Raw genomic sequence first — 576,716 nt, 5'->3', positions numbered from 1 at the left:
AAATATAGGCCAAGAGTGGAGTGGAGCAAAGCTCACATACGTCTTATTCGTCTGTGTGAATTAACACAGCCTCATTTAGGAATTTGCTCCATGTTTAAAACAACACACCAGGCTCTTCTAAGCATAAATATTTAACCAAATGTACCATTGCTTTTGTTTTTGGTGAAAGCAGAAAGATTTTCAACTACAAACAGGAGCTGCCTGGCATACACCTCCACATTTCAGAACTCCTTGCCACTCGTGCAATGCAATTGTGACAGGGTTTCACTCAATAGAAAGGCTAAGTAAAACAAGAACCAAATGTTAATTTTGCATGTCCATTGCATCAGAAGAGACAAACTGAGGGTGAACACTGTGATATACAGTGAAACACAATTTTCACTCACAAGAAAATGGAGCTACAGCAAAATGGCGTGTGTCTCTGTCATGTTTTTAAGTATTTTAACATAATTAATTGTCTCTGTGAAGGACGTGGAGTTGAGTCCAGACCCCAACGAGATCAAAAGCCACTGTTATGTGAGCAAAGAGGAGCTGAGGGAGATGCTGGACAAGGGCAAGCGCAAGGAGCTGGAGATCACACCCTGGTTCAGCCTCATTGCAGAAACCTTCCTCTTCCAGTGGTGGGACAACCTGCAGAACCTTAAACAGTTCATGGATCACGACAACATCCACCGCATGTAACCGCAACCAGGCTCACGCTCTACCTGCTCTCCTTCCACACCTGAGGATTTCACAGCACTCGCATGACATACGAGCACAGCCAGCGGCGCCACTATAGACCTCTGACCTCTAGATGTGGAAATATAGTATCACTGGCTTAAGATAGTAGTGTGTGAGAGGTTTCTACACTAGCAGAGAATGTTTTAGTCTTATTCAACCTAAAAGGCGACATGGCTCGCTCTGAGGTGTTTATCAGCACAGGAGAGGAAGTAACACATCAGGTAATGAACACTGTAAGGATTCACAGATGAAACAAACATCTGACATTTTAGCAGGAATAAGTCTATTTTTATATATTAAGTGCCTAAGTACAGGTTTGTAGGCTGGGGTGAATTGTCAGGATGACAACTAACACTGAATTGTGTCGATAATCAATGAACAGGCTGTAGCTTTGTACTCTTTTACACAATAAAGATTGGATCGTGGTCACTGGCAGTCGATGGCCGAATTCTCATCACACATCAGAGACATTTAACTAGTCACAGCATTTCTGACAAAATATAGGAAAAAGGCACGCATTTATCGATATCTTGTCTTCAAATGTACATTAATAAAGTTATTTTCTGAAACTGAAGGGTGTTAGTATTTAAAAAGACCATAGCACTTAGTGTAGATGAAAAGTGCTGTAGATGAACTGCTTTATAACTGTTAAATAAGTGTGAAGTCGAGTTTATGTTGAATCGAAGCTGTTTTATTTGCAAGCTTGATACACTCTTTGGATGTTAACACAAAAGGTACATGAAGCATTTCAGCTCTCAGCAACAGGAAACCTCAGATAGACATTTTATAGATTTTAGAAAAAAATATTAACAAGTAACGATGGAATAATATGGCACTGACTTCCTACAGGGAGAGCAAGTTAATACTGATATACATACAGGTGTCAGTTTATTAACTCAGCTAATTCAACAGTCCTGTAATGAATCCTCCATGACAATTTGGAGGTCCCACATTAGCACTGAATCATCACCTCTGTAACTGGATGTCCTTTATAAACTGAAATTAAATCATGACTAAATTAAAAGTAAATGGCCGGAAGCTAACCCAAGTTGTCTGCTCACCAGACGCGTCGGTGACAGTGGCAAACACAAACAAACAAACACATTTTGGATGAGTGAGATAAAAAAACGAGAGCTTCCAGTTCCATCTAATACTTAAAGGACCAGTGTGTAGGATTTAGTGGCATCTACGGGTGAAGTTGCAAACGAGAGAGTTGGTGTTTATCAGAATCTGTCTAAACACGGCAGACTTTGTGAAAGAGGACCTGATCCTAGCTTAATGTTAAGGACTTGTAAATCTAAGTCCCTGTTCAGACCTGATCTTGCATGAACCCAATCAGTCTTAAGGATTTTTTCACTTATCAGGACTTAGTTATAGCCACTGTCACAATATTAACCCCAACTGTCGGATGGTTACAATCTTGTCTCATGTTATAGTAGTGCTTTGATTTACTCACCGTCTCTCATCTTTATTCTTTATTCTCTTTACTGGGTGGTCACAAGAGACCCATTTTAAAGACAATTGTACAATTGTAAAAGGTTGTCCCCTCACTGAGGACAGACGTTAACACCAGGTCTGACTGAGGCCAAAGGTGATGAAAACTGTTTTGCTCACTCCTGCATAGTAAGTGGTGGTAATGCACCTTTAACGTTTGATGCCACCCAAAAAAATTTTTAGTTTGAGGTGATAAATGAATAATAAAAAAAGAGACCTATGATGATAATAAAATATTTCATTTCCATAGATGGATTATGCCTAAATTCTACACACTGGACATTTAAAGATAGAATGTCTTCACAACAACAAATTCTCTCATGATAGGGCAACAAATGCTAGACTTTTCGTAGCTCACGTGATTATGGGTAAGTGCAAAGACGACATACATTTATGCAAGTATAGACTCTAGACTATAAAGCTTCTTGGCATATGTAAAAATATACTGTACTACTAGCATCACTGCAGCTCTCATACATGAGAGGGTCACTGACCTTAGATCTATGCACCTTGACACCAGGGTTACATGACTAAAAAAAAAGAGAGAGAGAGTGTAATAGCCTTTTACAGAACCAATGTAAAAGGATGCTGCAGCCATCAAAGCAGGCTCAAAAAAATAAATGGCACTTTGCTATTATTATTATATGCATCAAGTGTTGGTTTTAGTTAACTCTACAGATATTATCAATTCCCTACTCATGCAGTTAAAATCATAATGGAATGACTGAATATTTGTTTGGATTTAGCGGCACTGAGCAGCTGCTAAAATGAATATACATGGATATAAAGAAATAACAACAGCTACGTCTATAGGGAAACTATCTATAACTGTCTATGGAGTGTTTATGAAGCGTGGAGAATGTGAAGGTGAGCTGGTGGTGACATTTAAGTGATGAGTGAATAAAGTTTTGTGGGTGGGGTCATTTAACTGGGTGATGAGATGAAGCTGGGATCAGATTTGAGTCTGCATGAGATGATAGTGGTCTGTTTGTGGTTCCTCCTTGCAACTGTCAGACAGTCGCTGCAGGGTTTTGTGCAGAATTGGCGACGGGCGGATTCAGCTTCATGATATTGAAAAATTCCACCAGCTGACCTGGGACCTCTGCTAACACACTCTTTGCCAGTGCTTCTTTGGGAGCCTAAAGAGACAAACAATAGAAAAATAAATAAAAAAATGTGTTGTGTTGTGTTGTGTATCAATATGTGATTTCATTAGATGAAGCAAGCCTGAATCAGAAGGTGAAAGCCATGCAAATGAAAAGCGTTCAAGGGAAAATTCCATACTCTCGTGATGACTTTGGCTTCATCCACACTTATATGTGTTAGTTGCAAAAACACATTTTTAACTGTTTTGAGTTGGAAATATTTTTTTCTACATGAGCGGAGACTAATGCCTCTTTAACACTAGGCAGAAATACTTGAGATTCTTGAACCCCATTGAACCTGCTATAACAACAGAATTAACAATATTCCCACTGCTAGGGCTGTGTTGGGGCTTTTTTCACGACAGCATCACCTGTGAGTCGTAAATACGCCAGAAACAACACAATGGAGATCAGCGACAATGTTAACAGTCGTTTCTATCTTTCACTTTGATTCTTAGTTCAGACTCAGAGGTGAGTGAACAATTTTAAGGTACAAATATAATGAAATAAAATAAGTAAGTAAGACCTCAACTATCACAGTAATGAGTGTAAAACATAGCATGGATACGACCCGAGCCCGTCAGGTCACATCTGACATTTTTTGAGTAAAATAGGGTGAATTTAAATGTAATTTTTTTAAATTGCTATATTGAAAATATGGTGTAAAGATCTAATAAAACATTTCAGCATTACAGTTTCACATTAAGTAGTATTCTCTGTATCAAAGCAATCAACTACACAGTAGACAATCTGCTGTTTGTAGTTAAATCAAAACCACAGTGTGGACGCAGCCTTTGTCACAGTGCCACTTTTTTCTGGCAGGAGTTGCTCTCTGGGCTGCAGATATCAACGTTATTTGAATTTGTGAAATAACAAAAACTCATATCACTGAGTGCTTTGCACATGATTGGGAGAGAGAGAGAAGTTTTCCCTTGTTTCTGAGATCTCAGTTTGAGTGTATTGTGCTGATGTGGCATCTAAAACAGAGCAGGCTAAAGGAAAAGTCAGAAGGGAGAAATGCGGACAGCATTGACTACATGATGGTGGGGAGTCAATGCAGTGCCTGAGTGAGGGAGATTATTGCATATGGGTCAAGACAAGGATGGCGGTGGGATTAATGACTGGAATAATTGGGGTACCCTATGAAGGACTGGGCTCTTGGGGAGGCTTCAGTTTGAATAAACTGAAGAAGGAGGCCACTTGCTGAGGTAACTCTGCCAATACGCTTTGGGCAAGAGCCTGGCTGGGTGCCTGAAAAGAGATGAATACACAAGGCACACAAATAAGCTAAGTGACAACTGAAGTGAGGGCTTGAAGATTAGGGGTCGACCAATTCTATTTTCATTCTGTAATAAAAATTTGGTTCTATTATTTTGGCCACCTCATGGATATGGGGTTTACTGCAGGACTCTCATGTGAGACTGCAGTAGTTTATCATCCTATAACAGATTGTGCACCCTCTTTTAAAAACATTATATGTTTACTGATTGAATGTATTTTTATTTGAGTTATATTTTAATGTCAGTTCTGACATTAGTGAGTGGCCATTCTCATGCTCACGTGCTGCTGAGAGCACATCATCAACTGCAACTCTATTAGGTTTCATCTTTGTCATGTCAAAGCCTTCTAAAATGAAAACATCTGAGCAAAATGCTTAGAGGAAAAAGTGTGCATGCTTTTTTAAATAGCAATGATTTAGCTTATTGAGATGAACCCGCTGAAAACACAACCCACACCACTCATGTTTCCATATTCCAGATGAAAATAAAATGTTACTTACATTTTGGAACTGCCTGAACGGCACAAACTGGACGATGTCGCGCATGGCTGTCTCGCCAGACAGAGAGCGCAGGCGTCCGTCGTCTCCATCCAGGAACTCCATGGCACTGAAGTCCGCCCCTCCTACTCCGATGATGATGATGGACATAGGCAGACGAGAGGCGTTGACGATGGCGTTGCGGGTTTCGTCCATGTCAGTGATCACTCCGTCAGTGATAATGAGCAGAACAAAGTATTGCTTCAGGAGGAGGGGAAATAAACAACACAGTTATTCAGTTTTCTGGACTTTGGTTATGATTTTTTAAGGTTCTCAGACAAATCCCTGTTTGGTGTTTATCTTGTTTCTGCATTTGATGCTTTTCTGAAAATAATCGCACCCTTAATCAAAAGGTTTGCAGAGTCGCTCTTGCATCAAGCGATTGTCCTGTCCGTGTCACAGCTCAATAGGTCTCACTACTGGGCAGATAAATCTAATCTCATCTAAATATATGAGCCTGGAAACAGCTCAGGTAATCACAGTGATATTACCCTTGAACTGATGATATGGATCAAAATTTAAAAGTCTGTTATTTACAATACAACTCAGAAATCTACACCTCATCAACCATGACAGGTTTTTTCTTATAAGGATTTGTTTGTGCCTAAGGACATGGTTACAACTATGGTGCTACATTTCCTGCACCTAAAAATCTCTTTTAAGACAGATAATCAAATAAAACCAAGGAGCTTATATAAAAAGTGGATGTAATACTGACAGCAGGGTGAGTCTAACAAGGAACTAACAATTTATTGAATAGCCACCAGGGGGTAATACTGCTGGCTGAAAAAAAAGAAGTAGTCTGATGTGTGGAGAACTTCTTGTTACCCCATTATACAGAGTCTGTAACAGTATGTAAACAAAAGCTCATTGTCTTATTTTTGGCAATGGCTCAAAAGCCAAACACTCACTGATGCAGTGGTCTGTTGTAGGGCTTGCTTAGCAAAGCAGGCCACGTGGTTGATGATCGGGGAGAAGTTGGTGGGACCGTAGAGTTTGACCTGCGGCAAACACACCCTGTAGGCCTCCACGATCCCTTCAACACCTGCACACACAAAAACACACACACAGTATGTCTCAGATTTGTATCAACACGTCACACACTGAGGAAAAACCCATATACAGTAGTTACTATCATCTAAATATGTAATGAAAATAAAGCAACACCACAGTGATTTGTGAACACACCTGTACAAAATGGATTTGATGGGTTGAAATTGAGTGGAAACTCGTGGGAAACCTGTAAAATGCCATCACATATCATTTGATGATGTGCAAATCCACTATGACTTTCAAATGCATCTGTAGTCTAACATGCTTTTTACCTGCCAAGTGGGAGGAATCTGGGCTCCAAAGCCAAAAGCAGGAAACATCTTGTCACTACACAGAGAAGACAAAATGAATTATACTGCCAAGACATTTTACACTTTCTGTTTATTTCTTCAAAAATGTTGAACTGATTAAGTAGAGAGCAGATCGAGGTAACTATTCAGATTTTGTGATATAAAATATGTATTTGAGGTGGCTGATCTTTAATCAGCTAATGTATAGTGGTTATGTTATTTATAAACAGTGCCTAGATAAGATTAGGCACCTACCTGTCGTAGTCCTGGATGACGTTACCCACAGACCAGATAGCAGAAAGGTATTCGTTAACGCCCTGAGGACTAATGTAATGCAGAGACTGAGGGGACTTGGGATCCCCGTTGGAGCCTGTGAAGTCGATGGCCACCTGTCCACAAAATGCACACATCATTAGTTATTCAAGAACACAACTGAGCAAGTGTGGAATTGAAAATAAAATAATACATGCTCACGGTGAAGTTTATTTGGCAGCCTCCCATGATATAATCCAGGAATGTATACTCCTTCACCACCTGCAAAACAACCAACACATTTCACGTTTCATGGAAGAGTATTATGTAATCCCAATCTAGACACATCATTTTGAGTGCAAAGATGAATCATATGTGTCACATGAAACAAAGTGAATCCAGTGCTTTACCTGACACAGCTTCACGCTCACCACCCCAGAGTTTTTGTAGCTTTTCTTCTTCTGTTTCTTTTTACTGTTTATGCAGTCAAACTCCGCCTGAGGAGGAAACACAACAGCACAGATGTCTGCGTCAGTGCCTGATTAATGATACAACAAATTAACTAATCAGGTGCATTACTTAAAACCAGGGGTAACCCGATGGTACCCAGCTGTTCCTCCATTCAACAGGCTGTGAACTCCACATTACTCTTACTAGCTCACATGCGCTGGAGTTTGTTTTTGTTTGTATGGAGAAATTCCTTGGAACAAAATCAATTGTCATAATTGTCTTGCAGAAGAGCAATGCTTCTCTCCTCCCTCATAAAGACCACCGTAAAGCTAGTTTGTAGAAAGCAGACCACTGCTGGACCTGAAAAGCCCATGTGTGAAATAGCCAACTTGAAACTAACTTCTTGTATCATGTTGTACTTTCACTTTTATTTGCTGGTTTTTAATCAGCTGTCTTGTGGAGGAGAAATAATCAGCACATCTACACAATAATAATACAATCACCCCCTGGCTGATTGTATTATTTGGATAACAGCGTCTGCTAAATGACATGTAATGTAATATAAACACACCCACACACATTCATACCGGAGAAGAATGTGATGCTTCCTGCAGGCGTGTCATTGTTGTCTCAAAGCTTCCAATGAGATCGTGAGAACCGTCGTTGTCATAATCGTAACACTCGACCTGGAAACAGTAAAAAAAAACAAAAAACATGAAGATGTCACTGACCTGGCAAGTAAGAAAAAGAAAATCTGATCACTCACATTGAGAAAACATGTCTGCCAGTGAGTCTGTTCACACAAAAAATAATAATTTAAAAATCTCAGTGAAAACAGTTTGTAGTAAGTAGTGGAACTTAACTAGGGTGGAAACCTTCCATGGAATTTATGGGAATTAACTGTTGGGAGCTTGAATATATTTGGTAAATAATAATTATAGCAGGGCCACACGGTGATATAGTGGTTAGCACTCTCGCCTTGCAGCAAGAAGACCCCGGTTGGAACAAGGGCCTTTCTGCATGGAGTTTGCATGTTCTCCCCGTGTGTGCGTGGGTTCTCTCCGGGTTCTCCGGCTTCCTCCCACAGTCCAAAAACATGCAATGTGGGGATTAGGTGAATTGGACACTCTAAATTGACCGTAGGAGTGAGTGAGTGTGAGAGTGAATGGTTGTTTGTCTCTAGCTGTGTGTGGCCCTGTGATGGACTGGTGAACTGTCCAGGGTGTACCCCGCCTATCGCCCGATGTAGCTGAGATTGGCACAGCACCCCCCGCGACCCTCTGGTGGAGGATAAAGCGGTAGATGATGACTGATAATTATAGCATAATCTTGGCTAAACCAGTCAGATTTGATGCAAATACAGTTGCAAGTAAATGCTATTCCTCCACCACAGGCAGAGCGGTTCAGTTTGGTAAAGTACGGTATATATTTTTTTGCTTTTCCATTAGGAATAGTACCAAAATAACCAGCCCCTAAAGTTAAATTTTTCGGTACCCTTCCCTTCCTAAGAATAAAATGGTACCGTCTAGCTCCACCCACAACAGACAGTCAATGTTTATATGTGTATATGACTCTATGTCTCTTTAAATTATCCGAAATTTCCAGGTAATATTTATTCATTTGGAATATTTCTGAAATTCTAGATCTGAAGTTCCCATGGAAAGTTTATGGAAAGTTTCCAGCCCATTGTAACCCTAATCTTAACACATAAACATATAGAGTCTATCAACCTGCCCAGCCAAATAGTAAAAGTAAAAGTGAAAAGGAAGTTTTGTAATTTGAGTGAACTGACTGACTGGCTGGCAGACATTTAAAGAAGAGTGGCTGCACACTGTATGAGAGACAATTGAGTTGGGTGAAAACTAACTCGGAGGGTTGGACACCCTGCTGAGGTAGCGTCTGGTGTTATTCACCATCTAACCCATTCACACATTTCACCCACTACGTGATGACGAGATGAGAAAAGACAAACACTGTGGCACTCTGGGTAACTCACTTGTTCTGTATGGTTGGAAACAGCTTCCTTCATAACATGTTTGCTTCAGAAGGTTGAAAAAAAAGTATATATGATCAAACTAGTATTGAAGACACCATACGTTTGTATGTTTCCACATGTCTGAGAGGGACATCCAAAGCACTTTAACAGAAAACCAAATAATAAAGCCTCAAATTGCTGTATTATGTAATAAACACTAAAATCAGACCAGTTGCAGGTGAGAGCAGCTAATCCAGCTGTGCTAGTAGTTATTATTAAAAAAATGTTATGTGTACTTTTATGGGTTTGTCCATGTCTGCTCCACACAGAGACTGCAGGGGGATTCGAAAGGGTCTCCATGTTGGATTCAAGTTGTTCTTCACCACCTGAGGACAAAATACATATAAGGATTATTTTATATCGGGAACAAAATAACATGGAATGTGTGCAGATTCTTAAAGGGAAACTAAAAGCACATGTTGTTAACAGTGGACAACAGATTTATCATTGTTAATCTGCCATCACAGTGACAATGTCTCTGAGGACTTTTGATGCACTGTAAACCTTTAGCCATCTTGGAGTCATCTTGGAAAAGACTAAGTTGTGTCCTCACTTCTGTGTCCTTTTTTTTTTACCGTCAGTGGTTTGCACAAGAGGATATTACGCAACAGGAAAGTAATCTTTTACATGACACTACTGAAGACCTTTTACCTTCCACCTGTAGATACTTTCAGCAGTAAACTAAGGTCAACCCTTGACATAGTGGCACCAAAACAACAGAAAAACATTACTGCTAATCCAACAGCTCCCTGCAAAATTGGGAAAGTAAAAACAAACTGCAACAACAGAAAGAAAATGCAAGAAAAGCTAATTTCTTCAGATAACAAACAACTGGAACAAAATAATCTCAACTATGAACTATTTCACCTGTTTAATTGTTGAGGCCTGGTAGAACACCTACAAACTCCAAATGTGAAGATTTTACAGTCAGATACTTGACACTATTAGCTCAATAAAATGTAAACTTTTACAACCTAAGCGTAACTAAGTGGATTACCACATTATGGCTATTTAGTGCTAATAATAATCATATTTTTCAGGGCCTGAGGAAGGTGGCAGTAAATCTCGGTTTGGGTTCGGGCAGAGATACTAATCTCTAATACAAATGCTGTGCTGTAACAAACCTCCAACCATCATATGGTCATTTTATGACACAGTAGTGAGTGATGGATAATCATGAAAAAGAAAGTCATTGTTTATCCAAATTGTTTTTGTCAAATATTTCAACTAGTGTTGAAAAAAAACAAAACATTTGTGACTGAGACACTGCAAATAAAGAAACACTACTTTTGTACGGTATTGTTTGTGCAGTGCTCTGTACAGCCAAACATCCCTTTGGAAAACTAAGTTTGCTGACAAGACAGGAAAAAACCCTCATAAAAGCAAAACAATAGCATTAAGTGTGCAGGGACAGACGCACCGATAGACTTGCAGTATCATGCTTACATTTGTAAACGTATTATTTGGTGAAATATTTTATTGCAAAAACTGTCACATAATATTTATTTAGATTTAACTAATCATCATAAATATTTAATTTATCAGTGTAGTTTAAAAATTGAGCAACAAACAATACCTACATACAACAGTAGCTTTCTCTACAATGCGGTTAAACAGACAGATAGCAACACAAACATGCATTTGTTTACCTCTGTCCTGTGAGCCAGCTGCCATGAATTTGCCGTCTGCTTGTAGAATTCCAGGTAAGGGTCAGACTTCCCAAATAAATCCTGCAGCAAAACACACCAGTAGGTGAGAAACCCCAGAATGCCTAAAAATGACAGACTGCATGTAAGAATAAAAAAGAATAACGCCTACCTTGTTGTCTAATTTCCTTGCTTGCACCTCAAAGTTCACCACTCTGTTATCTTTTATTTCTTCTGCACTGATCTACATGAGAACAGAATCAATCAAATAATTAGCAGAGCAAAAATAAATAAATATAAGCAAGATCACAAAATGACTCTCCTCCACTCACAGTGATGGTGCCTTTTCCTGCAGGAGACTTGTTCTTCAAGACGAGAGGTCGTGTCAGTTTTTTACTGGATACAACCTAAAAAGCAAACAAACAAAGGTTTAAACAACAAAAAAAAAACTTTCAGGTCATGCACCATTAACTACAATACTACATACTACATTTTTGCAGCAAAAATGATCAAACTTCCCCTACTTTACAAGGTTAACAATTGTGTCTAAAATAATCTAATATTTAACTTACTTACTACCTACAAGTAAGTTAAATATTAGTTTTTTTGAGTGATACTGCTAGGTAGTAGGTAGTAGGAGTTGTTGGGAGGAACAATGTCACACTACATAACTTGCTGACGCAGCCATCGGGCACAGCCCACACCCCGCCTGCCAAGAAAAGGTACTGTTCTCAGTCAAAAACACAAGCCTGACCCAGGGCTTTACCATTCTAAAACCTACCATACTGCACCAAACCAAATCACACCATGATGGAAACACAGCTAAACATGCAGACAAATGCCAGCATTAACATTAACCTCCTTGATGTAGGTGAAAGTTATGCAGAATGAATATTTCAGGTCAAATTTCACAGAGAGGCTACACAGACTGTTTATCAGATATGTTAATGATCCGTGTCTGACTTGACGAAATAAATGGCATCTAATTACACTGCTGCGCGAGTCCTGCCACTGCTTAGGGTAGATAAGGAACTGAAACTATTAGCAGATTATAAAGCCAAACAATCACACACATTTGTAACTGGTGAGTCATTACCTGGCCCAAGGTACACTCCAGTTCCCCCAGGAAGTCATCATCACTCAGATCAATTGTCTTGTTGTCGATGTCATAAATTCCAAACTTGAGTTTCTGTACTATTTCGAAGTAGTAGTCGATGGCAAACTTTTTGGCAAACTTTGGACTGAGGCAGTTCTGGACTTTCTCTGAGCGTGCCGCCTATTGGGAAAAAAATGTTTTGTGAGACTGGATAAATTAACATCACTGTAACGTTTAAGGTGTAAAGAGCTTCATATTATAAAGAACTTAGAAATAAAATTCAGAATTTTCACATTCACCTTCCAAAAAAATAAATGAAATGTGAAGGGACGTGTTTATGATGTAAAATTAATATAGAGTACTGTGCAAAAGTCTCAAGACACCACCATATTTGATATTTTTGTGTCAGTCAAATTCTGTGATCATTGGCATTTGATCATATGTTGACATGATCCTGTTAACTTTCAAGTGACAGACTAATCAGACAGAAAGTGTCAACTAATAAGATGCAGACACAATGTATAGAGAAGTAGTTAAATAATGGTTATTGTATAGGGTTAGGGTTAGAATCTATCAAGCAGAAGTTATAGTCTACTGGCAGTTAATTGTATGTCAACCAATTATCTGTTGACGACATGACACTGAATACCCATTGATTAGTAATAGAGAGTCAACAATGGACTGTAAAAATAAAGTTTTACCAAATTATTGATGTCAAAATGTAACCATGAAATAAAACAATATGGTTTTTTATTAAAAGCTACTTTCATCAAAGTTGAGTAATATAAAGTGGCAAGCAGACCCAAATGAAACAGGAAATGGAGATTACATAACTGCTGCTTTGCACATGGACTTTCCCATATGGTGGTTAACGATTTACAATGAGTAATGCAAATGCCACACCTAGGAAAACGTAAATGATGACAGTTTCTCAGAGATGGGGTTAGAGAATTGCAGTAAAGAGAGAAAATTTAAGGTCAGACTTCACTAACATGACCTCTGGTCAGGAAAAAAAACCTCCACTGACCTCATACCACTGAGAGTTGGAGCTGCTCATTAACAGGACACAAAGAGGGTCTGATTTGGAGCCAATGTCTTTGTCCAGGAGATTGTCACAGGACACGGTCAGCTCCACCTTGGTGACACACTGAGCTGCCATGTTGGTCGAGCAAAAAGCTGCTGAAATGGAAAATAATAATTAGTGTTGTGAAACTGGCTTCCATCAAATGTCTCCCAGACTACAAGAACAATGCATCATTGTCATCATTAGAACTTCACACACACAGAGAGAGTACAAATACTGCAACAATTTCAAAAATATTTATGGCAATTCATTTCTGATTTATTTTGTTGCTGTTTATATACATTTATGGTTAGTTGAGATTTGCGAGAAGCCACTTATGTTTCAATGCACTTAATTATGATAACTATAAATATCACTCTGTTATTAACATACTGCCACACAGGTTATCTTTAAGTGTTTCCCAGTCTTTTTATATGGGGACCCACCTTTTAAAAGATGACAAACTGTTCATTCATAAATCATGACAAGAGCAAATATGTGCATACCATGTTTCAAACTACTTTTTTACCATTTCACGTCAACTGAAAATCAATAGAAATCAAAACAACAACAACAACATAGAAATACAGAATACATGACATTCCTAAAATAAAGTTTCTGATAGTATATGCTATCCTTGTTAGCATGAATGTGCGTTAGCTAGCACATGCTAATGTATTCAAATGAGCTTTCATATGACGTTTTAACTTTAGAAAACGAAAAAGAAAACAGAGGAGTAACAATAACACAATGAAACCACACGCCCTCTCCTTTTTACTGGAAGGTTTGCTGTGAACGCACAGTCACCGCTGATGTTTTCTGTCACAACAACAGCGGCTAAACGGTTAAGTTTAGCTTTGTATGGCTAAATAGTGGCGTTTCACTAACTCAGTGGTTTCACTCACTCAGTCGCTGAGTTAATGGAAAATACGACTCCACAAACAGCAAGTAATACGCTTGAGTGGGTGTTGGGGTCTAAAGCGAGTGCGCTAACGCTAACACGCTAATAGAGCTAGTAAATGCTCATCCAGCTGTATTACGACATCACGTTACGATAATATAATTGAAATGGAGTTGATTCAAACTTACTTTGAAAGTGTGAGGAGGAATATAGGAAGAGAAATTGTCTTATGATGTGTCAAATCCCGGATGAAGAGCAGATTTGATCCTTGACAGACCTGAGTCTCTAAAGTCCGCCCACCACAGGCTGCGTCTCTAAGGTTTAGCCCTCTATAATGCAGTACTGCAGACACTACTTTTGGCTACACCCACTGATCCATAACTCAAGTGTTCCACGTTTGACGTGTCGATGCACTGTCACTGTCATTACTTTCAAACCTTTTTACTATTACATTATCACATGTGTATACTACCACTACTACTCATAACAGCAACAATAATAAAATGTTTTAGGACATAGAATAAATATAATTAAATCAGACAACATACATTTAATAGAATAAAACAATAAAAGCGGCAAATTATGAAAAACAACAACACGTAGTCTACAGAGGTGATGAACAAATAAAGACACATACATTTCACAATACTGAAAAAGCCAGTTTTACATTATCAAACTGAATTTATTAAGGACGTATTTATGTAGTTGTTTCTGTATCTGTTCATGTTTATGTATTTTTAACTCGTGAATGACTGCACTTACCTCTATTTATTACTAATACAGAAAAATAAAACAAAAATTAATAAATCTTTTGAAAGAAAGAGGCCATTATAAATCAAGCAATCTTTCTCTTTGGCCTGCAACTAATTGTTGCTTTTATTATCAATTAATCTAGAGATTATTTTCTTGATTAATCAATAAGTTGTTTGGTTCACAAATGTCAAAATACAGTGGAATAATATATAATATATTTTTCCAAAAACTCTAAACTACAGGTTCCTCAAATGTCTTGTTTTGGCCACAAACTAGTTTTTTTTGTTACATGGAGGAAATAACATATTTAAACACATTTAAGTTGAAAAATTAGACAGTTTATTTTAGTAAAATAAACACACACACACACACCTCAAACTAGTTTATAAATGATCAAAATAGCTTGTGATTACTTTCGTAATATATTAATAATTGGTTAATATTTGCAGCCTTATCAATACTAAGTTCAAGAAAGCACAGAAGAGACTGAGAATCTGAGGAGCAATTACATAAATTTTTTATGTAATTATTATGGCATTAAGAAGGTGGCACAAACATAAAACATTGTTTTATAAATTTACATAAAATCAGTAAAAGTAAAAAATGATATTTCTTTTCTTCCACTGAACATATTATTTACATAAAATACTGTTAAAATCAAAGTCTATGAAAGAGACATGGATATAAGGCAATGACACAGCAATTAGTACAACAACTTAATGTACACATATTAAACATGCTAGTATTTTACCATACACTAAATGTACTTTTTTTCATAACAGTCAGTATTGATAGGTTTACTATCCACTTAAGACAGAGTGAAATTCTATTGTTAATCAGTGTAAACATTTAACAGTGAGATTTAAGCACCAGTCAAAAAAAAAGTGAAAGTGTTTTTTGTTTTGTTTTTTACTGATGAAGACAAAGGTGCAGAGCAGCATGAACAAGTCTTACAAAATATAGTTTTCGGTTCATTTCTCAAATGCAAACATTCCTGAAGTTTGCCTGGTGTTTCGCAAAGTCAATATTTTCACCAGTGTCTCTGATCTCAATGGAAACTGATGTTTAGTTTAGTGTGAAATCCAAAATGTTGTCTGTCTGTTTAAGACATGAAAGCGGGAACACATCGCAGGTGTTTCAACAGAGCAATAAAGCAGATCACATAAAGTCGTCTATAAAAATTAACATTTAGCGATCAATGAACAATTCTGGCACTTGAGTCGTATAAAGTCATATCAAATAAAGCTATATCCACGTGCCATATTTATATAACAATGTTACATGCAAGACAACTAAAAGTTGGGAGATGTTTGACTATGGCTTATACAGATGGCTTCAATAATACTGGTAGATAGTTGTTTGTATAAATCAAATCATAACTACCTGTCAAGATGTCACATGTTCTTACAACCCTACAAGAAAGAAGAGGACGTGCAAAAATGATTCCATTTTCAGAGTTGAAGTGGTTCACCTCCACTGATGAAGATAATTTAAAGTGTTATATTGAGAAGAAAAGGTGATTCTCAGGATGCATCAGGAAGCGGTGCTGAAGCTGAGGTGTCAGGAAGAGGTGCATCACTGTCGCTACTGGGCGGCTTCAAACCCATAGTGTTGAAAAAGCTTGTCACTTGACCAGGAACTTCAGCCAAGACACTCTGAGCGAGCATTTCCTGAGGACCCTAAAGAGACAGAGCAGAGACAGAGGGAAAAGTAAATGTTAAGACATCAACAACATCTTGAGTCTTTAAATCATATAATGACCTATCAGAGTTGGTGATGTGAAGAGTTTCTGTCAGGCAGAGAAGTTGATTTTGCCACATGCATTTTAGGTCAATCATATTTAAATCAGTTCAGCTTTGGATGATTGTACTGCTGAATATCTTGACCAGGAAACTCCAAATCCTTAATCATCCATTTGGACTTTTCCTGGTCAATAATATAATTGAAAACAAATAGATCCGATAAAAATGCAAAGTCTCATGGAGAAATCGGAGCACGAAATATTAATTAAATTTATCACAAAGACTGGACATGGAAAAACTAAAATATGAGGTCAGTAAGTGGAGGAAAGAGTTAAAACCAAGAAATAATGCAATGACTTAGTGTTTCCAGAGTATATCCACACACAAATACACACAGACCTACACACCTACACAACAACATATTGCAGGGCTCCAGAAAAAAAACATTTTACACTGGCTACACTGTGTTTGGCTTTTTCCCTTGTCCATAAGCACATTAACACGGGAATAATTGTGTAACTGTAACTGCGGTGGGAGGCAGCAAGACACATCAAACCACCAAAGATATTTGATTAAAACATAATCCAGTAGGGCTTTTTGAATTTCTCAGGCATGTTTACACTTTAAATGGTGTGTTCAGACAAATGTTCAGAGGTGGAGTTTTTGTGAAATGAGATTACATAATTCAATGAGAAGTCACAAGTACAAGCAAGGTGCAAAATTTGCACCATTTACTTCACTCGCTCCATCTGAAACACTTGAACTCGAGTGAAAGATTTGGGAGACGCAATGTCACAAACACCAATCAGAATTAAGATTGGCACAGAATTTGTGGTAAGAAATATCTCTTTTACCACCTCTACTCTTTTCTGAAACAGAAAAAGCCAATATTCACAGATTTTGTTAGCTTGTGTTACATCTAGGGATGAGGTGACACGATACTCAGTAACGTATCGGTGCAATATTTGTCAGAATCACTGGATCGGATATCGGACAGATAAAAATGTATAATCCAATACAATCCCAAAATCCTCTATATCGCATGCTTCATATGCACAGAGTGTAAGATTTTAATAAAAATGTCATCCTGTGAGCTGTTAATTTCTTCTTCATGGGAATATTTGTTGCACAGTTGGAGAATTATGTCTTTAAAGTAGCTTCATAGTTTAAATGGGACAGATATCGGTATCAGACACAAAAAAGTTGTATTGTGCCATCCCTCGTTAAATCATGTGAGAATAAACACTAATTATCCTGTGAAAAGCTCATGCAAGTAAGGCAATGCATACCCTTACCTCACATTAAAATAATTAAGTTACAAAAGCCGGGCTCTAAACCACACCTGAGGGTCTGAATACTTCCAATTCATCCTCAATGCATCTTTAGGTCTGATCAAAGAAACCACTTTTGGAGGTGGTTTGAGGACACGTGGTCACATTCCTGAGCATGCATGAACGCAATCTGTCTTTAAGATACAGCTGATGTCATTCATTTGCAGGTACGATATCAGCACTGATGACCATATGAATTATTTTATGTCATGTTACAGCAAAGTAGTGCTTTAATTTACTCAACCTCCTCTCATCTCTTTCTCTTGTATCTTTTTGTCACTCACATGCACACACATAAACATGCTGAGAGCAGACACATCTGTACAGTCAGACTCATTTAAAACATAATTTTTTTCTCGCTAACAGTCATGATGTCAGTGTTTATTTAAATAAAGGGTCAGGGACATCAGATTTGATCCAAAGTGGTCATAGGAGACGCATCCTGGACACATTTTAATGCCAGGAGTGAACACTCATACTTAAGACTGTCGACATGCGATAGGATCACCGAGGATGGAATCAATACCAGGTCTGAACAGGCCCGCACCTGTAGTTAAAGCTGCTTACTTGTTAATGTGGACAGTGTCAAAGACAGAGCTGCTAAATGTCATGCACACTGGTGCAACAAGAGAAAATGCTGAGTCGCTTCTGACAGAATTTTGGTGGAACTCTGGAGCCCTGTCAAGTTCCTTCCTACTTGAAGCCGTGAAAACAAGATATACAATCTCTACTAGAGTTGGGATAATTAAGCTACTGTTAGATCAGTTCAGCTGTGGATGAGATAAGGTAAAGAGGCAGGAGAATGGGGTGGGTGAGTCGGTCGGGGTAACTCCTACATTTCTAGGAAGAACTGGGCTCGCTGGGGGGCTTCAGGTCAAATAAATTGAAGAAGGAGGCCACTTGGTCAGGCAACTCTGCCAATACACTCTGCGCAAGGGCTGCTGTGCCTGCCTGAAATAAGATGTGAGGACATTATTTCAGGATTTTAAAGAGGCTCAGGTGACGCATGCATTCATAGACTTAATAAATGATCTCACATTCTGGAACTGCCTGAAGGGAACAAACTGCACGATGTCCCGCATGGCGGCCTCGCCCGTGGCAGAGCGTAAAATTCCATCGTCTCCATCCAAGAACTCCATGGCGGTGAAGTCTGCCCCTCCTACACCAACTATGATGATAGACATGGGCAGACGAGAGGCGTTGACAATGGCGCTGCGGGTCTCGTCCATGTCTGTGATCACTCCGTCAGTGATGATGAGCAGAACAAAGTATTGCTGGGAAACAACACAGATAAAAAAAAGTATTTGACGTTAACACAAAACAAAACAAAACATTGTTTTGATTGATTTTAGACTTGCCGCTACTTACAGAGGCAGTTGGCTGCTGCAGTGCCTGTCTGCCAAAGTGGGCTACATGGTTGATGACTGGAGAAAAGTTTGTGGGGCCGTAGAGCTTCACCTGTGGCAGGCACCGCTGGTAGGCTTGCACCACACCTTCTATACCTACAACACAATAACATGTGGATCACTTTATGGGACAAGCACAACCTGCATAAACATGTCTCGTAAAATGCTAAAACAAACATGATGCAAATCATGACTGATCTTCTTATGAGTACAACACTGTAATAACTACTGAATTTAATAGTTCATTTCCCATATTTTTGTTGCATAAGTCAAATGTTGGCTTTCCCATGTCAACGTTTCTATGAAAGAGCAAGTTACAACAACCATAGCATCGCAGCCTGTTATTTTGATTGAACAATACTAATCAGACAGACTCCAATTGTTTTAAATGTCAGTGTTCTGATTCATTAAAAAGAGCAGTGTTTATTCACACTCGTCTCTTCTTACCTGTACAAAATGGATTTGAGGGATCAAAGGTGATGGGAAACTCATGGCTGACCTGCAAACACAACCCAATCTGAGATTAGTTACACTGAGACAAAATAAAATTGTTTCATATTTTAGAGGGTTCGTTATCACACGGTGAAATGCCTACACAGAAGTCAAAAAATATTTAATATCAAACGAACAATCACCTGCCATGTTGGAGGGATCTTTGCACCAAATCCAAGAGCAGGGAACATCTTGTCACTGAAGAAAACAGGAAACAAAAGAAAAGTTACAGTCCAAGCAGTTTTATTAAAATGAAGGTTAGAGCCATGTTCTGACATGCACAGTTTATAACACATCACATTATTGTTCTTTACATATTCAGAATGGAGCGACAACAGCATGTCCCAGCATGTACTCATTGTAATATTTCTTTTATTTAACATTTTTAAGGCTAAAACATTAAATTGAAATTTGACAGCAAAAAGTCAGCAACTTCATTTTCCTGTTTTTGACTATGCCAATAAAAATGTAATAGGCCTACATACAAGTTCGAAACGATTCTCAATTGCAAACTCAAAGATAAACTGGCCCATATATTTGTTTACTCCATCTGATGAAATATGACTATTCAATAATAAAAAACAATACATTTTTTTATTTAACTTCAGAAACCATTATCGAACAAAACTAATATACATTATTTTCAATAAAAGTAATCTAATGAAACAGGTCATCAAAAATGAGAGAAAAATACTAATAATCAGCTAAAACAGATTATATAAAAAATTGGCAAATATTATCTACCTCTACAACTGAAGACCAAATTTGAACAGAAAGGATAAAAACAATGTAATTCTGTTTTGAAACCATAGAAAGAGCTGTATTTACCTGTCATAGTCCTGAATGACGTTACCCACGGCCCAGATGGCTGACAGGTATTCATTATAGCCATGAGGGTTAATGTAATGGAGAGACTGGGGAGAGCTAGGATCTCCATTAGAGCCAGTGAAGTCAATGGCAATCTGAAAATGAATGAAAGATGAACACAAAGATGACATTGCAGCCTGGGAACATCACTATACACGGCTGAAATAAATAGATTGAGAAAGATTCATAAAGCAAAAAAAACATGTTATGCTCTTACAGTGAAGTTAATCTGGCAGCCGCCCATTATGTAATCCAGGAATGTGTACTCCTTCACCACCTGTCAATGCAAATTAATCCAAAAATACTGTTAAAACATGCATATGTGACATATAGTAATTAGTAGTTTTATCAAGGACATTCGTTTACAAAACCACAGGACCTTGCACTGTTTTATGATGATAACACCAGAGTTTTTATATCCTTTCTTCTTCTGCTTCTTCTTATTGTTAATGCATTGAAACTCGGCCTGAGAGGATGACAAACACAAACACAAGTGTTCAGAAAAATGTCCCTAAAAAGAAGCTTGTAAAATAAACAACAGGAACAACAGGAAGTTGATTTGTACATCACTGCCACACACACACACACACACACACAGGGAAATCTCACCGCATATGACTGTGAAGCCTGCTGTATGTGGCAGAGTGTGGTCTGGAAGGATCCAATTATCTCATGAGAGCCACTGTTGTTGTAGTCATAACAATCCACCTGAGAAACACAAACAGCAAAAATTATTATTATAACGGGAAATGTATCATGTGTGAGTGTGGACATCAGGGAAGATGAGACACAAGCATGCTCTGGGCATGAGGCTTTAAATGTAAGGTAACACCCTGCTACTCAAACAGAAACACACACACACACACAAGCCTAATGTCCGACTGGCAAACAGAATGCTGTGTATAACACCTCACTCACTCTCTGAGGAGAGAACAGTCAGGAGACACAGCATGGAGCAGCCAGACAAAGTGTGATGCTACAGGGAAGCCTACAAGATGAACAGCTGAGAAAAGCTAACGGACTAACATAGTGATCTGTCATCATGGAAAACTTCCACTGCTCCCATTGATCAACTGACCTGTAACCACACCCACCAGCAATATGGTGTGCAGGAGAACTTTGCTTGAGGAAAGATTTATATTCTAATGGTGATTTCAAATTCCATGCTTTCATCTGGACATTTATTTAACATAATTTAACAGACTGACTGATAATAAAAAACAATAAGAATAAAAGTAAAATAATTTGTTGCACCACTATAGAATATACTTAGGGAAACAATTTACATGTGAGCTTCAAATCCTTCACAGTATTTTACAATACTAACAACCACATCAATCTACTTATTTAGTTCTGCTTATAATTTGGCTTTGCACACACTTTTAGTCCCTATCACCTCTCCACCATGAACACACACCAAAGTCAATGATCAATCAGGATCACACGCTCATCGTTTAACAGGTAAGTTGACCAATGGGCCAAATTCTGCACAGCTGAATGCAAACTTCTGACAGACACACACTGGTATGAAGAGCACTCAAGGTGATGACAGCAAACTCACTTGCACTGTCGACTGGAAAGCATCTCTTCCTGATAAGTGTGCTTTAGCGGGGGTTAGAGGACAAAAAACCAAAACAAACAAACAAAAAAACACAACATACGTAAACTAATGCTTATACACATTTACTTATTTGTACCAAGATTATTGTATCCTTACATTTGCACAAGAGGATGATGAAGAAAATATAATCAGGGTTCTTATTTTTAATTTCACTATGGGAGGGCTGGAAGCCCCTTAATACAATTGACATATTAAACTAGCGTAACTTGAATTTGATGTTTTTAAATTGTCATTAACAATTTCAGGCAAAGCTTTAAAAATAAAGCATGAAGTTGCCACTATCTATTAAATCAAAGAATGTGTCTGGCTGTCTAACTGTGCAACAGTTTGTATGGACAAGAAATGAACTGCTTTGGCCCTCACATTCCATTGATCTGTATGCAGGTTACCGTGGCAACCATGGTAGTAAATTACACGCTTGAATGTTCTTTCTTTGCATAACTGTCCAATGGGTCACTTGACAGTCTTCAAACTTGGCAGGAGACTTAATTAGGGCACCAGGGTGTGGAGTGACCACTTTGAAGTTGTTTGGATAAAAAATTAAAGTGATTTCACTGCTGAAAGAGATGCAATTTTTGTTTTATTTCTGCAGTTTTATAGACTTAATTGTGATTAACTGAGAACAACTTTTCTGTTAAAGAAAAATTGTATGTGTGTGTGTGTGTGTGTACAGGCCAGCTGACAGATAATCTTAAATGGGCCCCCCTCCTTCCTTCTCTCATAAAGTTTTGTTTATTATAAAGGATATTTTCATCCCATCTGTGGAATTTAATGCTCTAGTTGACTTTTTCTCTACTTCATAAGAGAAAAGCATGGTAGGCAAAATAATGCATTTTTTGAGCAGCTGTATATTATCCAGTCCCTATTGAATTTTTCCCATCCGTTTTGGAATGTGGAATATGTCAAGTATTCCCCTGTCCCTTCTGGAAATTCTTTTGCCCTCTCTGAGAAAGGTGTTCAATTTGATTTGGAAGAAAATATAAATACATACAATTATATTAAGTAATTTTAATATTAGATTATTACAATTTTTTTTCACAAATGGGTCTATTTTGAACAATTATTACTGCCAATAATTTAATGGTTGGCACTCAACCATGGGCACGGGGCAATTTTGCCCCCCCCGTCAGAGGGCCTGTGTGTGTATATAAATGTGTGTACCTTTATAGATTTTTCCACGTCACCTCCACAGAGCGCTTGCAGCGGGACACGGAATCGTTTCCATGTTGGATTTAGGTTGTTCTTCACGACCTGCAAATCGCCGCAAATTAACAGAAGCAAATAAATGTCATGTTAAGATTGTTACATCAGTATGGGTACGAATGGTGTAGCCCACATTTATTAAGGTTTCTGCAATCTACTGTATTGTTAGTAACAGCAGCACTGTGTCACAGACGGGATCAAAAGCTGTTGGTAAATATATGTGCACCTCTGTCCTGTGAGCCAGCTGCCATCCAGTTTCTGTCTGCTTGAAGAATTCCAGAAAAGGGTCGGACTTCCCAAAGAAATCCTGGAAATTAACACAAAAGTAATATACAGCTGAAGTACAAAAAAAACATTATTATAACTTAGTAATCAGTTTACATCTTTTTAAGTGCAGAATATTCTTTTCTTTGTCAAATGTCATAAGAAAAGAATAATTATGTAATGTATGATGATAATGGGGGCGGGACTAGATAAGCTTTTGCTTCTCCCACTTTCCCTTTCGGTTATGTGTATTGTGTGAACTACACTGATGTGTGATGAGTGATCTAAATGTCATGAACGAAATAAACATATAAATAAATAAATATAAATATTAAAGTAGCTTCATCATAATAGACTGGATGTAATACACTTGTACATACTTAGTAAGGCTCTCATGAGAGAGAATTCCTTAAAGCTGCAGTGCATAACTTGCATGATTTTTCTGCTGACATAATTGCCCATATTTGACTTATTGACCAGAAATCATGTAACATTCTTTGTATGCTGTGTCCTTCATCTGAAAACAGGCTCTTTCAAGAAATACTATCAGGCCCAATCAGCATTGTGTGAACTAATTTGCGAATGGTTTAAATGTAATGGATGTTTGTTTATATTTAAATAATGTACTCCAAAATCCAAATTAAATGATAATACCTTTTTATCTAGTTTTCTGGCTGCAACTTCAAATTCCACAACCCTGTTGTCTGTTCTTTCTTCAGCACATATCTAACAAAAGAAGACAAAGCATTGTGTTATATATATATTATACTTATAATATACTTTGGAGCAAGCAGCCTTAATAAAGAAAGCAACTTACAGTGATGGTTCCTTTCCCTGCAGGAGTTTTGTCCCTCTTGACAAGTGGTCTTGTTAGTTTTCTTGAGGACACAACCTGAACAGAGAACCAGTTATTTTTAATTACTGTCACTAGAAATGCCACACGACCCACTCTCCCTCTCAGGGTAAAGAACATGATTAACAACTTTCTAATGCAAAAAACATCTTTCACCTGCCCTAAGGTACACTCCAGTTCTCCCAGGAAGTCAGCACCTTGCAGGCTGCCGCTGTCACTGTCGATGTCGTACACTTCAAACTTCAGTTTTTGCACCATCTCAAAGTAGTAGTCGATGACAAATGTCTTGGAGAAGCTGGGATTAAGGCAATTCTTGATTTGTTCTGTCCGGCCAATCTAACACAGAAAGGTGCACACATCAGATTTTCAAGGTGAAAATATCCACAACTGAGGTCTGTCACTAAATATGTCTCTGGATTGTGGAAATCATTTGTAAAATTGTGAAAGACCTTGGGGACAAAATGTATAGCTGTACAGGATCCTGTGTCATGTACACAGGAAACCAATTTCCTGTTCATAGAGTGAACAAAATAGTTGAGTGTTTGTATAGAGTTTCAACCTATTTATCCACTTACCTCAGACCAGTGGGGTCCAGAGCTGCTCATGTAAAGTACACACATTGGGTCAGATTTTGAGAAGGCATCCATATCAAGCAGATTGTTACAGGAGATGCTCAGCGCCACCTTGGTCACACAGTCTGTGGCCCTTGGACCTGCATTTCCAACTGCTGCCATCACGGGAGGGAGAACGTGCACTCACACACAGGAACTGACAAAAACACAAAAGTACCCAGCCTTAGAAACATTTGCTCCACAATATCTCAGATATGTTATAGTTTCCATTTAACCTATCATCTAACCTTCCATCTGCCTATCTGATCTGTCCATCTATCTGTTCCATTTTACTGAATTTTAAATATTCAATAGATTACAAAAAGTAATTACCACAAAGTATTCAGATGAGGTTTACAGCGAGGGACAGTCAATACCAATTAAAAGGAATATAAATATGTGAAAAACATACTGAAATGTTAAAGTCAGAGGGATCAAACTGTGGATTATTTGTTCAAAAATGTTAAAACATGCAGTGCACTGAAAGGGTTCACAATCCACTCCAAATCCAATCCAACTTGATTTGTAAAGCACTTTAATACAACCACAGTGAACCAAACTAAATGTTGTATTTATATAGCGCTTTTCTAGTATTGATGACCACTCAAAGCTGCTTTACACTACAGTTTTGCCATTCACACATTCACTTACACTTTCATACAGTACTATCACTCATCTTTCATACCCATTCACATACTGCTGAAAGATGACTCGCTCTACCACTTAGCTACCATCACAAGTACAAGTGCTGTACAGAATAATAAATAAAAGACAAAATACATAAAAGACATAAAAGCTCATATGAGGCAATAAAATACATGTAAAAACTTTTCAGTTATGGTGCTGCAGACAACAGACAAGCAGTGAATGGAATCTGTACTGGATCCATGGCAAACTAAAGCATTTGGTATGTGTTCATTATAGGGTTGCAACTAACAATATTTTTCATAATCGATCAATCTGTCGATATTTTTTTCGATTAATGAAGTACTTGTTTGGTCCATAAAATGTTGAAAAATGTTGACCTGTGATTACCACACCTAGAAATGACGATGGAATGTTTTTGTCTACAAACCGAAATTAAAATATTTTTTTTTAGTTATTACAGAATAATAACCATTCCAGCCCTGGTTCATTACAAATAAAACTAAGTAATATTGTTGGTAACGTGACAGTTATCGACAACGTTTTACGCAACGACACTGACGTTTGCCTTAAGGGAAACGTTAAGGGGAATTGTGTATGAGTCTCGAAACAACATCTGACTATTAAAACTTACTGGAAACCCTGCATGGGGGTTCAATATCTGAAAAGCATGTGACACTTCCCAGCTTTACTCGAGTGTAAATCTCATTATTCAGAAGCAGAGAGTCATGTTTTCCCTTAGAATTCCCCTCAACCAGCGAATCGAAATCTCACTTGTGTCTTCACGGACGTAGCTGAATAGCGTACAATGTCGGCTTACGTTACAATCACGTTATCAAAGAGACTTTACTCACGGCAATGCTATTCACTAAAAATAAGTATTTTGTTATTAATATCTTCAACTTGGTGTTCACTAAAAACACTGTTCGTTTTAGCTAACGGTCATTGGATACTGAGAAAAGTGTAACACAGACACCATGTCAAATCACGTAAGTTAGCAACAGCTAATAAAAATGTAATGAATACAGTAAATGTGACGGCGAAAAGAACATAATGGTAAAGGGAGCTTTAATATAGTTTATCTTACCAGGTTAACCAGCTAGCAGCTAGCTGTCCACTGCAGTATGTTGTCGATTAAAGGGGGCAGGTCGCATAGTAGCAAGGGCTGTGGTGGTGGGCGGTGCCTGGTGCGTTCGTTTACAGTTACAGGGACACCCGCCAAGCGGTACAAGACTTCAGAGAAGCATTTCTACTGTTAGAGCTGGCGTATTTTAAACGTAGCTACACTAACGAACGAATTGTTTTAGTAAAAACATAACATACCCTATGTGGTTAGGATGTTTGCGCTACACCCAAACGAATAACCATTGTTTTGTTTTTTTATTGTCCAAACAGGGGCGTTTCAAGAGACTTTTACAAAAGGAAGTAGGGGAGGGGGGTACATTGAATTAGATATTCCTCCCCAGACTGAGAAACGCTTGTGATGAAATCGTAACGCTTTAGTGATGAAATCTTAAAAAGCTGACTTTTCCGGTAGCAAGCTAATGCTAAGGGACGTTGTTGTTGGGTTTCTGAACATGTTGTGTTTACATTCTCACAAGGTGCTCAATAACAGCTTTGAAATTAAAATAATGGAGTCAGCTTTTCCCCCAATCATCTTGTAGGTTCAGGTAATTAACTGCAGTGCAACATGTTACTCAATTATCTTCATTTTAATTTTGTAAAAAAAAATTGCATAGTGTATCAAAATGAAAAAAACACATCCAATACGTAACACCAGAGTGTCCAATATCTTTTTTGAGGAATAATAATAGCATGTTGTAGTATTTACATTGCTGTTGCAGCTGTCGATGTCTAACCCACACATCCGACGTCAGAAACACAAGACAATTCAAGGTTTAATGCTACAAACTGTACAAAGCTGTGAGCTAAATCACTGGTGGAAAAGCAAAACAACTTGTGTTGTTATGAATGAATGAATTTATTAATTTCAAACATGACATTACAAAATTAAAAGAAAAACAAAACAGATAATACAAAACAAGACAACAATGTCTGTAAACGAGTAGGTTAAAGGTTTACATGAAATATACTTATATATAAGGTGATGAGGACATATTAGAAAAAATGCCTCAGTATCTTCACAAAGCATGTGGTTTAAATGTAAATTATAAGTTATTTTCACATACAGGTTAACCAGAACAAAGTTTGAAAGTATACATTTTCCTTGCAAGCATACAGTCCTGTCTGGAAACACAGCATATACACCACACACTCAATGAACACAGTGTTTTACTTTTATATATTAGAACATTTGGCAAAGTAAACCATTTCATCAATGGTCATTCCATGTCAAGGGATGTTAGTGCACAGATAATAGTGTTATAGTGTGATTTCATGCAATACAAGGCAACATGTCACAGGAATTCCTCTTTTAAGAACTTTAAATCAAATTTCAAAGCATACTTATTCCAGTCAGGGATTTTGGATTACTTCAAACACAATTTTTCCCTTGTGTGATAGCACAATCTGTGAAGAAGAATTCTTCATAGTGATTTGCACCATTATATACAGTGTATATAGTGCGAAGGTGCAGCGTGGTTGCAGGCACGTAGTAAATCTGAGGTATGTGGGTATATTATCCCACTTTTCTAGGATGGCCCAGAAACATTGGCTTGATTAGGGGGTTTCAGCTTATTGGAATTGAAGAAGGATGACACTTGATCAGGCAGCTCAGCCAGGACGCTCTGGGCAAGGGCAACACTGTTTGCCTGTAATGACAATATCACAGGAAGGTTAGGTCGTGTAGACGTTGCATGCATCAACATCAAGCTCACGTGTCAAATACAAAATGGAATACATGAATGTTTAATTGACATATATAACACGCACAATATACTGTATTTATAAACCAATAAACAACAACTCTACTCGGACACTGGATGAAAACATAGAAAAACTCTTTGTTACCACAGAACAAATGTAAGTGCTGCTGCTTACTTGAAAATTTCTAAAAGGCACAAACTGGACGATGTCTCTCGAGGCAACGTCACCGTTGGGCGAGCGCAGCAATGTGTCGTCGCTGTCCAGGAACTCCATTGCACTGAAATCGGCCTTGCCGACACCCACAATGATGATGGACATGGGCAGGCGAGAGGCCTCCACAATCGCTGCACGTGTCAGGTCCATGTCTGTGATCACGCCGTCTGTGATGATGAGCAGCACGAAGTATTGCTGCAGACAGACAACGGAAAAATGATCAGACAGTGACAAAAGAAAAAACCTCAACTGGCTCCTAAAGCTGATATTTTAGCCAACATCTGACTAACCTGTCCATTGATTTTTCAGTTTTATTGGTGTGTTGTGGGTTACTGAAACAAATATGGATCTATTTAATGGCCCCTTAATAAAGATATGAACTGAAGGATTGTTTTCTTTCTACTTCGTCTTTGAACATTAGTGAGAGTCTGACCCATGATCATTCAGCTTATACCAGGGGTATCAAACTCAAAATTAGAAACAGTGTCCAAGTCGAGGGCCAGACAAGGTCAAATAATATACAATTCAGAACAAGCCAACCATAGAGATTAAATAAGGAAACTAAAAATTGAAATTAAAGATGTGTATTAGTGAACACAATGGATACTTTTTTCATAAAATAAAATGAACAGATATACCCATGGAATAGCCTCAGAAGATCTAAACTGAGCCCCCTTATAAAACCCCTCTGGTTCAGGCTCAGACATAAACATGTGGGGCTCTGTACTATGCCTGGTGCAAAATTGGTGCAAAGCGGCAGCACAAGTGTCATTGCGAGTTTTCATCCGACACAGTCGTCACTTTATGCCCAATGCCCATGTCATCTAGGTAGCAAATGGTGGTTTAACTACTACTTACATTTTCACATATGTCTTGCTCTCGAAAATGGTTCTTTTGGCATTTTTTTCCCTTTTTTCTTTATTATTTGATCCAGATCCAGTTTCAAGGCTATAATTATTATTACTGGTGGACAAATTCTACAGATGAAAATTGGTTACAGAAGCCTCATGGATGGGATGTATTTAGACATCCATCTAGGTGTTTTAGACTGGAGAAACTATAGGTGGACTAAGACACCAACTATCAGCCACCTACAATGCTGTCCTGAGCTCTCTTCCAAAAAGAATCAACAAGCATAACAACAACAGTGAAGTACAACAGACACACAATAGTTGAGTCTGCCTCTCAGGTGACCCAAAGAGGCTTGTTGTGTGAATGGGGTGAAGTCTGCCATCTCCGATTGCCTTGTTCTTGCAAGAGTGTCCATGGATTCGACAGCAAGTGTTTCTACCCTTGTTGATTGGCTACTCACAGAGGCCTTGTTCTGTCGACAGGCTTGTCGGGCGAAGTAGGCTACATGGTTGATGATCGGCGCAAAGTTGGTGGGACCCCAGAGATTCACCTGAGGTAGACACATCTGGTATGCCTGCACCACACCCTCAATGCCTGCGATACGCACAAAAATGCAGCTTAACGGAACAATCGTTTGCAGACAAACACCGTTTTAAGACAGATCAAAATCTACCTGCACAGAACGGATTTGCTGGATTGAAATTGATGGGAAACTCGTGGGAAACCTGTTAAAACAGACACAGGCTTTAGAGTGAAGTACACAACAGTTTACACCGGCAAAGTCAGAAAATCTGACTGTTTATTTTAGCATGGACATTTATAATTTAGCAGGACATAACCCTGCCAGCTCAGTAAATGACAAAGATGTTACACCATCTGTTATCCTGTAAATATCAGACGAATATTTTTTTTTTTGTAATTTAAGACCTCACATACTTGATCATGTCATTGAATTTTAAGGTTTTCATACCTGCCCATTGGGAGGGATTTTGGCTCCAAAACCAAAGACAGGAAACATTTTGTTGCTACAGAGAAAAGGGAAAAATAAAAGGTTTAGTTAAATCATTAACACCAACTGAGCAAAATACACTAAATCAATATAAGAAAAACAATCTAATCTACACACATACTGTGGCTGTAAATGGTGAAAGGTATGTGTAACATTTAAAATGTATGTGTAAATATACATAGTTCAAAAACACTGGGTTTTTTGTATGTATGAATGGTCACTGTTACAATAACACAAATGTTTTTGTGTAATTTATGGATTTTTTTTTACATTGAACATAAATACAGATACTGGAATAATGACGTAATAATAATAATAATAACAATAAAGTTCCCGTTCTATTTTAATATAAAATAGTTCTCGTTCTCTGGTTTTAGTAGGAAGTCGAAGTCCTAGTTCCTATTTAAACTGTTAATGCAGTTGACTTTTGCTTGGCTCCTTGTCAGCATTATATATTGTTTGTCTCTGCATCCTCTTGCATCATTTTATCATGGGGAGATTTACAGTGGTTAATGTGTGATAATGCAGAGTTTCGGTTTACCTGTCATAGTCCTGGATGACATTACCCACTGCCCAGATGGCTGCCAGGTATTCGTTGTAGCCGTCAGGGTTGATGTAGTGGAGGGACTGGGGAGAACTGGGATCCCCGTTGGAGCCAGTGAAGTCAATGGCAATCTGGACCAGAGAGGACATATGCATACAATAACCAAATAACAGTCAGAAAGCATCATAATACAGGATTCGTCAGTGAATTAAATGATAATAGAAGAAACCATGTCATCTGAGCATGAGGTCAATATTTTGCATTACCTTTCACATCCAATATTTTTGGAAAAGTAAAAAAGCACGTACAGTGAAGTTGATCTGGCAGCCGCCCATTATGTAATCCAGAAACGTGTACTCTTTCACAATCTGTGAATAAATTCATTTCAATTTATGAGGGTCACATTGCCTACTAGCCCTGACACAGAGATCAGATTAGCAATTTCTAACCTATTACCTGGCATCGCTTGACACAAATGACCCCAGAGTTTTTGTAGTTTTTCTTCTTCAACTTTTTCGGGTTCATGCACCCAAATTCAGCCTGCATGGACGGAAACGAGTCACAGAGTAAACATAAATAACAAGATGCTCTATTGGTTGAGTGTGAGCAAACAACACATACACACACACACACACAGATATCAAAGTCTCACCGGGGAAATGTGTGTCCCGAGTTGCATCTCTGCTAGTGATGTTTTAAAGCTCCCAATGAGGTTGTGCGAGCCATTGAAGTGAAAGTCGTAACAGTCCACCTGAAGATTGACAAAAAATGCATTAATGAATTCTTTTTTACACATTACTGCCACTGTAATACATGCAAATAAATAAATGCTAAGGAATATTGTTAGTAAGTCAGGGTGTAAATGACCTGTATACATATATTTTCTAGAATACTGCAGAACCTTGTACCATAATGACAAGCGTCTCTGTTCATGGATTTTCCATAAACTTATTAACACAGACTGTATTCACAATTACTATTAAAAGGTCCAGTGTGAAACATTTAGAAATGTATGGGGAAAAACAAGACATGTGAGAGCATCTTAATTTCCAGGTTTGAAAAACACTGATCAACATTTTCGGTCATTTTATGGACCAAATGATAACTCGGTTAATCGCTTATGAAAATAATCATTAGCCGCAGCCCTAACTTTTATATAAACTTAAAACTAATAAGGGTCTTGATTTATAAAAGGCAGCAATTTTAGTGGCTGTCCACACGAAAACGAGTGTAGGCAAATATGCCACAAAACGTATTTCTTAGCGTATTGGATTTTCATCCTCCTGAGATTATTCAGTCTGTTAGAGAACTAATTTCTTTCATTTGCCTTGCTTGGTTCATTCTGTCTCTGTTTCTGTGATTGTATACATTGTCAATACTTTATGCACCGTCTTCTATGGTTTTTGTGTCGCAGCGTTACAGCGCCATATACAGGCCCAGCATAAGTACAGTTTAGATTTGTTTTGAGCATGTAGTGTGGACAAAGATATTTTCTGAAACGATGCCCTGTTAGCGGAGAACTTTTTAAAAAAACGACCAAAAATAAAAGTTTACGTTTCGTTCCATTTCTTTATGGTATGTCAGAGCAGAGTAAAATGAAAATAGCAATAAATGCACACCTTCAAATGGCGAAGTCATTGTGCATGCACACAAATCACTAATCCAGCCAGGCCGCAAGCACAAAGAGAGGAAAAAAATGCAGTTAAAAGATGATTTATTAGTATGTTTATTAGAGAAATCTGGTCAATCCAGCCAAGAAAAGAAATCTACAGAGAGCAGTTAGCAGTTCTTCAGGGGATAAATTAAGGGTCAGGTTAATAAGCTGCAGCACAGTTTAAAATTAAAGTTTAATCAAATGGAGAAAAACACATTAATTACCTTTATAGGCTTCTCTACATCTCCACCACAGAGAGATCGCAGTGAGATACGGAAGGGTCTCCATATTGGGTTTAGGTTGTTGGACACAACCTGCACAAACAGGTTACAATGAACCAACAAGTCCATCATGTTTTAATGCAAGTAAGTGAAGGAGCTGTTGGCAAATATGTGCACCTCTGTCCTGTGAGCCAGCTGCCAGCCAGTCTCTGTCTGCTTGTAGAACTCCAGGAAAGGGTCGGACCACCACAAATACTGTACAAGCATATCCCGTTAATGAGGTGCAGTACTAACAGGAACATGGAGCTAATTAAGAGCTAGCACAGATGATAGTAAGTAAGTAACCGCAACATCAGAGCTGCGATGACCTGCAGTACCTTTTTGTCCAGTTTGCGTCCCGACACTTCGAGCTCTGCCACTCTGTTGTCTGTTATTTCCTCAGCACAGATCTATTAGAACAAACACAAAGCATTAAAAACGTCTTTATGGTTTGGACAGCTTTACACTAACAAAGCAACTTATCTGAATGTTATACACAGTGTTTACAGTATGATGCAAAGTTAATGAGCACAAATAATGAGGACTGGTCAAGATGATTGAAACTCCATTGACAACATTATTCTTTAAGGTCCAGTGTGTAACGTTTCGGAGGGTTTGTATAGGTTTTCACAGCCGTAGAATAATCCTTTTATGTGTCCTTTAGGCAAGGACCTCCAAGGAATAAGGAAACGTGCTGTGGCTAAAAGCCTGAAATTTGAAAAAGCCACTGAAGCGTCCCAATGTCTGTTCATTTGACTCATTTGACTCCAGCACCAGAGACGTGTGTACGCGATGACACGCGAGTAAAACTACCAAGGCGATGTCAGCAGCCGCATGTAAAACCACAACTAATTAAAATCAAGTGTTATTAGTGTCCCAAGTAACAGTTTGTATATTTGTGTCATTAAGACCAGGTCATATTGCCAATTTTCATTCATTCAATATTTAATTTAGTTCCTCCATTCAACCATCTACAAAAAATATCTTCATGCATTATATGAGGCCACCTCGTCATGTCGTCCTTCCACATTTGTAATATTACACAAATGTGGACAGTTACGAGTGATTTCTTTACACAATATTGTAAAGAAAGCAAAGTCACTCCATTTACAGATAAATGAAGAAAACTAATATCGGGAGTAGTTAAGAAAAGAATGAAAATCCACTCACAGTGATTGTCCCACGACCTGCAGGCTTGTTGTTTTTCAGCAACAGAGGTCGAGTCATCTGCTTGTTGGACACAATCTGGAAACAAAATACCGTCTGTGTCAAGGAGCACATGGAGGAGGAGGAGGAGCAAAGCTTTTCTCTTCAAAACAGAAGCTCACCTGGCCCAGGGTGCACTCAATCTCCCCCAGAAAATCATCATCGCTCAGGTCATAGGTGTTATTGTCAATGTCGTACACAGAAAACTTCAGCCTCTGCACCATCTCGAAATAGTAGTCCAGCACAAATTTCTTATTGAACTTTGGGTTCAGGCAGTTCAGGATCATCTCGGTGCGTCCGTACTGACACAAAAACAAACGTCTTTTCAGTGAGCTCCAGTCACAGTCTTACAGGTGAAATCAGAACACAGATACAGATGGGAGACCCGCACGTCATCACAATACAAAACCTCACCTAAAACCATAACTAATACAAAAAAATCAAAGATTTGATGCAGATCTGCATGTTAGTTTGACAAATAACTTACAATAAAAGGTAGATATTTCTGTTTTCTTTCACCATTTTCTCACATGATGACAGACTAGCACAATTTACTCAAACTTCTCACTTTTCTTAAATAACAAAAACAACACAAAGTAAATAAATACATTTTGATTTGAAATGATAAATTGTTCAGCTCCCCTATCTGGGCTAATGTTAACAGAGACCCCAAAGCAAAAGAAAGACAATAACAACATATACTTAACTATTTGTTTTTATCACGTTATATCATCTCTGGTGATGAGACAGATTATGATATTATCGCTCATTGTGATTAAAAGCATTTAAATAAGTCCATTGTGGTGAATGTCTATTACTGTATAGTTATATATAGAATTGTAAATAAAGAAAAACATTCATATTTCATTTGAGTGACTTATGTGAGTAACCCTGTCCAGCTCACCAACACACAGTCCTTGTGATTTTTCTTTTATTTTTGCCACAATGGGAATCTGCATCTTTCATCATGATTTTTTTGATCTTGACAAATTCATTATTTTTTATTCAAAATGATGTATCCTATCTGCAATGTTTCTGACAGACAGAAGGCTATGCCTGTGTAAGTTTATGATTCTAAAAAAACAATAATAAAGCATTGCAATTATCGTGAATTGCAAGTTATCATGTTTTCCTAACAGCCCTAATACAGACCTCATACCAATGGGATCCCGACGTGTTGAGGTACAAGGCACAGAGCGGGTCAGACTTGGAGAAGACGTCCATGTCCAAGAGGTTTTCACAGGATATGGTCAACTCCACCTTAGTGGCCAAGTGGGTGACTCCTGGTGCCGTAGCTCCACCTGAGGCCATGGCAGCGTGTTGCACTGACATAATGAAAAAGATGCACCATAATTAATTCACATAACCAGAGTGCACTCATACACAGGGGAGGGAAAACAGGCACGTGCCAGGAGCTCCAAGCTGAGAGTGGGGCCACAAAAATTTACATCAGTCCACAGCAAGATACATTTTCTTGTTTTAAGAAAATAATGTGCCAATGGAGAATGCAAATTTTGCTTGGCTGGAATTCTTTAAACGAGCTTGTAAATCTAGCCAAGTTCCGACTGTAATGTGCGAGGAAAAACAGGCCAGCAACAAAACTGACAAAACTGTGGAGGTGGTGCTTACCACAAGCAAGCACATTCTGTCATGTAAGAAATGTTCACTCAAAACGAGTCTTCCTTAACTTCATTATTGACCTTTGTGAAGTATAAAACAACCATTGCTGTACAGAATGACGTCAAATAACAAAATAGAAACACATTAAAAAGGATACAGAGCACAATAAAAACACATGAGAATCCAAACAAACGAACAAAAACAATGGGAGTCCAACTCAACCTGGGTTAAACACGATGGAGTAATCATTTTAAAATGCTCAGCAGTCTGGGTGCCTCCAATGTGACAGGGCAGGGACAGAGCTGCCACTGCAAAGGCGCTTGGTCACCTCTGATCTTTAACTTTGTCTTTGGGATGTCTAACAACAGCTGGTTAGCCGACCTAAGCGCTGTGACTGGACTATGAAGGTGCAGCAGTTCAGCCAAATACTGAGGTGCCAGCCCATTTAATGATTTAAAAACAAATAAGAGAATTTTAAAATCAATCTTAAAACAAACTGGTAGCCAGTGGAGTGAGGCCAATATTGGTGTGTTTTTAAGATTTTTTCTTAAAATATGATTATTTCTCTAGTGCAAAATGTGCTTGCTAAGATTAGCAGATTATTATGATAAGAACCTTTTCTCAGAATCTTATTTTACTTTCTTGAAAATCCAATTTTGCTATGTGGATGAGCCTGGCGCCATCAGCTTGCTGCAAAACTTCATAATTATATAATGTCTTCATAATTTCAAAACATGATAGTGGTGGGTGAGATTGGCGTCATATTGAGCAGTTAGTTCTGTCAAAGAATTCATTTGTGACAGCAGATACTCCATAAAGGAAGAAATGAACAGGCTACAACCCATCCTTGAATACACAGAAGGGTGTGGTGAAGGCTGGGGCCTGTTACACGGAACTAGGATAAGGAATTAAGCCAGGTTATGTTACTTATCCTGGCTGAACTTAGCCTCAAGAGGGTTGCATGAAAGCAATGGCGCATAAGTAACCATGGTGATTTTTTTTTTTTTTGCAGTTTAACAATGCTGCTGCTCAAAATGTCCAGTCAGCTGTCACTCAGTTCAGAAATAAGTGTGTTTTACATGTTATTCATGATATTCATGATGACGGATGTTTTTACCTTTGTTTTGTTTACTGGCATTAAATATTACAGTGATTACATGTGGCTCAATGTTATTTTGATTCTGATAAGTCATATGATTTTATGAAGAACAATGTTTGTATTTGATTAAAAGATTTTTTTTGATGTTTTAATATTGCACTTGTTGAGATGATGAGAAACAGCTGAGGTTGTAAAGGTAGATTCAATCAAGTTGGTGATGATGACAATAATATCATTCATGTCATGTGTGTTTTTGTCACAATGTGGTTTTAGATGATGAAGCTCTGACTAAGCTTAGACGCACTTTCTGACGACAACATTCCAGGACCAATACCTTCATGAGATGTCCTGATAATCCAGTGATAGTATCCAAAAATAAGGATCATACAGCACAGAGCTGTGAACTCACCACAGATGATCCAGCAGGGACATGTTATTTTTATTATATTATTATTGCATGCGGCATTCTTAATATTTTAATGGACATGTGGAAAATCCAAATAAAGGTATAATCTGTAATGTGATAAAATCAGTGGCTCATGTTTGTGTGATTTTCGCTGCATATGAATACACCAAACCTATCTTTCATTCAGCTGGTTTTAATGCAGTCAACATCTCTTCAGTAACTGTATACAGAACAACCTATAGCAACTTCTACTGGCCATAAACTGCTGTAACACAAATGTCACTCTAGAAGAATATTATTTGGTAATATCACAAATCATGTATGGAAAACTTATGTTGTGTTACAGTTTTCTGTTGTGTGACTGGTCACTGGACTGAACCCAGATCCACATCAAACGGCAAGGTAACTGTTTAAATTGCAAATATGATGATTTCAGTGGAGCACAGATAAGTGAGGAGCTCATTTGCAAAAACTAATATCAATATCTTTTTTTTTCCCTTTTTATGTATTTGTAAGATACCTCTGCTGTTTACACGAAATCCTAATGTAGTCAAATAGTCAGTTTACAATATAGAACGGTATAAAAACAGTCACTTAATTGAAAATACGCTCTCTAAGTATTTTTATTGGGTTACTGATGCATTCAGTCGGTCCGCAGTTCAACCAGACTTGTTCTCTGATCTGATCGTCGTATTTGTTTTTACGTATCAAGTGTTTAATCTCTTCATAATCCATAATACGATGTTTTTCGCTTGGTGACCACACGTCACCTGCCAGGTTAAATTACACCTGGCTTGACTAAGCCGCGCCTTCTCATCCTGGTATGACGTTCGTAACGGAATAAACCAGGATTAATTTAGTAGCAGGGTAGTAGTAGGGTTCGCTTGCTCACATATCCTAGATGTCTTATTGTGCAACAGGGCCCTGATTATTGAACTGAATTGAATTGAGTCAATCAAATTAGCTTTTTCTCACCTAGCAAAACGCTGTTCAAATGTGAACCGTTATAAACGATGCCTTCGGAATCTTAGAATCTTTTTGTATTATTGTTTTAACATTTCATTGTTGGAGTTGAGGCTTCAATCACACTTCTGCCCCCTCCTGTGTTTCATCTATTTATAACGGTCTTTCTAACTTTAGTGTATTTCCCTGTCCAAAATGAAATAAAACAAATAAGAAATAAAACACGCATGTTGTTGGTTGAGTGGGTGTGGTCGACTGACACAAGAAACTAACGCTAACAAATACAGCCTCTCGGAAACATGCTATTTATATACATTAGCCAAGCGCACACTATTTGTTACCTGTTCACTTGCAAAGTATATTCTTCAACCTTCCTGCTTCGGCTGTGTGTTGATATGAAGTGTTTTGTCTGACGTGAACAGCTGAAGAGCGGAGTCACAGCCCAACAAATCCTCCTCCTCCGGGCCGAGGCTCTCGGCTGGGCCGCTCGCTTCCTTTAGAAATTGCGAAACCTGTTTATGTTTTCGCGTTTGAGCTCAAATTAAACAAAGTACATTAAATGGACTGAACAGCGAAACAGCGTGTGTAATATTAAAGCGGAACTTCAGCGAGCGTGGGTAGTTTCTCGTCGACTCAATATGCTGAAAGCGCAGGCTTCCCCGGGGCTACATTCAAGAGAAACTAGCCGATAAATTGCTCACACACAGGCACGTGACGCATTTGAGAGGTTGCGCAAAACCCATCAAGTGTTACATCATAGAATAAACATAAATAAACCAATATATCTGTGGAATGTAACTACATGAGCAATTTTAAGGCAGAAAAAAAATGTGTGTATGAGTTCTGCAACGTTTTCAGCGTAAGTCTCTTGAATGCTCCCTGTTTGTCTCTGCTATTCCTTGATAACTTCAGGGATTACCTGGCTCCTGCCTGACACTTTGGACATTGGGATCGATGGCTACCAGGTTGTTGGCCCGGTTCGTGAGCAGGACTCGACCGCCGGTGTCCGGTGCGACACGTACCGCAGTTCGGGGGATACACCGGTTGTATTGGACCGCGTCCAGGAAGACTCTGACTGTAAATAACAATGCGATTCATTTTAACTTCGGGAATGTTATTGTTTTTCTGATAATCAGTATGCTGTCTTATATCGGTATTTCTAATAACCGCTATATTCTAAGCAAAAGTTTATCTTATGGTTACAATCATGTTAAAGATCCAGGAGTGTGTTGCCCTCAGGATGCTATGTGGATAAGTGAAATTAGTGCTGCAAAGTGATGTCTCTATTGATATATTATATATATTATACAAATACCTTGTATAATATACTATTGTTAATATTTTTCATTGTTCAACTTTTTAATTTTCACATAAAGAAGCAAAGAAAAACCTGTAGGAATTCATTGTGCATGAGATATATCCTTATAAGAAAGTGGACTGGAGATAAATGTTATGAAAGCATATAATGATCTATTTTACATGCCCATGCCTCTACAAGGATGATTATGTATTATTTTAATGTAATGATTGCTATGCAAATGACTAAAAAAAATAGCTTTTAATATTAAATATTACTTTTTAATAACTATAACTTTTTTATTTGTAGCTGTAGTAGTTCTATTCATAATGTATGGGTTTAAGCCCCGGTTGGAACAATGGTCTTTTTGCATGGAGTTTGCATGTTCTCCCCGTGTGTGTGTGGGTTTTCCCTGGGTTCTCTGACTTCCTCCCATAGTCCAAAAACATGCAAACATGCAATGGTTGTGTGTCTCTATATGTGGCCCTGCGATGGACTGGCAAACTGTCCAGGGTGTACCCGCCTATCGCCCTATGTCCGCAGGGACTGGCACAGCACCCCCCGCGACCCTCATGTGGAAGATAAAGCTGTCTTTCAAATTACGGACTTGAGATGTTTTGCACAAGAATTCCTCTGTGCCTGTTCATGCACAAATGGCGAATAAACATCTTGGATCTTAGATAATATGAGGCCTTAAAATCCCTTTAAACCTTACTCCGTTGTGGCCAAATTCTGCCTCAGCTCTATGACATGAATCATAGATTTCCTTTAATGATCTTCAAAGAGTGATTTATTATGTTTTTCCCCTGATGGTTGTAACAAAGTGTTTGTGTATGTGCTTCAGCCAAAACATGATTGCAAGGCATCAGGGTGTTAAATTGCTGTCAATGAGTCCTCATCTTGTTAGTTACTGCCTAACAATAGGAGATTTAAAAAGCATCTCTCCAAACTAGGGCTGCTAACATTTATTTTCATAATCGATCTCTCGACGATGTCCTCGACCTCAAAATGATTACATTTACAAATATCACCCAAAATTATTGATAATTATTAAAAATGTTTATGTATTAATTGATTGCTTATTTGTGTTTCTTTCATCCCATTCTTTTAACAGTTTTTTTTTGTGAGGGATTTATTTATTTTTGTCTTTGTTTTTAGATTTTCTGTAACAGCCTCTCTGTTTGTGTCTCAGGCACACAATCATAATTTAACACCCAGGAAACACTAAAACTTGACACCTGTCTCCTGCTTTCCTATGCATAGGGTGGAAGATCGGCGTTCCTCCTGGGAATCCCGGTTCTCTCCTGCCTTGGGTATGAAGCTTATCACTGGGTGCAGAGGTCAGCCGTGCTCCATGCTGCAGGAAAAGGTAGATTGAAATTAGGATTTGAGCATTATCGTAAAAAACAAACAAACAAATGTTGTCTCGTTTTGGTTCATCTGTGCATTTGGGTGTTGCGGGCAGAGCTAGAAAATGGCAAAGAAAAGCAGCAAACATAGAGATTTATCCTTTTAATCGAACAATAATATTTAGCTGCAAATCTGGAAGCAAATTTTAGCTTTATGATTCCTGACGGTATCTTCTTTATATGAAGTGATCACTGTAAAAGTGGAATCTGTTGCCTGTCCCCAACTGTTTTGGTGTCCTGATGCACAACAACTATCCTCCATCTTAATTGTTTTTATGAAAACAGCCAGTGAAGAGACAAATTGCCTGGTTAATATGACAAAAGTATTCCATTACACCAGCAGGGACTGTAATGACATATTCAAATACATGTACCGTACTTTAATGTGGAGCTGGCTCTATTACAGCTTCCACACTTCCTGGAACACTTTCCTCAACATTTTGAAGTGTTTCTATGGGAATTTGTGTTCATTTATTCTGTAGAGCATTATTGAGGTCGATGGGGTTGAGTTAACTGTGCAGGCCGGTCAAATTCTTCCACACCAAACTCATCAAATGTCTTGTTTTGTGCACTGGGACACAGTCATGTTGGAATAGAAAAGGGCCTTCCTCTAACTGTTGGCATTGTTGGTATGCTGCAGTGGGGCCTTGCCCAAAGCCTGATTGAATTTTAGGTGTTTTAAATTCAGAGTTTAGGAAGCTGATACCAGAACCAAAACACACAGATGTGGTTTTAGGGTAATGAAAGGTAATTGTGTGAAATTGTATGTGACATAATATTTGTTTCAAATAATAAAAAAAACCTGTCAAACTGCTACTGTCTGCTGTTTTCTGGGCTTTGTGTCTGTGCAGAGGACGTCCTGGAGCAGGCTGATTACCTGTACAGCTGCGCAGAGACGGAGAAACTCTACCAGCTGCTGCTGCAGCACAAGGACAGGTGAGGAGATGTCACTCTGAGCCACCAGGGGGCACCAAAGTAAAACATTTCAAACATGCAGTGCGTCAGAACTATCAGAGGTGGACAACACACTACAACAGTGTCTACATGCACGGTCACTTCCTGGTTTTTAGTACTTTTCTTATTTTAGGCCATGTATTCAGGACTAACAACTAAAACTACAGGAAGACTATGTGACCGTTTACGATCGATATCGGGAGCTTTTAATTGCCAAAGTGAATTTACAAAGTCTATGTCATTTCCAGAGGTGGAAAGTAATGAATTACATTTACTCACGTTATTGCAATTCAGCGGGATTTTTTTGTGTACTTGTACTTTTTAAAATGTGTAATTATACTTTTACTTAAGTATGTTTTTTGGAAGTACTGTACCTCACTACGTTTTAAATCACATCCGTTTCTGAGTAAGAAAATGTTGACATGAATTACAAAATAATAATTCACACCGGAAACTTTGGCAGTGAATGTTGAGGACAGGTGAAAGGTCCCATAGTGAGTGAGAAAGTTAAAGCAGTTGTGACCTTTGACCCATTTTGACAGATACATTATGTGTTTACATATGTTAAAGATTTGCCTTATAAATAAATACAATTCAAGTAACTTTTACTCTGAGTACATTTTTCCACCTCTGGTCGCTTGCGTGGTCACACACAGTCTGTCTGTGCACTCGTGTCCGTCCAGTGACGATGCAGAGTTCCTGTGGAGGCTCGCCCGGGCGTCTCGCGACCTCTCCCTCCTGCCCAACATGGACGCCAAGCAGAAGAAGCAGCTGATGTTCGAGGCCTTTGAATATGCGACGAGAGCGCTGGAGAGAGATGACAAGTGTTTTGCGGCACACAAAGTAAGTCAGTCTTTCAAGGGAACATATGTAAGACACGTGTTAATGTATTAAATCATAAAGTGACCCTGATCTGTCATTAGATATATTATCACCTTACAGGAACTTTAACCTTGTTTTGTTTTTTTTTAAATCTAACACAGTGGTACGCCATCTGTCTCAGCGACATCGGGGATTACGAGGGGATCAAGGTAAAGATCGGAAACTCGTACGTCATCAGGGAACATCTAGAGGTGAGAGGACTCTTACATTTCTTTTTGTTCTATCATAATTATGACACCCTCAATTGAAACATATTTCCTTTCCCCAGAAAGCCATCGAGCTCAATCCTAAAGACGCCACTTCCTTACACATCCTGGGTTTCTGGTGAGACTTCTTTTCTGTTTGTTTGTTTTTTACTTAAGTTGTAGACAACCAAGTCAGTGTAAGATATGACGTAGATGGGCGACTTTGAGGCTGTAAAGCAATTTCCTCCTCAGAGTTTCTTCTTAACTCTAATAGAGTTTGAAGGAAGTGACTCTGGCAGCAGTAAAGACTCCTCAGAACAATTGGGGTCAGCAAAAGATTTACTATACTTTACTTTGAAGAATGAAAAGAGAATCATATGAAGAGTAACTATAAAAAACAAATCACCTTCATCTCCAAGCATCATCAAGATTTTTGGATTGTATTTTACATTTATATCCGATACTCGATCCAGTTAGTTTGACTAATATCGGACGATTCCCATCCCTACTTTTCAGATAGTTAACAAATAGGTGGGAAAAAAATACACTACAGAGTAGTTTTTTTTTCTCGTTGCTCCACACTTGTTCAAAAATCCCAGGTTATTTCACGCTCATTTTGTAAACGAGGCTCGAGAGATCCATGTGTCTCTGAGCAAACGCTCTAGATCAGTGATGGTTGTCAGAATATAGAGGGGTTTAAAATAAAGTATTTCACTCCATTAACAAACAAATAAATACATTAAATCTGCTTTCAAGGTGGCATGTTTGCTACAGTGACCACTCATCTTGAAACTTTGCTTCTTGTCTCGTCTTACTCCTGCAGGTGCTTCGCTTTTGCCGAGCTGCCGTGGTATCAGCGCAAGGTCGCAGCCGCCCTGTTCTCATCACCGCCTGTGTCCACGTACGAGGAGGTGAGATCCCCCATCTCACTCGTCACAGAGCTGACAAAGCTCACTGGTTTTAATCCGGCGCTGTTTTTGTTTAGGTTTGTGGAGTCGTTCATATCACTCTTCATCTCTGTGTCTCTTTCAGGCATTGGAGTTCTTCCTGAAAGCTGAAGCAGGTAAAACGCTGCACACCCTGAAACTCAGCGAGGCAGTAAGTGATGTTTTCTGTGGCTCTGAGTCTTAGAAAAAGTCAAATAAAATAATAAACTATGTGTGTGTGTATGTATATATATCTATATATAGATAGATAGATAGATATAGATATATATATATATATATATACATACACATATACACACACATATAAAATCGGATTCAATTTGTGAATTTTTAAAAACAAAATAAAATAAAAACGGTCTATTTTGTGACTTTTGCATAATTATCTTTACTCACTAAACACATTTTGTAAAAGCCTGAAGGTATGACCTATAAACCCCCAGGATGTCCATATAAGGAGTTGTGTATTATTCCCACGGCAATTAACCAAGAGTGGAACTGTGACGCCATTAACTCCCTTTGATTCTTCTTAGTCGATCCCGACTTCTACAGTAAGAACCTGCTAATGCTGGGAAAGACCTACATGTCCATGAACGACAAGCCGAGAGCAGCGCTGTGGTTAACCAAGGCCAAAGATTACCCCGCTCACACACTGGAGGACAAAGAGGTGCGTGCGGTGCTCGGCGTTTAAACACATAAACACGAGGAAGATGTTGAAACTCCCCTGGGGATATTGGTACACGTGAGATGCTGATGTGAACATAAACGGCTGCTTTACTGTACATGTTGTTTCCCGTGCAGGTGCATAAAGAAGCTGTGGATCTCCTCAAGAAACTGGGATGAACTCGCGCCCACGACGCCGTCCAAGACTCGAAGAATGAATTAATACATAAAGCAGAACAGTGAGTGATCAAGCGTCCAAACATCCAACCACTGTATTATATATATATTTTAGGATAAACTTGAGATATTTTAAGGAAGAAATGTTCTGTTACTAGACCTTGTGTTTTGACAATTAAAGCACAAGTAGATAGTTCATCCGGTTCAATGTGAATTGGGAAGTTCTGTTTATACTGGTTATTCTTTACATTAAATTAATCCATTATTTTGTGCATTAAAGAGTTAAATCTGCCTTATATTCGAGGTATTTCTCTAAACCAAAGGAAAAGTGTATCTTTAACTGAACTGTGCCTGCAGGTTTATTATTAAACAATCATCTCTCGGTCGGTCTCTCTTCTTTGAACTATATGATTACAGTTGACTGAACAACTGTGGGGGGAAATAAATCATTCTTAGAATGTCAGGAGAAAAAAAAATGTTCCCCAAATCTCAAAATGATGTTTTAAATCATCGTTGACGTACACAAACGAGACATTTGAGAAATCTTCATATTTAAGAAGCTGATAAATCAGAGTGACAGTAGCTTAGCGGAAGAGCAAGTTGCCTTTCAACTGGAATGCTATGGGTTCAATTCCCAGCTTTGCTATTCTATGTCCTTGGGCAAGAATTGAATTATTAAAAAAAAAAACACACCATTTCAATCAATTATCAAATTAGAGGATACTGAATTATCGATTAATTGTTTGTGAGCCATAAATAAAAATTTCGTACTGTACTGTTACTGTACATTAAAGTGACTATAGTCTAAGGTTGAGAACTTAAAGGTCCAGAAGTTCCAGATACGATGAAAAAGGCAAAACAAAGGTGATATAACTTAAAACCTGAATCAAACAGGGAAAGAGGTATTGAGTCATCACTAGTTCTCAGTTGCAAAGAACACACAACCGTCAAACAAACAAATCATCTGCAGATCAACGGCTGTCACATCACTTTTTTTGTAAATATTAACAAGACAAAGGACCCAATGTCTCTATTTTACATCAGTGATTCTTGACACTTCTTATAATTGAATAACTTTATTCATTTTGCCTAGTTATGCACTTTTAAATTCATATGTGCTGCTTATTGGAGCGGTGCTTTTGTATTTTCTTATGCAATGCCACTACATCTAATACACATGTAAAATCTAAAAGCTGGTTGTTCATGTAAGTGTTTTTAAATTCAATTTGTGGGTTTCTTTCCCAAGCAATTAGCTGTAACCCATGTTAACCCATCACCTTTCCAAAATGACACTACCACAGCGCCACTATGTGGTCGCATTGTCTAATATTGCAGCACATTCTTACTCTATTTGCGTTTCAGCTGCAGCAGAAGATGAAAGATAACAATCTACAGCAGTGGAATCTGATCCAGACAGTGGCTGTAAATGTGAAGCAGCTGTAAAAGTGATTCGATTTGTTTATTAAATTTGTTTTAACCCAAACGCAATCAGAACAAATAAAGATGATCCAGAGCACAGTGTCGTATAGTTCCTTCAGAACGGGGAAAAAATACAGAAATAAAACAAGGCAAACGGAGATGGCAGACTACACCATTGGCAAGTGCGGAAACACAAACAGACAGACGGACACACAGACCCACTAAAAACAATAATAAATCACTCACTCATCCCATCACACAAGAAACACAAAGCCAGCACATAGAGGGGGTTTAATTCAGGTATTTATTTGTATCTCATAAATCCATCTCTCTTCATTTAAAATGGGGTGAAAGCAGATTAAAAATGAATCTTCTATACACATCCTCTCCAGTAAAGGGGCATTCTGTACAGTGTAGGTGGTGTTTACAGTGTGTATCTACACGCGATATGTTACAGTGTGGACGCGTTTCAGGCGGCCTCAGCCGGAGCCGGCACAGTTACAAGTTACCCGCTGTTCTATCGTCACTGTGACGCCATCATCCATCAGCTCTGATCTGTGAGGGAGGTTCACCGGCTCAGGTGACGCGTGGCTGCGGCCAAGGCCGCCTGAAACGTCCCATCTATTTCTGATAAGAACAAAGGCATCACAGATTTCCATCAATGGAGCGGCAGCTCTGTGTAATTAATTATATTTAAGTCATTAATTTACTTTTCATCATCTTTATACAATGAATATTCACATACAGTTGATTTTCTTTGATTAGAGGCGTCTGTTCAAAAGGAAGCACAAAGCTACGGTGTGTGTGTGTGTTTTTTTTTCATAATTATCTTAAAAGTCGGCTCCTCTTGCTACAGTAAATGTTTGTCCTCGCCGTCGTTCCCTCCGCGCGTTACACACGTGACTGATTACTTCACGGCTCACAAGCTCCTCCCACAAAAAGGCCTAACGCAGCGTGCCGCTGGAGGATAAAAAACAAAAAAAAGCAATCTGGCACTGCTCAAGCAGTTTTCTTTTTTTTTCTGTCCTACATTCAAATCACTGATTGAAAGAATGAGTCGTCATACAAAAACAGTCGAAGTGGACATTTTGTGGAACAAAGGGCGTGTCCGTACAGGAAGGATGTGCGGAAACGGAAAAACACACAATGAACTCTGACGCAGAGCGACGTCAGATTTGCCTCCACACGCGCGCACACACACACACACATTATCTTATCTGTGGCACATTTGCGTCGTTTTCATGATTTCACAAACACTGACATTCAAGGGCATTTACTGCCATGATAATGACATTTTTCTTTTTTGCAATTAAGCTCAGAGTGATTAGTTTATAATCTGAGAAGCTGACAACAGCTCACTTAAGTACATGGAAAGATGTAGTGAAAGCAGGACATTCATCTGAATGAAGGGATGAGACGAGACGGCCCAGTGTCACAGGTTTTCAAAGGCATTTTTTCATTTTATGTTAAGGGGTTAAACTGTCTGTCGGGCTATTTGAACAAGTGTTGTTGAAGATTTAAATGTTGTCAAATGAGCGAGAATGGAGACACTGGCAGATTCCATGGAGCCACAGAATCTGGGTTGCGTTTTTTTGTATTATATTTTATTTTGTTTTGATGAGGTGACGATTTTTCAAAAAGCTTGATGTGTTTAGTGTCAACTTGTCTCATTGTTGCGAGGGTCTTTAGTCCAGCGTCTCAGGCTTTAACTCCACGGTCGTCACACTTAACTTCAGTTTGTACATTTTCCTTTTTGATTTGTGTCTTAATCCAAACAGGACGATCCAATAATGCTTCATGTGTCCATAATTGCTGAGGGTTATTCTCTTCTTCGTCCTCCTCTTATCTGTCCACCCTGAACACTCTGCCTTTTAGGCAATCAATGTTTTTGTTTAAAAAACAACAACAAAAAACTTAATAAAGAGACGATTTAGAGCGATCCAGGCTAAAATGTCTCTGTGTGTGATGGTAGGCATCTCATCTTCCAAGGCAGCCATGCAAGCACGCAAAAAAAAAAAAGTGTAATCATTTATTTAATCACTATGGATCCAAAAAGGACTAAAGTAATTCAGGCACCAGACCCCAGTCCTACTCTTACCATTTAAAAGCTCTATAGAACTAGAGCTTTAAAAGTAGAATATGCTTCTACTATAAAATCCTCTCAAAAACACTTTCAGTCTGTTTTAAAAAGCCGGTCAGCAGTGGGGAAGGAAATAAAAAAAAAAAAATATTCATGACCTCTGACGAGCAAACAAATGCTGAAATTGTTGCATATTTCATGATGGGGTTTCATGTACATATATATATATATATATATATATATATATATACATACATACATACATACATACATGTATATGTATATGTATATATATATATATACACACATGTATATGTATATGTGTGTATATATATATATATATATATATATATATATATACATACATACATTATATATTTATATATATACACACACACACACATATATATGTACATACATATACATATATATATGGCTGTGGATCAGAGCTGCAGCAGAAATGCTGCAAAATTAAGATTTTGGTTTAAAATGAGAAAATAGCTTATATACATTGGTGGTTTTCTTGTGCAATATGTTTTGTTTTTTTTCCGAGTTTGTTTTTACTTGAATGGATAAACTGCGATGGGGAGACAGGGGAGGGTAAAACACAGAGGCTCCGCCCTCTATTCTTGGCCAAATCCTTCTGTTTCCTCGATGGCAAAGAGCAGCTTCTCTTTCAGCTGATCAAAGCTTTTGTAGGGAGGCAAGTCCAGACGGTTAAAACTAAAAACAAAAAAAGAAAGACCAAGATGGATGAACAAAGATTAGTGACAAGAAAAACAAGAAAACCACCAGTACTGGTTATTAATGGTGATCCCCTTGTCCTGATTACATATTAACAGCTTCCGACATTAAAGCTGTAGTGTGTAACTTTTTTGTCATTTTTAAGCTTCACACCATTCTCTGTTTCGTGGTACAGCTGTGTTTTGTTTTTGTGTCTGGGGTGACACGACTGATGGGTTTTCCACCATCTCTAAAGGCCCTGGTATACGTCCGTGCACAGCATGACGGGCAATGAACGAACCAGCTGACACCCCGGCTCCTCTGCCCGACGGGCCTTTCAGCTGTGAACCCGGACATGTTTGAGGGAGCTGCAGCATTGGTTCTCTCTCCTTGGTAGTAATGCATCCAATTCCCTGTGTCCAGACGATGGTGGAGTGGGATACTACAGGGTATACCAGGGTCCGCGATATGCAACGCGCACTTCGGTGGCACACCAGGGTCTTAACGGCTAAACTAGTGAGACAGCGGCTATCTTTAGGTTAAGGAATTGTCCCCAGTTCTCCAAAACATTGAAGTATTATTTTTTGAAAGATAAGTTGTCCTTTCAGGAAGCTCTGCAGGCTAAGCTGAGGCGTGGGGGAGCGACACAAGCAAAGTTTTGGTGACAGAAGTTACACACTGGAGCTTTAACAATGGCTGCTGTGATGCACCTTGGGACTGAGATGAGAACATGTTGACAAAACTAATGGAGAATTTGCTGTTTCTACCTGTGTCCAACTCCATCAGTCCTTATTTACTTTATTATTTTTTTGTGTAAATCCACATTCATCGCCATAATCGACGACAATCTGGGCAAGACTCACCACGTGTGGCTCCGAGGAAGCCACGTGTCCTTCCCCACCTTCTCAATGCAGAACTTCTGTGGCCCGTTACTTCCTGCAGAGCAAACGAAGGGTACGAGGGTTGAGAAGACGGAACAAAAATATACACTGATCAGCCACAAGATTAAAAATTAACATATAATGTTTCAACTAACATCAAAACTGGTTTCATCAGTATGTGTATATTTACATATTTTTTGGTCGGTATTTAATTCTCTCAGAGGTGATTCATATGTCGTGACTCACAGAGAAAAGCAATATTGTGCTAATAAAGTGAGACGGCTGCAAATGGGTTGAAGTCTGTCTGAAAACCTCAACGTTTCAGAAGTGGTTTCTATTGCTAAACAAAAACCCTGTATATTCAGCAGTCATGGGTACATGAGAGGTGAGGGTGGAACAGGATCACCTCACATGGCGCCTGCTTTCTTTTGGTAACTACGCAAAGACAGAAATTCCTCCCTGGAGCTTTGAGTACAATATGGAATTTCACTGAACAATTCTCATCAAGTACAGCCACAACATTTTAAACATACTGGTTTTACAAAAAAAGTGTTATGTTACAGCTGAATTTCCCCCACTTCACTCTTCACCTCCAAGAGTGTTGCTGTTGAACCTATGAAACCTTCAGTTAACATCAAAACTCAATACATGTTTAGTTTGTCCATTGTGGCCTCCATAAAGCTGACTCAGCTCCTGAAAGGCTCATTCGGGGGTTATGAAAAAAACAACCAGGTGAAAACAAAGTAAATCTAATGATTTTATCTTCAATTTTTCTCACGCTGGACCTTTAATTTGAGCAGCTTCAGGACAGTTTACAGCAAGTCGAGATTTCATAAGAATCTTGGCAAAAAATGTTCATTGGCAGCTCTGTGAGGATGTGGAAGAGACTGATCAGGATACTGATGGGCATATGTTTCCTTTTCTAGGATCAAGACAGGTTTTCATAACCAGGAAGTCAAATTATTGACCAAAAGATCTAAAGCAGCAGAAAAACCACAAAGCAGAAGCTGGAGGAGGTCTGGAATAAAAATCATCAAATATCTATCAACATGATGAAGAGAGGAGAGAAAACAGGGAGCAGCTCATGAGTCAAAGCCATGCATCATCTACAAATATGGATCTTGTTATGTTCTTGCTATAGTTGAAGTTATACGGGAGTCGGGCTCATATTCAGTCAGAAACATCAAAACGCATTTCATCAAGCTGCAGGACAATGACCAGAACAGCCAAAAGACTTCTTCTCAGAGGGAGCAGGTGAAGTCTGACAGCAGCTACTGAATGCAGGGGAGTTTACAACAAATATTACATACCACTATATAGTTTGCCTTCATGTATCTGTGAAGTATCTTCTGAATCCTAACCTCTGAAGTAAATCTGCTCAGATTAAATCTGGGTCTTTTTCTCTTTGATGTAGTTTTCCACTGATGTATTTCTCACAGAATGTGTTCAGATGCTCAAAAGCCCATGTTAACTGGTGTGTTTGTTACTGACCCATGAGTTCAGCGAAGCCCCCCAGGGGAAGTCTGCAGGTTCCAGTGACAAACTGCATGAGCCGCAGCCGCACCTCGTTGTCTACTTCTTTCACCAGCTGCAGGGGAGGAAGGGATGACAAACATCAAAACCGAGATGCCACCACTGACCTCGACAAACTGTCAACACTGAGATACACTAGGAAATAGATTAACCTAAATGGCTTTGGAATATGGAAACAAAGTGTGTGTATGTGAGTGAGTGAGTGAGTGTATCCGTTACCTATTTAGGTCCTTTTTTGGGTCGTCATGGAAACCAAAGCCTCATTTCTGAGAAACTAGTTATGTTTACGGCTAAGATTTGAATTGTGGTTAGGTTAAGGTTAGGCATTTACTGGTTAATGTTAAGGTCAGGGACAACGTTTTGTTCAGAATGTCCACTTGAATTACAATCAATAAGGTACCAAGGTAACGACATCGTGGCAGGCAACTCAAATCGTCACCAGTTGTGCATCAGGATGCCATGACACTGAAGTTTGAACCCCTAAAACTTGAAACCGGCACTGGAGGAGCTTCACCAGCCAGAATGACCAAAATGAGTCACGTGCAATCCGGAGCGAAGGTCTGTACCTGCCAGAACCAGATGATCTGTTTGCTGTTCCTCGTGTAGTGACGATACACTGTGTTCCTCTGCCAGTCCTGAAGGTCTACCTCCTGCATGCCACACAGCATCACCTGGATCACACACACAAACACCCACACATAGATGATAAGCAGCAAAAAGGGAACACAAACAGAGACAGAACCATTCATAGAGGAATGTACACAACTCCTACTGTTGGGTGTTGTAACTAACTCATCTACCATCCTCATACCAGTCTCATCTAAAATTAAAGCACTTTCAGACGTTTTTAACATTTAATAGTTGGTGGCTCTAGAGCTCTATGTTCATATAAACCTAACCAAACTGAAGCACAGCCAGAGGACATCACTGGGGGAAAAAAGCAAGTTCAACAAAAATATGTGGGAAATAGAAGTGATGAAAATATGACACTTCTGCTTTATTCAGCTGTTTTATAAGTTATATCAAACAATTCCGACAATTTTGCAAAATAACTGCAGCTATCCCAAAACCTTGCACTCAGTTGATTTATTAATTTTGACAGACCTTTTCTGAGGTAAAGTTTGACCCATTTTGATTTATTGATATTGATAATTAGCTGTCTTTCCTTTCACACTCTGTTTTACACAGATCACGAGGTGTGCTATGTCTCACTCTGTTAGCGAGACATTAATGTGAACTGATGTGACATCAAACCCAGACAGAACACAACTACAGTTTGTTCTGGACCTCGGATGTAAACACCAAGACTTTTCTTGAAAATATATCCTAGTTTTTTTACATTTATAGCAGCTGCCAATTTAGCTTCCTATGTGTTTTTATGCTAACTGACAGATATCTGGGGTAATTACAGTACTGCTCACCTCCAGCTCCTTTTCATCAAAGTACTGGAGCCACTGCAGTGGAACCACCTCATTGAACCCATCCAGAAAAGCTTTGGTCTGACCTTCAACCCCACGAGAGAACCTCCACTCTGCCATCAGACTGCAAAAATGTACATCATAAATAGCTGTTTAAAATGTGATTTATACTTGGTTGCACAACACTTCACATCAAGCCACGTTTTATGTATTTCAGACTTATCAAAGTGGTACTGGACTGGGAAAATGTCATGATTCGATTGTATTTTGATATTTTGGTGCTGATTAGCTTTGTATTGTGATTCTTATAGTGTTATTATTGTTTTCCATTTGCTGAGACATTAACCCACTAGTCATACTTCCAAAATCAATGCATGTCAGTCTGTCATTATGACATTTTTAAACCCTGAATGAGACAGTGGTGCATAACATGCACAACTGGATGTCTTTTAACTGCTCTATTTAGCTATTTAACTTGCTAATAAAATGAATAGAGTCAAGCCAAGTAGAAAATAAAGTGTTTTTTAGCTTTGCCTCTTAGTGCTATGAGAAAAGAAGAAAATAAATGCTATTAAATAAGCAGAGCCTCTCAGAAAATTACACAGCTCAAATGTGAGCCTTCAAATTAACATTCTTAAAATTAAGCTTTTTTTAAAACCGTGGATTTCTTAATTATAAAAAACATTGATACCAATGGATCGACTATCAAAACAGTTGGGAAATTAATTTAGTGATAGATAATTAATCAATTACTCGTTGTAGGAGGATAGTGGCTGGTTAGTATAGAGACGACCTGTCAGAAAAGATTTTATGTGAATACGTCAAGCGGCAATAATTAAAAGTATCGAGCAACAGAGTATAAATCAAGATTTACAAAGAATAATATTCAAAGTCAACATGTATATTCTGACAGAAAGGGCGGTTTGATTGAACCTGATATATTCCTCCTTGTTCTCCTCGGTGACGAGGACATTAGTGCCATCAGGTTTGAGGTCGTGGGAGGTGATCTTTCCCAGGATCTCCATGTCCACTGAGAAATACATCTCTAGGCCACACTCTTCAATGTTGTTGTCCCTGAGGAGATATGAGGTCATGTCACTATCACTGAATGATAGGAGGATGAACAGCTCATTGGTGCAAAAAATAATTACCACTGTGAGTAATGCATCTGCTCTGGAGATTCAACTTGCTTTCTTTGGCTGAACTGTGGCTGCATTAGGTTTTATCTGCAGGGAACCAAGTCTCTTTTTCTTTTATCCTTCTGAGTAACTGGAACTTGTAAGCTGCCTCATTTGTAGTCTGTCTACATCCCAAATCTCTGCTTCATTACTCCAAATATTTGCTCAGTATTAAATGTTTTGTACTTTATTTACTTAATCATGTCACACTCTTTCTTTAAAGCAAAGCTTTAAAGAAAACTGACATGTTTTGATATTCCACACAGGACTGTATGTCTGCTGACAGTGGTGGATGGATCCCAACTCTGCTGCTCTTTTTGTGGTTTCCTCTTTCTTTTCTTTGTCCAGTTGAATGTGTTTGATCTTGAGTGTGTTTGATCATGGATGTTTTACTTAGTGATATACAGTAGAGATGGTCATTTTTGGCAACAGATTGGTTTCCGTGATCCAGGCCAAAGAGAATGACACATAGTTTAGATCTTTTTACCCAGACTTCACAATGATTTAACTTTTGAGCAGATTAAGCTATGACTGTTTCATCACAATTTACATCGATCTAAATGCATCAGACCAAACGAATGTCCATAAAAGAGTGTGTTCAAACAGGTTAGGTGTGAGTACACCCAATGACAATAGTTCAACAAGAACCAGGGATCTCTCTGGATAATCTAATTAAAAATCCACAAACTGGCCCTTTAATCAAAGGCTCCACTTAGACTTAAGCCACATCAAAACAAATAAAATGGCATTTGCATGTCATCACTGAAGCTACAACTTCTTTGTGGACTTCTAAGATGTTAATTTTCCAAACCAAGTGAAGTAATTATAAACAAACACTGAAGCTTCATGAAAAACTACCTGATCCATATAAGCGAGTTGTAAAACTCTGGGTCAATAGACTCAAGATCTTTGAGGATGAGCTTCTTGTTCAGCATGCGTTTGTAGAACGGCAAGGAAAAGCCTGTGTCAATGAACTTTCCATGGAAAAGTGCCTGCAGACATAAAAATGAGACCAAAATTATGTTTTGCTGCGCTGGACAATGTGAAAATAAAAACACAAACAGATGTGTCCTAAAGAGTAGGAGTAAAATGTCAGCTTTAACAAATGCTTCTGCTTTGACATATGTCAACAACTTCTGGTCATTTTAATTATTCTGTTTGGATGCAGGTGGTCAGTGCATCTACTTGCCATTGCAATGAAGCGACCTATGAAGCAAAAGTACGAAAGGTGGTCAGGGTTGATGGCCGAGGCCGGGTTGATCTGCAGACAGTAGTTGCTCTTGCCAGCGTACTCAAACAGACAGTACATGGGGTTCAACACTTCGTGGGACAACAAGAAGAACCACTCTCTGAAAAGTGAGGCATGTGACAGAGAGACAGAGATGCAGGCATGGATTAAAAATAGGATAAAACAAGAGAGGAGGTGGGGAGAAGGTGCATATGATCAGATTATACTTCCAAAATGCTAGTTTGGACAAAATAAAACAACATTTTTATTTGCATAGTCTCATATACCTAGCCAAACCGCCATAATCGAGACCCTCCTCGCCTCTGAAGATGACGTACAGTCTCCTCCTCAAGTCGTAAGGCTTGAGTGCCATAATCTACATAAACAGAGAACACACATCAACAAGTGGCACAATGGTTCCATTCATGTAGGCTGTGACGCGTCACTGCACTTAATATGTGTTAAACTGCAACAACTAAGTGATTAAATGATCCTCTTACTTGCTGGAAAGAGTCTTCGAACAATGTCTGTCTGGAGACGGTGATCTTCACATGACTTGGGAGAGCATTGGACTGTATAGTAACGAGGGGAGGGTGATGTATATTAATGTACAGTATCGACAAAATTAGAATTTAAAAGCGTGACAGCAAGAAACCAAATGATTTGTGCAGAGAAACAACATACCTGGCACAAGTAGCGAAAATGGGCTAGCTTCCATCGAAAGCTGCGCTCATAAGCAATCTGGGGGCCTTTGGTGCTGGAAAAAAAAAAGGATTCAATGTTTAAATATATAGGGTACAAGCTGACATATGCTCTGGGGAATTCTTCTTTTTTTTTATCATATAATGGTAAAAATGTGGTGCATATGGAACATACTCTGGTATGTTTCAATGAAGTGTACATTGAGCAAACTCTCCACTTTTTCTGAGAGGATGTAATGATTTTCCAGAACATTAAACACCACTTAACATACAATCTTCTGTGCTGAAATTGAACTAAATGCACATCGGCTGAATGAAAGCACCAACTCCATCTGTTCCCACTAAACATGTTTTACACAAAAGGCAGCTCTTTAGGCTATTGATCAAATAAGCCTCTGTCATGGCTTCAGGTATCATGCACGTTAATGTGGAACACATGACCAAGACAATTCATTTTACAATGGGGTCTTACACAGAGGATTTTCCAGTGCGCGGGTCACTGAAAGTGGTGGTTCGAGTGTTGTGATCCACAAAGTAGCGCACACCTTCCCTTGTGTATCGGATCTCCCACCCTTCAGGCAGAGGGTCCTCATTCTGTAGCCTACACATAGAGACGAAAATGTGTTCAACTGGGGGGGAAATGGAAGTCTTACCTCTCAAAAGTCCTGAATGAGATATTAAAACAGACCCACACAGAAGTGTATATGCCCATCATATACATGGACTACTAAATGTTTCCTATAGAAAATAAGTCCATGAACACACAACACTCCACAGTAGAGATTTGACTCATTATAGAAGGAAAAGTACACGTGTACTCTTAATGCAAATTAAAATTGGCTGCATTCCATATTGTTAAAGTAGTTCCACAGTGGTGGCATTGCATATGCAGGATCACTGTCATGGCGTATGAGGATACATGATGGAACGAGTCATAGTTCACCTAAACTGATCCTTGCTGTTAAAGTCAGTCAGAGCAGGGTCACATAAAATATAACAACAGCTGTGACTTTTGACCCTAGAATTGACTTTAATGGTACACAGAGTACCTAATTAAGTAGTAGGAGTGACACCTGCTGTGGTCTTCTGTTGATGTAGCCCATCTGCTTCATGGTGTGAGTTAGTCTATTTAGTCTTCTGCGTACCTTGGTTTTAACAAGTGTTTATTTGGGTTACTGCTGCTTTTTGGATATATTCTCTCGCTTTTTTGACATGGTTGCACATGAGTTTTCTTGTCACATTCAAAGTCACTTAAATCACCTTTCTTCTCCACATTTGATGCTTGGTTGAAGCTTTATCAGGTCATTTTGACTAAATTGCTACTCAGTGAAGATTTGAAAGATTTTTTCTTTAATCTGACTGCAAAATAATCTGTAGCCCTGATTAAAGTTCCAGCAAGGATCTGCACATCTTGTTCTTGTAGATTAAATGTTAATGCATATCACAGCTTCACTGAAACCAGGATAAAAACAATGATGTTGCCTACTCTCAATCACCCATTTAGTGAACTTCATAAATATTTTAATCAACAACTTCATAAAATTAAAAACACTGCCAATGAGACTTATCTACTGTACAAGAACGTGCAGACAGATAACTTCAGCTAAGCCACACTGCACACAGAATATACAATTATAGTGAGGACATCCCAGAACTGGTTCATTCTAGTTTGTGCATCTTGACTTTTAACATTCTATTTTGACAGTGTAGGGCAAGAGAGAATATTTTCACTCTCAAATGATCCTAACAGGAGTAAAAAAGATTACATCTTCTTTACTCCTGTTAGATTCCATCAGATTTCTTACTACCACGATTTACGAAATAAAACATATCAAGGACATTTTGGACTGTATGTCTTTCAGGTGCTCTCTATCAACCGCAGTGAGAAAATGTGTGAACAACACAGTTTTCATTTTGTTTTTACTGCATTCACTTGGAGCTCACCCTTGGGTTCGAGGGTCTTCCCACTGGGTTGTCTTGGTGTTGTGGTTGACAAAGTACACTCGGTCATTGGAGTCCACACGTCTCTCTTAACATAAAAACACAGACAGAAACCTGTATTTTAATAGACAGAACAGACACTGGGACACACTTTGTGTCGAGACATGTCAGATTATCACCAGTGCTGAGTTGTTTTAAAAACACGCAACACCCAACCAACGCTTGTATGAACACAGTTTGGCATAAAGACATTGTATTCTATTCTAACAATCCTCTTTTGAACTTTTCTTATTGAGACGAAACAAAGTGGAAAAATGTGAGCAGGATTGAAAAAGACAGAATGTGAACTTACCCCAACCAGGAGGTAGTGGGCCAAGAGGATCATTCTCAGCAGACATCATGGATGCCTGCAAACGAGGAATGGATACATACATATCCATTTAAAAAAGCATGTGAAGAAGCAAATTTACAGTAGCACTTAAAAAAAAATATAAAATAAAAAATGTATATTTCAGGAAACAGGAAAATTAAATTAAGAAATGGGTTTTGTTGTACTGGCAAAAAGGCCTCTGTGACCAGTTACTGCTCAGTGCTTCCATCTGCTTGTCTTTTGGTTTGTGTCGTATAAGCCAATCATCAGTGACAATGACATCACTGCTTAGATCAAAGATGTGGGAGAGGGACCCTCAGAAAGATAAAGAGATTGTGGCAGAGGCTGGGCTATGAATATTTAGGTCCTGACAGGGCAAAGTTCTCAATTTGGTTTGAAGGTGTTAAGCTAGATCCTAGACAGAGAAGTGAGTGAGTGGGGCTGCAAATCAGAAAAAGAAATACGGCCCTGTCAAGACCTGTGAACCTGTGAGATGTGATCACAAGTGGACACCTTTAGGTTCATCAGTTCACACCTGGAAATAAAATTATACTGAATTCATCTCCTGTGACCCCTTATGATAAGACCAATATTGAAAATTACAATGATGTTTTATTTTATTTGACTATACAGATATCTCCCTCCATTGTCAGTGTCAATGTGTAGGTCTGTTTATTAGCCTGAATCAGATAGAGACATTGACGTCACAAAGGAAGGACAGAATCATTGCTCTACTAAATTAGTTTATGATTTTACAGGATTTTAAGAAAATCATGTTGAGAAAAACAATGAAATGTCATGTTACTGGAAAATATTGATCTTGTGATTTGAGTGGCCACAAATAAATCAATATATGAAGTGAATTTTCTGTTGAAACCACTAAAATAAAACATCCAAGATCACATATGTCAATGCATCTGTATTTAATGCCGTCCACTTGTGATCGGATCACTCAAGGATAGATGTTGAAAGGATAAGACAATTTTTTGAAGTGTGCTTGTTTGTTTGAACTATTCCTTTAAAGTGACAGATCTGGATTTTTGTAAACAACAGAAACTGGTCAGCTGATTTCTACACCTATCATGATAACATCACAATAACCTGTTTTTCAATTTAGTCAATTAATATATGAAATGGCATTACAGGGTTTGATGTGCAAAAATGCAATGCTTGCAAAAAAAACAAAAAACGTTTTGAAGTTCTAGACAATAGCGGAAGATCTTTGTGTCTGGACTGATGATACGCCTAAAATCTAAGCCATCTAGGAAAACGCATTACTGGCCTAAGTGGCATCCCAGATCTACAGAAACTAAAGAATCTATCTTTTTAAAAGAGGCTTCAATCTACACATATATATACATGACACACAGATTTTAGAGAAAGGACTGAGGTTTGCAGATTTCTATTGGACTTGTGTAATGGGAATGAATAAGATACCAGACCTTTAAAACAGATGTAAATATGAAAGAAAAAAAAAAAAGAGTAATTGAATAAGGGAAAAAGACATAGGGTGGTGGGGTTTATCTTACAGAGTAGAGGTATCTCTGGTTAAACTGGTGCATAGCTCCCTGCAGTTGGCTGCGCTGGCTCTGCCACTGCTCAAAGTTGCGGACTGACTCCATAGTTGGACGTTGCCACGTGGTGGTGCGGGTGTTGTGGTCAACATAATAGATCCTCCCCCGGTCGTCCACTCGACGTTCCCAACTGGCACAGAGTAGGAGATTGTTGGTACAAAAAAAAACAACAGAGACACAAAAGTGCAGGCTTGTGAGCAGGTGGCTAATCCCAAAGGTAGACTTTACACAGCCTTAACAAAGGTTTTATTGTTAATCCAACCAGACACTAAATTACAGGTTACTCAGTTCAAAATCTATTAAATTAATTAAAACAATCCATGAAAACTACTTTCAAATGGATGCCATTTTTCATTTGCAAAATATAATAGTAAAAAAAATTTTTTTTACTTAACTTAACTGCTTATTGTTCGTTTTATCTAATTTCTGATAAACTAATTAAGACCCAAAATATTAATATAAACATAAAAGTATGAGTGAGAGAGTGCAGATTCTCAGGGCATCATAGACCACCCAATGTTCACATGAATGTGAAAATTATCATTTTCACATCTGCATCTGCTACTTATAACATATAGAACAGACAAAACACTGTAAATCTTTACCCCCTGATACAGAAAGGGACCAGAGGACAAGAAAGATTCTCATTCTCAGACTTTGTGGTTGGAGAGAGTGCGAGAGGATGACAATGCTGAATCTGCTTTTTGGTAAGAGGGTGCATGAAGAAAGTAAGAGGGCACAGTGTCCCTGTTTTAGAATAAACCCTGGTATGGTTAAAAAATATAGGTGATGTCTTGAATGCATTTTGAAACTGCTCATCTAAGCTCAACACACTGTAGCTCCCGCAGAAGTGATTCAATTTCCCAGGTTCCTTGAATACATCTCATTAACTGCTCATGTTTGCTCTACACACTGTGAACCCTGCATTACTTTCACTAGCTTTAACACTAGAATATTTAGAATATTTGAATATTATATACCGATAATACCATCATTTTAATTGCATATTTTTGCTAGAAATGCTATGCAGATATATGAACCTAAAAATGAAATGATTTATATTATCAAAGAGACTGTGGACAGAGAGCAGGTCAAACCATAGACCTTACGTAAAAGGTCGACATACACTGGTTCTCCCAAGGACACCAAAGTGGAAGTAAAATTTTATTGAATAGCCACCAGGGGTGACTCTGCTGGTTTAAAAATTAGACAGTTTGAATGGGAGTCTATGGGTAAATGAATCTACTTGTCATCTGATTTATAGCAGTAACATTTTCCTGAGGAGTTCATGGTCTCCATTGCTAATTTTATGTCTTCTTCAACAGCACATTATGTACATTTCGTAAATTACGTTCCATCATATAAAAAGAATATTCAATAAATCACAGCTCATATGAGTGGACACCCACTGGTTTAGTCCAACAGGGGCCAGGTTGCAGATGATGATTCTGAACTTCCGGTTTCACAATGTCAACATGAGTACTGGGCAAGTCACGAAATACTTACCCTGGTGGTAGTGGCTGTGGTCTCTCCCAGGTTGTAGTCCTGGTGTTGTGGTCTACATAGTACGTTCTTCCATGCGGATCTTTCCTCTGCTCCCAACTAAGAGACACAATGATTAAAAACAATTTTAGAAAAGGACAAAAGGGTAAACAAACAACAGTGCAAGGTTGACATTTACTGTAATATAGATGTCTACTTACTGTATGTGTATTTAGATTTGTTTGATACACAAAATATTTTGTTGGCATGTAATCTGTATATACAGTATAATTGTATAATGTAATGTTGTGTTTGGGATAAAAACATTAATATTGAATAGGGAACACAGAAAGTGAGCAGCTGATGGTTGTCTTTACCCTGGTGGTAGAGGATCTGAGGAACCAGCATTAGGGGCCTGCTGCCTGGGCTTGGCCCCATCTGGAGTAGCAGTTGCACTGCTACTACTGCTGCCACCACCAGCACCTGAAGCAGTTGCTTCTCCCAGTGCTGGGGAGGAAGAGGACGATGATGAGGTGGTTGTGATGGTGGTAGCCCCCTGGGCTGAGGTGGTGGGTGTGGAGGAAGCAGCAGCAGAAGTGGCAGAGGCATCAGGAGGTTTAGCAGCAGTAGAAGAGGCTGGAGCCTGTGTGGAGGGCGGCGGGGGTGGAGATGTGCTATTTGGTGCCGTGACAGTGTCGGGCAGGGCAGCATCTTGACTGCAGTCGTCATGGTCATCTGCAGCGGACAGCACATCACCTGTTGTAGAAGATGATGGCCCTAGAGAAACATCACAGGACTCCCCGTTGACTGCAGGAAAGTCAGAGAAAAAAAACACAAAAGAGCTGTTTAAAAGCAGTGAATAAACTAGGCAAGAGTGCCAACCAACCACTACACCAACCAAAGGGATGACAATCAATTAATCAGTTTGGGACTCTCCGAGCTCTCTGATTTTTCAGCTTCTTAAATGTGAATAATCTCTGATTTCTTTGCTCCACAACACAAATAAATCATTAAAAGTAAATGATTTCGGTGTGTGGACAAAACAAGGACAAAGCAATCATTAGCTGCTGCATTAAAATAAACTCTGCCTCTGCCTTTGAAAAGGTCCACTGTGTAAACTTTTGGTGAAATTATCTTTATGTGGGAGAAATTGAAAATAAAATATTAAAGCTTAATTTCTTATGTGTACAATCACATCATTGTATAAAGTGTTGTCCTTTGCCTCAGAATGAGCCTTTTATTCTACTATCAGGAGCCAGGTCATGTTTTATATTAGACCCCAATGGACAAACTTAACATCTTTTCAGTTTTGATGCTAACTGAAGGCTCCATCACACTAAAGGGAAGGTTGACATAAGGGATATTCAGCTGCAACATGCAACATCACCAATTAATGCTGCTAAATTTAACCCTTACATGGATGACCGCCCACAAGTGCCCATTAATCTCGTACTCTACGGCTCTTCACAAGGACAAATTAATCTGACAGAGACGGTATGCATTCCTGTCAAAGTTAATATAGCCGTCGACATATGATATGTTTTAAAACACTGCACACCATGTCCTGATTCTGCACCAATCATCAAGCAATGGAACTCTATACTCTCCATGTGGCTTTTGAGCACCACATAGATGCCTCACATGAATATTGAATTCAATCATGACAAAATACCATAAAACCTCATCCTCTGAGACACACACGAGTAAGAAATTTATATTCTTTAGCCAACCTCAGCTCAGTGTTTTCAGTGAGCTATGCCCTCCTCAGCATACTGCACTCTGCCGTATTACAGGGATTACAGGCCCCGCTTAATGAAAATTAATCTACTTTGCTCCTCTGCTGTTCTGTGTGAACAGAACTAAGTGAACCCTGTCCAGGCTAATAACTTAGGCTGAAAATATGCACATGATGTGTAACTCTATATACTAGAGGTAGACCGATTAATCAAGCTGATATTTGCCATTCTTTATTAATCAGCATTGACAAATTACTATATATCAATCGGCAAGTGATTACAAACTATGCATTTATGCTCTCAGAAACTTGATAAATGCTGCCAAGTCACGAAAACTTATTTTTTTTTACTAGTTTTTTGATTACCTGTTTCATATATGTATGAGTTCAGCAATTGTTTTGTGTTATTTGTTACCACTAAACAGTTATATTTATAAAGGAAAATACATATATACATATATATACACACATACATATATATGTAGTATATAATAAATACTGTTGTATAACTGACCTGATAATGCACTGTAGATATCATACAAATTCAGTAAATACATTTCACCAGTTCTCAAGTGAATCATATTTAACAATATTTTCACTCAGACAACATCCAAAGCGACTTACAATAAGTGCATTACAACATTTGGGTACAAACAAGCTAGAAGTAAGTAAGTGCTTTAAGCAAGCCAAACTATAAAGTGCTAGTCATAAGTGTGATGTAAGTGGTTTTTTTTGGGCGGCGTCGTTGTTGTCTTAGTTGACAAGCAAAACCATTCAAAGGTTTATGAAAAAAAGGGTTTGTTTAAATCATTTTATGATACTATAATTCACACTTTTTGAAAATGCAAACTCACCTTTCCTACTCTCTGTGTCACTGTCGGAGGTTTGGTGGACTGGGGTGGAGTTGGGTGTGGTGTCTCCGTTGACGACATGATCGAGGGCAGGGCTGCAGGAGCTGGAAGGCACCTGACCATCTATACCATTGGAGGCTGAACAGGAATCTGACCTTGGGCCCAAGTCTGTACCATTCACTGTGCTTTAGGGAGAAAAAAACACAATCATTTGTTGCAATTTAGGTTTTTTGCTGGAACACAGAAGGCGTGTTGTGAATTTGGTTCACCGGGTTCACTGAGAGAGCTAAATGTGTGCTGTTGCAGATAAAACACATAGCCTATTCAAACAGTTTTGTATAATAAGAACAGGGCATTATAGGGTGGTGGGATGATCGAGTCCAGTCAGTCACACAGAGATGCCCATATCACTGTCTATATAAAAATAAATGATGCATCTCCACCTTCTCCCAATGTAAGAAATGATATCCCAGATTTGGGTACTTCCATTGTGAACTGGTGACATCAGTCATATTCACTGTGTTCAGAGGTGAAACACCATTACTGATGTTCTGTCAATATAGACTGAGACCTTTTCTGTCCCTTAAGGGGTAAAGAGCAGCAAAATCACAGCATACACAAGTTTGCTGGCATGTTAAAAAAATAACTTGTAATGAATGAAAACTTAGCACATTTACCACAAAAACAAAATGTACTCTGCTTTTTTAGCTAGATTAGACACAAGAGACAAAGTTACAGAAGATCACAAAGGACAAGTTTAAGAGGAAAAAGAGAGAGTGGAGAGAAGAAGGTCAGAGGGCTCCTCAAGCATCCGCTTCTGGTTAAAGTGCCAACTATTTAGATTCCCTTTAAATGCTGCTAAGTCACATTACTCAGAAAGAGCAGGAACACAAACAGTACTGTAACACTGAACATTGAAAACAAAAGCGGGGGTTAGTGGGGCAACTCCCTGTTTTCTGAAGGCAATCAGAATATCCTGTATATCGGTTTATTCTCATGCACAAATGTATACAACTTGAAAATGTATTTTTAATTGGACAACAATTGTGGGTCTTGGGTGATGTTAGACTGTTGTGTTTTACAAAGACAAAGTGAGGGTAATTTTCTTTTCCCCACTATCAGTCATATCTGACCAAAACATAGCCACACAGTCCAGGCGGAGCAGATCTTAGGATAAGATCTTAAAATGTTTTAATGTCTTCAAATATGACTATGGCTACTGCTCATTATTCATGAATATTTAATGTTGTGGAGAGAGAAACAGCTGAAACCAAATGTTCAGGAACTTTTTGGTTTGAGTAGACTAATGCAGGGTTTGCGACACCTTGGATTGTTTTAGTGGTAATATGTTTTGTGCACCATGAAAAGAAAATACAAATGCATCATAACATTGGCCATTATTTGCTGTAAAGGTTTTGTTTTAGCCATTTTAGCAACTTCGTTCAAATCTCTGTTCAACATATGTAACACTTTGGATTTACTTATTACTTACTTATGTTTTATCCAGTTCTTTTTTATGTTTTTAAATGCTTTAACATGAATTAATCTTAGATATTAAACATGTACAGGGACTAACAAAACCTTTGATCTGTACAGTTTCATCACAACACATTTGATTTGAAATTCTGCCTCTCTACCACAGACATTCCTCTGCTGGCTAACTTTGTATTCTGGCTGAATCCTCGGAACACTTGGGCAACCCCTGCAAAGAGGAAACTCTTCTAAGTTTTAAATAGAACACTGCTTGTACCTTCCAGCTCTTTCAACAACTGCAATGCAGAGAGGAGCCAGGCAGCAACAAACCTCCTAATCCCACCCCCACCTCAACCAAGCTCCCATCTGGGATAAGGAGCAGACGTACTTCCTTTGTGGTTTTCCAATAAAAAATCCCCTTAGCCTAATTGAAGGGCACTTTTACAGTGTGACTGATAATGAAAACTGGCACCAGTGGGGCAGTGAGTAGAACTTAACAGCGGTAAAACTGGATAGAGAAATATCCAAGAGACAACATCAACCTCGGTTTATAAATGCACTAAAGCAAAGTCAACATGGGCAGTGTGGGTAGCAGTATAAAATCGGCCTTTCGAATGTTCAAATTTCAAAATATGGGGAAACTGTGTTAACATCCATCTCTTTGGAACAGGATAGCGTTCCTTTACAGTCCTCTACCTCAGCAATATAAATGTAGTCTGTTCACCTGTTGGCAGCCCTTGATGAAGCAGGTGATGACTCTCCATTTTCATGAATGGCATCACCATTCTGCTGAACTTCTGGAAAGAAGAGAAAATTATGTCAGCTTACACATACACTATGCAATTTGCTAAACAAGTAGATTTAGGTGATCAACAGTTTACAAGTATTTGGTTCTATATCAATATTTTTGTTTGTGTTTCTCTCCACCGAGTGGAATTTAGCAGACCATAAAAATAAGAAGTGTTAAAGTGATGGACCACTATGTTAGGTACCCCAAACAGAAGGCTCCCAAAAAGTGAGACAGTACAAAATAACTGCATAACAGAACAAGTAACACCAAAGTGAACCAAACTGTGCCAACAGGACTTAATATACAGAATAAATAATGAGCTCACTGGTGCCATTTGCAGCATTGCCGTTGGTAAGCTGAGCCGTGTCCTCTTCGTCAGTGACCGTTAGTCCATCAAGGAAGACGGTCAGCTCCCCCATGTTCACCGGTACTCCCTTCTGCTCCACACTCAGCTTCAGCACCTCCTTCACATTCTCCACTGCAGAGCCAAAGCACGGATGTGAGAATAAGAGGAATTATAATAGATTGAAATCAGGATTTCAGTTAAATCAATTTTAGTTTACCGTTAAACCAAATATAAAATGAAATAAATCAAACATGTAGAAGACGTGGAGCACACACATAAAGCTTGTGCTGTCTATAGGTTTTGTGTTTTGTTTTTTAAAATAAAGTTTTATTTAAACAAGTATACATCACAATGTATACAACAGACAGAATTACCCATGCCAGGGAGACTAAGGACATTTTTAAGTTATCATAAAGCAAATAGACCAAACACAAAAACGCAAGGGTGGCAGTTGGAAATTTTTTCACTCTGGAACCAATTTTCCAAAAATAGCATTTTAGGGCTCCAATAAAAGCCAGTTCAGTGTTGGTAAAAAGTCAAAACAATACAAAACGTTTGTGGATTCTCCTAAGCTCTTCCTGGTATTATGAATGAAGTTGCTTTTGTGTGATATTCTAGTAACACAACCTTTTATTACAACACTGACTGTTTAATGAAGCTTAATCTTACATTTTCTTTCATGCTGCTCCAGTGCTTGCATTAGGTCCAGTGTGGCTTTGCCCAGCAGAGCATCTGCTTTCAGGGTGTGGTGACTCCATACTTTGAAATCCACCTGTGTGTGTGGTGTTACACTCCTAGATAATCAGAGACACACAAAAGAAACACACAGCAGCGGATTCAGTGAGTGCAGATGTTCCTTTCTGATTTATGGGCCAAAAATAAAGATATTTAAATACATTAAGTTAAAGTAACACGCAAAAAGAGACTTCAGCTCATCATTTACATATCTGCTTTACATGCTTTTCCCCATTAAAAAGAGAAGGACGATAAAACAAATTGAGGAACTGACCATGTGTAAAATTGAAGAATCAACAGCTTTTTCCTCACACAGTCATCTTTTTTATAGCTATAGTTCTGACTGAATCTCAGTGCCTGTCTTGCTAAGATGCGGACTGCGTCATCAGTCAGTGTTAATTCAGCATAACCCCTGGTAGTTTAAGCATTACTTTGCTTTGCGCACTCCTCCTGCTACAGGGTATGCGAAACCTGATGACGATCAAAAACGACTGATCAAAACGATTTTTCAGCAAAGTAAATTGGAATATTTTCTGGTTTCTTTGCTGTATTTAGGAAAGAAATCATTAAAACTGAATCATTTTGGTTTGTGGACAAAACAAGACACTTGAGAACATCATTATATGGAAGTATGGGAAAAACCGATCGACATTTCTCAACATTTACTGACATTTTATACACCAAAAAATTGACAGATTACACACTCACACACACACACCCAAACATCCACTGCTTCTACTAAAATAAAAATGGACAAGTGTAAAGGGTAACTTGGCCTTGCCGCAGGAGTGCCTGATGGCCTCGGCTCACATACGGCTGCTTCCCTGTGTTTGCGTTTCTCATACAAAATGAACACAAAACAAGCAAACTGTTAAATCCTTGTATTCATGGCTAATTACAGCCTTCGTTCCATGTGCAGGACCCATCTAATGACAGAGTGACATGGCAAACATAAGACCACAAGCAGCAGAGGTCTCTTGTCAGTGATAATCACCCAATCAGGACAATTAGCATTTACAATCAAATTGCTGGCATTTGGCAGAGTCATCTGAAATGCCTGCTATGCTCAGGCTGCAGGCTCCACTAGTGTCTCAAATGATACAAAGAGCTCTGTGTGTTGTTGTACAGCATTTTCCCTTGTTCTAATGATTATCAGATGAGCCACCCAAGGGTTTTCAGTCATTATATGTGGAATTTCAAAAGAATTACTGCTTTAATGACTTGTTTCCAAGGCTTTTTGTCTGTTACATAAAATATACAGATCATTATCTGAATGAAACCCCCACTAAAAAAAAAGAGAAATAACTTTTGTTCTATTTTCTGTCAACAGCATTTTTACACATTCTATTTAGGAAAGAATGAAAAGACAGATGTCTGTGATATTTTCTACCATTTTATCCATCTTTATATTAAAATAAAAAAAAAAGACTGGGGATGGCAGGAGATAACGTGATTTTTGCACACGAGAATAAAGCAAAGTCATTGGGGTAAAGAAATACGCCAGATCCATTTTCCAAGTTTCAACTGGGAACATAGTACTGTGCAAAACTATTGGACTCTATTCTCTAAATCTATTGGATGATAATAGCCATCAATCACACTGGTGTCCACTCAGATGTGCAGTACTTTTGTGTGTATTATGTCTATTTTCCTCTAAATGGGAACATTCAGTACTATGCAAATGTCTTAGGTCACCATTAGATTTTTTGTTTTAGCAATGCTAAAATGACCATGCAGAATATTTATTTCTCAATCACTATTTGAAAATGTGGGAAACATGTATGTGGTTTTAAAAATAATAGTTTTCAGGGGAAAAAAACTGATTCAAGTATTTAATGTGACATACCTTTACACTTAAATAGCACGACTCTGTGTTTGTTCTACTAATTCTATCAATAAATATCTGCTGTGGAAAAGGTCTATTATGCCAGGTTTATTACTACTACATACTCATTGACACCTTGTTAATATACAAGACCAACCTTCTGTCACATCATTCTAATCCAAATGCCAATGATTGCAGAATGGGAAAGACATAAAAACATCAAAGTTGGTGGTGCTCTGAAGCTTTTATTTTTTTACACAGTACTATGCCACATTTGGTTCAGGAGTAGGGCAGGATGGTAAATTCATCAACATACTCCAAGGAGGAGCTCGAATCACACATGGGCTCAGTCACTCATTACACAAACTTTATAAAGTCTGTATATGGTCCAGTTTAGTTGATTTGAACATGTGTATTCACACATACAGTTCCACTCACTTATATCTGAAAGCATGCACAAACACACATAGTGAGACAAAAATTGCTTCTTACAGAGTGAGCCTCTCATCCCATTTAGGACTGGAGGAGCTGTGAGACTTCGCTGTACGGCGCGACTCCCCCTCTGCTGTCACCTCCACATAAATGGCAGCCCCAAAGAGGCTTTTCTTCCTCTTGATTTTGGCACAGGAAACTAGTAGAACAAGGGGCAAATTGAAATCTTTACTTTATATATACTTTATACTATAAAGCTTTGTTTCATAAATTCACATTAAATACGATGTATTAAGAATCAATCAAACAGGCTTTCTTGCTGACATATTGAAGGAAACAGCATTAAACAGCTTTCACAGTGGAAGGCGAAGAAAGAATTTCATTGTATAGGGAACTTGTTTCTTTTATGTGCATATGACAATCATTGTTCTGAAATGAATTGAGCAGCGTGAGCTCTCTGGGCGAATAATGGGATCTAGATGCTGTGGTCACACTGTGGCTCCCACACATTACAGCCCTGCTGTATTTGGACTCACCAATGGCATGAAGCTGTGATGTTCCTCTGTGATTATGGCTAGACTCTGTTCTGGATGAGGCCGTGGCCATGTCATACACCACAGTGGGAAACCTTAATAAAACATACACAAATACAAAGCAAGTTAAGACTGTTTTTGTTTTTTTTTTGTTTTTTACAAAGCACACTAAAATAGCAAATGATTAAAATGCTGTGCAATCAAAATGGCACTAATAAAGCAACCAATAAAAATAATAAGTCCATAAACTATGACAAGCATTGACAGTGATTACTAAATTATTTTTAATCTACATTACATATGCTTTCATTTAGGTTTATTATGAAGTACTCAGTATTGACAAGTACCACAAGTGAGTACTCATACTCTCATGGCATCCAGCAGAAAGGCAGAACTTTAAAATTTCTGCATATTTTAATCACATATGAACATAAAACTGGGGGAAAAATAATCCAAACTCACAATTGGTGTTTGTTGCTAGACCTTCTGGTTCAGTCTACTCCGTGTCCCATGGTTCCTCTGAAACAAAAAAAGTGCTACTTTATGACAAGGCTCAGCACAGCACTGCTGCGAATTGGCAACTGGTTATTATGCGTGTGTCACAAACATATTTGTCAAAACAGAGGAATAAAGGAGACATGATATATGAATTATATAAATAAATAAATAAAATTGAATGATGTGAAACATTTATTTGCTTTGAGAGGCGCTTCATGGAAAACAAGCCAGGAATGCCAATAAGGCATTTAAAGCTCTCAAGGAGCAATGACTACCTCTGACACAGCCTAGTAAACAATAATAGGTGTTTATCAGCTGATAATTAACTGTGGACAATCAACTGAAACATCATTCGGTTAAAATATTAAAAATTAATGTTACAAAACGACTTGGCATTTTAATTGGCCATTAATAATATAAACTAGATGTTAATGTGATCTGCAGACCAAAAGAAAATCAACAAAACAAGCTGAATTTGTTTTGACACCGATTGTCAATAAGCAATTCAATAAACCACCCATTGTTGTCCTGATTCTGTGCTGATTCAAGTATTCAATTGGACCCTTTGGGTATGATTACCTGGTCAGAGCAACAAATTGGCACACAGGATAGTTGATCACCATTGACCCAGAGTTAGAGAAGGCAGCTTTTAAGCTGCTTATAAAGAAGACAGGGATAGTGCTGATGATTCATTAAGCAGCAAAGTCTACTTGTTTGCTCCTCTCAACCTGAAACCTATAACCTGAAATTTGAGTTAAAGCTGTGAGGCCACTTTAGAAGTGACCTTTTTCAAATTTCTCACTCAAAATTTTTTGCTGAACCTTCCAGGATTGTACATAACCATGTCAATTTGGAAGTACGACCTTTCCTGCAGCATACAATATAATATTTGCTGCTGTCTGTTTTTCGGTCTGAGGTAAGTCAGTCCGTTTGTCAACATAATGTTTCCTTTTTGTTTAAGACTGAGAGTATGAAACTCAGACACTTTAAGCACACCTGAAGTGTCTTTGTTAGGTACATGTTCTGCGTCCCTGACACATTAAAATCAAATGCCATGTTTCAATATAGTGGAACGGTACGGTACAGTATGATACATATTTTTTTGCTTTTCCATTAGGAATAGTACCAAAATAACCAGCTTTTTGGGAAGCCTCCCTTTGGGATACCAGAGTAAAATGGGACAGGCTGGTCAGGTGGAGCTTGACCGGCTCCACCCACGACAGTCAACTGATTGGGCGACAGAAAAACATCACTCTCTTGCAACTGGGGTGAATATCCTATGGATGTCAAGGCATTTTTTAATAGCTCTCTACCACTAAAAAAAAGAAAAAAAGCTGCTGTGTTCTCTGTTGTGTTGCATTCGAAGTCGTCGTTCATTGCTACGAGTACGTCATCACCCTTCGTATTTCGCTGACACAGCCATTGGGTAGAGCCCACACCCTGCCAACCAAGTAAAGGTATTCTCTACTGTTGTCAAAACGCAAGCCTGGCCCAGGGCTAGTGATGTTATGCTTGACAATGCCTGCTCAACACCGTTTCAAGCAAATGAAGCGGAAGTGTCATGGTGGCTGTGTTTAAATCGCTGCATCAAGCACTAAAAATCACGTGACCACTCCAACCGAGGCCGCGTTACATTATACGTGTGTCAAGTTGCTTCTTGGGAATTTAGAATGGGATGGGCATGTCAGTATCTCAATGCTTTAAAAGGGGCTGAATCATCCTCCAATCATGGGTTTTTTGAGAGGAGGAGATTTGTATTCATTATTGTCATTTGCATTAAAGCCAGGGAGAGCAGATTAAAATTAGATTTCATTTCATTAGGTCAGCTTTAGTTGAGACACATTTACATAAAAAAAATATTGTTCAGGGCTGGACCAATGGGCTGAACTAAATTCTACTCAATATTAATTTTCTCGCTTTATAAAAAGCAGTATATTGTATAGTTTTGGTGCATAAAGGAAGGCAAACTTTATTCAATTATTACTATATTGAAAATATGAAACCACTACACTATATAATAAATAGTACTATACTATACTGTGGTGCAGTGAGGTCTACTGTAGTGAGTATATTGTCAGTAGGGCTGGGGCAATTTGTCAGCATAATAGATTCCGAAAATACGGCGCATTGAAGTAAGATGCCGACTCTCTGTGAAAGGATGGACAACACACTGAAGTTTAAAAAAAAAAAAAAAACTGTGGGAGTATTTTAGATATATGGTTCTGGTGGTTTGTAAGCACACCTGCTTATCAAAAGGCTTGCAAGTCAAAGCAGTACAACTGCTATGAGTACACCTGAAGTGAAAGCCTCCTGGAGTGGTTTGTCAAGACGGCGGCAAAACGGCACCGCTTAGGTGTGCACATACGCAAAGACAAGGGCAGACAAATCAGATGATACTCTGTGTGTATGAGAGAGAGAGAGCTGCAGGGCAGGGAGATGAATGACATTGGGGGGGGGGCTCTGTTGACCGCCACAAAGTGATTCTTTATTTTTCCCAATGTGATTTAAAAACGCAATGTATTGTTCCATTCATTCATCTCCTCTCACTCACACATACACACAGACTGACAGCTGAGTCATTTGGTCCTCCTCTCTACAGTGTGCACAGCCTATATCAAACAATAAGGCAAAAAATGGGATGCTTACCGTAGATGAGACGGTGCCAACGTGTCTCGGTTTGCAAGTCATACAGATAGCATTAGATTGCTAGCACCTTTTTCTAAGAACTCAGGAATGACCCAGTAATAACATTAGCTCCCTCCATGTTGTGTTGATTATCCAACCCGCACAGGACCGTTGCATTTTGTGTAAGCATGCACAAAGCTATAAAATCCTATGCTGTAAAGTAACTGAAATGTTAAAGATGAGTATATGTGACGGATTGTTTGTATTAAAATGAACCAGACGACACCACATTTGGGCCAGAATCTTTCAGTCCAGCCCCCACCAGTAAAAACAATCTTAGAGAAAACCAACATCACTCATATAAACGTTAATTTTGTTAATGTTAATCTGACAGATAAGCCTGGACCATAAAAGTGTATTCAAAATGACTAGCAGCAGACTCTGATGCATAATATTTAATGAAGGGCCTCATGCTTTCAAGTACAGAAACAGAGACAAGAACATAAAAAACTGTAAATTTGCTAGAAGCAAACTCATTAATCAAGAGTCCCAGGATGATTATAACAAAGTCATGAAGGCAGCAAGTAAGGATTTAATGGATTGTTTTTCACAATATTTGAATTAATTGCACATTGCAAGAAACCCACAAGAAACATAGATATTCCCATACCCTGTGCAACTTTCTGATACCGCATACCATTTGGCTAAACAAGCACAACCTCATTGACCTCCTCCCAAATGTCCTGTGAAGATAACCAATAATCTGATAATAATAACCAATAATCTGAAATGACAATAAAGTCATAAATTCAATAATTCAATCTAAAGAAATGGGATGTGACAGTTTAATGGATGAGGGACTTTAAGACATGTAAAGTCATTCATCCATGGGGTGGAGTGGCTCAGTGGTTAAGACCAGCACCCTGTGTGCAAAATATTTCATGGTCGCAAGTTCAACTCCACCCCTGGCTGATTGTGCTCAATTCCCTTATAAGTCGCTTTGGATAAAAGCGTCTGCTAAATGACATGTAATGTAATGTAACCACTTTCACAGCATGAGTCATATCTTATTTCCTGCAAAAGATGGTATACATTAGAATGCAGAAATTGTGTCTAATTGCATTAACTTATGGAGCGGAGTTAAAAAAAACAACTATCAGCAACAGGACTACCTCATGTTACAATGTGTGATATAAATCCTCCAAGAAGAGGACATAGGGTTGTACAATGCAGTAATAACTGGAATGCAATTAATATAAGTTGGACTGAGTTTCCCCGACAGTTTCATGACCACACCACAGTTTTCCCTAGTTACAAGCAACTGCAGTGTAAATAACGGTTAATACACAGATGGATTTAAATCTAAAATAGACCAGTGAGAGTGAAAGAACCAGACCAAAAACTGATAATCATTTAAATATGTGTACCCGCATGTGATCAGCTGTTCTGATCGACACAGCAAGAGAAACTAAGTCACACAACAACATGCTAGTGTGCAGACATTAAAAGCAAGCAAACACCATAAAACAGTGTCATGGTCAAGTAAAAAGGGAACTTGGCTTGTAACGGGATGGTTGCCAGTTCACGTTCCAACCCGTTCTCCTCCTACCTATACAAAAATTGCTAGCTCTGGTAGAGTAGGTGTGTATTTGCTTACTAACAACTAGAACTCATGTGAAAGCTAGATAATGTACTTCATATTTGTGTTGAATGTGTGTTTTACATTAAAGCTTCAATGGGTGGGGGGGACCTTGACAAGTGGGCTCAAAGTTTTGCTGTACAGTCTACAAAAGGACAGAAAACTATTCCAAAATCCTGTCAGCCTACATAAACAGTACAGCACTAAATTTTACTAGTATCAGGACGTTGTGATTGACATTACTTCCACTTCCTACAGGGCATTGTGGAGGTGGAAGCTGAGTTGCCAGCTTCTGACAATAGCCACAGCTGCAGCAGAACAGAGAGAGAGAGCGAGAGGGAGAGATGCCTGCTCTCTGTTTTCGTCAAATCTCAGTGTAAGTAAAGCAGGGATCTAAAGCGATAAATGTATAAATTTGTCACAGCACAGACAGAGGACAATGACAGTGCATCAACAGACAACGCAGAGAAACAGTGTCTCTTCCTCAGCCTATGTTGATACTTTGATAACTGGGATTCTGAGAAGCCCTATAACTGTGAATCCCCCTCATGACTGTCAGTAGGAGGTTCTTGGTATAGTACAACCACAGATGTAAGAGTACTTCGCTGCTAAAATCTAGTAATGTACCATTTCAATCCTTTTTCATTATTAATTAATGTTCTACAGTTGTGAATATACTCTCACACCACCTGAACAAATCTCCTGTGTGTAGGTGTGTGTGTGTCTTACAGGCCTTTGTCAGCAAATCTAAAACTTAAGACCAGTCAGGTTAAAGCTAGGTTAAAGGTTGAAGGTTGTCTTTATTGTCCTACTTAGATAGGCAGTATACACTTCCAAGAAATATACATAAGACATCTACTGCATGAGCAAAAAAATCTAACACTATGGCAGAGAATGAAAGTTCATGATGGGGTCATGGTACTGGAAGTATAGGGAAGTGCAAAATAAATAAGGAAATAAGCAACCATAACAACTGCACAGTTATGATCCTTAAAATTACAACAGCAGAAATCCCTTTACCACGACAACCCTAGTTACAATTAGATATAATCTAAATTCCTCTTGCAATCATTTAATTATTGTTATTAATTCTAATATGTGACATGACACTATGAAGTTGAGCAAAAATATTTGAAACAATTGCATTATTAGTGTATAAATGTACAAATTCATTGTCAAAACTTATTTGAACTGTATGAAAGAGCAAACACATCAAGTGTACACAAGTTGTTGTATTACGCATGAAAAGAAAAACACGCATGTCATTCAATACAAGTCTGGCACTTCAAGGGGATGAAGCCAAGCCCTAAGATTATTAGCCTACATGCTACAGTCGTGCAGTAGACTGATCACAAATGTCTCAATACACCTCGGTGGAAGACTGAGAACTTCATGAAGTTTTCAATAACTGACATTTAAGTGAGATGTCTCTTCCAGATTTTGTCATCTGTGATTCCTTTACTTTTACTTCTTTATAATTTTAGTATTGTATAATGCTATGCAAGTGTCACATCAAAGTCAGACACAAAACAATATAATACAGCATTAATACAAAACTAATAATAAGGGCTGACTAAGGTTTCCCTATTTTCCATACACACCAATTCACACACAAACAAGCACACACCACACACAGTATTATGTTAGCTTGCACTTTAGAGCATTTGTTGAAGTCAATTCATCAGGGAGTGTTAACTTACAGTACATGAACTGAATTGAACTCCTCTTTCAACTTCACACTTCACATCCACAAAACTGTGAAAACAAGTCATTGTCTCGGTAACTGTTCTAACAACAGGAAGCAGGAGAAGGTTTCCATCAGTTAATTTAGTTCACGTAGGGTTTCACTGCAGCAAATCACTGTTATACAACAATACCATCTTTAATATAGCCCTCATTTATATCAGCAACAATCAGGTGTTTTTTTTAAAAAAACAAAAAACCATACAACTTTTGTTTATGATGGCATAACAGGCCTGCTTTCTTAATTTAAAAACACTGTGCACGCACGCTCACACGCTCATGTGTGAGTACAAGCAAGTATATTCAAGAGTCATCCAGCAAAAGTTGCCGCTAAAGTGACAGGTTCCTATAAGCAGCCACTACTCAGTCTACACTAAAATACACAACATGACAACAGGGTGTAAACGAATGATTAGCATCCTGGTTAAAACTACAATAGCCAGGAGTTTTCAGACACCAGCCATGAGAATGACTGTAGTCCTGTTTAACTGTATCACTTTGCATATACACAAACGAGGAAGAGACAACAACAGAGCTGAGCAGAGTTGCTTCACATTTCCACTTTAGCATACATGGCTGCAATTCCATTTATACTAAAAGTGGCAATATCTTATGAACATGGCGATATCTTGTGTGTCTCTATATTCTTTGAACAAAGAGTTGTACATGTGTGGGTACCAGCGGACCTCCTTGCATAACCTCAAGCAACTATCCATGATTACCATCTTCCTCTTGGCCTCTTTCAGGCCAAAGCAAGACTGTGCAAGGAACATGCACAGTCAGCATGCACATCAGCACAGTCACAAAATGTAGGGGTGCCCGTGTATATCCACAAAGAGTTTACGGATACCACCGCAGACATGAGCAGATGATGACATTCACATCACACCAAGTAACGTGAATGTGGACCTCTACAAACTTGTGGGTACCCATATTCTGATTCAGGCTTTATTGTATCCATATGACACTCCTTGGCAGTCCAGGACTCTTATAGAGTATATGTTACAGTGTGTCTGTACAGTATTTATATAGTGGGTGCTTTGTTATGGCAATGCTCTTTCAAATAGCAACGTGCCTGCCCCGTGACAGGCCTGTATTCACCTGTGTCTAATCTCAGGTGTTGTGCATGACCAAAAAAACAAACAACACACATCTCTAAAACTTAAGATGACCCATGTTTTGTTACGCTTTTAAACATCAACATTCGGTCATGACAATTTCTTATCATATAACAAAGGACAAGACTGCACTTTAAAACTAATTGTAGGCCATAAACGAACCTACGCTTGACATGTTAAATGCAAACATTGATCATAAACACACAAACTGGCATGGTGAACGCACAGTTGCTAACTTGAAATGCTAACGTTAGCACATAAACAGAAAGGTACCTGCTGGCGTTTGAGTAATGTCTACAATCCTTGCCAGTGTTTGGTAAACTTGTGTTCGCAAATGTGCAGCATCTCAGAGATACAGACAACTCACGACATGAAGCAGCAGTATATAACCAAAGCAGAGGTCAGTTAGCTGAGCCATTAATAAACAAGCTAGCTAATAGGAAAAGCCTATTTAGTGTTGTTTAAGTGTCAGCCTCAACGTTAGTTGACTGTGCTAAATACCATTGCTATACCCAGCTAGCTAACCAGAACGAATTGTTTACATACAAATGAATGATTTAATATTTAATGGTACATCACACACAGCTAGTTTAGCAAGCTAATGTAACAAACTTAGCTATCACCCAAGAGCTGCCAGGTAGCCGGCGTGCTAACTAACCTAGCTACTTAGCAGTCGCGCTAATTGTCCGCCATCACAGACCAAGTCAAAACAGTTTACTTCATGTGAAAACAGACTTGACATTAATTATTTTTAACATTATGAGGAAGGACCCAGTAGCGTTAGTAGATTAAGCCACACAAGCGGTACTGTACCTTTTCCCGTCGTCCCGCTCCTCTCCACCGTGTGTATCTGCGGCTCTCTAACGTTACCGTTGTCGGTGAGATACCCAACCTAATAGGCCCCACAGTCAGCTACGGTTCTCTTGCCATCTCTGAGCTGAAGCCTCCGACCAGCGAACAGTCGGGCGACAGGCGCGCCACCCCAAATACTGCTGTGTAATAACACGGGACAGGAGTTAGCCCGCAGGAGTAAACACTTGTCGTGTGAGGAATGATACTGCACAGAAAAGCTGCTGAGACACTTTAATGCACAGTTAGATCACAATTGGGCTCTCACATTAAATATCTAAACCTCACGTTATTAATAGTTGATATACTATTCGATTGCAATTTTCTCCCACTATTATTTCTCTGACGACATATTTTATTCTTGTCAGTTTTTATTTCATAATGTGTCACTTTTTCTAGTTTCCAGTGCAGTAATAATGCTCACCCAATTGTTATTACATGAAATATCTGCTTCATGATCATGGTTATATTAAAGTGGTTTGTCCCAACCAGAGAAATCAGAGAACAAATATGGGTCTCAAAATTCTAAAATTGAAGGTTCACATGATTGTTGTGAATGAAATACTCACACTATCACCTGCTTTTTATGCAGCATTAGATGCTATTATTGTTATTCTTATTATTGTTATGATTATTATTAAACTATATTATTACTTTTTAACAGAGTGCACATTTCAGTAATGAAGCCTTATGTATTCTGGGTCTTACCGCAAAAGAGTTGACTCTTATTTCCAGGCAACTTCTTCTTTTCCTTTCTGCTGCTCCCTTCAGGGGTCGCCACAGCGAATCAACCTCCTCCATCTAACCCTGTTCTCTGTATCCCCCTGACTCACACCAACTAACTTCATGTCCTCTTTCACTACATCCATAAACCTTCTCTTTGGTCTTCCTCTAGACCTCCTGACTCTTATTTCCAGACAACACACGTTTAAAATCCATAGTTCACAGTAAGGTATAAACAACCAGTCCTTTGGGTAATGGGCTAGTGCAACAGGTCAAAATGTTATGTCTTATGTGACTTGTCTAAGACCAAGGGAAGAACCACGACTGGAAGAACCAGTGGGGGATGTTTAATTCATCTCACCTATTTATTACACATTATTAAGCACATTAAACACTATACAAAGCAAAAAAAAGTAGTTTAGACTTGGCCTACCAATATGATTGATATTACAATTGCTATAACTCTTTTATCACATTCTATCTTATTATATCTTATTAAGACAGATCACTCTATGTGACTCAATGGGCTTTGAGTTTTTTTGTTATAGTAATGTGATTTTGTAGTAAGAGTGACAAAATAAAATGAAATGCTTTAACAAATTCAAAACAATAAGAGCCACAGTGCTATACTAGTGCAGCACTGGTTTCAGGCCAGCAAGACACTCTGGTGATTTCCTGCTACAAACAGTGATTTGTTCCAAAATATCTTCTATTTTTAGTTTGAAGTATTCATAGATTATGGGAATGTTTGTATTTTTTAAATGGCTCAACTTCCCCAAAACCATTTGAAATTATTCTTGATAAGATACCAGGAACAACAAGTAGGTTTATTCTGTAATGACTGATGAAACCACGGTCAAAAATTAAGCGCAACAAAAATTGACTTTAGACTACACATATGATCAGTCAGAGTAATAGGCAGAAAAATACAGCAGTGAGGAGATTAAGACCAAGTCAGTTTAGATGCCAACTGCTGTTAAATGCAACCATTAACTAATTAACTAAAAGTCAGGAAAACAGTAATGATTACAACTGAGATGGAAAAAAATAGGAATTCCTGAAAAACAGGTCAAATTCCTCACACTAGGCACAAAGAAGATGGAACCGAAAGGACTCGTCTGAACAAGTTTGACTGTTGTTTACATGGAGGAGTATGGGGACTTGCCAGTGGTCAGCGATCCTCAGGAAACAGTGGCAGCAAATCTTCTACTCAGGTATCACAGGTGGAGTTCCTGGTTAATCAACTTGGTTTTCCCACTGAATTGAGGTTGGTATACCTGGAGGAGAGATGGACAGAGAACACTTTGCTCGGGAATAATGAGGGTAAAAGTAACATTTCCTCCATTGGTGGACAAGGCAGAGGAATAACATGAACCGTCTTTGGAAATCTGTCCACCACCATTACTATGATAGTGTTTCTTTGAGAATGGTGTATATCTGCATTGAAGTCCAAGGCGATGTGAGACACCAGGATGGGGGCACCAAAGGAAAGGGTGGTCCCACAAGATGTGTGAGAGCAAAGAAGGGCATGCACCTAGAGACAAACAGCTGTTTCAAGAGGTACCCATGCAATGCTCAACCATTGCATGTCTGCAAATTAGCTGTAGCCATCCATATGTTTTTTTTACAAAACAATCTGTAGACATGCACATCTGCAAAACTCAGGAAACGCCACTTAATGTTATTCTTGTGTGCAGCCTGAGACCCTGCTGTGCAGAACATGCTCAGAACTCTCTTTCTGACTGGAGTCCCCTGCTACCTTCCTTTTTGTATGGTAGTTTAATTAAAACAAAACACATGTGTTGCCAAGACACTTATGCCATGTGTCCATTGAGTGGAACAGTTCAGTGTGGTACAGTACAAACTGTGTTTCCATTAGGAATAGTATCAAAATAACCAGCCCCTACCACTCCGTATTTTTGAGAGTAAAAAGCTATGGTATGGTAAGGTCTAGCTCCACCCATGACAGCAAGCTGATTGGGGCTACAGAGAAACATCACTCCCTTGTGACCCATGGATGTCAAGGACATTTTAAATAGCATTCTACCACAAAAAAGAAGTTATGTTGTTGTCTGTTGTCACTGCACTGGTACAAAATCATGCCATGAACCTCACTGACAGCCATCGGGCACAGCCCACAACGCCGCCTACCAAGTAAAGGTACTGGTCCTAATTCTAGGATGGGTCAAATGCAGAGAAATAATTTCCAGAAGGGGATTAATAAAGTATAAGATTTAGATTTAGATTTTAGATTTGTTCTCAGTCAAAGTGCAAGCCTGACCCAGGGTTTTACAACTCCAAACCGTACTGTACCAAACCGAACCATACCATGATGGAAACACAGCTTTTGTTTAACCCTAACACAGAAAAGCCTTATATCCACGATGGTCCCTTTGAGAACATACATTATATTAAAAGACTATAATACAACACACAATTTATTCACTTCATCAACACTGCATCAGTCACTGCAGATGTGCTGGCTGCACAATGCATATAGTGAGTCAGAAATATTTTAGTGGGAGGATATTATATAGGAAACAAAACCAATTTCTGGCATAAAATTAAGTTATCAAGGACTCCTGCTTAGATACAGATGTAAATGTTATGGATATATCACAATCCAGGTTAATATCAATCAACTAACAGAGAAAACTTCTCATTTGTTTGTTGTTGTTTTCCTTTTATTGTTTTGTATTGGCAGGGATGGTGCATTGCTACAGTTTTTTCCCCCTGCACTTCATCTACTGTATGTCTTTAAGAGAGAATACTGAAATGTACTGTATGAATGGAACAGATAAAAAGGTTTTTTTTTTTTAAAAAAAAAGAAAAGATAAAGAAAATTGGCAATAATTACAAACATCAATTCACAGTCCCCTCAGTTTATATTCAAGTCAGGGAACTCTTCATTGTTCAGAGATAACCAATGTGAAGCAGAATGTCTGACACAGCATAAAATGTAAGTCACTATAAAAAGGACTGCATTTTTACATTGCTTTAAATATAACCACAGTCATATTCTCTCGTACATGTCTCATTCAGGATTCATTGTTTAGTCCAAAGACACTTTGCAAGGTGATGACTGTATGCAAGGTCTTATAAGACTTTACCGATGTCTTTACTTATTTTTTTAAAACAGTGTGTGAGATCCATAATAAACTGTACGTGTGCGCACAAGCTGAAAAATGCTGCGCATCACAAAGATATTCTTATTTATAAATCTGTGTGCATGCACAGTACACCTGCAGGCTGTGTTCCCTCGATAAATCACAACCCACCTGGAAATGTACATGGATCACACTCACGTCCAACCCCTTACACACCTAAATTCATCCATATATGATCACCATTCAAGCCTGAATGTTGATTAATAGAAATGAGCCAAATGATCAATGTTTCTTGATTAAGTTCTCAGGTCCTCTGAGTGATCTGGATTAAATGTTTTTTATTGGTTGCAGGTACAGTATGTATTATGTTTGTTTACATACCTTTTTCTTTTAGTTATTAGGAGGGTAAGTAATAAGTAAATACAGGATTGAAGTAGTACATACTGTACATGTACACTTAATAGGATAAATCAAACATGAATGAAATAAGTAAGTTCATTAATAAGTAAAAAATAAAAAATGGAGACATGGAGCCCATCCCCACATATGTGAAATCATGAAAGCTTTTGCACCTGCATACATATCCATCCATACACATACATTCCCAGATATACATTAGTGAGTATGTCCACATGTCTGCATGTATCACAAATGCTGCATTTCTGTCAAACTCACTGTAAATATTGTAGTTGTGTTCAAGTGCTGATCATAAGACACCTGTGGAGTCTCCATCTCCTTCCATTGATGTGTTTCACTGCAGACTCCCACCCCAGATCCCTGCACTGCTATGGATGTTCATGGAACGTGAAAGTGGGCACATCCAAATTAAATAAACACTCGTTGTTGTACAAGACTGCTGAAATAAGAAAAAGCAAGTGCCCAGTGCCACCAACATGTTTTTCTTCTCACAAAAAAGCCTAAACCCTTCTTCGGTGATATCGGACCTGAACATTTAGTCTGACTATTCAGTCAGTTGAGCTGAGTTTATCTATCATCTGAGCCATTCTTTCTCAGGCTGCATCATGTGAGGTGAATGTGGTGCAGTGGAACTCAGCTTCAGGTCTTCACTGAACATTCTGTTCTTGCGTGCAGCCATCGGCTCACTCATTCGGTAGTCCTCTCCCTAAATATTTACACGCTGTGTTTAGTACTTGCCTGTAATGAATGTGCAACAGTTCACATGGATCCTTCGTACTTTATGTTCTGTGTTCAAGCAATAATTCACGTCTCCTTTTGACCTGAATTCCCTGCTCTGCTGTGGACAGTACATTTTAATACATTTATGGGGCAGGTTGTTTTTCATTTTTACAGATTCATTTTTTAACTGTGGGGGGAGCAGTGTATCATTCTCTTACAGTTTCATATATGGGCCCAATTGGTGTATTATGGTCTGCTGAATTAATTCTTATTATAGGTTGTTGTACTTACAGGGTCTTATGGTCCTGGAGTTGATTCTCTGAAGTGAGACTAAGTGTGAATGTTGGCAACACTTACTGTATGCTCCTGAGCGTGAGTTGGCCGCTGTGAGTGTGTTTGCGCTCTGTTACTGCAACAGTGCCTGTATCGCATCATGAACTGTCAGAACCCACGGGTGCAACCCTTGTAAAGCTTAGACAATGTTGCTATGCCATCCTCTTCCTCTCCCCTCACTTGGGCACTTGATGGCTTGAAGTTGAACCATCTGGAGTTTCTCAGCAGCTTCAATGCTTTCTCTTGCATCTTACCACTGTCTTTAATAATAAGCCAGCTTCGTGCCACACCACTGATTCCTGTCTGCACTTTTCTCAGTTAACAAAGCACTGCTGGAAGTTATTTTGGATGTCTGGGTGCAGGCCAGCGTGAAAGTGGTCTTTCAGATAGGTTTCCCATGCACCGTTCTGGGTTCTGTGGGTTGATATATGATATGCATTTTTTAAACTGGCCGGACTTTAAGGCAGACGTTTTATGAGTGTTCAGATAACTAGGCAGACTGGTGGTGAGAACTGAGTCTGGAACTGAGATGAACGAGTACAGGTGATTTGTGGGACTGTGGATTCGTTTCTCCATAATGAGACAGGCAGATGAAGATTTGGTTAGATGTGTCAGGTGTGCAGGTAAGTAAACAGGTTTTAGAACAAGGCAACTACCGGCTGGAAAAACACCTAGGATGACTAAACAATCTGGGGGAGAGAGGACTGGTGGATTAGCCTTTCATTCTTCAGCTGGTTACTACTCGTTTGCTCAGTCGGCATGAGTCTCAGGTGTGCCCAGGATCTGGCAGGAGAAGGTAATCAGGAAGCTACAATGTGGATTTCTCAAACTCACACAATAGGAACCAGGAATAAAAATGCTAACTGTTGCTCTCATACACTTTGGTGATGCTGCAGCTGCTTCACAGGATGGTGGCTTTTAATAGTCCAGACAAAATCCTGCAAAATAGTGGTAGACCCCCTGTATCCACCTCCCTCTACTGTAACATCAAATCTTTCCACAATAGCTATATAGCAAGTTTCTTTTTGCTTTTTTCATGTTGTCTTCACATTTTTCCTATCTTCTCTTCCTGCCTTTTCCAACTTGCTTTTTAATGCAGCCATTTGCCTTGAGCTAAGTCCACCTCCCTCAAGTCCCATCTCTTTGACCAATGTTTTCTATTGGATTGTATTTGCTGCACTCTAGGGATAAATAAAGTTGAAGAGCTGCACTATAATTTGTCAACATATTGTGTCTATTTGATACTTGTTGGAGTGGAAAAGCCCTCTCTCTTACTACAATACAGCATTCATTTCTTTAGGGGTCACCACAGCACATCATCTGCCTCCATCTCACCCTATTCCTGGTGTCCTGATTGTATGATTTCAGATTAAAACAATATCTCTTGACTTGGTCGTCCAATTTATGCACAGCAATCAAGCACAGATAAGGAAACAAAAAGGGATACAGTGCCTGTGTGCATCGGAGACACAAGAGAGGAAGACCAAATGTGCAGATGTACACAAATTTCACAATTTATCACTGAACTACAACCAAATCTGTTGTAGATTGGGTGCTATTCGTGTTTGGATTGAAATAGATAATGCAACTTAGAAGACCAAAGTGATTTAGTTAAAAATCAATTAACGCATTAATTCATTCATTCTCTATAGTGCAGGGGTGTCAAACTCAAGTGACCTGGGGGCCAATGAGCATATAGTCTGGTCAAGCAGGGGCCGACGGAAAAAACAACTATTTAGTAGCCGGTGGGCAATATAAGATATTCATTATGATATTAGACAGAATTGCATTAAGTGCTTGTTTTGTTATAAAATGATTCAGAATAAAAAAGATTTTGCAAATAATGACAAGGATGTGATTAAAACAGCTTATTTATATGTAATTTCATGTTGAGTGTAATACATTTAATAAAGCAATGATTAAAACCGAATGTCTTATTACTATGATAAAAATATTGCCGGCAAATACATTTAGTCTTATATTCTCTCTCTATTCCATCACCTTGCACAGTGGTGGGCGGGCCGCATGTAATCGATTGGAGGGCCACATGTGGCCTCCGGGCCACCAGTTTGACACATGTGCTCTATAGTGCTTATTATTTGAAGGTAGTGGTAGTGGGCAAGAGGGCCAGGTCTCAAATAAATGATTTATTTACGTTTTTATCCTATTTTCTATTAACAAATGAACTGCCAACCATTGAGAATATACAGTATATGCACTGAGAATATTCAAGGATATTTGAAAATAAAATTAAAGAATTAAAATAAAAGGCAGAATGGTGAAATTAAACATCAGTATTCTGACTTTTTCTCAAGATTCTGAGAAAAAAAGGGCCCTAATCCTTTTCCAAAAAACAGGGTTTTTTCAAAGAAACAACATTTGAATAATAATAATAGAATGATTGAATGCAATTAAAAAAATAAAAGCATTAGGGCAACAAATAAGAAATCAACAGTAAGTGGAAATTGATCATATAATATCTACGCAAATAAGAAAAGCTGCATCCTCGTAAAAAAAATCTTGTGAAAACATATTTAGCGTTTAAAAATGTTTAGTTTATATTAATGCAATACGCTTTTGTAGTTTTTTTACTGGATGTTTTTTAGGGATTTCTGTTTTTTATGCTTTCTATCTGTGTTGATTTTATTCACATCATTCCGTACAGCACTTTGGTAAACGGTTGGTTTTAAATTTGCTCTATAAATAAAGTTGAGTTGACTTGTGTTGTTTTGAAGCAGGGCTTTGGCCATGATGTTCGCTCTTGGTGTTTCACAAGTTTCAAACAGATCCTGTGAGGAGCATGTGAAACCTAGTGTCAGTGAAGGAGACATGGAAAAGAGAGGGTAAAATAAATCACAGCTGGCTGTAAACGTTAAATTAAAATCTCATGTGGCACAAGGTTTTTGGCCCAGCACGTGCATCCTTGTGGAAGTGCTTCAACATGATAAGGAACCCTTGACGCAGAAGAGGCTTTTCAGAGCTCCATGACAAATGATGATTGATCAGTGAGAGTGAACCTTGAACCATATGTGGAAAATGTGGAACAAGAATGTCCTGTATGTTTGAAATAGTAAAACCAGAAGACTTAGTTAGTTAGGAATCGATGACTTTGCCAATGAATAAAAGCATTTGCTTTCGCTTCCTGTGATGTTGTTTCTTCAGTGTCCCACAGAGAGGAAATCTGTTGGGCCTGTCCGATGGCCAGCAAGGAAGAGTCATGTGATGTTACAGGTTATAAATCAACACACTACACTATGATGTCACAGCAGCAGAACATTTCCCTTCCATTCTACTTTGTGGTATATTTGTAAATATGATTGTGTTTGAAAGTGGTTTGTTGGACACACTTCTGGCAGGCCGTAGTTTGTGATGAGGAAAGGAAACAGGAGACATTATCTTCCCTTTGATTTACAACAACACTGGAAGTGATGTCCTATGATTTCGCCAACAATATTTAAAGGTCAAAATCTTACATTGTGTTGCTTTAAATGACCTCTGTGTTATAATGTGTAATACAAATAAATATTCCTTGCCTTTAAGTTGAATTCATGTGTGTGGATTTTGCTTAGAGCAGCTGCCTGTGTCTACTGGCTTAGTCTACTTAGAAAGAAGTAGACAAATGAAGATGCAAGAACAAGACAAAAAAAAAAAGATCCGGTCCTGATTACTCATGTGCTCAGAATAATGTGCTCCAATAATAATGATAAACGTATGCAGCTGTTTCTAATTTAACTCTGGTTGTAAAGACCAGGCAGGCACGCACAAACGTATGTCTTTCATTCTAAAAATGCAGCTTTCCCACTCGTTAAGTCTGTTCTTAGAAATGCACAGTGAAAGATGACACAGCATTTTTATCTGCTGCAGTCACTGAGCGACACTCCCTGCTTTCACGCAACTCGAGGCCCACGGTGAAGCCCTGATGATGCTTTCACTAACACACCGGGCAGTCATCTGTTTAGCAATAACAACCACAGCTGCCATTTTGCATAAACCCCCAAACTCATTACAGGGAAACGTCAGTGAGTTTTAGTGAACTTCAACTTGACTTGTAATTCGTGAAAGATCTGTCATATAATTCACACAATCATGGACATTGTAACATTTATAATATGGGAGAATATAGAAGAAAACAATCAAAAAACATTTTAGTTTTCTGTGTGATTTTGAATCCAGTAGTGAATGGGTTCATAATATTGATGGATCCTATATTATTGTAGAGCTGAAACATTTAATAAATTATTAATCGATTACAAGATTAATCGACAACTATTTTGATAATCGATTAATCGGTTTGAAGCTTTTTTCATGATTAAAACAACATTTCCGATTGTTTAAGCTTCTTAAATGTGACTATTTTCTTCATTTCTTTGCTCTGGATAACAAAGAAACCATTAAAAGTTAATCATTTTGGTTTGTCGACAAAACAAGACATTTGAGAACATCATCATTTCCAGGTTTGACACCGATCAACATTTTTTAAGGTTTTCTGATATTTTATGAACCAAACGATTCATCGATAAAAATAATTGACAGATTAATCTATTATGAAAATAATCGTTAGTTGCAGCTTTACATTATTGTGTTATCAAAGATACAGATTATATCAACAAAACTGTATATATACATATATGTGTGTTGTGTTGTGCTTTATTTTACATCTTTTCTTTCATTGATTGACCACCAAATGTGTATGATATTGTGCTGTACAAAGTGTACATGGAACACCACAACCAAGAGCCTGGAATATTGTACAGGAACATCTGTGCCGAATGGACTGGAGGTCCCAGGGACTTCCATATCCAGACAAACAAACTGGTGGTGGCTATTCAACCAGACAGAGGTTGTCAATAAGCAACAGAAGAGGGCAGTAGTGATGTAGACATGTGACAATCCCAAGCGACAGCAACATCAAGAATAGGGAACACGAGAAGCATGAGAAATACCAATTGCTGACAGAGGAGCTAGAGAAGGTGTGGAGAGTAAAGGCAACTGTGATCGGAACACTAGGAGCTGTAACCCCACAAACTGGGAGAGTGCCTCCAACAGATTCCAGGAACAAAATCTGATATCTCTGTTGAGAAAACGCAGATACTGCACAGAACCCTCAGGATCCCAGGCTACCAGAGGCTTGTAAGAGTATGTTGTCATGGGACAAAAGAAAATATTTCTCTCCTGTTGCCTTTCATCTTCACCAAGTACAGGTAGAGATTTATGTTATTAACTGCTCATCAGTGATGAAAGCAACTTCTTTTTACAAACGGCATCGACGATCTGGCTCCGGGTGTGGCTGTGGAAACTGAAACCAGTGTTGCCAGGCAAAGGTCACCAAAGAGTGTCAGAAGATCAGTATCAGTGGAAGCAGATCATAAGATGCGTAGACAAAATTTACAAGCTCTTGATGATGAGGGCAAACGGGGGCCAGTGTCATTTGAGGAGGCATGTGAGAATGCAAATGAATCACAATAGTAAGACAGACAGACTCACAGAAATGAATGGATTTTCCATACTATTTATTTACAGATTATATTAAAGAACATGGCGGAGTGTAAGGCCCTTACTACTGTGAAGTGGGGAGAAGATTCCATCACCAGGATAACACCCTGTGCATTTATATGAAATAATTGCTTGAGAGAATGCAGAGATGAAAGTGCTTTTTGCTTTTGTGAGGCAGTGGATAAAAGGAAAAAAAAAACCCCAGCAGCGTGTTTATCTCTGTTCATGGGGCTGTAGTGTGTGTGTTTGAATGTGTCTTTGTCTCGGAGGTGCCAAAATCCTTTTTTTTCCCCTCTCACTTAACTTTCACTGCTAATCTTGTTTGTGCAGCAAAATCACAAGTTGCACAAATTGAAAGCATGACTGCTTCTTTGCTCATTCGGGTTATTGCACTAAAATTGTTCTCCAGTTTCCTAAAAGCCTTCATATTCATCTTCTAGTGAACCCTCGTCAATCACTGGGCCAAAACATGAGTTTGCACATCCTCATCTAAATTCAAATACAGCAGAGTTTCATTCAAATCGACCACTAGGAGGCACTAACGGTGAAACTTGCTTTTCATTGACAAAAAGTACAACTACTTTTCTTGAAATATTGCTTTAACCATACATGTGATTTTAAGATTTATGATCAGAGAACATGACCTCAGGATGGTGCTACAACATATTTGTGTGAATGAGTCATAAATAAAAAATAAAAAAAAATTCTCCTGCAAAACACTTTTCAGCATTAATAATTTAACATATTTTATCGATTTGCTAAAAAGCTCCACATTGACCTTTTTATTTTAAATCTACAGACATTTCTGTGCATATCTGGGAAGGTTCTCAGCCATCCAGGTCATAATCATGTACAGTAGTTAGCTGTAGACTTTCTTGAGTTAAGTTGAAGACATTTCACGTTTCTTCCAATTCAGAGGCTAAATGTCCAGACAATTCCAGTCACAAGAACTGAAGACTCCTCTTGGATGAACAATGAAACATCTTAACTCAAGTGAGTCCACCTGCCTACAGCTAACTACTGAGGATCTCTGTGTGAGGAGCCACACTTTCTGCCACGAACCAATTCATCTCAGTCAACAAAGCTGAAGAAACCCTCTTACTTTCACATGAATGAATGCACACATGCGCATAGACACAGCACATTACAGGCTCAGTGTGTAGGATTTAGTGGCATCTAGTGGAGAAGTTGGAGACTAGAACTACACGATTACGCTGACCCTTAAGCTTGTTCACACTGGATAAATAACACAAAGTGATTTTAAAGCACTCTGAGATTACATGTAGATCATCCAAAACAAATAATGTGTTATTCCCACACCTGCTCAAGTTGAAATGTTGGTATTGGTATGTTGGAAAAGCCAATCAAAGCTTTGCCTCCTCTTTTTAATTTTCTGGAGGAGAAAACAAGTTGTGTTTTCTCATGAATTTAATGTGAGGAAACAAAAACGACCCTGGTGCCAAACTTAAAGTTTGACATAAACACTCCACATCACCTTCCTCTTCCAAACACGTAGGAGAACCTATACAGTGGCCTTCATGCAGCATAAAAATGTCCTCTCTGGAGTCAGTGCTTCGTTTGTCTGTTATGGGACATTTTGTAACCTAACGTGCACTAATAGAGGGCTTCTGATTCTGATTTTAGGTCACAAAAAGATTCTTGGTTCCACGTAATTATGCACGAATTGCAAAATATTAACAAATATGACATTACTTTTCCACTAATTGATCGCCCATAATTCTTTGCACTGGTCCTTTAAAACTTCATTGAATTTTTTTTTTCTCCAGGACCGTGGCACAAGCTTAACAATGTAATACATTCATGAAAAAGGGATGATTCATGAAAAATGAATGATATGTATACATGCATATGTACATATGACTGAATACAAACATTGCAGACAATTAAGAATCACACAGAAGCAAATCTCTTCACACAGAAGCAAAAGCATATAATAACCAAAGCCTCGAAACTGTCAAATTTACTTCACTTACATGCTTTTATATTACTTTGCCAGTGACACAGTAATAAGCAGTTTGTTTTTTAGTCCAAAGGCAAAAGGCATCATCAGCCTTTCTTCACCAAACATCCAAACTCTCCCACTTTCCTTGGACCTTTTTTATTTTTTTTTTTTTTGATAATAATAATAATAATAATGATAATAATTTTCATTATTATCTTTTTTTTTATGATTTCTTCTCGTGTTGCAAGTTTGTTTTACGGCAGAAGCAGATCGCGTTGAAGAAGCGACAGTGGCACGAGGTATGTGGGTCACAGCAGCCGGAGAGCGGTAAACAGCTTTGTGCAAGCTGAGAGCACGTGGGCTTCACAGGTTTGGGAGTCACTTTAGGAGGCGGAGGACGGATAATTGGAGAAGCATGACTCACTCTGAACTTCTGCTAATTGGAGAGAAAAGAAAGAAGGAAAACATCAACTTCTCTGTCTGGTTCATCACAAATGTAAAGCTCCTTGAATGTGTGGTGGTTTAAAACAAATAGGTAAAGCGCAGATCTCCAGCTTACCGGCACACTCTGTCGCTCATACTGTCCTCTCCTCGCGAACAGTGGCCTCTGTCTGCCGTAGATTAAAGTCCCTGTTGAAACAGCATGAAGAATGAATTTAGATAAAACTGCTAATTCAGTCTGGGGCAATGTTCAGACTGCTGGTAAATCATATCTTTTCAGGCAGACACTATTAACTGAGAGTTTTCTAACTGGCTGTGTGGATGCAGACATAACCAACCTATACCCTAGAAAGTCACACTGGTGTGCACTTATATATTACTGACCATCTTTTTTTCTTGGGAACATAATTCACACAAATAACATCATGTTTCATCAAACTCCAAATGTACCTGCAGCCAATATTTTTACTGCACAAGACTACATAGTTTTTTTAATATATGGTCTATGTACACCTGTAAATAAGCTTGTAACTTTGATAGATTGATTATTTATCATGGAAATCCAGCAGAAACCGCAGACCAACGGTCATCTTTGAATTGTGTGTGTGTGTCTCTCTGTCAGATGATGCTGGAGTTCTAAAATCAGGATTGTGGGGTTTTTTTTTAAGAAAAGTTCAAACTTTGAACTTAATCAATCCATCAACCCTCCTTTATATCTATGGCACCTTTCAAACTGAGAAAATGGAACACAAAGTGCTTCACATAAACCCCTTTTCTACAACGTAAAATATTTTATATAAAGCGGGCTAATATATCAATAAAAGGCAAAATAAATATAAATTCCATTAAAAGCCAAACTAAAAAGGTAAGTGTTGAGTCTCTGAGGTCTTCAGGAATGTTGTTGCAGAGTTGTAAGCCATAGTTAGAGAAAAGAATGTACAACACTATTAGTCATAGCTAAACAGCATCGTCATACAGTATATTTTAGTTACCATCCACTCACTATGAAATAAATCCTCTTGAGAAGATCGTAACATAATTATTTCATGGACTTAAGACAAAAAAACTAAAGTAAATTTGTATCACTTCACCTGGAACCTCAGGTCTTTCATGATTGTACTTACTGCCCATCTGCTGTGTCTCTGTGTGAGACACTGACAGGATAATGAATTTACCCACAGGCAGCAAGTTCTGCAGGAAAGATGGAGGTGCCTGAGGGCCTTTGTGGCTCGTTGTTAGGCTTCATCATAAATCTTAATGTACTGTACCATGTTTGGCACATGTATTCCAACAATGTGTTCAAATACCACAAGGAATAATTATTTAATATGGAGCAGCTACTCCATGTTTATGGAATGTTTATGATAAGCAGTTTTATCACTGGTGTTATACATTTTTGTTCACTTACTTTAGCCAAAATCATTTTCCCACACTCCAATTGACCATTTAAATCGTTGCCTTCCAATGATGCAATCTGCTTTGCTGAGCCGCTGGTATGTTTTTACAGTACATTGGATTTGTCTTTGAAAATCACCATAAACAGTACATTTTAAAGGCTTTATGCATTACTCTGTACTCAATACAATGCCAATACAATTCAGTGTGAAGGCACAGATTCACAGATTCTGCATTTCTACAATAAGAGTCCTTGTTGGTACAGAGTTGTGGTTGTAGAAAGAGAGAGAGAGAGAGAGTAGTTGGTTGGTCAGTGATAGCTGACAGTTGTGTGGTGTACACACATTCATAAAAATTCATAATGTAAGAAAAAGTGACTTTGGGAAAAGACAGAAAGGATCAGTCACTTAATCAGGAAGTGAGCTGAAGCTCATGATCCCATGCTACTTTACATTACATTACATGTCACTTCCAAACACCATCAAATGATGTTATTGTTTTGAATGATGAAGAGAGACAGAGGGAGAGAGAGAGAGAGAGAGAGAGAGAGAGAGAGAGCCTGAGCAGCAGCAACTACGTGATTATGTCATGAGAGATTAAGGAAACAGGTCAAATTGAAATACTGCCTGATACAATGGCACAGCCAATTTATTTATAATTTAATTTTTTAATTTGCAGGCTGCAGACTCTGTGTATGTTTCAGTCTGCTGCACCGACCACCGCCAACAACTGAAACTACTGTCAAACCAGTTATTTTTGTAACAATTAATTGTGGCAGATATTAACATTTGTCTAGTTCTCTACCTATAAAATAATATATAAATAGTGTTTATTAACACTTTTGTGATCTTACTACCCTCGAAGGTTAAAAAAGAAAGAGTGAATTGGTGGTCTGATGTAAATAAAACAATGATAGTTGTTTTACAATTAAATTTATAATGTTACAATTGTATCAATAATAGTCCAGCACAGGTGACTCTGAGGTGGTTTGCCCCAAATCAAATCCTCCTTAGGTCCCCATAAAGGCTTGGGCCGGCTCTGGCTACACAAGACAGCACCAGTATCCCTTAAAAACCCTGCATGTGTAGTTATAGAGGTTCTTATATTATTCTTACAGTGAGCCCCCCCAAAACAGACTGATGATAAACATAACAACTAAAGCTCCAGAGATTTCCTTAAGTTTACAGTTTAACCTCAGAACAGTGCTGCTTTCCAACCACTAAGAAAACACACTGTTTGATTGATGTAAGATGGGTCTAGATCACTGGATAAATCACACTTAAAAACAATTTGGGGTCTCGCTTTAATGTCACAGATAGAGAGACCAACGCTGAGAAAGGAGGATTCAACAAAGTCCCGGCTAAAACAGAGGAAAGAGTCTGCGGTCACTGCATGACAAGCTGAGCTAGAGACAAGGATGCATTTCATTTTAATACATTATAATAATAATAATAATAATAATAATATCACCACAGTGGTAGCCTGGGTGAACTCAACCGAGTCAGCCAGTGATTTGATTTCACTCTGCAGACACATCTGGCAAGGACATGATGTCCAGTCGTTAACACGGTAGCAGCTGAATAGCAGCTGTCTCTCGATTTAGCTGTTGCTTTCATTTTAAGTGAGTTGATTGGAGTGAAGGAACCACAGAGATCATTGGTCTGATTAGTTGTAGGTCGATCCAGTTGCGTACAGGAGCATTTTGATCCACATCCACTGGTCAGGCCTTTGAAAGTGGGAATAAGTGACTACACTCTTTCCAGACCCAGACTCATATAGAAAGAGATGGAGTCTAGCTCGTGTGGTGCAATCTGAGAAACTGTGTTCGTTCATCCCGACGTTCACAGAGTTGACAAGCGTAGAGCAACAATGTGTGACTGCATGTCACAACCTGAGGGACGAGCCAGAGAGCAAGACTAATAATTATCCTGACAACACCCATTATAAATACACACAAACACGTACACACAGAAAAACATATTCTTTTTCTCCAACTTTTTTTATCTATTTATTTATTTTACTTCATGAATAATATTCATGTATAAGTGATATGATACGATGCTGTAGAATGTGCCGTCAATAAACCTTGTTTGCAAATCATTTCAGCAGATACAGTGGTGCCCAAAAGTCTGAAGCTTCTTTTCCATGTACATTTTTGACAGTTTTAACTTTGCTTATGTTAGCCAGCAATATATCTAGACATAGATAAAACTGTCTCATGAAAATGATACAGTACATTACTTCTCTATGAACACCTGTAAGCCTGTCACTAAGTAATAAATTGACAAATAGGGCCCCATATGCTATAGCTTTATAATTAGATGTCTAAGCCATTGTCTAAGCAATCTAAACTCACATTAGACAAAGTCTGTCATGTAGTATTTCACAGCATGTTATAGACATGAGTTGATTTGCACTAATCAGGGCCTGTGGCAAAAAATGTATAGTACGCATACATTCACAACATCAAAAGAGGAAACAGCTGTGTCATACAAAATCATTTGCACATGTGATTGCCCACCTTTTGCCCACACTGGATGGTTAAACTGAACAACACGTGTTCATTTGCTGCCTACAAAACTTGACTAAACAAGTCATTTAATGCTTGTAAAACTTAACACGTCAAGTTAAAACAACTACATTATATTACCGATTCATTCAAATGATGTAGCTATTAACACCGCTACATCAGCGCGGTAAACAGCTTGACGTCACACCAGTGAGACATAACCCCGTCAATGGCCCAAAAACTCGCCATAGTAAAACAAACAGCAACAATGAGGTCATCCGGCATTCCATTTTTTTTTCTTCTTGGCTTGTGGCCACAAGCAGAGAAGACTTATTTGAGAAAACATTACCATTTTTTTTCCTTACTGTTGCAAGTAAATGATGAGTCTCTGTCGACAAATCAGTAGTGTAATTGCATCCTGTAAGAAAAGGAGAACCACTGTTTGGTTTCTCCAAGGGAAGGGTGCCAAAACCAAGACAGCAACAATGGTTTACTTCCCATATTCTTCACGTTTGACAATGGGAATGCAAATACATGATGTCCCAAACTGAACCAAGCTGTACTGCTTGGTGGACATGGGACTTTTGTTGCTGCTTTTCTGTTTAATTCCCTGTGTCTTGTTAGTCTCCTGTGGGTCACATGAGGAGCTGTAACCAATCCCAGATGGCCTTTGGGCAAGCGTCATGTCACACCCTGGACGAGATGATGGAGATGATAGTGATGATGATAATTGTTATTGAATCTCTCAACTATGGTTTTAGCTCGCCTCGCCTCACCTCGGCTCGACGCGGCCCGGTTTGAGTTGCATTTCCACTACAAAAAGTAACTACTCAACATGGGCGGAGTCATCACTGCACGACTGCATGAAACTGCGGTGAATCTGTTTTACACGCGACACACACACAGACACACACAAACGTGTGACTAGTGACTTGTAAAGCAGTTGTTTTCAGTGTAACTGAATCACTAGAATCAGCCAATTAAAAATATCCCTGGACTGAAATACAGGTTTGTGATGCCTGTCGCGATAAGCAGTGCTGTCGCTAAATACACCAGACTCCTCTGTTAAATATTGAGATTTTAGACATTTCCCTGGTAATGGTTGCAGATTAACCCATGCATTTAGGATAATTAATTATTTTCAACTGCTCTACAGTCCGGGATTGTTCGGCCGTCCCGAACTGTGCCGTCTGATGATGTGCTCACACTGCACACAGGAAGTGATTTGTTGTAAAAACACAAAGGGTCAAGAAGTGAATTCTCGAGTTGCTTAAAAAACATGGTTGTTCAGCAGTTCACTGCCAGTGTATACACACAAACACTCCCTCAGTCTGGTCTGATAGTGTTGCTTGACAGAGCCTGTATTCAGATGAAGGACGCAGCATACAATACTTACATAATGTCACATCATTTCTGTTCACCAAGACTAAACAGAGGATGAAATTATAACAATAACAAATACATCTCCAAAAGTAACACACTGCAGCTTTAATTAAACTGATAAAAAAGCAGAAGAGAAAGCGGGTAAGGGTCAGGTTATAAAATTGTCTCAATAGCATATATATAAATATATATATATATATATATATATATATATATATATATACACACACACATATATATATAAATCTATATATATATATATATATACACACACATATATATATATACACACATATATATATTTTTACGCAAATACATATATATTAAAAACACAAGAAACAGGTAACCAAAACAAATAACAGTCATAACAGTTTCAGGATGAGTCTATTTTGTTTTATTCCTCATTACATTACCTTGGGAATAGGAGTAGTCTACTTTTGCTTTGGTGACAATGGTTTAGCTGTTAAAATACTATGATCTTATCTTCTGTGGATAATTGGTTAGCAGCATGAAATGTCACATAATAAATGTTAATGGCACAACCACAAACTGTTGGCTGTAATCTTTGAAGCTACGGTTGTCAACACATAGTTTTCACATATTCTGTCTTAGACCGTGGCTCTAACATGTGAAGAGGAATTTAAAGAAGTGTCATTTACAATATGTACATATATGTGTACATATATATGTATATATATATATATATATACGATATATTTTGTAACTTTAAGTTATTTTACATTACTGGGTTTTACATGATATTGCTTTTGGAAGATCCACACCGTATTCAAACTTCACACACTATCATTTGTCAAATACTAGTCCTTTTTTTTATAACATGAAGCTAAATCTAAACATATCTGGAAGTTCAACTTCATCACCTTTGCCTTTCATGGCTGCAGCTGGAAATACTTGCTGCCACTATGGGCTCCAGATGTCACTGAGAAGAAAGTCTGAGTCAAAGGCTCAACTGAGGGGCTGCATGTCACACAATCTGAGCTTAAATTAAAATATTTTGAATCATGTGCTGTTATTAGAATTAATATTTACTGCTGGAAATTAGTGTCACATGGGCCCTTTGAAAAGTTTTGACTATTTTCTTCTGAAGATTATTTCAATGTTCTCGATCTTCATGGGAAAGTTTACAGATATATACAATAATTTAGTTGCGTGTCGTCTTTAGCCGAATGATGCAACAACGCACAAAAATATACTGTATATGGATAGATGTCAGACTGACATCAACAACAGACAGAAACTAGGTGGAGGCAAAGAGAGAGAGGTGGCAAAGGCAAAGGAAAAGGCTTATAATGAATTGTATGAGAGACTAGACAATAAAGAAAGGAGATAGTGCCACAGAAGGTGCAGTGGGCCTTTTGTTCAAATTGTTTAACACAATCTTGGAAAGCCAGAAAATGTCTGAGGAATGAAGTGCAGTGGTACCAATCTTCAAGAACAAGGGTGATGTGCGGAACTGCAGTATTTAAAGAAGTATAAAGCTGATCAGTCACACCATGAAGATATGGTAAAGAGTTGTTGAAGCTTGGTTACGGAAAGAAACAAAGATCAGCGAGCAGCAGTGTACCACAGATTTGACGTTTGCTTTAAGAGTGCTGATGCAGAAGTATAGAGAAGGCCAGAAAGAGGTGCACTGTGTCTTTGTGGATCTAAAGAAAGCTTATGATCGGGTGCCAAGAGAGGAAATTAGGTACTCTATGAGAATGTCTGGCGCGGCATAGGAGTACGTGAGGGTGGTGAGAGATGCAGCTGGAATGATGGATGGGTTGTTGGTTGAGGTTGGATTACATTAGAAATCAACTCTGTACCCTTTCTTGATGGACAGGGTAATAGATGAGGTCAGGCACGAGTCTCCGTGGACTATGTTGTTTGTAGATGATACTGCAATCTGTAGTGAGAGTAGGGGACAGGTGGATGACAGCAAGAGCAAGATTTCTGTGTGAATGACATGAGCCCAGCCAGCATGTCCATGAGGGTCCCATGAGGGTTATATTCAGGCTGACAATATGGGTCCCATCTGTGTTTGCCCAGCTGGGGTTCCCATGTGAGGCCCATGTTACTGAAACCATACGGATCTACATAATTTTCCCACTTTGACCCATGCCTACTTAGTAACCAGGTAGCCTGGAAAGGGTACTAAGGGGTCATGTGCTTCAAGTGGGTAAGCCCAACCTGGGCCACCATAAAAACCATGGACATGGGGGGGTAGACAGAGTCTGAGTCTGACGGATCTGACAGCGTTTTGCATCACATGCATCTGCGCAATATCATAGCCCATGATTTATGAAAATATACTATGTCAACTAGTGATATCAGCACAAGAACTGATGAGGACTATTTAGATTTTTTGGCTCTGTGCATGTCCTCGCATAGCGCGAGGATGAACATAGGAGCTCAGCTTCGCGGCTGAGACACAAACAGACTGCTGCCGTTGTTGTATAAAACAAATCAAAGATTATTAGACTAAAACACTGAAATATGCCAATTCTGATATGTTACTCAAAATGGACAGAGGAACATAACGCAGGCAAGTTAGCTATACACCATGTTTGTAGTTGAGTTGTGATATGCAAACTGTTGCTTTGACATGGATGTTAGAGGAGGACTGATTGTAGCCTAAAACGAAAAGCTCAAACTTAAATAAAACCACCGGATGTTCTTCAATCGATCTGTCTCTTGTGGGTTGGGCTAATCCAATATAGTGAAAACAAGGGGGGTGTTCTCTAAAGACATGCTGTTACCTGTGAAAAAGGGGTGCTCTGAAAACACCCCCATTAGCACTTGGTACTTTCCTCGTGATGAAATCAAATTAACCATAGACTGTATGAAATTAACACGGAAAAAGGTCAGCCAAACAGAATTTTAGTCAAGCCAGAACGCACTGACTCATAAATCGACCAGTCGGACTGGGACTTTACAGCCCTAGTGATTATATTTGACAAAGGATGGTGAAGAAAGGGCTGCCAGGCAGGAGGAAAAGAGGAAGACCACAGAGAAGGTTCATGAATGTTGTGAAGGATGACATGAGGACAGTTGGTGTTATAGAAGAGGGCAAAAGGGATAGATGGAGGCAGAGGGTCTACTGTGGTAACCTCTAAAGGTAAAAGATGAAAGAATAAGAAGAAAGATGTCAGAACCATCCACATCTTCAGGCCCAAACAGAAAAAACCCCACAAAAAACTACAAGCAGCTTGTGTAAATTTGGACTGAAAAAAATAATGGAAAAAGAAATTTCACATTGACATCAGACTTCTGTTTTTTAAACTCTCCAGGCTTTCCCTTCTGGTTATTCATAATAATTGCTATAGGCAATCGTCTGTATGCCCACATATCTATATTTTATGGGTGTGAAACCTTTATTTTTAATTTTTATTGACTCACATGCAAGGTGTGCTGCACAGGAGGGCTATTCTTGGTTCAGTGTAGACTGAGCTGCGATGTGAGCAGACCCAAGGACGTAAAACTTATCTGTATATTCCGGTTAAAGATCACGGAACGACCTCAGGGTGCAGGTCTTCAAGTGATTGTTAAATGGCTTTCATGTTCTGAAATGATAAAGTACCTCTCCTGGAGATATTTGAAAAATGAGTGGAATAACATGTACTGGGAGGGGGTCTCCTCAGATGTTTGAATAACTCCATCTTTCAAGAAAAACTTCTTGTTTCACATAGCTCTGTGATATAATCTGTAAGGGCTTTAGGTAAAGACGGATTTATCACAAATAGACCAGTTACAAATCAATTTCCTTCAAACTTGTTGCACTTTTTTTATATAATTGTACAGCATCAGCTGAGATGTTTAAAACATAGTTTACGGATCCATTCTTCTTCATTTTTCTGAAAATATCAGCCTTTTTTTACTTTTCACATTCAATCCAGAAATTTAATTGGAAGATATTTTATGTTATGTTTTTTTCTTTCTTTCTTTGATACATATTAGGCCTGTTTTTTTTTTTTTATTGCATCCAATACATTGGCAAGTTTTAGCTTGTAATGACTTAATTTCTTAGGCTGCAACACACCCAGAATTATACATAAAGGAGTGTAATCATAATTCATTTATCATTAATATGTTTGATATGTTTGTGACAATGTGAAGCCCTGCTCTGTTGGAAAACACCTTCAAGACAAAACCAACTGCCACAAGAGAGCCAACACCAACACAGCACTCAGAACGTATTAATTCACTGTGAATGGCGGAGTGTTGCATGTTGCCGCACTGCATTGTAGTTCTATTGTTTTGCTTTGCTTTGCTACGTGGGTAGACGTTGAGAAAAGCTGTAAGCCAGCCAAAGAAATCACATTACGCAAATATTCCAGTTCAATTAAATTCTATGGGAAAATGTGCCCACTTCTAACTTGGGTTGATGTCAATTTCACAAATGATGTTCCCATTTACGGGAAAGAAGAAGATCAAGTACAACACATGTGAGTAGACACCAACACAACCCAACACAACCCTTACCCTAACCTGCAACAGTTGGTGCTGATTAGTTTGGTACTAGTCCAAATGAAAAAAAGTACCATACTGTACCGAGCCAAACCATTCCACGCGACAGAAACACAAAATTCTATCAGAAGAGTTGTATTTACTGTGTTTAGTTCAGACTGCTCTGTATGTGGCCGTAGATTGACACCCACTAGTCTGAGGTGGTGTCACCCTTTACACATCTCCAAGCTTTACAAGCATGCAAACCTCCTGATCCCAATAAAAAAAAACAGTTTTGGTCTCACACTGAAATAGAAAACCAATACAGGGTCAACAACAAAGTCAACAGAGGGTAAATATTCTGAGTGCAAAACTAAAATATCTTTCAAAAAGAAATGGAGTAATATAACAGATGCATTTCTTATAGTACAAAAAAACTGCATGCATGCAATGTCGAAATTATTTTTCTGTGCACATGTTACTGCTGTGCGTGTTTGTCTGTGTGTATCAAGAGTAGAGTAAATCAAAGCACTACTCACAGTGCTGTAATATGAAATAAGAGTTTGAACATTAAAAAATACAGTATATGTGTTGAGAAGTGTAAAAACACTGGCGGAGGTGCTCTGTAATGCTTGAAGTGTCCCCACCTTTTCCTAAATGTGTTTTTTGTTCGTTTTTAATGCTCAGATATGATAACGCATCCAGCACACATTGAGTGTGTGCCTGAACAGACCTGAATTTAGCGAGACCAAGTGGAGGCGTCACCCACTAAGAGTCTGAACTAATGAAATAAGACTCCAAGATTTGGTGTTTCGCAACTAGAAATACACAGATGTCACCCGCAACCAGGCACCCACTGGACAATACCAGCTGTCAGTCACACCCATGTCCACTCATACGTGCTGTGCAAAATTGTCATCATGTGCTATTGAAGACCATTAACTCTTCAGAAGAATGTTTACGGATTAATTTTTTGCAAACGGCAGAGTTGCACCCTGGTGGCTATTCAACACAGCAAGGGAAACTAAGCGTCCTCTAAAATGTCGTTAAATACAACTTGTACTGTGTGGTATTTACATTTCAATACTAAACGTGCAATAGAAGTGATTAGAACGTGTCACTTGTCTGTTCAGAATCAAAAAGGGCTGATCACATTGATCTTTTCCAACCGTGACAAGTCTTAAATATGTGCCGTGAAGATTTAGAAGATCTATCACATGACAGGAGTACTTTGGAGTATTCATGTCAGGTACCACACCCATCTTCAAAGATTGTCTACAGTTTGATCTCAGCTGCAAACCTATAAAGAGGTCTTAGTGCATACTTTAATATTGTTTATGAAGTATAATATGCCTAATCAAGGTTTTTGGAATGTTCTAGATTCAGAATTCAGGTCTGCATGTGAGCTGCACCAGGGTTCTTCTCTGTTTGAAGAGCTAGGTTGTAAAAAGTTCTTCATTTGCCACTGTGAGCCACAACATCATTACAGCGTTTTACACGAAACATCTGTGTAGAAAAACAACTTTTCTCCATCAAGTGCTGTGGCTGTATCCTAGACAGCCGGTCAGACAGACATTCACACCTGCCTCTGCCTCAGGGTCTTCAAGACCACCCTGGTGGTCCTCAGTGTCTCCAGGACACAAACACAAACACAACCACAAACACAGGTTTCCACAGTCATTTTTCTTCAGGAACGGACTTTCATTCCATTATCCTTAACCTGAAACTAACCATACTTCAAACCTTAGCCCTAAACTCGCCTAAATCATTACCTCAAATATGAGGTTATGCCTTATTCGGACCAGGTTTTGGTCTCCACGCTGATATAATACTAGCCCTAGTCTTGGCTTCCTGGTAATAAGCTGTTGATGAAGAGGAGAATTGCAGGGAACTCTGAGGGCCAAACGTCAGAAGTCAATAACATATTTGAAGTCAAACTGTGGGATATTTAAAGGTTACGTGAATCTATTTGTTTTCTCTTCATGACTCTTCATGGACATTCATGTCATGACCTGGGAGCTCAAAGCTGACTTCAAGTGTCGTGAGCCCACGATCACATTTTACAATACACGGGTACTCTGATATATCATTTTATTACATTGGCCATTTATAAAATGATTGCTTCGATGAATCCGACGACTACATTACAACCCCACCCAAAGTCAAGCAACAGACTGTACATAATGTACATACTGTAGGTCTCTGCAGCAAGTACATGAGAACAGAATATTTTCATACTGAATGAATACCTTTCCTTCACTCGTTGGGACTTGATGATTGAGGATGATTTTCATCCTAATCCATCTCAAAGTCTACACAGCAGGCAGCCTAGATTTCAAATATACAGTATGTGTTTTATATTAAACTGGGGGTGGTAAAATAACTAAATTCCCTTTGGACATGTTTAAATCTAGGCAAAAATAAAAGTAAAACTCAACTCAACATACTGTAACCTTTGTCAGTTTGTCAATCATTTGCATTAAAGCCTTATTTATGACAATATCATAGAGACCTGTATGCATGCAAGTTTCATTAATGACACTACAGATCACCTGATCACCCACCTGTGCCAGCAGTGGCTCGATCCCCTTTGTCGCTGCTTGGTAAGTTGTTGTAAGCGCGTTGAGGAGCGCTGCGGGCGAAGAGGGCGCCATTGATGAAGGCCACATGAAGAACAACCAAAAAGAAGATAGCCAGCTTCATCCTGACTCTGCCCTGCGTCTCCCTCTCACGCACACTTTTCTGTATCCCTCTCTTGATGAGGCCGACGTGGGAAAGGCGCGTGTTGAGTTGACAGCTGCGGCGGCGCGCGTGTCCCCCGCTAAATCCAGGCTTTTGACTTGATGTTATGTCTTCTTCTCTGTCTCTGCTCCTCACTCCACACCGACTTCAATTTATAAGAGAGGCAGGCTCACACACGCACAGTACACGCCCCTCCGTGTCCACACGCCTCTCCGCATCGTAAACACTGACCCACATGGAGAGATTTGACATCACACTGACAGACAGACAGACAGACAGACAGAGAGACACTGCTGCTTATTTGAAATTTCTGCATCATGGCTCACACACACACACAGGTGATCCATTCATGAAAAAAACAAACAAAAAAACAACAACATATGTCTTATTGTTATTTTTGGAAGGCTTAGAACACTCATCCTGAATTCTTGGTCCTAATAAACTGATTTGAATTACAGTGGCGTGCACAGACATTTGGAAGGGAAGGGGCGCAAATGAAAATTTCATATGGCCCTCTAATATGGGCCTCCACACATTATTGTTTAAATACGCAAGTTCAAGTTGCGTTTTTTATGTTGATACCCCAATGAACTGTTGATTTTATTAGTGTCTAATGTGTCACTACAAATAAAATTGTATGTTTTATATTTTTACTTGATGTAAGAAGCAGCTGGGCCCCTTCATATTTTTACATGACCTAATCCGGCCTCCATTTAAAACCCTGGCTTGTGACTCACTTTAGCACGCACGGTCTTTGTCCATCGGGCATGTTACACATGTGAATCTTTTAACTAGTCCTCTTAAAATGGATCATGTTTATTTTTTTCAAGTAAATATTTATATTTATAATAATATAAATACACAGAAATGAAGACAACTATTTTTTATAAATATATACAGTATGTAAAAAAAAAGTCTCAGGGCACAACCCGCTTTGTTGTTTCCATGTCTGTCAAAGTCTGTGTGAGTATGAAATGCTCAAGCGTGTCCTGAATAATCCTGGCATAATCAATAGTAGGACAAACACAGGTGTGTTTACCAGTAACATTAATGAAGGTTCCACTCCAGGATTAAGAGAGCCAGGTTCGTGCTTTCGCTTGTTCTTCCTCCCCTGAAATATTTGTTATTTGCATACACGCTTCCTGTATTTTCTGAATGGGTTCCAACAAAAAGTGAATGAGATTATACTGTGTGGTCATTATAGCAAACTAACATGTATAGCAGGATTTCATTTATGCTAAACGAATGCAGTAATAAACAGTTATTAAATATATATAGCACTTATATATAGCACTTAATGAATGCAGTAATATGCAATTAGTAATGCTAAACAAATGCAGTAATAAACATTGTTTATGTAACAAAGCGATTAACTAATTAATCAGTGAATTAATTAATTAATCATCAACTAAGCGATTAATTAATTTAATAATGAATTCATAAATATACTTTAAATAATGCTTAATGAATGCAGCAGTATGCATTAATTAATGATGAATGCATAACAAAAGCAATAATGTGCAATAAGTAATGCTTAACGAATGCAGAAACATTTATTAAATATATATATAGCAGTAATATGCATTTATTTATACATATTATACTGAATGCAGTAATTAATGCTGAACAAATGCAGTAATACACATTTATTAATTATCTATAGCATATGCATTTATTAATGCTTAATAAAAGTAGCGTTAATGCTTAATGAATGTAGTAATACACACTTAACAGTGCTTAATGTATGACAGATCATTATGTGTTAATGAGACACATGAAGAACCCGTTTATTCACTCACTTAAAATAATTCATGTTATATCAATAGACTGAGTGGCATATGAAATCAAGTCCGCATCATCACTGATTCATTCCCTACTAACGCACAATATTATTTGTAATAACCCTGCAAATTAAATTACTACAGCTTCCTGCAATGACTTGATGTTAGGGGATTAACAATACTCCTGAGGTTGAGGGTTTAGCTCCAGGTATTGCTAATTTCAGTGGCAACAGCTGGTCGGCGCTCTGATATTTGCGAGCGGCTCAACTTTCCCGTCCTTCAAACATGTCCTAACACATTATGGCGTGGCTGCATATACTGCATGTCAGTCCTCATTAAATACAATAGCCACAACCACATACGTGATATTGAATAAGACATCAGCCGGTGACTCATGGAAACAGATGCTGACGATCATTTTTAGATAGTAGTCAGTGCAGACGTCAGTGCGGACATCAGTGCAGTCAGTTGACCTTTGACAAAGAGGTCATGTTAACAGAGAACGATAACATTAAGGAACTTAATGATTAGTCATAATTATTAAGAACTGTAAGGCAATTATTGTATTGTGGATGGACATAGGGTGTTACGTTTAAATGTGACCACCTGGATTTGTTTATTTGCATTTATGTTAATAAAGGTAATGACAATTTTATCTTTAGATTAAGTTATGTAACCACAATGTGATGAAAAGTTACTTAAGCGTGCCCCACACTAGAGGATTTTCAAATCTGACTTTAAATAAATGTGGGGTCGCAGACAACAAACTTTCTAACCCAATTTTCTATCCTGAGAAAGGACAGACTAAACGATCCAGTCAACACGCAGGACCACACACTTGGCAGTTAATCAAACAATGTCAGGGAGGAGATTCCAGGGATTTGAGATGTGTCTCATGAAGGTAATTTTTTATAATTTATAAAAAATAATGACATCATTTGTTGGCTTTTTATGACACACAATACTTATTATGACCTTTTGACCATCCTGATGCTCGCTTTGATCTTCAGCGGGTCGTCTTGAGTTACTGCCATGTGCTTAGCTGTAGGTGTACCTAATTAAGTGGCATGTGAGATGTGTGTTTTATACTATGAATAACTTTAATTAAGCATTTCAGGAATTGTCTTTTTTAGCATCTCTGTTTTTGACGATACAAAATTGTAATATGGGTTTAAAACTGAAAAAACAAGCCCAGCCCTCTTATCCTCCTAATTCATCCCAGCAACCAGTCCTTACCTCACCCAACCCCAGCCAGCTGTTACTCTCTTTAACTGTCAAACTGTCATATTCCAACAGAATCTGAGCCATTCCAATATGTTGTCACGGTAATGTTATTGAAATATGATTTAAATGGAGCTTACTGCACTTCCCCCTTGGGGTTAATGTTCGAGAGGGAACGTGACTTTTCCTCTCCTGGCAGGCGAACAGAGCTAAAAACAAAAGGTGAAGCCTGACCTGACGCCATGCGCTGGTCTGGTCTGCTATCCTTACTAACAGTCAAAGGATCTGGAACTTATGTTTGCAGGTCCTATCTACTCTCAAGTGTTCCATCTCAGCATCAGACATACATGCCACATGACCACTGGTCATTGATGTAAGCCGGATGTAGATTGCAATAAATGCCTCTAACGAGGAGCAGAGTGGCAAAACAAAGGGAAGGGATTTCTTTTCTTAGACCAATGACGAGGTGGAACTGTTAGCAACAGTAAATGGTAGACAGGCTTTGCCGTAACAGATGTTGGTTGCGTCATGATTGATAAGACCCGATTAGGACGTGGACAGTCTCAATTTATGTCAGGCCAAATGAAAACACAATCCAGGAGCGGCAGTGTTTCTAAAAATATGCCAATATTCTTTAAAAAAAAACAAAAAAACAACACAAGTGATGGTTTCAAACTGTATGAGAGTAATAAAGTAAAAACGGCACCACCCTGACTGCGAATACAATCGCTCCTGTCAACAATCAACAGTTTTTAAACAAAGCTGATGTCAACTCCAATCTGTTATACCTGCAGGGAGTGGAACTGGAGCGCTGCACAAACACGCAGCCTCGCTGCTGCACATCGATGTTACTCAAACATAAATAGTGACACATATTGCGACTTTTTTGGTGTACAAAGAACACTTTAATAAACCAACGCTTTAATAATCCGCCACTGAGTCACTTCAGTGACCGAGAACTTCAAATGTCCGTGTGCTCTCGGGAGGTTGTACGACTCGATTTGTTGATTCGTACGATACCTTTTCGTAGATACGCTAAATAATGCTCAAAGACTCCAGACACAAAAGACGAACCCAACTGCAAAAGGTGAAGGAATAGCTTTCAAATTAATGCTATACGCATTCGATGGATCATAAATGAATATTACTGACAAACAGGTGGGTCTTGGCACAGACTCACCTGCCCCACAGCAGAAATGATTTTGTCCAATTGCCAAGTGCTGTGTACGTCATTTGCTTGCAGCTGGCAGGAGGGAGTATTTATTTTACGTAGAAGAGCAACGAAGACAATGAAAGCTGATTAGCGTCTAAAAAGAAAACTGCCGGCTGTCGTGGGCGTTTGCGTCTATTTGAAAGGTTTTAACTCCAACTGCCAGAATAACTTCAAAATCCGAAGATTATAGGAATGCAGTGTATCAAATTTCAAGTTTAATTACAACAAACTCTTTTGTTGTATCTACATGTTCCCGCATTTTATGTACTGTATGTATACGAACCTGTAATATTTTTCTCTCAGGCTGCAGGCATCTTAAAAGTGACTCTTTTCATCTTACTGAGCAGCAGCAGCAACATTTGCAGTAAGTGACAGGTTTACTTCCTTCATATGACACAAATTTTTACCAATCATTAATATCCAAATGTCAAACATCATTTAAAGCCCAGAGACATAGGTAACAATAATAATGATATTAATATTAATAATAATAAACACAACTCAAGGCAGAGAACCTCCAGCCATAGACTCTGGCCACACATTGCATTGCATTTTTCCATGTAGACATAGTCAATAAAAATTTGCAGAGGTTCAAACTCAGCATCAAAATGGGAAAGAAAGTTGATTTAAGTGACTGAATATGGTCAGCCGCAGAATTACCGATTACAGAGAATTGCATGATGCCTTGTTGATGTCAGAGGTCAGAAGGGAATGACCTACACTGGTTTGAAATGATAGGCCGGCAATGGTACCTTGCAAAAATAAGAGTAAGAATTAGTTTTAAATTTGAATTAAGATATGCAGAGGACCGTCTTTGACCGCACAACACTTTGCAGATGCAGATTGGAAAGGTCATAGTCACTTCTTATACATACAGCAGCTAATTTATTTCTATTTGTGATATTATTTTCACGTCACATTTATTATCACTTTCAAGGGATGTTTAATTAATTTAAACCTCAATTTATGTAAAGTTATTTGAAATGTATACACACAAAGTTTAATTAAAAGGTTGGGCAAATTTTTTTGCGCTTTCAGCTTCCTCCTCTCCAGGCCACAGTGGATGACCTGCATGTTTGAGATTTTTACACCAGATGCCCTTCCTGACACAACCCTCCCAATTAACAAAGGAGATTGGGTAATTTCCATGACCTAGCGGGGATTCAAACCAGCAACCCACCAGTTACAAACCCAATTCCCTTCTGCTTGACTATATGGGCTGCCCCTCAGAGGCAGATAATGGTTAAATATTTAGATGTGCCAAAGTCACCATTAGCACAGCCAACAGCTGCAAAACTATACAGAGCCAGACGAGCACCAGCTGAAAGAGGGGCCCATGTCCACCTCTGATCCACAATCACAACCAAGGATCATCACTGCAGATTTCCTGGAAAAACAGGCAGAAACACGTTTTTCTTTTTTAAATAACTATTCATTGGCATAATGAACAAAATATAGCCAATGAATAATACCAAGGCATAAAACCATTTATAGTTAGCTACCAATGTCTGTGAGGGTGAAACATAATTTGGTATGTGTGTCAATGGCTATCAAATTTGAAAGAAAGCAGTAGAATAGCAGGGTAATAAAAAAAGGGTAAAATTAATATGCAATTAAAAGAAGGCCTATGTGAGTTTTAGTGTATGGTGTTGATATCTGGGTTAGGACCTTATGGAATTAGCTTAATGGGAAAGACAGACATGATACGTGGAAAAGGTTTATTATTTCAGCTGTGCTCATTAGGGGTGCTGAAAAACAAGCTGGGTGTACAACAGCAACAAACTGGGACGGGTAGTTCAGTACCACAAGAAAAGGTCAAACAATATTTCCATGCAAAAGGCTATTAGTAGGATATAAATTAAAGAACAATTTCCTTTTGCATAAAAGATGCATTTTAAATATAATAATCAGAATCTACAGCTCAATATTCACTATGTTAAGACTAATACTCCACAAAAGCAGGACTCCAAAAACAGTTCAGATTTGAATGCAAAAATCACTTTACTTATCTCAAAAGGCTGGTTTGGTACACAAAGATTAATCAAACAGTTCAGGCAATCAAATCCAAAAAGGGCAAGGCAAAGGCAGAAGTCAGTGAACAGGAGACAGTCCAAAAAACAAGGAAACAGCTGGAACACTGGACACGGCGGTACAAAGACAAACTGGCACAGACGGGAAGGGAACACACCTTATATACACATGAGGTGGAGGGAGACAACGACACAGGTGAGTCTAATGAAGGCGGGGCAGACAATCAAGACTGGAGGGAAAACACACAGGTGTAGGAAGTGAAGCGATCTGAAATGAGAGGAGAGGTAAGTTTCACAATAAAACAGGGAGACACGACCTTGCCGAGATGTATCACACTGGTGTCATCTATTTTCCTCCTTAAGTGAAAACGTAATTTTACAAAATTGGCATCCAACTGAAACAAAGCAAATACAAACACAGATAAAATTAAATCCCAACACTTGAATGAAAAGAAGCAGAAGGAAAACTATAATTAAACACATATTATATGTGAAGTGGGAGAATTTTCTTGCTTAATTCAGCTCGTTTTTTTTAAGTAAAAGGTTAATAACACTGACAAAGTCTCTGCACTGTATCAGTGTCTGCCGTTTTTTTTACAACGAAGGGGAACTCTTATTTTTAGGGTGTTATCCTATGGCAATTAACATGTGAAAACATGAGTTCGCTGCAGTCGTGACTGTCTCTAACAAAAATATAGTTAATGTATACACTGCATAAAACTTTGTGTATAACCTTTTTTCCTATTTAGATCAAACTGCTCATAAAAATGAGGACGAGGGACATTAAAGGCATATTTCAGGGGTTTATTTTAAGTCTGGTTTTATGAGGTTCTGAGACAAAGTCATGGGTTAATGTCTCATACATAGTTGACTGCTCACAGGGTCGGCAGGGAGACACTTATCACCCCAAAAAAGTCACATATAGTCTACAATAGCTTAGAAACACGTTCCGCTGCTTTATCTTATCATTAAGCGGCCTGCTGGAAACTTAAGTTTTTTAATTGTTCACACCAATGTCCTCAGAGAAAACCAAGGTTTTTAGCTCAAAGGCAAACATGAGCTGCTGGTCTGCTGCTGCCTCGTTTGTGTCACTTAGATAAATCAGACTAAATAGTAATAAATAGACTTCAAATAGTGAAGTCACAAGATAACACATTTGATTTTACTGATTGATGCAGCTGGGGATCAACAACTCTTTTGTGTCACAATGTGAAATTGTTGATTTTCTCTATAGACTTTGGTGTGGAGTGAGTGGTTTCCAGCTGTCCCAGGGCAAGAAAAAGCATTCACAATATTCTTATGATATCATGGTCCTAAGTGGGCATATATTTTATTAGATGAGTCTTTTGTTAAGTTACTAAAAACCTCTGTCCCTGCTGACGGCTTGGAAAGAAATTCACTAGATAGGAACAGTGGACTGACAGAGGGTGAGAGTGCAGAATGAGATTGTGCAGGGGAGGGGTGTATAGTGTAAGTGCTAGGACAGAAGATGCTCTTGGAAGAGCTGGGTCTTCAAGAGCTCTCAATCCCCCCAATTAGTAGTACTTTTCTTTCCTAAGGTATAAAATGTACATGTGTAATTACTTTGATTCAATAAAAGCCAAGGCATTCTTTGAATAAATGTTTACAGTGTTCCACCAGTGTTTATGTATTTTCTCAGGAAATGAAAAGATGCCATGCCTATAATCCTTACACATGGGTTTGAAGATGATTGAAATGCTAAAAAAGATAATGAAAAATTCATGTGTAAGGATCATACATGGATTTCAATAACTTGAAGTCTTCAGTACCGGCAGCCAGATGTTTGGCATGTGGTATTAGAGTGATAAAACATCATAATAAAAAAAGTACTACATATTTTTTATTTTAATACAATATTTGGACAGTTAATGTTCCTAAGCCCTTGCACTACCTGTTCTCATCCTGAGAGCATCATATACTGTACCACCTACTCTTATGGCCATATAAGAGTAGGTAGATGTTCACACATCTGTTGTTGTGTCGTTAAAATGTGGATGGACATGTTGTCTTTTTGTGGCATGAATTTGAAGTTACATAGTGCCAATGCAGACGATGCAGACCTACTCAGGCTTTCCCAGGGGCGACATTCACCCTGTTGATGTACCATCAAAATATTCTTGGAGACATTATTTGCAGATTGAAATCCTACTTTGTGTCGCTTTAAACACTGGAGAGGCACTAAAAACATAACGAACAACCAGGATTTAATTGCAAATAATGGATTCACAACGCAATTTGGACGCCGCCCCATTCAAGTGAATGAGAATCCTTAACGTTTGTTGCCTCCACCGCGTATGTTTCCGTTGGCTGTAATGCTGCGTGATGAGGGATTTGTGCATTTGCTGTGCTGAAGAGAGACATAACTTATGACGTCAGTGAAGGTGCACACACGTTAGAGGTCAACACAATGGAAAACAGAGTGTGGAGAGAGGAAAACGGAGACTTTGGCAATAACCAGTAACTGTTGCGTTGTATCATGATGTGATTCTGTGAGAAGGTGGGAGCTGAATGTGAGGAGGGATTGATTGAGTTGTGCTAAACCCTTGGGATGGGGCTGATGTGGAGGAACAGGGGTTAAAGAAGACCGGTACAGTCTGGTACTGCATACCACTAACAGACTCAGTGTCAGTGTTCAATACTGGAAAGAGAGGAGAGCAGCTGCGGTTTAGGGTCACACTTTCAGCAAGAAAACACACAATAATATAGTGTTATTTAAAACAGCACCTTATGTCCTCATCAGTTGCTTCTGCATTCTGCAGCTGGCTTTGGAAAAGTTGAGATTCATAGATTCAACTTTCTTGGATCAATAACTTGCAAGCAAAAAGTTGTCAAAGAAACAAAAGTGATGTCCCATCGTAAGCACAGTAAAGTAGACAAAGAGCTACAACCTAATATTTATTTGATTAAAATCATTTCACACATCACTAATCTCCCACTGGTCATACAGCATCATTGGAAGTTATATTCAATGTGTAATGAATTCAAACATTTATACTACAGCGATTAGTTTATCAAAAATATGTTTAATTTGTAGTTAAATTTTATTTTTATGATTACATTACATTACATTACATGTCATTTAGCAGACGCTTTTATCCAAAGCGACTTACAAAAGTGCATTTAAACATTTGGGTACAAATAAGAGCTAGAAGTAAGTAAGAGCTTCAAGTAGAACAAACTATGAAGTGCTAGTCATAAGTGCAATACAATTTTTTTTTTTTTTTTTTTTTTTTTTGTCGTCTTAGTCGAGGTAGAGTCGGAACAAATGTGTTTTTAGTCGGCGTCGGAAGATGTGGAGGCTTTCAGCTGTCCGGATGTCGATGGGGAGATCGTTCCACCATTTGGGAGCGAGGACAGTGAACAGTCTCGAGTTCTGCGAGTGCCTCTGTGATCCTCTCAGTGAGGGAGCAGCAAGCCGGTTTGTCGATGCAGAGCGGAGTGGGCGGGCTGGGGTGTAGGTTTTGATCATGTCCTGGATGTAGGCTGGACCGGATCCGTTTGTAGCATGGAACGCAAGCACTAGAGTCTTGAAGCGGATGCGAGCAGCTACAGGAAGCCAGTGAAGGGAGCGGAGGAGCGGTGTAGTGTGGGAGAATTTTGGTAAATTGAAGACCAGTCGAGCTGCCGCATTCTGGATGAGTTGCAGAGGTCGTATAGCGCATGCAGGAAGACCAGCCAGGAGGGAGTTGCAGTAATCCAAGCGTGAGATGACAAGAGCCTGGACCAGAACCTGTGCCGCCTTCTGGGTTAGGAGAGGCCGAATCCTTCGGATGTTGTGCAACATGTATCTGCAAGATCTAGCTGTTGCAGCAATGTTGGCAGTGAGGGAGAGATGGTCGTCAAGTGTCACACCCAGATTCCTTGCGGTGTGAGAAGGAGTTACCACAGAGTTGTCGAGGGTGATGGTTAGATCTGTGGTGGGAGAGCCCTTTCCTGGGAGAAAAAGAAATTCAGTCTTCTGATTATTAAGAGGACATAAAAAATACTTTCACACCTGGAAAGGAGGAGACTGGTGGTACTTTATATTTTTTTGCATTTTTATTAGGAATAGAACCAAAGAAAAGAATCAGAATCAGAATCAGAATCAGAAGAGCTTTATTGCCAAGTACGATTTGCACATACAAGGAATTTGTTCTGGTGTCATTGGCGCATAACAAGCATACAAAATTTTCTAAAGTGGTGCTCGATGTCCTCCATTGTTGTCTGTTGAGTTGTGTTCAAGTTGCTGTTCATTGTCACGCTCTGTATCTCACTGACCGCCATCAGACACAGTTCACACCCCGCCTACCAAGTAAAAGCACTGTTCTCAGTCCAAACGCAAGCCTGACCCAGGGCTTTATCATTCCAAACCATATTGTCAAACCGAACCGTACCATGATGGAAACATAGCGTTTGTGACATTTTAATTGGTACTTCATTAGATGGCAGTGGTTAAGGAAATTTGCTGAAAAGGGAAGGGAAGGAATATTTGATGACAAAACTAAGCTTGATGCATGATGATGTCCAGACTCTACTATACATAGTCTGTTAACTATATGAGGTGTGCAGTGCAGTGGTGTCTTTCCACTGCAAACTCTGTCAATAGTGGTTTTCTATGCTTCCTTTTCGCTCACTCTGCCATAATGAACGTCTAAAATAACGCTTTCGCTGCCTTAATTTTCTAGCCGGTAACTGGCTCGGGGTTGTGTAGTCACATGAAGCTATTTTAGATTAGATTCAGATCAGATTCAATTGATTTGCCATTGCACATGTCACGGGTACAGGCAACAAAATGCAGTTAGTATCTAAGCAGGAGTGCAAAGGCAGTGGTTGTAGAATAAATTAAATTACATAAGGTGCCGTTTTAAAGTCCAGGAGGTTTTGCTTAGTCCATGGGAGATGTGTAGAGGAGTGGTGTGGTGTGTGTGTCTGTGTGTGTGTCTGTGTGTTGGTGTGGACAGGGGGTTGTCGGAGGGCAGAGTTCAGCATGGAGACAGCTGATGAGAAGAAGCTGTTCCTGAACCTGGTGGTTTTGGTCTGTAGGCTCCTGTAGTGCTTTCCAGAGGGCAGGAAGGCAAACAGACCATGTGCTAGATGTGAGGAGTCATTTATGATTTCATGTGCCCTCCAGCAATGCGCTGGGCAGTTTTTACTACCATTTATAGCGCTTTTCAGTCAGCACAGCAGAGCAGAGCAGTTCCAGTACTAGGCTGTAATTCAGCTGGTGAGGATGTTCTCGACTGTTTCCTCAGAGTCCTCAGAAGGAGCCTTCTTGATCAGGTGGGAGCAGTTTGTTGACCAGGAGAGGTCCTCAGAGATGTGGAGGCCGCGGTAATTTGAAGCTAGTCACACACACTCTGCAGCCACACGGTTGATGTGGATAGGTGAGTGTGGGCCAGCTTTATATATTCTCGCAAGACCTCTTGATTCTGAGGACTCCAGGTTGGCGAACCCTGATCTTGAGGTTGGTTTTCTGCTAAGAGACGGTAGGGGAAGTGGAAACAGCCCTCAATCTTCCCACAACAAGCCGTTTAACCATCACAATGACTCTGAAGCTGTTAAAATAGCGTAAAAATCCTGCAATCCATGCATTGTTTTACGACAATGTCCGGAAAGTCAAAAGTCTCCAAATGTGACAATAAAATACAATATTGTAAGAAGAAAAACTGAGTAAAAATACACAATCCTTTACTTTATGAGCAGTTTATGACTGCACCTCTGTCGGTAACTGGGACCTCTGCCTACTCCAACTCTGCAAGCTGCTGTAACTTTCACATTTCCTTTCACAGCAGGAAATGAATAACTGCAACCTGCCACCTCAGTAATGGTAGCTCTGCTACAGAACACACCAATCAGCCACGATTGTTCTGTTTGGATGTGTAGCTCTAAAGACTTGAGGGCCATATGCATCAGTTGGTATCAGGTTCCACAAATTAGTGAAATATTGAAAATACAACATGAGAGCTAATTATGTTCAGACATACAGTGCCTCTCCAGAGACTCACGTCACTTTGACTTGTTTGGGAAATTCAGTAAATGCCCATGGGAGTGATTTAGTGAAAAATGTTGTAATTTGTTTGTGATGATGATGATATTGTGAACCAGAAATTCAATATGCTTGTTATTAAGCTTTACTTCTTGCTGGACATGCTGGAAAGTGAAGAAACCTATATTTATGGGCGCTGCCAAGCTCAAGGATCTCCATAAGATCTGGAACATGTCACAGGAGTAAAAGAGATGTTCTGCTCCTACTTATGTGGATCAACTGTGGTGACACAAAGATGAATTGCTTTGAATGTTGTGCAAAGTTTGCCATGATCTGCTTTCCCTTCATAGCAAGCTTTGCTGAAGGGGATATGATAGGAAGCACTGAATCAAGCTCATTTCCTTAACATTTATGGACATGCATTTTTACAAACTCAATGAACACATTCAACAGTGGATTACTGTGGCATTCCAACTTTATCTTCCATATCTTCTGCGTCAATACCGAGTGGCCTCACAAATATGACTGTTTTCTGGTGTTGTTGATGACATGTGCAGTGAGGTGTCATTTGAGAGCATTCAGTCGTGTTCAGATGCAAGAAAATTGCAGCTACGAATGTGATCTGTCAAATTTGATCTGTGCTGATCACATTTAAATCAGATTTGAACTATGTACCGAAGCTGATAATCTGAATATAGGTGAAACTGGACAAAAAAAAAGTGTTGTGGGGTTTTTGTCTATGAAATACTGGTAAGGCTGGTAACCCATCCAGGGTGAGTCCTGCTTCTTACCCAATGTTGGCTGGGATTGTTTCAGTTTCACTGCAGCCATCAAAGAAAAAGTGAAAAGAAAGAGAGACAGACATCAACACCAACTCAAAACATCGGCAGGGGACAACATTTCTATTGCTAATACAAAAATATATTGGTTAAGTATTCTTTGTCGTCCAAATGTATTTATTGTTTAAAAAATGACACTATTATAGTTATAATTGCACATTTCATATTTTTAATTGAAAATTGCTTTATCACAAAGCAATATTGAGGTTTGTGTTGTTAAAGCAAAAATGTTATTTGCACAACAAATATTTGAGAGTGAAATGTTTGTTCAATAAATGTTATACTTGACACATTGTTACAATTTTGTGAGAGTCGGGGGGGGCCAGACAACCACTGGTATAGAACATACCAACAACGAGGACATCTGTGTGTGTGTGTGTGTGTGTGTGTGTGTGTGTGTGTGTGTGTGTGTGTGTGTGTGTGCATGCATGCATGAGCCAGTATTAAGGGAGGAACAGGACAGTATGTCCAGTTTTTCAAGGCAGAGGAAGTCTGACGGCAGAGGAAATGAAGTGCTGCATTTGTTTCACTGAAGGGGAAACATGTCATCTTCCAGAGGGCAGGATCTTAAAACAGGTGTGGTTACGGGTTACAGCACTGCAAACCTTTGCAGGGAGCAGGTTGTCTGTTCTCTGTGAGTCCTCGTGCATACCAAGCCAGGAAAAGTGAAGCTGAAGAAGCTTTTTTATATGACTCTATAAAATACAATAAAGCCACGAAAGGGTAAAGAGCTGTATCCAGGTAACTTTGTGTCTTTTGTTGAGACTGATCTCGCAAAGAGTGCATATGAATGAATGAATGACTTAATGTCGAAAAATGGAATAAAAATGTATAAACAGATAAGAAAACACAAACAAGAGAACAGTTTGGATGGGACGAAACATAGAAATACCACTAGAAATCATGGGGGGAGAATAAAGTCAATAGTCCTATCAGTCAGGAAAACAACAAAGAAGCGGCTGCCAGAGCAGGTTTATCCCTGCAGCCAGAAAACAGTGCTCAGCGTCACTCATTAGTGTATGATGGGACATGGCATGTATATACATATATATATTTAATCTTTTTTGGCATACTATATATTTAATTATTTCTTAGATGTATAAAGACCCATATATATACATATATATATACACATAGAAGTACCCAAATCCCAATGGGCCGCACCACAGAAGGTGGCTGAGAACAACAGGGCCAAGGTGCTGTGGGACTTCAGCTTCCAGACTGACAAACAGGTCCTGGCTAACCAACCGGACGTAGTGGTGGTAGACAAAGAGCAGAAGAAGGTGGTAGTGATAGATGTGGCCATACCAGCAGAAAGAAGGAACACGAAAAGGTTGAAAAGTACCAAGGGTTGAAAGAACAGTTGGAGCAGATGTGGAAGGTCAAGGCGGTAGTAGGAGCACTCGGGGCAGTGACCCCCAAACTGGGGGAGTGACTCTAACAGATCCCAGGAACAACATCATAATCCATCCTCCTCCATGGACCTCAACAGATTCCACAGATTCCACTGATTCACCCCACAAACTGAAATACACATGCTCTTCCATGTACTAACTAAACATTCCTCTAAATCTTTTTTTTTATATTACCCAGAAGTTACAGAAGTGTTAAATGTACTGCAGTTTTAAATGAGACCCATGAACTTGTCCACTTATTTACCTTTGTTAATTTGTTATAGATTTTATTCTGTTTCATTAATATTCTATTAGCCGTGGTGTCCTCACATTTTTATAATTTATTCAAATATTTTATATTCTATGTCTTTTTGACATTTTCTAGAATACACTTTATTCTTCTGTTTACATGTATATTTGCATTTTATCTCTTGTATCTATTTTTTATTGTAAGAGGTGGAAGGTGCTTCTGTAACACATTTTTTGTTTGTTTTTTGTTGATAAATATGGTGTGTAAATGAGTTCTAATTACAATGTTGGCTTTGCGTATCCTCTCTTTTGCAGTATGTTGTTTTAATAAGAGGATATGCAGTGATTTATTTCAATATTCATCTTGTTTTACCCAGAAGGGCTGTACTCTTTGCCAGCTTAGCTCTCACATTATTTATTTGAAGTTTCTAGCTGATTTTCACTATTTCAACATTCACGCTATCAATCATTATTTGTACATCTTTATCTTTATGTGCGTCTTTGAGTAGTAGAAGAACACGTAGAAGCATGGTGGTGTTCAGTCGACAGTGTTTTTTTTTAAAGAAGGTACAAACTGAATGTGATCGATTTGTACTGTCACTGATATCAAACTTTGTGAAAAAAATGAAAACAAAAAGTTTTGTCAGAGGAGGATTAGGTAATCGACCTACACAAAATAATTTTACTTATTACTTAAAAGGTGCCTGTGTCTTTGCTCCCAGAGAGTAAATTCTTTTTAAAACTGTTTTGTACTCATGAACACTCCATGTGATATTACTGTACAAATGTCCTTTGCATTTCTGGAACATAATATGTACTTGTATTAATATCAATTTTCCATGCTAATAAAGCAAATCCGATTTGAAAGACAGCAACTTAGCCTCAATCCGTTGGCTTTTCATTGAACTGTTATATCACTGTAATTGTTCCTTGGAGGTTTTTGAGGCATTGAGGCATTGAGGCATTGTACTGCTGGGGCTCTGGACTTTCTCAGTCACTCACTGTGTGTCCCAGTTCACGAGAAGACAAAGGGTTAGTTAGTAAAGGTCACTTGCCCTAATGATTAGATTAATAGAGTATAATTTGATTATATATCCATCCATCCATCCATCCATCCATCTTCTACCACTTTAGGCGGGGTACACCCTGGACAGGTCGCCAGTCCATCACAGGGCCATAGAGACCAAAAAACATCGACTCTCACTAGTGTCCACTTTACCAAATCCCCTTATTTCATGTTTTTGGACTGTGGGAGGAAACCGGAGAACCCGGAGAAAACCCACGCACACACAGGGAGAACATGCAAACTCCATGCAGAAAGGCCCTTGTTCTGATGGGGTTGCGAACCTGGTACTTCTTGGGGCCCTAACCCGTAGAATAGTAAGTTTAAGCCTCTCTCAAAGTGGCAAATGTATATCACCTTTAAGAAGAGCAGTGTGGCTCACTCGCATGCAGTCCCACTCACTAAAAACAATTAGTATCCAGCAGTTTGAAAAATTAATCATCATATGAAAGGTCAACTTTTGGTTGGAACATAGTGATTTCACAGATTTATTACAGACAAGAGCAGCTCCACCAGACAGGGTGACTGAATACCTCAGACTGACATGCCTTCAGGTTGACAACCATTTAAATAAATGAGCAGATAGTTACACACACAAGATTCCAAGTTCCAAATTTTTTGAACTTGGGATTGAGCCATCAGCATTTTGATCAGGGTCGACGGGTGGGGTGGAGTAGGACAGTTCTTGAGAAAGATGAGAAGGAGCTGAAGTGAGTGTGAATAAAACAGGAGAACAGATCCAGACAGTGTTTTACTTGAAATATACATATTTTTTTTTAGCCCAATTTGTTTGACACATAAAGCAAAAAAAAAAAGCCTTTATACACGTTGTTTTGGTTCAAGTTCTGTAGTGCTTGTTTCAGTGTATGTGTGTGTGGAGGAATTCTGGCCCTTTAAACCATGTTTGAACACTGGATGAAGCTGCTTTAAACAGATGTGTCTCCATTTAGACAGAGAGTGGATGACAAAGAAGTGGTTTGCCACATACGTCGAAAATCTTTTGGTTTTGTCGAAAAAATTCCTTTTCTTTCTCAATCACAGTTTCCTTGTTACACGCTTCTGGTTTCTGCATCCTTACACTTTATTTTTTCTGTTTAGAGGACAATCAATCAAGAAAAGCTTAAACTCCATTCAAACCTGACCAAGTGGATAACTGTGTCCACACTCTTGGTGCCACATTGCACCTGTTTTGTCCTCACTCCACTGGCTTCCTGATAACATGCGAGGGCAGGTACTGAGAGACAGGGCATACCAGCAGTCAGAGGTGTTGACAAACATCCTGAACACCTCTCTGTTGCAGGCTTTTGTTCTCACCTGCCAAAGGACTGGCAGCATCATCCTCATCCCCAATGGTACTGAAGTGACAGGCCTAAATGACTATCGGCCGGTAGCACTCACTCACCCCAATAGTGATGAAGTGCTTGTAGACCACACTACTATGCGTTCTGCAAAAGTCAACTGAATGTGTAGAAGCTCTTGAGTTAAGACATGAAAAAGAAAAAGCAAACAGAGAGGGGAAATGCCAGCTATACCAAACCCATAGCCATGCTGATTGCCCACAGCTGTGGAAGAACAACACGGGTGCACCCAGAAGCTCCTGATTAGCAGAGTAACCTGTGATCTTGACTTTGATCAGATTGCCAGAAGTTTTACAGATGCACATATTGTCCAGATTGGTTTTGAAAGTCTGGGCAGCAAAGAAACCACTTGAAATCTGACTGTGAACACCAATCTGACTGACGATCGACATACACCAGCCCTCTCCTTTGGAATGAAATTTGTTTTCTAATGGGCTGTATTGGATCAGAATTTTAGGATTGATTGATACATGACATTTTTATTCCGAGCAGGCTTTTATTCTGATTACTCCATGTAAACATAGGTTAAGTGAACAGGCATTCACCTTATCTCTTAAGGTGCAGTCCATTTCAGGCCAATGCACCTATAGTGAGTTTTTTCATGCGAGTGTGCACATCCTGGAAGTGGGACAATCATCCTGGAGCCTCAGAGGACACAACCATCAATAACACTTATCTCCTGCTGACTAACGTAAGGTTTGATCTTATCTGCTTCACTGTTGCTGGCCAGCATCTTTAATACTGCGTCTCTCTCAGTCCATATATGAACATTTGACTACACAGGACATGTAATGATGGTAAAGAGGCGACAATATAAATACTAATGCAAGCATTTTACAGCAAAAACAACATCTACTTCCTCCTTTCCGAGCTGAGAGTATCCTTTTTCTGCTGCTGTGAGACTGTGTGACGCATAACCATTAGGCTATTTAGTTCTAGCCTGCTATGTTCTTTGGACTTGTAGCCTCTTGTGTTGCCCTCACCTTTTCTTCCACCAGAAAACCCTGAGCTTAAATCTTGTGGCATCTAGTGACATTTGGAGCTTGGGAAATACACTGCGCTTCAGACACAGCTTCTCTGCCCTGCCAGCAATCAATGTGTCACTGAAGCAGACAGGGAGAAGATCCACAGTGTGTTGAAAAATATCTGAACACGATGCAATGTCAAACAAAAGGCAACTTTATTTAAACAGGTTCCTGTCGTGTACTTTATAGTCATGTACTGCTTAGAGTTCTCATCTGGCGGGCAATTGTTTTATGTGTGGCTTAGTTATATCCAGCTTTGTAAATGTTTGCACACTTGCCTGCGTAAGGAAAGGGGTAGTTGTCGCGCTGTGAGGCTTGGTTTATTGTCAGTTTGTAATTACTGCATATACAGTACATGGCCCGCCATCTTCCTTTAGCACAGGTACGATCAGGGCTGTCCAGTCAGAGAACTGAACAGGTTCGATGAAACCTAACCGCCGCAGCCTCTCCGAACTCTGCCTCCACTTTAGCTTTCATGACATATGGGACTGTGTGGCTTTGCAGTTGTCCCACACTGCTCTCGCATACTTCAAGTGGATTCACATCCCAATAAACTAGGCACCTCCCCCTTGACCACTAAAAGTCTCACTGCAGCCTGTTCACAAAGGCCCAGTAAAGGCAGCTTTAAGGTGACGTGTTGTTTTCATTCTCATCAACACTTGCACCTTCTTTCTTAACAACACAGCTTTATCTTCGGTTTCTTCCCCCCCATCTAATGGGTGCTACAGGCATGTCCACTCACATCCTCATTGGAATTTGCCCGTACTTGTTTGCTTGTCACTGACCCATTACTGGACCTATGAGGTGCAAATACTGAGTTGAGTGACTGGAAGTATACAACACCAAGATTTTATCTCCCCTGCCCCGTAATCACAAACCTGTCATTTGCTATTGACTGACAGCCCCAACAATGTTTGGAATGAATTTTGTTTGCTGGCAGCGAGTTTACCAGAACATGGTTGATCTATTGTTCCTTCAAATATTTTAAGATCACGTGGAGACAATGTGAGCTATTGTCAACACCTGTCTACTTAAGTTAACAAAAATACAAAAGGCTAAAAAACAAACTAAAGCAAAAATACTGAGAAACACAGGGAACAGGAACTAAGACCTCAGGAACTCAACAAAGAGAATGGGGAGTGCAGAGGCTACAAGTGAAACTAATAAGACACAGGTGAGTCATATATCCATCCATTTTCTACTGCTTTATGAGGGTTGCAGGGGGTTCTATGCCAATCTCAGCTGACATAGGGCGATAGGCGGGGTCACACTTAATCTGAATATTGTCTGAATACATGTCTGGAGAACCCAGTCATGTCATGTGCATCCAGGGGTCCACATTTGGCTGCACTTTCACCAGCAGATGTCCTTCTTGCATAAATTAGTAGGACAAACGCAGCATTAATTAGGGTTCCACTCCAGTTATAACAAAGCCAGGATCATGCTTTTGTTCAAATGCAGGTCAAACCCCAACCACATGACCCTGTAACCTAATAAAGTGTGCTTATTTTAAAGCTATTATACTTGGTCCCATATTTTCTGGGTGTGTTCCAACAAAAGAATTGACAAATAATTAAAATAATTACACTATATATATATATTCAAGATGTTTATCATCATGTACACAGCAAGTGCTTGCACTGGGCAATGAAAGTCTTATTTTGCAATTTCTCACAATAAATTATACAATAAAGGAATAAAGTTAAATACAGCAATTGATATGCACCAAAGGTGCATTGTAGTCTATAGTAGTCTAGAATATAGACAATTATAATTGCTGCTGTCAAAGCTGCTGCTTTAAGTACCACGACTATGACACGATAAAAGTTGGAAAAAATGAACAAACAACTCTTTAATAAAGCAAAACAGGAACACATGAAAACCAGAGCAACAGAACATGTAACATGAAAGAAACAAGGTGAGACAAATAGGACACAGGTGAATCACAATGGGGCGGGGCAGACAATCAACAGGGGAGACAACACAGGAAGTAAAACTTAACAGGAAGAAAACAAATAACAAACACAAGGAGAAACAGAGCTACAAGTCCAAATAAAATAAATGTCAGCGATGATAAATCAAGTGGTCATGATATCCTGGTCTCTCTATTCTGTTGCCTCCTCTTTCTCCTCCTGGCAGTTTCATGCACACATGCTGTGATGACTCCACCCACGTTGAGGAGGTACTATATTATATGGACTTTCACACAGCAAAAACGGTGTCTGTTGTGTCACGCGTACATCATGATTCATGATTTATCATAAATGAAATAGTCTTGAGTTTCTCGGAATCACTGTTTCATCACACCATCTTTATCATGGACAAAATGGTATTGTAGTAATGTTTTTGGTGCCAGTGCCTCAAGATAGCAATGTGCTAACAATGCACCCGACCTCAGCTCATTTTAAGACAAACACACTCACAGTTGTGCTGATGAGTGCACGTGCATTTGCCACCTGCACAACGTGCGTAGATTTTCACAGTTTTAAATAAGCAACGACATCTTGAGCGCTCCAGTGTAACTTCTATCCCGCTCCTGAGTGATTACCAAAACACTGCAGTGTCTCTGTCTCATCACACACACACAGAGACAGGCTGTGCACGACATTAGCTTTTTGTTTTTACTTTACTAAGTTAGGTGTTGCATATCTGCCATATAACGCAGCGTAACATAAATGACAGATATACAACAGGGCTGCATGGTGAAGGAACAGCAGCAGCTGTGACACATGGTGGCCGTTGGTCATGGCGCACTTGATTTAAGAAGCGGAGGTACTGGTGATTAGACTATTTTTTCATTTGCTTTAATATATTTATTTAAGTTATAAATAACTATAAATTGAAATGTCTTTAAATAAACATTAACACAACTCCACCATATTGTAACAGTTATGTCAATGCATGGCAGTGGCACTAAAAGGTAATGGCTTGTATTTATATAGTGCTTTTCTAGTCTTGATGACCACTCAAAGCCACAGGAACAGGTTAAGTGCCTTGCACAAGGACACATCGGCATGAAAACTAGCGGAGCCAGGAATACATTGTTGATATTAACAAGGTTATTTATTTATTTGTTTATTCATGGCACTAAGCCCAGTTTAACATAAAAGCAATTATATAAAATATATACAGTATAGTATAATAGGGGGTCCCTGCTACATCTGTCCATCAGTTTGGGGGTCCTTGGTCAGAAAAACATTGAAGACAACCTACAACAAAAAGATAAGTCATATCTACTGAGCTGGCTTCCCTGATATCTAAGGGTAGTGTGATCCAAAGTTCAGAGGTGTAAGTAACAAAGATGGCATCCCCAGTTGTCTTTCAACAGTTGTGGGGAACCTCCAATAAACCAGCATCAGACGGTCGCAGTGTCTGCTGCTGACGAACAGCTGGTCACCAGAGCTTAGGTCCTGTTCACATGGGACGACCAAACCTACTATAATTCACCATCATTTGCTTTCATCTTCAGTGAGAACGGGTAGAGTTTCCGCTCATTTGTGGGTTAAATGTCTATGCAATAATTGTGGGTGTTTATGACTTTCAACTGTGATTGGCAGTGATGGTGTTCACACTCAAGGATTCTGATAATGGACACGATGAAAGCTTGTCACCTCCACGTTTAAAAGCCCGCGTCTCCATCTGTTTCCACTCAGGCAACGTTTGGAGGAGGAACGTGAGGGTTGACGGGGTCGGTAATTTACGATGTGGCAAAGGTGGCAAAGGTGCCCAGAGATTTAAGGCAAATTGTAAAATTTTAAGGGCCAATATATGTTTAAAGCCTCCAGGGGTGCAACGAGGCAAGATCAGACAAAGCAAGCTCATATTTTCTCTGTCAATTTGGAGTTTGACGCACACGAAATATATCACTGGCAGTGCGGGAAAAATGAGAAAGCCATCAGTTTACTAAACGGCCAAAGACAGAAGCGTGAACGAGAATTTGTCGGAGCGACATGATTTAATGGCAATAGCATTGGTAGATCACTCACTCACGACACTGAGGATAAACTCCACGCAGGAAAGGCCCTTGTGCTGGTCTTCTTGCTGCAAAGGCAAGAGTGCAAACAAGTGAGAAAACCAGTAGTAAAGTTTGATCGGGCACACTCTAACTTCAAAATGTGCAAGATAACTTAATATAATACATTTTATGGTAAAACACAGTGATATAATAATAGTCCCAGTAAATAAAACATTGTTTTAAACTTCTGTTGACACCTTACAAATCATCCACTGACATCAGCAATGCAGCTGAAAACTGGGAGTTTATACATACAATACCATTTTTAATATTAATTAATTTTAATTAATATTAATATAAATGAGTATATACATTGACTCGGCTGGCTGTGATAATATTAACAATCTCTGATATATTTCACTTGTTTGTGACCAAAATTACACTCATCTCACACACAACGTCCTCAGCTATACACCTGTTTAAGTGCTTGTTGATGCAAATATCAGCCAATCCATGGTCGATCTTGACCTTCTGCTATTATTCCATGGCAGCGACTTCATGCTTTTAGGCATGTAGAAATGGTCAGTATGACGATTTTAGTGACTTTGAACGTGGTAAGGTTGTTGGTGCCAGTTTTCATGGAGTCTGTTCAAACCTTATTAAATCTGACTCAATTGCAACCTCTGCTGATCAATCACATTAGAGTTTTAAATGAACTCTTTCAAAAACAGCTAACGACAAACTATCTTCTTGAGTCTAAACTTGACTGAATGTTTCGGGGGTGAGAAGGCCACCGTAACGGGGGTAAAGGGGAATGTCACACCATCCCTTGTGGATGTAAAAATATGGTTTATTGCTCTCCCTTTGCTTGACAACAAACTATTTCAGTCATGTGGGGTTTTGTCAAACTTCTCCCACATAAAAGGAAAAAAGAGATTCCACACATGTTGTGCAAATGGGTTTCTTTCATCCTACACCCATGACCCTTTTCTTTTTTTCCAGTTAACAGGTTTGTCAGCATACCTGTTGACTGTTTGTACATAAGTATGAATGTGGAAGACTGCTGTTTACACCTCACCCACCCACTCTACAGTTGCATAATCACTCTCCCTAGACAACGCATGCGTCTCAGAGGTAGCTACGGTGAGATGAGTACGTCAGCCATACATGGAGATACAAACACCACCAGCTGCACAACAGGATAAATAGGAAAACAGTTAGAACACTAGAACATGTGCATTTCCCCAAGAAAAGACAGTAAGGAATGCTGAGTATGAGTAAATAAATCATACATGAAGCAGCTATCTCAGAGGGACACATCACATATTCCCGCCAAAGCAACTCTTATGTCTGAATGAGACAAATACACAGGGACACTATCCACGATTACTCTCTTTTGACTGGTGACATGGAGAACCAGGGGTCACGCCAGTGGACTCATGCCGAGGTTTCATGCCTTTTGAGTCTTGGGGACTAGGATTTCTAAATTCTCACCACTTTCACTTCAGGTCCGTAGCCAATGCTGCGCTCCTTTTGTAGCTGGAACTCAGACTTCTAACATAGAAACTCGGAGCAACCTCGCAATACTCTGAGTTACGATCCCAAGCTTCCAAGTTGTAAATGGAATGCAGTGGGTTGTCTCCCTGAAATCAGTATCAATGCAAATGTCAGCTATGGGTCACTTTTCAAAGACAGTATAAGCAGGTCTTTGAAAGATATGATATAGGCAACATGTTGAAATTGGGCATCAAGATCTTGCCTGTAAATGCATGCCTTTGACACTCGGCCAGCTAAATTAACAGAGGAAATTCTGACATCAACTGTGCTTGAGGGGGCACCGTCAAAAAAAGGTAAAAAAAAGCCAACTGTGTTAAAGAGACGAGGCTGAATACAAAATGGGATATAAATTGTGCACTTATGACAGATGTGGAAGATGTAAGCGATGAAAGATGAGAGAAAGTAAATAACTACTTTGAATGCCATTGATGCTTTTGATGTGGGAGATTGGGATAAAGAAATAAGCAGATAGTAATCATAATAATAATAGTAAAGAAAAAGGGAAATACTGTAGTTGGAGAATTTAACTAAAAGCATTCTGTTGGCATCAAAGTCACTGAAATGTGCTGAAACATTATGCCGTGATGACAAGAAGCAGAAGCAAGGCTGCGGCCTTTACCACTGACGTACAAACGCACATAATCCCCAAAATGCTCAGCACTGTTTACACTGTATTTGAAGTTAAAGGAGCGGAGGATTTGTCCGAGTTTATATATATTGAAAACATGATGAACGTGTAGGTCTACAAACTTTCTGTGAAATATGAAGCCCAGCAGTTTGTTTCACCCAAAAACAAGGCACGGGTGACATTTAATCACACGACGGTACTGACCTTGGCTGCGAGGAAACAAGAAACATGTGTCTTTGATATACCGTTGCAGGCTTTAATTCCATGTGAATTAAATATTTATTTCCGATAAAGGACATTACAGTAATTACAGTATTCATTTCAAACCATCATTTTAGTGATTTATCTTTGCAAATCCAGGACTTCTGTAGCGATACCAAACGTTAATCATCATTTATAGTGCAACTATAGGTGTATATGTGAACCAAGGGTTCATATGAATAAATTTGCTCTTGACAAAAAAACATGTCATCCAGTCTATTCTAAGCAATGACTTGCACATACGAGTGTTATTTATTTAAAACAGTATTTCCATCAGAAGAACATCTTGCATCTGTTTTCCACACAAACACATAAAGCTATTCACACGAGTCAAACGAAAAGTTAGGTGAAATATAGTCAAGGCACTTCTTACGTGAACGTACAAAAAAAGGAAAAGAACCAACATTCATCACATTTCAACACATGGGAACTATGACATTTTTTTTCCCCATCTCAAACTAATGAAGTCATTAAAACCAAATCCTAACAAATAATTCACAATTACCATCACCATTCATCCATAAAGTGCATCACAGGACCTTCTCCCGGCTAGTTTGAAACAATTTCCACATCTACTCGCTCTTCAAGACAACAGGTGTGTATTTATGTGTGTTTTCTTAGGGGACAAACACACACACACACAGCTAGCTGCTACACACATGTGAAACCTCTGTCGACTCACATCGTATTTGGGTTTAAGAAAATGGCTTCAGGGGATGTTATTTCACGGTGATACAACAGCAACAAGGCTCAACAGAGCTAAAAGCAACTAGCGTCACCTTAGTTCTTTGTAAAATGACAGTACTATGATCTCTGATTTCATAAAACCAAGGCTGTGTTGAAATTGCAAGGCTCTGCCCTTCATGTTCACCGTCTTTCAGAATTGCTCTTCTCAGGTTATAACTTCTGGGATTTATTTTACCAGGTAGAGAAGAATCACACTGACTGTTTCCAGGTGTCATAGAGGATACGTTTCACCCAAACAACAAAAAAACGTGCCCACATATTCAGCAGGGGGTCTTTCCTTGCAGGTGGTTCTTACAATGCATGTTGTGGGGTTTTCTCAGACATCTGCCTGCGGAGATTCTGCCATTCCTGCAACTCACTCAGGAAACCGTGCTGTCAACAGTAGTTCCAGTGAAATTAGAGCAGTTTGAGCACCACAGGCAGAACTCTAATCAAATAAACTGTATCATCGTAGGGGCATACATCCTTTTAGGAAGTGAATATCTTAACACCTCCAGCAGAGGAAGGGCAAAATGTGTGAAATGTTAAATTATACCCATATCCCAACAAACCCCACTCTGCTCTACACTGTTATCAGATAGGGTGCCAGTAGAGGTTTAATGTTGTAAATATTAATGCAACTGAAGCAAAATATCACCTGGCTGGTAATAAAGAGTGTTTCTTTTTAATAATTAGTATTTTGATTCCAATGCCCGTGCTTTTGCACATATTTAATTATTGTCTAGAAGCAGCCATTAATGTATAAATGCAGATTGAATGGGAAACTACATGATTAACTGTCCTTTACGTTACCCCAAAAAGTAAACAATAGGCTTCATTTACTTGGCTCTCTCTCGCTACAATATGTGTCTTACCGGACACATAACGCAGCGAAAACACGAGGGGTCAGTCGATGGCAATGACAGCAGCTGGCAGTAGAGAGAACTGCCACGTCCTCTGTGACACTCACTTGGTTACCATCGCGTCTCCTGAGATGTTTATTCACCCAGATGTTTAGTTACTGGTGTATCTGCGTGGGCATGTCGTTTCTTCTGCGAGAGCGGAGAGCTTCTGTCGACACATGTCTGCAGAAGCTGAGGGAATCAGGATCCATGTTTTCTGTAGATTGTCACAGTTGTGAAAGTCATGAAAAGATCCAGCCATGTGATTCTTAATCTTAAGTTCCCTTATTGTTTTGGTCAAGAAGCCCAACTTTGGCCACTGTGGTAGTTAAAGACAAAACCAGAAGAAGTCGAGCTTCTTAAGTTGCACAAGATCTTCAGAATGAAGCCTTCGTAGGTGGAAAGCTCCATCAGTATAAAACCGTTCCTCTTCCATCCTATACACAGAGTTACATGGAAGGCTGCCTCAGATCAGGCTGAAACGCAAAATATTGGCAATAATCTTAAAGAAGGGGGAGTTGTGATGAAAGGCTGTGAGGTTGCAGAAAAAACAAAAGATAAGTTTTCATTAGCCCTCAAATTGAAGGACATGCAGATTGAGGAGAAAGTGGAAGAAACCGCTGACATCAGTGTTCCAGCTTCTGCTGACAGAGCTGGGTGACCTGGATGACTGGAGGAGAGGTGCTGAGTGACGGTCCGCACCAACAGGCTGAAGATCGCACCAGCTGCACCTCACATCTCCCTCTGAGGACAGGAAGAAACATATTTAGCATCTGACTCCAATGAACTGCTTCGTGATAAGTGTACACTTAAGAGAACATGAAGACAGATAGATAGGCAAAATCCAAGACGATGAGTGTGTGAAGGAGAGAGGAAAATGTTCACAGCATAGGAGAAGGCAGACAGGACATAACATGTTAACAACACCATCAACGGAGACAGGTTTCCTCTCTGACTCTCTCATCTCACATGGTTTGACAGAGACCACTGGTGTCAGGATTTGTGAATAGTTGAGGTTATGGTAATGTTTATACGTACAAGTGACAAGACAAGAAATTTGACTTTTTGTCTCTTAAAGTCCTGGAACCATCAAACTTCATACTCAATTTCAGAATTTCACACAGATGATATCTGACACTGTGATTATCCAGCATCAGATGTCAAGTGAGTTCCATGGGATGGAAAGTGGAAACCCTGAAGTACAATCAACCTAAAATGGCTCCAGACACTCATTGAGCACATTATTAGGAACACCAGTACTCCTGCACATAATGGTCAAGAGCTGCAATTGATGTTCACACCAAACATGAGAATTGGTAAAATAGTGATCGGTAAACCACTTTCTTTCAGACTAGCTTTGGCTATTAAACCAGTTTGCATTCAGTATTCTTATAACATTGGAGCTATCAAGTAAACAAGCCCATGGTAATCAAGGAGGCTTTGTTAATACAACATCAAACACACACACAAAAATGCTACATGAATATACGATAGTACTACTTGTCGAATATATTAAACTCCAGCACATGAGAGACACTAAAAGTAATGCAGAGTTCACATCATGTTGTTGCTGATGGTGGTGGCTAATGAGATGCATTCAAAGACTCTGGTAAATTTCATCACTTCTGTGGGATCTACAGTGCGTTGAGCTTAGCGGAGCTTCACGTCACATTCAAGAAATCTCCTCAATTTGATCACGTCTGCAAACACAATCATATTTGTTTTTGTAAATGCTATCGTTGATAAAATATCAATTCTATTTATCAATAGAACCCCTACGATAGAACATGGCAAACTATGCTCCTTCCCACCTGACAGCTTCTCACATTCAAATTACTATAATAGTTTAAGTAAAAGAATGAGTGAAAAATGTGAGAAGGACCATGGACACTGTTGGTGTCATACAGGCTGGTTTGGGTATTTCAGGAACTGCTGATCTCATTAAATGTCACGTATCAAACATATGTAAACAAGAGCAGGTCATGCCAGAAAATCTGAGGCTGCAGTAGAAACAGGACTCACCAACACTGGAGAGTTGACGAGTGAAAAAACATAGAAACATGAACCTGCTTCACCGTGTCAACAGTCGCTGCTAATGTTTCAACAATACGAGGGAATGTTTTCTTGACACTGTGTGGACCTTCACTGCCAATTAATCAAGCTTCCAACATCTTTTGGAAACAATCAACGGTGGTTCTCAGAGAAGTAAGGGAGGAAAAAACAAACTATACTGATACAAAAGCCCTTTTGTATCAGTACAGTGTGTGTTTTGAATAAAGTGCTTGCCGAGTGTAGTGAGCACACACATTCCCATGTGAAGGAGAGACACAAAGTTAGTCATATATGATGCAGGGGAGCAGTATAGCACAGAGAGGAAGGCACAGAGAGAATACGACATTACAGTACGACAAATACACACCACAAGTTGGGGACAAGTCATTTTCAGAACACTGCAAAGATGCCTCACTCAATTTGCGTCTATTAAGGTGGACGTTATATGGTTAGTGGCTATGTCACTGAGCTGTTAAAATCAATTTTTGTTGAGCAATTCTTATAAATAACAAAAATACCAAAATCTCTGGTGTATGATACACTTATTTCTTTTAAGGTCCCACATTTTCATGAAAGTGGAGCACTCAAAGCTTGTTTGGGGACTGAATGTTCCCTGAATTGAACAGAACTGAAGGGTTTTGCCTGACATAGCAGAACTGAAAGTGACCTCACCCCAACATTGATAAACATTCTGACTGTGAGCATTCAAAGGAGAGGTCTGAACATTTTCAAAGTAAATCTTTAGCACAATACCCACATTCCATATGTACAGCCAATGTGGACAGGAGGACATTCACGATTCACCGCACAGAAAACATGTGAGTATTGTATTAACATAGACTTTAAAACAAAACTTAGGCACCGTTAAACTAAAAAAACACTACACTTCCACTGTAGAACAGCAGTGGGGTGCACGCTACTGTACAGAAAGAACATCGAGAAAAAAGACAGCATGCTACAGGACTGTCCTGCTGAGCTGATATGTAAGTACCTCACGTGTTATGGCTCTTTTTTTTCAAACTGGATCAGCACTGCTGTGAAATGTGAAGGCAAAAAAAAAAACAAGGGAAAGGAAAAATATGTGAAAACAGCAAGGTGGTACTTACATGAGAATAATCAAAACTGAGACTTACATTTGCATTTACCCATACATGTGTACAGTCTAAAATGTGTGGCTCTAATTTCAGCATGATGTTCATAAAAACAAACAAATAACAGCAACAAGTACATTTCTTCTTCTTCTAGACGAGCATGATTCTTAAGTTTATGATTTATTTGTGCACAACTTTGAGTGTATACACATATATGTAGGGGTGGGGTAGCTCAGTGGTTAAGACTGGTACCCTATGTGCAAAAGACTTCATGGTTGCAAATTCAACTCCACCCCTGGCAGGTTGTACTAAATTCCTTTGTGAGTTGCTGTGGATAAAAGCGTCTGCTAAATGACATGTAATACATACATATACATATATATATATACATATATATATATATATATATATATATACATACATACATACATACAGTATATAACTGTACAATGTTTCTGTTTAAGCAAAATTCTCAGTTTTGTGTCTGGTTCTGACACAGTTCCTTGTATGTAACTTGGAACCCCTGCTTAAATTAAACTGCATCAGATGTGTGCTGTAGGATAATAACAAACAAAGAAATAACTAACTAACAATATAAACAAATGAATGAATGAATGAATGAATAAATAAATAAATAAATAAATCAATAAATAAACATAACACTCCCATGATGGCTCACTTGAAATTCATTCTGCAGAAAATTGAACTGATATATAATGGTATATTCTTGGTATTTTATTTTGAATTTCGTTTTCTACACCCCCAAGAATTCATGCCCAAGGTTGAGAATCCATGTTCTACAAAGCCAGACACATATGTTGAACATGAACACTGATTTCTGGGCCCCAACATATGATGTCATTGAAAGATGAGTTTAGAGCAGTAGTTCTCAAAGTGTGGGAAGTGGCTCTCTTGTGGGCGATGAAGGTACTGTAGGTTTTTCATGAAAGATCACTTAAATAAACAAATAGAAAAATAGTTTTCAGTTTTGTCAGCAGTTTGCTGTGAGTGTGGACAGATTATTATAAATAATTTATGGAGTTTTTTGCCCAAGATATGCAAAGGATGATTCAAATTCAATTTTCTGCCCTTTTATGAAAGAAATATTCACCCACTCACTCGTCTATTTATCTACCACTTTATCCTCCATATGTGGGTTGTGGGCCTTTTTAAGAAAGAAATATTATCAATGAATATACAAATCCTTACGTGTGGATGAAAGTTGTGATTTAAGGTTTTGCTGTTCCGTGGGGAAAAAATATGGGTTTTAAATTCATAGTTTGAGAATGGCTGCTTTAGAGTTAGATATTTCTGAAGAGGAGAAAACTTGACAAACTGTATCATGTAAAAGACATTACATTTATTCAGGACATGATCTAGTAAAAATAGCCTGTCAATGTTTAATAGAAGTAACTTCAGATGAAAAAAACTTTGCATTGGATAACATGACACAAAACAGCAGCAGTGGTCCTGTTGCTCTGCTGCTACGTCAACATCAGGATGAAAATACTTTTCCTAGAAAGGAGCCGCGCTCATGATTTAATTCCATTACTCTTGTGCCTGTTTGAGATCAATAGATCTTTTTAAGTAATTTGATTATGTGATACATTGCTTTGTCAAATTCAGTATAGATGGTGAATAAGCAGTGGTCTTATTCAGGTCAACTGCTTAGACTATTTCTTCTAGCTTTGACATGTTCCGCTTTCCATCACATTTTGCTCAGTTATCCATACAGTTTGACCCTTCTGGACTGCAGCAGAGATTTGTAGGAACGATCTACACCAGCTGTGAAACATCTAAATAAGAAGTGTCAAACTGGGGGCCCTCTGATAAGTTTGTTTTGAAATAGTTTTGTGATTAGCTGAGCACATGTATTGGTGGGACATTGACAATGCATCTCTAATTCATCATCCTAAGAGTGTAGTAGTCTTTATACGACATCACCAGTACGTGATCACGAAGATGGCAGCATCCATAACTGCATACTGTTTCCATTTGTGATGCTAAGGCTAATAAAATCAACACAAGTTGACAAAAGGTAGTAATTTTGTCTGGTTTGAAAAGAGTGCAATGGGGACATGGGGGTAAAAAACAGTGTGTTCATTCAACAAATCATTAGGAGCATTTTTTTTTTTTTTCTTTTTAACATGAACTTTTACATTATTATAATAGCTACACAAGTTTTCTTGCAGTGTAGGGAACATTAATATAACATAAAAACCTTTTGTTAAATTACCTAGTTTACAAAAATAGTTTGACATTGCATAAAGCAGGATTTTCACTGCACAGCCCAACACCTGAGGGTACATATCCTCCTATCTTTAATTTTATAAAACCTCTTAACCAATGTTAAGAAAAATGACATGGTCTAAAAGAAAATACCTGCGTTAAACTGAAAGGAGGAAGGAAAAGGTGTCTTATAGTGAATTATTACCAGAATGGCACATTCACCAATTACCTAAAATTGACTGTATGTGTGGTACTACATAACTAGTGTGATTTGCTTTTAACTAGTAAGTTAAGAAATATTTATTGTGAGAAGGGTTTACTATTTTACAGGATGGGTAGAGCATGGGACCATTGATCTTTGATCACTAATTAAGTGATAATAAATAAAATAATGACAAAAACATGGAACAGAATAAAATTATAATTACACGGCAGCATATAAAAGAACACTGAGATTTACTTGAAAAGGTTAAATAATTATCCGTTTCTAATTTGATTAAATATAAAGCTGTGAGTGTTGCTGGGTCACTGCAAGTGCATGTCCTGCGTGTGGTGTTTGCGTGCGGTTTTTCTTTACCCAGTGTTCTCAGGTATGTCCTGATCAGCTTCTGCTGCGGACGATTCCACATCTGCATCTGCGCTGCTCTCACTGCCCTGAGCCGAGAGCCCACAGTCTCCCTGTGGGCTCACGCATTCCTGACTGAGACAATGAGACGCACACAACCAGATGGTTCATATTGACTTAAACACTACATTCGATTATTTTAGATATCTGTAAACTCCAATTATTACAGTCATTGGTTCTGCCTGTGATGTAGTGCACAGTGTGAACCAGATGTGAGTTACACGTGACTCTAATCTTCTATTTTGCATTCTTGTGTGTGTGTACTGACTTGATATGTTTCTCCAGTAGCAGAATGGCCTGCTCCCTCTCCTCCAGCCTCCTATTCAGGAAGTCGATTTCCCTCTGCTTCTCTAACACCTCCTTCTGGAGACGATAGTTGCTCTCCTCCAGAGTCTCACAAAATGCCTGGTAGGAGGAGAAAAACATACTTGTAGATAGCATAAACATTAGGCAGAGGACCATCAAGGCAGTCAATAAAGGCAAGCGGGAGGACTGCACGTCATCAGATAATTCACAGCACATTCTGCACTTTCATTTGTGTGGTAAATGTCCAGATAAAAAATAAAGTGGTGGTTTTATTATTTTTAAGGGCAGCTATAGAACTATAATCAATAAACACATTCAAGTCCAGGTGTAGCAGATGCCATGTGCTGTAGAGACAAGAAAACAATAAATACCATGACACTTCATTTTTCCGGGTATGAACTCTTTCCTGAAGACAGTGAGTCCACTGCATGATGTAAGGGTCCTATTAGGGCTGGGCAATATATTGATTTTGGAAATCATGATACGGTGTATACGTGATGAAGTTTCCTGGTTTTAAAGGCTACTTCACTGATATAATCACCATATTTATTATATTGAATACATTTGTGAAATTAAAGATTACTTTTATACATATATATATATATATATACATACATATATATACAGATATATATATATATATATATATATATATATATATATATATATATATACAAAATTATTAGACCACCTGCAGGGTTCTCGCCAGCACAGTTGAGTGCAGGGGGCCCCTACACTTTGATTTTGATCCCCCACGCTGTGATTTTGGCCCCTATGCTGTGTTTCAACCGGCGTAGGGGGGCTTTTCTGATGTTTTCTTTTCCTTTTTTAATCAGTACCATCGTAATAATAGCTTTACTAAACAAAATTTGGCCCTCGAAATGCAGGAAATAGTGTTGCAGACGGTTATAAATTCAAAAATTTTCCGGGGGGATGCCTGCGGAACTCCCCTACAATACTAACATCCGTGTGAGTATTGTAGTCCTAAGTGCTGTGAACAAATCCTGGTGAGAACCCTGACCTGTCATACATTTGTTTTTAGAAATCTTTCAAAAACTAAAAGTTCAAAACTAACTTTTATTGTTCACCTTTTCATGAGCTCAGAGAAACGACCTGTCTACAGCTTCATATCCTGATATGTCTTGAATGTCAGGATATAGCCTAAAAATATCAAGATATATTGCCCTGCCTTACCTTTAAGCAACAGAAATAGTGATTTGATTTATATCGTGATATATCAAATGGTAAGATTTGTTTCCCCATTTCACACAGTCCTGGGTCTGATTATCTGCACAGAGAAGATATATACACTCATGGTCTGTATCCAAAGAAAGATGCTTTGGCAGACACTTGTAATACACTTGTTTGAAGAAGAAGAAGAATTACACAAGCACACGTCATCCTGTGGTTCATCAAAGCTGAATCCAATGATAACAAAAATGGATGTGTCTGTGCAGATAACAAATTCGGGAGAAACATTCACATTTCAGACAATGTTAATCTAATTTATAAGATTGCACTCAGTGGAATAGACTCTGGATACATGCACACAAATGAATAATAGGCTATATGACGTTTTCAGTGCAATATGCAGACACTCACCCTGCTCTCCTCCAAACTATCAAAGGGACCAGGAGGGTCATCAAGGCAGAGAAACTCTCTCACTGCCAGGCTGTCAAAGAGAAAGAATGGTGGAACAGTGTTTAACCATTAATGTCAGAGATTGCCATAGCATTCATTTGTCTTGCCACACTTCCATAATAAACTGACAAACTGTTTTACAATTTACACTCAGTGCTCTCTAAGGCTAAATCTAAACTTAATTTTCATTTTTCAAACAAATAAAATCTGTGTCCATTTCAGCTGAAGATATACAGGACATGTGCATGCAAGTGTAAACAAATCAGAAATTACAATGCTGAGAATTTAGAGGAAGAATATTTGAGAATGATCACAACGTGAAACTGAAAGTAAGCTTTTTCAATCACAGCTGAGAGTTGAACAACTCAGAAAGTGGATGTTCTGCTTGTTTTTTTTTTTATTCTATTGAAAATTGAGGCAGCGTTGTTTTCAATCATCGCTTGAAAATACAAAGGTAGCAGAATTGATGCATTTTAAATTAGCCTAACCGAGGGCTTTACACAGTTGTCACGCTGTAAAACGGTTCAGCGGTAATCTCTCCATCTCTAGGTTTGGCAAAATATCCATAAAGTTTTTACTGTCCACACAGGCAGACATTGCCAGAGTTTTAGCTGTAGCTGTGCATTTTCTTTCTTGAAAGAAATAATACCAGACAATCTTACAAACATTATAATCTTATAACACCTACAATTTGTGCAAAGTTGCAGCAATAAAATGAACCTACTAACTTGATTAATTATCACGTACCAATTAGAAATGTCTTTATGTGCAACCAAGTTTTGCAGGAAGGCCTGTAGTCCCAACTGTCTGTCCTCCAGGAAGTCGGTGTCATAGTTGTCTTTAAACCAGCGTTTAGGCGGCAATGAGAGACGGAAGCCTGGAAACATCTCCTTTAGCTGCACACAAACACACACACGCAGAGTGAGAATCAAATGATGTACATGCAGTTACAGCAGCCATGGTAAAGAATAATGATTTAGCAACTATATGAGCTCACTGGTGTGACAGTTTGTGCAGAGACCATGAGAAACAGCCTGTGCTCACACTCTGCTGCATTACATGCTCTAGTAATCTTCCACCTTCACATTTAACCAACATGTCTGCAAAGCCTGATGCCAGCCCTGAGTGCCTCCGTCTCAAAATATATTCCATCGCACACCCCCAAAACAACAATGGTCTTTGTTAACAATGTTGTTCAGAGCAAAGTGGTGATGCCCCATCTATTCAACTGCCCACCCTCTCAGCCACACAGCTGTTACTGTTCACCTCTAAATGGATCTGTTAAAAAGTTAAAAATACATTTTAAATAACGTAACAGATGGTTAAGAAGGTCCACGTTTGCGACCCAGTTAGAACAAGGGCATCTCAGTATGGAGATTGTGGCCCTGCAACCCTTATGTGGAGGATTAGCAGTTGACAATGAATGAATGAATAAGAGATGGTTAGAAATTAACACTTCTAGAACAGGACACAAACATACTGTTTCGCCACAAAAATAACAAGCAAAAAAGCTTTGGTAGCTGATGTCACGCAATCCCATCATGCAACACCCAGGAGATAGAACACCAGTGCTAATTCACTTCAATATCTTTTTTTTTTTTTACATGCTTTTGTTGTGGTGTGAAAGTGTTCTTTTGACAGAAGTAGGAGGGACAGTTTATCTGAAAGTTTAAGATGTCAGAATACTGCAGGACAGGTGTTTCCATACTTAAAAGCACAACGGCGGCATTGACAAAACTGTCAGGTTCAGTGATATATTGTTCGGTCTCGCTGGATTTAAGGGGCACATTAATCTCCGATGACTTGAAACTGGCACTGTCCCTGTTCATTATTGCAAAAGCTTTTCCTGCCAACATGAGTCATGTGACATCCGGAGCTCTATAGTTAGTATTAGTTAGTAGAATTCATAAACAAGGAGAATAATATAAGAGATAATGGTAATAATAGCTGACAGTGACATGCATTGTGATTCAACTGGCCATTATAATATTGGAGGGGATCTACATCTTTTCTTATCAGGACTTTTATTACCAAGTTCCATTCTTGCTCTTTGTATTTTACTTATGTACTGTGTTAGTTTTGTTTTTTTCCAATTGTGTTCCCATTTATACAAGTAAAGATGCATTAGAGCCACAATAAAATGCATCTTTAAGAATAATTTACTTCTTTTAACCTCTGTGTTGTCCAAGTCAACACGCATGCAAACCCTGGCATTTTACTCCTCTTACTGCCAAACATGACACTGTCCTAATACCCACGTGCTTCCACAATTAACTTTGCTTTTTGTAATAGTGTACAGCAGGGTCTAAATGTGGGCTAACTTAAAGTTGCCCCAGCAAAATGGATTTTAAATCCATTCAAGTTTAATTTTGTAGCTTGAGTTTATGCAACTTTAAAAGAAACATTAATTTGATGATCAAATCACATGTTTTGACTGATTCAAACTGGATTGAAGACATTTCAGGGCCTATGATTCATTGGATTTAAGGCTTTTAAGAACCAGCAGAAGCCCTGGTTTCTGGTCTGAAATGTCTTGTTTATGGTTGGTCATCATGTATTTAAGTGCTAATAAATCTGTGCTGTGCTAATATTAGTTGATAAAATCAGCTTGTTGGTTCTATAATGTGTTCTGCCATTCTGTGTTCTTTCATCTTTCTATTTTTGCCTCTTCCTCTTCAAATTCATGAATGTAGACTGTATAAAGTACAAGATTTAATGAAATATAAAAAGGAGCCTCTACCACAGCTGCCCGGGGACATTACACATCTTTATGACGTTCATAGTATGTAAAACACATGATGTTAAAAATGTGACTGAGGGGAAAAAATTAGGCAAGCATGGACAGATGAGAGACGTGAATGATGTTGTCTGAGAAGTTATGCAGTTGCTTTGATGCTTTTTTCTGGACAGGAAGGATCACTAGCTATAATCATCATATAAGACCCAAAATAAAATGACCACAGCTGCTGCTCTATTAGGGAGCAATTATATACTTTATATGGAAAATTGTAAACTGACTGGTACACATGATTTAAAAAAGCTGTTTAGGTCAACGACATCTTAAAAATATGCTCACTGCTTGATCTTGCCAGTGGACACACTTTCCCCAAATGAACATGGATATAGCAGTGAATTAATGACTACAAAATTACTCCATGGTCTCCAGTATGGTGGAATGGGCTGCTTACAAACTGCAGTTTCCAGCCAGAAAAGGCTGTCTAATTGAAAGAAAAGGAGATAACATATTCTTGATATATCATAGATCTAAACAGACATTTTATTTGGTTCGCTTTTTGTTAAGTAGTCATACCCCATTTTTCCTTCTGTCCTTGCTGGCAGCCATATGATCAGTAACGGCAAGTGTCCACCCGCGTCCAAGGCTGGCTCACAAAGTCAGCACTCAGTGAAATAACTCGTACTACCACACTTAAAATACCCTGATCAATCATTTTGGTCATTCACGATGGTCACCATGTCAGATTATCAATCACAGTGGCACAGATTCTTGCCGTGTCTTGTTCGGCGGACATCCACCTTTACCCTATGAGCAAGAAAATGCTTGGAAATGCATCAGATTCCCTAAAGAGATGTATACAAATTAAGAAAAACAATAAATGACAGCTAAGATCCACTTTGGGAAACATAGTATCAACAAGCCTGGATGTCAGTTTACTCAGGAGGAGGGGTGGTATATGCATAGTGGCTTGTTTATGATCTAAGAGCAATGGGTAAAGGTCCAAACTTCTAAAACAACAATGTTTGGTGCCAGCTATACACTCTAGGCAGCACTGTTGATGTGTGGACCATGCTATACATCCATGCGATCATTTATCTCAATTACATGCATGCATGCATGCATTTGGCTTGTCTCTTGGGTCACATGTAACACAACTTTGACTAACTTGAATTTTACAATGCTTAATATGTGAACAGGTAAAGAGAATGCAGATGTTCATGCACGTGAGCCAGACAAGACAAGATGAGAAAATTAACCTGAGATTTAAGCCATTCCAAGCCTTAACACTGAGGCTTTCAACAAGAAAAGAAATTGCACTCAGCTGTGTGTGTGTGTGTGTGTGTGTGTGAGAACAAGGAGCTGCCTCCGTGGAAAAGCCACAGGAATGGAGGAAAGGACATCCACACCCCTTGTCTGCCCTCTATCTTCATATTGAATGTAGGGTGTTCCCATTTTTCAATTCTTTGTGCATGAATGCTTCACCTGTTTTAACCCTTACATACATGAATTACAGGAATTTAATTAATTTGTTTTATTCATAATCTATTACATGTATTTAACTTTTCCCTGTACACCCACCAGTCATTTTATTAGGTACAGCAGTTCAACTGCTTGTTAGACAAATATTTAATCAGCTAATAACACAGCAGCAACTCACTGCATTTAGGCACACATTCATTGTCAAGATGACTTGCTGAAGTTACAGCTTCAGAGTGTTCCCGGGCCAAGCTTCAGTTTAAAAGAAAGGTGATTTAAGTGACTCTGAATGTGATGTGTTTATTAATGCCAGACAGGCTGGTTTGAGTATTTCTGAGAAACCCTAGGATTTCTTCGAATCTCTAGGGTTTACAAAGAATTCAAACAACAGAAAATATCCAGAGAGACAGACAGTAGCAATGTGCCACCTTAAATAACTCTACCAAGGTATGCAAAAAAACAACATTATTAGTAACTAAAAATGAATTTATCAAAGTCGGTCACAAAGGACATCGCTCACACAAATAATGGCACCTACTTACATGTTTCTGCCACAAATAAAATTACACAAATTATTCTCGGGTTTGAACAGACATGTTCATCACAGTTTTCTGTGCATACTTAGTTGATATGATATATATACATGCCTGAAGCATTTTGTGAAGGCTACCAGAGTATACGATATTATTTACTGCTACAATATTTTATATATTTATCTACTGATACTGCCTCCAATCAAATGATATGAAGTTCATTTTCCGAGTTGTATTTGTGCATCACTCACTGTTTATCGATCACTTTATCCAAACTCCGTACAGAGTGAGACCATCTTAATGTGAGGCAACAGTGCTTGCCACTACTCCACCATGTGGACCACTTGTGCATAACATTACTGGATTATTAAGTTTGCAGGTCTGCAGAAATGTGTGTCTGTATCTGTTGCAGTTATCTAATAGTCATCTCCTTTGCTGTGGGTTACAGTAATATTATTTTCACATGACTTAATATTTTCACCTCTTTAATGAGTGACCGAATTCTCCCTCATGAAACCATGAGAGACTTGTTCCCCAACTTGGCGAGGGCCCAATGGGTGTTTAGAAACAGTAGGCTTCTTTGTGTAGCTCCAATCACTTCCACAGTATGTTCAAAAACAAAAGACAGTATGCTGGAAACAAAGAACTGATGATCAGAAATAACGGACAGATGTGGACAGATGATCCAACAACAAAGGAAAGAGCTTCAGATAGTCTTGAAAGCAAAGGCTATTGATACTTTGCATACTATTAAAATACTGTATATGTAGAGACAACATGCTGAGACACACCTTGTCGTTGAGTCGGGAGAAGTCTGTGTACCGTCTAAAAACAACCCAGCTCTCATCTGGAGTCTTCCTGACCAGGACCTTGTACACCTAAAGCAGTAAAAAGACAACACACAATCTCACAAACCGCAGGACTGGTGAGGAATTATACCCAATCATTAAGACAAGTTTCACATCAAACAAAACAAAGAGGGAAAATGAGGGAAATGACATCACCTTATTTGTTAGGTGATAAAAAAAGAAGACACACAATTATATCATAGTTCAGCCTCTGTGGTGGAGTGCACAAAGCCTTCTGACAACTCATTTACAGTTAATGAAAGTACAGTTACTCCAAGCTTTTTAGGTGTTTGAAGATGGTTTGTAAGTAAATAACAAAAGTCTGGCAAACGTTTACTTTGCACTTAATATCTTTAATATGTTTCATGTGTCAAGGCATGTCAATCCGATGACACTTATGTAAATAGGACATTGATACATGGGCCCCATACTAACAATCCACAGGTCGTCACACCATAAATTTTGTAGCATGTGATTGTCGAACAGAAATGTCACAAAGACAACTTTAATTGAATATTTGCTTTCATACCGTGAACTTGGCCCTCTCCTCCATGACTTCATACCCCAGGACAGTTGGGGTGATAGGCCTCTCCTCTTCTTGCTGACTACCTGAAGGATCTGATATAGAGCGGGGACAGCTGGAGTACTCCACAGAGGGCTCCAGTGTCCCGTTAACCCTGGTCCGCGTCACAGGGCTCTGGAGGGGTGGTGGCGTCCGGCTGCGACTGCCTCTGTCTCTGTCCATGCAACGGGATTGGCGCTGGGTGCCCAGTCCTCCACATCCTCTTCTGTGGTCCTCTGAGCTGCTGGACACGCTACCTAATGACGAAGCTCGCTGTGGCCGTCTCAGCTTGTTGTTGCCACCTGACAAGGCTCTGTCCATGGGCACGGGGATAGGCACAAAGGGTGATGCCATCTTCCTGAGGTGTACACCAGCCCCACCACCACAGTTGTCAACAAGGTTATTCCACTGAGAAACTGACCTTGCTTTGCTTCAAAGTAATACTCTCCCTGAGGGGTTGACAGAGACTCTACACATCCTGCAAAAGAGAATAAGGTGTCTACTTCTTCTGTCACGTAGGGTTTAACAAGTCAAGCGTTATTTACTGCATTATAGATTTAAAGCAAGATTGAGCACCAGCAAAACATTACTACCGTAAAGGAGGATGAGAACATGTGTGAGTAGATGAGAACTGCTTCCAACATGTATTACATTTTTACATTGAAATAAAAAATGGGAAAATATTTCATAGCATCCTTTGTTTTCAAATTGCAATTTCAATTTTCAACCTTAATTTTTGACAACACACTGGGCTTCTCAGGATTCCTTATACATACAGAGCAGAATCTGCCTGCCTGACATAAGGGTACTAGCCTGGGAGGGCTGAATTATTGACATGAGCCACATATCATTCATAATTTATGGATTTCTGCACTATGTGCAAAAACCACAATGAAGAAGAGTCCGTTAAATTCATCTTGACTTCTGACTAGTTTTTGTCCACATATGCCAGTGGAAGGTCAGATCAATTCTGGTGAATGTTGGAGGCATGAGCCATGATAATGAGCCTGGAGGAAACGGGAGAGGAGGAACCATGCAAGGTTGTTTTTCATTAAAAACAAAGCCTAAAATCAATATCTGTTCAGACTGAGACTGGGAGGGAGCTACCTGTCCGCTGTGTTCATATGAATTCAGCATCAGTGGAGCTCAGAGAACCTAGTCATGCGCCTTAGTAAATCTACAAACAAAAAACCCTTACATACAACACAATGACTAATGCGGCAATAGAAGTAATATGTGCCCAGGGACAAAAGACAACAAACTTAATGAGATGATGATGACAATGATGATGACAAGGTAACTACGGGGAGATGACATCTGACTCGTACAGCTATTTATGTTGCGCTTGAGAGACACATGACTGAGACCTGAGCCAACATAACAAAACATTAGCTGCCTCATGGCCCCATTTCATAAAGTGACTGGTTAACAAACGGTAGCCAGTGGGCTAAGCGATTCACGACGTGCCTTTATTAATAATAATAATAACAATAATAATAATGATGATAATAATACAAAAAAAGAGTAGTATCTCCATTTAAAAAATGTGACATTAACGATGGATAGTTTTAGGGCCCCCTTCTTATCGGCTCAGGCCCACATGGAAGCGAAAATAGTTGAGACATAAAGAAGAAATAGTTGTAACAATGTGTTGAAATAAACAGATCACAGGAAGTTACGGTTTCTGTGTAAATTCACTGCTATGCCAAACAACTACCTTGTTGGTCACAGCAGTTCATATAAAGTAAGCAGCTGGTCATTTTATCTCAATTTATGCTGAATCGTGAAACAAGTCATTACAGTTGGTTAAAGCGCCGTTGTGGTTTACGTGTGAGTATTTTCGCAATAATCAATGCAAAAGCAGTTAACATACACATTAGTTGGGTGCTATTCGCCGTTTCCGCTGTCCCACTGAAAGACCCCGGGCTATGAGCTACTACATTACCTTCACGTTAGCTAGTAAGCTAGCAGCCCACAAAGCTAAGATGACCTGTGGTGACTGAGTGACACTGAGTTTCGCTTACCGTAGTTGAACGATATCTTTCTCCTTCAAAACAATGATTCTGCATTACACATGGACCCTGCTGTGCGACACAGTGTTGTTGCTGTTTATCCTCTGCCCTACCGCCTCCCCCGTCCTGTTCATGTTAGCCTACTTCACTGTATCCTTAAGTACCACGGCGGCAGCGCTGCCTGGAGATGACCACGCGGGGGCGCTGTAACGACACAAAGTCAAAATACAAGTCTAATGTACGTTCACGTGCTGCAGGAAAAATGGGAGAAATTAGAAACGACTGGAGAAATTCACATGGGCACCTCCAGTCGAAAATGGGACTTTTCGGGGAGCACATGGACCCACGATACCGCTATCTACAGCTACTCTGTACAGCAAGTAAGGCGAAACATATGCTCAAACGGTAAATCTGGTAATTTTAAGTCCATGTTTGTTTCTCTCTTTTTCCTCTTCTATTTATTCATGTATACAAATCATATATTCATACACAATAAGTACATTATTAAGTACACCATAAACAGACAAAACAAACAAAAACAAAGCCATCAAGATACAACAGAAAAAAACAACAACAAAGCACTGTAGTCCCTAATTTGGGGTTCATGAACACAAACAGCCTTTTCAACTTCTTTTCAAAAATCTTTCACAGAGAATTATAATCTGTTATCTTGTGGTAACAAATAATAACACCAGGAGGCAATCTGACGAAAAACAGACAATACAACGAATAATTAAGACTTCAAATCGTAATTTATTGTATGTGAATAACTACTTGTGCCATTTAAGGGATTCAGATTCTGTATAAATCTATAGTTTATTACAGTGGTAAGCATGGCTTTAACCCAGAGAAGGAGGTGAGTGAGGTAAACCTATAAACTGGTTGCTCAAACCCTGCACTTTCTCATTGTTCAACCGCAGAGCCACCGGTGCTGAGGGGTGTGTGCTTAAAAGTGCTTCACATTTTGCAATTCATATGTCATCATATCTCATGTGTCTAAACTGATGTTTAGACTGCTGCTCAAATCAAGCAATGCATCCATTGATGTATGTGTCTGTTCATACATACTTGTATACATTCACACTCATATTGTACTTGTTCAGGGACGAACATGAAACAAATCCTTACTAAATACATTGGCAGAAGACATGTACCCAAACCCTCATAATCATGGGTGTGCCACTGAGCGATGGGTGTGCCACTGAGCGATGGGTGTGATCGTTCAGCATATTCACAAGTTGAAGCCACCTTCTTCAGCCTGGGAGTGTCAGCCTGCAACATATTAAAGCCTTGAGTCAAACAGAATCATTTCTTCTGTAACCAAAAGCTTGTGTGGATAATTTGCTGACGTGACAAGGAGTGTTTGTGAGCAAGTACAGCACTTTGCCTTATTGTTGCTCCTTTTCCACAAGAAAAACAGCAGTGGTAAGTCAGACTTCAAGCAACTATTGTGATGAAGAGGAGTATAAAGTGTGGCAGAGGGCGCATGGATTTTAAAATAGTTAGTTGTTGACAAATGGAACTCGAATGCCAAAGACAACAGTATGACTTAAGCTTCTCTGACACACTTTAGCAGTCTTGTAAAATGCTTATGAAATGTGAAATAAAAAACATTCTCATGTTCTCATGTCACATGCAGGATGTCCACACTTCTGTGTGCTTTGTGTTTATGATCATCAAATACAGTAGCCATGCAGCACAAAACCTGAATTCCTTTTTAAAAAACATTACATCCCATGCATTTCACTTGAATAGATTTGTAAAAGCTGCAATAAGCTGCTGTCAAAGCTGCAATATACATACAGTATACATTATTAGGTGTACAAAAATTTGACAAATTCTGTGTGGAGTGCAACTTCACAATTAATGCCCTGCTGTCTTTTCTCTGTATCAGTCACAATGGCATCACCGTCACCAGCAGTCTCTTTGCCCAAGGCCAACACCACCTTCTGTCTGGATCTGCTCAAACAGCTGAGTGACGAAGACAAGACGGCAAATATCTTCTTCTCTCCTTTTAGCATCTCCTCAGCTCTGGCTATGGTGATGCTGGGAGCCGGAGGCAACACAGCCTCACAGATATCAGAGGTACACACACACACACACTACTTGGGCCACTGCACTGACCTTTAACCCTAACCATAATCTTAACCTAAGCACACTTTAAATCTTAGCTGTAACCAGTTCTTCAGAAACCAAGGTCAGCATTGATGCCAGAAAAAGGTCCTAAAGAGGTAAAAAATACAAATATACACACATAGAACAAGAGAGAAAAGTGTCATGCTACTGTAGTTATTTGGATTAAATTGGCCTGCATTGAACTGCTATTGCAAGTTGGCGGATCTGGTTCATGACTTGACTGGTATTTTGGCACATTATCACTACATCAAGAGCAAAAGAGAAGGGTGTGAACTCAGGTTTCAAGCTCTGTCATGCTCACAGGGGACTGGCTGTATAATAATGACAGAAGGACTTTATCAAACTCAAAAAAGTACACACAGAGAAGAATATCACACAGTAGTGCCTCATATCAGTCTGTGTTGCTGTGTAGTTTGGTTGAAATTTGAATCTTAATGACAGTGTGGAAATCTAAGCAGAGGTTTGAGTGATTTATCTAGTTCACATAAGATAATATAAAGAAGACAGTGGACATATGTAAGGTAATAGTTGAATGGTGTACTTGAACTGAGTCAGTTTTTAGCATGAAATCTGAATTTCAGAGAAACCAAAGCAGCCAAATTAAAAGTGGGAGTGATATTTTTTTGTCATGACTAAATTTCAGTTCTGTGTTGATACAATAGTGTTTGATACAACATACTTTTATAGTTTAAATGTAGTCATTTTATTTATTTGGACAACACTGCCAACGCCATACGCTGGTATGGATTGTTACATGTTGCTTAGGAGACACAGTCACTTCAGCAGATGTTAGCCAAAGCACAGGCTTTGCAGTTTCAGTGGGAGTGGTAGTGAAAGTTTTTAACATAGGTGTTGACAGCCTCTGATTAAACCTCTGTGGAATTTAACTCGCAAGTGATTCTTACTTTGTGTGTAATCTCACGGTAGAGTCGTCGGGGTGAGGATCCGTTTTCACGCATGCCTTGGCTTGTACCGGAGATACTGTATTAACATGACGGTATTCTTTTCCCTACTGTAGGTAGTTAACCGAGATGACTGTTACAAATCTATTAATCTCTCCCCCACACACACATTTAATTCTTATTCATTCTTAACCCATAAGCAGCATTTTAAGGTGTGACCTCTTATACGGGATAAGTGTCTTGCCCACGGACACATTGGCAAGTATTCAGTATCATGTCAACAGATAAACAGCTGATACTTATTCATACTCATTCTCATACTAAGAACTCATCAACTGTTCTTTCGGACATTTTTGGACTGTGGGAGGAAACAGAGAACATGCAAACTCCATAGAGAAAGGCCCTCAGTCAGTCGAACTGGGATCCGAACTTTCTTGCAGTGAGGCAACATTGCTAGCCACCGCTGCACTGTGTGGCCTAACTGCAAACATAATTTATAAAATTGACATCATGTGCTACTGACTTCCACTCAAATTGAGTGGTGTTTTGGTGACTAGTAGAGTTGCCCACTAGTGGATATTCCATTTATTCTCATTTCCTGATTGATTTCAGAAGGGACTCAGAAAAACATGTTCCTTTTTTTTTTTTAAGAGTCTATGGTCACATGTTAAAATGCTGCCTATGGGTTAAGAATGAATAAAAATTAAATGTAAATGGTTGTGAATGCTGAGTGATAGAAAAATGTGCATAGGTGTGAGTAAATGGATGAACGGCAAAAACGGCTGTGTAAAGCAGCGTCATCAAGACTAGAAAAGTGTAACATAAATACAGACCATTTACTTTTAGAGAGTCAACAATTGACAGTGATGAGAAACAGCTTTGTCTGTCGCAACGCTACAAAGTCTCTTGGTATTATTTATGAAAATTAGAGCTGTATATAATACTCTCCATTTCTTAAATGAATGTTTTTCAATTGTGTACTTATATTTTTAAACTACAACAACGTTCAAACTATCAAAGCTTTGAAAACATCTCAAGGGAAATATTCAATAAGATACAGTAGATCACAAAAGATACTTGCACTGACACAAAATTAAACTCAAAAATCCAATGACTAAATATTCCATTACAAAATTTAGATTTCTGTGAATTATTTTGTTTTGTATTTAAGTTATACTTTCTGTGTTTTTTGTTTCTGTGTTGGGTTTCCACCTTACCTTTTTTCTTAGCAGACAAAAAGTGATATCATTTCCTTTTGCTCCGGTAGGTTCTCTGCTTCATGGAGAAACAGCAGCCGCCGCCGCCGGGAGAAATTGTCAGTGAGAAGCCGTCAGCGATGCAGTCACAGATGAACACGCGTCTTCAGATGCAGACGCAAATACAGCAAAGCACCAGACTGCCAAAGTATCTGCTTGAGGTGATGATGGTGATGAGGAGAGTTTGAGGAGCAAATTTCACATTTGTTCTCTGCTATTGTCCAGTGAATTCTTACTGCATTAAAAGCAGACATGCTACATTTTTAGGAGGACAGTTTATAACAATATGAAGGTTGGTAACTGTGTATGGAAATGTTTTTAAAAAAAATATATTTTCATGTTTTTGGCTTTTTATCTTTGCCTTTTCTATATTCTCCCCTGGTTATTGGTCGGTCTCATAAAGAGGAATTTAAATAATGAAAACTTCAGGATGTTGTAGAGAATCAAAAATAATCCAGTTTCAGTATCATTCATTTTAAGGGAAACTTATGCAGCACCAGGTCCACTAATGATTGTCATGATTTAACAGGAGGTCTGTGATCCATGTTCACTTAAAAGACATGTTTGTCTTTCACCTGTTATTGCCTTAAGTGTGTCGATGTAACACGCAGGTCTTCTCTGGCTGTTCGCAGTGCCTGAAAAATCGGGACAGTGAGGACGACGTCCACGCCAAATTCAGCAAACTGCTGGAAACGCTCAACAATCCAGATGTGCCGTACAACCTCAGTGTTGCCAACAGACTGTACGGGGAGCAGACATTCCAGTTTCTTGAGGTGTGTGTGTGTGTGTGTGTGTGTGTATGCCAGTAAATTATTTAGGAAGGGTGTGTATCGCAATCATGCAGTTTGGTGTTTGGGCATTGCAACATGACCTAAAGTTTCCCAGATGGTCTGCTCCTCCTTACTTACTCAAAGTCTCCTTTTTTCTTTTTTTTTCAATGCTTCAACAGAAATCATCCCATATTAGTCAAGGATATCCAAACTTTGTCAACAAAAATATGTTCCCATGATCACTTGAATGACACATCACTGTTGGAGTCAGATTATATCTGTGCTTATGATACAATCTCTTCATGACCCCTCATTTTTAAAATCTGGTTGAAGATCTATCTCCTACTCACATGACAAAATTGTACTTTTTGCAATGGGAATTACTGATGGATTTCCTAACAAAACATTTTTCCCTTTCCTGCAATTTTATATATAGTTTTTCCATGATTACTGCCTTTATTCTGAAAAATGTGAGAATTCAAAACTTGCTGTTTATGATTCCAGGGTTTTTTAGCAGGAACCAAAAAGCACTATAATGCAGAGCTAGAGTCTTTGGACTTTAATTCCAATGCGGAGGAGGCCAGGGTCAAAATCAACAGCTGGGTGGAGAAAAAAACTCAAGGTAGGTGTTGGGACATGACGATTCAATTCAATAAAAATCAAATATACTCACTATAACTCCCTTACTGCTATAATTATAATTATATAATGATATATATAATTCAGATTTCGTATAAATGTCCAGGTTTATAACCACAGACATTTGAATCATTTGTGAACTTTACCAGCTTATGGATCTTAACAAGAACATAATCTAATTGACCCGAAGTTGAGCCTGTGTTGGTCCCGCGATAGACACGTTTTTTTTTGTGTAATCTGCAGCCAAAATGTATGGATGAGTTTGTATTGCATATGAAGGTTTTCTTTTGTAGACCTTTAACTACAACTTTTAAGGCACACCCTATGAGTATTTCTACATTGTCTACATGTGAGTCATGAGTTTACAACTTAAAGAGAGTTAGCCCCTTAAATAACATGAGATGTATCCCAGCATGAATCTACCTTATGTCTCCATGGTCTCAGACAAAAAAGCATAATGGTAACAGGAGTCTGGCACAATCTCATGGAAAAACTGGAGACTTGCTCTTAAGTGAACACATTTGTGTAATTTAAAGTTATTTCCATAATGTTGGTTGTGTTTTCTTTTGTTCCTTTTGAATTTTGTCTCCCCTTGTTTTAATTACCTCTCAAGTGATGATGTTGATTAGATGAATGTAGATTATTAGGTCCACACTGTCCAAATCCCCCTTGTTGCAAGGGGGTCAGGGGTCAACAAGTGACAATTACAAAATACTGTAGGAATAGACTAAGCAATTCAATGAAACAGAAAAAGCAATACACAAAATATAGAACAGGAACATTCAAATAATTAAAATTACTGTAAAATATGTTAGTTATAATGGTGATGACTGTTCACCAGATAAAATCAAGGACCTGCTGGCGAGTGGTGTGGTGGACAGTGCGACCGTTCTGGTGCTGGTCAATGCCATTTACTTCAAAGGAAACTGGGACCAACAGTTCGAGGAGGACTCTACTATTGATGCTGACTTCAGACTAAACAAGGTAACAATGGAAGGGGACACACAGTAAATATTGTCCCTGTTATTTACCCCAACCTGTTAGAAATTAGATCTGACAGTGAGGATTTAATAAATACATACAAGAGAGTGTAAACATCTGCTTTTCTCATGAAATCCACAAGCTCAACAGCAATATATGAACAAATTGAAATTACTACTACAAAATAATGGTGATGTACACATCAATAAGTACAATCCATTATAGTAGTATATTATTCTTCAGAGTTTAATTCTTCACAATAAGGACTATAAGTATTTTTACTGTAGTTTGTGTCTTGTGTTATTTATGTCATACTGTTGGAATGTTATACTAGAAGCCAAGTATAATTTAGTTTAAATGTGTTTTTCTCTTGTCTCCAGAATGATACTAAGCCAGTGAAAATGATGCGCCAGAAGAGTAAATTTTCCTTTGCCACCATCCCTGAGGCCAATTGCAAAGTAATTTCCGTGTTTATGGGTCTGACCCTATCTGTTTGTCTGCCATCGTCATACTTTTTTGTTAAGTCTACTGAAGTAATTGTTGGTTTCATATAAATATGGAGCAGATTTACCATCATCTAAAGAACACATGGTTTCATTGAATTCACATCCAGATTGATGCTTCAGTTGAAGTAGATAATCTGTAAATGACATGCAACTAAAATGGAATGTGCTGGGACAGATTCTCGAGATGCCCTACGAGGGGAAGGACCTAAGCATGCTCATCCTCTTGCCCAATGACATAGAGGATGATACAACAGGTCTGGAGAAGGTATGACATGACTACACACACTCTCACACAAAACAAATCCGCACTTTCAAATCGAGGGATAATTGATATTTTGTGCGCCACAGCTGGAGAAGGAGCTCACCTACGAGAAGTTTGTGGAGTGGACTCGTCCAGATTTAATGGGTCAAACTGAGATTGAGGTGAGGCTGCCACGATTCAAGATGGAGGAGACATATGACATGAACGACGTCCTGAAGAGCATGGGCATGGTCGATGCTTTTGATCTTACCAAGAGTGACTTCTCTGGTGAGGCGTGCATTATATTACATTGCAGGCATGCCTATAGTGACAAGTGAAGTGTTGCATTTGTGTAAAACGTGTCCCCTGGTTCTGCTGACAGGAATGTCTCCAGCAACTAACTTGGTGCTGTCAAAAGTCGTCCACAAGGCCTTTGTGGAGGTAAATGAAGAGGGAACTGAGGCTGCGGCTGCCACTGCTGCCGTCATTTCGGAGCGCTTCATAATGATTCCTGAGGTGTTCATTGCAGACCACCCCTTCCTCTTCTTTATTCGACATAACACCGAAAAGAGTGTCCTGTTTGCGGGTCGATTCTGTTCCCCAGTGTGAGCCTCAATGGAGGGTTAGATCTCATCTACGCTCAGGGTTTTCAGGGTTTATAATCACTGCACTGGAAGGAGTCCACGCCTTATGCACCGCTCTAGCTTTAAAGCAACATTACCCCAGGAAAATCCTCAAATTGGAATGTGTCTCTGCACAGCGAACCTTCACTTTTACATCTGGAACTACCAAAAAGGAAGAGTTGCGGTGTCTGTTGCTTGCAGATGTGCTTGAGCTGAATCCCAGACGTCAATGATTTTTTGAAATAGCCTTTAATTTGCTTGTAGATGAGTAGGAAAAATCACTGTCCTTATGCTGAAACAGGTTGCAATTTCACATCATAGTAAGTCATTAATTCAAACTGGGGCAAAAATGCAAATAAAGATAAACACCGTGTGCCATGTTTTCCTGTTTTATTCTTTTAAAGTTCCTGATGCTTATGATCCTTAAAATGTGTGCCTTGCACTATAACCAGGAGGCCAGAAGAGGGAGCTGCTGCTTATGAGACTGTCACAGTCCGCTCTGTGTCTAGTGTCCCCCACTGTGAAGCAGGACACAGCTTCAGAACAGGTGGTCAAATCCAGATCACTACAAGTGTCTGCAACAGCCTCAATTTGTCTCTTGTTCACTTTTGAGAAAGAATTGTGACTTTTACAGGTCTTTTGTCTTGTGTCACACACACATACACACAAAGTTTTAGACCTATACTGTAGATAGACGCTTAACTGGGTTCATGTTACAACATCTCTCCCCACGCCACAGATAAAGTTCCACAATGTAACAAGTTTCAGGAGGGAGGGCAAAGGTGGGGCTCAAAGAAAAAAATGTTCCTCTTCTCTTGTTCTCACTATGACACTGACACTCACACCTGGACAGAGAACAGATGATAGGTATATGGAGTTTGCTGCAGTTTTTAAAACTAGTGCAGTAAACGTTCAATATGTGCCCGTTTTGTTTTTTTTACCATTCTGTCTTTCTTATCCAAATCAAAATCTGCACACGCTGGTTCCCATAATAAGTAACCTGCCAGGTTTGAAGCCTGCCACATGACTTGTTGAACAATTACGCGATTAACAGAAAGACAGACAGATGTTTCTTACATTTATAGACAGATGAGCAACAGCGTCCCTTTGTCAGATCCATTCATTGCCGGTCACTGTCCACATGTCTCCTCAGAGACCTAAAAAAGGTCCACTGCTCTTTAACACATCACACAGGTTACACTATGTGTCTCTCATATAAAATATGGACAAAGCCACCTTTCCATTCACCTGCAAGGCATGAACGGATGAGTTGAGCTCTGCAAAAAAGGTGAAAGGGTATTATTTTATATTAGGTTGCATTAACGCCAAGGAGATTCATTTCCATGAAACATTGCCTACGGACAAATCAACCTCTGGCTCTTCAAATGACACACAAGGCAAGTTAATCCATTTTACTCATGAATGTAACGTCATGGTGACCCGTAATTATAAAAACAAGCTGATTTTCAGGGGTGAGTGGGCTTATATGCTATATGCGCTGTGCAAATGTGTTGAATGTGCCTTGAATGCTCAAGAGAGGTGGAAGGACATGGATGAATGTTTGACTAACTCCAAAAACCACAGCTGTTGACTCGACACATGGACGTATCCTCAGGGAGAGAGGCGTGCCTCTCTGCCAGAACCTGTCCTGCTACTGTATCATATAACACAAAACTTGAAATTGAATATAAAACGGATGAGGTGAAGGCATAATATGAATGGTTGTTCACAGAAAGGTGAGCCTTTGATCATTTTGACTCTGAAACTGTGTATTGCAATAGCTCCGACAAGGGACTCCACACAGGTCGGTATACATGCAGAGAAACAGTTCAATAAAGCACAGGTGCCCAAAAGCTAACAGATAAAGGGCTTAAATCCTAAATAACAAAACTATCACTAAGACAAACTGCTCAAACTCCACCTGAGAAAAAACATAAAACACTCAGGCACTGACTAACTACAACATGCAGCTTAAATACACAAGGAAGGAGGGTTATAACAAAACACAGGTGTGACTAATTAGGGTGGGGCAGAGGATCAGCACACCTGGTGAAGACACAGTAGGGAAGGAAGTGAAGTGAAATGCAGTATGAATTACAAAATAAAACAGGAAATAACATGAAAAAATGTAGAAGTGAAATGCACCACCATCTCTTAAAAATGAAAATGAAAATACCTAAACACTGTAGATCACAGGCAATACTTTGTGGATAATTTATGTTTGTACAGCACTTTTGGTACAGGAAGATAGCCATTCTTATACAATATAATACTTAGTTTGACTGGTTAATTAAACGAAACCCTGACAGAACCTGTGCACTATAAGGAAAACGTCTTTAGTCAATACAATAATGAGACATTCTGTACTTGTAAAAGACATGTAGGCTACAAGGAAGTAGGCACATTGTGTAAAACAAGAACAGTCAGTGGCAATTTTCCAAAAAGCACTCGTGTAAGAATGGGGGAGGTGAATGTGAGCCAATGTCAGTATCGGGTTTTACATGCACAGTCAAGTTGAAGTTTGTTATGAGCCGAGTCACGGTGTGGCTAAAATAGATCATGAGAAAAACAGTGCATATTTTAGGCATATGAAGACCAGTTTTACAGTCAATAGTTTAGCAAAGTTATGTGCATTTTACAGTGTAATTTAACCAGTGGTAGAGGCACAAGGACACCGCCCCACCTTAAGAAGAATGAAACGTTCATTGACTGTGAAAACAAATTTAGGATGTCTATACATGTATGAAACACTTAGTAATGAAAATCTGCATACAAATGTAGATTCTATGTTTTCTAAAGTTGCTGAGAGTTGATATACTGTAGTTCCTGAAAATCCACTGCTCACCCCTCCCTTTCCCAAGTGTTTTAGCGAACTAAAGTGGCCTCATACACCTAAAATTAGGTCATTCTTTGTTTGCATAGTAAGCTTCTGCTTCAAAATGCAAAATGCACAGTCTGGCTGGTTTGTTCATTGAAGCTGCTGAAGACAAATGGCAAGATGAAGGCCCTTGCCTAATGTAGTAATATGCAAAATTATTATTTTAGGGCTATAAAAACCATTGTACATTGTAATACAATTACACACATACAATGTTAATGGGTATTTTACATTTCTCCCTATAAACCAGCCTAAATGTAACACACTGGACCTTTAAATAATGAAAACACATCAATTTGAATACACAAAAAAAACTCAACCGTAACCTCAACCTCTGGTTCTTTGAGGACAAAGTAACAAGTTACAAATATCCTCTTTACTTTTTCTTTCTTCGCCATGTATCAAAGACAAGAATCCACAAAAAGTTTGATGTTGTCATGTTGTTCTAATCAACAGACAGGTCTTATAGATTCTGGACATTAGATTGGCCTACACATGGCACAGTGTGTCTCTCAAACTATTCTGTGTTTGTCAACAGAGTCTGAAAACCCAGCACTGTCAGGACGATGTCCATGCAAATTTCTAAGCGACCTCAAAAAGCCAGATACTGACTTTGCCCTCAGTGTTGCCAACAGGCAACATTTACAATTATTTACAATTTTAAATACTGTTATATAGAACTGAATAGAGAGAGGGGCTGGTGTGACTCAAGAGGCTCAGACTGGAATCTTCAAGGTTTAAGTATTTCTGAGATTCACTACATCTGGCAACAGCCAGTGGACAGAGGTATTACTTTATTGGTTGTCTACCAGCAACAATGTGAACGCGATGTCTCAGGAATCTCAGAGAATCCTTTCAAATTGGGTCCAAATATTTACTTGGACTTACAGATGAAAAGACTTTTCAGAGGTCAACGGTCCAAGTCTGTTTATTTTCTGTTATCATAGTAGCATGATCATAACTTTAAGAGTAAAAATAGACAGAATCAGTCATCATTGCGTAATTGCATAATTGCGGGGAAGTTGACTGCCCCTCTGATGTGCGTCATACCCTCCTCCCGGATGCAGATCGGACAGATAGATCGGTGATCCATACTGCCTAATTGTGCGGTAGGTTACGCTGGTTACGGCGAGTGGTAGTGGTGTCACGCTTCCACTCTGTTGTTGTGCAGAGTCTGCTGCATTGTCCGTGCGGAGCTGAAGTGTGCTCCCTCCACTGTGGGTGAACATTATGCTCTGGCCGCTGGTAGCTCTTGTTGGGCCGCTGACTGAATGGCTTTTTGGTCTCTAGTTGCTGTGGACTGCGGTCAAGTGAGCCGTCGATCGTCTTCGCGTGGTCAAGTGAGCCGTCATTCGTATTTTAAGTGCGCCCGTGCAGTCGAACTTACGGTGAAAGCTGGGAGTCGGCTGAGAATCAGCGCTAGTTTGATACCGGCGCGATCACTTCCGGTTTTCAAAATAAGACCTTACTAATACAAGGGCAATCAATCATGCTGATTTTAAGACATTGGGTCACATTGTCCAGAAGCTATTGAACTAAATATTTTCCCTAATTTATTTATATTTTTACTGTACAATAACAACACATTGGCTCATAAGTTCTGACAATGGTTTACACAATTGATCTCAGGAGCATGCTGACTACTCCCTCACTCATTATCAACTATTTTAACTGTATAATTTTTGAGATATTAAGCATCAAAGTTGTCTCTTTTTTTTTACTCAGAAAAAGGCTGAAAACTAAATTTTTACTGTACTTACTTTATTTTCACCGTAAGTTCGACTGCACGGGCGCACTTAAAATACGAATGACGGCTCACTTGACCACGCGAAGACGATCGACGGCTCACTTGACCGCAGTTTGCTGTGGACAGCAAGTGAACCGTGCGCTCCCTCTCTCTCTCGCGCGCGCGCTCTCCCTCTCCTCACGGGTTGGGAGCGCTGCGCTGCTATTCTCTGGTAGGTACTGTATATGCAGGCTGATCTGGGTGTGTTTTAAAATTTCTACACCACGTTAAGGTTGAGTATTTACATATATATTGGGCCAGCCTGTGAATCGCGGTGCCACGGCCCTGTAGCAACCTCATCCTCCAAGCCGTGGCCGACTGCTGTTCTGTCTCCCTCTCTTTTATTGTTTCAGTTCATGTTGCCGCTACCACTATTTTCGTGACTACTACAATTTTGTACAGGAAAACTGTTAACGACCTTTCTGTCTCATGTGATTAAACCTGAAACAGGCTGGTGTTTTCAGGGCGTGTCATCATCTGTACATAAAGACTCTGCCTCTTCACAGAGAAGTCACTCCTGAACTGCAGCGTCTGACTGTAAGTACACATTGTGACTGCAGGAGTGACTGGTTTAGTTTGCAGACACTTGGTTTCTTTATGTATTGTTTTACTGAGTGGGTTAAACATTTGATATAAGAGGTCTAAACGGAATAAATGATGTAATGTGTACATGTGTGAACGCTCTAAATTGTGGGGTGAACCTTCCGCCTTTGTGTCAGTTGGGATTGGCTCCAGTGACCCAACAATTTATATCAACAAAGTTGATATAAATTGTTCTTCATCTACATTCGGGGCATATATGTTAGCCTGTCACAATCACAAGGGGTCAGATATAACATTGTGAAAGGTATTGAGTTTTTGATTATTATTGTGGTGCCTCTGCTTTTGAAATTAAATGAAGAGCGGAATACATTTGCAGGGTAGTCTATGATGATCCCGATTTCTTAAGTGCGTTTCTTGCAAGAATGCAATATCTGTTCTCAAGTTTTTAAGGTGAGCTAGTACATTGCCTCGCTTTGCAGCTCCATTTAATCCTTTACAGTTCCATGTAACAAAGTGTGATTTTGGCTCAGATACAAAAGTGGGGTTCTAATCATTCATTCTTCTTTCTTTGTAGACACAATGGAATCATCAAACGCTCTGACTGAGGCCAACACCACCTTCTGTCTGGATCTGTTCAAACAGCTGAGTGATAAAGACAAGACGGCAAATGTCTTCTTCTCTCCTTTCAGCATCTCCTCAGCTCTAGCTATGGTGATGCTGGGAACCAGAGGCAACACAGCCGTGCAGATGTCAAAGGTACAAACAACCACACAGTTGACACGGTTTATATATTATATTTATACAAATGTGTATGTTAAGAATCAGTGCAACTTGAAATGTTGAAATCATAAAATAATCTGATGTGGACATTAAGCTTGACAAAGCTCTCATGGTCTCCTTTTGGCAGGTGAATGACTGTATTGGCTCAGTGAAATGAATGTCACAGAGAGACCAAAACAAGCTATTATGTTGAATGTCCATCCATACACTGTCTACCACTTTATCCTCCACATGAGGTTTGCAGGGCAGCTGGAGCCAATCCCAGCTAACATCGGGCAAAAGGTGGAGCCCAGATGCAAACCAGCAACCTTCTTACTGTGAGGCAACAATGCTAGCCGCATGTTCCAACGTATAGCCACATTGAATTCCTAATTTAAATTATGTGATGTATATGTTCATGCTGCTGCACCACTGGGACCAACATTTCTTAGAGGAAATGTCCCAATGGGATTAATAAAGTTTATAACTAATGTAATCTAATCCAAGATTCAGTGTAACATTTGTAAATGTAATCAGAATGGACATGTAGACACTGCATCAAGGTAGAATGTTAGATGTGATGAGCATGAAAAGGAGGAAGTGGAGCACGAGGTGGGTGGATGGGTGGACGGGCTTTCAGCCAACATTTCAGTGCCTCTCTGTAAAACGTGCCTTAAAAGTGGAACATCATGTATGTAAATGCAGTAATAAAGTCAGTTGCATTCATGATGGCATCGACACATTGTACAAAACCAGAATAGTCAATGTCATTTTTCCTAATGATTGGAAAGGCCAAGATAGATCGAGGTAAGGTAAGAGGAGATACGAGTGAAGTATCGCGATTGCAGTGGTTTACACATACACAGAAACACACATGAAATGTAGAATTTCTCTAGGAATTCACTGTGATTGTAAGGTGTAACATTTCAATCCTGCCTGAGGTCTGGTAATAAAACTGCATGTGCTTTCATGAACTTGAAGAAACCTGCCACTTAATTTCTTGCCAGGCACAAGAAAAACACCGTTTAAAAAGAGGCAACACTGGTACCTGCTGAAACACTTCACAGCACAGTCAGTCTGTCTGATACAGTGAATGTGGAAAAACCGGTGGAAATATATTTTGTGAGGATTTTGTTAGGATTATACTGATACATCCAGAGACATGTGATGTCAATCTTAACAGTGAACCTGTCTTTCACCACCAGGTCCTCGGCTTTCCTGGGGCAGAAGAAGTACAACTGGTGCAGCAGCAGAAGCAGGTCTTGAATACTAAACTAACTAAAATTGTTTAACTGACAGATGGTTTGGATGTCAAATGTCTTCAATATGCTCTGTGCTTTTTCTATGTCACCCTTTTTGCATGTTTTTTGGTCAGTCAGTGTCAATACTGAACATTAACATGCAAACTGGCCTAAGATACTGAAACATGCACTCTTACAGACTCTGTATAATGAAACTGATCTGTCACTTTCTCAGCGTGTCTCTAATACTTCAATGTCTACTTTGTCCAAAGAGTGTAAAACCCCAGGCCTGTAAGGACGATCTCCACGCTGACTTCAGCCAACTACTGACAGAGCTCAACAAGCCAGATGCTAAGTACAAACTCAGTGTTGCCAACAAGCTGTATGGGGAGCAGACCTACCAGTTTGTTGAGGTTTGTTGATAAAAAAAAAAAAAAGGAAGTGGAAAGCAGCTGCTGTCATGACTTCCATGATGCCCAGTACGTTAAGTTAACTCTTTGTTTGACCACAATCAGTAAATGTGTTGTTGATGGTTTCAGGATTTCTTAAAACATACCAAGAAGCACTACAACGCAGAGCTGAAAGCTGTGGACTTCAAAAACAACCATGAGGCAGCAAGAGTCGACATCAACACCTGGGTGGAGAATCAGACACAAGGTGAGTGACTCTTTCATGCCATGTAATCGCAGCGATGTGCCAGTCTTGTGATTGTATGCAAAAGTGGCAGAATTTCCAAATGACAGAAATGAATATTGCCTTGCATTGCCATGACCTTTAAGCTCCCTTTGTGACCAGATCTTCAGAACGTCTGGCTCTGAAGTCGTCTTTCTGGTTCTGGTTGAAATTTACTAATTATTGCTTGGATGAAATATGGGGACTGTGCTCATAATTTCATGTTTGTTCTCTTAGGTAAAATTAAGGATTTGCTGGCTAAAGGTACGGTAGATCAGTTGTCCAAGCTGGTGCTGGTCAATGCCATCTACTTCAAAGGCAACTGGCTCAAGCAGTTTGAGGAGAGTGAAACAACAGATGCTCAGTTCAGGGTCAACAAGGTAACACTGAACTGCAACTGAAATAACTCTGTGAAGTCAGTGAGTCAGTCTTTCTGGAACTGTTGTTGCCATTTCTGAGATGAGCAACAACAGGAAGAGAAACACCGCAAAATCAAACACGAAAACCAACACGGAAATGTGTGTTTCAAAGTAACTTATCTCAAAGTAACTGCACTCACCACTCGTGCATTGCTAGATGCATCTTTATCACTGCAACAACATGAAATGTACAAGCTCTTAGTTGTGAAAGTTTCCGTTTTCGGTTTTCAGAACGAAACCAAGCCAGTGAAGATGATGCACCATGACGAGACATTCAGATATTACGCTGATGCCGAATTCAACTTCCAGGTAATCAAGACATTTAATGAGCCATTTAAAACAGTGACTGTCAGTACCTCACCCACCCCGTAATTGACTAGGTCATATAGACTGATCTTACCTTTGTCAACTGGGGACCATAAGTATGAATAATAATAATAATAATACTTTTGTTACTTGGTTATGATCCAGGTTTTTGACTATGAAACCAACAGTTATTACACTATCCAATATACAAACCATACATCTACTATAGGACTTATGTTCTTGTACAGATCCTGGAGTTGCCTTACAAAGAGAGAGAGCTCAGTCTGCTCATCTTTCTACCCATGGATATAGAGGACAATTCAACTGGCCTGGAGAAGGTAAGACATGCACTTCCACACGTGATGTAAACAAAAAAAATGAATTGATTATTTGTGCTTCCCCCAGCTGGAGAAGGAGCTGACCTATGACAACTTTATGAGATGGACTGGCTTCATGGCTGGGTATGATGTCAAGGTGAGTCTGCCTCGGTTCAAGATGGAGGAGAAGTATGACATGAAGGATGTCCTGGTCAGCATGGGCATGGTGGATGCCTTCAATATGGATATGAGTGACTTCTCAGGTAGGACATGAATATGCACTACAAATTATGATATGCGTCAAGATCAGGAAACAAGAAAACCTAAACTGGCTCCTGTCTGGTAAAACAAATACAGTAGTTCAGCGGGCCTTGTATTCCTAAAATACTCTCTCTTACTCTCTTCTGTTACAGGCATGTCTTCTACCAATGAGCTGGTCCTGTCAAAGGTTGTCCACAAGGCTTTTGTGGACGTAAATGAGGAGGGAACTGAGGCTGCTGCAGCCACTGCTGCCATCATGATGCTGGGTTGTGCGCTAAAGCCCAGAGCCACTTTTGTCGCAGACCATCCCTTCCTCTTTTTCATCCGCCATAACAAGTCCAGGAGCATTCTGTTTGCTGGCCGCTTCTGCTCCCCTAACTGAGCACTACATTGTTTAATCTGAGTTTTAATATGGGTTTTTACAACAAACTAATTCTCAACTTTGTGATGGGCGTGCTGTACCTGTGACATCTGTATGACTATGTTGCATCACCATAAATAAGTGGAAATAAATGGAAAAATGAATACAAAATGAGCGCTGTGAGATTGTGACTGGCAAGAGGCAAACACAAAAACTTCAGAGAAGTTGGGAGGTAATGTTACCAACATGGGGATTAAGATGTGGTCATTGTAGCAGGTGGTGAGAAATCACACTCAGTGGGATGAGTAGGAAAATGAGCAGGAAATGGCGCCTTCTGCAGGTTAAAGTCGTGAATCACACTTGAAGTCTGACTGTTGGTTTTGCCCATAATCAGATTTATTTAAAAATAATGAAATCATTATATGTTTCAGCATAGTTGTAGAACTAATAGTATTTCTTAGTATTATTATTTACTAAGAGATGAGTTGATAAAAGCAGGACAAGCACTGACAAGATATTAAGCCATATGTATGATTGTGTGTCCCTCATGTCAGGGGAAATTATCTAAGGATGCCATGCTCAAATCATAACAACATAACATTGTAACAAAGTAAGGTCTATGAAAGTGTAGACATTTTTGGAACACAACAATATACAGAATTTAGAAGATTTAGTTTGGTTTAGTTTAGTTTAGCCTGGGGTCCAAAGTCAACAGAAGAAACAATACAATAAATAGTTTGACTGACCACTTCACCTTGTATATGAATACATTTTGAAAATGAGTGCATTTCCAACATTGGGGAGATGCTGTTTTTCTTGTTCTTTTTCAATAAAAACATTTGGAGGGGAAAAAAACAGCAGTGGAGCCATTAGTACAATAAAACAGTCTATGGCATTTTTCAAATGATTACACCCAGGTAAGGCTGGTGGAGGTGTGACAGGGAGATAGTGTCAGTATCAGTGCCAATGCGGGCGTTTGATTTATTGCATAAGTGACAATGATACGCAGTGCTTCAGCAACCGAGACAAAAAATAATGAAATCTGGGAAGCCTCAGACCGACTGATGCAGAGAAAGGGGTGATGCAGCAAGTCGGTAGAACAGGTGCAACTGGATCTGCTGAACAAATCCAAGCATGTGAATGAAGTGGAGAATGTTTCACTAACAGATGATGTGGATCGTGCCGTGTGGTGCAGGGATTCTTTGTTTCTCTGCTAATGTTCACTGTCTTGAAATTGATTTGGTTTCGTGTTCCTGGGTGTGTTCACTGCCAGAGCCAAACCAAACTGCGTAACATTAACAGGAATGTTGTCCTGGCTTCTGTTCACGGTTGCCTTCTGGTGTACTCTATGATCAGGTTGACGAAATTACCATGTGATAAGTTGATTTCAATTAATACTGCTGAGTGGAGTAGAAAATAGGCGTTTGCACAAAAACTGTGTTTGCTGCACCATAAATGTATTTAAAGCAGATTTATCTAACTAAAGCACCAGCCTCTTTAATCATGCAGATGTTGTCCTTGTTTTGTGCATTCAGATTCAGGTAGATGTGCATTACCTGGTTAGCGTATGCACTGATCTCTTTCTCCCGCTGCATCTCTCCCACTGTTGGTGGAGCTTTGACTGGTGAGGGTCAAATGACAAGTTGGTTTAATACTCGTAGAAGTTGGTACAAGGCAAAAGCAGTCCAATAAAGTATCCAAAAAGCTCACAGGCAAAGGCTGAACCGAAAAATATTACACACTTTTAGTCACATTCAGGGAAGGAGAGTTACTAAGACACAGGTGTGGTTAATTAAGGTGGGGGCAGACAATCAGCACAGGTGGTCAGGAAGTGAGATGACCTGAAATGAGAGGCAGCAGTGAGAACAAAATAAAACAGGAAATAACTAAAAATGCACAGAAACAGGAAACATAACTTGACCCAAGCATGACATGTTACAACAGCATTTATTTATTTATTCATATTTTTAAACTAATAATTATAAGATGCTCTTTTTACTTGCCTGTACACGCCACTAGTGTTAATCCAGCGCCAATTCCTCACTCTGTGGGAACAGGATATCAGGAGGGAAAAAGAAAGTTGTTTATTAAACTCTCCATCTCCTCACGTAACACAGCCTGACCGGCTTTTGTTGGGTGTGTCGGTAGCACAGTACATAAGGACACTGCCTCTTCACAGAGAAGTCACTCCTGAACTGCAGCTGCACTGGAGGAAAAAAACATCTGATTGTAAGTACAGATTGTGACTGGTTTATTTTGCAGACCCTGAGTGACTGTATTAATTGATTTTACTGAGTAGGTTGGTCTATTCATGGTCTGCTGAATTTTTGGTGGAAACATTAATATAGGAATATATAATGGCATGTTCAATTCAGCCCTAAATACGCAATGTAATAAACACTCAGTCGCTCACTCACATGAGGGTTGCAGCTGGAGCCAAAATGGACACGTTGCCAGTCCTCGAAGTAGTTGGTAATAAACACAAATTTAATAAAAAGAAAAATAATACAATTTAAGACAGTTAATTATGATATTAAGCTATGTGCTTTTTATAGAGTTTTAACATAGTAGAATTGTCTTCATATGCAAGACTTTATTTCTAAATTATAAATTAATTAACTTTTCAGTGTGAGTTTGGCTCAGAGGCAAAACGGAGGTTTTTAGAGATTTTTAATGACCACAAATGCTCTGATCTGCTTTCTTTGTAGCCACAATGGCACCATCAGGCACTCTGTCCAAGGCCAACACCACCTTCTGTCTGGATCTGCTCAAACAGCTGAGTGATAACAAAAAGACGGCAAATGTCTTCTTCTCGCCTTTCAGCATCTCCTCAGCTCTGGCTATGGTGATGCTGGGAGCCAGATGCAACACAGCCACACAGATGTCAGAGGTACAAACATACACACAACCATATAGGTTTACTTTGACACTTCATTCTCATTCAAATAAATGAACGTATCTATTAATAACCTTGTGTGAAAGAATCATCAATAAAGCACCACACTCAAAACAACAACATCCAGACACCAATCAGCAGGGCTAGTGCAGTTGCATATTTACAACATCTTCAATTCTCGCTGATCAACTGTTTGAGATGGCTTCATTTTTCTATATACCTTCCCAGTCTCAGGGAAAGTCTTGTGAAATGTAACTCAGCACACACATGACTGTTACAATGACATGGATGCATCTTGTACTGTACAAACCAGAGACGTGTGACGTCTGATTTAAAAATGCCTTGTCTTGCACCACCAGGTCCTCAGATTCCTTGAGGCACAGCAGACACTGCGTGAAGGAGTACAGGTGCTACAGCAGCTGCAGCAGCAGCAGGTTTGTAACACTGTGTCACTGCATGTGCCGAGCAGCACGTACGGTTTTGTACCAGCTCATGGTCTGGATGTCAGGTGGGAGAGGATCCTTGTTTTCAGCTACTCTTTCGTGTGTGACTGAATGGATTGTTCTGGGTGTGTTCACCTTATCTGTTTTATAATTCACCAGAATTTCATCCTGGCTTCTGTTTATAGTTTATTTCTGGTGTACTGTCTAATTTTTATGAGCACCCTTATTAAACCAAAATGGGCGGAGACTGCATTACTGATTCTAAACTGATCCTCCAACATATATATTTGTCAAATGATCCATTAACTCATTACCATGGACCAATCTATGCACCATGCTTGATTATACCAGATTCCACGACATACAAGTTTATTTTTCAGGTGTATTTTAGAGGAGTTACTGTAGTGTATTGTATCATGAACCAAAGAAAACAAGCAAGTTATCCAACAGACCACTCTGACAGACTCTGTGTATTAAACTGATCTGTCACTTGCTCAGTGTGTCTCTAATACTTCAATGTCTTCTTTGTCCAAAGACAACACAACCCCAGTGCCGTGTGGACGTCAGCATAGTCAGCGAGGACGATGTCCATGCTGACTACAACCAACTACTGACAGAGCTCAACAAGCCAGATGCTCAGTACATCCTCAGTGTTGCCAACAAGCTGTATGGCGAGCAGACCTATGAGTTTGTTGAGGTGTGTGCGCTTCAGTGAGTTCATGTTGAGATATGATATACGGGATATCATGATCACAAATGAGGAAGAACTGAGTGACTTCCATGTCCAGTAAGTTGAATGAACCCTTTGTTTGACCAGAATCAGTAAAGGTGTTGTTGATGGTTTCAGGATTTCTTAGAAAAGACCAAGAAGCACTACAACGCAGAGCTGAAGGCTGTGGACTTCAGAAACAACCATGAGGCAGCAAGGATCGCCATCAACACCTGGGTGGAGAGTCAGACACAAGGCGAGTGACACATTAATAAAACTGCATGTCCCCTTTCGTGTAATGTGATCGCAGCGATGAGGATGACTCAACAGCTGTTGTAGGAGCCTGGAGATTAGAAGCTAAGCTACACAAGCCTTGCAGTTTCACATGTCCACTGTTGTCAAGACTAACTATGGCTATAGTCTTTTTTTCTCCTCTAATTTTCAACATTTACATAAATCCATCAGAGTGACAAAGCTTAAATTTTTCAAAAGTTACTACAGCTTCAATATATTTCTCTTTGGTTGCCCTACATGGGGACTGTGCTCATAATTCCATACTTGTTCTTCAAACTCTTAGGTAAAATTAAGGATTTGCTGGCTAAAGGCATGGTGGACACGATGTCCAAGCTGGTGCTGGTCAATGCCATCTACTTCAAAGGCAAATGGCTCGAGCAGTTTAAGGAGAGTGCAACAACAGATGCTCAGTTCAGGATCAACAAGGTAACACTGAACTGCAACTTTCCAGCAAAATAACTTAAATTAATACAGAAATTCTTCCAAGGTTGGGACAGTTTAGAGTTCACAAAACATGTGTTATAAAGTAACTTGTCACCAGTTTGAAAAGGAAAATGATCAGTATACCTGTTGTACACAAGTGTACAAGCTCTGTTGTGTAAGTTTGTGTTTTCTGTTTCCAGAATGAAACTAAGCCAGTGAAGATGATGCACATGCACGAGTCGTTTTCAATGTACATTGTTGATGAATTCAACCTCCAGGTAATCACAACATTCTGTGCCATCACCCACCTGGTAACTGCATAATTCGACATACTCCCTATTTTTGCAATTTGAAAGTCAACTGTAATATTGGACTCATGTTGTTCTACAGATCCTGGAGTTGCCTTACAAAGGGTCGGAGCTCAGCATGCTCATCTTTCTGCCCATGAGTATAGAGGACAATTCAACTGGTCTGGAGAAGGTAGGACATGTACACACACACACATATGCACTTCCACACATACAGAAACTAACACAAAACTGACACAAAAAATATGCATTGGATTCTTTGTGGTCCCTCAGCTGGAGAAGCTTCTAACATATGACAAATTTATGGAGTGGACTTCCCCTGACGCAACGTCTCTGTATGATGTCGACTTGAGTCTGCCTCGGTTCAAGATGGAGGAGAAGTATGACATGAAGGATGTCCTGGTCAGCATGGGCATGGTGGACGCCTTTGATATCGACATGTGTGACTTCTCAGGTAGGACATGAATCCAAACTACACATTCGGATGTGTCATGTCAAGATCAGGAAACAATAAAACCTATACTGGGTCCTGTCAGGTAAAACAGTAGTTCAGCGGGTCGTGTATTGCTCAAATACTCTCTTACTCTCTTCTGTTACAGGCATGTCTCATACCAACGAGCTGGTCTTGTCAAAAGTTGTCCACAAGGCTTTTGTGGACGTCAACGAGGAGGGAACTGAGGCTGCTGCAGCCACTGCTGTCACTATGGTGGTGGGTTGTGTCTTTAAACCTAGAGTCACTTTCAACGCAGACCATCCCTTCCTCTTCTTCATCCGCCACAACGTCACCATGAGCATTCTGTTTGCTGGCCGCTTCTGCTCCCCTAACTGAGCGCTACATTGTTTAATCCGAGTTTAACCTCATCACGAGTTATTGCTCTTGATGATGAATACTTCTGTACTCCAGGTTCTTGTCTGCATTACTTCATTTATTGCTTCTTATACTCATCCAAGAGATGTAAGTTGGGGGTTACGTGCATTTGAAACTCCATGCATTACAATAAACATACCAGTAATGTCGACTAAAAACATTCAAGTAATTTCTATTAATGAGTTAATGATCTGGGACCAGGTTATTTCTATGCATCCTTAAACTTCAATATATGGAATAAAAGTTTCTGATTCCCCAATATTGTCTGTACTCTTTATAAAAAAATCTGTTATGTTTTTGCATTTAAATAAGAAGGTTATTTGTATATGCAATTACAAGACTGTTGATAAAAAATGTTTACATACATACTGTACATACTTAGGGGAGTTATGGCTGTTTATATTGAACACTAGTCTGGTAATAAGAATATCTAATTAAATATACATTTACAAAATTGATCTCACAGTAATTACCAGCAGTAATACTAACACAATTTCAGTACTTGGAAAATCGTTGAGTATGTACAAATGTGATGGGCGTGTGGTCTACCTGTGACTGTGTGACTGAGTTGCATCTCCACAAATAAGTGTAAATAAATCTAAAAATAAACAACATGAGCAGTGTCCTGAGCAGGAGCCAACTCTTCAGGACATTTACATTTTACGGCAAAGAATGACAACGTAATTAGACTTAATTGTGACTCTAAACTTCCTGTATGTATTGCTACAGTAATAATGACTGATTATGTGGATTTAGAATAAAGATGAAAAGCAGGTTTCATTCGTTCTGCTCGATGGTGTGATGATTCAGATACCTGTTAGTGTTTGTGGGGTGTGTCAGCAGAACCTGTATTTAAGCTGCGATATGTCATTTGGTTGTGAGAGACTTCTGAACTGCGGTTGTGCTGGAAGAAAAGTGACTGTGAGTACAGCTTGTGCCGACAAAACTGACTGGTTTCGTTTTCAGAGACTTTGCGTGTGTTTTCATTGCTATTACTCAGCGTGTTAAACATGTCCTTTTCACGTCCGACGGCCACGATTGTGTTCAAATGAGGTGTGGTCCGAGGTGGTCTATTATCGTGTGTGGCAGTGTGACAGTGTGCTGTGCGTAAACGAGCACAGACACAGTCGTAGTCTGTGCGTAAAAGAGCGCAGACATAAGCGTGAGCTGTGAGTGAAAGAGCGCAGACATAGGCGTGAGCTGTGCGTAAAAGAGCGCATACACAGTCGTAAACTGTGCGTTAAAGAGCGCAGACATAAGCGTGAGCTGTGCGTAAAAGAGCGAATACACAGTCGTAAACTGTGCGTTAAAGAGCGCAGACATAAGCGTGAGCTGTGTGTAAAGGAGCGCAGACATAGGCGTGAGCTGTGCGTAAAAGAGCGCATACACGGTCGTGAGCTACGCGTAAACGAGAGCACTGACACACAGGTGGTTCTGTCTCTTTCTGGTGCTTGTTCTTAAAATAACTTGTGTTTTTCTCCTTCAAAAACTGCTTTTTCCCAGCACCTTTTTTGCCATACGGATTTTCTTTTGATATTCTCCATCCTGTCTGTCGTGTTTTTCACTCGCACCTGCCCACTTGCCCCACCCGGTCTATCCACCGGGAATGAATGCGCACGTACAGATCCGTCTCCGTTGACTCAGTCCTAAATATGTAATGTACTGTTGTAAGACAAATAATAATGTTTTTAAATAAACCCTGGTTTGTATGATTAATACTTGCTTAGCTAAAGACCAAGTCTTCACAGAGTCGAGACTGTAATATATTGTCTATCAGCTCATTATATTCACAGACAATCTATGTAATTCCTTTTTTTACAGACACAATGGAATCATCAGACACTCTGATTAAGGCCAACACCACCTTCTGCCTGGATCTGTTCAAACAGCTGAGTGATCTTGATAAGACAGCAAATGTCTTCTTCTCCCCTGTTAGCATCTCCTCAGCTTTGGCTATGGTGTTGTTGGGAGCGAAAGGCAACACAGCCTCACAGATGTCAGAGGTATAAACACACACTATAAGTTTACTTTTAGCTTTAGACTTCATAATAATAAGTTATTATTATTGTTAAATATTATTTGTAAGTTGATGTGCCATCAAAATAATCTTGGAGACATTATTTGAAGGTTGGAATCCAACACTGTGTCACTTTCAAGTCTATATAGAGTTTAAGGACACTGGGAGATGGGTCAACCAGCATTTAATATAAATAACAAGCTGTGGCTTTCAACATTCGTATAAATGACATAGGACTACCTTACATTACAGCTGTATAAGTAATTCCTTTAAAAAGTAACATGTTTTTAATTGGAACATAACATAATAACGTACATGCAGTTTAAGTTTAGTTTAGTTTATTAGGATCCCAATTAGTCATTAAACAACAGCAATTCCTCATAGAACAAAAAATATAATACAATAAATCATAAGCAGTAAATTTTGCTTCACTGACCTATAAAATAACCTTGACAAGACTGTTTACCAGAGTATATAGCAGTGGAGTAGAACAATGAGACATAGAGGTAACATGGGAGTTGACACTTGTGCAAATAACAGTCAGTCGTGTTTGTTTTTTTAAATGACTGGTAAAGCCAAGATACACCCAGGTATAAGGCAGTGTCTTGGGAAATAGCTCGAGTTATGGTTATAAATGAACAAGCAGTCCCTTAAATCTGTTGGAACTTGTCACTTCATTTTTTTGCCAATTACCAACAAGGAACCTGCAGTACAACCTGCAGTGACACGTTAAATGAAATCCGATGACAACTGTTGCAAATATGCCAAATTAAGACAGTTTTACAGTCAATGAATATAGCAAGGTTTGTCCCACATAGAAGTGTTGTTTTTTTATTAAAGACAAAATGTACATTTTTCCAATCTATCATTTGAATTGGCTAAAATTGGAATTGGATCTTAACACATCACTGTTAAGATGATACTGAAATGTTGTGCACAAACCAGAAACTTGTGATGCCTGACTTAACAGTGAACTTGTTTTGCACCATCAGGTCCTCAGATTCACAGAGGAAGAGAAACTTCTGCCTGGAGGAGGGCAGTTCATGCAGCAGATGCAGCAGGCCTGCAGCCAAGTGCCACTGCATGTGCTGAAGGTGGTTACAAATCCAAAAACACATGAATGATAAACTAACTGAGGATTGTTCTACTAACAGGTTGTCTGTGGGGATGGGATACTTGGTCTTTATAATCTTTAGTGTGTCACTGTCCTAAAATGACTTTGGCTTGGTATTTCTGGGTGTGATCACTGCTAGATCCAAACCAGGTTTTATTACATAATTGACAAGAATGTTGTCCTGGCTTCTGCTCATTGTTTCAGTCTGGTATAGTCTTTGAACCTGTATGAGCTGGTTCATTAAATTACAGTGTGCAAAAATGAGTAGAAACTGATCTGCTGTGAACACATAATCACGCTGATAAGGCTCTTAAATGTGAATAAAAGCACATTTTAAACAACACCGTGACAACCCGTGGAAGATGGTTTATGTCTTGCTGATTTGGACACACAACAACCAAAACCTGCCATCGTAAAAATTCTTCTGAAGGAGAACAGTTGAGTAACACAAAGATGGAAAGTAGTGTCTTCATCCAGCCATTAATATGAACCAATCTAAACACAGTGAGTAGTTAAAACAGATTCTATGACATTTTTTTGTTTTGTTTTTTATAATAATGAGCGGTTTATTTTTTGGATATATTTTAGGAGAGTGACTGAACTGTATCCTTGCATGCAAAATATGCTGTAAAATATCATGGGCAAAACAACACATATTTGTCAGTGTTGTACAACAGACTACCCTTGAACACTTCATATTCATTACAATAATAGACTGATCTATCACTAGTTCAGTATGTCTTGCTAACACTTCTATGTCTACTTTGTCCAAAGAGTATGAAAAACCAGGGCCAACAGGACGACGTCCACGCAATGTTCAGCCAACTACTGAAAGAGCTCAACAAGCCAGATGCTCAGTACGTCCTCAGTGTTGCCAACAGGCTGTACGGAGAGCAGACCTACGCGTTTGAGAAGGTGGTGTTCATGTTGGGCTTTGGACGGATATAGTCACTTCAAGTCATTTGTCAAATCAAAAGCATTGGCTGATGCATTGTTGATGTTTCCAGGATTTCTTAGAGGAAACGAAAAAGCACTACAGGTCAGAGATGGAGACGGTGGACTTCAAAACCAGCTTTGAGATTGCAAGGGTCAACATCAACACCTGGGTGGAGGAGCAGACACAAGGTGTGTCACACATTAACCCAGCAAATGGAAGACTGCCAGCTTTTCTGTGTGTCCGGATATATTGTTTACTTTGGTGTACTCTTAGTGTGTTAGGTCTTTATAATTTTTAATTTGTGCTTTAAATTCAGATAAAATTAAGGATGTGCTGCCCGAGGGCGCGTTGAGCAGCCTGACCAGGCTGGTGCTGGTCAATGCCATCTACTTCAAAGGTGACTGGAACAAACAGTTTGAGGAGGATGCCACAAGAGATGCTCAGTTTAGACTCAACAAGGTAACACTGCTCGACTGTAATGATTTAGAATGAAACCAGATGGACCAGGTTGTCTCTATTACGTCATTTAAGTCATTTAATTTAACATAAACATCCATCTTGCAGTTTTTGAATACAACTAATCATCAGGCTGAAAAGCCCAATGATCACAGTCACAGTGTACAACTTGCTGCACACGTCTACATATATGCAACAACGTGACACAAAGCTTTTCACCTGGTTGTTTTCAGAATGACACAAAACCAGTGAAGATGATGTATCAGAAAACTAAATTCCCAATGAACGTGGTCACTGAATTCAACCTCAAGGTAATTGAAACAGATTTGATGATCCAAGCTTATATGTCTATATATATATAGACATATACACTGTATGTTTTTGCGTTACTCTTGGAATTATGCTGTTATACAGGTCCTGGAGTTGCCGTACAAAGGGAAGGAGCTCAGCATGTTCATCTTTCTACCCATGGATATAGAGGACAGTTCAACTGGTCTGGAGAAGGTATAACACAGACACGCACAAACATGCACGTCCACACACAAAAGAAAGCACGATATAAGAACCGATTCTGTGTGCTCTTGTCAGCTTGAGAAGGATCTGACCTATGACACCTTCATGAAGTGGACTCACCCTGAAGTGATGGATGAAGATGAGGTCCAGGTGGGTCTGCCTCGCTTCAAGCTGCTGGAGAACTATGACATGAAGAGAGTCCTGGTCAGTATGGGCATGGTTGATGCCTTTGATGTGACACTGAGTGACTTTGCAGGTAGGACATGTGTCTGGACTACAAGTTCTAATGTATCATTTAAAGATCAGGAAACAAGAAAACCTAACAAAAAAAAACAAAAAAACTCTTTGCCACTCTTTTCTGTGACAGGCATGTCTACTGCCAGTGACCTGGTGCTGTCAAAAGTCATCCACAAGGCTTTTGTGGAGGTCAATGAGGAGGGAACTGAGGCTGCTGCCGCCACTGCAGTGACTATTTCGGTGACTTCTTTTCGGCCTAGCGCCAACTTCATCGCAGACCATCCCTTCCTCTTCTTCATCCGCCATAACGAGTCCATGAGTGTTCTGTTTGCTGGTCGCTTCTGCTCCCCTGAGTGAGCATGCCATTGTTGCGAGCATGTTGTCGCCGCTGATCCGGGCGTGGTGAGGGTCTTAAATTTAAATTGCTGGAGAAATCTTAAAAATCACCACTTCAGAGTTTAATCAAATCCTATACTTTGAGCACCTGGATGATCAATCCTTCTAATATGCTGTTGCTTGTTTGCACCACTTCTTATATTAGTGATTCTGTGCTTACGCTATACTTTATGGTCACTTTGAGGTGCGTTTCTTTATGTTAATGAGTTTTTTTAATACATGATTGGCCCCATTAGCTGAAGCCTCATGTCCAGCATTTTTACGTCACGTAAACCAAAGAGAATATTGTAACAGAATCATATTAACAGACAAATGAGTCCTGATAATTTAAAGTGTAGGTATGCGTATGTCCCTGATGGGACACCATTGGAAGACAAATCAATAAATACATTTTGAATTTTCAATTTCATAATTTCAATTGGGCCTCAACATGCTCAGGTTTTGTAACAAGAGTTTAAATAAGACCAGGTCATTTCGTGTATCCTTATGCTTTACACAAAGAATAAAGGTGAATGGTTCCCAGGTATTGTGTGCGCTGTTTTTTTATTCTTTGATTTTTTCAGATCTGATTCAGCAAAGTGTGATGAGGATTTTGTACAGGTTGATTATTTATGGCATAACAGTTCATTCACATGTCCAAGAGACATTTTTGAAATAATGCTTCTGCAGCATTGAAACTTTTGTGAAATGAGGACACTGAGAGAAGACAGGAAGAAAAAAAGCACAAGCTAGGGGAGAGAAAGAACAAGGTTAGTGTTGATAATAATAATATCATATTCATACCGTGAGTGTGAGTGCAACAGAGGAGTTCCCCCAGCAGTTTAGGCCTACAGCAGCATTACTAAGGAATAGTACAGGCCTGTATTTTGGGTGATCTGTTGGGATGATGAAGGTAAAACTAGCTCTTTAAGGTATGTTGGGGCATAGTCATTACATGCTTTGTACGTGAGTGTAACCCAATAGGAATACTTAAATGACAATTTGACTCAAGGAGCGAGGGATGGTTAAGTAGGTAAACACAGATGTATTTATTACCACGACAACAACAACAAAAAAACATTGGAACTACACTAATTATTACTTGGATGAAACATTAGGACTGTGCTCATAATTCCATATTTTTCTTTAAACTCTTAGGTAAAATTAAGGATTTGCTGGCTGAAGGCATGGTGGACGACATGTCCAAGCTGGTGCTGCCAATGCTACTAATGGTTGCAGCAGTTTAAGTGAGAGTAAAACAACAGATGCTCAGTTCAGGATCAACAAGGTAACACTGAACTGCAACTGTTACAAAGTAACTCCATCATTCCAGGAACTGCAATTGCCATTTATGAGATAAGCAACAGAGAAACACTAGAAAAGCAAACAAATACAGAAATGTAACATTGTTCCAAGGTCAGGACATGATCAGTCACACTGCATTCATTCCAACCTGCTGTACACATGTACACCATACAAGCTCTGTTATGTAAGTTTCTGTTTTCTGTTTTCAGGATGAAACTAAGCCAGTGAAGATGATGCACCTGAACAATTTCTTTCAAATGCACTTTGTTGCTGAATTCAACTTCCAGGTAATCACAACATTTAATTAAAGTTAAGTTAAGGTTTTAATGTCAGAATACTTTTACTACTTGGTCCAGGTTTTCCTATGAAACCAACTCCCTATTTTTGCACTTCATGTATGTCATGTTGTTGTACAGATCCTGGAGTTGCCTTACGAAGAGGAGAAGCTCAGCATGCTCATCTTTCTGCCCATGGGTGTAGAGGACAATTCAACTGGTCTGGAGAAGGTAGGACATGTACACACACATGCACGTCCACACATGCAGAAACTAACACAAAACTAAAAAAATATAAATTTGATTCTTTGAGGTCCCTCAGCTGGAGAAGCTGCTAACATACGACAAATTTATGGAGTGGACTTCCCCTGACAGGATGTCTCTGTATGATGTCGACTTGAGTCTGCCTCGGTTCAAGGTGGAGGAGAAGTATGACATGAAGGATGTCCTGGTCAGAATGGGCATGGTGGATGCCTTTGATTTGGCCATGTGTGACCTTTCAGGTAGGACATGAATCTGAACTACACATTCTCATGTATCATGTCCAGATTAGGCAACAAGAAAACCTACACTGGCTCCTGTCAGATAGAACAAATACTGTAGTTCATTAGGCCGTATTCCTAAAATACTGTCTGTTACAGGCATGTCTCATACCAATGACCTGTTCCTGTCAAAAGTTGTCCACAAGGCTTTTGTGGGCATCAACGAGGAGGGAACTGAGGCTGCTGGAGCCACTGCTGTTGTCATTGCAAAAAATGTCTTTGGGCCTAAAGCCACTTTCATCGCAGACCATCCCTTCCTCTTCTTCATCCGCCACAATGCCACTAGGAGCGTTCTGTTTGCTGGCCGCTTCTGCTCCCCTAACTGAGCACTACATTGTTTAATCCGAATTTAAGCTCATCGCAAGATATTGCTCTTTATTTTCAACACCAGGATGATGAATACTTCTGTACTCCAGCTTCTTGTCCGTATTACTTCATTTATTGCTTCTTATACTCTTTTTTTCTATTCAAGACAATATTGTCATGAAATCACATTTAAAGATGAGTCCTGGTTGTTTATGTAAACTCAGGGTACATGTATTTGTAACTCCATGCATTATAACGAATAAAACCATTCTAGATTCAATTTATTACCGTGAATGAGTTAATGATCTGGGACCAGGTTATCTTTATGCTTTCTTAAGCTTCAATAAATGAAATAAAAGTTTGTGATTCCCCAATATTGTCTGTACTCTTTGTAAAATCCTTGTTTTTGCCGATCTGATTGAGCTAATTGTCATAAGACTGATACAGTACAGTTGGGTCAGTTGTTGTCAATACTGCACTGATTGTCCATGAGTCGTGCACTGTTATGTTTCTACTATAATTAAAAACAAATTAGACTTTGATAACTCATACATGAGGAAGAATAAATACACTAAATACTTCAGTTGTTTTGTTTTGACTGATATGGATTTAAAATGACAATAATAATAATCTATTATAATAACAATGTCTATTTATCTACGTCCTTATTGTGTGACATATTGTAAAGTTATTACTTATGTGACTTCCTCCATATGGGCCTGACTTCTCCTTTCGGCTTCCGTACTGTGACGTTTGCGAATACGGATGTTGGTTGGTGTTGATGTTTTTTTCTGGGTGTGTCTGTAGCTGTAGTTGAGGAGCAGCTCAAGTCATTCCTGATCTGCTGCTGCACCTGACGTGACGCGACTCTATGTAAGTAGACTTTGTGACCAGGGGACTGACTGATTTAGTTTGTAGACACTTTGTTATAACCGGGCATGTTTTAAAGGCTTCACGTTACAGGTATAAACAAAGTGAACGTGATGCATTCACGGACCTACGCTGTATGTCTGGAAAAAATGCTAAGCTATATTGTCATGTACAGTTGCATGTGTGTCACGTGTAGCGGCAAATAATTACTTTTAAGTGTGAGTGACAATGACTCCGTGTTTTCCTTCACATTCCACTCAATAATCTGTAGGTTGTCCACGTTTTAAGTCTGCTGATTTGTTGACACCATTAAAGATGATTCTTGTTTGAATACAGTCCTAAATAAGCACTACTCTTAATAGTAATAATACTATTACTATATTATACAGTATGGACACTATTATTACAATGTTTTTAATGATATTATCATCAAGAACTGAAAGCATTAGATATTAAAATATAAGATATTTAACTCTGATTAGAGTTTTAACAGTATAAGGGTTAGCTCAGAGTGAGGTTGTTATGCTTTAACGGTCTGATCTGCTTACTTCGCAGACACGATGGCATCTTCAGACGCTCTGTCCAAGGCCAACACCAACTTCTGTCTGGATCTGTTCAAAGAGCTGAGTGATAACGACAAGACAGAAAATGTCTTCTTCTCTCCTTTCAGCATCTCCTCAGCTCTGGCTATGGTGATGCTGGGAGCCGGTGGCAACACAGCCACACAGATGTCAGAGGTACAAACACACATGCTCATCTTTACAGGTGTAGGTTGGTTCACCTGGTTCTTATAAATGTGTTGCTTATCCAGTGGATGAAATAACACATGTCATTTAAAATGCCTTCAACTTTGACAGATCTTTTATTTTTAATTCAACACCCGTTTTCACTCCTGAATATGGTTGGTAGAGAGAGAGGCAGTGTGCTAGTTGCAAGAATGAATGGAGAGTGGCGCAGCTGCGGGAGTGTCAACCCACATTCACATCTGTCATTCAGTGTTGCTAAAATGACAAAGCCCTGTTCCATTCAGACTCTGACCAGGATTTATGGGTGGGCAGCTCTGTGTTATGTTACTATGGGAACATGACAATATTATGGAAGTATAAGGGCAATCAAGATAAATGTACAGTAAAGTAGTCCTTAGAATCTTATGTACAAACATCATATACAGTATGTGCACATGTCTGGCCAACAGGGAGTGAACCACTGACAAAGATAAGTCATTGAAGGGGTCACAGCCTTTACAGCTGTATACTTGATTTCTACATTCTCAAAGGTTTTGAAATCCTTGTGATAAAAAAAAATAAAAAAATCAGCAGTTTTGGAAAAACATGTCAGACAAAATTGTATATTGTGTAAAAAAAAAAAATACAGGCAGTGACATTTTACCAAATGATTGGTAAAGCAAAGACACACCCAGATACGGCTATAGGCCCCTAAGTCAATGTGTTTCTGAGGTGATGAAACAGCTCCAGTCATTTGAAAGATTGATGTTCTGGAGAGTCTGTATGTCAAAGGACAGAGAGAAGATTATTATTAATATTAGTGCTACATAATGTAAAATAATAGAATAATACCAACTGAGTTTCCTGCATTTTGTCCTCCTGCCATCTGACACATAGCAGTAGGTTTATTGCCTGACTGTTAAACAGGGTCAGGGACAAACGAGGTGTTGTAACCGCAGCATCACACATTCACGCAGAATTCACAAGAAGCCATTACACAACCATTTTTGAATTAATTTCGTGAGGTAATCATTCTTCTAGAACCTGCTTGTGTAAGAGTTGTGTTAATAAAACTGAGTGAACATGCATGCATGACAGAGAACGTGGGTGATAGTGTTTTTGTTTAAAACAGATAATCACAGATAACCATGAGTCAGCTGTGACCAGGTTTTTTTTCCTTATTTTTAAGCCAGGTGGCCAATATCAGTTCTACAGATACTGCAGTCAGTTGGTGGAAATACGACATTTATGATTCAGTAATGTGGTCACCTTATTTTGAAAGAACTTGTCACTCATTGGTATCTGCAGAACTTTTTAAACCGTGGAGCAAACTGTGGAAATTGGTACTTGATGGCTTGACAGAGGCTGATTGAGAATTCTTCTTCAATTTATAACTGTTTTTCACCCACTGTCATTCACAACATGTGGCATTACAGTGGGGACATAACATATATTTTAATAATCACCTCCAATGAAAACTTAACCTTTGCAAAAAGCCCTGATGCCACAGAATATATAGTGTCAAGCGATGAGTTGAATAGTAAAGGAGGCAAAAGTGTTGAGTCACATCAGAGCTGTTTTTGACACAGAAGATTTTTTTTATTATTATTTAATGGAGGAATTCTTTAAGGAACACGGGAGTTTTAGGTGATAAATCAGTGTCACAATAGAATCGTAATCAAATTAGTTTAATTTACACACCCACTGCTCCCCTGGCAACTAGTGGGAAATAAGCTTTCAACTGGTGATCTAATTTGTCATAATTGCAGCAGCAAAAACCCTGTGCTGAGTCTACTCTGCTTTACAATTCACGTTTTATACGCGACACAAACACGCAAACTTTTGATGAGCAAAGCATTTCTTCTGGGTGTGCCGAATCATTAGGATCAGTTGATTAAAAAGATTAGTTCTGCATGACCGGAGCGCCTCACATGACTCACATTTTCGTATAGGCTCAACTCGCTTGGAAGCTCGCCAGAGCAGGTACCAAAAAAAGCAGCAGGTACTATCCCTAATGGAAAATCAAAAAAAAAAACGTGTAGAGTCGCGTTGAGCCAAGCCAAGCGCGCCACACTTGGAAGGGAAGGGTGTGAAGAGAGATATCCAGCTGCAACATGCAACTCCACTCACTAAGTGAAAGCAATGACGAGGATGCCAGTGCAAGTACTCTGACTAATGTGTTTTTTAATATAATACAGCAAAGTGTGTAGTTGGGGTTTGAAGATGGCTGCTGGAGTCACTCACTCACTCAACTCTCTGTACACAGTCAGAGACATGTGATGACTAACTGAACAGTGAATTAAAGACAAAATATATTTAACTTCCTATTCTTCTCAAACATTTGACCCAGCTACATTTTTGATATACCTTCCGACTGAATCTACGAGAAAGGCCTGCAGAATCCATGCATTGATATTTCCTGTACAAACTAATATGTAATTTACCAGTGAACACTACCCCCTTGCACCACCAGGTCCTCAGCTTCACTGAGGCAGAGAGCCGGCGGCCTTGCAGATCACAGCCCATGCAGCAGATGCAAATGCAGCAGATGCAAATGCAGCAGAAGGTCCAGTGCAAATTACCACTGCATCTTCTAAAGGTGGTAACAAAGCCAAAAGTACAGGGATGATAAACTAAGGCGTGTGTGGCACTAAGGTGTGTTACTAACACATGGTCTGGGTGGTGTCAGGTGGTGAAGGGATGCTTGTTTCTCTACTAATCTTTTGGAAAAACTCAACAGCAATACATGGAGCAGCCCAACTGAAGGTCTGTATGTGTGTTCAGTGTCTAAACTAAAATCCCTACACTTAGACCCTGACTTCACACTGGAAGAGAAAACTGAGGCAATAAAATAATTTCCATTTGTTAAATATGCAGAGCCAGACAGGTTTGGCAGTGAGTTTTACATAGCATTTTGTGTTCCACTTCACATGACAATCATATCCAAGTCTTTGAACAATAAGGCCCTGACAAAAACATTGTCATTAAAATAGAAAACTACATTTTGATTGAAAGATACCACTTTTTTTTCTAATTAGTGTAGAAAAACAGAACAGCAGTACAGAGATTAGCCCAACTGAAGGGTTTGGAGTTTCTTTGTGTGTCGGCTGCCAGATCCAAAAAATGGTGTTACATAATTCACAAGAATGTAGATCTGGCTTCTGTTTATGGTTTCTTTCTGGCATACTGTCTCAACTTTATAAGCAGCAGGAAACCACAGTGTGATAAGACTTTGAGAAGCATATAACACAATGGTGGAGGGATGTTGTGGTGAAGGCTTGTCATTGTTTGGACAGATATTTCCTTCAGTCTTCAGTATCCTCTATGCTTTTAGTACATGACGATGAACCAACAGACTATCACTGGCATCTTACTAACACTTCTTCATCTACTTTGTCCAGAGTCTGAAAACCCAGCACTGTCGGGACGATGTCCACATTAACTTTGGCCAACTGTTGGAGGAACTCAACAAGCCAGGTGCTCCATATGCCCTCAGTGTTGCCAACAGGCTGTATGGAGAGAAGTCCTACCAGTTTGTTGAGGTGTGTATATATGTGTGTGGATAGGGCGTGGTACAGAATGCTGGACTGAATGAGAAGCTCAGATAGTAATCTTTACGCTTAAGTAAATAGGAATGATGGATGGGGAATGTAGAGCAGAACAGTGTACTATAAAACAAAGGTGTGATTGTAAATCACACCTGGTCATGTAATGACCTCTGACTACACTATCTCTAGTTGAGTGTGTTGTTTATCTAATCACAGTTATTGCACGTGTGATTGATGTTTTATTGGTGCTTTCAGGATTTCTTAGGAAAAACCAGAAAGCATTACAATGCAGAGCTGGAAGGTGTGGACTTCCTCACCAGCCATGAGGCGGCAAGGCTCAACATTAACACCTGGGTGGAGAGTCAGACACAAGGTGGGTCACACACACGTTAATAAACCTCTCAGTCTTGTGTCAGTCCCACAGGTATAACTGCATTTCTAGACGGAACTTGGCCTTACAATACCATTTTCTATGGTCACACTAAATGGACCAGAAAGGCAGAAAATATGCATAAATTGAACATATTAATATGGGAAATACATAGTAAATAACTTTGGAAAGGAAAGACTGAGTTTTTCTGTGTGGTCCGATTTTACCAGATTTGCTGAAACGTGGCCTCATTCCCTCATCATTTAAAATGTGTGCTTCTAACTCTTAGGTAAAATTAAGGATCTGCTGGTCCAGGGTGTGTTGGACAACATGACCAGGCTGGTGCTGGTCAATGCCATCTACTTTAAAGGCAACTGGAACAAGCAGTTTAAGGAGAGTGACACAACAGATTCTCAGTTTAGACTCAGCAAGGTAAGAGTGCACAGAGGGTCAGATGTGGCAGGTCAACATAATATCATTTAATATTACATGTGAACTCTAGTTGAGATTCGTGAGATTCCAATGAGCAAGTAACGCAAGAGCAGAGCAAATTAAGTGATGCCTGGGAAATGCTAATTCCAAGATCTCTGGCAAATTACAAAGACTGACAAAGTTCCTGACATTCATAATAAGACAAACAACTCAATATAAAACAGACAAACAATAAACTAAAATCAATCAATGTTAAATTGAAAGCCAGTTAAGTGAAACTGTTACAAGAAACCTAAATTCTGATTTGGGAAACTAATAAAATGTGATTTTGAGTGGACTGAAAAGAAGACATTGACTCAGAAAGCATTTTTCATGTGGTGAGCAAGACAAGCACTTCTATTTGATTGGGGAAGTCACTTAGTTTTCACGTAAACATCTAAAATGCAGCTTTAAATGTACTAGAGTGTATTCGGAGAGTAAATTTTATTAGGCTTTAAATCTGTATTGTACAGTTCTGCATGTTTCTCTTGGCTGTTTTCAGAATAACTCCAAGCCAGTGAAGATGATGCACCAGAAAACTAAGTTCCCTTTGACCTTCATCTCTGAGGCCAGCTGCCAGGTAATTAAGACATTCAATGAGTCTACCCCCAATTTAAATTAAAATATTTTTAGTTTTAACCATGATGTTTTTTGCACCATAACTATAAAAGGTACTGACCTACTTTTGCATTTTAACTCATCAGCTATCCAATATATGTGCACAATTTTGCTGTAATCTTGGAATCGTGTTGTTGTACAGATTCTGGAGATCCCTTACAAAGGGAAGGAGCTCAGCATGCTCATCTTTCTACCCATGGACATAGAGGACAGTTCAACTGGTCTGGAGAAGGTAGGGCATGCGCACTCATACATAAACTAATATAAGTTGTTAAATTCAAAATCAATTTTCTGTGCTTCCTCAGCTGGAGAAGGTGTTGACCTACGAGACCTTTATGGAGTGGACTCGCCCAGACATGATGGATATCACTGAGGTCCAGCTGGGTCTGCCTCGCTTCAAGATGGAGGAGAAATATGACATGAAGAGTGTGCTGGTCAAAATGGGCATGGTGGATGCCTTTGATGTGGCAAGGAGCGACTTCTCAGGTAGGATATCAGAAATTGACAAAATCATTTAACGATCTGTTAATGAACAACCTGGACTTCTGCTGAAAGATAAAGCAAATACAGAGATTCAGGACGCCCTGCATTCCTAAACTTTTCTCTGTCGCTCTCTACTGTAACAGGCATGTCTCCTGCCAACGACCTGGTGCTGTCTAATGTTGTCCACAAGGCTTTTGTGGAGGTCAATGAGGAGGGAACCGAGGCCGCTGCAGCTACTGCTGCCATGATGATGATGCGCTGTCTTCCGATGCCTCCAGTCAAATTCATCGCAGACCATCCCTTCCTTTTCTTCATCCGCCACAACCCCTCCATGAGTATTCTGTTTGCCGGCCGCTGCTGCTCTCCATAAGTGGGAGTCACATTGTTGAGAGCAATTTTTCTCTCAACTGGAGGCTGGCAAAAGTGTGGGGGTGTCACAACACACTAACAACTGCAATAGCATATCTACTACCGATTTTAATCACACTCAGAGGTAACATCCTCTATTTTCCACACTAGGATGACTACTTCTGAACGATGGCTTTTTGTTTGCATCACTTATATTAGTTATTCTGGGTTTATCTTTTCCTGTACTCTTTATCCTTTTCACCTAATAGGATAGATAGTACCTGATTTACTTTTATTTTACTTACTTTTACTTAGTTTGTTGCAATACGTTTTGGCCCTTTTTGCTGCAGCCTCACTTAACTCTAGTTTTTTTTTTATCTAGTACTTTACACTCTTTGAAGAAATCTTCCTTCATAACATGTATTGTGTGCCTTTTTCAGCCAGCTACAAAAGAAATATAGCTTGAACTTATCATGATCACATAATCTCTGCACTTTATGGACAGCAGGCTTTCCACTGGTTTTTATATTCAATGAACCAAAGAGAATATTGATGTGAAGTCACATTAACATATATAAACGTCCTTGAAGATTATAAAAAGTGTGGGTTTATGTCATTTAACCACTATGCAATGTAATGAATGGGTTGAAAACAAGTTTACATTAGTTTTCAATTAAAACCAAGTCAGTTATATTTTTCCTGTCATGGAATAAAAGTGTGATACGAAAATATTCTATGTCCTACTTTTTGTTTGTTTGTTTTTCAATATTTTTGATGGTTTTGATGACATGACTCAAGTGTGACCAGAATGATACTGAACATCCAAACTCCACTCCGAACCAGGGTTGCCACTGCGCCAGCATGTGACTCGCTTTATTTATTAACCCACGTAAATCTCCAATAGTATGTTACTGCGGTACCGGAGTCTCGCGAGAGTACATACACCAACAGGTCGACATGTCTCGAACAACACTTTCTCCAAAATATTTCTGTCTATAAAAAATCTTAAAGTCAAAATGTTTTGAGTTTCTGTGGATCGTAAAATACAGGTCTGATATTTACTTAGGCACGAAAGAAGCACTCGTTGTCTATGCTGTCAATCGCTTCGCTCATCGGAGTGAGCAGGTGACCTGCTGCCTGTCTCTTTAAGGTGCGGGCATGGATAAACCCACGTGACATAAATACAGGAAACGTAATTCTTGTGCTTTAAAAAAAACGTAATTATTGTGCGGCAGTGAATTTATAAACTTGTCAATAAAACAAAGTCGACAGTATTTCCAGAGTTGTCTGTAGGTTGAGATGACACCAGAGGGACGCATATGTGCAGCAGCTCAGAGTTGTTAGCTGACTTAGCTTATGCCTGCTAACCTGGTCGGTCATGGAGCGGCTGATTTCCAGGCTCACGGAGCAACGTGTGCTTTTCTCGGCTTCCTTCGCTGTGCGACTAGCTTTGGTCGCTTATGGAGACCACCAGGATCGGACCATGGCGGTGAAGTACACTGACGTTGACTACCATGTGTTTACAGATGCAGCGAGGTTCATTACTGAGGTAACAGCATCAGTGGAATAGCTAGTTGGAACTTTGTGTCTTAAAAACTTTAGGTTTTTAAGACACAAAGTTGGCATAGTATTACAACCACCCTTACCTCTATATGAGAAAATGTCTTTGAAGTTGTCTCCTGCCCCCAGTATCCTCCACAATCCACCGAGACGTTTACCCAGGTGTCTCATCATGCTCATTACTACTTGCTGTTTCCTGTTCTTTGCCCCATTTTACCTTCTCTAACTTGTTACATTTGCTTACTTTAGTCCCCCAACATTTTTAATTTTCTCAATTTCAAATGGCTTTTTTTCAAGGCACTCACAAAACTCAAGACTTCAAGTTAAACAGCTTTATCAACAACTTTATCAAAAATTAATGCCCTGTAAAGTTGGCATTTTGAAAAACATAACTGTGCAGATAAGAGAGTACATGTCTTTTCTTTACCTTCTTAACTCCACAGGGTGAGTCTCCATTCAACAGATCAACCTACCGCTACACTCCTCTTCTTGCCTGGATTCTCACCCCCAACATCTATCTGAGCATGGTGTTTGGAAAGATCCTGTTCATCTTATGTGATGTTCTGTCAGGTCTGCTTATCTACAAAATCCTCCGCCTGCATGGTCAAGCCCCTGAGGTTGGTTCCTCTGGTCTTTTGTGACCAGAAATCTTTGCATTGAAAAAAATTATGCATTGTTTTGTCTTTACTGTCATAAACACCTGCTTTACTCATTAAGTTGTGTTTCTTTTTGGGGGATTTACGTTCAGGCTGCACTTCGTGTTTCTTCTCTGTGGCTCCTCAACCCACTGCCCATGGGAGTATCAAGCCGAGGAAATGCAGAGTCCATCCTTGCAGCCTTGGTGTTGGGTACATTACTTTGCATTGAGAGTAAGTGGTATTGTGGAGCTATGTATCATTGCTAATGTTCTGTACTGTAAAATATACATATGCTGATATTTTTTACCCTTTTTTTTGAGGTGGGCGTCACATTTGGGCAGGTACTCTGTACGGCCTGTCGGTCCATATGAAAATCTACCCCATCACATATGCCCTGCCCTTCGCTCTGACCCTGCGCACTCCAGACACCAAAACACAGGCGAACAAACAGAGGTGCATGTGGAGTAGGCTCCTCAGGTTCACTGGAAGCTTCCTCAACTATGAACTATTCCTCTTTGCAAGTGTGGCTGGAGGTGTTTTCTGTGTGCTCACAGCACTCTTCTATTACATGTGAGATGAACTCAAACACACCAAAGAACTTAGAGGTACTTGTCATAACTGTGAATGGGAATTCTCAAATCACACGACTCCTCACCTGTTGTCAGATATGGCTGGGAGTTCCTTCATGAGACCTACTTGTACCACCTGACCAGACGGGACATCAGACATAACTTCTCTCCATACTTCTACATGCTCTATCTCACTGCAGGTATCATATCCAACTATTCATAGCTTCTGTGTCCAGCAAATGTAGACTATTGTCTTTCTTTTGATTTTTAAAAAATGCATTTAATATTTAAGTTGTTGCAACTTCAGTCATCTTATCAGCTCCCAGGTTTTGGTTGCTTAGTATGACTTGACAAAAATGCATCCCCAAAAGCCCCTTGAATAAAAATACTTCTGGCTTCTTTTGTGCAAAAAAATGTGGCCCCCTACAAAAAAAATAATGTATACATTTTTTTTTATTTGGTTTTTAAATTGCTTGGAAGTTGTCTCTGCTGGCCTGTGTTAGTTGGATGACAGCAAAGCTTTTTATCTTTATTATTATTATTATTATTAATATTATTATTTTTATTAAAGAATACCTTGTCTTTTGTTCTTTGTTGGCGCAGACAGCAGGTGGAGCCAGTGGCTTGGTCTGGCTGCATTTCTCCCTCAGGTCATCCTGCTTTTAGCAGCATCGTGGGCCTTTCGTTCTGACTTGGCTTTTTCCTGTTTCCTCCACACGGCCATCTTCGTCTCATTCAACAAAGTCTGCACTTCACAGGTACATAAACTGACATCAACAGACAGAGATTAGATTGAGAACAGACAGTGTCTAAACCCAGATTAGAAGTGAAGTAAGATTAAATTGTTTTGATTATCCCTCTAACTCTTGTCAACATCATAGCACACTTGGACACATTTTACATTTTAGCTTAGTATACTTAAATTAAGTAAAATAATATTTATTTTTTACCTGGGTTGTAAAATGGTGATTCTAGCTTCATGTAGGATCCAATCATGAAGAGACAATGTAACACTCCCAAACTTTGTGTGCCCCCCCTTTTTTTAGTTATTTGTGAAAGTGGGAGATTGTTGGTGTTAATTTGTGCACCGCTGATTTTCTTTCATTGCAGTACTTCCTGTGGTACCTGTGCTTGCTTCCTCTGGTCATCCCTCACCTGAGTCTGACACTAAATAAGGGAGTGGGACTGCTGCTCCTCTGGTTTGCTGGTCAGGTAATTCCATTTACGTCTTCTGAAAAGTTTTGAAAGAAAAACAAAAAGATGATGACAGTGTGAAGAAACTTTGCTTTCTCCCTCACACTGTACAAGGGCTTATGGTTGTGCCCGGCCTATTTCCTGGAGTTTGAAGGCTACAACACCTTCCTGTTGATCTGGCTGGCTGGATTACTCTTCTTGATCATCAACTGCTTCATCTTGAGTCAGATCGTTGCCCATTACAAACCAACAAAGAGACACAAAGTTCAGTGATAGCTGACTGAATGTGGAGGGATTTTTCTTCACTACGATTTAAAGGACATTCCACATTTTTACATTGTTTTAATGGAGTGTATGGACTTGAGGTTGTGTTGTGTTGAATCTCAGTCTTCCCAGTGCTTTACTGGTAATGACTTTGACTTTGTCATGTAAGCTTTTCTCAGACCAGTCTTGTACTGTAGTACATCTTTTCGACAAAGCCACTGTGGTATTTTCAGTCATCCTCAATTGAACCCACTGATTAAATGCTCACAAACTATTTAAATCCTGAGTGACTCACTCTGTTTGTCAAACTGCGGTCTTTGAAATCTTTAACACGTGTCCCACCTGTGGCTGTACTTCACAGCAAAGCAGATGTTTTCTACTTGCTGGCTGACCCAGAATACCTGCTGAAATCTGAGATTGCAGAAACTTCTCCCACAGCCTGAACAACCATGAACTAGGCATGGTTTCTCAGTTTGGTGAAAAATATTTCATAGCTCACTGCTCTGCCTCATCACAACAACACATATTGATGAATCACTGTTAAGAACTAAAGTTCACTTAAACATTTACTGCTGATACCCAGGGAAACACAAGGTAGGCACTACTGTGCACAGAATATCATGAAAAATGTAAATGTTTGTGGTCGCGTAGAAATACTCGACTAATGTTTGAGTAGATTTAATTAGGTCCCCCTGTCCTCATTTAAATAGTCTTGTGAAAAACTTATTTGTCAAACAAGTAAGTATTCATGATACATTGCACAACCTTGTACTGGGTTAAGACTTAACTATATTCTGCTTTTATACTTGTGTATGTCATCACTCAGTTTTGGTGTCATTGTTTTCATTACTAAACTGACTAAAACAAATAAATGTGTTTTTTTTGTTGTTTTTTTAATTTACTGAATTTGTGTGGAATTAATCAACTGGTTTTACTGAAACCAGACTAGGATTACAGATGAGGACATTATTTACAGTATGCATCAGTACTCCTGAGAGTGCTGGTCTTCTTCAGCGGCAGTGTGCATTTGTAACCAGTAGGTGGTAGCATTTTCCAAGAAGAAAAGAGCCTGTGCCCTGAGCATCTATCCTTGTGTAACCTTCTCAGATTAATCAGTCAACTAGAGCATGAACACAACCCAAACCCAACAGTGCTGGCAGTGGCTCCATAATCTCACTGTACACTCTTCCCCCTAATCTCACATGAAATTTATTGGAGCATTAACTTTATTCCTGTAGCTTCTGAACATGCAGGCTTGCCTGCCCCATGGGAGTGAGAGTGGAAGTGTGTAGTACTGATAATGGTGTCTCTGTGTGAGAGAACTTGAGCTACTTTACAGTAGTGGTAGTTTAAATCAGTGGCTTTCTGGGGACATCTTTGTGCAGCTCTCTGGTTATCTATGTGAAGGAGTTTACCTTCTTTTATGTTGCACCAGTGTGTCTGTGTGTGTGTGTGTGTGTTGCATGACTCACCATCAGCTGTTGTGTGCACTTCTACTTAATGAGTCACCAGGTTGGACTTGGTAACCTTTCATCTAGCTAGTTGCCCCTGGATTCATAAAGTATATAAAACATTTCACTGAGCAGCAAATTCAGCAGATAATTTTTTTGCATCCCTAGGCTTGAGAAATAATTTTGAATGCTTCTGCTATTGCTTTTAATTGAGTTAAGGGATTTGCAAAGTTGAAAAAAAAAACAACCAAAAGGTGCCACCCTCACACAATAATTAACCATTTTAGTTTCACAAAATCTCTGGATATGATTCTGATTATGTAATTTGATCACAGAGGCACTTCAGAATAAATCACATTGTATCACAGTTTAACATATTTCACTGTCAGACTCTGCTAAACACAAAGAAAGATCATGTCCTGAGGCTTTGGGGCGATCATGTTCTACATGATAATGTACAGTACATTTGGAGTCCCTTTAAAAGAGGCCCACTGCGCACTCTGAAAACCCGTAAATCAGTCATTCCATGGACAAGTATTTATGTTTTATGTCAAATGCAAGCACTTACCAAACACATTTCTGATGGAAACAAGTGGTTTACTTATTCAAAATGACACTAGGTGTTACAGAATTGTTTAAAAATCATTTCAAATGAATATATGTGTTTTGAAGCATGGGGCAGGTTCATCTGACAGAGACGACCTCAGACAAAGAGGTAGAGAATGGAGGTAACGTGGTCTGTTTATTGTTTATAGTCAGAAGTGGCAAGTTTGTGGGGGTGATGGGCGGAGGATTGCGTGACTGTCTTCCATATGCTTAGTAGGGTGTGTGTATATGTGCATGATAATGTGCATACATATGTGTACACACATGCGTGTCTGCGATATATACCCTCAAGGATTCTCCTCATTGTCACTGTGGATATAGGGAGAGGAGATGTGGACATTGTTGTGTCTATGTACGCAGTTGTGCATCTGTCTGTATGAGTGTGTATTAGCATATATATGTGCGTGCGTTTTTGTGTGTGTGCGTGACACAGAGAGTCGGTGTGACCAATTAGGGCAAATGGTGTGCGGAGCAGCAAAGAGTGGGGTATGAACAGTCACGCAACCTTGCATGGTATAGGATTATAGGTCTTGGTTTGCACACACACACACACACACACACACAGATACAGCTGTCAACAAGCATCAAACACTTTGCTTACCCTACGCTTGCCCCAAGCACTCCCTCCTCCCTCTTGATTGGAAGTTCTCCTTTCATTGTTTTCACCCTCTGCCTGTGCTAACTTCTCTTTTCTCACCTCTAGGTTTAAGTTCTCCACCTCCCTTATCGTGTTCTTCCTTTCTTTGTCATTTATGCCGTTTCCCCTCTCCCCATGCAGAACAAGTGTCATACAGATGGCGTGATGGAAGTTGCATGCATGCTGACGAATATTAAACATTTAAAGTCCATGTCATCAGTCATGAGACTTCAGTGAGACAAAGGCAAAGTACTCCATGGACGATAATGGAGCAACAATGGGCCCTTTGCAAAGGAGACATTTAGACAGGGCACTGTATGAAAATCACAGGTGTAAATGTTCAAATGCCTGAGTTCCATTTAGATTTCCTCAGTTTCATGGTGCACGCAGATTCACTGTCACCCATTCACCGTTCTGACCTACATATTCTGAACATTGCTAATGTGTTCAGTAACAGGTGCTTTTCCTGCTAAAACGTGACAACATGCTGTGCAAAGGGCACATTCAATTTAATCCAGGCTGTATTCCTCTATTTTGACTCACAGTCCAGTATTCACCTTTTGCACAACTTTTTTATCAATTCAATTCAATTCATTTTCTTGCAAAAACCCTGTCCAATAAAAAAACAACACTTATAGGGGTTTCATTCAGGACAACTTTAAGACAACTTTAAGACAAGAGCTGGATCAATAAAAGATCGCAGGAGAGGTAAGAGGTAAGGTAAGCAACCTTATGTCTTTTAGTAAACACAAGCTATAAATAAACAATCTACAAATTCATGTGCAGGATTGCAGCTTAAAAAAAATAATGCAGGCCTTAATTCAGCCTAAATTTTGCTGCATCAGGTTTTCATCCACGCCCCCTGCGATGGACTGCTGAACTGTCGAGGGTGTACCCCGCCTATCGCCCTACTGTATGTCAGCTGAGACTGGCACAGCACCCCCTGCGACCCTAAAGCGGTAATCACCCTGACAGTGGTTATTGACCACGTTTACATACACACAATACCCAGTTACTGAGCCTACCCCAGGTTATGATCAGTAAAGCTGCTTACATGAACAACAACTGACCATTACCGTATTATGACATGACACCCTGTAGCGCCCACTACCCAGCCGAACTATGCATGCATGCTTGGCGCTGCTATTTTTAAGTGAATATGCAGCTGTTTTTATCCTCTGTGTGTGCCCTGCTTTTAGCCATTTTAAAATAACAAATACTATTGCAAACAATTTTACATGCCTGAAGACAGTGCTTCATGGAAACATCACTCTGACATTGCTTTAGCCAATGCCCCACCAGAACATGTTTTGAATATATTTCTATTGAAATGTTATCTTCCATTAAGGTGCCTCATGGTGTGCATCTCTTTCATTAAGTTTAAGAAAAAACTACATATTCTTGTTTTTTTGGTGCTCAAAAAGGGCATGTCCCGGTAGTTCTCGGGGGGAAAGGTGTATCCATGTCTGAATATTCCAATGAATACTTGTACAACCCAGCTATCTTATTTGGGTTTCTCATTACTGGAATAATGGCATATTAACCGATCAATAACTGGAATATTGTGTGCATGTAAATCTGGTTGAAACTGGGAAAGTGGCTCCAAAAGATTCCAGGAAGAACATCTGAGAACTCTGAAAAGTGCTACGAATAGCTAAGATACTGCACATTTAGGGCTTTAAATAACAGAAGTTCCCATTAAGAAGAGTAATTGTTTTGAAGGACTGCTACTGTTTGAATAGGCTGACAGTGGCTGTTGCTGTTACCCTGGGGCAAATAGCCCTGCAGTGTTGTGTGCAAACTTCCTGTGAAGGTCACAAACAGTACATTTGTTTTAGGTTCTTTCCCAACACAAATCCCCAAACTACCGGACACACTGTTTTACCCTCAGGACTGCAGGAGGAAGCAGCCTCTTTATTTGCCCTTTTTTTTCTCAAAAACAAAAATATCCAAGAGGAGATGAATGGTTGTTCTTACGTACACCTGAGGTGGGCTTCAACTGTGTGTACAGAACATCAGCACTGACATGAAAATGGCTATTGAACAATGTTGAAAATCCATGACCTCAAAAAAAGGGCAAATAAAGAGGCTGCTTCCTCCTGCAGTTGCAGTCCTGAGGGTAAAACCCAAAGATATGAACCAATAAAAGACTCTTAGGACAAATGACTGCAAAAAATACTATGTTCCCAATCAGTAACTACATTCACTGGCTCTAAATGATCACAATACATGCTTAGATTTTAACACTACCAATTTAAGGATTTGTCCAGGAGCACTTACAATCTCTATTATTCAACAGATACAAACACATCAGTCATAATAGCTAAAAATGTCCATTGGTTGAGGTTTTGTTTCAGCAGATGTATTTTGAAATAAGTTGCATGTACAAAATGGTTTTTCATACACATATATAATCTGTACAGTAAAAGTTGCATTGTGACAGAGATTTTAATCTGCTACAACGCAGCTGTTGTATTATATCGTAATACTCTGAGAGAATGTTGAATTTGCTAAACAGCTCAAAGGGAGGAAGAGTGTATAAATAACGCAGTGAGCGTTCAGCATCTTTTTCAAAGACGAGATAGAAATCCAGCTCCCCTGGGAATCCCAAGGATGAGGATTTGACCACAGCTTTTAGGGTTACATCTCTTTCTTCTCTCTGCCCACTGCCTCTGCGTCTCTGTGGGTGCCCGCGTTCCCCCGGCCTCGAGCCCTGGTCCCAGACAGCGGTGAGAGACGACGTGTTAAGTTTCCCAGATCGTGTGAAGGCGCTGTCACGCCAACTTTACAGCACATTAATCATACAGGCAATGTGGCTAGAGATACTCTGGATCCTGTTCTGCTGAATATTAATTATTAATAGAGACACAAATCTGAAGGATGAGACCACATTTGAGATATGTGAAAAATTTAAACGCTGCTTAAGAGACAAGGTTGTTGAGTGATCAAAATAATTTTTTCACATGATGAGAGTGGGAAGCCATTAGGTTACTAAAATCATCTTGTATTTTCTTTACATGAGTTGGTTTGATCTCTGTTTCATCTGATCATGTGGTTTTTGCATGTTGCTGTATGCTTCTATATTTATTACACATTTAAAGGTCCTGTCGTAAGTATATATGTATATAAGTGTTTAATTGCCTCCTCAAAATAAATATGTTTTGGTTTTTGTAGTTTTTACTGAAGCCTTTTCTGTGCAATTTAGGCAAAGGCCTTGCCTCATATGAAGGCCACCACCTTGTGCAGCCATGTTACTACAGTTCTAGCACTATTCAGCTCTTCTTGGCTCTACTCTACTTGTTGTTTTCCATTACAATAGTACCTCCTCAACATGGACGGGGTCGTCATAGCACGGCTGCACGAAACTGCCACGATGTCCTTTTGTATACGCGTCACAAACACACAAACTAGTGAGGAGCAAAGCAGTTCTATTCGGGTGTACTGAATCATTAGAATCGGTTAATGAAAAAGATTAGTTCAGTACTTCCTGCCTGAACGGAGCACAGACTCCGTCTGGCACAGACACTGAACTGAAATAAGACTGAAAGCAGGGCTACACTGGGACCAAAAAAATGGCCTTGGCATGATTATTTAATAAATAACACACACACACACACATACACATACACCTCCAAACCAGCAAGGACGAGGTTGTGTACAAAATTCTATAGGTTACTATTATTATGCAATGTAAAATGCAGGGTGGCTTCTTTGCTACTGATGCAGGTTGCAGATAAAAGCTCAAATGCATGTCAATTGGAAACAGAGCAGGTGACGACACTCTGCCAATCAGTGGCCGGCAGGTGACGTCAATGTCACATTTTATTATCGGCTCAGCTCGCTTTGCCAGAGCAAAATGAATTTAAAAAAAGGTGGCAATGCACCGTTACAGCTTCAGTTTTATCCACATTATCTGTGTATGATAGTCCGTCTTTGGGAAATTCAGTTTAGTACTAAAGTCAGACCAACATGTATTATACACGTAAGTTTAGACTATGACAATAATCATTTTAATTTCATGTAAACATACTAGCGTGTGCGGTTGTTTTGAAACAGAAGCTAAACTTCTTCTGCCCCCGGTACAGGGCCAAGGCATGTTTACCAGACTAAACGCCAAGTATTCTAACCAACACAAGCCATAAACACCATGACAGGATAAATATTTAAAAGCGGCAGCGCCCTCATGTTGAATAAAAAACATGTCTGCTCGATAGTAGGGACTTCACAGCAAGAAATTACAAGAAATACAACCAGAAATGTTGTCTTACCTTTGTTGTTGAGCAAAACAAGCTGTTTTCACCGCAACAAAACCGCTTCTGACGTAGAACTACACGTCCCAGCATGCTTTGGGGCCTGTTCCTGGTCTGATTGGTCATTCCAGACGGCCATTAGCTTTCTTTGATTGGAGAAGGGCGAATGTCCGTCAAACTACGTCATACGCATTTGTGTCCTTCTGACAGATTGGCCAATGCTAGTCGGAGCTATGGCAGAGTTGTCTCTGACGCGCCAGAGAAAAATGCGCCAAATATATAGATTTTTTAATCATTTTTTATTTTTTTTTCAAATTCAAAACAAGTTTTTATTAGACCAATAGTGACATGTAAATAAAATTAAAAGGGTTTAATAATGTTTTACCAATAGTAATCTTAAATGGCATAGATAGTGCCAAACTAGAGTGGTCTAGGCATCTCTTCACTAAAACCTCTTTAATTTCACTCTGCTTCACTTCAGCATCATCAGACTTTGCACAGCTATTGTGTATTATTCCATGAGTTTTTAAGCTCCTAATGCACATTTTTAAAGGTGATATTTATTTTAAAATTCAATATTTCTTTGGGTGAGGGAAAAAATCCTTCATTTATTGTGGGTCCCATCTGCATTTACTTTGGCACAGTGGTATCTACAGTGAAACTTACACTCAAGTTTTATCTTTATTTTGAGACCAAGATAATTCACATAGAGCTTGTAATTGCAAAGATATACTCTATTTAGTTTGGGCATTTCATTTTCGAACAGGGACCCCAAAAAGAGGGTCCCTGTTGAAACAGAGAAAACTGACACAATATGTTTTTATAATAGTAGCGAGCGTGCCATCATATGCTTCACTCATGTGAAAGAACAACAATTAATCTGTATTTTCCATATAAAGAAACGTCTTTTAATAGATAAGTCCCATTTGCAAAAACACATATAGAAACACTGGAAGACACTGCATATGTACACTGTTTGCTACCTTGCAGCTACTGCCTCCATGAGACAAGTATGACAGTCTTATAAACATCAAAAAGACTGCAGGAAGGAAAAAAAAAGCCATATTCAATTACCTTAGTGAATCAGAAAAGCCTTCAAAACTTTAAATTATGCACATCTGCCTCTTACAATAAATACGAGTTGTCAAACATTTATTGAAATGAACACACACAAAGAGAAAAAGACACATTTAAATCAGTGACACCCTGTACAGCTGTGCATTAAAAAAAAACAACCTGTCTGAGTAGGGTAAACTTCAACCGAATGACTCCCAGTAGTGCAATTTAGAAAACCACTACAGTAGCGTCACAGAACCAAGACTCTGACGCTGAATCAATTGGTGCTTTTCATTCATTTGTGCAAAAACACTGATTGTGAATACAACGTCTGTGTTTATTTTATTTTTTTTTTTTAAAAGGAAAAGTGTCACATCTGCAGTGAGAAAGGCTGTACGAAAAAGAAACACAGCTCCATAATGTACAATTTCAGCTTTTAAATAAAATGACATAAATTAATTTTATTTTTTTACATTCAACCTGATTTTGATTTAAAAATGAGTACTGTGCGCATTTAAAAGAAAACGAACCTTTTTAAAAACAGACTCTTCCTTCAATTCAGTCAAACACTTTGTTTGTGCAAACAAACCTATTGAACTGATGCAGTTGTTTGTTTGTTTTTAAAGATCCAGGTTCAGTTAAAGCAACACTGTGAAACCTTAAAATAACAGCTCAGCATAATTGTAATGTTAAATATTGTGTATCTTAATGATAGTCACCAACACAAATTGACAGAATTTCAATTCTAAAGTGAGGTCACAAAACCTTCAGCCCATCGTTCAACACTTTTCAAGCAACAAAAATTACTTAAAAGATGTCATTAACCAATTTTCTGTAGAATTATCTTGTCGTACTTTGTTGTGCAGTGGAAGTGGTTGTCATCATCCCATGCATATCATGGATATGACTGAAACCAAAACCAAAGCATAAACAGTAATACAAATAATGGAAAAAAAATGTCCCACCACTGGAGGTTTTGTCAAAAATAAATTAAGCTTCAAAGGGCTCAAAAAAATCTACTTTCATAGTTTTTTGCTGCAGCATTTGTACATCCAGCAAAAGTTACATAGTGTTGCTTTAAAGGCAAATTCAAGTGTGATTTAAAATGAATTGTTGTCTCTTTTCATGTTGAATGGATGCTGTTAAATGTAAAATTCACCCGACTGTTAAATTAGTCTAGCCATTGAAGTCATAATTCTTTTTTTTTATTGCGCACACTGAATTTAATTTTGTTTTTCCTTTTAGTGCTTCCAAGAAAAAGTCAGAACCACAGAGCAAGTACAGAGCAGTTACCTGCTCAACAGAACATTAGTGGCCCACTTACTGACTGTGCCACCCATTATGTGTCCAATCAAATTGTGTCTAGTTCAACAAACAAATGTGAAACTATTTAAAGCTTTGGCCTCACCAGTACTTTAACATGTTTTGGTCCACAAATTGCATACACTGTACTTTATATCACTGCAGCAAGCAAGGTCAATTTTCAAAACTCTCCTTATTCATGGATGGTGTGAAGAAAGAGTGAGCATTGGAAGCTAAGATGCTGTAAAATCAAGAACACAAACACAAATTTGGCTTTGTCGTGCATTGGAAACTGTTTTTCAGCAGACACACAATGGTCATTTGAACGTATGAGTGGCAGAATCTTATGTTGTAATAATTTGTAACATTGACCAATTTTTACTGAAGTGGATTTCAAGTAAGTTTCACATCATTTTCATGCTGATAACAGAGATTAGTAATAGAAGTTTCTTTTCATACATCACTGGCCTTGTAATGAAATAGGCTATATTGTTAATACAGCACTAACACCAGTCAGCTCCACTAAATCTTCAGGGCAAGTTATTATATCTGACTCCTAAGTGAGTTCTAATAAACAGTAACAGGTGATAAGTCATCCCCTGTGTCCTGAAACAGGTTTTTTTTTGTTTTTTTTTACAACGAAATATTTGTTCCTCCCACAAAAGCCAAACATGTAAAACAAAAATGAAATGGTGTTTCTAGACATAAACTGTCTCATTGTCGCTAAATCCAAAAGTGCTTGGAACTACAAAACATATTCTTTAAAAACAAAATCATCTATCTATAAAGTGGATAAATTATTACTTTTTTTTAAACAAAAACAACAACTTCTGATTGTCACAAGTTCACTAACACAAGAACCTGAGCCTTATTTGTGACCTCTTCATCAAACTGAAGAGGTACTTGACACCCTGGGAATCCTCATAATCAAAGACCAAGGTCCATTTGTAATGCTGGTGCATGTGTAGGAAAACAGTAATAATACAAAGTACTATAATGCACACCGATTGTGTTTGTTTGTTTGTTTGAGTGTGAGTGTGTGTGTGGATGAGGCGCCATTCACTCTTACGGCATATAAATGTAGGGGGTGGATTTGTGGTGTCCTGCGCTCATCACACATGGCATAACATTGCGTGGACCAACCATCATGGACTGGTTCATTTCATGGCCGCTTTCAGACCATGGCGGGGAATCCATGGGCTCGCGCTTGATTGAGTGGATGAGGCCATGGCCTTTGAACTCGTAAGTCCCATGCTTGTTGTAGTCTTGGTGCATGTAGGCCTTGTGAGGCTCCTGCGGGTAGACGTGTGAGTCCATGAGGTTGATGGATTGGTTGTTGCATAGAGAGTCTGAGTGAGAGAGTCTCTGAGGACTAAACTGGTTGGTGTCATTGTTGTTTCCCAAATCTTTGTCGCACTTTAATAAACGTGCGCTGGTATTCGCATAATTTTGATAGTTGCCGTTGTTGTACGGCGGGCTTATGCCTGCTTTCCCCCGCTGACAAGGTGAATACTGCGGATCGTAATAATCTGCCTCCGATTTGAGTTGCATGCTGGAGCTGTGGTCGTACATCCCGTTGCCGTAGCGGCGGTCAACGGCCTCTGGGTCGCGGCAAACCCAGGGTCGCCCATAGGCATCGCAGCCATTTTCCGAGTCTGAGTCGTGTTCTACTTTAATGGGAGGCATTTCGGGCATCATATGGCCATCGTAGCATTCTCCGTAGCCGTTCTCGCTCTTCACCAGGTCCACGCAGTAAGCATCTGGGTCAGCAGGAATCTGGATGTTGCCGTAGAGCTTAGACACAAAGAATTCACCACCTCTGCCGCTGTGGCAACTCGGGGAGAGGCGGTACGGCTTCCCGTACTGACCAGCCTTGTTCATGCGGTTAGAGGGCACATAGCCGACACCCTGGTTCCCTCTGAGTGGACCTGAGTTTGGACGAAGAGGCCAGCTGGTGCCTAGACCTGGGCTGAGACCTTTATGGGAAGCCATGGAGGACTTGCAGTAGTTGAGGGGCTCTTCCTGGTTGTAGTAACCATCGGGGCGGTACTTGAGGTTGTCTTTGGAGAGTGGGGTCCAAGGAGTGTGGTGACCTCGCTGGGTACTGCCAGGAGTGGGACATGAGAGGAGGAGAGGGTCTGCAATATCACCCATTCCTCCACTGAAGGAGTGCCTGCGAAGGTGTTCTCCTCGCTCACTATGACGGTGAGGAATGGCATGAGGAGAGGGGTGGTGGAGGAGAGAGGGATCAGAAAAAAAGAGAATGAAATCATTATTCTCAGAACCAAAGGAAAAATCACTCTGTGTAAAATTTATGTGTTGTTTGACGGCATTCACAAACATGTGGTCTCAAAATATCGTTGGACCGCCCACATATCCTCCCAGGAACGTCCACAAACAAAATATTTTTTCGACTGATTGACAAATGACTCAAAGCACAAATATCTAGGTTTGGTTCAGTTAAGTTTAGGAGAGAATTGTTCCAAAAGTGACTCAACTTTTCCGGGATGGGTCTCATCCCTTAACAGAGAACAGACATCGTCAGCATCAGAATCCAAAGATCAATGATGGTCAAAACTCCAGGTTCAGCAGAACAACACTCTAAAGCAGTAATCATATCAACCTTCATGACTCTCTGTACTTTCGCATCTTCTGCCATAAACGTCATGATTACACTACACTGACTCAGTGATTCAGATCTGGTGATGTGTTATTATTTAATTCAGTGCAGAAGCTGTAAATGGCACTTTTAAACAAAGATGATGATTATTTAAAACATATTGTCCCATGTGAAATTAAAATTATTTGTGTCAGTTCTCCTAAACTTGCTAGAAGAGAAGTGATTTGACTTTTGTAATGGCAGAAAAAATGCAGGATATTTCTATTGGCTTCGTTCTAAAACTTCAAAATCTTGTTTTTTTGCAAAGTGACTTTAAAACCCTTTGTTGTGATAATAAAACTTTACCTATTAAGCATTCACAGATTGTATCACTATAGACTATAGAGTGCTGTACATTCCATCATTAAAAACAGTACTTTAATTTGTTTTTTTAAAACTTATTTTACTTTAAAGCCTCTGCACATGGGTGGAGCATAAACAGTGGCCAACTCAGACACTTTGTCCTTCACAGTGTGTGTCGGTGAGCCGACCTTTTGCACTGTAGATGAACTGGACAGACACATCCCTCCTTCCACATGCCCATCTTATCTGTGACATCACAAATTCAAACTATAGCCCCGCCTATTTTCAACCTGCACAGGTGGAATGAGAGGGTTGTAAAATAATCTGGTCATCTGTGTCTTTTCTGCATCATATATGGACACATTTAACATTTGCAAGTGTATTATAGAAAGGACAAGATGTTTAGTGTACATAGCAGCCTCAGTTTTACCCTTCAGGACCTTTTTAACCAACCAATCTGTCATCCACTTAAAAGTCAGTGGTATTTCCCTAAGATAATAACAAATAAATCAAATTGTATCCACGTTGTCCTGAATAATGAAGAAAAAGAATGAACAGCAGAGGGGGTGCTTGGCCTCTGCTCATAGATTACACCTCAACTCTTGGTCTTGCAGCTTCATTAACTTAATGATGCATGAAGCACAGAAGGCCTTGTCTAAGCTAAGACATTTATGCTCCTAACTGGCCGCAGGTAAGATGCCCAGCACTGGTTTGGTTTGGTGTCAGAGCCTGATGGGTGAAGAAGGGTCTAATCTATGTTTTAATTAACTAATCTGCATGTTTTTGGACTGTGGAAGGAAACCGGAGAACCTGGAGAAAACCAACGCACATATGTGGAGAACATGCAAACTCTGGGTCATAAATCATAAAGTTAACAGTGCTAACCACTATTCCACCGTGTGACCCCAGGCATACAACACATACAATGTAAACAGGTCATCCTGTATGAATTATGATAGCATTTCTGGGCTCGCTGGTGGCTATAAAGTGTGTTATAACGTTAAGCTTTGGCAAAATGTAAATTGATGATGTAGCAGCTGTGGCCTTTCAAAGTTGAAGATCTTGACCTTTACTTCTAGCTCCTCCATCAGGCACATTGTCAGGCCACAACAAGGTGTAAAAATCCATCAAACCTCAATGTCAGAACAGACATCATGGTTTGTGTTAAAAAGCTTGACCTTTAAGTATTGTGCAGCACTACCCTATCACATCAGACAGTGTGAATATACATCACGGCCCCTGGTTTTAGTTGAAGTTGGAAGTTGGAAGTGTCGTATGTGTGAGGCTTCTCCCCTTCTTACCCGTGTTCCATTGCAGAGATAATCCCTCCTGCTCCTCCACTCTTGCTCTTTCCACGTATTAACATGTTCTTCATTTTCATCTCGGTGATGGAGGGCAGCAGGAGAGGCTTGGCGATACAGAACAGAGCCAGCTGTGGAGGCAGCAGAGTCCCGGAGGCTGACTTCTTTTTCTGCCCATGGAGGAACTTCAGTCGACCCTGGAACTGCATCGTCTGGGACAAGAAGAAAAGAAGAACTTACGGGTCTGAATGCATCCGAAGGGTCAACGCGTCCAAACTGTTGTATTTATTTATTTTATTCACACGAGATAATATCAATATTTCTTCGGTGCAGTCCACAGCTCTATTTGCTGCACTTTGAGGCTGTGCTTACACAAAGCAGGTGCTCTGAGCTAAATGCTAACGTCAACATATGAACATGCCTGACAGCTCTAAACACAGGTGCATTTGAGTTTAATGATTCGTTTTTTTGTACACTTTGTAATAAAACAATTTCTGTGCTTTTGCTGCAGTCATGTTGACGGATGAGGAAAGCATCTCACCAATAATTGCTCACTATTTGGCTACAAGTGCTTCCAGTTTACATACTTTAGGAAATTGCCATCTAGAATTTCTGTGGTAGGGCCCAGCATTGGTGCAACTAGAGCAGGCTTGGTGACAATGAACTCTGTTGACCCTGATAAAATGGGCCAAAACCATATTCTCGTCACTCTGTCATCAAGGCCTCTTGGTTTTCCACTGTTGGTCTCCAAACCGCTTCAGTCACAGCCACGAGGGATGAACCATGCTCCTATTCCACTGCGTTCAGGCAACCAATTATTTTAATACGTCTTGCAATGCAGCTATGAATAACTGTGCACACATACTATTAAAAATGAAACTTTGCTGCACCAAAAGGGTCATCATACATTTTATATGCCCGGATATTCTCCAAAAGAGAGAGTGTTTTTTTTCTTTTCTTTTTTTCTTCATGTGCACTTTCACCGTATTGATATCCACTGTGTAATAACCGACGTTCACTAAAAGTGAGGCCACTGTTAAGGTTTCATGCCAGTTGGGTTCGGACCACTCACCAAAAATCCAGATGTGCTGTCCAAGAGACATCGAACCCTGGCTATGAAGCATCTGTTGAGAAAGCAGGAGAGCTCAGGAGGAATTCCCCCTGCTTCCACAGAGTGAAACTGGCTGCTGACTACAAAGTCCTCACCTGTAGATGGAGAGAAGAGCACAGTAATACATGAATTATTACAGTAGTTTGCTTTACTTCTCTTACAGGACCAGTTTTTTACAGGATTATGTTGGTGCATGAACAAATATAGACTATAGCTCCAACCCTTGCAGTGGTGTATGTGGTGCATAACTTTTAAATATAAACAAACCACTTTGTCAAATGAGTTTACACACTGCAGATTAGACCTATCAGCTCCATACAACTCTCTCTCTGTGTTTCTCTGTATTGCGGTGTTTAAATCCTGTTTAGATCATTTCCACGCTGCTCATGGGGGAGTGATTTGTTCTATGTCGAGGGAGTGAAGTGAGAAGACTGGGTTGGAGTATGACTGAAAACACAATGTGACTCAGGAGTGTTTCACAGGATAAAAACATAATCAGAGAAAGCAACAAACCGCCACCCACCCTAAACTAGAACATGATAAAAATAATAGGTACAGTAAAAGTTCACTAGGACACTAAAGGGTAGAGTAAAAATAATGGGTGTCAGACCTGAAATTACGCAAAAGTACCCAGCATACAAATAATGTTAAATCATTTCTTTTCACAAAAGCCAAAAAGAGGCAAAATAACAAAGTGGTTTTTTTTTTAGCAGTTGCCCAGGATTTGTGACAGTGCCACATGATACTATGAAGTTCTCACCAGTCGCCGCAGGTAGCTGGTTATCCTGGTGTGCCGCCGACCCCTGGTGCTGTGGAGGACACATGGCCCAGTGGAGCTGGCGTCTGAACTCCTGGCGGTCGTCTATGTGGATGTAGTCAAACACATTCTGGTGCATCACGTCAGTCTGTGGAGGAAAACAGAGCAGAATGCCATGGATGTGTTGAACGAACGGGCATCTCTTTCTCAAAGTCTCAAGTGTTTACGGCACTGCCCACACTTTGCCCGCTAAGTGCCGTTTGGGGGGGGTTAATGTCAGTGCTGCTCAGATTCACGCAGTCTCCCCATCACACACAAGGAGTGCACAAGGTCACTGGACGCCACAGAACCGTACACATACTTTTACTGTACATTACATACGGTACAGAGGCCTGCATATACACACAGGCAGGAGCATTTATTCACAACAGTAAGAGACTAAGGACAGCTGCAGGCCAGAAAGGGCAGCTGTGTTTGTCAAACATCGCGTGACACCAGCTCCCGAACAGCAGTCCAGCCCAGCTTACCCTCCCCACACACACACACCACAGTGAGTCGGGTTCCAGCCCACTCTCATCATGCCTCTCTCTCCCTCTCTCACTTTTCCAGCCCTAGCTGTGCTTTCTGTCATTCCATGACAGATTCCTCACTAAAATGTTTAACCTTCTCCTCTTCCCCCTCTCGCCCCCCCCCTTCACTCTCTCCATAATTTCCACACTGGTGGCACGCGAGGGTTTTTGATCGCCTGCCTCTGAAAACACAATCTGTTCCCACCGTCTTCGCCGAGCGATTCGTCCTGTGGTTTGGTTCCCTACCGGCAGTCAGGCAGACAGATGGATCGAGTGACTTTTGTTTATGTTTCTCGTAAAAAACACAGAGAGGAAAGGACGAGGAGAAAACGGAGAATAAGTGATATTTTCTCTGACCTTCAAAGGCTAACTGCCTCAGTAACAAATGGGATCAAAAGCCAGTGGAGGTTTCCTGCTCTTCTCCAGGGCTTTCTTGTGGTGCTACTTATTGAAGCGTTCTCTTCTCTTTCCTGTGGTATATTAGGGATAAGTGTGCTTCTGACTACAATTGTGGGCTCCAAATTATGTGACATATTGTCAAGGCTTTTCACAGCAACTTTGTAACTTAAAAACAACCAGCAAGAACTGAGCTTGTGGGAAAGTCTAAAAGAATGTTTTTACGACAAGATGATGATCTCACTCATTGTCTACTGCTTGATCCTCCATGTGATGAAAAAGGCGGGGCACACCCTGGACGGGTCGCCAGACCATCGCAGGGACAACACACAAAGATAAACAACCATTCACTCGCACACTCACACCAATGGTCAAGTGTCCAGTTAACCTCTGCATGTTTTTGGACTGTGGGAGGAAAATGAAATACCATTAGAAAATGCAAACTCCACACAAACAAGGATTCAAAGTGTGACCTTCTTGCTGTGAGGCAACAATGCCGGCCCCTGATCCACCGTGTGCCCCCGAAAGTTGACTATAAACTACATACTGTATTTCATTCTGCAGGTATCACCTATCAAAGACACCATGTGTAGTTAGAAGCGAGGTTCTGCCCCTGGTGACTGCACATCACCATGTCACACAAAGCGCTTCAGCTGCTTGTTGCCTGTCTCGTTCTGTTGAACATGAAAGTATGATGTAAGGATAAAAGTATACACTTTTCCTCGGGGGAGAGACTTTGATCACCTTCTCGTTTGTTCATTCATACCACCAACAGTTTTAATGAAATGCCGTGAAAGACCCACAAATGAACTGCTTTGTGCCAACAGCCCCTCGGGTGCGATTCCCTGCTTCGTCTATACCCTGTTGCTATGTCCCTGTGTGAACTTAGTGAACATTATACCTGCTAGCATTGTCATTGTGAGCATGTAGATACAGCTGCGCCCAAGAACAGGCTCACGGAGCTGTTGGTGTAGCCATAGACGCTTATTCTTGTTCAAATGGATTGCAACGTTTCTGCGGACGTTTGCAGGTCGCCTCTTTTGAAAAGAAACATATGGAAATGTCCAACGTATTACCAAATTAAAAACTGTTGAATGGGCCACATGCAGACACGTGTGTACACATGTCTTACAGTATACATGTAATGCTTCCTTTGTCTGTCTTTACTGGCTGCCATGCCAGCCTGCACACACACACACACTCTCACACAGACACACATATACAGTGGCAGCTTCTTTCAGACCACTTTAGGTTTCATGTCAGTTTCATGGCGCTGGGTTATTGCCCCCTTCTGATTGTAAGCCAAATGGGAGCACTGCAGCAGAAGAATTTTTTACCATGTTGGCATGCCATATGTGTGTGTGTGTGTGTGTGTCACATGTGTGTCTGAGCCAGCAGGAGCGCAAAGGAGGGATTATAACACTGAAAAGCACTTTATTCATGGTTTGGAAGGAGAGTGACAATTTCAGCGTCGCAGGATACACAAGCCTGCGTCCATATCATCTATAATTAATGTCTGGCTCAGTCTATCCACTGGAGAGGAAGGAAGCTAAACCACTGGTGACTTATCAGGGCCCATGCACATGCACACAGACACACAGACACACACACTCACATGTGCAGACACCCAAACAGTACATCTCAGGGTGAAACAGAGGTCTTCACCTCTCTGTGGCCTCTTGGCTCGGATCTGCCCTCTTGACAGAGTTATCAGACAGCAGGGAGGCAGACTGAAAGAGACGTTTTTACTCCGTCTCATTAGCCACAGGAGGCACAGAATGAGAACGTGGAAAGGGATGGAGGGAGGCGAAAATAGGACGAGAGGGAACTTGCTGAATCACAACAAATCTCTGACACCTGTTGAGTCGAAACCTTGATATATGGTGTGTGTGAAAGGGAGAATGTTCTTCACCTCCTATATGACATGCTTTGGGTGGTGAATGTATTGTATAGTGGTAAAGACAGTAAAAATGTCAATTAACACTAATTTGAGTTTTGTTAAGCTAAGCTAAACATAACTTTCATGGTGGCAGTTTCTGTCAGACGTGTTTATGGATTAAGTTATCTCAGCCTCAGGCAGGCAACATGTTGTACAAAGCACAGTTTGAAGTGGTCATTTGGGCCTGTTCAACTCACCTGATGAAATCCCAGATAATCCACAATGGTCGAGGAAGCATAGAAGACCATCCCATCACTGCTCACCACCAAGGCAAAACCTGTGAGAGACTTCAGAGAGAGAGAGAGAGAGAGAGCAACAGAAATAAGAAGTGACTCATGGCAGCTTATGCAGAAGTTGAACTCAAGAGAAACAAATACATAATTGACAAACACAACTGAATTTTATCAGTTCCATCTTCGCTTGGCTAACAGTAGAGAGCACAATTCACATGTAACCCAGAAGTCAGGTTGTAATCACAACCCAACTGTACAGCTGCACCTTTTATAGAATAAAGTTTGATTTCAATCGTTCTTTCCATTTTTCCGAGAATAGCAAACAACGATATAAAAAAAACAACGATAGAATGATACATGACTTTGTGGGGGAATGAAAGACAGATGGTTGTGGTACTGAGTGGGCCAAATAAAACCCTCTGATTTCTAATCCAAAATGTCTTTTCAGAGTGTTCTCTGTAGAAACTTACATTAATGGTATTCTGAAAGATGACACACACAACAATTTGCTCCCATTTAAACTTGTATATTTCATGAGTTGGAAACATTGATAATTAAGTCTGTTTGACTGGTAAAACGCTTTGATTTGTGACACTAAACAAACTGATTCAAAGCAGAGAAGCTACACACACACACACACATGCACTATCTTTCACCAACACATGCAACACACAAGGGGAAATAATGTGTTTGGCAAAGCACAGTTTACGCAGACAAAATGTTGATTAAAAAGAAAATGTTCAATAAACACATGACTGGCTTCGGTCAAATGAGGAGGGATGGATGGATTATGAGGGAAGCTGGTGTGAGAGAGAAAAAGACAGGAAAGGAAGGAGATGTGGAAGAGGTCCTCCAGTGTGTGTGTGTGTGCACGCGCACAGCTGCAATAGCGTGACAACTACAAGGCTACTTGACTTGCGTGACTGCTGTTGCCAGAGTCTGTCACCTCTCTTTTACTGCGAGACTATGCAGGTCTTCCCTGGTGAGTTTGTGTAAGTGTATGTATATATATATATATATATATATATATATATATATATATATATACATATATGTAGATATATGTGTGTGTGTGTATTTTTATGTGGTCCATACCCCTGTGGCCTTTAATTTCACACTTATATTCCCTTTACTTCTCCCTCTTTCAGTCTTCTCCCAGCAGTGATCTAATCGCTTTAGCAAACACTGTAATGTCCTGCTCACTGCACACGCTGTGTGCTGACCTCATGATGTGCTGTGTGTGTGTGTGTGTGTGCACACCATGCACTGCAGTCATATGAAGTCCTCAAACCTAGGTAGGTATCTGAGTCACACTGTGACAGAAACACGTCTCGACTATAGTAAACAACAACATGGCAGATGTTGTTTGACAAGTTGAACTGGCACATGGTCACAGCGTCCAGGAGGGAGGGCGAGTGTGAGGCTGACCCCCTCCACTATCACACACTCACACACACAGGTTTGTGTAGCTATTCGTCTTAGGACACTGCATTGAGTTCATTCATATTCATTTGGATAGCCTAAACAAGGCATTAACCATAACCTTATCCATCACCAGTCAACGCCTAATCCTAACCTCAACCTAAGCGCATTTCAAATCTGAGCAAAAAAATTCATCATGTCGTAGACATGATGCATTTCCTCGCTCCTTACCCCAACTTAGCCATCACAGCTAAATGTCTAACCCATAACCTAATTCTAACCCCTCAAAAAGCCGTTTTAAGGACCAGCTAAAATATCCTCACAAGGTCAAAATGTCCTCACAAACGTAGTCACGTCTTGAGTAAGAAATAATGTACACCTGTTTCACTTTAAACAAAACAATATGTTCAATATCAATCCAACATACAGCTTTTGGACAGTGTAGCTTTTTGCTGTTTCATCCCAATCTTTTTCTTTGATCGTCATTCATATCCATGTTTGTTTCACATCCATGTATCTTTTACAGCTCAGTTACATAGCATGTGTGCTCACACAGCGTGGGAAATTCAAAACTTAAATGGCTCAGTGATCTGAGGTTTGTGTCCATACCATGGGCATAAAAGTGTCCTGTGACGTCGCATTTTACGAGGTCCTGCGAGGCCATAAAAGGCCACAATTTACATGGTGGGTTCATGTGGGTTTATTCAGCCGCTTCACCTCTCATTTCTTCTTCCAAGTCAGTGAAATGCCATGGAAATTCCTGCAACGCTTCTTCTTTCTTAAAAGATTTTGACATTTTTATTCTCCTGGAACAAACAGGCTCCGGACCTCTGACCTGACAGAAGCTATAAACAGGATAGCTTGTATTTGCTTTGCAGGTGGGAAAGCAACTACATTACACATGGATACGCATGGGTAGTCCAGCACCTTTGTGGAAAAATACCCATCACTTATATTGGAATAGGACAATTTATTTCACAGCTACAGATCAGCTGTAACACTTCACTTTCATTATGAAATCAATAAAGCACACGTGAGTGGCCCGTGTTCATTTTAAGTAGGAAACATTACACAAAGAGAGTGAGAACAAACTGATACTGGCTGTTCTGTGCCACATGCTGTTTTTGTATGTTTTCTCCATTCACATTTCCCTCAGTTCCTCACATACTGAAGCCTTTAGGTAATGGAAACAGGCACCTGCTGCTGGACTGCTCCACCACATATCTGCAACTACGACGCCCCCGGCTCCCATAACCACCCCTGGGAGACTAAAAGCTTTGACTTACAAATCTTAAGAGGCGCTTTGCACGCAGAGCCCAAAAATAAAATATATGTTCACTGGATTTGGAAGCATGAAGAGGAGGGGGGAAGAGGGGGGTGGGGCAGCCTCGTCTCATGTTACAACAGTGTTTCTGAAGTCTTTCTGCCGTCTGACTGTCAGTATGACATGAAAGCAGCGTTGATGAGGTCATGATGAACATGACGGCCTTCTGCCACCCGGGGGGACACACCCTCATTCTACACACTGAGGATTTGAATAGATTGAGTGATAATGTACTGAGGGATTATTTTTATTTGGCTATTGGTCAGTGAGTTAAATGGGGATGGGGATCCATTTGCAGCACATGAATAAACTTTTCTTACATTTTTATTTAAGTTTCAAGCCGTGGATTCAGCTCGAGGGACAACAAAGGCAAACTGTCAGCCTGAAAGCCTGCCATGAAATTTGATATGCATCTGTCTATAAATGTAAGGAACGTCTTTCTGTGAGTCTGACTTTTACTTGCATAACTGTCCTAACCTGAGGTCATTATACTCGGCCCTAAACATCTTAGAGAAGAACTTTCTGCCCACATTGTCACTTTAGAACAGGATATGTCATTTGACACATACATAAAACCTCCAGAGAATAAACACCTACGGAAAATGATGAAAATTCTAAATATTGTGTCCTTAAAAAATGCAGAAAAATTAGCTTGTGATAAATTTGTTTCTTCGAGATTGGACTACAGCAGCTCCTACCATCAAGATATCAGTTAAATGGCTGCAGCATGAGTTCTGACAGGGAGCAGAAGCTTCTCCACACTGGCTCCCAATTTCAAATCCTCCTCACTAGTTTTACCTTATCATCCCAACAGATCACTTAAGTCCCAAAATACAGGCCAGAGTCTATGAGAGTAGAATGAGAGAAAGAGCCTTAAGTTACCAGGCTCCTCTTCATGTGGGACCATTATCAGTTAGGGAGGCAGACTCCCTCTCTGTATTTATTTTCTCTCTCTATAATATTGTAATATATTACTTTTTGTACTACCAAAGTAATATAACATGTTACAATTTTGATTCACCCCAAAACGTTTTAATTCCCTAGTGTCCCATGTTATTGGTAATTATAATGTAATAAAGTCGTCACATTCGTAACACGTTACTTTGCAAAGAAACTAATATTAACATAACTTTTTATTATTCTAAACACAAAAAACTTTAAAGTAACTTATCCAACAACTGAATTGAATTGAATTGAATTGGATTTAAAGGAAAAGAAAAGAAAAGAAAAGAAAAGAAAAGAAAAGAAAAGAAAAGAAAAGAAAAGAAAAAATCCCGCAACCCATCTGTGGGTCCTGACCAAATCTGGAGAAATAACTGATTAAGGTAATCTGTTCTTTATAAAATTTACTTGTACCTATATATCAATATGAATTAAAGATAATATATACATATATTATACATAATATATAACACAATGGCCTACATATTGATTCCTGCCCTTAGGGTCCCATCACCATAACAACAGAGTTTGCTATGAGGCCCTGTTGCAGATTGAGTCACGCAATGAGAGGCATCGCATCACTACGGTTAATCTAGCCTTTTGTTTACCGTCCCAGTGAGACAACTGAACATGTTAAGAGAGGCATCAGTGAATCAGCTCTGCTCTGTGTGTGTGTGCATTCAAAATTGAGGTCCAATGATCATTGTCAATTTGTTGTTTGACAACTCGCTGTTAAGGTATTGAGAGTTTGACAATGACCTCATGCTTGAGCGAGGAGTCTCACGTATCCCGATGACCACAACATGTCTGTTCTGACGCCTTCAGCAGAAACACTGGCCTCTTAAGGATTCTAACATATTTATTTAACATGTGTGTATATATATCTATATAGATATATATATATTTATATTTGTTTGTATAATATGCTCGCACGCACGTGTGACAATGTCCTGAGATAATGTTGTTGAAGCAAAGAGTATACTCGTGCTTCAAAGTGAGGGCAAATATATGCACTTATAATTAATCTGTTGTTAAAAATTTAATTACAGGTCTTAGGTCAACTGACAACACTGATGATTGCTGACAGGCTTGGTGTGTTCTTCTCACTCTCCTCTGCTCACTTTCACACACGACCGCATGCATTCAGACAGAGCAGCAGACACACAGACACACACACACACACACTTCACTGGGTGCGAGACCCCACCTCCCTCATCAGCTCTGCCACTGCTGACTCCCTCATATGTCACGCAACACCAGGGCAACAAAGGGGGTCAGGGCAGAGGGCGCAGGGCACACACACATACACACACACACACACACACACACACACACACCTCCAGACGAGAGTTTCATTGTTTCATTGACAATGACTTGCTAGAAATAAAACTATCCTAACATGCATGCCCACACACATACCTGCACACACAGAGAGAAAAAAATCCACAATACACACACAAACAACAGCCATTTGGTTCCTTACCTCCAGGAGGAGGCCGCTCTCGTTGACGGTGGTGGCCATTGGAAGACTCTCTTTTCTGGGTTCAGGGTTGGAGGATGTGGAGTTGATGATATGCTTCCTAGCGGGCTTCTCTTGGCTTGCTATTTCAGGAAAAGATGAAGAAAAAAAAAAAGGTAAACAGTCTTGTAAAATGGACTTAAACCCATCACAAGAGCAGGTGGATAAATGAAGAGCAGACACTAACAATCACTGCTGTATTAATAACAGCAGTGATATATTCGATACATAGGCTAGCTGCTGTGTCAAAGTACTGCTAAGTAAAAATCAAACGCATCTCACACTCTTTAGTTTATTGCACTGCTGCACAGAGAATTCAGAGAAGACACAAACACTTGTGTCAACAAAGAGCAACTTAAGAACTTCCAGAGTGTGTTTTGCCAGTTCTCCCACAGCCTCAGCGATTCAGCAGAGAGAGCGAGAGAGCTGGACCTGCACTCAGACATGTGGTGGACACATTAACTGTATCAGTCTCCTTTAGCGCCGCACTAATTCCAGGTTTTAGTCTGAGAGGTGGGCCTGTCTAACAAGACCAAACAAGAGGATTTCACGACTTTACAGGATCGCTCTCACACGATACGGCCACATGGACAGATCGCAGGTTCACAGTGAGGTAGAGGGAAGCATCCTGAGCAGAGAGAAGTGCTTCAAACATACAGATACTTACAGAGCACAGATTTGTGCATACTGCAAACACATCAGCTTATGCTATTGTTCATGAATCAACTGCCATCTGTCATATGAGTATCTGTCGTTTGGTAAATCAATTTTTCAGTTCACTTCTTTTTTATTTTGTCTAATTTTAATGTTTAATGTTATGTTATACCCTTATGTGGAGGATAAAGCTGTAGACACTGGGTGGATGGATGGAATGACCCTGAATGAGGTGTTACACAAGCAAATCTTTGTCTTCCAACAAAAACGTAAATAAAACATTTTTAAAAATGCTCTCAAAGGTGAATAGATTACTTAGAAATGCAAAGCAAACTCAGGTAAAGTGGGTCACGTTAGAGGGGAGGGATTATTCTCAAAGGACGGAAAGACACACTCTTGAGAAAAAAAAGTACTACAAATAAAACGACAATATGGAAAAAATATCATAAGGGGCAATTTTGTTTTTACACTAAATTCAGCTAAAACAACTCCACCAGATGTACAGTAAATAAACAGTTACCGTTAAATTATACTGTATTCTTTTACACTGCATCAGACAACCATTGGCATTGATGTGAATGATTGTTTTGCTCAAAAATATGTATATATATTTCATTATTACATGGTATTTAGTATTTTCCTGTATGTAGATCACGTTTGAAATTCTAGTATAGTGACAATTCTCCTGCATGACAAACAAATAATCCCAACCATACATTTTCACTCTCAGCGATGTGATCTTTTTCAAACACTGGACTCTAACTTCATAAATTTACATATTTCTTAAAAAAAATAGACACATAAGTAAGTAAGTAAGTTTCCATCAAATATTGCGTTTAAGGTGCGCCGCTCCACCACCAGAGAGGAGCACCCACCTACTATCATGCCAGCATGTGTGCACATGCAATTAGCCTATACGAGTGTGGCGTGCAGAACTGTCACATGTGCGATGGTGATGTGTGCGTTGCGTGTTGGAGGCATGTTTGCGTGTTTCTCTTGTGGGTGTGCTGTCAGGGGGCATGTGGCTCACTCCAAGAGATCAGCCCTTCACTCCGTCACTCATTGTAGCAGGCACAGATTAGTCACGCAATACACACACACACACACACACCCTCATTATGAAAAACTATCTAAGTATATATATGTACGAATCTTCACATTGACCCCACCCCCATCAAATAACCCCATTACGCCCTTTGATTCCTCCCCCTTTAACCTTCTACCATCTCCCATCCTCTGTCCCTCCCTCCCCCTAACCTAACCGCTCTTCTTCTACCCTCCTCCTCCTCATCCCTCCACCCTTTCTTTGTTCAACTCGGCATCGCAGGCAATCGACAACTGATTTCGTGATGTCGGAAGAGTTCGCCCTCCTCTTAACTCCTCTCTGAAGCACGCAAATGCTAATGCGTCTGTTTTTTCATCCATACATTTTATCTGCATTGATTTTTTTTCATGTTTAATCATTCATTTCCCTGGTTTATTCATGCTACACACGGACATAAAGACTGAAATAATAAATCTTTTCAGGAGCTGATGAAAAACACTGACGAGCAGCTCCATAAACTCATAAACGCCAGTAATAATGTTAAGAATTTTGTCATCACCTCCGCTAGGCGCAAACATACAAACAAACAGACGTGCATACACACAAAACCATTCTCTTCAATCACCACAATATCATCCGACCAGTGGAAACCATTGCAGAGGGAAATGAAGCTAATAAGCCTCTTCATTTTCCTCTTTCAACGCCTCATGTATTTTTGTTTTCTCTCTTACGGCAAATTTTGGAGAGGATGCAGCGTCAGGAAAGACAAACACACGGGATGATTAATTATCGGCAGCGGCACTTCCTCAGCCAACAATACAGGCTTTATTCAGCACCACTCGTGTCTTGGGGTTTGCTTTTCTTCACCTCTATTTTCTCCCACTCTGGTCGAAAAAGGAAAACAGAGTAGGTAATGGTGAGGCGTTTATGTGCTCTGTGTGAGGACAGGAGTTTAAGTGAAAAGTGAAAAGTGGAGGGTTACAGATGCTGCCAAAGGGTGAGGCTCAAAGAGTCTAGCTCCTTGAGTTGGCCACGTCTGTATTTCCACTTCCACTGAGTACACAAATTATTAGCGACCACCCAGCAAATATCAAGCAACAGTTATGCCTCAATTACAGTTTGAGTCACAAGTGCCTCGTCTGGTTCAGTGAACACCTTCGACGAGTGACGACATCAGATGAGTGATTATGTTTGTGTGGTAAAAATAGATGAGAATAAGTGAAGGCTGGGGCCTGTACTACAAAGCAAGTGCATCATTTCCAGGATATCTTTTGTTTTCTGGCTCTCAGAACCGATAATCAACGACCATTCTCAGCATTTACAAGCAACATCAACAGAAACATGGATAAAGATAAGGGAAGAAACACTGGTACTAACAGCAATAGCCATCTTTAACAGTGTGAAATGTATCATCATGTTTTTAATCTGTAGGTTAACAGGTTCAACACAAGTAACCATGGTGATTTACTCTGGTACAATGTGAACCGTCCTCATGGGACTAAAAACCCAGAGTTAGACCTGATGTTACCTCGATAAATACAGGCTTCTGTTCAGTAATGACTGGCTATAAAATTTGATGAGACATGAGGATGATTGCTTTAGACTGCTGCATGCCATACGAATGATCGCCACCGCTTCTGTTGAGGTGAAAAAGCAGATCAAGGTGTTTGTGTTTGATACGTGTCTAAGTTCAGGAAGGAGTGCTTAATCTCTGCAGCCTGGACTGGGTGCGGTGAGTCTGTCTTTGAAGCGATGTGTGTTTGTCTGATGATTTTGGCACATTCATTTGAAGCCACTTCCCTCCACACTATCAATAACAGCCCAGAAAGAGACAGCTTATGAAGAGAAAGAAAAGGAAATAAGAGGGGAGAGCGTGGTGGAGGATGGGTCTCTGTGGACTCATAGTGTCACTGACATCCCTTTATTCTGGGGATAATGGGCATAAAAGAGAAAAAGATGTCTCACAAAATGATGGAAGATGCAGGGATGAATATTTTAATGCAGACCTGTACTTTAGAGCATTAGATTGCATGATGTCGTGGCATGACATTATGTCGAAGAGTGCCCCAGAGGAGTCTCACATCACTCCAAACATTTTATTGACGACAAGAGTACAAGAGTGCAAAGCATGCGTCCTGAAATGAGCGGTAGAAAATACACCGAGACCATTCTACTTAGCTCACGCTCCCTTTCTGTGCGTGTGCAGTAAAGAGCAGATGAGTGTTCATACATGGCTGCAGCGCACACACACGGACACAGTGGAAGCTGCTGCTCGGTTCTGCACGCACACAGGTGGTCACTGCGAAAATCCTGTCACCTATTGCTGAAGTTATTCAAAATCCCATGGCCAAACTGAGGCTATTTTAATTGAAACAGGAAGTGCATTTAGTTGTAATTTAAACTAAAGCAGTTATTTACCAAACTTTTTATGGGGACCCTCTTTTTAAAGATGACAAACAATTGTGATTTAATTCACAATATAAATCGTGACAGTGCAAAATCTCTGCTACTATCTTGAATGAGTAAAACAGCCATTGAGCTATATGTTTGATACATGAATAACTTTTGCAACTCTTTTATGCATGTTTTTGAATAAATATTGAATATAAGGAAAATTCTCTGCAATCTTCTGTATTTGGTGACCCAAATACATCTTCCGTGACCCATCTCTGGAACCTGACAGATAGGGATCACAGAACTTCAGAATCCAATGACCAACTATTTGCAACTACATGTACAACATACTATATAATGATTATGATCCTAATATGTCATTATCGTTGTTTAAATAAGACTAGTCTGAAACTTCTAAGTATGTGTTTCTTCAAAGTGTTACTGATATTTTTATGCAGGACTAGAGCTGCAACAAATGATTATGTTCATGATTGATTAATCTGTTGATTAATTTCTTGATTAATCAAGTTCTTGTTAGGTCCATAAAATGTTGAGAAATGTTGACCGTTAATTCCAAAACATTGTAAATAATGATGCTCTCAAATGTCTTGTTATAATGCAGTGGAGTATTGAGGTATTGCAGTATTTCTACTTTTAACTAAGTACTGAATACTTCCTCAACATAACATTAAAACAGCCCCAAGAAAACTTGCCCTGCTCTTCAGACTTATGGAAATCCACGTCCATATTTTCTGACTTCACCTGACTTCAGGCTGCACGGGTGCCATCTTTTGGCAGCTGATCCTCTGCCGTGTGTGTCTGCTTTTTCAAAAGAGGAACTGCAGACCTGTATGCAAGCGCTGCACAGCACAGCAGTCCGCCGCTCCCCCCTCCTCCCCTCCCCGCCTCTCCCACAAGGCTTGCGTGAGTAGAGAGAACTGTGTGTGTGTGTGCATATGTGTGTGTTTGAGGTTGGGTTGGCTTACAGCCACCTCCTTTGCCTATTCCCGCCTCCTTCCCTCAGCGCTCTTCTTCTCTCTCTCTCTTTGCAAGCACAGGAAATCCACAGTGGAGAGAGCAACACCAGCACACACAGAAAGAGAGAGAGAGAGAGAGAGAGAGAGAAGCTGGCTGATCAAGGGCTGGTTGTCACGCGAGCGAGCCGTCTGTCAATCCTCCCCCCTTCCTCCTGACAAGCTGCTGGCGGACAGCCAAGGCCTTGCGTGCAAGCCGGCGAGCCACATTAGCCCATAAAGAATTTCATAATAGCAACAGCTGTTAAATATTGATGACTGCTGGCAAGAGCTCAATGGTGCTCCGCAAAAAGGTTAAGCCTGCACTGTAATGGAAGCTAATACTTCATTATGCCACAGATCAAAAATGTCCGGCTCTCGCCCTGTCCAAATCCAAGACTATTTCAACTTTTTTTTCTCTGTTTTTGAAAATGTGGCAACGAGAATGTAAGAGTCAGTGAAAGAAACTTTTGAGGAGAGTTTTTTTTCCTCCACTGCAACAACTCGCCCTTCCATCATCCTTGATTACAATATAAATGTAGGATTGAGGGTCATAATCTTCCTGATATTGTAGAATGTTTTGTTTCCACTGTGACATATGAGATTACATTTCATGGGATAGATTACCAGGATTTAGAGCAATTCCCTTTGTTGACAAAACAAAATGGACAAAAAGTACTTTTGCTGGAATCACAAATATCCATCTTTGAAAGGAGATTAGAACGTGAGTGAGTGATTTTTGTGCATGTGGAGCAGCGAGGAGGAGGAGGAGGGGGCAGGAAAAAAACACTGATGCCTGAATAGAACATAAACAAAGGAATTGCTTGTACACCTCGATACTGAAGAGAAAGGGAAGTGATATTCTGACAAAGCAAGTGGGATCACACAGAATGGAGGTCGGGATGTAAACTCAATTGTTTCCACTTCTCTATTTTAGTTGGCAGGCCGACGCGCTCATCACTATGTTATTATGTTATACAGGAGTAATGTGTCTCCACACATGAGCCCTTGGGCAAAACAGACTGGTATGGCAACTTCTCTACAGCATGTACACCGCTACTGTATGTGACTTAACTACACAGTGCGTCGTAAGCGTGACGCCATGCCCTCTCTACACACTCAGTGGAGGACTATTACAGCAATCACAATATGAATGTCGTTTTATTGCGTCTATAAATAAGCAACGTGACTGATTGTGTGGAGCACATGTTTTACGCGAGGATGATGTTTGTCCTCTGGGAAAATTGCTTTTCTGATGAACCCAGGGAACGAGCAACGCACAAGCAGAACGAGCTAAATAGCTGTCTAAACACTCCTAAATTCAGCTTGTCAAGCCTCGGAAAAATTAACCACAACATAAGGCCGACATGGTGCAATATTTACACACACAATTACAAAAACTAACAGGATGCAAATGGATGGAGGCTCACGGAGAATGTGCTCTCAACCTGCACTTTCCTTCTTTCTGTTTCTCGCTCTCTCTCTCTCACACACACACACACACACACACACAGGCTGCATTCAGGCATGTGTTGCGTGACATGAGCCAGTTATGCAGGAACGTGTTTTTTTTTTATTTTCACTGTACTCAAATGAATGCAATAGTGTATTTTCCTAACTGAATGCAACAAGACGCTCCAGATTTTCTGCTGCTGCCCAGGATTCTTTTCTTTTTATGGTGGTGGGGGTTTGGGGTACAAACTCCCACATGACTCACACACACACACCCCAGCAATTACAAACTGTACACAAAAGGACAAAAACATATAAAGAAGTTGTTATTTGTGAGGCCGTGTGACATAATCTGTGTGTGGAACCATGGCGGTCAGATGCTATGAAAATAAAAGATTGTAGGTGAGATCAGAAAGGCAAGATCTGATTTATTTCTAATACAAGAAGTGTGTTGAACGTATGAAGTGGAGGCTGTTTATTATTCACAACTGAGATCCACTCTCCTGTTCTGTCAGAAACATTAGCTCTTGCGTGTGAGTGTGCATGTGTTTTCATAGCGACTCCATAAATAACTTTTCCTTGAATTCTTGTTTTGATGAGGATGGCTGTGGCTTGTTGCTCTCTCAAGGAGCTGGCGGTTAATAAAAGTTGCATTCAGGAACCCCACCTGGCCACAATAAAGCACATGCTGTCTATTTCTGTACTCACACAATCTCTATTTTCACGAGCAGTCTTTCAGAGATTCAAAAGCCAGGACTTAAATAGCCAACTTTACGTGTACGTTCATGTGGAGCACAACCTTGCGGTTGTACGGTTGGATTAGAGATCATTTTGAAAATTAAAAACTCTCATGCTTTATAAACAAACACAGGTGAATGTAATGTTTCGAATTATTTAATTGAGTGGTTCTCAAACTTTTATACCAAGCACCACCTGAGAAAATATTGAACTCCAGTAGAAGTAACACCATTATCACCAACGTTAAAATACAGTGTTGTAAATAACAGCTCTCTCATTATCCTCCTCTTCCTCACATATACTAGTAAAGCCAAATTAGATTAAGATGAAGAGAGAGATAAGTTGTATTTCAGATTTTCCTCCAAGTACCACCAGAAGAAGTTTGCGTACCACTGGTGGCACAGTTTGAGAGCCACGGATTTAAATGAGGAAGACGGCAATATTAATATATCTTGGTTTTTCAAAACTTAAAAAACTTCGAGCCTCACATGTTTAAAGAATAAACAGTCACAGAGTCTTCATCATACAGTAGTACTATAACAACTCAGGGAGTAATTATTAGTTTTTTCCTCTTAAGTCAAATGTCACTGCTGCTCAAGACAGGAGGAGAAAGATTGAAAGGACAGCCAAGGTAACAAGTCGACAGTGGGACATGTTGCGTGCCAATGTGTGTCACTCATATTATTCTAAATACCAGGGAGAGAGAAGTACAACAAGCCCAGATTAACCCACTCACATCCTCTTCCCTGTTCGCCTGTCGCAAAGCAACCGTCACTTGTTTTGTGGTCACTATAAACAGAACACTGAATACATATTGTGGAAAAACACCACAAAAAAAGTTGATTTTACCTTTTTGTTTATACATACAGCATCTCCAGATCATGAAGGTAATCTGTTGAAAAGATTATGGTGCCGTTTCGGCCCATTGAGGCAAATAATAATGGGCAGATGGTCTGTGCAGCTGAATCCATATGGGAGGGAAACTGCACTAATGCTGCCGTAGCACGCACTGCTAAACAAATGCTAACCACTAAGACGGAAAGAACACTTCACAACTCCAACAAGTTGTGTTGATTTGCTGAACTTCGATTCATGTCAGCGGAGGAAGGTGACTCAATGCTCCAAGTTATGCGGGGAGAAATGAAGCCATAGCACGCGAAGCTGAGCATGAAACGAGGGTGGGGAGAGCACAGAGGTATTTTTACAACTGTTAGGGCATTATACTGGGTAAAGGATGTCTCCTCAAAACGTTTGTGCGCCAATACATTGAGTCGAATGGAGATTTAAAGTCTTTATTTAGCTTAAAATGTATAGGAGGATTTTTATCAGCCCATGAAATGAAACTTTTTTTAAATTTGTACACACACGCAGGTTTGCTTAGGACACTGCATTAATTTGGACAGCTGAACTTAACCATTACCAGTTAATGCCTAACCCTAACCTTAACCTAACCACAATTTAAATCTTAATTTAATCTAAAACTGCCTCAATAGGACCCGGTTTTTGTACATGAGGACTTCTAGTCCTGATAAGATTGGTGTTAATGCCAGAGAAGGTCCTCAAGAGACAACTAATACAAGTACATGCACACACCTAAGCCCACCAATGTGTAATTAAATGGGTGTGAGGTGGTTAATGTGTCCAGGGTTGTGCAGGATCAAGTGATATTCACGATACAGCTCATGCTTTATGCATGACAGCCATTAACTTGTCAGTCAGTGTGCATCGACAGTGGTGTTCTGTGTCTATTGTGTGTGTGTGTGTATGTTTGTTTGTCCATAACCAATCTGTAAAGCAGGTAATCTAGAACAACAGCACGATGCAGGGTGAAAAAAAGCATGTTTTGTTTTTTTCGTCATCTCCATTATCAAAATCACATTTTAAAACAATTAACTACATCATGGAAAGAACAATGAAATGACATATTCTTTCCAGATCAGCCTCTATGATTCCTTTAACTCCTCTCCCACGTTTCTCACCAATAATATGACTCAACAATTTAGCCCCCGACAGAGCTAATTCATTAAGCGACATGCTAACCCAACAGTAATCTGGTTATCTGTCTCCTAACACCTCCGCCCCGGTGCTGGAGGGTATTAAGGCCGTGGGGGTGGCAGGCAAACAGCGGATACTGACAGAACAATCACATTAAAAGCAAAGATTCACAGTTATTTGAATCAAAACTGTCACCCCCAATGCACCCAGACTAAATCCCTCCTTGTTATTGAAATGATGATAATGTCAGATTGCATTATGAATCAGATTTACTCTTTTTTTTTTTTTAGAATACATTAATGTATCTATCAGATGTGTTGCCTCAAGCTTAATATTGTCCACAGTGTCCTCCTTTGAATATCATTCAACCTCATTAAAATCAATCTCATCAAAAAGTTATTGTACAATGTTCTTCCACATAATATGTCAGTGGAGATGATCCCATCATGATCGAATCTGTGTCTCTGCAGCTTCACCAAAGTTAGAAACACCAGAACCATATTTTAGAAATGGTCAACAATGGGTTTACTGTCAGTCGAGCTACTTGGACACTTGGACATCTCTGGTATTTACTCTGAATGTAAACTCTGTGAGGACAGGTGAAACTAAGTGAGGTGAGTCCAGGCACATATGTCCTTTGTGAGATGTGGACGTATTATATCGTGACTGTCTTCTTATTTGACCATCTGCGACCATTGCATGTCATCACGACGCTCTAATCCAAGCCGGTTTCTACTAACAGTATTTGCTCCAATCACTTCTTTTGGCACAGGGAGGGAGGGCATGTACCCCTGTGCGATTGCCCCAGGAGGCAATATGTGTGTTTGTGTATATGCGCGTATGTGTGCGTGTGACTAAAGGATATAGGCAGGCAGAAGGCTTGATGGGAAGTGATGGTCGGATCACGCAAGCTTGCTAAAACGGGCAAAGTCAGAAGAGAGTCACGCATGGCGGGACTTTGCTTTAGATGCCACTCAGTCGCCACTTGATTTCCTGGCATATGGTGTTAGCGTGATACTACTGACTGTATATATGTAACATAAGTGTAAACAATCACCCGCCTGTCTTTCCTCTCCAAACAGGAAGACAGGTTCTCTCACTGAACATGCATACTCTCCCACGATCCCTCTCGAGGAAATATTAAAAGGGCCGTGTGCAAGGAAAAATAAAGATGTCATACACTCTGTATTTAACATGACATGTTCATTGTTAATTTGTATATAAATGCATATCGTAGCTACTGTTTTTAAGCTTACATGTCACCACTTGTTCTGAAAACATGTTACTTGCAGGTGTCACATTTTATCACTGCGAGGCATGTAGATGTCACAAATTTTAAACTAAAAATCAACTGCAAAAGGGGTCACTTTTAGGCAAAGCACGGCCGATTTAAAGATGTCATGTGGTCATGAAAGCTAATGACTTCCCCTGCCTTTAAAGCATAGTCGGTATCACTGTATTAAACTACATCAGTTAATCAAAACAGGACACTAAAGTAGGGTTTTCGTAAAAGAAATGAAGAGAAAACAAGAATTGTATCTGTGTCTGCATGTGTTTATGGTTGGATCAGAGGAAAAGGAGAAGTCATTTCAGGTTAAGACAGTAAGGCCAAAGGTGGTGGGGTCACCAGACAAAACTGAGTTTCTCCCTTCACTGGCCTAAAAGCCTTTGAGCCTCTAAATCGCACAGTGTTTCACTGCTTCGAGCATTTATACAACCCTCCAGTCTAAGACACATTCTTTGTGGTATGAAAGCAGATGAAGAAAACAATTTACAAAACAGAAAAACTGAAATGGAGGCAATTACATCCACTGTCACATTTGCTTTAAGGTTGATTGCTGGAGGATGATGGCAAATGACAAGAATATCCATTACCAGACATAATAACCCTTAACCACAAAGGACAAAATGCATTTTGAGGCTAAACATGATGTAAGGCCGGCCCAGTCACTAATCATTAATTTGATATTAATACATCATTCAACAAAATAGCCAACATGAGCATTTTTCCTCTTCAGTTAAGACTTATTCATTGTCCATCAAAAAAAATAAAATAAACAATATTCAGCTACATTTTGTGGTCGACTCTGTAGAAAATCTGCAGATGATAAACAGAAGTGCTGTAATGCTGAGGCGGAGGACAAATGTGGAAAAAGTTTCAGAGAACATTTTGCTGGGTAAGTTGATTTATGTAAATAGAAGGTAACATCCAGTCATTACATAATTAGATTTGAGGAGATTTATGTTAGTTTATAGAGGCAGCGGCTGGATGAAACGCAAGATGAGATTATGTGCATCTGATATTTGTTTTCAAGATGGAGATAGAAATGTAATCAAGCAGACATGGATGCACATATCTGACGGTCTTCAAAACCGCCGACGGTCGAAGCACTGAGCCCTGACGTGACTTCAGGGAGATATGTATTTTGGAAATACTTGGTCAAAGTTAAACAGATCCAAAGGATTGGATTCCCAAAAGTCTGAAAACAGCAGTGCAGAAATTCTCACGTGCACTAAATGTGGAACATAATGCGCAACACGCTTCTGGAACGACCCTTGCAATTATCACCACCACACTAATGAACCTCACATCCCTCTCTGTGTCAGTAAACCAGCATTTAGCCTCAGCAGCTTGTAAAGCCCCACTCTGGCTCTTTGGTGTTGCCCCACAGCTGAGACCTGTGGGCAACACCGCTGGACCAGCGCCCATATCCACTTATCTGTAACTCCTCTTTGGTTTTTTTCATGCTCTTTATTGTACATGCTTCACTGTGGTTCTGTGGTTTTAAGGAATTCTCTTTAACCTCCTGGGCTGTTAATCTCTTCAGTGCCTTGAATGTAACAAATCAATCTTAACGTCTGCTCCTGATAAAGTTAAAGTTTGCATATCCAATTTTTTATTTTAGAAAATCTACCTATACGACTGTGTGGTCTGTGGAAAAACTGGCTTGGTTTGACATAACCGTGAATCATAAGCTTTCAACTAACAAATCCCAAGTCATAATGCTTCATATTTGATGAGAGAAAACAACAATTTTTAATGAATCAATAATATTCTTCAGCTCCACAAACACAACATGTCCCTGTTGCAGTGCGACACACGTCTGAGGTAGAAGTGAAGAGCGGCTGCTCGTCACTGTACCGTATGTTACACTGTAGGCAAGTTCTCCAGTGTTTTTTTTTCCCTCCAGCTGAAGTCTGATTTATGAGCGGGACCACAGAAATTCCTCTGCAATAGCTTCAGGATGTCTCCGGAGCAAGAGTGATATCTCTGATTTGGGAAAGTATTAGCAGCTCAAAACACTGCGGTGTCACTGCGAGCGGCTCACGCGAAGCAGAGCCTGCCTCTTCCCCTCTCTTCTGCATCACGTCTTAATGAAACGTGGCTTGTTTTCTCCTTTTTCTTTTAAATCCTTGGTCTCATTGCAACCCCTTCACACAAGTGTCAGATTTGACACTTGACTCTTGACATACTGACCTGATTATAACGTGTGATAAAGTCATCATTTTAAGTCACTATTTTTATGGCATTCAAGCTAAAGTTTTACTGTGACGTGATCGTAATGGTGTACCATAAGAAGATAAATGGTGAAGTAGCTGATAAAAAATAATAAATGAAATGATTCAATGCAATGAAAGTGCAAAGTCCAGGACTCAATGAGCTGACCAATGGTGTAACTCCATAACTATTTGAGGTTCAGAGTTTTGCCCAAGGACACTTCAGCATGCTGAGAATGACTGATACCTAACGCAATGCTGCTCAAATTCATGATTTCAGACGTGTTTTGCTTCTCTCACACTCATGACAGCATAAGAAAGAGAAAGTTTAAAGCTCAGTCACAGCACGAGACATGTTAGGCATACACACAGCTGCTGCTGAATTTGGGGGCTAGTCTACCATTACACAAACTCAAAACGCCAAATAGCCACATCCTCCTCACTCAGTAACAGTGCTGTTCCTCATGTGACAGAAGAAGGGTGAGCGAGTGTGGGATAGCGTGCGAAGACCTAATGCGATGTTTCGGCCCCAGATGGGTCACATCAGTGGCCCGCAATCAACAAATTTGGCCCTGCCAAGTTTTCACGCTTTACATGTCAAAGGGGAAAAGAGAGAAACCTGTTTCTCCTCTGGTTTTTTTAGACCCGTCCCTTTTTTTTATCGCCTGCCACAACTTATCAGGAGAAGAGAAGAGAAGAGAAGAGAAGAGAAGAGAAGAGAAGAGAAGAGAAGAGAAGAGAAGAGAAGAGTTCAGTAGGATAACTGCATTAATTAACAGAGAGTTGCTCCCTGACATAAAAGCATTTCATGGACAATTACTCAGCTTTTTCTCCCCCATCCACAGTTTAACAGAGCAGGAAGTACTCAGCTCTGCGGCTGATCTCTAGCTGATTTCCACACTGACACCAGTGATTATTACCAGCACCACAAAGCCATTTAGGGCTGGCAAAATACCTTTGTATCTGTCCAGAGTGGTTAGGATGGGACTCCTGGACACCTGGTGAGTAACTCTGGATGAAGGGCTTCCTCATGTGTTCACACTAATGTGAAGGGATGCTTGGACAAGGCCGATGATATCAGTGTCCCTGGAGATACGAAGGTTAAGATAACTGAATATACAAACACGTGGCACTGAATTATCAGTGACAAATCATGTATAAGCGTGCCAACATTTGGACAAATAAAAACACTTTGACTTGGCATGCCATTGCGTAAGAGCTCGCTGTCTCTCTCCCTCACACACAGAGAAACACACAGAGAGACAACGCTCTGTCATTCTCTTCTCAGAGCGGTGTGTGGTCTTGTCATTCAAACTCCGTCTCCACTGTGGCCTCTCATCCTTAAATAGCCTGCTATAATCTGTGTGTTTAAGCACAGACGCATCCATTTTCAGCCAAAATTCTCTAACACCATGCAGTTTGGAATCCATCGTCCAGAACAAATGGGGACTTCTGATCTCAGATCTGCCTTCAGGATTATGCACACAATTACAGAGAAGCTCACTTATCTTGATGTTTAAATGTCCAGTGTGTAACATTAAGAACTGCTTATTGATAGAAATTGAATATTCTACCAATTACTAGGTTTGTATCGCATGTGAAACTGCAAAGCGCCTCTCCATGAATGCGGAACACAGTGAGTATAACCCAGCCTCACTCAGATGTTAATGTGCATCACTTAAGTTTGATCTTTCAAGTCATTAATTTGTTCCAGCAAGTATGAATGGCACTCCCCTATGAGATTAAAACCAATTTATCCACTGATTCCGAAGTAATGGTGCATTCAAAACTTCAAAAAAAAATAAAAGCCTGGTACAAAACAAAAGGCTTTATTGATGTAATGCTGAGATGATTATATGACAATCTGCTCGGGTGTGAGCAAATAGTCATTATGTTTATGGAAGAACAATTGGATTTGAACTCAAGGCCGCCTCAGTATCATGTTGCAAGAATCCATTCCCATGCTACTGACTAACACCAGAGCCGAGAGGAAAGAAAGAAGGGAGAGAGGAAAGCATCAAGAGAATCCAGGGTGGGAACTGCCATAAAACGAACACAGAATAAGATTCAAAGTCTTTTCCCCACCAGACAATAAAACATGAAAAAAGTATGTGTTAGAGGGAAAGGAGAAATCCTTCGTGGCTCCACTGTACTGTAAAGGAGAGCTCCAGATGTGTCTCTAACATGCTTCAAGTTTCATTGTGATACTTAGTGGGTCTTAGCGAGGCAGACCCAGGGTTTGTGTTAAACCCAATCCAGTCTGGCCCGTGTTCGCACAGAACCAGATGGTTAGCATGTGAGAGATAAGAGAGCAATAGATTTAGACCCTAATTGTACAGTTGTCTTTTGAAAGATAATTGGACACACCGCCAACCAAATGACTTAGTCGCTCTGATTTATTCTGTAGCTTCCAACAAGATGATGAACCCATTTATTATACTGCACCACCATCGTTGTCTAGACTGATCTAACTGAAATGCTTTGGGCAACATCAAAAGCGTTGAGTCCTCATCATTACTGCAAATTTAGAAGCACTAATTACATGCATTTTCTGCTATTTGCGTGAGCTTTACTTTGTACCTAAAGGGACTCATTTTTAGGAAGGAGGATGCATTCTCTGTGTTTTTCAGGAGAAGAAAAACTGTTCCATATATTAAAACTCTCTTATTTCAACACTTCTCCGATGTCAACATCAGTACATGATTATTATTATTTTTTCAAATATTAGACTATAACCTCTAATCGCCAGCGGTGAAGCCCTGAGGAGAAGAGAGGACATGCCAGGAAGGACAGTAAGAGGAGCAGAGGGGATCGACTTTAATATTCTAAATAATCGGAGAAAAACATGCTGAGCCTCGTTTCACAACATTTCTCTCTGCATAGCTTTGGTGAAAGCAGAACCCGCATGAAGGCAGAACTTACAATTGTTGACGATGCTAAACTATTCAAACATGGTTTTGGATTTAAATAAAAGACAGAGTCCCAACACAATATATGTGTTTCTCATGTTTTTTTTGTTTGTTTGTTAGTTTTTTTTGTTACTTTGCACAGCAAGAGACATACCCAAAATAAAACAAGATAATAACTTTCCAAGTAACAATTAAAACATTTTTTCTCCGCCACGTCAAACATTTGCTTTGAAGAGATTGATGGAAACACTGCTATAGTTAAGATGCCATTGTTGCCATTTGTTGTCTCTAAGCTAAACAAGCTGGTTGACCCAACGCCAACTGGATCATACACTGCGATGTGCCTGGCGTCTCCTCTCCCTTTTTAAATATTTCTTAAGTCACATCTGAGCTGAGTTTAAACTTTTAATACAACACATCACAGTGCATCATCAACATTATTGTTTCTTATGAGGAGCGAAATAAGAGGCACTGACACGCAACTGAAGGATGTGAAATGAAAGGAGGGACATGCGAATGGCTGTCTGAGGCGCAGATAATGGGTGCGCACGTGTGTAATGACGTGTGTAGTGTCATCTCACGTGATTGATGTCAGGTATGATAGCGCGGCATCCTGGAGGCATACGGAACTGTGTCTATGCAAGAGTACGCAGCATCTGAAACTGCACCACATCAGGGTTTTGTATCCACATAGTCTGTTTGTTTATGAGCACCATCGTTTTTGACTGATTCCACCTGATGAGTGTTAACTATCTCAGCTACATATCCTAAAGGTGTGTGTGTGTGCATGTGTATGTGTTTATGTATGTGCCAATGTGGGGGGGATTCCCTAAAGCTTGTTCAGTAAATCCTCAAACAGCACAGATTCTCAGGCATCGCGTGCAGCAGAGTGGGAATCTCAAGTTAAACCACACCTTCCTACACACACACACAAACACACACACACACACAGTATATACAACCGCTTGTAACAGAGGCCAGTGTAATGGCTAGGTGCAATGCTTAAGCCGGTGTCGTGGGAGGGTTAATGGATTTCAACCATTTATTCACCTGTCATCCCCATTAAATCCATAGCTGGTCCTTCCGTGACCAAATGCGACCTCTTATCTCTATAACAGCCTTCATCTGGTTAACCTCAGCCCCGCTCTCTCTCCTCACTATACGTCAGTGGAAATGCACATCCCCTGTAAGCTAGTGGCAGCAGACGGGTGAAACACAGGATGACACTTATCTGCAGCTCATGTAAATGTAAAAGCAGTGATCCAGCAGACCTGCCTTTACCAAGAAATGCCTTTTGGACTCATCCTCAGCCTGTTTGCAATTTTGCCATGGCTGAGACACCTTAAGCCAAATGTGGTTTAGAAGTTAAAGTGCAGGTTTGGCTGATGAATCTCATATGCTGGGGAGGTTTCTGTTGCAGTGTGGGTGGTCAGTTCACAATAGATCAGAGCAGTGACAAGAAAACCCAATCCAACTGTTTGTGTGTGCGCAAGAGTGTGTCGTGGCGGTGGATGTGTGTTTGAGGGTGAGAGTTCAGCCTATTATGGTCAACTACCCAAAACATGTCATTGCTGAGAAATGAGTGGTTCTCCCCCTCCAAGTTATTTTCAGTCAAAGGCTTCTCATTTTGAAATACATATTGTAAAGGCAGCAGATAGAGAGGGACTATCTATATGAAAAGGACATTGTTTTGCAACCTGCAACCTTTTAGTGATACATGGAGACAAACCAAAAGTTGCTGGTTAACACACTGTGATCGTGGGACCGTGCACTTTCCTGAGTGTTACTAACACAAGCTGCCGTATTCTCGATGTCCTTCGGTACAAGCTCCACCTTTACTGGAGTGACAGGACTCATCGAGAACACGTTCGGCTTCTGGGACCTACAGCACAGTTGTAAAATTAGCTCACAAATTTTGCTTTGCTCATTGTGGTCTGGCACGCTACAGCGAGAGGATCATTTCAAGTGTAGACAGTGCTTCCCGATGCTCACACATCGAGAGGAACTGGTACCAGATTAGACAAATGCGCCACATGTTGTTGTAAATCTTGACAAATATGGCAGATGTTCGAGAGAAAGTATTTAAATATACAAAATACTGTACTTCCTCTGTCAAATCATAAAACGTGTGGCAGAACATTTTATTTTGTCAACAAGTTGACACAAAATTTTAAAACTCATTTTAAAACAGCCTAGGACAACATTTTAATTAGTGACACAGTTTCAGAGAGCTTCAATCAAAACCTCTGTTGAAAGAGAGAGAGTCAGTATCTAAATGTATAGAAAAATCCATGATGCACTCATCCCTTCACCTTTTAAGTACTCCCTGACAGGTAGGGGAGATAAGCAGGACATAATATATTATTTGTTTTGCTTGGCAGTGAAATGCCTTCAAAATATTTATTTTATCAGGTTGATTCATTTATTGCAAATACACATGTTGCAAAAGGAAATAGGCATAATTGAAGAAAAATAAATGATGCCATTGAAAGAATGCATCCGGCCCCATTCTAGTGTGCAAACAAGTGTCCAATGCCTGAACGCTAATGCGTGTCCATGTGTGGAGCCTTGATGTGTACATCTGACACCACTGTGACATGTGAAGCACACCACCTGTGCAAACAGCACTACAAAGACATCCCTGTTTTCAATGGACTGGCCCTTTAATTAGCCTTTAATTGAGCCACAGTGTTAAGACAGGGAGACACAGCCAGATAGCTGTGCAGTGCACAGGAGCAGAGCAGGGAGATTAACGGCATGAATGACTGGAAAATTACCTTTCCTAACATCAACCTCTCAGTAAACAGACTCTTGAAATGGTGTGATCAGCATTTATGAGAATGACCTGCAAAGAACGAGACACACACACCCATACACCATAGCACCCCAGGATTTACAAACCACATCTGAGGAGTTATGCAACGCTCAAACATGTGGCCAGTATTGAAAACAAACCGTAGCACGCAATGGCGAAGAGGTCATTCTCAACTCCGCCGCTTTCTCCGCTCTCTCTGAATCTCTCTCAACCCTCTCTCTCTCTTATTCCCAGAGGAGCGCTTGAGCTGCACACAGGGTAAGTGGTCAGACATTATTAGGTCAGCAACATGCCACTGAGTGTTTTTTTTTTCCTGAAATGAGTCGGCGCCTTAAAAAGTCTTAACACAGCAGCAGCAGTGGCAGCAAGCAAAGCCGTCTACTTTTAGAGCCATTGATGAAACTAAGAGCAAGGCAAATTAACCAAGCAAGCTGGAATGAAAGAGATAATGACACTGCAACAACTGATAATGAGGTGATGGTATGAATCCATGGAAGACACCGCAGCTAAAATGAAAGCTTGCACTCAACGGCTGATAAAAAACATGTGACGGCTTCTTTGAGGTTCTGTGCGCTGTGTAATTTTCATGTACTCGCTACCACACTGGTGTGGCAGGAAGCCAGACGCAGGGTCGTCTCGTAGAATTATAACCAATATAACAGACTTTGCTTTTGACTTTGGGATTTCACATCGAAACAACAAGTATCTCTTTTGTTCAAAAAGTTGCTTTAAACCTGCATAAATGACCCCAACAGTGGCATAACTGAGCAACATTTTGCCAAACTTGAGCTAATTTGAAGGAGTGACAAAAGTGTTTTCGTGATTTGATTATACTAATCTGAGGAAAGTAACATGTGTTATGAGATTCAGATTTTTAGAGGCATTACATCTTGAATTTGGCAGAAGTGATCATAACTACTACACAACATTTGGGCCTAATTATGGACATAAGAGTTTATGAGGAGTTAAGCCACCTTTGTGGAATGATAGGAGTAAAATATAAGAATTGCTAAATGAAGGCCATATTAAAAATGCTTCAAACCTCTATCAACTGCAGAGATAGTAACAACTGTTGTGAATACGACCATATTCCACGGATGAAGGAACTGTTGGGGGAAAAAAGGTGTGAGGACACAGTAAGATTCCGCAGTTTTCCCCCCACATCCCTTCCTTTCTTTTGAAGTATTTGATGGGAAACCAGAGAAGTGATTCAACAGGTGATCTGAATCTATGAAGTACATGTCAGTTTTTTTCCACATGGAAAGAGAGCGCAGCAGTAGATTAAATGAAAGCAGCATGTGTGGATGCATTGTTCTGAGCATATGTGTGTATTGCATGTGCATGTGTGTGTGTGCACGCAGCATCCTGTGGAGAAGCACAGGGAAACCATACTATTGTGTGTGTGTGTGTGTGTGTGTGCGTGCATGTGTCAGCATACGGTATCCTTCCTACCTCCTGCTTCACCAGCACCTCTACTGAAACGGACGTACAACAATAGAAAACGCTTTCTTTTGAAGGTCTTGCTTTGCTTTGTAATAATGTGCCTAAATCTGTGACAATGTTTCGCCTAAAATAAGACAAGGCGAGCATTATTTACTTTGAGGAGCGCAAAAACAACCTTCAAGCAAACACGAAGCAGAAATATTCCATGATGCAATCACATACACGGTATTATTTGTGTCAAGATTCACATTCAAACTATTCAAGTCATTCTAAATGTAGCAAAGTAATCGAAACTAATGGATTTGTTTAACAGTTTGGATTAAAACTGACCTGAACACTGGGTCAAGAGAATACCTCACAAATATTTGGAAAATGTGTGTCTTGAGCAATCTGCTTTTACAGTTCCAGTTTCACAACAGTGTGGGGATCCAGATCCAAAGCCAGGTGTTTCCAATGTTCAATCATGAATATCTGACTTTGGACACAAACTGGTCTCATGTGACTTGACAACGTTTGTTTTTCTGCACCGTCCGAGGTGTGAATCGACAAATCGTGCCACTTTATCGGGTTTGGTCACCAGATTCACTTGATATCGTGCAAGACACGGTGGACAGGAATCCTCATTGGCAAAGCATGAGTGGGATATCAAACATCCTCAAGTTTGCCCCAGGAGAGTGGAGGAATGCCTCTGTGACACACCATTAAATTCACATTTACCCACATTCCTACTGGATGCAACAGCTGTGTGAAGAATGAATTACAACATGTAGCACTAGCACGGGAGCAAGAGAGAGAGAGAGAGGATAGGACATGCATATGGAGGGCGGCATGGATTAGCACGAGTTGCCAGTAATGTATTGCTTCCACAGGATGCCCCGCATGCTCAAAACAAGCTGTAATTGGCCTTGATCACGCTCAACCATTGAGACGTACAGTAAATGTGACAAGTGGTGCTGAGGGAGCGAGGAGGGGAGAGGGAGGGGGAGAGAGAGGAATGGGAGGGAGAGATGGTTAAGCAGTGTGACAGAGTGATTTTGCAGAAGAGGATGAACTGTAAATATTGACCCTGCAGAGCAGTGAAAAACCAGCGGGCAAATGATATCAGACACACACGCACACACAAAGTTGAAGCTCTGCATTCTTCTGTAGTAGCTGGTATGATTCTCCTTGTGATGACGGATGAACATAATGCTGCTTTTATTTTCTCAGAACCTTTGGGAAACACGGGAGAGCAGTCTCCTCAAAGTCTCAAAGAATCACGTTTCAGAGGTGTTACGTGCAACCGGGCTTCACACGGCGTCCACTTATAAGTGACTGTTTCCGTCTAAAACAATTCATGCTCTATTTAAAAAGACCTGAAACTAGCGATTATTACCTAACGGGGTCACTCAATGTACTGCTACTTCAAGGTTGGCTTCAGCAAGGAAACTGGTAGAATTACATTTAATAGTAAGTCCATTTTTTATGGTCTATGGATAAGTCTAATGTTTCATTGTACTGGAATGTCGCTTTATTACTGGAATGTTACTTTTTCTTAATGTATATATACAGTATATACATTATAGAGAGAGAGAGAGAGATGAATTGATCATTTTCTCAAGTGTTGTAAGAAGTTTCATTATTATCTATTTACTTTAGACATACTTCTCCTGACACATCCATGTTAACTTCTTACAGCAAAGCAGAAGCTCACACCCCCCACAACTCCCAAACTCCTAAAGCTCAAGCTCAAATCAGATGACTCTCTGACCCCATGAATGATCCTCAGACTTTGGGAATGCACGTCCAAACACATCTACTCCCAACACATTCGAGTTGATTGTAAACCTCCCTGCTGTTGCTGTTTTGGTATGTCGGGCCTTCACATGTGTTTTTAATGGCTGATGTCTATTTTCCCATTGAATAAAAGCCTGTTAAAAATAAATTTGAGATGATAAGAACCAATTTATTTTATTTTTTTTACATGAGCTGTAACAACTACAACTACTTTTTTCTTACTTTGCCAAGATACTCACAGCTGCCCAGTATTTAATAAGTGCTTAGCCACATTTCACCCACCTCATTATTAAGCACTTTCTATGATAAGAGTGTTTACTGAGAGGGTTCATAAACCAGGGTTTCCAGTTTCCATTGACTGACTGGGGCGTGGCTATGGGCAATAGTGTGATACTCAGCATATTTTGTGCATGTATATTTAAAAATACAGCCTTGATTCCATGTAGTTCCATACTGGTCTCATCTGTGGTTGTTTTTTAATTCCAACTGTCGTGATTACACATCACTGCGTGAAGTTACAATTATCACTCACAGTGCACAGTGAATGTTGATGCTGCTTCATGTCACTGCAACAAAGTAACTTTCAAGAAAGTCCTGACCATGAAACTTCGAACCATGAGAAAGTGGGAGTGAGCATAAGAGCGTGAGGGTTGGCAACCCTGTTTAAAACAAAGATTACAATTGTCACACAGACTCGTCCGTCCTTCTTCCCTCTGTGCTCCCTCTTTCTCCATCTTTCTCAGCCCCTTGTCCTGGTATGCCCTCCCTCTCTCCGTCATGCCACCGTCCCTGTGGAGCGACTCATGCATGGATACAATGTGCTCCACTGTGCTCTCTGAAATCTAGCATTACTGTTCACACGCGATTCGCACCAAGCACCAATACTCGGCCCCTCCTTCTTGTTTGCCCCCCCTCTCCTCCCCATCTTTCATCCCTACTTAATTCTTTTTAACCTCTTTATTGAGACAGAGCAGCAATACCTTTAGTATTATGTAAACTTTTCACCATAACAAGCTGTGTTCCAATCAAACACATCCGTCCTCTTTAATGTTTAACTTTACGTTACTATGTAGTTTTTGTGGTGACAGCAGAAACATAATCACCTTCCACTAGAAATGTATTTGATATACTGCAGAATCATTTTCTGACTTAGTCAGGTGAAAAATGGCATCATTTATATAACAAAAACATTTCAATTCATTCATTTCAAACATTTAGCACATACATATGTAAATATAGCAGCGTGTAATTTAGCAGCAGAGTCCTTCCTGCCCTCCATCCGTCTCCAATTGTTTCCATGTGGTCGGCCTCAAAAATCTCTCCTGGATATTCACAGCATACCACTGCCACAGTAAGGAATATGAAACCTGACTTTCTTTCTTGCTTCGCCCCTCTCGTCTTCCTTTTAGTCTTGGTGACAAAAATAATCCCTTCCTTTCTTCATTTACTTACTGTCATTCACTCAAACGTACAGTTCAAATAAAGAGATGACTTCTACAGCATAATGGGCGATCAGGTGGTTTATGTTAATGTGTATATTTATAGCGCATGTGTGTATTCCTTATATAAACATAGGGTGTTCATGTACAACTACAGTGTTGTTGTTGTTTTTAAATAAAGCTTTTTTGTTTCTTTTCATTTTAAATTGTTAATACACTATTTTATCATGCAGAAAATTAGGTCTTAGGTGTTAAAGGGTTAAAGGTCATGGTTGGGCATTTAGTTTGGTTAAGGTTAGGGTATGGGGTAAATACATTATGTTCAATAGTAAGGATGCTGCGTGTGTGTGTATGCATTTAATACTTTGAGAAATACGTGTGTGGCAGCTCCCCATTGCCATTCAGTGACAGTGAAGCGTACTGTAAGTCACAAATAAACTCATATCTGCAGAGTTGCTCTCTCGCTCTCTCTCTCGTTCTCTCTCTATGTCGCTCACTCCTTCCATTTCATTTTCGCTTACTCTCTCACTCGCTGTCTCTCCGCTCACTTCAACAGATCGTTTTCATAACCACTTTTCTGAGGTCACAGCCTTGTCTGCAGTAGTCACGCAACCCTTCGCCTGCACAGTCAGCTTTACATGCACACATGTGCACACACACACACACACACACACATTATACCACAGCAATACTACACCACACTAAACCCCGTCTTAAAGAGACAGTGTGCAGCTCTTTCCCAGCAGCCACAACATGCTTTACAGACTCGGCTTTTAAAGGGTCAGCGTGTCTATTTTTGGCTCTCATGAATGCTCAAAGCATTCCGACGCTGCAGGCAACACACATGCAACCTGTGGCTGCAGAGTAGGAAAGCGATACCAGCTAAAACGGATTTTCTGATGAAACCTGTGACTGTGATCACGTTTAACAAGTTAATACTTGATGAGGGATGTTTTCAATTCAGCAAAAAGTAAATAGAAAAACAAAACAAATACAGTGGCTCTGCTCTGCGGTGTCTTTGCATCAATTTTGTTTTGGCAGCTCTGGTAACATTCTGACTTTAAAAATGTATGTGGTAAAAATGAGGAAGAAATTTCTCTTCCTTTTATTTAACAATGCCAGATGCGATGCAGGTGAGATCCCTTATTTTATGAGAGAGAGAGAGAGAGAGAGCAAGAGAGAGAGACGGTGATGGCAAAGTAGAGCAGCCAAATTCTTTCAGCATCCAACAGACAGAGCATCACATTGTTCTTTCTTGACTGGGCCTATCTATCTTTCTCTCTCTCCCTCTCCGTCCTCTTGTTTCTGTCTTGTTGCTTCTCCTAACACCTTTCTGTCCTCTCATCACCTTTCTAGCATCAGGATAGTCGGTGGAGGAAAAGAACGAGAGATGACAGGGAGCCAGAGGAAGAGACAGTGGGCAGAGAGATTGTGAGATGACAGTGATCTGAATGAGTTTAGGAATACAGCAAAAACAAAGGGACCATTCATGTTTCTGTCAAATACTTTCTCATTTTTATTTTTTATTTTTTTTTTTACAAAGGCAGTGTGTTCTCCATATGACAGATGTGCCTGAGATCTGATACCAGCAACTTATGTTGAAAAGAGGCCAAAGACAAATTGTTGTACCTGCAATACTGCTGCTTGTTACAACATATTTGAGCTTTCATTTGACTCAGATGTTTTCCCAAATGTTTCCTAAGATGAACATGTTTCTCTTTATACACATATATATGTGGCTCAATCAAGTCTGAAGAATTACGTGAGTAGTGTATTTATAATCGTATGTTGCCTTTGCCTTCTGATCAACTGCAGTCATCCTTGCTCTTTATTGGAACACGTGATTTACTGATTTATTGCTCCAGTGACCTGTTTACAATGCAGATTTAGCCACACGTTTGACTGATTTCAGAAAGCTTCTTATGGCCTTGCCAATGACTTATAATGCCATTTCAAATTACATGTCTGGGTGGAGGTGCTGCACTACAAGCCCTCCCCTATCTAATAAAAGCAAGAGAGAGCCACCAAGCTCTGATATAGTGGTAACATAACATCCTGCACAGGGATGTGCTTGATTTAGGGTTGTACTTTTCAAAAGAACAACCCTAAATAATGCAGTTTGAAATGCTACTGGCTTTGGTAATAACAGCTGATCCGGTTACGCCTTTAGGCAGTAAGCCAGCAGGGCATGTTTACATTTGTGACTCACATATGATCTCGATGTGTCTCGTTCGCGACCTTGTACACAACTCAAGAACTTGAGAACTTGAACTTTTCATTGTGCTCCTATGTTACCTTCAGTCTGCACATCACGTGTCTCCTCTCTACTGGGGTGTACGCCATGGTGGTAATATGGTATTACCTGCATTTACGCTGTGTGTAATCAAAGTTGGCATTTTGATGTTCACACTACACAATAATTCTTCTTAAAAGCGGGAATGAGGATTTTCTAGCTCATCAAATCTTAGTTTGTGTGTTTTTGTCATGACATCACCAGCGGGGAAGGGGGCAGGCCACAAAACAGCCTCAATATGGCCTGGAAATTGACTGAGAATTTGGCCGGGAGAGGTTGCATGAGAAGGAGAAGGACTTGAAGTAGCAGGGAGGAGCGCCTTGCCAAGAGAAAAGGCTCAGGCCTCAAGGCTTTTGGCAGGTGTTTTGTCTCTGCTATCCATCCAGCTGCTGACTAAAGACATGGGAGGTGTTATAAGGGAATCTATCAAATGTACAGACAGGCTGTAACCTCTGTAATCGTATGCTTTCTTACTTGTTTCTACAGAATGACAGTGAACTGCAGTTGTAACCAGTAAGTTGAAGCCAGACATAATCTTCGTCTCTGTCTTTGCTGCACGTACAGCTGAGTCGAAATGACTCCGCAAACTCTTTGAACTGAGCAAACACTTGAGAAACACTTAACAGATGAGTAAATAAAGAGATAGAGAGTCGAGTAGTTAAACAATAATCAAATTTATAGTGAATTTTCGACCAAAGCAGATTCAGCCTCGTCAGTGATCACATAATTAGGACAAAATTGGGTGTAAACCTGACCTCGCCCATCTGACATTTTAATAAAGATGCTGACCCAGTGATGGATGAATGTAGACGTGGTATTGTGTTGGCCAAATGAATCATGCAAAAGCCTCATTCGCTTCTGTAGAAAACAGCAATGATGTGTTAATAAATGAGGTTTAGGACAGGGTAACAAAGAGGTGAGCAAAGTGAGGCTAGAAAAATAAGGAATCAGCGGCTTCCATCACTATGAGTCAGACGAAAAAAGTGGTAGTGAGAAAGAAAAAGAGAGAAGAGAGAGAAGGAGGCAGCCTGAAGCTGTACACTGGTACACAGTTAGGTTGAGAATGTCCAGGCCTCCTGGCCAAGGAGTGGTGGCACCACAAGAGAGGAAGGATTAATCCGAAGATTAACGGGCTCAGAGATGGCAAAACAATTTTTTTTTTATAAATCCCTTGGGATCTGAATATATTACATATTGCACAAAAAAGAAAGTGACAAATAATGAAAGACATGGATGAATGGTAATAGTGGAGCGTGAATAATACAAAGGGAATTAAAAAAAAACAAAAAAAACACACACACAAGGGGAAATGGTGGCCTAGTCTACGCAAGTGGAAAAACTGAATCAGCAGCAAGATGACCACTGCTCCAACAGATCCAGGAGCTGGGGGGGAGAGGCCTCCAAACATTCTCATACAGCCACAACATCCACACTGACCACCGATTCACGTGCTTCCACCAGCTGAACTGAATTATTGTGATAAGAGGAATACAACGGGACTTTTCAAATTCATGTTAACAATTTAAAAAAAAACGCATTTTTAAGTCACACTAACACACCCAGATAACGCAACTGGGAGCCAATCTATTACTGCATCTAAGTGAGCTGAAGTGTGTGATTGTATGATGACGTCTTTGTGATTTCTCTGTGTTTTAAGTCGTGAGAGTCAGATGAGAGTGAGATTTGGCCGCATCCATATCATGTAATGTGAACAACACACCGAAGATGATGTTTTTGCCATGCAATTAGCATCCATATGCGTGGAAATGGTCTTAAAGAACCATCGACTCAGCTGAAATCCTCCACCCGCGAGACTTTAATTATCAATATCCACTTCTAAGTGTTTCACGTAACATAACTTTTTGTTGCTGATGTTATTATTCTGCCTCTGTCTGGTCTCTGTGAACAGCAATGATGTGACATTATTTGAATGCTGTGTTCTGTATGTGAAGCAATACTATCAGACCTGATCATACCATTAGCACAGGGGTGGGTGGAGGCAAAACTGCTGAATGACTGTTTTTTTTTGAGCAATACAATTCTCTTCTGAAACGTTTCATGTGTGCTTCTTGTGTTCGGTCATACTCTAACTTGTGTGCAGTTGTCTTGCTTTATTAGCACAATGCCGCCTCTATCTGTCTTGACAGAAAACGAATCACCTCCCATGTGCATCACAGGAATGTTGCCGTGCAACACACTATCTAAACACCCGTTTTCCATGAAATACAGACAAAGCTGTGTAGGCTTAATCAGCATTGTGTGAACTCATTTGACAATGGTGTGATTTTGTTTCTACTTAAGTTACACATTACCTGCTTTAAAAAGGCAGACTTCCCTGTTGCATTTATGAGCTAATTCTGCGTAATTGTTCTCCATCCAAAGCCACAAATAACTCCTTGCTTTAAGCGAACATGACAGACAAGGACTCCAATACGAACAGATGGTGAGATTGCGCCGTTCCCTCTAAAAATCTGCACCAGCTCAAGTAAGAAACCTTGACAGATGCAAAACAATCAGTGTTTGCTGCCCCTGTGTGTGCATGAGAGTGGGCATTTATAAAACTATCACCGCATTATCATGCCTGAGACATGTGAGCGGGTGCGGCATCTTCATCCTTAACTCGTTTAGGACATATTGAGGTCATTTTCCCCGGGTTTACACAACATTGCGTGAGAAGGGAAGGGTATCCGGTGGATCCAATTGCCCTCTGTGAGGGCGGCAGCGCCTCCATGAATGTGGCCTTTGAGTGGCGAGAGGCCAGTAGACATGCAGACAGCCTGTACTTACTGTATCTGGGAAATAGGCTTGATGCGACTTCAAACAGCCACAATGATGTTATTATGGTTCCCCCCCCTCCCCCCAAGCCTGTTTCTCTCTCTCTCTCATTCTCTCGCGCTCTCTCTTGCTCAGAACTCATGAGTCAAAAAGAGGGAGTCTCCAGTGATCTGTTGTTTATCCTCTTTTTACTTGTGGTAGGCCTTTGACCAATCACTGCTTTAATTTCACTTTAAATGGGCTAAGATGTTTTTAGTTATCATTCCCTTTAGCACATCAAGCAATGATCATGAGTTTGTTTTCTCTCTTTTTTTACAGGGAAAGATTTCACGACATTTATTTTATTAAGCAAAAGGGACAAGTAAAAATTTGGGGGTGTTTTCCATGGAGGGACAATTCATATTTAATGTTAAGGTTAAAGGATCAGTTTGTGGAATGCAACGGAAAAGAACAAGCTTGAAATGCTCACGCCAATAAGCCATACACTTTCAGAAGCTTTCTTTTTTCCAGATAAATCAAATGAAATATAAGACAGTAAATATTGCAAATACAAAGTTTTAACAATTTGATGGAATGGCACAGTAAAAAAATACATAAAATGATGCAAGTGGCAGGCAGCGATGGCCGACAAGTGGATGTGTGCAGCTTTGATTTTGGAGCTGTATTTGCAGACGATTTATCATCATCTTTGAGTGAAAACGTCACGTTTTTTTTACGCTGAGAAATGTAAGGGGTAAATATTTCATCACATTAATTAAAATGTCGCAATAATTCCACAAAGTGCTCACTTACTTTTTTGCTATAGAATTAAAACTATACAATGTGGTTCTGGTTAAAATATGTTTAATTGTGTGATTGACAGTTTAAAGGGTTAAGATTTGAAATATTTATACTCAAGGCTGTGCAGTCACCACAGAAACATACCAGCACTGCACTCTGTTTCCACTTCATAATCGCTCAAGTACTCAAACTAATTGTTATCGCACACTGTAAAAAAAAATGTACATTGTACTAATGTACATTTTAATCACACTGCAACCTATTATAGGTCGGGAAATATTGCATTAAAAATCAAAAACGATTGAAAAATTATGGGAGCGGTGTATGTAAAATAAACATGGGTGGAAGTGACAGATGACACTGTACAAAAACAAGGATTAGACTGTCAGCGCTCTGACTGGATAAATGCGGGTGTGTTTGTGTGTTTGTGTGTGCGTGTGTGTGTGTGTGTGTGTGTGTGTATGTATGTATGTGTGTGTGTGTGATGCATATTTAAAACATTTGCAATTTGATAATGAAAACAAACCCCAGCACATTAGCATGGAGAATTTCCCAGCTTTGCACGCAAACTTAGGGCAGGGGAGGGCCCCTGTGTGTGTGTGTGTGTGTGTGTGCATGTGTTTTGCTGTGGGTGAAGCCAGCAGCTGTTTAAATTCGGTCTAACAGTACTCTCTCTGCAACATGCCAATTTAAACACGATCCTCAGGGACAGAACCAGAGTCTGACACTTCTCTTCACCACCTCTTTCAGTCATTTTCTCTCCTTGTCCTTGTCTCTTCCTTTTTCTCTCTCTCATACTGTTAGGAATATATCACATGTTTCCCCACTGAGTTGACATTAAATGTGAATTTAGCTTCACAATATCAATAAATCCAGCCAGTACATTACACACAGAGCTCATTTATCTCACAGCAACACTGCAGTACTGATGCGAGGATCTGACTCGATTTATTTGCTCCCTGTCTTTACGAGGTCAAGCCATTGTGCCCGATGAATAAGTCATTAGATCAGTGTTGCCTTCGTCCCTGAAAGGTCCAGAGGTTTGTTGCCGTGGCTCCTTTTCTAATAAACAACCAAACACAAAGGAACCACCATTATAGAAGGCAGCTCATTCACGATCCTGGCAGATAGAACTAAACTCTTAGACATTTGCAGCAGTAAAAGGGTCATATCTAAGCAGAGAAGGTTACAGACATCTAGTTTGAAGTATTGGTTTAATTGGATACACTGCAGCCAAAAAAGTTTTAAATCCAGATACTCAGAAGACAAGAGGAGATGGAGGTGCTTGTTTAAGGTCAAGTCAGATGCATTGTGAGCTGAAGGAGATAAAGTGAACTGGAGGTTTGAATGAAAATCTACAAGGAATGAGGTGAAACATTAAAGAAGGTGTATCAAAGTATTTTAAACCGAAATTAACCATAAAAGCCTTTTTTTTAAAAAAAGGGTCCTGTTACAGTGCCATCAGAACTATAATGAAATCTAACACAAAAACGTGAGCTCTGAACTCTGCCATGAAGCCAAATGTTGATCCATGATAATGACCTCTTAGAAGTTTTTGCATTCAATTTAAAAAAAAAAGCTTTCTTCTGCTTGCTTATTCACTCAATGCTTCTTTAACTCATATCGCCTGTGCCCCATTCTCTCTTATTTGCCTTTGAAACTACATTTTTTTTACCATGAATTCCCTTAGTGGGTCTTTAAGACTGCTGGTGTTAGAGCCAGAAATCAAGCATAGATACCACACAGACACACATACAGAAGGATGAACTAACTAATTCACACATTTATAAATGTAAAAGTTCTAAAATGAGTGCCCTCAGTTAGTAGTTTTTTGCCCCAAGTTTTGTAGTGTGGGTAAATGTGTATATGCCCTACATCTGTGTAATTTTGCAAATTGATTGTTTTCTTCTTGACTTTAACAGTGAAATGATATTTGAAGAGAAGCTGACGCATGAGGTATACACATGATGAAATCCCTAACCTAATGAATCATCTTGTTACAGGGCAGATATGCACATGCACACACACAAAAATGCGCACAATCCAAATAAATCCCAGCATTAGGGCCCCATTGTAGCTCTGTTTACTGACTTAAGATATACCTTTCTCCTAGCTAACAACTAATGCCTGGGGGGCTGAAGGAGTGAGCCAAACACAAGTCACGCAACTGCCTCTCTCTCTTTCTCTCTCTCTCTCTCTCTCTCACCCCTCCCACACACACTCTCTCCATCCTGGCTGCCTGGATACCTGGCTGCCCGGATGAGACATTTGCCACATGCTGTCCATCTTTTAACAATGTGCCTTGTCGCTGGCAAGTCAAAGATGATCCTGCTGCTGTTTACTCACGGTCATTTTGCCTCTCACTGCAGTGTCCAAGTGACTGTGTGAGTTACATGTGTGTGATGAGGAAAGCTCGTCTTCAGCCTCACTTCCACTGCTTGCTTCTCTCGTCTCGCTGCTCTAAAAATATTTTGTCAGGCTCACTCATTTGATGATAATTCGGCAGAGAGCAGGAGTTCATTTGGAGTTCATACTGCTCTGGATGCACCGAGTGCAGAAAAAGGCCTGCCAGCTACTCAAACCTATACACACACCACATACGCAAGCCCTTTTAAACACCCCATTGGATCACATTTGAATTAGCTCTTGTGATTAATTGGCTCTTTCTGACAGAAATGCATGCTTTACACAGATAAATTAATTGGATTTGATATCACAGGAATTTCCTGTGGTAAAGTTACTGGACACTTTGCCCCACGAACCAAATCTGAGCTTGACAAAAGGAACCCCCCTCACAAAGCCTCTCCTCCAAGTAACTCTAACTTCACATGACATGATCAGAGGAGCTATTTTTACTCGGGCCAGTTACGTGCTGCTGTTTTCCTATATCAAATGCTGATGAAAGCGGACCTCATCTGGCTGACGGTAGTTAGTGTATCGAGCTGTATCGGGTCAGATGCCACCTTTGGTTAGTGATCTTTCCAACCGCATGGAAACATATCGATTTACATTAGGGAACAACAGAAACCAGGCCCAGTCACTGCTGTACAATGAAGCAGCCTTCAATTAAGTTAAATAAAGGTGACAGACTAAACAAAATGCTCCCATATAGAGGATGCCCAGACAGCTAGAAGAGAGACACAACCTAATGACATGTTGTACACATGGATGTCATGCAATTCCATCTTCAGAAAAACATTACCATTTCGGCTTTCCTTAAAAGTATGAAAATCAGAATTCTATGATTATGAATTTGCCTTTCTGATGCCAAGTTTATAGACAGGTGAGGTTGTCTTCGAGGTTTCCTCAGGAAAAGGTTTCATCAGACACAAGTGACAGCTTGTTAAATGGCGTTGGTTTCTCCCTCTCACCCCCATGACGCTGGTTCGTGGTTTGTCTTGGTAAGACGTTGCCACGTATTGTGCCAGAGCAGCAGGGCAACGGAGTTCATTCATCAGCCACTATGAATAGCAGCTCCAGGCACTTGGTTTACTCATCAACAGATCACATTACAGACACCTCTGAGCTTTTTATGCTGGTGGCTATGTTAAATTGGTTGTGCCATAGCTAATAGGTGTTGGGTGTTCACCAGGAGAACACTGGTGGGCATTTGAGACAGAATGATGGCTGGTGTTCCGTTCATGCGAGTGAATCTATGTCATGCCATCAGTTGATTGTCAGCTGATTGTTGCTTGTCTCTAATCCATGCAATCAGGACAATGGAGATACAGAGGCAAGCTTGCCAATACGACAATTTGATTTCTTTCTTTCTACTTTCCCGTTTTCTAACAATCAAACACAACTCACATGTGTTCTTGTATTCTTGATAAATTGTTGAATTAAGTTTTGGGAAATTTGGTGTACCCACAACATTTTATTTTCCAGCAAAACTCAGGAAGCAGTTTTGCACAGAATAGCCTGCAGCACGCCACAGCAAATGAAAAAAAAAAAGACAGTTTGGAGCCTTAATGAGTGATTGAATGTGTTTTCAACATGTGGCTTTGGGCGGGAATAAATCTGAAAGCTATACTGCATGTTTGCATGGAGATAAACAAAGTCTGTTTGTTTGTTGTGAGGGGATGAATATAAATTGGCAATGTGACATTATTTAATCTAAGCCAAAAGGGCGTAGTTGAGGTTAAGTATGGTTAGAGTGGGGTGCTTGTAAAAATAGAACACTGCAAACCAAAAGCAGAACAAATGTTTGTAATAGGAAATACATCTGCCAAGAACATCATCATTCAATAAGTGTATGTTAAAACTGAAAACCATCACAGCAGGATATAAGAATTCTAATTGAATGCCATGATATAAAAATATGTAAAACAACAGCCGGGATTTGTCAGAAAGTTTGTAGCATCACTGTGTGCTTTAACTGCTTCCATAATATAATCATCATTTTCATCTCCAGGGCATTTGGCGTGCTTGTTGCTTCCCTCCGTGTCCCACAGTGCTTCTCTCTCTCTCAGGCAGCACCGCATGCTAGGCGGTAGCCTTGACAATAATTACACAAGACACCTACCAACAATAGTGTTGGGCCAACAAAGGCTTCTGCTCCTTCTGCATGAGTCCTGGCTGTCTATTCACACTCACTCAAACTCAAACACACACTCTACCCGTCTGTTCACACACACACACTTGCACACAAACACACCTCCCATTGCCGCGCAGCCGCCACTAGCTGTTACAGTTAGCGTCTAAGGGGGCCCCCCTCGGCACTGATTTGAGTAATTCACTTATGGCCTTTTGTGATCCCAAGGGGCTCCGCTGGCCCCCCAGGCCAGCTGAGTCCAACTCCACTCAAGCGAGTTCAGCGTCTGTGGCACGAGAGGGCAGGCAGGGACAAAGCCAGTGTCATGCCTTTGATTCAAGCAACTAATGAGTTAGCTGTGAGGATCCTACATGCATACGTCGGCTTCTCCATTCATGGTCCTCAACACATACAAGGGATTAGCATGGCTGGCCTGTCGCACTACTTAACAGCTTTGTGTGGCTGATTACTGCAGAGTGGGCAAACACTACACATGCAAGAGGGTGGGAGAGAGAGCCAAATTGCAAATAATGTGCAATTTAGCATATAATCATTAGGCGGGTAATAGCCGTGGTAGCTGCGACAAACAGAATAAAACAGCTTGACATTCCATAAAACCCAGCTCATCCAACCTCTTAGGAAATATCCAAAGTCATGAAAATGATCACATTTAAAGGCATTTACTGTTTACATATCTTAAATTAAAGTATTCACACTATTGTGTTCACAATAACTGAAGAGGAAAGGACAGAAATGATAAGGTGCTTTAGATCTGTCATACAGTGAGAACACATTACCATTTATACTAGGAATATATTAATCAACCAGAACTCTAACTCTGCAGAACTGCAGAACTCTTAGCATGCAATTATAGACATCGCATGTGGAGGAAAGAGGAAGGAGAAAAGCCTTCGCATTGGCAGTTAGTCTGATCACGCACTCAACATGTAGCAGGCGAGAGGTAATTTGCTTTCAAGGAGGTCAGTGAGAAAAACAGAAAGAAAGAAGAATCTGAAATTATTTGACAATCATCATGAGTACATTTTCTCAGCTGCACACACAAACGTCAGGATGATTTTCTTAATACATATCTAACATTTAATGATGTAATTAACTGATGAAAAGAAATTGTGTGAACGTGAGCTTCTGCATGGCTGCAGCTCTGGTTTGTCTCTAACGTGAAAGCTCATCAGCTTTCATTGCTCTTAAAAACCATGATCATTTCGTGCCACGAACACCAGTTCAGCACTGGCCAGTCTGCTTACATCTGTCCCCAGGCTTGTTGTGACATATGACATTTAACTGATATGATGGGCTGCTGGGAGGAATTCCTTGCGTCCTTTGGGCTTGCATGCACCATGTGCTTGAGGACTCAAATGTGCAATCATCAGGCGCAAATAAAGCGTCAAGAAATCAGCATGTGAGCATCGATTCACAGCTCATTGAGTTGATACTCATTGCCCACGAAGTTTAAATGATTCCAAGTGATTCCTAGTCCCACTCAGACTGTGATTGGGCCGTCAACAACAAGGGCGAACGAAAAGGTCTAAGGGTTTGACCTTCACTGGGTTTGAGTGTTTGCTTCAAAAAAGGTTTAGACAGATGTAACAAATGGGTTAATGAGCTGTGCAGCCCAAGTAGCCTTTGTATAGCCACAACATGAGAACCTCTGATATAAGTATCACAGGCTAGCCAGATTCCTTTTAACACCCCAAACTATCCCAGTTCTCATCAAATGATCAAAACTTCTTTAAAGCTGTAGCTAAAATGGTCATGCCAACATTTTAAAGTTGCAGTGTTTGTTCGTGCTTTCAGTCACACTCCAACCTTTTTGTCGCAGTCTCATTTTATAAGCACAGTGCTGCTGTTGCCTCCGTCTGTCTTGACATAAAATGGATCACTTCTGGTGCACACACCAGGGTACACAAAATATAACAAGCTTGATCGGCATTGTGTGAACTCAATTGACAATGGTTTATGAGTTGTTTATATTTAAAGTATCATAGTTCAACTGGGAGCAAAACGAAGAGTTTCATATGATTGCATGTAAACGTTTAGTAGAATGAGCTTCAGCAGGTCATAGACAAAGCCATAGAAATGACAATACCAATTTCTCCAAGAATGTGGGGAATTTACTGGTTGTAGTAAAAGGTTAACCACAAATACATTTACATTTTACTTCAAAAATTCAAACCAAAAGTACAGTGACCACACCATGACCTTTGTATTGCTTAACCATGTCACTTCATTTATGGTGCGTGTGCAGCTCACTGATTTGTCTTGGCCTCTGCCCCGGTGTCTTGTCTGTCTTTGGGTTGCAGAATTTAGAGAAGGAAAAAGCCTAGGGTTCACTGAGAGTTTAGTAAACACAAGGTCCAGCTATAATCTGACCTGAACACTCTTTCACCCCTGAGCAAAGACTTCATTCAGGAACAGCTATCAGCACCACTTCCCTCTTTGGGAAATTAAACACTGCACTTGTGTTGACTCAATTGGACACATATTTGACATGAATAAGAATAATATTAGTGAAAGCCCGGCTTTCACTAATATTATTCCCTTTAGCTATCTTCAATTTCTAGATGAGAGAATTAGAACCAAGAACGATTGTTTTCGTCTTGTTCTTTCCTTCCTCTATCATGGTTACAAAATCGTCTCCTGTCTGCCGGCTGACGTCATTGGTGGCATACACGAGGTGTGAGTCTGTGGGGTCTGTGGCCTTTCTCTTCCTCTTTTGCTGTAGCTCACCCGGCAGTAAGAGGCAGACAACAAACATCCTGAAACTGTCTCGCACACACTCGCAGATGAGCAGGTGCAGACGGCTGCTGTACAAACTTGGTGTAGTGGTGAGACGATCAGCATGCGAGGTTATCAAACATGGCGTATATGGATATGCTTGCACTTGAATCTCTCATCACATTTCTCTATGTCTATATGTGTGTGTGTGTGCTCCCATACCGCATCAACACCCTGAGTGGTCCGTCAGCTATGGGGGAAGGCGGGGCATTAATTGAGGACTTCCAGACACATACACACATTTATAAATGCACCTCACTCTGGTGTGGATACATTTACACCACAAGCATTTCGATTTGAGGTTGAGATTATTTTGGTGGTAACATTAGGTTTTGTGATGATATATTGCAAGACACTGCCAGCCTTCAGAGCAGATCATTTACTGAAAGCAAAGCAGTACAGATTTTCAGATTGTTGATGTCTCATGAAGGGCACTGCACATATTTTTTTTATCAGAAGACATAGAGCAAAAAGATGAAAACTGAATATTTAACTGAAAAGGGTTGAAAATAAAGTTGTAAAAAGCTACCAAAAAAAGATTATTACTTAACCAAAAATGCAGATTAAAACCTTCAAATTATATTTGTTCATCCACTGAAATTTAATCATCATCAGACCAAACAACTATTAGCTTCAGGCATTACAGATGTCAAGTTAAATATTTATTTCTTTTCACTTCTGTGGGAAAATAATTGTCTAACATATCAACTTTAGATTCCCAGTATGGATTGATGTTCCACATTCCACACAAACTCTTTCAGCCCAACAGACAGTAGCACTACTTTTGAAAAGGCACTGTGAAATAAGACAGAAACAGTCCAAAGAATATGACTCAGCATCAGCTAAATTACCATTTACCGTAAATATCTGTACAAAGTGTTACAAGAATGTTGATCTAAAAATCTAATTATACCTTTTTTTGCCCTTGAGGGTGTGAGGTAATTTCAGCTTGTCTGGAAAGTAATTTTACGGTCTCTTGAAACAAACAACAAAACAAGTCAACAAGCATCAAAACAGCTCTGAACACAAAACTACTGCAAAGGAAGTTGGTCCAGACATTTTTAACAATGTGAAACAATGTGTAAAATGTGACATAAAGGGATGATTATAATCATTTGGCTTTGATGTTGTTCACAGACAACAAAAGCTTTCTTCTTCTTCTTTTTATTATAGACACTAAACTCGTACAGAATCCACCAATCATCAACTTTAATCTGACTTCCTCTATGACCCTGTAATTGGGGCTGATACTTAAAAAAAAAAAGCCAAAAGCATAATAAAAATAAAAATATGTATTAGTTTAATGCAAGAAAGTTAAACAAGTTAAGAAAAGAAAGCATGATTTGGAGGTTCCTGTCAGTTAGTATGCAGCTGGTGCACTAGAGGAGGTGAAGGACACACTCCAGATCTTATGAGTGGAGGTGAGGACAGAGAAAGAGAGACTGGGGGGGCAATGAGAAATACTAATGGATTAATGCCAATGCTGCTTTCCAAGGGGAATCTGATGATGGCAACATGAGGGTCAAGACCTCAAGACGTCGTCAAAGCTAAAATTCTGCCGCATCCCATCAAAGAACCGCAGCACACAGTCAAAATAGCCAGCATGGCATTGCGGTGAGTAATACACACTCACAGTAAAACACAGGTGCACACAGGCTACCTTGCTCAAAGGCACTTTGCCAGCAGCTCTATAAAGAAGAAGAACAAATGCCAAGTCAAGCCAGCTGTCACAAGTTTACCGCAAATAAGTTGTTTTAAAAAACGTCTGTTGTATCGTGAGACAAGGCAATGGAGGAGCAGCGTTACACACAAACAAAGCACGCAAAAATACATCTAACTAAGCTTAGGCGTTACAAAAAATCCAAATCATGCTGGCAGCATATTTTGATGCATTATTACAAATTACCTCAACTGATATCAAGCCCAAAGCAGAGCAATACAACAGCCTTATTTATAGAATGACAGGGTGCACATTAGAGAGCAAGGACTGTCCCTCATTATGTGGTCTATGATCTCTGTCTTAAATCTCCCATCTGATTCTCATCAAAAGCTCTGTTGGCTTCTAGTTTTGTTTGAGCCAGTTTCAGTTCATATTAGTCAAATAGGCATCAAAGCAAGAGAGGATAAAGAGAGGATGAGGGGGACAAACAGATGAGGGAAGGATTAAAGGTGGTTGACAACAAAAAGCATGTCACATCTAGTTGAATGCAGGTGTTTTACGATACAACAACTGCAACAACCTGTCAGCAATGACACAAATGAATTAAGAAGGGGGATAACAGCTCTCTTTAGAAAAATAGGGTTGTAAACGTATTGAATGTCTCATACAAAGCAAAATTCTAGTTTCAGATAATGGGATAAAAAAGCAATGAAACACAGTCACGCAAAACAGACTTCTTTAAAACACACATCAGCAGAGGAGAAATAAAGACAATCGGGGCAGAAAGACAAAGGAGGGATAGTTAATCCTCAGGGTAAATATTTAACAAGCTCAGCAATTACAGTGAGGGCAGAGGCCTAACACGGAGGAGAAGGGAATTATAGCCTGCCGACTGTCAACAAACACACACACACACACACACACGGACCCTCAAGCAAAATTGCAAAAAAAAATTAGATAAAATAAGACATAACATTTAAAAAATGGGACTTACTGTCAGTGATTGTGTTATTATTATTAGGACATTTTTTTTGTTAGTTGAGTTAAGGCATGTTTCAGATTCAGGAGTGACTTTTTCCATTGTGTCCAGATCAATAACACACTACACCTTTAATATGACAAGAAGACAGACGACATTCATAACTTTATGAAATTACATATATCCAAATGATTTTATATAGTCTGTATTGTCTGTAACACAGGACAAGTTGGCTATCCTATCAAAATAATAGAACATAAGATATTAAATTAAGAGAAAATGTCTTCACATTGATTTATTTAATAATTTGATACTTTGAGCCTAATTGTGCACAAACTTTTTTTCTGTTTGGTGACAGACATGTGAATCATGGGGCATTTGTCCTGTAAACACATCATGGAATAAAGAAACTATGTATGTAGTAACAGTAACAGATGCACACAACTAGCAGAGGGGTATGTTTGCATCCAGTGCACTGGCACACAGTTTATTGTGCTCCACCCATGAGCCGTCACGCAACTGACACATGGTAGAATTTCAGGTGCTTCCAAATCCTCCTGCTCCTCTTGTCTCTGAGCCTCACACTATACATGAGGTACCCATCATTAGTATATGTATTTATAAATCATAAATCTACGTCTTAAAAAGACAAGGCAAGTGATACAACTCAACCTGAAGCCAAATCCTGTACTCACTGTATCACAACATCAGTCACAACTCAGTAGCAACTTCAAACAGTCCCTCCAGTGGACAAACAGGAAAACTGCAGTGGGGAGAAGCATATTCATTCTTCCTCTATGAAACAGATGATAAAGAAAAATAACACTTTCAGTTGCAGATTTTTGTGGTTTAATGTCATACGTCCATAGAATGAGTCACTGTTCAAAAGAGAAAAAAAAAAAGATATGATGATGAGTCGATCTAACCTACAGGAAGGATGTGGACGTGTAAATATTACTCATCTTAGAGTTATCTGGAAATGATCTGGCCTCACTCAGTATTTAAACACCAGTGTGAAAAGTGCAATTGCAAGACTCAGGCGACTGAAGACAAATGGACGTAGATCCCAATCCCTCCGGTTTTACTCTAATTAATCCCATTAGTGGGGAATCAAAAAACAGCTAAGCTGGTCACTTAAGCCACTGCTAATAAGGCGGACAGCAGATGCAGAAAAATCGAATGCAAGTTTTGGCATTAAAGTATGTTATGGCTATTCTGGAAAGAAGATATAAAATAATTATCGACAAATGCAACTTTCTCCTAACTTTATCAGCTATGAGCACTGCTAAACAATCCAAAGCAATATCACCAATCATCAGCTTATCAGATCACCATTATTACATTCACAAGTTCCCTGCTTTTACTGCACTGACACTCACTGAAGCAGCAGTCTGTCTCTGTGCGTGTTCAGCATGACGGTCCCAAAGACAACTTAAAAAGAAAGCAGGTTTCCATGAGGAATCTCTTCTCTCATCCTCCTTTCCGTGATGTTATCGTGCACATTTTTCCAGCAGGACAGTGAGAGGATGTTAATTTTCTTAGGGGGAAATCTAATTTCTCTTTGTCACATCCAGCTGTTCAGTGGCCTCCTTGAGGTTAAAGCAGCCACCAGAGCCGCCGGCAACAAAATAAGTTACAAAGATGCACATTAATATTTTAAGACGATAGTGGAGAATAAGACGTGAAGGCATTCACTGACTGAAGGGAGTGTGGGAAAACACACAGAGATGCCATCACAGACGCCTTTCACAAATAATCGCAGTCATCTTCACTAACTGAAAAAGAGTAAGAAGGGAAACTGAAACTACACCAAAATACAGCTTGAAGTATACCAAAAGAATTCACTGATAGAGATTCATACGTAAAAGTTTTCTGTCAACCATGAATCCAAAAGAAATAAAACCTGCATGTCCCACCTTGAATTATCTCTGTTCTGAATTCAAGTCAGTTCTTTCTTCTTTATCATGAGACATTTCTCAGGTTTGTCCATGTCTCTGAGAGAAGACCAGGAATGATCAGGCTTCTATGATCAGCCCTTTTCCTGTGGTCGTAGTCTGCACTTTAAATTGATTTAACGGTCACATGCTACTGACAAAAACTTTAGACCATGTACGGACGAGCAACACAGATAAACTGTATGTCAAAAACATTTGTTTGTGTGTGTTGTCATTATCACACATATTAATTAAAAAAATAATAATAATGGGTGAATATAGTTTGTAATTTACTGACTTTTCTCTGTGCAAAAATATTTTAATATATAGATTTTCTTCTCATAAAGTCAGGATAAAACGACCTATAAGGCTGCTACAGCCGTATTTATTAGTGAACATTAATTTGTTTTAAATAAACAGTTGCACTGGTATATTTGTGGTATATTTATGGACGTCCCCTACAACTACTCATGTTGACAATTTAAATGGTTTACCAAAGTGTCAATTTACATATGCTACATATACATGTGTATAATCAGTATCAACTCAGAGAATGCCAACCAACTCAAAGCCACACACTTGCACACACACACACACTTGCATACAGCAGATATCTGAGCCCATTCCACAGCAAATGTCATCTCTCGATTGCCTTTACCTTGAAAGAAGCTTTTGACACGGAGGTAGGAAACTGCAAGGCGCAGCACGGACAGTTTGTCCAGCTTGGAGATGACATCCGGGGGGAACGGCAGCAGGCTGGCCAGCCGGTCCAGCTCAGCATTCAGCCTGTCCCGATGCCGCTTGGACGGGTTGGTTTTCTCATTGGCAGTGGACGGCTTCCTGAGGATGAGACAGACAAAAACGAAATGGTTTTAAAATGCTATTCTTCTCTTTATGGCAAGGAAGATTAAATGCAGTCATGAGAGATTATAAACTGTGGCTATTGAGAGAGTGTATTTAATGTATCTTAGCATTAAAAATTTCCAAACACACTCATATCCACTCTGGGTGAAATGTAAAGCAATACCTGAGTCTGATGCATCCTGACTTTTTTTTTTGCGATCACAGTAAACTGTAAACTGTTTTTATTCGTGTCAGTTTGTTTTTATAGCTGTTCCTGGTTGTTATTATATAAACTTGTATGGTAACCACACCTTGCTTTGCCAACCAAAGCACAGACACATGACAACATAAACCACACATTTCCTTTTGAAACAGTCTTCCCCAATACATCATGCACCACAGTGCCTTATGCTTAACACTAGCAAATTTGATTTATTTGTCTTCACGACAAGAAAAAACTAATGACCTTGGCATTTTTATCACGTCAAGTTTAAGTTGTTATCGCATATTTTTTTCCAGGCTTACATAAATCTTGTAGTTTTACATTATAGTCCAATATTTTTATTTACTTAAACAGGTTGTGGCAGTTTCATTATTGCCAGTGATCCCTGATATTAAAGGTAGTGGTCATGCTGCAGCCACACTGCGGCAGAGAAAGTAAAATGGTTGCAAGTTATTTGTGTATTTTAATATGGTGTACACAACTTGACCAGCAGAACTTAACATGATCCGCATATGTAATGGTCAGCTCCGGTTTCCACCACTGAAAGTCTCCACAGAGACAGAAAGAGTTTACGTGAATGCTTTGACTTTGTTTCACTGACATGTCCTGATGAATAATCCCATTTTGCACTTCTTGGTGTTGAAGAATACACAAAGAAACAAACATGGAACTCAGTTTTTTATCAGATTATTCAGCCGATGTTTACTACACTTTGTGGGTTCAAAAACAATACATTATAACCATAAACACATTTTTATTCCAAAATTAAACAGGGTCACATCAGTAAAGTACGAGAAGCAGTGAATTATAATTCAAAGTCCTAAATCATGCAGTGGCATACATAGCAGAGTAGAATTTCAAATGTAGTTTCCAGTCCATGTTACAGGGGCCGGATTTTGATGTGGCAAAAGTTTCCTCTCAGATGAGCAGCGAAGGCAGTGCAAAACATGAAAACATAAATGCCACAGGCCTTTGCTAAATTACCACTTCCCTCTGCAAAATCTTATATAATACATTCACTATTCAGACATCAGGTGATAAGTCTGCTCCAAACCAAAAGTGAACCTCAACTTGCCTCATTTATATCAATTTAAAAAAAGAAGAGATGCCGACATTGAAATAACTTTGCAATATTGTATGTATGCAACAAGAAATTCTGAAATCACTATTTTACCTATCCTTAGATTTATAACTAGTTATGCTTTTCAGTCAGTATATCAGTATACATGCCTATGATTCAGAGTCATATACTGTATCTACCCTTAATAAGCCTAATTATAAGTTTTTCCCTGCATGTTACCATACCAGAAAACAACTTAAGATGCAGCAATGTTTCATACAACGCTGGAATAAAAAAAAAAGGAGAGGCTTTATTAACATATAGGCTGTGAGTATATCCTTAACTGTTTCTGGATGGGTTTCCTCCTCTTTCTGCCCGCATACATGCAGTCTCCCGGAGGAATCATAGTCATGCGCTCCGTGGAGGTAACAGGTGCGCTGCGGAGGAAATAGAGGGACGTTAACTTTACATTGAAGGTTGTGAGCGTTATAACAGGTTCAAGGTTGGAAGAGAAAAATATAATAGTAATTCTCTAGGTTCAGTATACAGTAAAACCCCCACATCCCAGGACAAATGAATCAATGATTACAACTGCAACAACAGCACAAGTGTAAGTTAGAAAATGCTGTTTTAACTTAAACTACAAGGACGGTTAGAATTTATCTTATTAATTTAAGAGAAGAAAACGCGGGAGCCTTGAAAATAAGCGATTCAATTGAATAATACATAAATTAATTAATTAAATCACACCAAAACATAAAAAATGGTCACTAACCCAATTTCTGTGAGGATGTCAGTTAATTCCAGTATAGTGTTGGTGGCTGCTGAGCCACATTCACTTTTAAGTGCAGAAAAAAAAGAGAGAGATGCGTCTCCCAGGGTGCACCGACGCGGTAATGCCAAGTGATAAATCCAAGGGTGAATAAAATAAAGCGTCGAGGTCCTGTGTGCGCGCTCCGAGCTGATGTTTTCATCAGCTGCACTCTGCTCGGGGCAGATGTTGGCTGATGCTTTATACCCAATTGAGTCGCCTTCACTTCCTCGCGTTTCAGGTGGCGGATTCCTCTGAATGACATGTCGAGCTCTTCGCACGCAACTCTCTGCCCCTCACACACACACACATCACACACACACACACACACATACACACAACACACAAACATACAAGGCTTATGCTGCTTTCATGTTCTGCCTGGAAATTGGATTTTTCTGCTTAACATTATTTTCTAATAGGCATAAATTCTATTATTTGTGACATTTTCCTAACAAAAACGTAAGACTGGCGTTCTCACCGAAGTCATCAATATGCTTATTTTCGATTACCAGGTAGCGAATTAATACAAACGTTACAAAAGTTACATAGCCTAAACTATGTTTCCTTTGTCCGTCGGTCATCTTTGTTGTCACTTTTACAACCCTTTACACACATACAATATCCCATACTGTATCTCATTAATGTTTAGCATGTGTTCAAGACAAGTTAAACACTGCGTGTTTATGTTTAACTGCCGAATTCACACAGCGTGCACAAACAGTGGCCATTTTTACGAGGTGTCCGTGAAAGCAGCAGGAGCACAACCGGACCTGAGTTCCCAGTCGCGCGCTGCTAATACACAGTCGGTGAGCAGCGAGAGAAGAGGGATCACACGCGAAGGGCACCGCGCGGAGAAATCTACCTCCGGGGCTTACCATGAGGGTGTCCGCGGTCACTATCGTAGCGGAGGCTTCACCCACAAGCGCCCGTTCATAAGAAGAAAGGTGGTTTTCGCGGTGGACGGGAATGTGCGTTTGTCCGCGGATGGAGCGTTTAGGTTCAACATAAGTGGCTCGGATGTAATACGAGATGTTGAGTCTGTGGGACAAACTGACAGTGACACCGCTGAGTGTTACGGGACCAATTAAGTATCCAGAAATCATACTTACACGCTGTTTTTGAGTTGTATGCGCTTGTCATTGTGTATATGGTTAACCGTCCTAAATACATTTGAACGCCTTTATTTTAAGATACTATGGCTAATTGTTTTTCTACACTTTTACGTTGATTGTGATTCCCGGAAGTGCTCAACTCATCTCGTTTTAGTCATTGTTTGGTTAACTAACCGATTTGTTAAGCAACTGCGCTCACAATGTTTGTTCAAGGCGGTGTCCTGAAATCACTATAGGAAAGATTATCACAACTATTTTCCCCAGCAGATGTTTCTTTTCAGAAACTGTTTAATGGCGTATATCTACAGAAATAAGTGTATTAGTAGGTATTAGTTGTGACACGACCAGTTCATGTTGTATGTATGTTTGTATGTATGAGTGAATGACTAATCTATTGCAAATCAAATAATCAATAATATTCTTGTTGTATGTTCCCAGTTTGTAAATACATGAGACTGTATGGTTTAGGTTGTTTTAAGGTTGACAGGAAAATCTTAACATAATAAAATATGACGTGCAGTATGTTGAATTGTTGTGTGTTGTCAGTGAAACATGGATAACCCTCTTGATCACAGCATGTCATTTGTACGGCAGGCCCGCTGTACTGCCCCCTGGTGTATATATTCAATCACTACAAGCACAAACCCCAAACAAGTCACCCATGTGTGCGCACAGGATATTGAGTATTTAATGTGATTATTTTTCTTGTTTAAATAAATTGTAGAGGAGAATGATAATGTGATCTCTCACACAGAGCAAAAAGGAAGTAATGGGATTGGGTGTTGGTTAAAAGAGCTGCTTGCAAATGGCAAAAACAAAGAACACAACAAAGATGAAACGGACACTTATGGAAACATCAATGTAACTTAAACTTACAATCAGAGTTGTACCAAACATTCAAAATGTATTGCTGTTGCTTTTTCACAAAACATACATCCTGCAAAGGCTGTTGGGAACAAATGTAGATTGTTCCTTGCCATTAAGGTAGATGTTTTTCCTAATACTAGCAAACTTAAAGTCAAACTCCCCACCCATACTGCAACACTCATAACACTGTATCTAGTTTGTGGGCAGAGGACAATTGCAATTACGTTAGCAGTGAACCCAACCCAGTTAGGACAACACACTATACAGTGCATGAGTATTATAGTAGTTTATCTCAAGTCTTATTATTATTCAACAATGTTATCTCATATCATATTTTACCTACTATCATGCAGCCCTATTCAAAATGATAGAAGTGACAGCATGTCAAGGGCCATTCTGGCCATGATTATTTACTCAAGGTAATCTTTCCCTTCCGGTAATTTCAGTATTGTGACATAGGACTGTTGTTTTTCTATTGATAAATTAATAATACTTGATAAAAACCTGTCACATGCCCAGTATGTGACGCTGTGATTTGTCTCCATTCACTTTTTTTTTTTTCTGTTAAGCAGAAATAGTCTTATCTGTAATCTGAGGAGATTTCCAATGGCCAAAGGGATTGCTATCTCGTCATTACTGGTCAATCATTAAAATCATTAGAGCTATTGAAGTAAGTGTGAGAGGATCAAGACTATGGCCTTATACCAGAGGTTGTTATGACAATTCAGACTGTTTAAAAATGTAGTGTGTGTCATAACGCAGCCCTGTAGGATTGCACCTCAGATTAAGCAGATGGCTTTCGGTCATACTGTTGTGCGATCAGGAGGGACGTTTCATATGTTGTGACAGGTGGGGTCACGGATCTGCGGAGGTCCTAAGGTCATGTTTAACGCTGTCAGTGGCTGCGATTTAAGTTACTTTGGTATCAATGTAAATCCACTGACAACACAACCCAAGCTGCCTTCCAGATTAGCCCGGCCTTAAAGGGCTGTTAACACTGCTGAGGGAGGTCTTCGCACGCAAACCACGTACGTGTGTGTGTGTTTGTGTATCAGTCCATGTCTGTGTCCACGGTATGTGTGTGCGTATGTGGCTTAAAACACATTTCAGAATTATAACCATGGAGCAAAATAGCACTCAGTGAAGGCCATCTGCCAGGTGCAGTAGTGTGGCTTTCATTGATTAAGATGTCTCCGTTAGCATCATCATGGGATTTCAAGAGACATGCAGGGCCATGACATGACAAGTTGGATTCTAATGGACATCCATAATTAATTGGAAGGGTCAATACCGGAGCCTAGCAAACACACACTCGTTTCTTCTGTCATTTAGGGCAAACCTTTTGTGTCTTACAAGACACAAGCTTGTCAACATGTGACAATTCTATTCCAGGAAACATGGTGTGATCTAAGCTGTCGGCCTAAATTTAGTCTCACCATGAGATTAACCTGAACTCATCAAACAAGACAACACTGGTGCTGTTGCAAAGCAAAAAAAGGCATCGTCAGGATTTGTGAAGCTGCAGCAGCGTAATCCATGACAGCAGAGAGCTGTTAATGGGAGAGACCAGATCAAACGGTCCTGTCGGGTCACAACTCGATGGAAATACCCTGCAGGCATACAGTACATGTGTGAATGCATACCTGTACACGTGCACACATGTATGCAAACAACACAAGCATGTGAAGCATCCAGTGATTGATACCAACCACGGATGAAGAGATCAATTTTTGTCATGGTACAACAAACAAATCAGCTTTGGTCTCACAAGGTTTTAAAATAGACAACAAACTCAAAAGACACATAGAAAAATAGAATGCAATGCTCACTGATGGAGTTTCCATGGTGATTCTCAGTTACTGATATTTCCAATAGTGTATCTAAATACATATTAGTTCAACTTATGAGTATTAGGATTTCAAAAGAGTGCACTTGTCATTTACCACTGCCATGTGTCACCCCAACCTACAGCTACAGCTCTGTGCCTGCAAATAACCATGTCATTTTGCAGCATTAATGTGGGGAGAAAAGTCAAATATGAAGAGCAAAAAGTGACATAACTGTGGCAATCAAAATATAAACAGACACAAAATTACTTTAGTTAGTCAATGTCAATCAAATTTGAGGGAGGAAAATGTGGATTTGGTATCAGAGCAAAAAAATTATTTGTTAACATTTAAATTAGGGTTTTTCAATGGTTGTTTCATGGTCAGTATAAAGGCCAGAGGGAGGTTGGCTTCCCCTCAATCTGTCTGTAATCTGATGGAATCCGCTCCATTCCACATGGGTTGTTCTGCTTCTATGTGTGACGTCCACAGAAAAAAAGACAGAATAAGAGAGAGAGAGAGTGAGAGAGTGAGAGAGAGAGAGAGAGAGAGAGAGAGAGAGGCGAGGGAGAGAGAGGAGAGAGATGTAAAAGAGGTTCAGCATTGTGTAACACAGAGGATGCTGGGAAGCCCTGCAAGCAAATGAGTCACAAATGAATGTTGACAGTGGGATGCAAATGTGAAATCAGGCGGCAACTGTTTGTTTGGACATAGTTTACACAAACAAGACCGCGGCTATGATAGCTGAACACGCCGACTATTGGATGTACTATAGACGATGGGTAAGCAGAAGAGAAAGTCTGAAATATGAGTTCAGAACACACAGCCCTGTGGAGTCAAAGCTCCACAGGGCTCGACTCAGTCCTCTAATTCCCGCTCCTCATTACATCACACAGACGATGACACTCAGACACTTTGGCAAGTTCACATTCTCGTCTTCCGTCTCCAGCTTTCAAATTCACTACAAACACATGCATGCACGCACAGCATCGCCCGAGGTGATGTGCATTAGTATTGTCACGCAAGCTTTTAGAGATGATCTCGAAAAACTGGGAAAAACTAGAACTCGTAAAAAAACAAATTTATTAAATCTTTCATGTAATTGTTCTCCATGTCTCTAAGGCCCAGAGTGGGTGGGATGACGGGTGGGGCTGGGCTGCATGGAACCATGAGAGTTTATTCTATTTGTGTTTTTTCTCGTAGATACCTGCCAATTTGCCACTAATATTATGTGTACATCTGTGATGACATGTAACTCCACCCCTACAGTATATAACTACGCTTAAATACTATTAAAAAACTGATCACAACAAATGTTTTGTCAGATTATACCACTGACATTTCGAATATAAAATCCCATTTCATTCATTACACACGCACATAAATACATCCCTGACTTATTAGTGTGTTCCACTTCCCTCAGTTCTAGTAACACAGTATTGTGTGTAGGACTTAAATAGATGATAATTTACAAAATTGGCATCATGTGCAATTGAAAAGACTAGAAACTAGCAATTGAGACCACAAACTCCTCAGAAAAATGTGTACAGACGTTATGAATCAGGTGGAAAGTGGGCTCATTTTCCCTTAGACTTCAATTCAAACAGTTCTTTTTGTCATCAGCCCCCAATGGCTGTTCAATAATATATTCTCATTTCCTGCTTGGCCTCAGACTGGACCTGGAAGACAGTGTCCATTTTTCATGTGTGGTTTATTCTTTCACTCCCATACTGAATTGTGAACATGGCAGATGAGGAGTTCAAACAAACCAGTCACTTGGAGTGAAAACATCCAGCAGGTGCTGCAGTTGAAACTTCCTCCTCATAAGTTGGAAATTATGACCTATGAGTGCGACGCACCATATGTGCCGTGACCTTTGACCACCAAAATCTAATCAGCGAATCCCTGAATACAAGTGAATGTGGGCAATAAATTTGAAGAAATTCCCTTGGGGCATTCCTGAGACATTATTGCATTAACAGGAAAGGGAAAGATAGGCAACCTGAAAACATACTGCCTCTGGCCATGGCTGTTGCCTTCATATCTGGCTGCCTGAGTAAAATGTGGCACCAGTGGGAGAAACTTGCTTTGAACGTTATTTCAATTTCCACTTACATACCTGACGTAACAAAGATTGTCACAATTCATAAAGTTTAAAATTATGTTTTTCTTTTAACTGGGGGAGATATTGTGTTTCCAAGGAAAGTCAGTGATGGGAATCAATTTCTTGACAGCAGCAGAGTGATTTACAGTATTCTCCCTTGGACTATAGCTATTTTACTTGTTCCAGTAAATAAAAAATGAATTGGCTTTGAGGTTTAGATGACCTCAGGAAAATGGCATTAAGACGATGACTACATGACACATTTTGTGTCATGTAGTCATCATCTTAATGCCATTGAGTAATGACTATTATGTCGAGTCAAGACGAACTGTTCCTCTTGAAACGTGCTCTGTGAACCATCTGGATTTAGTTTAGTGATAGCTGCATAGGAGTGCAGTTCACTCTTGTGCATGATACAGCAATGCACAGCACATGGAAATCAGAAAACAGGCATTCAATTAAAACTTACTCTCTGTTGGCGGACATTAGGAACGCAGCGATCGTCTTAGCTCTGTGTCAGTACATACATCACTGAGGTCATGACCTCCAGGCACAAGTGATAAGTGTGTCCACGGTACGTCCCCACTACACGACTACTGTATTGAGAGATATAGACAATGTCATTCAATCAGTTATGCAATGCAATCAAAACCGTATGCGAGTGAAAACAATTGAGAGAAAAATCTAATAAATCACTCCATTTGCTGCCCACATGCCACAGTGATGTTAATATATTCCAAATGTGTTTTACATAACTGTACATCTGAGCACTCAATCTGCCACAGTCCTGGAGAGGAGAGCTTTTCCTACACCGAGCCATGCTTTTCATTAAACTCCACAGGAACCCTGTCGCCTGCCTGTCGGGCCAGTCTATATCCAGGTCATCAATAATGATTTCAGCAATGCAAGCGCATTGCTATTTGGTCATGTTTGGGGTCGGTCCACTTTTCTGAAGTCAAGTCAAAATGGTTAGAGGCACTTGCAATTTCAAACCGCCACATTTTTCAGCTGCTCTTACTCAAATAGTTACACAGAAGCTTCAAGAAATGACAAAATAAATATCGGACACGTCACTCGTTGAAAATCCATAAGGCACTGATCTGGTCCAGCAGAACATTGTGTTTCATCTAGTCCTTATTGTCCATCCCTAATTTGGACATTTGATTGAATGACATACTGTATGTGATAAATTTGACACGGTGCTGGTCTGACCTTCATCTGCTGGAGGGAATGTTTCACTGCACTAAACTTTAATTTAATACATTTAAAATGAGAGCAGGATCTTGCGGCATCACATCTACTGTTTAAAATGTATGACTGCATCTCACAGATTTGGAGACCTTCCAACAAGTGAAGCATTTCATCTTTTTTTTATGAATTGTGGACGTAAGGAGTTTATTTAATTTAAATATTGACAAATTTATAGTAAAAATGCTTTTGAGCTGTCGGACGTGGGATTTATGTGAGTGGCAGCTACCTACAACAACCCTAAGGGTGTTAAAGAGAGCCTCTTAACACCATTGGCCACACGTGGTGCAATGCTGTAACAGAGTTGGCAAAGTTGCTCAGCGAGATCCATCTTAAGATGAGTAAACATGAGCTAGTGGTCAAACCTGGTCACACCAGAACAGGGCTTTCGCAGCAAGAGCACTGAATGTGTTCATGTAAGATTACTGCAAGATTATACAGATAAATCAAACTTTTGATTTGATATTTCTTCCCACTAAAGTTACAGACTCTCACTTTCATAGGACCATCACAAACACAGAGGTTTAGACAGTAGGTCACTGCCATCTTGTGGAGACAGACGCTGGACCTGAAACTAGCTGTCCCACTATTCAGTCCAAAACCCAATAAATACAGGTTATATATAGTTTGTTTTATTAAGCAGCATTTTACTTCAGACACACATTCTTCTGTTTTGTCTTTCATTGTCCACAGAGTCCTTTCAAAAACAGCAAAGTGTGTTTATTCATGTTCTGCCAACACACTCCATCACTTAAAAAGAATATGATGTCATCTTTGGTCCCCTCTGTGCTCTCCAGAACATCATTTGGATTTAAGACATTGATCTTAAGTACCTTAAACATTGGGGTGATAGAGTGCTTCTTCTGTCTGTGTGTGGAACAAATGTTTAATGTTGTAGCCAGATGCACAAACATCCAACGGGCTCAGTGGAAAGTCTTGCTCAGTGTACCTCTTTTTAACTAAATTTATACTGCTCGTAAAACGCTCTGAAATATTGTTTTTGCCAATATTTTCTCATCTCAAGTCCAACAGGATCTTAGACAGTAAAAACATTTACTTATTGCATCATCATAACGGCACAGTCTTAACTGAAACTCATCTGTTTACACAGCGGTCCAGTAATTCAAGACACTTAAGACAGCAGTCCACGATACTGAATGATGTAAAAGAGCTTGGCTAACATCCTTTTTCTCATTCTCTCTAGTCTCAGTCACATTGATATTAGGAAATACACATTTCTAAACTTACAATTTGTACAATACATAGCGTATCGCACATTTTCTCAGATCCATCATCTCCTTTGCTTTCTGCTCTTTGTGAAAACCCACTCATCTTCTACAACTTAATCCTGCAAATGAGGGTCTGAAACTGAATGTTATTAAAAACTGGAGCAGGGTGCTGGTCTCCACAGCCCTGTGTCACACTTCTCCCCGGTTTTAAGATCCTTAAAAGGAAAACTTTGATTCACCAGGGTCCGTGAATGGCAACTTGGCAACATTTGCTGTGGCATCCTTTAGTGATGTGTCCAGAAAGCTCAATTTTATTTTCTTCTTGGCTATTGGTCAACAGCGTTTCACTCTTATTCTAAGTACCTTTTGTGAACTCCCTGATGAGCATCATGGCTACTGGCTACCTCTTGCTGGAGGAACGAACCTGGTGTCTCATCCAACCTGTTGGTGCTGAGGAAATGTAAAAAAAAAAAAAAAAGCAGACAGAGAAAGATTATAATCTTGTTTGTTGCTGCATGTAGTTTGTTTCAGTGTCTCCATCAGAGTCTGTACAGTAGCTCAGTTTTAAGATCTGACACTCACAGCGTGGTTCACCTGGTTGTCTTGTGTTACTGGCGCTGCTACCAAACGATGACTGGAAGTTATGGATGGTCTCTTGAAGAATCTGCCTTTCTCTGCCCTGGTGAAAATGAACAAAAGTGGTTTATACACTGGCAACATTTGAAGGAAAACGTGATATGTTAGCTATCATGTTAACCTTTCCAGCATTGAGCTCTGATATGGCAGCCAAGATCTGTTGTCTGGGTCCATCCGTTTTAATGCCCAGCTCCTTCAGGTCTCCATCCGTAAGAGTCAAAAAAGCCTCCATGTCCACCTAGAGGGAAGGGGGAAGAGAAATAACGATTAAATTAGACATTGTCTCCTCCTGGGCAAAAAAACCTCACACACACCCACAGAAAGCTCAGAAACTCGGCTAAAGGCTCATTCCTGTGTTACATGACTTCCATGAGTTTTTAAGCTCCTAATGCACATTTTTAAAAAGGTGATATTTATTTTAAAATGCAATATTTCTTTGGACGAGGGAAAAAATCCTTCATTTATTATGGGTCCCATCTGCATTTACTGCACAGTGGTATCTACAGTAAAACTTACACTTCTGGTGGAATCTCACAGATGTTATCCTTATTTTGATACCAAGATAATTCACATAGAGCTTGTAATTGCAGAGATATTCTCTATTTAGTTTGGGCATGTGATTTTTGAACAGGGACCCCAAAAAGAGGGTTAGGGAAGAAGAAACACACACACTTCTTTGGAACACATCTGAGCCCGAGAAAATATTGACCAAATCCGACCTGAACCCAAAAGACTTGCTGTATTTTTTGGCCGAGTTTTTCAAGAACCTGACATGCGTTCTGTATTTTTTGTCACACACCTCATCAGTAATCACCAGCAGTTATGAGTATAATATAATTCCAGACTCCTCTGATAACCATTTACATAATCCAACCATTGTGTAAGTAGTAAATGCCATTTCTATACAGAAACACTAGGTCTGGATCAATATTTGGGTATCCATGCTCTAATTGTTGTACTGTAAGAAACTGCTGTTCAGTAATCGAAGTGTCCTTTTCACTGACAGCTAAAAACTAATACAGACTTTAAAGTTGAATTAAATTGTTTTTGGACCAAATAAGAAAGAAAGAATACCTCCTGTTCCTCAAAAATGGGCTGGTATTTCTCCAGCGACAGTTTCTTCAAGATACCAGACAGCTCATCTGCATATCAAAAAAGACAAAATAATCATAAGTAAGTAAAGTAATGAAGGTAAGTGCTAAAACGTGGCATATATTCCTGCTAGGTTTTGTTTATGTAGATTTATGTTTAGGGTTATGTGTATAGGTTAATTTCTGATGAAACAAGAACAATTTAGAATTATAGTCTGTGTGGTCAAATTTGTAGATACTAAAATAGATGCTGTATGAGTATGACTATATGAAATATTTAAAGTCAACTTGGGTTAGACTATATTTTACACAGATGAAACTAATAAATCATCAAAACAAGTTTAAAAAAAAAAAGACGATGATGATATTAATTGTAATTACCCTCATCAGTGATGGTCCCACTGCTGGAGCCTCCACTGCTCTTGGAGCGAGGATGGGAGGAGGCTGAGGACAGAGAGTCCCCCGGCCCAGTGGCAGCCTTTGGCGTGGGTGAAGGAGACGGGGTCAGTGTGGGCGACGTGCTCTTGGAGGTGGACGAGTTCCCTGACTGAGGTCTCTTCTTCAATTCCATCTTCTACAAAGTCATGGAGAGAGAAAGATGCACCACTTTAACATGATCTGATGAGGAGGAAAAGGAATACATAATTCTACACAGTAATAACAGTGATGTCAGACAGGGAACATAAAACAGACCCTTCTTGAGTGGATTTCAGAGTGGACCAGACTTGAGTGGGTGTGGATGTCAGGGAGGCTGATATCAGGCAGTGGCAGGCTGGATGCTGGGACAGAGGGTTGGGGTTGGCTCTGTGTCGGGCTGTGCTGCTTCTCTGGAGCTTGGACTTTCCCGTCTATTAAGCCAGCTGCTCTCTTCCTTTGGGCTGCTATCTGGGAAAGAACACTGTCTGCACTGCCGCCTGGTGGAAGGATGGAGTAAGAGAAACATTAGTAAGTGGCTTTAATGCAGTGTTTCCCAACCCTGGTCCTCAGGGAACACTGCCCTGCATGTTTTAGATGTTGCCCTACTCCAACACACCTGATTTAGATGATCAGCTCGTTACCAGGCTTCTGCAGAGTTTGTTGACAAGCTGACCATCTGAATCAGGTGTTTTGGAGCAGGGCAAAATCTAAAACATGCAGTTCCCTGAGGACCAGGTTTGGGAAACACTGCTTTAATGTTTAGGCTAATTGGTTAATATCTCTGAATCACAAAATAATTTCGGAATCATCAATAATATGATTCTAATCTTATCTTGTAGGTTCATTATTCTTCATATCTTAAAGGCTTACGTAGGTAAAAAATAAAAAAGATCTGCCACAATAGTAAAATCAGTTTTCGCTGATCGGTGTACATGATACTTGGGCTACATCCACCACAACTCCGTCTTTGTTTTTAGATAAAGCATTAATTCTACTCTGCATACACCTGGCATCCACACTGCCCCAGATGCCAGGTGTATGATGGGCAGAAAACAGTGACGTAGTATCACACATTCACTTCATGCCAGGTTCTCATCACACACAACTCTGTGGACTCGTCTCATATCAGAATCCTTTTTCTTACTTTTCACCATTGTTTTTTTTGTTTTTTTTGACTTGACGCACTCATCTGGAGACAGATCTTTTAATCAAGTAACATTTGTGTGATTTGAACCTGAACGGTTGTGAGAGTCCCGGTTGACCCCCGCCACTCCATTGGAGCCACCAGAAGAGTGGGGGGAGTGGTAGTGACCAGAATTAGAAGGAGAGGAGGAGGACGGCCCCTTGGGAATGCTGGGAAATTTTATGGACCTGCTGACCACACGACTGATGGACGTCTGAATGAAGTGAAGAAGAGGGGATTATAGCAAAGATGTGTGAAAGATGACAAACATGCAGACTTGAGTTTCACCACTTACAATGTCAGAGTTTCCACTGCTGTTGAGTTTCCTCTGAGGCGGCATGGGCAGACGAGGCACTTCACTCTTCCCTTCCCTGAGGAGACGCGAACGGTCCGAGTTCCATGGCTCAAAGTTGGATGGAGGCAGAAAGGGAGGAATCACTGCTTTCAGCTTGTCATTGGGAAGCCGGGTCAAGGGTGCACCGCTTCTCAACTACAAGAGTTGGAAAATGAAAAAAATAAATAAATAAATCTGTGTCCACTAACTTAAAGTGGACACATCTGTGCGACAAATCTGTGTCAGACTTTTGGTGCGAAGACAAAACACAATTTCTACAAACACTGAACTCCTAACATCAAGCACTGTATTACACTGTACTGACATAGTGGGGACTGAAGAATGAATTGGAGTGAAATATAGAGAGTTAATAAAAGACAAACTATTTTAAAAATATATAATAACCTGGGTCCAAGGGGCCTGTAAACAGTATGTTTTGACTGAGCTACTCAAATATTGTTTTTCAGCCAAACCTTTCTGATCAGATAGCCAACCAAATTTTGAGTAACTATTCTTACCAAAGTGGTTATGAGGAAGTCTTCTTTTTCTGACGATGACCTGCAAACACCTGGAAAAAAGGACTGCACTTTTACATGTTCCCTCTTCCGTGTTTGATACACGTCGTGCATGTCCATGCAAATCCACATTCACACTAAATAAATTGCATTATTGATGATTTACAGCCTCCACATTAATGTTACCAATTTGGCTCACCAGCTTCTTTGGTCTTGACAGCCCAGCTCGTGTTAACGTCGCTCCCTCCCAGTGGAGGCGTCGGTGCCAGCGCCCCATTAGGCACGGCACCAGGCTTTCGATTTGCCTTCATTGTGGCATCCAGTGACGTTTTAGCATCATCAGGGAATGGGGCCAGGCGATTGGACGAGAGGCCTTGCCTCAGGGTGTGCGTCAACTTAAGCCGGCGAAACCGATTTGACATCCTACTCCACCAGGACTGGAGGAGGGAGCAATTAAACATGTCAGCATCATGGTACATATATTATTTACATGTTTTTTATTTAATCTTTCTAGATTTATATTAAGATACAATTTAAAGGACTTAAATTCTCCTTTACCTTAAGGCCTCCCTTGTCATCAGGTGGCACAGGAATGTTGTTGAGGGACTGGCGACTTTTGGAGCGAGTCATGAATGCTCTGCCACGGTGTTTTGACTTGTCCTTATCTACCTGCATACACACCGACGCTAACAGACGCACCAGCTCAGTGTCTGAGAAAGAAAAGTGAATTAATGAGGATTGATTAAATGAAAGGAAGCAGTTGAATGCTTCAGAGTATTAGAAAGAATTTGTAAGGTCAGTGAGACGATACAGTGACAGTGTGGTTACCTGGGTCATTCAGCAACATAACCAAATCAAACGCTGTGTATCCATTCTTAGCTCGAAGGTTGACATCAGCTCCCTGATCCAGCAGGTATTTAACAATATCTTTATTACTGTAGGAAGGAGGGAGACAAAAAAAGATATATACTGTTTGTAGTTCACACAATCAGTTAATTTTGTATTCCAATATTGATTAGAAAATAAATGATCCACTACACCATCTATTCAGAATATAGAAACAATTAACTCCACGTAAAGAACACCATTTTTACTCAACTTACCCATGATAGGTAGCCTGCATTAGTGCAGTCCAGCCATGAACGCCATCTTGTTTGTCTATGTCTGCGTTCTTCTCCACCATGAGCTGGACCACTTCTAACTGGCCGCTCACGGCTGCCATCATCAGAGGTGACGCTCCCTCTTGATTGGAGGAATTCACCTGGGTGGGATCCTCCTCCAAGATCTCTTTAACAAGCTGGGAATTTCCTGAGTCAACATTAAAACACACACATTACATGGATATTCTATGCACCTATAGAAATATATGGATAAAACACAGTCAATGTTTTTGTCTATGTAAATCACATGATAATCTTCAGAAAAAAAATGCTGTTTAGTTTTAATTATGCATGTCACTAATAATTAATAGAACTTACCCAACTTGAGGGCACTGAACACATCTGGTCTTTTTCTTTCATCATCTGCAAATAAATGACCAGACATTTGACAGCATTTATTTCATATTTTGTGTGAATGTACTATATGATTGCTTTCATAAAAGATAAAGAAGAGATTTACAGGCACATTAAATAACATTGTAAAGAGCACACTACGTGTGATGTTGCAGGTTAGCTGACCTAAATCCTGAGCCTTTGGTGAGAAGAGCTGTTAAACATCAAAGAGGCTGAGAGAAGCCACTGTTGACTTTACTCTCACTTTAGTGTCAACTGCAATCAGAGATCATGTCTAACTTCACACATTGTGGAGACAGAGAAACATTTCTTCGTAAACTGTAAACTTAAAAAAAAAAAAAAGCCTGTTCTCCAACAAAATAAAAATTAAGAAGACTTTAACACTGAGCAAAAAACTATTTTGAGCTCTTTTCATTCTTTGATTGTACAGTGCACTAAGTATGGTAGCGATTCAGCAGCATATTTATGTTTTCACATGCAAACTCTGCATTACCGTTGCCATTGCATTCTTCATAATTACAATGTGAACTTTGTACAACTGTGTGTTTTCTTTGGAAATGCTGTACTTTATTGTGGTCCTGCAGAGAGGAAAAGTCCTACCTGTCTGCGGTCGGACTGTGGTGATAGAGTCCAGATAGGCCTTGATGTCTCTCTGTTTCAGCTGCAGGGCGAGTTCAAAGGCCGTCTTGGACAGAACGTTGACTCGGTCTGGGTCAGCTCCACGTTCCACCAGCTGCTGAGCCACAACCACCTTGAAAACACACACAACATTATTCTGCTTTCTCTTCGGTCACAATCACAAACCATGATGGGATATTACTCCACAGGCACTTTTGCTGTTGTTGAGTTTGATGTCTCACACAAACAAAGTGCGATTGCTGCAATCTTATATAAACTTGATTACAACATCAAGTACGATGCAAGTCTTTAAGACTTATACAGAATAAATTGTAAGATACAATTCAAGTAAGTGTAGAAGACAGAAATTATGAACATGCACTTGAACTAAACAGCGGAACAGGATGAACTGCACTCTGGCAGTTTTGGAGGAAAGTGCAGAGGAAAATCTAAGGGACCAAGGAGGACACATTTCACCTCTGTGATATTTGGTCATGTCTAGTTACTCAATTACTATTAGCTAGTCAGTGGACGAAAGTTGTGACATCATGCACACTGTGGCAGTACTACATTTCTGTCACTGTCAGAAAATATTTTAGCGACCATCTTTGGTTGCAAGACCATGTTAACAACCATCTTTAAAACAGGCATTACCATTATGTATGTAAACAATCATCACTAGTCTCACCTTCCCACTGAGTGTGGCTGCCATCAGTGGTCCCCAGCCTGTGGTCTTCTGGGAAAAGTTGACATCAGAGCCCCACTCCAGCAGCAGGCGCACTATGGCCTCATGGCCATGCTGCGACGCCACTATTAGAGCTGTGATGTCCATAAACTCTCTGATGCTGCCCAATTCAGGACAAACCTCACCACCTCCAAAACCAGCCGTGCTGTGGAAAAAAGCAAGACAAGAGCTAAAACCAATGCTTGACTAAAGATGTTATTCAAAATAATCCCTTATCACTGATTAAGGCCCGTCTTTAAAAAAAAACTGCCCAAAAACCTGCAGCTATTGTTGTTGTTTCCATTGGAGACCGCATCTGCTGTGACAGCCAGGTGATCGTAGTCATCCACAAAGGCACCACTCTCCAGGAGTAGTTTGACTACATGAGTGTGTCCACCACGAGCCGCCATAGTTAGGACACTCGCACCCAGCCTATTGCGTCCGTTAATCTCTGCCCCATTCTCCAGCAGGATGTGGGCAACAGTCAAGTGACCAAACCTGGATAAAGAAATGAGACAGGAACAGAAAGAGATGGAGTGGAACTCAAAGGTTGAATTTCCCCAGCTGAATAATGGTCATCAAACCACTGCAATGTTTGATGGGTAACAAGTCATAACACTTGTACTAAAAATCCACATCTACAGGAGTATATGAGGTGCAACATGGTAGATTCTGTGGAAGAGGGTGGTAATCAGGCTCACCGTGTGTGTTGTAGTTTTGTAGTTAGACTACAATCTGATTCAGGAGTTTTTCCACTTTGAATCAAGAATCTAGATCCTGTTAATTCTAACAAACTTATTGATGCTAATTAAGAGTTGCACAATCTGGGAACTGCTAGATATAGTTAGATTAAAATATAAACAGATATTTCAATTATCAAACTATGGCTACAGTTCCAATATTATTGACTAGGGTTAATGTTAAATGTAAATAAACAAGAAATTGTTCTTCATCGTGTGATTTGTATTGGACGAACTAAAGAATGACGTCTGATAACTCCTTCACTGTGTTGTAAAGTAATTTATAACTAACTGTATGGAGTAACTTGTGAAATTGGTAGATTTGTTATTGGAGTTTTGTGCGACAGTCGCTTTCTGCATTAGAAAACAATGTAATGAGCTCCAAACCGCAGCCCCACCTCGCAGCCTGCATCAGCGGGGTCCAACCGTAGTTGTTGCGGCTGTCCACCGAGGCTCCTTTCCGGAGCAGAAACCGGACCAGGTTCTCGTGCCCGCTGGCAGAGGCAAACTGCAAGGCGGTATTGCCCTCCTCGTCCGTGCAGTCCACCGGTACTAGCGACAACATATCCGCGGCGCTGCACTCCGACCCCACTTCTGACCGCAGCCTGCTCTGGCGCCCCGACTCTTTCGGAGCTCCAGGCTCGAGGATTCCCCGGGCCGTCTCATAGTCGCCCTCGTCGCAGGCACGGAAAAGTAGCAGCGAATCTGGGGGAACTCCGAAATTCATGTCTTCGTTCACCCCGTTATTCTGTCTCCATTAAAATCCAGTTCGTCTCAGCGACGGTTTTGGTCCAAAAGTTTACCCTGTCAGTCGGCGGCGGCCCGTGTTTAGAAATCATGACGCACGGTGAAATAAATCTCCGGTTCTACGACTCCTTCTTTTTCTTCTACTACGTCTTCTTCTGCTATTGTTCTCTTGCTTACGTGTATTTTAATTATACTTCTTCTATTGGTCTGACACACCTTTACACCCGCAACACAGGAGGCAAAACCTTGTTCCGACTAAAAAACAACTTTTTGGCAACCTGCCGTACCGGCACGGCCCCGGTTCCGTTACTTCTTTAAAAGTAACACGGCCATAACAGACAACACAACTTCCGCTTACATTTTTCAAAAATAAAAGCTCGAATGATTATATTGCTGCCCAAGAGCCTTTATCTACAATATGAGGCATTCATTTTAAACACTCACACACTTTGCACATCCGTTCCGTGCTGCGCAAATGTACATACGTTTTACTGCAATGTAAATGCATGCGTTAATTCAATCTGCTTTCCTTGTATGTTAAAATTCCGGAGTGTGTGTGTGTGTGTTGCTTTGACCAGTAATCAACGCTGAATTGTAATGCCTCCTTACAACGATTTTTAAAGTAAGCTTGTGAACCAATCAAGCTGACATCCAGTCTCTGAGTACGCGTTATCTTTGAATGAAAAAAATAATAATGAACATACTCACATCAATACGACATAATAACTGGACTTGGAGCAACTGCATAAAAGTCTCACATTATTATTGCTTTATTTTGGAAACCGAATGTCGATGTCCTAACTTGATACAGGTGAGCAGGTTTTTTTTTTTTTTTACCGTAAAGCCTTTGTAAGGGGGCGTCAAAATCTAGCGTCATCGTTAAAACATCATCATGAGTTTCACTTCTGTTGTAACATTAAGTACATAGATAATTTGTATACATTACATCAGTATCTCTATGTATTACCGAATCAAATTTATTACAGAAATACAGAAAAGTACTTGTTTTATTATAAATCTATTGTTTTGAAAGTATCTACCGGATGTTTCCGGACACGACTACCATGCTTAGCTTGATATCAGTGTTTGACCATTTACCGCCCTCTAGTGGTCATTGCCAGAAGCGGCATAGTATTGTGGTCACCACTAGGTGTCACTGTGTGTCACTATTTAGTCGAACACATTGCGTGAAGAAGTGTGAGAAGCCCGGATGTAGGGTACATAGCTTTAGCTTGGCCCTGGTAAGGTCCTTTTTCCTGAAGACCTAACCACGTTGGTGTCTTCTATCCCTGGCTCACCGCTGTTCGCGTCATTTTCTCCCGAATAAGTCGGTCAGGAATATTCACAATGGTATGTGCTCTTTCAATATAGTTGCTGTAGTGTTTCATTAAGCTTTTCAGACATTGATATGATGAATTTAACGCCAAATTTAAACTCAGCGGTGATCCACAGTCTCGTGGCTAACGTTAGCATGGACAGCTACTGTCGTTGGAAGTTGACGTCCCGCCATATTCCCTCCACAAATCAGACTCCTTAACTTGTTTGTAACTTCATCCCGCAAAAGAAACCCTGTCTCAGAGTCCAAACGGGTACCTTAAATAATCGGTATCATTTGAATGTGCTATTGGTAATGTGTTCACGTTTAAAATGAGTGAAGCATTGTGCACTCTTTTGTTGTCTTGCGAGAAGTGACGTACTTTCAAAAGTGTAGCGGTGTAGTACTCCATCATTGCGTTGTGTAGTTTAACAGACGACGTAGACCTTCGGGTTGGCAGTCTTGTCGTTTATTTCGGACAATATGCGCGCCTGACGGAGGGATAAATAATACAGTCAGCCCCCGGTTACTCTCTCTCTCTCACTCACACACACACACACACATCCCTACTTGCCAGGGAGACAGGGATGTCCGACTGCTCAAATAGTTTTAAAATTAACATAAAATAACATACACAAAGCGTACCTGACAGAGAAAAATAATAGTCAGTCCCCGGTTCCTCTCACACACACACACGCATACATGCCTGAAAAACGTGAAAAGAAAGTGAAGGTTAGCTAACAACGTCTAGCACTAGTCATTTTGTAAACATAAATAAAAGAAAACGCCGTCAACTTTTTATGAAAAAGGACGTGCTCGACCGTTCTGGAGCTATATGCTTAAAAAAAGTAAAACTTAAACCACCCCTTAGTATTAAAATTAACGTAATTAATTTAAAACAATGGCGGAGTTCATTCACCTACCAGGGAGACAGCGAGTTCCGACTGCTGTTATCACCGGGGTGCACGACCCTAATCCACAGGGGTGCTGCATTTAATTACCATAGGACAAACAAGTTTCCGTGTTCCGAGATGATTTTTCTTTTTTTCATGGCAAGGGGAATCACACTACTTCTTAACGCCGTTACAAAAGCAGTGTCGACTATAGTTTCACTATATATTTGACATTTGAATTTGGACAGTTCTTTACCCATCATTAGAACATATCTAGACGTTTACTCACGTGGTCAAAAACTGTTGATTGTGTTTAGGTGTTTTACGTTATCTCCCAACTTCTGTAGTCTTCATCAGGAATAACTGAAATGTTGTGCTTTTATGGATACGTCAGTAACCGAAGAAAATCAGTTTAGTGAAACTGAAATGCTTTTGAATCGGAAAATGATGAAAGGTGACGAGTACACGTATTTGTATATGCAAATTGCGTACATGGGGAAACTAATGCTGATAATACAATAACAATAAAAATGGTCTAATAAATTGGTCTAATGTGTTGTTTTAATGCTGTTTTATGTACCTTCAGGCTTTCAAGGACACTGGTAAGGCACCTGTGGAGACTGAGGTTGCCATTCACCGCATCCGCATCACTCTCACCAGCCGTAACGTCAAGTCTCTGGAGAAAGGTACATAAGCTTAAAATGTTATATGAGAATTAAACAGACCTGAGCAATGAGGATAAAAATTTGTCCCTGATAAACCTTGATGACTTTATACGCTATTCTGAGCCACTGTTCTGTCAGTGTCATTAAATGGTTTATTTCCTTGCATATTATAAGTTAAGTTTTGTATGTCTCCCAGTCTGCGCAGACTTGATCCGTGGCGCTAAGGAGAAGAACCTGAAGGTGAAGGGGCCTGTCCGTATGCCAACCAAGGTACTGAAACGCTCTCAAAAACATGCAGAACATCTTCTTAAATGTAGTTCTGGATTTCGACTAAATTCTGGTTTCTCTGCCCCATCCCAGACTCTGCGTATCACCACCAGAAAGACTCCCTGTGGTGAGGGATCCAAAACCTGGGATCGCTTCCAGATGAGGATCCATAAGCGCTTGATCGATCTGCACAGTCCATCTGAAATTGTGAAGCAGATCACCTCCATCAGCATCGAACCTGGTGTTGAGGTTGAAGTTACCATCGCAGACGCATAAAAATGCATATGATTCGTTTAATAAAATAAAAAGGAAACTGGTGTCTAATAAGTTGTGTGAGCTTGTCAGTCTTCAGTTATGAGGACAAATTTTGGTAAAGAATTTGGAGGTAAAATATTGAGGCTTGTTAAGACAAAGCTTTAGGATATAGAGGAAATGGAAATAGGCTTGGGTTTATTCATGTTTTAAATGTATACAGTTTAGGCTGGGTTTGTGAACCTACCTTTTAGAGTTAAGTGACCATGGCTAAATTGCTACAGTTCCTGCTATTTGAATTGATAAATTAACCATTTCAATGAGAAATGTTAACAACCTGATTTTGCTTTTTTTTTTTTAATTAAGCATTTAGGAGTAATCAACATATGTTTATTGGTTTGCCCCTTGCTCATGTGATTGATGGGCCCTAACTTAAAAGCATTGCACCTAGGGTGAAAGAACATGCTTATTCATTAAATGGAGAAAAAAATCTTTAAATGAAAAACTGGAGAAAACAATTTGGGATTATTTTAAAATATACATTGACCACCTATAAGACCTGGCTCAGTTACTGCAAAGTACTAGTCCAGGTCATTAACCTGTACACTTTATTCATCAGTACATTACTGTAATACTTGAGGCTGGTACAACAATGGTAGAGGATAGATCATTTTGACTTGGCAACATGCACTACTCCTAATTAAAATTGATTATTATATCAGGTTCTGTTTGCAGAATGGAGAAACTACATTATATAAATTAATTGTTTCCCACTATCTCATTTTACTATACTGATGAAAATGACCATATGTAAGAAAGGACATTCCATTGTTAATCCTTCTCACAGGTATTTCTTTTAACATTAATAATAAAGCAGGTCAGGACAGTGTGACTGAGCCACCATGATTCCTATAACTAATGAAGCTACATGGAATTCAGCCTTCATCAACTTGATAATTCACACCTGAGCTTTTCTTGCTGTCACATGTGAAAATGTCTGACATGTGGAAGGCCTTCACCCAAGCCATCTCTTTCGTTGCCTTGGTCTCTTGGCTTTGACTCACGCAGTGAGAGGATAAACATATTGTTTTGCCGTCACTTCCCACAATCAGTGGGATTCTGGATTGTTCTGTGACACTGCTGCATGTCTGAAGTAGAAGTAGAATCAAATTTATTGTCCTCATAAATGGGATTTGACCTCATATTATCTTTGTCCCGTCTTGGTTCAGTATAGCAGAATCCATCCTGTACCTCACAATTTGGACTTGTTCAGTGATGACCCTCGGATCGTGATAAACAGCAGCTCTTTGCTGAACCTGGTAGAGTCAGCCTTGGTGATTTGTTAGACTTCTCACCTGAATTAAATTGAAACTGATTGCAAGCTGCTCCTAGTTTTAAGTGGGAGAGTATCAGCAGAGCCTCCTGTGGTGCTCATCACACTTCATCACATCTCATTTAAACGCTTTTGATTGTCTCTCTGTAATTTTGCTGAGTTGGTTTCAGCTGAAGTTGGTGCACGAGCTGAGTTAACAGACAGTTGGAGACACATTGTTTCAAGATGAGCACATTTACTGATCTGGCTGCAGAAGATAGTGTCTATCAGCCTGAGGACATGGAACTGACATGTACTACACCTCCTGTCAGCTCTCCACCCAAGCAGGTAATGTCCAGATTTTCACTCGTTCTGTACTGGGCTAACTTAACTTTATGATTATTTAATTTTAAACGGCTGTGTTAAAACTTTTTTTTTTTGTTCCTAGAGTGAAGTGAATGGTGGTTCAGAGCAGCAGACCATGAGAGTTTACCTCAGAGTCAGGCCTTTCTCTAAAGACGAACGGTTGAACGATGAAGACCAGGTAGAGCGTGCTCACTACTGTAGCTGATGGACTCCTTGATGTTTGTATTCATGCAATTATTTGGAAGTATTTTAGAAGTAACACAAAACGTGCAAAGCAAAAATAAACAGATTGAAAGTTTGTTTTTAAGAAGTTTGTGCAGTTATGATATTGGCATGTTTATGTCTGTACAGTTTTTTAATTGAAAAGATATAATAAAAAGTTTATTTTGGAACTTGATGAGTTGAATCAGACAGTATTGTGGCCTGTTGTAGTTGAGATCAAATCTGACCCTCAAAGAAAAACCAAACTACATGATGAATAAACACACTCAAGTTCACCTGACTTGTTAAATGCAGATATCAGAATCTGAGAAAGAAAAGTGAAGGAAATCCTTCATTTGATGTTGTTTATGTGTTCGATAAGGGATGCAGCAGCTGCTAGTAAACACATTGTGCATGTTTTTTTACAGTTCATTTTGAATAATAATTCAGCTCACCCAGTAATGTTAGCAGGAAAGAAACAGCTCATCTCTTTTTTTTGTGGTTTCTTGCTTCTCTCTCTTTAAGGATTGTGTGGTGATTGAAAACAGCCAGATGGTGACACTAAATGCGCCGAAGGGTTCTGCCACCCTGAAGAACAGCGACAAGAGCATCCACAAATTCTCCTTCTCACAGGTTCAGCAGCTCCTGATATCTCAGCAGTGATTATGTGTTGCAGGGACTCCATTTATTCTGCACTCACGTTTACTCCGAACACATTCTGTTGATGTGAGAACTTCATCTCTCCGTTGGCTTTTAGATTTTTGGACCGGAGACATCACAGGCAGAGCTATATGAGGACACAGTCCAAAGCCAAATGTCTGATTTCTTGGATGGGAAGAATGCTCTGATATTCAGTTATGGTGTAACCAATGCTGGAAAAACCTTCACAATCCAAGGTAAAGGATATTAAGGGGTTTGGAAGTCCAGTTAAGTTTTTGTAAGTGTGATGTGTGTTTTGAATGTTTGAGGAACCCAGAAAGATCCGGGAATACTCCCCCGGGTGCTGGACGCCACCTTTCACCATATCGGAGGTGACCAGTATGAGGGGATGGACCTGAAGCCCTACCTGAGGAATGACGTACAATATCTGGATCCTGATCAAGTCAAGCAGGAGAGAAGTGCCAAAGCAGCCATATTTGCTTCAGTCAAAGAGGTGAGAACTGAGAATGAAAGATGTTTCCTTCCATCTGCCAAGTGAGCCAGAACAAGCACAGTGCTCCTATAACATGTTCATGTGTCTGCTGCAATATTTAGGAGTATGATTATCTCAGAGGCAGCGATGGATCCGGGTCCCTACCTTGTTCTTCCACCTCTCTGTCATACAATCAAACAGGTAGTTCTCATTTGATCATAACTTCTTGTGGGGGGAAGCAGGACATGAAAATCTAAAAAAAGATTTATTGAACATAAATTAACTTAACTTATAAATTAAAAATCAAAGTTCCAGTGCATAACGTTTGATTGTCGTTGCTGTAGAAACAATGTTTGGGTGTTTGTTTTTTTTAAAAAAATTTATGATGCATCCTCATGCTACAAAACTGGCTGTCAAGCAAAACGATCAGACCTGTTGACGGAGTGCTTGTGTATATGCAGTGCGGGCGGCGGGGCAACAACCATTTATCCTGTCAAACTATTTGGGTTTTATGAGCAGTAGGATTGATGTGGGTGTTAGCATGGATAAAGGGGTAAACGATGGATGGATGTTTATGGTGGTGTCGTAAAAATATGTCAAAAACAAACGACCAGACTTGGAAAGTTCCGCTTTAAGTTGCATACTACAGCTTTTTAAGTATGGTTGGTGAGTAAAGTGTGTATTTACAATTCACAGTTGAGATTATTTAGCTGGCTGACATAGTTTGAGGCAAGTATTAAAAGCAAAGAGCATTGTGCTTGATGATCACCGCTCTACTTGTGCTTCTTATTAGTATTTGTTGTCCTTTTTTTTTTTTTTAATTTCTTTCCCTTTTTTAGTGTTGACAAGTGATCCAACAGAGGCCGACATCAGCCAGTTTGCTTTGTGGGTGGCGTTCTTTGAAATCTACAACGAGTGTGTGTATGATCTGCTTCAGCCTTCCCTGTGCACCAAGTCCAAGAAACGCTCAGCTCTCCGTGTGTGTGACGACGGTGCCGGAAATGCTTACGTCAAAGGTTTGAGGCAGACTTGACCTGACGTTCTGAAGTAATTGGAAAGATGCCAGTCATTTTATTTTGATTTCCTTTTTTTTTTTTTTTTTTTATTAAAAAGACGTTCGATGGATCAACATCCAAAGCCTGGGCGAAGCCTACAAACTCCTGCAGTTTGGGAACAAAAACAGAAGTGCCGCAGCTACTAAGATGAATCAGTCCTCCAGTAGAAGGCAATATCCTTCTTTTCAAATTTCACAGCATCTTTTCTGTTCTTGGTGTCTTCTTTTCTCAAAATTTACTCTCATTACAGCCACAGCATATTTTCAATGAAGTTACTCAAGATTGACAGGGGTGCAGTTAAAAGAATGTCAGAGTAAGTATCTTCTCCTCCGTATAACAAGATCATAGCAGTAATTTTTTTTTTTGTTTCCTAGCATCAGTCACTGTCATTATGTCACCTTGCAATTCCCTCTTGTTGTTCCATTGTTATGGGAGTGTGGGTTTTAATGACGTGTCCAGCTTTGAATGCTCCAGCCTTGTGATCACTGCTATTTTTATGAATTGTTCGTCAGGTTTTCTCTGTGTGACCTGGCCGGCTCAGAAAGGTGCAACAAAACCAAGACATTTGGAGAGAGGCTGAAGGAGGCGGGAAACATCAACAACTCGCTGCTCATTCTTGGGAAGTGCATCACTGCACTGCGTAACAATCAGACCGAACGGTACAGTTGCACATGTTAGACATTTTAACTGTCAACTATGAAAGACTGAGTATTGTATAGAGACCTCTGTGCATGCTGTAACATGCATGTTGGGGAATAGTTTAGCTGATGCTGCCTGACCTTGTAAATTGCCCCATTACTGTATGAAGGTATGTGGAAACGTGTGTTTAAATATTAAAACAAAAATCTATGACCATCCTACACAAAGTAAGACGGAGTTTTGGGGCCAATATTATGGAAAAAAGTATAGTTGTAGTAATAAATTCCTAATATTCTTTTCAAGCTAAATCTCAGATGATCAGCTGCAACCTGCGTTGAGATGAGGAACATGCAGCATCTTGTAAAGTTATACTATAACCCTTGTTATATTACAACTTTATTCTCAAAAGCATCCATTTTTCATGCATGGCCCTAATACCCCATACAAATAAGATAAAACCAATTGAAAGTCAACCAATGCACTATTAATACAGCTAAACAAACATATACTGAAATTGCAATACAAAACAAATCTAAAAATGGACAATTACCGTCTGTCTAGGGGTAGTCAATATAATCTAAGAGGAACATTCATATTGGAAAAAGTAAAGCTATTGATGAACAATGTTAAAAATCATGATACAACTGTAAGTCCTGACTAGTTGCAAATAATTTGGGAACTGTCAACCTACACTGTTACAAAAATACAATGAAAATACACTTTTCCAGAAATAAAATTTGATTTAAGTTACAGGATTCTTTCTCTTTGCAACGGGTGAAAACAGGTTGAAGAAAACTTAATTCATAATTCAGTCTTGCAATATAGTAATCAAATGTATTCTTGACATGTGCTCATCAGAATAAAAAGTAGCTACATCCCCTTCCGAGAGAGCAAGCTCACCAAACTCTTCCAGGCTTTTTTCTGTGGCAAAGGACGAGCTTCAATGATCGTCAACATTAATCAGTGTGCTTCCACTTACGACGAGACTCTCCATGTTATGAAATTCTCTGCCGTTGCCAAACAGGTGAGTCTCAATCCAGATGGCGTGTGAGGGGGGGAACTGGATTTACTGAATATGTGAGATGTATGCAGATCCACCGAACCACTATGTTGCATGCTGTGGCTGCAGGTGGTGCAGATGATCCCAGACAAACCTCTGGTATCTCTGGCTCCCTGTCTGGTCGGTCGTGATGGCAAACCTCTGGTGAGGAATGGAATGATCGATGACCAGGCCCTGGAAAGTTACCTGTCTGAAGACGAGCTGCTTGACGAAGAGGACGAGGCCGACATGTCTCTTCTGCCACAGAATGTACATCTACTGTTCAGCTTCACTTTCAAACACTGTCGTAATAACAAATGGCTTAGTTTTAACTCGGGTCATTTTTGACTTTTATAGGAGCTTGTGAATATGATCGACAGCCTCCGAACAAAACTCTTGGCCGAGAGAAGAAGAAACCTGGTGCAGGAAATGGAGATTCGTAAGGAAATGGGAGATGCAATGATCCAGCAGATCATGGAGAGTGAAGAACTCCACACGTATGCTGTCGGGAGCGTGGCCACAGTTTGTTTGAGCTAACTCTTGTCTGTCGCAATGAAACGATTTACTTGGTGACTAAATGTCTCTTTTAAATTGTTAGTCGACAGATCGAGGAGTTGAAGGAGCGCTACCAAGAAAAGCTGGAGGACACATTTGAGATGTACAAGGATGCTATCAAAGAGCACGCCTACCAGAGCGCCATGAACAACCTGGAAGATGACTATGTTCCTCTGGATGAGTTCATTGCTGAACAGGAGAAAGTAGAGGTACATGCTTTGTTTTGTTTTTGAGTTACAAGCAGTCAAATGGTTTTACTGCTGCCAGTGTCAACTTTTCTTCAGAATTAAGAATCATATTTGGTTCTCAATTCTGTGTGTAGGCACTAAGACGTAAGGTGTCCGAGTTGGAGATGAGAGGAGCATCTGCAGTTCCATCAGTGGACGAGTCTTGCCAGACTGAATCGCCTGAAGTACCAGAAGCAGAAGGTGAGAACTTATATTTTAGCACTTTCTCTCAAATTGGACACATACCTGTTGTGTGTGTGCGCGCGCGCGCCTACAGTAGCAAAGTTAATTCCTTGTACCCTCACAGGGAACGATCGATACAAACGGCTTTACAAAGAAAAATGCGCCATCGAGATGATGTGTGAGGATAAACAACAGGTATACATGACCCAATATGAATATATAGGTAGAGTATATATTTTTATATATAAAATATTTGCTCCTGTAGCTTATTTTGTCCCTAGAGAGAAGGCTGATGGAGCTAAGTGAAACACTGAAGAAGGTCAGAGATGGCTTCCTGGAGAAATCTGCTGACCTGGAGGCTCTGCAGAGGAAGTCTGATGGCGAGGTGAGGTCCTTCTAAAGTACGATTTAATGAGGTGGAACATAGTTTAACGTCAAGTAAATGATAAGAATACAAAATGAAAGGGGAAAATGATTTTATGGCATTTTTGTCCACAGATTGCTGAGAAGGACCTTGAGATTGCCTCACTAAAGGCCGAAGTGGAAAAGCTCAAATCCCCTTTGCAGCCCAAGGTGAAGCGAGGTCTGCTCGCCAACATCAAGGAGGCTGTTACTTCTCCACGGAAGGGAGGGTCCGGCAGAATCCTCAGGAAAACAGTTAAGACTGTACAACACTGACATTTTAATTTAAATAATGGGTTTTTGGGGATACTTGTTAAAAGAATCCCCATCTGAGAAACTGTGCCTCTCCTTTTTATGTTTTTAATTGAGTTGTAATGTGTTTGTTTTATTGTATTTATGTATAATAAAAAAGTCTGACTTTGAGGCATGGAGTTGTTTTCTTTTCTGATTTCCTCACATTTTTCTAAGTGCAATGGCACTCACGTCATTTCAGGCCTTCAGCGTGTGCCTCTGTTTCTCTATAGAAACGTCACGCAATGGAGTTTCTTGCTTGGTGCTTTTATCTGCCTGGTACAAACGAGGGCATCCATTACATGGGGCCTGAGGGAAAAGTGAATTACAAAGACAACTTTCTCTCACTAATCTCTTCACCCACATTGAAATATTTGAATCCTAATGAATATGATGCAGGAAATATGACCAGAATATAGCCACCCTTCTAATATTTGTAGTGCAGGATATTGACCACTGTTAGCTGATATGTGTATCCAGTGAAGTGCACAATATAAGAGCACAGCCTCCTTTCAGTCAATGAAAGGGCCATTGTGGTCGACAGCCAGCTGCTTTTCTCTCTCTCTGGTCTCAGTGTTTGTTAATGAGATTATCTGTTCATCCTAGTCTGCCTCAGTGCAAAGGGGTCAGTCACAGGATAAGCACCTTGCTGAAGTGTTGCATCACTTTATTAATTTTCTTTGGCCCTGACTTTGCTGCTTTTTGATGTTTTGTGGGTCCTTTTGCTACAGACTCCAAACTATGTTTAGCGTCCGTGCTCACACTGAAGTTACAGGAGCGGAATACTGCGATGCATCTCGCGGCCTTTGGACGGAGCTCGTCTCAACCCTCTGTCACTGAATGAAGTGTCTTCCAGTGGAGGGAAGGGAGAAGTGAAGGGCAGCTGGGCCAACATCTCGCCTGCTGTGGGCAGAGTCTGAGACTCTGGACAAGTCCTCCTCATGCCATTTGTAAATAACAAAGTTGGAGATGACTGCACAGTCGCCACAGACAAGGCTTTGGCCGAGGGAGAGGCTCTGGTGAAGTCTTTGGTGAAGGTAAGACGACAATGCTTTTCATTACAGTACAGTGACAACATAGTCACATAGTATGGTCATTAATTTTTTTTTTTTATAGGAAATATTATATTATGGTGATTCTATCTTATTTCTGAAGTATGTTATAGTAATTGAATTAGTGTGGTCATTTGGTAATTACCATACACTTCATTTAACCTATCCCACTATGTTTCCCACACACATTTTCCAATGTTATTACTGAGCTGTTACTGTAGAAATAATGTTATTACCATAATAGTACTTCCTTATTTTAAAATGATTAGTATACTATTACTTTTTTTTTACTGACTGTTTCCGAGTCAGTGACAAAACTCGAACAAGCTTGCACAAACACAAGCTTGTGCTTGTTTGTGTATTTCTAGTCTTAGTTACATTTGTTGTTGACTGCAGGTTGCAATCAAACACAAAATTATCAGTATGCAACTATGGTTTTAATTTTGGAAACACTTTTGTACTATATTTTATAATTCAATTCTTAGATTTGTATTTCACAAACTAAATAGGACATTGGAGCCTGTTTTCCCCCTGTAGCTAAAAAGGCACTCTACATGAAAAGAATTTCTTGGTCCACTGCATCTTTGTGTTCATTCGTGCATCTGTGTTGGATAAGGTCACGCTCACCCCTGTTACTATAGCAGTTAATCTGTTCAATCTGTTAAATTCTAAAACAGTCACAATCACAATCATATTTTTACTTATCAGAAGCTTGCAAGTGTTGCTGTTTTCTGCAAAAAACACTACAAGAATGACTAAACTTTGTGGAGTTGATGTACATAATAATGATGTATTGTTATTTCTCATGGGAAAGAGTTGTATTTTCAAAAATGCAAACCAAAATAAGCCAAAATAAATGACCGGCAGGTACCCATGGTTTAAATAAAAACAGATGTTGTTGTTTTGCTCCCCGCTCTGTTCTGCTCACGTCTTGAAAATGAGCCTCTGCGATTGTGTGTGCACAAGGTTGTTTTGGCTTATCTAGAAATAGATCAATGATAATGAGATTATTCATATTATTTTTGATTGAAAGCATACCTGTTAATCCTCCGTGATCACGATAATGTCGTAAGATAATGAAAACACTACTGCCAGAAGACTGACATGATGAATCTGTAACTTTTCCTTTCCAAACCTTTACTAATATAAACCAATACCAGTATAGTTCCACAGACGTCTATCCAAATCACTTAATTAGTTATGAAGTAATAAGTCAATCTAGTTGAATAGCTGGTGTAGATAAGGACATAATTCCAGATCCGTGCCCATTTTCCTTTAAAGGAATAGTTGTTTAGTATTGTATGAATTCTGATTCTTTATATAGACTTTGATTTGAGAGAGTGAGCAGTTTACAAGCTTTTATTAGAGGGGTTTGTTAAGTGGCTAAAATGTGTTTTTTCCTCTATCTCTGAAACATCAGTGCACTCCTAAACCTAAACTATACCTTCTAACTAAGAAAATAAGTACAATCTTTATTTGTTGGTCCTTGTCCAGGTGGTAGCGTGCTACCGGCACTTGGCATCATGTGTCGGCGGGTGCACAGACAGCCTGCAGCTGCGGGACGAGCTACGACAAACGAGAGAAAAGGCCCAAAAGTTGGCGGTGTCCATCCGTCATCATCTGACCTCACATCTGCGAGACAAGAGCCTCCCTGTGGATCAGCGTAGGGAGATGGAGCTCCTCTGGGTGGCTTTCTCCTCCAGTCTGGAGCTCCTCCATGTCGATATGTGCAAAGTTTTCAGCATGGGTGACATATTCTCACTGGCCAATGGTGTTACCCTGATACAAAATGGCTTTCAAGGTAAATGAATGATTGTTTTATTACATATGCAATAAAACATCAGGTTAATATAAACAATTAAAAAGAATGGAGATCAATAAGTCATGGCTGACAGAATACAAGTACTTCATGTCCTCACATCTTGCATGAATTTCTTTCAGTAATCCCTCCCACAGCCAATGAAATCAATGATTCCCACTTGAATTTTTTGGTGGCAATTCCTGGTATCAGTTATGAATAAGGCATCAGTGACATGTGTGGAAATGAAACAGTTCAGTTATTACACAATACAAAACACACACATATCATAGCTGTAAAGTTACTGTACATGATGATACTGTACAAGCTGGGTTTAATGCAGAATAAACTTTTCGATTTCATTAAATTAATTTTATTTTATTTACTCTGAGAAGTTTTTTGATCATCAGTTATTCAGACTTTTTATGGGTTTTGTACAATTTATAATCCTCCTTTGACGCCATTAGAAGCAGTTAAAGGTACAGTGCGTAACATGTATTGTTTAAAGTTGGGTGTTGTAGCTAAATATTCCTCACCGAACCCTTTCCTTGGAAGTGTGTTGGAGAACCTAAAGTTATATAGCCTAAAGTTAGCGTCAAAGGTCAGGAGACGTTTAGTTTGACCACTGTGAGCTATTGTAAGAACCAAATGATGGCCTCTGTAGAGCTATGGGCCCCCTCTATTTGGGGTAATGGAAAAACAATTCATACAAGCAGGTGATTGTACACTGAGAATTAAGTATTACACATTGGGACCTTTAATTGCTCTGCAGACTAAAAAGTCAAGTTGAATGTTGCAGGAGGAGGCAGTGAGGTCGCAGCTCGGGCACTCAGTGTGCCAGACCTGAACCAGGATCAGACTCCAACACTGGAAGCTGGTCTCGAGATCCAGGAGCGCAGCACCATGGAGCAGGAGATCAGCCACATTGACCACATGATTGATGACATGGAGATGAAAGTCAACGTGCTGCGCTGGATGGTGGAGCCTCACGGGCCACAGTATGCAGACCCACTCAGCAGCACTGACAGCTCCTCGCTGGCTCTGCTCTCTGTGGACGAGGAGCAGCCTGGACACCAGCCTCCAAACAAGCGCAATCAGATCGTTGTGCTGTTACTGCTGTTTGCTGTTATTTTGTTAGCAACCACTTTATCAGTGTGCATTTTCTTTTTCTCATGAGCAAAACAACAATGTATTAATAACTTCCCCCTTTGTTTCCCTTTAAAAATTGCAGCAAGAAGCTCAGTAACACTGCACAAAAATGGCAAGCTTTGCATGACGTCATAACTAAATTATAGTGTAATAATTTAAAAACAAACTAAAATAAATTATGTGATTTCGAAGCTGCCTTTGTTGAACAAAGTGACAAAAAATGACTGCCAGTTAGAAATGTTTAAATGAAATGAAGTATGGTTGATTTACTGTAAAAAGACAGCACTTGTATTTTTCCTCTCATCCAGCGCAGTACATTCTCCTTGTAATGCACAAAAAACTTTTCTGAAATGTCACATTTTTATTCCGTGATGCCACTGAGAAGATGTAGGTGCTGAAGCTTTTTTCATTTTTTTTCATTCAGTGTTTACGTGTATATTATATTCCGAGACCTGACAATATGTAGAGTTCTGCTTTATAAAGGTATCTCCTTTGATAAGAAGTTGTGTTGCTTTTGTGTTCACCTTCACTCACTTTGGTAAAACACTAAATGAATGCACACAGAGCAACAGGGCAGAGAATCAGTGGAACTGTGTGTGTGTGTGTGTATATTATTACCTCTTTAGGGCCATTTGTGGTATGAATATACCAAAGTAGACTTAAGCAGCAGACACAGAGCTGTACCAAATGGCTAGAATTTCTTTTTCCATCCTCATCAATGAGAGTGAGAGTCCATGTAACAGTATGTTTGACACTGTGCTCGGCCAGATTCAGAATCAATGCAGTTTTTTTTTGGTCCATATAGTAGTGGTTAGCACTCTTGCCTTTGCAGTAAGACGACCCGGGTTCACGACCCGGTCGGAAAACAAGGGCTTTTCTGCATGTGGTTTGCATGTTCTCCTCACGTGTGTGTGGGTTTTCTCCGGGTTCTCCGGTTTCCTCCCACAGTCTAAATACATGCAATTAGTTAAATTGAACACTCTAAATTGACCATAGCTGTAAGTGTGAGAGTGAGAAGTTGTTTGTCTATGTATGTGATGGACTGGAGAACTGTCCAGGGTGTGACCCCTGCCTATAGATGGATGGATATTTAGCCAATTTTCTTTCTTTCCCCAGATAACAGATAATACAAAAAGAAATATGCTATTATTGAACCACACTAAGGAGTTAGATACAGCATTTTCAATAAAAAAGTTAGGTATAACTAAATATTAAATATCTCTAGCAACATTTATCAAGTTTCTGAGAACAAAAATGTGCAATTTGTAATAATTACTGATTAATAAATGATAATTGGCCGATTTTGATTAATAAATGATAATTAGCCGATGCTGATGAATAATTTTTTTTTTGCCAATTATTAAAGAGTGCCAAACATTAATCAGCCCAGTTGATTAACCGGTCTATCACTACTGATAATGAAATGTAATGTGTCAGTACCTCATACTACCACATTAAAAACAATGTTTTAATAAAACGTGAACTATCCTTTTACCCAGTAAATTTGAGTTCTAGTTTAATTTTGTAGCAGTTGCTACACACAACCTTTATTTTTAAAGGTTAGACCGGAAATGATGTTTTTGTTATTCTCTGACCGTGGTTGGCTTGACGTCAGAGGAAAAGTTGACAGTTGTGCTGTAGGAAGTTTTCGTCAGACGGAAGTGAAGTACTCCAGCTGTCTGCCGAGCCGACAGGACGTCCACGGCCGCAGGACGTCACCATGGTATTGAAACAGTGTCATTCAAAAATAAAAACTTTTATTTTCAAACACCCGGAAAAGAAATGGTGTGAGCCTTGTGCTTTTAGTCGGGACTTAGTGAGTTGCTCTCTGCCGACCGTGTCGACCTTGACAGCCGTAAATGCATCACCGTGTTCGGGTTGCGAGGAGTCGCGGACTCAAGGAGCATCTGGACGAAGGAGCTTATATCTGTCTGCTGGAACACATGTATCTGTCAGAGGTAAGTAACAATGAGGTCTATAAAAATAAAATGTAAGCTGCTGCACAACAAAAACAACACATATTAGTGTTTGAATCAGGCCCATGTGCTTTATGATTAGCGTGTCATTGTTTGAATGTCAAATTAAGAGTCATTTTCATACTTCACTCAGTACTCAGACGCATTTTTCACTGGTTTTACATACACATCGTCATGATCGATAAACAGTGAGCACACCAGACTGTTTTCATTTTACATATGGCCCACTATTTGGCAGTGTAACAAATAAATGAAATGATAGACATGTACTCAAAGTGTAGGCTACTACACTTAACACACTGCACACATCTATAGTCAAAGCTCTTACAATCTAAGTCATTGTCAGATATTTGTGAAGCCAAACCATGATGCTGCATGTTGTCAAAGGAAACCTCTGCCCGTATCTTACACTTTATTTACACAATACGCCACAGTAATGGCGGATCTCTTCTCTTCTTCCAGGTTTTGTCACCTGTCCTATAATGCAATTTGTAGTACAAGTTTTAATTAGAATATGTTCGTGCACTGCGGCACATAATCAAGATGTAGCCTGAAATGAGAGACAATAAATGTAATTCAATAAAGTTTATTTAAGTTGAGTAATTTCATGTGTCATGATAATAATAATCATTTGTAATTATTATTATGAAGGAAACAGGAAAACCCAGCAAGAAAAAAAAGCTTCAACCACAGACAAACATAGTAGTCGACCTTCAAATAACAAAATTAACTACTTATACACTAATCACTGCTCTTCATTGCTGTGGTTGCATTTGGCATGACTGTACAGTATGTGTAGGGTGTAGACTGCAGTGTCACACCATCTTTAAATTAATTTGGGAGTATAGATTGTTTTATGAGCAAAACCAGTGACACTGGATTTAACAAACCCTGCTTAGCAGCCGAGAGCTCACATTCAGACAAGTTGTCTTGTGTTTACATAAAGAAATACTCAAAATATCAAAGAAATATCAAGGAATCTGTGACAAAAAGAGCGTGAGGGCATCTGTTTTTAGAGAATATGGTAACATATCAGTACAAAAAATGTTCTTGTATGTGCAAAGACAGAAAGAGAAAGAGGGAAATGACTGCAGCTAAATAAGGCGAAATAACTCATCCATTCTTTCTGTGGGTTTCAGAGCTGAGTACCTCCACCAGAACCTTCCAGTATGACGTGAAAACAAACAAACTGAACTCTGATGTTCGGAAACTGTTTTTCGACACCCATGCGGTGGTTCGACTCCTTGAGGAAAATGGTTTGACTTTATCCTTGTGGCCTAATTTTTCACTTGTTGCTCTGTGTTGTGTTAATAATAACAATAAACATGTCTTTCTGACTCCCACAGGTTTCACAACCATGCAAGCTGAAGTGATAGTGAAAGTATTGGTGAAGATGACAAACTCCAACATGGATATCATCTATAACGACATGGTGACAAAAGTGCAGCAGGTTTGTTTAATTTTCACTGCCGCTTTGTTTTTTAAGTAACAAACTCTTAAATGTGAATGATTTTTTTCTGGATTCCTTGCTCCATTTAATAAAGAAATCATTCAAACTGAATCATTTTGGTTTGTGGACAAAACCAGACATTTGGTAAACACTATATTTAAACATTGTATTTTTTAAAATGTGTTTTGCAGGAGAGAATGTTGCAGCATGTGATGTCTCAGATAGCTGCTGTGAGGAAAGACATGATCATCCTCGAAAAGAGTGAGTTCTCTGCTCTGCTGGCGGAGAATGAGGTTCGTAACATCTGATTCAATTTATCGCCTATCGTCCATGGTCATAGGTGGACAGAACTAGTTATGCTTGCATTAAAATAATGAATACAAATATATTCGATAATGAATTAATTGTCAACATCTTGCAATTCCTTCCAGAAACTCAAGATCCAGTTGCTGCAGCTCAAGGTCCAACTGTCTGTAAGTAGACAGTCTGATTTACTCGTGTTGTGTTAATGTTTTGTGCTTTTATAGTGTTTGTTTAGAAGCACCTCATGATATCATTTCCTTTTCAAAATATGTTTTTATTAACCATTAGTTTTGTTTTGTGCATTTTAAATATTGCAGGATATAATAAATAAAATGCGCTCAGACAACATCTTGGACATGAATATGGAGAAAAGCCGTGTAAAGGAGCTGGTAAGTATGTAAGGAAATTCAATATTGGAGATTTGTTGAGTGTACCTTTAAGCTGTAGTGCATAACTTTTGAATATTGACAAATGTTTGTTGGATTTAAACCACTGTGAATGAGTTCAGGCAATGCCAATTCAGCTCCACATAACTCTCTATGCTCCTCAGTATAACATTCCTGACACCACACAGGGAGTGATGTGTTTCACAACTGATGGAGGAAAGTGAGACGGCTGCAAATGCTTGGATTTTGGCTGAAAATGCCAAGTCATGATGCCATCCAAAAAGTTTCAGAAGTAGATACTATTGCTAAAAATAAAAATGCAGTTACATATAAAAGGTAGCAGATCATGTCAGGTTTACATCCTGCTGCTTGTGCTTCTCTACTAAATAATAATTATGTCTTATTTTCAGAAAGCCCAGCATGAGAGGAAGCTCCTGGAAACACGAAGTGAAATTATGGAAATGGTTAGTATACATGCAGTGCACCTATATAGTTTCCTGTGTTACCACACATCATTTTGTTCATAGACAGATGTTGGTGCCTGTGTGTTCTAAACATCTGGTGGTGGTTAATCTTTGATGTCTGTGTCTAACGGTGTCCTTTATTTTACAGACTGCAGAGCATGATCGTCATTTGACTCAGACCAACATGAGAATAGATACTGAAGTGGCTGGTTTGAAAACCATGTTAGAGTCTCATAAACTAGACACTATAAAATACCTCGCAGGTAAGAAAGAGAGAGAGCTTAATTAGTAGTTGTAGTCTTGAAAACGGTTGTGTTTGTGTTTATTTCACATATAAAACACACATTAAAAGATCAACTATACAGTCATTTTATTACGAGAATATGAAGGATAATTGCATAACAAATCCTCTTGGGGCTTAAAAATTCTCTAGTCAACATGTTTTTGTCATTTCAACGAATTTCTGAAGTGAGTTCAGAGCTCTTTTAAACAAACTTGGTAACTGTTAAGTGATGTACTGTTATTGTCTTGACCTGTAAAACTTACTGTGCCTTCAAAGAACTTAAAATGCACCTTGTGACCTGCATATCTTTCAAATGCATGTATTTTTATGTATATATTGTTGAAACTTCATATCTAAGTCATTCAGCAACAACTAGTAGAATTTAAGAAGTTAAATGTGATTCTAATGTAGACAGAATGAAAGACTTGTGCTTATTTTTCTCCTTCAGGTTCAGTGTTCACTTGTCTCACCGTGGTCATGGGTTTCTATCGTATTTGGATGTGAACTGTTGTCAGTACACAGGAACATGAGTATTCCACTGAAGGCTTCCTCATGTCAGCTGATGTTTTGACCTGCCACTCAGCACTAGTGCCGTCACGGGACAGCGCACCGTCCTTGACCCCTGACCTCACATACAGTAGCTTTAGCCTGCCTTTATCACCCACCCTCACCAAAACCAGTGGGCTACAATTATGACTTTCAAAAGAAATTTCGGTGTCTCCTCTGAATATGCAGAGCCGGCCCAAGGAATAAGTGAACTAAGCGGCTGCAGTAGTATGTGGATTTTAACATATTAAAGAAGTTTAGATATCTAAATAATGTTGACCTTAATTGATTTGGTTTTATTTTTGAGTTATTGCTCATTTAGTGCATCTCTGTTCTAAGTTTTAAAAATCAAAGTCATTAAACTGGTTTACTTGTTTAATTCAAGATCAGTATCGCCACATTATGGCCACTTTTGTGATTTCAATTTGTGATTTCAAATGACGGAACTATAATTAATGCAATTGATAGTGTTACATTAGTATAAATAATAGTCAAGCACTGGCTGCTTCAAGGTGGAGAACATTTTGCTTAGGCCCCACAAAGTATGAGTATGTCAACTTTTAGAGACCAACTCTCTGTCACATCTGACCTGGCTTTGTTGCATTTCATTGATCAGAATTTTTGTTTGCACTGAAATCTCTGAAATTGTGTTTTGTTTTTGTTATGGTGGATGATTCCACCATGTTTCCCCTCTCTGTTGCTCACACAAACAGTCACACAGTAAAATAAGTTATTTTACCCTGCTGGAACATTAATGACTAGGGGACCATATACACTTTTTAAATAATGGAAAGTGAAATTAAACCTTTTTACTGGTATGTAAATATTTTTTTATGTTTATAATGTAGCTGCAAATATAGTAAGTATATTTATATAGCTCATTAAATTCAGGTGGAGTTGAGCCAAAGTGCTTTTCAAAAACAAAGGATGAGAAATGCATAGGGCTGGAACTCAGAAGGAATGCAACTATACTATATTCAACTTGTATGAAATAGGATTCTTGGACTGATGTTACTTGAATAAACTGAATTGTCACTGAATGTAAATCTACACCGAGTGCTGATTGTTCTGTCTTTGTAGCACAAGTCTTATAGACTTGATTCACTGTCTCCTCTGGGATCCAAAGTAGACGGATAATCCTGGATTATTAAAGTGATAAGAAACTAAAATGTGATTCACTGTGTGCGTGTGTTTTAATTTGACTTGAACATGTTTTAGAAATGGTAGTTAGTGAAGATGTGAGGTAATTATAATTGTTTAAACATAATATAAAACATCTAAATGCATAAGACATTACCTTTGAGTCAGGTAAGAAATTAAAAGTTAAATTTGTATATCATTGAATGTTCACTACACATAATATATTGATTATATTGCTTTGTGTCTACAAGGGGATTGTAGGATTTTGTTAGATGGCTGTTGACACACTGCATTTAATGCTGGCACATCAAACATTTATGATTAGTGCGCTTTCTGATGATATAACACATTTAGCATTGAAAATTAGACCATTAAAAGCGGTGAGGCAACAGCATTTAGTGAGGTTTGAAACTAGGGTGGTTTTGCTGTTGTTTTCAAACAAAACTGACAACCCTGGTGTTGAGTCATCTTTATTTCAGTTGATGCTTGTACCGAATGAGGTCGCGGGAGGGCGCTGTAGCACCGTGAGAGGGAGTTAAAAAGAGACTGGACGACAGACGCGGCGTTGTTTAATAAGCTTTGTTTGAACGTCACTTAACGTTATGAGTAAACCCGTGTGAGTTAGGCTGGGTATTTTGCTTTTTACCTAAACCCCTTGTCGCTAGATAATTACAGCAGACCCATGCGACCGGATGTGACTAATTTACCCTGGCTTTTATTTTGAAAAACATGACCCGGAAAGTGTTTGTCCTCGGTAGTTGTAATCTGTAGCTAGCACGTGTGTAGCTGTCAAAGCAGCATGCATTAGTCAACAAATATCCACACACAACGAACTGTGTGGACACGCGTGTCTGTCAGTCCAGGTGCAAAGTGTCATGAATTTTAATAATACTGTAGATTGACTGTAATATAAACGGAGAGTCGTGAAGGCATTAAAGCTAGCTGCTAAGCTAACAGGCCAAGCCCAGTAAAGTTGTGTGAGTAAGTTTTTCTTTAGATTACATATTTTTATTGTTTTTTCAAATTTGGACTGGATTTGTAAGGGGAATGTAAACCGTTTGAAGAGTTTTTGTTCTATATGTGCAAGCAGAGTAAATTTGTTCCAGGTCAAATATGGACCTTTTATCCAGTCATTCACTCACTGTTTTATGTGTTTGTTACTGCCTAATTGCAAACTATCTTCAGCATCTTTAGCAAATGCATAAACTGCTGATAACCACCATGTTTTTCTCTTGCTTACAGACACTGATTGATTTTCTTAAATGATGCAATAATGGCTGATGCGTTTAGCAGCAGCTCAGAAACTGTAATTCAACGTGTGGTTGATGTCACAGTGAAGACAAATACTCCTCCAGAGAAACTGGAAGAGTTGTATCAGATCAAGGAGACATGTGACTTTGTCATTCAGCATCAATTTAAGAAGGTAAATCTTCAGTTATTATGACACAACTTTGAAAAGTGCTGCTACTGTTCAGGCAGATCCATGGATTTTTAACTAACTCAAGCTATTAATATATGCAAAGTAACTAGTAAGAAGCAATCACATTATAGCATATATAATAATAAAAATAAGACCAGTTATTCATAATGGGCCAGCCAGTCAGTTATTTATTAGCTTGTAAGTGTGGTGGATACTGGTCAGAGAAATTAATTTTCCTGAATGTTCACAGGTCGCTTTGCAGTTTCCCGATGAGCTGCTGGTGGATTCAGTTGCAGTCGCAGCGGAAATTGAGAGACAGTGTAATGCCAAGACGTACATTTTAGGGGATACATCCTATGGCAGGTAACACACCAGGCTTAATTTCATGACATTTTGACATATTGATCCTGCACATACTTAGAATAGTTGCTGTATGAATTTGTTTGTGGAGCTGCTGCAGGGTTTTATGTAGGGTTTGCCTTTGAAAATTACCATTAAACCAATAAATGCCTTACTCAATAAAATGTGAGAACTCCTGCAAGTATTTCACTGAAAAAGAAAAGAAAGAGAAAGAATGCAAACAGGGAACAGAAAGGCGAGTGCTTTTACTTTGAAACGCGTACAGAACATGGAGATATAAAAAGCCAGTGACCTGCTGAACAGCATTGCTCAGAGCTGTTGCTGCAGTAGCAGTCAAAGCTCAGGCGAGGCAGAGAGAGAGGAGTCATTCAGACAATGCCATACATTGTGTGTCATATGCAGATTAAAAAAAGGCTGTAGTATAAAGCGTCTCCAGGAAAAGACAGAGGCGATCACTCACTTAGTCAGGAAGTGAGCTGAAGCCCATGCTGTTCATAAAACTAGGTCTTTCGCTATTGTGTCATTAAAAAACAAACTCCTATCTGCAGAACTTGCATACTATGACTGCATGTAGGTTGTCTATCTTATTAATAAAGCTATTGCTCCATATTATTGAACTCTCTTGAGCAGCTGCTGTGTGGACGAGGTAGCTGCAGAACATGTTCGGGCCGATTGCATCGTGCACTATGGCAGAGCCTGCCTCAGCCCCTCCAAGAGGCTGCCTCTGATGTATGTGTTTGAGAGACGACCAGTGGATGTGGAAAAGTGTGCCTCCGCCTTCAGAGAACTCTACCCTGAGACGCAGTGCCGTGTCATCATCCTCTATGATGTTAACTATGTTTATGCCATAAGTAAGCTATTCCTTAAAAGGTTTGTCTTATCACAGCCTAAGAGTTTTGGGTTTACTTCACATCTTTCCTTTCTTTTTACAGGTGATCTTCTGACACTTCTGTCTCCCGAGTATCCAAACCTTGTTGCCTCAGACCTCGTTGTGGAAGGGGAGCAGTGTCACTGTCATGGCCAGATAAAAAGAAAACATTACGACACCTGTGCGTCAGAACAAGCTAACAACCAGGTTATTTGTCAGTTTGGGAGGCAGTTCTCCTTGGAAACTGGTTCAAGTGTAACGGATTACAGTGTATTCTACATCGGCCAGGAAGGAGCGGCCCTGCGTAACTTCATGATGACATGGAATCGCTGCTCGTTTTGTTCTTTTGACCCCATAACTATGATGGGGAGGACAGAGTCAGTAAGCATTAACCGTGCACTGATGAAGCGATATTATGCCATAGAACGGGCCAAAGATGCCAGCGTGGTTGGCATCCTGGTCGGCACGCTGGGCGTGGCCGACTACCTCACCATCATCCAGCAGCTGAAGGAGACTATCCACAGGGCTGGCAAAAAGAGCTACATGTTTGCCATGGGGAAACTGAATGTGGCCAAACTTGCAAACTTTCTTGAAATTGACATTTTCGTGTTAATTGCATGTCCTGAGAACTCTCTGCTGGACTCCAGTGAGTTCTACAAACCTGTTGTGACACCATTTGAGATGGAGGTGGCCTGCAACAAGAACAGGGAGTGGTCAGAGGAGTACGTCACAGACTTTCGACATCTCCTACCAGGTTAGTTTGGAATTCATTTATGACACATCTCTAATCAAGTTTTTAACTTTGTTTTAAGGGGGTGTATGGCTACTAGTTTGGGGGTGAGGTTAAAAGAGGAGGTTATATATACTTTATATCCTCTCACTATCAAGACCTTTTGTCATTGCAGACTATAATAATAATAATAATATAATATAATTAATGATGTACAGGTGTATCCTGATGTACATGAGCTGAACAGAGCCATTCTCATAAAGTAATCAGCAATGCCTGCAAACCATATCAAAATGCCTGCTGTAAAACTGCATATATACAAGATGAGGTAACATTTTTCATTATCGTTATGGCCAATATTATAATTTCATAAAACAAATTAAGGTTTTATAAGCAGTATATTTCCTAGCTTCGAATTAATTTTGAAAATGTTCATTCTGTAAGTACTGTAGAGTACATTTCATTTCAGTAATGTATATTTTAACTTGCAGTATCCTATTTTGTATGCTTTACCACTATTGTTGGAAAATGAGATTCATCCGTCACTCCTACTGTAGTCATTTTGTTGATATGTTGAAGTCTGTATTTTATCGTTGGCAGCATATTGACATTGGTCAACATTTTCTTTGTAAATCTCAAACCTGCTCTAGGTGGACTGAGTCATGTGCCTTTGACTGATCAGTTGGAGGACAGTGAAGACACTGACGTTTCTTTAATCACTGGTGCTCTGCGAAGCCACGGTGTGTCCAACAGTGAGCCTGTTGTGTCCTCGCATGGCTCCTCTGTGGTCCTCAGGAATCAGAATCTCACCATAGCCACAACAAACCCAGCTGGTATGAGACTGTCAGGAAATTGTGCTTCGCACATTGTTTTTCTTTTTCATGTTTATTGAAGAATTGTGGACACGAACAGTAACTGTTACAGACTGTAGCCATAGATACACAGAAGTGGATGTATGCAAATGCCTTGAATTACAGTTACACATTTAGCTTTCTCTTTTCAGCATCATTTCTGGCAGAACGCAGCTGGCGTGGCCTAGAGCAGAAGTTGGGAGAGACTCCTGTGGTGAAAGCAGTAAAGGGCAGGAGAGGAATAGCTATCGCCTATGAAGAGGAAGGAACATCTTCATGATAATTTACCAGGAATCCACATGGTCTTCATATGATTATTTAACCGTCATTGTCACTACAATTCTGCACTATCTTACTTCAATAAATAGTCAAAATTGTGGCTGTGGTCGGAGTACCTAACCAGTTTCTTTTTCCGTTTCACCGACTGAATTGTGCAATCACTTTTGTTTATCAGTGACATTCACAGGAACTTCCTCCACAAAGGATGCAGGGAATATACCAATGTGTCCATTACACTGACCTTCCAACCAATCCTGGTTAACTAAAGAAAAAGAAAGAGACATTAATTAAAACCAAACATCTTGATTAAAGTCACAGGTTGTGTGAAAAGTCTGTGAAGAGTCTCACCTCTACAGAGCAGTGTGATTGTATCCCCTTGATGAAAACTGAGATCCTCTGGATTTGATGACTCATAGGAATGAAGTGCCATGAACCGGATCTCGTCCGGTTTTTCATCAGTTTGCTTAAACCATAATACACCCACACACCAGTCAGAGTTGCTCAATTTCATCATAGCTCAAGCAGTTTGCTTTGGGCTTGAGTGTTGTTTTGCTTTAACTCTACAATGCCTGCACTTTATCGTGTTTGAGATCTTGTGTAATGTCACAATCACATATTTAAACTGTTGATAAAAAAACACACCATAGTAATATACCACACTTAAGACTGTGACGCTGATCACGTCCATGCCATGTATATTTTTTTTAATAGTTTGACATTAACATTAATCAGTAAAAAAAAAGCTGCAGTGTCAACTAGAATAAGAATTTATTGAGGACATTATGAACAGTAGTATGTGACTGTGTCTTACCTTCTTGGTGTGGCACCACAACGTGATCCACCTCCCATTGGCATGACTCCACACACTTTCCATTTCTGTTTTGGCACTGATCACGCTTTGTTCATCAGCCTCAGAGCTTAAACTAAATCAAACAACAGGACTTAATCCTGTACTCCGCAGCAACACAATATACTGGTTTAACTGGAAAATATTTTAAATGTGCACTGTACCTCAAGGTCACTGCGGTAGAGGGGAGATTCAGTTTCTTACTGATTTTCTCGAGCAGCATGTCAAAGAGAAATTCAGGGGGTAACGAGATGGCAAAGGTGAATGTGTGATGGACTTTGACAATGTATGAATTATCAGTAGGCTGGGCATCCTGAAAAGGATGAAAAGATAATTAGTTTCATATTCTCTCAGCAATGAAAGCAAAAGTTGTGTGAAGAACATTTTGCCTCAGGGATTTTTACTCGGCATACTTTATGTTTTCTGTCTTCATTGCGGTTCTCACTTAGAGTCGGACCTTCAATACATAAAAAAAGACAGAAAAGGGGTTATGTCCATGTGGTATTGCTTAAATAAATTGCAAATGCCTCCTGTGTCACAGCTCAAATTTTCACAGAAGAGCAAAAGCCTTCTTCATGGCAGTAGGAAAAGCACAGGTGGAAATCAGTGATGGCTGAGTTGCAGTTAACTGTAACCTGGAGTCGTTACTGTTATCACTAACACCTGTGCTTTAGCTACAAGGCTTATTTAGCACCTATTAGAAAAGGGTGTAGAGAAAACCTTGTTTTCCTGTTCTCCTCTCAGGTCTGGTTGGTGGCTTTCGACTTGGGGGCCTTCGTATTCCCTGTCCATGGTTATTCCCAGCCGATCGATGTCATTCAAAATACAAATGAACATGACAATCATGCAGGATGTAGCCATTATTTTCATACTGACAACAAAAGTTCCACATTTCAGCACATGCAACTCCGGAAATTTGCAGATAATGTTTAGAAATGAAGGAACTGGTCATTGGTATCCACAAATACTCATTCCTTACCTCGTTCTGTTTAGATTTCGATGAGATTTCCAAAGGTTCCAGGTAGTTGTATGGAACCAGTCCCCTCTAGAATCGATGTAGAAATTGAGGTGTGTTTTAAATCCTTTTGTAATATTCCATTAAAGGCCAAATGCATAAACTTTAAGTGAGATTATTTGCATTTATCAGAAATAGAAGAAAACATATACTTTTGGTATAAATTACAACCAACTGATTGGATGATTATTATTATTACCCCAGAATGAGCCTTTTATATTTATATCAGGAGAAGGGTCAGATCTACTCAGGCCACCATATTGGACCATCATATTTCTATAATAGCCCTCAATGGACAAACAATATCTATCCATATTATTTGATTTTTGATTCTAGCTTCAAGATGGAAGTTGAAATGGTGAGGAGAGGGGTATATACATGTTTACACACTGTAACTTTACACATACGTAACACAAGTGTTCTAAGTGTACGTGTCTTTATGTGCTGCTCTTACTCTGTCATTGAAGACCACAGTTGCCCAGTTATCAGTTCCCTTCTGCAGCACAAACACAATGTTGCCCGGCACTACGGCCAACTCCTCGCTGGTCTCGGGGATAAACTCAAACAGAACAGTGTGGGGCTCTCCCTCCAAAGCCCTGCAGAGATAGGATACACCCAATTGCTGGTATTAGAGTATGCACACCAAACTGTCACAGCTATTAGCATTTGTAAGTTATTTTTATTTGTTTATTTTTGCTCTACCGCATGATTTTATTCCATTATGCACGTCATCCATGTAGAATATTTGTAGTTATTTGCATACAAAGCTTATTCAGAACAACTCATACGTAGTTCAAAATTCAGTAGATTCAACGGTTCTACCTGAGAACTTCAGGTTCTTTTGGACGAGTTGGACCATCTTCCGTCTGTCGAATGTAGACAAACAGGCCAGAATTACTGGAAACACTTTGAATGTATTTGTCCTCAACACGGTGCAGCACAGCAATACAACAAGTTTTATATAAATGGTTTTATATATATGAACTCATGCCTGGCAAAGTTTATTGTTATATGAAGATCATTTACAATGCACCTGTTACATCTAAGTTATCTGTGCATTATGGTCACCAGTGCAGGCTAATCAGGGTTGTACACATTTTAATGCTGCTTAAGTTTATATAGCATCAGATTTGACTGTTGTCACCTGAGGCTGTAATGGAGCAAAGCCAGAAAAGTCATCCTGAGGAACGACAGAGGCAACCACCTGAAGAGAATGTAACATATATGTGGCATTGAGATTGGCATTTAACTGGCCTGGATGACAGTTTAATTGTGTCCATGTAGTAATAGTTGTGTAATTGATGTCGGTTAGTAATGTATTACCTTCGCTTTGCCCAGATAGTCCTTCTTCTCCAGTTCAGCAACATAGTGCTTATTTGGTTTAAATAGCACTTTTGATGGGAACTCCACCAGTTTGAAAGTTTTCTGTTTCTGTTGTTGGAATTGCATCACAATTAAAACAATAATGTCAAAGTAAATCAGCAGAAATGCACTTTGATATGTACACCAGTAGCACCATCCATGCTTTATACGTGACCCCCTTCACCTGCAGTACTTATTGAGATGTGACATGTCAGTGTGCCATTTTCATACCAGTGTTGACTGCAGTGCTTGATCAATGATGTTGAGCTTGGCCTCTGTTTTGCAGTCGAGAGCCTTCACAAGGTATTCTTGGGCTTTTTCCCAGTTGTCCAGCTGGGCCTCAGCCAACGCCATATTATGGAGAACCTGTCTCAGGAAACATTGATTTTGTATCAGAGGCTTGTCACTAATTTGATTACTCATGGATCCCATGGAACTCAGAAGAATGAGTTACATCCACACAGGGAAATAAAATCCAACAAACTGGAGAGTCATAAATCAGTAGACAGGTTTAACAAGCGTTAGAGTTCAGGATAAATGTGTTCTACTGTAAGTCACTGGGCCAAATGAACAGTAAGAACTATACTGTAAATTTGTGTATTTATTTATAAATGACGCAATTTGGAGGTTCAACAAGAACATATAAATTAACTCAGGGGTTTAAGATACTTACATCACATGCATATAATTTGTATCTGAGTCCAAGTGCTTTGTAATCGATCAGCTGATTTCCTCTTAGTTTTTTGAAGGCATGCTGGAAATCACCTGAACTCTCTTCATACCTACGAGCAGGAATAATTCATGAATTTGCATATTAACGAATCACAAACATTGGGTAACAGCAAATTGTGTCTGATACAAAGATGTTTTGATATTCACTTTTAAAAAATGAAAGATTCATATGGACATTTTCTTTAGATTAGTGGTGTTTCCTACCTCTTTTTTCTATAAAAGGTGATTCCTCTCTGAAAAAAGGCAATGGCCAAATGCTCATCCTTGCGTATGCTGCAATCAAATGCCTGAAAGAAAAGAAAAACCTCAGCTTCCTCTGCAAGAAAACAGAAGCAGTAAATACAACTTCTTCTTTTTCAGTTACTTACACTTTTCGGTGGTAAAATACATCTCAACGTTATCAGCTACACACAAACAAGATTTTACTTTTGGCTGAGTAATAAATGTGTAGCCTACCAGTAAAGTAAAAATGTACCTTTTCAAGCCAGTATCCTACTGGTGGTCAGACATACCTTTTCAGCAGCATCCAGGTCTTGGTTAATAAGATGGAGACAGCCTATGTCAAAGCTAATTTTGGAGTTTGGTTCTTGGATTGACAGGAAAATCTCAAGTGCTCCTGACAAATCCTGTCTTTCAACATGAGTGACAGCCTCATCCCACTGCCGCAGAGTGTCAACAAAAGACATAGTCGCTACAGTTTGGTGTACAATGAATTCAGAGCAGAATGAGGAAGTTCCTTTATATTTGTACCAATGAAATCAGGAAGTACGATGATGACTATCATTTCCACTTCCACATCTCATTGCCTGCCCCCACATTGTTGTCTGGCAGGTGTGTGTGGACAGCTTAATGACCTTTATATGTATGTATATATTTTTATATATACATACATATATACGACTTTGGTTATGCTGTCCAAATGAATGGAAATCAGTGTCAAATAGCTGCATGTGGGTGTGTGAAAATGACAACAAAAAACAAAAACACTTTATAACACAATGAAGGAGTATTTGAAAGAAATACTTTCCACTGAAGGAAATGTCAGATTATTTTTGGAAGCTATGACAGGTAAACATGTCGATTGTGTAATAAGGACTGAAGTACACAGAGATAAGGATGAAGTTGTGTGTGTTTTTACGATGACGTACAAGCCTCACAGCTGGAGCAACAAGTGGTATTTTATTTTGGAAGATGCTGTCATTATTCGGCCGTCCTGCTTTTCCAGTCAGTTTTCAGCTTCAGTTATTGTTAGCCATCGTTTCCAATGAGCGAATATGCACATGACAAAGCGTACGAGTGTTTAGGTGATGTTATCGCCACCTCGTTTGGCGCCCAAAGTAAATAAAACTTTTATTTTAAAAGAGCAAATTACGCGTTTCCGTTGTTCGTGTGGCTAACTTGCCTCGGTGCTGCCGTCGCTAGTTAAACAAACATGGCTCTGCTACATTATCAGACAACATATCTTAATGATACGTAGGCAAATGATAATGCGACGATCAATGAGGAACGTGCCGACTGTAAAGCTGTAGATGGGGACTCGGTGTTTTGTGAAGCTAGTTAGCTTGTTGTAGCCTTTTGTGACCGCAGTTACACTCAGCTAGGTTAGCTTCCTAGTTGGCTAATGTAAGCTAGCAAAATGGACCTTGGAACAATGTTGTACAACAATTTAAAAGATGTTACGTGGAGCACGACGTCCCTGCCATTGGATCAACTCGTCACTGCTTACAGACTGCCTCAAATTGTCAAGCTGGACAATGGTTAGTAACTTTCTGACACTGTCAAGTTTATGAGCTACAGCCCAGTCGTAGCTAGCAGCTATTTAACAGCAAGAGTAAACTCAGTTGTTTTACACAACTATGCGGTTTATTTTCTCAACCTGTCTTAACGATTGCCCAACAAAGGTCTCTAGTTTAGGTTCGAAAAGTTGGTTACTGTACAGACAACTGTGCTGTCAAGTGTAACCGTGTAGCTAATCCGAAAACGAACAAGTTATAAATGTGTGGGAGGTGAACAATAGAAAACATTACATAGGTGTTTCATTTTAAAGTGACAACTGTTGGTTAGATATATATATTTAGCGTGGGACAACAGATTAAACAGAGTTGGGTTAGAGCACGTAAGTTAACTGTTCATTAGTTAAGATTGGGAAAAGTGTGTCTTCTGACTCATTTTGGGGCTCAAATAAGATTTGTTTAACATGACATGACATCAAACGATAGGCGACTGTAGTGCGAGGTCAGGGCCATGCTTAGTATAGCAATGAAACCATTATGATAAGTAGTGTTTTCGAGAGGTATTGATTAAGGAATTAGTAGAAGTCGATGGACGATAGTGACTTGAGTGCTGTGTGGAGCATCCTGATCCTCATAAATGATGTTTAATTATCTTGGCCAACCATCATGAGGGTTCATTTTAGTTCTGCTCTTACTGCTCCCAAACTCAAGTTTAACACCATGAGCTATTATGACATGTCATATTTTTCGAAGTGATCGGCTGTTGTTACAGTACTCCTCATGTTAAGTAAACTGTTAATAGCATTTAATGACTTCAGGAATAAATGAAGGCATTATTTGTATAGAAATACTGGCATGTATGAAGATATTCTGAAGTATTATTTCATGGGTTGTAAAATATAATTTGTAGCGAGGAAAAAATTAGCTCCATACATTAGATTACATGTATTACATTCCTTGTAATGCAGTTTTAATGAGGCACCATTGTGAGATATGTGTTCTCTCAGACTGAAGTTGCCAGTGGATGTTTCTTTGAAACTGCTGTGAATGGTGTTACAGGGTGTAGACCTCCATTTTTCTGTCTCCATATTTTCTTTGCACCTGCTTGTGTTTAATGAGATGTGAACATCACTTTTCTGGTTTGTTTTTAATCCTGTAGGTCAGTTGGTGGAAGGTTTGAGAGATAATGACTACCTCTTGATTCATTCCTGCCGTCAGTGGACGACTATTACTGCCCACAGTCTTGAGGAGGGACACTATGTCATTGGACCCAAAATAGAGATCCCAGTGCACTATGAAGGTATGACATATTTATTGACATGCTTCTTCGATTTGCCTTATATAAACCCAATAAGTTGACGTTTCGTGTCAGGTCAGGTCATTATACACATATATATAAGAAATAGAACATGTCATTGAACATTGAAAGCATTAAAAACACTAAACATTGATGCCAAACTCTCACTGCTGTTTCCTTGGTGTGAATGCACCTTTTAAAATTCAGGGCCTCGGTGACTCAGTTTGCTCACACCACCATGTTAGCAGGTTTGAGTTTGAGCGATTTATTATTATATTGCAGAAACTGACACTGACTGTATTTGACGATTACAATACCCCTGGGTGCTTTTCACAAGTATGGAAACAGCTGGAGTGGAAATCATTTTAGACCTCCCCATGTACAATATCTTCAACTGTCTGATGAACTTTCCCCTGGTCTACTCCAAAGAATGCTGTAGTGCAGTAGAGGATGTGCATTGCATATATTGTACTATCATTGTATATTGTCCACTTAATGATCCTTCAGTGTTTTCTTGTCATATTAATAATAATCTGCCTTTTCTTCCCTTAGGTCAGTTTAAGCTACTGGAGCAGGACAGAGATGTCAAGGAGCCCGTACAGTACTTCAACAGTGTGGAAGAGGTGGCCAAAGCATTCCCTGAAAGAGTATATGTCATGGAGGAAATAACTTTCAATGTCAAGGTAGATTGTAGATTACTGTTGTTTGATGAATGACTACTACCATTTCTTATGTCCGGTTCATTCTACATAGATGTTCATTTACATTTAAAAGTTACACACAGTTTAAAGCTAGCTGTCACACAGTCCTTTTGTGGGGGTCAATTTTCTTTTAACATCGTCTCACTCTTATATAAATATTAATGTGTTAGCCTCATAGTAATACTTGTTCATGTTACTGCTGCACAGATGGCTTCAGGGGAATGCAATGAAGACACAGAAGTTTACAACATCACACTTAGCACCGGGGATGAGCTTACATTAATGGGCCAAGCTGAGATCCTCTACGCCAAGACCTTCAAAGAAAAATCAAGATTCAACACCATTTTTAAAAAGATCGGGAAGCTGAACTCCATCAGTAAGATCGGTCGGGGCAAGATGCCTTGCTTGATCTGCATGAACCATCGCACCAACGAAAGCATCAGCCTGCCTTTCCAGTGTAAAGGCAGATTCAGCACTTGTAGTCCTCTGGAGCTTCAGATGCAGGATGGTGAACACACCATCAGGAACATTGTGGAGAAAACCCGTCTACCAGTCAATGTAACGGTACCCGGCACACCACCTCGCAACCAGCATGACCTCCACCTCATCCGTGAGGGTCATCGGTACAAATTGGTCAACATTCAGACAAAGACGGTGGTTGTGTGCTGCGTTTTGCGAAGCAACAAAATTATCCCCATCCATTTTCCGTTTCACATGGCCATGCCCAGATTTATTATTCCAGAAGAACTGCTGCAAGGAGAGTTGTGGCTAGATACTATGGTGCATCGCTGGTTCTCCTTCTGTCAGGACCAGTTTGACATTGACGACTATTCCCGTGCTGTGCGAGATGTGCGGACAGACTGGAATGATGAGGGTAAGAGCCCAAAGAAAGGCAGCGGTAATGGTAGTTGCAGTGGAAGCAGCGGAGGTAGCAGTACCTCCAACGGGTGTCCCAGCAACATGCAGATTCCCAGCTCTTTATCTTACGCCAGGGATGAGCTCACCCAATCCTTCCACCGACTTTCTGTGTGCGTGTACGGCAGTAATCTACATGGAAACAGTGAGGTCAACTTGCAGGGCTGTATGACACTCTGTGGGGATTGGGCTCTTCTTCCCTCTGATTGCATTCCGTCAGACTCGGGAGAGAATGAACATTTTTTCCCTGAGCTGCTGGACAGCACAAGCCAACAACCACCCTTCAACAAGTCTGATGTTCCGTATGAGGAGTTGTGGTTGGATCACTTGAGAAGTCAAATCCCCAAACCCTCGTTAAGTGAGGGAATCAGAGGCATTAACAATGGCTGTGGAACAACAGCAGCCTTGTCATACCCTGTCACTTGTCCTGTTGGGGCAATAACCAGTTCAGATGTCTCTCTTACTCCACCACCGGTCCCACCAAAGTCTGAAGCTGTGAGTATAATTATTATTTCCACCAAGGAGGTTTTGTGTTTCAGTACTGTTTGTCTGACTGTTTGCCTTTTAACAAGATTATGCAAAAACTACAAACTCTTCAAGAACCCATTAACTTTTGGAGTGGATTTGATTAAAGGGGGTGGACACAGGGCTTTTTTCTTCTTACTTCCATTGGGAGATGAGGCAGTTTTTTTCCAGCATTTTCTTGATCTATGGAACAGCGCTAGAGATCATAATGAAACAAATAGTCATGTGTACAGTGTTACTATCGACAGACAGGAATAATTGGATGCAAATCTGGGTAACAAATATGTGCTGAAAGTGGTATGAGCTTCCTGTGTGAACAGAGTCTGTGAAGCTGGCATCAATAAGTTTAAAATGTGCTGGATTTTACACATTTACACATTGATTTTTTGTTAACCCCTCCTGCATAGATTGTTAATATGAACCCATAACAATGTCAGACTTACTGTCTTTACAAGTAAAACCGTTTATACTAGGTAAAGTAAATACTTAGTTTTTTGCAGATTAAATGCTGACCATAATTTAAAAGATTTAATAAAATCTAAAAGATTACAACACAAATCGACAACAAACCACCACAGAAATTTTTTTTTTAATTGTCAGTCTCACAGTCTGTTAATTTTCTTTCTAGGTGAAGGAAGAATGTCGTCTTTTGAATGCCCCACCAATCCCTCCGCGAGGTTTGAAACAGATGCCGTCTGTGCCCATCCCGTCAAAACCACGACAGAAAGAGACTCGCTCTCCAAGTCCAACCCTCTCTTATTACTCCTCTGGTCTCCATAATATGTAAGAACTCAAAGCATTTCATTGTACAACTGCAACAAACATTACACTTGGTTACCATAACAAAAGAAGACATCTGAAAACAAATTCATATTTAATCCCACACAAGCGAGGTTATATAAACATAGCATTATTCTTGTTCCAAAAGATGATATGCTGACATTTCTGCAATAGCTCTCTGTGGATTCTGTTTTCACTCCTCCATGCAACTACCCTCTGAAATCCACCGACGTGTTTTTGTATAGATGCAGTAGCTGTGTCCCTCGTGTATTCTCATGATACATTTTAGTGCAGATGAAAAGAAATTGACTTGCGGATTTAAGTTTCTCCTGAGCCGGCATTCTTTTCTTTAACAGCTGTAAAACATGTCAGTGTTAAATATCTAAACCATCATGAGACTTACCAGGGGTTTTTCTGTTCTACCATGTAATAACAATATGTTTTCGTCACCAGAAGTGGAGCGTGTGAACAAGAAGCAGCCGACCCACAAGAGCAAAGCCATGTGTGCTACCCATGTAACTGGGGTAAATCCAACAGTACCGAGCCAAATACTTTGCCCAGCAGCAGCCTGCCATCAGATGGGATGTCATCCAGATTGTCTTGGCCAAATAACTTCAGCGGAGGAGAATCACACTGCATGGAGGAATTTCTACCGAGCAGCTGTCGCAGTTACTACAGTTATCCCAGAAAAAGGTCCCCGAGCACCCCAAAAACCTGCACGTCGAGTCTCGTCGATTTTGATGGCCGAGAACACGCACTGAGCAGTAAAAACTTTCGGTTGCAGAACGCCTCTCTGAATCAAGTCTGCACAAAATCCTCAAGTTACAATTCAGAAGTGTACAGAGACAAGCCGATAGAAGAATCCAACACTAAGCAGAGCCTCTCCTGTCCCATCTTACCCCCGAGGACGCCAAAATCAAACGCTGTAAAGAAGTGCACAGATGTGCCGTTAGCGCCGGGCTGTGACAGTCAGCAGGACAATACAGAATGTTCACTTACACAACCCGAGCAGAGCACCAAAGAGATTTATTCCATCTGTAACTCATTAACTCCAGAGAATCCGTCCTTGTCGCCTGCTGTACAGTGGCAGCCCCCGTCCAGCCTGGCAGGCCTCTCCATCGAAGAGGTGTCGAAATCCCTGAGATTTATTGGCCTGCCAGACGACATTGTCTCCCTTTTTGTGTCGGAGAAGATCGATGGGAATTTACTCCTGCAGCTCACCGAAGAGATCTTGTCGGAGGACTTCAAGTTAAGCAAACTGCAGGTGAAGAAACTTATGCAGTTCATAAATGGATGGAGGCCCAAGATCTAACCTATTAACGACACTAAATCCTGCTGTGATGCAGAGTCATGCCTTCAGTATATATGCTATGCACACGACGCCACAAAGAATTTCTTTTGTTGATATTCATTTTATGTTTCTTACGATATTGTGGAGAAGATTGTTGGGTTCTTCCCAGCCCACTTAAAAGTTCTGTAACTCTATGAAATCATGTGGCACTTTCATGAAGACATTGTCATATTTTTCCTCTCATGGCCGCTGTAGTGTTTGTGTCATTACACAAACCATCAAATTTAATCTAAAATAAAAACACTATTTAGACGAGGATAGAGAAAAAAAAAAAAAAAAGAAGAATCTAATTGACGAGGACTTGTTCTTAAAGGGGATTATTAAAGAATATATATTTTTTCATTTCAAATAGCTTTATTTGCATAAAGAAATAATATGTCTCTTTAATATGACTTTTTAAAGGGCACAAACCAGAGAATGGGCTTTGACATATTATTGTGTAATTTACACATGAAATCCAATATATAAACACTTTGCAGGTACATTTATCTTCACCCACCCCAAGGCATTAATCTCTTTTTTTGTATGCATATGTATGCATTTACTTAGTATTTTGTATGGGATTAGTTCTTGCACGTTTTTAATGACACTAAAGTTACTGGAATTTAAATTTGTGAACTTTACAAATGCAAACAGTCGATTTAATTCACGACTGTGTATTCAAATATTTGTGGTCTTTTAAAAGTCTACTACCCCTTTAAGCTAGTCTCACGCTGAGCTCCATCAGAAAATCTGTTTTTTTTTACTTTTACAAATCACAAAACTCTGCCTTCATCTTACGAACCCGTGGTATGTTATTGATGTATTATTCATTTGGCAGATTGGAAATTTGAAGTGGGTCAGTGGCCGTGCCGGTAAAGAAGAGTTTATTTTTCTCTATAAAGAAATTGTGTATGAATTATTTTTTAAAGGTAAAACAAAACCCACGTTTCTTTTGTACTTCAGTCTGATATCACTTTGCACCATTACGGTTTACGGTCTCCTTTTTACAAGATGAGTTGCTGCACACTTTTAACACAATTGGGCTTTTGTTAGAAATCTTGGTGTGATGTCGTTCTATTCAGAACTATGGTAATTAAGTGTGAGCTAAATCAAACGATTGTCTTTGTCAACTCTTCTCATTCAAGCTCTTATTTCCTTTTCATGCCTTTTTTGTTGTTGTTAAATACAGCAACTATACTAATTACTCTAACCTGAGAAGAGTCTCCACTAAATGGAGGTTATTTATAATTGAGGATTAATGGCTGATGTTTAAAGTCCTCACTCGAACACTAACGCGGTTGTTCTACGTTAACTACAAATTACGCATCATGCACTTTGTTAGATTTCAGTCTAATTAACTGCAATTATGGTCATTAAATATAAAAAGAAGAAGTGTCAATGAGGAGAGAGAGAAGGGGGGTGAATGCACTACATTTTCAAAATTAAAACGGTACGTCTCCTCATTGTATGTATTACAAGTGTACTCTAATGCAAGACATGAGGAAAAGCTTTTCTGCGCCTTAACCCAGAGACCTTAAAATATGTTATTTCATCTTGGCTTAACGGTTTCATTTTGCCGGTGTTTCAACGTCTCACTGAGGGAATGTTAAGTTTGCCTTATGACCCTCGGAGGCATGCAAACCTAAGTAGAAAATGATCTGCTCACGTATTTGGTACATTTTGTCTGTAGCTTTGATTCGATTTGAGTCGATTTATTTATGCAGTTATTTAACACAACAAAATATGCAGAAAAGTTATTCTGTGGCCATGTTTAGGGCTGATTTTATTGAAGGTGCCTCAGTCACAATGGCTTCTATAAAACCCCAGGTCTCATCTGTGTTGGCTGTTGTTTTCTGTCACTTTTTTTTGCAGTGGGTTGTTACATGTTGTACTTGATATTTTCATTTTGTATGTAAAATGTAAGTTTAAAAAAAAAAAAAAAATTGTTGAAATTATTTTTACAGAGGAAAAAGCTTATGTTCAAATTTGTTTTTTTGTTGTTTTTTTACTCTGAAAAACTTGGGTTGTACTTGGGTTTACATAAATACACGCATTAAAGTAACAGTCGCTGATAAAGAAGAAGAAGAAGAAGAAGAAAAAAAAAACAAACCTGCCAGTCTCCATCACACTACATGGACAGTGACCCCTCTCACAAAAAAACAAAAAACAAATGTTAATAAGCCACGTGTCCAGTTTATTTTCTAACTTAGTCACAGTATGGATGTTTTCATGGGGAATGGTATGTGTCTGTGGACACTGTGATTGTATGGTGGATTATTTCCTATGCAAGAAACATGGTCTCATAAGAGACCATGGAGTGGAACAACAGAGCAGCAGCAGTGGAGCATGTGTTGAAATAGCCACAGTGTTAATTTCAGCAGTGGGACTCTTCCTAGTCAGGAATTTTACTTGAATATTTTAATTGAATAATTCTAAGATATGAACTGTGAACACACACCTGTTGACATACACTACCGTCATCACACAGTGAATGCTGAAGGGCTTTCCATGTTGGTGACACCTGTCGGCTCTGGACTGAGGCTGAGATGAGATTTTTCTTTTTTTGCCATTTTGGTGCAAAACAAGAGGGAAAGTGCTGTGACACTGGGGTTTGTTAACATTTAGCGTGGAGTTAAGAACAGTTCTCTATGTACTTAACTCTCGTTGCCTTGTATTTGATTGAATAATCTATTAAAAATGGATTAACTGACGTCTGTGTTTGTTCACGTGAGATGCATTTAGAAAGGGACAAAATGTGTGGTGACTTTTGATCTGAATATTGTTCAAATCAGTCACATCGTCTTGGTATAATCATACACACGGGATTAATCTAATCTTGGCACACTCAAATTAAGTTTGTAGAAGTCATAGAAGTCGTAGAATATGTGACCTATAAACACCCCCAGGATGTCCATATAAGGAGTTGGTTATTATTCCCATGGCAATTTACCATGGGTGCACCTGAACACTAAGGGTTAATTAACCAGTCAACAGAAAATTGATCAGTAAAACAAACTTTCTAATCAGGAATGTCAAGCATTAGACATTTTACCTCCTTGGATGTAAGACTGATGATCTCTCGCTCTCTAGGTTGTTGTGATTTTTCTGTAATTTAATAATTGGTTAAAATGAATGAATGATTACCAGTTTGTTGCAGCCCTGCAGGTTTTTTTGTCTTCTCCAAAAGGGCCTCATTAGTAAGAACTTATTGCAGACGACAGTTTCAGCAACCAGTTAGTACGACATCGCATCTGGTTGTGTGAGGACATGAAGCCACTGTTTCCTGCCTTTACACAAATCTGGTTAGCGTCTCGCAGTTCAAAGATAACAGTTCTGCTTTTTTGTTTTGGTCCCCTGAGGTAATGAAATGAGTTATGAAGACAGAAAGACGCAATGAATCGCAAAATTTACAGCATGTACTGTACGGAAACAGAAACTGCTTTGTACATACAGCAGGAGAAAATAATGATAATAAAAAAAAACATTCTGACAACTTTTCTCCTGCATATTTCAGCATTTAAGTACAGATCTCAACCAAAGAGAGGCCATTTTGTCGTCCGTAGACCTTTATATAACCTGCAACATACACAACAGGCAACATATGCCAGAAAACTCCATGTCTTTGCCAGCTGTATTCATAAAAAAGTGAACATGGTGGACAGATGTTGTCCTGAGAGACAGAAGAGTTGGATCACTGCCATAAAACATAGAGAATGGAACAATGGGAACTCACAGGCAACAGATTCCGCTCGGAATTCACAAGGAGGGAAAGTGTACTAGAAAGTTGGAGATGTTGGGTGACTGCAGGTCTGGGATAATGTCTCTTCTGGCTGTTTTCATACTCAAGGAAAAACACCGGAGTCATTATTAAGGGTCACTTACAGTCAGTCAGGTTTTGTGGTATATTGCTCAAGTTCTGTGGAAGTTAAGTGCACAGAGAAGGCAAATGTTTTCCTGCCAACATACGCCCAGAGCTCTATAGCACAGGTTTACAAATGTGTTCACCCTCAAAATTACCTTTTTAGGTGCAGTTAAACACTTGAAAGTCTAGTTTTAAGATATTATAGGGCTGCAACTCATGATTATTTGCATAATTGCTTAATGTTTGGTCCAAAAATCAGTCAGAAAATGCTATTTTGTCAGCAAACCCAAATGAATTTCATGATTTCTTTGTGATATGAAGAAAACTAGAAAACATTTAGATTAAAGAAGCTGAAATTTCAGAGCTGGTTTTGAATGAATTATTAAAATAGTTAACAATTCATTTAGTAACTGATGAATAATTGATGAATCGTCACCTAGATATGATTGAACTCCCCCACTTTTTTGCAAAAGTGCAAGAAATGATGAACCGACAATGTCTCAGATTTATTAACAAACGTTTTTAATATTGTTACAAGTGCTTTGGTCGTGACACAAAACATGAAAACACTTCTTCAATATCAGAAGAAGACCTTTTTGAATACAACAAACTCCCAGGACAAGACCACAAGACCTAAACAACCATCTTTTCCTTCATATTTTCAACACATTTGTGCGATCCATTACGATGAAGAAATCTTCCACTAATCCAAGAATCAGAACCATGGCTCCCAGCCCGCCCAAACTCTGCCAAGAACATTTGGATCTGTGGCCTGGTCAATGAGACAGTCCACCTGCTTCTCCACTGACAAGTCTGCAGCTGGAAGTTTTGCACGGATGTTGTGCTCCTGTGTTCCCAAGGCCACAGACTGCATTCCCTGGAAGGCAGCGTCCTTCTCGAAGCCCAGCTTCAGCTCCTCACTGACGAAACAAAGCAAACCAGGGATAATTGTATCAGGAATCTGTGATAACAACTTGTATCAAAATAAATAGTTTTTTAAGATACTTCATGAACTTATGGTCATTTTGAACACAATTATATCACAGTTAAAGGTCTAGTGTGTAAAATGAAGGTTCAATTATGTTTATTTGAAATAATTGAAAACAGAAAACACTTTTAAAACAGTTTTTATTAAGTGTACAATCACCTTGATCCATGACAATGGATCAATTAAAAAACAAGATGAAAAAGAAATCCCGATGACTACATGACTCAGTGTGTTATACCTGGTGATCGTAGCCGGATTCGCTCCTTCTAGTTTCCTTCTGGCGAAGTTCACCTTCTGTAACGGGTACCAGTTGATTTCTTTGGTGTTTGTGTTTTCTGTCCACGTGCCTCCTTTCTTCAGTTGTTTCAGCTCAAAGTTCTGCGCCACAGCAATGAGAAACATCACTTAAAAAAGTTACATCAATGAACAATATTGCTTTGCAAAATTATACAACAATAAAAATATAAAGGTGCTGAAATCAACGCCTCAGCACATAAAAGATCCTATATCTCCTTCACCTGCCCCACTCACACGTCAGACAATACAGTTCATGGCATCTTTGTTACCTTCCAGTCCAGCGAAGGCTCCTTGACAAACACGTCCATGGTGTTCAGCAGAAGATCTGGCTCGGCCCTGAAGGCACGCAGTGAGTGGACCATGACGCTCTGGATCAAACCCGACTCCTTCAAGGGTTGCATCAGATTCACAAATTGTCTGGTCAGGCGGAAAGGCATGAGCTCCGGGACAGGAAGGAACTGTGTGGGCAGAGATTCTATTATTTATTTATTTAGATGTCAACAATGAACAGTTGATGAAAAGTACGGGATCATATAACCCTAAAACGTTCCTCTCTTCCTTCATTTATATTTGTAACATCAGTTTCATAGCTGCTGTGCATCTCATGTGGTTAAAGCTATACTTGCGGTTTACACATTTAAAACTGCTTGTGAAAACTGTCCAAAATAAAACCAGCTGTTGTGTCATCTAGAGGAATCTGAACTCCCTTTATTGTAGTTCACAGGCGTCACCTGCAAACAGACACGTGTTAGACGATACCAGCTGTCAGTCACACAGGTCTGCACTTATATTTGACAATATTTTATCATCCATTTTCAGCTAGATGGGAACAAAATTTACAAAACTAACATTATATTCTATTGACGATGAGCTGAAACTAGTAATTGGGACTACTAACTCCTCAGGAAAATGTTTACCGACTTTTTAAATCAAGTGAAAGTTGCTATTTTGCTTCGGGAGGAACCTGAATATAAGGTATATGGTTTTCTCTTGACTAACCTGTGTGGCTGAACCAAATGCATGACCAAAGTCGATGCCAATCATGCCTCCCGTCTCCATGTTGATCATGAAGTTGGAGAGATGCCGGTCTCCGATGCCCAGGATCCAGTGGCTGACACACAGCAAAGCATGAGAGCTGATGAAGTGAGAGCGCAGGAAAAGAAAGGCCTCGGGACTGTTGCACATCTTCAGGAAAGCTCTCCTACACGAGAGGAAAACACGTCTTACTGCCAAGAGTCGACCATCATCGGCACCTTCATTATCCGGAGTCTTTACTTACCTCAGCAGATCGCTGGGCACATGCTGCAACACTTTCAAAAAGTTGTTGACTGCGTCGGCACGTTTCGCTTTCCTGCAAAGGAAAAAAAATATATATATATATCACACTCCACAGCACGAGGACTGAGAAAGAGAGGGAACATGACAAACTGGAATCAACAAAACCTTTCACAAATCTGCTGTAATTAATAACTGCAACAACAAACTAGTGCTCTATGAAATAAAATCATCAAAAAGGAGAGACACAGTACCTGTAAGCAAAACTATACGACACAACACCCTTCTGTGGCTCAAAGGTTGACAGCCATGTGTTGTAGACTTCAAGACACCTTTAAGAGGAGAAATCAACTAGTTTATTAAAAGAATAGATACACAAAAGTACCACAATAGGGAGGCGATGATACTGGACTTTTTGCAGATACCTGATTCTTGCTTAGCAATAAAATAACAGCAAACAAAAGATCAAGATCACATAATCTATATTGATAATATAAAATAGGAATATGTCTACTTTATAGTGCATTGTGGAGGTCAGGGTGATTATTTTTGGCAAATTGTTGTTTCTAGATTAACGTGAATCCAAAATAAATCATCACTTCTTATGCATTTTTAACAAATGACCTTATAATGAAATGAGCTTTTATTAAAAACAAACACACAAGACACAAAGTCAAGTAAAGATGTAAGAGAAAGGCAACAATATGTTGTTATTTTATGAATAATCTATGCACACAAAGGCGATGGAGAGAGCGTAATCGTAGGTCTATGAGAGTGTGGTGTATACGTCGTACCTCTTTGCACTCTGCTGTTCATCATCAGTCATTGTGCTGTTCAGGAACTCCTTGAGAGTCGTCGTATTCTCCATCCATTCAATTAGACCGATTCTGTGAACGCACACAATTACAGCGATATTTTGTACAACACAGTGTCAAAGAATACATATTTAAGTGTAACTAAACCCCTAAAACCACTTTTTAGGGGTTTGCAAATCCTCTGTGGTCAAACACCAGTTAGTCATTAATTAAACTAGCTAAACTTAAGAGAAGTGGACAACAAGCCAAGTACCTCGTGTTTATGGGAATGACCTGGTAGGTGCGGAGCTGCAAGCCCCTGCGTGTGCAGGCGGCGTCGTGACTCAGCAAAATGTTCATGACGGAGAAGAGCTGCTCGATGCGTTGGTCCTGACGCAGGTCCTCCCCGCCCTTCACCAGAAAAGGGTGGTCGCGCTCATCATCCCCTCGGATGATCAGACGTTTGGGACGACGGATGGAGGTCATCACTTTCACCTGCAGGATGAAGATTTACATCGAATTAAACAGTCTGAGCCTGTAAAGTGATACCATACGTATAATCGAACCCTTAACTGTCCAACAGTAATAAAACATACCCTTTCATCAAAGCCTGTTATTTTCGCATGATACTCAGGCAAAGGTTTAGATCTGCCATCGTACTGTCCTACAAAAAAAAGAGGAACATTTTCTAGGACATTTTCTAAGGCTCAGATTACCCTGTTATTCATTTTCAATCTACTGACCTGGGATTTCCAGTTCATTACTGAATGGGTCTGCTTTAAATCCACTTAACCAGGGGGAGTATTCCTTCAGGTTCCCAGGTGGTACCGCCTTGTTGGTGGTAACATCACGCATATTTCCGGCCAGTTGCTCCACCTGCCGGACAAAGTCTTTGCTTTTCCTCTTCTCAAACAGTTTGCTGCCTTTAGATCCAAGCAGATTCTCCACATCTTTAGCAAATTTCTGTGATAACGAAGGAAAAACAAGGGTAGCAATGAATACAACAGCAGAGTATTACATGTTTTTGTTGCCAATTACAGGTTTTATTGAACAATCCCTGCAAACCTGGATGAATTTCTTGCGAAACGCCCCGTGACCAGGTTTGTCACGATCCCCGAGCGAAGAGCGCATCTCGTCATACATGTTGCCCATCTGCTCCTTGTTGAAGCTCGGTTTTTCCATTTCATTTTTCACATTATCCCACCAGTCCTGTGTGAAACAAATGCAAACAGTCAAAATAACGGGTCCCAAAACATGATGGGGGTTAGTTGGTGTCTGATCTTGTTACCCTGAAAATCATGTCAGGATTTGTGAGCTGCTGCAGTGCATCCACAAATTTCTTCACAGCTCCTCTCTCATCCAGCATGCTCCGGAGTCTGTTGACACAGAAACAATATTCATAATGAAACATGCTGTAATGTCGTTTATCTTTGTTTCCCCATAAGACAGTTTACCTGTTGACAAATTCCTGTTGCCGGTGTCCTGTGGCCGAGTCCTCAAACTGGAAACTCTCGCTGCTGATCATGAGAGCGTAAACCAGGGCCTGAGGGTAGCACTCTGCTATCCGCTCAATGCAATGCTGCACTGCCACGGCTTCTGGCTTGTCCAACAGGGCAACCATTTGACTGATCCAGCCAATCAGCATCCAGCAGGGAACAGATGTCATCTAGGTACAGACAGACATTGCCCTCATGACTTCAAAAATAAGCACATGCACAATGAAAAATAAGACTACTTGTGTCAGGAGGTAGTAAAACTGTCAATTATTGTCTGATCCACAAAATGTCAGATGTTGATCAGTGTTTCCCAAACCTCAATATGATGCTGTTTATTGTCTTGATGTTGTCCACAGAACAAAATTAATCAGAAATAGTGTTTCTTTTGTTTAATGGATTAACATTTCTGAATTTATATTGTGCTTTCCAAGTATTTTCTCGACCAGTCAAAGCTGCTTTACACTGCAGCAGCTTGCCATTCCATCCATTCACTCTCACATTCTCGGCATATCTATCACATCTATTTCTATCACAGGCTCTAAGGAAATTTTCCTGCGGGTGTGATATTATATGTCTTTTATTGAGTGTTTCCAATCGTGTGTCTACTGTTGTCTATTGCTTCTACATTTCTTAATATTATAATAGTTATTGTTATAGTTTTGTAGATACTCAACCAGCAATCAAATGGGAAATTTCAGAAGGTGTGGGGTCCTTAATGTGGCATAGAGACTGTACTATGCTGAATAAACTGGCAGTGACTGGGGAGGGATTATCATTTTATACGTTCTCTTCCTTTTTGTTGAAACTTGCACCTTCCTGTTACCTTATTTTCTAAATTCTTTCACAATCCATCCCACATAGTGACAATTTATCACTGCACTTTAGTGACACTGATAAACCTTCCCCAAAAGGACATTTAGTAATAATCAAAGGACATGTTTTCTACCAGTCAAAAAAGGCGGTTAAATCTACGCACGTGCAAATAAACTCAGTAGGGGAAGTATTTGTCCTCCACTATATCTCTGGTCTGCACACACGAACCTCTTTTGTCATGAGGTCCAGCGTCTCGGACGGGTACAACTCAATGACCTGCAGCAGACGTGGGAACTTGAGACGAGCTTCCTCTGAGTTCATCTTCAGCGCTTTCAGCATGCTCTCCATGACATGAACAGGAAGAGCCAGGAGGTCTGGGAAATGGCTTGCTGCTACATCACAGAAAAAACAGAGGAAATGATATAGAAAATGGTGGTGAATCTGTAAAATAATCTGTGAAACAAAGTCGCACATTTAGTCAATAATCGTGACTCACCGGCATCACCCTGCTCCTCGTCACGTAGTCGTTTGTCACAGAAATTTGCCAGAGTCATGTACGTCTCAGAGATGCTGCTACTTTCCACACACTCGTGAGTGTAAGACTGAAGTTCTTCATCAGCCTTTCTGGTGGCACCGCACAGCAGCTTCAGTGCTCGTAGCTGCAGCCCCACTTCAACTTTCTGCAGCACAGACATCGTGTGGTGGCCAAAAGCCGTCATTTTGTTTCACCACGGACATAACAGAACTCTATCAGCTGTGTCTGATTCTAATTTAAATACATGGATCAATTACAGCACTACCACAACCAGTGAGCGGTAAAAACACCATTTACGCTTGTAAGAATGCTCATACGCTGGTGTTTTTAAATACACACGATATATGTAACATTTAAATGAGTTCACACAATGCTGATTATTTTACGTCACGACTGAGCAGGTGAGCCTAATTGGAGCTGCCCGACTATGAAAATCAATCACAGCTGCTGCTGTTTCCTTCATCATGCGGCTCCAATTATGTTTCCTGGAAGTAGGCCCAACAAGTGACGCTACATTAAGGAGCACATATCAGAAGACTGCATTGCCTGTGTGAGAGTGGGTAGGGGCGGGGTAGAATAAACCGGGTCATTTTGTCATGACACATGACACGTACCTTTGGATTTTTATTAGACAAAGCAGCTCCAGAAAGCTCTACAACTCTCGCCGCTTTATCAGCATCAATAGTTCCCAGGACTGAGGGGCTTCTGCTCACAGCTGTGGCCAGGATGTCGAAGGACGTACCCTGGAGCGTCTTTTGATATCTGAATACTTTGGCTGTGGCTCTCTCGCAGTCCGACTGAAGGTCCTCTGCGGAGAGAAGAGAAACAATAGGGAACAATAGACAACAAGACCAGCCTAAGCCACCTCCAACAGGAGGAAAAGTTTAAAAGAAAGTTTGGCCATTAGAGGAGCTATGGAGCACTGTTACTAAAATGTATCCATGTGCATAATTCTGCTGACAGGTTGTAACACACACAGGTTCTTTTCGTTCTTACCCAGGAGAGGGATAGTCTTTAGCATGTTACTGATTTGCTCCACAGGACCCTGAGTCTGGCAGCGTTTATGGCTGAAGTGGCTAAAACTGTGCACCCACGGCAACAACAAGCTTCTGTTTGTTTTGGCTTCTCTGTGAAGTTCCTTCAGCAGCTTAGTAGCGACGGCAAAGTTATTCTGCAACAACATTAGTGATTCAAAATAAGTTAAAAGTGGATTTCACAGTTTCAAACAAATACGAAAACAAACTTCTTTTTTTTACCTGTTTCTGTGCACTATTAGCCATATGTAGCTTCATGTTGAACTTGCAGTCATTTACTAATGTGTCGACTTCCCCTGCCGGGTCCTCTGAACCATCAACCTCCATACTGTCAGTAGTAGCGTGGCCTCTGAGCTTTTCCCTGATCTTGTCCAAGAAGAAGCATCTGAATCGTGGACATTCAGTTTGAGGCTGTGTCACATTTGCCATTTAACAATTTCATGGATTTGTGTCAGCTCATCTTACCGAGATGTAATGATATCGTCCCATATGTTCATTGGATCTACTTTAGCATCAGGATACCGCTCAGTCCATAATCTGATGAGGCGTTTGAGGGCACTCACAGACACTAATGAATGAAATAATAATTGAAGTATTACAAGAGGAAAAACTTGTAGTTTTAAATGTTATAAAGAAAACATCCACACACCCTCTCCTGTGATGAAGAGCAGGAAATCCTGGATCTCAGTTAAGGCCTGCACTGACTGCAGGATGGTCAGTCGACTTTGAGTAAGGAGTGTATCCACACTGGAGTAACTCTGTATGAAGCAGAGACATTAAGTGCACACTCGGCAACACTAAGATCTTAGGCGATACACAATAAGATCTGTAATGGCAAACCTCAATAAAGAGCTGCATGGCATATTTGGTGTAGTATTTAGCGCGGTCGTAGTCCTCCTGCAGGATGTAGAGCAAGCTGAGCTCCTGGCTGTAATGACTTTCCAGGAGTTTCTTGCTCTCCTCCGCTCTCATGGCTTTGTCGACAAAGGTGAGGAGAGTTTGGTCCCGCTCGCCCTGCTGCAGCTGCTTCAGCATGCTGCGAATCATGTGCCGTAGGTACATTTCCTGGCACAAACAAAACAAACGCATGTTGGCAAAGCATCATTTTCACAAACCTGATAGCAACAAAAATAACACAGCTTAAAAAGGACATCAGCATGCCCTCTGTAACAGTCATTACCAGAGACTTTGGCCCGAAAAATAAATTTGCTTAGTTTGTTTTCAGCGTTTTACAAAAGGTTTATTAAATACCACTATATGCAAAATAACATTTTGATTAATTAATCAAAAATGTCTGATTTACCTATTCTATATAATACAAAGTTTCACAGGAATGTTATTGTGTACAAATTTGTTCTTATTACATACATACATACATATATACATTACATATATATATACAAACATACATATATATGTGTGTGTGTATATATATATACATATACATACATATATACATAAATATACATATACATAATATATATAAACCTTTGGGAAACACTGCACTGTAGTTTGTGCACAAGAATTCCCTGCACTGTCACTCTTGTTACCTGGTAGAAAGGCTCTGACCACACCTTCTCCAGGTTGGGTGGGGAGTTTTCATCTAAATTCACAGTGGAGCAATACTGAAGAGATTTCCACTCAGTCAACTGACTGTAGGCCTCCATGGCAGCAGTTTCCCAGAAATCCTTCTCTGCGTCAGTGGGCTCACCATCTCTCCAGTCCTCAGTGTTGATGGCCTGCCAGTGAGGAAGACAGTGGTGTACTTTTCTCAGCCTTTTCACCAGTCTCACACGTTGTGCTTAAGTTTACACACACACACAGCTAGTGATGTGTTAATTATCTTTTCACAAAAACTCTTGGTGGAGAAAATTACCTCATTGTAAAGCTTCACAGCTTCTGCTAAGTCGGCGTTGGCTTCGGATTCAAGTGCGGCACAGGTGATCGACTTGGTCCCAACTTTACCACCGAAGATGCTGCGCACAACATCGTAATCCTCCAACGACCTGTAAAGCCTAGAGAGCAGAGGAAACAGAGAGCACATTAAGTATCACATTGAATTAAGGCAATTTAAATGATGTTAATTATGCCTGTAAATATCAGGGAGCTCTTGTCAGTTTTAACGTAGGAATGTGGGCCTCCATGAGAAAAAAGGAAACCTTGAACCTGAGAAAATCTACTTTACAGCCTGATATCCACAAATAGTATTGTCCCCACTATTAATGTACAGTATATATACAATAGGTAGCAGAGTGTGTTGCTAATTTCCTAAAACTACTTTTGAAGGTGCACTGAAGAGAAGATGTTTTCTTGAGTGAATGTATGTGAGAATGTAAATGTCTGCAATAGTTGCTCCAGACATTCTCCTGCCAGCTTCCGCCTGAATGCTCTAGAGTTCTGTTGTAGTTGTGAATGTGTTATTAATAGCCTGTGCACAATATCCAGACCAAATTCTCCAAACATAATCTGCTCAAGTCTGAAAATGGCTTAACAATTGCCTACATGTCACTTGTAGGACTACCACTGTTATACCTCGCAAGGTGGATCCATTTATTAGTGTCTGGTGGGATTTCCCTGCGTCCTCTTGAGCGTTTGGCGGGAGGTTCCTCTTTGACACAAGTGTGCAACAAGCTCTCCTCCAGCAGCAGAATGCCTGATGGCTGTTGGAGGCTCACCAGGCATGTGGAGCTGATGGCTGCTGGATCGAGCTGCTGCAGCTCCCTGTGTTGGCGGCACATGTCCTAAGGATGGGACATGGGAACATCAATATGAGCTCAACATGTCTGCTTTTAGCTTCAAAGTTTGAGGCTGAAAGCCAGGCCCTACACTATATGGATCATTTGCATGGCAAATGTTATTTCCAGTATATTATATCCAGTATTTCACTACAGCTGGAATACATGATTCATGTGTTTTCCTACATCTAAAAAAACTGGAATATTAACATAAAGGTCCTAAATCCTAGTAATATTAATATATTAACCTTCATTGAACGGCCATGAAAAGGGAGGTTTGTGGAAATCAATACATTTTAACAGCATTAGTGAATGATTCAGTGATTTTACAGAAGCTTTGCCAGGTGAATCAAAAGATGCTGGTAGGTCGTACCTGAACACAGGCTACGAACGGAGGGAAGCACAGTGTGCTCTTGCTCAGGAACATGTTCATGTTGCACCGCAGCTCTTCTTTAATCCTCGCACTCTCTCCTCCTTTGAGTTTATCCATTTCTTGAAGGACACCAGCAAACAGGGAGCTGAAGAGCTGTTTGGCTAAAATTGGGTCTCTCTTTGGGGAACATGCATATGGAAAAACATAAATGATAGTACATATATATACACACACACAACCTGAGCACACAGTGGGAGGGATAAAAAAAAGGAAGCAGAGGCGATGCTACCTGGGCTAGTGTCTGTAGGGGGGCGATGAGGTTGCTGTGTGGGATCTGGATGTCCGGAAAGTCTCCCACTCTGTAGCTACGATAGAGAGTCACCTGAGCCTCTTTTCGCAGCCTTTGATCAGACTTCTCCACCTGTGGGACACACAACAGAACCCCTGGATTATGGACTATTCACTAGTGAAACTTTTTTTCCTGCTGCCATCCATCAGTCTGTTGCTTGTTACCTTTTTCTGCTTCTGCTGTTGGATCTCTCTTTGTGCATGGTTCAAACTGACTTTCTCCTGGTCCTTGAGAAATCGGCGCCTCAGTCTCAGGATGTTGTTGCGTTGTTCATTCGCTGCTGTTGGCACACAGACACTCACTTTAACCTAGATTCGGTGGTAGTTAACAGAGAATCTAACAGCTGTGAACGGCAGAGCAGCGTTCTGCATCAAACAATCAACACAATAGTGTTGAACAAAGATTAAAATCATGATTAGATCTTACTGAATAGATTTTTACAGTTTTTTTCAGTTTCATAAAGTAAATATGTCGAATCAGAGAACAATTCAGCCTTGTAATAGGTCAGATCCATTAATGCTGAAGAACCATCAACTACTTAACAGCTCAAGCCAATGGAGCAAAGCTATATCTTCAACATAAAGCTTCAGTGCCCTTTGTACTGTGATTTATTTACACAAATTAGCACATGCTTTCACTATTAAACTAAATATGCACAGAAAAAAACAAAGAATTCTCTGTCGGAACAAATGAAATAGTGTGAAGTGAAGAATCATATTTTTATTCTGGATATTAAAACGTGTGTGCTGTCTTTGTCTCTCAGAGACTAACCTCTTGTGCGACTGTCCAACTCATCGGTTGGCGCAGCAAGTCGCTTCAGGCCGAATCCTTCCCCGACTGGTCTTCTGGCTGCTATTCGCCTCTCTGATTTCTTATCAAACACCAACAGTGAAGACAGCGACTCGGAGCCTGGCGTGTACTCTGCTAGTGTATCCACACTGCTGCCTGTCAGCCAGTTATACGCCATGCCTCGACCTTGTGGGGGGGAAGAAAACAACATTTGAACGCCTGTTCGCCAAATGGTTGTGCTCGTATCCAAACAGCATGTATAAAATATGAAAACCATGTGCACAAATACTCTCTAAAGTATCTAATTCTGGACATGTTTCAGTCATTATAATGAGCTGCAGTGGTACCTGATGTTTGGGTTTGAGTAAACTCCAGGGAAGTCTGAGTGGCTCTGAGCTTGCCCTTAATGGCTCCAGTCTGGGTCGCTGTTGCACTCTCCAGGCCTTGAGAGGTTTGGGTTTCAACAAACATCGGAGTCATCACTGTGCTCCTGAAGCGCCAGTTGGAATCAATAACATAGTCCTGAAGAAAAAAAAAAGGGAAAATATTCACACATTAAGCTTATCGTCATCTTAAACAAGAGCTTTTTAAAAAGAGGAGCGGCCTACCTGGAAAGTACACTCAGACAGAGGATACTCAAACATGTCTCGTGTGAAGTCAGGACTCTGGCTGGTCATTTCCAGCAGCAGATTAGTCACCAAGCTTAAGAAACACCTTTCTATCTGACACGAGTACAGGGACTGAAGCACCGCCAACATCCGGTCAAGGGTCGCGGTGGGAAGGCGCTTCTCCTGACTCCAGAAGTTACGGACATAAAGCCTGAAAATGTCAAGCGGAGTCATTGGGATTACACTGCTCTGCACAATAACAAAGGACAACGTATGATACAGTGAGAGGTGAGAAATAAAGGGTCTTTACTGGAGGCCTTGGTTTTCTTCAGACAGTCCGTGGAGTAGTGTTTCTTTAGCTGCATTCAAAACCTCTACTGAGGTGTTGTCTTCCATGCTCTCTGCATCACTAAAACATATTAAGAAACAGTGTATCATTACATATGGACTTCTACTAACACTAGGAATTGAATTAAAAAGCAAAACAATAAATACTCCTGACACTTTTAAAGAAGTTATTTTGCCCAATACTGGTTCATAGTTTTATGTAAGTAGTCACCCTTCAAAAACATGACTAATGCTGTGTGCTAAGTGATCTATATAACAACAGTGAGTGGGACGTAAACTATGTCAGAACAGGGGCCCATAAGACTGACCTGTAATTGTCCTGGATCCACATGAGGATAGCATACATCCTCTCTCTGCACACAGGTGAAGGGTGGGACACAAAAGCTGTGACGGCTCCCAGGAACTCCTGTAGCTGAACTGGAGTCAGCAGGCCAATAATCTTGTGGATAATATCCAGACACACTCTCTGTCTTGCTTCGTCCCTGAGTGAAAAACAAGGCAACACAGAAAAACAGTGATTGACCTACATTTTCCATTTTCCAATGTTTTGCATGTAGTGTAACATGTGTCAACTAGAGGCCAGAGAGATTAAAAAAAACCTGGTGTGTAGTCAGAACCCACCTGTGGCTCATCATCTGAATGAAGCCTGTGACCTTGAGCTGCATGAAGATGTCCGGGATCACTTCAGCGCGGCTCAACACGCACTCCAAACAATCAGTCTTTAAGATGCCATGCAGCCTCGGCAGGAGGGAAAACACATGATTGACAAACCTGAAAATGAAGAGCGTTAAAAGAAATGTACATGAAATGACAACCATGATTTATATTGGAAAAAAAAAAAACAACACAACAGGAAATATGGTCGAAAAATGAACTCACCGATCCATAAATGGGGGAAAGTGTTTTGACACTTTGTTCAAGCAAATAACGAACTTGTCATCCATGTTATTTTTCTTCAGATTTGTAATCTTCGTTGCAGCAAGACTGAGAAGTTGCTGATGTTCCTGTGACAAGAATAAAATGTTACAGGTGATATTCATGCACAAGATGTCCATCCATCCATTTTCTACCACTCCATCCTTTAACTGCACTCCCTTGGCGGGAACAGATGAGATATGATGAGACATGAAGTAAAGCGTAAGGTGAGGCTCGTACATTCTCCATTTCAGTCATGTTCTTCAGGATGAGGCCGATAATTTCAGCAGCCGCCGAATAGACATCTTTATACTTCACAAAGGACAAGTTGTTGGTGAGAGAGTTGATGTACCTGAAAAATAGAATAAAAAAACACCACACCACACTCAAATGATTTAGGACAATCTGTCAGAATGTGAGCTACATATTTGTAAAGAAGACATAAATGTATTAAAACACCATTGCTGTCGGTTGCTTATCCTCACCTGAACCTGCAGCTTGCAAATGAAAAATATTTTCTACATTTGTATGAACAAGGGTAAGGGCTGTCACAGATTTTTACCTCTCATATTCAATTCCACATAAAGCATCATAAGCGGGGAGGTTGTTGGCCAGGATGATTCCCAGCAGCTGAAGTCCCACTGAGTTGTCTTTGCTGTTTGGGTCGGTGCCACAAAATCTCTCAAAAATCACACTGTTAAGGCAAGAACAAGGACAGGTTTATTGGAAAGTTAAAAACACATAATCATAACAATCACAAAAACTTTGTCAGAATGTCTTTGTTTTTATTCTAAATAATTAAGCTCAACTTTTTTTCCATTCCATTTCCAGTCATTTTACAAGTTTAAAGATTAATGAGATGACAGAACATAAAAAAAACCAATGATGATACGTTTAATTACAGCAGTGAAGCAGACAGGAAACACTATTTGTTGCATGCTGACCAAGAAAGATTCTATCCAGGACCAATCACTCCACTTTTCTGTACAGTTCAACTGTGTACAGTCACTACCTGTAAGGCACATGCAGACAGTCCTTCCAGCACTCCACCAGAGTACGAATGATCTCCAAGTTGTGTCGGAAAACAGCCCTCTTGGAGTGGAAGCTGTGCTTCATCAGGAACTCCAGCAGCCGGTTGGCGAGAATCTCATCTCTGGGGTTACCCTGAGACACAAAAACTCAATCTCAGCTGATTTTTTATTTTTTTTTGCAGTTAAATTATTTATTTCAGTCGATAGCATTTTAGTCGTTTTACAACCTTGGGACTGGCCAGACTTATCCAAGAGAGCACAGTGACCACAATATCCACCACCATGAAATGGATCCCCTCTCCTCCATTATTTCCCGAGACGACGAGCTGCAGGAGTGGCCCCAGCCAGTGTTTGGCATATGGTCGAAACACCTGGTAAGAGGCAAAGATTTAACCCATTAAGAATTAAATAAACCCAGAGGAAGACACATATTTGTTTATTTTAAAACTGAAAAATTACATTAAATCACTCACCTCCTCTGTGTTGATGATCAGCTTCGAGATGAAGAGTCGAATATTCAGCGGCGTCGCTGGATTTGAAAGTTTGACATGAAGAAATTTCATCCACGGAGGAAGGTCACTTGGCATGTTTCCCTATTTCATAGACAAGGAACGGAGCAAAGTGAAAGACACTGTATCTGAACACAGAATAGTCAGCAATCATATTTATGGATAAAAAGTTTCATGGAAGAAAACAAGGTTCTACAAAAACCTGCTCCATTTTTCTTCTTCAGCACCACTGACCTGTTCAATTTTGGGGGTTATGCCGTTTCTTTGCATGTGTCCAATAAGAGCCGTCATGGTTGCCATGCATTCATGCTGATTCAGCTCATCCATTTCTAGATCCACCATTGCATCCTGGGAGGGACTCGTCTCCTCTGTCTCCTACATTTTTAGATTAAATTAGACGAGTTGGATAAATTAGATGAGGGGTGTGTATGACTTCACTAAATCCTGACACATCTGTCACTTAACAATGCTTTTTATTACACAGCTATATAAGAGGAAATGGCACGACTAACTTTTCTCGCCACGGTCCGTTTGTGTCCCTCTGGGTTTTGGGAGCTGAAGGAAAAGCTTTGCACCCCGGTGGAGAAATCAAACTGACTCATCTCCTCACTCAGGCTGCTGTCAGCCATGTACGACTGGGACGACAAGTAAACCGGTGCTTCTGTGGCAACATTAAGATAAGTAACATGAGTTTGCATGACCAACTTAAAAAGAACTGTAATTGTAACTGGATTGAACTAAAACCCATCACCTTCTAATTCATTGTGAAAAACATTAACACACTGCACAACATGAGGTTGTGTGACGACGGTGACCAAACTATACCTCCACTCTCCTCGTTGACTTCTTTTCGAATCATAACATACTTCTTTTTTCTCTCAAGTGGGACCTATATTGATAAAAAGAGTAAAAACAAATCAATGAACTACAACAGAAACTCATCAAACTACACCGTTAGACAAACTACAAGCATACCTCGATCTCAACTGGAAAGTTGTACGTCCTGCCGACATCTATGATATTTTCCAGAATAAACTGATTCTGTGAAAGACAAGAGGGGAATGTTGTTGTTCTGCAAACTGTGTCTTCCTCCTTGTGAAAACACAAAATTATAAATGTGAAGCATATGGGGGTTTACAGTACCTTCTCTGCTTTCTCATTGAAGAGGAAGCCCTGGTAGAACTTGGCCTCGTTGAAGCTGCAGCTGATGACAGCGATGGCACAGTTATATGCGGCACAGTGGTTCTGTCTCCTGAGTTCCAGGAGCTGAGTCTCGCCAGCCATGTTCTCAGTGAAAGCTTCAAAACAGGACCTAAATCAGAAGACAATTAAGATCCATGTGTCACGACACATCACCGTCATGTCACATCTTGAACTTTGAGTGTCGAGGAGTCTCACTTGATCAACGTCTTGGACATCTCGTTCCCCTCGGTTTTGTCTGAGCGACAGAAGGCTTGATTAATGCGGGACTCCTTGGAGTAAACCTCTTCCTTGGGAAGCCGAGAATATAGCAGCTCGATCAGCTTGTAACAGCCGCTCTTCTTCAGCAACTGGAGCTCAAATGCCGTTTCACTCGACTGAAATTTAAAAAATAAATTCACTTTTAATTGAATTCCAGTGTGTGTTCCTCCAATCCAAACTATACCATCAGTGGCAATCTAGTAGTGGCACTAATGTGGAATACTAAAAATAAACTATCCACAATGTGAAAAGGTACCATGGACAAAGTGAAGGGTTACATCTACTATTTTGAAACAAAATCTTAAATGTACTACAGTTAGGGGGCAAACCTTGGTCAGGCGACTGAGCAGCAAAGCAATGATGTCAGAGACGTTGGCCACAAAGAAGTCGACGAGTGCCGCTGTGCTGCAGTTAGAGGCAAGCGGGAGTAAAACTCTCTCCATCATGGCCTGCAGCATGGAGTTCACCGGCACATCACCCTGCTGGATTACTCCATACACTGTACAGAGCAGCTGGAGCTGCCGCTCTCTGTTCGACCTGATCAAGCAGTGAAAGACACAGGGAGAGGACAGAGGTCAAATTCACCATCACCAAATGCAGTATAAGGGCATAAGAGAGCATTATATGGACAGCATGTAAAGCCAAAGTATCTGGAGTGCCCCCTGTTGGCTTGTTGCAGTATTGTTAGCAGATGGGTCATGGAGGAAAACAGAGAAACACTGACTAGTAGTGCTAGTAGTAAGCCCAGTCATTGTTCTACACTAAATGAGTCTAAATTGCCTATTTGACAAGTGATATAAACACTCTATACCCATTCTAAAATGCTACACCTGGGAAAGAAACCTCATATAATTGTCAAGTAACTGTGGAGACTTTACTCACCGCTTCATCACTCTTTGGAAACAGGTTTGGAACTGTTCCTCCATGATGTGTTTTCTGTCTCGACACAGAATCCCTGACAGCACTTTGAGCAGGAGAGGACTCTGAGAAAGCTCCAGGGCATCCAGCATCTAAAAGCAACAACAGTTTTAGTAAATTTCAATCAATTTCTATTAAAAACAAAAAGCTCTAATCAGAACAGTATGCTTCAAGTAAAATTGCACTGTGCTGTATAAAAACTCAAGGTTTCTCCCACGGCAGAAGAAAGGCACACTTCACCTTGCGAACACAGTCCATGTAGTTGTTGCGGTGCAGTGAGCCTTTAGCAAACTCATCGGACTGCATGGGGAAGTGCGACACCACCAGGGCGTCAAGAGCTCTCTGCAGCTCAGCCAGCGGCTCATCTGGGAGGATTGTGAAGAAGGGCAACACCAACAGAGCCTGACTCTGAACACGGGAGAAAATCCAAACATTCACTTTAATAATTCATTTTTAATAACACATACAAATGGTAAAGTTAATTGGAGTAATCTTGTACTCTATTGTATTCTTACCTTGAGATTCAGTGGCAGATTCATGTCCATCAGCAGCACAGTGAAAGTGGAAAACACCTGTCTGAATGCTTCGTGGTTGACATTGGAACAAACAGAAGAATCGATCTGATGACAGAGAAGTAATTCACTGTCACAGAAAATTCTGAAAACAGTATGTAGGCAAGGGATAGATAGATAAATAGATAGATAATTAATACAGCTAACACGTTTAAAAACAATGTTAGAGACAAAATAAATGTTCACAATTCATATATTTTGCAAAAAGCAAAGACTGGCCTGGCAGAAGGATAAAGTGGTAAAAAATGAATGAATAAAAGTTCTCATCCTCTCATTAAAGCATATCCATCTTATTTTAACACTATAACTAAGTAAATGTTATTCTGAAAAAGTATATTGCAACTCAAAATCCATTTGCAATATAATGCAAGTCAGAAAAATCACTTTGATTTTTGTTGTTCAGCCCTGTTAAAAACTTGCATTGTGATTACTGTGAACTTAAGGTTGTTGAAGGTCATTCTGGTACACTCCAGCTTCATTATACCTGCAGGAGCTTTGAGAGCAGTAAGAGAGTAGCAGTTTTGCTCTCTGGGGTGGAAGAGTCTCCTTCCCACCACGACTGCAGACTGCTCCACCTTCTTAGCACCTCTTCAACCAGCTGTTTTCCCTGGGTCTTCCTCACCGAGCGCTCTCTAAAGCTGTGGTCCAGCATGCCATTCAGCAACACACTCACCTGATGAAAACATTCAACACAGAAAAAGAAAACATGATCCTTTTCAAGCAACATTGTTTAAAGCTAATAAAAACATTCTAACAAGTAAGAGCTACCATGGCAGGATTTTGGGAGGAAGCGGTCATGAGGCGTGGAACCGCGGTGTCAAGACTTCGGAGCAGCTCGGTGTTGACGGTCATGTTGAAGAGGCTGTAGAAGTACTCGCCGTGGGAGAAGTTCAGGACATTTTTGGTGTGACTTCCAGATATTGGCACAGATAGTGTGATGGTGTTCAACAGCAAGTCCACCAGCTGCTCACTCTGCATAGAACATGTAATGTGATAGAACATGTAATTTTCCTCCATGTCCACTACTCTCGTTCACATATGTATTTGCATCCTAATGCAGCTTTCTGGTAAAGTTAGTTCAGCAACACTCTCACTGACCTGCTGACTGAGAGAAAAAGCAAGCTGAAGCAGGCCATCTGCAACCCTCCTGGTGTTTACATCCAATGATGGAAGAGCCTTCCTGTCCTCGCCAGGTGCTATGCCTTTATACACCGTCATTAGAAGTCTGGACCCGAGGGATTTGACATATGCTGGATCCTTTTAGAATGACGTAAAAACAAAGAAATGTGTGACAAGAGAACAAGCCCCAACATATGGCACCAGAATTTAAACCAGTCATTCACCAGAGACTGGGTAGGGACTCTCAGTGGCCAGATATTTTTTAATCAAATAAATCAGATGATTTTCTTCCCCAAATCATTAATTAAAGATTTATATGTATACTTTAAATAGCGTGTACAAAATTACACTGTGATTACTTTTTCAAACATATCTCTTGGAAATGTCTGTATAATAAAAATTGTTAGATGTTGCTCTTTGCACAATGTACATAGTGAATTGGTTCATGATTAGTTTATCATTTTTAAAAAATGGGAACCCAAATAAGTGTTTGAGAAACACTGGTTTATGCATTTTACTTATGTTCCCTTTTCTTCGAGTGCTTGGTGATTGTGTGACTAAAATATTCAACCTGTTTTGGGTTAATGCTAAAACAAATACCTGGCTGTGCAGGATGGAGCTGAGGAAGTCAGCTTTGTTGATCTGTTTACATGAGGACAGAAGCATTTCCATCTTCTCATGGTGGCTCACGGTGCCTAAATTGTAGAAGTCTACAGCACACAACTCCTCTACACTATGGAGACAAAAAAAGGAAACAGTGAGTGGGGTGTTAGGAAGACTGCAATTAAACGTAATGCCTCAGCAGACAAAAATAAATAAAGCACTCATTAACAATGACTACACCTTGTCCGCGTGATCTTTGTTCGCAGGCTGCTTTCAAGACGAGTGCGGTATGTTGAGTTCAGCAAGGCCTTCAGTAGTGGAACACACACTTCTGGTAGGTTCTTCATTACCTCCACATCGGCCATGTTAAAACCAACAGTGGATGGTTCACACACCACCAGTGCAGTCAAATCGAAGAAAACTGCGCAAAACAAATCTCCTTCCAAAAGCTGTAAATGAAATTAAGAACTAATGAGCAAATAACCTTTTTTTTTTGTGCCTGACTGAGTCTGAAATTCAGTTTTACCTTAATAAACTCCGGGTCTCCCTTGACAAGGATCATTGTGGCAAATTCCAGCAAGCGAACAGTGATGGTGCACTTGCTGTAGTTGTACTGGTCCACCTCTCTCGGGCTGAAGTGAGAACTTCGCTCCCTGAGAGGGAAACAGCTCTCGGCAGCCGCCAGATCCTGGGTCGCAAGCTCGGTCAAAAAGAAATGTGTGGATTTCAGAAAACTTGACTTGTCTTTCGAGGCTGGGAAAAGTGGGGGAAAAACAATTATCAAAGTAACTCTACAGCAATTTTTTTGTTGTCATGTTGTTTGTTTGGTTTTGATTCTGGGAATAAGGGTTTTGAGTTTTGAAATCCAGAAGTAAGAGGAAAGCAAGAAAAAAAAATCAATACTGATATTAAAGATAATATCCTGGTCTGCATATGTGGGATATAGTCATTTTAAGATATTTGTGACAGTCCTGGGACTTACTTGGCATGTGCTGAGGCTTGATGATGCGTAAGCTGATGAAGGTGTTGTAGCAGTCCAGAGCAGCCAGCAGCAGATCCATCCACTGCAGCGTGGCTCGGACACTGAAAGGACCAGTCAGGTCCCTGAGAGTGGGCTGAGCGAGGAGCCCTCCACCCTCAAACCGCGAGATCAGGAAGCTTACACCTTTGTCTTTCATGATAGCGTCCAGCCACTGAGATGGAGATGACTTTTCTATGTTCAGTCACACAAACGGGAACAAATTCATTCAAAGTAATCACCAAGGCATTTATGACAACTGTAAAATCTTAATTATGATCTATTTCTTTCTCTTCATCAAGGACAAGGTGCAGTGGGGAGAAGGTGCTCACCTGGAAGCAGAGGAACAAACTCATAGAAGAGCTCCATGCATTTGTGGCGACACTCAGTCTGAGGGCGGCCACATTGTTCCAGCAGCCATAAAACCACATCAGAGAGGAGGAGCTTTTCATCAGGAGGGAAGCCCCTGACAGACACAAACATCATCATCGATACGCTTCTCTATGAAAACATTTCATTTCAAAGCAACTTTATCATATAATGTATTTACTTTATGAGACTGATTCACATGAACACCAACGACTGACCTTGGAACACGTCTCTTTACATTGTGCTGACTGAGACTGGGAGCCTTGTATTTGATGATTCTTTTCAGATGGTCGATGGCACTTCGACACTGCTGCAGTGAACCTGAGGGCAGGGGAGTGGGAGGGGACACTTCAACACTCACAAAATAATGGGAGTCAGCTTCAATCACTGCACATTTTACTTTGATGTGCAAAGCAGGCTCTTTAGAATTCATTTATGAAAACAATAGAAGACATCTGAATTACAATTACAGGGTAAACATGTCTATGCCAAGCACATGTCTGTCTTAATTTAGTGAATTTCCCCTAAATAAAGTTTATCTTATCTTAAAACCGATTCATGTTGTTTTGTAGACAACATAAGACATTTGCAGATATCATAATTTCAAAGTTTGGGAAAAAATGATCAAAACTTTTTCAATATTTACTCAGTTAATCAAGAAAATAATCAACAGATTCATTGATTATAAAAAATATTCATAAGTTGCAGCCCTAACATACAGAGGCATCACCTTTGAAGCTTAGACTGATGATAGAAATCATCTACACATGTCACTCACTATCCATTTATTTAACACACTGATATGTTGGCCAGTAGAATGTTCTGTCTGTAAAGCCGAAGTGGAAGAATGATTACCCATTGACCGCTCGTCTGAGTGAGCAAGGGCCAGACTTTCGACAAATACTACAAGGACTTCAAAGACAAACTGCTCCACCAAGGAATTCTCTTCCCTACAGAGACAAACACATCAGCAATGAGCAAATATCATGATGCACATCGGTCAATAAGGTCATTTTTAGAAATGGCCCTGTCTGTGTGTGTCTGTGATCATACAGGAATCTTACCTGAAATGTCTGTAGATACTGTTGAAAGCTAACGCAGCGCCAAGTCTTTTGAAGCCATTCGGGTGCAGGGCCAAGCTGTAGATCCGCTTAAACAACGACTTCATATTAGTGGGGCTCTTCTCCTGCTGCTTGGGGGTGGTTTGTTTGATTGACCATTTGACAAACTCTTCAATGCAGCGGCCACAGAAGTCTCGCAGGGTGCTGTCCATGGGGTCAACCACGCCGTCCTGCACAAAAACAGTGAGGCAAAGAACTACAATATTTCCTGTAATCTAGTATAAAACAACTGTGTGTATATTTTAGTTGACAAAGTGGATGAATTCAATTTTCACACTGATGGAACATGGGAGTTGTGCAATCATCTTCTCTGTAAGGGGGTAAGCATTTGACTGCAGATCTGGTTCAAATCCAGCCTGAGGTGCCCCTCAGCAAGGCACCACATCCCCATTTTTCCACGAGCAAAGGCAAGTTCACAATCACTAATTCTAATTCATTAATAATCCGTCGGTTCAGGAGGTTTTTATCGAGTGATTAACTACCAGAGGTTTCTTTCCCTCAACACAAATGGGATTATCATGCCATCGACAGATGAAACTGTGGTCTTGATTAAAATTAGATTGCAAACATTTAGGACAAAAATGTACACAAATCAACAACTTATACAACACAGGTCAAACTATTTCTGGTCATTATAATAAAGAAATTATACACCTTTAATTCATGCTTGTAAATGAATACTAGATGTATAAACTGAAGCCAGCCTTACCAGTATGGCCTCCAGAACAGCTACCGTGTCCTGGCTTTCAAATTTCTTGTTGTTGGTGAACCAGTGAATCAGCTGCATGACCAGTGGTTCAAAGAGCTGCCTGGTTACCTGGACAAAAAAATAAAACTCAGATTCATTGTCCGTGTATTCACTCATTTGCTCATGTGAAACTAACATGGTTGGCACAAGATGCAATACCTGAGGAAAATTTCAAATGTTTATACAAGCAGCAGCAGCTTTGTCCATGAATACAATTTCAACATTTTCACAAGAGAAACCTTAAATTCAATTCAAGAAATATTTAAGATGCATTATTAGAACATCAAAACACACTTATAAATATGATGTAAAAGCAATTTAAAAGAGGATAAACGACACATACCTGATCAACATCACAGGCCAGACGCAGTAGAACCGGAAATAACCTCTTGTGCAGTTTGTACATAGGTGGCAAACTACTCTTCCCTTCCACCATCTGAGCACTTTTCCCAACCATGTAGACCACTAAGCTGTGGAGCAGCTCACACGCTGCCACCTGCATAAAGGTTAAGAGCCATCAGGTTTTAACATTCGCTCGCAGGCAGTTGAATCTGTGATGTTAAACGACATACTTTGGTTTGTCTGTCACTTGTGGACAGAGCCAGTTCGCTGATGCGGGGCAGAAATGGGTCGAGGTAGATGACTGGCTTCATGTCGGCGAAGGGCACGGCAAAACTCAGCCTCTTCTCTGTGTCCCAGGCAACAAATTTCTTCATCGTTTCCTCAGAGGAGACCACTGTGGGTACAACAACAAGCAGCCAACGTCTTGCGATGCTCTCGTAATGGACCAAACTAAATAAAACCTCAATGACAAGGTCGACTTTGGGAGTCCTCACCATTTACGAGGTTCCTGTTCAGCTTTCCTCCCAAGTGACCGAGCAGTTTCACCACGCGCAGCCTCACCGCGACAAGAGGAGCATCTTCCTGCAGTCACATAAAAGGAACAGGTGAAATATATATAATATATAACTTAATACACTGAAAACATTTGTGAAATACACTTAACAGTCTCTTCCACACACTTCTTCTATATTTCTTCTAAATCTGCTTAAGGAGAGATTAAAAACCCAAAATGTTTATTTGATCAAATCTTTGCGGTCTAAAAAAAGGACTAATCTATGCAAAAGCGAGCAAGTAAATGTTAAATGAGAAATTACTCCCACAATACTCAAACATCTTATCCAAGTCTGCGCATCAATTACCATGGTGAACTGTTTGGATTGCTTCAGAAGCCTCGTCATCACTTTGCCGTATCCTCTGTCGCTTCTTGAAGACGAAGAAGACATCACTTCCCAGCTGCCATCATCTTTGTCTAAAGTCAACAACATGAGAATTACTTCATCCATCACCTCAAAAAACAACAACTAGTGCTCGACCATCACAGTGATGTTGGACTGGCTTACTGCTGCCGGAGGTGGTTTTCAGGTATCCGTCCAGAAGAGGGAGGATGTTGGTGTAGCAGGGCTGCAGAGTTTCCAGAGGAAGGTGGGAGGACCAGTCCTCAAGAGCATCTAAGGCTGCGTTGGCCAAAGGAGCATGACTCAGACCCAGTTTCAGAGCCGCCTGAATGCAACATTCACACACACACACACACACACGCAAACACATTTATTGTTATGATACTCTGAGTGTTTGAACTACATATGTATGTATTCATTTATTTTTTTAAGTGACCGTCCTCCATCCAACCATCTTTAGCTTGTTTGAAACAAAGAGAAGAATTGCACCTCCAGAGCAGGACAGTAGGCCTTGATGTCCACAGCCACAATGTTGTGGTGCAGAGAGAGGACGAATGTCAAGCAGGACGACAGCAGCTCGTCTTTGTACTGCTTCATTCTCACACACACCTAGTGGGAAACCATACGTCATTCACTTTATTCTGCACATAGAGCTCCACAATGTCTCTGTTATTACAGTCACATGAAATACAAGAGAGCTTCTTCCTACCTCTTTTCCAAACTTTGAGAGGAGTGCAAAACAAGCACTTTTCACCGAGTCACTCTGAGGGCATGTCGAGCTTCTTAGGCCAACTCCCTGTTCGAAAGCAGATTGGTTTTGTTTTTATTACGTTATGTTATCAAAGTGAGGAGGGCACTGCAGGACTTCTTTGTTCAATACTTGAATACTTTTTTTCAATGATTCTCACTGGCTTTGATTTGCTCTAAATTCACTACAAACCGTGTTGGATTGTGGAAACACAGTCAAACACTTACAAATATCTACTTTCAAAGAAGTGCCGGGATATTAAACTGAAGAGAACTGTGACCTGTCAAGATGATTTGAACCATACCATGACGGAAACACGGCAATAGAAAAAGCTTTGCATCACTAGCCATGTTACCTGGTAGTACTTGATTCTCTTGGCAATTTTCATGGTGACAGAGAGCAGCTTGTAAAAGCCACTGACAAGTGGGTTGCGTATGGAGTGGAGGATGAGTTCATGGCTTAGGGGATACATCCAGGACTCAAAATACTCCACATGTTTAGTTCGCAACAGCTCACTGCAGGGGAAGACAAACAAACAACATGAATTTTACTGTCATCCTGTCAAACCAACCAGCTCTTCACTAACAGGATCAAAAGAGCCACAGATGTGAGTCACATGCAGCCACAGGGAGTGTGTGTGTTGTGTCTATATCACCTGCAGAATTCAACCAGGTTGATGAAGGCTGTGAAGTCTTTGACCCGATTGGGCAGCAGATGAGCCGTGGGGTCAGAAGAGGGCAGGGCATGGGCGGTGTCGTCTGGAGTCTGAGAGACAAGGAGACAATCACAGGAAGGACCTTGAGGTGCCATCTAAAAGAATGTTACAACTCACGACTCAAAAACCAAGGGAAGCTGACATAAACGGTATGAAAAGATCTTATACACAAGACAGACAGATGGTATAGAGGGTGTCTTATGCAATGTCAAAAAAAAGTGGGACCCGTGGAAACCTCACCTCCTCGCCTGTGGCCACTTTCTGCACAGACAAGTCCAACTTCTCCACAATTCTGAGAATCGATTTCACCAACTCATCATAGAGGAGGCGGCTCAGTGACACGAGAGCAGAGTTCTGACTTTGAAAAGCTCCATCTAAGAACCCTGAATCCTACACAGGACAACACAGCCACATAAATCCAATAGTTTTCTAGTAGGTTATACATCAGGAAAAAATATCGACATACTAAAACACTGGTTGCTTAATACAACACACAAAATACACCATACAACAGACATGTCAAACATGTACCTTTAAATGGTCACAGTCTAAAAGTTCTTTGAACAGGCCGAGGTAGTTTTCACTCGATGGAACTTTCCACTTTCCAGTACGAACTTGGGAAGACTGAGAGTTATCTTTTCCATCTTCATTGTTCTAGGACAAAAATTCAGATCGTTAAATCACACATCAGTTTTCTATGAGTCACTGTTATAAATAGGCATCACTTTTACGAAAGCAACATTTTGCATCTTACCTCAGGGAGCATGATGGGTTTCGAACACACTCGGATCAATCCCTGGTGCACTGAAAAAGACGTTCACCATAAATGAAATAAATAAATAAAATTCACACTGCAGGACCTACATTCAAGCTATCTTCAACAGTTAGCAGACTAGATTTCACACCTTACATGTGATGCTATAGGTCTTAATAAAAAGATTCTCCCTTGACACTCAATCTCAGCAGAGCTAAAAACAGTAGCAGCCTCTACACATCATTTTCACTTTGGCCATTGGGTTCAGACGCACGGCGTTCATGATCAACGTACCCACTGAGCCAATAAAACTCCACAGCACAGGTCCTTTAGAGGCTACGGCCACCAGCACCTTCAGGATGGACCTGCAACAAGCTTTCTGCATCCTCTCGCTGTACTGAGGAAAAGTGTCAATCTGCACCACAAGGAGACGCTCGAGCAGAGGCGTGTACACTTCTGGGACCTGAGGGCATGGACACAAAGCAGGAATTCAAACATGACACATATAATTAATAGGCAGTTGGCCGTGTGGGATGTAAGTGTGTATTTGTCACCTTGTCCAGGTGAATCAGGACACTGGCTATGGAGTCCAAGAAGCTGGGCAGCTGGTAGAAGCTGTCGTCCTCCCCTTCAGACTCCGTCAGGTACATCTGCTTACAGCGCTGAATCAGCTCTGTGTACATCAGGTCCACATCTTGTGGGCAAACTTTCTTGCATGGCTTCAAAGGAAAATGTTATTTTTTTTCAGCATTTCAAATCACACAATCTTAATGAAGACAAACAGAAGCTCAAGATTCGACTTAGGCTTTGGCTACTGGCTCGAGACAAATACACAATAATGCTAAGAGCAAACAAAGCAGCACACGTACAGCGGCAAAGAATCCGTATCCTCGAATGGCGATGGAAAGCTCTTTTTGTGTCGACTCCATGGTCTTTATGATCCCGCAGAACTTCTGCATGAAGAACTTCAGCTTACTTTTATGCTCTTCCGTGTTGTCAGCCACCAGCATTGCAACCTGGAAAATGATCAGAGCAGCGTTGTTGGATTTCAGGATGAGAGGAGACTTTTCAGGAGACTTTGTTACGTCGTTAATGTGTGTATAGGAATCCTTGAAGTGTTTACCTGTTTGAGGAAGGCCTCAAGTGCATAATAACTCGTCTTCTTCATCTCAGCGTTGATGTGTCCGCAGAGCTTGGACATGACGTCAAACAGAGTCTTGTAGTGATCCATCAGGCAGCTGCTGAACTGGGACGCATGTCTGGCTAATAACCTCAGTCCAGCTGTGTAAAACACAGAGTCACAGATGTTTTTAGTTTAGTACAAGGAGCTCTGGGTCTATCATGTTGCTGTGGAGAAGGCAGATCTTACCGAATGTGACAGCATAGCGAGTCATTGTCATCTATAAGGGAAAAAAACAACAAGCAAACACATTACATTTGTATCATCATCTTTATTATTATTACTATTATTCTGTTATATTTATTGAACTTAAAGGTCATATCACAGCACAGACTTGTATACATTTCATGTTAAGGTCTATTTTATCTGCTGCTAATATTGTGTTTTCCTATTCTTAGTATTATTGATTATGGTATTATAGAAGTAGCAAATGCAACACACCCAATTTCCCTGCAGGGATTATTATTATTGTGATATTCTGACACCATGTATCGCTGTATAGTTTTAATCGCACTATTTCAGCTAAAGTCCAGATGTCCAGTGTTTTATCACTTTACGAACAAGAGCCACGACAAGCTCTGTGTTGGACAAGGTGACATTTACCTGGGGACTGATCGCCTTCAGAGCAAACTGAAAAATCTCTTGACATGTTGCTGGATCTGCAAGACAGTGACAGACAATGAGTGACCAACTGACCATAGACACACATGTGGGAAGCCTTGTGTTGTACATGACCTCAATGGAAAATAAATATGAAAACACACACACACACAAACCTTCTTCCATGGTTTTAGTGAAGTTGACCATTAGAGCACTGATTCCTGTCAAACATCCAGCAACAACAACAAGTTTTGGTTCCTTTGTTGAAGACATCATCTGAAAAAAAACCATCCAACAGTTTAGATAAGTGGATGCACGTTCATCATGTCAACAGCTCCAGCATTTGAACTGCTTGCCCAGGTCAAAATACTTGGACTGGAAAGTTGTTGGTATCAGCCATAAAATAAAAATATGGTCTTCATTTGATCTATGATCGACTGATTAATCATCTGAGCAGCAAACCTGGTCCTTCAGCTCCCCTAGATAAGCTTTGTAGAGTTTGTCAGAGTTGTTGGCCATCTCACTAGGATGAACCTCTGCAAGAACTCCCAGCAACTCGTAAATTTTGCCAAGAACTATTCCAAAAAGCAGAAAAAAGAAAACAAAAGAAATTAGTGTTTCAGTAACTGAAAGAGAGTTTTTTTTCTTCCCGTTTGTCCCTTTCAAATAAACGCTCACCTGAGTCTGGTAGTTTGGTCTTCTGACAAAGCTCGCTGTAGAATCTGGTGAACATTTCACCGATTCTAAAATCTGCAGCCACACTCGAGGTCTTTGTTTTTTGGAGAACCTATGAAAGGGATTGAACAAAATGAAAATATTCTCTAGTCAGTTATCATAGAAGGAATCTCCTTCACGTCTGGAGCAAGGAAACGCACAACATGGCAAGAGAAACCAACCTTAATGAGAAGCTCCAGCACTGGAGTCCTACATTTAGCCAATTTGTCCTTAATATACACAACCATGCACGTGTCCTGTATTGAAAATAGTAAACAGAAAATATCATATGTATGAAACTGTGTGTGCATGTGCACAGTCTGTACATTACTCACTTTCAGGTCGATGGCGTATGTCTTCTCCCAACCTTTGACTCTGGCTGAAACGTTGTCCAAGAATGTTCCCAAAAATAGCAGGATCTTGACTCGAGTGTCCCTGAGCTGTGAAACACAGGTCTGTGTCAAAGACATCAGATTTTTAAAATCACAGTGTTGATCTTTCATGAGAATGGCTCCTTGACACCCACCTCATCTGACTGCATGGACTTCCTAAGGAAGCTGAGCAGACCGTCGTCCTTGGAGAACAACAAGGATGTCTGTAAAACTGCAGGGAGGAATCATATGGACACGTTATGACTTGACCAGAAAAGGTTTATTAAGTATTTAAACTGTAAACTTATTTCAGGTCTTCTTCGATAGAACATATAGATTTTGTGGGAACATAACATACATTGCCATTTGGGAGGAAAATTGATGATGGCAAATTTGAATGGACACCTGTGTGATTGACAGCTGGTATCATCCAATAAGAGCCTGAATGCTGGTGACACCTGTGAACTTCCATTTACAACATGGCAGTGGCCAAGTTGCTAATCTCAAGGCTTCAAAATGGGAGTTCAGCTTCCGATCGCTTGTTGGAAATAGGTTTTCAGCTATTTGGCTCTCTTCCCTCCTTCCACTTTTCTCACTAGACAGAGAAAACTGGCTAGTGTTTATGCTTCAACATTGTTATTTTATCAATTAAAGTTTGATTTTCTTTGAGGGAGAAAAACGACATAGGTTTAAATATCTGTCGTATCATCACTCCTGTATATGTGTCATATATATCGCCATATTGTTGCCAATACACATTCTTACTGCAATCTGATGCTTTCAGGTGCACATTTTAAAAACTGACTGAAAAGGGCGCCATGGAGGCAATCTTTGATCATCCTTGTGCAGACTGCACAACTTTTTATGTACCAGGCACCACAAGTGTGCACAGTTAGTACACTCACTGCACAACTCCAGGGAAGCCATGACAAAAGACTCTACGTCTAATGCTACTGCGAGCTGTGATTTGATCTTCAGACTCACGTGTACATGAGTTACCGCCCACCACTGAGTTTTGGCGGAAGATGCATGCAACCAAAATAAATTATATTTTAAAGAAGTTGTGAATATTTTTGAAATATTTATTATAAGCCGAGCTGACGAGGAGCTTCTAACGGTGATTTAACCGCCATATCCTGTTATGACTTTGCCGCTCGTCAACAACAAAGGGGCAGTTCAACCTTAAAGCTGTCAGACCGTGAACGGAGTTTGGTGCTAATTCAAACCCGTCTCTGTGAACTCATCAGAGGAAAGTGCGATTGGACTTCTGAGTCTTACCCAGGTCATTTTCGATGGATGTTAACATGCACTCGTGCCCCAAGTCACCCACTATATCTTGACATGTCAAAGCCGCGGATCGGCTGTCTTCGTCTGAGAGAGACTCGTGAAGTTTGAGGAGGAGACCGTGAATCCCTCCACTTGCTCCGCTGAGGGAAGACATCACGACACCGACTTCACCTCCCCGAGAGAATGGACACCCACTGTGCTCCGTGAAACAGAGAGTAGCCTAAGCACTGTCATTCAGAATCACATCAGGAACTACACATCAGGAACTACACAACAGGATCAGGAGGATACCGGAAAATACAGCCAAGGGCTTCAAATTAAAAGCTCCTTCTTCTCCTTCAAAATAAACCTTGTGAAATTACAGAATCCACTTCCTGTCAACAAATGCATTCGCCGGAAGTTTTACGTTGCTAATATGTTATGCTATAATGCTAGTTTATTGTTGTTTTTTATTGTTTTACTAATTTTTTTAATTAAATAACATATTGCTTTATTTGAACATTCATATAATGTATAAATATCTGTGGTCGACGGTATTGTGAGTATTGACATCTTGTGGTCTTTGCCTAGAAATGTATGTACCCCACTGGCACCCTCACAACACAAAAGCATAGAAGTACTTCCGGTCAAACCTTCTAAATAAAACAAGGTTGTAGTAACACAAAATGACCACTGGGTCGCAGCATATCGTCGTTCCCACTGTCAACATAACGTTACACTCGACTTTGTTACACGTACGTGCGCAGTCAACCTCGAAAAAATAAATAAATAAATAATTGAATAAATAATACAAGCTTCAAACTATTATTTTCATTTTTTTACAAGAATGTCAGCGGTTGAGCGCTTTCACAACACTCACTACCATTACATCAAAATAAAACAAGGCTGTAGTAACACAAAATGACCACTGGGTGGCAGCATATCATCGTTCCCACTGTCAACGTAACGTTACACTCGTCTTTGTTACACGTAGCTACTTGCGCAGTCAACCTCGAAAAATAAATAAATAAATGAATTAATAATACAAGCTTGAAAGGATTATTTTCATTTTCTTTTACAAGAATAACAGCGGTTCAGAACACCTGCTACCATTACATCAAAAATCACGTTTTATTTTTATTTTGCATGTATACCCTGTTTATAATTGTATCTGTATACTGTGCACAGTGTTAACTTTTAGTGCTGCTGATTCAACAATACATTTTCAAAGTTCTGCTTATTTTGTGTCTGTTTTGACGCAAGGCAAACATTGATAACTCCTTATGTTACGTTTATGTGTTTCAGCAATAAAGAACAACGAACATACATTACAAATGCAGTAATTACATACATACATAGACACTTGAACTTTATTTTGAAAGAAATTACAGGATGTTGTTTGTTGGTCATTATGGAAAGCTTGGAATTGTAAAACTCCAGACACCTGTTGTAACGTGGGAACGCGACACACACGAGCACACACACGAGCACGCACCGAGATAGAGACAGACCACAGTCTATGGAACACACACACAAACAGCACATGGAGAGGGGAGCTGTGTGAATGAGTGAGTCAATGAGTGAGTGAGAGAGCGGGGCGGACATCAGCTGTGGAGGAGAGGACCGACAACCCTGATTCAAAAGGATTCATTTTTTCGCACACTTTTCCTGCGTTTGGAGTTTTTCTTCTTCGGCTGCGATGCTTCGGGAACCAGCGGCAGGTGCGTGTTTATCTGTCTGATAAATCTTCACTTCTTTTGGGAAACATTATCCGCAAGCAAACTGCTTCTTTGTAAAAAAAATAAAATAAAATACAGCCTAACTTTACCCTAACATTTACAGAGACCTATCTTCCCAAGAATTTCGTTTACTTTAAACTTCGCACCACGCTTTGTTCTTTTGTAGGAAAATGCTGTTTTTCTCTTCAATATTTAGTTCAATTAGATCACATCAAATCGGCATTGGTTCTGTTTTTGTTCACGAAATGTTAGACATTTATTTTCGAACTTTTCGGCGGCTAACGACTATCGTGACTAGTAAGCAGAGATTTTAATTTCAGGGGTGTTGCTTGCTCGACTTGAAAGATGCCGACTGATTTATTCGACTCTTTATCCTCCGAAGGATTGAAGAGGATTAAACTAATCTCATTATATTCAGCAATAAGTTGAAATCGTCATATATACTTTTAGTAGGTGTTGTATTGCTCTGCAGGGACCTGTAGTGAGGGGAGATGTGGTTAAACACATAAATCCACGATCTGATTTCCTTCTTCCAGGCCACACATCTAGACAACCTATGTTGTGATATGTATAATCTAAATAATTGAGTGTCATTTCCGAATATTAAATGATTTATAATGACACAAATGTGTTACAACAGGAACGTCAATAAAGATGGATGTGTTGTGGTTTGAGCCATGCATACATTCTGATTAAATTATCTCACAAAACACACTACACCGCAATTTTTTTTTTAATCACTTTTAATTTTCTGTTTAAAGATAAATATGTGAAATGCTGTGATATTTCATTTTGACAATGGATCTGGGAGGAACAACAACACTGTGAGGAACCTAAACATGAAGCATAATGAAGACTAGTCTGATTTTACCTATATATTTTAAACGACTTATCCTATTCATGCTTGTGCTTTAAATGTAAAGCGACTTGTATAAATAACGTGTATTATTGTTGTTGTCATACATATGAATCAGTCTGTAATGCAACTGCCACAGCATTAAGGGTCTTCTCTTTCTGTGACAGTGCCCTTCATCCTTGTCGTGGTGCAGTACCAGGCCTGAGAACGGAGCTGAACAGTCACCAGGCCTAAGGGCCACAAGACAATTTAAAAATGCTGGCTGCCATCATGCGCCAGAGCAGTGGTGGAGGATCAGGCAGCAGCAGCAGCAGCACTGGTGGTGGAGGAACCAAACTTTCTATAGGTATCCCCCGCTTCTCTGGCACCAGCTTGGGCTCATCAAGCCCTGCTCGGATCTCTAAGAGCAGCTTGGCAATCACAGACAGCCCGGAAAGCCCCACCTCAGACCCACACTACATCATGCAGCTTGTCAGTGATGTGCGCAAGTTTGCTGATGTGCTTCTGCAACTCAAAGAAGTTTTCAACTCCAAAGGTATGTCTTGGTAAAGTAAAAACGTAATTATCTGCTGCGGATTATAAATTGAAGTGGGTCTTAAAACAGAACAATGCGTGTTTTGGGCGCTGATGTCTCACACTTGAATTGACAAATCTTGTCCATTGTTGTTTATTCACTGTAAAAAAGAGTCGATCACCAACTCTGCTGCTTCTTTATCCTGGGTGTCTGTGAATGTATCCTGTTAATGATTTGTTGCCACAACAGCTGACTCCTGTGGATGTGATGTGGGTGTTTCATTCAGTTACCCGTGTGAGCACTTATTGCAGTGCCATCGTGTCCTGTTCCGGTGATGACATGAACAAGGAATGGTGGTTGGAGGCCACCTTCAGTGATTCATATTCTTTCTTGATGTCTCATAAACAAGATGCACATATCTGACCTTTTGAGAGGGAAAAAGTTAAACATAAGGTGGAAAACTGTAAGCATGGCGAGGGAGATTTTTTTTAAATGTTGCTGCCAGTCAAATCTTGTGCACACACTGTTGCTTTCACCACAGTGTACACAGTCCCAGACCTACAGTATCTGCCTGTTTGTCCCACTGTGGCCTTGGCTGCACGGCCAGTCAACCAGCCTTATCACCCAATCTCTAGGTTGGTTTTTGGACTCTTTCTGTAAAGTAGAAAACAATGTGCTCTCAGTGGCTTCTGTTTTTCATAAGGATTTAAAACACAAAGGTAATAATGCAGTCAAGTCAAAGCATTCAGGACTGTTACATTTTTAGACGGAACCACAACAAATCGCAAATTATTAGGCCTCACTGTGTGATAGTTTCCAAGTGTAGAGGTTGTTTCAAGACTTACTGCTCATCTGTATGTTTGTGTTACTCTTGATTGGTGTGGAATTGGCCAGGTTAGTTAATCCCCAGAGTTGGTAAAGCTGGTTTAAATAAACTGGGGTTAACATGCATGTTGCATGTTGTGATGGGAATGGTGGCACCATTCACAAAGCAGAGTATCATCATGTGCAGGAGATCAACGTCTGCACCTTTCTTTTTTTCACCCGAAGAAAAGACAATTAAAATTTGAATTATGCTTTGTAATTCTTCAACATAATTATTTTTTGACTGTGTATGAGATCAACCAAATTTTAAAAACTATAACGTCTCTTTAATGACCTCTTGGATCGACAGCATAAGTGCACTTCCGGGTTGTTTTTTTTTTATGTCATGAGGTTGCATAGCTGTCATACGAGACATTCTGCTCTCGTTGTTCATCATCAAAACCAGTTTATAATTTGTGCTCTTCAAAACAGTGTTGCACATACTGTGTGTGTACAAGTAAAATCAGGGCTGGGCAATAATTCAATAACAATAGTTTTGTGACAGAATTATCTTCATTTTATTTGTACCTTTTTTGTCCGTTAACTAGACGTTACCCATGTGTTTTGAAGTGAAGGATTCCTATTTTTGTTGCAGTCTCACCATTAGATGTCATTAATTTGTATATGCTGTCTTATATACCATTAAATCTTTCCTTAAATTTAACCCTGAATTAATACAATATATATTTATATCGTATAACGTTTTTTGGCCATATCATCTAATCCCCTTGCATAGACCTTACCAGGATGACCGTCAGTTCCCTCTCCTGTGAGTAACTGCTCATAGTTTACAGGTCCACTCGGCTCAATTATGCAACTGCAGTCAATGAGATACAAACATGTGATAGACAAGCAGAGGATTCCCTTTAGACACTTTATTTTGGATAAATACAGGAAACGGCTGATTTCAGACAACATATCTGTTTACTGTGCAGGGAAAGTGTCTGAAAGTGTTTTTTAAACTCCCGGAAATATCTTATAGTTGATTTTCACAGCTAAATACAAGAAAGCTGACCAGACGTGGTAACATGTAATGTAATCTTTACAGCAGAGTGTGTCTACAGGCTGTTGAGAAGCTTTGACTTGTAGTGTGACTGGATGGGATTTGAATCCCCCAATAATTTATGGCTGTATTGTCTTTGCGTTGCCCCCTCACAATAGTTCTGACCTCTCATTACCCTGGCTATTGACTTTTTTTTACCATGCAGGGCCAATAATCAGGTGCAATATTCAGCTGTGCCCCTCTCAACATGGCCTGTATTCACTGTCAACGATGTGAATCTGACACCTATTGTCCCAGGAGGCATCTCAGGACTAGCACGCTGCTGCTAACTGGCAGCTTTTACTGAAATGATACTTTCCCAAGTAATGAATAGTTGTGGTTTGCAGGATTTGTCTCAGGAGAGGAGGGAAGGGAGGGTGGTCTTGAACTCCATTCCTTTTAAAATGTTCTATTTATAAAGAACAAGCAGTAAAACATTTTCTAGCGATGCCTTAAATGGTAATTATTACGAGGTGGCTCTTCAGTCCCAGTCCATGACGCATGACTGACTTGTTTTTCAGCTCAAGCCGGAGAAGAAACTGTTTATGCACCTTCATTGTTGTCAGGTCAACATTAAGGACCTGTCTCAGCATCTCCTCAGTGGGACAGATGTGGACATTCTATTTTGAGGCCGCGACCTTGTCCAGCGTCCACTCATGAAGGGCATGTATGTAATTGGTGGGGATTATTATCTCGGAGCTTGATCCTAACCGGGGTCAGTGAGGACGTTTGGAGCTGTGGAGGTGGTCCTTGTGGCTTTGTGTTTGATGGTAAGTGGGGCCTCTGTGGCTCTCCATCATAAGATTAGCGGAACAAACATTTGGCCCTGGTGTGGAGGCTGCCTTCATTCAGCAAGCTCTGTGGTAGATTGTTGTTGTGCGTCTTCTTCTCGTCTGTTTCATGAGTGAGGGTGTATTAGGCTGCGTGTGTTGCTGGAACAGTGTTTTCATGCTCCGGCTTTGCCAAGCAGAATGATAGCCAATTTTGTGTGTCAGCTGCCTTAGTGAGAAAATTGCTTCATCAAGCAACTGAGTCAGTGGAGCTGAACACAAGAGTGAGTTACAGTCAAGTTGTATACTATTTTCTAATCCATCTATAATCACAGAAAGACCTTATTATGGAGTAGGACAGTTTCTTTTAATTGAATGACTTGTTGCTGTTTACCTGAAGCTACGCATGTGTTCATGCATCAGCTTAATTTGCACACTTTTTCTCTTGTGTGTCGATGCTGACGTATTGTCGCCGTGGTAAATTTACACCTTCCCTTGTGGTTATGGATTTGATTCCCAGCTATGTGTCAATCATGTATTCAATCATCCATTTTTTTTGTAACATTAAGGCAGACATCACTGGCCAAAATTTAATATGTTACCCATATATATGTTTCTAGAAGTGTATAATCTTTTGAAAATAACAATTTCAAAGTTTTTGCAGCCTTAGAGTAAGCCTTTTATTTATACTTAGGCAAGGGACTTGCATCTTGTGTCGTTATGTTTCTACAGTGGCTCATCGTATTTTTACGCCGAAGCTTACAACACACAAGCAAAGAACAGCGTTGTTTCTGGCATGCAAAAGCCACTGTAGTTCCCTCACCAGACCTTTTAATGACATACAGCAACATGCACACGAATGACTGCCATTCTGTCAGATACTGTGCGTTTATGACCAGTCTTTATATAGATATATAGAGAGATAGATAGATACTTTATTGATTTATTGATTGAGGAAATTCAAGAATATGAAGGACTGCTGTACAAAAACAAAACACAGCTTATACCACAGCTCCATCACCATTAGTCACAGAGTTGAGTTGTCAGTGTTAATGTATGACTCATAAGAACCCACCTCTTTTAAGTCAGCTGACTGGTTTGCTTTGAGTCACAAGTGTCCTCAGTTAATCAGTAAGTGCTAAAAATGCCCCGCATGTGTTGTGTAATGTACGATGATACACTGTAATGCAGCCGGTGTGCTTACTCGCAGTGAGTAACTGTTTTGTGGCAAACCAAAACTGTTAGTGCAGTCATTTTACTGATGTTAAACTTGTTTTTTTGTCTGAAATAAGTATCTGCTATTCTTTTTGGATGTCTGCCTCTGACTCCAAAAGCTTTGTGGGAAAGTGATTTCGTTCCATGTCCTCAGAGAAAGCCTAAATGCTATTTTGGTGATTTGTATTCTAAATCACCCCTTATGAAATAGCGGACTAAAATTAGCCTAACTTGGGCTTTTCACTTACCATTCCAGTCTTTCTTAATAGCTGTAAATGTGCTGTGTTTAGACAGCCTGTCCCTCTGGGTCTGGGATCCACTGTAAAGTACTGCAAGCTTCTTCTTGCCTCCAAAAAGTTCCTTTTATGGTTCCTTTGCTTTGCCCATATTAAGAGCCACTGTAGATTATCCCAAGCTCGAGCCAACTATCTTTTCTGGCTTTAAAATCATCTCTTGAAGCTCCCTTTACGTCAATAGTTCCTAGATTAAATTTTCCAAAGATCTGGGTTTATTACTGTCTGCATACCATCTAAGCCGTCTCACTGGGTTGATTACATTACCTTAATTGTTTTGGGTCATCCTTGTTTAACAGCACAGAGATTGTTTTAGCATTAGTCGCTGTGGTATAGGGTTTAATCTTTGGATTGTTACTCACCAGGATTAAATTGCACAGTATTGTGATATATGGCAGGTCCATTTATATCCTCCGCCTGAGGAAACAAACCATGAACTATTTATTGTCCCAGACACCATCAGCTAAAAAGCAGTCTTTTGGCAAACTACTATGTGATGGCACGCTGTATACAGGTGGCAAAACGATGCTGACCTGCCAAGTTTAATGGCCTAACTCCACTTGAAGATTTGTAAGTTCTTTTCAAGTTGAAGCTCCCTCTCTCTGTGTCTCATCTCCCTTTGCAGAGATTTATGGTTATGCTTTGTCCTGTTGATGTCTGCTAAACACTAAGACGGAGCTCCAGGATTCCCACACTGGACATGACGAACTAAGGATTGTGGGCTGGGCTCAGATAAGGGACTGGGTTTGAAAATGTACCCAGTTGTGAGATTTTTGTGGATTACAGGGAATGATACAAAGGTTATTTGTTTTTTAATGCATTTATCTGAAAAAACGAAAAAACGGTATCTGAAAAAACGAACCTGCAAGGTTTAACCAGAAACCTCTGCTTTTTATGTGATCAGAAGGCCTCCCTTTACCTGTCTCAGATTAGCACTGCGACATAGATTGCAAATTGATCCTCTATATGAACTTAACTGGCCCCTGAAGCTGTGGCATCAGTCCCTGCATTGGATTAAAATTATAGCCAAGGTACCATTCATCATACAGCTGTTTTAGAGTTGATACAGTATATAAAGCACACCCAAACTAATAAAATACAACAGTACTATACAAACAAGAAAAATAAAAAGCTACATGTTTGCTAGCAGTGACAATTGCCTTTGCTTTTGTTGTTACATGTTGCCTTTAAAATAGAACCTTGAGTAACATAAGCAGTGGGCTTTACAGTAAAGAGCACTGGGTCATTCAGGAGAACAATTATCCTAATTCAAGTATTTGCACTTTTTGTATAAGAACAAATCTAAAATGTCGAGATGCTGCAGGTGACAGGTGCTTATTCGGTTGTCTGCAGTTGTTTAGGTGTCTACAATGCTGTTCTTTCCATGAAAAACCCATGTGGACAGTTCTCTTGTGGTCTCATGGTCACAGAATAAATATCCAAGCCTTATTGTTCTCTTAGGAGCAACTTTTTGTGGAAGGTTTATCAGTTTGAACTGTTTATCTTAATTATCGTCACCATCTGTTGTCGTAAATCCCTCTGTAGCAAGGGCAGTATTCAGCACAACTGGCCTTGTTTTCTTTTGCTAGCGCCAACCTTAGATCATGCTTGCATGTGACTGGGTTAGCCCCATGCTGGGCACAGCTCATAACCTTTAATGGCCAAATAAGCTGATGGGAGCCATTGTTTTTGTTTAGGAACTCAGTTGCTGTTCTCACTGAAAGAAAGAGAGCTCCTGTTTGATGTGGATGTAAACAGACTGAGCGTGAAGCACGGCCTGGATCAGCTGGGGTCCTGTGACTCAAATGAGGTCCCATTGGGGTGTAGAACGGGCATAAAAGAAAAGTGGAGCTACTGAGGTGGGACTGAAGCTTTCTTCTTGAACAACTTTCTTGAACAATATGATTTTTCATCTCACCAGTTAACACAGAAATCAAGTGCCTTTAAATCTTTCATAACTGGGGCCCATTGATACACAAGGAGCATTGGCATTACAATGTTTGTTATAGCATTGCCTCCATGGTCTGGAGCTCTTGAGATGTTTTATCTGCAGCTTTTGCATTTGTATGATGTTAAAACAAGAAATCATCCTCAAGCCCTCAAGGTAACCTAAAATTCATACAGGCTTGTAATTAGAAAAAGGTTTTATACTCATTGTCTTTGGGTCATTTCAATTGCTAGACAGTTATAGTTTGAATAATTGTGTTTTTAAGGTCTTTTTTTTTTACAAGCTTTCAAGAAAAGCCCATTCTCTGAGGATTAGGATGCATGTAAAACTGAACAGTGTCCTCTTGTTCTCACTGCAGTGTTTGCTCTCCAACCGCAGCTCCCTGCAATCCTAGTTCTGCCCCTTGACAGGTGTAGTAAAGGGGCCCATCTTGGTGCTTGGTGGACAGATCTCCCACCTCCTCGGCCGGCTGATGTTTCTTGTGCCTACATTACACAGCTTGATGAGTGTCTACATTCTCTTCAGTCTAATACTGACATGTTTGGAAGCCAACTGGAGGTTGCACTGTGGGAGGATTTGCAGTTTCTCTTAAAGAAAGCATAGCTGGAATGCCAGCCTTCGGAGCTTTGCATCAACAGCAGGCTGTGGCTGCAGAGATTGTGGTGGTGGTCTGTGTGGATATCTGGAGATGTCTGTCTTTCCTCACTGTGAGAAACCAAGAGAGGGTAAACATTCTTAATTCCACACTGGATATTTGATTTATATGCAAATGATTATGGAGAGAAATATCAAACAATAAACCTGTCTGTGTACCTGTTGGGAAATTTTGACCAAGGATTTAATTAGTAATTGAACTTTTAAAACTTTTAATAAAAACCAACTGGTCAGCGTGAGATAAGTTTATGATTAAAGTTTGGAATATGTGGTTATGAATAAAATCCTCTCTATGAGACAGACTTATATCAGACCTTTATTCTTTTAAGCCTTCATCAAGCATAATTTTTCATTGGCTTTTGGTTTCCTGAGCTAACGGCTAACAAGCCCGACAAAGGCCATAGCCTGCAGAGTGGGAACATAAAAGCCCCCCCACCTAGGTGGAAGGTGCTGTGTGTCTTGCCCAGGGCTTTTTTTAAATGGCAGGTCTTTGTGTGCGCAGTCATGGGAAAAAGAGCTTCAAAGGTGAATCAACAGGGAATGCCTCGGTATGAGCACAGAAGTCTTGGAAGGCAAAGTTCCCCTGCCTTTTTCCAGCTGCATGTAATCTGCTAATCCATAGTGTGGACCACCAGTGGTCTGTCGAAAGAGGTGGACCAGGGCCACTGACCACAGGAAGTATGTTGAGAAGGGAGATATCAAGGGGTGGGTGGGGGCCACCCATTGCAATGACCCTGCCCAAGTGTTAAAGGTTAAGTGGGCCCATTTTGCATGACCCTCTTATTATAGAGCAAATAGTTTAAATTTTGACTTGAAATGAAAGGGTAATTTTTACCTTTTAGATCTCATACTAGCGAGACGAAAATGTGAAAGAATGTGGCATTTCACCTTGGCCAATTGAAGAAGACTTCATCTGAACAAAACAAGGGTTATGAGTCACACAGTGATTGATCGTTAGACCCAGATTTAGTCGCTCGTTTTCTGAAGTCTCAAAGGAACCCCTTGAAACCTAGTCTTACTTGCTTTTGATGAATACACATTTTCTTTGAAACAACTGCAAAGTCCTGGTTGGTTATTTTTTGGCTGAGTAGCTGGAATGTCCAGCTGTGACTTGACTCTAAAGGACACATGGAGAGATTTTGATTGACATTAGTCATGGTTACCCTGTCCAACATCCTATTTAGCCTCCTCTGTGGTGGGCTGCTTCAGTTTGATCGGACCTCTGCAGACCCAGTTGTGACATGTTTAGTGATTCACACTTGCCTTGTGCCAATAAGCACCCCTCGATTCTCTCAAATTTTTTGAAGCATATATAATACATTGCTCCCATGATTTGCAATGCATGACTGAGCATAGCTAGGGTCACAAAAAGAATGTTGCCATGTCATATTGTGTCAGGCATATGTGGAAGTTTTGAGCCTCAGAGAGTTCAGCTAAATATGGAAAATTAGTACTATGTTGCACATTAGGAAAAACATCAGCATCTTTTTTTTAATTCTTGTTAGCCTTGGGACAAAAAAACGCCAGTTGAAACCGCCTGAGATTGTTTGTCTCACAATTACCTTGTTTTTTGTAGTAAGTAAACGTGGCCCAGTAAATTAAAAAAACAAGTTTTGAGAGCAAATGCAAAGACCTCAACCATAAAGCACAGATTATCATAGCTTTCCTTTGTTTAGTAGTCTCCACAAGTGTTATCGTATGATGCTCTGTCGCCTTATATCTGCACGTTTATAGGTCTGTGACATGTTGATGTTAGGGAGGCTCTGCTCCAGAGCAGCATCAGAATGCTTTGGTATTGATGTGTCATCTCACTGGTGAATGATCTGACAATGTTTTCATTATGGATCCCCCTCCACCCCTCACCCCTTCAACTCCCATCCCCACTCCCAAACAAGAGGCTGGAATGTTGGGTTTCCATGACGCTAATGAAGTAAAAACCTGGCAATGTGTTGCTGGCAGCCTCTGAGCAGCTCCTGATCTGCGGCCTCCTTCTCATCAGGATCAGAGTCTGATCCCCCTGTAGCCTTCATTCACCAGGGCTTATTATACCCAGGAATGTCTCTCTCCCTCTCATACCCTGCGCTGAAGCAGGGATGTGGGGTGCAGGGGTAAATTTGGGACAAATCCCAAGGGAGCGTACTACCCCAAATCACACACAACCCCCTTCCTCCTCCCCTGTCACTCCTTACTATTCTCCCACCTCTTGCTATCTCACATGGACAAAGACACACACACACTCTCCAATCCTTTCCCGAGAAAAGTGAAAAGCTGCCGCTGTGATTTATTGTTCCATAAATGCCTCATGTGGCAGGCCCATGAGGCGACCAGTCCCTCTGTTTGCTAGTGGCCCCAGGGACAACGGCGAGTTCCCGGCAGTCAAACAAGTCCTCAATTATAATGGAGAGGATCGCTCTGTTATAAGCAACTTGCACGTATTTATGTTTTTAGATTCCCCCCAAAACCTCTATCGTTGCATTTTTTTTACACATGAGAGACATCTCCAAGCTCTACTGCCTTAAAAATGATGAAATTGAAACAAAATGCTCTACTTGGATGTTCCCTTAACCACCTTTCCCTGGTGGGAACAATTCTTCTTCCCTTTGTCTCTTGCCCTGAATGGCAGTTGAGGGGTTAAATAATCAGTCTCTGTACATTATCCTGTGTCCTGCTGGGCCGGTGGATGCAATCATAATGTCTTGCTAATTAGCCTCCATTTGGGACGGTCCAATAGGGCACACAGCCACCATTGAAGAGTGAGGCCTATGGAGTTTTGCAAAGTAGGACCCTCTGCCTTGAGTCATGGGCATTCAAGGTTTGGGCTTGTCCTTAATAAACCTCTAGCATGTGAAGGCTTGGTGTATCCAGGACTCAGGATTTAGTTACTTGGTCACTGAATGGGGCCGTACAGCCTGTGTGCAAATGATTTAGGCTATTGTATGCATTTTGCCATTCAACACATAATGCCCATAAATGGGATCTAAACTGACCAGAACCAATTAAAAGCTTAAGGGGTGAACCAACGTGTTGTAAAAGTTGACCCTTATAAAATCATTGTGGTTTGAGGGTGCCCAAGTGAGCGTTTTGGGAAGACTGTACTCGGTGAACAGTGAAAGGATACACATTGCATAAAAAGACTTTGTCTGTTTAGTAAAACAAAAAGTAATTCAGGCAACCATCAAAGGTAATGACCGTCTTTCCACACCCATGTAAATTGTTTTCATAGACTTAAATATAGAGTCTTCAGTTGATGTGTGGTTGTGACCGTAGCACACCCTGGATCCTTTTCCTCCCTTGCGGGTACTTGGGCAGCTGATATAAAGGGAAGCGAGGCTTTCATCATCAAAACACCAACATGTTCTCTGTACTGGAAAGAGCTGCACATGACATCTGATGAAGATGGATGTAGATGGTTGCTATGGAGAAGGATAGGACTCTCCAGGTCCTGTGGAGATGTTGGCAATGAGTAATTCAAGTCGTGGTGGAATGGTCTGGAAATTGTGCTTGTCTTATGTTCATTTACTACTTTATTTTACACGTGCAATGCATATTTTCTCCTTCTTCTTGCAGCTTCTCCCTTTAGGGGTCGCTATAGCGGATCATCTGCCTCCACCTTGCCCTATTCCCTTTGTCCTCTTCTGTTAAACACATGCATATAATAACATTTATTTTAATATGCCACTTAGTCTCTTGTCCACATTACAACAGTGTCTCTGAAAGCAAGATTAGAATAAAACACAGTTACTACAGGGGTCATTTGTAACTTATTAAAACATGTAATGAACATTAATACATTTATTAGATAGGAGAAACATATTAAGCAGCATTTAAAATATTATAATGTCATGGATGTAGTTGTCTGCATGAAGTAGCAAGCAAGATATGGCTTGAATGAAAACTCCATCCCTTCACATTGCTGTGTCCATCTCCATCCAATCATATTCTTTGAATTTGATGCCCTTGTAAATCAACAGATCTGGTTCAAGAGTATTCTAATGCCATGTCCCCATTGTGTTGTCAGAATGCAGACAGTGGTGCTCAGAAAACCACTGTGCGACATTGGCCACTGAATCATTAAAATGGTGATTAGGAGCTACAGCTACTTGAGCGAAGTACTTGATGTGAACCTAGTAAAACCGGTTCCCATCAAGGTCAAATAAGTTCATTTGGTTGTATTGCTTTGTGTTGTCCTGTAAGCTTAAACATTATATTATCATTATTGGTGTGTTGTCAATCTGTTTGCTGAATTGATTGGTTTGTGTCAAGTGCTTGTTGTTAATCTGGAATTATCTCTTGACCTCCTTGTTGGGTTATTTACTATAGATATTGCACTTTACACAAACCCAAAAGACCTCGAGTGATTGGGTAAAGTGACCCATTGTTGATGTAAAGTTGTCAGCAGCTTGTCTGGTCATTTCGCTGCAGTGTCTCATTCATGAAGTGAGAAACAGTCTGAAAACTTGAAACATGTGTATACATAAAACATATAAATTACAGACAATTACAGCTTTTTTCACAGTTGGATTGGGCTTAATATTGAGTCCCTTTTTAACACTTAATGCCTCCTCTTTGATTATCTACTGATGTTGTGACATGTTGGTCAGTGTGAACCTGTCACATGCTGGTCAGTTGCATGATTCTCTGTGTCGGGCCTCAGCTAGCATTGTCACAGCAGCCACACAGACCCAGCATTATCAGTCCCTCTGGCGGCACTATTTGTCCGACTCCAAAAAGAGGGCTGATGAATAAAGGAAAAAATGGGAGACAGCTAAAGTCTTTCTGATCCCCTTTTCCATGAAGAGGTAATCCAACGGTGATGGTCAGCACAAAATGTGGCTGTGACTGCCTCTATTAATGCTGTTTATGTGTGTTTGTTTGTGTGTGTGTGTGCATGTTTGTGTGAATTGTGTTGTTTTATGACTTCACTAAAGTGAAGATTTGAACAAAAAAAAAATCAGTATGTGTAAATATGTGTAACACTGAAACTGCAAAATGAGAACAACCTGTTTGTTGTGATTGCACTCTATGGCCTGGAACATTTCGTCATAATTGCAATTACGTCTGCAAGTCTTAACTACCCAACACGCACCAAACAACTGTCATTAAGTAGTGAAAACGCCTTTGACGCAGGCCATGTACCCATTTACTTTATATTGTCTCATGCCTCAGCCACTAAAGCAAATTATTTAGAGGTTAATTTTCTGCATGGTGCATTTTGTCCTTTTAAACAGAACCACATCCCTGATATACCATATTCTCTTTGGTTAACTAATTAGTTGAAAGTTAATTAGAGAAGTGTACAAACGAGTTATGAGTAAGATGTGACTACAGTGTTGACTAGAGCTGCTGTGAATGGATGGCTGTACCCTGACATGGCTGCAGCGGTCACCATTTCAAACAAAGCTGGAATGTCATGTAGTAATCCTGTTGCCTGTGCGGCTGCATCATTCATTTAAAGAAGGGAGATTGTTTTAAAAAGCTGGAGTCTATGCTATCTATCTGCTCAGGATTTATAGCATATGATGAATTTTTAATCGTTGTCTGATCAAAGTTGTACCTTGAAAAGCTTTTTTTTTTTTTCGCACCTGCATTGCATGTTCTACAATTTTAAGTTGCTTCGTTGTGCATTGATTTGCCATCATTGTGACAGAGCAACACTGGAACAACACTCTCTTATCATCTCTTATCATCATATCGGTTAAAGGTTAACAAGGCTAATGGATTATGTAGTAGCTGTCAATGCGCTCTTGAAGCTTGATAGTGACATGTTTTAAAACAAAGAGTATGTAATGACATCCAGCTGGAAACACTGCAGACAGTGTTGACCTTGCCGTTAAGCTTTGCTTACATAATGTTGAGTATGTTTTCACAAGGGTTGACAATACATTACTTCCATATTCCCCGTGTGACATGATGATCTGAAACTTCCATCTCTAAAAGGTGTTCTTTGAATTACTCTAAATATTGCAGTTTTGAATTGTTGATTTATTTAGTGTTTAAGTCTGGTCTATTTGTTTATTCAAGTCATAAATAATACCCATGGTCAAAACCTTTTATTTGATATAGGAATTACCTTTTCAGCTACCAGCATTTTAATATATCAGGGCTGCTGGTGCCAAGCTCAGCTGACATAGGGTGAACAGCCGGGTACAACCTGGACGTGTCGCCAGCCAGTCCATCACAGCATCAACATATAGAGACGAACAGCCAACTCACAGACTCATACTTAAAGGCAATTTAGAAGGTGATAGACACTGGAGAACCAAGAGAATACCCATGCACACACAGAGGGAAAACAGCTTTTTAATATATAGAATTGCTTAAATGATGCATTAACTTAGCAATCCAGGTCAACTGCTATAGTTACAAGAATGTAACTTTAATGATGATGATTTTATGTCTGAGTATACGTAGGTGGCGTCAAAAAAAATCTATATTTACATTCCAGAGCACCAGGACTGCCTCCATCATGCCGTGCATGAGCGACTTGGGGAGCTGCTGCGAGTCTTGAAGGCCATAATCAGCAAACACCAGAGCCTCAACTCAGTGGACATCCTCAGTACAGCTGGAACCGTCATCACCACTGTCAAAGGTGAGCTGCTCTCCCTTATGCACAAACACGCATAACTCACAGCTTTCCTGCAAAACATACCAGCTACTCCTCCACTCTTCCTTTGGTCTGTTTTCTGTCTCTGCTTATCTAATCCCCCCCCCCACTTCTCCCTTGACAGTCTTCTTCCCTGGACAGTCACCGTAACTGTGCCCTCGCTCTCACACTTTCCTCCAAGTCTTCAAATGAGCTTTCCAGGGAATGTATAGCCTCAAAGCAATGCAGGTTTTTTCAGACCCCATACAGAAAGTAAGAAAATAAAATTTGGGAGTCGGATTATTCCTGATTTAAGAGGCAGAGAGAAGCGGGTGTCCTTTGTGCTTTGTCTGCCAGTCCTGAGGGGACTACACTGAGGAATCCTTTTACAATCTCTCATTCACTGAGATTATGATCTGGCATGCAGGTCAATTCTTAACTTGGCCGCCACACAAGAATCTCCAGAGTATACCTCGTCTCGAATTTGCATCGCAAAGAGAAGTAGTGAGGAGCTGCATAGCTTTTTGAGAAGCTTTTATGTAATATGGACCGGTGACATAGGGAAAGGAGCACAGTCTGAGTTGTGACTACAATGTCAATAGCAGCAGAAATGAGTTAATGGTTAGTGAAAGAGTAAAGATAAAATAAGTACTGTATTTTATTTTAGTTTTTTTAAATCTAGTGATTGCTCTAAAACTACTAACCACTGTTTGTGATACCTCATGTGTCACATGTGTCAGGTTTAGCCTTTACAGTAGCCCTGATTATGTTTTCTTGCAGAATTATATACAAGGAAGCATGCTGTATTACCTCTATGCCACTAGGTGGCCAGAATTGGTCACATCTTGACCCCCACACAGAAATACAGTGTTATCAGTTTTGGATGTCACACATTTATTATTAACATCATGTGATCAAGTTATTTTGTTCTGACTCCTTTTACAGGAAATAGATTGAAAATGTATGGTCTGCATGGATGAGAGGACACTTTTGTAGTAGCATTTGCATTCTCTGTGTTTGTGTTTAATCGTGCTTTAACATAGTGTCAACACAACATCAAACAGTTGTTCGTACTTTCTACATCCTGTGATGCTTCAGTACCAGTCGCGTACCTCGCCACGTCTTCGTTTTACTCTTTGTTGGAATGAAAGTCCCTCGTAGACCTGGACCTAGACCTGCTTAGTGCTGTACAGCTGACAACTGTATCACGAGTATTGTGCTTTTCCAGTGAAACAATACCATTTTTCCCCGATGATGTAACTTCCATGTTTGGACCACTGGTTGGGGCCTGAGCAAGTACTGGCATTGTATTCCAGCAAGCCTCAGGATGTCCTGTTGGGGGTAGGGGTTTGGACAGGAGAGGAGATGTAACAGCATAAGAGAATTGCGCGCTTTAAATGGCGGTGGCTGCAGTAGCTGCTCTGGGGTTGATGAGAGGATAAGAGGGCCCCATGGACTTTGAACCCTTAAAATATATATTTTTTGAACCCCGCCGATAATCCTGTGTGCTTGGGTCACAGAAGGATTTTTGAAACTGATTCATTTCTTTGTCAGTTTTTCCTTTTTATGGATGGATACACTTTTTGTCACCATCTTTTGATTGCCACTGAAGAGAAATCACTTTTTAATTGTGTTTGCAAGATTTTTGGACAGAAAGTTTCCACCACAGTCTGGAGTGGTAATTACGAGTCATGATACAAAAGAGGAATAAAAGCTTGGTTTTAAGGTGGGTATTTGGGAGTTTGGTGTTTCATATAATGTCTCTTCTTAAAGAAAGTGTTTCATCGACCAACGAAGCATCTTTGTACTTGCCTGGCACTGGTGGGTGTGTTCTGTCAGATTTTTTGTTTTGTAGTAGGCATATTGAAAAGCCTGGTGTGTAGGACTGGAAGTGAAGACGGTTTGAGCCACTCTTCATTTCAGATTTGAAACCCCCTTCAAGATTAGCAACATTTGAACTCCTTCCAGCTCAAAGTTTGTCCTTTAAATGGTTGTTTTCTGGCTTTTTTGTTGTGTTTTAAAGAACAACAGAAGGCAGAGGAAATCACAGAGGCAGAAGTGGTAGAGCGACATCACTGATTTTATATATAGTGTTTGGTCTCATTTTTGGACCATTTGTCTCTTTATTTTCTCTCTGCTCCATCATGACAGGAAGTTTACTGTGAAGTCTGATTACAGCTGTATTTACAGTGGTGTTTTCCCCCCACTCTGTCCTCTGTCATCACTGTGTTTAGACCTACAGCAGGAAACTACTGCTTTTCCAGATTACAGCCAAACATACACACTTGCAGTCTTTGCTTATCTTTTGTGATTTAATGTACGTGGTTGTTTTTGGATGCCTCTGAGGGACTTTTCATTTTTAAAATGCCTGCAATTTTGAGATATGAAGTGAGCAGTTCCTCAGATGGCAATTGTGATTTAAGGAATAAAGCATGAGTCAGAAGAGACTTTCATTGACTCGACACTTGACGTCATGCACAGGATGATGAATCATGCCATGGGACTTGTGCCTCAATCACAGGATGTTTTTAGTGCGCTGGGTCTTAGTTTGCGCTCAAAGTTTGACTCTATCCTGCTTCATCACTCTTTGACAGGGGTGAACTTTAAGGAGGTGAACGAAGAGAACAAACAGGAGCTTTTCAAAGAGATCTACAATGCTATCGACACATTGGCATTCACCTTTGGCAATGTGTAAGTATGTCATCACTGTAATTTCCATTGATTGTCTCCACCTTACTCCATTATTTGTCATTATTCTCAATCAAGGACCAGTTTTGTTTTCCCTGCACTATGTGCTCTTCCCTAATTCGAAGAGCACATAGTTAATGGAAAACTCATCTAAATAATGAAATGAATAAATGTGGTAAATACCTCCAGAGCTACTGCATATGATAAAAAAATATTCAACTGAACATCACAACTGTTTCAGTACATTAGACTAAATATTTATCCATATATATGTATATATATATATATATATATATATATATATATATATATATATATATATATATATATATATATATATATATATATATATGCAAGGAACTCTGTCTGACTCCTGCTTGACAGGCTTCAAACTTGGCAGGTGATTTAGTAAGTGCACCAGTGTGTGCAGTGCAGACTTTGTCATATTTATATAAAAAATTAGACGTTGTTAAAAATAAAAACAGGCAGATATTGAATGGGGACTGCACTAGTCGACTTAAAGGTGTTTCATTATTAACGGCAAGTTGGCTTTTTTGAGTTTTCTGATACAAATGAACTGTATCTGGTGTTTTTGAAGTCTATATGGACTTTGCACATCCATATGAACTACAGGGTCTTGTATCCCTTTAGTAACATGATGAATAGAGTTTATGATTTAAACAATCTTCTCTTGCACCTGTTTTATTGGTTTTGTGTTTCTGTTTTCCTTCAGAGTGTCTGACTTCCTTATGGGAGATGTAGAGAATGGATCAGTGTTGGGGCTCCCCCTGACTAAAAGAAGCAGGGTAAGGAAAGTTCAGTATTTATATTCTGCTGTTGCATCCGTAGCAATCAATCATCACTGTCTCAACCTGTTCTTTTGCTGTAGTTGATGTTTAAACCAAAAGGCTCTCATTCTTTTTTAATCTCACCTTTATCTTAAATTTTTTTCACCTTCCTGTTAATGTCAGGATGTGACCGACTGCCCCTGAATTGAGAAGCAAAACATACAAAAAATTAACCAGCAGCATTCAAGGGTCCAGGGTTAAGCGAGTGCTTTTGCAAGTTGACGCATGTTCCTGAAATGATCTCTGCAAATGATGAATTATTTCTAGGTATTGTTGTTTTCCAGCAGTCAGTTTTGTAAGTGCTCAGAGGAGGAAGTCCAGATTCTGATAAGCCTCGTTTTAAGAATGTTTTCAAAAACCTATTGTGCTTTGAGTAGGAAATTCATCCGCCTCATTCGGTACATTTTTGTTTTCATCTGTTCGTTTTCCAGTCTTTTGAGAACCTCGTGGTGGAATCTGGAGGATCCGGTCCCGAGAAAGATGATCCGCCAGGTAAGACCGATCTCTGTGACACACAGCTACTGTACTCTGGCGTCGCTCTGTGTTAGTGTGTGGGGTAACTAATCCTTCTAATTTGTTGGGGAGAAAAAGGCAGTCTGGAGTTGAGCTGCTTGCTACAGTTTCTGCTTTATCATTGAGGGTTATAGCTTTGTTTTTGCTGTGTCACTACCTCTGCTGTACTCGGAGCAGTGCCTGTGGGGTTATCTGGGGATACGACTGCCTTTCTAGTCGTGATGATTATACTCCTTAACTAACTATAAATGCATCCAGTAGTCAGTCTTCTGTCAAGATTACTTACCTTCAGGTGGTATTAGCTCATATCATACTCCGACGTATTCACATATGTTATTAGCTAGGCACATACAGCATGTGATTCATCCGAAGGCTGGTCATTGCCCAGCATTTGCATGCTCATCTTTTTTTAATTCTCCCTTGGTTGTCAAAGGGCCATGTCCACCGGTCCGGGTCGAAGACGTGGACAACACACTGCAACAGCGCGACACCGGGGTGGAATCAGCGCTGCTCTACGCCAAGGCGTGGTCCAAGTACACCAAAGAGCTGCTGGCATGGGTGGAAAAGCGTCTCAACGTGGGTGAGTTAGGGCTCAAGAGGAGGCGTCAATACAAGAGTATATCTGACATGCAGGCAAAGTAACACTTATCATACTAAAGTACAAAAGTCAGCTGTCATGTGTTAGCGTTGTAGATCATGTACTTAACTTAAGCACTTAATTGCATGATTGTGTGTGTGTGGCTATATGAGGATATCTTTACGAGATGTTCTCATGTACGTGTTATGTATATTTAGGGTCTTTAACAGGCAAATGTGCAGTTACATTGTAAAAACAGCTATTTTCTGTCACTAAACCATGAATATTAGGTCAAATAAATCCCATCACGTGTGGTAGTTGTATTTTGGACTGCATCAAATTAGTTGCATCACACAGTGCTGCTTCTGTTTCGCCCTGTTAAACTTGGGTTTACGGCGAGGACAGAGAAACCTTTGCACCTGTTTGAATGTAAAATGTGTGTGAATGTGTGTCTTCATCCTTCTGCACAGCACTGATCCATAAGCAAAACACATTTCATTTTCAGCACTGTTTTTTTTTTTTAATGGAATCAATTTCATAATGTTTTTATTGTGCAAAATCTTCCATTTCAACTTTAACTTACAGTAACTCCAGCACAGGGAAATTGAAAATAATTCTTGTGCAAATCAAAAAGCACAAATGTGTGTATTAGTAAGGTTTAGGCCAGTTTATTTTTCTCTTTTAATCAGTCACCTGAACTGAACTTGGAGTCTTATCCAGTCTCAAGGTTGAATGTGCAGTGTAAGAGCTTTTGTTGGGTACACTGCTTAATGATACTTCGTCACTCAGTCAGTCAACAAAGAGACACTGAGTCAAACCGTGCAGTGCATTTATGAACAAGTAAACTGACACCTTGTTTATTTAACACATCCATTCGTATTAATGCTTTATTTACTGATACATGTCATGGATTTGTTTGATCACTCAAGGACTGATGTTATTAGAAAATGCTTCATTGATTTTCATTCAGTTGTGTGATTTACAAAGACGAGGTTAATCGAATAAACTTCTTCAGCGCAATGGATCGTTCTGAGTATGCCGTTTGTAGTAAGCCATTATATTTAAAGATTGGTGTTGTCTGTGTTTAGATATCGAATGTGCAAAGAGTTACGCCAAGATGGCCGAATCCGCCAAGACGCTTGCAAGTCAGCAGGTGAGATGTTGTTTCTGATTTAAATTTGCTGCCATGTTTTAGCCTTTGAGGACCAGCATTACAACTTTTTCTTCTTTATTTAAGGAATTCATGCCATTCCGTGAGATCTACATGACCGCTTTCAAAAATGACATGGAGTACAGTCAGCTGGTACTTCAAACTGCAGCTGTGCTGCAAAGCAACAAATTCATGCAGGTAATCCACGTTGAAACCCACTACTGCATTTCTGAACTTGTCTTGGGTTGTGTGATTGAAACAAGTGCGTGTGTGTGTCTCTCTGTCTCTCTGTTGGGTGGATTGCGTGATTCTTTCCAGCCGCTCATGTCCAGAAAGAATGAGCTGGACAAACTACGGAAAGAGGTCAAGGATCAGTGGCAGAGAGAGCAAAAGAAGATGGTGAGTTGGCAGCCGTTAACGTGGCACCCTGAATCAAAAGATCTGTCACTGACGAGAGTCATTTCCATTCATACAAATGCTTTGTTTTACTATGTAGTCACACAGCATGCCAGAGCAATCATTGTGTTCCACCTATAATTTCCCTCACATTTGAAAATAAAATTCTTGTGCTAGTCCATATTATTCTACGTAACGTTACAAAAAATTGTTAAAACTTTTAAGCTGTATAATTTTATTTGATTTTAAAGCTTAATTTGTTTATCACTGCAGACTGAATTTAGGTGGTCATTATTTAGTGATGAGTAGTCTGCATTGCAGTTGTGCTGTATGTGAGGGCTTATTTTTTTACATTTGTTTTGTTTTAACTTGATATGTATACATCTCCAGCACGAGGCAGACAATGCGTTGAGAAAGGCCCGGCTGCTGCAGGTCCAGCGGCAGGAGGAATATGAGAAGGCCAAGATTTCCACCAGCCGGCTGGAGGAGGAGCAGGTCGGAGGCGGAGCAGCGGTGGCGAAACAGTTAGAAAAGAGGCGCAGGCTGGAGGAGGAGGCCCTGCAGAAGGTACAGCACCTCCTCAGATGATGGGCTGATGGCTTGGCACAAATTATGTACACATGTGGTACATGTCATTTAAAGGAGCCATGGTCTGTGTGAAAATGAAATGACCCCATGCGCATCATTGGTTCACTGACTTTAGACCCTGCGACTCACATGCTCAGTCAACACTGAATCAGATCAGAGCGTTGCAAATTGTAATCACTGATCTTCCCTCTGGTCGGCAGGCGGAGGAGGCCAGAGAGCACTGCAAAGCTTGTCTGATTGATGTCGGAGAGAAGAGAGTGGATCTGGCTAAAACCAAGAGTGTCATTGTCACTCAGATCCGAGAGATGGTTTCACAGTGTGACCTCACTCTCAAAGCTGTAAGTTCAGACTCAGTGAAGAAACAGAAACACGTTCCAAACAGACTTATGCACTTGTTGTTCTAACCGCATTTTACAACAGTGTCTGAAATGTGTTGGAGCAGGATAATAACAATAATAATAATGTTTGTTTACCTTTTTTTGTTCCTAGGTGACTGTCAACTGGTTCCAGCTCCAACAAGCCCAGGTTGTCTCCCTGCCTGTCAATCATCAGAGTTTATGTGAAAATGCCAAGTTGTACGAACCTGGCCAGTGCTACGTCGACTCTGTCAGGAATCTACCTGCGGAGTCTCTGTCATTTGACTCGCCTGTTACACCAATCATAGGGTGAGGCATCAAAATATTGGTGGTTGTCAGCTTCGTCTGATCCTAACTTTTTTTATGTTTCTTCTTTTGGTTCAAGTCGCAATATCTCCCTTGGAATTAATCTGATACTTACTCTTTTGTGCCTGTTATTTAACTCAGACATTAGACCCCTGTTATCAGTGTTTGTTTACTTTGTCAGATTTTATCACAGACAGATAACAAACTCTCAGAGGGATTAACAGTTACTGAGTTTTTTTTTTTTTTACCGTCATGTAATTAATTTGTAGACATTTTCACAGTTTATTTGCTGCTTAAATCTTGCCTCACACATCACATAATCACATGAATCTGAGGGTGGGTTAATATTTAATAATTATTTAACCACTTATTTAAACAAGTGGTTGTAAATAGGGTAGACGTCAGTGGTGAGGTGGAATGAGCTTGTTTTGGAAACTGTAAAAACAATTGGGCTGGCCGGGGCTTCCTGGGGAAATGACTGCGGTCACGGGAGAGAGGAGCTGAGGCAGTGGGCTTACTGTCAGTTTCACTTAACCTCTTTGAACGTTTTCAGTAACTTTCAGGATGAAGGCATGTTGTCCATGACTAAAAGTGGGAAAAAAAATTGGTCAATTTATAGTTGGGCATTTTTAATAACCCATCTGTTTTGAAAACTTTGGTACAAAGGTGTAACATTGGTTTGTGTTTGCTCTCTCTTTCTGTCTCACACACACTCACACTTACACACAGATGGAAATAAGAGAGTGCTTTGTTCTCATTTGGTTTTCTCCCCCAACTCTGATCCCTCTGATCAAAAGAATTCAGATTGGACAAGAGGAAATGAAACTTGCACACATGCATACATTCATGCAGCCTCACAGCCTTACCTCGCACTCTATAGACCACTCTATATAACAATAGACCACTGACCTACATTCTGTACATTGTGATTTATAGTGGAACACTTTTACTCATAACGGCTTACACATGAGCCATTTGCAGGCCTTTTATGAGCCACTCAATCATAGCAAGCTTAATGAACTGCTGTCTTTGATGGTGAAGTGGGACTGAGCTCATGATATCATGAGCAGCCGAGAAAGAAGACAGAATATAACAAATTTACTTTATTTTATTTAGATTTCATGATTTGAAAGAGTTGTCCCTCTTTTTCGGTTTTATTTCATTATTGTTTGCAATGCAGACATTGTTGAAAACATTCAGCAGGAGATTGGTCATTCTGCTGTAAAGAACTTTTGTTACCATGTAGTTTTGGTAACCTATGAATTTTATACAAATCTTTATCCAAAGTTTTTTTACACTTCTTAAATGTGAGTATTTCCTGGTTTCTTAGCTCCATATAACCAATAAATAAATCGAGAAAGTAAGATGAATTGGTTATGAAAATAGTAGTTAGTTGTCGCCCTAGTCTAATGATGGAGAAACCTTTTAGAGGATGAAGAATAGAATAGAAATGGAAATATACGAAAAATAGAACATTATTAGTTAAAAGGTTCTCAAACATCACTAGCTTTGGGGCACTGTAGTTTTACCTGAAACAATACCATTGCTGAAATTCCACTGTTTTTCTTCGCAGGTTACCTTTCAACAAGCGCTCACTCGGTGGCTGCAACTCATCCAACAGTAACGCGTCCTCTGACCTCCTGGGTGCAGATGACGTGGACGGTGCCCAGCATACTAAGATCGCAGAGAGACGCTCCAACAGCAGCACAGACATCCAAGGTGTGTGAGGCTACATTTGGCATTATCCCCTGCTGCTGTTTTATAATGAGTCTCAAACTATTTGAGAAAGTTGTTGGACAAGTTGGTGAACAAATGTAGTTCAATGAACCTGATCATCAACAACAATGTGTGCAGCCTTTCTGAATCCTCCCAGTAAAAGATAGTGGAGCTTATACTTTATTTTGTTGTACTTCGCAGGTGTGTTCAGGAAATGATGTGCTAATACTGCAGATGTTTGATGGGCTCGCGTCTCCTGAGCTCATTTATTGAACATTCACACATGTAACCCTCTGAAACCAGCCATGGTTCCCAGAGAGTATAGGAACTGACGCTGTGTTCGCACTCTAAAAAGACTGCGATTATATTAATTTGCCTTTCACTGCTCAAGTTGAACACTTTTCTTTCCCCCTTTTGTTTTCTTTCAGCCCTTCGTGTTCAAGCTCCCTTTCGTCCCTGGACTTCTGCCAACCAGGGTGGAGGCATGTGCAGTGATTCAGAAAGTGCTGGAGGGAGCAGCGAGTCCCGGTCCATGGACTCGCCCACTGCAAGCCCAGGTAGGGCAACAATCGTCAATATGTGCTTGACCCTTTTCCATGTGGAAATGGGTCTATGGGTTACATGCACACCACTATTATTATTATTATTATTATCATTACTGGGCAAGATAAAGCAATGTGTATTGTAGAGCACTTGGTTTGATTTTGAGATTTGCTGGAACTTACAATGCTCTGCACCATTGTAAGTGATGTACCCCATCTTAGACAAAGGACAAAAATCCACATGCACTATAGTGTTATAGGTTCCATGTAAATCAACCTGGTATCAGCTACTATGCAACTATGTAGCAACATGTTCAATGTATGTTTGCTTATGATTTGCTGTATACATTTTGCCATGCTATCACATTTGCAATCAATTCATTTATTTAATGAATCCTGTGAAGTTTTGTCTACTACCTGATAATTCAGGTTTTCCCCACTCATACAAAACCAGACTTAAATATTAGCAGCATCTGTCTCAGGTCATGGATAAAGCAACAATGCTTTGCAAATGATCGACAGGCGGGCCATTCTTCAACACTGACTGTCTTAAATCCCTCTGGGGCCTTTTTTTAGCTATGAACTTGATGTTCATCCAACTTTGTTGGCATGTTTTCTGGGAATCTGGGCCCCTAGCAACCACCGAGAGTAGTAGCTCTTTGTTAAACATTATGCAACTGTATTAGTCTACAGCGTACACACGCATAAAATAGTGGGTTTGGTAGTTTACGTTTCTTTGTGTTTCCTCTGTTGCTGTGCAACAGTGCGCGTGTGACACGGTGTGAGTACAGACCTGCTTTGAGACATAAATCAGGATCTATCAAACCTGCTGCAAGTGGTTTAAGGAAGAAACATTTACGTAACATGTTTTAGTACGTGTTCCTCATCAGGTGTGCTCCTGCGGGCCTACCAAAGATTAGAATCTGACAATTTGACACTCACAAATGGGCTACTGCAAACTATTTGCCTAACATACTCACATTATTTAATATATAATGGTCTGACTTAAGTCCTGTTTTCTTTATTTTGCCTCATGGTCTTGGCTGGGGGAGGGTAGTAGATTGCCAATCAGTTATCAACAATGCTATATTTGAAAATAGTTAAGTGTATTATGCCCCTCACGTCCACCCACTGCTGTGAATTGTGTAGGAGTTTATCCCCCTTTTAATGATCCTCATGACTGGCTCATCAGCAAGACAACAACAGTATTAAATTAAGGTCTATTGAAAACCATCACTGAGACAATGGATGTGTGAATTACCCAACAAACCCGAGGGTGGGGGTTGAGGGTCTTGGTTATCAACAAGGAGTGGACCACACCTTTCCATCAAGTGCACTACAAGAGGAAAGTTGTGTCAGTACCCAGTGTAGTGTAGAACTAGAGGAACTGAAGAGAAGTGACTGGAGGCAAATGTGAAGATGTGGACTCACTGGTGTGTTGTGTCGTATTGTTCAGGAGACTTTAAGAGGAGATTACCCAGAACTCCTTCCACTGGCACTATGTCCTCTGCTGATGACCTGGATGAGAGAGAGCTTCCTTCACCCTCTGATAATGGTGAGGCCGATGTTGTCTGTGACTCTTTATGTGTGCTTTCATTTCCAATATTTTTGCTTGAGTGTGTTGAGTTCTGGAACAGGACAATGATGGATGTTATGCTCTCACTCTCACTCTGCAGGACTAAGTGATATTGTAATAGAGACAGCCAGCTCCCCGGGTCCTTTCAGAAACACCCAGATGTCCAAGGCGTCGCAAACCCACAAGCTGAGGAAGCTGAGGGCGCCCTCCAAGTGTCGAGAGTGTGACGGCCTGGTGGTATTCCATGGAGCGGAGTGCGAGGAGGTAACCTTGGTTTCTTTTTAGTCTTTTTTTTTTTTCACCATTCATAGACTAAAAATGCAACCAAACCATGATCCTCTGTTTAGACCTGTCATTAAATGTGGCAAGTCCACAGAAGTCAGAATGAACGCTGCCAATGTTGCACAACAGTTTCTTTATCAGCCATGACATGCAGGAAAAAAAAAAATCAAACTAAGACAAAGGAGAGCGCCCACCTCTCTCAGCGAAACATTTGAATGAAGGGGAAGGTTGAGTTTGGTCAAAAGCTCTCTCCAGAGAGCAAATCCACCAACTGGTCTCAGTCGGGGGAACAGGCAATGGAAACTGAAGACCTTTTGTTTGTCTTTTGAGGAGTTCCCTCCATCAACCCCGTGCACCCCCTGATGTGTATTTTTCATCCAGTTTCTTTATATACTTATGACATAATGAACAAGGCAACAATAAAAAGTGTTGCAATAAAAAAAGATTTTCAAAGATTTTATTGTGTCATTGGGAATAAATAAAGAAGTTGACTTAAGAATATAACTCTGCAGTGTGTTGGAATCATGCCATGGTGTTGGTCTAGTGTGAAACTAGTTGGGAAATTCACTAAAAAAAGAACATATTATTTTGTATTTGATGGCTTTAATAAGAGGGTGTCCATATGCATATGGCTTCCAACAGAGATTGAAATAGGATTAGGAATAGTGATTCCATAAATCCCAGTGCATGTTTGTGGTGTTATCTAGAGTTTATAGAAACACAATCAAGATAAGTCGGGAAAATACCAGTTAATGCCCTGCTGTTGAGAAGTTTAATTTCTTTTTCTTTGTGTGACTGAAATACATATCAATTGTCTATTGTGCAGTGTTCGCTGGCCTGCCACAAGAAGTGTCTGGAAACCCTGGCCATCCAGTGTGGCCACAAGAAGCTCCAGGGCAGGCTTCACCTCTTTGGCATCGACTTCACACAGGCAGCTAAGAACAGCCAGGACGGCATTCCCTTCATTATACGGAAGTGCACATCGGAAATTGAGAACAGAGCGCTCAACATTAAGGTATTGTCAGCTCACGGGAAAGATGAAATGATTATTGTTTGACCAATAGATGTTTTGATTGGATTAACTGAACCATACAACCAATAATAACCAGTTCTGGCAATATACTGATGTTACTGAAAAAAACCCAGCTAAGGTATAATTATAATTCTGCTGAAGTGATATTGTGTAACTCTATGAACCACATTCTTCATTCAGCACTATGTAAATACTGGTACTGTAGAGCCATTGTATCTTTGGATTACCTTGTTTATATTCAGTAACTGTGATTTACCCTGTGTCACCATGGTGAGCTAGAAAATTGCATCTAATTTTCTTGTGTTGAATGCGTTCTGTTTCTGTGCCACGAAGGGTATCTACCGTGTGAATGGTGCCAAGTCCCGGGTGGAGAAGTTGTGTCAGGCGTTTGAAAATGGAAAGGACTTGGTGGAGCTCTCCGATCTTTATCCCCACGACATTAGCAATGTGCTCAAACTCTACCTAAGACAGGTGGGCTATTTATGAAACATTGTCCTAAATATACCAGATACGGGGTTATTGCAATCCCTGAGGTATTGCAAATGTACATGGATTGTTATCTAATAAGGATGTGATAGTTAAAAGTGAGCACTGCTGAACAATACCCCAGCAGTGGTGTTTATTTGTCTTTGTTTATTTTCTGCAACGGTCTTCCACTTCTCACCCCCCAATGCTCTTTTATATATTTTGAGGGTTTCTGTTTATTATGAACTTCCCTCTTTCGTTTATTTTAATGACTTTTCTTTCGTCTATGATTTCCGCGGCAGCTTCCAGAACCGCTCATCCTGTTCCGCTTTTACAACGACTTCATTGGCTTGGCCAAGGAATGCCAGAGTATCATTGTGGAAGAACTGGAGGCGTTGCGGCTCAATCCAAGCCCAGTGACCCCGGCCCAGGTTAGCGTGGAGCTCAACCGGGTCCTCTTCAAGATCAAGGACCTGCTGAGGCAGCTGCCTCCAGCTCATTACAGGACCCTGCAGTTCTTAATAGAGCATCTGCACCGGTAAGCACATCAGTCACATAATTAATCTATTTATAAATGCAAGAAACATTTGCCTGTCCAACTTGTCGCTTCACAGGCTTCAAACTTATCTAGTGACTTAGTAAATTTGTTACCACTGTGTTCACTCTCAGCTTTGGTGGTGTTTGGATAAGAAATGCAAGAGATTTATTTTAAAATTGTATTGTAAAATTAAGGTTGTAATGAGCCATAATTTGATCATTTATTAATCTTCATCTCCACTCCAGGGTGACAGAGCGGTCAGAGGAGAATAAAATGACGGCCAGCAACCTGGGTATCATCTTCGGCCCAACACTGATCAAACCGAGGCAGGGGGATGCTGAAGTTTCCCTCTCTTCTCTGGTGGATTACCCATATCAGGCACTCACTGTGGAACTCTTGATCAGACACTATCAGATGGTGTTCGACACCCCCCTCAGTCCCTTAAGTGCCCACTCGCCTACAGAGGTGGATTCACACACCCGCTCTGAAACCTGCTTCACCTATCAGGAGAAGGAGCAGCTAAGCAGGCACTCCAAGTCGCTGGGAGACATCAAGGAGGTAACTGGATTTAATGCTAAAAATGACATGACGGTTAATGCTGTTATAGTCAAACCATTTACAGTGTGCTTTTTTCTTTTTTTTTTTTTCTTACAGGCCTCTAAGGTGTACAAGAGGCATTCCTCTGTTATTCCTTCTTCCCACATACTGGCGGAAGTTGAGGAGACCACGCCAAGCTTCCGTGGAAGTGATTTTGAACCTGGTCAGTATTGTTACAAAGCAATTTACAAATAAAGAGCATTCTTTTTTTTCCTTTTAAAGCTTTACAAGATGTTGGATAAAAATCTTTGAAGTCCAGGATTTTACTTTATATGTTAATGTCTAACCCCTTTTTAATCCGTTTGTTAAAAGCTAATGAAGAGGATTCAATGGTCCTCAATGGGGTCCTATCATCTGATGGGCCTAAACCTGGCGAGAGAGGACTCTGTCGTTCGCAGCATATCACCATTACAAGTGTCCAGCTTCGACACCCTCGCAACAAAATGTACTCCCGGCCAGTCAGCTTGCCGGCCGAGCGGATACACGGTCGAGGCAAAGTGGACGAGAATAACACTTGGAACAACGCTGACCAAGGCTTCAGGAAAGGAAGCAGTTTTGATGAGTCCATCCAAGAGGTGGATGAAACTGAGAATGCAAAACTGCACGTGGCCACACACCACCGCAGAACATTTATTGACACCCAGACGTTACGCAGAACTTGGGACAAACAATACAAACACGATGTTGCCTCTAGGACTGTGAGAATCATGGCTAGTTCACCCACAGAAAGCACAGCGGTAGATGTCCCCACCAACTTATCAACTTCTGTGCCATCAGGCTTCTCTCTTGGAACTTCTGTGGACTCTATTAGCACCGTCTATCCCAATAGACCTTATACGGTCGCAGTGCGACCCAGCAGAACTTTAAGAAGGGAGGACAATGTTACCAAGTTCGGCACTGTCTCGACAGCTTTCCGGGCTCCCAGAACTCTCCAGCCTCCCCCAGGAACCTTCTACAAGCCACCATCAGGGAGCAAAGCCAAAGCACTGCAGAGCTGTGCATCAGCTAACAGTGCTGAGGAAGAAGATGAAGAAGAGGAGGATGACGACGAGGAGGAGGGTGAGGAGCTGACGATCGATCTAGAAGTGTCTGTAGATGAGCCTCTTGAGGTGGACATTGAGGCCGAGCAGGAGGCATCGTCTCAGTCGTCCAGCTCTAGCCCTGAGCAAATGGGCCAAAACCAGGCCAAACCGGTTTACCAAAGACTACGGTCCAGACACCTCCAGGAGGTAGAACACAGAGAAGCACATTTTGTGTGATCCAAGAAATGTCCTCACATTTGAAGTGTGTCTCATATTCTGCTGGAGAGAGTAAAAGAAAGACACTGCAAAGACGATTCCCACATGTGATGGTTTGTGGTCACAGTGAGGAGAATCAAATGTACCTTTGGTCCTGAGAAGACAAAACGGGATGCACTTAAAATGCTGTATATATTTGAAATGATTTCGTAAATATTTCATTCACCAATCACCATTTACCAGTACACCCTGGCACTCTTTCAGAATATTTATATTTTTTAAACTGTGCAATTACATTTTATTTTAATATTTTGTATAAAGTTCTTACACTCTATTTTATGTTTATATACCAAAAACTGTTTGATGCTTGAGAAATAGTGCGTGTAGTCATGGCAATGGAAATAAAAAAGGTTGGGTGCACTTACCTGACATCAGTTCTCTTCCACTTAAGGCTTGTTTCTATCCACTGCGAGTCAGAATGTTTTAAACTGTTACATTTAGGGCATAGATTATCATTTTGCTATTAATTTGTGTCTAAATCAATACTCTAAATTGACCCTCGTCACCTGCTGTACTGGTAAGGTTGCAAAGCACCAGTCGCAAAAGTGGTGCATTCACTTTATACTATTGAATTTGTATGGTATCAAATTATCCTGAAAATGGTTGTTTTGAAAACCCCTGGCATTACCTTTGTTATTTTACTTTCAAAAAAAAAAAAAAAAATTAAATAGCCAAAGTCTTCTTTTTCTTATTTTTTCTAAATTGTAATTATTTTTTCAGTAACCTAAATCTTGCAGGTTCTTTGTAATTAATAGTCAATACATCATTTATTTAAAATGTGTCTGTTTTTCACGATAAGGTTGACAGAATGTTGTAAAGGTCAATGTAAAGAAAACAGGTACATAAAAACAAACACCCTTTTGTAACTTATTAAAATATATCTGACAACTTCCACTGTATGTGTGTGTATTTGAGTTTTATCATTTTATGTTCCACCTTGCAACAACTTAAACATGCTTTCATTTTGACCTGTGAATAGAGAACTCAAATTGAAATATTTAGTCTTTAACAGACGTAGGGTTTTAACAGTGGCAGGATTACACAGTATAATGAGGCCTGGTTGGTTAGGTTGGATAGGCCTCGACAAATAGAGGCGTTAGCAGTCTCCCGGTGCTGAGAAAGAAGATTAAATCAATCTGCTTAACTATTCACAAGGTCTGGAAATGAGCTGTGTTAGCAACCTCAAGGAGCACTCAGTAGAAATGTGGTGCTATGCTTCATTTACTGGGTATTGGTCTGCAGTGCAACTGTTCTCCTGAGGTAAGTCATAGGCTACACTGTCAAAAGCTTTAGAATAGTAGTTGTAATATTAAATATGCAGTATCTGCATTAGCTGTTTATTCACAGAATTGCATAAATGCCCTAGATGTATGTACATTTTGTTAAATGCACTAGAAAGATATATTAGGAATATCCAGTGTTGCTGGAATTGGTGTCAATGAGCAGTAAATGGAGGATATGGTTGTGCACTTAAACTGTAACCATGTAAAATATGCAGTTTTCACACTGCACCGGATGAATCGATGGACCGTGTAGTTTATCCACATATACGCTTTTCAAAATGCAAATGGTCATTTAACTAAAGCTTCATTGTGTAACTTATTTCATCCAAATTATTGTTGGCGTAACTCCCCCCCCCAACAAGGAATCAGTAAGCAGCGATATCGCTTCAGCGGTTATGATCTTAAGCTTTAAAACAAGCTGCTACAAGTGACAGAGACACTGCTGTGTCGAGGAAGACGTGTCCTCTCCACTGCAGCTTTGTGACACGTGTCTGCATGAGTCAGGACTCTGTGGATGGCGAGGAAACTTTTTGAGTTTTGGATTGGGTTAATCAGGATGCTGTGAAATCGTCTGACGATGGTTTTAATGCTATTGTAAGATTGAAAAGTTTCATACTACAGCTTTAAGTCTTAAGTTGCTGATCTTTTTTTTTACAAAAGTTTACAGTGGAAAATGTGGCTTCATGTAGATCCATGGTTCTCAAACTGTGGTACATGTACACAAGATTCCTCTGTATATACCGGGGTATGGGATCAGAGTGGATCTGAGGAATTTTGACTGAAGCAAATAACACTAACAAAAATGATTAAATAATAATATTAAATAGAGTCACCTTATCTCTTGCTCCATCTTAATCTATTTCCGCTATACCAGTGTCTGAAATATATGTGAGGAAGAGGAGGATGATCAGTGAGCAAATGATCTTATTAGGAATAAATCTGCCTTCTGTGAAAAGTCTGTAGCTGACTTTGCTCGGCCTATTTAGACTGCTGTATTTTAACGTCGGCAATAATGCCAAGATACTTTGAGAGCTATTTTCTCAGGTAGTGCTTGGTATAAGAAGTTTGAGAACCACTGATGTAAATCAGAGTAATACTGAAAGTTGGTTAAATGCAGGTTTGTTGGCTGGTGCCAGGCCCTGCGGGGGGTGAAAAGGTGGTGGAGCCATGGGGGCAGGAGAGCAAGTCAAACTCCTGCTGTGGAAGAACTGGACCATCCGCAGGAGACAGAGGGTAAATTCTCCTCATTCATCATGTGCACAATACATGTATTCTAAATCTAGAGTTGCATTGAGCTGAACGCCTCTATGCTCTCATTCTGTACAAATGACGCCAACTAATCTCTGTCACCAACACATGGGACTCTAATCACAGTGCTACACAGTCCACATTTGTTTTGTATATTATCAAAATACTCCTGTGGCAGACCATATGTTATTAAATCTAAAACTAGCATCTGTCTGTACAACATGACACAAGAAATACATCAGTGGACTTATTCATAGCATTTTTAAAGTTGTAATTGTATCTAGAGCTGCAGCTAACAATTATTTTCATAATCGATTAATCTGTCGATTATTTTCTCGATTAATCGATTAATCGTTTGGTCCATAAAATATCAGAAAACCTTAAAAAATGTAAGGTTTTTGACAAACCTGGAAATGATGATGTTCTCAAATGTCTTGTTTTGTCCACAAACCAAAATGATTGACTTTTAATGATTTCTTTGTTATCCAGAGCAAAGAAATGTAGAAAATATTAATATTTAAGAAGTTTAAACAATTGAAAATCTTGTTTTAATCATGAATAAAGCTTCAAACCGATTCATCGATTATCAAAATAGTTGTCGATTAATTTAGTGATCGATTAATAACCGATTCATCGATTAATAATCGATTCAGCTCTAATTGTATCTCATTATATTACCCAATCACTCTTAACAGTTAGAGTTCATAGTATCTTTTATGGACTTGCACCAGTTTTGTATAGTCCAACTGATGCATAGTCTTGTGCGGGATACATGATTAAAATGGCATCAAAATGTCATTTCATTTATTTTATTTCTATATAAAAATTGTTGTTTACGTTAGTGTGGTACCTAAGGAGTATTAGGGTCATCCAAAAAAAAAGTCAACCAAAAAAAACAAAAAAACAAATCCGGCAAAAGAAAAAAAAGTAAGGCAAAAATAAATAAATAAATAAATAAATCCGGCACAAGAAAAAAAAAAAAGTCAGGCATAAGAAAACAATTAATTCAGTCAAAAAAGAAAAAAGATTTTAGAATTTAGAAAATATCAAAAACAATTGTCTGACATTTTTTTTTTGGCTGGCCCTAATACTCCTTCGTAGGTGAGGTATAGCAGACAATAAGCACAAACATTACTGTAAAGGAGTTCATTATGAAAGTGTCCACAGAAAATAAAGAATAACAATATACGGACGGGCAGTAGTCTGGGCAGCTATGCGCTCACGGTGCGGGTCTGCAAGCTGGGAGTCCAGCGCGCGAGCATCGTGTAGCAATGTTAGCCATACATGTTAAAACGGCCGTGTTAATGTGTTTACAGAATAAAAATGACCCTTCAATACCTACAAACTGGACACTCTTTTTTCCCCCCATTCCAATTGTGTAACACTTGGTTCAAATGTGTTGAAATATTAGATAAATAACTAATTGGCAGCATTGACAGCAAACATTGAACTCTCCAACCAGGTTCGGTTCTTCATGGAGATCATGTGGCCTGTGATGCTGTTCGTGGGACTGGTGTGGCTGAGAAAGATAAATCCACTCTACCGTCAACATGAATGTAAGCAGACAACAACCCAGTGTCCCCTGTGGTTCTTGGCATCATTTTTGATAATTGTTGATCTCAACACTGATAATGTCTCCTCTCTCTTTCAGGCCACTTCCCTAACAAGGCCATGCCCTCTGCAGGAGCCCTGCCATGGATCCAGGGTATCTTCTGCAATGCCAACAACCCTTGCTTTCAGTACCCCACCCGTGGTGAATCTCCCGGCCTTGTGTCCAACTACAACAACTCCATGTAAGCGTCATGCTGGGTTTGTAGAGGGAGGTGAATTTGAGCCAGAGATGATGAATTCCTATGAAACATTTGATCTGGGATGAAAAGTTTAAATGTCTCTGGGTTTTTTCAGTGTTTTTTGAGCTTTCACCTATGAAGTGATTACAGTAAGTGTGTTACCAAACATGACTAAATGTTTGTGATCTGCTATTGGCATTTCTCCCCAGTCTGGCTCGGTTCTACACAGATGCTCAGGAGCTTCTTTTCAGTGATCCACAGTTTCTGCAGCTCAGCCGCCTCTGGAGGGAACTCAATGCCATGAGCAACTTCATGGATACTCTGCGCTCCCATCCGGAACAGATCTCAGGTCAGAGCTCCAAGATTTCATCAACATGCTGCAAAAACATCATCATCTGACAAAGCAAGGCCAAGGTCAGTGAGGTTACTCCAGGTAGTTGTTCCAGTCGAGTAAGCGTGACTGAAGGAATTACAGTAAAAACATGGTTATATATTCCAAACAACTTCCACTTAGAAAGGTTTGCATTTTGGTGACATACATCTAAATAAGACACCTTTGATGATCTATCTACGAGGCATATGGACAATGGAGTCAATGGTTTTTAAAAAAACTAAATCAAAACAAAACAAATAAGTGTTGACGGATAAAAGCTTGGAATCATCATCTTGTGGAAAACCATTTCATAGGATAAACTGCACATGACACCACACAGCTTTTCCCCATCAGTTCATGTGTCTGCACGGCATAACAGGGTTGCACAACATGGATTTAAGGCTCGTAACTTAAGCTGCTTACTTTCACCACCGGTGTGCTGTTTATTTGGTGTAAAAGCAACAACACTATGCTGACAACCTTCTGTGCATCAGAATAGATACTGAACCAACATAAAGTAGTTAAAATAATCTGTTTTTTTTTAATTCAACCCTAACTAAAATAATAAGGTGACACTGGAAATGGATATTTGCTATGAACCCATTTCATTCATCCAGGGTGATTCTACTTTGTTGCAGTTTAGTGTCAGTTCAGTTTATTTCCATTTGAATAAAAACAAAAAGGGGACATATGACAGCAGTATAACAACAGAAGAGTTATTCAATCAACATATGCTTTTGTAAATTACAGTAGGTTTCACAATGGAGCTTGACAGGTGCATTACTCCACTGAGGATTCCTAAGTAACAGTCTCTGGCGTATAATGCAAAAAAAAAAAGACTGTCATCTTGATATGCAGAACTAAAGGAGACAAAGATCTGTGTTTTCCAGATTTGTGTTTGTCAGTGAACATCTTGCCAAATATCTATCTAGGCCACAACATAACAGATCAAATGTCTGATGGCGATCACATGCACAGGCATTCGTGTTTGTTTATTTTAACACCATATTCAGATTCTTATTCTTAAGAATCTGAACAGGTGAAGGTGGCTGTTCTTTGACCTAATCCAAGATGTCATGTGGTGTAACACTGGGAACTTGTTTTAAATTACAATTACAACACTACATGTCACTTATGCACCTCGGTAGGTTTACCCCTCTCATTTTCTCACATTTCCCTGCCGGCAAAGAAAATCTTTCACGATGGGAGTGGAAATAAAGACTGAGTGCATTTCAGCCTGTGAATGATTGTGTGTGGCCACTCTCATGGACAAATGCGTAGATGGACCAACAGAGCTAAAAGAGACACAGATCCACATTCCTTGCAAGTTCCCATGAGCCCAGAAAAAGAAAAACATGAATCATGTTGAGAACCAACTTATGTAACTAATGAATTTACCTCATCATGAATGGTCTTGTTAAACAGGAAATGTTTCAGAGGACTTTTATGTTCATATTTGATCATGAGCAAGTGTGACAAGATGTGTTGCACCATATATTAGTACATTCTGAGAGTAATATTCCTCTCGGAAATTCTTTGTCTTCACGCTACATCCCAAGCTCTGAGGTCCAATGACAGGCTGCTTTAGATGTGCCAAAATCCTGAATAAAAACCCTCCCTTTTCTGTAGCTGCCCCTAAACTTTGGAAGGGGTTACCCATGGAAATTTAATCTCCTCACCATTGAACATTTTAAATCGCTTTTAAAGACCCTTGGCCTTCACTTCCGGATAAAAATAGTCAGCCGGGACACTATGTAGTTTTGACCATATTCTATAATGTCCCTGTTTTACTTCTATTTTTTAATGATTTGATGCTTTTTACATTTATGTTGTTGTACCTTTTAAATATGTAAAGCACTTGGTGCTCCTTTCGTGCTCTAGAAATAAAGTTGACTTGACTTTATTGATGGGATATCTTTAATTGCTCATATGTGGTTGGTTGGCCAACTTAGTCATTGGTCAGTGAAAAGTTAAAAGTGTATCAAAGATAAAAATATTTTTTTTCATTTCCATTTCCACCTTCTTTCCTCTCTCATTTCTACTCTGTAGCCTCTTAAGTGAACTGTATTCAAGCACAGACAGGCCAAAGGAACAATGAGACAGAGGTGGAGTGTCTCCATCCCATGTCTCTATCCCCTGTAATGCCGTGGATTAGTCACAACTTGCTCAAAATGTTTGCCACTAGATTCGTCCAACTTATTTTGGTTCATCTATTGCACAACACAAACCAGTCGTGTGTTGGCGGACAACATATAGCCATTAAACTTAACGTATACAATTAAAACCATTCATTCCACAAAACCTATGCCCATGTCTCTCTCTGTCTCTCTCCACAGGCCGAGGAGTAAAATTGGAGACAATCCTGAAGGATGACGAAACTCTGACAGCATTCCTGCTGAGAGATGTTCCCCTGACAGAGTCTGTGGTCTATCAGTTAGTCAACGCTCAAATCAGGCCTGAACAGGTACACACACACACACACACACATGCATGTATAACCGCACACTATGATGGGCTTGAATATCCAAAAGTACATATTGTATCATTGTGACATCACCCTGTGCCAGATTCGCAACCAGTATGGAAACTTGCCGTCATGTTGCAAGGTAGAAATCAAAGGCTCTTATAAGGCTTTTGGGACTTTCTGTCTAACTCTTTGAACTTTTTGAGAAACAATTTTTAGAATTTCATTTCAATTTGTTTGTTATGACTATGGGAATATCGATGTTCTTTGCGTCCAACATTAATACAGCATTAACACTACCTTTATTTGGACGGGGCAGCCACTCTATAATGTTATAAACACATTAATCATTTGTTCACTCTGTTGCATACATTATACATTATCCCAGCTCACAGTCTTTCTTCAGCAGTGATCACACAGCTGAACACATATACATTCACAGACTCACCATGTGTGTGTTTTTTGGCAGGCACATACACTGGCTTTGGATTACCGGGAGTTGATTTAGACATTTCTTTGGATAAAAGAGGAACTATTTACTGTGGCTGTAAGCCAAGATAAAATACTTAAGTCACCTTAACCCTATGGTCCATCTTCTTTTTCCAGTTTGCCTTCGGGGTTCCAGACTTCCATTTAAAAGACATTGCCTGCAGCTTGAACCTGCTGGAGCGCTTCCTTATTTTCCCCAGCCACCGGGCACTCTATGCAGTTCGCAATGCTATGTGCATCCTGACCCCACAACGGCTGCAGATCATTGAGGACAAATTCTATGCCAATGTGGATTTTTTCAAGCTCATCCGACTGGTCAGTGCCTGTTTATCCTGGGATTAAGAAGGCTGATAAGGATGTTTGTTTTAAAGGATTAAAACTGATCTTGCTCCGGTCAAACGTACACAGCTATGAACGTGCACAAAATACTGTCTTTGAGCAACTTCCTGAGATAAATAAAATCTTAAATATTTAGTCGCATACATGTTTTGTTTTTAAAGTAACATTATGTATGTCTTCTGATCAAAACCTTCATATTCAGGCTCATTTCCATAGAAGCATACGTCCATGCATATGCCTTGAGTTACAAAGCTTACACATCTGTGTTGTGCATTATATTGGCATTGACAGAGTTATCCATTTCCTCTGGATAGGCCTGCATGTTTGAGATGCTGCCATTTCTTATGTCATTTAAGTGTTACCTTTTAGCCAAAGTGTGAATCTGTTCATTCATGATAGAACCGAACCATAAGGAGATTAAAAAAAACTTCTATTTCAGCAGTTGAAGAATTACACATACATACTAAGAGCCACATCTAAATGATTTAATGACCGTTAACAGTTGTGTTTATTATTGAACCTGGAATGCGTTAAAGTTACGACACTTTTTATTATATGTTTAAAAGTTAGACTGACATGGTGAAAGTCTTAAGAAATATTATGCAGATGCCCCTCACTGTCTTTTTTGCGGTCAGTATTTTTCTGTGACTGCCTGTTATGTCTGAATTGTTTGGGTTCAAATCACATCTGGATCCAAACAGCAGGCTGAGACAGGCCTGGTGGGTGACATACAGTATGTTTAAAGTCAGGAGACACAATGTATAAACATCTGTAGGTATTTTTATATGGGCTATGACTTGTAGGCTGGGACGAATATTTCTCATGCTATTGCCTTTTAAAGTAAGTTCAACACAAAGGCATCACTCGTGACGTGATCATTTATTTATTTTTCCTGAAATTTTAAGTCGAAATATCATCCTGCACAACATGTTTATTTATGCATCCATAAACTTCTTCAAAAAGGAAAATGATAAATAAATAATAACTTCATTTCATGGAAACATTATAAAACATCACTTATTTGACATATTTGGGGACATGTTTATCATGAAGTAGAATCTGCCCTACGTGTTTCTTCAAATAGAGGTAAGAACTGTGAAAAAGCCATAAGCAATAGACGGGCAGACTTTGTCTCTTTCTGTAATTCAATTAGTGAGGAGACACGCCCCCTTGCCAGTAATCACAGGGTGCACAGGGAGTAAACACGGGTCACGACGAGACAACAATTGCTGCCCTCTGCCTCTTTACCGTCCAGACACATCCACGGGCCAAGGGCATCTAGTTATCCCTCAGTCTGTCTGCCTGCGTTTCAGTGAAATCACACACTATCCCTCTGTCTTTCTCACACACTCTGGGATAAGAAGATATATCACAGAGGAAGGAAGTCTCCGCTGGCAGTTGTGTGTCTTGACTGTCTGCTGTTTCCTGGATAAGTAGCCTATTGTTTTGTGTTGCTGGCTGTAAGATGTGAACAACAGCAGGACCTCATGAGAAAGCAATGCTCAGCAGATATAAGGGAAATATACTTGAAAGCATGCTACACGTCCCTGCATATTTTATCATCAACTTATTCCTAATATACTTTTTTTTATCTTCATAAAAATGGCTTTTTCAATTATCTTCAAATTTTTGAAAAAGAAAACAAGACCATCAGTGGGATGTAGGGTTTGATGTTATGGCCAAAAATGTTCAAGATAGAAAGGATTTTAATTAGTCGATATTGATAGTAATTCTGATAAAATGTCAGATAATTAAAGACTGAGTGAAACACAAATCTAAGGCAAAACCTTAAATTCCAATTATTTCTCACATCTCAGTGTGTTTGCGCAGTACATAAAAATAACATCAAAATACTTGTATCTAAATAATAGATAGAAGGAGGAAGATGTTAGCAGCATCCTTTGTGTCAGGAAAAACTTTGGTTTTAATGGGAAGTCACTGGTGTCAGTATTGTGAAAGAATAAAGTGCAACTGACAGTCTAGAGAAAGCAACATTTTCATATGATTTTGAAAAAAAGCTGCATTAACATAAAACAATATATGTTTGTCTGCAGCTTCCTCTCGTTCTCGACAACCACTCTAAAGGCATTGACATTCACTTCTGGGTGCGGGTCATCTCTGAGTCTTCAGACAAACTGCACGAGGTAAGAGACTCACACACTCGGCTCACTCACGCAGTCACACTGCAGCTCCATTCAAAAGTTCACCACCTGCCTATTTTTAGCCCTCAGGAAACAGTTGCTTCCTCTCGCCTGAGTTTTTACGCAAACACAGACAGTAGGGGGATATCATTTGGTGCGTGTGAGGAAGGATAAATCCAGAACAGGCCCATTTAGTCGTTTTTAAAATAGATACATCATCATTATGGGACCATCCCAATGGAAACACCAATGAGGCCCCAGGAGCACTTAAAGACATTAACGTGAATTAAAAAAAAACCACACCAGTTGTGACTGAATGATGTGTTTATTTTTCCTATTTGTGTCTTTTTTAACCCCTCACGTTATGGTGATACTTTGTGCAACCGCGTTGTCATTGGTGTGAAGGGTTTTACGGTTTAGTGTCAGGTATGTGTTTGTGCAGTTGTAATTTGTGGTTTACCTGTATTTTGAACACTGTGTGTACATGGACGTGTGGCAAGACTTTTGTTTGTTGTGGATGTTGCCATGGACTATTTAGTGTGGTCGACAAGCTGACATCTTGTTGGCGAGACACTTGTCTCTGTCTCGATGATAGCTGGGACAGACGAGGTAAAACCACCTAGTCTTTCCTTGCTTTGATACACTATGGATGTGCCATTTGGACAATGACAAAGCTGATAAATAAATGAAGTAAATTTGTCGCTACTGTATTTGAACGTTTACAAGGTAGCACAGAATTGTAGGCTATTCAAAACCTAAGGAGAATTTATGAAAAGCAGGTTTTTCCAGGTTTTATTTCCCTCACTCCTTAATTAAATCCTGAGATAAACGGCAGTGTTTTATGAGAGCTCCTATTGATAAGATTATACATTGCCCAAATTTGAGAAGAAGAAGAATACCTAGTATTTTCTTTTATCTTCATTTCAAATGAAATGACAAATGAGACATAAATGATTCAATAATTCAAGGATTTTTATTATGTCATGAGATGAGAAAGTTAAATTTCTAATCTAATAAAAAACTTTATTAACTCCTGTAAATGTGAGTTTAAGTTGTTAAAACTATTTGTAATTTGAAGTGATATGGTTGAGTGATATGGATTACATGACAATTTTGACAGCAAGGGAAAGTTTTTAAAAGATGAATGTCAAAAGTCTGTGTCCTTCACAAATTACACACAGCTCTTGCTCCTGCCATTGTTGCTAATCTGTGCTGCACTAAATTCAGTTCCTTCATTAAGTGTAGCATAATATTGCTCAATAGTTGCCAAAGTGAAAATTTCCATCTCTGTTCATGGTGCCTGTTTCCTCTCCACAGTTGTTCCAGAGGAACAGCACGAAGGAGCTTCTCCAGGTCATGGCTCCTCTCTTCCAGAACAATCTGTCCTTCAGGGAGGTGATGGCCGCTGCCTCCCGTCTGGTATGTGGCTACACTGAGGGTGCTTTCTCCAGAGTCACCTCCTTTAACTGGTATGAGGACAATAACTACAAGGCCTTCCTGGGTATCAGTGGCAGCAGGGCACAGGGCCACTACACGTACGACAACAGCACAAGTGAGTGAGACAGTTCCAGATCCTGTTTCAGTTCAGAATTCCTTAATATATTCGGTCTATCACACAGTTGTTGGGTAAACATGGCAAATATTTGCTGCTGTTAAGTGATTGCCAAATTCTTATCAACATGCATACTGTGTGTGCACTTTTGACTTTTTCTTGACTTGTTGTTGGGTTTTATGAGAGCTCCTATAGATAGGGTTATTTATTTGTTATTTACATTACCTAAATCTAATTACAAGATAGGGTATCTGGGATACCTAGTAATCTTCATTTCAAATGAAATGACAACTGTGGGGTTTTCCCAATGTGTTGGGACATAAATGATTCAGGGATTCAAGGGTTTTTATTATGTCATGAGATTCAGAGTAAAAGATGTAGTGAATAGAGGGAGGTGGAGCAATCATTCAACCTTAACTCAAATGGACAAAGAAGAAATCACCATTTCCAAGTAATCTTGGGTTTCCCCAAGCCTTCTGCAGTGCACACATTTGACCTTGTCTTGACTTGTTGCGTAAAGTTATGTTGTAACAGTAAGAGTAACAGTGCACTGTACAATGTTAAATCTTTGCCTTCAGCTCCGTTCTGCAATGACCTGATGAGAGAACTGGAGTCCAACCCTGCCACTAGGATTGTGTGGAACTCCGTAAAGCCTATGCTGATGGGTCAGATACTCTACACCCCTGACTCACCGGCTGTCAGACAGATCATACAAAATGTAAGCTGCACATGAACCTGTAATAACATGGCTTTAATACATTTTAAACAGTGGAAATCAAAAACTCTCTACAAAGATGATCATCATACAACCTTAATAAAAAATAAACAATCATAAATCACCACCATTTTCACTAATCCTTAACATCCTTATCTCAGGGTTGCTCCAAGGCTTCTGCAGTGAACAATGCATTTTCCCTCAAAAGAGGATCAGCTTTCCTCATGTCATGTTCAGCCTTTTGTATCTAGATGTCGATGCTTGTTGGTCAAAGCCCTTCAGGGGGGCACCAGTCATGGATGGCTTCTTTGCAATGGCAGAACACAAGCTGATCGGCTGTGGTGACTACCACACAGTCAACTGGCGCCATGGCTTTTTCAAAGTTATGTAAGCAGCCGGGTCTGCCCTTTAGAGATGTTTGATCATGCTCACAAAGAGACACACACTTGTGTTTCCTACTTCCCAACCTTTTATGCCCTCTTTGTTTTACCCTTCTCTTAGATTTGGATCTTAATTGCTCCAAGACAGTAATGAGCAAGGGGTTAATCCATTACTTTACAAGACCAAAAATATGACCTCTCTCGGCCACTTGTCTGCTTCCTTTGAACTCTGTCATGCATCAGTGCATTGCATGAGAAACGCTAAGTGGTGCATTGTGGCTTTAAACATGTTGTCATTTGAACGTTTCCTTGTCCGACCAAAATGCCGGGGGGACAGGATGTTATCACACAACATACTATTTTGATTTCCCTAGAAGCATCAAGGTTGATAGTATTTCACTGCAGCTAAATCTGGTATCTTGGTAATTATGGCAAATGTGGTTATTTTATAACACACTTTTATACACCCAACATAGTGAATTTAAAAAAAATACTATATTTAAACTGAACATTCTAATTTGTGCTGTTGTCCAGGACTTAAACACATAATGTCATATGACAGCCCTATAAAGCTTGAGTTAGTCACATCTTTGAACAGGCAGTCTTACACGTAATTTATGTCTGTGTATGACTGATTTTTGACAGATACTGCAATTGCAATATGACCCATATTAATGATTATGATCCGAAAAGCAAGAGTTTGGGGTCATTGAATTCCTGCAGCACTGCTGAAGTCCACTTTAATGCTTTTTTGACACATATTTTGTCTGTATTGAAAAATTAAAAAAGTTTTTTTTTGATTTTTGGTCATATTGTGATTTTAAATAGATAGCAATTAAGGGTGCAGCCTTATTTTAGTGGTGATCCGTGGCCTTGACATAGGTTTGAGCACTCTGATTGCTTCTCTTGTTCAAATGTTAGATTTGCCTTGTGTTCATATCAACATAGATGCTAAGTTGGATGTCATGGCACAACAGTATTTATATAATTAGCAGATAATTATGGAAGTGGGGTATTACTTGTTGCGCCAATAAATGGACTATTCTTTCTTAAAAACACTGTACATGTTTATGCAAAGAACATCCTACAACCAGCTACAATTTCCTTTGACTGCCCCCTAGGACAACCGCCACCCCCACCCCCACCCCCACCTCTTACTATTTTGAACTGCCCCTAGGGAATGAGGAAGTGCTCACTTGTGGGAACCTGACTGAGATTCACTGGGCAGACTGAATGCGTTCGGCCAGTTGTCACCAACGGCCTCCATTATCACCCGGACTCCATTGTCCCCATTGTCACCCAAAATCAGACACACACAAGAGGAGTTTAATTGGGTGTACTCTTGAGCGCTTTCATCCCCCACTGCACATGGCCGAATACTGAAATAACAAGTGATTGGTATTTGCCATGCAAAGCACTGTACCCACACACAGCCAGGGTTTTAACGATAAGCGTGCGGTAAATATTTGACGATTTGGCACAGAGTGCATTTGTTGCACAGTTGCCACTTATCTGAGCGGGCCCGCGGGAATTCTTTGTGTGAGAATGTGCATGTTTTCTTTTCAAAAGGCCCTGTTTTCACAGAGAGTTTGATGTGGGAATGGTATGTAACAGGAGATTGGGAGAGCTGTGATAGTGTGAGTTTCAGAATGTGTACACATGTGCACATCTATATGTTTCAGGGAATTTGGTGGGAATTTCTTCCATGTGAATAAATTTTGTCTTTTTATTTTTAACTGTGGATATTTGTGAGAATTGTTGTTTGTTTGTGTGTATGTGTCTGTTTTTGATAATAATATCCTGTGTTTTTACTGATACACCAACCTTTCAAAATAACATCTATTCACACGCATGCATGTGCAATCACACACACACACACACACACACACACACCCTCTGTCCTGCAGGCTAACACTACATTTGAGGAACTGGAGAGGCTAAGGACAATGGGGAAGGCCTGGGAGGAAGTGGCTCCTCAGATCTGGGCTTTTTTCCAAGATGGAATCCAAGTCAAAATGATTCGGGTAGGACAACAAAGTAAATTTAGAATTTGTTTTTTTTACTAGACAGGGCAGAGAACCAAAGATACAATTTAATACAGTATCACAGCATTTAAATCACTTTAACTTTAGTTGTGGTTTAAACTTACCTCTGGAAATTATTCATAAAATATGATGCTATTCTACAAAATGCTATCTTCCTTTTAAGGAGAAATAAAGGTTATTTGTGCACATCCTTTTGTTTCAGGACACCATCTGTAATCCATCAGTGATGGATTTTATTGACAGGAATCTAGAGGATGCGCCGTTCTCCTCCAAACACATACTCAACTTCCTGTACAACGGCCCACCAGAGGACCGGCCAGAAGACTTGCCTGATTTTGACTGGCGAAACATCTTCAACCTCACTGACAGAGTCATCCGGATGCTTAACCAATATGGGGATGTAAGTTGGAATATTTAAAAATGTTTTGTGTGTGCAGACCTGGGAATTATAGGTGTGTGTCAAATACCTTGAATACTGGCTGGACTTGTAGAGTTACTGGGTAGTTTTTGAGGAACATATTTTCAAGCAGCCAATTAGGCAATCATGTGGAAACAGCAGTATATGTCATGGCATGATTGTATGTGTTCTTCAAGCTGGTTTCTGGAAACATTCTAGTTTCATTAGTCTGGATTTCTTCTAAAGCTGCAGATGGTAGCCTCAATATTTGGCATGAATTCATGGACACAATTTGCCTAATGTGAACAGGCCAGGCAATAATAATTGTAGGCAACAGTGTACAAAATTTGAGTGACAAGTCAAAGAGGGCTCTAAATTTCCAGATCATTTTTTGCTAACTCTGTAATCCTTACCCCTGTCAGAGTCTTTAAGAAAGAATGCAGCTTGTTTTTCCACATTTCAGTCCACCGAGAAAGTTGAGTTTTAGGGCAGGCCTATTCATGAAATAATCCATTTAGGCACAGGAATTGTCACTTGTTGTTTTTCGATACCACTGTCAGTTTAGTACTCTAAAAGTGATGTGAGAGTTTACACAAGCTGTCTTTACGCTCTCTGCAATTTGTCTTCCTGCCCAAGGACGTGGATGTCTACCCAGGTGGGAGAGAGCCAAAGATACACACCAGTTGTCAAGTCTCTTTTGTTTAGGAGGGGAGGCTTAAAGAAAAGAGGAAAAAAAAAATCACATACCTTCTTTAGTGAATCCTTCCACATTTAAGGTGCGCCAGTGCATTTGGAACAAAGTTAAAATCACTCTTTCCCCTGCGGAGTCTAATCTGGATGAGAGGCCTATCGCCCTGGGGGGTGACATGGAGGGGCACCTGGGGGCATGGCTGGGTGGATGGTTGGTGCTCTTTGTTTTTGTCCCTGTTGAAGCTTACAGCACTTGAGTGTGACAGAGAGAGTGGGAACGATTGAGGCCGATTAGATACAGCTGCCACTCCATCCACCATCCTTTATAGAGCAGCAACAATGACCGTGGGCTCGATGGCTGGTTGGCCGCATGTTGGTGGCATGCATGCGTATCTCACAGCACGGGGGCTGTGCAGTAAATGCTTGGATGAATTAATGTGACGGCCTTTAAATTATTAGTCTACTGTATTTTGATTGCATGCCATTGTTTGCAGGGCATGTTTTTTTGCATGTGTAGGTTCGTGTATGTCTGTAGGATAGGGTTTGGGCGGGTATTTGGGCTCTTTGAGATCTTTGTGATAGTTGTTTTTGTGTGTTTCCTCTTCAATTAGAGCCCTCCCCATGTGCATTAGCCCACAGTGAATGGCTATATCAGACATGCTTTTCAGAGCATAGACAGCCATTGCACAAATGTCACAGCAAATTACTGATCTATGTGAATGGTAAGACTAGACATTAAGTTGAGGAATGTCTGGCATGCTCTTACTGAAAACACAAACATTTTCAGATTTCCTGAATTTAAAATGCCACTCTGGTCTTTCCTGTAGAGGATGAATCATACTGTGATTCCCTAAGTTTTACTCTAGCACAATCAGCATATCAAGATTCCAGTTCAACCAAAGTTTGAGCATTTATCAATTTAACACTTACATAAGCAAATGTAGAAGAAAACGAAGAAGGAAACGTAAGATGTTTTCACTGCTTTTTCAAAAAGCATCATTGTGCAGCTTCACAAACCTGACAACTTGGCTGTGGACTTGTTGTATGAGTTGATTATTCTCACCAAGGTTCAGAAACTTGGATTGGAATTCAAGATTCTTTGAAAACTGTAAGACATGTATAGCTTTCAATTGTTCATTCAAATGATCAAAAGTGATTTTTTCTTGTCCCTCACCCAGTGTGTGGTCCTGGACAAGTTTGTGCCTCTGCCTGATGAGGATACTGTCACTTATCAGGCTCTGGACATGTTGGACGACAGAAAGTTCTGGGCAGGCCTTGTCTTTGTCAATATGTACCCTTGGACTACCAGTGCCCCGCCTCATGTTAAGTTCAAAATCCGAATGGATATTGATGCAGTGGAGCGCACCAATAAGGTCAAAGACAGGTTAGCACTGAAGTCAAGTGGAAATAATAGGTTTACTGTAATGATGATAGACTTTGATGCTAAATATGTATGTGTTGCACAGGTATTGGGACCCTGGCCCCAGAGCTGATCCCATGGACGATCTTCGCTATGTTTGGGGTGGTTTTGCTTACCTTCAGGACATAGTAGAGCATGCAATCATCAAGACTCAGACAGGAAAGGAATGGCCACTGGGTGTTTATCTCCAGCAGATGCCCTACCCTTGTTATGTGGATGATCTGTGAGTGAAAAACATAATTTTTTATTACAAATTTGAAAGTTGAATTAATGATTTAGCTTCACAATGCTTAGGTATCTAATGATTGTAAGCACACACTCATCAGTCCCCCATCTTATTTCCTTCACCCCCTTCCTCCTTCCAGCTTCATGCTGACACTGAACCGCTGTTTCCCCATCTTCATGGTACTGGCCTGGGTCTACTCTGCGTCCATGATTGTCAAGAGTATCGTTTTAGAGAAGGAGCTCCGTCTGAAGGAGACCCTGAAGGTCACGGGGGTCACCAACGGTGTCATCTGGTCGACCTGGTTTATTGACAGCTTCATCATGATGGGCACTAGCACTGCTCTCCTCACTGCCATCATCATGGTAAGGAACATGGAAAGGAAGTACAATAACAACATGGATGTAGTGTGGTATTCATTTTCTCATCAGGGGTTAATATTATAGGACTTCCTCCTCCTCATTTTTAATGCTATTTTCAACTTAGTAATAACACTGGTAATAGTATGGCATTAAGGAGTCAATATTACAGTAATACCATGTAATCTTCAAAGTAATATGCAGGTAGTTGTGACAATTACTATAGGCTACCATCAGTCTAATACCTTCACATAAAAAAAGTGAATTAAAATTGGTAATTACCACATTGTAATGTTTAAATTCATGCTCCCTGCACACATTTGATTTGTTACTTAGTGATTCTTGGAGAAAGAACATGGTACTACCATGATATTACTTTCCTATTTCAAAATTATAACCATAATGTTACCATATTGTAATGTTTGCTAGTTGCTATTTTTAGATTTCAGACTGTAATCCACATCCTTAATGGTTAATGCAGTCTCTGTGATTATGTTAACCATCCTAGTTATAAATGTCAGGATATCTTTATCAGATCAATTCAATAATAAATGACAGTGACTCACTGATTACATACTTGCGCCTGTTAATCATTACTGAAATAGCTGTGTACAATGACATCATGGGAATAATGGCAGTGGCCTCAAAGGAATGAGGTGGTCAATAATAAACAATTACACCTTTGGAAAGTCGCCACTTCCTTGAAGATAATATGGTGGGGTATTTTGACCTCTAGTGGTTGAAATGTGAAAAATACCTTTGAATTTTTCTTTCCTTCCAAATCAATGTATTCGGTTTTTTTTTACCAATAAACAAATGCCAAAAAGGTGACTCTCCAAGTTAGACTGTAGTTGAGAGCATCAGGGTGTGTATGTCGATACAATTACATGAAGAGCACAACAGAAAAGATGTAACTACAGTAAATTCTCAACTTAACACAGGGCTCCTGTATCAGAAATAGTATATACTCAATTTTCAACTGATTTTAAGGCAGAATGAGACAATATTACCATTTCTCCTGTTTTTACTGTAGGATGTGGCCAGGGTGACATTATACACCAAGTCAACATCATTGTAAACCCTGACTTTAGTGACTTTAGTCAGTACATATCTTACACAAATAAATCAGGAATGATGCGGCCACGGAATTAAATCCCACAGCTTCTCTGAAATGTTATGTTTTATATAAAAACAAATGACTGCAACAATACATTTAACAAATGAACAAATACTATGCATGCTACATTTTCATACAGTGCAGATGAAATAATTTTAACATGACTGCAGGAAATATAAAATCAGAGAACTAGAACTTGCTTGAAAGTTATCGCCAACAAGTTCTCTTTCACTTCATTTTGAAAATGCTATCGGGCATTAGAGCCCAACTGAAACAGATTCTACACCATTGAACTCAACTCAGCAAAAACATCCTCACATCCCCCTTCCTCCAGCATCATAATTAGAGACGGTTGAATCAATCCGTGAACCATATCATAACACAAACTGTTTCTAAATGCAGTAACTCTGTTCAAGTGATATTCTCTTCTACCTCGATGTGCATCTATTAGGTTTCCCACTGCAATTATTCAAGTGCAATATTCAGTTTTGTTCACAGGTGGAATGATTCTGCTTGTAATAATTTATTAATAGTGAAATATCCTGTAACTATGTACTAATGGTCTCTTTTCAGATTTTATATTATATCTTTTATTTTTATCTGTAGTATGTATCTAGTTGTACATTTTTATAGTTTAATATTTTCTTTTGTCTTTTACTTCTCTTCTACTAGTCTATATGATTTTGCAAATGTAAACTAGAGTATACTTAACTCATTGATGATGAAGTTAAAATGCAGGAAATTCTAATTATTCTATTCTATTCTATTCTAAATACATGTCTCTCTGTGTCTCACTATGGTCCACAGGGAGGACGGGTGCTGAACTACAGTAATCCAATCATCCTCTTCCTCTTTCTCCTCACCTTCACCATGGCTACCATCATGCAGTGCTTCCTCCTCAGCGTCTTCTTCAACCAGGCCAACCTGGCAGCAGCCTGCTGTGGCATTATTTACTTTGCCCTTTACCTCCCGCACATCTTCTTCTTCGCATGGCAGGATCGCATCACCAAGGACATGAAGATCCTGGTGGTGGGTGTGATAGGAATAAAAAAGGCATTAAAATAAGACATGATGATGATGATTTAGCTCCTTTAAATCTGCCTCCTTCGTGCCTCTTCCCTCAGAGTTTGGTGTCTCAGGTGGCGTTCGGTTTTGGGACAGAGTACCTGTCGCGGTACGAAGAGCAGGGTCTTGGTCTACAGTGGGACAACATTCAGACCAGTCCTCTGGAAGGGGACGAGTTCTCCTTCCTCACTTCCATCTGCATGATGGGCCTGGACACTGTGCTGTATGCTGTGCTGGCCTGGTACCTTGACAATGTCTTCCCTGGTCAGTGCGAAGGTTTTAGGTCCACTTATTTTTAGTGTGCAATATGTAGCCATATTACTTTTACAGATAAGAGCACTGGTATTCTTTTTTTTATTTACCCCACAGGACAGTATGGGATTAGCCAACCATTTTACTTCCCCTTCCTGCCCTGTTACTGGTTCAACACTGTGGCTCCAGCCTCAAGTAAGACTGTCAAAAAATGAGACGTCTTATTGATGTCTAAAATACAGAGTTCAACTATATATATTTTTATTTTTCCTCAAAGGCAATGCACTTGAATTGGATAAAAAAAGTTTTGATAACCTGGCAAACCAGAAGCAAGGAGAGGAGCAGAGAAAAGAGGACGAGGACGACCAAGAGCAGGAGGAAGACCAGGAGAACCCCCAAACTCTGGAGGAGACTGCTTCTTGTGAGCATCAGGATCAGAGGGAGAGACTGGGGAAGGAGAGGCAGGCTGATGAGACGAAGGAGAAAAATGGTATTTTATCTTTATTATGTTTTTTTTCTATTAAAAACATAATTGCACAGTGAAGGCATTTGCTCTCACGTTCTCAATTTCATTGCGTGGGAACTTAATGTCCTTGTGTGTGTTTGCGTTTGCTGACATACAGTATGTGAACATACACAGCTTTAGCCTCTCAGTTGCTTCTCAGTTTGCTTAGTTAATGAGTGATGGAAGCTTTTTTTCTTTGCATTCCAAACCCCTGAGATCATATCTATCCTGCCTCTTTCATTCACATCCAGGGACTAAAATGACACCTTTGTTACTTCTTGAAAAGAAATAGCAATATGAGGAGTTTTGTTGCATTCATTGTTTATTAATAATCTCTTTCTTTCTTTGTATATTTGACAGGCATGTTGTCTATGATGTTTTTTGTTTTGCTTTTTACACAGTCCTTGAATTTACTCTCAGGCCAGGCAAATTTGTAAGACACTCTGTATGTGGTTGTCTTTGTTGTGTGCAGGCCAGCTGTTCTTTGAGGCAGAGCCAGCTGACCTGGTGAAGGGTGTTTGTATCCAGGACCTAGTCAAGGTGTTTGGCACTAGCCCCAGACCAGCAGTGGATGGCCTCTGCATCAGTTTTTATGAGAGCCAGATTACTGCCTTTTTGGGCCACAACGGGGCTGGGAAGACCACCACCATGTATGTCACACTGATGATGTACAAGCATTTAGTCTCTACACACTAATGCTGACAATGTGGAAAACTGTACATCTTCTTATCTCTGCTTGTTTCTCATTCTGTCTCTTTTCCCCCCCAGGTCTATTTTGACCGGTATGTTCCCTCCCACCTCAGGGACAGCCACCATCTATGGTAAAGACATCCGCACAGACATGAATGCCATCCGCTTGTCTCTAGGAATGTGCCCTCAACACAACATCCTTTTTCAGCAGTAAGTAAGAAAAAAAACAAAGCTGCATAAGCACATTACCTCTGAATGCTATATAGTTTTGTAACAGTGTTAACTGCTTCTGCCTTTGTCAGTATGACTGTGGCAGAGCACATCCTCTTCTACTCACTGCTGAAAGGCCGTCCAATCGCAGAGGCAGAGGAGGAGGTTGAAAACATGCTGCAGGATCTGGGTCTTCCTCACAAGAGAGATGAACTGACCCAGAACCTTTCAGGTTTGTCTGGATGCACATGTACGCACAAATGTAGCAATGCAAACTGGGCTCGCACACATAAACGCACAACTTCGCACTAACCTCGAGTACTGTATGGTTTGCCTGTGCAGGAGGAATGCAGAGGAAGCTGTCAGTAGCCTTGGCCTTTGTTGGTGGGGCTAAGGTGGTGATCCTGGATGAACCCACTTCAGGGGTTGACCCCTACTCCAGACGCTCCATTTGGGACCTGCTTCTGAAATATCGTGCAGGTAACACTGACTCCTGCTGGCTTGTGGAGGGTATAGAGTTCCTATGTTGTACTACCTTAGTGGGTTTGGCAACAACAACAATTTTTATTTTATTTAAATTTGCTTTAATTAAATATTTTGTTTTACATGATTTGTTTTAGCCGACCATTCATATCAAATTCCACTCTTGTGGTGACAGACCGTTTTATTGACTTAGTAAAATTCATGAAATCATTCTCCATTTTGTTGTTAATTACTGTTTACATAACAGAGCAATGAAATAGTTTTATTGTATTACTATACCGCTCTGTCTGTTTGCAGGACGTACAGTGATAATGTCCACCCACCACATGGACGAGGCTGACCTGCTTAGTGACCGGGTGGCGATCATCTCGCAGGGTCGCCTCTTCTGCTGTGGTTCCCCAATCTTCCTCAAGAACTGTTTCGGTGCTGGTTTCTACCTCACTCTTGTACGGCGAATGAAACACAACACTCCCAATGTGAGCAATTGGAATAATGAATGTTTGTATGCATTTAAAATGCTAAATATAAAAATAATATATAAAATGAAATGTATTGATTTACTCGTGGAATAGCCTCAGAAGGGCAAAATATCAACATTGGACGACTGTTTCAAAGTTATATACACATCGGCTGAACGAAACAACATAAATATAGCAGGAGCAGTAAATATTGTTGAAATGTATGAATGATTTCTCATTGAAATCAGCAGTAGAGTAAATGCAATTTCCACCTGTCTTACCTTTCAGTATAAAGCAGCACATACAGGCCTGTAGTCATGTGTAGCCATTTTGTTTATTTATTTTACGGGCGAGGTAACTCGACATGTGGTGCCAGAAATACCCATAATAATAAGTGTGTCAATGCAGGAGCAAGAAAGACATAACTTTGAGATTGACACATGTGCTATAATGCATCCCTAATGAAGTTAGTATATCTAAGTAGTAAGATGAAATAGATAATCATAAAATACTTTTCCGATCAGACTGAGCGATCACTAAAGTGTGTAAAGTGAGTCTTTGTGACATTTTCTCTTCCAGACTAACTGCGACTGCACAGAGGATTGCTCCTGTAAGTGCTCCAAATGCTCCAAGTTTAAAGTGAACATGGAGGAGAGCCAGGCTCAGATGGATGGTAAGGTCACCATTACTACCATGTTGTGTTTATTAATACACTCACCAAACCTGTTTTTCATTCAACATCAAAATTAGGAACACAACGCCTCAATATCTCTGTGTCATGTTGATGAATACATGGACATTCCAGTGGATTGTTGTTGGTCGACTTTCTGCACCTGCTGTTCTCACACCTAAAAACACCCTGCGCTCTGTCAGCTGCTGTGCGCCTTCTGTAGTTCTGAAGACAAATGCCTCCCTTATGCATTCAAGAATAAAAAAAGGCATTGGATGAAGGGCAAGATAATATGACAGAACCTTTAACAACACACACAACAGCTAATACAATACAGCCAAGACAGTAGAGTTTTTGTCAATGGGTCAAATTTCACAGATGAAGAAAAAAAAACGAGGTAAAAGAAAATAAATATAAAAAAAGCACAACTTTTGTTATCTTCAGGTAACATGGAGAGAATCACAACCTTGGTGCACCATCACGTGCCGCAGGCTCGTCTAATCGAGGCCATCGGACAGGAGCTGACCTACCTGCTCCCGAACCGTAATTTCCAGCCCAGAGCTTATGCCAGCCTCTTCAGGGAACTGGAGGAAACCCTGGTGGACATCGGCCTTAGCAGCTTTGGTGTCTCTGACACATCACTGGAGGAGGTGCATGGAATAAATTTGTGAAAATACGTCTAGATTGTGGTGCTAGCACTTTTTAAAAAAATGAGACAATAGATCAACCTGACAGTCGGCGCCCCGTGTGAGAGAGATTCATGTCGTACTTGAAGTGCAAATGGATATTTTTATATTTGCAATGCTTTTCAGCAATTTGAAAAAGAAAACAATGAGAGTGGGGTGATCTGTCATACAGTCACTGCCTCACTTTCAGCTTCACTTTCATGTAATTTTGCTCTCTTTCATACATCTTTGTTAAAAGGAGTGATCTGATTATCTTTTTTTTTAGATCTTCCTGAAGGTCACTGCTGATGGGAATGCAACTAACAGGAAATGCAATCAAGGTAAAAAACAACAACAACAAAAAAAAAAAAGCATAAAAGCAAATTGATGAATGGTGTTGCCATGTCTCTGTTTTTCCTGTTTTCCTCTCATGTGAGTTGTGTGCTTTGTATCCCCCACTCTCTGACTCACCCAGACAAGAGATCATTGCAGCAGATTTCTCGAGCTAGTCTCTGTGGATTGAACAGAGTGGCTGTTGACATGGAGTCACTACAAGGTGACAGTGGCTTGTAGATTTCAGCTCAGGAGACATGCTGTTGCTGAGGGAAGAACATGGATTTCCCACATTAAAGCGCTTCATATTCTTTTTATGTGCTAAAAACTGATGCTGGCAAACAGTGCACAGAGCTTCAGCTTTTATAAAGGATTATTAACATATATTTTCATCAGAGGCTGCCACTGATGTTAAATTATATGCCCATATGACATTAGAGCAAAGCTGGATATGCATAGTCCGTTACTTGTTGGTCACGTTCCACAGAAAACAGAGCATGCTTTGCTTGCCTGCTTGGCTTTTCTATTGTAGCTGACACATCTGTGCAATCAATTCAGGCTCTGCAATGTAACCTTAGCTCTGTATTCCTGAGACAGATGGAGCTTTGAAAAGCAGCGGTCAAGGCCTGTGTGATGTTCCAGACGGTGGTGCAGGCAGAGGTTCCTACCAGGTCAGAGGTCTGTGTCTGATCATCAAACAGTTCTTTGCTCTGCTGATCAAGAGGCTGCATCACGCCACCCGATCCTATAAAGACTTCTTTGCCCAGGTGCATAATCCTCACATCGTACACACCGATGAACATTTGTAGCATTTTTTTGAGAACAAATTTGAATTATTGGTGTTTTTAATTAAATATCAAAGTAACTTAAACAACAAACAACTTGAATGTTTTATCCCACATAGGTCACCATTAGACAGCTTTTACCCTGGTTTAATCACACTTATATCTCTGTTTCTGGTAGATTGTCCTGCCAGCCAGTTTTATTTTCCTGGCACTGACATTCACACTAATTGTTCCACCGTTCGGAGAATATCCAAGTTTAACACTCAGTCCCTGGATGTATGGACGGCAGTACACCTTCTTTAGGTGAGCATAAAGTATACTAGATCACCTAATAGTTGTTATAGTATAAATTGGTAAGCCTTATCAGACTTGTTTTCATCTTCATCATTTTGTCCACTTCAGTAATGAGCGTCCCATGGATGCTCAGATGAGATATTTTGCTGAGGTTTTGCTGGACAAGCCTGGGTTTGGGACTCGCTGCATGGTGGATGAACCACTTGAGTGAGTTACTTCCACAGTTATAAGTCTATTTTTTTGTGGACAGTACATCGTGCTGTTTAATTGATTACCCGTGTCACATTTTCTGACTGACAGAGATTTCCCATGTAACAACATCACCACAGACTGGGAGATGCGCCTGGTTAACCCTGCTCTGATAGACATGCTGGCCGGTCCAGAGTGGAACTCGCTCAGGCCATCACCAGAGTGTCAGTGCAGCACACCCAAGAAACTCACCATGCTGCCAGTGTGCCCTGAGGGTGCTGGAGGTCTGCCACCTCCACAGGTAGGGGATGGGGTCAATGACATTGAAGATGAGGAGCAGATACAAGTAGGAGTCATGCATATGTTTTTGTTATTTCGTCAATCAGAGGATCCAGTCAACAGGAGATGTTCTCATGGACCTAACAGGCAGGAACATCTCTGACTACCTGGTGAAGACTTACCCCAGCCTCATCAGAATGAGGTATGGATATAAAATGTATATGTATGGACTTTTACAAAAAAACATATTCTCCATGCAGTTTTTTTTTTTTGCAAAACTGTAGTTTCAAAAAAACAGTTTGTGTTTAAGAATAACCTCTCTGTATGGTCTCTTTTCAGCTTGAAAAGCAAGTATTGGGTGAATGAGCAAAGGTAATGTCAAAACTGTCCCCCTCTGTGTCCTCAGTTCATGTCCTTATTTACACAGATGGCTATATTTGTATAGTGGTGCAGTTCTCCCTCCAGTGGTGTTCATGGTTTACTACAACAGCTGGAGATAAAGTTGAAATTACAAACACTAATTTCCCATGTGGTGTCCAGGTATGGAGGCATATCAGTGGGAGGGGAGCTCCCAGTTTTAGCACTGCAGCCAAAAACCATCCAGGATGTGGCAGCTCAGCTGGGGCGACTGCTCAATGTTACTGGGGTACTACTGCAAAACTCTCTATATATGACATGTTTATTTACCTTTATGTGCACTGCTGTCTTAACTTTTGTGTTTTCTGTTCATCACCTTGCTCCTCTGTGATTTCCTCCTTCTTTCTAAAGGGCAAACACTCTCAACAAACGCTGAAGGACATTGGGACATTCCTCAGATACATGGAGACTCAAAACAATGTCAAGGTCAGTCCACTAAGGCTTCATCATCCGAATCATACTTACATTACTGTGACCAACTTTGAGACTGTACTCAAACCAGGTATATACGTTTTTAATATATCACCAAAATCTTTGTCTCTTCACAGGTGTGGTACAACAACAAGGGCTGGCATGCCATGGTATCGTTCATGAACGTGGCTAACAACGCAATCCTCCGTGCCAACTTGGCCAAAGGAGCGAACCTGGACGAATATGGAATCACTGCCATCAACCACCCGCTGAACCTCACCAGAGAACAGCTCTCTGAGATCACAGTGTGAGTGACCAGCAGCCATGTAGTCCTCATCACATTACAATTCAAGACGGGAAACCTCTCCTTTTGAATAAAAGGCTACATATGTGAGAGTATGGTGTGCAGTTGTTTGGTGATCCGGTCGATTTTACTTGAGATTTTTCAGTGACACTGACGGTCGGGAACTAATTTCTCCACCCTTTTCCCCGCAGCCTGACCACCTCAGTGGATGCAGTGGTGGCCATCTGTGTCATATTCGCAATGTCATTTGTTCCAGCCAGCTTCATCCTCTATCTCATCCAGGAGAGGGTCACCCAGGCCAAACATCTGCAGTTTGTCAGTGGAGTCAGTCCACTTGTTTACTGGTTGGCCAACTTCCTCTGGGACATGGTACGGTGACTCTATTACCCACTGAAATCAGAACTGGTTGGCTTTTGTCAACTGTAATAATAAGTAATGCACATTAAAACTGTGCATGTGTGGTCTCCATCCAGGTGAATTATTCCATCAGTGCAGCAATGGTGGTGGAAATTTTCATCTTTTTTGATAAAAAGTGCTTCACCTCACCAACCAACCTGGAACCGCTTGTTGCCCTGCTTTTGCTTTATGGGTAAGGAAATAGCTAACACATGAATTTAGACTGATTTAGTTTCACATTTTTGTCCAAACACAATAAAACACTTTACCTCTCTATCCAAAGAAAATTTAGAGCCTGTAGCTTGAGTTGATTCTCTATTAAGTGCCTTACTTTTAACAAGAGGGTATTACAGAACTATTTCCATGTTTTTCTTTGTGTTTCCACCGTTGATCAAACATTATTGATGTTGACTTTTTTCCTAACACGGGACAAATAGGTAGATTTTCTCATGGGAGTTTATTCCTTGTTCACACTCACTGGACACAGCCAAATACTTGTGGAGGTCAGCAATCCTTTAAAATTATATAATTTACTCATTGAATCTGATTCACTGTTAATCTCTTTTCATTGGCCTTTGACACTCATTGTTAGTTTGACACTCGTTATTGTATGGCTGTTACTTTCGTCCGTGTTTTATGTCTTTTCATTTATTTTAGTTGTTTATTTTGTAGATGTATTTTATTGACTCGGCCCACTGTGGTTCTTTTAAATTGCTTTACAAATAAAGTTGGATTGGATTGGATTAGATTTTTTTATCCTTGTCACTTAAAGAAAATCCCAAATGCTGCTGTTGTGTAATCTCTCTTATATTTGCTTTTTCACCACGAATATACAATTCAGCATTTGTATCTTGTAGAAAGTTAAGTACAAAAGAAATATTATTTGAGGTAATCAACCTCTAGTTACTTGTCTAAGGTCTCCAGTTAAAGTTAAACAGTAAAACACTGCATACTATAAATGGTGTCTTAGTATGTGCCCTTTTTACATTAGGTGGATTAGCAGACATAAACTGTTTTGCTAAGACTTACTGACGAGTAATATTCATATTCATATTTTGTGCCTTGTATTATAGTGTGACATTTGGTTAACAAATGTTTGTCTTCATTATTCTAACGCTCAGGTGGTCTGTGACGCCGATGATGTACCCCATGTCCTACATATTCAGCGTCCCCAGCACAGCTTACGTCTCTCTGTCATGTATCAACCTCTTCATTGGGATCAACAGCAGTGCTGTCACCTTCATCCTGGACCTTTTTGAGGGAACCACAGTAAGACCGTGGCTTCTCCTGTCTCTTAAGTTCTGCATCCATCTTTCAAACCGTCCTCATTCACGAACGTGTGATTGTTTCCGAAGGCTTTGTACAAATTGAATCAGCTGCTAAAGACCTTGCTGCTCATCTTCCCCCATTACTGTCTGGGACGGGGTCTCATAGACATGGCCATGAACCAGGCTGTTACGGATGTCTACGCTCGCTTTGGTAACTGCAAAAAAACACTGAAAACACCAAGTCAACTTCAGAGTCGTAGGATACTATACAAATGCTGTGTCAAATTCTGAGAGCTTGAAATGGCAAACTAAGCAATATTCAGGATCAGCTGAATGTCCATTCTGAAGTTAGGAAACAAACAGGAAATCATTTGCTTGTCACTTGATAACTTTCACACAATGAAATATCAATCTGATAACTGACTGGCTTGTTACGTTTGTTTCCTCAGGAGAGGACTACAGTCCAGATCCCTATGATTGGGACTTTATCGGGAAGAACCTGTTCTGCATGGCAGTTGAGGGATTTGTCTACTTTATCCTAAATATTCTTTTCCAGTATCGCTTCTTCCTCGATCACTGGTGAGTTTAAAGTTTAAATTGGGATCCCCACTTTACCTGACAGACTTAAAATCCAAGGGAAGCTGCTTTGTCCAGCCTAAAATGCTGCATAAGTTGATTTGCTTAATGGTTTTCCATTAGCAGGATCTCAGATGCCCCGAAGCCTCGAGTTCTGGATGAAGATGTAGATGTGGCTGATGAGCGGGAGCGCGTCTGCCAAAGTGGAGATACAAATAATATTTTACGCATAAGAGACCTGTCCAAGGTGAAGCTTTTTTTCTCCTCTTAATATAATTGACCATTTAACAAAAATAACTATATTCAAACATATTTAACTGCTACTTTTTATACTCCTTATGTTGCTTTGTCAGACATATACAGGGACAATCATTCCTGCTGTGGACCAAATCTGTCTCGGAGTATCACCTGGAGAGGTTTGTTAACTTAAACTGATAGAATTTAGCAGCACAGAGAGAATCCTCTGATCATATTATAGTCCTTTACTTTATTTTATTGTGATCCTTGGCAGTGCTTTGGTCTCCTGGGAGTAAACGGAGCAGGCAAGACCACCACATTTAAGATGCTGACGGGGGACATTGATGTCACCTCAGGAGACGCCTCTGTTGCTGGACACAGGTTAGTAATAAAATGCTATTAGTAGAAAAAGGTAACACTGTGAACCTCAATGTCAATACAAGGGCTCATTAGTCAGTTTACTTGTCAAATCCATTTCCCCTATTTTTTGATTTAGATTAGGGATGTTCAAATGTTTTCCCTTGGAAATAATCATACTGGGATACTGGCTTACTTAATTTAATATTCGTTCTACTTTAACATAGTTAAATAACAACTTTGCATGTTTTATCACAATAAACAATGAGTACCTGCATTATACATGAAAGATCCCTCCTCATTTTCTGCCTTTCAATAAATGACCTGAAATATCAGCGTCCACAGATTCTTTTTTTAATCGTTTTAAGAACTATTTATGGTGTGGAGTCTTGCAAAATGTGAACACCATAATTAGTGTTATTCTCTAAATTAAACTCTTATCTAAGTAAATAAACCATTTATATTAAAACTGGTATTTCAATGTGGTGATATGATTATCAATTTGTAAGTTATCATGTCACAAAGAACTTGTTCTCATATTTTGCCTCCTCTGTTTTATTGGCAGCATTCTGACCAACATCCTGGACGTTCATCAGAACATGGGATACTGCCCTCAGTTTGACGCCATAGACGAACTTCTGACGGGCAGAGAACATTTACATCTTTACGCCCGCCTGCGTGGAGTCCCAGAATCAGAGATCAGCAGGGTGAGTCTTAATTGGTAACCCCCATGTTTACTAGGCATACACTTAACTTTACTGAACTTTGACTGAATTTGACCACATTTCTTTTATCCCCGTCATTCTCAGGTTGCAGATTGGGCCATCCAGAAGCTGGGTCTCTCAGAGTGTGCGGGGCAAAGTGCTGGGACCTACAGTGGAGGTAACAGGAGGAAACTCTCCACAGCCATTGCCATGATTGGCTGCCCCGCTCTGGTGCTGCTGGTGAGACCAACACAAGTTGTCAGAGGTTGAGAACAGGGATCACAGTCACTTAACTGTATGTTCTATCAATGTATGAATGCATTTTTCTTACAATACGTCAGGATGAGCCCACTACAGGCATGGACCCTCTATCCAGACGCTTCCTCTGGAACTCCATTATGAGTGTTATTCAAGACAGACGCGCTGTGGTTCTCACGTCTCACAGGTGACAGTTAGTCCTTCAAGTTATGAGCATAAAAACAATATCCCCGCTTAACGTGTTACAGGGTTTCAAAGTTTTTAGGTAAACGTTTTCAATATCCTGAACTTGGTTTTTGCTCAGCTCTTTATTTATTAATAATCTCACAACTTAATCTGACTGTTGTCAACTCTATACCAGTGGAAGTAGTTTAAAGTAGTCCACAGTCCTAATAATTGCCACAGGGAAGATTTGAATGCAAATCTTTATGGATATTTGAGTTACTTGCTAAGCACTGATGTACTGCCTTTTTAATACTGTACTTAATACTGCGGAATTAAATTCTTGATTTCAGCATGGAGGAGTGTGAGGCACTGTGTACTCGATCAGCCATTATGGTTAACGGATCCTTCAAGTGTTTGGGAACCATTCAGCATCTCAAATACAAGTTAGATATTTTCACTTCACCCCAAGTTGCTGATCATACAAAATCAAAATCAGCATTCATGTGAAACATCTGATATTTGCCTTTGCTTGATCTTGCATCAACCATCATGTAGATTTGGTGATGGCTATGTGGTGACCATGAAGATCAGGGCAGCGAAGCCCGGTGCGGCCCCGGACCTGAACCCTGCTGAAGCGTTCATGGAGAGCACATTCCCTGGCTGCATCCAGGTGGAGAAACACTACAACACTCTGCAGTACAAGATCTGCTCCTCCTCCCTGGCTCGGATCTTTCAGATGGTCCTGGCAAACAAGGACAAGCTAAACATAGAGGACTACACAGTGTCGCAGACCACTCTCGACCAGGTACACAAAATCATAATGAAATGTGAATATTAACGCATAGGTGTTTCATTTCTTTTATTTCTTAACTTTTGTAAATGTGTGAAAAAAATCTGTGAACTTTTATATCCTTCATACATTTTGATATTTTGTTGTCTCTTTAGGTGTTTGTAAATTTTGCCAAGCAACAGTCAAGAGAAGATGACACCATTGTGTTGCATCCAAAAGCTGCTGGAGCGCAGCGATATATTGACTCCACACCCATCGAGTCTTTGCAGAAGTAAACAGTTCAGCAAGAGGAGAGTGGTTGGTTTTTTGGTGTCATTGCAAACTACTGGCTCTGGCCTCATTGAGACAAACAAGTGGTGCGTATAATCAGGTTGGGAAAACTAAAGGACATGAAGGATGACCTTGACATGAAAAGAAGACTGCACTTATCATTGTAGGCCTTGAAATGCAGTCTTAGAAGGAGGCATGCCATTAGATAGGTCATGTGTCTGATCTAAGTTATGATTTATCGTGTGAGACACACACTGACCTTTGCTCTGCCAGCACACGGGGGTTAGAGGGCTTTGAAACAGGACAGTGTGGAGCATCTATGTGCCTGCCGTATGTTCCACTTTCTGCTCACCTTGTAGGCCTTTCAAAGTAAATGAAAACAGAGCTTTTAGCTTTATGTCTTGGACCATAAATTTGAGCAATGACAAGTCTAAATTTCTTTTGATATCTGGCTGTAATGAAGCTTGACTTGACTTGTAAAACAAAAAGAAAAAGAAGCATAGACCCTGTGTTATTTGCTCCAAATGCCAAGCAAAATGATATGTTTTTTTGCCTTCTTTAGACACGTGAAATAAGCAGTCAGAGAAGCGTAGCATCTTTAGCACTTTATTATGCAGCTTTGACTGAAAGATTTTTGGCCATCTGCTACTGTTGTATAGCTAATAACTTCCCAAAGAAAGCTATGATATTCATTACAACATCATTTGACATTTTTATTCCACTAATGTGTTGTTCATGCTTTGTGCTCTATCATCTCACCAGTAACTGGTGTTAGTCGGAAAAGACACTGTCATAAAAGTAAAATTTCAAAAGGAGCATCCTGTGAAATAAAGTTGAACTTTTCCTTAAGATGCGAGGCTTTATTCAGACGTAGTGTATGACCTCAGATACCTGACATTCACTTGGACAACGCTTATAATAAAACCTGAGATTTGAAAGACAGTACTGGAAAACCACAGCATTATTGCTGTATACCTGATACCTGTTTCACTGACATAATCTGACATACACCAGAGAAGCCTATCAATAGCATAATTAAAAGTCTGTTTTCTCTAAAATCCACTCTCAAATGATTTTAAATTGACTAATTTTATGCCTTAGGCGCTTTATAATAAAAGTATATATCTTAATTATTTTACTTAACATGAACACTTAGTTTTTAACATAAGCACACAGTCGCCCACACAACCATTATTAAGTGTAACCATCGTTGACACAGCATAGAAAACATGTAACAATTAGAATTTCCCTAGAATAATCTCTTATCTTAAATCTATTAAAATCCTATACGAAGGTCCTATACGTTTCCCATTCAAAATTGTTAAATCGTTTGATTTCGAAATGATTCAGTATATTGCTATGATTTTATTGCTTTCAATCCCACTCCTCGTAATTCATGGATAAAAATTGCATAGTGCTAGACATACTGGCAGCTTCATTGTTTCAGAGGATCAGGGGAATAATGGCCATTCGGAATCTTGGATAATCCTTGAACTCCCTGCTGTAGGCTTTGTGCTTCCCTTTGGCCCAGATGGTCATCTGAATAAACCCCAATAATGTATAAAAAGCAACTGGAAGAAAAAAAACAGAGAGAATAACATTTATTCTGAGAATTTTACACTGCTAATAGACTTAAAACTGAATTTCTTAGCAGACTGTGGGCCCTACATTCCACTGTCTGTACACATGAGCTAAACTGATGCTGGTGTTGAGGTAAAATAGTGTCTACATACCTGGCAGACACTGTGTCATGATGGAGAAGCTCACCCATGCTCCAACCTGCAGTATGTTTGGAATATTTAGGCACACAAAGAGCTAAATACGCAAGCACATGTGACACTCATCGGCAAGATGAATCACTATAAAAGCTTTACCTCATATGTATAATTTGGACACGATACAAAGAAGAAAAGCCATGTGAAGGGGTTCTTTGTTGGGATTGGGTATCTTCTGCTCCTGGCTCCTGAGAAACAGATAACATTAATATCTTTTGGTGGATCAATAGCAATAACACTCTTTTATACTCATTACAGCTGAACAACTCACCATCTCCTTTCAGACGAATCAGAGTCAAGTGGATGGAGAAGTTTCCAAGTTGACACATCTGGAGCAGAAATGTGACTTTTTACAGTCGCCATGTTAAACAATGCAACGTATGAATTCATGATGTCAGAATACGCACCGCAAATATTACAAGTGCAAAGTTGACCTGTACGTCTCCATATGCTGTGAAGACAGACAGCCTGGGATTAACACACAACATTATGTGTGTGTCTGTGTGTGAACATGCATTAGTGGACTTACATGGGGGTGTATAAAGTGGGTGGTTGATATAGTAAGCCAACCAAGCAGAGAAACCCCAGTAATAGGCACAATTCTGAGAAAAAGAAATAAACATTACTTATGTCTGAATACATATACGACGTGAATATGAGCTTGGGCTAAACTCACAACATCACAGCAGCTTCAATGTTAGGAGTGGAAAACAAGGCCACACATTATAAAAAGACCTGAGCACAGCACTTTTGTTGAAGAGTAGTCATGTCCTCACCCTGACTATTATCCTGAGAGGCATGGTCCCGTGAGAGAAACGATGAACAAAGATAGTCTCTATCAATCTCTTCATGTAGTGGACGGTATGACAGACACAGGCTCGGCTGATACACACAGGGGAGGAGGGAGGAGATAGATGTTATAGTGTAGTGCAGAGCTTGCAGTGTTACAGTGTACAGCTTTACTATACTTTGATCACAACAAGATATTTTCCTACACAATAAACACACCCGCGACCAGTAAACAAAGTTATCCCCCACTGGATGTTTTCGCCACTGTGCTCCTAATAGCATTCGGGGAGCTTGTTAGCCGGCTGGCTGGATATCATGTACTTGTTTACAGCATGGGTCTCATGGCCTATGTATGCAGATTTCTTTTCCCCACTTACGTGACAACAGAATGAGGACTGGAGGTAAAGACATATCTATGCGAATACATGTACGGCACTCGGAAATAGAAGAGGAGGTAGGTGAGAAGGGGCCCAATGTACTCTGCCAAAAACACCTGAAAACAAAAAGCAAAATGTGTGTTCAGTACGCGGTAAAGAATGTGTAGAATACTAGAAGAGTTCTGAGGCATCCTGAATAAACCTTTATTTTGTATTCTTACTGGCACTGATTATGGTAAAGTGAACGTCTGTGCTCCTCTTACCATAGTCCATCCTAACTGTGGTCCAAGATCACGGAAGTACATGATGGCACAAGTCCCAACAGGTAAATTCTGTAATATTTCATCATCTCGTAGTAACTTTCCCTCTGAAAAAGAGAAAAAAACATGTTATTGACACATTCAGTTTCATCTGACATGCTGCTATGAAATTCAGATTGCTAGGCTTCCTTTTGGATTGAGATTTGGTTTGCAGCCTCTTATGGGTTGCAATATGTAAATTTGCTAGTGGAGTACAAACTGTGAATAAACAGATGTTTTATAATGTGTTTGATGAAGTCCTGATCAGTCTTTCTGCACACGTTCTCTGTACGTGGAGGCTCATGGGAGCACAGCCACAGATAATAGGTTGTACTAATTGGATGACATTTTTAGTACATCCTTTGGGGACACTGGCCCAGATAGCTTTTTACCCAAATCTCTACTCTGTGCTTTTCAGTAGCAAGATACCCCTCATTCCAAACAAAGGCCCTGCTACATCATACCTGATGATGTATTTTTTTAACATGTGCTGCACTTGCCTTTCCTCTTTTATTTTTGACCGAAATGAATGGAAATGGAATGCACATTAATTAGTCTCTCTTTTATGATGAAAACAAAGGAACAATAGACAATGTTTTTCCACAGTGATGTCGCTCTGTAAAGAGGTGTTCTGCTCTTAATGGAATTTGTTCGCCTCAGTAGTGAAGGTCAGACCAAAAACTGTGAAATGTTCCATCACAATTTCCTTTAATTTCAAAATCTCATATTAAATACATCCCTTTATTTTTGTCTATGTCTGTCTGTGATTGAAATGTGCGGGACAATCTACAGAAAGGTCTGTTTTAACCTTGACATCTGTCTTTTCTGAACATCCATGTAGGTAAATTATGTAATAGTCCAATTAGCTTCAGAGTCAAATAATACCAGCAGCCTGGAGAATAACTGACAGCAAACTTACTGTCAAACGGACTCTTCATGCCCAACCATCCCTGTCCCATTTTTATTTTACTTTTACTTTAAACAGCTTCATGCGTAACTTTAATTTAGCTTCCTCCTCTAGACTAAACCTCATCTCATCCTCCATCTCATCCTGTAACCATAGGTTACCACTTGGCTGCAACAGAGAACACCAACATATTCCCTAAAAGTGAGCCCAGTGGTACAAAGTATGATGTACTGACCATAGACTATATATAAAAAGGGATGCAGTCTTTCAGTTTGCTCCGCGAGGCCAACCAGGAAATAAGAATCTATCTAATAGCCACCAGAGGGCGACTGTGCGTGTCGCAAACTGGATTCTCATTGGTGACGTCATGACCAGTTGCCACTTGTTATGTGTCCAGCTTCTGTGTTGTTTATGAAACACTTAAAATTACATTACTTACTAGGATTGAGCTTCAGTGCCTGCCTTGCTGGATACCAGTGAGGATCTGCATACATACATACAGAGAGACAGAGAGAGAGAGAGAGACATACACACAAACACACACACAGACACACACAGACAGTTTGGCCTCAGGCCCAGCAATAATTGATCACAATGGAAATAAGCTGTGTTGCACTGACGGAAGCTAATGACCTCAGGCCTGCCAAACATTTGATAACATCTCTGACCAGTGCATCCACTGCTGACAGAATCCATGGAGACTTCAGACTAGACATGGAAATATGTCTATTCGAAATGCTGTGATGTAATGTCAGCAGATTCACCAAGTATGAACATTTATGTCTAGGAGACTTCTAAAACTTTAGTTCACAGTAAATAGCTGTTTTATCGTGATTCAATATTTTTGACTTATGCATCCAGCATGTTTTACATTCAAATATTTCATCTGCGTTTCAGGGATTAAGGAACAACATAGTGTTAAGACCAGAAAATGAAATAAAACTGCAAAAATTGATGCAAACATGATGGCTGACCAAACACTCACATGATTTGTGAAAAAGGCTTTTGATGTCTCCTATTGTTGAGTAGGGTTCCACCTGAAGAGAAGTAGAAAAATGTGATGAGGCATTTGAAATGAAGCTATTGATGCTTCTTCTCTGAATAAGGTAATCAAGGCTCAGTGGAGGAAAATCAAAACTTTGGCTTAAGCGTGAAATTTATTTGGTTCTCGGGGTCGTTAGTATACATCAATTCATTGTTCTGTATCCTCCACATGAGAATTGCGGGGAGCTGGAGCCTATCCCAGCTGCCATAGGGTGAAAGGCAGGCTGGACAGGTCACCAGTCCATATTGGGGTCAACATACAGAGACAGACAATCATTCACTCTCACATTTACACCTATGGTCAATTTAGAGTGTCCAATTAACCTCTGCATGTTTTTGGACTGTGGGGGGAAACTGGAAAACACACACATACACACAACAGGAAAACATGCAAACTCCACTTAAAAAGGCCATGAGTTGGACCATGATCTTCTTGTGAACCTGTGAGGCAACAGTGCTAGCCACTAACCTCCCGTGTGACCCTGTTGTCAACATACCTTATCTAAAAAACAAAGCAGCTCTCTTGTGTTTGCATCCAGGACCTCCACCTGAGGAAAACACAACATGCACCCACACAAAAATTGAAGAGAATAAGAGACACTTGCATCCATATAGCCATTACAAAAACGAGATATATCTTTACTTTTTGTTAAGACGTTTTCTTAAAATCTGTCCAGTTTCCCTTAGTACGATAATCTCGATCTCAATCTGGGTATTGAGGCTGGTTGGAAGAAACAAGCGGTGTCGTCCCGCAGCTGTCGAGCACACCTCTTTTTCATCTTAATTAGACCGTGTCAGTAGTGATGTACAGCATATGCATAGAGGATGGTGGGTGGCGGCCCACAATTTGCCCTGAAAGCCCTCCATAGTGTGCTGCTCAGCAGAGCTGTCCCAGCTAAATTGGCTCCCATACTGGACAGTGTAATAACCTGCTAATGGATACCTAAAGATTTGCTGAGTGCACAGCTGAGAGAGAGAGGGAGAGAGAGAGAGAACATGGTCGAGAAAGAGGGAGGAAGAGATATACACATATGTTGGCACTGCAGAAAGTGTTTCCTAGGTTTTTGACATCACTTCCGTCTCGTCTGTTCGTCTTTCTTATAAAGTCATTTACACTCCTTTGCATTCCTATTTCTAAACAAATTCCCTCTTAAAATAAAGCTTCAGCAACATCCCAGTCCTAGATAATAAATATGAGCACTCAACTCCACTATTTGCACACACTTCAGTAGAGGTCATCTGAGAAGATGGATTTGTTTTGCTTTCCATCTGCCAACCTCCCAGCTACATTCTCAGGGCACATGTTATGTTTGAGAAGAGCATCAAGGGTGTCGTTATGGCTGTGTGTCGAAAAGTGCTGTGCACTCAATTGTGCTGTGCCCTTGTAAATCTAATTATCAGATGCCCCTCTTATCTCATGGGGCCTCTGTATGACCTGTGCAGTCAGCGCAGGTCAAACGTAACATGTACAGTACGTGCTTGTGAGGTATTGGTGTATTTGTGAGGGGGAAGATAGTTGTTGTTCTTTATATGCACGGTGTACTTAAAAATGATTTAGGCATAGCCATAACAGCTCCTCTAAATGTGAAAGCTGAAGAGTGTAATGGCTGCTCTTGAACCACAGGCTCATTATTCACTCGCCGAGCATGCTGTTGAAGGTGATTATCTGCATACGGCTGCCCAGAGTTTCCTCTTTGCTTTCACACCCACTCAAATTAGACAGAGCTTCTCTTTCAATCAAGGGAAGTAACCTGATATGGACCGAGCTCTCTCTCGGTGCACGCTGCCAGTTGACAGTTGGCCCTAAATATTCCACAAACAACTGTAAAGTAAATTCAAAGAGTCCCGAGTGGGGAATCTGGTCAGCAACCCCAGTAAATGATTTATTTAGAACAGGACTGTTGTATCTGACAGGATTATGATATCTGTCTATCTGTATTTTTATTTATTTATTGCACATTCAACATAAATGAACATTTTACAATTTTTATTTATATTTAGATATTTATTGAATGAGCTCTTTAGGATAATCATTGTTTATATATTATATTATATATATATTTCCAAATGGTCTCAGACTTATTTTTACAGAAATGAGTTATTTTTTACTTGTTTATTTATTAGTGATTTTGTTTATTTTGCTGAAGTTGCCATGTAAATACATTCAGAGAATGTGTCATGTGCATGTATTTTCTCTACTTTGGACAGACTGGACTACCTGCACTTTATTGACCACTGATGCAAACTATTAACAGTCAGTGTCATCAACACCAAAACCAAACCTGACTTTGTATAAAATGTAGTAATAATATGGAAAGAAAAAGTTAATAAGAACACTTGAATTTGTTTCCACTGGAGAGACACTGTAAGTATATTTCTATTTTTGAAGCATGTGGGCCCTGGCAGCTGCAGCTGCACAACACTGTGAAGAGCGTCTGAGATGCTCCCTGTCATGCCTGTGAGGAGATTTCATATCTGGTGGAGGACATTTATTTGGGCTCTTCAACAGCAAACTGACGTCTTACAAAGTCAACCGAGGAAAGTGAAAAGCACTGCTGAGGCTGAAAAGCCAGCGAGGGGATGAGACAGGAAGAGGAAGAGCTCATGAGGTCTCATGAAACAACTGTAGGGTCCACACTGAGTGTCTCGCTATACTCACTCAAACCACAGATGAGCTAAAGAGCAGAGAAGCAAAGTCCAGGTGTGAAACACTTAAGGTGAGCCTATGCCAGGAGCTGTCACAGAGCAATGACACCTGGGGAAAAATAGCAGCTGGTGGAGAGAGGGAGAGAGAGAGAGAGAGAGAGAGAGATGCTCAGAAACTAATACGGAGGAGGCGGAGGAGGAGGAATAGATGAAGAGGGGGAGATGATCTGAAGAGGAGATCTGATAATAAAAAAAACCCAAACCCTTATCTTTCCAAAAACTTGTGGCAAATACAAAGAAATAAATGTGTGGTGTTCACAATCTCCAGGATACAGACACCTCGATTCACTACGTTCACTTGAAAGCGATTTGTTCACAAACATCTAATGTTTTTTCGAAGAATATCTGAACCTTATCTCATTAAGACAAGCCATTACACACACCACTGAACACCAGGTAACTGGGATTCACGTTTACTGGATCTCACTGTGGCAGCAGGTATTGTGTGCAGTGTGAGATGTGGGACTGTGAACGAAGACATCTTGAAGTGGATCACAACAATAAGAAAAAAAATAAAAAGCTGCTTGCTTGAATGGAGGGGATGACTGTAATAGCACACAGTGGCAGAGCAGACCTAAATATGTTGTAGTGCAGACTCAATGACCGTAGTGTGACAGAATAACTCCACTTCCTACCTCAAAATGCTTGTGAACACCACCATATTTTGTTTTTGACATTAAAAAGTGCACGAGACAACTTTCCTCTCAACTTTTCCTCTGCTGGTCAAACGGTGGTGTGTTGTCTTGACCAGGTCTCCCTTTTAATACAATATTATAAATTACAGGTCTGGTGGTTGTGAGGTTAGAGTTAATCCCAACTCTATGAAATTAAAGAGAGTCTGATTTTTAATTTGATGCTCCTCAGGTCCAGAAGAATTAGAAGAAAAATCATAACAAGGTCTCCAGCTCGGTTTACCGTTGTTAAACTATAGTTAAAACTCATCGAAAGAGCTCCAGAAACTTTTTTGCTGTTTGAGCATTATCAAGTCTACAAACTTAAAAAGCTTAAGTCAAAACTTTGAAGGCACATGTCAGCCTAGTGTTAGAGCGACTATTCTCGGTGGTGAGTTACACACAAAAATCATTCATTGCTGTACTCTAATGATGACAAAACACATTTTAAATGTGTCCTAAGCTCGGGTCAAACCTTAGGGAATAGTGTCAAAATCAAAAGTGGACAGTTAACCATTTATCCAGGACCCTAATGGCAGCAACGACAGCAGACTTACCTCGAAGAAGGTCGTCCTGCTCATGGCTGTGTGTGGTTTATTGTGATGTCCTCTCTGTGCACGATGATAAAAATGACCCTCAAAGCAAACACACCCACAGACACACACATACAGTGCACACAGACAAACACACGCTCATACTCAGAACATAGTTCCTTTCCTTTCCAGGACAATCCCTGGACTGACCCCTTAATCTTCCCTGCCTCTCTCTCTCTCTCCCTCTCTCTCCCTCTCACTCTCACTCTCACTCGCTCTCTCTCTTCATCTAGGATAGTGCTGGGACACAGAATCACTAGAGATACTCACTATCCTGCTTTACTTTCCTGCTTCCTCCTCTATTTATGTCTCTTTTCTTTCTCAGTTGTACTGAGGTATATTTGGAGAACAGCCCTCAGTCGAGTCCAACTACCTGAGCTGAAAAACAAAACAGAGCACGGGAGAATGGGTTGGACATAATAATATATACACGCCGACACAAAACTTTAAAAATTACACAAAACTTTAAGACTGGCTGTGCAGGAGCTCACAAAATAAATGTGGAGGAACAGGAACCAGCACGTGAGTTTCATAACAATGTTCACCTCTAAAAAAATACAGATACACATTAATCATGCAGCAGACGTTTATGGGATGCATGTCACCAAAGGTTTATGACTCGTTCCACTTTGTCTTTCGCTGCACTGCTTTGCTGTGTCAGCAAGAAGATGAACCCAGCAGGGGTGGACAAAGCGCCGAAGTATCTTGTGGAACAAACCCCACACGTATGAAAGATAATACTTTATATGCACACGCTCTGAGCTGGAGAGGAGAGTCCAGCTGTTGGTCGAACCCCCGATTTCAGGAGGAACAATTCAGTTTTCGTCCTGGTCATGCAACACTGGACCAGCTCTCGCAAGGGTGTTTGCCCAACCAGTCCACATCTGGAGAAAACTTATGTCTGTGTCCCGTAATGCATCTTTTGGGGGGGGTGCTCCTGGAGTGTAGAGTGGTTGGCTTCCTACTACAGGCTGTCCAATCTCTGTACTGTCGGCGTGAGAGACTGAATCACATTGCTGGCAGTAAATCAAATTCATTTCCAGTTAGGGTTGGCCTCCACCAAGGTTGCCCTTTGACCCCGGTTTTGTTGATAACTTTTAAGTGGTGGAGGGCGTCGAGTTTGGTGCCCTCAAGATTCCGTTTTCCGATTCCGACTTGGTCCAGCTGGCGTCATCGAACAGCGACCTCCATCTCGCTCTGGGGTGGTTTGCAGCTGCCATGGTCAACATCCGGGAAAGGGTGGTGTGCCCACTTCAGGTCGGGGAGTGCAAAACATTGATCAATAATCAATTTATCAATGAATGCCAATGAAAATCAATGAGGAAATTGTGCTTGGCATCAGCTCTACCCATAGATTTTGAGCGTTTCTACAGTTTATGGTGTCTTACAGTCTAAAATGCAGTATTATATCACCTCATATTCTTTCCAGTGATATCCTCCGTATTGATTTTATTTTATGCTCATGAACTGTCTTGTTTTTTAGTGGGTTTTACTGCATAATGAACACTACAGCAGCACTCTGTTTGAGCATAGCAGCTCATTACACTTGCAGTTTGATGCAATATTTATACCTACTTTAGTGTTTTACTTATACTGAATGACAGATGAGGTGAGAAGTGCAGTCGTTGGCTGTTCAGTGTAAGCACAATACATAGGCTTCTATACTTTTAAAATCGAATCAAATGTATGTTCTAGTGCTGGATTCACAGTTTGCAGTTTGCCATGTTAAGCTTGACAATCTGTACAGTACTTCTGTTGTCTTTGCGTTTTAGTGCCTTTAATGACATACATTTTGAAGTTTTATTTGCTAAATGCACACATGGTACTTGTGAGTTTTTGCATTGAAAGAACGTACAGCACAGCACATGGCTCTTCATCAAACAACTGACACAGTTATTATCTGATGCCCAGCATCCACTGTAATGGAAAAGACTGTCCTCTGCTGGACAGTGTGGTTGATATCTCAGGGTGGGATTAATGCATATTATTATCAAATATTCTAAATAGAGACATATTGCCTGTACACTAGGTTGATTAAGTCTTTGGTTTGACCAGTTATATGTACATACAGGTTTTTAGTCTATTTATACTTTTAACCTAATGAAAATGTGTGATCTTAAATCTGTGTGTGTATGTTATGTACATAGTTTTATAAGAATTGTATATTTGTCGGGAGTGGGTCCCCAGGACCTGGATTAAGAATCCCAGGCTTGGAATAAGGAACAATATTGCTAACACATTGCAAATGACAACAATTTGAAGAAAAGATGTGGAATTCAGACATACTTTTGTTTTTGAGCAGTCCATGTTGCATTTCACTCCAGGGGAGCATCACAGAAAGGGCCTGTGGACTGCTCATTGCTGACTTTACCATCATTTGACTTTTCCATCCATTTTTCTTGCACTCACTGTTGGTTGTCGGATTGAGGAAACCACAGTCTGGTGTTGAGATGCGGAGTTGAGATGGAAAGGGTTTGGAGGTTATAGTTAATGCAGTCAGGTCACTTCAGGGTGAGTTCCTGTTAAAGTGGCTTTACTTTCCTTGTGGAAGTGAGGAATCGACTGTGTGTGTACGTGCATTACATGTAAACCCATGTGTCTCACACACACACAGATGTTTTCATGAGGGACAAATTAAATAGAGAGAACGAAAAAGCTTGTAAAATCTAAACTGTAGCATCATATGTTCATGAAATATATAATGTATGCCACCAATGACACAGTTCTTTGGTCAAGATTATCTCATTTATACCATATGATACAAAATTATTTCTTCTTTCTTTCTTTTCATAAAAAGGTTCAGGGTCACATGGTTGCTGCAGTGGTTAGCACTTTTGCCTTTGCAGCAAGAAGACCCGGGTTCATGACCTGGTTGGAACAAGAGCCTTTCTACATGGAGTTTGCATGTTCTCCCTGTGTATATGAGGGTTTTCTGCCCAGGTTCTCTGGCTTCCTCCCACAGTCCAAAAACATGCAATATGGGGATTAGGTAAATTGGGCACTCTAAATTGAGTGTGTGTGGCCCTGTGATGGACTGGCAAACTAAAACCTGTTTGTGTTTGTTTTTATGACTGCTCTGTGAACCCTTGAATTGCAACCGGGGGACAAAGAAAGTTTACTGAATTGAATTAATATTCTATTCCATATGAGATTAGATGTATTTTTATTATTTGAGTAGCTATATTGGAAAATGTGTCTTTCTAACCAAATTTTACTTGACCTTGAGTTGGAAATGAAAGATGATACATTTAAATCTGTTTTCCTTTCTCTCTCTCTCTCTCTCTCTCTCTCTCTCTCACACACACACGCATGTGCACACCTACACACACACACACAGAGCGAGAAGGAGAAAGAGAGAGGAAAAAGAACAAGACCAAAACTTGCTTCTGCTATGCCACTGCACTATAAAACACACACACATAATGTTATACAGTCCCAATATCAATATTCAGGTTATTCTGATACAACCGTACATTTGTTTTTCCAGGAAAACTTTTTATTTTAAATTCTGTACACCACATTCTCTCTCTTCACCCAGCAGCGTTGGGCCTCTTGTGCCAATGCTTGAAGGTTTATGGACTGGAATACAAATAATGCCAGTTAGTATGACAGTCATCTTCTGCATTCAAACTTCCCCTTTTGTTTTCTAATCTAAGTGTGTGACAGTTTAACTTCTGTAACAAGCTCTTTATGCTCTGCAGTATGCCTGCACCACATTGCAATCTATAAAGTAATATATACAGTATCAGTCTAACACGGTCTGCTGCACATGATTTGATTGTGTGCTCCCGCACACATTGTTAGTCTCCAGTAGGGGGAGATAGTGACCTGGCACTGGTGTAGAATACCTGGGCAAGACAAGGGATCTCTCCCATTCCTGAACTGCTTTCTTTGTTTCTCTCTTTTGAGCTTCTCTCTTTGATCATCCTTCAATGATTGGGGTTTGTCTCGAGGTCTGTAGCTCATGAGGGAAACTCAGCTTTCTTCATCTCTAAATACTGAGCGAGTGAACTGCAAATGAACCGCCGGAAGTTCTGCTACAGGTGAAATGAGTTTCACCAGATTTTGACATTGTGCAGAAAATGAAATGATGTAACTGTCATTTGCGACACATGAATTGTGGGTTTGTTTCTTTTATGGCATTCGATAATGCACAGATTTGCCAATTATGTTTGGATTATACATAGACTGCAATATGCATTGACAGAATATTGACTGGTTACTTTTTGGTCCACTGTATTTTTCTATAAGACAGAAAGACAAATCAGCTTAAAGATACTTCAACACAACCGCTCACAGTTGCTTTGAGAACAACTCTGTGGAATTACCTCAGTCAAAAACCATTTGCACTGCAAATATTGCAGGAAGACACATCGCAGACGGATGACGTCCACTGTAACTCGTTCACGGCAACGCCATGTCAGATGGATTGATTTTTGTGCCAGCTGCAAAATGTTGATGAGCACGCATGAGTGAACATACTCTGATTTGACATCTAATTCAGACCCAATCTGCTCTCTATTAAAACGAACATAGAAAAAAAAAACTGAGTTGAATTTACCAAGTCTTCTTTATATCAAAATAATGCAGATTGTGCAGAGACGAGGTCATTAATCTACTTTATTACAGAGTTAAATAAACGTGAGGCAAGTTGGCCTCATCTGAGTCGGTAGTGTGTGAACAATTTAGACCAGAACAACAACAACGTCTGTTGCTAACAACACAGAGTTCTGCATCACAACAAAGACGAAGTAAATGTTTTCGCCACATTAACTGCAGACGTGAGGCTCTCATATGCAGGGATGTCGTCGCTGCTCTTGGTTGCCATTTTGTCAGCACTACAGGGAGAAGATATTGCCACTGCTGCGGAAGAGATCCCCAGTAATCAGTCAACATATTATGATGTGTCACCGCAACCTCACACCTTATTGTTTTTATTAGTTTTACTCATGTAACGCCGTCGACGCCTAAAAAAAATTCACAGTTTTCTCTATGATTGACACTAATATCTCACATATTTACCAGACATTTTAATCATAATTTATCTGTGTCAGTATGTCTATTTTTTCCCCTGCACAGATTTATTTATAGTAATTTAGAAAGTAAATCTTTGCCTCAGCTCTCTCGGGGTCTTTGGCTCTCTGGTTTTGGTGAATGTATATATGTTTTGAGTTCATATTTTTGATTGTTTGGGTGCTGAAACATCTACATTAAATAACCCAACAGCCTTTGTATCCCACAAGTTTATCAATTCCTACCTCATCATTCCTTTAACTGAGTTCCATGACCCCCAGAATGGCTACCAACAAAGGCATAGCCAGGATTTAAAAAAACCCAAAACACTATAGTAATGAATCAGCACTCTGGAGACAAAAATTGAAGACTTTGAGCCAGTTAAGTGTCTGTATCTGTGCCAGCATAGCACTTTGTGTCAAAACAGAAGCTACAGTGCTACTGTCTTTACTTTTTTGCACATTTATCCTTCAACATTCCTTCAAAGTTCCATTTCATCAAAGCTGCTGCAACAGATACAATTTCTACATACCAAAGTGCAAACAGACCGACTGACTGACTGATTTGAGTTGTCGCTCAATGACTCAGTGAATACCTGGACTCCCGCAACTCACTTTGTGACCTGTCCTCGGAAAAAGGCTGAAATTGTATCATTTCACTGAGCTTTTTCAAATGGAGCTCCACTGCTCTGTAAGTGAAACATTAGTCTTGTTCACAATTCTGCTGGTAGAACTGAAAAAGTACATTTAAAGCCAAAGAAAATGACCACACAGTGTTATGTGAATATTTTGTATGAGCACATTTTCACGCTCAATGAACTTTACTCTCATTACACAAGATGTTATTCAACACTAAAACTGTATAAAAGATGTGAAATATTCACCTTTTATTTTAACACACAGCTAAACAGACAGTGATGCTGTACGACAACTTTGTACATTGAGGTAAAATTACCAACAAAGAAACCAAACAAAAGAGTTGTGTAATTTCAGTTTCTTTTGTCAACCTCTCCAGGACTGTAGTTACTGCAGTCTGCTACCATCTTAGTCAAATGTTAATATTAGAATGAAGTTTATTACTAAACAGCAGGGGGGAAAAAGCCAGCAGCTGGGTAATTGTGCCATAAATCAAGTCATAATTTTTCATGAAAAAGAGAAAGGATGGCCACGATAACAACAAGACTCATAGGACTATTCAAGATTTTTATCACCATCTTACTGTGTAATCAATTTAACATCATAATTACATGTTTAAGCCAAAAAGTTGTCTGTTTCCTTTACACCAGGAGGAGACACTGTCAAACGTCTGGCATAACAACAACAACTCATAAAGTCAATATTCCCTTTCACTCGGCTTTGATTTTCAACCATTTCACAGAGAAGAGTCTGACTCTCTGTAGTTGTCTCTTATTAATTCTGTCCCCTGCTCCTCTGGACCACATTCTGAACTCTTGTGAAGAGAAATAATTTATTACAACAAATAGATTCAGGGTGAACCAAGGTCAAAATTAGAATGAAAATAAAGTGCCTGGATAACCGTGGTGAAAAATAGGGGAGTGGAGGACTAAAAATGAAGCATACCCTCAGGTGATGCCACATTTTTTACATATAGGTATTTTTATATCAAGTATTTCCTTTAATTTGGCTCATTTATTTCGCTATCGAGTTTTTGAACCGATTAGATTTAGCAGTGCAGAACATGGGAGAGATCAAAGACAAACCGAAGATTTTGATGATCTTTCTGACTTTCATCTTTCTGATTTTTCCCTAAGCAGACAGATACACTATATCTAATGCTCTCCAACACAGCCTGATAAAACATAAACATCATTTTGTGATCAACTCAAGGAAAAACAACCCTTCAACCTTCCAGTTAAAGGACAACTCGCTCTCCCTTTCAACCACTGTCACCCCTGTTGTATAAACAGTTGTGCAGAACAAAATGTATCCTATATTGGTTTTTTTCACTTTTACTTTTCACAATCGGTGTCACACACATCAGCACGGCGGCATCACTGGAAATTCAACACCAGGTAATTACCACCATCTTTGGCAGACTGGCAGCGTTGGGTATAAATCCAGTTCAGACACTATACTGCTCAGCCTTGCAACAAGCATACAGTTCTCAGCAGGCAGGCAGACCTTGACTGAACACTGGCCCTGCTCTGTGCATTGGGTGCTTACTGTGAGTGTGCCCCCAGGTCCAAAAGTCAATCATTTGGAGATACTTTCCCAAGTTTGGCTTAAGTCTATCCAGGCATTGTCAAGCTGTTTTATTTCCAAATGTGGCTCAAACAGAATCGAAGTAAAAAAAGAAATGCCTGTGGAGCAGAATGAATCAGATACCCACTGGTAATTAACGCCTAAAACTCAACCCAGATACCAAAACTCTTCAAACTCAACAGCTAAATCCATAAAAATGTCTCTCTATGTCTCTGTTGCTGTTCACTTTTTAACTTTAACAGCAAACACACAGACTCCCCTATTGGAAAAAAAAGGTTCTGTTCACACTGATCCATGAAAGGTGTGGTACAGATGGCAGAGATTTATGGTCCCGTTGTAAACCATAAAGCAGTATAATTAGTGCTGACACATTGCCATTATATTCTGTGCTATCAACAACATTTACAATAAAAATGTTTGACACGTCGTAAATCTGTGTTGCAATGAGACACGATTAGAACAAAAGGCCCAGAAAGGATGGATTATAAATCTTCACATATACACAAACAATTTTCATGAGCTTGTTTGAAGAGAGTAATAAGAGAGAATAAGTTAGATCACCATGAAGGTTCACTGATCTTTAGGTCACAAATGTTTGGCTGATTGTATTAGTGGTAATACAAAATAATACATACAGAATATGGAAAAAACAAAAAACAAACAAACACTGTTACTTTACAGATCATTTACATTTCACATGTCTCAACGTCCATAGACTCTTTTTCTGAATCAGACTTTTGAACATTTCTGACAAACATTTCATAAAAGAAATGTTTACATATGACAAGAAAACTTAAAATACATATTATTTTTCTTTTAGCTACTAGGGGTCGCCCCAGTACCCACATAATCTGTATGTTTTATTTGGCAGAGATTTTCATGCCAGATGCCCTTCCTGACGCAACTGTGCCATTTATCCAGACTTGGGACCAGCACTCGGAATGGACTGGATGGGCCCCCCGTGGCTGGGATCAATTTAGAGTGTCCAATTAACAATGAGCAATGGGGATTGAATACCTTGCTCAGCCCTACAAGCCGTTCCCTTTCTGCTTGGCCATGGGAAGACATAAAATTTAATAACAATATACAATATTTAACTACAGCACAAAACAAGGTATGATCACAGGTGTGTCACAGCAGAAAGGGAAGAGTTAAGAGACTCACCCTTATATACAGGGGCAAAATTAAATTAAGTGACAACAGCATAGCAGAAACATTTTCAGACGGGGTTTCAAATAACATCAAATCCAAGCTCTCCTTCTGCATGTTAGCAGGCAATGCAGGAGACATGCGATGTTTCATTCTACGGACTTCCATGTTGACTATAAGATCCACAGGGGCACAAATCTACGTGTTTAAGTACAAGAAAAGACCCTCAAGTCGAAAAGAAATAGAAATAACCCTCTGGGCAATAGCCAGCAGTGTGTGGTAAAGGTCAGAGTCATAAGGGGAGGAGAGTGGAACAGCAGACAGGTAAAGTGAAAGCCACTCACACACACACACACAGAAAGCAGAGGCTGAAAACCACGGATTTCTACAAACACTGAGAAACAGATTGTTGAGAGAAAGTGACAAGCCTCCCGTGGAAGCAGATTTGAAAAGACTGTAGCACACGTGAAGCGAGCGAGGCAACTACAGACATCAGATAAGAAGCAGAAAGACAAGAGCAACCTTAATGGATAGTACCAGAATTCCATTAGTGGAAAAATACAATGACAGGACAAGGACAAAGTATTTCAAGAAAAAAGATAAATTACAGATAAAAATCAATAATTGTGTGCAGAGGAGATTAAAGTCAGGAGTAAAAAAATAGGGTAAAGACAAGTGAAGGAAAACCTGGGTGAATTAAATGTATAAAATGCTCAAGGTGGTAAAGAAAATTCACTTGACATTTCTTATGTCACTTGATATTACCAGGGAGTTATTTTTTGCATGTATTTTTATAAAATGTTTTGTCTGTTTTGTTGTAACTGTAATACACAGTTACAACAAAGAGCGACACATAGTGATGCTGCGTGTGTCCCATCTGAACAGATCATTCAATGCTCACTGTGGTATTAATTCACCCGTGACATGTCTGCTGCTGTGGCAATTTTTACCTCTGTGAAATACCGTTTTTGTTCAGTTCAAATGTCTGTAAAGACCGCTGCACGTGTGATGTGCTGTCTCACGAGCCAAGTCCTGTGGTTATCAGCCAATGAAACATGCAATATTTAGTGTATTCCCTCCTTTCTATCGGAGCTGTTGGCTCCAGAACAGTCCACAGTTGGGGCTTTCTCTTATACATTAATGCATCTTTTATAATAATGTTTTTTGGAGCAAAAAGACCTGGGTTTGTGACCCGGTTGCAACAAGGGCCTGGAGTTTGCATGTTCTCCCTGTGTGTTTTGGGACTCTAAGATGTTGTTTGACACATTTGGGGAAATGTGGTTATTTGGTTTGCTATAGAAAATAAAGAAGACTGACACCAAGTCTTACAACCAGGAGCTTCAGAGCTTAGCTTGACATTTAGGAAAGAGTTTGAGCAGTAGAATTCACTTTTTGAACATTTCACTGGCACTTCTCTGTGTTTTATTAATGCAACATTGAAGTGATGTAAGCCTCAGTGATGTATGTGACATACAGGTATGCACCATGTGATGTGGTGTGGGCTGGACTCCACATTCTGAACCATATCCCAGACATCTGTCTATATGGGGTGAAAGTTTGAGTCCCAAGTGGGTTTGTCTGTGGTTACCAGGGTGGCCCCATCAGTGTCTGCCCACTTAGTACCCTTTCCAGGCTACTTGGGTATCGAGTGGGCCACGGACAAACCTGTTTTGGACCCACGTCGCCAGCCCAAATATAATCCTTATCGGACCCACATGGTCATGCTGGCTGGGATAAAACTGCACCACATTTATTATTATTAATACTAATATTATTATTATTATTAATATTATTGTTATTATTAGTATTTGTATTGTTACTATTATTATTATTATTATTATTAATAACAATAATAATAATATATTATTATATATTAATGTCTCTAATGTCTCTAATGTCTCTCTAATGTCTCTAATGTCAGTTATGCAATAAATTATTATTATTATATATTAATAATAATAATAATAATAATAATAATCATCATCATCATCATCATCATCATAATAATAATAATGATCACAATCCTAATAATCATAATCATAATAATAAGCACAGAACCAAGGCAAAATGAAACGGAAGCAACATTTTTGAGTGCTTTCAACATCCTGGCCCTGAATCTACAACCACTTTAGAGGACATTGTGTCCACCGGAAAAAAAAAAAAAATACTGCTGAACCTAAAAGATGGGAGCCTGATGCTAATTGAAAGTTTCAGACAAGTCAGCAGATTACTGTGACAGGTTGGTCTTAGAGCAGTCTGTACTACAGCCCTGCTTTGACTGTCTTTTTGACATAAAACTAAACAACACACTGCTGGAAATACTGAGAGCTTCGTGTAAAGCTGACCGGCTTAATCAGCATTGTGCGAGCTCATTTGACAATGGTTTGAATAGAAGAAACATTTATTTGCATCTAAAATGTATGTATAACCAGCGAGCCACATTGGGGATTGTACTTCCGCGTTTTGTTTACAGGTTGCTATGGCAGCCACCGGCTGCACACAGCTGCATTGAATCTTGTGATGAGGATAAAAAACAGGAAGTCGCAGCTCGTAGGTTTGCTGTCCGTTCAATTTGTTATCCAGCCGCTGGTAGTAGACGGGAATCCTGGCGCCAGGTATCTCCTTTCCGGTGTTTTGATCATCGCAGTATGGATCATGCAGCACTAGCAGTCATCACGGTATTTTAAAGCTATTATTGTTTCACTGATTCGTTGTTGAATGTCTAACTCTGTTATAGATTCCTGCTGTGTCGGAAGGCCACGGGGTTGTGTGTATGCCTGTATGTGCCGTGCTGCAGGTGTAATGATGTGGCTATCATGGGTTCATGTGTGGTGCTAATTGTGTGTATATATTTGCAGCAGTCTGCCATTGCTGTTTTGACTGAGTGTTGTTGTTGTTGTTGTTGTTGTTGTTGTTGTTGTCATCATTATATGTACTTTGTTTAGTTTGTTTTGTTATCTTGCTTTATTGTGCATATTTTGTGGTACCATGCTGATTGGGCAATATTGACTATGTGCTTGTTGAGGACTGCTGCTTGTTAATCTCACCTTTTATAATTGAATGATTTATTCAATAAACATTGCCCTGTCAACTGGAATACTTGTGTCTGACTCACCTTATTATTTTAACTGCAGTGTTACATATGCACTACAGTTTAAACTCAGATTTGCATGATCCGTCCTTCTCATAGTTTGAGCACAAAATGTCCCCTCCCTCGTCATACTAGGTATATATATTAAACAAAGTCTGATTAAATGCACATAGCAGTAAAATGAAATTGTCATGTTAGACCTCTGATTATTTCTGTGCACAAATTAATCCTTGTATTCGCACAGAGTGGAAGAAGGGAGTGTGGGCAGTGCACACTCTGACAGAATGTAGGGTCATCCAATTCTTCTTTCACTATGTCTTTGATTGTCAAAATCATTTTTACTCCACCAGCTCGCACAGCGTGCTTATGTGGGTTTAGAAACTATTGTGCTTTTCATGAGCCAAGTCACTGCAGAAACGTGATATTGCTTCTCTGTAAACTCCCTTGAGGAGCTCAGGTTTTTGTTATTCCTTTGTTGAAATATGGGATGTACTGCATGTCCAGTGGCTGTTTGTCAGTCTTCCTCTGAATCACATTTTTAAAGAAGGACACTTCTAATTAGGATGGAGCTTTCAAAAGCCCCAAGAACTGGATTATAGCATGTTTTTCTATAATATGTGGTATTTATATTTTATGAAGTTGCCATGAGTTATCTTATCTTATCCTGCAGCACAAGACATTTTGAAGCTTTATCTAACCCGTGGTCAGTGTTTTCATTTATGTTTCTTATTCAGGGTGTGTATTCTTTTCAGAAGCTATAAATACAAACTTCTGACCAATGACCATAAGACTTTGGCAAGAATGTTTTGTTTTACCAGTTGTACGGCTCATACTTATTAATGCAACACAGAAAAGTATGCTCCTCACTTAACCTTTGTGTAAAAGTTAAGTTAAAGAGTTTTTTGTTTTTTGTATATTTCACTGGAAAAGTTGGATTTCATTTGAAAGACCGACTTACCAGTCTGTTAGAAATGAGTTTCTCTCTCTGTGAAGGAGTATACTCACTCTGCCCTGCAGTGACAGTTATGCAATGAAGCTTCTGCAACTCTGCAGTTAAGTAACTAGACCTTCTTTCTTCTGTCTCTCATTTGATCTCTATTGCTGCATTAGAGACATTTCCCCAGTGCCCTCATTATAAAGTTCAGAATTACTTTTGATTACAGAAAAAAAAAAAAAAAGCCAGCAGATGAAGTATCCATGCACTTTGTGAACATACGAGAACGACTCTACTCTTGAGCTTGCTGTAGATTTCATCACAGTTTCCACCAAAATGTCAACATGCAGTTAAGGCACGATTATACATTTGGAAAATCCATATCACTTGCTCGGAGTTCGCTCGCTGCACTTGAGCTACAAAAGTGCTGGGGGTGCTTTTTGAGTTCTGCTGAGCTGTGAGACTGCCAACGCAAGTGGGCTGACAAAAGTGATGCTCAGACGGCGTTGATTAGCATGCTAATTGTTAGCCCTCCCCTCTGAAGGTAAACCATACACACCAGTCAGATGAGTCAGATATTTTTTAATCTTTTTTTTGAAATATATCATTATAGGCTTGATTGGGCTGTTGCCATACAGATAAAGTTTATTATGATTAGTATTACTCACATATCGAGTCATCCCTTGTCCTTTTTTACATCAGAGCATACACGGTTGATTTTTCTTTTTCTCAGCAGTTGAAAGGACAATGACACCTCTGTTGGGGTGAGGGTTTTTCATTAGACTATACAGGTTCTTGCACTTGACACTCTGTCCGAGTGTTTGACACTCATCCTCTGGTCAGAATATGGCGATGAATATTAAACCCTGCACCCTCAATTATATAGACCCACTTGCTCTTAAGCTTTGGCCACACTGAATGCATGTTCAAAAACGGGTGCATCGCTGATCTGCTGTGTCTCGTCCAGCTCTGCAGCAGACATATTCCAGTACTCAAGAAAAAGGTGCATCAACAGTGCTTTTACCTTGATATAGGTACAGTTTGTTACATATTTCACAGATATGGAAGATGAAACTGTAGAAAAAGATCATTTTCACTTTCTGTTTTGTGGTGAAACCTGCACAGCTCACTCACATAAGATGCATGCGAGATTCAGGTCTTACTGTGTGGCTGCTCTAATCGGTTCACTTGTTTGCCTAAATAAAAAAGCAAGATATTGCGTGATGCAGACATGCTACTCATGCATCCAGTGTAGCCCAGGCCTTAGGGCTCTTGCTTGTTTTTTTTTGGCTACAGCAAGCAACTATTTTCATGCTCAGGATGAAAATCAGAAGTAAAAGCTGAGTGAAAAGTGGACAGAAACAACATTGTAAATGAATGGCCATGTTGTTCTGGCTGTTGGAGGTGCAGGCATCTCTTCAGGTGGATGCAAACATCCCTCCACATCTTTCTGCTAACAAGTTCACCAACGACTGGGGGTGACAATAATGGTGTGTGATTCACAGCTTGTTTCTTGAAGCTTGAAGAGTGAAAACAGTGAAAACCAATGTCATCTATGATGTATTTGACATTTAAGCTGGTATTTCTATTTCATACAAACAAACACGCACATCACAGCTTTGGATTGTGGTTTCAATGTTGGAAAAAGCTAGATGATTTGGTTCCTTCCATTGCATCAGAGAACTTGTTTTACTTTTCAATATATTAGAAACAAAAACACTAAAAGGGAGATAGTGCTGTCATTTGTGTAGCTTGCGTTTGCAAGACAGCTTTTATAACCCATTGCATGCACATTGTTTGAATCACTTTTTGAATCATTTATGATGGATGAGAGGATGGGATGACATCAAAAACAGCCTGACACAGCACACGCTCTAGATATAAATAGCAAGCAAAGCGTTAACACTTAACTAGTCCAACAGTAACAGGACCAGGTTGTCCTTGGTCAAGTATCGCTCCATTAGCTGAGCGAAAGCGAACACCAGCGGAGGGAAAGCCGGGCCTCTTACTCCATCACTCCCCTTAAACTCTGCCATGACATCCTCTCAATGAATAGTTCCACCTGTGTAACTTGTAGTTCTTTTTGTGGCACGTCCCTGAAACCCAAAATTATATAGTGCCGATGCAGCTGATGCTCAGACTTTGCCAGAGGTGGCATTCACCCTGCTGCAAGTTGATGTAGACATCGGAATAATCTCGGAGACGTTATTTGAAGATTGGAATCCTGCATTGTATCACTTTAAGGCGGTTGTAAACAAGCTGATTGAAATATAAGAACACCCCCAAATATGAAAAGCATAGTAAATTATTATAGCATTGGCCATGAGACAGAACATTCAGTATGCCCTTTATAGGTCAGTGAGAGGCAGTATAGTTCAGTACAATGCTCGTCATGTTATACATGACACGTCATATGCTCCTTTATTGGTTTTCAACATAAATATAAGTGTGATTGATTCTACAACACGTATCATATCTATCTCATTGATGTCCATTCAGGAGTGATTAAGCTAGAATATTTTAAATAGAAGCACAACACCATGCAGTCTGTAATTCCAAATATTTTTCTGATCTCAATCTATCAGTCAGGTGATTTGTTCTACTAATTTGCTGCACACAGCCAGTCAGAATTTGAGCTGAAGTGCTTTCTAAAGCTGACTGAAATGTGTCTCTAACAGTCTTGCCTTAGATAATGGCAAACCTGTAGGGGTCATAAAAAATGAAACCCGCACACTTTTAACATTCCTGGTTGCCCAACACAGCTCCTGTTTCACTTCTGATTTTTAGGTCTAGCTCTCAAGTTCTAAATGTGATTATGAGATACTTCAATTATTCAAACTTTGTGAGCTTTGAAGTCTCATCAAACCAAACTCCCCTAGTCATTACTCCGGCAATAAAGAGAATCTTGACAGTAAAGGTGAACTTAGAGCTATTGTTCTCAAAGTCAGATTAAAGCTTTATGTGTATGGGATGGAAGTGACCTAGCCTGAGGCAAAATGATCTGCATGCATCGCCAAAGTGATCGCCTGTGTGCAAAGTGTCTTCATCAGAAAACTGAATCAGTATTTCGCTGGAATTTTCAGAATGAGTCACTAAGTGGAGCAGTAGCTTACATGATACCAACAAATGAATCATTTTCATGTAAATAAAAGGTGGGAAGTGAGAAATAGCTATAGTGCCGTTAACAATAAACCCTTCTGCTTGGAGTTGGCACCAATAGGGAATGAAGGAACCTGAATCTATTATGATACAACACTGTTTTTGATATATGCCATTATAACTGCATCCTTTTTCACGTTTTAAACTAAGTAGACTAAACCCGCAGCTCTTCCACAGCTGTTGTTTGAGTGTGTGTCGGTAAGCCTGTAAGCATACTGTAGCAGTATGCCATAAGTTCAATCAGTTCTTTACTTTTTCATGCACACTGACACCCGAGGACTGTCAGATGTGGCGGGGGCAGGAGGCAAAGGAGAAGACAAAGCGTAGCCCAAAGGCGAAGCCAAGTCTCCCACAAAAAAATAAAAATTGAGGGGAAAAAAAGCACTTTCTGGTGCTCCTTGCTTGGTAGCACACACGTATGGTGTGGATGGCCTGAGCATGGTATGGGTCATTTATCAGTTTGGAAGACAAGCTGGCTCTTTGAAAGCCATGACTTTGTGATCCAGCAGTTCCTGAGGCGCCTGACTGGTGCGAGGCTAACTCTCTATGAGGCTTGCCACGCTGATGTGTCTCAGATTAAATGTGTCCATTCTATGGCCAGCGCTGCCGAGCCTCAATATTAATGATACACATTTTTCAACATATTATTTGAATAATCCCTTTAGCACTACATTGAGTTGATTTATTAATAGCACTTAAAACTTGGACAGACTCTCCTGGCGTGATTCATTTCCATCCGGCCAGTTGTGTTAGAGGTATCAGATTTATTTTCCAGCACTGGCAGCATGGAAGTTTTGGGTTTGAGTGTGTAATTTATGTTAGCAGGGCGAATGATGAGATGAAATTTGTGTTGCAGCCTCAACACATCATATGCACAAGAGTATGTTTCATTCTCTCTCCAAGCCTTGGCTGTTGGAGCATGATAAGAGGGTGTAAAGCGGGAGAGTAATGATTTTCCTCCATCTCATTTTCTTGTCTTTTATGGTTGACCCTTAAAAATGTCACTGCACCTCAACAATCTCTCAGTCATTTCGGTGCTCAAAATATAGATTATGGATTATAGATTATTCGTATGGAGAGACGTCTTACATCCTCATTGTGCTGCATAATGATGGAGCGAAGTGGATTCTCATTGAAAGAAGTGGGTGGTGCTTTGAGATAATGCATGTGCCGAACTGAGTGATTGCTTCATTTAACCCTATCCCCTGCTTTTGACCACGCCCCCTGCCTCAATATCATCTTTCATGTAAATGTTCAGTATGTACACTAAAAAATATCACATTATATATATGTTTCTTCCAGTGCTCTTCTAAATGCCAAATGCAAGATTCCAAAGAAAGTCTAATGGATAGAGAGAGTGGACTGGACTGGGGAAACAAAAGGCTGAGAAATAACACAGATAAAGAGATAATGGGATGCTCACATATATCTCCTTGATAAATGGCCTGGAGTTGTGTGTGTGGGCTCACTTGTCATTTTTGTCACTGCCCTTTACTCGCGTTAATTAAGACCTCTGCTCGCTGTGCCTGCAGGCGCACCTCCTTCACTGCATTTTTGAGCATTAGTACGAAAAATGGAAGTTTGTTTTATGCCATGAGCATACAGGATGGATGTTGGTACAAGGCTCTCACCCCTCTGTCGATGACCATAATTAATTTCTAGTTCTAGAGAGAAAAACATGATTTGAAATTATGTAAGTTGTTGTTACTCATTTCGATTGTGGCAGAAACTGCCTTTTTACTTCTCTCAACTTCACCATAACCCTAAACTGTAGCTGAACTTTGGGTATTTACTGACTGTTGCAAACTATTATGTGGAATCTTCAGGTCTGTCCAGTCCATCATGTGTGGCTGTGACAAAAAATAATAAGTTAAACCACACTCACTCATTGTTCCACATGGGTAAAAGGCATAAGGTGATACACAATAGAGTGTCCAATTAACCACTGCATGTTTTTGGGCTGAGAGAGGAAACTGGAGGACCTGGAGAAAACCCACTCATGTACGGGGAGAACATTGGTCAAGTCATCCCACATACAAAGTGTAAATGTAACTTGGAAAAAAATTAAAGATTGAACGATCACCTTAGCTGATAGAGATATCATCAATTTTGACCTTGAGTCAATGCTCAACTTGAAAAAAAGATGGTGCCAATGGCGGCATTTGAATTAATTACTTGTACCAGTGTTTATTCTCAAATAACATAAAAAAGCAAACAGGAGTAGGAAACACCAACACTCAGGAGTGATTTAACTTCCTGAGAGAAATCTGTGACATTTAATCCCCTAGCACAATGGGTGACAGGCAAATAAACTGGGTTAATTGGTGCTCAATGCATGACACACTGAAGGACACTTAACACGTGCAGCACAGGTGCAGCAGGTGCCGCAGCAAACATGAGACGAGGTGCGTCAATTATTAGATCCGTCATTGATATTGTGTCAAACTACAGTACATGGGTTCAAATAGAAGCATGTGTGAAGATCAAAAGAAATGAAACATTCTTTTAACATTTTAAGATCTCTGATTCTTTGTGCGTGTGCCATTTTAAGTAGGAGGCAAACCAATGTTGTGTAATCAAAGCGTTAAGTTCAGAGACGCTGCAGTTAATCAGTTGTCAGTGCAAGGAATGTTGATGCTGAAAAATGTCAAAATGAAAGGACAGATAAAGGAGAAGGATTTGATTCACCTCTGATATGACGACATGTTTACAACATCTTTTTTTACAACACACAGAGATGCATGAGGACCACATCATGATTTATACTTCTTTGGTGCTGCCATGAAGTTGGTATTTGTATTTCTAGGCAAAATGAACTGGATTTTATCCAAACATGAAATGTTATTTTGACACATTTAAAATGTGAAGTAGAGCAGCACCTCAGGTGGAACTGTTGGCATCAGGCCTGTTTTAGGGGAAAACTTTTGCCCAAAGGCACAACCTGCTGTATGTACCATGCACAATTGCTGCTGAACAATACTTGGATTTTGCAGGTAAGTAATTGATTTAAAAAACACACAGTTTTATTTTTAACCAGTTTGAGATATTACTGTGAATATCATTTGGGCATTGATATATTTGTAAAGACACAAAATGTGCTTGTTGTGATGTGGGATTTGTTTACCCTGAAATTTGTCTTACAGGAAGTCAGCATCGTTTGACAAATTTGCACAAAGCAATTTAAGTTTTTCAAATAGTAATAATGCTGTATGAAGGCGCAAAAGTGTTGTAAATTTAGATTGCGTAAGTGTGTAAAAGTAATATTTTATTAATATGTAATGTTGAACACTGATTTAGTGCCTTTGACAGAAGATAATCATTAAGGATTCAGAATAGCGCACAAAAAGGATGACATAAAATGAGTAAATTAAACATTTTGATATTTTATTGTTCATGTTTTGTGTTTTTAGTGTTTGATAGCTCGCTCTATGTAAGTATTAATGTTAATGACAGTTTGCCACAAGCAGGGCATTTCAGTAAACTCAACTAATTTGCTAGCCAAAGTCACTTTTGATACTTCGGGATGAAGTCACCTCTCCCAGAGAGAGAAGTCTACATGCAGGAATGACCAAAAAAGTCTATTTGTTTGTAAGTCTACTGAGAATTTGCTCTACTTCTCACTACATTTGTATTATCAGTAAACAGTTTCCTGAGACGTATGGGTTCTCTATCGTTAGTGTCAGACCTTCAATACGGCGCGGTGTCCGCTGTTTGTAAGTACTGTAAGAATAGTACTCTATTATTCCTATTTTGATGATGCTTGGCATTCTCAAGGTACATGAATTTTAGCAGCTTGCACATAAAAAGTAAAGGTAAGGTTTTGATGACAGGCCGATTTCTTTTAAAAACAGTTTTGCTTAAAGTTCAGCAATAAAACAAATCCTCCAATGTGGGAGCGTTTCGAGACAATCCATTTCCTCCAGACAGTAATTTAAAGTGCAGACCAGAGAAAAACAAATACTTTTTTCATTACCACTAGTATTTTCTTTTTTAATGTCTGATGAGTATTGCAGTAACCAAGTCAATACATTTTTGTTTTTTTGTTTTGTACATTAACTAAACTGTGCAGCATTGTGGATATTTCATCGCTAGCATGTGAAACACAAGGTTGTTTTCGACAGCTTTCTGTGTGATTTGAACAAATGGGTACAATTTTTCCCTCCTCACTCTTTTCTCAGTGTAAACAAAAAGATTGCCATCACTCTCTATCTCAGAAACCCATGTCGGTAATTTGGAAAAAAATATAGAAAATCAAGAGCTGAAATAGAAGAAGATAGGGTAGATTGAGCTTAAATGTGGATACACCTAGAAAGTACATTACAACATTTAATCACAAAATAGGTTCTGGAGTGCAGTGAAGAGCTGTAATATATAAGCCCGTGAGAGGGGTGATTTTTTTTCTTCTTCTAGGAAAAGCCTGTCATAATGTTTCCAGTCCCATTTCTCCGTGCTACATGGGCCCACCTCTGTCCATATTCGCATCGGATGAACTGTCTCCAGCCTGTCAGAAAGCCTATGATTTACTGACACTGATTAGAGGATGGTGGCAGTGAATGTCTCCAAGCAGATTTTTCATATTGATGGGAGGTGGTCAGCGATTTCTTTTGAAAACCAAAGCAATAAACCTTTTATACAGCAGTTATTTTGATTTGTTATAGCACGAAGGCTGTTTCATTAAGTGACTCAGTAAACCGGGCCGGTGATAAAACATGCACAATACCGGGACCATGGACCTGGTTCAACTTAATGGAATGAAGCCCTTTGTGGTTTGACACAAAGGTTAAAGTTTTATGACTTTTGGCAGTTTCTAGGTCTGTCTGGTCTTCTCCCTTGGCTTTCATCCTCCTCTGCCTCTGCCGTTCTTCATCTGTACACATGAATAAACACAACATGTTGTTCTCTGTACATACACAAGTAATCAAAAGCCAGTTTTGGTTGAGTTGACTCTGCATTCAGCCCTGCCTCTTTCTTTTCTCTGACCTAGTAGGTTGTTTTGTGGCAGACAAATGAGCGTAAATAAGTGTTGGCTGAAGATGGAAGGCTGCTTTTATTGCACTTAGAGGGACAAAGAGGGCAGTCATTCTTTGTAACCACCTTTAATGCTATTCAGGCTCAGGTATACCATTGTAATGGTGTCTGATTGTATGCATCAAGTAGCACACAAGCATTTTGCCCGTTTTATAAACAATTGTGAAAATAGAAAATATCGTACTCATCAGAATTAATCCTAAAGGTCCAGTGCAAAGGAAATTAATATATATTTAATATAAATACTGCAGATTGAAACAAATGAGGAAGATGGATAGATGGATTGATTAAAACATACTTGGATAGTAGATTCAGGTTCTGCCTATAAACTCTCCTAAACTGATTCATTGTTACATGGTGACATTTCAACCATGTATCACACACCAGCTGTTGTATCTTGACTGTTGTTCAACACAGAGCAGTCAGCAATTCATCAGTATCACCCAACACATGCTTCCAATTTTAAAGTCAAAAGCTCCTATACTGCCAAACCGTCTCTGGCAAATTGCTGCATTTTCCATGTTGGACCAAAGTCACACAGAAACACAAATGCATTTTCCTTCTCTCTCTTCTTTCCCTACAAGGACATCAGCTTCCCCACAACATAGTCAGAAAGGCTTGGTGTGTGCACACAGCTTTTACAGCTATTAATTGGTCGTGTCTGATGCCATTACTGCACCTGCTGATAATACTGAGTATTCCCCAAAATCAAGGACACGTTTTCATCTGCACTGCACTGCAGCCTCCTGGCAGCACTGTGAATGAAAGTGAGCTGTTACACTGCTGGGAGCCTGTGCCATGCACTTGACTGCTATTTGGATGGTGAGCTGTTCGTTGATGAAGCCAGATTAAAAATTGAATGTGAATGAAAAATACTGGTAAAAGAATGCATATGAAACGACACCTGTTACACAAAACAAAAAGCCAACTTTAGTTTGACCTTGCACAGTCTTGATGGGTTCTGGCTGTAGTGATGTGAGCAAGATGAGTGATATTGATGAATATGAATGACAAAAAACGGAATAATTACAGATTTCACTGTGTGTATTTTCTACTCCCAAAAATGGTGCATAGGGCATCAGTAAAATATGCAACAGTGCCATGTCTTTAAGGTACTGTATATTAGTTTCACCTAACGCAACTTAACAACTGGAAGTCATTACTCCACAGCTCCAAAAGAGCAGTTGTGCTGTACTGCCACGGACAAAAGTAGTGATTTCAGTGCTGGTCTGTATTGGCTGGTTTGGACATTTTTACACTGGAAAGTGGTTCAAAGTAAAGTGTTGTCCAGTACAAACAATTTGTTACTAAAAATATCAGTTTTTAAGTGGCTAAAGGCTATTTTATTGTTCAGAAAATGTGTATTTCTATGCTTTGCGTTAGAAATGGTTTTTTTTACTGTCAAAACATTAAAGGTCTTGTTTTTATAAACTGTGATTTAAAAGGAGACAATTGTTTGTTTCCTGTCTTATTTCTATTTATTCATTCATGCTCCTTTTCAGTCATGAATTATTTCATTGTCTGTATTCATTTGTTTTTATAAAGGGTTTAACCTGAGCTACTGTAGGTCACAGATGATGGCAATTATCACTCTATAGCCCTTTACAACAACCCAGAGGTGACCAAAGTGCTTTACAAAATAAAGGCATTATATACACACAGCATTAAAAACACATTAAGTCACATAAGTTGTTATTTTTTATGGAATGCACTGATATCAGATATGCAAAAAGAAAAACATATTGTGTGCATTTACATTTTTCAGTGCATTTGAGCCCACAGGACACTGCCAAGTCACCATGTTAGAAACTGTTTATATTGTGTTTAGCACATCTGCTCGCTCCTATAATCCACATCTGATGCACATACATATGATAAGTTTGAATTCAAAGGATGAAACATCCTTACATTTTCACAAACACCACGATACAATATGGCACGGCTATTGGGGAGACAAACCTATTCTGAACTAACTCTAACAGGTACAGCCCTTGGACTGAATCAGGTGGAGACGTGTCTGTCCAACTTAGTAATTCCATGTTGAGCTGTTTTTTGCTGCTCTGTATTCCTCTCTATTTTCTGCCTTGTGAGCTCCCTCAACGTGTCTCCCTTGCCTGAGCTCTGTGGTAAACCATGGCGTGTTGCTGTAGCACACATGAATGCAAATTAGCTCTCTGAAAGCGGCGTTTCCAAGCATTGTTTCTGTCTCTGATGCTGCCATGAATTACACACCTCAGGGCAGGTTACTCCACAATGTGGCGTCTTTTTTATCAACAGAACACATCCATGTTTTCATCACCGGGAGAATCAGTGTGTGAGATTGTTTGTCAACAGTTTTAGCTGGATGTGCAAGTATGCACTGCATTTTTTTTCAGAGAACAAGTAGCAGGTTTTCATCTGTTGTGGAACATCTGTATTTTTAACCTCTACGCCTTATTTATGAAGAATGTATCTTAGACATTATTAAAAATAGAATAAGTGCAAATATTTATTTTCCATATATAGTGTTTGACATAGAGGTTCAGCCTCGTATTCATATGCTTTACTGGTGTGTTTTGACCCTGGTTATCAGCATGTGTGGCCAGATTGTCTCTGCACAGCAAGGCCCTTGCCTAAAGTACACAATTGACTTATCTTAAGGCCACAAACACATGCAGTTTTTTATTATAAACTTAAACAAACTTAGATCAATTTCTGTCAATAAACCCTCAGGATAAACCCAATAAACCTTCTTAAATGAGAGCCAAGATCCTTGAAATTCATTGTTAAATTGGGAAATTCCATTGTAGATTGCAGGCTGGAGTGTAAATACAGCACATCGTCCACCGACACTGTCAGAAATGAATTCATATCAGTGCAGTGCCTTCAATTCTGGAAATCACAACAGGAAATGTTCAGACTCTGAAGATGCTTTTCTCATGATCTAAGAAAAAGACAAACTGTTTGTCTTGTTGTTATGGACATTGTTTTTTGTGTGTGTTTTTTTTAGAACTATCCATTCAATATTCAAATGTTTTAATTTCCTCCTTTCACCGTTAAACTGCTGCTCTTTCATGATAAAACCATTCCATTCCGAAAATGTTGATGACTGTGAAATAGCCACAGGTAATTCAATGTATTCATGATTTTTTTCTACCAAACCCTGTTTTTTGAGGCGTTTAAGAAAAATGTTTCTTTTGAGACTTAATTTGTTTTTGTTCTTTTTAATCTTCAGTCTTCTTTCTCTTTCATTTACCTTTGTGTCTTTAGTATTTTGTTGGGGTCTCTACTAGCGGAGTCATCCATTATTAAGGATGTTATATTTGATATTTTATTTATTTTTGTTGTCCAATGAAATGTCTTGTCTTTAGTGTGATGTGTGTGTTGTTCCGTGGTGTTGAAATACCTGTGTGAATCTTTCGATCAGGGCTTGTTTACTCAGATTGTTATCACTCAGCTCTGGTTGATGGTTAGTGTTGGCAGCATGAATTGATAGAGTTCTTGATCAAGAGGATTCACTCGACTGCAGACGCAGTCATGTCCTGAATGCTAATTAGGGATATTTATCATTGATAGATGGTGATACAACTCAAATATCCTTAATATTGACTTTGTTCAACTTGTTCAAATGGAAATTAAAACTATGGACAAGTGCTTTCTGTGGGAGAAGGAGGACAAGAGAAGATTGAGTGTTTCCTTACAGGCAACTGACAGCTTAAAGAGCTGGGGGAGGGGGGGAAGCGGGGTCAAGAGGATTCTCAGGTGATTGACACGTTTTCCTGGAAGTTAAAGCCTTTTAAGATTCTGGGGGATAGACACAATTAAAAATGACCACAGTTTACCAGGCTATAACCGAATCTACATTATACACATACATCCAGCCTAATACATGTAAGCTCTGGCCTGATACACATCACCAGCAGCAATCAAACCTGGGGGAATGTGATTGATCAAGATATTAGACAGAGTTCAGTGTTCTCAAATGACGCATACAGAAAAGTTTCTATATGTAGCAGCATGGATGCGTTCCATCTCATGCAGTAGCATGGGATGAAGCTCTTACTTACTTCTTGAAGCTCTTACTTACTTCTAGCTCTTATTTGTACCCAAATGTTTAAATGCACTTTTGTAAGTCGCTTTGGATAAAAGCGTCTGCTAAATGACATGTAATGTAATGTAATGCAGTATGACGGCCCTAATTTGAACACCAATGGTATGCATTGATTGATGCTCCTCGTAAATGTCCACTCACTTTCCCACTTGATCCTACTTGATCCCTGATACTACTCTATATTAGAATGTAATTTTATCTTTTTTACTTTTTATTTTTTATTTATTTTTGTATTGTACTGTATTGTATTTTTATTTTTTTTTATTTTTATTTTTATTTTTATTCTATTCTCATTTTTCTTAACTGAGCTATTGTGAATGTGTGTTTCCCCCCGGGGAAGGAATAAAGTCATTCAATTCATTTCAATTGTATGTGGAATGGACTATAAATGCGGCAGATTTTCCCGCGTCCCACTCTTTGCGCTCCTGTCCAACGCGTCACTTCCGGTCGGAGTGTTTGGCTCTCGGTGAGTAGAACTGCTCGCTGCTTCACGTCTCGGATGCGTATCCACCTGTGTGCTTATGGCGTTGTTTTGTTGTACTGCAGAGCGGCTGGGCTTGCTCGCCACGCTCAAGGTGCGCTGTCTCTTCAGCTTGCGGCACTAAGTGTCCTCTCCCGCTCTGCGTCATACTGCTTGGTGCCTCACGGCTAACACCAGTGTGGTTGCAGGTGAATTCCGGAAGTGGCGCGAGTCTCTCTCGCTCTCTCTCCCCTATGTGTTGTGCGGGTTTGTTGTAGTTTTTATTGCTGCGTTTAAAAATATTGTTTTAGCTTCATAAGTGTGCTAATTTTGTATTTTGTAGATAAATGTTGGCCACCTGGTTAATAAAACTGTGACCTGGATGACGTCACGATCACCTGCTTTGTCTCTGCGTGATTTTGCGCCGTTTAACGGCTTCTTCCTGCCGCTGTCTTGCGGCTCTGATGTTTCAGGGCCGCTGTCTTGGCTCTCGTAGGCCTGTAGTGAATCCCTGTTTATCTGCTGGTGGCTTGAGCTGCATGACTGCCTTGTGTTTGCTTGATTTTATTCTGATATCTTAGTTTAGGATTATTTGGGTTTTGTTTATTAACTTGATTGTGTTATTCCACCTGCCCTTTGTGTTTTTGATTTCTGAGATTTATTTTGGTTAACTTGATTTGATTAACATTTGTATTATATACATTTTTAAGGGAATATATTATTTAAGTACATTTTGTAGTGTTATATATGTTTATTATTTTCTTTAATCATTCTGGGAAATTATATGTAGTTTAATTTTTGGAGTATAATTTGTCGTATTTCTTTGTTTTGTTAGATTAATTTGTGGTTATCAATTTCTTTACACTGCTTGAGTTATTTGCTGTATTTTCTTTGTTCTTACTTATTCTGGGTAGTATATGTTTTGTTTATCTTGAATATAATTTGCCCAGTCTGTATTATAATCCTGAGTTTGTTTTATGTGTGATTAGGGCCCAAACACTCACACAGTGGTGCAAGGACCTATTTTTATTCTAGGAATTATTATTTATTTAATTTTTGTATCTTGTGGTCTCAATATTCTCGATTTATAAAGGTGAAATTTTACTGGCTCAACATGTTATATCAGTCATGGGAAAATGTGCGTGTGTGAACATTAACTCTCAGTATATGTGATTTCAGAGGTTTACTGAAATTTAACCTTAACTAACAACCAAAAGTGTATAGCTCCACTCTTGTTGTATTATTGTGTTAAATATTATGATATTTAATTACCTCAGTTTGTGATTCTTTTGCCCAACTATTTCACCTGCATAAGAGATTTTTTCCTTGCCATGTTTTCACATTTCTTCACCTCATGTATGTCAAACCACAGAAAGATTTCTCAAACTGGTTTTGAAAATGCTTTGGGAATCTCATTGCCTTATTAATCAGTATCTCTATGCAGCATCACTTTTTCATCTGTTTTCTGACATTCTTGAACTCAGGCAAATCCTAGCATTAACATGCAAACCAAACTGAACTTGACACTCCTTCTCTCTCAGAGTAGGGCCACAGGGCACTCGCGATTCTGACTGAGAAGTTGGCTCTGCTTTAGTCAAATCTGGCATTAATTACTCACAGGCTGCAGGCATAAACTGAATGAATTTGAATCTGGTGCTGAATATTTATCATATGCTTTGTCATATAATGAGATTGCTTCATGAACAGAGATGCCGGACCACAGGTCCCGGTATATGTTTCAATTAGTCTGGAGCCATCATTAAAAGAGATGTGCAAAGGAAAATCTTATACAGTATGAGACCTTTTCAATGAAAGAAATTGCTCAGTGTGTGACTTTTTGTATGCAAATTAAGCAGTATTTGCATTACAGCCACCAACATTTGCATTTATAGTGTTTCAGTAAGCTTGTTTAGCCGTGTTTCGTCATTATTTTGTGGAAAGTTCTTGTGAAGTTCTTATGTCGGTGCATTTGTCGGCGCAAACGAGAGCAGAAAAGATCTCATGACTCAAAAAAAGTTTGGCTAAGTTTATGCAGCTCCATCATATGTCCAAACTGGAGAGTCTCCAGAATTAGTGAGATTTATGACAGTAATTTGGCTGTTACGACTGTGGACTCACTGGATGTAAATAACAGCTGGAATGATTCATTTACTCCAAAAAAAGTGACACAGCGAGCAGAGAATGTGCAGAATGACAAGCAGGGCGGTGAATATGTGGAGTCACATTTCATTATCAGTGGAATTACTCTCGCCTCTGTTTTTATGAGTGTGATAAAGACCAGCCGCAAGGTTGCTGAACTATTCTGCCCTGCCATACTTTATATAATCACATGTGCATTTGCACCAGTGAAAGAACACAGATCACGGCACAGATGGATTACTTAGCAATTTTTAAATGGCATTTGTAGATGTGTAGTTTTTGACTGAATTACGCATCTTTTGTTGGTTTCACCAGAGCTTATTGCTGTAAATAAGTAAACCGTCACAAAAAGAATCCTTCACAATGTGATTCATTTATGGAATCCAATATAACAAACTATTCCTCTCCTCTAGCACATGTTTCACAGTTAATTAGTATAAATACCAAAATCATCAACTTTGTTCCTAATTAGAAAGGAAAATTTGATTATTATTTTTTTATATCTGCGTGAATTCATAGTGGTAAGTTTTATTTCTACATAGTTTAGGAATAATAATACCCATCTCACTGATTATTCTATATATTCTATATCTCAGTTTGTTACTTCAAACTCGCAACTCCTCATGCTCCCTGTTCCAGTTTCCAGTCCGCTCTACCATCTCTCTTTGATTTCTTATACAAAGACAAATGCCGTCATCTCACTGGGGAAGAATTCATCTTTCAGCTTCTTTTCTGATTAACTTAAAACATTCCTTTCAAAAAAACATATATACATGTGTACCTTCTTTGAGTAACTCAACACACAGTTCTTACTGCTTTATTCACACTATTATTTCATGCTTTTCCAGGTTTTTTTTTAGGGTTTTGAACATGTCACTGCACCTCTTTCTGCCAGTTATTGAAATGTAATAGAATTTGAGATATCCCGGTTGCATGTATTCAATGAAGTATCTTTTTATTAAAACATGAAATTGCTTGATAAAAATAAGTAATTTCAACAATATTATGCCTAAATTTACCATCTGTATGTTTGCATGTTCTCCCCATGTGCCTGTGGGTTTTCTCCCACAGTCCAAAAACTTGAAGAAGTCTATATTGGTGTGAGTGTGAGAGTGAGTTTGTCTCTGTGTGTTTGCCCTGCGATGGACTGGCGACCTGTCCACAGTGTGCCTCACCTTTTGCCCTTTGTCAGCCGGAGTTGGCTACAGTGACTCCACGACCCTCATGTGGAGGATAGAGTGACAGACAATGAGTGAATTCATAAGCCACTGATGTTTATATTTTAAACACTTCCCCAAAAGTGTGTTACTTTTTCCCTCAACTTTTATTACTTTCAGCCCCAGATCCCTCTTGCTCCTATGTACCCTTGAAGATGGTCCAATAACCTGAGTCTGTCCTTTGGGTGTCATTTATAATTTGCACATGGTTTGAGTGTCAATCACTCGGCAGCATTTCCTGTCAGCCAAAGAACACAGTGCGTGTGAGAAAGAAGACAGGCCGACATTAAAGCTTCCGAGCAGTCACTTTCTATACCGTCCTATAACGCATTGCACCACGGGACCCTTTAAAGTGAAGGTGAAGTAAAAGTCCTTTCCTAGAATTAGATCCTGCAAGATGCTGTGATGGGTCAACATAATGATGACAAGTTGAGAGCTGACAAGTTGGAAAAAAAACCTTAATTTTTACCTCCTCCGTCTTCAGTGTCTCTGCGGGAAGATAATTTGATTCTGGCTTTTATAAATGAACTTAGAACCAAATATCAGCTATGTTTACGCATACATTTATTAAAATAAATCCTGTTACTTTTTAAATTATGCCATCTACTACTCTTGCCTGAGTTTATTATACAAAACCACTTTTAAATGCCCCAGCACACACAACATGCTGATTTGGTCTGTGGGTTAATGGCAAGTCCCTGAGCTTCACATTTTTATTTAATCTAGACAAGTTGTGATGTCTAGATTTTGAGATTGTGAAAGCCCACAGCAGTGAATAAATGATTAAAGGTCTGTATTTATATAGTGCTTTTCTGTTCTTGATGACCACTCAAAGCTGCTTTACACTATAGTTTTCTACAGTTTTGCCATTCACTCACACTTTCATACCCATTCATACCAGTGAATTGGAATAATAAGAGTGCCTGAAATCTTTACAATTTGATCCACTGGATCCAGAATACTTTCTGAATCTTGTAGAACTTTACCTGCTTATAGCTATTACCATCTTATCTAAGAATGACGTGCCTAATCTGTTGAGATGGGACTTCCAATGCCAAATCTGTGATCTGCAGCAGAAGCAGGTGCAAGTGGGTGCCTTAATTCTGAAATATGATTTTGCCCATAATAAGAGATACAGGTTTCTTGAAAATTAAAGAAATGTCTTTGACACAATCGATGGGTGGATCAAAAACTATAGACAGGAATTTGCCAACAAAAATAGGTGCACATGAAGCCATGCTTTGGTGGAGGTAATACAAACTAAAGAGTGAACTACTTCAGTACTTCATTATCTATGTTTCCCTGTGGCTCTCCAGCCAAAGTTTTCTGCTCTGTGTCGAAGTTAAACCATTTTAAGTGACAGTGACGCTGGCTGCAGGCTTGTCGTCCCTTAAAGCCGCATGAATGAAATGAATGTAACAAAAGCAGAGCTGTAGCTGAGACGGCAAAGTAAGAGTGATCCGATGAGGATCTCTGTTGGAGAACACATTGATGTGCTGTAGTTAATCTTCGGCAGCTGGCCATGAAGAAGCACTGGCTCCGAAACTAATGCACACCTGTGGGAATAAATCAATGTTGGCAATGACAGCTGCTCATTTGTTATGGGATTGAATTGTGGGGAAAATAATACTGTGACCATTGAATCCATAGATGCATCTCATTCAGCGCCATCTTCTCTGAAATTCCCTTAAGCTGGACCCTAAATGATTCAGCACTCCTCCCTCTTCCTGCGCTTTTACACCGACTCACTCAGAAACGGCTTTGTGCTCTGAGTAATTCATTCGACCGCTTTGATTCACAATGAAACAGACAATATTATGCTTAAACAGGAAAGAACGGCAGCTGAGGCAGGCAATCAATGGCAACCATGAAGCAGTTCGCTTTGTTGTTCTTCAAGTGAGACAAGTTTCACATAAATGAAACACATTCCTCGATAACAGCAAATGAAGAGGCTTTGATAAACCTCCGTGTCGCCCCGTGTGCGGATACCCCATACGCTGGCTGTGATTTGTGTCTGTGCTTCCTTGTGTTAATTAATTCCCCTCCTTTGACTCTGCTATGATGTACAGCCTATCGCCCGCAGTATATCTTGTGTTACTAACCTGATTTGAAAGGTGTTCAAGAGCAACAGGTGAGGTCATGCACGACTAACAGAACGCACACAGTGGCGGTGCGGTTTGTGGATTTGACGGGCGACACAGAAATGATGAATATGCCTGTAGTTTGGACAGTTAGATTTATGTTTGTCAATCTGTATTCCAGAGGTAACCCGCCCCAAAACAGAGATCAAACGTGATGCAATGAAGGTGAAATATCTTGAGTTGCCCAAAGGAATACATGATGAGAGAGCAGACAGAATAAAGACAAAGTGAGCTTTGATGATGGCAACAATCCCTAAGTGATTCATGACTTTAGTTTTCGAGAACAATTGTATGTAAGTAACAAAAATGGCTTGTTGTTGTTGCTTGTTGGTGTTTAGAGGGCAAATATCACCCCACAACTTTTTATTTGTTGCCTTTTTGTTGTTTTCTTTTATGGTCTCTTGAGTTTCATTTCAGCAAATAAAATGAATCTTCAGTAGCTATGGTTTTTGTTTTTATGATGGATGGGACACCTCCCTGTTATAGCCTCTCTTTGTTGGTGTTATTTTGGTTTAGTACTGTATGAATTATTGAAAGTCCCACATTTGTTTGACCTTCTGTGTTGTGAGAGGTTGTATGTGCTCCCCTTAAATCAGAGTTCACAGTGTGTGTGAATAACCTGTGTACCATCCATTCTTTCTGTATTGAATTTAGAATCTAATACAGGGAGAGAAAAAAATTGACTCTATGTCCAAAAACTGACTGATTCTTTGGTTTCCTGCAACAGCGCGAGTGAAATTAACCTAAAAACCACATGTTGGCAACTTGTGCTACAGCGTTTTGACGTCTGAATGTAAACTCGAATCATATTACTTCAATTATGTGTCAAAAACATGACAATGCTAAGTAGAGCAAGCGTGTCTGTGTTTGTTGACTGCGCTCTCTGTTCAGCTGTGTGTGTGTGTGTGTGTGTGTTATAATATGTTGTGATTGAACATACCATTTGTGTTTACACATGTAGGCAGAAGTGACGAACACTGATTCTCTTCGTGCCGCACAGCTCAGCGGCTTTCTTCGATGAGGCGAAAGTGAATCCGACCACCGTACGACCACCGCTACTGCTCGCTGACCATCTGCATTATGACGGTCATGACACTGAAATGTCATTCAAAGGCTTCAACTCTTTTGAGTTCACACACATTGAGAAAAGTACGACTCTAACTGCACCACCTGTTATCTGGCACATAGTTCCCTGCTCACTTAGTGTTTTTGTTTCCTCATTTGCCTCACAGCTGGCCAGTGTACCACCAAAGTGGAACACTTTGGATACTAATAGACAGCTTTGTTTCTCAGAGTAATTTGTCCAAAATCAGCCATTGCTGATCAAATTCCTCCCCAGGGAAAAGACTGAATCCACAGATTCCACAGTCTTGGAGCTTTTTTCTCGACACACAGTTCCATCTTCCCATGGGTAAAACCAGAAATCATCACTTTACATGAGCACGTCCAACCCTGAAGACACATAGCATGTGCCACGGAAAATACAAATAACAGTGCCAACAGTTGTATAGGGCACTCACAACAGCAAAACAGCCACAATTGTTGTCATTTATATGGAAATCAGCACAACATGTGGGCATGAAATGAAAATGGAACCATGGTGAATATGTAAGGTTTTACTTTTGTTTAGGTTTAGCTGGGGGACATCTTAGATAATTTCTTCTCAAGGCAAAGAAATGGAAATGCTGGAAGGTAAAATCAATGTGTATGTAAGAATTTTTATTTTTAAATCTATTTTCTGGAGCTGGTATTTGGAAAATAAAAAGATACATGACATTCAACTTAACTTGCCCATGGATGCTTATCCATTTAATCCTCAAAGCAAAATATAATACAAGTCCACCGGATCATCTCATGCAACCTTGTGGCGGTACTTTCAAGGCCACTGTGAACCCTCTGAGACATAATGCTCCACTCCCAAAGGACTTAACTCATTAAATCATTAAGGGGTTTTAATAAATGCTTACAGCAAGGATGTTTACAGACTGTAGAATTCTGGATTGAAGCCTTTATCATCTAAAGTAATGATGCATCATTGTGTCTTTCTCACAAATATCCCTGCAGACTAATGGAATTTTGTACAAATGGGTATTTTACTGAACCATGAGATAGTTAGAGGAAAACAGAAATGTTCAGTATCTACAAATTTGTGACTTCACATATAAAATCCCTTGCAAATATTAACCGGTTTGTTATGTTCCCTGAAAGTTTAAGCTTATTTTTATTTGATAAGGTTGATATTTAGGGAGGTTCTATGACAGTATTCTCTCTTGAAAAGATCTTCCAGCGGCTCGGATGGAAACTTACTTTTGTGCTCACTTCGAATTCCAAGACCAGTCCATTATCTTTCAAGGGAACATTTCCACGTAGTATTTCCATTTTAGTTTTAATGAAAAAGGACAGTGATTTATGTGCGAGTATGGCTGCAGTGTGGGTGAAGTGTCCAAGACCAATTTCCCACTGAATCTCAGAAACTGCTTTGCATTGCAAAAATGGAGAGCAGTTTGGAACTAAGTGGTGCACTACGGTGGTAAATTTAGTGTGTAACCAATCAGAATAGACCCCACGGCACCCTTAATGAGACTGGTGTGTTAATGTTTGTTCTTCACTTTATTTATTTGAACATATATCTCAGGCGTTAGGCTTCATTACATCCTATGTGCATGTAAGATTATTTATGAAAGTGTAATGACAGCATCAGTCCTGAGATCCAGTGCTGATTTGTATGAGTCCCAAATAAAAAATATTATTATTTCTTGACAATTTGTCCCCTGTTTGATGCTGGCATGTTATGGTGATCATTAGTAGATATAGTCATATACAGGTGGGGTACATGCTCATCCTAAACATTTCAGTTAGTTTATAGTTTATAGTGGGAATTTTAAAGATGAACGCGTTGGTTGCGTTCATAACATACGATAATCCTACTTTTGAAGAGGTGTGACGCTTGTGTCGTGTTCAGCATGCTGCCACAGCGTTGAGAAATATCTGCGCAATATCTTGTTGTCGTGGGAAGAATTTGGTGATGACAGTGAGTTTGATGCATGTGTGCTCAGCAAATGTCAATGATTTTGAAAGCTGTGGAAAACACTTGACAGGCTGTCTGTCCATTAACATGCTGCCTCTAAGATTGTTATACGTGTTAAATGGCCATTTCATTTCAACCTCTCACCCCTCTCTTGAAGAAAGATATTATTAATTCTCCACCATGAAGCATGTCACCTTAAGACACACAGCTTTTATTTGGCTGACATGATAATTACACATCCGCAGCCAACAAAGGTGTGAGGTTATTTCACACTGAGGGTTAATTTTCAGCCCTTTTTCAAAGCAATTAAACACACATTACAGATAAATAGAGAGAGAGAGAGGAAGAGCAAACCACTAGGCAAAAAAAATTGCATTTGCCACCATACCATGGCACCTAAACTCTGACTCCACTGAAGTGGCGGTGGATGTCTCTCATAAAACAGATATTACGTTAGGGCTTTGGGGAGATGAGGGGTGATATTTCACAATGCAATAAGAATATATCAAAGTTTAGTGTCTTCTGGCGATGTGTCAGCCAAGATAGAAGTTCTGTTTCCTTACATGAATGTAAACTGTTTCTGGCAGGGTTTTTTTTCTCCCCATCCCCTTTCTTTGATTTCAAGGGAATTACATTTGCACAAAACTGCAGCACAGGCACACTCACACTTTAGTTTCCCAGCTTCTGAAGGAAATGGTGTCCATCATAGTGCCAGAGCACTGAAATCTGGGCAAATGACAGAGAAAACAGAAAACTGAAGCTTCTCAGCAAAAGCCCTTAAAAGTAAAAGTTTTACAGGGATTTCAAGGGAGACGTTTCAAGGTATACTGATTCTCAGGCCTAATCTGGAGTGAGGTGCATTTGAAATTAATTATGAGGTCTGCAGGAATATTGACAGATACCACTGAGTCATTACAGCATGTGAACAAAATTACTTTTCTTGGGAGCTTCTATTAATTTAGCTGAAATGGAACAGTGTGTGGCAGTCCTGCAAGGCCACCACACTGGATCAATGAAAAAGAACCACAGAGAAATCCCAACTGATCCCCTCTCCTAAAATGCACAGACAGCACCGCGACGGGAGAACACGTTCGATTTGGATTAATGACTGTGAGAGAGCAATGGAAGGCAGAAGAGATGAGCATTAATGTCAAGAGCAGGCATTGCTGGAGTAAGAAAAACAAGCCTCTGGGTTGTGAGAAAATGTGGGAAGAGAGGATGTGAGGTATGAGACTGAAGTCACTGTGCATGCTGTGTTTATTTGTGCTGTATGTGTTGTTTGCATGCAAGTATTAATAATGTGTTGTGCAAGCCCACTGTACTCCCTAATTTGTAAAGGAAACGTCAAGGTGCAGCAATGTGCTGCAGTGGATAACGCCGGTGCATCACAGCAAGAAGATTCTATTTCTATGTAATGTTACATCACCTAGTCATTTAATATTTTATTTATATAGCACTTTTCAAAAACAAGGTTACAATCTGCTTCACGGATAAAAAGACAGTGTGTGTTGTGTGTGAAAAAACACAATAAAATCACAAATCACAGGCACAAAACTAAAGGAATATAAAAATAAAATAACAAAAGTGAAACTCAAATTTCTGATTCGCAGAAAAACAGAAAATACAACAGGATACATCTATTGATTTAAAGGAAGCTGAATATCCGTGGGCAGGGACTTCCAGAGTCTCCGGGTCTTACTTGAAAAGCTCTCTCCCCTGTCAGAGGATGTGTGGTCAGGGACATTTGGGTACAAGAGTTCTGCAATATATGGAGGAGCCTGATCACTAAGGGTCTTTTAGGTCATTAAAATAACCTCAAAATCTAAATCTGTTCTGAATCTTTTCTAAAATGCACTGGGATTCTGTATAAAAAGGCTAAAATCTGGGTGTTCAATGTGCTCAAACATGTTTACTCTGGTTAAAAACCTGGAAGTTGAGATTTGTACGTTCTGGAGACAGTCTACATTTTGTTAGCTATTTATACACATTAAGAGAAAAGATATTAATATATGGCCACAAGGTTGGTGTAGTGGTTAGTGCTCCTGCCTGGTAGAAAATGGATGAATGGACATTAAAATATTGGTAAATTGGGGTTATTTTAATTGGAAACCATAGCACCATAGGATTGAATGTGAGTGTGAATGTATGTTAATGGTCCTGATAGATGATCTGTCCATGGTACACCTTATCTATCACCCAATGTCAGCTGGGATTGACTCCAGCTCTCCTCAGGACACTCAAAGGATAAGCAGTAAAGATCATGGATCGATGGATGGCTGTCTCGTCATGCTTGGCCATTTTAGAACCAGCATTTTGACATAGGTCTCTGAGAGACTACTAGTAATGTTTAATAAAGTCTGTCTGTTTATGCTGTCACATAAAGTGACAGCATTATGTACCATTAGTGGTGTTATTATTAAAGATACCTATGTAGATGTAGCACACGCTTCATCACAATATAACAGACCAGAGATAAACAGCAGGCTATTATTTTGCCATTACTGACTGTCTGACAATATCACCAAGAAAAATTACTAATTTAAGCAGTTGCCAAAAAGTACACATGTCTAAGGGACATTGTTACTTAGATACAATGTGTACTGGATTTAAATTTAGATTTTCTTCCTTTGCTCATTATAAAGAATGAAATGAGCTCCTATCGATGGTGTGACTGTGACCATTAACAAACCCTAATACTATTTTGGGGGGTTTGTTTCAGATATTTGCTGACATGCCAGAGCTTCGGCCTCGGGCACACTTGGCTTGGAGATTTTGGGTGCTTTTCCCTGGCTCCGATTCTGGTTCTGAAGAGTCCAAAAGCACGCATCTTAGGTGAGTCCAGCAGCCCGAAGCCAACGCAGGTCTGTTCTGATATCGGCAGCAGCAACTGGAGCGTATCCAGCCTGTGCTGTGTGTACGGTTACTGAGCACAGATAAAGATGTGTGTGGTGAGACATGCAGACTTTGATCTAATGCTCCTGCTGTATGAATAAGCAGCCGACCATCCAATCAGCTATGTGCTGTGTACATGGTGGATGAGTGGGAAGATCAATCCTGATTGAGTTCTCTGCATGAGCCATTTCTTGATTTAATTAAGAGCTGCTGACGGGAAGTTTTTTGTCTGTTTTTTTTTCTCCTACTGTTGTTAGTGTTTGCTGGAGTTACTGTGGCTGTGTGTGTGATCCCTAAGTGAACAATCAATAGGGAAAGACAACAGTGAGGGTTGTTATGAAACCCTTTTTATTACTGGTGCCATGGTGAAAAATGATTCCCTTTTTTGTCTATTTTCTCTCATAAACTCCTCTGTTTTTGTTAGTGGGCACCTTAGTTTCTGGTTCATTTATTTGCCTCTGAAGAGCCACCACTTGCCTGTAAGCTCTGGGGGAGGTTGATGGAAATGTTCACTTCTGCTTTGACCATGCAATTATGAAACATAACTCTGTGTTTTTACATTGTGGCACATTGTGGCAACCCCTCATCAGAAACCATGTAGGCGAATGTCACCTGGCTGTTGATGATAGAGAAGGTATGAGGAGAAGAGTATTGCAGTGAATCATCCCAGCAGTTATGTGGCCCTTCATGCTGATTGAAAAGCCAAACGATGGCTTGAGAGCCATCGTAATCACCTTCCTTTCCCTAACATCGTCAGTTTCCAATATCTCTTTATGTTTGTATACACTGCTGTTAGCACTCTGCACTCTCACTGATACCTCGTGAGAATTACAGGTGCAACTTTCCAGCATCTGCCGGTTTTTAAAAAAAAAGTGCTTTTCCAAAATATATAGTGTGAGATTACAACTTTGATATCCTCTGCCTTCTTCTACCAAGGCAGTATGACTTGCACAAATTACATTAAATAACATACTGTGGCAAGTTTAGCTGCTTTATTTACGTCATTGTTTTTTTTTTTAGCAAACCTAGATTTATACCTTGGTATATTGTGGATCCCTGTTGACTAGCTTAATGGTAACACTCTGTATTTAGTGTTGAGGACATAGTTGACGTCAAAGAGAGCATTGTTGGCCAGACTCTGTATTATTATTAAACCAGATCATGGTAGATATCAAGTTTACCAGACAGTACACCTTTTAATGAAATGTACAGTATATTTTTATTTTAATGAAAATGTTCAATGGGTTTTTCTTTTTATAAAAAATACAAATGTTTTTTCCACAGAGACATACGTTACAGCAATTTTTTACAGGCCCATCTTTAAATGACTGCATACTACATTTTTACAATCATCAAATATGCAGGAGGTTGTGTTTCAGTTTTAAATATACATTTTTTTTTAAATAGGCAAAAATGCAAACGCTGTTAGCAAAACAGATCTGCAACAAAAACACATACTGTACATGTCACTGGAAATCACAGATAAAATGCAAACATGCATAAGCTACCAAGACTCTTTGGCCGGCAGAGGCAACACATCAAATAAGGCAAACCAGTCTGAGCAGCAGCAAATGAAAAGAAGTGTGACAAAAATGTTTTCCACTAAGGTGTCAAGTCATTAGTGTCCATGCTCAATCCATGAATGTAGAGCCACAAATCAGAGATACCATAGTTCAGTTTGACCACTGTTTATTGCATGGTCCTTGTGTCACATATGGTGCTTTAGCTGTGACCGTTGGAAAAGTAATGCGACGTCTAAGAGTCATCGTCGGTTTTTATGACATGAAAGAGGGTGACGTTAAATATGACCTGGTGTCCGTTGTTCCACGCGTACAGTGCTCTCTCTCTGGCGTTGTAGTCAAGCATGGAAATATGAAAGTACTGGTTGTGGAAGGGGATGTCTATGTACTCGTAAGATGAAGTCTTGGTAGAATAAGCGTAGTAAACCTTTGCTCCTGATAGGTGGGAGTTGGTGATATAGAGTGTCCCGCAGATCATGAATGATTCGCCTGCATTCCTTTTGGAATATTCGGTGTTCCATGTCTGCAGGACCTGCAGGGTGTCGGAGTCGATCTGGGAGATGACAATATTTCCAGCATTTTGATTGGTCGCGTACACAACCCACATACCCAGCTCGTCCGCCATTACGTCAATGTCAGAGTATCCTCCCCACGTATATGGGTACATGTTGTGGAAGCCTGCAAACTCCAGGGCCCTCTGGGCCAGCACGCTGCCCGTCTCAAAGCTGTACTTGACAATAATGTTGCTCTGGTACTTGTTGTAGTAGAGCGATCCGTTGTAGACAATATGATTGGTTCCCTCCCATTTAAACGGCAGGCTGTAGGTCCGAGAGACCACGCCTGTCACAAAGTCGTCCATTGTCTTGTACTCGCGCACAATCTTGCTGTTGGTGTAACTGTCCATATACCAAACCTGCATCAAACAGAATGAATGAGAACGAGTGACGCTCACATCTGAAAAATGTCACTAGTCTTTAAAAGGATTCAATTTAAAATTGATATTCTGTGATAACAATCATTGCTATCTTCAGACATTTTACACAATTCACACACCAGGAAAGCACTGCTTAATAACTCACCCTGTTGTTTCTGGTCGCTGCTAGAGGATCAGTCATCCATGCCCCAAACCGGGTTCCAGATGTCTTTATTGTTACAGGTCCAGTGATTTTCATTAATTTCCCACATGCTGTTAATAAAGAAATGCAGCGATAAGATGTGCTGTGGTGCTTTTTGTCTCTAACTAGATTTCTCAAGCCAATTTCATGCATTTGCCACCAGAGAGCCTGTCCTCTGTGCATACTAAGATAGCAGCGGCGGCAAGCTGCTGTATTTAACTTGAAGCAAAATGCTGCAGCTGCTGTTTGTGTCCGAAGGTTACTCGACTTCCCAGTCATCTTTTGCTAAGTAAGCTATGGAGACTTTAAAATGGTGGATGTTACTTTTATACACATACCTTCATCTACATTTCTAGTAATGAGCAGCATATTTTGGTAAACTACAACTGATTTTAATTCAAGCACACAAACAAAAGCGCGCGGCTGTTGGTTGTTAAAAACAATACAATTAAAATGTGGTCCAGTCGCAGTGCTCGTTAATCTTTGTAAAACAATGAGCAAACTCTGCTAGACCCACTTTCTCTATCTACGGCATTAATGGTTTTCTAAGGTTTTTCTTCACTTTGTCTTTTATGGGTGCTCTTACAGCGGCCTGTTTGGTGTACGAAACCCACATGATGTACAACATAATGACCTTTGCTGCGGCAGAGGATACTGAAGCCACAGACAACCTAATATTTTGCCAATCGCAGTACAAGATGATGATTAGGTAGCTTGTTATTTTTAACCAGTTTTTGTTTACGCAAGAGTTTTGATTTATACGTCTCCTGCAGTAGCAAAACAACCAAACACCAACAATTATGGCTGTGAAATCATTCAAATATTACTGTGCTTTTCCTCTTAGGTTACAAGTGTTGTTGTCAGTTTAATCGGATACCAGTTAAAAGATTATTGCTAGAACTGTGCTAGAACGACTTACTTAGTTTGCCCATGCAGCTGCGAAGCCTGCTGTCCAATCGCAGGACTCGCTGATATAGCTCGTCATAGTCATAGGCCCCAAGTTCCTCCTGGATACTTGTCAGCACGGCCGACAGGTTCCTGATCTCCTCCTTGAACTGGGAGATGAGTGCAGCATCCATCTTGTACTGCTCCAGCACGGGGATCAGCGGCTTCAGCTCGTCCATCTTGTCCTTAAGCTCCTGCCAAGCAACAAAGACGGCAGCAGAGATGGAAAACAGAGGGAGGTGGGAGAGAATGGGGAGGTGTGAGCATATTATGTGAAACTATCATGTGCTGTTGCTCATGCAATTTTATATTCCAGTTTGTTGGTTTTCAACCCTGGCTTTATTTCTGATGTCTCTGCCATGTTATTTTTCCGGCTCATTCGGAATCTATTATCTTGCAACACGAGAGATTTCCTCCTCCCATACTGACTGTAATCAGACAGAGGGCAAGTGCAGCAGCAAAACATCTTTGAAATAAAAATGTTGATGCTTCCTGAATGAAAGACATTCTCAATATTTTGTAGTTTATTGACTCGAATTTTTATTTTAATGTCCACAAAATCTTCTTATCTTTTGTGCATCATATTCAAAGCTTCTGAGTTTGTTAGTTTGTCTGACATAACACTTAGACATTTTGGCTGAGTATTTATATCATATTTAATATCCTCACATTGGTAATGCCACAGCCACAGTGCCTCGTGCTCACTGGGTTAATTATACTATTACTGACTATGTTAAACTCAAGGGGGTTATCAGCCAAATGCATTTTTAAACCTTACTCAATAAGGTTTAACAGAATTTCCAGTTTCTCATTATAGCCTCAAGCAATTAACTCTAACACCGTATTTATTCAGTAGTGCATTCACATTAATCAATCAAGAATCAAGATGCTTTATTGTCATGTACTTAGTAAACAAAGCAACATAATTACCAGTAAGACCAGTAAGAATTCTTTGTGCTCTACTTTGTGCATTAGTCGGCTTTGAACTGTAATTAATGAGGAAACAATATGAATTTCACCTAACAGAAAATCACTTCAGATAAATAAAACCAAATCGAAAAAGGTCTGCTGAAAATGTGATTAGACGAGGCTATTATGCAACATGGCTCTACAATACCTGGAAGTTTCTGGCCATGATGGATTTCCTGTCATCCTCAATCTGTCTGAACTTGGTCCTCAGGCCCTTCATCTGGTTCTCCATCTTCATGACATATTGGAAATCCCTCTGAGTTCGCAGGTTCAGCACCTCAATGGACTGAGACATGTTCTGCACCTGGAATAAAACGAGCCGAGACAGAATAACGGAACAATGCACAAATTGGACAACTAATAGTTAAATCTGTTTTGTTTTTTTTCCCACCTTCCTTTCACTGTAGCTAATTGAAAGGCACTTTAATGGGGTTTTCCCTAGTGAACCTACGTGCGTGCCTGAATGTGTAGCAGGTTCTTGTTGATAAAGAACAAACGTGGCAGAGCCTCGCAGCCGTGTACCTATAAGTGGTTGTAGGAAGCGGATGATGCACCTGGAAAGAGCACTAAAGATTGATTCTTTCATCTTTCCCGTCATTTATATGATCACGCCTGCTTGTGTGTGTGTGTACACTGCACTCAGGTGATAAAAGATCCCTTTTACCTTCTCTAGTAGCTGACGGAGCTGTCTGCTCTTGGCATCTCTGGAGCACAGACTCTGTTCTGGTGCCACCACTGTGCAGATACAACGCCCGTCAGCATCCTGGGCCGAGCTGTAAACCTGCCAGCCTTCCTTTGGGCCGATAGTCTGCAAGCACAACCAAATACACACACAGTTTAGACCAGTATTCTTACATCTTACATATTCTGGTTTGAAAGCTATTAATGTTGAGTAATTACAAACATGGCATAAAAGACATTCTACAAATGCACACCTCCATCACTGGTTTACAGCTACACACAAACCACTGAACCAAGTTAAAGCCCCACACCTCAGGTGAGCCTGAAGGTCTTTCTGAAAGGATGACTCTTTCTGCATTTGTTTTAGTGAATCCCTACCTCATGTTTCCATGAGAACCAGAGTTAATTCCTTTACATAAAATTCCCTTTTTAACATTTTACACCAGCTCACTCATGTTTTTAGAGAGCTGGGGATGATGCCACCTTCCCTCTGTCGGTCGTGATGTAAAACGTATCACTCTGTGTCACCACAGACGCAGAAACAAAACACTGCTATAGTGAGATACAGAGAAAGAGAGAGATTTGTGTGGAGCCGATTGGTTTGTAACAGACATTTTGTTTATAATCTAAGTTCCACACTAACAGCTTTAATTGGTCAAAATTGTACATATGATCCAAACTTCCATGGTCAATAACTCGAGTCAAAAGTAGTCAACACACAAGCTATTATTTATTGTTGTCATTCCAATTGTTTTAATAAAAAAAATTCACAATATTCTTAACTTGAAAGGCTGTGTTTATAGCTTATCGTCAACCTTTCCTTAAGTTTCCTAACTACTGTCAGTAAGTGGCCAGGGTCAGTGTGCTCCATTGCCACAACATGTTTTAGAACTTTGAATGTTGTCTGAGTTTAAATAAGTGTAAGTGTTTTTACTTAATCATTCATAGGACCTGTACCCATGCACTTTCCAGCGATTGAGAGATTTGGCTTAAATCAAGTAAGAACAGACAAACAAGCCCAAAGATGCTGATGTGTCTTTGCTACCAAGTACTCTGCTGGTAAAGCTTGTCATCACCTGTAATCTGAGCCAGATGTTAGAAGAAGAGAAGGTAGATGTTGAGGGGGGGGTTATGAACTTATGAACAGGCAGATACAATTAAGAAGTGATTGCACGTAAACATTTGTTGTAAGAAAGAACAAACAGGAGAAGAGGACAATGCTGATAAAGAACAAGGAGAAGTAATTGACTGGGAGGGATATATTTATTTATATATTTATATATATATATATATATATATATATATATATATATATATATATATATATATATATATATATATATATATATATATATACATATTCATTATTTGTATTTTGTTATTTGAGTCTGTAAAAAATTCTCTTAAAATACCATTCATGCCTTTACAGGTTTGAATGGTGTGACATGAATACAAGTACCTTACCGTACTCATGATTGATTGCACAGACATAAGAAGAGTGTAATCACTTCTGTGCTGATTGCGTTGATCTGATTAAAGTGCAGTCTTACTGTTTCATAATTGTGCACAGAGAACATTGTGCTTTACCTGTGCAGTTTAACCATTGTGGTGTTAAACAAAGTACTTTATTGATTGGACTGGGTTTGTTGACGGTATGACGACTAATTTCTTTCAATATTTGTTTTCTCACTATGTTAGACAGAAAATCGGGCTCCAAGGCTACAATGGTTTCACAAAGCTGAACACCAAAGTCTGGTCATTAATCATCCCCATAAAACAGCATCGAGCAGCTCAAAGCTCTCCCTCGCCACCCAGCAGAGTTCTGCTGTCTGCACAACACACACACACACACACACACACAGTTACATATGGTAAGCACTGCACACACAAACACAAACAGTTGCCAAGACACATTCATGTTTCTTATGCTCATTCTTGATCTCAACAGTCTATCTTTGCCAAGATTTGACTCATGGCTTCCTGAAAGCTGATATATAGTACTCATCAATATTTTGTTGGCGCGTAGTTGCCAACAAACAATATTCTGTGCCAGTGCAATATGTTTATGGTCGAAACCAGAGAAGCAAAGCAACATTTTTCATCAAAGAAAGGGCCCTGTGGGGCTGAAGCTGCGTCTTTCCGCGTTTCACATGAACAAAAAAAAGCAATCATTAAATGCCTTGGTTCAAAAATGTGCTTCCACCAAAATCAAACCACCTGTTATCACCCATTACACTTTTTTATTTTATTTTAAATATATAAACATGTATGTATTTGGATAATCTGCGTCATCCCCCGAGCTTTAACTCCATATGTTTGCCTTCACAAAACATTCACACACTGCACAATAAAACCAAGAGTTGCAAAATAAAGTGGAAGATAACTTAAAAAGTAAACCACCTGCGGGTTTTTGTTTTTTTAAGGTTTCCTCTTTCGGAATATAGAGGGAAAAAAAGGTACTTCAAATTAGATGTCCATGAGTGCACTCTGCCGTCTCTTCAACCTGACTGACCTCCAAAATAATGATGCCAAACAGTTGTGATTATTATCACCAGAGGCATTCAAAGGAAGTTGAATTGAGCTAGTTTACAAAAAAATAACTCATGAGGACTCTTTTGACGATGAATTTGTTTGGATCAAAACGCTCAGTGCGAGCCATATGATACTATATAAAAATAATGACCCGTCAGATATATCAAACATCTCAAGAAGATGCAGAGCAAAAATATGTTTCCCGAGATAGATGAGTATGGACGTCCAAAAAAGGCAAGCATGCAATTCCTCTGGGTATTTTCTCTGTAAAAATCAGTATATAAAAAAAAAAGTGCAGATTTTGTCAGGCTTGTGAGAATTCTTCAATTCAAGTGATTTATTTCCCTCTCATAGCATCGCTCACTTTCCTGTCATCTCCCTCTCTCTGTGGATTTAACTAGGGTTTAAATTGAGCTACATTGTTCCAGCACCTTCCACTAATAAGTAATAAGTACAAATCCTGATGGTGTGGTGGACTTAGATGTTTGTCTTCAAAGAATTGAAATACTGGAAGTAAGTAATTAAATAAAACAACTGGCACTTCCTGTCCTGCATATCTATATTATTTTACCCAGCTTCCTACAGCTTGTCTAGCAGAAAAAGCATTGGTCATTACATGCATGGATGAGAAGGAAAAACATACAGTAATGTCACATAATGTTCTAACACACAATATCAAAGGTATTGAAATTCAATAAATAATAAATTCTCACCCACTCCCAAAACTTGTCCCCAAAAAACACTTTCAGGGCCACCGTAGATCACTTGTATTATGTCATCATGCAACATAACCCAGTTGGCAAGGTATATAAAAACAATATTATATACTATAAAAATGTTAACCTCCACTATAATATAAGTCTCCAACTGAAGATGAGACATTCCACGGGCCACTCATTATGAATGATCATGACTTTGTTGTTTTTATTGCTGCATACAAGGTCAGTCACAAATAGGGACTAGACTTTCCGTCCCTATTAATGTTGGACTTTTATGAGGCAACTGAATTGAACTATAAATTACCTCAAAAACCTTCTATGCCTCAGTGAAACCAAGAGTGACATTTACGGTACTGTATAGTATGATTAGGCCAATGAGAAATGACTAGATGACAAGAAAGAATTGAGGTACTCTCTGACAGGAAATGCTCACATTTAAGTATTATTTTTCTCTTAGGACGTTTTTTTGTGTTGTGTATTTTTAATTGTTAAGAATATAACAAAATTAACACATCCTCATTTTTTTGAAATTTGGGGATCCTTTCTGGGTGTAGGTTTGTCAGATAATAGTACAGTCAGTGTTGATTATTAAATGGATTAATCGGCTAATTGTATAACCCAAAACAACCCATTCAAGTTCAAAATATGCAGCCTAGAAGTGCATCTTCAAACAGTCTTTTTAAGTAATTACTCAAAAGGGGGCACTGTGAGTGCACCACGGCCTACGTCCATGCCCTCTTTGCTCTTCAGAAGAAGACAACAGTGATGTGATGTTGTAGTCCTTTACAATGGAGGATATAAATAAGCCAATCTGTCCGAAGCAGACTATCATGTATTAATAAATCTGCAGATTTAGCTGTTAGCTTGACTGGAGCTCACCAGACAGTGTGGTAAAGTGCTAAGAAAGCAGCCAAGTTAGCAGAGCTAACAGAGTTGGTGGAGGCAACACACATACATCTGTCTTCACATTCATCATTCTTAACAGAGATCACTAAAACAGCGAGATTATTCACTCCATGAAAGAAAAAACAATTATCAACAGTCACTGATTGGAATTGTGGCACCGTCATCAGTTTTTGTCAACAACATCTAATCATCGTGCACCCCTGTATGGAGCTACGGTTGGGACTTGTTTGGCTAAAACCAGGTGTGGATAGCCTCATTATCACCATCACCAAAAACAAGCAGATCCAGCCAGACAAGTGTTGTATAGTCATTAATACAACTCTGCTGCTCGTTTTTCACTCGCTCCAGAGACCGCACCACCCCTGTCCTTTTGAACACCCACTGCCTCCTCATCCCACATCGAATTCAGTTTAAAGTCCTTCTCCTCACACACAAAGCCCTCAGGCACTCCATCTACCTCAAGCTCCTTTCTCCACCTCACAGGACTAAGCACAGTCAGTACCTGTGGTGACAGACATAGCCACCCCCTCTCTGTGGAACTTCCTCCCCAAACCCTCAGAGATTATACAGAACTACTATTACTTACTATTACTATTACACATCTGTTTTGAACAGCCTTTATTGTACTTTTATGTGTTATGCTTTCTTCTGCTTTTGGGGTCTCCCTTTAGGGGGTCACCACAGCGGATCATCTGCCTCCCTTTCACCCAGTGTGTTAAGTGTGTTATGCTTTATATGTTTTAAGTCTTAGAATGTGTCATTTTACGCGTGAGTACATTAACATTTCTAAAAACACGATTAAAGAGGGTGTTGGGGTGATGATGCGTGTTGGTGTATTAGATAGTTTTGCTTCATTGTTTTTTATGCACAATATTCAGTTCAATTTAAAAAGAAATGTTTGTTTTTCTTTGTGTTTGATGCTGTTGATGAAAGCGTATAGGTGTCATTCTGAGAATGGTCTGCATCATTTGAGGTTATTTTCTACACTAGGAATTTTATTACTGAGCTTAACATTTCGGCGAAATTATAATATGTATACTATTTGAAAGATATATTTTTTTAGTGCTCTGTGCACTATGACTCTAGCATTCTGTGTAATGCTATGATGATCTGTTTTAGGCCCTTTCAAGATTATCAATTCACCTCTATGTGTTTTTTATGAGTATAGCCTTCTTATGCCAGTCTCATAATGGCTGATTCCATTACCTAATATGCAGCAGTATGAGTCTGGCAATGTAAACATATCCCCAGAGGAAACCATTGGTTAGAGGCTGGAACAAAAAAAACCCATAAAAGACTGGCAGTGGTCATCTGGCCAAAATCAATCTGTTTTGAATGTGGCCTGGATCAGTAGTGTGAGGGATAATCATGACCATCAATAGCATGAGGATCCAGAAACGCTACAAATAGTGATCTGTAGTGTAGGTGATGTATGGAAATTACTGTTTGACATGCCTTTACTACATTACCTTTTCACTGCTTGATGTCCATGGCCATTGTAGAACATCAGCATTGGTGATTAAGTACTTTTCACCATGCTTACATCTTATTTGAAATCTGCTCTCCTGACCTTTTTTATAGCAAATATCACTCATGTTCAGTCCTTAATGTACAGGTTAAAAGTGTATTAAGTGCTATAAAAGCCAACAAAACTAAATCTCATATCGCAGTAATACCCCCGTCCTGCTTGCTTCTGACAAAGACCGAAACAGAAACTATCTATCCAGTCATCGATCAACCTGTCCAAACAAAAAACCACCCGAGTATTGGGGGCAAATGAAGTGGAATGTGCATGTCAGTGCTGTAACTGATGATCATACTTCTTAAATGAGTTAACATTTTGGCTCTAATGGCCAGGGAAGATGAACTTGCATGTGCAGCCAGCTCTGTAACCAGACTAATGCAGACATCTATGACAACAAAGACAAATGGTAACAGCAACAGCAACAGCAGCAGCAATCCAGGCAGCAGTAATTCTGAGACCAAAAGGGTCCCAGACAAAGATACTGACAGAGATGCTGCATGCTCTAGACGGAGGGGGAAAGACGGAGCATAAGAGAGAGCCATCTTTTCTCTCAGATGTGACTGTGATGAAAGGCCTGCAGGGAGATTAATTTCCTAGAGGCGTTCCACCTTCTTGGCTTTTTTTAACCTCAGCCAAGAAAAGATTGAATAGATAATTGTGTGTGAGCGAGGCATATTCTGCCCCTGACCGTCTCTGAATGAGCTCCGGCATTATCTTGTTCACACCTTTGTGCTTCCTCTCCAGGGTGTGCTTCAATGAGTCATCTGACTGAACAAGACAACATGTCAGTCACAGGCACCATGGAGGATGATAATGGACCAGTCATCAGATGTTGTTGTCAGTGGAGTCGAGCCAGTGGACACCTCCAGACCACACTGCATGAAATATGCATTCGCAAGCAGAATACAAAGTACCTGTGATAGAAATATCTCTCACCAATAAGTGCACTAACTGCGCAAAGACAAAACTCTCGACAAGTTCACACACAACACCCATAGGAGGTCAAACTATTTTATGTGGTAATCATTCTTGAAGATGTCCGCAATCTACTTTTTAAGTGAATTGTAAAGTTTGCGATATTCATGACATTTAAACCCAAATGGTACCTGGTAGTGTAATCACCCATAAGACTCTGAACTTCAATTTTTAAACCTCAAGATTTGCAGTTTGGCACCATGTTGAGGTTTTGCAAGTTGACAGACATCACATGCATCCATTGGACATACCAGCTGTCAATCACAGTGGTACACCTTCACTCTAATGTGTTGTGCTTTATCGTCTGTTTTCCTCTAAACAGGAACACATTATACAAAATTGTGCTATTGAAGAAGACCTAAAACCAGTGATGGAGACCATTAACTCCTGAGGAAAATGTTTAATGAAGTTACAAATCAAATGAGAAGTGAAGTTATTTTCCCATAGACTTCCATTCAAACTTTTCTGCAACCACTGGAGCTGCCTGGTGGTTTTTCAGCATCTTCATGGTTGTCCACAATTGGCAAACAAGACTATGTCCACTTTTTATTCATGGTCTATTGGTCTACCCTAATCTCACAGGTTCACAAGTACTGCTTTCTCAGTGACCATGTCCCTCTATCATAGGGTCTTTCACACCTGAGATACTTGGAAAAACAATTCAGTGTGAGCAAGCAGCGTGGAGGAATATATTGCCAAAAATGGACTTGGAACCACCGACACTCTCGTCAGTGTTCTAATCTTGACTGTCACGTATTTCTCGAGGCAGAGTTTACTAAACCTTTTTTTGGTTGATGATTAACATTGCAGGAGGTGACATGATAAATCAACTCCCATCAGCACCTTTAAAAAAAAGAAGCATGCAGAGAGCAGAACAACACTCATCTGCATCCCACGAGGCCCTGGAACATTAACAGTTATTGCTGTGTGACACATCAGAGCCTTGAAAAATATGATTAAATCAACAGGTGATTGAAATGTCATAATCTATCGAGCTAAGAATACGGTGCTGTTCGTAGCTGTGGACACTAATGCTACTTAAGATTCATTGTTTGAGCTACAATTGCCTTGAGGAGAATGTTGTGTTTTAAATGGAGCGTGCACGTCTAGACGGGAACTGGATATACTCAGCAGTACATTTCAGTGGAACAGGGTTAATCTGCCAAAATAAAAGAATCACAGTATCACAAGATTAATGTAGTTCATACACTTTTAACACCTTAATCTAAAAGCTGTACTCTTTTGGGATGCATTTTACCCAGGACTGCCGTAAACTTTTAATTTGTACTTATTAATTAACTGTATTAGACTCGTCTGCCACCCTTTTTTAATTAATGCTTTGTTCAAACCTGTGTCATCCACGTGCACATGTGGTGGCAGCCTCTCAGGTATTATATATGTTGTAAAATAAAAGAATAATCATTAGTACGACATGGGCCTTTAAAGTCGTAGGAAAGGACACTGCTGCCATATTAATGGCACAGTGTCTGCAGACTTTGGCAGGTTCACATATTACACAGTGTTGCAGCAGATGCAGTCCACGTGATTATATCTTGCTCTTTAGCAAATGTTGAATTTCCCTCTAATTATGTTCAGCAGTGTTGTCAGCGCGCTAACCCTAACCCCGCAGCTATGGTGTTCACCTGTGCAACAACTGCAATTATAAAATCTACTTGGATAAAACTTGCAGCACCAGAATGTGGCTGTGGACTCTTCAATACAGTCACATTAGTATGGCCAGTGCATTCCAGGAGCCCCTTTGAAGTTGGACTGCAATTTATTTGCTGTAACTACTTTGCTTCATACTTTTACTCCAGTTAATGACTCGCTCTCAGCAGTTCCCACAGAATGTGGCTAAATGTGTTACTTCAAATAAAGGGACGATAAATGGGCACAGTGCTGTAAATATATAGCAGTCAGCTGCAGAATTTGGACTTAACAGTTTGTCTGCGGCTACTGCTGCAGAGAACACTGGGACTGATCTCTATTGTCTATTACAGGAAAACTACAGTGCAGACTGTTTGCCAAACCTCTCTCCTGGACAGAGATGCTCCAATCATAGCCCAGTAACCAAGCATTATAGGACTGTCCAGATTTTGGCATTTCTCCCCATTCTGAATTACAGGACTGTGTTATGAATGCACTCTGCATCAGTCCACTCAGCAATGCCAACTTTGTAGTACTTACTGCCCAACGACAACAAAAAATCCCTGCAGTCCAGAAAACATTAGCCCCACAAACCAATCTTACAAAAGAGTCTTCTTTTGACAATACCCTTCCAACTACAAACAGGGCAAGTTTTCCTCTTTAAAAGACAAAAGTTTTAATGCTTGAAGGTTTTTGTGTTTGTGAAACTCTCCCACAGTCGCAAGGCACAGCCAAGAAGGGAGAAACGCTTTATTCCCCACACGAGCAGTTTTCATTCACATGGGTTAGGAATGGTTTTCAGTGGCAAATGATATACAACTGGCTCGTCTCTGTAACATCACGACACAATATCATTTTCACATGGGCCTATAGCTACCATCACATCCCATAATTGAAGCATTATATCTTGTGTATTATTCTATGGCTTAAGTTTTAGGTATATGAAACAGTGAAGATTGTAGCTCACACTCCAAAAGAGCACTCATACAGCACATTTCCATGCACAGTTAAGTGGAGCTACGACCATAGCTGGGCTTAACTGTGCATGGAGTAGTCGAGCATTTAATTGAACTACTGTCCTTGTCTCACTATTTGAGCACTAGCAGGGAATCGATTTGTTGAAGGGAGTTTGTCTGACTTGGCTATGCAAGGTGGCTATATTATCCCCTGTCAGCCTGTCAGAATAAGACATTTGACTTTCTAACTTCAAATATTAATTCTTCTTGTCAGTCCAATCCAGTTTTATTATTATTATTATTGTTGTTGTTTCATGAAGTCTGGCAGTTATTGACCAGTCAATATCTCCTAATGCCACCCCGCTCTAGCAAAACTGTCTAGAAGCGGGCATGAGTATTCTGTATTTATTTAAAAAAAAACACAAATGCTGTCTCACATGGCTACACATCAACTGCCAGCAGCAGATAATTCGGCTAAGTACTGATGTCCACTTTAATGAACAGTGTGAGCACAGACAAGGACAGTAACTGGAAGTCTCTTCACTGATTCAACTGCACTGTTTGTGTTGACAACACGTCAGCCTGATCTCTGCAGACAGCCGTGAGCTGGCGTTCCCTCCGCAGCGGGGACAGACACCACAAACTGTTCACTCCACTTCCACAGCCTCACATCTCGCAGCCACAGAGGCTCAGGCGAGAGCCTTTTTCAATCAATGCTCAGAGTCGGCTGATCACCCCCAGTCAGGTTCATACTGTAACTGCCTCATTGAGCAGCCATCATTCGTGTCAAAATATCTTTATAATATTATAATAACTTAAGAAAGTTGACTTTTTGGTCCACAGTTGCAGATATACTTGCTATATAAAGCAAGACGGACAGTTTGCACATGCTGTCACTTTGCAGACTTATGGCTATTATTCATTTTTAACAATGTTCCAAACTCAATTTTGTACCTGACCTCGTTTTGTTGTTTTTCTTGAAGTGACTCAACTGTTTGTGACTGTGTTTCTATTGTAACTGGCACATAACATGAATTTCTGCTTGTGAATTCTACATCTTTGGGGACATTGTGTTAGTTTTAAATGTCTATCGTTTTTTTTTTCTTTTATTGGACAGTAAGTGGAGACGGACAGGAAATGCAGGAGAATAGTAAGACCATGGTATACAGTGAAAGGTCAATCCAGACAGTCTTATCTTTACAACCTGCCTTTATGTCTGCAGAATTTAGATGTACCTGCTGAATCAAACAGGTCGTTTTGGGGGCACTGAATTTCCTATCAGAGGACACGCAGGAGACAAGGCAAAATGAACTAGCACCATGTTTTATTCTGTATTAAATTATTGTAAAAATGTCATTTTTTATGTATAATTTAAATTGTATTGAGCCCTGTATTTTAAAGGTCAATTTTAGAATATTTTAATGTTTTAAAGCAACTCAGGTAGACACATAGAAAAAAATGATCTGAGTAATTCTGCCTGCCAAACTGGCTATGAGTAAGAAGCCTGTTTTTGTCTTCCTCTGTCTTTAAAGATTGAATTCATGGTACCAATTTTTTTTATGGGAGGAAATTCCCTATATGGGCAATGCCAATCTGCACTGTTTGGCGAGGAAGTGTCGCAGGGAGAACTACTGTTACAACTGCTCTATCAGTCAGTCTCAGCTGTCAGTCATGAAGTCCCACCTCGTTATTTGAAAGCCTCAAATAACTAATTAAAAGCAACCATCAGTGTAAAAGAACTACCTGTATGACAGAAACCATAACTGGAATCAGTTGGTGTGCACATAGTCATACTCATTTATGAAACATGAAGATGATTTATGAAGAATAATGCAGCCAGCCACTAGGTGGCGGTCAACTTCATTTTGGCAGCTGTCGCGACGTCCATCTTTTTTACAGTCATTGCTTAAAACATTTATAGGTGATAAAATCTTGCCACAGTTTTTATCATCAGTATACCCTGCATCTGTATTGTGTGAGCATGGACAGCTTAGCAACAGTAACTAAGGGAAATGAGACTGTGACCGTGAGGCATTAGTCAAAAAGTAAGCCCGTGAAACTCCTATCAAAGTACTTGACATTCATTTTAATCTGCCTTCTATTTAAAACTAATTAATATGGGACATAATAAGTGATATTACATTTTATGTTTGCTTGTAAGAAATTAACAAGCACGGCTCATAATCATCTCTCAGGTTGATTGAGTACAGTATAAATTTATCAAGACCTCCATTCCTCTCAGGTCCAGCCATTCAGCTCTCGTCCAGTGATATGCCTCTGCTATGGAGAATTCTTAGGTTGTAATTATAGTAATCATAAAGGAAACAGTGAGAGAGAGAAGGCTGTAACTGTGCCCCTGGTAGTTTTAACATCATGCCTCAACTCCTGTAATTATTCTTATACTGTTATTAACTGAGTTGCTTTCACCCAGAAGAGAAAAGAAGAAAATGATTTTTTTAAAGTAATGTTAGTCATATAGATAATGGACAGCCATAGGCAATTCATAATGAGTGCAGTACACGTTTGATAGATACAGTATGTGATTAACAGGCAGATGAACGGATTATCTGTTGGTGCTTCACTGCGTGTGTGGTGTGTGGGTGGTGCCCTCAGTGAGTCACCTGCCACCTAGATATATATTTATACAAATAGTATGAGGTAGAAGAAGGAATTTACAAACTTAATGCATATTTTAATCCCTGTAATATTGTGCAATACGTATATGCATAACCAAGTTTGTAGAATGTTCTAGAATCAGAATGTTTTATGTTTACAGTTAATAGGCTTGGGATAAGATGGACCTTGAAATTCTCCAAATGTAATAGTAGACAGTTATCTCGTCTTCCCAGTGGTATAAACTCCTACTCTGCTGCTGTGCTACAACTTTCTTAGTCCGTGTGTCTGCATAAGAGTTCAACCAGGACTTTTTTTTTTACAGATCTATGTTGTAATACATTCATATATTCAAGTTAGGACAACAGAATGCTCATGAAATGAATTACTGTCCATGACTCCAGCCATTTACTGTACATCACACATCTGTGCAAATATGTCGACATTTTATTACTTATGAAAAGAATGAATTCCCTAAGCTCAACTGTATGACTATACAGCTCAGACAGAAAACTCATCCCAACCGCACACAGACTCGTATGTCTAAGTGTGAGCATGAGGAAAGCTCCTATTCACCCCGCTGCTGGTGTGAACCAACACTGCTTCTGCTATCAGTGGACTCTCTGTCTTTATTTCCACTCCATCAACTCTGACACGCCCCTCGCTGCTCCAAACATGAAGCACGCAGCATCACAGCTGATGCCTTTGCTGGTAGTCTTGAGGCTATGTTTGCTTTGTTTGTGTTGACACATAGTTAGAGGGTGTCGTCTTTAATTTGGTCCCCGGTGGAAACGGTGATGTGAAATAATGAATCCTCCAGAATGTGTGTGTGTGTTTTTTTTCTCCCCATGACTCAATGCTGATGTGGATGTGTAGGTGTGTGACCATAATAGTGCTCATCTTTTATTATAGCATCTGTGCCAGGCTGATAGTCCTACCCAGCCTGCTTGTACAAGTGTCATAAATGCTAATACAAACTAACACAGACAATAAACAATAACTTCAAAGAATGCCTTTTGGTGTTTCACTTGATTAACGAGCAACAGAATGCCATTTAAGTGAGCGAGTACCGTCACCCACAACAGCAAATTTCCATTTGTGATCACATCATTTTTGTGTGCGATCAAAGTCTGACGATGTGACTTAAAATCATTGTCAACAGCTGAGGGGGAAAGTAAAGTTGAGACTGTGATAGAAGTACAAAAGGACTGTAACTGCGCGTGAGAGGGCGTCCATGTGTGTCTTCCACCTACTCGCATTACAACACAGGGGCTGAGCACCTACACAAAACTCCCACAGCCCACTGGTGTCGCAACCAAAGCCCAGGGATGAAAACAAACCTTCACATTACTCTGCTTAGTGAGGATTGAAGGTTGTTTTTTTTCATTCTGCAGTTTTTCTAGGTAGGATTTATGGTGTTATTTTCTCGTAAATAATTCAATAAATACTAGTGGTATTTATTGAGTCCATTATTTATACCATTTATTGCTTTGTGCATGGAGGTGGGGCGTTTTATTGTGTAAAGCACATTGAAAGGGAATGATTGATTGACTAGTGTTCTCTAAGCACCTGTTTACTGGATTCCATCATATTTCAGGAAACATGTGATCAAACATTCAGTAATAGTCCTGAGGAATGTAATTTCCTTTTTCCTTACACATTTGGAAGCTCACTTGGAAGCACTCTGTACTCTAGATGTGAAGTTCTGGTAGCACTTGAATAGAAAAGCTTGTAAAATTCTGATATAACCACCTTATAAAAGAGACTAACATTGTGAGAATCCATTAAAGAAAAAAGAAATCTAAAGTACAACCAAACTTTAAAACAGTAGCTGTTGAATGTTTAAGTGCCATGGTAGCATCAGACTCCTAAAGTCTATTATGTCTGCTCCAATCAATAAGTCCTTCAGGTGCAGAATATATGTGTCATCATAAAACACAAATTCCAGCCATCATCATTTTGATTATGATGAGTGTAACACAGTGACGTCAGCAACCGCCGTGTAATTACTCAGCTGGCACAGACCATAGAGAAAAACTACACTGTGCAAATTTCTCATTTTTATACAAGGATTCCCTCTGGGACCAGTTGTGTATACTGCAGAGGGGATGTCTGCCAAACTGGATCATGCCACACCACGACAAAAGGAAATCCATACCATTAGCCCTTTAGGTTAAGCCACCTAATTCAGATTGATGTGAGATTATTTTAATAGAGCTAAAACATCACTGTGTGTGTGTACAGTATGTGTGTGTGTGTGTGTGTGTCAGTGTGTCAGCAGTAACACATAATCTTAAATGCCAAGAGGCAACGTCAGCCACCCCTTACTGAAATGAGTTAAGCCATGTGTACATTGTCTGACGGCCTGTGAGTGACAGCTTAATAATTTCCAGCTCAGTGTAATACCATGAAAGGTTTGGTTTCCAGATAATTTTTAAACACTGAAGCAGAAAAGGCCTTTGGGGCCATGCTACCAATTTGCATGCAGCTCCCACCCAAGCAATATTTCACATTCCCCAATGGCAGCAGTGTATTCATTGACATAATTGCAAACAGATGAAAGTGAGGATCTGAACAGAATGATAGTCATCCGAGGTATCACTGCAGGAGCACGAAGGAAGGACAGAGTAGAGGTAGAAAACTGGTCACAACATCATTGGGATTCATATTTTTTTGTTGAAGATTCTACCAATTTTTAATACAATGCTTAATCTACAAGAAAACTATAGGATTTTTTTATTTTTAATGTAAAACAAGAGAGCAGCATCCTCACAAGACAAATGGACAAAATCTGCGATGAGTTCAGCTTCTGTCCATGTCTCACAGTGAGGACAGGATCAGGGAGCTGGACCTCCCACTCTGTTCGCTGCTGCAAAGCCCCCACACTGTGCAGTGAAGTTTCAGCACCAGAGAGTGGACAGCTCCGCACAGCCCCACTACCAGGAGAGCTACTAATTTATCCATTAGTTATGAGACTGAGCCCAGTTGTCAGCTTCTGTCTCAGTTATTCAATCTTCCCCCCTTAGCACAAAACATCAAATCACTGCACATTGCATTCCAATTTCCTCAAATCCGTTTGGAGTTAAGCAGGGAGACAAAACCGCACTGTATAGCATGCAGGCAGAGGAGAGCGACGAGGTTTTCATCACTGAGAGGCAATCATGCTCTTGCTGAACAGTTATCATCCATCACAAATTCAAGCACCTTATGTCTTAAGCATCGCAGTCTATTACACAGACAGAGTCAAATGCACTCGGTCTCTCATCTCGCATCAAATCCAGTTTAGTTTGGAACGATATTAGATCCACAAGTGGGCTGTGGGTGGACAATTGGTCAAAAATGTAATTATTTCAGCCTGGATTTTAATTTGCTGCATTGAAAATAGCACACTGTTTTTCAAGATGCTGATTAAATGATGCGCTAATTGTTGTCAATGCGGATTTAAAAAAAAAAAAAACAATATAAAGGAAATTCATTTAAAAATAAAAATGAAAAATACCGGAGTTAATTTGTTGATTCCTCATAGCATAAAAGTCAGAAGCCTTACAAATACTGCTTGTTGCTGGAATATTAATTATTATTTTAAAATTAAATGCACACTTGCACGCAATTGCGCCGATGTGAAATAAACCCACCCCGAAGTGAAGTTCTTTTTTAAAGCCCCTTAAATCTCGCCTGAATACGTTGCCGTATCATTGACTGTAAACGAGACAACATTAAACTGTGGCACTTCACAATTAAGTTTGGCACAACAGCCCCCTTGCGTGAAAAATGACCGCATACCTCGCTACCATACCAGCGGAAGGGGCAGAAAAACGAGCAGAGAAAACGATAAAAGCAACTCACCATGGAGGGATATAATCCGAAGATGGTCAGGGAAAGGACAGGGTACAGGACACTCAACAGGACCCGCATGCTGACGGGCTCCGGCCAGCCACTTCTCTGCGAGCTGCAGTCCTTCAACATAGAGAGAGCGCGTGCTCTTCACCTCAGCGCCTTTCTGTCACTGTGGAACCGCAGAGAGAGCGCTCCGGCTGCGGACACAGCGACCACACGTTCACCGGCATTACACCTACTGCTCCCCGGTGCTCCTACTGAGGGCAGTGCTGAGGAAAAAAGTTTTGAGTGAGGGGGGAAATATTCAAATCATTCAGACTGCAGGGGGGGAGGCGCTGAGGATGTGACATCACTATCTATCTATCTATCTATCTATCTATCTATCTATCTATCTATCTATCTATCTATCTATCTATCTATCTATCTATCTATCTATCTATCTATCTATCTATCTATCATGTGTCATCCATCTGTCCGTCTGCCTCATAGATCAACTTGTCTGTCCGTCTGTCTAATGGATCATTTGTGCATCTCTCTGTCTGTCTTGTTTTGTCTGTTGTCCGTCTACCCTGTCTTGCTGTTTAATAGATTGAATTGTCTATCTGTCCATCCATATGTCTGTCTGATAGATTGATTTGTCCGTCTGTCTCGTTTCGTCTGTCCGTCTGTCTGTGGTGACCTTCAGGTTAACCTTTTGTATTTGTCAATCCCAGAAGTTTAATTGATTTACTTTGCAGCCACACTTACTTACTTACTTACCGCCCTGCAGTTAAGACTGCTGCCAAAACTAGTATTTTTCTCACCTACAGTATATCATGATTATTATTATTATAATAATATACAGTGTATACTATCAGCCAAGATCGTTGGGGGGGAGAAGCAGATGTGAATCAGTTGAGCAGCAGGTGGAAGATGAGATGCCGCTGCAGCGTCGTGTGGTGATGCAGCCTCTAGAAATACAGCGATAAAATGCCATGAGATGTGGAGCCACTGACAGTTGTAGTGAGCTGCATGTTTGACTGTTTTCTTATCAGCTGTGTGATGCAGAGCCATGGAGGTTCATTCCTGTGTCAAGTCACATTTATTTATGCAGCTCAGTATCACATATTTTCCTCAACAACCTGTAGAGTATCATGACCCCCACACACACACACACACACACTGTATGCACAGCCTGGAATAATGGAACAAGTACATACACAAGATTCTAGTATCACAGAGTCTTTATCTTCCTCCACTTCACTTTCCTCTCCTCATTTTGTGTTTCCTTTTGTTGCCACTTTCCTGGTCTCTTCAGCATTGAACTTTTCTTCATTTGTGTTCTGGTAGAATTTCTAAATTGAGACAATGAGCTGTCACTGCACACTCCTCTGATGGTTTAAAAGCTTGTCTTTTCTCTCAACACATAATCTGTTGTGAGGCTTACTTTGCGACTCATTGGTTCAACTCCTGTGCCTTTTGGATTAAATCCCAGTTTAAAATAGGTGTTAGGTTTGCTTGTTAGTCCTACAGTATGCGTGTGCTTGGGTTTTCACCTCATTTGCCCTGATTTCCTCACCCATTTTTAACACATGCAGTTTGGGGTTGAGCGAATACATTGACTCTACATTCAGGGGAAGAATGGTTGTTAGTCTCTGTATGCTGTCTCTGCATATGTCCCTGTGTCAGTTGGGACTGGCAAAGGATACATGGCATGTGTATGTGCATACAAGTGTACAGAACACTCAATGCTCAACATACCTCTAATATGTGTAGAGGTCACCCGTTCATAATTACCAAGGGACTTTAACGCTCAATCATCTTGGCGCTAATTCATGGTCCTCAGAGGATGAATCTTAAAGCCTCTGATGATCCACTAACTTCGCATCTGTTTGAACACACATTCAAAGGATTGTTGTTCCATTAAGTTCAGTTCTGAAGAGCGGTGATGTGAGTCACAGTTACAGAACTTTGTTGTCGTGCTTCCCTGCGGGGGAAACTTTATTACTATTCCAATGGGGGGGAAATGTTGTGTCTAAATACAATATTAAATGGATGTAAAAGTAACCTCTTAATATTCCAGATAGATGCAACGCTTGTTGTGTATAACATTTTATTATGTTTTATATCCTATTTTTCTCACCGTCCCAAATGTATTTCACTTCTGAGTCAGTACAACATATACGGTATGGTTCTAAGGAGTCCGCTGTGTTGGACGGCATGCTGCGTTCAGACTGCACCACAGTGTTTCCTCTGTGGCAGACACAGAGAAGTCTCCCGTCATATTTAAAGCTACAGGGATATGAAACGGCTTTTCCAGTGCATCACTTTAAGCACTGCAATGTGGTCCTAAGACTCACCCAGTAAAGAAGTTTTAAGAAGAAACTTTGCCACTCAGAGGGAGCTGTTCTTATATCCACATTTGCTGGTTTTCAGTAAGATGATGGAGGAATCATTTGAATCCAATCTATTAAGTAGATTAGCCATGTCTATTCTGAGCAGTATAATGGTGTCTTAATAGAGCAGATTTTAATAGAGTAATAGAGTAGGTGATTTGGAATAATTAAAAATAAAAAGACTTTTTACTAGATGAGACCAATTCCCTTTTTTTCCATATTCTTTCAGTGTTTGTTTGTTTGTGGGCTCCAGGCTCTGCTGTTTGTCATGTGTTATGCTATTAACATTCAAACGGTGACAAATTAAAGGAAAAGCCTAAATAAACAAGGAACAAATGTCTTCATGTGGGAAACCTGTGAAAGATTTCACACCAGTGTCTTAAACAGCACTCTCCCTAAATGAGGGTATGGTGGTCATCCCTTCAGTAGAGTGTGGAGACTTGTACTATTAATCACTGACCACAGGAGCTGTTCTGGTGGCTCTTGGTGCTCATAACACCTTACAAGGACACTTGATGTTGATTTTTCCTTTAATTTGTCATCAAGCAGTCTACAGTTCTTCTGCATTATTTAACGCTGCATTACTGGCCATTTATCCAACAGTGCTGCCTTGTAATTAAAATCATCTATCTCATCTCGGCTCTAAACTGGTGTCTGTGGGACGGTAGTGAGTCTTCATCAGTCTTATCAAAGAACTGAAACCACTGATGTATCCCTTGTTTAATTTGGTCTTCAGTAGGACCCGATTCCACATTATCAGATGGGAGCTGGTGCTTAAAGGTTAATGCATCACTGAAGGATACAAAGTGTGTGTAAGTGTGTGAATGTTGCATTTGCTTGTCCTTCTGCATTAATTTTCCCAGAGGGCATCTAATGAGTTGTCTGGGGAGTAGGACGAGCCATGAGGAAGTCAATAGGAGTCTTGGTAAACAGGATTTAGTAATATCCAGCACAATGTTGTCCTGAGATAGCTTTGGTCTAAACGGAACACCATACAGCTTTAAATAAGCATGTCAGATTTGCTACTTAGTATTTTTTTTCATACCTAATACAAATGCAAAGCCGAGTGGAAGCTGAGTGTACTCCAAATGTGTTTGTTGCAGCCTTCCCCTCTTTAATTTCAGTTCCACTCTTTGGCTGTATATAAAAAAAGGTCGACCTAGTCTTCCAGTCCCTTTGTGAAGCCTAATGATTTACAGTTTGCTCTGCACCAACAGGAAATTCACCGACACCACCTGAACCAGGCACCTGTTGGACAATCCCAGCCGTTAATCACACAGTGTCCACTCACATGTGGCGTGCTTTATTCTGTTTTCCTCTCAGTGTGAACATGACATGTTCTAGTGAAGAAGACCTGAAACTGACGATTAAGAAACTTCAGGAAAATGTTTACTGACTTTAAATTTCATGTAAAAAATTGGCTAATGTCCCCATAGACTAATTTTTGCAACCAACAGAGTCGCCCTCTGGTGGCCTACTGCTAGTACCATCCGACTTTCCAGGTTTCACTTTTCCAACAGGAAGACTTTGTCCATTTTTTATATACAAGTACAACACAGAAGTACCTGAAAAACCTTTATATACACATAATCCTGGGCTATTGTATCTAGAAAGCTCAGGTCTCATCTGCATTCAGCTTGTTTAAAGTGGGGCTTGCTTATACCACCTTCTCACAGCATGCCACCTTTACTGAAAAAAACAGTTCAGCAAGACGATCTGGGTCACTGACACAACAAAACAGGCCATGAGTCCACAATAAATGCTGTGTGTTGTGTCAGATTTCATATATCTATAGATATATAAAAAAAACCTGCTGAAGCATCAGATGTTCCTGGTCCTCTGTCAAACTGCACTGAAAGCAGCGTCAGTGAAATCCTTAAGGTGGGTTAGCTCAGCTGCTGAAAAAAGGCAGGTTTCAGCAAACGCTGTAAATCTCCTCACAGCATTCGTCCAGTCTGCTCCCTGAAAGTGCAGCAGTGTGTCATATTGTCACCAACACATAATAATCGCAACTAAAAACATGTCTTTGTTGTACAAATAACAACATGAGCGGGTAACACTGGAGTTCACAATTACAAGACGGGATTTGACTGAAGATTCTCCAGGAAGTCGTGTAAAACACAAATCACAGGTGCAATATTTGCTATATTCATGTTCATGCCAAAGTGAGACAAAACTAAACAGAACAAACAATGAATAAAATGATAGAGGTCACAAGCCACCAGGTTGGAGCAAAAACAGCTAGTCAAATATCTCACTGAGTTTCAAAACATGTTGAAGATAATGAAATCCAATAGTCCAATAAAATACACCTAGACTATATATAAGGAATCTAAATAAAAGTTTGCTGTAAAATGTATGTACCTACATGTTTAATGTATACACAAACAGAGCAGGAATAAACTAATGGAACAGAAACAAAACTTGTCACTCTCTCTATGGCACCATCAGTATATACTGTATAATCTTTTTAATTTTTTTCCACCAATGCTGTGGAATTAATGTCCTTTTAGAAATAAAGAGTGACCATGGAGAGAGTGGAATACATTTTAACACACACACAAACACACAAAAACATTATGGCAAAAATGAATCATGACCCTCCTGAGGAAAGAGTAATAGTGTCATGTGCTATAAGCCTTTGGCAAAAGGTCATGAGAAGAGCAGTGCTTGTGCAAACCACAGGGTCAACTGAGGCCGCTAAAGAAGCACCACAGGGGCATTTGGACTTCATAGTGGTTTCATGTAAGATTTACACTTGAATCGTCCAGGTGCCTACTGACTGTGACTTGACACGATATTCCTGTAGAGTCCGTGCAACACATGAAAAACAGACATTTATGTAGAAGCACTTCTGCTTCAGATGGCACTCATGTAAGACTCATCCTACACCTGACACACACATTACTCTCTCCCCTCACCACATATAGGAAACACAAAGCAAAGCAGGTGAATTGATGAACAGGTGAAAGTGTTGTCCCTAACCTTGACCCTTAGTGCTCACACAGCACAGATCAGTGCCGCAGGTGCACCCTTGGTAAATTGTAGCGGGACTAATACACAACTGCATGTGTGTTTACAGGTCATATCTTCAGGCTTTGCAAAATGCATTTTTTTTGTGTCGAAGTTAAACGAGAGTAGCGCTAATTGTGCAAAATAGACCGTTTTTTTTTTTATTTTTGTTCATATTTTTGTTCATAGATTTGTCTATAGGTTGTGCTGGAAAAAAGGATATAAGACACTCTAGATTGCACATTCATATATTCTCTATGTGTATGTTTTAACATAGTCATGGAAAAAAGCAGCCTGTTCTAAGAGTTAACCATAACCAGGTAATGCCTAACCTTAACTCTAATCTAACCACAAGTAAGAAATGACAAATCCCATATATTTTTAAAACTACATTTTATGGTGAATATTGCATAAGATACTGCATAATATTGATGTTGTGTTCAATGCCTGGTAAAAATAAAAATGAAAGCTCAGCTTTGCTCTTTATTATCTTTAGTTCACATACATTACAGTTTCTTAGAAACCTAATTTCTGAAGACAGACCTACAATAGGTTGCCACGCATTATCTTCAAGAAATAGATATGCACGCGTTTCATGTTTGTCCTGTCTGAACTTGGCATTGCATTACGCAGTATTCGGCTTTAATTAAAATTGTCGCCGCTCACTCCACTCCTCTCTTCTATTTAGCATTTTGTTCTTGAATTGCATTACTGCCCTTTTGCTCAAGTCATTTTCAAAAACCATGTGTACTGCTGCGGTTCTGTCCTCTGTCTGTCATTTCATTTGCTGCATTATTCCTTTTTCATTCTCACCCTTGCTCTTTTCTGGCATTGGTTGCTCAGCAACATCGAGTGTTATTTTGTGGTAAAGGAAAAACTGTGTGGAAGAAACAGAACATTCACTTTGAGTGGGTCCTTTGTCATTTTGCCGAGCTCCTGTGTGTGAAAAACACATAAGTCTGTGAGACAACCTGTGATTACACCGTTCTGCTGTTCATTATTCTGAACACGCATGTCACATTTTAAATGGTGCTTGCCAGTGGTCCTCTGTGGAGCTTGTGGTCACATGTATTGCTGCTGAGTTTTATTATTTTTAATATTTAATTTATTTTGGTTGTCTCGTGCACATCATGACACTCCATTATAGAGGAGTAGTACACATTTCTGGGGACTGCTGTCAGGAATAGGTATCCACAGCTGGTGGCAGCAATCTGTGATAAAAGGTTTTAAAGCATCATTAAAGTGAAGAGGACGAAGATTATTGGGCTGGTGCCTCCAAAAAGTCACTTGAAAACATACAAGGATGGTTGAGTGATGTAGTCATTATGTGTGTGAGGCCAGAAAGAACAAACACAAATTCAGACATTGTTCTTTCTGGCTCACAGGAGATGCTTTTTCAACATTAAAGGTTAACTAATGAGACAAAATTCACGCGACGCAGTGCAGCTTTGTGATGCTCAGGTGTGGAAGAGACAACTTCTGCATCTTCCAGCTGTGAGTCTTCCTATTCAACCGCTTCTCCGTCAACACTGGGAATTCCAGCTGACTTCAAACATGAAAAAGAAAATAACACAACAGCAAAAAGCAAACATGAGCTTTTCTTCGAAAGATAGTAGCGATATCTGTCTTTCAAACAGTTGACATTTGAAACTGCAGATTTGTGAAATGAATGAAGCATTGTCATGAGTCTTTTATACAGTGTTTGCAACAGCATTGGTCCCAGTGTCCACATCTAATTACAATGTACAGTGCACCAATTAGCTCTTATTTAATTGCCTCTTGAATGCTGGAAGTTGAGTGGCCCCTGGGAGCAACCTTTACTTTGTCTGAACCAAATATAGATTGCTTTATTGTCGCCCACAATAATATGCACTAAAGTGCTAAATAGTCACATTTGATAAGAAAGTGATCGGAGAGGGGAGTTGAATGCAGCCTGCTTTTATATCCAACACTAACAAATTATGCTAATTTAGCAAAAAGGTTAGAACAATTATTTAATAAAACAAACAAGCCTTCACTATTTTTTTTTTTTACTTTAAGCCACTGCAGTGCATTTCTCTGTGTCTGAGAGCAAATGGGAGTTTTTCCCTCAGGATTTCCCACAGATAATAAATCTGAACCATATTTCAATGCCCATAAGTGAATGGATATATTCACTTCACTTCAACTCAATTCCTTTTTATTTTTTTTTTGAATAGCGCCGAATCATAACATACATTATCTCAAGGCACTGCACATAGACAACATTATTGAGAGCAGAGAAACTCAACAATTGACACAATGAGCAAGCACTAGGCATCAGTGGAGAGGAAAGAACTCCTTTGGAACAGGAAAATCTCTGACAGAACCAGACTCACAGATGTGCGGCCATCCGCCTCGACCGGTTGGGGTGAAAGGAACAATGGGGGACAGAGGAGAGGTGGGGGGAGAGAAAGGACAAGAGAGAGACCAGGAGCAGATGCAATTGTATCAAGTTCTAAGAGTCAGTGATGACATGTTTATAGATGTAATTTATACAAGCAGAGATTGTTACTAATAATTATACTGATACTTTAATTATAGCATGATAATAATAATAATGGTGATGATGTGACATGAATGATAATAATAATATCTAGATTTAAGATATATTGCACATTGTGCACATCATTGAGATAATTTTTAATTACATTTAATAACTGGGGTTATTATCACTAAACAATAACTAATTCTTCTATTCATAACTGATACCAGCAAACAATAATTCTGGCTAAAGTTGAACTGAAGTTTCTGGAAGTCTTCCAAGAACTTCAGTAATAACAATAATATACCTTTGCCCAAACTACACCATATATATTCCCAGCCTTGTTTGCCCTCCTGATTGAACAGATGAATTTTAAGGATGATACAGTACCTGTGAAGGATAAAGGAGAAGAGGGAGAGAGGAAACAGTGAGGAAAGGAGAAAGCTAGCTGAGAGAAAGGGTGGAAACAAAATGATGACACCCCTCTAGTGGTTTGTGCACAAGCACATATGGCCACACATATCAATATTTATTTCATATTTACTCTTGGTGTCTTGTGGCCTCATTTATTCTGACATTGTTTTGGTAGAAATTGTGCCTTTTTCTCACTCGTGTAACCAACAGAGAGTTGAGTTGCACTCAAAGAAACAGCAGAGCTCTGTAACATCAGCAAACCAGGATCTCTTTCTACTACTTGATTAACCTGCCAGTATAATTCAACATCATGCTACAGCTTCTAACGGAACAGAGCTGAATCAACACCCATGTGTCACCTGCTGCATCTGTCACAAGGCTCAGCTCTGCTCATGGGTTTGGAGCAGTGGAGACACTTAAGGGAAAAGACACCTTTCCAACCAACACTTGTGTTGCTGCTGCTCTTCAGTCTCCCATGTGAACCAGGACTCATAAATCTAACATCATGAACACCCCGTCCACTGATGATGATGATGATGATGAGTGAATTATTCTCACTAATTAATCCATCAGTGCAGCTGGCTGATTTATAATAGTGCTTGCAGCAAATGGAAGTCGACTTAAGTCTGTGCTTCCTACCTCAGGTCCATTTTGTCCCCAACCTCACGGTCTTTCTAATGTTTTTATATGAAATCCTGTGTTCTGCAGTTGAGGTGTGTGGACTAGCCCAAAACCTGTGGAAAATGTTAAGATGCCAATGCTGAACTATACTCATAGTCAGCGTGAGGCTTGTTGTCTCCGACTCCTCCCCCTTGTAAATGTCGGAGCTGTCTCTTCGTTGTCTTTCTCTCTCCACCGTTTGATGCGCGGTGTGAGTTCACACAGCTGCAACTCTGTCTCCTTTATTCTATTTGAGTTAGTTGAGTTTCCCTTAAGTTTCCCCTTAACTGCTGACCAGCAGGCTGAAAATCAGGATGCCAACTTCAGTGTCGTTACAAACTCCATTGCTAATTAAATTAAATATCTTGTTTATTTTAAGGGTTAGGGTTAGGGTTTTATCGCCATGTGTAAGCGTCCTCTGGAGCGATGTGTAAGCGTCCATCTTCAACAGAGAGTTGAAGATGTTGTAATGCTGTAGGTCTGAAATAATGTCTTTTCTGGCTGTTTCCATACTCGTAAAAGCACCCGGGGGTATCATGAGGATCAGATATATTCAGTCTGTCAGGTTCTGTGATATATTATTCGATCTATGTGAATTTACAGTAAGAGTCACATGACGTCTGGGGCTCTAAAAAAGCCATTTTTATCACTCACCGACAGCGATTAATAGTTCAATCCTGGCGTCTTATAAACGTCAAAAACTAGTATCTGATGCTCACCTCCCATCTCATCTTGATCCTTTCAAGACAGTCAGAAACAAAACCAGTTGTTGAAAACAGCCGATGTCTTTGTACCAGCAGCAGGACTCTTGTGCTCTCCACCTGCACTTTTAGTCAAAACCAGGAGAGACACGACTACAGTTACTCCTCATGTTGATCAAAACTTTCATTCAGTTGAATTATATAAAAATAATAGACTCTGCTGCGTGCACAGCTGTGGGGGAGCGATCAATGGTAATAACAATATCTAAAACTGTGTTTTCAATCATTTCTTATCCTCTTGGATGGTCCTTTAACTTAATATATAAACATATAGTTACCTTAATTCTGTTGATGATGCCAAGTATTTTAGCACCATGAAATATAGTCATCTGGTGCGAACATTATACTGTATGAGGCGGCTGCATTAAAATAGAAGGCAGTTCTTTCAGTTGACCCATGAACCCTAACGACCACATCAAACTACAGCTTATAAAGTTATAAAGGAAAGAAATGAGAACCCTGTGTCCGTATGATATCGGTCACATATTGATTGAGTCGTAAATCTGGCACATCAGGTTGTACATGTTCTGTATGTGGATGGAGAGAGAAAGAAAGGCAAATAACAAACTACATTTTTGATACTGCGGGGATTATATGTATATATATATATACTGTACATGTGTATATATATAAAAGAAAGGAAAGAAAATCTTAATTTGTTTTGCTCCGTCTTCACACAACATGAGCTCAGCTCTGGAGGCAAGAGAGTGCAATATACATGTCATTTTTTCATTATTTTAACCCTGTGGGCACAACACACATTTTTTTCAAAATCCAGTCCTGGCACTTTTACACTACACAGTCCCGGCACGGCTTGACTCTACACGGTTTGGTATGGTTTCCAATTACTATAGTACCTCCCCAACGTGGGCAGGGTCATCAGCACGGCTGCGTGAAACTGAATAATTAGACTCGGATAATTAAAAAGTTTTGTTCACAGAATCTTTCAACACTTGCTGTGTGACTGGAGTACAGACTCTATACTGTGTTCAGTGGTCAATTTCCTTGCTAAATGTTGGAGATTAACATATGTTTTCAAGATTTTGAAGTCTTTTTAATTGAAAAAAATAAAATTTTTTATTGAACTACAGTACAGCATTGTTGGCTTTGATTCTTGTTTCGGATGTCGCGCTCAGCTCGCTTGGAACCCTCGCAAGAGCAGGTGCTAAGAAAAAGTACCAGGAACTATACCTGATGGAAAAGCCCAAAAAAACATGCCGAGTCTAGCCGTGCCGGGACTGTGTAGTGGAAAAGCGTGTGTGTGTGTGACTGAGGTAAAAGCCCCATGGGGTGAGACGTGCTGTGACCCTTTTTGACCAGGCCACACATTAGTAAAATTCTCCCTGAAATGTGTCATTAAAATGTCAGCTTTGCTGGAGACTGTGAGTCAAACAGCTAAAAGCTTTCAGTTCAACATTCCACTTCATCCTCGAGTGTTTTAATTTCCAGTCTCAAACAAAAAGAACTTCCACTCAAATCAAAATGCAGACATAACACCTTTATTTACTTGAATGTTTTATCCTATTGTTCCATTAAATCCAGAGACAGAGAGTGCTGCTGCCTCTCTCTAATCAACACGGGCTGAAGTGTGAAAATGTGATGAAATAAAACACAATGTGTGAAGAGGCTTTATGCCTTAAATTTTGAACTTTGTATGGCTCTAAAATGCAAAGTGGTTTTCCCGACATTTCTCTCCTCATCACATCACACGAGGATAAATTACATACTGAGGTAGTCATTTGGGACAAAAGCAGGTGTCTAAACTTACGCATATCAGCCAACATATGCAGTTAAGCTCAAGTTATGCGCAGCTCATGCAAAATGTTAATTATAACCAATTTCTGGCTAGACGTTTGACAGAGAACAGGAAGGGATCCACACATGTTAGAGGTGACATTAAAAAAGGATTCTTTTTGTTTGTTGTTCTTCTCCTTATGAAAGATGCCATGTACAAAATCACTTCAATCCTACAATTTTTTTTTCTTGTTAATGGAAAATCTTCATTTACTAACACAGCAACATTTTCACTCTCTTAATTTTGATGATTTGTGGTTGGAAGACTTGATGTGTTTTTTTAACACTTTTGTGTTAATGACAGGTTTTTTTTCTGAGAATGTGCTAAAATCACATCAAATCAAAAGAAAAGCAAACAAAACAAAACAAACTAGTAATCATAATAAAAATAAAAAGTGGGAACAGTGCTGGTTGCAGAAGTCCAATATAAAGACAGGCAGTGTGGATTCCTTCAGGTCGTCTGCATATAGTCATATAATGTCCATTTCTCTGACATTTTGCTGACACACATGTTTTCCTTTAGTCTGAGAGTGTACATCATTTCTATTCATTATTTTATTTTACATATTTAACCATAGTGCAATTGAAGGAGGATCAAACTGATACAGTTTTCTTGTTCCTGCTTTTTTTTTTTTTACATGCACTTGATAATATCTTGGTCAAATATAAATCATTATGTTACGTATCAGTTTAGGACCCAAGAGCAGGCGGGTGAGGAGATGTGGCGGTTTTAACTGTTCATTCAAAAAGGTTTAACAAATGTGAGGAAAGTAGTTGAAAAGTGGAGGAGGCGATCAGTTCCAAACAACAGTGAGGCTGAGCGTCAAAAAGCAGCATGCACACGGGAGAGCGCACACTGCGTAGTCTGCTACGATGAGGCGATGAGTGACTGCAGGAGCAGGAAATATGTAGGCTGAGTTGATGAGTGAATTGGGAGCAGGTGTGCTCCCGCTACAGGTGAGCTGATTGCATGCTGGAGGTGACAGCAGGAGAGAAAGGAGGAGACAAAGGAAGGAGGCAAGGAGGGCCATGACACATTAGTCAAAACACATTTCTTTATGCTTCCAAGATACATGGTTTTAAAGTAGAATAACCCGAAATGTTTTTGTTTCCAAAGCGGTTGCAGCTTTTTTGGCACTCCCAAAACCCATCCTTGTGCATCCTTATCTCTCCTAGTTCCTTAAAACGCTTCTTAAATGGACTGAACTTGTATTGTTCTCTGTTTCTTGACAACATGGCTGAACGTTTTGGGACGTCCAACACTGACCTAGAATTCTTTATTCTCAAGAATTTGAAACATCCTTGGTTTTTTTTTTTCTTGTCAAGGGTGTCTGGGCCATGGACTGAAAATGTGACATTCTCTTCACCACGAAGGCTCGACTACCTGCAGGGTTATGGGTAAATGCTTCTCCTTGCTTTGGCCACAACCCTTGACCCAAGAAACTAAATTTTCATTGAATGCAAACACAGTGCCATTTTGCCCATGTGAGCTTTTGTTCGCATTACCTTTGAGGAGTGCGGTCCTTCTGGGTTGGTGTTGTACTCACTATCCTTGCTGTTTGTGTCTGTTTTGCTCAGTTACATCAAGATGGCTTTGGTGCTGATTCTTATTAATACTGTTTTATATCGTTTTACCTTTCCCTGTCTTACTTTTCATTTTCTTCCTCTTCTTGTTCTTCTTTTTGACATTTGAAGTAAATATTATGTCTCTCAGACTCATACAGACACACACATCACAGTGTTTTGTCAATTGTATATTCCAGTGTCAGCCAGGTGAAACATATTGACCAAGCAGCAATTTTCCATAAGTCTAAATGTGGCCTGGGTATGAATAATTCTTGGCTTAATGCAACATGAGGACATAATGTACAATAAGGCAGAGTTGGAAACAAACCACACTGTGGTGCCTCAGAGGGCTTTTTCAACAGGATTAGACCGCTGATGTGAAACATCATCAGTTTTCAGCTTAAATAATGGATTTAGCTCAAATTCATTGCCTGGTCAAAAAGAGGTGCACAACGACTGGCTCTAACCTCTCCTCTGACTCGTTTGTCAGAATTTATGCAATATAAAAAGATTTTTTTCTCATTTATGTTCCATAAATGTGAGCTGGATTTAAACCTGCAGTGTGCAAATGTGGTATTGATTTATCCTATGTTACTATCTTAGACTGGGACGCTAAGGTCACATCATGCAGATCCACGCAATTTAAATAAATAAATTAAAACAAAGATTGATGGGAAATGTAAATGCTAATCATTTTCAGTAGTGGAGAAAAAGAAACACTGTCTGGACGAAAAGGCGAGCACTTCAGAGATGATGACAGCACTTTGCTGGCGTATAGTTTGTTTCCAAATGAAAGTGCCAATCTTTCAGGTGGAATATTTCCCTCTCTAAATGTGACAGCACTTCAGATGGCTGTGATGTGAACAAGGCTGCAGAGGAGATGGCTAAATACCAAATCCATCAGAGGGAGGTCGATGGTTGTGACCTTGTACAGAACATTCTTCTGAATTTGTCTCGCAAGTGACACATTTCTCAAAAGTGTGACAGGGAAAGCTTTTTTTTTGTTTTTGGTGTAAACAAGAATATATCAATCGCTACGGCCAAAGTAATTGTGTATTGTGTCTGTATAATGCAAGACGTTCAATCGGAAAACAGATGAAACAGATGTGACAGTGACATGCAGTGGCATGGTCGTGGATAGATGGTTCAATGTTAAACTAAATCAAATTGAATTAAGCTTGTGAATAGATTACAAATGAATTCCAAATGGAACAAATGGAAATGGCACACACACACATACACACACACACACACACAGAGTGATAGCAGTAATTGCTTCACCAAGCAGCCACAGCATTTTTGAAATAACGCACAATTCACACAATCCATTGTGCAGCTGGTCACACAGATTCATGCAGCGGCCATAACAAGCTTCACTCGATATGTTTTCACGTTTAATACACCCACACTACTCAGGTGCCACTTTATCCAAGGCACTCACCTTACATCATAATTATCACCATACTTTTTTTTTTTGCAGCTATTCGCCACAGATGTGTATATTCATCTTAAACAGGATTCATTTAGCACAGATAGAGTAGCTGTCGCCTGCTCTCACCCTTTCAAGTAAAGAAAAGGCTTTTGAAGAGTATACCTGTTAAATGTTTTAAGAGGGGGCTGCCAAGATCTCTTCTGAGCTGTCTGACCGTCCTGTGAGATTTGCCTCTGTCGTCCTTGGCTGGTAAACACAATCTCCACGCTTGTCCCTTACCTGCTATTTAAGAGCACGCCGGCTCACTACCTCCTGGTATAGCTGCACTTGAATTTATTGGTAGGGAGGTCAGGGAGCCTGCTGGCCTGCTCAGGATTCATTGCCGTGCACAGCCACAATACCTCATGCACAGGAAGGCAGAGTGCAGAGCAGGGCTCATCTGAACTTATTCAAATGAGAGCAGGTCTTTGAAGCATTGCATGGGGCGGGCTTTGTTAAGGGTCCCAGCGGATTGTGCTGTTGACAGTCTCAGGTTTTCTAATGAGAGCAGCCGTGACATGTGCCTTAGGGCTTGTTCACAATCACTTGGTCTGCCTCTCTGATCACTCCCTCATGCGTTTTTTTTTTTTGTATCTACCCACGTAAACGTGGCCTTGAAGTCCCCCTGAGAATTTCCAACAAGCAAACACAGAACATGACTGTATACACGAGACTGTCCTGCTTCACGACTTACACAGGAGCGACATTTCGTCCACTGAATCATTCATAGGACACTGAGATTCTTTCTCCAAGGATGATCTGAGATTGAATACCTGCAGCAGATTCACAAATGTCTTACATGCCTCACTGCTAACAGTCACGAACACAGTTAGCAAATTGCAAATGCTTATGTTTAATTGATCTATTTTTGACTGCTAGGACTGCAAGAATTAATCAATTATAAATGAAATGCTAAATAATTTGCCGTCTATTTTGATGCTGTGTTTTTTTTTAAATAGAAAATAAAAATCACTCTTGGTTACAGTTTCCTAAATCTGATTTTGCTCTAGTCTCTTTGCTCCTGCACTGACAGTATTTTCTGCCGTTTAAGGGCAAAACAACTAATCGATAAACCGTAGAGTGGTTAAGTAGTTATCAGTCAATAAATGCAAAGAACATCTGTGTTAATCGCACAACTCGGAAATGCAAGAGATAGAAATGCGACAGGTACTGCACTATAGGAGTTGAAATGTTGGCAATTTAAGGTAATAATTGACAATATGCTGCACAGATGGTGTTATCAGCCATAGCAATCATGTGATTTCACTTGTTTTAATTCATAATTGTATAATAATTAAACCTGGGGAAAAAGTTTGGGATATGTTATCTGTTTTATCAAAAGCTCCAGCGGAAGATCAATATCGTTATTTTTTATAAATATGAGCTGCAACCTGGAGGTATTAGCTTAGCTTAGCACAAAGCCTAAAAGAACGGCTGAAGCAATTATAGCCTGAGTCTGCCGGAGAGTCTCAATATCCACCTGCCAGCCTCTCTAAAGATCACTAATGAACACCTTGTGTTCCATTCATTGAATCCGCTCAAAAGCCGAGTTGTAGAAATGAAAAGCTGTGGTTTTATGGAAGGTCACGTTAGCAGAGACAAGTCACTGTTCCCAAGAAGCTAAGAAATTGCCTGTCACATATACAGCTGACAGCAGCTGGTCAGTTTAGCTCTGACTGCACAGACTGGAATATAGGAGATATTTATGTTGATTAGTGAGCTCTCGACGCAAAAAAAAAAATCTCCACGCTGTAGCTTTTAAATTGGTATTATTGTGAGATTGACACAGATTGAGTTTGCGCTTAAATGTTCTGCCTCCAGGAGACAGCCACAGGCGTCTCTTTAAACTCATGACATGACAAAACTCTCCCCTTTTCTTGTCGACGCAGCATTTATTTGTCACCAAACGAACTGTCAGATATAGAGAAGGAAATATTACAACCTTAAATGGTGTCACAAAGGTTCAGCTTTAATCAGTGCAGGTGGTGAGCGCAGCTGCATGTCCTCACTGCTGAGACAGTGCCATAAAACCTGTAAATACTGGGATGTTGGGGGGAGCTTTTTCACTTGATTTCAATCGATCATGTTAGAATGTCCTATGACAGGTGTAAAACAACCAGTACTGTATATTCTGCTACATTTAGACGTCTGCACACAGTATTATACCAAGTCTCATATGTGCTATAAATCAGTGACATGTGTAACTTGCAACTTAGTATCAAGTGCAGACACGACAAGATATCATCGCTGCTGTCTACAATTGTAATTTACACACTTGTCGGTTAACAATGACCTCTCTGTAAACTCATAAACACAAGCAAATCTAATCTTCTCTTCATATCTTTGTTAACAATCATTCTGCATCATGTTGCTGCACTACTCCCTTTGAGTTCTATTCGGAGGAAATGTGGCATTTCATTGCAATGCAGAACTGATGTATCCCTTAAGTGAAATGATTCACACTCTGCCAACATTAAGGTATGGATAATGTAAAACCTCTTGACTTCAATGATACAAAAAAAAACAGAATGGTAATTCTATTCTAAAACAACAGCTCTTTTTCAATTGAATGAACTAAGATAAAGTCTCTTATTTGAAGCAAGGCGTTTACATATCCATGCTTTTGTTACAACTGCTCCAGACTATTGCTCTGCCCTTTATGTTGTTGTTAGCCAGGCCTCCCTGTCCCAACGTCAGCTTGTCCAAAATTCTTCAGCTTGCCTGTTAACAAGGATGCACAGGTGTGAACACTTTGTGGGGAATGTGCTCACGCCTGTGCCCCCTCTTGACCTCCCTGCACTGGCACCCAGCGTGTGACACGATTCATTTTAAAATCCTTTTATTTGTGTACATATGTCTTAATGGTCTTCCTCCACCCTACCTCGGTTGTTGCTTTACTACTGTCCTCACTTTGGTCAACCATTGATGTTGTTGTTTTTTTCAATGTGCTTCATATATAAATGGAGTTTAAAATCTGTAGTAGGCAGGATTGCTTGTTAAATAAATGATTGAATCCCATCCTCAGGTCATTAGATAAAACATTATGGGATGGTGGCTCTTGGTCCTAAGCCCCCCACCCCCACCCCCATCAAATGAACAGATGCAAGTGCATTATACCCAAGGCAATCTCTGTATCTCAGTATTTTATGGGTGAGAACCCATGGGTCACTGAAAGGTTCACTGAATAAATGTGTCAAGTCATGTCTGAAAATAAGTTTTAAATGAAATTTCAAACATAATTTAGAAATATTTGAAGTTTTGGTGGTATAGAAATGGCAGTAAAATAATAAAATATCTTTATGGATTTTAAATTTGCTCTTGACATATTATGAATTGGTGAAAAAGTGGGTCCCTAAATGAAAAGTTTGTAAAACACCACTCTGCATGATTTGATTTACATTATGCTGAAAAACGATATCTCTATCACGCCCCCCAAAAAATGTGTCCTAACCCAGCTTTAAGTTCAATTTAAAACTAAACCTCACCATGATTCATATCAGGTGGCTGATTTTACCTCAAGGGAAATGCAGGAAAAACATCATATCTGCTTAAATCCTTTTCCAGCTAATGTCCCCAGAATGTAAAGAGAATATTTAGGTGGCAAAAGCAGTGTTTTTGACACACACTGTGTCTCAGATGTTTGTCCTCCCTCAGCAGGACTTTTTTTTTAACTTGCTTGGAACATTTTCAATCATGTATGAAAAAGGAAATAACTGCAATGTCTGCTTTTCAGTTGCTTAATCACAGCCCAGCTTGACTCAGAACAAAGGATGGTGAATGACAGTTACAGCAGTCATGTCAGTGACACACATGGAATAGTGAGTTGTTATGGAAGTCATTTCAGCTCTCTGGCTCCCGACAGTAGCCGTTCAGCCCCTTTATCTCCTCCACAGAGAATACAGCAACATCAGGCTGCAGGGGTTGCTAATTAACTCAACCTCAGAAATAGCTTACTGCACTATTACATTCACGGTTTTCACTAAGTATGGATGTGAATGGTGACAGGGTTGAGCTCCAGAAGCAACTCTCCTTTGTTTCCAAGCCAGAAAGTACAGCGAGCAGATTTCCCAGGCTCCCTTTCCGAGAACTGCATGGAGCTGAGCTGTATCCTGCTTTAAAAATGATTGCCACTTGGTCCTGATTTGTGCCGACCAAGCTCTTTGCCTGCATGTTTAATGTACTGCTTTTGCGTGGCGAGTCTTACAGGAATAGTAAAAATGACAGATGGTGATAAGCCATCTGTCATGTGAGAGAGGCTTCCTGCTGTTTATGTACAGCAAAGGTTCATCTAAAAAGTATATGCCCAGTACAGGGAGATGGATACTGTACATCAGTGCATACGTGCAGAGGTTTATTTTGCTTTTTTGTGGAGATTGCAGAGTCAAACTGGATGGGGTTGCATAACACAGTAGGAGTTCAAACTCTCCTGTGTTCTGTTATAGAAATACACTGATTTTTCTCTTTTCAGAAGCATCACAATCCAGCACAAGAGAATTTGGATTAGATTAAAGCGGCAGAGCTGCCTTTCAGGTGCTTTGCCTCATATGAACTACACAAGCTGCTGTAGCCATCAGCTGATCAGAGCCCGCTGATTATACTGTATATTTTCAATATAAGCAATTTAACTACATCACATGGAGACACAATATCATTATTATCTGGACAATACCATCCAGAGTGGTGTTTATATAACTATAATGTTTTCAAGCATTACTCTGCTTGAAAACAAGATTTATATAATTGAGCATCAGAAAACATTCAATTCATTTTCCATTTTCCAGTGAGACATCACGCTCCTGGCATGTGCACTGTATTTGCTTCTGACATTTTTTGTCTTTTTATTCGGCTTCTCTTTATCACTGATTGCAGGAAGTCTCGAAGCTTCTCTCTCTCGCGCGAAGTTGACTTTAGAATAATGAAGTGGTGATAACATGATAGACAATACAGTTTGATTCACGCTGGAGCTGCAGGTGGTAGTTGGTATCAGATCGCTTTGTCAACACTGCCGGTGCAATCAGTGACAGTGGCTAAAAAAAAAAAAAATAGACCAAAAAGGGAACAAAAAACCTACACAAGCCAAGAAAAACCTCCTGCTGCAGACTGTGAATAATTAACTTGTTTTATTTCACTAACAAAAGCACCAGCACTTACCCAGCAAAAACCTTTGAAAGTGCACTGACAATAAGAAAGCAAGATGCTGACAGTTAGAAAGCGTTCATGAATACAAAATCATGAACAAAACACTGACCTGAAACTTACTGTGATGCATGATTTTCTGTTCTATACAGAAAACAATAGTAAATTATATGAATAAGTAAACCAATTCACCCAAGTCACTTTATATTTAACTCCATGTCACAGTGACAGACAGTTTTGACCAATATGTTCCATCAGAAACTTGTGGAAAATCTTGTTTAACCCACAACAGGTCGAGGTGATTTAAGGTGAGTTTAAATGTTCTTTGGTGGCTCCCAATGGAAGATTGCTTCTCTCTTGTCTCAGATGAGTATCTTTGCGTCTTTAAAAGGCCAATGTGTGGCTCTGATGCCACTGTGTGATCCCTGGGCTGCTGTGTAATCTTTTCACATCCTCTGATCCAGAGGAATCAAAGAGCAATTTGGACCTTTCTTTCTTTTATTGTCAGGCAACGGGGAGTGTTTCAGTAGCCTTAATGCTCCCCGGTCGTCATGTCGTCGTAATTATGTACATACTGTACACAGAAAACAGCAGGAACAGAGCTTTACAAGGGTAGTGCAAATTGGAGAAGTGCATAAAGTGTGTTTTGTTCTGTGTCTGTGACCTGAATGGTGGCCTCAAAGCGACATTGAGGTAATTCTCTTCACATGGGATTTCCTTTTGAGATCTCAGCATGTTTTTTTTATGCTACATGACATTCCTCTTTGTTGCTAAGAGGCTGTTGCGTTTCCACATCACTCCTCTCCACAGTCATCTGTTACAAAAGACAGTCTGACAACATGTTTCCATCGATCTCCTCGGACTAAAAAATGACTTTCTGTTGATAGTAGCATCAGTTTCTTCCTCTCCTACCAGACAGTGATTACAACAGCTAACATACATACTGGAGATAACACTGACATAAATTAGGTAAGTGAAATGCCACAAATAAAAGGTTTTAAAATATATGTAACATGCATAGCATTTATTTTTTAAAGTAAAAATGCTGTAAAAAAGAATGTGTGTACATTTCCTTTTTTTCTGATTCCAAAATAAAAGCATGGCTGTGTTAATTGCTCTTAAAGTGAAGGTGCAAAACTGAAATGTTTTGTCATTTTCTCTTCATATGTCTCACCATGTCTTTTTGAACCGACCTATGTGAAAAACTATTTACATTATAACAATAATAATAATACTAATAATAATAAACTGTATTTGTATAGCAACAACAAAAGATGCAAATACAACAGTAAAATATAACACAGGGTGGATTAAAATAGGAAAAAGAGGTTAAAACCCTGTTTAAACTTTATAATAAACAAATAATGCATATAAAACACAACACAGGGTGGAATGAAAAGGAGCTAGTTGAAGGCTAGAGTAAAAAAAGATAAGATTTAGAGGCAGGTTTTCTCTTTCTGAGGCTATTTTTCATCTTGGCTCCAATTCTGTCATCACAACTGCTGATATCACAATGTTGATCTGTCACTTAAGCTGAGCAAGAGTCATTGCCGGCCAGATAAAACTGAATTTTAGGGCCATATGCGGCCCCAGCATGTATGTTATAGATGCTCCTAAAGGTGAATACAGTGAATACAAAACAATTTTGCATTTATATGCATCAAGTTGAATAGTGAAGCCCACTGTGTAGAATGGAATTAGAAAAAAAAATCTATTTGAATTTAAGTCTACGGGAAAATAAGCTGACTTCTCTCTTGAATTATGACGTCAGTAAACAAATTCTGAGGAAAATTGATAATAAAGCACGCCAGTGTGATTGACAGCTGCCTGGTCGCATTTGTCTGTGAACATCTGGACACAAAGACTTTGACAATGCTCTAGTCAGAATGTGAATGTTGAGGCTTTTCCACAAAAAACTATGTCCATGTATGCATCCTTTGTCTCTTAGTGACCAAGACCAACAGAAGGGCCTGCGTTATATGATAATGTAGATTTGCTCATGTACATTTGATTGCTTCATTTAAAAGTGTCTGTAATATGTAAAAAAAAAAAGAAAAGAAAAACCCATTCATAAAGAGAGTTATCTTCTAAGACAAAGACAGTGTTTGCCAAAGGTCTCAGAAGCCTGTTAAAAATAAGACGAGTGTGGAGGAGCGGAGTTCTTCTCTGAAGCCGTGGGGAGCATTTCTTGATGTTTTCCTCATGTGTGGTTCCACATGTCTATTCTCTTTGGTTGCTTCTCCACAAAGACCTCCTCCCCAAAGAAAGCGAGATAAAAAAAAAAGAAAATACATTTGCTCCTCTGCAAAGGCATGTCAGTAGTTATTATGTGGATTTCTTTTGTGCTCCACTGGGAGAAAATAAAAGGTTGCGCGATGGTCAGTCCTTTGAGGTGACAGGCCATTGCTAACATTTGTTTCAAGCAGACACAGAAGGACAGAATACTCAATACATTTGACTGTGCTTGTTCAAATTTTTGACATTGCAGAAGATTATATGGCTGCAAAAGTGGAAACGGAAGTAAAAACAGCATAAATTGGATTAAAAAAGAAAGACATTTTTGGCAATACTAATAGCACTGTTCCACTATACACGCTTTTGCATGGTTTTCCATTACTATGGTCCAGGGCTGTCTAACTCATTTTATATCAGTGGCCACATACAGGGCAATTTGATCTCAAGTGGGCAGGACCAGTAAGATAATCACATAATAACCTATAAAACAACAAGGACTCCATTACATTGCTTCACATTGAATGAAGTAACGTTTTACAAACAACCAGGAATTTCAAGAAAAGTTTGAGAAAAATAAGTGCAATTTTCATAAATTCATCTTGCAGGCCAGATTGGACCCACTGGTGAGCCGTATGTTTGACACCCCTGCTATAGTACCTCCTCAATGTGGGAGGAGTCATAATAGCACGGCTGCATAAAACTGCCGTAACGTAGTCGGAGATTAACGCATGTTTTGAGGATTTTTAAGTCTCTTTAACCGATCTGCAGGACGTCGCACAGCAGGTACTAAAATAAAAGGTACCAGGTACTTTAAAGCCAAGGAAAAGTGCAGAGTCGAGCCGTGCCGGAACTGTGTCGTGGAAAAAGGGCCATTAATTTAAGAAAACATCTGATGCCATTAAGCAAACTTTAATAACAATGTGGTCTTTGACAAGGATTATGTACCAATTTACTAGACTGAGAGCAAACACCTTTTGAAACAGGAGGAAGTTAGTCTACTTGTTTAGGCCAAGAACATTATTCCCCTGTTAAAAGGAAAACAAAAACTTTGCACAATTTAGTTGAATAAAGAGGATATACTGTAATTAGTTATCTAACCAGATTTTCCTGTAACAATGGCAACAGGCTAATCAACTTCTGTACAATCTTGCAATTTTATCTCATCACAAAACAGGGGGTGAAATGTTTTAGTGTTCACACAAAGAAAAACATTGGAAACACATGAACAAGTGGAAATGATCACGTTTGATTGAATATACGTAGAAATCACACACTGACAGACATGCTGTCTGCGTGTGTGTGAAAATGAAACTATGCTTCTTTTTAATCTGTTTAAAGTTTAAGGAAGATGATTTCTGATTAATATTCAGTCCCGCTAAGCTCATGTATGTTGTGTTGTTTTGTTGATTTAACCAAGGTCAGCGTTTATTCATGAATTTAATGAGGGATTAACTCTGTCCAGAAGCCTTGTTGAGTGCTCACTCAAATAGTAAAGACTTTTTTTTGCCCTTTTCCCTTCACTTCCCACCATTTGAATTCAATAGTACTGTGCATGACATGAGCACTGCCTTGACTTGTCACCAGCCACTTGCAAACCTTAATCCAGAAAGCAGTTTTGTACAGATTTTATGAGTAATATGCAAATTAGTGACTTTTCAAAGGTGCCCGGTAGGTGAATTTCTTCTTTGGTCTCGAAACAGAAGCCCTGTTTCCAGACTTTATGCTACGCTACGCTAATTGGGCACCAGTTTCAGCTCCATCTGTGCAGATATGAGAGTATCACATCCCTTCAACATAGATAACTGCACTCTTCTTTTTTTTTTTTTTTTAAATGTGAGACCCCAGTCAAACAAAACATGCATTTTAAATTTCACAACGCTCCCACTCTCACATTAAATGAGGTGCTTTGTACTTTGTGCTCTACAGAGTCCCATTAAGTTTTACATCCACTACTGCAATTCAGACTTAAGAAAAAAAGAATTTTTTGTCATTGAAAATGATTCACCGTCATCATTACATGAGGCTCTGTCACATACGAGCAGAGATTACTTTGCTCTAGTGAAGCCTTTACACGCCTTTTTCCTTTCTATGAATTCAAAAAGGACACTTATGTGAATGTGAAATATTGTAGACCCTATTGTTTTTTCAGATTCACATGGAATTTTACGCGGCAAATGATGAAGCAAAGTGGTTTTTGTTGTTTTGTTTTCCTGTCTATTACAAACAAAGAGAGTGATTTCCCCTCACGTCGTTTCCAGTCATATAGTCAGAATGAAAGGAAAGTATTGTAAGATGGTTCTTTATTGGTTTCAAGAGAGATGGAATAGCACCAGCCAGGTGAAATTAACATATCCTCCATTTAAATATTAAAGCTAGTCCAAAGTCATCTTTCACAAACCATTGAGACTTTAAGTTCACTGAATCCAGTTTTTAATATTTAAATGAACTATAAAAAGCACATTAAAACATTTTCTCTTTTTAGTTACAAAAATGGGTCACCTACAGGGCTTCTCATTGCATTCACAGAAGGATTTGAACAGTGGATGTTTAACAGTTAATGTATTTCTCTCTTTAAAAAAATCCCCACCCAAAATATATAAACTTAATTGCTTAACCAAGGTATATACAGGGCATAACATCCTTGCATCTTAAAGGTTATCAAGAAAGTTTGAGGTATACAACCAAAATAAAAAGCCTGTCAGAAAACAAAACAGAAAAAAAACAACAAATAGAATTAAATAAAGGAAAAGTGAATGCCATGGTTGCTTCCTACGAGCACAGGATCACAGCATTAGTGGGAGATGTTGCCATACACGTGCTGGTGTGATACTTCTGGTTGTTTCACCTACGGTTACAAGGTTGAAACAGCAAATATCCTCAAGCTTTGGACTGTCAATATATACAAAGGGCATACAGTCTAATTTAGCAGTGGGGGATTGTTTGAACGCTCACTTTATTTCCTTGGAGACAAATAAACACAGTATGTTTTGAACAAAAAAAAAAATCCCAGAATTAGAAATTTATTGAATTGAATGACGTCAACTTACACTGTATATGTTGGAATTTAAGAGCCAGAAGCAAAATCTGATACACATGCAAGTTTTGAAAGTGGATTCAGAAATAACAGTTATTGTACAAAATAATAATTACAGTTTTTATAATTATCAAAATACACCTTCTTTCTTAGCACCTCTTTATACTTTTTGTGTGTTTAGAACAAGCACCATTGTAGTCGTTTTCATACAGCACCGGGAGAATCCAGAGAGGCGGTCTGTGTCCCCTTATGTCTCCTGACCCCCTCTCTTAGTTATCTCTGTTTCACCCTCCTCTGCCACGTGTTTCTATGTCCTTCACCTTTGCTCTGTAACTTGGTTAAGTCATGTGGTTCAAGCCCTACAAGGGCAACAAGTATTTTCCTGGATTACATGTACAGACATGGAAAGACATGTTTGCTACACCATCTCTTATTCAAAACTTGCATGTGGCATAGAAAAGGGTGGGGGTGGGGGGGCTAGAAATGGGTGGTATCCAAAACGTCTCAACTTGACTTGCTTTGCTGGCCCCATCAAGTCCTTTTTTTTTTCTTTTCTTTTTTCGTTTTTTATTTCTTTTAGCCAAGGAAGCAGACGGGCCCAACTTCGAACCCAAACTTCTGGTTAGGGTCCCCAAAGTCAGTCAACATGATATCAATGATTGGAACCTGATCGATTTTGGGAGTATTAATCTCCATCACAGTCTTTCCGTAGCCCTTCCTCGTCTGCAACAAGAAAGAGAGAGAGATTGAAACAGAGGAACCAATCAGACAAGTAAATCCAGCAGAAATACGCTGTCACATTTCAAAACATCTGTGGTCACACAGCTATAGTCGTTAGGTCAGTTGCTGTGATTACAGGAGCTCCGTCTGTAGTAATTGGAAGACATATTTACGACTGTTCTTTTATTTGACGCACCACAGGAGACAACTGTGTCTCGGCGCGCTGCTACAATATGCCTAGGGGGTGCTATAGTTAGCATTTTTATTTATAAACAAAGACATATGTAAAGGTTAATAACAGGCCACCCAAACCACTTACTGGCTGTATACTTGCTGCACCACATGTGTGTGTGAGCTGGGTGGTGTCTGGTGTGTGTCCTTGTGCACATAATGCCGTGATGGATCAATGGCTCTGCCTCAAATCTTCTCTCTGAGGAGACTATCATTATAAATATGTTACTAAAAGGCCTTTTATTTATTGACAGAGTGTGTCTGCCCAGTGGTTGGAACACCACTGATGTTGTCAGCCTACAGGTATTCCTGCGCTATAAATATAATGCCAGGATTTTTATTATAGACACTTTGTTTTACAAGTGTGTGTGTGTGTGTGTGTAAAGAATTGACAGCCAGGCATAGATTAAATGAGATGCACTTTTAATTTAATTTCAAGGACATTTAATTTCTGATAATGATTGTTATGATAGCCATATTGAAACATTACTACCAATGTCTGATTATGCATAATGGCATCAATGCACTGCAGAAGTGTTCAAGGGAAGGATGTTTTGTGAAGACTTGTGGAGACTTGTATTCAGCTATTCTCTGGCAAATTTGATAAAAAACTGCATTTGTTATGTACAATATCTGCTTTTATTAGAAAATGTTATAAATATGTGTGTATATATATATATATATATATATATATATATATATATATATATATATATATATATATATATATATATATATTTATTTATTTAACTCTAAAGTCAGCACAATTTCCTATTTTCTTATCAGCATCATTACATACTGGTCAAGCTGTAGCACCTGTCAAGAAAAATCCTGGCTCCTGCAAGGAATGTGTCACAAATCTTTGGTTGATTTTTGCTGGACTCAGTAATCTCAAATCTTTCTCTTTTTTTTATACAGCTCCAACTAGCAATGGTAACAAATATCAAAACAGTAAAATCACTTTTGAATGATGCCAGTGGCAGACTCAGCAAATCAGCAACTCAGCAACTCAGCTGCTCTGCTCACTCTGACAAAAAGGCTCTATGGACAGGACTTACCGCGCATTCATCTGAGAGGGCCTTGATGTAAGGATTATTGTCGTAGGACATCTCCTCATCGTTGGCGCCCAGGAAGCGCAGTGCCCTGTCGTAGCTGTCGGTGGAGGCGTCGCGCCACGCCACAGACTGGTGGCAGCTGTAGGTGAAGTTTTGCCTGGCTGAGGCCGTCAGTAGTCTGAGGAAGGTCATCTGTACCATGTTTATTGAGTTTCCCTCGGTGTCAGCGTAGGATAGCTGTGGGGGACACGCAGTGTAATGAAGTGTACAGAAGGACTCATTCAGTTGTTTGGGTAAAATACAAATCACCGGTAATACAAACTTATTTAATATGTTTGACTGACATCTGTGTGTGTGTGTGTCCTTTTATTTGTTGCCTCCTTAGGACCTTTTTTGGCATAAACACAGGACCAGTAGTGCTCATGGAGACCAAAACCTGATCATAATGAGGTAGAACCTCATTGCTAAAGAACAAGTTAAGTTTAGGGCTAAAATTTTGGAATGTGGTCAGTTGAGCTGAAACAATTACTTGATTTGTCGATTATTAATCGATTACTAAATTAATCGTCAACTATTTTGATAATCGATTAATCGGTTTGAAGCTTTGGTCATTATTAAAACAAGATTTCTGATTGTTTCAGCTTTTTAAATGTGAATATTTTGTGAATGTTGTGAATGTTTCTTTGCTCCATATAAGAAAGAAATCATTAAAATTTAATCATTTTGGTTTGAGGACAAAAAAAGACATTCGAGAACATCATCAGTTCAGCATATCAACGTTTTCTGACATTTTATGGACCAAACGATTACTCGATTAATTGTGAGAATAATCGACAGATGAATCCATTGTAATCGTTAGTTGCAGACTCAGGTTAGGGTAAGTTAATAACTGGTTGTCTGAATGTGTGTGTGCGTGTCAGTGAGTATGTTGTCATGAAATATAACTTGTACTTTGCCGTATTTATGTCAAAAAAAACAACTAAATTTGAGTTTTATCAATTTCAACTTTTGCCCATTTTATTCTCTTACAAAGATTCAATCTGCATGAACTGTGTGTGAACCTCTGAGTGCACTCTCAGTTCAAGTGCAAGGACAAGTACTGTACTGTTAATCCCACAAAGCTGTATGATGTCCTCTCTGTTCTCTGTAAACACACATCAGCGTGACACCAGGCTGATCGAGCAGGACAGGCATGTGTCTTTCATCTCCAACAACAAGAAACAACAGAGGATCTTTGCTTAGAAGCTGTTCAAGGGCAGAGGGAGGACGTGCTGGAAAACCAACACCTCTGAATTATTCTGCTCCAATCCTCTGCAATGTTTAATTTAGTGCTTTAGTTAGTACAGCCTAACAATTGCAATGATCCCCAGAAAATGGGGAGTTAGTTTAAAAGGATGTAGATAATTTTAACCTCCATTCCAGATATTATCATGGTGCTGCAATTTGCATGTATAGTATTTGCTTGTCATTGTGCACAGGTCCATAGCAGAAAGTAGTAGCAGTGTGATTGGTAGTAGGTGAAGGAGTTTCTGCATTTTACAGTAAGTTTGAGTCTAAGTGGATGAAACAGGAAATGAAAAAGAAAAAGACTTACTATTTTTCCACGTTTGAATTCACTGAACCATGTCCCAGGGGCTTCTTTGGGCCATGAGGATATTCTGACCTTTGGAGAACAAGAGTGGAAAGAGTATATAAGTGGCAGACAGAATCTATTCATTTTTCTGTAATGAATCTTGTAGTAAACATGAGGAAAACTAGCTGCATAAAGCACAGCCTCATGGGCGCCATCAATATTTGCCTTCAACAAAGTGAATATCTAATCTGTACAAGCTCAGCCCTGGAGCAAAGCAAACAGTTTCTTTTGACAACCTCAACTGAGAGCTGTGCTGGCTCATGATGTGCTGTTTTATTTAACGGCTTAATATTTGGTGAGAAATCATAATTAAAAACTCGAAGGGTACAAATCCAGTCACTTACTCCATTCGACTTCTTATCTGGATAGATGCAGGTTTCGCCCCCAGCAGTGAAATTACAGTAGACTTTGAAGGAATCCCCTGAGCAGCCTTGGTTTGGATCAATCCAGTATTCACCTGAGAAGAACCAAGCACACGCTTGATTACAGCTCCATGTTGAGGTTTAACATACCCCGTTACTTGATCCTGTATGAATATTCTGTTTAAAACTAATTCCCCATTTATTTTCATGACAGACATTGATAAAAAAAAAAAAAAAAAAAATCCAAACAAGCTGCAAATGCCATTTTTATCCTTATCAGGCTTATTGCTATTTGCATCTTTCAGTACTGGGAGAACTGAGCCCAACTGATAATAATAAAGAGATATTTACAAATATATTGTAGATATTTACTTTTCACTTGAGTTGTTCAGTAGAAAATTCAGCTAGACGAACAACAACATTTGAAAGGATTGCAGCTCGAGCTCCTCTCCATAGGTGAATTACCCCAAAAAGAGAGTGCTTTTATACAAACACTTCTTTCAAAGTAAGTTCTCTTGCGTTGAATCAACATACCATCAGGGAACTCTGGGTGACACAGCTGCAGATCTTTGCATGTCCTTGCGGGGTTGTTTTGTGTGCCCATGGGGTACTTCATGCGTTCAATATCCTGTTTGAGGTTGTTGAGTGAGCCGAAGATGCCCTCCATGCCCTCCATGCCATCGCCATAGTCCATACTGGCTGCGTCCGACTGCATGTTGCTGGAGCGCTTTGTCTTCTTAGGTGACTGGTAGGGCAGTGGCTGAATGACCTCACCAGGTGGACCCTACAGGCGGTGATGGCATGTTTTAGATTCTATTGTGCGACTATAATCATTTTAACTCAACCGTGTTGATCTTAAATACTCACAGGAGGACCTGGAGGACCAATAGAACCAGTGTCTCCTTTTGCACCAGCAGGACCCTGGTGTCAGACATACATTAAATTATTACCTATGCTGGGTTTTACATGCACTGATGAAAATACACCTATAAGAGGACTGATTCTACTCACAGAGGAACCCTTGGATCCCTTGGGGCCTTGAGGACCCTGCATTAGAAAAGAGAAAAGCACAGCAATCATTCAATCTGCAGTGTAAAATCTAAATGAGTGACTGGGTAAAAAAATAACAAACTTACAGGCAGACCAGGGGGACCTGGAGGACCCAGAGGACCGGAAGATCCAGAAATACCCTATGATACAATTAGATGAAAGACAAAGTCCGATAAATATGGAAGAAACAACAGAAACAAAAGTATAATTGTGAGGCTGGAATAAAAAGTGAAATGAGTTGGACTAATGTATGAAGTTATCTTTATAAAGTCATTAAGAAAAGGCCAACAATTCCACTCGTGTTTAGTCTCACAGCTGCATTTTGACAGAAAATAAAAGCAAACTAGAATCTGTTATTCGCCTTGTGGTTATTCGCCTCTGTCAACTGGTCAGGTAGTAGTTTATATTCTTGTGTCCAGTATTATATTGCTATGAAACGTACAGATACAATGACCAGTTATAATAAGCTTCATTTCTATAGCACACCTAATGTTGCAAAGCAAAACCAGACGAGACAGATTAAAGTAGAATAAGACATAGTAACATGAGCAGAGAAATAAATAAATAGGATCAGTCAGTGCAAATTAAAGCCATAAGCCATTTCCATAAGCTGCCGCAAAGAGAGAGCCACAGACTGTGTCTAACTTCAGTGTGGGCAGAGTTCCATAGTGTGTGGGCTCTGATGGCAAAGGCCCGCTCACCATTATTCACATGCCATGACCTCAGAGCAACAGGCAGCTCTCTGTCCACGGAGCTCCGTGGTTGAGTGAGCACAAACCAGGTTAATAAATCTCAGTGGTATTCAGGAGTGAGGTCATTTAATATAACACAATATATATTTTTTTCTTTTTTTTAAATCAATACAAAATGTAACAGTGAGTCGGAGAGTCGCGAGGCAAACATATGTTGAGGCATGTGCTCATACTTTTTCATCTGGCTAATAAGTTGAGCATGTTGGGCATGTATTTTTAATAAGCATTATGAATTCTTGAGTTATGGTAATGTGTTGTGAGGTCACAGTGACCTTGAACTTCAACCACCAAAATCTGACAAATGAATATTTTATTTGATGAAGTTCCTTCATGGAGTGCCTGAGATTTCACATTCAGGACATAGAGACAGATGGACAACGGCTTCTTTCAAGTCCTAAAATAGAAATGGTAAACTGTGCAAACTTTTTTTTAAACCCCTGCGCTCTGACAAAAGGGGACATTACAGATTCATTTGACTTAATCTCCAGATACTTAATGCAGCCCATCACCTTAAATCATGCAGTCGACACAGGCTTGGGGACACAGCAGGACAGATATTCAGTCACTCTGCAGTGTTTATTTAAAAATGGATGAGGGCTGTCATCAGGCCTTTATCGAGACCAGCGTTTAACCTTCTTTCAGTACAGTTGCCTTTTTAAGAGGAGGACTCAGTGGGTGAGAAAGGTAAATCTGACAGTGTTCAGGCTACTTAGTGGGCAACAGGGAATTCATGAAGCATAATGACTGGACACCTGCTTGCATCCACTTAGACTTAAGTTTCATACAAAAAAACTATTATTAAATCATAAATCAGTAAGAAAGAAGGAAATAAAGAGTTCAGAAAGTTTAAAATAATCGTATCTGTCAAAGGCAGCGCAGGAGTCAGTTGCACTGCACAAGTTTTAGTTGACGACAAATGGCAAGAGGTGTTAAGGTCAGCATGAGAAGGGAGTCATCAATCACTTACGCCGTCACCCTTGTTACCAGGTGAACCCTGGGGCCCGGGCAAACCGCGGTCACCTTTCTCTCCTTGCTCCCCGGGAGGTCCAATCAAACCAATCAAACCTGGGTGACCCTGTAGGACGAAAACAAATGAGCACACACATAGAGCAAAAATGACGGCTTTGTCCCTTTGTGCAGGCTACTGCAGAGCAGTCTGACAAGGTCAGCACTGGAAATGAAACGGAACATGTAAACGTTTTATTGAATTACAATTTTAATACAAAATGTCTCTCTTGCAAAACACACAAACAAAACTTTTTCTCAAAACTCAGCAGGCAACCAAGGCCAATTAAACTGAATAGAAACTAAATGCACGACATTTGTCGCAGCTTTTTTCCTTCTTTTCACAAACACACACACACACACACACACAGGGCAGCTTGGGGTTTGGTGTCCTTGGACACTTTGGCACAGGGACAAGAGAGGACAGGGCACGGTTTGAGAGACCATCTTACTCTACCATGGTAACCTCAAACACAAGGTCGCCCAAATGATGTAACAGCATTAAAAACATGCACTCTCTCTCCTTCGCTCTCTCGTGCTTATGCCACCATGTCTGTGTGTGGGAGCCATACTTAAGTCATTTGTGCTGTCGTTTACTGTTATATTTATAGCAGCTACAGCAAAATTGTTTCATTTCTTTGATGTTAACATAAGCCTGCATTGGTATTAACACGGCACTGGATCCTCTTGTGCCTTAAATAAAGTTTGAACTGTGTCCTCAATAGATTTCGTAAATGACCAAAGGCTCCTTTCATGGTTTTTAGGTTAAGCCTCAAGCCTATTTGGAATCCAGTTCATGAAAAAAAGGAAAAGGAGCCAGGCTTACCTTTTCACCCTTAGATCCAAGGTCACCTTTCAGACCTGGAAGACCAGGAGGACCCTGAACAACAAGAACAATGGCAAAAGTTATATATATATATATATATATATATAGACACAGTAAGGAGAGGACAACAAAGAAAAAAGAGACTGAACAAAAGAATAGTGATGCAAAGAATATGTAAATGTTAAATTAAAACATTTACACTACAAACACTCCAGTTAAACATATAGTATTGAGGGAGGGAGTATGCATACTAACCATGGGACCAGGTGGCCCATCTTGTCCTGGAGAGCCTGGAAGTCCTTGTTCACCCTGTAAAAAGCCATTCAGGTGTAGTGAGCATTATAGCCTGCTGTATTTCCTCTGGCCTTCAATTGATTTTCTGCACTCAGCACAGTGATTAATAGCCCAAACTGAGGAAAAAAGTGTGCTGGAATAAACAAGCGAAACTAAATTATAACTTAAATGGGAGTATCGATTATTCCATGAAGTCCATCATCATGGACTTTTCTCTGTGCGCACACTGTGGTTGGGTGTTTTAGCTGCAGCATGTTTGAGTGTGCAGCTCTCAACGTGCATGCACTGTTGTTGTTGTAGCGCAGACTTACAACAGGACCGGGGATTCCACGTAGACCTTCTGGACCGGGCTTTCCTGCAGGTCCCTGGGGTCCAACTGGTCCTGTTTTACCTGCTGGTCCCTCTGCACCAGCTTCACCCTGTATAAGGATACAAGAATGTCAGCAAATGACCCACAATACAGCATGATTCTGAAATCTGATATTTTTAACAAAGTGTGATTTTTTACATCACAAATTCATGTCTATGTAATATTCAGGTTCTCTTTTGAAGTGGTGGCAAAAATGTGTGTACATATATATATATATATACATATACATATATATATATATTCATAGCTTATTATACCATTAAAAATATGGTTGACTTTAAAATAAATACTGTAAATAGCAATCTGTTTTTTGCAGTGAGCTGTTTTTAGCTTTAAATTATGCTGAGGCAGTTTGCAGTATGTAGATTGGGTAACTGGGGAGCGGCAAACACGAGTCAAATGAGGCAAAAATGCTCCTCCATGTTAGATTTAAAACATGAGAAGGAGCCATGTTATTAATTGAAGTTCAAGATAAAAGTAGTAAGTCATAGATAGCCAATATCCATGATAATACATGAATATTCAGACTACGAAGAGAAATAAGATCCTGTTTGAGCTGGATCGCAGGTTACGTGCTTCCTGTTAGCATTATTCTTTTTTTTTTACTGTGTTAATGTCTGTCATGTCTATTACAGTTTATAGTCTTATATCCTTTTTTGCACCGCACCCTAGGCAATATGATGGAAAAACAAAAAAATCACCAACTATATAAACACACCTGAGCAAAACGTTTGTTTTAATGACTTAAATGCACCAGCTGACATGACAGATTTTGCCTGTGCATAGAAAACAACAGAATAAGCTGAAGAAAAGTGGAGACTGGTGTTAAACAAGAATGAACTGAAGAGAAATTTCATCGAGCTCAAACACAGGGACTCAAAATGCCTGAGGGCTGTAGACATAAAGCCCATCAGCTCATTTTGTCGGTCTTGAAATTAATTCACATCACAACATGAGAAACAAGAGAACCAGTTTAATTTTAGTCAGATAGGCTACGTCCATATATTTCCATCAAATCAATGACGGGAACTAAATGACTTGTGTTTTTTTTGCTTTTAATTATAGATGAGGAACAATGTAGGTACATTATTGTGTGTGTGTGTGTGTGTGTGTGTTGCTGAGATGCCTTTAACTGTGCAAAGGATGAATTGATTTTTTTTACCTTGGCGCCCTTCTCTCCTTGCCTGCCCTCTGCACCAGCAGTCCCTGGAGGTCCCTGAGTAGGATGACATGACACTGCTTTAGCATTTCAGCACAGCAAAAAAAAAATTAAACAGCTCATCTTAACAGTATAACAGTATAACTCCAACACAGACTCATGTGAGTTTTAGAAATACTCCAGTCCTAAACAAAGAGGGATCATGACCACCAGAGATGTTGCCTGTCCATCTTCCTGCCATTTCACTTCATTTGTATTAGATTTCATTCCAAGCAACTGTCTCATCAGATGAATACTCGGTGAGTGGTGTCTTTGAGACCAGGAAGATAATCTATTGCACTTCACTCATGTCGAGATCTATTTGGATGACGTGGATATGCACTTCATCAGTCATGTGTTGGGGTGGCAGGTCATCTTTTCTCTCTGGTCGGGATCTTTCAGGCCCATAGTAAATAGCTTTCAACTCCACCTCCAGTCGCCCCTCTTCAAAAGCACTCTCCATCCAAATTCCATTGTGATGGGGCCGACTGCAACCTGTCTGCTGCCTACTGAAAGCCTATAATGTGGGCTCACCTCCTGTCTTGGAGCTTTCATCTTTTCCTGATACATACAGGTGGTGAAATTGCAAACCCTTTATCAACACACTTGTGGTACAATAAACAACAGCAAATGTAAATGTGGGAGATGTTTTCTTCTTCTTCTTCCTCTTTCTTAAGATGGTCTGATGAAGAGCAGCTCGAAACATCACAGTATGAGCCATGCAGTGTGCTGGTTCTTTGCGGATGATTTATTTTTTATATCGGAGCTGCCAACCCATATTTCCCTTTATTATTGTTTATTGTTAAATTGCAGCCAGGTTATAGAGAAAAGATAAACAGGCCAAACAAAATAAGGAGTGACTTGATCCCAAATTAATAATAAAAAAAAAGAATTATAGCAAAACAAGACTAATAAACTATTCCATATTCCTGCTTTTCAAAAAAGCAATGATGAATACATTTCCAGTATTAAGGCAATTTTAAATCAGATTAAATTTAATTTGCTGCTACACTAAATGGACTGGTTTAGAATCAGGGTCTAAGCATGAGAGTGGTTAAAGGAGTGTTACTAATTTCTCAGGCAAAATGCTGAAAGGGCACAAGAGCCAGGAGATCCTTAACAATCCAAAATGTGTCATTGGGAATTCAGAGGAGCAACCTGTGATCATCGCAGGTCCCATTTTGTTTCTAAGTGGGTAAGGAGCCATGTGTGATAAAATAGCCCTTTTCCTCACCATAATCCCTAGGGCCATTTAGGTGGAGCATTTGCTGATACCACACTAAATGCTCAGAATGTAAATTTCGTTGGGCACATTAGAAAAGCAATGAAGCCTTCTTTTAGAAAATGCACGACATGTTTCCTTCCAGTTGGACTGAGCTAAGGAGTCTTCCTTTTTAAATGCAGCCACTCTCTTCATATTGTGATGTTTCTTTCAAATTCAGGAGAATAGCTGCTCATTTTCACGTTGTCAAAGTTTCACAATATATTGGAGAAACATTTCATCTCAGATGGGCATTCAAAAAGCATTAGGCTTTGATATCTCACAAAGATGCAGAGTCTCAGCTTCATGAAGCATTTCAAGAAGACACCTAAAAAAAGAATTCTATTTTGTTTTAGCTCAGATATGAAACCGTGGTCATTTCCCCCACAGTAGGACCAGAATCAGTCAAATCCTAATCATCACAATTGACAAAGAATTCAAGCTTTTATTTTTTAATCATTGTTTTGTTTCAATCCAAAGGCCAGCTGTTCTCTTCTCATAACCCCTTAACAACTTCATCACGTCCATGTTATGCCTTGTTTTGCTCCAGCTGTCAGTCAGACAGCCGTGGATCGATACTGTGTCAGACTTGCTATATCTCTCTTGCTTTCTTCCCGCTACTGAGGACATAAATGAGTCTGGACCATATGGCTCATTTTTCCATCTAGTTTTTAGTAAGTCTTTTCAATTTCTTGCTAAGAACAAAAAAAAAAATAGAAGAGGATTCATGACTTTTCCATCCTGATATTCATCTGCCAGTAGGCTTTGAGACAGCTTTTCCTTGACTTAACCTTCAGAATCTCACACTTTGTTTCCCCCACTCTGTTTTTAACAAAAATAAATCTCATCTACTTCACTGCAAAGATTGAGTTGTTGAGGAGGAGCTTGTCCAGTTGTCCAGTAGCTAAAGGGCCAGCGTGCAAGTGATATTTCACAGTCCATGTTCATGTGTCGGCTGACAAAAAGGTTGGTCAGAGAAATTTCATGCCAAAACAAGTCAAACGATACCAACAACAAAAAACAACAGACAGTAGAACAACAACAACAACAACAACAAAACTTTAATACTTACTCTCTTGCCTGGTGGTCCAGGTGGGCCAGCTTCTCCTGATGGACCTGGAGGTCCCTAAAAACAAGCAAGGAATAAGAGAATAAGAGCTATTAAATCAATGTATTATGAGTTTGTACTGACATGTACTGTCCTTCATTAAACCTCTTGTCTGGCAAAAGGACAGTAACACAGAGACTGTATTAATAGTTAGGGCATATTCAGCCCGTGGATAGTCCAGAAGAGTTGAGCCCAAACTTAAGATGGAATGCACACTGCACTGCCTGGAAAAAATACCACACTGTGCTCTCTGAGACACTGTGTCATCCAACTATCTTTAAACAAATTGCAAGCAATTACAGATTTCTTTTTATCATTTGCATTAGTGAATATTCCCTGAACTAAGCAGAGCAAGGTTCTCCAGCTGATTTACAGGCTGCATGTAAATGTGAACAACACAAGGACATTAACAGTGATTTTCAATCAAAGAGTCGTGAGTCAAAGAAAACTAATCATAGTTTAATATATATTCTAAGCATACATAGTTCACAAATTCAAATATGTCAAATGTATGGCGTAAACATGATTTTTTTTTTTCCTCATTTAAATTCATAAATGTTAATAGCACTCCCTAATTTAGATTCCCTATAGTTTCTGCAACAGCAGTTTCTAATCTACATAAGGTGCCCGAGTTGGGATTTGTTGCACTTTACATGGGGTCAGCACATTACGGTCAGCTATTATTTCTAATCATATTTAATGAATCTGCAAAGCAGGTGGTAAAAGTCCATTTACTCAACACCCATGAGTATGAGGTAAATATTATAAATTAAGAAAATACTGTAGCGTTAATTATTTACTTACTGAATTTAATTACTTTTACTGTAGTCGTGGTGGATGACTACATTAAGAAATAAACAGGAGATATTCATATGCATATCATATACAGATACCTCATAACTGATTCTTAAGATAATTCGATGACATTATGTGCTTGTAAAAAACATAGATAATATATGTTTTAACTGTGACTCACCGGCTGACCACTCTCACCGTCCTCTCCCTTCTCTCCTGCTTCCCCATCAGTGCCCTGCAACAGACAGATGTGTAAGGTTATATTATGTCTGAAAAATATCTCAACTGTTATTTCAAATAAGGGCATTTGTGAGATAATTATTGCTTAAAGATTTCATACTCACAGCAACACCTGGCTCTCCAGGAGGGCCAGGGTCTCCTGGGAATCCAACAGGACCCTTTTTTTGGAAAGAAATGAGATGCATGAGTGAAAGAGAAAGTTGGACTGCCGCTGCTGAGAAATAATCTCCCTGAGTTCAAGCATGGTTAGTAATTTAGACAGTGATTTAGTCCTGGTGTACCTGGTTACACCCACTGAAGGCAATTTCATGAACTTAATAACAACGTTGCAAATCCATGGGAAAAGGCTTCACTGAATCCCATTACCATGCAGGCATAAAATATAATCTCCTGCAATAAAAAGGCTTTTTAGTTCTCAAATATATTCAAGGATAAAAATGCCTGTCTGCAGCGAGTAGAGGTGCATTTTTGAAGCTAATTATTCTAAAGAAGGTTAGAATTTGTGTGACTGAGTGCAAATTTGGCAAACTTACAGGGTTGCCCTTTGGACCGTCGTCTCCAGGGGGGCCTTTGGCTCCAGCAGGTCCAGCAGCTCCAGGTGGACCAGCTTCTCCTTTGTCTCCTCTCTCCCCTTTGGGTCCCTGTAGTCGTAGAGGGGCATATATCAGTTAGAGTACAGCCTCTTTTTTTCTTAAAGATCCTCACACTCAACTGACATGCAGTCAGTTCTCAGGGTGTGTAGAGAAGAACAACCCTGGATGGTGAAACCTTACAGGTGTTTTTCAGCATCATAAGCTTGTTCATATGTTCATATACAGTGCGTTCACAGAGCTAATATAAACACGTTGCTTAATGTCACTAACAACATTAAACTGAACACTATTTATATGCAGTATCTATATGCAATCTCTCCATCTCTCTAATGTTAATGTTTGGACCAACTGTACATGATACTGTACAGCTGATGCTGTAAATGAAACACTGTGACTCCCATTTCATAATTTAGAAGCCATATGTTGTTTGCAAATAATCTAAAAAAATTTAATTAAATAAGATATGATTTTGGATTACATCCGTGGCTATGGCTCATGGTGTGAAATGTTGACATGACATCCCAAGTGTAACTGAGGACTAGCTATGTAAAAACAATATATATGTAACAATTGTTTTCAATTCAAATTAACTTAAAATGACGACATTTTGTGTATTAGCACCATACATTTAGACTCAGTCAGCTGCACACTGACTTTGAAAATGTCAAAGACACCAGCAGTTTGATGGGAAACAAGCAGGGGGCATTATAAAGGCCTGTAATCAGACTCCACTGCAACTCAGCCATCTTTCAATCTACTGTTCGACCTCGGTAATTACAAATGAGACAGCAGCACTAATAGAGACTTCAGTGATGGGTGTTTAGAAGAAAATGTAACGGTCATATATTATATTATATATATCTCTGGCGATCAATAAATACATTTAAATGAATGGTTTTTAACTATCACTTCAAAACAAAGGTTTAGAAGTCTTTTACTCGAGCCTGGTCGGATCTATCAAACATGGTAAATCTCAGCAAAGAGAGCGTCTGACGTGTTGATGCCAACTTGCTTCACGGTGGCACCAATCATTGTTCGCTAAACACAAGCACCAGGCACTCCGTCTTGCTAATTATTTCTTTAGAGTCTGGGAAGACACTCAACTTGGCAGGCCATGTGAACATGGGGTGCTAAGGAGAAGAGCCAAGCTGAGATGATCTAGTCTTAATGTGAGAAACCATGACTTCCATTGTAATGAACACACAGTGTCACCTTCTCCTTCAGTTGTTGTTTTTTTTTTGTTCCCTATTTGCATAAAAGTGTCCATTAAACAACATGAGGATACTCTGCTGCTGCACACCTGGCTGTAGCAGACACACATTCTGAAAATGTTTAAAGCGAGAGCTCAAACTCTACAGAAGGACAAAACATTTCTGTCATAAATATATTAAGGTTCATACAAACAAAACCAGAGCTGACTTACCCCAGTTCCGTGCTCTCCAGGTGGTCCTGGGTTTCCAGCCTCACCTTGTTCACCCTGTGGTCAGACAAATGTCAGTGTCTGGACAGATAAACCATCACCCTCCCTCACAAACAGCTTTCAAACACAAGCACGGCATTTTTTAAAATGCTACAAAATTGTTCTTACATGCTCCTATAGAAGACATAACTAAGTCTATAACTGGAGTTGATTACAAGGTTGTTAAAAGTTACAGTTACTCCAAGTACCCTCTTAAAGTGTTGGGAGCTCTTCATGTTTCATATTCCACAGTCATTTTAACAGCATTAAATATTTATAGCGCAGCAGTCTGCCAAATGGCAGTAAAATAAAGAAATCTTGGTGGAAGTGTAGTAAAACAGACATTAATAGTGTCAATGTACTAACTCAGACAAAAAGCCTGGACATATAAAATGAAAAGACTGTAGGTGGGATATTTGGAAGAGGTTGGCAAGCAGAAATACAGACCGAGTAATGCATTAGATCAAGACACTAAATGGCTGTGATGTGTCATCAGAGACTGAGAAAACATTGAGTTTTAAATAGAAAACTGGACAATGGCACAGCGAGTATTTACATAAAAACAACGAGTATATACATAAAAAACAACTGCCGTAAACTGTGTTTATGTTTGGTGTTAGTCTGTTGTGCCACCCACCCAATAATGTAGCTTGTAGCAGCCTACCTAAAAAGCCTCAGTGCCCCTCTTAAAAACATCTAAACCACAGCCGAAGCAAAATTAGACACTCTCAAATTCTGGCAGCCCACAGCCCTCAATTGGGATCACAGTAACCACTTTAAATGCTAAAGGTGTGCTGTTGTACATATTTTACATACTGTAGTTAATGCTTGGTGGGAAGAACACTCCCAGGAGTAAAATGTGTTGCAGTTAACGCTTACCTTCTCACCCACACCTCCCATGGGTCCTACACCACCAGGAGGACCTTGTGGACCCTGCAGCAGGACATGAACAGAGAGAAGTTATTATCTGGTAGAGTATCCAAGCTTTTTGATTTAAGACGGGTCAGGATAACCCATTACGTCACAGTACGTTCATTTCAGCAAAAACATTATCAGTTTGTCATACATACATCAGCTCCGCTAGGACCCTGAGGACCTCTGGGACCAGGGGGACCAGGCGGACCCTGCAGAAAAGACATACAGAGTTGTTAACGTGCATTTGATCTTTATTAGAGAACTTTGAAGAAGCAGATGTGTCTCATACCATGGGGCCAACATCACCCATCTCTCCCTTCTCACCAGGGGGTCCAGGAAGCCCCTGAGGATAAGAAAAACAAATAGACCGTTATCAGAAAAAGAATATAATCATGTTACAAGCACGAGGTGCCGTAGCATGAATAAGCAATGGTGTTTTTAATGAACTAAATTTGTTTGTGCTGTTAAGTGCATTCACAGCAGCTGCTCCTGCTCCAGATTTAATTGGAGATTGGATGTGATCGCTGGAATACATTGTGCTGATGTACCGAAACATTAAATATTGTATATCTGTGGGCCAGAATCTATGTTTTAATTGCAGTGCAGTTCTAATATCTGTTCAGCCAAAATATTCATTGAGCCTGCGCCGATCAAAGTCAACAACTCAGCGTATTAGCAGAAGCAGAGACCTTCATAATCATAGTCACTCTTGAGTGTATGAATACCAGAACAAAACAAGAGGGTTATCAAAGCAGAGCAGCTTAGAAACTGTATTTCAAATATGTTAAATACTACAAGAAAATATATGACTTTCTGTCATAGCACAGGCATCCGATATTTCTACACTGGGGGGTTTAACCTTCTGAATAAATACTCAAGGCAAGGTGAGATGCTTTTATTCAGCAATGCTGTACATGCCTCTGCAAACATTTAGCACATACACCTTGTCTGTTTGCTCTCCTTTTTGCAGTCATTGATTTGTACAGATGTTGCACAGATCCTGCTCACTGATGCATGTTAAAGAAGCAGAGTGGTCAAGGCCTCATATGCGTGCGTTTGATCCCTGACATTTCTGCTGGTAATTGCTGTGATTAAATTGCCGTAGCGTGCTTTGCCCTCTCTGTCTGTGTCTGTTTTTGATTCAGAGGCACTTTGTCATTAGTGTAAGGTGGTAAGGTTGTAAGGGAGGAGATCAGAATCAATTCATTCCTCAACATGTGCGGACACCAACTTCAAACACAAAATGAGCGCGCATCACACTAACTCTAAAGCACATGTTTGTGCTAATGCCCGTGTCTGCAGATGCTAAAAGTGTGTGTTAGTTCATGCTGATTCCTCCCGTGCTGAGAAATCTCATCTGTGTAAAGGTCACCTCTAGTCTGAGATCGTTAGCTGTGCTACTAATTATGCAGCACGGTAAATGTGTTCGATGAGGAACTGACTATCAGAGCAGGTCAGTCCAAGCAATTAATGGAATAGCAATGGGAAGTGTATTACTTCCAATTAAAAGTCCATTGAACACAACTCTGCAGTGATAGGATGGAGCTTTGGAACGATGAGCTGTGGTCGCTGATCTAAGGTTCTACAGTAAACTCTTAACATGTCTGGCTAAAGAGGCTGATCACTAATGAACAGATGATTACTAACAAACAGAGGTTCTGACCTCATCAGATTATAGTTACTGTTCAACAAAATGTCATTTGTTGCATGTAGGTGTTTGTTTGTATCCGTGCCTTTCAAATTGGTCGAACTGAAACTATATTATAGGTTGAGTCACAGCACACATCATTCAGTCCAAAAAGGTTCATACTGTCTTCTTGGTAATATCAGTCAGACAGAAAAAGAAGTTTTTTTGATTACCTTGACATGTTTGGACCACTTAATCAAACATGAAGCAAGACACGTCACATGTAACATCATGTGACCCTTCTAAAGGAAGACCACAGGAAGTGGTCAAAACATGTCACAGTAAAAAAAAAAAAAAAGTTCTGTCAGATGAAAGAAAAGCAGTGTCATTATAGACACTGATGGAATGTGTATGTGTGTGTGTGTGTTTGCCCATGCACATGACTGCACGTGTGTGTTGTCTGTGACACTTGTGTACCACTACTATGTATTGATGAAACCTAGCCTTGACTTGGGATGTGATGAAGGAAGGATGATGCTTGTGAATTGAGGTGAGAGATGTAATCACTGCAGGCCCAGTCCAGGTCACCAAGCAGTACACATCTCACTTTCTATTAAAGCGGTGTGGACGACTACCCAGTCAGCCATAACATAACACGAGTTATCTGTTCAAAGGTCGTGGCTGTACATTTACAGCATATAAATACATGCACATGCACCAGCAAACGTCCACTTTTGTACTTTGCAACAATGCAATGCAATAAAATGTGTATCCACCAGGTGCAAACTATTCTACATATGTATGAAATGAGATTGGAAATGTATGTAGAAATTACCAGAAACAATTTTGCTCTGATTGAAATATTACACAACATTAAAACTGGTTTCGGTGTTATGGTTGATCCGTGTGTATACTGCATAGGCAACTGCATAGTGTTTTATTGCACTATAACATGGTGTGAGATTTCATCACAAGGCACTGCTGCTTCTCCTACAGGCTGAGAGAGTGGGTATACTGTAAAACTGAGTACATGTAACAGTAAAATATGATCAATAAAATAGCAATTAGAGCAAAAAGGCTACAAAATTAGTGAAATATTGCATGATTGTATTTCTTTTACATTTGATGTATTAAATACCACTATATTTCTCAGCGCTACATTTTCTACCAATAAGTGTTTGTTTCATATTGCGTAGAGTAAGTAGCAGCTCTCGTATGTCTTCTGAAAATACACCTATGAGTCAGGTTACCTACCACTCAACAATAACAAATAACAAAACACTCAGGATTCCTCTTACTGCTGTGTGTTATCTTCCCTGCTGTGTGAGTAAATCTCACCAGCTACATGTGGCTACACAGAAAATGTCTCTTTTATTACTATATTTATGAATGCAAGACCGCAGGCTCATACAGAGTGGGTATAGTTTATATCTCAGTGATGAGTCGCTCATCTCTGCTACTGGACCACAGAAGAAAACACACTATCACCCAGACCAGTGACAGAATAAGAGGAGAACAGTGGGAGCTGTCTGTCTGAGAAATGTACTCAGAAACCAAGTTGACAATATGATGGTGGCATATTTGGTTACGTGACGTGGGCAAATATTTCGATTAAAACAATTTCTCTTTAGTCATGTTGATGAAAAATAAATGATCTAACCCCACGGACTAATCTGTCGTGTTAGAGAATTACATGTGAAGTGACGATGAACACTTAGAGTAGTTTCTTGTCATTTGGGGTTTTTGCACTTATACACAGTGCTGTCATGCATGTTCTTAACATGGACTTAATGTCTTATGCAATATATGACCTGAACACTTTTGAGATTATTTACAAAGCCAACACTTCAGTAGTAGCTTTACAAATATATAAACGATGGCTTTCATAAGAACACTCAACGTTTATAATCATAGTTCTAATCAAATGTAAAAAAATATGTGTATGTATGTGAGCAGCACTAACCTGCAGACCGATGGGACCAGGAGGACCAGGGAAACCTCTGGAACCTTCATCTCCCTTCTGTCCAAACATTCCTTGCTGACCTCTGGGACCAGGCTCTCCATCAGCTCCCTGAGGAAAAGCATAAGTGCATTTGTGTTATCTTATCTCTGAAAGCAAGTTTCCACAAACTCATAAGGGAAAAAACACTGTCATGACCACTGATATTTTCATTTAGTTTGTTATGCTTGGTGATATAAACCAAGATATCCTACATAAAACAATCCTGTGACTCATAGAATACTAAGTGATATTTAAGTAAAAATAAATACATAAATACATCGCTCTTGCATGATGCTGTTCATTGTCTTTCTGCTTCAATACAGGAAGACAGAGACCTTGTTCAGTACTTACAGCAGGACCTGGGGCACCAATGGGACCTTGGAGACCAGCTGGGCCAGGAGGACCCTAAAAAACAAACAAAGACAAAGTTGCTACCACAACAAGCCAGAATGGTCACACAGGTATAGGAGCATTTGTGTTGTCCTTTGTGGTATGTAAGCAAAACAGGAAAAAAAGGTAGAATTATGCAACATCAACACTGTAATTACTACTGCAAAGGCAGTGAATGTGAGTGCAATCAAGTTCCAAATACACAATGCTGCCCATAACGCACCTGTTCTCCCTTGTCAGCTTTGCTTCCTTTCTGACCAGGCTCTCCAACTTCTCCCTGGGAAAGAGAAACACATACATTCAACCATTTCACATCACCAACAACAGCTTTTTCATTGTGCAATACATGTATAGCAAACGTCCACACTGATGCATGTATGTTTGGTAGCTCAACCTGTCTGACAGAAACCTGAAGGATTAAGGCGGCAGGAGATGTAACGAGCAACATTATTTAACTCTTCTCTCTTCACTGCATTTGCTGGCAAATGTAGTCACAAAAAATGGATATGAAACAGTTAGGGAGAGACATATTTCCATACAGATGGCCTGAATGAGGAGATGAAGACAAGGACTGAGTGGCAAAGTGGTTCAAAAACACATTAAAGTTTGGGAATTAAGATAGACTTGTAACTGGTCTGACAGAATTGGGTGGTGATAAAACCTAACTTTTTCTGACATAAGAAGCTGTTTCAAGATGTCACCTTCATGAATACACAAGTGGGACAAATGACAGCGTTTTATGTTTATGTTTATATTTAAAATGTGTATATTTAAATTAAAACAGCACTTCTTTGTTTGGCCTTATCCACACGGAAACAGAACTTTATCTAATCCTCACACTCTCAGAGACTTTTTTCTTTTTTTGTTTTGAACATGGTTGACTGACCTTGTCTCCATCCTCTCCAGGTGGACCCTGTGGTCCGGGAGGCCCAGGCAGACCAACAGGACCCTGGACACCATCACGACCAGCTGGACCTTGAGGCCCTTTCTCACCCTAGACAAACAACGACATCAACTGAACGTTATATTTTGAAATCAAAAAGGTGAAGTCCAAAGAAAGGAAAATAAAAAAAAAATCTGTGTAGGGATAAATAAAAAAATACTTACAGGTGCTCCTTTTTCACCAGCAGGTCCTGGAGGACCCTGAGGACCAGGTCTACCACTCAAACCAATGGGCCCACCTGGACCAGCTTGACCTCTCTCACCAGGAGAACCCTATGTGAGGAAGAGAAAGACACACATCAGGGAACATTCATAAAAGGGCAAGGTTTGTTAATGGTGGAGACATGCTGGATTTCACAGTTTTTAAAAAGATGTAGATAAATACAACCCTGTTTGGAGAATAAGAACCATTAGACCTCTACAAAGCCAGGCCCTGCTTGGTTATATCACTAATGGATCAACACAGACAAACCACCACCAGAAGAAATCATTAGAAAGCAGCATGAGCCACAGACAGTAACAGGTGGCTTTTGAGGTCTAATAAAGCAATGCTGTGCTTTGAAAGCAGACAGCATTATCTGCTGTCGGGGAACTGATGTCTGAGCAGCTCACTTCACCTGCTGCAAATGCATCTCTACATTAAAGAGGCTCCTAATGTGTACCAGGTAACAGAAACAGCAACTTTAGCTAAATGCATTTAAAAACACTCACTCACTGTGCTCTGTTATGTTTCCCAGGATGAAACAATCTTACCAGCAAACTATTAATACAAAGCCAAAACATGCTTGTTAATTTGTAATGTAAAATAGTATGATAGGCACTCTGAGTGTGAGTTTTTAAGGTCCAGGTTAATATTTAAGGGGATATAGTCGCAGAAATTCATTGACTTTATTATCCATAAATCTGTCTTGGCAAACCAGCCAAAACATGCCTTTCACAGTTCAGTTTGAAATGGAAGCTTATCAAGCAAACAATGAAGATTGGCTCTGTGGGCAAAGACATTAACCCATAAACCCATTGACCTCTGTCAATGGGTGGCAAAAAGTGTGCTGTTTGGGGCTAACTCTGAGAATTAGTAGCCTACTGCACATTTACTATTTTTTGCATTAAATGGTATAATAGACAATAAAATATCTGTCTTTAGTTCTCTGTCATTGAGTATGAAATGAATATAAATCATCAAATGTCAACGTTAGAGCATTTTATTCTGAAAACCCACAGTTGGGTCATCTTAAGTCTCACCATGTGACATCACTTATTCTAGACATGGATATTAGCAGTAATGTTTTTTATTTTTTTTTACACTGGTAAGAATGAATCACCATTCGACATCGGCAACAGCACCAACAAACTCTCAGTGACAAATTTTAAGTGCCAGGATGTGAACTTCAGGACAGATGCCTGGTATGACTAGACACTGTGACTCGCCATATGGACGCTCTCCTGGCTGTGAGGATTTGTTTTGTGCAGCGAACAGTGTTGATACCCAGCTACAATCGCTTCAGAGTTGCCATGTGCAGTGAGACGAGATTAAAAGATGTGATGAATAAAAAGGTATAAATTGATCACAGTATACGTGACCGTAATGCGTCATGAGTTAATAAGTTTCACACATGTTGAATGTTGAAATTGCATTAATGTTCTTATGGATCAACACACTTAATCTACTTGCTTGGTTTCCTCATGTCTGTATCATTATTTTCAGCAGCTTCTCATCAGCAGCTTCATCGGATCGGATTCCTGCTGTGGTTGAGGAAAAAAACTAGACTCTGCTTTTCTTGTTGAGCTACAGTTGTGATGCTGCAGTGGGATTTACACTGGAGACCTTATGAATATGCAAGTGAGTATAAATTCATGAATTAGCAACACTGTCCATCTGACAGAGAACAAACGTCTAAACCGGCCTTGTCTCAGGGAATAAAGCTTGAAGCAAATAAATAACAGCAACTTCCCATTTGTTGTGCTGCTTAAAAAAAAATACAAGCCTCCCTGCAAATATAAAGATGACTGTGCAACTCAGCATCTTTTTCTCCTTTTCCTGATTACAGACCAAAACGTATCCTTTGGGGAAATTTTAGTAATTTTAAAAAGTATTTTTTAAAGCTCCCTCAGGTACTTGGCACATGCAGACATCAGTAAAGCATGAAATACACTGTACAAACATCTACAATAATCAATAGCGTATATCACATTGAAAATGTCATTCAAAAAAGTCCAATACGTTGAGGAAAAAAAGCGGTTTATGGGAAAATTTCCCGAGGGTCGTTTAATCTCAGGTAACAGTGTACTTACAACGGGACCAGGTGGACCTTGCGGACCTTCTCCTCCCTTCAGACCTGCTGGACCCTGAGGGAAAAAATGACAAAGAAACATGAGGATTTTTTATATCTATAGCACTTTACAAACATTATGTATTTGCGCTAAGCTGGTTATTTCGACAGCCCCATTATCACCACCACTCTCTGTCTTTGTTTACTGGTTTATCCACATGGAAAGGCATTGCTTGGACATTTGAATCCTAATGGAGTATGAATCATCAAAATCTAAAGGCGTTTATTACATGTACTTTATATGGATGCATAAGTAGAAAGCACATATGACGGTGTATATGTGGATTTATACGGCGGTTATGTTGTTCTACACATGCCAAAGAATGTGCACGTGTGTATGTGTGTATGTGTATGGCTCCCTTGTGGCCCACAAAAGTGCACATGACAGTACGGTAATGAGTCTCTGCTGGTCGGGGCTTTGTGCCGGAGTAAATTACAATGGCAGGAAACAATCAGTGGTGCTGCTGGCCTGCCTGACTTTGAGGATGCACATCACAACAGTGCAAACGCTACACTTTAATTGGCAAAATGTCGCACTTAATAATTCATTAAGTGAATAATAAAGAGGGAAACAAATAGCTTTGCGTGCCCCAAAAATAATAGCGCTGAAAATATGAAAATCAATCCGAGTCCTTGTGTACCAGCACCAGGGTAAGGTTTTTTTTTTGCGGTTGAAAGAGTAGTGTGGGCTGTGGTGGAGCGATGCACAGGCACGCCCCATTCATTTGAAAGATGTCACTTTGGATTTCTCCTGTACCAGAGTGAGTGCAACGAGTGAATTCAAAAGCTGGTCTCTCTAATGAAGTGAATGGCTCGAGATAGTTACTACAGCCTTCGTAATGTAGCCGTGTTCTATCAATTTCTATTAGCAAACACATGTAAAGCACATAATGAAGAGGTGCAGGTGGAGAACGCGCTCTTACCGTGGCACCAGGTAGACCTCTCTCTCCAGGGAAACCTCGAAGGCCAGGGGGCCCGTCTTTACCACTGGGTCCCTGTGGTCCAGGATCTCCCTGTGCACACAATCACATGTTGCATTAGTGTAGTTCATGATGTGGTAGTTATTCATTATAGCATTTTTAATATTTATTTTATTATGAAATTCAAGTCTGGAAAAACAAACAAAAAACAACGCATCCAGTCTATACCTCATGAACAACAATTAAGCAAAACTGGCTGTACTGTATGAGAAATGAGAACAGTATTTAGGTCCATTTTTTTTTGATGCAATGGCCCAACAAACACAACCATGGCATTCATCAAATCACATGGAGAGTGATTGGGTGTGTAACTTATTCTGTTGCCTCCCTGAAAGCATTCCCATCCAAGCAAAATATCAGCTGTATTTAAAACTTAAAAATGGAAATGCAAGACAACCATGATAAAAATATGAAAATAAAATTGTCCCCCAGGTGTGTGGGTACACACATAGACTGAACACAAAAAAAATCCTCCCACTTCCACTGTGAAGTCAATCAGGAAATTACCATACACTGAATAGCCACCAGGGGGCAAAAATAAGTTTGCTTTAATGTGAAGTTTATGGGAAAATTTGCCTAGTTCTCATTTGATTTGTAACTATATTCCTGAGGCTTTAATGGTCCAAATCACTAGTTACATTTTCATAAATTATGTTCCTGTTTAGAGGAACAGATGCTATTATGGCGCATAATGTAGTACACACCAGTGTGACTGACTTTCATTTGCTTTTCTATTCACACTGAGTCAGTTATTGCAATATGACCTTGTATTAAAAAATTCAAAATTCAGACAGGAAATGTACTGTTTTTGGCTTGCTTTTGTTATTCAAAACTGATTCATCCACATCCTGAATTTAATGTGACATTATTACATGAAATGATAGACAGGTTTTGACATGGTATCGGTAAAACACATTAAGGCTAAATCTTGTCTTCAAGTCAAATGTGAACAACAACACATTCCAAGATTAAATGTAAGTCTAACCATACACGATAGAAGAAATAGAAATGGACTACTGGCTTTTTTCGTGGCGCCAGCAAATGAAGTGAAGTTGTTTTGTTGCAGACATCCATCTTAATGGTCCACTGGCTGCAATTAGTTTGAAGCATGTATGTTTTCTGTGTTATCATTAGCAACGTCACCATGCAGTCAATACATTAGCCTCAACTCTAATCAAAACCAGTGTAATCACCCACAACACAAAGCAGAGAGATGATGGTCTTTTTACACTCCCTGCATTTTGTGTAGATTTTGTTGTTGTCGTTGAAAAGGTTGAAAAAGAAAAGGAATCAAAATTTAAAAATGAAGTGCTGCCTGACTGCTAACGAGGGTCAACAAAGGAGTCTTAAAGTTCCTTTGCATTCTATCTTCACAAAGAAACAGCGCTAATGACTTTCAGCATGGTGAACTTAGTTTTTCCCTACTCTCATTTCATTTTCTACCACACATTTCTAAAACCAACACATTTAACTTCAGAAAAAGTTACTTTTGCCTTGTTTCTCTTTTCTTTTCTATTGGCAGGCTGACTTTATCTGTAAACAGGGAGGCACAGAAGAGTTGGCTTGAGAGGTATAAGAGGATTTGGGCTCGGCTGCCAAGACCTCCACAAAGTGTCCCTGGCATACTGATGTACAGGCCTGAGCAGAGCAGGGAGGGAAGTGGGTCTGTGAGTGGCGGTGGGTTTGGAGCTAGCCGATGGACTTGATTAAACTGTCTGCTTGGGGAAGATGGGGAGAAAATGAGGGTTTGAGGGAAGGGATGGGGAGCAAGGCATGCTGAGAGCTCCTGGGAGTCAGAGGGTTGCTTTGGAGCAACCCATACTTCTGCAAAATGGCTGCTGTCTGCTCCTAATGGGCACTCAATCGGTGGGCAGGGAGAACCAAGGTGTAGCCAGATGCTCCACAAATCTCATCTACTGTATTTTGTGCAGCCGTTTGCCAGAGCCTGGTGCAGCTCAGTGAGTGATGGGGAGACTCTGTGCTCTGGCATTTCCAGCTGAACATATTGCTACAGATTTATTACAGGTTTCTTCCAGTTTTATTTAAGCAATCCAGTAGTAAATGGCGCTCTGCGTGCCCTCAAGAAACATAACTGCTTATGAACGCAGCAGGCTCAGTCTGCAAAAATCATGTATTATAATTGCAATTGTATGAGTTGAATATTCAGCTTCCTCACTTTTGTGTAACTAACACCAATTTATTACAGCCCATAAGAAACACAGAGTTTCAGAGTCTCGTTTTATGTGTGTTAGCCCGTGGAAGACAGGCCAACAGCAAAATCTAAAAAGGGCAGCGAAAGGACATTTCTTGTATGATGTAACACTACATAGAAGTGTGAGCATTTATTGCAGATACAGGATAATGTTACACATCTAACCACTGGCCTCCATCAACACAGGAATTCAATTCAATTTATCAGCAAAAAAAGTTTGCCTTTTTAAACGTTTTCTACCTTTGCTCCCTCTTTTCCAGCTGCACCGGGAAGACCCTGTTCTCCAGGTGGACCTGGGGGTCCAGGGTGGCCTCGCTCACCAACGGGACCAGTCTCTCCAGTGGGTCCCTGAAATGTGATCACAAAAGGTCATGTAATTTACCCATCAACCTGGCACGAACAAAACGTGACCCACACATCAAATCTTCTCTGTCGAGATATAAAATTATAAGACAATCAATAACAGATCATCAATTGATAAATCATTTGATTCAAGATAAATACTTTAGTCTGTCAGCTTACAAATGTAGCAGTTACTGAGAAGAATCTAAATAAATATTCACATTACCTGCGGTCCGACAACACCTCCTGGACCTGGTGGACCAGTTTTACCTTGGAAACCCTGGAAATGAAAACAAAAGTCTTACTGATGTGGATTATAACAGCAGAAACATAGCACGTAAAGAGTAAAGTGTGTAAACAGGGATTTCTGTTGAGTTTGTTTGAGCTGAGAAGCCGGGATTTAGGTTTGATGCATTTCTCTGATGTAGGATAAAGAGCTTTCATCCACAAATCAAGGACAGATTATATTTCATTACAATGCTGCCTCGTGAACAGCTGCAGGTAGATATTGTTTATTATAATACACTGCACTGGAAACATGGATCTTTTTCTTATTGGGATGATGTTCAGATTATAAGATTTCACGGCTGCTGAAATTAGACAGAAAAGGGAAACGCAGACACCAGGCAAAAACATTCTCGGGTGGAATCTAACCAGGCAATCAGGCAACACACATTCATCTCGCTTATTGAACCTTACCAGAGACAACGCTGCAATATATTACCCACATGGATCATTTGCATTCTGGATCCAGCACTTTAAATAAACGCCTGACAACACAGACAAGCCCAATAACTTGGTTAATGTGAATGCAAATCACAGCATGGTTTCCTTATCATTGCTCGGGATGTATGATTCGTGTCATTTCTCCTGTACTGTATACACTGTGGACAAAGTACTGGAGGAAACATTGTACTGAACTTTCTGCTGCAATTAGTAATAATTGAATAATATTTGTGTAGATCAACTATCACACCAGGATGCTGAAAGTAGACAAACACTAGCACATTTTATCTCTCTTTAGCAAGGTCTTTTAAACCATAATGTTGGGTAACTAAAATAAGTTGTTGAGTTATTTATCTTATTGGAAAAATAAGTTACCTAATAAATTACCTTAAATAATGCACTTTTGAAACAATAATAAGAAAAAGAGTAAGAATAAAAATACGTTCTCCAGGGGAACACAGACCAAAAAGTTAGATGTAAACTTGTGCTAACAGTTCTGTGACTTGCACTTCCTGTGGATACTCTGTGTGTCGGAAGAAACTACAAAAGCGATAGTTCAACACCTATTGAGTCAACACTGTAGCACAAATCAGATGAACGTCTCTCTTCTAGGAGAGGAACAATCCGATCTCCATTGGCTCAAGTATTAACAGTCCATGCACTGAACAGTTTATTCCCCATTATTATTAATCCAACATGATGCTTGGCAGCGAGGTGAATTGACGCAGCAATAGTTGAAACGTCGTCCATAGTGTAATAGAGCCGTCTGCCATGAGTTGATAATACATGGTGTATTTCTGGACGTGTAACAGAAAGAATGACAGATAGTGATCAACACAGAGCTGATGCACCCACATTTCCAACTAGTCTTTGAATCCCTCAAACACAACCAGGCGGCTTTTATGACTCATTTCCTTTGTAAGTTGTTATCAAACAGCCAATCAAAGTTTTTAAATCCACGCCCATGGACAGCTGATCCCGGCATGTTGATCATCGGTACGTCGGGATTTACGGTGATGCAACCCCCCGGGCCGCTCTGTTACAGCATCGACCCTGACTCTGAGACACCAATTCAAATCTTTATTTGCGCTTCCTCATACGCCGATGTGTGTTGCCAGGGCTGGCCACCTTTGAACGTCTTTACTGCTGTGATCCATTTCCGTATTGGACGCTTGTGACGTCTGCTCATCAGAGCATAAATCTACACCGTGATGAGGACTCCTCTGTTGTCACTTGAATAGCAGTGAAGGCAGAGAGGCACTCGTGTGTGGCGTATTTTGTTATCTATAGGAAAGAGGCAGGCGGGAAGGGATGCTTTAATGATAGAGGCGATGATGTGTCAAGCTTTTAGGAGAATTTATTTCCCTCTGAGCCTCATCAAACCAAGGTGCACTGATGCATACCAAGTAGGAGGGAAATCGAATTCAAGAGCAGTGGGATTGCAACAAGGTGTGATCAAATCAAACTTGTCTTTGTTTATTCTTTTGTTGTTGGTGGATTTTGTGTCTTTTGGGATATGCCATCTATGCATCATCGGGGCACATTTAGTGCGGCCATTCCTCATTAAGCTCATAAAAATGCCTCTTGAGAAAACCGCAGCAACCGTTGTTCCGTTCTGTTTCAGCAATTATTACACTTTGTTTTGCTTTTGCTTTTTTATTTATTTATATTTATGTAATTTGAAGTTATTTTAGAGAGAATGTAATATGAGGGATATTTGCAAACATGCCAAATTAGCAATAAGACAGACGTTTCCCCCAGCTCTCTGTTGTCAATCGGAGTCTGAGCCATTTGGATTAACTCAAACAGAATGCAGTGTGTCTGTGTGTGTGTGTGTGAGAGAGAGAGAGAGAGGAGGAACAAGTAGCATAGATGATCTTAAACAATGTGCAGGGGTTGTAGGTTTTGTTTTAGGAGACATGTCTGCCTCTTTAGCATCCGGAGATGCTGGCTCCCTGATTATAATCTCCTGCATACTGACTCAAGACTAAGATGAGATAAATGGTGGCAGAGGATGAAGTGTGTGTGTGTGTGTGTGCACGGTTGTATGAGACTGGTTGCCAGCTTTTACTGCAACAGACAGCCAACCTTAACTCCTGGAATTCTTGTCATTTGTACACAAGACTTAATGGCTACATGGAATTTAATTCATTTGCCATTAAGATACAAAAAAAATCTCCTGTATTTTCCTGCTGTGGAAATATAACAGATCTGTCACTGTGTGAAAAAAGTAGACACACCAAGTGAAGTTTTGTTTCTGGACTTAATAAGATGTTAAACACTAACGCCATTCAGGATACAAACAAAAAAAAAAAACCCTCACCGTTTCTCCTCGCTGGCCAGGATGTCCGGGCAGTCCGTCTTTTCCAGGTGGTCCCTGTTTTGTGGGAATTAAAACACTGAGTAAGCCAGTACATTTATCATCATCGCAAATCATTATGTGGTGTGAAAAGATGGAGCTACAAGACAGGTTCTATCCCTGTGAGATTGTATTATTGCAATTCCGTGCAAATGCTTTCTGGGCACAATATACCCTACAAACACAATTATAGTCAGACTACCGGAACACTAATGGAAAAATAAAGGGTTCTGTTTTTGGTTTTTTTTTGGTTTTTTTGACTGAGAGCCAGCTATGAATCCAAACCTGAATCGATAGGTGGAAATTACCACTTGTCTCCCGCCTCGATTGGAGAGCAGGGACGGAGAGCAGGAAAATGGCTTCTGCTTCAATAACAGCTAGATTAATGATCCCCCCACAGAATTATGGATATTGCCATATATTACTGCACCCGATGAACTCCTCAAATTGAATCAACTGTGACTTATAATGTTTGCAAATTAAGGATAATTTGCTACAGAGACAGTGGGAGGAGGACAGGAAGTAATAGTAAAGACACTGCACCCGAAGGAATGAGCTTCACGCCACATGGGTGGTTTACATTGAGCTGTCAAGTGCTTATCGTGGATGAGGAGGAATACTTACAGGGGGGCCCTTTGGTCCAGAGAAGCCAACAGGTCCCTGGGGTCCTTGAGGTCCCTGCAATCAGTGCAGAGAGTCAAATTGATGAGAGATGCACAAAGAGTAAAATCACGAAACAGAAAACAGGAGACAGGAGACAAAGTAATTAAATGCAGATCGTGATGCACCATCTTTGAGGCGCTGAATCACTGTTCATCAGCTGTGCTGGTGATGACTTGAAGTCATTACAGTGAACACAGTGGAGAGGCACAGTGGATTAAAAAAAAAGTTTCATCTACTTTCCCGGTACAGACAAAAATGTGGACTCCTGAGGTCTCTCTGTATTTTTATTAGCCGCAGTTGCCTTAATCTTGAAAGGTTATCAAATGCCTGAAGGGTTATATTTTGTGAAAGGGAATATTTCAAACCTTGTTAACTTAGAGGGACTTCAGAGGAGGCGAATAAACTGCCTGTAAAATAAGGTCAGCCCCCATTCGAATCCAAAGGTCAATATAACAGGGCAAAGGGCTGTAATAAAGCAATATATAAGCCAGCGAATGTGGAATTACTTGACGTGTTTTCCTTGTGTTTAGTATCAAAAGCCCCAGGAACTTTTTATCATATTCTAATATATTATCTCTTATATCTTATTGGAAAAAGTCAAGTAAATTCCTCAACCAAAACAAAACTGGTTGGTACTTTAAAGTTTAAAGACTGTACTGTATGAATACACAAGATTTATAGAACACATGTGAAAAATAAGGAGATGAAAGAGGGACACACAATGGCAAACACAAACAATGAGAGTCTGGAACACGGGGAAAAACTGTTCAGTGTCCATATCAAAACTAGAATGAGTTTTTGTTGTACAGTGACATTGTGGTTTGGGATTTAGTGAGATTTAAAATAAGTCATGTGATATACGGAGCGCTGTGGAAAACTAAAGGTCTGCGGGAAGGTAGAGAAAAAAATCAAGATTTAGGAGCAACTAATGAAACAGTGACCCAAGTAGTGCTTTGCAAATGTCAGTAAGTATCATGGAGTTAAACTTTGCTAAAAAAGGACTTATAAGGACTTGGTTGCCTTTTTTAATGACTGAATTACCTGAATGTGTAGCCCATGAGAAAAGAAAGAGATGCTGTCTCACACAGCCTTTGTTAACACTCTTTTATTCTTGTTATGTGTTCTTTCTAACAGAAGACAGGAACTGCAGCCTGACAGGTTCCCCATCAAGCTCTGTCAGAGTTGTAATAAAATCCACTTCTCTTCCTTCTGCTTTAATGCAAACTGAGTACATGCTGCAGCTGCCTGTTTTGTTTCATGACTTTATTTTATTTTTTATTTTTTAATGAAATTGAACTACAACACCTGCGGAAATCTAAGATCTAAAGGGTTTTAAATAAGGTGCCACTGCGGTGACGAGGCGACAGTGTTCATTTTGCCACGGAGTGAGCCACCCTGGGCTACCGTGCTGCACAGAAGGAAATACTATACATCTAATTGTGGATGATGTCCCTTGTTTGTATTCACATGCATAGCAATCAGTGTGAGTCTCCGTTGTGTTATGGACTTACTCTCTCACCAGGTGGGCCTGGAGGACCATCGTTGCCTGATGTGCCCTGAAACAAACAACAACAACATATTATCAGTTGATTTTCAGATGAGTTCATTTTATCCTATACATGTTTGGAAAGGGCATGAAGATGAGAAGTCCTGAATAATTTTGCCTGATGAAGGTGCGAGTCAGTGAGGAGTCTAAAACAATTGGTTGTATTTTAGTACCTTGGGTCCTGGTTTTCCTGTTGGACCTCTGGCTCCTCTGCCACCACGAGGACCCTACAAAAAAAACAACATAAAACAGACACAAAACAGTCAGACACAAAACCTACAGATGCATTGACTATAAAAGGTTATTTCATTTAATAATACATACCGTCGGGCCTCTTTGCCCTCTTGGACCAGCTTTACCTGCGATGCCCTGTTTGATAAACGAGGCAAAATATGTCAGACACAAACACAAACAGCTGCCACGCTTCCCCCTATGGCATTACTATTCAGTACAACACATCTAATTTGAATCCGTCTAAAGATAAAATGTATCCGACTGCTGAACTCCAATCAATACGAATCAATAACAGTTTAACAGCTTAACGAGGGCCAAAGTTCACATATACAGTAAAATATGCTCTCTTTAAGTCAATCAAGTCTAAAGCAGAGACAAACTGACAGTAAATACAGTCAGAGAAGTTATCTGGTTATGACTTGATATGAGACAATATTGCATTTGATGACAAAAGAGTTTGATTTAGGCAGGGAGCATTATCTAGTAAAGTAACATTATCTTCTATTAACAATGCAATTAACTCAATAAAGTAAACGACTTGTTCAATCCTCCCACTTTGTTCATTTTTAATCATTTCAATTCAATATCAGTTCCTACATAAATCAACAATTTTAGCTGAAACTGCACTTGTTTTGTCCTTTATAATAGAAATGCATTTTTCTTTTGTTGGGTAATGTGATTGTGTGGTGACCGACACTGTGTGTGTGTGTGTTGGTGTGCATTTTGTTCCTTACCCTGGCTCCTTTCTCTCCGTTGGCTCCGGGGAACCCATTGAAACCACGTGAGCCCTGTCAATAGAAAGAGGGCGATATGGTGGGAATTGAGCGGCTGAGTGGGTCAGAGTGTGCATGATAATGACCGTTCATCCCAGTGATTATCTACACCCAGCCCAGCTACTTCCACACAGTAAACACCATATGTAAACATCATACAATTAAGCATTAGTGCTGTCATTTAATCCCAACCATAACACTTATTTTACTTTGGCTGAATTATTCTGTTTAATTCCACAAATGTTTAGAGGTTATACAACACACCACATAATGTGTCTGGGAAGTTTTCATATTGAAATAACAACCCCTTTTAAATTAAAATGTCAAGCACAACACTCCTGCAAACACAAAACTGAATGATATTAGCCAAACTCTGAGGATGGGTAAACAAAATCACTTACCTGCTGCACAGCACTTCAACACATGTTGCATTAACGACATCAAGTAAGATTTAAATCAGATGCATCACGATGATAATTTCAAAAATCTAATATTTGCGATGTATCCAACCTCCTATGAACTTAGAAGCCTTTGTGTAAATTGTGCCCAAATTGGTAACTGCTAACAGTTTTTCAGAACTAATTTATTCTGTTCTGTTCAGAGAAGAGAAGAGTATACATTTACTCACCTTTGGTCCTTGTCTTCCTGGATATCCTGGCAATCCTGGGACACCAAGTTTACCCTGTGAAACACAAACAAAGTACATGTCAGAAAATACACGGAGAAACCATTGATGGTTTTATGGTCTTTTCCCATTAAAACACAAACATGTGAGGGACGATAAGAGCAGGAGTGTTGCAGGCTGATAAAAGTAGCCCAAATTAATCAGGATTAAACAACTAAAGCCCAAACTTTTCACTGCAAATTATGCATTGAGAGCTGCAGGAAGTGGCAGAAATGCTGACCGCTGACCATCTATTTACATTATTTTTAATCTTAATCTTGTACTCGTGCAATACAACTAAAGACATTCTATTCTATTAGGGTTGTATTTATTTTTGTTTTGTAATAATCAGTCAGCAGATAACTACAAAACAGATCCTATTCTGCAGAAATATTCAAGTTAAGTTATTAAAATACATGTATTGATTATGGATTACCGACTATTTCCTTAACAATTTATGAAAAACTGTTGGGGATGGAAATTCTCTGCTGGATTAAGGTGCATCGATAAGTATTTTAAAATAATATTGATTAGACAAATGCCTGTGTTAAGAAGAAGGACATTGAGGTTGGTGTTTTGGAGGGGAAATTATCTTTAATTAGATAAAATATCGTTTACCATCGTGACATGAATGCCATGGAGGTGGAAACAATGGGAAATCAAATTAGGGTACCAGATTGATGAGTGTCATGACTATAACTATTAAAACCTTAATTATTAGCAAATAATTTCACCACTAATGTTCAATTCTCTCTCGAATCATGTTGAATGTCAAACTGTATCATTGGAAACTTGACTGCTAACAGTATTGATGAGTGTCATGACTATAACTAGTAAAACCTTAATTATTAGCAAATAATTTCACCACTAATGTTCAATTCTCTCTCGAATCATGTTGAATGTCAAACTGTATCATTGGAAACTTGACTGTCGTCTAACAGTAAAGGATATAGATCAGAGTCTTTGTTTAGAACGAATTTGTCAAAACAGATTTGAAAACATTTCATTATTGTGTTATCTTTGAATTCACATCAAAGCTTTAAATAGACTTGGCGTTATTGCACAAAACTTAACTGCTGTGATACTGACAAATAATAGTGTTTCCTAAATCTGGGATAAACCAGACAGGAGTGTCCCCTTATTGCCTTTATTTATACACTACAAGCCACTGAGCCTCAGCGGTGTCTATGGTCATAAACATCGTATATCTTTGTACAAAAAACATCATTTTAATACAATATTCCCCAGGTAATGGCTTCAATCAACACTTATCTCAGGGTGCGAAACAACTCCACATCAGCATGATTAAATATTGCAAACCACAGCACACACCATTCACTATCACTGAGGGAGGTTTTACTTCCACCTGGTGTGTGAAATAGCCTGGAGGTTAAACAAATGCTTTCTATAAATGATTAGCTAATGACAGTCACAGTCAAGAAGACACTCGTCCAACAGGCCTGTATTTGTGCCTGTACGGGCCTTTTTTCCCATGAAAGATATTTAGATAAAGCACCGGCGTCATTAATCAAATTAAAGTATGAATTCTCTGTGATGGCCTTCAATGGATATCAACATATCACATAGAAAATAATTCACATTTCTTAAAAAGAAAAACTGTGTGACAGTTGCTCTATACCCAGAAAATGTTTTTAAATTTAAGTTGTAGTTTCACAACGACTTTATGTATAGAGATGAGCAAGAGTGGCGATGTCCAAGGAAAAACATGTCTTACTTACAACGGCGAAATATCCATCTTCCAAAAATAAACAGACATTTAATTAAGAAGTGTTATAAAACAGACACTGGAGTGGAATGATTTAAGTGCAATGCTATCAATACCACATTGACAAACTGTTAATGCAAAGTCAAACTTTTCAAGTAGATATTTCTGTAAATGCTATACAGGAAATGGTTTTATCAACCTATTTATTAACCATTGTAAAGAAAATTGTACATGCCTTTAAAACTCTAAGGAACAGTAATATGCCCTGAAGACAACATTACTCTGCAGCAGTTGCTGCTCATTGACTCTGTATTTTTTTACATCCCAGAATGATGACTCCACTGTAATGACAGCAGCTGGACAAGAACGTTACCTATGTATATAAATAACGGTTACCTTTTCCCCAGCAGGTCCAAGGGGCCCTGCTTCTCCGTTGGGTCCTGATCGACCTTTAGGACCTTCAGGACCATCTTCTCCTCGGGACCCAATCATGCCAAGCTCTCCCTGTTGCATGAGCAGAAAGAACCAACACAGTGAGTAAGTGTTGCCATGCATATTTACGTGACATCTGATGTTATTTCACTGAGGAGACTCACCCGGTCTCCTTTGATTCCCATGTCTCCCTTGAAACCTGGGAAACCGTCCTCACCCTAAAATGAGACAAAGATTGTTTGTGCATTTATTTATTGTGTCTTTTAAATGATGTGTTGACATCAATTGTTGAATCCCACTTCTTGTATTTAGTGAGCATCTTAAAAAAGAAAAAAATCTGACTGCCACTGTGGAGCACAGGACCAATGCTGCTCTCTGCTGGTCAAAAAGTGGAACAGCATGTGTAGCATACTTGGGTTAAAGGGTTGCTCTCTTGCTGTACCACTTTTCACACTCTCTACAATAAGCACCAGCAAGTTTTGTGAGGAAATATTATGATGCAGAAACTACAAAACTAAAAAAAATGCATCCAATGCAAGGATTTCTTTCTTTATTTTTTACAAATATAATAACGACACACTGAATTCAGATCCATAAAAGTGACACCAAAGAACACCTATGTGAAACTTGTATGTAAATCCAAACGTATAGCTCTGGTAAACACAATCATGAGAATGCTGAAAGCCACTGTACACTTCCGCCTAGGATTCCTCTTTTTTCTTTGACACTGTGTTTCCAGTCCGTCACCTGTCCATGTTTTCAACAGAATCTGATGCATAATGCAACAGTGTGTGTGTCTGTTTCTAGTAAGTTGAAACACACACACACACACACAGCCACATTCACACGACACCTGAGGTAAAGTGCATCCTTTATTCATAACAAGCCCTTTCTCCTCAAGGTTTTGGCTTTTGAACCTCTTTCTATAAATAATTCAATAAAAAACTGGTATGAATACCTGTCACTGCAGAAAGAACAATGCACCGCAGTCTCATAATTGATTTTATGAAGCAGTGTACGTGTATTGGTCATCTTAAATAAACGTCAGGCATACTAAGAAGCAGCTTGGATTAAATCCTACATGGTGACACACACCAACACTTCAAAAGCACTTGAGATCAAGTGCAGTGTTCTTTGAGACCAGGCTTGATCATCGCAGCTTTACAAACTTCAAAAAACGCATAGAGGGTCACTCCAAGTCTCAGCCTCCACTGAAGATTACTATCGGGTGACCTCTGCGTGGTGCTTCCTGTCGGTCTCTTCAGCTCAAAAGATTTTAAAACAAAGATCGAGAGCCGCAGAGACAGACAGAACAACTGAGACATGAATACATTTCAAGTATACACAAACTTTATTTTGCCCTCTTCACCTTCTTGATAAAACTAAGTTTCAACCACAAAACACAAAGTGTGGCTTGGTTATATAGCCAATCTTTCCTGCCTCTGACACAAATAAACCCCACATTAATTATATTGAAAGGCTGAGGATAACTACATCTGCTCAATCTACTGCATTAATACACTATATGATATCATTTCTTTCCAGTGTTTGAGTCACAATCTCATTTGGCTGCTCACTTGCTCACACTACATGGTGGTAAGTTAAGAAATGACGTGTGTACCTTCTCTCCCTTTGACCCCTTCAGACCACGGACTCCATCAGCTCCCTGTTGAACCGGAGACATTACAGCCATGAGATAAATTCAGCACAGTTATGTACGGCAGAGTGAGAGGAAAGAGTCTGAACTCCCCAAAGGGAGTCGATCATAAACCGCACCTTCACGCCACGAGGGCCAGGATAACCGATAGGACCCTGTGGGCCTGATGAACCCTGTAGAAAAGAAAGCAGAGTTGGTTTATTCAATCACCAACTGCATGTCATTAATAGCTATTTACTGTATACACTGGTATTCATTAGTTATTTTAGTGCAGGCAGCTGTAGAGTATTAATCCAAATGTTCTGTCAAATACTGACACTCATATAATAAATTAACAGCATTATTACAAAAATATTTATACACTTTAGACACAACGAAAACATGTACTTGAATTCTCCATTTGTGTGCACCTATTAATTACTACTACTATTATTCTTACAATAAATAAGTGCTATGATTTCTGCTTGTTTCCCCAGAAGCAAAAATAAATAAATACGTAAATAAAAAAATACAAGCACAATCATAGAGCTTCAGAAGAATAGTTCCGCTTTGTATTATCAAGGGAAACAAATTCATTTTATCTGAACAATTTCCTGAGAAAAGAAGCTACTTTAGTTTAGGAACTGCACGACCATACTCGTGTTGTCTTTTCACCACAGTAACACATTAAAAACACCTACTTGTGCTCCTTTCTCTCCAGCCGGCCCCTCTTTACCAGGATGACCCTGTAAAATAACAGTTGGTAAAGTGGTTAATGGTGGTTGTTGCATTTAAACTGAAAATAGCGAATGCAAAATAAACTGCTGGACGTAACAAAGACAATGTTGTGTTACTGTGTATAGAATATAGAGAAAAAGAGGCTTCTTTGCTGTTCTTTGAAGATGTGATTAAAAGGGGTGACTTGACTGTTTGGTTACCAGAAAAGGAAGTACTGAACCTAATGAGTGTGGTGTTTCTAAAATTCACACTGTTGTTTCTTAGCAAGGGTTTGTACTTTTATGTTGTTATTTCTGAGGAAAAACCACAGAAGGGAAACTGAAAACTATATTCATTTGTTCATCATTTGAACTTCCTCTGTGCAGCACACTGACCATTGTGGCTTGAGGCTGGAGCCTGTAATAGTTGAGCTGGAGAAGAAGTCTGACATTTACCTTTAGAGATCCTTAACTGTGTCTTCTTCCAAATCCCTGCAGCCTTTTCTAGACTAACTTTTTTAAGTGATCCAAAAACATTGAATCAGCAGAAACTGGACTTTGTTTGAAGTTTGCTTGAATATACTTGAACAGAAGAGAATACAATTTGTAGTTTTCAAGTCCAGTTGCTACTGATTTAATGGTTTTAGGATAGCTATGACTTTCATAAATGATACTACTATGATAATAATATTTACTGACACTATACTGTAAGTCATGCTCGGGGATCTACATGCTGGTCTCAACCTGCTTCGGTGTCAATAGCTTGATGGATACAGCATATTACAATGAATCTGAAAGATGTTATATCATATAATGCACACGTGTGGGAACCTTTGTGTTATGCGTTCATTTAAAAGCCTAAGAAATAACAATGGTCCAAGGTTTGCAGAAGTGAAGTGGTGTAATTTGTGATTCATGTCAAACTGATACACTATATGTATGTATATATACAGGTAATAAGAGCACGCACAGGAGGCCCATCAGCTCCAGGTAATCCCGCCAACCCCGACCTGCCCAGAGGTCCCTGCACGAGACAAAGAAGACAACAAACAAGGTCAAACATCAGAGGGCACAAACAAGACGCCAGCAGTGCAACACAAAGCACCTTTTGACCTTTACTGTATCACTCGTTCATGGCTAATAAAGTGGTTTCAATCAAACACAGTTCCAACAGCAGAACTCCACCATGCACGTTTGTGTAAATTCAAATAACAGACAAAGGAAAAGTGACGTACTTTTTCTCCAGGTGGTCCAATAGGGCCTTGAGGTCCAGGAAGACCCTGTGAGGAGGAGACGCACAAATATACATTAGAGCTCAATGCTCAAACACATGTTATTTTTGCTGTATACTGCATACATATACATATATATATATATATATATATATATATATATATATATATATATATATATATATATATATATATATATATATATATATATATATATATATATATATATGTATATATATATATATATATAAATATATATATATATATATACGGTACATACACATATAGCTGGTGAAGAAATGTTAAGATTGTACGAGTTGGTTCAGAAGACATATTATCACCTGGAATGCTTGTGGAAATGCATACACTAAAATATGTGTGCACATTTTCTGTGTATTCATGTCCCTGTGGCTATCTAATGTGTGCATATGTGTGTGTGTGTTGCAGTGTAATTTGAGGCACTGAAACTTGCTCCAACACGTGTGGCAGCGTCGCAGGAATTCCACCAACATGAATAAGATGCTTTCAAATGGATCAACCCCAAAAAAATTCCCCTCTCCTCCCAAGGTAAACCCCTGATGTGTGTGCACACACACACGCTTGTGTATTTTGTGTCCAGTGAGAGCTCAATGGACAAGCGAGAGACAGGTGGGCACTGAGCAAAAAGCACATTTTAAAAATGCCGAATGAAGACAATATGTTTCAACAGTTTTTTTTGCTGCCTTCAAATGTAATTTTAAAAACACAGCGCTGTCTTTTACACGCGGCAGTAAATGGCTTTACACCCTGCTGTGAAAATAAAGCCGTTCGAATGAGCATCTCATTCCTCAAATGAACCTCTGCTCACAAACAGTGGGTGAAAACTAAATCTGCTTTTCTGTCTGTGTGTCTGTGTGTGTGTGTGTGTGGAGCTTGTTTTATATCATGTGCATCTATACTGCACGCTCTGTGTTCATCGTGGTGGGTGGGACTGTGTATGATTGCCTTTATTTACCTGTGTTCCTGGGGTTCCTTGCTGCCCAGGTGGGCCTGGTTCTCCTTGTGGTCCCTGAAAAAACAAGGAGGCTGTCAAAGACTAGACACCAAACCCTGGTCCCAGAGTAATCCTCTGTCCCAAATATCACCAACCCCCAAACTGCACACATCAGTGTCACTGTGAACAGCCAGGTGGACTCTATCCATATGTCTGCCCAGCAACAGTGTAAATTACTGTGGCACTTAAATGTGCTTTTTATCTGCTGTTCAGAATGGCACTGAAATGTAAGAGGATAAGTAATACTGAATTACTAAATGACTTAGTGAAATTAAGGCAAAGAAGCAGCATTATCCTTCTTTACCATATTCTCATTTAGAAATAATGTAATACAGATGGAGGTAAAGCAGACGGTAACCCTCTTTAGCATCAGTTAGAGTTAGAAAGTTAAAGATTAATTCATCCCTGGATTGTTTAAGTGGTTATAGTCACAAGTTAGCATGCACCCTTGTGCTTCCTCGACGTTCTCCAAATCGACTGAGCGACGTGTCTGTAGTTGCTTTCTATTGAAGAAAGAAAACTGCCTGTGAAGAGATTAATGGGTCTGTCTCTTGCAAGTCGGATTTCTGAGGATGTAACATCAGGCCAAAAAAAAAAAGAAGCGCTGTGAAAAATCCTGTGAGGGACATTTAAAAAAAGTCACGTTCATCCTTTTCTGGGATGAAGAGCTGTGGTGGGAAGACCTTGATTGTAACAGATGGATACATGCCGAGGAGTATGTGGCCTTTTTCTGAAGCTCTTGTGTTTTTTAGGGCAGACACAATTCGATCAATCGCTTATTAAATTACTAAATTAATCATATAACAGACATTTCTGTCTAATTGAGATAAGAACTGACAGAAGAATCAATTATGAAACTAATGATTAGTTTTTGCCCTGAAGTTTTTTATTTGGTTTCGTTTAACTTCAACCAGTGAAAATAATACGTCCCACTCTGTCCCGCCTGCTCTCCCGTCAAAGCTTCAGCAAATGCTATATTATTAAATCATGTGTGAATCACCTGTAGGAAAACACTTTGGGATTGCGAAGAGGATTACAAATTAGATAAAACGACAAATAGGCATTAAATGTGAGGCTGTGGGTAGATCTGTGCCCCTAAGTCAATATTTTGCCTTTAACAATATTCATCTTGTATGACTCTTATTATAAGTTGGCAGCAAAAAACCAACAACAAACTTTAGCTCTTAATCCTCGGCTTCCTTTCAAGTGGCCACACTTCTCACCTTCTCACCTCCTCTGAACCGAGGAGTGACCTTTAATCTCACAGCTGTGCCTCCTTAATGGGTCTGAACAATGTAAACTACACCAAGGTAAACTGTGTGTGTCCAAGTGTACACACACACAGCTGCGCACAACTCAGTTCTGCAGGAACGCTGACTGACGTTTCACAGATAAATCGTTCGTACCATGTTTCCTTTAGGACCATGAGGCCCGTCAATTCCAGCAACACCCTGAGAGAGACAGAGAGATCAGATAAGACACATGTATACCACAGGAAGTGATGTCAAAAAAGGGGATGGCAAAGACGACGCTACATACAGGAGATCCAGGGGGTCCTGGAGAACCACGAGGTCCCAGCAAACCTCTAGGACCCTGTTAAAAGGGAGAAGCAATGACTTAAAATGCACTTTGTTCATTTTATTTATGACAATATGGCAATTTCTTCTAGTGGTCATTTCGCCGCTTGTTGGAAATCCCATATGAATGGAAAAGCATGATGAAATAACACCAACAACAAACAAGCCTTACACTCTCTCCAGATAATCCTCGGGGCCCGACCTCTCCGTCTTCGCCCTGAGGGAGCCACAAGATAACAATCAGAGAAAAATCTCCTGAATTGGACACTGAGATGTTACGCTGCTCTCTAGTTTAAACCAAACAAATTCACCATTAATCATAGGCTCTTAAAAGTGCTTATTGTTTGGGGCCTAATGTCCACCAAAAAGAAAAAAACAAAACATTTTTAAAATATAGTCACAGCCCTGTTGTGGATATGGGGGCGGGGGTTAGTTGCAGGGGGAGGAAGGGTTAAAGACAAACTCTCCTCCTCCTCAGATCCACCCAGCTGCTGCAGCCTGAGGGCCACAGCTCATGTCAAGGAATATATTAGTGGGTCACTTCAGCTTAGTGATATAAAGAAAAAAAATAATAATAACAATAATAATAATAATACTAATTAAATGTCAAGTAAAAAGAGGAAGTTCTCACTCTCTGTCCATCCTCTCCTGGAGATCCTGTGGGTCCCATTGGCCCTGACTCCCCCTGAGATGAGAAATGGGAATAAAAGAGACGAGTGAAAAAGATTCAGGATCATTTATAACATAACCGACTATAAGGATGTACATTGTGGACATTGTTGTTGTTATTGCAACCTACAGAAATATTTAGTAGTGCTGGTTCAGTCACTGTGTGCTTCTAAAGCGCCGTCAGAAAATGTGTTTCATTCTACAAACATGGCTTCAGTGCAACTACATCACATCTGTCTGATTACTGCAGGTGAATTAACAGAATTAGACAAATTAAACTTCATTCATCATTCAATTATTCAACTCATTTCATTGCCGTTATTGACTCATCTCAGTGAAGTTTAAGTGGTCACTCAGCGTTGTGTTTTTACACAGCTAAAACATAAGAATCTGTTCAAACAAAAGAGGACAAATCCTCAATAACTAGGACGGTTTGTTTTGATGCCAGTTCTGTGACATAAACTGTTTTTACTCAGTGAAACAACAACGTTGTTGTTCTAGAAGCTGGATTCTGACAAACTGAAGTGGTGACTTCCACCACACTGTGCTCACCCTGTGACCCTTTTCACCAGGCAGGCCGGGGAGTCCATCAAAGCCTCGGTCACCCTGTGACAATGCAGAGCAGAGTAAGTCACCAGACAACACAGCATCACAGTAAGTTACTCATCACAGTGTGCAAACAACAGTACCTTAGAGCCTGACTCTCCAGGCATCCCCCGGGCACCGTCGGCTCCGGAGCGACCCTTAAAAACAAACAAAACATTTTAACATGATAGGATGACAAATTGTAAGAAATTTAATACATTATAATACTTTTTTTTTTTATTTGCTTTCTGCTGCATACGTTGTTGTCTACCACGCTACTTTAGACGTGACAGTTTTATCAAATAGTGACATTCTAATGCATTGCTGTACCCCACTGCAGGATTTTATTGATTTGGAAGAAAGCCGCTCTTGCTGGGGTCCAGCTGGTTTGTTAGATTGTGCAAAGGCTTATCAGTAATAAAAAGGAATTAAATAAACATATGCAGCGTAAAGCGGCAAACATTGTGGAACAGTGGAGCAGATGATATTGCTGTAGCACAAGTCACTGATGGACGTCACAGGATGAGGTGTTGGAGGATTAGGAACAGGCAAACTATAACATGAATATGTTTATTAATCTGATATGACTCTTGCAGCGATAGATAAATACATTTTTGTGATTTCCTTTTCTTGGCTGCTATATAAGGATTATATGAAATGACAATTTGATTCTTATGCAGCAGCAGATGAGTATGTTATAATTAACGTTCATATAATTAGAGTTTATCACATTTGCAACATGAATCAAGCTTGGTTGATTAATGTGCCGATGACTTGTTCGTGTTTATGACTTGCAGTATGGCAGTATGGCCCTGTAAAGTGACACTAATTGGCATTTTCAGACAGATTAACAGTGCGGCTATTGATCCGAGGACTGGAGACAGCGCAGGTCCTTTAAGCACATTTCACTCTATTGTTAGTTTAACCTGGAAATAAGCCTCTCAGCTTTGGAGCAGTGGCCACAAGTACAAACAACCACACAACAACAAACACAGAGGCATGTGAGTACACACTGCTGCACAGTCAGAGTGTTGCAGGTCACTGAGTTCACTCACCCTCTTGCCAGCTTTGCCGAGTTGTCCTGGAGGCCCCTGGATGCCACGAGGACCCTGCGCGGACACAAAATCCACTTACTGATTGACAGACTAATAACCTGGGATGTGGCCTAAAGAAGCAGATGAATAACATTGTTGTGTATATCAGTAGTAGCATCAGTCGTTTCTCACCTGAGGGCCAGGGTCTCCGCCTTCACCTTTTAGTCCAGGACTACCAGGTAGACCCTAAAGAGCGAGAGATACACAATTCAGGTTCCTTCACTTTGTGACCAATGCAGTTGCTACAAAACAGATGATTAAAAGTAGAGAGAAGAAAACAGCAGATGGCGATGTTTAGCTAATTATGCACTTTCCTGACGCATGTTCATGTGAGGAAAATGATTCCCCACATTCCTTTGCTAAGATGTATAACCAACCAAGGTAGAAAATTGACAGTTTGATCACCTTTAACATCTTATAAATTCTACACCTCTGTGTGTTTTTCTTCTAAAACGAGCATCAAAGGCAAGAACACAACCAGACTTTGTTGTCTTTTAGCATATATTTAAGTCTAAAACTGCAATCCCAAATTATTGGTACAGGCCAGGATGTTGGGAATACTCTGTACTGTAATCTGTCTGCAGACGAGCCTGGATTGAAAGCTCGTAATTTGGCAGTTACACATAGACGTTTAGTGTCGTAAAATAGCCTTAGTGTCTGAAAAGCTGCCTTTTAAACATCTACTTAGATCATTTTAGAAAGGTACATTTGAGGCAAAACACAAACGCCTCAACTTCCCTTCCACAGTTCTTTGCATCTGATGATTGCCATGTCATTTCAGATCAATATTCTTGGCCCTGTAGGCTACAAATGGCAAATCTGAAACTGAGTCGTGCTTTGTGCCTTTTCCTGCAGCAGATAAATAGGAGATCATGTATCAACAAGCCCAAGAGAGGAGAGGGATGGGGGGGCAAAATGAAATTTTCTTGGCAGCAGATAGCACCTACCAGGCAGGCAGTGTGGTCACTGAGCCACCAGGTGCTGATGTAACAGTGTTACAAGACAAATAATGTGTTCTCTGCTCTTTCTCCCGAAAACTAATAAAATATACAAACATATAGCTGCACAAGCAATGAAGAATGACAATAGTATGAATGCACAGTTTGTGATTGCAGAAAACTAGTTTTTATATTTATATATCACAGGAAAAGAAGCTTAAATTCACTTTGAAGCGTCAAAATATGTCAGTGTATGGCAACTTTTTCTAATTATTAAATGCAAACAAAGTTGGGAAAAATGACAAAGCAGAGACTCACCACTGGTCCTGATCTTCCTGTCAAACCCATCGGCCCAGGGGATCCCCTCATAGCCAGCTGCAGGTCAGACACACAGACACAGGCAAGGACAAGGTCAGGTTCCATTCAGTTTCAAATAAAATGCCCTTTTTGTTGGCCTTTCTCTTTGCATTTCCATATCATCTGTCTAGTTTTTGCCCTTGAATATTTGAGCAGGAGTACGTGAGAGACATAAATCAGTCTTTGGTGGCATCACTTTCACTGCACATGCTTGATTATTCAGGATCATTATTCATCCTAACTGTTATGTACTGTGCATCTGATTACATAATAATACAATATTAGGGCTGGATGATATGTCCAAAAAATGTATTAAAAGAAAATTGTGTATTTAAATGTCTTTATGGTCAAAACAAACATTGGCATTTGTAAAACACATTTATCTGTTGCACAAAGCATAAACATTATATCATTATATACTGGACCTTTGAATTATTAACATTGAAGAAAATTATATCATAAATATATTGTCATTTAATTATTTCCCAGTCCTACACTGTGTACATTCTCTACCTGCTGTTTTGTGATTTAATGAGCCCACATCGCTTGGTTCACTGTGGTGTTTGGGGCTGCAGAACCCAACAGGTTCTTTAAACACTCCACAGTTTCTCTCGCTCTCTCTTTTTTGTTCCTTCCTCGCTCATCTCACACATGCCCAAAGACACTTCCTCCACCTGTCAGTTCAGGCCACCCACAGGTCAAAAGCCCCTGGAGTATTTTTAACAGTCTCTCCTGTCCATCTGTTCAAAGTGGACTTTTTTTTTTTTATGCCGCTGCTCTTCAGCCTGCTCGGCATGTCTCATTTTAGCCTCAAAAGGCCAAATAAACACAGTGTGGCCCCCTCCCCTCTACACTAAAATGCTGTCCCCCTTATCCTTCCCCTCCTTCCACTGTACAGCTGTGTGTGTAGGCAGCTGAGCAGGGGCGGGGGGTTTGTTTAATGTCCTTGTCTACTTACTCTGGCCTGGGAGAGGATGGCCTGGGCTTGGGCTTCCTGGGCTGACACCACCGGACCCTTCTCACCATCTCCGCCAAAACGGAACTGTTGAAGGCACACAAACAAATAGATTGTTATCTCGAGTAAATACTCAGGACATTCGCCTGGTTTGGAAAGTACCTCATTCTATTCTGAACACTTACTGGTAACATTAGCATGGTACCAGGAGGCCCTGGTAAACCATCAGCCCCAGGGAGTCCAGCACGGCCGGGAGGGCCCTGCAACCCAAAGAGACACAGAGTCATTCAATGAGCATCACATTTAAGATGAACTCTGACACAGGGAAGAAAGGGAAAAAAATAAATAGTAATGTATGTAATTTATGTTTGATCATATCTAAATTTAGGAATTTCACTAGACCAGAGAGCCAAAGAAATAACATGTGTGGCTTTCTGTTGCCTTTGTAACACATCCAGCATGTGCACTTTCAAGATAAGATTCAACCCAGATGTAAATAGTGTCACAGTATTACAGTGGTGTGGATTTTATTTTGGAAATCAGTGATGCATCCAGATGCAGTGAAAAGTGAACTTGTTCCTGTACTAAGCTCCTATGGTGTGAAAAGTGGCAGTAATGTGGAAGGAAACACAAACACAACCCCACACACACACACACACACACACATTCACATATAGTACACACCACACAGCTGGGACACTAAATGCTGGAGGTGTGCTGTTCGTTTGAGTCATTAATATGTTCTGCTCCTCCTCCAGCACACATAGACTGAGCCTGTTCATCTGTAATCCACGCTATGTCTACAGTCCAAAACCAACATCGCTTTCCATGAATTCTAGTGTGTGTGTGTGTGTGTGTGTGTGGAAGATGAGAGATGGAGAAAGAGAGTTTCAGAAAGTAAAGTGTTAAAAAACATCCTACTTACTATCCATCAAATGAAACTCACGTTGGTCTAATATTTATAAAGTGGCATCTACATTATGGCATACATCGTGTTGCACAATTATCTGTCGTGGTGGTTCAGCTTTTGGGCTCTTAACAGTGACAGTGTAGGATTTAATGTGATACATATAGTAGATCACCGTTGTATTTAAAAAATGTTATTTAAAAATATTAGCATGCGCCTTATTTATCTGACACTGAATTGACACTGAAATGTCTAATCAAACGTTACTGAAACACAACAAAAAAGTGGAGTTCCCTGCACAACTTAGACATGATGCAGCAGAACATTTTAATATTACATATTACTTAAGTAAACACTGACCTACAAGGCTTTTCAGTGGAGACAAGCTCCACTTTGGTTCAACTTGACAGGTAAACTGATTGACCAGTGCATACCTTGTTACATGTTCATTAATACTTAGTTACTTTGCATAGCATTTCCCGCTATGAAGTAAACAAAAGTATAGTTACAGTGCGGTCGTACTGATACTCTATTAGAAACACTATTACTGCTTATAGAGGTACTAATATGACTCACTAATATTCATATAGGAATATGACATCTCTTCACCAAATGGTCCAGTTTAAGTCATAAACGATAACTCACCCTGTCACCGGGATCTCCAGCAGTGCCTGGAGGTCCGTGTAGTCCAGATGGACCTGGGAGACCCTGAAAAGACGAGGCTGAGTCAGTACACAACTGTCAGCAGCAGCAGCAGCAGCAGCAGCAAGGCGGCTTGTTTATTTCTGAGTACAATGGTTTACTACACTGTGGGAGTTAAACCAGTATACTCACAGCTGGGCCGTGAGGTCCTGGTGGTCCTTCAATCAGCATGCCCTTTAAAAAACAAACACATTGGGTCACACCGTGAATACTGACCTGTGCAGCAGAAGCTCTGGAGGAGTCGACAACAAATCTGGCTTTTTTTGTGTGTGGCGTTTTGATATGTAAGCGGAGTAAAAAGCACAGGTGTGATGCATACAATTCATTACGATATCAGTAACAACTGGGCCCCTTTTTCTTTACCTGTAATTAAAAATGTCGAACATGGCTGCTATTTTGACAGTTCATAGTAAGAAAAATAAAGTACAGTTGTAAATAATGAAATGATTTATGGCTCAGTGCCATTTAGCTGCTTCACAGTCAGAATAAATGTGATCGGGAACACTTGTGCTTTTCCACATTAAACATTAAAAAAAAATACTCAATATTTTAATTTAAATTAGTTTTAAGGATGCATGCTGGCTCACTGCAACAATGAATGTGATCAATAACACATGTCATTTTTCAATTATCAACAATAATAAGAAGATAAAAAAGTTTGAACAAACATAATTAAGAGCAGGAACAACAATAATAATATCAGAATAAACTTTTTTGGTCCTTACTGGTTCAATCACAGCCGGCTCACCCTTCTCTCCCTTCTGGCCGAGGGCTCCTCCGACTCCAGCAATCTGCAGTTACAAGGGAAGTACAGAGGTGGCATTCTTCACACAGCAGTTCTAGTTCACAGTTCAATGAATGGCAGTGATGAGTAATGGTGACGGGGGGGGGCTCAGGTTCAGCCAGGTGCTTCAAACACATTTTACTCAATCAATCAGTGAATATCAAATACTGCACTGTGACTACTGCAGCTATGTCAGAGGCGGAAAGACAGTGAGAGAGATACACGATGTGTGAGTCAGCATCACAAAACGAAACAGGCAAAAATGTTAGTGACATTGAGCAGGAATGGGACCTGCGCTCTATGTGCTTGAAATGGAGCTGCGCTGTCATAATACTGTCATTGTGCAGGGGGGGCTAAAGGTGACACGTCACATCAACGTCAGCTAGATAACTTTATGAAGAGAAGGATAATGAGAATTGTTGCCTTGTAACGGACACTTTCACGATTGCTCGTGCAAAACTGCGAACGATAACATTTAAAGTAAATAGCTAAGCACACCTGTGGTTTCATTAGCGGCAGTGAATGAGTTCATCTGTCTCGTGTGTGGATGTGCACTCCGGGAGAGGAGGATGTGGGGTGAGGTGGGATGGATTCGTTCACAGAGGGGCACTTAAATGTAACAATTCCCAAAGGCGCACAGACACAAAAAAGGGGTTTGATGATGTTTAGACAGATGGGTCAATTTACACAGCAGTGACGCCAAATGTTTAGAAGATAAAAACAAAGTCGTTCTGAGAAGACGAACAGGAGCTGTGAGTGTTTGAATATAAAAGGCGGGGTGTAGATATACTGTAGGTGCCCTTGAGTTAGAGCATAACTGTTTTGCATAAAGGGAGGGTTATGTCATGTAGTTACAATGGCTGAGAGATGAAGTTACAAGGGAAATTGTTTTGTACTTGTGCACACACAGAATAAATAAATACTAATGCAAGAAGTAATCTGTTTACACCAAGAAGCATGCAATAATCCCTTATCACAACTGATAGTCATTACATCCCCAATCACAGACAATGCATTTACTGACGACGCATGTGTCCCATGACAAGCAACAAACTACGCAAGTCGTGCACTGGAAGATAGAGTGAGTCTCTGATTTCGAGCTTTTCATGCACACACCCTCCGTCGGCAGGTCCGGGTGCGATACTTACGGCGCTCTCAGAAACGTCAGTTTCAGCAGCGACCCCGGGCCCCACCTCATCCTCGTAGGCCGCCGTGGGCTTGGACGAGGCCGTGCCATACTCATCATCATACGCCCCGTAATCATACAACTTGTTGTCAACCTCGCCCAAGTCATACTCCTTTAGGTCATATTCCTTAAAGTCATATGCTTCCGCACCAGTGTCCGAGATGTCCACTGTTTCTGGGAGAGCGGTGGGCTCCGGGGCAACGGGAGCAGCATCGGTGACATAAGCACCGACAGCATCCTCCTCCGCAGCCTTTCAGGAGTTACCCAAGCAAAGTTGGGGGAAGCATTGGTGAGCAACCGAGGAGATAAAGAAGTTAGTCAAGCAATTGAGGTGAACAGTGTAAAGTCAATAAAGCAGGCTGCAAATGAATTTGGCTTATTTTTCAGAACATAACATGGTAACACTTTATTTATTCAAAGTATAAAAATGGATCTATGAAGATGGTGTTTGACACAAATTATGCACGGAAGAAAAAAAATGAATAAATCAAGTGTTACCATGTGACTGATTCTGAAAATGCAAAGTTTGTAATTTATATATATTAGCACAGACATGATGTCATTTCAGCCTTTATTTACTGTGCTGCTGTAGACTAACACACGCAGCAAAGAAAGGCTGAAATACACGTCTAAAATAGCAGCAGCTTCAATGTGCAAAAACATCAAATCACTTAGTAGTAGCTGTGCAGATATACAGAGTGCATCATGATGAGGAAGAGGAAGTCAAATTGAAATTTGTTAGAAGGCACTCTGTATATTGCACAAGTGCTTATTATTTAACTCCCTGTAGATTTTGCATAATAGAGCAACAGAATGGATGCAATTATATTATAATCACTGACAGCATTCCCCTTCCAATGTCACAAAATTCTTCATTTAAAGCTGCCGGTATAATTACATCCACTCTGTCAAACACTGCAGTAGGCGACGCATGTTCATAGCTGGCTGTGAGAAGATCATTGATCATAGTTCTTCTAGAGGCATTTTGGTAGAACTAGTGATCAGAACCAAGCTCATGTGATGGACAACAGGATGTATATAGTGACAAACTACTAATCGCCATTATCATTTACGATAAGTGGCCTTGACTGAGAGACGCTCTGTCATCATCAGCGTCTTTTAATCCTGGATAAAGCTGCAAGTCTTGCCAACGCCACACTCTGTGTGTGGGAAACAAAAGCAGACAAGCTGTTGTTGTGACTGAGGCAACAATTCTGGCCAAACATATTTTTGGCTCCTCGAAAGAGACACTAGCTACGTCACTAAAAGCCTGAGTGGTGGCTTGTATTAGTTGAAGAGCCACATGTTTCTTTTCTTATTTTCTTTTCAATTTGTAGTATACAGAACAGAATGCATGGCAGAAACAGTTCATCTCTCATTGCTTGCATGATCCTCCCTGACAGCCTCATAGTGTTTAAAGTAACTGCTGTTGTTTCAGCTGAATAATCAAACACTAATATTTACTTGTTCACATGCTGGAAACTAACAGAAACAGAGTGAATGTTAACATTAGGCTGCAAGCGACCTCCAGTGTCCACCACATTGCTTTCTAAGCATGCATGCATGTGCCATAGGCCAAGAGGCCAAGTGGGTTGTAGCTTTCAAATTTATCAAATTCTCAGCAAGTCAAAAGACACAGCGATTCACTAGAATGGTTGTGTCTTTGTCATTTCATACCAGACGCTTCCTTGGGAAAACCTTCCTTGATCACATTTCCCAAAACACCCACACTGCTTGTTTAAAGTAGATGAGAATGAAAATGAAAAATTACCTCGTAGGGTCCACTCGTGGCAAAGGGGGACTGAGTATGAGTATCATCTATAGTTTCGTAGTCAATGTCTGTATTGTAATCTTCTACATTGTTTAGCTGAGTCATGTTGAAAAAAGGAAAGAAGAATAAAGCAAGGGTTAAAACAAAGGCTCAAACCAAGGTTATTTGCCAGGGTTCCTCTCACTACAGACTGTACTACTTCTACACAAAGAGGTAAGGGATTTTTAGGTCGGCCATCAAAGATTTTTCCTTCAGAATTCAGCAAAGGAAGATCTTGATGGGATTTGGTCTTTTCTGATCATGGACGTTTACCCTAAAATTGCCTCTGTGTCGTGCCGGCGCTGTGGCCTGGTAGCCAGGCATCTGCCGTTTCTTCTTAGCGGGAAACTTTTTAGCTGGTGATTTTTTGGCAGCCAAGAACCTTAATGGCTTGGACTTAGTTTTACTGAGGGACTTTCTGGTCCTCTTCTTTTTCATGGAGACACTACGTTTCTTTCTCTGGAAGAGCTTGTGGCGACAAGGAACACCAAGACAAACATGGAACATTCAAAAACGATGGAAACGATTCTCAAGGCACAGCCTACGACTTTTGTACAGAGTCTTTACCATCCCAACTGTCAGAGCACGTGTTCTCCACTTTCCTGTAGCAGCCCATGTGCTGTAGTCGATATGCATGGTGTCCTTTCACATGGTCACCATGTTCACCAACTACATAGGCTGAAACTGGAATGCTGGCCATATTAATGCATGCCTTTAGATTACATGACCGTTGGGGAGGAAAGGGTGTTGTACCAGAGTCGAGGACTGGGCTTTTCATATGACACAGGAGCTGTTTTGGGACAGACTGTTATATACTTCATTAATCTGGGATATAAATACAATAATGCATTTTTCCAAAATGTGAAATACAATAATGCTGTGCTAAGACATGCTAAAATGCAAAAACACACACACAAAACAAATAAAAGCACTCGGCATTCCCAGTGAGAGAAAGCAGCAGCCTCATAAAACAGACACGAAGAGGACTGACACACTGAGTATGTTTGTATGCACACCGATCTATGATACATTTGAAGAAAGAAATGGACATTTTGGTAGGATATATTATCATCAGGCAGATTACAGCCAGTAACTGGAGGATTAGTGTGCACATAAACATAACACTGAGACACTGACAACACACGGAACAAACTGAGAGACACGGTGGACAAACGGAGACATTACACGTCTTTTTTCTTGGGCCCTTTTTCATTTACCTGTGGTTCTGAATACTCATCAGTTGGAATGGTGTCTATGGCTCCCTCAGAGTAATCATAGAGGTCAGAGTAATTTAAATCATCAGTTAAGTACTGCAGAGGTTCAGAGAGAGAGAGAGAGAGAGAGGAGGGTGGGGGTGAAGAGAGGTATCAGTGTTAGCATTAGCATCAAAGATGCAGAAGAAGATGATATGTAATGTATATCATCCTTCAATCAGCTTAAGTTTGAGGGCAAAGCTTGAGGTTTAACAATCTATTCAAAATAACATAGCATCATATGGAATGCTACACTATGCACAGAGTGATGTTATGATCATGTATTAAAAGCTCTAATTTATAAAACATCAGCAAGTTATGGTTCATTGGCAATAATTACGAATCTTTTACCTTTTTTTAAAATAATTCAAACCAAGTGCAACAAATTTAGACAATGGTTTGAACACAGCGAACAAACGAGTAAACACATGCTGAAACAAGACATGTGGGTCCTCGCCCACAAACAGTTCAACAGATGGGAAGTTTAAAAGCTCATAAAACAAAGGAAAACAACAGGGAAACCGCAACGACAAAATTACCAGCTGCATTTCAGGGATATTGTAATGGAACTTTCTCACTGCAAGCATGCAAATTATACACTTCAGGGACTACACATTCAGCCAGATTACAGGTTTCTGATGTGCAGCGCCTTCTTCTAATATTGTTTGCATCCGTATGTGAATCTTTTTTTTTTTTTACTAACATTTAAAAACTAAATGATACAATATAAAAATAACGGATGCTGTGTAGAGGGGAGCCGTGTCGTCTAACATATTAAGTGGACATAGTTGTATATCAGTTAACCTAGCATAAAGCAGGCTGGATTATTTTACACCTGGTCAGTGTCCACGGTGGTTTCACCTTGTCCATCATAATCATGCAAATGAACCAAAGATAAATATAAGAAGTATTAACTTTATAGCACTTAAATCTGAATGAATGTTTCCGTGAATGCTGCTTCAGAGCAGTGTTAAGAATTAAGGGTTAATAGGCTTTTATGTGGCATCTTTTAGAGAGAAAACTTGGGGTCAGAGGAAGACGTGAGACAGACAGAATAGGTCACTCTCTCGTCTACTTTCAATGCAACTTCAATGCAAAATGTACTGCTGGCAAACAGCAGCTGTGCTGCTCTCTGTGCACATCTGGCCAAACCTTCAGTTCAGGACAATACTGCAGGCATTTTAACTCCACCCACCTACCTGATGGAAAACACCTGATATGGCATCAGTGACAGGGGTGTGGCCAGATGTGGACCATAAAAACTATCAATTAGTGTGTACTCCTACTTTAGAGGTATACCGCTGCTGGTACAATATAGGAATATATAAAAATAGTTGTTTTTTTTGTTGTGTTGAAAATATACATGTTGGTGTATGATTGCACCAAATGCATCCGTTCAAATCAATGTACTCAGTACCTGAATGACCTATGTCTTGTTAAAATAACTCATATCTACAGTCATCGCTGCTGAAACATGCACAGTTGTGCCAGAACATAAAGTGTGAAACCTAAAAAGGACAAAAGCACCAAAACACCTCTTTAAAAAACAATCACTTCTCCCTGAAACAAACATTCCCAAAATCTAATATCTGACAAACCCAAAATGCTACGGCCACATCACTTTCAAACCGTTATCTGATGAAATGTATCAGAATTTGAACTAATCAGGACCCTTTATAATGGTATAACCCCCAATCACACCCTCCCAGGATGGATGACCTCTACCTCTGGTTCCTGGGCCTGCAGCGATTCACCATGGGGAGTGTCACAGTCTGGGCTGTAGTGTTCACAGTAGTCATATGCTGCTTTGGAATCAGCCACGATCAGAAGTTGCTGGATGTCACCCTGCAGAAAAGAGAAAAGGGAACTTTGAATCGCTGTCTCTGCGTAGAAACTGCACATATTCTTCCACGCCAGTTCAAAAGATCAGACATCAGTGGTTTCAGTGTGAATTATTTACATGCACATTACAATGACTAACAGCCCCTTCAGTTGATAAGGGCGGATGAAACCAGATTATCAGCAACAGACAAGACAAGGCTATACAAACATATTAACAAGAGGGTCATGTCTCATCCAGCTCACACATGCAAGGCAGAGAGGCATAAATATAAATCTTAAATTACAGATGCGATCCCTCCAGTCCCATACACTTATGAAGTCTGGCAGAGTAAATTCCCCCACTTGAATGATTAAACAGCTCACACTGAGTCCACACTCACATGGTGCAGGGAGGGAACCGAGCCCAGACACTGAGAAAATTATTATTATCAGTGCAAAGTTTTACCTCAGGACAACAAATAACCGTAAGACCACACTACGGGCTTATATTTCTTATCACAAATATACAGTATTATATCAGTGACTCACTTATAGAAGAAGAAACCTTGACAATACATGAGAATGAATTGCAGTTTCCACGTAAATAATGTTCTCCTTACCTAATTCACACATTGCTAATTTGCTATCTTAACAATTAGCGACAATTAGTTCAACTATATCCATCCATTACAGTGCTTATCCTTTGTGGGGGAGCTGGAGCCAGTGTCAGTGTCAACGTGGGATTGTTCTAAAATCAAGCCATCTTTGAAAATGTTAACAACACACTGTGGTTTTGTCTGAGAACCATTAAAATAGCACACAGTAAATTGAAGACATGGTTTGAGAAAAGTCACAGACCACAGTTTTCTCTCTATGGTTGTGACAGTCGTCGCCACAGTGCTCTACACCGTTCCAGCTCTGTCCCGCTTTGTTGTCACTTCAGCCAAAACACACAGCTTGTTGCACGACAGCGAATGCATTGGAGAAAGCGTTTAGATGTTTCTCTGGAGTCTGTATCTGCTCACCATGTTCCTGCAGGCTGATTTTTAGCCTTTATACACATTGCATAGACAGCTGGGAAGGGGTAGTTGAACAGGCATGTCTCCGGTGAGGCTGTGTGGCAGAGGAGCACACAGAGATGCCTCAGCCCAGAGGTAAAAATGCTCACGCACTTGTTTCTGCAGGGGCACCATACGTTGACTGGCAGTGAACCAGGAGAGAAATGAAGCAGGCTATAACTTGTCAAGAGAATGTGGGTATGTTTGTGTGTGTGAGAGAGAGAGAGACAGACAGATAGACAGACAGAGGGAGTGGACCAATTGATCCTTAACATGTACCTTAGTATTAACATGCACATGTGTACATCTGTTGATGCGCGTCACATGGGAAACTTTCTCCATGTAACCATCTGTCAACATCTCCCTGCACAGCTTCAGCTATGTGACTCAGGGTGGGTGGATACTGTCTTCAAGAGAAGCCGATTTCTTTCAACGTCTGTTTGCTTTGCTTACCATAACACAAATGAGACACGGTGCATTTTTCACTGACAAAACAGTAGCATAAAAACACTAATCTAACACCAAATTGCCCAGATTCTGGCCTGCTTCTGCTAATTACCTGATCTCATTGTGTTGTTTTGCCCACTAGCAGCTGTAAGCCAGTCAGTAAGTTCTTATAACTACACTATCTCTACAGTCGTGGATACTGTAGCATGCAAAAAGGCCCATAAGTCACTCCTACTTCTCAGCAACAGGGCTACAAGTAATAACTGAATATCACTTAAGTGTAAACCACAACAATACACAACATTAAGTGAAGCACTTAAGGAGGTCTAGGCTATCAGAGAAATGCACATTATCCATATGAAAAAGCAAAGCTGATCAAACAAGCAAGGGACATCATAAAAGCCAAGTTAGGAAAGGCCCCATGTGTTTGAGTGTGACAGAGATCAAACCTTGCACTGACTCAAGTTGACATGTATTATGTCACCCAAAGACCAACACTGTACTCTTGAACCCTGCCTAAAGTCAGCTCTAATTAGTCCACATCTGAAAGCCACCCGTCTGCACACAAATAGCCTGTGGAGACTTAGTGTTCGACCCCCAGATCACATCAGATCAACACAAGCAGGAAACTACTCACCGTTTCATAGCAGGACTTGAGAAACATGTTGGATTGATTCACAACAGACACAACAATGGGTGTCTGCTAAGCGCTAATGCACAACAAAACGACGACAAAGGACACTTCAAAGAAAACAACTTTGACCAGGATATTTTATGCTATCTGCAACATGAACCCGTTGTTATAATATGATTTCAGCCAAGACGCCAAACAATTAAGAGCCCATTCACAAGCTCATTACAAGGCGAGTGAGTAACTGTTGGCAGAGAGCGCTAAGGTAGCATCCAGAGACAGACAGGCAGGGCTTTAGCGAGAGCAGCTGGGATGGTAAAAGGTGTTTTGTGCAAGGGAAACACCTGGGAAGAGTTACACTGAGGCTCTGAACCTGTCTTCCATTATGGACAGCCGAGATAAAAGCCTCTAGCAATTTAGAGAAAAGCCAGAGATCCAAAGTAATGGCTCCTCCTTCTTACAGCACAGCACAGCGCAGCACAGAAACAAGCTCACAACCTTGTGTGTTTATGACTGTGGGGTCAAAGGTTAAGGCTGAAAGAGAGAAGCTGGGTCAAGACCAAACAGCTGAGACTTGTAGAAATCTATTTACTGTTCTATACCTGTTCTGTTATTCTTGGCGGTGCTCAACTCTGATTAAATGCATCATTTGGAAAAAACATGCAAGCACATGTCCTTTATTAACGTACCACGGATTTCGTGGTTGTGTAAAACAATCGTTAAGCAAACAGAATACACAAATCATATGCTATCACGCTGTCCGCATCACAGTTTCTCAAGTTAAGAAGTATTATCTACTCCTGATTAATCTGTGATACTGTTCAAACTGAAAAGGAATTGTCAGAAACATCTACAACATATTTAAATATTCAGTAGATATGTTGTTTTCGGTATTGATGTGAGTGCGATACTGGCCAAACTCACTGTATCTAATATTGGTAAGAATCAAGTTAAATCCAGTACAATAATTAAACCCTAAATACAGTATGATGCAAATGCTTGACTAAATGCAAGCAACATGCTGTTAAGGGAGACTATCTAACTATCTTAAGTGTGTAATTGTATATACTTAGGTTTGTAATCATATCAGATACACACATACACTCTATGAGAGGTCAAAAGAGGTCAAAGATAAATAATCAAATGCTAGAAGTTTCTTTTCCACAAATGCAGTAGCTCCATGAAGGTAATATCCCTGCTTTGGAAGTTTTGATTGATCTTTTGTTTGTCTAAAATCCTATTGCATGGTTTAATAACAGGGCGAGCGCAGGGCATCACCGACCAAATCAAATCACAACTAGTCGTCACCGTGGATCCTTTGACATACCTTTGCCTGAGGGAGCATGCCTTTAGTCCAGCCATAGCTAACTGTAATTAGACAGCCCCACACAACAATTAGCCACTCCCCCAATGTCTGTACATTAGACGGAGGAGAACTCAGAAAAGGCAAAAGGGGCTTGAACCTCACACAGCTGGAGCAGTATGTGACATTAAAGGAGAAGGACACAAAAAATGTAAAGGTTCTCTAGGCCCCAGCTCTACAGAACAACATGAGATTAACAAAACTCTAAGTGCAAAAGAAACAAACATATTAATAATAACTATATTACATCTCAAAGATTCTTTTTTTTTTAGTAAAGCCAGGTCAAATTATTTCATAAACAGTAACTTTTAAACAGAAAAGTTAACCTAACGTCCTAAATGTATTTACCATGATGAATCAAATCCACTAAACGAAACCAACCATAAACAAGATGCACATTCTAATATGGCACAGACACCTCAGCACTATCTCCTCCTTCACCTGAGATCTAATGAGTAACTAATGTGGTTTTTTACACATATACATATGTGGGTGTAGTTGATTCAGACAGGTAATGTTGGCCAGGCATGAATAGACAGTCTCATGGCTTTGACACGGCAGGGAGGCCTCAGGATGGGGAAAGGGTGGAGAAGGAGGAGGAGGAGGTGGTGGTGGTGGTGGTGGTGGTGGTGGTGGTTGGGGTTGGTGGGCAGGGGAGCAAATGCAGGGAGGGGAGGAGATGAGGAAATGAGGAAGGCCTGACGGGGCAATGAAAGACTCCCATTCATCCAAACCAGATCCCTTTGCGACGGTGGTCGCCTCCAACCTGGGGCAGGTACGGCATGAATAGACTTTTATGAAAAATGCAGGTCAACCAGTGAAAACAAACGTCAAAATGTGGATGCTGGAGAAAAAGGCGGTTACATTTATTTTCAATGTAAGCCTGCAAATGAAAACCCCACCTACCAAATTAACACTCGCTACTAAGACAGTCCAGCCAGGATTATTTACAGTATTCCGTGCATTCCTCTACTTCCTTAAAGGCTGGCTGCTTAAACCAAATATAGTGACAATTTAAAATAACAACAGAAGGTATGACAAGGTCCCTTTAGCTGTCAGCAAAGCTGACATAACGGACACATTTATTTTCTCATTCTAACCACTGACTTGGTTGCTGACTGACTGAATGCACAGGGTTGAGGTATTTCCTTCCCCTGTATATCCCAGCATGCATCGGTCCCTGTGGATCTCTGAGGAGAGCAAGGACAGAGAACAGACAGGAGATCTGTTCCAGAAACCACACAGTGAAGACCCTGTTAGCTGATTTATGGCTCCTATTTTCAGCATTTCCACGAGCCGATCTCTGACTGGACACACTGTTTCATACACACTTTGGTTTTGAACCAGGAGATATTCAAAACTAATCTGTTTATAACTCTGTGCAGCTCAAACACGTTGAGTATTATGACACAACAAGCATTTTTCAGACTTCAGTCAGCAACATCAAGACATCTGCTCATTCATTGCATATTAAGATACCAAAATAAAAAGCAAAACTCAACCGGAGACAGAGAATAAAATATTATACGTTTAATAAAACTGAGAGAAATTGAACGCCCAGAATGGTCTCAAGAGAAAACTATGTTAGTGCTTTTCTCTAATTGGCATTTCCTTCATGACGATAATAATGGTTTTATACATGTATTACATGTCATAAACCAAACTGCCACAGTGTAGCCGCAGGTGAGACAGAGCAAATAATGCCAGACAGAAAAAAAAGCAGGAAACCAAAGACACATGTGTGGACACACAAAACAGCCTCAAATATGCAGGATGCTCCTTAGTGAAGTCAATGCGAGCAAAAAAAATACACACATCCATATATATGTGTATATTTCTTTAAAACACGAGCAACAGCATCAGTCATTCAGACATAACACCAGAATAATGACTCGTCATTCACACCGTTCATAAATGAAACAATCAAACACTGCTCACAGCCTCTCTATGACCTTTACCTCTCACACCACACAAGTGTCGTGACAATGTAACCATTGTGTGACACTGTTTATATACATCCGAGCCTGAGCCCTTGCCAGCGTGCACCTCTGGATGACCTGTGCCTCTGCCTCACAGCCTTTCGTCTAAATCACAAGCAAAGGAGGTGGTAACACGGAAAAATCCCACTGAGCTGCTCTCACAAACTGAAACTCTGAGGCTGAGAGATGCAGATGTGTGTCAGTTCAAAATAACGAATAGGAACTAAATTACCAAAGTGTTACAGTATGGCCAATGTCACAACATGCAGCCACCAGATAAGGATGGCATTAATTCACATCCCAATTATCCTTAAATTATCATATGATTCCCAGTTACAAAAAGTCTCTTTGAGAATCATGCAATTGAGATAAGCTGTGAAGGTAATTTTGACAAAGGCTTATAAAACCCAGTCGCTCTGAACTACAGTGTGTGTCTGTTTGACCTCCACCGATACTGTGAGCTTCTCACACTTAGAAAAAGTGAGAACATGTGGGCCACGTTAGTCTGGGGGCTCCAAAACAATAAGAGCTGAGACATTGAAGTCTTTCTGTGTTGTCATCCAACGACACACCAGTAACTTATATGTGATATATCTATAAAATCGAAAGAACTAAAGCGCTCCAGATCCTCCCTGGTTTCTATCATTTCCACATTCCTTTAAGGCGGCTTCAAAGGAGACGAGGGCTGCCTCCATGAGAATCAAACTGAAACTTCACAAGTCAAAGAATTTTACGTTGGCAGTGAGTGAAATCTGGACATGTACACAACATGTCAACTTGTACTTGTCGGAAAAAGGTTTTAGATGAAGATGGATCTGATAAACGTGGTAACGAGGCAAAATATGCAGCCACAATCAGCCCAAGTGAAATCTCTACCTGGAAGACCTCCTCGTCCAGGATCCTGGTGCCAAACACGGTGACGCCAGTGGTGTCGATAGACGCATGGTCACTCCTGAGGAGAGGCTTGGTGATCGTCGTCTTACAGTCGACAATGATAGTGACCGTCTTCTTCTCTACACTGATGGCGACACGGTGCCACCTGATCGAGGAGGAGGCAGAGAGGAGAGAGGAGGTGAGCAATTAAAGAGGCCACTGGGTCACTCGGTACTTCCACTGTAAGACTCAGTTTTCAGGAATTCACGTCACACACTTACAGCAAAGTACCGCATGAGCTTACATTTAATAATCCTGAAAGACAACAAAAGCAAGAGGAAGAAGAATCATCTGCACAGCAAGTCAATAATTTGAATACAAGCACTTTTAATAGGATTATCATTAGCTTTTTTTATAAAAGAGAAAAGCTGCTCAATGGAAATAATCTCTGCCATATGATGGAATTCATGACATGAAGAAATGCTCTGAGAAACACAGATACATTTCTATCAGCAACACCCACGGACGTAAAGGGTTAATCAGGGTCACACGTGAGTGTGACACCTCCCTCGCCACTGGACCGTTTGCCGCTGCATTTAAGGAAGGACCATTGCATACCAATCAGCAGTGGACCACATTCTTGCCCTCACACTTTGGCCCTGTTTAACACAGGATTACACTCATTAAACTCCAAACTTAATCCTCCTTCTGGGTTACTCGGCATGACAGACGTGGTGAACATTGTAGAAAGTGTGTGTCAGGATCCAGGAAGGCCTGTCTTGCCAGAGCACGAGACACACAGTCAAAACATTGTTCTAAGGTGGAAGATGAGAACCTGGCAGCGCTGTAAGCCCAAGATGGCAGTATGGGGAGTCTGTAACGGAGGCACAGATCTAATATCAAATTCATTTCTCTATGGTGGTACGTGTTGTGAGCGGAGGAGGGAAAATGCCCAATCCCCCTTGAAGGGAGCAAGATCATAGCGAAACATTCCAGCACAGGCAGTGAAGCTTAAGAGGAAAACAGGCATGAAACACTCTTTGGGCTTTACGGTACGGCAGAAGGATTACTTGTCACTTTATACTGTAAGGCAGAAGAGGAAAAAGCAGACTTCAATAAGTTTAAAGAATATCTTAACCTTTTGTTGTGTATTATAAGCAGAAAAAGAGCAACACTGTGTTTGAAAGGGAGACTTATCTTTCAAAAAACAGCTTAGACGTGTGACAGTGTGCAGTGTAACAGCTCACTAGAAACCCTCCCAGTCCCTTTAAAGAGAGGGATAATGCTCTTTTTCACCTCATCACTGTCATCATTGTGCCTCCCTTTTCAGGTTTGGTGGATGCTTCTTAATAACAATGCATCTGCCGGGACTGTCAACTGTACAAAGCCCGAACTGAAGATTTAAAACAAGTCCTGGAGCTGGAATTCATCCAGACCAAGAAGTGCATGAAATCCTTGCTCCTCAGAGAGTGGGTCACAAGAAGACGACACACAACACAAAACACAAAACAGCCCAGATGAACACAATCTCTTCTCTTTGTTGCAGAGTTACTGCAGAGAAGAGATTTTGGAAAGAATGACCATGCTAATAACCGAGTTAACTATCATCTCATAGTATGGTCAGCACGTGGAAACAAAAATAATGCTGCAAAATGTCATTAAAGAATATATATAATTATTCTCCTGCGCACGATCATGTCAGCTAATCTGAAGCTCTGCGTGAGAATTTGGGGATTTCTGATCCAGGGAGCAGATTATCAGGTTTATGCTAAAAGGAGAACAGCTTCTGGTTGGGTGAGGTAATCCAAGGGGGTAAAAAGCAGAGGCAGTGAGTTCATGGATAAGGTCAGGCTGCCCACAGCAGTCCCTGCTGTGCCCCAACAACCCAGTGTCCTCCTGTCTCTGACCTGTCTCTGTGCTTACGATCTCCTGATGAGATGGATAATCCGGGAATGAGCACCTGTGGTGCAGCAACGGGAAGATCTAGGTTGTTTTCTCACTTTTAATAAAGAAGAACAAGACGGTAAAAATAAGAAAATAGCGGATCGTTTGAATGTTTTAGTTAATATGAAAATGGCCTAACCCTAACCCAACACAGGTCATTCATACTTTCAAATTACATGACGTGGTTTTTAGTCCACAAAGATTAAAATTGAAAGGCTCCTTCTTATATAGAATTTTAAGGATTTGACACGCTGCATGCTACAACACCCTTTCCTTCTAAATCAGCTTCAGCCCTGAGCATGAGGATGTGAGGGTGTGTTTGAGTTCTGACGTACTTTCCATCAGCAAGGTTGAGACTGCGGAACAGTGGGTAGTCCTCCGGGGCTGGTTTGCCAGTCTGATCCTCATACAGGAAGACAGGTGAGCGTCCCACTTCCACGCCCAGCTGCTGCACCCTCTCGCTGTTGTAAATGGACAGCAAGAAAGACTGGAGGCCAGACTTGGGACGCACTGTGGTCAGGATGGAGAAGTCCTCAGGAAAAACATTTCCTGCAAAAGAGACAAAAGAGGAGAGGGTTTTGTGTTGTATTAAAGATGCCTCTTATTTCAGGCATCAATAGCAAAGACATGCAATGTGAAAAGGTTAGAGGATGAGAGGGTTGTCTTACCTGGGAATAACTGCGTGGTGGGGGCACTGATCTGGACCTGCTTGGCAACTCTGTAAGCTGAGTCCGGCTGTGATGCTCTTCGGTTTGTGCAAAATCCTGACGTTTTTGTCACTCCTTCGGGGTAATTTTGAAAATCTAATACTTTTAGGACGTCCACTGGTTCAGCTGTACAGGAAGCAAATAAAAGTGTACTTAGGTCACAGTATACTTATTCAATATTTGGCATAAGGTGTGTGTGGTCCACATAAATTTGCTAATAGCTGCCACGATTTTTTTTGATTAATCAATTACTAAATGACTACTTTGATAATTTATTAATTGGTTTGAATGTATTTTTATAATTAAAACAAGCTTTCAGATTTTTCAGCTTCTTAAATTTGTATATTTTCTAATTTCTTTGCTCCACATAACAGATAAATCATCAAAACAGGTCATTTTGGTTTGTAGACATTTGAGCAATATCATCAGTCAACATGTTCTGTCAATTTATGAACCAAACAATTATTCGATTAAATCGGGAAAATAATCGGCAGACTCATCGATTAAGAAAATAATCATTCGTTGCAGCCCAATTAGTCAGTTTGATGTCATGTCATCATTTTACATGCATTTATGACTCTTCACCTGCAACCACTACCACTGCCCACACAAGGTGCTTGTATATCCAATACTTCACAAGATCACTGGCTCTAGCTATACACCTTTATTATGAAATCACACATAGTGTAACATGAACTGATCAACATTCCCTCATTGAGCAACTCCTGTCTCAAGGCAGGAAACGCTGCCTTGCTGTGGCTCTACAAGCTCACACAGCAGGAAATGTCTCCATTGACCCCAATCGAAGAACATAATGGACAAACAGAGGTCTAGATCTACAACACCTGGATAGGTTTACCTTGATAAGGCTCACCAGAGGCTCTCTGGGTTTCCACTCTCTTCAGTCTGATAATCTTTACATAAAAGAGACCCATGGGAAAGCATTTTAATGACGCCTCCTCATGAAAACATCCTCTCAGTATCAAAAATGGCAAACATGATCAGGCCATTTGGACTCGGAACACGATATGTGGAAATAAAAATAGCCGCTCACTTCACTGCACAGAGGATGCAGACCGATGTCTGACTAATGATGGAATTACACTGGCACAATGTTAAATGTCATAAAATAGAACAGAAATATTGTTTATTTAAAAGTCTAAGTGGGGGGATTTGTGTTGTAACACTGTAATATTGTTTGTATCCTTCATCTGAAAACAGGCTCTGTCAAGCAATACTATCAGATCTGACTGAGGGAGCCGTTTGTATACACTGGGAGAGCAGGGGCAGCCAGGGGCAAAAGGCATTTTTCCCATCATACCGGTGAACAATGGTGTTTTTTGAGTAGTAGAATTTACTTCTAAAACTTTTTTGTGGGCACTTCTTTGTGCTTTCAGCTGATTGCAGCCATAGTCCGTCAGGTTTGACATAAAACAAATAACTTCCTCTCTCCAGTGATAGAATTTTCGCCCGGCAACACTAAATCTAAGCACTGCTATACTAAGGAATAAGAGACCTTTGGAGTGCTGATAGGCTGGTTTACACTGGTTTAAACATAATAGGCATTTGTTAATATTAACAAGTTGTATAAGTTTATAACTAAGTACCTTCTCATGTGTATCTTAGGTCACTGTGTTGATGAGCACTTTCAAACTTTCACTTTTACCTACTTTGAAGTGCTACATGATACTGATAATACCTTAAAATTGTCTGCTGTCAGTGCTCAACATGAGAGCTGTGTAAAAGAAAAGCATATGAACAGCATGTTTCACTCCGTTCAGAGAAGCATTTGGTTAGGGGACATGTCCCTGTTCCAACATGAATCTATGCTGCTGGAGTATGACGTTGCTGTAAGCACTTAATAGTTGGAACAAAATCACCCAAAAGTCAGCGCTGCTAATGCTGCTGTTTAGAATGCACAGAGCACACAGAGGAAACGAAGACAAGCAAATCATGCAAAGCAAACTGTTGCACTGCGGGGATGGGGAAGGTCAACTTGGCCTTTTTTGAAGCTTGCGAGGATGAACCAGCTACTTATTTTGGAGCGTGAACTGAGAAGCTCATTGTGAGTTCCTGCGGAGCTGCTTTCAATTCAAACTCCAGGACTCATCGGTTCCAGATGTGGCAATTTGGCCAAGCAGTGACCCTCACACAGAGGTGCTGAGAAAACGTCAACACTGGCCAATCCATTAAGGTGGCCAAATGAGTGTGCACAGGTTTTAAAGAGTGCATCTGATGAGCTGGTGTGAGTTTGCCCTCAGGGCTGAGCAAACAGGCCACATACAGTAGCTACCAGAAGAACTCAATCTGGTATGGAAGGATGGACCCTCCTAATGGACCCTCCTAAACACTCCAGCAAACCCTTCAATCAGACAAGACCGTCTCTATTTCCCAGTCACATCCAAATATCTCTGTGTCTTACAAGACAGGGAGGGGTATGTATGATTCATTACCATAATTCATGAATCTCTGCCATGTTCACAGGGTGATGTAACTAAGAGATAGCATAACACTACTCTTAGGACAGAGTCCAAAAACAGCCTCAGCTCAACACTCATTGCCCAGTACATAAGATGTGAGCATAGAGTTGTCATCACATCATCTGACTGTCATCTCTACACAGAGGTAAACCTGACTGGTAAATGGAGTAGGACCTTTTCACCTGCAGCTCCCTGAGACTCTAATAATATCTTCAGTCAGAGTGTCTCTCTATATATATATGTGTATATTTACGCTCAGACCCACCCACTCTGTTTCCCTCTCTCCTTTCACCTTCCACCATGCTGCCTGCTACAACAAGACAGCTTTATGCTGCTGTCATTCCTAGGAAACCTCACGGAGACCTACCCATGTTTTTCAAAGCATTTTTTTCTTTGACTCTTTACCTCTCATTAACTCTCTTTACTGTAGCCCTCATATGAGGAAACCAGAGCACTGTTTTTTTTCTTAGTGTTATAGAGAAAGTAGTATCTGAATTTTTTTTTTTTCTTTTAATTTGCAGTCACTATACAACTTTGATGTGAGTCACACAAGCTATGGCTTTGTGTGCAAATGATCCAGCAGCGAGTGAATATGTGACAGCTTCAGGTCCAGTGAGGGAGCTGATTAGCTGATATTCCCGGTGGAGCACATTGGGGAGAGAGGACTCTGAAAATGCTAGCTTTGTCTGCTGGAATGCACATCTGAGTCTGCGCCCGGGGGGGGGCTGAGAAAACGTGTCTGTACACTGCTAGATGGAGAGGGCACCCTGCAGAAACAGCTTCGGCTGCCATAAAGAGCTCAGGAGAATCTGACCCTGGAAAACAGAGCCTGCAGCACAATGCTTGAGATTAAAAATAGAGACAAGATTGGAGTGGTTTGGAAAGGTAATGATTCTATCTAGTCTGGTATAAATGAATAAAAAGTGACACAAACTATTTTTTTTGCATTTAAATTCTGCAGCCGAAACATTTGGAATACCTTGCTTTAATGTTACAAAACATTTGACTAAAAAGTTGAGATATTCAATCACCAAAGTGCTTATGAAACATTTTCAAACCCAACAAACAAGCTTTTAAAAAATAATTCACATCGTGCCATCATTGTGGACATAAAATATGCTTCCTAAATTTCCACCTGTGACTATAGGTGTGACAGTAAATCCCCACACGTTTGTCTATAGCATACAGTGTGAGGAGGCCTATGTAATCTCAAGCCCTGTGACTGGTGGCCATTATGGCTGCAGGCTAGACTCATATGCAGGCCGGCTCTTTGAAGGCTGTGAAATCATAGGGAAGTGCGACAAGGACCATCATCAAATAACTGCTCAGTACTTAAGAGAGGAAGCATTCCCACCGCTCACACAACACAGCGCCGTGCTGCAGTTGTTATCAAACAAGTGCAAAGTTGAGGGGAAGAGCTGGGCACCAGTAAGGTGGGATGGGGGTGGGGGGTTGACTGGAGTGGAGTGGAGTGGCGTAGGTGAGGGGGGCAGCTTGTGGGCTTCAGTGTGGACCAGGGCAGTGTGGAGATAGGGTGAACCTGTCTGACCACACAGATGCCTGTAGATGGCTGCGTACTCTGCACAGAGAGGCCTTTATATAAACATACCTATCTATCTATCCATTCATCTATCTATCTCTCTCTAAAGCCATTTAATTATAAAGAGACTGCTGCTTTCTCTGACTTTTGACAACCAGATCAGCATTAAATAAAAATGTAGCAGCCATCATCTCTTCACCCTGGCAGAGGAATACAAGAAACACTTAAGAGTTTCAATGTCCAGTGTCATCTGGCTGAGGTAATCCACCCTGCTAGCCGTGTCCACATCCACCCAGCGGACCACAGTACAAACAAAGAGCTTCTTCTGAGTGTCTAAAGTGAATCTCCAGTTACCTGCTCTTCTGTCCTGATTTGAGTGAGCACATACCGGCGGTTTAGGATGAATTTAATTATGCGGAGTGATTCATCTCCGGCAACGACGCGTTCCCTTCGTGCGTAAAAGTAACCCCGCGGTAAACTGCATGTGAATGAATGTAGTGTGTTTGCCGGATAATTATGTGCACCTCACGCAGTTATCTACTCAGTGTGTGGGCTGACTAAGTTGGCTCTGGACCAGTGCACTTCACTATAATAGTAGTGTGAGCAGGGAAAACTTTTACGCTTTTCCACACAGTGCGCAAACCTACATGTATTCAGCCTCAATGAATCTACTGAAGTTGTGAAACCGAGAAAAAAATACTTGTATGTTTAAATACAAAGCAAGCATGATGGTGTTGTGTCCAAGTCAGTCCCCTATCTCCATCACCAGACCAACCGGTGTCAGCTCCGTCCTTTTTGGAGCAAATAAAGGTCATTACAGGAGTTTGCTCCCTAGTATTCTTACCTGCTGTGACACAAGCAGCCTGTAGAACCAGGGTTAAAGTGATGAATGCTGTTACAGTGGAATCCATAAGCCACCGTTTCGTTTTCCACCTTGTGGACCACCTTTGCATCTCCATGGCCCACAAGTGAATCAAACTTCTGGGCAACTTCAGGTGATTTTCAACAGCGTCCCTTCTACAATCCCAAATGATGATGGAAACGGTCCTAGAAAAAAGCCATAAGTGGTGAGTTTTCAGCCTCTTCTCTTAGCCACGAGGCCCCCGATCCTCCTTCCCAGTGCCCAGCCTTCACAGTGAAGGTAATCGGGCTTTAACCAAAACGCGCAGGGTGCAGTCTGTACACTTGGTGCGTCCACAGACAGGAGGGCTGGGCGAGCTCCACAAACCAGAGCCACGATTACAGAGGAAGGACTCGGGAACCAGCCCCCGATTAGCAAATCACGGGGCTGGAAATTCTCCTCCGGGTCCACCCATTAGCTCTGTAATGCGCCCCCACGCAGCTCTCTGCCGGTGTGTCTCAGGAAAGAGGAGCAAAAATGAAAGAGGAACGATGAGATGACAGAAAGCACATGAGCAGAATTGTAGTTAATTTCACTAAACCTATAGCTGATCACAGAGAAGATCCATGTCAACAATTTATACAAGTTATGTAACTTAGGAGGTAATATAATCTACTGTCTTGAAAAATGACTCCCAAAGACTGGGTCGGGACCCACATGTGGGTCACAGTAGATTTGTTCGTGGTCCCCTAACAAATGTGCTAATGTTCAACCTTTCTGTTGAGATTTAAGTGCACCTGCTTTAAATAACATAATGAAGTTATAATTATTGTATATCACGTGATCTGGGTCATGATAGTTAGTCATTTTTAAAAAGTGAAAAACAAACACAAAATTACAACCTAGTGGAGTTGTATTATCTTGTCTTTCAAATGAAACAGCTACTTAGGTGTTATTTGACAACTTTATTTATAATTTTACAGTTGTTAGTCAGTCAGTCTGTTAATTAGTAAGTTAGTTCATAAACACACAAGAGAACAAAAACAAAACTCTTCAATAATAACAACAACAACAACAATAATAATAAATGACATCAAAAGGTGCTGTTATATTAATTCCATATAAAATACATGACAGATAATTCCAGCAGTACTTGTCCCAAATGAAATATTTGATATTTAGAACTGACTACACGTTATAGTTTCTCATCTAAACCTATTTATTTCAACACAAAATGCAATGTTCTTATCACTGAAGAGTTCTACAGAGTGACTGTGCATTTAAAAGCGATACCTGCACCGAGAACAAATGAAATCATCTGCCAACAGTGTGAGATAACTCCACTTGTACTCAGTGGTTTCCCCTGTTCTCTGCTAGATATCCTGGAACAGAATGCACACGCTCAAAAAAAAGAAGAGGAAAAAGAAGACAATTGAGTTTGATGGCAGGTGGATGAAGGATTCCAAGGCTTCTCATCATAATGACTTTTAGAGGCATGGGTCACTGCAGAGGACAGTCAGGTCCTTGTATCTTTGTCTCACTCCAGTGAAAGCATGGATCTGGCTCTGTCTGTCTGCTGGCTCATCCTTCCCAGTTAGCCGGCCAGACTCAGCCTGTTTCCAGGCAAACCGTATCCGATGCTCCGTGTGGATGCCCATTTGCAAAGTAAAGACAAAGTTCATGTTAAATCTCAATCTCATGGCCCAGAAACCTCCGCTCACCTTGGCTCCATTTCTCGCTGATGTAGTACCAAGTAAAATAAATAAAAGCAGACTTTATATTGTGACTCGGGGGAAATTCTTCCAGTTAAAGAATTAAAAAGTGTTTGGCATTACACTGACTTCCCAGTTTATAAATAATAATCGGCACACTTATCTTCAAAGGAGATATGAGTAAGGGCAGGGCAGAGTGTATTCAATGATGCAATTGAAAGATGGCATGCAACGACAGATGGTAGCCTCGGGGAAATCCAATTAGAGGTTTGCCTTTTGATTTCCTGTCAGATGGAGAAAATCTGGACAATGAGCAAACCACGTTCCTCTCCTTCAAGAAACGCTGACGATACACTTGCCTTCCTCTCTCTGTGTGAGAGGAAGGCACTCACCGTAGGTGATTATGTGACCCGGTGGCTGAAAAGTCATCGAGAGATTCTGCCGAGTCGGCTGAATCTGCAGTACTTTCAGTGGCATGACTCAAATGACTCAAAAAAAAGCTGCAGCTTCAGTTTAATATCATAGTTATAGTCACAATAAAGAACTGCACAGGTTTATTTAAGAAGCTCAGTGACAAACAGTCATTTTATAACAGCTAATTGTTGATGATGAGCAGTTATTAACAACATCGACAAAACACATTGTGACAGCCCTTAAATCACCAGACACGCACGGCAAGAGATGAGTAATCTTCGAGTGATGCAGCAGCAGTTATGAGTGATTCTGTAAAGAGGAACAGGCATTAAAACACGAGATGACGAGACAGATACTAGATACTAGGAACTTCAACGGCAACATAATGCTGCAGGTAGTTTACCTGTGAAAGCCTAATATGCTGATATATACAGTACATACAGTATTAAATCTTAGGCCACACATAGATTTGTTGTTTTAGCAATGCTATAATGACCATGTGGTGTATTTCTCCATCACCTCATTGGAACACATCCAGAAAATATGTGAAAATTATATGCAGTTTCAAAAAAACATATCATTATTTTTTTCAGAAGGGGTTGCGTACCCTTACACTTGAACGACTGCATGACCCGGGCTCATAGTCGTATGTAAAAACTGTGTTTGTCCCACTATTTCAAAGTTGTGCAAATTTATTAGACCAAGTTTTAATCAAATCATTCCAAGATCATTTAATTTGACAGATGTAAAAACAATAAATCTGGTGCAATACTTTTGCACAGTACTGTATTTTGTGTGTGTGTATATACATGTGTATATATATATATATATATATATATATATATATATATATATATATATATATATATATATATATTTATATATATATATATATATATGTTGATAATTGTTTTAATTTTCCTTCCACATCCAGACTCCCTTCAGATGACCTTTATTTTCAAATATTAGGTTGGACATTCCTTTTTGAAAGTCTCTCAGATGGTTACTGTTTCAAAACCTATTGCTCATATTTCTGTAATTTAGTTCCTTGTCATATAGCAAGAGCATCTGCACAGTCGACATTATGAGCCTAGCACATTTATCCACCATGTTTTTCTTCAAACTTCTTTTGTGAATAAAAACTGAAGGAAATCAGAATAGAATAGCCTGAGGGATATCTTACTTTTAATATTAGTATCAGTAACAATTAAAGGGAGAAGAAAGGGTTTCTAAGCAAAACAACTCAAAAGATTTTAAGTTTACCAGCTGTTTCTGTATTTTTGTTTTCTCTTTTTTATTTAGTAACATTACAGGGAGAAATTTAAAAGCAGCCAAACACAGGACCTGCAGTGTGCGCTACAGACAGACAAGTGGTTTCATAGTCTGGTCGTAGGGTATCATATGAACAGAAATTATAAAATGAGAATTGTTCAGTGCTATGAGTTTCACCTGACAAGGTATTGAAACACAAGCGCTTTTCACAGGCACACTCGAGTCAGCCACCGGCCACTGTCTGTCAGTGTTTACACACTACACAGGAGCGCATAAAGAGCTCTTTCTTCATGCTCACTCTAGTCCTCTTTCCACCACAAGCAAGAAAATTCTGCCTCTTTTCACTAACATTATTTTTGGCTCCTGTGGCTTTTCATTTTTTTTTTTTTCCACGAGAATGAATTCATTTTATAATCTTGTATCAGTATAGCTAAGTGTAGTCACTGTGGGACTGAAATGCCTTTAATAGAAGACTAACCAGGTTTAGTGTAATTTGGGGTAATCTGTACGAAACCAGGGCTTCATCAAGGTTTCTGTGACGGTGGAAATATATTTTCTGCCATTAAAATGACTATTTATATACTTATTACTGCACCCTGCCAGTAAAAGTCATGTATTTTCACAGTGGGTTACTCTGTGGCACACCAGAATCAACATCTGGCTAAATACTGTCTTTATTTTCTAAAAGCTCTTGCAGGAGAAATATGACATCAATAGAATTGTGCGTCAGCTGACCTGATATCTGCAACATCTGCTTTATTTATAGAACAACCTCCATTTATGAGTTACACATCCTGTACAGTGTTCACTGGTTTTGTTTCGGAGGACCATTTCACCCATGCATATCATCTGTTGCTTATTTTTATGGTTGCACAAAAAAACAGTAAAAGCACACCAACTTGTAATTGTGGTGGCTGTGGTCAAAGGTCTTCAACAATCATAAGTTAAAAAATAATTTGTTTGTTCGTGTCAAAGCTTCTCTGAGCAGGTTTCTGTTCTCCACACTCACTGACTCAAAAAAAAAAAGAAAGTCATGAATTACAGACAGCCTCGCCTGTGCCACAGGTGTTTGAAATGGGAAACAGCCCGATGCTCCGGAGCATTAGAGAAAGGAAACAGCAGTCTTGCAGCCAGACATGCGACAAGACATTTAAATGTCTTCGAAGGTCAGGAATGTCTTTCTGTCTGAGCACATTGTAGCTTGGAGGCATCTGAAGTGATGGTTGCAGCTGATCATTTCAAGGCCACTCTGATTTTCCTATGTGAGGTGACTTGGTGATAACTCTTTTATTGATGCTGCATGAGACACTGTGTGCCACATGGTGGAATAATAACATTTGGCATCCAGATCCCTTAGCTTAGAGAGCTATTTTGTTGATGTGTCACATTTCAAAATAAATAAAATCCCTCTCCAGCCTTGTTTCATGCGCTCTAAAGCAACAGTGAGATTGTTCGTAAGGCAGCTGTAACATAAAACACAGTACATTAGGAATAGTATGACAAATTCTTGCTTATATTCCATGGAAGTGTGAGCAGAGTGGAGCAGAAGTCACCTCCCCTTATCTATTGAGCTGGCTCGCTCCATTTTTGCTCACACCAGCATCTGAAACGTGTGTGAGGAAGAGTCAGGTGAGGAGGCACCTGCTTTCTCACGGGCCCAAGTGGCAGTGGTGTCCGCAATTCTCTGCTCTCATCGGTAGCCACTGTCACAGTTTCTGAGCATTGTGAGGAAGAGTTGAAGGACAAGCTTGCTAAACAATAAATTATCTTATTAGGGATACATCTACCTGAATTTGGTAGGCCTGTTTATGCCACTGATATTGACATTGACCATAATGGTGGTACACCAAGTGCTCAAGGTGTTATAAAGTCTAAAAAGTTTGAGAACCACTGGGATATGACATTTGAAAGTTTGTAAAACTGCTGTGTTGCATGGCTCAATAACTCGTATGTAATAGCTCCTTGGACAGCTTCACTGCCACAACAATTTCCCTCCAATAATCACACAATTTATCACCAGCTATGCTTTTTAGCCAGTCATGACAGAGCTGAAGGTAAAGCTGTGGGTCTGCACCACCTGGCTGGGGTGGATCTCCAGGGAGCCCTGGGGACAAACATGTAAAGTTAGGAGACATGACCTTGGTATGCAAACCTGCAGCTGTTAAAAAGACGGCAGACGTAATCTGCAGCAAATACAGTGTATGAACTGTGCTGCATCGTAATCACAGGTGCCAGGGTGAAAGTTACAGCTCCACATTTCCACATTGAGAGTGTGGGGAAAGTTTAATGAAGGTGCACTCAGGTGGCTGCAGCACGGGAGAAGAATGAGGGGACCACCTCAGATATATGGGGAGATAGAGAGGCCACTGTGAGGTGAGGGCGTGTGGCCTCCTATTAGCCCTCTCTCTCTCTCAAGCAGCAGAGCTGGTGACGGGTCAATAACAGAGCCATTCATCAAGGCTCCTGCAGAGGCAGATTTATGATTCAGCCAGAAACTGGCCTGACGTTTCCACTCCAGCAAAAAGTCACAAACTGTCACTCATTGAATTCAAAGCCTGCTACAACATGAACACTGCGAGAAATGTGCACTCAAAAATCAATCGCAGTCGCACCAGTGAAAACATCAAGCTTGAACTGCTCTGACAATAAATGATCAGGAATGTGTGCAAGATTTTACTTATGACTGGAGAATTAAATTCATACATGTGTTCTTTAAATACTGCATATGTATACAAATTTAAATGATTGCTTAAACTCCCTAATGTGGAGTTCAGCCACATTCAATGCTGAGCCACAAAAATAAAACAGCACGTACAGTGTTATGTGCAATATTTTCATGAAATGAATCATTTTTTGAGTGTCGTTTCTGGATTGCTCATCGGACGGTGAGAGTCAGGCTCCTTCACAGAGCTTCTTTTCATACACTACGTGTCTGTGTCTCCCTTCCACCCTGTGAGTAAGTTGTTGAGAACTGTCCTGGAACA

General features: G+C 39.9%; 29 protein-coding genes, 2 long non-coding RNA genes and 1 other non-coding gene across 65 annotated transcripts in view; 18 read left to right on the top strand and 14 right to left on the bottom strand.

Annotated features, from left to right (window-relative positions):
• idi1 (isopentenyl-diphosphate delta isomerase 1) overlaps positions 1-1,294 on the top strand; it is a 4,054-nt gene extending 2,760 nt beyond the window's left edge. For all 4 annotated transcript variants that reach the window (XM_044037393.1, XM_044037409.1, XM_044037385.1 and 1 more), the window contains one exon: positions 469-1,294. In XM_044037393.1, the coding sequence (XP_043893328.1) occupies positions 469-681 (213 nt within the window). In that variant the 3' untranslated portion in view covers positions 682-1,294. The remainder of the gene's footprint in view (positions 1-468) is intronic.
• A 101-nt stretch (positions 1,295-1,395) lies between these two features.
• Positions 1,396-14,286, bottom strand: LOC122776646 (copine-3-like). Of its 2 annotated transcripts, XM_044037289.1 has the most exons (17): positions 14,150-14,286; positions 13,025-13,176; positions 11,998-12,177; positions 11,234-11,308; positions 11,074-11,145; positions 10,905-10,985; positions 9,492-9,581; positions 7,808-7,906; positions 7,181-7,267; positions 6,993-7,052; positions 6,774-6,907; positions 6,501-6,555; positions 6,364-6,415; positions 6,087-6,220; positions 5,140-5,376; positions 4,499-4,610; positions 1,396-3,353 (listed from the first exon to the last, which is right to left on the bottom strand). In XM_044037289.1, the coding sequence occupies exons 2-16, from the start codon at positions 13,154-13,156 to the stop codon at positions 4,500-4,502; spliced, it is 1,599 nt and encodes a 532-aa protein (XP_043893224.1). In that variant the 5' UTR covers positions 13,157-13,176; positions 14,150-14,286; the 3' UTR covers positions 1,396-3,353; position 4,499. The 2 variants fall into 2 exon arrangements, with proteins under 2 accessions (XP_043893224.1, XP_043893215.1); XM_044037280.1 differs by lacking the exon at positions 4,499-4,610.
• A 744-nt stretch (positions 14,287-15,030) lies between these two features.
• On the bottom strand, positions 15,031-26,916 carry LOC122774725 (copine-3-like). 2 transcript variants are annotated; one of them, XM_044034218.1, is made up of 17 exons: positions 26,837-26,916; positions 25,069-25,261; positions 24,650-24,829; positions 24,458-24,532; positions 24,295-24,366; positions 23,603-23,683; positions 23,335-23,424; positions 21,162-21,260; positions 20,932-21,018; positions 20,770-20,829; positions 20,514-20,647; positions 19,829-19,883; positions 19,641-19,692; positions 19,156-19,289; positions 18,825-19,061; positions 18,624-18,738; positions 15,031-16,393 (listed from the first exon to the last, which is right to left on the bottom strand). In XM_044034218.1, the coding sequence occupies exons 2-16, from the start codon at positions 25,225-25,227 to the stop codon at positions 18,628-18,630; spliced, it is 1,626 nt and encodes a 541-aa protein (XP_043890153.1). In that variant the 5' UTR covers positions 25,228-25,261; positions 26,837-26,916; the 3' UTR covers positions 15,031-16,393; positions 18,624-18,627. The 2 variants fall into 2 exon arrangements, with proteins under 2 accessions (XP_043890153.1, XP_043890144.1); XM_044034209.1 differs by lacking the exon at positions 18,624-18,738.
• Positions 26,917-27,751: 835 nt separating this feature from the next.
• Positions 27,752-39,086, bottom strand: LOC122770349 (copine-3-like). Of its 2 annotated transcripts, XM_044027246.1 has the most exons (16): positions 38,743-39,086; positions 35,466-35,638; positions 34,436-34,615; positions 34,278-34,352; positions 33,446-33,517; positions 33,246-33,323; positions 33,072-33,161; positions 31,846-31,944; positions 31,650-31,733; positions 31,502-31,561; positions 31,191-31,324; positions 30,611-30,665; positions 30,314-30,365; positions 30,101-30,234; positions 28,750-28,983; positions 27,752-28,520 (listed from the first exon to the last, which is right to left on the bottom strand). In XM_044027246.1, exons 2-16 carry the CDS (start codon positions 35,622-35,624, stop codon positions 28,401-28,403), a joined length of 1,626 nt encoding a protein of 541 aa, XP_043883181.1. In that variant the 5' UTR covers positions 35,625-35,638; positions 38,743-39,086; the 3' UTR covers positions 27,752-28,400. The 2 variants fall into 2 exon arrangements, with proteins under 2 accessions (XP_043883181.1, XP_043883182.1); XM_044027247.1 differs by lacking the exon at positions 38,743-39,086 and having other exon boundaries at positions 35,473-35,537.
• A 65-nt stretch (positions 39,087-39,151) lies between these two features.
• On the top strand, positions 39,152-45,294 carry rmdn1 (regulator of microtubule dynamics 1). The gene is made up of 10 exons (XM_044027248.1): positions 39,152-39,478; positions 40,962-41,067; positions 41,959-42,043; positions 42,745-42,904; positions 43,045-43,134; positions 43,212-43,267; positions 43,952-44,039; positions 44,161-44,191; positions 44,606-44,739; positions 44,874-45,294. Exons 1-10 carry the CDS (start codon positions 39,356-39,358, stop codon positions 44,913-44,915), a joined length of 915 nt encoding a protein of 304 aa, XP_043883183.1. The 5' UTR covers positions 39,152-39,355; the 3' UTR covers positions 44,916-45,294.
• A 3,594-nt stretch (positions 45,295-48,888) lies between these two features.
• On the bottom strand, positions 48,889-78,802 carry LOC122774697 (NEDD4-like E3 ubiquitin-protein ligase WWP1). Of its 2 annotated transcripts, none has more exons than XM_044034183.1 (25): positions 78,597-78,802; positions 70,623-70,679; positions 70,164-70,255; positions 69,688-69,826; positions 67,305-67,429; positions 66,615-66,767; positions 66,224-66,293; positions 64,030-64,211; positions 61,818-62,247; positions 61,465-61,560; positions 59,914-60,088; positions 58,367-58,421; positions 58,018-58,102; positions 56,546-56,674; positions 56,057-56,129; positions 55,873-55,944; positions 55,660-55,748; positions 55,334-55,493; positions 55,003-55,136; positions 53,900-54,040; positions 52,970-53,090; positions 52,115-52,219; positions 51,507-51,603; positions 49,998-50,070; positions 48,889-49,134 (listed from the first exon to the last, which is right to left on the bottom strand). In XM_044034183.1, the coding sequence occupies exons 3-25, from the start codon at positions 70,231-70,233 to the stop codon at positions 49,035-49,037; spliced, it is 2,874 nt and encodes a 957-aa protein (XP_043890118.1). In that variant the 5' UTR covers positions 70,234-70,255; positions 70,623-70,679; positions 78,597-78,802; the 3' UTR covers positions 48,889-49,034. The 2 variants fall into 2 exon arrangements, with proteins under 2 accessions (XP_043890118.1, XP_043890110.1); XM_044034175.1 differs by having other exon boundaries at positions 66,224-66,296; positions 78,597-78,801.
• A 10,619-nt stretch (positions 78,803-89,421) lies between these two features.
• Positions 89,422-104,429, bottom strand: LOC122774713 (agouti-related protein-like). Of its 2 annotated transcripts, none has more exons than XM_044034193.1 (3): positions 104,127-104,429; positions 91,948-92,018; positions 89,422-91,824 (listed from the first exon to the last, which is right to left on the bottom strand). In XM_044034193.1, the coding sequence occupies exons 1-3, from the start codon at positions 104,263-104,265 to the stop codon at positions 91,612-91,614; spliced, it is 423 nt and encodes a 140-aa protein (XP_043890128.1). In that variant the 5' UTR covers positions 104,266-104,429; the 3' UTR covers positions 89,422-91,611. The 2 variants fall into 2 exon arrangements, with proteins under 2 accessions (XP_043890128.1, XP_043890132.1); XM_044034197.1 differs by having other exon boundaries at positions 89,422-91,821.
• Positions 104,430-128,845: 24,416 nt separating this feature from the next.
• On the bottom strand, positions 128,846-146,788 carry snx16 (sorting nexin 16). 3 transcript variants are annotated; one of them, XM_044033782.1, is made up of 9 exons: positions 146,617-146,788; positions 144,560-145,070; positions 143,974-144,060; positions 139,184-139,332; positions 138,398-138,467; positions 136,758-136,894; positions 136,442-136,564; positions 133,536-133,578; positions 128,846-131,236 (listed from the first exon to the last, which is right to left on the bottom strand). In XM_044033782.1, the coding sequence occupies exons 2-8, from the start codon at positions 144,944-144,946 to the stop codon at positions 133,560-133,562; spliced, it is 972 nt and encodes a 323-aa protein (XP_043889717.1). In that variant the 5' UTR covers positions 144,947-145,070; positions 146,617-146,788; the 3' UTR covers positions 128,846-131,236; positions 133,536-133,559. The 3 variants fall into 3 exon arrangements, with proteins under 3 accessions (XP_043889717.1, XP_043889698.1, XP_043889706.1); XM_044033763.1 differs by lacking the exon at positions 133,536-133,578; XM_044033771.1 differs by lacking the exon at positions 133,536-133,578 and having other exon boundaries at positions 144,560-144,950.
• A 1,077-nt stretch (positions 146,789-147,865) lies between these two features.
• LOC122774754 (leukocyte elastase inhibitor-like) lies at positions 147,866-155,031 on the top strand. Of its 2 annotated transcripts, none has more exons than XM_044034262.1 (10): positions 147,866-148,029; positions 148,499-148,689; positions 150,910-151,059; positions 151,510-151,671; positions 152,173-152,290; positions 153,149-153,291; positions 153,669-153,746; positions 153,970-154,059; positions 154,143-154,323; positions 154,418-155,031. In XM_044034262.1, exons 2-10 carry the CDS (start codon positions 148,504-148,506, stop codon positions 154,642-154,644), a joined length of 1,335 nt encoding a protein of 444 aa, XP_043890197.1. In that variant the 5' UTR covers positions 147,866-148,029; positions 148,499-148,503; the 3' UTR covers positions 154,645-155,031. The 2 variants fall into 2 exon arrangements, with proteins under 2 accessions (XP_043890197.1, XP_043890205.1); XM_044034270.1 differs by having other exon boundaries at positions 147,867-148,029; positions 151,531-151,671.
• Positions 155,032-158,573: 3,542 nt separating this feature from the next.
• LOC122774811 (leukocyte elastase inhibitor-like) lies at positions 158,574-164,372 on the top strand. The gene is made up of 11 exons (XM_044034350.1): positions 158,574-158,645; positions 159,773-159,859; positions 160,440-160,621; positions 161,830-161,883; positions 162,138-162,278; positions 162,405-162,522; positions 162,775-162,917; positions 163,188-163,265; positions 163,511-163,600; positions 163,668-163,842; positions 163,993-164,372. Exons 3-11 carry the CDS (start codon positions 160,445-160,447, stop codon positions 164,220-164,222), a joined length of 1,206 nt encoding a protein of 401 aa, XP_043890285.1. The 5' UTR covers positions 158,574-158,645; positions 159,773-159,859; positions 160,440-160,444; the 3' UTR covers positions 164,223-164,372.
• Positions 164,373-166,349: 1,977 nt separating this feature from the next.
• On the top strand, positions 166,350-186,383 carry LOC122774767 (leukocyte elastase inhibitor-like). Of its 5 annotated transcripts, none has more exons than XM_044034296.1 (10): positions 166,350-166,430; positions 166,910-167,091; positions 167,457-167,531; positions 168,076-168,237; positions 168,388-168,505; positions 168,827-168,969; positions 169,167-169,244; positions 169,357-169,446; positions 169,548-169,728; positions 169,874-170,401. In XM_044034296.1, the coding sequence occupies exons 2-10, from the start codon at positions 166,915-166,917 to the stop codon at positions 170,101-170,103; spliced, it is 1,254 nt and encodes a 417-aa protein (XP_043890231.1). In that variant the 5' UTR covers positions 166,350-166,430; positions 166,910-166,914; the 3' UTR covers positions 170,104-170,401. The 5 variants fall into 5 exon arrangements, with proteins under 5 accessions (XP_043890231.1, XP_043890223.1, XP_043890247.1 ...); XM_044034288.1 differs by lacking the exons at positions 167,457-167,531; positions 168,076-168,237; positions 168,388-168,505; ... (3 more) ...; positions 169,548-169,728; positions 169,874-170,401 and adding exons at positions 182,288-182,413; positions 183,216-183,356; positions 183,618-183,735; ... (3 more) ...; positions 185,127-185,307; positions 185,448-186,383 and having other exon boundaries at positions 166,355-166,430; XM_044034281.1 differs by lacking the exons at positions 166,350-166,430; positions 166,910-167,091; positions 167,457-167,531; ... (5 more) ...; positions 169,548-169,728; positions 169,874-170,401 and adding exons at positions 178,993-179,092; positions 179,645-179,826; positions 182,288-182,413; ... (5 more) ...; positions 185,127-185,307; positions 185,448-186,383.
• Positions 170,999-176,334, top strand: LOC122774799 (leukocyte elastase inhibitor-like). Its single transcript, XM_044034322.1, has 10 exons — positions 170,999-171,063; positions 171,964-172,145; positions 173,152-173,253; positions 174,048-174,188; positions 174,281-174,398; positions 174,527-174,669; positions 174,900-174,977; positions 175,081-175,170; positions 175,255-175,435; positions 175,547-176,334. The coding sequence occupies exons 2-10, from the start codon at positions 171,969-171,971 to the stop codon at positions 175,771-175,773; spliced, it is 1,257 nt and encodes a 418-aa protein (XP_043890257.1). The 5' UTR covers positions 170,999-171,063; positions 171,964-171,968; the 3' UTR covers positions 175,774-176,334.
• Positions 176,153-178,583, top strand: LOC122780776 (leukocyte elastase inhibitor-like). Its single transcript, XM_044044047.1, has 6 exons — positions 176,153-176,156; positions 176,950-177,002; positions 177,306-177,383; positions 177,513-177,602; positions 177,694-177,874; positions 178,013-178,583. Exons 1-6 carry the CDS (start codon positions 176,153-176,155, stop codon positions 178,237-178,239), a joined length of 633 nt encoding a protein of 210 aa, XP_043899982.1. The 3' UTR covers positions 178,240-178,583.
• An 82-nt stretch (positions 186,384-186,465) lies between the features above and the next one.
• On the top strand, positions 186,466-190,774 carry pigm (phosphatidylinositol glycan anchor biosynthesis, class M). Its single transcript, XM_044034336.1, has 8 exons — positions 186,466-187,201; positions 187,656-187,829; positions 187,961-188,081; positions 188,171-188,420; positions 188,516-188,619; positions 189,023-189,177; positions 189,530-189,631; positions 189,728-190,774. Exons 1-8 carry the CDS (start codon positions 187,031-187,033, stop codon positions 189,884-189,886), a joined length of 1,236 nt encoding a protein of 411 aa, XP_043890271.1. The 5' UTR covers positions 186,466-187,030; the 3' UTR covers positions 189,887-190,774.
• Positions 189,002-196,882, bottom strand: LOC122774821. Its single transcript, XR_006361028.1, has 3 exons — positions 196,840-196,882; positions 189,370-189,650; positions 189,002-189,186 (listed from the first exon to the last, which is right to left on the bottom strand). It is a non-coding gene; the product is annotated as an uncharacterized LOC122774821 (long non-coding RNA).
• Positions 196,883-198,375: 1,493 nt separating this feature from the next.
• On the bottom strand, positions 198,376-257,829 carry ahrra (aryl-hydrocarbon receptor repressor a). 2 transcript variants are annotated; one of them, XM_044043608.1, is made up of 9 exons: positions 257,475-257,829; positions 257,044-257,136; positions 255,232-255,413; positions 213,619-213,737; positions 208,412-208,501; positions 205,314-205,458; positions 204,515-204,648; positions 203,443-203,654; positions 198,376-201,376 (listed from the first exon to the last, which is right to left on the bottom strand). In XM_044043608.1, the coding sequence occupies exons 2-9, from the start codon at positions 257,109-257,111 to the stop codon at positions 200,245-200,247; spliced, it is 2,082 nt and encodes a 693-aa protein (XP_043899543.1). In that variant the 5' UTR covers positions 257,112-257,136; positions 257,475-257,829; the 3' UTR covers positions 198,376-200,244. The 2 variants fall into 2 exon arrangements, with proteins under 2 accessions (XP_043899543.1, XP_043899553.1); XM_044043618.1 differs by lacking the exons at positions 255,232-255,413; positions 257,044-257,136; positions 257,475-257,829 and adding an exon at positions 253,335-253,430.
• A 1,493-nt stretch (positions 257,830-259,322) lies between these two features.
• On the bottom strand, positions 259,323-275,586 carry LOC122780534 (ankyrin repeat and SAM domain-containing protein 6-like). Of its 5 annotated transcripts, XR_006361703.1 has the most exons (20): positions 274,070-275,586; positions 273,211-273,429; positions 272,896-273,097; positions 272,190-272,340; positions 271,554-271,598; positions 271,179-271,383; positions 270,904-271,010; positions 270,634-270,785; positions 270,275-270,512; positions 270,079-270,128; positions 269,522-269,716; positions 269,278-269,440; positions 268,320-268,540; positions 268,008-268,200; positions 267,610-267,677; positions 266,657-266,773; positions 266,482-266,578; positions 266,263-266,349; positions 263,892-264,018; positions 259,323-261,791 (listed from the first exon to the last, which is right to left on the bottom strand). XR_006361703.1 is itself a non-coding variant. In XM_044043565.1 (19 exons), exons 1-18 carry the CDS (start codon positions 274,396-274,398, stop codon positions 266,300-266,302), a joined length of 2,802 nt encoding a protein of 933 aa, XP_043899500.1. In that variant the 5' UTR covers positions 274,399-275,586; the 3' UTR covers positions 259,323-261,791; positions 266,263-266,299. The 5 variants fall into 5 exon arrangements, 4 of the variants coding, with proteins under 4 accessions (XP_043899500.1, XP_043899509.1, XP_043899487.1 ...); XM_044043565.1 differs by lacking the exon at positions 263,892-264,018; XM_044043574.1 differs by lacking the exon at positions 263,892-264,018 and having other exon boundaries at positions 259,323-261,102.
• Positions 275,587-275,661: 75 nt separating this feature from the next.
• rps20 (ribosomal protein S20) lies at positions 275,662-277,885 on the top strand. The gene is made up of 4 exons (XM_044043630.1): positions 275,662-275,768; positions 277,213-277,312; positions 277,488-277,561; positions 277,652-277,885. The coding sequence occupies exons 1-4, from the start codon at positions 275,766-275,768 to the stop codon at positions 277,832-277,834; spliced, it is 360 nt and encodes a 119-aa protein (XP_043899565.1). The 5' UTR covers positions 275,662-275,765; the 3' UTR covers positions 277,835-277,885.
• LOC122782743 lies at positions 277,353-277,420 on the top strand. Its single transcript, XR_006361963.1, has one exon. It is a non-coding gene; the product is annotated as a small nucleolar RNA U54 (small nucleolar RNA).
• A 185-nt stretch (positions 277,886-278,070) lies between the features above and the next one.
• Positions 278,071-285,300, top strand: zgc:56231 (uncharacterized protein LOC406257 homolog). Its single transcript, XM_044043596.1, has 18 exons — positions 278,071-279,470; positions 279,571-279,666; positions 280,215-280,322; positions 280,447-280,585; positions 280,658-280,842; positions 280,944-281,022; positions 281,661-281,837; positions 281,935-282,046; positions 282,127-282,189; positions 282,389-282,535; positions 283,374-283,539; positions 283,645-283,824; positions 283,912-284,051; positions 284,153-284,318; positions 284,432-284,537; positions 284,644-284,714; positions 284,785-284,904; positions 285,018-285,300. The coding sequence occupies exons 1-18, from the start codon at positions 279,369-279,371 to the stop codon at positions 285,195-285,197; spliced, it is 2,337 nt and encodes a 778-aa protein (XP_043899531.1). The 5' UTR covers positions 278,071-279,368; the 3' UTR covers positions 285,198-285,300.
• Positions 285,301-285,837: 537 nt separating this feature from the next.
• LOC122776234 (regulator of G protein signaling 9 binding protein) lies at positions 285,838-289,710 on the top strand. Its single transcript, XM_044036668.1, has 3 exons — positions 285,838-286,249; positions 287,759-288,065; positions 288,862-289,710. Exons 1-3 carry the CDS (start codon positions 286,154-286,156, stop codon positions 289,236-289,238), a joined length of 780 nt encoding a protein of 259 aa, XP_043892603.1. The 5' UTR covers positions 285,838-286,153; the 3' UTR covers positions 289,239-289,710.
• Positions 289,711-290,853: 1,143 nt separating this feature from the next.
• Positions 290,854-295,793, top strand: mcur1 (mitochondrial calcium uniporter regulator 1). The gene is made up of 9 exons (XM_044048590.1): positions 290,854-291,169; positions 292,327-292,443; positions 292,534-292,637; positions 292,829-292,930; positions 293,069-293,110; positions 293,258-293,329; positions 293,737-293,790; positions 293,939-294,053; positions 294,522-295,793. The coding sequence occupies exons 1-9, from the start codon at positions 290,932-290,934 to the stop codon at positions 294,575-294,577; spliced, it is 900 nt and encodes a 299-aa protein (XP_043904525.1). The 5' UTR covers positions 290,854-290,931; the 3' UTR covers positions 294,578-295,793.
• A 683-nt stretch (positions 295,794-296,476) lies between these two features.
• On the top strand, positions 296,477-300,365 carry dph2 (diphthamide biosynthesis 2). 2 transcript variants are annotated; one of them, XM_044041192.1, is made up of 7 exons: positions 296,477-296,736; positions 297,002-297,182; positions 297,430-297,542; positions 298,170-298,390; positions 298,472-299,161; positions 299,788-299,970; positions 300,141-300,365. In XM_044041192.1, exons 2-7 carry the CDS (start codon positions 297,033-297,035, stop codon positions 300,266-300,268), a joined length of 1,485 nt encoding a protein of 494 aa, XP_043897127.1. In that variant the 5' UTR covers positions 296,477-296,736; positions 297,002-297,032; the 3' UTR covers positions 300,269-300,365. The 2 variants fall into 2 exon arrangements, with proteins under 2 accessions (XP_043897127.1, XP_043897126.1); XM_044041191.1 differs by having other exon boundaries at positions 296,477-296,740.
• Positions 300,004-304,962, bottom strand: ncf2 (neutrophil cytosolic factor 2). Its single transcript, XM_044041190.1, has 15 exons — positions 304,736-304,962; positions 304,428-304,510; positions 304,165-304,273; positions 303,723-303,857; positions 303,453-303,560; positions 303,274-303,333; positions 302,952-302,995; positions 302,584-302,725; positions 302,094-302,159; positions 301,835-301,898; positions 301,528-301,571; positions 301,279-301,427; positions 301,079-301,190; positions 300,616-300,730; positions 300,004-300,529 (listed from the first exon to the last, which is right to left on the bottom strand). The coding sequence occupies exons 1-15, from the start codon at positions 304,907-304,909 to the stop codon at positions 300,426-300,428; spliced, it is 1,509 nt and encodes a 502-aa protein (XP_043897125.1). The 5' UTR covers positions 304,910-304,962; the 3' UTR covers positions 300,004-300,425.
• A 358-nt stretch (positions 304,963-305,320) lies between these two features.
• garem (GRB2 associated, regulator of MAPK1) lies at positions 305,321-314,217 on the top strand. Of its 2 annotated transcripts, none has more exons than XM_044036912.1 (6): positions 305,321-305,980; positions 307,116-307,256; positions 307,806-307,936; positions 308,162-309,364; positions 310,023-310,177; positions 310,631-314,217. In XM_044036912.1, the coding sequence occupies exons 1-6, from the start codon at positions 305,860-305,862 to the stop codon at positions 311,484-311,486; spliced, it is 2,607 nt and encodes an 868-aa protein (XP_043892847.1). In that variant the 5' UTR covers positions 305,321-305,859; the 3' UTR covers positions 311,487-314,217. The 2 variants fall into 2 exon arrangements, with proteins under 2 accessions (XP_043892847.1, XP_043892838.1); XM_044036903.1 differs by having other exon boundaries at positions 310,628-314,217.
• A 1,652-nt stretch (positions 314,218-315,869) lies between these two features.
• prkdc (protein kinase, DNA-activated, catalytic subunit) lies at positions 315,870-346,075 on the bottom strand. Of its 2 annotated transcripts, none has more exons than XM_044028839.1 (86): positions 345,786-346,075; positions 344,663-344,739; positions 344,472-344,576; positions 344,319-344,393; positions 344,101-344,209; positions 343,885-343,997; positions 343,599-343,698; positions 343,426-343,481; positions 343,012-343,042; positions 342,766-342,923; positions 342,512-342,658; positions 342,197-342,361; positions 341,937-342,105; positions 341,643-341,692; positions 341,420-341,542; positions 341,129-341,278; positions 340,829-340,938; positions 340,529-340,688; positions 340,135-340,221; positions 339,915-340,034; positions 339,591-339,750; positions 339,390-339,499; positions 339,024-339,111; positions 338,760-338,923; positions 338,531-338,683; positions 338,149-338,256; positions 337,383-337,609; positions 337,174-337,268; positions 336,537-336,639; positions 336,282-336,415; positions 335,914-336,144; positions 335,458-335,684; positions 335,172-335,380; positions 334,929-335,061; positions 334,308-334,466; positions 333,978-334,181; positions 333,694-333,882; positions 333,153-333,257; positions 332,878-333,045; positions 332,602-332,729; positions 332,049-332,256; positions 331,657-331,835; positions 331,402-331,570; positions 331,234-331,299; positions 331,084-331,147; positions 330,771-330,919; positions 330,493-330,633; positions 330,223-330,342; positions 329,977-330,120; positions 329,731-329,882; positions 329,281-329,412; positions 328,959-329,070; positions 328,683-328,807; positions 328,425-328,574; positions 328,112-328,285; positions 327,766-327,864; positions 327,456-327,666; positions 327,195-327,369; positions 326,830-327,033; positions 326,223-326,338; positions 325,999-326,130; positions 325,710-325,886; positions 325,134-325,342; positions 324,478-324,616; positions 324,152-324,340; positions 323,442-323,666; positions 323,251-323,359; positions 323,067-323,169; positions 322,824-322,986; positions 322,564-322,738; positions 322,182-322,375; positions 321,529-321,712; positions 321,261-321,424; positions 320,178-320,389; positions 320,012-320,099; positions 319,789-319,932; positions 319,467-319,686; positions 319,320-319,387; positions 318,998-319,218; positions 318,724-318,816; positions 318,184-318,261; positions 317,934-318,005; positions 317,654-317,855; positions 316,924-317,112; positions 316,596-316,735; positions 315,870-316,289 (listed from the first exon to the last, which is right to left on the bottom strand). In XM_044028839.1, the coding sequence occupies exons 1-86, from the start codon at positions 345,946-345,948 to the stop codon at positions 316,085-316,087; spliced, it is 12,348 nt and encodes a 4,115-aa protein (XP_043884774.1). In that variant the 5' UTR covers positions 345,949-346,075; the 3' UTR covers positions 315,870-316,084. The 2 variants fall into 2 exon arrangements, with proteins under 2 accessions (XP_043884774.1, XP_043884783.1); XM_044028848.1 differs by having other exon boundaries at positions 321,261-321,421.
• A 1,180-nt stretch (positions 346,076-347,255) lies between these two features.
• Positions 347,256-378,614, top strand: arhgap29a (Rho GTPase activating protein 29a). 2 transcript variants are annotated; one of them, XM_044037580.1, is made up of 23 exons: positions 347,256-347,494; positions 348,536-348,903; positions 362,114-362,257; positions 364,846-364,942; positions 365,673-365,745; positions 366,219-366,279; positions 366,734-366,880; positions 367,966-368,030; positions 368,115-368,225; positions 368,346-368,426; positions 368,814-368,990; positions 369,212-369,349; positions 369,501-369,676; positions 371,247-371,392; positions 371,818-371,946; positions 373,388-373,486; positions 373,608-373,771; positions 374,616-374,804; positions 375,156-375,293; positions 375,590-375,825; positions 376,071-376,383; positions 376,480-376,585; positions 376,735-378,614. In XM_044037580.1, the coding sequence occupies exons 2-23, from the start codon at positions 348,624-348,626 to the stop codon at positions 377,679-377,681; spliced, it is 4,017 nt and encodes a 1,338-aa protein (XP_043893515.1). In that variant the 5' UTR covers positions 347,256-347,494; positions 348,536-348,623; the 3' UTR covers positions 377,682-378,614. The 2 variants fall into 2 exon arrangements, with proteins under 2 accessions (XP_043893515.1, XP_043893524.1); XM_044037589.1 differs by lacking the exons at positions 347,256-347,494; positions 348,536-348,903; positions 362,114-362,257 and adding an exon at positions 363,639-363,977.
• A 269-nt stretch (positions 378,615-378,883) lies between these two features.
• LOC122772489 (retinal-specific phospholipid-transporting ATPase ABCA4-like) lies at positions 378,884-410,625 on the top strand. 8 transcript variants are annotated; one of them, XM_044030618.1, is made up of 51 exons: positions 378,884-378,980; positions 380,140-380,236; positions 381,714-381,807; positions 381,903-382,044; positions 382,251-382,390; positions 384,751-384,878; positions 385,485-385,682; positions 387,761-387,850; positions 389,165-389,399; positions 389,978-390,117; positions 392,402-392,518; positions 392,742-392,939; positions 394,805-395,010; positions 395,093-395,269; positions 395,412-395,634; positions 397,553-397,774; positions 397,870-398,074; positions 398,180-398,257; positions 398,340-398,552; positions 399,040-399,217; positions 399,336-399,467; positions 399,560-399,699; positions 399,810-399,947; positions 400,248-400,426; positions 400,988-401,081; positions 401,523-401,728; positions 402,030-402,084; positions 402,219-402,299; positions 402,674-402,843; positions 403,040-403,164; positions 403,264-403,362; positions 403,456-403,645; positions 403,731-403,825; positions 403,963-403,995; positions 404,164-404,269; positions 404,392-404,466; positions 404,589-404,758; positions 404,947-405,124; positions 405,229-405,344; positions 406,273-406,420; positions 406,507-406,630; positions 406,869-406,998; positions 407,119-407,242; positions 407,349-407,411; positions 407,507-407,613; positions 408,155-408,296; positions 408,399-408,533; positions 408,635-408,738; positions 409,067-409,159; positions 409,272-409,521; positions 409,662-410,625. In XM_044030618.1, exons 2-51 carry the CDS (start codon positions 380,171-380,173, stop codon positions 409,779-409,781), a joined length of 6,972 nt encoding a protein of 2,323 aa, XP_043886553.1. In that variant the 5' UTR covers positions 378,884-378,980; positions 380,140-380,170; the 3' UTR covers positions 409,782-410,625. The 8 variants fall into 8 exon arrangements, with proteins under 8 accessions (XP_043886553.1, XP_043886562.1, XP_043886533.1 ...); XM_044030627.1 differs by having other exon boundaries at positions 380,121-380,236; positions 407,122-407,242; XM_044030598.1 differs by having other exon boundaries at positions 380,121-380,236.
• Positions 410,626-411,128: 503 nt separating this feature from the next.
• tecrl2a (trans-2,3-enoyl-CoA reductase-like 2a) lies at positions 411,129-418,984 on the bottom strand. The gene is made up of 13 exons (XM_044030673.1): positions 418,902-418,984; positions 415,465-415,515; positions 414,909-414,960; positions 414,363-414,407; positions 412,981-413,084; positions 412,718-412,833; positions 412,328-412,433; positions 412,081-412,153; positions 411,959-412,002; positions 411,823-411,880; positions 411,651-411,739; positions 411,510-411,555; positions 411,129-411,347 (listed from the first exon to the last, which is right to left on the bottom strand). The coding sequence occupies exons 1-13, from the start codon at positions 418,923-418,925 to the stop codon at positions 411,220-411,222; spliced, it is 936 nt and encodes a 311-aa protein (XP_043886608.1). The 5' UTR covers positions 418,926-418,984; the 3' UTR covers positions 411,129-411,219.
• Positions 418,985-429,841: 10,857 nt separating this feature from the next.
• Positions 429,842-430,418, top strand: LOC122780771. The gene is made up of 2 exons (XR_006361736.1): positions 429,842-429,936; positions 430,059-430,418. It is a non-coding gene; the product is annotated as an uncharacterized LOC122780771 (long non-coding RNA).
• Positions 430,419-456,728: 26,310 nt separating this feature from the next.
• olfm3a (olfactomedin 3a) lies at positions 456,729-476,771 on the bottom strand. The gene is made up of 6 exons (XM_044020241.1): positions 476,450-476,771; positions 460,714-460,857; positions 460,198-460,353; positions 459,055-459,274; positions 458,100-458,206; positions 456,729-457,933 (listed from the first exon to the last, which is right to left on the bottom strand). Exons 1-6 carry the CDS (start codon positions 476,567-476,569, stop codon positions 457,256-457,258), a joined length of 1,425 nt encoding a protein of 474 aa, XP_043876176.1. The 5' UTR covers positions 476,570-476,771; the 3' UTR covers positions 456,729-457,255.
• A 23,879-nt stretch (positions 476,772-500,650) lies between these two features.
• Positions 500,651-570,708, bottom strand: col11a1a (collagen, type XI, alpha 1a). Of its 3 annotated transcripts, XM_044030748.1 has the most exons (67): positions 570,338-570,708; positions 565,435-565,599; positions 565,102-565,315; positions 562,826-562,988; positions 556,376-556,495; positions 554,615-554,707; positions 553,359-553,454; positions 551,550-551,837; positions 550,343-550,408; positions 549,750-549,791; positions 549,561-549,623; positions 548,194-548,268; positions 548,012-548,095; positions 547,015-547,071; positions 545,891-545,944; positions 545,720-545,773; positions 544,769-544,822; positions 544,632-544,685; positions 544,042-544,095; positions 543,583-543,627; positions 543,373-543,426; positions 543,240-543,284; positions 541,795-541,848; positions 540,804-540,848; positions 540,539-540,592; positions 539,554-539,598; positions 538,993-539,046; positions 538,838-538,882; positions 537,381-537,434; positions 537,181-537,288; positions 535,023-535,076; positions 534,356-534,409; positions 533,712-533,756; positions 533,561-533,614; positions 533,353-533,397; positions 531,803-531,856; positions 531,143-531,196; positions 528,320-528,373; positions 527,992-528,099; positions 525,483-525,572; positions 524,522-524,575; positions 522,395-522,502; positions 522,174-522,281; positions 521,511-521,564; positions 521,249-521,302; positions 520,859-520,966; positions 517,558-517,611; positions 517,424-517,477; positions 517,233-517,286; positions 516,318-516,371; positions 514,835-514,942; positions 514,406-514,459; positions 514,243-514,296; positions 513,231-513,284; positions 510,862-510,915; positions 509,641-509,748; positions 509,291-509,344; positions 509,036-509,089; positions 508,172-508,279; positions 506,539-506,592; positions 506,414-506,449; positions 506,270-506,323; positions 505,937-506,186; positions 505,385-505,497; positions 505,002-505,070; positions 503,411-503,644; positions 500,651-502,124 (listed from the first exon to the last, which is right to left on the bottom strand). In XM_044030748.1, the coding sequence occupies exons 1-67, from the start codon at positions 570,450-570,452 to the stop codon at positions 501,978-501,980; spliced, it is 5,433 nt and encodes a 1,810-aa protein (XP_043886683.1). In that variant the 5' UTR covers positions 570,453-570,708; the 3' UTR covers positions 500,651-501,977. The 3 variants fall into 3 exon arrangements, with proteins under 3 accessions (XP_043886683.1, XP_043886691.1, XP_043886699.1); XM_044030756.1 differs by lacking the exons at positions 551,550-551,837; positions 553,359-553,454 and having other exon boundaries at positions 570,338-570,707; XM_044030764.1 differs by lacking the exons at positions 551,550-551,837; positions 553,359-553,454; positions 554,615-554,707 and having other exon boundaries at positions 570,338-570,707.
• Positions 570,709-576,716: the final 6,008 nt, after the last annotated feature.

Source organism: Solea senegalensis, linkage group LG1, assembly GCF_019176455.1.
Source record: "Solea senegalensis isolate Sse05_10M linkage group LG1, IFAPA_SoseM_1, whole genome shotgun sequence".
Taxonomy (NCBI): Eukaryota; Metazoa; Chordata; class Actinopteri; order Pleuronectiformes; family Soleidae; genus Solea; species Solea senegalensis.
This window is presented reverse-complemented; position numbering and strand designations above follow the sequence as displayed.

What these genes read in the sequence shown, in the direction of transcription:
- LOC122776646 (XM_044037280.1), bottom strand. Translation starts at nt 13,156, where the DNA reads ATGGCAGCTCAGTGTGTCACCAAGGTGGAGCTGACCGTGTCCTGTGAC. An exon ending in CCAACTCTCAGTGGTATGAG is followed by an intron (nt 12,178 to 13,024) that starts GTCAGTGGAGGT and finishes TTTTCCCAATAG; the next exon opens with GCGGCACGCTCAGAGAAAGT. An exon ending in GCTGCCAAATAAACTTCACC is followed by an intron (nt 6,908 to 6,992) that starts GTGAGCATGTAT and finishes TTTTGTGGACAG; the next exon opens with GTGGCCATCGACTTCACAGG.
- LOC122774725 (XM_044034209.1), bottom strand. Translation starts at nt 25,227, where the DNA reads ATGGCAGCAGTTGGAAATGCAGGTCCAAGGGCCACAGACTGTGTGACC. An exon ending in AGCTGGCTCACAGGACAGAG is followed by an intron (nt 23,425 to 23,602) that starts GTGCACATATAT and finishes GGCGATTTGCAG; the next exon opens with GTCGTGAAGAACAACCTAAA. An exon ending in GTCATTCAGGACTATGACAG is followed by an intron (nt 19,884 to 20,513) that starts GTAAATACAGCT and finishes TGTTTTCTTCAG; the next exon opens with TGACAAGATGTTCCCTGCTC.
- LOC122770349 (XM_044027246.1), bottom strand. Translation starts at nt 35,624, where the DNA reads ATGGCCTCAGGTGGAGCTACGGCACCAGGAGTCACCCACTTGGCCACT. An exon ending in TTTGTGTCAAGCGATGCCAG is followed by an intron (nt 31,562 to 31,649) that starts GTAATAGGTTAG and finishes ATTTATTCACAG; the next exon opens with ATTGTGAAAGAGTACACGTT. An exon ending in AGCAAATCCGTTCTGTGCAG is followed by an intron (nt 30,235 to 30,313) that starts GTAGATTTTGAT and finishes TGCGTATCGCAG; the next exon opens with GCATTGAGGGTGTGGTGCAG.
- rmdn1 (XM_044027248.1), top strand. Translation starts at nt 39,356, where the DNA reads ATGGCTACCAGGTTGTTGGCCCGGTTCGTGAGCAGGACTCGACCGCCG. An exon ending in AGTGTTTTGCGGCACACAAA is followed by an intron (nt 42,905 to 43,044) that starts GTAAGTCAGTCT and finishes AATCTAACACAG; the next exon opens with TGGTACGCCATCTGTCTCAG. An exon ending in TTACACATCCTGGGTTTCTG is followed by an intron (nt 43,268 to 43,951) that starts GTGAGACTTCTT and finishes TTACTCCTGCAG; the next exon opens with GTGCTTCGCTTTTGCCGAGC.
- LOC122774697 (XM_044034175.1), bottom strand. Translation starts at nt 70,233, where the DNA reads ATGGCCACGGCCTCATCCAGAACAGAGTCTAGCCATAATCACAGAGGA. An exon ending in TCGAAGACTCTTTCCAGCAA is followed by an intron (nt 55,749 to 55,872) that starts GTAAGAGGATCA and finishes CTGTTTATGTAG; the next exon opens with ATTATGGCACTCAAGCCTTA. An exon ending in CTTCCTCGGAGCCACACGTG is followed by an intron (nt 49,135 to 49,997) that starts GTGAGTCTTGCC and finishes TTTTGTTTTTAG; the next exon opens with TTTTAACCGTCTGGACTTGC.
- LOC122774713 (XM_044034193.1), bottom strand. Translation starts at nt 104,265, where the DNA reads ATGAAGCTGGCTATCTTCTTTTTGGTTGTTCTTCATGTGGCCTTCATC. An exon ending in TCGAGCCACTGCTGGCACAG is followed by an intron (nt 92,019 to 104,126) that starts GTGGGTGATCAG and finishes CTGTTTCAACAG; the next exon opens with GGACTTTAATCTACGGCAGA. An exon ending in ATGAGCGACAGAGTGTGCCG is followed by an intron (nt 91,825 to 91,947) that starts GTAAGCTGGAGA and finishes CTCTCCAATTAG; the next exon opens with CAGAAGTTCAGAGTGAGTCA.
- snx16 (XM_044033763.1), bottom strand. Translation starts at nt 144,946, where the DNA reads ATGGCATCACCCTTTGTGCCTATCCCCGTGCCCATGGACAGAGCCTTG. An exon ending in ATAGTTTGGAGGAGAGCAGG is followed by an intron (nt 136,895 to 138,397) that starts GTGAGTGTCTGC and finishes TCCTCCTACCAG; the next exon opens with GCATTTTGTGAGACTCTGGA. An exon ending in GACATACCTGAGAACACTGG is followed by an intron (nt 131,237 to 136,441) that starts GTAAAGAAAAAC and finishes TCCTGTCCTCAG; the next exon opens with AGGGAGATGTGAGGTGCAGC.
- LOC122774754 (XM_044034262.1), top strand. Translation starts at nt 148,504, where the DNA reads ATGGCATCACCGTCACCAGCAGTCTCTTTGCCCAAGGCCAACACCACC. An exon ending in TGCCAAAGTATCTGCTTGAG is followed by an intron (nt 151,060 to 151,509) that starts GTGATGATGGTG and finishes TGTAACACGCAG; the next exon opens with GTCTTCTCTGGCTGTTCGCA. An exon ending in GGTGGAGAAAAAAACTCAAG is followed by an intron (nt 152,291 to 153,148) that starts GTAGGTGTTGGG and finishes ACTGTTCACCAG; the next exon opens with ATAAAATCAAGGACCTGCTG.
- LOC122774811 (XM_044034350.1), top strand. Translation starts at nt 160,445, where the DNA reads ATGGAATCATCAAACGCTCTGACTGAGGCCAACACCACCTTCTGTCTG. An exon ending in GGTGGAGAATCAGACACAAG is followed by an intron (nt 162,523 to 162,774) that starts GTGAGTGACTCT and finishes TTGTTCTCTTAG; the next exon opens with GTAAAATTAAGGATTTGCTG. An exon ending in ATGCCGAATTCAACTTCCAG is followed by an intron (nt 163,266 to 163,510) that starts GTAATCAAGACA and finishes GTTCTTGTACAG; the next exon opens with ATCCTGGAGTTGCCTTACAA.
- LOC122774767 (XM_044034288.1), top strand. Translation starts at nt 166,915, where the DNA reads ATGGCACCATCAGGCACTCTGTCCAAGGCCAACACCACCTTCTGTCTG. An exon ending in GTTCAACTGGTCTGGAGAAG is followed by an intron (nt 185,054 to 185,126) that starts GTAGGGCATGCG and finishes GTGCTTCCTCAG; the next exon opens with CTGGAGAAGGTGTTGACCTA. An exon ending in GGCAAGGAGCGACTTCTCAG is followed by an intron (nt 185,308 to 185,447) that starts GTAGGATATCAG and finishes CTACTGTAACAG; the next exon opens with GCATGTCTCCTGCCAACGAC.
- LOC122774799 (XM_044034322.1), top strand. Translation starts at nt 171,969, where the DNA reads ATGGAATCATCAGACACTCTGATTAAGGCCAACACCACCTTCTGCCTG. An exon ending in TGCCACTGCATGTGCTGAAG is followed by an intron (nt 173,254 to 174,047) that starts GTGGTTACAAAT and finishes CTTTGTCCAAAG; the next exon opens with AGTATGAAAAACCAGGGCCA. An exon ending in GGTGGAGGAGCAGACACAAG is followed by an intron (nt 174,399 to 174,526) that starts GTGTGTCACACA and finishes CTTTAAATTCAG; the next exon opens with ATAAAATTAAGGATGTGCTG.
- LOC122780776 (XM_044044047.1), top strand. An exon ending in TGGACGACATGTCCAAGCTG is followed by an intron (nt 177,003 to 177,305) that starts GTGCTGCCAATG and finishes TTCTGTTTTCAG; the next exon opens with GATGAAACTAAGCCAGTGAA. An exon ending in ATTCAACTGGTCTGGAGAAG is followed by an intron (nt 177,603 to 177,693) that starts GTAGGACATGTA and finishes GAGGTCCCTCAG; the next exon opens with CTGGAGAAGCTGCTAACATA.
- pigm (XM_044034336.1), top strand. Translation starts at nt 187,031, where the DNA reads ATGGAGCGGCTGATTTCCAGGCTCACGGAGCAACGTGTGCTTTTCTCG. An exon ending in CAGCGAGGTTCATTACTGAG is followed by an intron (nt 187,202 to 187,655) that starts GTAACAGCATCA and finishes TTAACTCCACAG; the next exon opens with GGTGAGTCTCCATTCAACAG. An exon ending in CATGCTCTATCTCACTGCAG is followed by an intron (nt 188,620 to 189,022) that starts GTATCATATCCA and finishes TTGTTGGCGCAG; the next exon opens with ACAGCAGGTGGAGCCAGTGG.
- ahrra (XM_044043608.1), bottom strand. Translation starts at nt 257,111, where the DNA reads ATGACTATGATTCCTCCGGGAGACTGCATGTATGCGGGCAGAAAGAGG. An exon ending in CCAGCTACCTGCGGCGACTG is followed by an intron (nt 204,649 to 205,313) that starts GTGAGAACTTCA and finishes CTCCATCTACAG; the next exon opens with GTGAGGACTTTGTAGTCAGC. An exon ending in ACAGCACATCTGGATTTTTG is followed by an intron (nt 203,655 to 204,514) that starts GTGAGTGGTCCG and finishes TTCTTGTCCCAG; the next exon opens with ACGATGCAGTTCCAGGGTCG.
- LOC122780534 (XM_044043565.1), bottom strand. Translation starts at nt 274,398, where the DNA reads ATGAATTTCGGAGTTCCCCCAGATTCGCTGCTACTTTTCCGTGCCTGC. An exon ending in CACAGTCCGACCGCAGACAG is followed by an intron (nt 271,599 to 272,189) that starts GTAGGACTTTTC and finishes ATTTATTTGCAG; the next exon opens with ATGATGAAAGAAAAAGACCA. An exon ending in TGGGACCATCACTGATGAGG is followed by an intron (nt 267,678 to 268,007) that starts GTAATTACAATT and finishes TTTGATATGCAG; the next exon opens with ATGAGCTGTCTGGTATCTTG.
- rps20 (XM_044043630.1), top strand. An exon ending in CGTCAAGTCTCTGGAGAAAG is followed by an intron (nt 277,313 to 277,487) that starts GTACATAAGCTT and finishes TATGTCTCCCAG; the next exon opens with TCTGCGCAGACTTGATCCGT. An exon ending in CTGTCCGTATGCCAACCAAG is followed by an intron (nt 277,562 to 277,651) that starts GTACTGAAACGC and finishes GCCCCATCCCAG; the next exon opens with ACTCTGCGTATCACCACCAG.
- zgc:56231 (XM_044043596.1), top strand. Translation starts at nt 279,369, where the DNA reads ATGAGCACATTTACTGATCTGGCTGCAGAAGATAGTGTCTATCAGCCT. An exon ending in CGGAAATGCTTACGTCAAAG is followed by an intron (nt 281,838 to 281,934) that starts GTTTGAGGCAGA and finishes TTTATTAAAAAG; the next exon opens with ACGTTCGATGGATCAACATC. An exon ending in TGTGTGAGGATAAACAACAG is followed by an intron (nt 284,715 to 284,784) that starts GTATACATGACC and finishes TTGCTCCTGTAG; the next exon opens with CTTATTTTGTCCCTAGAGAG.
- LOC122776234 (XM_044036668.1), top strand. Translation starts at nt 286,154, where the DNA reads ATGCCATTTGTAAATAACAAAGTTGGAGATGACTGCACAGTCGCCACA. An exon ending in TGGTGAAGTCTTTGGTGAAG is followed by an intron (nt 286,250 to 287,758) that starts GTAAGACGACAA and finishes GTCCTTGTCCAG; the next exon opens with GTGGTAGCGTGCTACCGGCA. An exon ending in GATACAAAATGGCTTTCAAG is followed by an intron (nt 288,066 to 288,861) that starts GTAAATGAATGA and finishes TGAATGTTGCAG; the next exon opens with GAGGAGGCAGTGAGGTCGCA.
- mcur1 (XM_044048590.1), top strand. Translation starts at nt 290,932, where the DNA reads ATGGTATTGAAACAGTGTCATTCAAAAATAAAAACTTTTATTTTCAAA. An exon ending in TCGACTCCTTGAGGAAAATG is followed by an intron (nt 292,444 to 292,533) that starts GTTTGACTTTAT and finishes TGACTCCCACAG; the next exon opens with GTTTCACAACCATGCAAGCT. An exon ending in TGGTGACAAAAGTGCAGCAG is followed by an intron (nt 292,638 to 292,828) that starts GTTTGTTTAATT and finishes TGTGTTTTGCAG; the next exon opens with GAGAGAATGTTGCAGCATGT.
- dph2 (XM_044041192.1), top strand. Translation starts at nt 297,033, where the DNA reads ATGGCTGATGCGTTTAGCAGCAGCTCAGAAACTGTAATTCAACGTGTG. An exon ending in GGGGATACATCCTATGGCAG is followed by an intron (nt 297,543 to 298,169) that starts GTAACACACCAG and finishes TCTCTTGAGCAG; the next exon opens with CTGCTGTGTGGACGAGGTAG. An exon ending in AGCCACAACAAACCCAGCTG is followed by an intron (nt 299,971 to 300,140) that starts GTATGAGACTGT and finishes TTCTCTTTTCAG; the next exon opens with CATCATTTCTGGCAGAACGC.
- ncf2 (XM_044041190.1), bottom strand. Translation starts at nt 304,909, where the DNA reads ATGTCTTTTGTTGACACTCTGCGGCAGTGGGATGAGGCTGTCACTCAT. An exon ending in AAAGAACCTGAAGTTCTCAG is followed by an intron (nt 302,726 to 302,951) that starts GTAGAACCGTTG and finishes CTATCTCTGCAG; the next exon opens with GGCTTTGGAGGGAGAGCCCC. An exon ending in TCTACCGCAGTGACCTTGAG is followed by an intron (nt 301,191 to 301,278) that starts GTACAGTGCACA and finishes TGTTTGATTTAG; the next exon opens with TTTAAGCTCTGAGGCTGATG.
- garem (XM_044036903.1), top strand. Translation starts at nt 305,860, where the DNA reads ATGGACCTTGGAACAATGTTGTACAACAATTTAAAAGATGTTACGTGG. An exon ending in AAATAACTTTCAATGTCAAG is followed by an intron (nt 307,937 to 308,161) that starts GTAGATTGTAGA and finishes ACTGCTGCACAG; the next exon opens with ATGGCTTCAGGGGAATGCAA. An exon ending in TCCTCTGGTCTCCATAATAT is followed by an intron (nt 310,178 to 310,627) that starts GTAAGAACTCAA and finishes TTTCGTCACCAG; the next exon opens with AAGTGGAGCGTGTGAACAAG.
- prkdc (XM_044028839.1), bottom strand. Translation starts at nt 345,948, where the DNA reads ATGTCTTCCCTCAGCGGAGCAAGTGGAGGGATTCACGGTCTCCTCCTC. An exon ending in TGTGGAATTGAATATGAGAG is followed by an intron (nt 329,071 to 329,280) that starts GTAAAAATCTGT and finishes TCTATTTTTCAG; the next exon opens with GTACATCAACTCTCTCACCA. An exon ending in AGCCTTCGCTGGACTGGAAG is followed by an intron (nt 316,736 to 316,923) that starts GTAACAAAGATG and finishes GCTGTGGCGCAG; the next exon opens with AACTTTGAGCTGAAACAACT.
- arhgap29a (XM_044037580.1), top strand. Translation starts at nt 348,624, where the DNA reads ATGCTGGCTGCCATCATGCGCCAGAGCAGTGGTGGAGGATCAGGCAGC. An exon ending in CCCTGACTAAAAGAAGCAGG is followed by an intron (nt 365,746 to 366,218) that starts GTAAGGAAAGTT and finishes TTCGTTTTCCAG; the next exon opens with TCTTTTGAGAACCTCGTGGT. An exon ending in TGGAAGTGATTTTGAACCTG is followed by an intron (nt 376,586 to 376,734) that starts GTCAGTATTGTT and finishes GTTTGTTAAAAG; the next exon opens with CTAATGAAGAGGATTCAATG.
- LOC122772489 (XM_044030618.1), top strand. Translation starts at nt 380,171, where the DNA reads ATGGGGGCAGGAGAGCAAGTCAAACTCCTGCTGTGGAAGAACTGGACC. An exon ending in CACGTACGACAACAGCACAA is followed by an intron (nt 389,400 to 389,977) that starts GTGAGTGAGACA and finishes CTTTGCCTTCAG; the next exon opens with CTCCGTTCTGCAATGACCTG. An exon ending in AGACTCAAAACAATGTCAAG is followed by an intron (nt 404,467 to 404,588) that starts GTCAGTCCACTA and finishes GTCTCTTCACAG; the next exon opens with GTGTGGTACAACAACAAGGG.
- tecrl2a (XM_044030673.1), bottom strand. Translation starts at nt 418,925, where the DNA reads ATGAGCAGGACGACCTTCTTCGAG. An exon ending in CACAGTTAGGATGGACTATG is followed by an intron (nt 412,834 to 412,980) that starts GTAAGAGGAGCA and finishes TTTTGTTTTCAG; the next exon opens with GTGTTTTTGGCAGAGTACAT. An exon ending in CTCTCAGGATAATAGTCAGG is followed by an intron (nt 412,154 to 412,327) that starts GTGAGGACATGA and finishes TCTTTTTCTCAG; the next exon opens with AATTGTGCCTATTACTGGGG.
- olfm3a (XM_044020241.1), bottom strand. Translation starts at nt 476,569, where the DNA reads ATGTTGAAGGACTGCAGCTCGCAGAGAAGTGGCTGGCCGGAGCCCGTC. An exon ending in TCATGGCCAGAAACTTCCAG is followed by an intron (nt 459,275 to 460,197) that starts GTATTGTAGAGC and finishes GTTGCTTGGCAG; the next exon opens with GAGCTTAAGGACAAGATGGA. An exon ending in CAGCTGCATGGGCAAACTAA is followed by an intron (nt 458,207 to 459,054) that starts GTAAGTCGTTCT and finishes CTTTATTAACAG; the next exon opens with CATGTGGGAAATTAATGAAA.
- col11a1a (XM_044030748.1), bottom strand. Translation starts at nt 570,452, where the DNA reads ATGGAGATGCAAAGGTGGTCCACAAGGTGGAAAACGAAACGGTGGCTT. An exon ending in AGGGGTCAAAGGGAGAGAAG is followed by an intron (nt 537,435 to 538,837) that starts GTACACACGTCA and finishes GTCTCATTTTAG; the next exon opens with GGTGAGGACGGTTTCCCAGG. An exon ending in CTGGAGAGCCAGGTGTTGCT is followed by an intron (nt 514,297 to 514,405) that starts GTGAGTATGAAA and finishes TGTCTGTTGCAG; the next exon opens with GGCACTGATGGGGAAGCAGG.